Consider the following 576,716-nt stretch of genomic DNA (forward strand, 5'->3'; position numbering starts at 1 on the left):
ATAATTCCTTAGGATTTCAAATATGACTTTCCAAAAACTGAGATTGGATACATTACCCTGTTACAGATACAATTATATGTATTTAAGTATAAAAATAAAGAAATAACACACAAAACATTAAGTAAAAAATGTTTATTTTTTTTAAATTACAAATATTGGTAAAATAAACAGTCTTAGACAAACGTTGATATGAATATTTTTATTTTCAAAACTAGAATAAATTAAACCAGACTGAAAACCTTTTATTTCAAAACATGTATATTTTATAACATAACAAATAATGTTTTATAAATGTTATAACATTTATAGTGATCAGTAAACTATTTACAGTAAATTGTCTTTACAGAAAGATGAAACAGAGAAAACATGAAATAAGAAAACAGTGCGGCAATACACAATAAGAAAACGGTAAGGCATTAGGAGCATGCAGTGGATTAGAAACAAAGGAAACAGAAGGTATAGAAGGTACGGAGGGAAGCATGCGTTGATGATGTTTCTTCATGAAAGGATACACAGGTGCAGGAGCTGTAAAAGAGAAGCTAACCACCTAAAAATAAGTAATTAGTAAGAAGTGTGTTCAGAGGTCAGGTACACTCAAAACATAGGCAGGAACAAGAACAGCTGTAAAAGGAAATTGGGGGGGAAACAACACCTGAAGAACAGGATACCAATGTGTATTGTCGTGTAGTATACTTACCCTGCAGTTGAAGTGCTGGGTTGGGACTCCTGCAGATCATTCTCCTCCTCAACCTCCTGCAGCAGCTCTTCCTCAAGGAGGTCCTCCTCCATGGCGCTGATGCCCTTGTGGTCCTCCACAAGGAGGATCTCGATCCCCTCCTCAGTCAGGGCTCTTCTCCTCTTCAGTGACTGAACCAGACGCTGGAAATGATTGTCTCCATCCATCTTCTGGCTTACAAACACCTACACAAAATGTCACAATAAATACTAATTAATTATAATAATGATTCTCCATCCTTTTTAGCACACACCGAAAAACTAATAATAAAATACATTGCTAAAATAATAATAAAATAATAATAATAATAATAATAATAATAATAATGACCAGCTAAATGGTGTCTCTCTGTTCTTTACACATATACACATACAAAGTAAAAATATACTAATAATAATATACATGGACAAATAATAATAATGACTACAGCTAAATAATGCCTCTCTCTTCTTTACACACATATACAAATAAAGGTAAATCATAAATTTTATGTTAATTTATTAATGAAAATGTGTGACTTTCTATGTTATACACACTGAAAGATACAATAAAGTATAAATTTATAAATGCATATTAAATAAAATTATGATAATTAGATATTATTATTATTATTATAATATCGATGATGTATTATATTAAAGAGACAGGGATTTTTCTGTGTTAAAAAATATATAGATTTTTATATTAAATGATAAATATAGACATCAAACCGTAGTGTACGGTAGGCCTATTTAGTTTTGCAATTAATTCAAAAAAGTGGGGGGTGGGGGGGTGGGTGGATAAAATGAAAATGTATAGAGGTAAAATTAACAGTAGTTGGTACAGTAGTTACTCTTGTCTCTGGGTCTTCTAAAGTTAGCCCTGCTTAGCAAGCTCACACACACAGTCATGACACTGCGGGAAAAATAAGTAAATAAATAAACACTGCAGATTTATTTTTTAAAATCAAAGTTTAAAAAAAAAAACAACATGGCTAATTATTCCAAGTACTTACCTTTTAGATGTCCATAAAAATAAACATTATAGCTGGTTGGACAGCTGATATATGACATGTTTTGTCATCATTTGATTTGTCATGATATTAGGGCGTGTCGACAGGAAAGGGTTAAGTTCCACAGTCCGTTGCGCAGCTAGGAATTGTATCCAGACTATTTTAATAGTGTTTGTACGCATTAAACCCGACTAAACATGAAACGGTACTTTAGTATGGACGCTCTGTGCTGGATTAATTAAAACAATTAGCTGAATTAATTAAAACGAGTACAGTTCTCGAGATGGGTTATATAGTGTGGACAGGGCCTTAGTTTATCCAGTGGTGATGGACTAGTTTGGAGAGAAATATGCACAGCAATTGGCTGTTCTCCACTCCCAAACTACCTAATTTGCATATTTTGTTCTTCATTAAACCTCTTTGCAGCACCGGTTATCCTTAACATTGACCGACTTTGGTAAAGTAAATATTGGAAATTGAAAAGCGGGAGGCTACAGTACTACCCCGCAGGGAAATTAGTTAGATCGACTTACACCCATTGCTTCTTAATGCACTAACCATCCAAACAGACAGGTAATATTTTAAAACACCATACTGTTACAATTATTCCATCTGCCACAAGGAGGTAATATGTTCATGTTAGTATGTTCATCCACATTCTGTTAAAATATGTATATTCTTGTGCAGTCATTTTTGCCCTGTCAATTCCTTGACGATAATTGTTTCCAGAGTCATTTTATCTTTTACGATTCATTTCTAAATCTGGAAGAGGGCATTGTAATAGAATTTCAAGTGCAGATATATCTCTTTAGTTTGTGATTTCTTTTCCCTGCAATGGCCTATTGCTGGCAATATTTGCTGATAGATTCAGGTCCAAGGTAACCCTTTTCAATAAACACTCCCTGAACTATAATAGTCCTTTCACTTTAAAAGAGATAAAGAATTTTGTCATTGATCTTGTCAGTCTTTACCACATTATCCCCTTGCCTCCTGTGGTGTAGAGATGACATCCAAAACTGTTATTCATAAATGAAAAAAAAAAAAAAAAAAAAATTGTATTTTCATGCAAGTAACCTGACAATACCAGCATGAAAATAAATTCAAACATTTATCATTTACAATCTTTCACAAACATCATGACGACAACATGCTGTTATGTATATTTCATACTATATATATATATATATAATTATATTATCTATATATATATATATATATATATATATATATATATATATATATATATATATATATATTTTGTGTGAATGTTATTTCAAAATATCACTATTCCAATGGGAAAACAGGCAAATGTGTGTCGTTATGTAAAAATGTGGTCCAGAGCCAGAACCACATTAATACATTTATCGTGACATCTCTCTGTGTGGAGTGGCATTAATTCAAAACATCACATAACAGGGATACATAAACACAAATAGATCTACTTTATAATCAAAGATTACACAGTGTAACAAATTATTATTAATTTTTTTGTTCCTAGGTAGTAAGTGTTATTTCCTAATTGCTTATGCCTCAAAAGTATAGAAAATGGCTATTATTCCCCATAAACTTTGCTTTTGTGACCAGGGCAGTGATATTTCAAAATATCACTATTTCCAATGGGAAAACGGGCAAATGTGTGTCTTTTCATTCACATAAAGTCAGAAAAAAACAACATATGAATCCAAATTAACATGTATTTATACTAAAGTAATACAAAAATGACTACAAAAGTTTTAGAAGTGAGTAGTTTTTCGAGATTTACGATTAGACTGTAAATACAGTATAATAGTAAATCTCGAAAAACTACTCACTTCTAAATCTTTTGTAGTCATTTTTGTATTACTTTAGTATAAATACAGTATAATCGTAAATCTCGAAAAAATACTCACTTCTAAATCTTTTGCAGTCTTTTTGTATTACTTTAGTATAAATACATGTTAATTTGGATTCATATGTTGTTTTTTCTGACTAAGTGAACGAAAAGACACACATTTGCCCGTTTTCCCATTGGAAATAGTGATATTTTGAAATATCACTGTCCTGGATACAAAAGCAAAGTTTGTGGGGAATAATAGCCATTTTCTATACTTTTGAGGCATAAGCAATTAAGAAATAACACTTACTACCCAGGAACAAAAATTGTGTTACATAGTGTTATTAAAAAAAAAAAAAAAAAAAAAAAAAAAAAGGAAAAATGACACTTGAAAAAGAAACCAAGAACAGCTGCTGACTGCTAACCTAGGAAAGTATTATTAAACAGAGTACATATTCTGCACACAAATTACCTACAGGATTGTCATAAAAACACACAGCTACAAACTTTCCCCAGTTTCAGTGTTACCGTAAAATACTGATAATATTTAATCATTTGTCATAAAATTCCAAATAATGTTGAGCTTTTCTAACTATAGCATTAGTCCCTTGGAGGATCCTGTTTCTGATTGTTGACTGGCCACTAGCCTCACCAGATCATTATTCCTAACGGATCAGATATGCCATACGGTTGTTTGTCATTTGTAATAAATTGATAATAATACCGCTGTATTTGGTGACAGATTGCTATATACCATATTTAACTGAGGCTATTGCCAAGATATCTTTATTCTTCATAAAATACGTGAATGTAAAAGCAAAAAAGTGGAAAACTCTTTCCCAAAAGGTGGATATAGTGTTTGACAGGGGATTATATTGCCAACGCCAAAGACACAATATCAACACGAGGGGTAAGCAGGTTTCTACAAAACACACAATATTTAGACCTTTCAGTGTTTCATTAAACCTTTAAAGATAGCGATATCTACATTCAGTTTCTGGGCTCTCGCATGAGGGTGATTCATTTCTCCATGCTCGTATTTCTCCATGACTTCTTTGTCTTTTTGGAGATGTTGCTTTCAAGTTTTTTTTTGCGTCTTTTTTTGTTTTGAATTTTTTGAACACCATTTTCAGGAAGGTTAGGAAAACATGCGTGTCACTGTCAGGGCAGTTGCTGTGAGTGCTGTTGCTATGGAACCCACTTGCTCTCTCCTCTGACTCAATTTTCTAGCAAGATGACTGAAAAGTTAATGTGACCAGTATGGTTTGATTTGCTACAGGTTTAACAAAGACACAGATGTATTTTTGTTCAAGTGTATTGTATTGAATCTGTTTTAAGTGCTATTGTTCAGAACAAGTTCATTAACAAGCAGCATACATCATTCCCTTTCTGAAAAAGGAACCATTCGTTACAACTTACTGAAAAATGTAATGACATTGCATTTCCTATTTTGCATTATATATATTTATACATTATATATATATATATATTATAATGTTAGATATCTTATATATATTATATAATATCAATGTCATTAATTTTCTCACAATAAATGCTCTAAGTTACATTCTTTGAAATGTGCATTATATTTTAATCCCCCCATTTAAAACATGCTTCAGTATAACAGCTCTCTTGACAGACGTGGCACATTGTGTTTATCGCAAACTACAATTTATTGACAACCCTAATACATATATTCAAATAAGATATCTATTTGGTCGGTACGAGTAGGTTGTAAGAAAGGTACTTTAAGGTTATGATGAGTCATATTTTGTTTGCAGTTTCAACATGCTATATGTTTTATGAGGAGAAGAAATAGTTTGACACCTATTTTTATGCATTGCTTTGCAAAATAAAAATATTAATTATGCAATGTACCTTTTGTCACCAATCTTTCAGAAAATGAGCACAATTTTTTTTTAGCATGACTGATTCAATGTGTGTCCTATAAAGGGTTAAAAAATCCTTGCATCTTTTTGTAAGAACAGATGTAACTTATTTTTGTTCTCTCGCCAGCAAACATTACTTGAATGACCCAAGCTAACATTGAGTTTGACACCCAGGCAGTCAACAGAGTATTCACACAGATCACAAATTCCTACAAATCTCCTTTAAACCAGCATATGCTTGGTATTTCTTATATTGCTTTACCTATTTCTCAAACACAGCAATCATGCAAGTCAATATCATGGACAAATTAGATGGGAATATTGCATAAAGTAATAATAGGTAACTAACATAATCATACAAACCAGTGCCTTACATGACACAGTAAGTACATTAATTAAAACTATTGTGTTGATTGGTTATTTTTAACAGATGTTTAAAAAGTGTTCCAGAAACTCAATCCAATACTGTACACACATACACACACACACACACACACACACAGTTTGATATCAATTAAGGCCATTAGTGCAAGCACTTATTTTCCACTGCCGGGTGAAATCTCCAGTGAAAAGATATAGTGGAGGCACTTGTACATATGCCAGTGTACATGTACGCCCGGACATACACATATATGGTGGCTCATTAAGGACAGGGGAATACGTTATAGAAATGCATTATGTTGAGATCAGTTAACTCAGGATCTCAACATTTCAAATTGTTAAATGTCAAGATCACAAGATAATTAACATGACCTCAACATTTCAAACCGTCATGTCGAGGTCTTGTGATAAATTATCTTAGGATCTCAACATTTCAAACTGTTATGTCGTGATCATAACATAACAGAAGTAATTGGTATGTATGTCCAGAGGGGAGGTCAGCTGTGGCTGCAAACAATTACCCTGGTGGCTGCATTTAAGACACACTGAACTATGTAGTTGGGATCTGACTTCCCAAATTAAATTGTATGCATAAGGCAGTCTTCCCAATATGTTATTAGTTGATTAATGAGCCAACCTTATAGTCTTATTCGCTACAATATGCTAAATAGTTTAACAGTTAAACACATTAATTTATAAGGAATATACATAATATAAAAAGCAGTATCTTAAAGAGAACTTGCATATACAGTACATTATCTTGTTTTGTTTTTTTCTCATAGTGTTATGTGCACTTTATAGACTACCTTGTCTCTAACAGTGTCACATAATTTCAGCTCTGCTTTAAGATTTGAACATGATTTCTTTGACTTTTTCCACATTTGAATTAATAGCTTGCTATGGCGCTTGGAACATAGTAGCAATTTACCTACCTAAAAATATTCTGTTTATTACAGAATAAAAAGACCTGCCATGGAGCTGATGCTTGCAATGAATACTCATAGAGAAACCAATTATATCATATGACTTTTCTCACAAACACTTATTATATGTATTGTACATGTATTTGTATCCATATTTAGCATGCATCATCAATCATTTATAATCATCTATCTGGCCATTAGTTGTTTACAATACATATGTCATTAAGCATGGCAACCCATTCTTAATCATTCTATTTTGCATTCATGGTAAGAGGAACCAAATAAATAAGTGATAGTACAGAGCCTCCCAAAATAATGGGTTGTGCCCATGGGCATCAATAGTGGGTGGGTGAAATGGAATAACCTTCCAGTTATGCAGTTACATTTGGTCTGCAAGCAATGATCAGTAAGCTTTCTCAACATGTTATCCCTGGGGCATGATTAAGAAGATGATTTCTATCTGAAACCCCTTTAACAAATATGATCTGCCAGTTTGAAATGTGCATATTGAAAATTAAATTAGATTTATTTTTACTTAAATGTTTGTATGAGTCACACTGATGTAATACAAATGTGTCTTTCTTTCAAAGAGTCAAAGCAAAGCTACCCACAAGTGCCCTACATCTCTGGGAATTGCTGCAGAATAGCTGGGAAGACATGTTGGGTGATTTCCTGCTGAAACTTGTTAACCGAATGCCTCGTGTTTGTGAGGCTGTTATTAAGGCAAAGGGTGGCTATTTTGAGGAATCCAAGATTTAGAGACAATTTTCAATTTTCTTGAACATTGCTTTGATACTCCTTATTTTTGTTTTGTATATTGTAACATGTGTTTTCATTTTCAAGTATTTACAGAAACGTATACAACGTAAAACATTGTCAATTATGAAAAAAACGTAGTTTCCAGCAAATGTAAACTTTTGACTGGTACTGTATATATATATATATATATATATATATATATATATATATATATATATATATATATATATATATATATATATATATATATATATACACACAGATACAAGTTTTCCTGCAGAACCAGCAAATGTGATATTCTATGAACAGAGATAAAATACCAGCACTTTAGGTTAATGAAAACCAAATTATCACACATCATAAGAACCATACTATGAACTGCATTGCATTAAAAAGGGTGTTTACAATGAAATTGTAAGATTTAAAAATGACATTAGAGAATGTTCCAATTTTATTTACCTAACCGTAGCCATCTGAGTTTACAACACATATAACTGGAGCATTCTACTTGTCATCTCGAAAAACGGTTAAATGTAAATATTGTAATTATTTGTTAAATTTAGATTTCCTCATAGCACAAAATAGATTTTTTAATGTGCTGTGTAATGAATTGTGCGACTATTTCCACTTAAGTTTAATTGTTGAACTGCAAACTGGTAATATGTATTGTATGCAGGTATCCTTCTTCACTAAGCAATGTGATCATCTGTATCAGTAGCTTCACTGTTATATGAATTTCTAGTTAAAACAAGATATGTCTGGTAAAAGAGATACAATTCTTAAATCAAATCAATTTTCAAAAAAAGGCTTTAACAGTTATAATGATTGTAATTTAAGTACCTTTATGCTAAAGTACATTCCAACAGTGAGATTTGATGCTATGAAATTAAGCACAGCAAGCAGTCTTTATGGTTGAGCTACACAGAGAATCTGGCTTGCTGTTGAGATTCCAGTGTTTGTAGCAATAAGTCTGGAAGTGCTTATGTAGGAGGCAGTGTGGTCCAGTGGTTAAAGTCCAGGGCTTGAGCAAGTCACTCAACCTCCTTGTCTACCCTGAGGATGCGATGTTAAACCAATGTCCTATTGTAAGTGACTCTGCATATAATGCACAGTTCACAGCCTACTGCTGTAAAGCACTTTATGATGGTGGTCCACTATGAAAGGCGCTATATAAAGATATTATTATTATTATATCTTGAAGTACTTGTAATTGATATTTATAATAACAATTTACAATATAAACATATTAACTTGCTTAGAGATTATTCAGAGAAGTATGTTCCTGAGAGAATGTATTTTTGACAATCATGGGGATGGACTGATTTAGCTCTGTTCTCAATAAAATGTACCAGCCTTTCATTGGATTCATTAGGGACCAAAATCTTACTGTCTCCATGTTTCTTTTTTAATTAAATTAAATCCTTCATCCGGCAGCTTTGATAATGGACAACCACCACACTGATATCAAAACAGCTGACTATGACCGCAGAGTCTGACAAAATCAATCACCATTGTACTGATGTGCCTCAACTATGTGACTGTGTTTGTAGAGGGTATTAATGACAACTTTCCATGGTATAATAAGTTATTTCTTTGTCATAGTAGTCCTTTTCAAAATGATGCTACTGGTACCAACACAACAAATTCAGCAAGTTTATTAGGCAAATACAGACAACCCCCCCCCCCCCCCCCCCACCAAAAAAAAAAAACTGCTTTGTTTCATATTGTACAGTATAACATTTACACAATATATAGATCTGTATATATTTATTGTTTGGCTTCAGATTCCTGGAGCTTGTTCTGTGGTACGTTGGGAACCTATAGTGTTAACTTGTAGTCCTGAATCAACAGGAAGGCTATCTGACAGGGCTGCTCTCCAACAGCAGGGTCAGAAACACTGAGGTGGCTGTGGGGGAGGATAATTTCAAAAGCAAACCAGAGGTTATTTAAAAAAGCAAAGCTTTTATTTTTCTACATCTCATTGCAAAAAGAGAAGTCCCTATTGCTGGTAGGCTGACATGTTTTAGGGGTTGGCTGTTAAAGAAGTAACCCTGTGGGAATGTTTGCTGTCATTGATTGACAGATTCAGTTAGCTGACAGGGTTATAGAGAGTAGGCTATCTGAAACAACACTTTTCTATACAGTCTCTTTTTTTTCATGGCAAAATGATATGGGAAAATTAATATAAACAGTATTGGAATGACATCTGTAAAAAAAAGGAATATAGTTGAAGTAAATTGCTTTACTTGTTGTTACAAATTGCTTGCTGTATCAATCTGGTCTCTTTAAGATTACTCAAATATGAGATTTTGTCCTTTGGTTTAATATGCAGCTGACTCTTAAACTCATCTAAATTACAGGCCTGGACAACATATAATTATGTGTTTTAATGATACATAGTACAATGAATTGAGGTTCTGCCAGTAGACATAAAAAGATAGCTTAAAAAAGCTCAGATTGTATATAAGTATACATATAAGAAGTATATAAGTTAAGCATATTTTGTCATAGAGGTGGCTTCCACAGTACAGTAAGTTGATCCTAAAAAAAGTTTTCTAAGTGAAGAAAATTAGGCAGCCAAAAAAAAGATTATTGGCAGGATACTTAAGCAAATGCCCGGCTTCCTTGATAATTGCCAATATGCTAACAACATATGAAACTATTTTAAATTGTTAACTAATCCTTTGCAATTATTCTATCACTTGAATTGACATACTGCAGACCACCTCAATTTTTATATAATAAACACATTATTTATTATTACTTCTGTGTCAGCAAACCATCGAATGGAACATTATTAAATCATTGGTAGGATCCAGTAGGACTTACCCACTAGCATGTGCAGTCATTAGATCAGTACCACAAGTCAGTGCACCCCCCAAGCACACACACACAAACACTATCCCTTCTATTTTAGGATACTAACTCATCAGTAAACAGTGGCTACATTGATCTTTAGTGGCCCATTCAACTTGAAACATATTATTTGCTGACCCATTCCCTTTTAATTTTCAAACAAAACTGTGTTTGGTGGATATTTACATGATTTGTATTTTTTCTGTAGCAATTTACAGGGCAGATGCTTAGTTTAAGCAGATGCATCTATTTATACTGCTCATTAAAAATAATTGCTATGTGCATCTGAATACAATACATGTGCAGCTGTGCATTGGTAGCATATACAACTTTGATTTGTATTAAATAAATCAAACTATTGACTCATAAATCAATTGCAACTCTAATTATAAAATGACTGAAATATTTCAAGGTCCAGCAATCCAACTGTTCATGCCAGAAGACAATCAATCTGTATATACAAGCTCAAAAAAACAAACAAAAAAAAAACAAACTTAGAACACATGCAAACTTGGTGCTAGATTTTCATTTCTATAGCAGTAATTCTGAAGCCAAATAAGTAAAAACAACAAACATCACTTGTGCTTGGAACAAGTCATCCTTAGACTAATCTGTCAACCCCCGAAATACACCATTAAACGCTTCTTCAATGAGTTACTATACTGGTACCAGAAATAAAACAAATAATAATATACTAACCCCTGTGTGGCAAAGTGGTTAACAGTGTGCAGGTGCAGGAGTACTGCAGTGATCAATAAACAGACAGACAACGGTAATCCAGGTGCAATGGTGTTTTATTTATACAATCCAAAGTCTGATGACAAAACCAGAAAACAGTAATGAGAACAGGCAATAGAGTGCTGTGTATTGCTTCATTTAATCCATGGGTTGGTCCCGAAATAATAGTCTCGATATTTAACACCCACATGTAACACAAACACAATCACAAGTCCATAGTGAGTTCTATAGTGCTCGTGGTGTAAATACAGTTAATCTGGAACAATGGTGCAGTGTTGTCCGGGTAAGTGCAGGCCTTTGGCGACAGCTCCAGACTGTGTTAGCTGTCTAATAACAATAAACAAGTAATTCTTTAGCTGTGACAAAACCAAACAAAACACTCACAATAACAATATGGGTTTTCCTTCTGGTTCAGCATTAACCATACAAAGGAACAGATCACTTGGCTAAATCCCCTTTTGTACTGTCAATCATGATTGGTTAACAAGTTCATCCGCTCCTCCAGTCCACGGCTGCCACATTGTTTACCTTCCGGGTAGATGATTTAGTGTACCATAGCTCTGCCCCTGTCTAACCCTGGGAATTAATTGTCTGGCCATCCAGTCCAGGGCACTCTGTTCCCTTTACACAGTGCCTTCACAGGTCGGGAGGGAGATTTATCACCAAGAATCATTCTGTCTCTGTCACACCCTGTCACTCAAAGGTTTACCCTTTGGAATCGTTCTATAAACTTTTTTCTTGATAAAGTATGTCTTCTGTATTTCAAGTATATATTTATAGAACCAATTATTGTTTACAAACAGTTTAACTATAGTCCCAATTTTGCTTGTTTCAGTGAATGCTCCAGTGCTGCTCATCAATGCAATGTATCAAACTTAGACCAGTCATTTTAATTATTTGGTTAAAATAATTACAAAAGACAGTTGCCATTTAGATTTTAGTGTCAAAAGGAGACTGACTTCACTAGCTATAAGTAATATGTTTTTTGTAAATTAATTGCATAGGGAATAGAAACCTGAATCAGGTCAATAATTTAAATTATGAAAGCTAATTTGAATCTATCATCTTGATATGTGCATACAGTGTCAAAGGTAGGGTAGGGAAGGAATTTGTCATGTGATTCATAATCATTTTATGACACATCATAATTTAATAGATTTTAAAGAAGTCAATTCCAGACTTGCAAGGCAAAAGCAAGAACATGAAATTATAGAAGATCTTAACAGAACAGTCTTACAAAAACGTAACCGCTGTATTGTTGAGTGGAGATCCCCAGTTTGTTGTGATTTTATATAAGGACACATTCTGTACTGGGTAATGCTTGTATTAATGCAAAAGAGCATTGACAAATTCAGATGAATAATTCAATCTTTGAGTGTTTGTTTGTCTGGAGGAATATTGGATTGGCAGGGAGAGGGTTAAATTTCTCCCTGTCAAAACACATGGGAATGTGGCTGGAGCCAACAATTGAATAAATGATTGAATGTTTAATTAGGCTGCAACCTGAAAATAGGTGTTCACAGGTGTTAGTTAAATTAGAGAATTAATGTTGGTAACAGAGGTGGAGGTCCGTCTTGCATGTTTCTTGTTCTGTGCTGTGCTGTTCTGTCATGTTTACATTCATGAGATTTTGAAAAAAACTTTTGTTTTGACCCTTGTGCCATTTGTTTTATAAAGTGTGTTTTGTTTAGTGTTTTGTCTAATAAAGACCACATTAGCACATTTAACTTGCAGCTTTCTGTGTCCGAGACTCACTCCCTGCAAATATCATCTGGGGTGTGACACTACCACCCCACATACTGCGACAATGTTGTTTTGCTATTTTATTTTTATTTTTTGTGTTTACAAAGTTGTATTATTCTAAATTCAGTTCTGCAAAATCTGTATTATTTTAAATTGTTTTCATTTTTTCTTAAACACATATCATCTCATAAATCAAACTAATTTATTATTTATATAATTGCTACCAAATGAGGTCTTTAAAAAACTATACAAAATAAGATGTTTCAATATAAAGCTTTTCAGCTAGTTTGGCAGACTATCCTACTTTACTGTAATCTGTTTTAGGTGCCAGGTGGAACACCTGTAACAATACAGCATATTTAACTTGCCTTCCCTGGCCATTCTGAGCTCCCGACCTCCGAAAAACACACAACTATCCCTGCATCTTATTGACAGTCCTGCCATGCATGCAGTGGGGCCAATTACCTCTAAAACTGTCCAGATTGTGCCTCAGGATTGCTGTAATATGTTTAGATTTGCTGTTGATCCACAAAAAATTATCTTCCAACCCTGCTGAAAAACATTTGCCTGCTAATCTAAATTGTTTGTTTATTAGTTATTGATCCAGGCAGCCTGAATTGGGGCTGGTCTGTTTGTTTTTAGCTCACCGGGGTGCCTAGCCAATAGGGTCCCCCGTAGCAGTTGTGTCTTTACTAGTTGAGCTACTCGGAGACCCCGGACAGTTTAGACTTTTAGTGATAACAAAAAGCTTTTTATCATGTTACCAAACTCAATAATGCAATCCAAGTCATTACTTTATTACTATAACAGCTCTCAAAGCTCTGCAAATGTCCGTGATATTCTTTGAGCACTGGATGTAGAAGCAGCTCTCCTTATTTTATGTCTGTGTTATCTCTATGGTGCATGGGGCTATCAGATATGCCATGGCTACGGTGAATATCCCCATGTAATTGGTTTAGGGATGCAGTAGGTGTGACTTTTTCTGTTTGTGTTTCATTTTCTGGCTTCAATGGAAAATTCTATTGACACTCAACTGTTTGAAACATCTATATCTCCCGTTCTACAAGCCGAAAAGTGATATATAACTCATCGGAAAGCTAAGAACTGGGATTAACTAGTCGCTTTTTTCATGTTATTTTTAAAAATTACCTATATATAAGCTTTTAAAAAAATTACTTCCGGAATGTTTTTCGCCGCGCTGTGTTTCTGTATCTGTGTGCGTATGCGTGCAGCTGCAGGGTACATCAGATGCCGACTGAGACAAACAACTCATTACTGAAAAGACATCGAAGATAGCCCTTTTATAAATGTTTTATTGTTATTTTTAACTATATACATTTTTATTTTATTTTGTGTCCTGTTTTGAAAATGTTTCTCTGGATGGAGGCGAAAGTAAATATGACATCTGTCTGATCTCTAGCTAGCTAACTTAGTATATTTGCCTTGTCAGTGTTGTTGTATCATTATTGTGTTTATTATTATTAGTGTACTTCGTTTCTGTGTGTGAACGATGGATAAGTATTTTGCTGTAGTCATTACTTTTATTATTATTTAGCTGTTTATTATTGGTAGGTTTTTTTTTTAACCTATACAGTATTCAAAAGTTTCTTCTTTAAAAAAAAAAAAAGAAATGAAAATAATAATAAACATACTCAACATCTTGTGTAGCATACATATTGAGACCTCTAAACATAAATAATTAACTTTAATCACAAACGGGATTATATTATATTTCTAGGTTTCTTCAGTTTCACTTTCAGTTCTACATCCGCCATTTCGGCCCTTCTATGCACATTTTGTTTACATTACAAATTATTATGTAGCTAAGCAGCTGTACAAGCAATTTCAATTCTGATTAAATATATGAAATCCTCATAAAATTTCACATCTCCCTCATACTCTAACTTTTTTCCTAAATCGTTTGGAAAAATATGAAAATTTGCACATTTGTGAAATATTATTATCAATATATTGTATTTCAGTATTTTTTTGGAGGTGCTGCTTATAAGATCAGATCTAGAACACACCCTAAAACAAAACAGATGACATCATTGGAAAGGTCTACTCAATACCTTTCTGTTGGTTACATGCACAATTTGTAGTCATTCCTTGTATGCGGCATAAGGTTAAAGCTGTATTACAGTTAAGATACTGAGGATTTAAAACAGAACTGTGGTGAAATGTACAAAAATCCCTACATGCAAAAACCCCAGAAGAATGTGCCCGTGACCATAGGCAAAGGAAAGAAGGTATAACTCATACAGTATATCAAAAACGAAAGCCCAGAAAAAAAACAATTTACACAAAACTTGAAAATAGCTAAAAATAAGCACACGAAAAATACAATTAATAAAAAACAAAAAACAGAAGCCCTATTTTTAACTAAGCTCATGCATGGTGTTAGACTCCATTAATCATAAATATTGTCATTGTAGAGCTGACAGTAGATGTCACTACTGTTTGTAACCAGAGTGATGACTGTATATAGTTGTGAGAAAAATGGAACACTAAAAGCATCTAAGTTTGAGCTGGAAAGATATTTGGAGGAAACATACAGATTCAAAAAGGCAGAAGCCTATGTCAATTCCTTCAGACATCCCACCTATCAATCAATCCACCAGAATACCAAATGGAGGACTGTGCACCTAAGTGGAAAGAAGTAGAGGAAGCTGTGAAAAAAGGGCGTCATCATCTCCAGAGTCTAATGGAGTTCTATACAGTGTACAAGAGTGCTTCTGGAGTTCTACGAATCCTGTGGAAATTGATGAAAGTGGCATGGGAAAAACAGGTTGTACCAAGAGCATGGTGCAGAGCAGGTGGCGTGTTTATACCAAAAGAAAAAGATTTTACAAGCATCAGTTAGTTTCACCCTATTTCCCTATTAAACATAGAAGGCAAGATTTTCTACAGCATTATTGCTCAGAGATTGTCAAAATACCTATTAAAGAACTGCTTCATTGACACAAGTACAAAAAGCGAGCATTTCAGATTTCCCAGGATGCTTAGAACACATCAGCGTAATCTGGCAACAAATTAAATCAGCTAAAAAGAACAGGAAGGAGCTCTATGTGACATTCCTGGATTTGGCTAATGCATATGGTTCAGTGCCACATGAACTTCTTTGGGCAGCATTTGATTTTTTCAGCGTACCGATGACAATAACAAATTTAGTGAAAGCCTACTTTGGAGATTTGCAATTCAACACTACATGGCAATGCCTAGAAATTGGAATAATGGCTGGATGTACCATTTCTCCAATGGCTTTTAACATGGCAATGTAAGTAATTATTAGGGCATCAAAATGGGTAGTGGGAGGAGAGCGCTTGGCTTCTGGAATGCAGCTACCACCAATTCGAGCATACATGGATGACATGACAACAATGACTACAACAGTAGCCTGCACTTAAACTCAACAACATTGAATGGGCACGAATGCAATTCAAGCCCACTAAATCAAGGAGCATCTCTATAATTAAAGGTTAAGTAGTAGATAAAAGGTTCTACATTAATGGTGAGGCAATACCAACAGTGTCCAAGAAGCCAGTGAAAAGTCTAGGGAGAGGGTACAAAGGGGATCTAAAGGACACAGTTCGTGTGGGAGAAGTTAGACAACAAGCAGTGGAAGGGTTGAAGAGAATAGACAGCAGTGCTTTACCAGGCAAACTGAAGCACTGATGCTTTCAGTTTGGTCTATTGCCAAGACTGTTGTGACCATTGACAGTGTACTAGGTTTCCTTGACAACAGTTGAGAAGCTGGAAGCTTTAATCAGTTCATATGTCAGGAAATGGTTGGGAGTTCCACACTGCCTCAGCAGTTGGACTTTATGTTAAAGGAATACTGCAGCTACCAGTCTCTGCTCTAACCGAGGAGTTTAAGTGCGCCAAAGTCCGACTGGAAATGGCATTACTAGATTCACGTGACAAATGCATAAGGGAGGCAGCACCTGTGTTAAAAACTTTTGGGGTTTAATTAAAGTTGAGTAGACCTGTATTGCTAAATGTACCAACAAAGTATTTCACAGGAACAGGACCATATAGTTCATGGAAAAAATGCATTAAGAAAGAGTTGAAACTATGTGCTTATTTTTTATATAACATAGAATTGGTGAGCACTGTAGATAAGTTACATGGTCGTTCTAATGGTTGCTGAAATGTCGTCATGTCCCATTGGCTGTCTGCCCTTTGAATCGGAGACATTATGGGTAAGTTCAGCATGGAAGAGGACTTCTTAGTCTCAGTTCAGCTCCTCCTACATGGCACAAGGCAACCCCAGCTCAATGGAGGAAGCTGGTAGCCAACGATGTGCAAAAGCAGGAGGAGAAGATCAGAATAGGTGAGGTGGGAGAGTGTGGATCAATGCAAGGTCGGCTGGCAAGACCTGTGGACAATGGAACAGAGCAGGATCAGTTTCCTCATAAGATCAACATATGATGTTCTCCAATCACCACAGAACCTAAATCTCTGGGTGGGTGAGGATCCCTCTTGTCCTTTGTGTTCATCACCTGCAACATTAAGGCACATTTTGACAGGATGTAAGGTGGGTCTTAGCCAAGGACGGTTTACTTGGCACCATGACCAGGTGCTGCAATGTTTGGCCTTAGCATTGGAAGACAAGCGTAACCTGACCAATAAGATGCCACCAGTTCCATCAAAGCATTACACACAAAAGACAATATTCCTCCATCCAAGAGAGCAACCACCAAGAAAAGGTGTTAAAACCAAACCTTGCCCAGGACAACTAAAAGCTGCTAGAAACTGGAAGATGCTGGAAGATGTTGGTCAACGGCTTATTTTTCCACCTGAGATTGCCACCACTGACCTTTGACCAGACATTGTTTTGTGGTCTGGATCAGCACACCTTGTTCATCTGGTAGAGTTAACAGTGCCATGGGAGGATGCTGTGGATGAGTCATATGAGAGGAAGAAACTTTGGTATGCTCAACTAGCTGCTGAAGTGGAACAGCGAGGATGGAGAGTCAGAGTTTACCCAGTGGAGGTGGGTTGTTGAAGATTAAGGCACACTCTACAACCCGTTTTCTCAGAGATGTCGGGTTCAGTGGCCAAGAGTTGCGTCGCACAGTGAAGAACTTATCTGAAGCAGCAGAAAGGAGCAGCAACTGGCTGTGGTTGAGATGGAAAGATTCTGGCTGGGGATCTCAAGCACAATATAAAGAAATTAACATCTACTTTCACCTAATGGAAATCTGTAAAACAAAAACATTATTATGTTATGCAGCAAAAATTAACCTTGAATACCATTAGTGAAATTGAGCTGCTGCTGCTGCAAAAAAAAAAATATTTATTACCATATATATAAATTTAAAAAAAGAATGAAAAGGGAGGGAGGCAAAATTTTGTTTGCTTAAGGCAGCAAAAATCCTTGCGTCGGCCGTGGTCACATGTGAAATCAAAAGCAGGGCTATACTTCTTCCTGAGTCTCTTTTATGACTCCTGCATTTTAAAGAATGATCTTGTTAGAATTTCTTATCAGGAAGGTTCTAAGGGGATTTTTTTTTTAAACAAGATCTACCCAGCATAGTGATATTTGTTTTTGTTGTAATCCTTTTTGTGGTAATGAAAGCTTTGTAGGTGACCCTTTGAAAACACAACTCATGCTCAGTCTTGTCAAGCAGCTTCTGAAAACAATTACAATAATGTGCAATGTTTTACTTGTGCTGTCATCAAGGGGACATTTTCCTTTCTGGAAAGCAGATTAAGATGTCTTGACCATTTTGCTGAGACACTGCAGTATAGCTCTGGAAAAGTCGGACGCATATTTTTGCATAATGCGTTTTGCACAAATTTCAGTCTCTTGTCAGGTTGATTTAAATCTGCTTATAGAAATGCATCCAGATCCAATTTATCTTATGTACCATTTACAATTCGATTGAACTTTAGTATCACTTATCTTTAACCAAGTATAGCCAATCTATGCAGAATCATTCATTGATATAAATAAATATAAACAAGGTTTATATGCCATAGAGCACACACTTGTTAGAACAACAAAGTGCACAATTTGCAGGTACAGTAGTGCAAGGAACATGAAACCTAGATATAGGATGAATTTGCAAAATACAGTAGAATCCATGTCTACTGTGTTGTACAGCACCCCATAGAAGGTACAACCCTAAGTAATTGGTTTCCGTTGCAAAGGAGGCTGCAGATTTTTGCTAACATAAATGTATTGCTTGGTAGAGCAGGATAATAGCGGATGAAAGTTCAGCTATTGGGTTCTCATAAGCATGTAATAACCACACAGTACATAAAAGGTTAAAATATTTCTATAAAAACTTGGTGAAGACAGATGCAAAAGGACAGTTATCGTGTTCACCATGTCGTGTGTGACTGATAGACAGATGGTCAGACAGACAGATGCAATCAGTGCAACCAACATAACTGGTTTTCATCACCATTACCAAGTAAATCAAACTGAAAATGTTAGTATGCTGTACATGGCTTTGAATTAATCAGTTATTCAATGTTTCAGGGAATACCTGTTGCAATTAATTAGTCAGAGTGATTCTACAGATCTCTAATGGACTTGCCCTTGCAGTCATACAAAGTGTACCATTAGCACAAATGGTTTAAAGAAAACCCTTGTTTTTGGATAAGTTGTAGTTTTGAAATCATGCTTCAAAGAAATAAATCCTAGTAGGTTATCCTGGGTTTATTCAGCAGTTGAAAATTAATCTGTAATGATTAGCAGCTCAAAATGTTTTTTGTTTCAGTCCTTTACGTTCTGTCAACGTTTTACATTTTAGCCGCACATTGGTTTTATGGAAGGTCTTTTGGGGTTTAATTAAAGTTGAGTAGACCTGTATTGCTAAATGTACCAACAAAGTATTTCACAGGAACAGGAACATATAGTTCATGGAAAAAATGCATTAAGAAAGAGTTGAAACTATGTGCTTATTTTTTATATAACATAGAATTGGTGTGCACCGTAGATAAGTTACATGGTCGTTCTAATGGTTGCTGAAATGTCGTCATGTCCCATTGTCTTTGTGCCTTTTCAACTGCACAATAGCTGGAGGGCTAACCCAGAATACTCTTCTAACTCTGTTTAAATTATGAAAGCTAGGACTTTCCAACTACAACCCATGTGGATGACCTTTACAACTGTCTGACACAGTTACTGTAGGGTAACAGTGATGAAGACAAACAGATATTTATTTTTTTACCTTAATATTACCAACTCACATACACAAACACACAACATCCACCAAGGCACGGATTTTAAAACAAAGAAATTGTGCCACAGTTTATATTAATCAAACATAAATTACCTGTAAAATTAATGTTTTTTTTTTCTATGAGCGTGCCTTAAAGTTCCACAGACAGCACCATGTGAGTTTGTTTAACAATATAATAATTCCACTCTATACAGAAAAAATAAATTAACTAAATAAAAAACAATAATAGAAAAATTGTTTGCCAGTTTAGGATCAGGTCAGATACGAAGGATTGTTGCCTGAAAGAATTAGATTTTGAAACCTTACAGAAAGTTTGACAAATATCTTTGGCATGTCAACATAATATTACCTCATAGAAACAGAGCATCCCAACAACGGCAAACAAAGGTTTTGGAACAATATTGCAGTGATCCTGATTTGGCTGATACCAATGTAATATCGAAAAATGGTAACCATGGCACCCTTCTTCCAATGGCTCGTTTTGTGGTTGCTGCCTTTGTACCATAATTATCCCTTAATACAGAATCTAAGCACTAAACTACTACATTGCTGTTACAATTGATTTGTCAAGGGAGCAGAAAATAGATTTTCTGCTTATAAATTAGTGGGGCCAAAGGTTGCAATTTACAGCAGTGTGATAACAAAGTAAGTATAGTCAAAACATCAGAAACATATGTAACATCTGGCTCTCTGATTTGCTGCTAAATGAGAAAATGAAAACACTATATGCCTGTATTTATGCAATTTGCTTCCAAGTTTCAAAAAATACAAGCAAAAATGCATTTACATTGGTGATTGAATTGTACTTAACATTGGTATCACTTGGTTATTATTGAACTTCCCCTTATATTACCTATATGGTAACAGGGTACTGGGAGACAGTCAACATGGTTTTAGGAAAGGGAGATCGTGCCTAACTAACTTGCTTGATTTTTTTGAGGATGCAACATCGATAATGGATAATTGCAAAGCATATAACATGGTTTATTTAGATTTCCAGAAAGCTTTTGACAAAGTCCCGCACAAAAGATTAATTCTCAAACTGAACGCAGTTGGGATTCAAGGAAACACATGTACATGGATTAGGGAGTGGTTAACATGTAGAAAACAGAAAGTACTGATTAGAGGAAAAACCTCAGAATGGAGTGTGGTAACCAGCGGTGTACCACAGGGATCAGTATTAGGTCCTCTGCTATTCCTAATCTACATTAATGATTTAGATTCTGGTATAGTAAGCAAACTTGTTAAATTTGCAGACGACACAAAAGTAGGAGGAGTGGCAAACACTGTTGCAGCAGCAAAGGTCATTCAAAATGATCTAGACAAGATTCAGAACTGGGCAGACACATGGCAAATGACATTTAATAGAGAAAAGTGTAAGGTACTGCACGCAGGAAATAAAAATGTACATTATAAATATCATATGGGAGATATTGAAATTGGAGAAGGAATCTATGAAAAAGACCTAGGAGTTTTTGTTGACTCAGAAATGTCTTCATCTAGACAATGTGGGGAAGCTATAAAAAAGGCTAACAAGATGCTCGGATACATTGTGAAAAGTGTTGAATTTAAATCAAGGGAAGTAATGTTAAAACTGTACAATGCACTAGTAAGACCTCATCTTGAATATTGTGTTCAGTTCTGGTCACCTCGCTATAAAAAAGATATTGCTGCTCTAGAAAGAGTGCAAAGAAGAGCGACCAGAATTATTCCGGGCTTAAAAGGCATGTCATATGCAGACAGGCTAAAAGAATTGAATCTGTTCAGTCTTGAACAAAGAAGACTACGCGGCGACCTAATTCAAGCATTCAAAATTCTAAAAGGTATTGACAGTGTCGACCCAAGGGACTTTTTCAGCCTGAAAAAAGAAACAAGGACCAGGGGTCACATATGGAGTTTAGAAAAAGGGGCATTCAGAACAGAAAATAGGAGGCACTTTTTTACACAGAGAATTGTGAGGGTCTGGAATCAACTCCCCAGTAATGTTGTTGAAGCTGACACCCTGGGATCCTTCAAGAAGCTGCTTGATGAGATTTTGGGATCAATAAGCTACTAACAACCAAACGAGCAAGATGGGCCGAATGGCCTCCTCTCGTTTGTAAACTTTCTTATGTTCTTATGTTCTTAAAGTCTGTGTGACAGGGTAGCCGTGTGGTGACATCAGGCCAGATGCAGGAAGAAAAACAAAGGAAAAGTACTGCAGGTATGGTGCAATGGTGCTTGCGCCATTTTATTTTTAAATAAATAAAATACTTTAACAAAAAAGACACTGCTCACAGAGCAAAATAAAACAGGTAAACAAAACAAAATCACAAACACAAATAACTAAACATAGGTCAGGCTGGGCAGATCGCTTTCACTGATCCTATGTATTTTTTAGTTTTGTTTTCAAACTACTCTCACTCTCGCTCCGTTCTCTCCTCTGAACACCCACCCAGAGTGCAGAGAGCTGCAGGCTTTTATTTACTATGGCTGAGGGGTTAACTATCAATTATTTCATCACCCCTCGACCTCAATTAGCTGCCAACCTCGCCTCATGCCAGAACACAAACAAAACAAAAATGCACTGCCTTTGTCCTTCATATATAAATACAATAAATAAATCATAAAACATAAAATACTAAACTGCACAGGGGCAGAGGGGTACCCCATTCTAAATAAACAAGTACATGTACAGGGCTTCTCGCCCTGCTACAGTCTGCAACAGTTTTTTTTTTTTTTTTTAATTGTTCAACTGCACCTCTTTTCGTTCATCTGATTCCTGCCTTGCTCCAACCTAACGCAGCATTACACTATTAAAATGTTCCTGGTGTCTCGCACAGGCAATCCCAGGGAGTATACATGGATTTGTTCCCAATGGAAAATTGATTACGTTGATACAGCTACTGTTATTTTGTTGTAATATGTCAACATTTTTCCCGTAAATAATTTAAAGATAAACTGCACACTATGTTATTATCTTTTGTCAGTTAATATTGAAATTCATTTCAGTGGGGCTAAACAAAATGGCTTATACACCTTGTAAAATAATTTTCATTCCCTGTACTGGATGTTGTTTGAAAACTTTATTTTCACTTCAAAATCATTAATGTTCTTCATTGTTTTTAATTTCTTGACAGTTATTTCAAATACTGCCTTTGGTTCAACCTAGCCATCTGTCTTCCAAGAACTGCCCCAATTAGAACCATATGCTGTAGTCAAAGTCTACGGTAAATGTGTACAATACATAAACAGTTTCATAAATAATGCATTAACTTGCTAATCTCAGCAGCTAATAGTTCTAAAGCAATCATGTTGAAAAAGTTACAGAGAGAATCATTTACTCTATAATATTGAATTTTCAACTGCAGTTGGATTAAAAAACCTGCTGATTCCTAAGTAAAAAAAAAAAAAAAAAAAAAAAAAAAAAAAAAACATTTGCAGATTCGCAGACTAATATGCAAGAAATCAATATACAGAATGCAAATGAAATATTTTCTACCCTACTCAGGGATATGAGTATATTATAATTATATTAAAAAAAAAGCGTAATACAATTGAATCAATATTTCCACTGCACTCAAGCAAGGGACAGATTGAACTTGATTCATTTGTAGTTGATTAAGAAAAGAAGACAAAAACATTATGGCAACTTCTCCAGTCAAATCTACTGAAATTCTGCTTCAATATGTAATTTTACAAAATTGTGTATGGTCAACATATATTTAAAAAAACACATATACATATAAACACGTGGTATGTATTTTTTTTTTTTATAAAGGCCCTTATTGTTCTTAAGTCTTGATGTGTAGGAATATGTACAATAATAAATATAATAATAATAATAATAATAATAATAATAATAATAATAATAAACAGAGTCTAATGCTAAGGTACAGTTTTCCATATAAAACTAACAACAAACTAATTAGAAAAAAACGTAACAGTTCTTTCTTGCAACAAAGTTTTAATGTTTTATTTTTAATTATTACAATTATTTTATTCTTCTCAGATAATCTCCCATTGTATTTGCAATTGCTTTAAGACAGGGCCGTCTAAAGCCTGAAACATTTCAATCATGTATAGCCTAAACACTGAATCAATGGCAGTTAACTCCCGCATTTAATGTTTTAAAAGCCAATTAGAAGCAAATGTTGAAATTCTGAACATTTTACTGCCCTACCTAAGCCTTCAACTGACAATGAAAATATTTAATTGTATTGATTAAATACTTCTTGCACACCAGAAGGAATGGCTGCACAAATTACTGGGATGTCAAGAGGTTTCTCTGAAAAAACTGTAAAAACTAAACTAGTTATTTTTTTATTTTATTTTATTTTTTTTTAAGTAACATAAATAAAAGAAAATAACAACATTTCCATTATGTAAGTCCGAGGAACTCAAGACAACAATAGTTGGTGCAATTTTGTAACACACAAAGGTTTTAACTGTTTGAAATTAGCTTAACAAGGGAGAGAAAACCAAATCCAAATACCAAATTAACAATCAATTGAATCTCGTTATCGAACAAGTATCAAATTAGGAAGAAATGTTTTTAGTGGCAGTGAACAGGAGAGAATGAATCTGAGCTGAAAATTGACCTCCTGACCAGGAAGGGCGCTAAGTAATCCTTTCACTATGGAATATAATAAAATATTAAAATGCATCAATTTAGCTTGGATATAAATACTAAGTAATGATAACAGTTTAATGATAATGGGTTCACAGAGATTTTATTATTGTTTGTACTTCTACTTGTAGTCATATTTGAAACACATTGATTGGGAAACTAATAATGATGTGGATTAATAATAATTTGCATATAACTTAATATTATTATTAGTTATAGTAGCAAAAGTTTAGGCTACTTGACAACAAGACTAAAGAATTCCCAAGCTCCTCTGTAGCCTCACAAATTCAACCAGACGTTATTGCTAAATGCAGGAATATGCTGTTGCTCCAATTTATTGCAAAATAAAAGGTTTAAACAGAAAACAAAACCAAGTTTTTAAAGTTCTACTTCCTCCTCTCTCCCATTCTCCATTCTGAACAACAACACTGAGTGAGTGATTCATGCAACAACAGAGGGAGCATATATATATATATATATATATATATATATATATATATATATATATATATATATATATATATATATATATATATATACAGCTGTGCCGGGATTTATTTGCTAATTAATCATTCACTTAGTTCACCTGCTTTGTATTTCTAAAAAATACAGAAACACTGTGCTTCACTGATACGACAAGTTGAAAACAGCAAAGATCATGAGCAGCACAGAGCACTCTCCAAAGGCACAATTGCCACAACTGCCTGCTCACCCATCAGTAAACATCAGTAAATATCTATCAGTGTGAAAATCCATGCAATCAAAATCATGCATGCGTACAGGTGGGAAGTGCGGACGGGATAGATTCTGGGTTGTTTTTTTTTGGTTTCCATCTGCGGTTCACTTTGAGCTTCTAAACAAAAATGAAATATTTATGCACAGTGGTTTAGAGATAAAATATAATATCTTTAAAAAATCAATTGAAGATCATTATTTTCTTTTACTTTCATTTTTATTTGTGCATTTACGTGTCCCTGAGGTTGCAAGATTAGGACACATCAAAAAACACTGAATTACAAGCTAATTCATATTTGTCTATAATCCACTCTTTCATTTTCAGATTGTGTGCCACCAGATGCCAAGTAATAGCTGCAGCGCATTTTGGGTAAACTCTGTTTTTGCTTGTCAGTCACTAAAAGTGATAATTAGTGGTTATTGGTTGTCAGTGGTTATGGGAAATTGCTTTTCATTTCACTGACTTCAAAAATGTTCCTAATCTGCTATTGGTGTGGAATGCACAGCTCATAAAGAAGATCTAAACATTCTCTATGTAAACACAAAAGCTTCCCAGCACCAATAGAGCTGATTCATCATGTTCATTGTAGAAATAACTTTTGCCAATTACAAAGTCTAGTCTTTTATCACAGCATAAAAAGTCAAGGTCTTACCTTTCAAGGGCACCGCTTTTGAAACATCATGTTGTGACTTCATCCTTATAAGGGGACAAATAAGCCTGTTTTGCATGTTACTTCTCAGTTTGAAGAACAAAGTATCATCATTGGTTTGAGGTGATCAAAGGGTGTAAAGGCGTCAGCATTTATAGCAGTTCTGATTTTTAGTGATTTTTATATATATATATATATATATATAATATATATATATATATATATATATATAGATATATATAGTGCCTGCTTGCAAAAGTATTCAGACCCCTGACCAATTCTCTCATATTACTGAATTACAAATGGTACATTGAAATTTCGCTCTGTTCGATATTTTTTTTTTTTAAAACACTTAAACTCAAAATCAATTATTGTAAGGTGACATTGGTTTTATGTTGGGAAATATTTTTAAGAAAAATAAAAAACTGAAATATCTTGCTTGCATAAGTATTCAACCCCCACACATTAATATTTGGTAGAGCCACCTTTCGCTGCAATAACAGCTTTAAGTCTTTTGGGATAAGTATGTACCAGCTTTGCACACAGTGTCAGAGTGATTTTGGCCCATTCTTCTTGGCAGATTTGCTCCAGGTTGTTCAGGTTGGTTGGACGACACTTGTGGACTGCAATTTTCAAATAGTGCCACAGATTCTCAATGGGATTGAGATCAGGACTTTGACTGGGCCACTGTAGGACATTCACCTTTTTGTTCTTGAGCCACTCCAATGTTGCTTTGGCCTTGTGCTTGGGATCATTGTCCTGCTGAAAGGTGAATTTCCTCCCAAGCTTCAGTTTTTTAGCGGACTGAAGCAGATTCTCTTGCAGTATTTTCCTGTATTTTGCTCCATCCATTATTCCTTCAATTGTAACAAGATGCCCAGTCCCTGCTGATGAGAAGTATCCCACAGCATGATGCTACCACCACCATACTTCACTGTAGGGATGGTGTGTCTTGAGGCATGGGCAGTGTTAGGTTTGCGCCACACATAGTGCTTTGAGTTTTGGCCAAAAAGCTCTATCCTCGTAACGGCTTCTTTCTTGCCACCCTCCCATATAGGCCAGTGTTATGCAGAGCTCTTGATATGGTTGACTGGTGCACTTTTACTTCACTCCCAGCCACTGAACTCTGTAGTTCCTTCAAAGTGATTGCTGGCCTCTCTGTGGCTTCTCTCACAAGTCTCCTTCTTGTTTGAGCGCTGAGTTTTGAGGGACGGCCTTTTCTTGGCAGTGCCTGGGTGGTGTGATGCAGCTTCCACTTCCTGATTATTGATCCAACTGTGCTCACTGGGATATCCAAACACTTGGATATTATTTTGTACCCTTTCCCTAATCTATGCATTTGTATTACTTTATCTCTAACTTCTGTAGAATGCTCTTTGGTCTTCATTTTCCTTCAGATTCACAGCCTTACCAATGATCCTTCAACAGTGGAGTTTTTATCCAGAAAATGTGACAGCAATTTTAATGGTTCACAGGTGGAGTCCAATAGTAAGGTAATTGTGTCCTCGTTAGGGCAATTTCTTTCATCGGTGCAAACTGGGAGCTTCCACAGCACAGGGGTTGAATACTTATGCAAGCAAGATATTCCAGTTTTTTATTTTTCTTAAAAATATTTCCCAACATAAAACCAATGTCACCTTACAATAATTGATTCTGAGTTTCAGTGTTTAAAAATAAAATATCAAACAGAACGAAATTTCAATGTACCATTTGTAATTCGGTAATATGAGAGAATTGGTCAGGGGTCTGAATACTTTTGCCAAGTTTCAGTCAGGGCCTCTCTCTCTCTCTCTCTCTCTCTCTCTCTCTCTCTCTCTCTCTATATATATATATATATATATATATATATATATATATATATATATATATATATATATATTTTAACTTCCATGAATTTACAACATCCTTGAAACATAGTATTATAAAAAAGTCTTCCCTTTCATGTTCCTGCTGCTGCTTTATGGGTGCAGACATTATCTCCCCTGATTTCTGTTGAGAGCAAAGTACTTTCCTTGACCATCTATTTCAAGCAACATTTGTATCATGCTGTAAGTGCCTTTCGTAACTTAAATATTCTGCATGGCTATTTCAATCTGAATAGGTAGTGAGCTTCAATGCTAAGTGAGAGCTTCAGTGTTTTGCTTTTATCCATTTTGCAACCATTGTTTTAATAAAGCTGCTTGTGACAGACACTGCATACTAAAAGTAGCACTATACATACAGTACATACATAAAAGTACAACAGGCACTCCATATGATAATGTACTTCTATTTAAATACTGTAACTGCTATTGGTTCTCAATTTTATTCTACACCTCTTCTCAATTATATACTGTTTATCTCAAATACTATTTACAAAAATATTGTTTAGAAATGCAGATGTTTAATGCTATTTTCAGTAATCCAATTCATCTGTAGTGAAGGGAACAAGCTCAGGGTTACATGTGAAAATGGATAGTGACAGAAGTAAAACTGAACAAATACAACAGACAAGAAAACAAACACCTGACATTTAGCAGCTGAAATCTGGCATCTACAGTACGGTATCATTGCCAAATGCAGGTTATTAGGGATGTTTGTTTATTGATTTACAAGCATGAATACAACAAAACAAAAAAAACTACATGACAGTGATGTGTAAACAGCAAGTACGTTACTGCCTGTGTATTGCTGAAAATAGAAAATAACACAGAAATAACATCTTATGTTAATGAGGATATGCTCATTTCAATCTAATAATAATTGCCCCATATTTGCTCCATTATCTACAAATTCCTTTCCAGAATTCAACGGGTACCAATAATAATGGGATATCATGTTTCACATTACATTGCATGGGACTGATGTCGAAACAAGGAATAATCCACACTTTTATTGTGGCATAGTCATTGGTCATTGTTTATTTGAGCAAAAACTTTAAGGATAGGATACTACAGTAAAGTTATTCAGAGTTTTGTGTGTCAGCAGACTGGCTTACTCAGCTCTCTCAGCTTTAAGGGATTAGTGAGATATTTATTTTTGTTACTTTCCAATTTTATTTCAAAACTTGTTTTCAAATTCCATTATAAATAGGGGTCTACTAAATTGCAGAGAATTTACATATTTTTCCCGAGTAGGTTATGGAATAAAATTTGGATTTTGCGGACATTTCGCAAACCTGTTTAAATATTAAATAAACCTAAGTAGATAATATGTCAGAGCACTGTAAAAGCCTGAAAATACTGCCACTTGCTTCCTTACTAAAACAGAGTGCTGTCATTTGTTAAAGGCAAGCATCTATTCTCTGTCTCTGTCTCTTGTGAAGACTTGCCCATACATTGAAACTGCGTGTTCTGCATCCACTGAATTGATTGGAAGTGTAAGGCTGCGCTTTGCCATGGTATACAGATGTGGAAAAACATTCTACAAGGGCATCTGGCATTCTTTAATAAAGCCATATATGCAGCACATTCATTGTCATAATATATTGGACAAATTAAGTACTTATTTGAAGCTTAATTGGTCCAATTAATTAATTTAGTGGACAGTTGGAATAAAAACCAGGAGGGACAGCGGTCCTCCAGGACCAGGTTTGGAGACTCCTCACATAGATGGTTTAGTTCTAGACATTTTTTTTTTAATCCAGAAGTAAATAATACAAGAATATTGATCACAAACATAAAGAGTATCCAGCACAGATTGCATATTTTGTAATGCCATTTTATTGCTGAAAAAAATCACACTGTAGTAATTTTGTTTTCTAATGTTACCTTACCAGTTTAATTTGACCCCTTTTTTATATTTTGATTGTGCTGGATTGTCCAAGTTAACTTTGTCTATACACTATAGCAACACTCTTCAAAAGCATTTGTAAATATAATATAAAAAGAATTTCTAAAAAGATAAGTACCTTTGTGTATATACAATTAGGTGTATACAAGCTAACCATACAATCAAAAACTATGAATATGTTTACCATATAACCCTTTAGAGTATAATAGATTATAAACACAGGTTTATATATATATATATATATATATATATATATATATATATATATATATATATATATATATATATATATATATATAATGTAACCACTAACTATAACATTAAAACAATTAAAGGTTAAAATAAGACAATTATCAATGTAAAGTGTATATAAATGAATACATAAATTAGTATATTATTTAAAGATTAAATAAATTAACACATAAATATATATATTACATTCAAAATGACCATCGGTAACAAACAGTAAAACTACCACCAGCAAATTACATTTTATATTAATTAGGATTAATTAAATTAATATTTCATCATATTTGAGACACTACAAACTAAAGCATTTAAAAGTATTTGATGAAAAGAAAAACCCTATACATAAAGGTGCTCCTTTTCACTCACCCAGAATTTACCTACATGAATTATCTTTGCATTTTTTTTAAATGCCAAAAGAAAGTTGATCATTTTAACAACTGTGGGTGGAATCCTACTATCTTCCCCAATACCTACAATGAACCTCTGTCAATTGTGATGTCAGTGGTTAATTGCATACTGATCTGAATACAGGCTTACTGAATCTGCTTTATTGGGAGCAAACTAGAAAGCAAAGTATTAGAAGTTTACTCTACTTACATAGACTTTGGTTTTTGAAAACAGGATGCCTAACACAGATAAACATGCATTGTATGTTTTATAACAATTTTGTTTTCAACCTTGGCAACACAAATATACACTCTCCTGTTTTTTGTTTTTTTATAACTACAATAGCATTCATAGGTTTTTTGCAAGATTGTCAAAATGTAGATCTGTGCTATCTCTCTCTGGCTCTCTAGTACTGTATTTTAAATTAAAAGGAAAATGAGCAAGACACAGAAATAAGGTAGGTTCTTAAATGAACCATGAAATATTTACCACAAACATTAAGGTTAAAAAATGAACTCTCCATGAAAATATGCTTCAATTCGAACTCCTGAAGAACCTTTACTTTTTAGTGTTTTCCATAATAAACAAAATTATAATAAAATCCTTGAATTATGTCCCTCATGTCATTAATTACATGTTCTTAAATGAGTTCAAACACATAAGTATTACTAATAGAATCATTAATTGCATTTGGAATTGTTTAAGTAGTAACACTTAATAAATGCATTTGATAGATTATTCAAATGCATTTGAAATCGATCAAATTCATTCTGTCAAGTGCAAATACATTGTAAACGGATGCAAATGCACATGCAGTATACTTACTTCAAACACTTGTAAATTCTCAATTCCCCCTGTGATTACTTTAAAGGGGATGGGAAACACTTTTCAGTTTGTTTGTAAATGACAAAATGGATGGGAAAGCAGTGTAATCTTAGGTTTGTTTTGATTGTTTTTGATCGGTACATGTCAAACAAGCTGTTTAAATTCCATAGTCTATCAAACTGTAATCCGCCATTGTTGGAAATCACTCTGTGACATCACTGGTTAGAGAAGGCAGCAGGAGAAGTACATGAAGTGTTGAAGTAAGTGATTTCTCTAATTCAAATTCTTTGTAAAATGTCACATTTTAACATGAGCTTGAGCTTTGTAATTGTGATTTTTTGATGATGATTTTGTACAATATCATTATAACAAAGTAATTTATATACAATTTACATTAAGCTTGAATGTGAGTTTTCCAGTTTCCAAATGTCCATAATACTATACTAGTCAAGTAAATGCACTTGGCATGAGTGACCTGTGGCCGGTTGTACTGTAATGGGATCAAAAACAGGACTGGATCCCAGTTTATTTTTAGCCAGATTATGAAAAGGTACAAAGCGGATTTTTGAACAGCACTTGCGGTAACTAGGGAGAACGAGTATGCATGCATCTGTATGGTGTTTTAGGCTTCCACATACAGTGAATATAAAGATTCAAAGGTGGACAAGAGGTGGCTTTAGCAGTGCTGTTTTGTGAGAAAGAAACAAAGAAAAAAAAAAACTTTATTAATAATAATAATAATAATAATAATAATAATAATACTACTTACCAACTTATCGTTTAATTTAAAACATTAAAGCTGTTATATGTATTTTTTAATACCTATGAAGTGGGAGAATTATTATAATATTAATAATAATGTGATGCGTACAAGAAGTATTAATCACATAAATACAAACACGGGCCCTGCTGGTGATGGGTCATACAGAGTCAGCTCGGACGTGTGTAAAAGCAGCAGTGCAGTATCCAGAGCCTCTCTATCCAGGCACACAATGTTAAAACTGGCATTTTGTGTATTGGTTTGTAACCCTTTCTAGACTGATGAGCATCAATAACTGTTTTTCTGAGGAACTCAGAGATTTCTTTTGATTGTGGTATAACGTGTTTCCACACACCTGTATGGTGAAGACCAAACTCACAAAGTTTCTGATCTTTATATAGGGTGGGGCCTCCCAAACTCACCCCTGAAGATCTACCTAATTATTTAAACACCTGATTTTAATTATCCCCTTAATTGAGCTGATAAAACCAGGGGTTCATTTACTTTTTCACATGCCCTGAATCTTAATTACTCATTGTTTGTCTAATTCATACATCATTTTGTTTCGAAAGACATGGAACTGGTTAATATAAATCCTATTGGATATTTATATTAACCCTTTAACAATGTATTACTCACAGCTGTGTCATCAATTGCACTTGGAGTTGGTTAAATACTAACACTTGTTAATTCCATTTGATAGATTAGTCATATCGATCAAATATATTCTGTGAAGTGCAAATGCATTCTACATTTCTTTTACAAGTACATGCAAATGCCCTTGTACTTTAATCCATCCATGGTTGCATAAATAGGTTGCCTAGTCACCCAGAAACTGAAAGGAATGGACGCCGCAATCATCTATGAGGAAAACAGAACGCCGCTTAATATTGATCAGGCATTGAATATACTTCAAAATCCAGACAAATACAGGATTTTCAGGCTTCCAACAGCTAACATAAAGCATGGTCAGATTGACCTTCTTACTACGAAGGACGACCAGGTGCATGGAACGACTGGCGTGCTGACCAGTGCCGATGGATCCACAAGGGAAGGCAACCAATTCCTCTGAGAACTCCAGTGTTGATTAAGACATACCATCAGCGATTATCTGAAGGACAGTGAATTTTCACAGATATATTTGTTTGTTTTGGCACTCGTGCCTTTTGTTTTTTAAAGTGTTTTGTTTAAATCATTTATTTGTTTTTGTTAAATAAAGCACTGAGCACCGTAGCGTCTCAGTTTGCCTCACCATTACTTGTTTTGGTTTCATTTCCCTGGTCTGATGTCACCCCTGCAGCCATCCAACTCACATATGGTGTCAGAACCGGGACGACAGAGCCTCCTAGCGGGTTTTTTTTTCAAGAGTGTTTTTTCTGTGATGGAAAAAAGAAAAGAAAATTCTGGGCTGGAGTACCAGTCCATTCCCATAATGTTCCAGGCCCTGTGGCGGTGGAAGCATGCAGGAGGAGGCTGTAGAGATGGTCCTCTGCTACCTGCAGGAGGAGATGGAGAGACATCAGCCCAGAAGCAGGATCTCTAGCGCGACAGGGAGAAGCCCCGCTGTCTCCAGCGCTAGAGGGATAAGGTCCACTCTCCCCAGCGAGCGATGGAGAGACACATCCGTCCACAGTGAGCGAAGGAGAGTCGCACCGGTCCCCAGTGAGCGAATGAGAGCTGCACCAGTTCCCGATGATGGAGGGAGACTACCTGCTACTCTCGCCTCCACCTCCAGGGGGTGACTTCCCACCGTACCCACCTTCGCCACCAGGAGACTACTCACTGTACCCACCTTTGCCACCAGGGAGAGACTGCTTGCCAATGCCACCTCCACTGTTAGAGGACTACCTGCCACTCCCACCTCCACCGTCATGAGCTGGAGCTGCCTCCACCACCAGAGGGAGAGGAGCTGCAGTTGTTTTGCCCCGTACTGCCCAGGGTTGCCTGTCCCACACCACCCGGGGTTGCCATGCCTGCACCACCTAGGGCTGCCAAGCCTGCAATGCCTAGGGAGGCCGGCTTGCCATCACCTGGAGATGCCTATTCACCATCGCCTGGGGATGCCTGTGCGCAATTAACGGGAAACGCCTGTTCTGGAGGTTGATTGCTGCTGACCGGGGATTTGCTGGTGTTGGAGGAGCCAGCCTTGGTGCTGTGAGCACGTCTCCTGACAGCCTCATCGTTGGCAACATATCCGCTGCCAGTGGCGCAACTGGAGGAGGAACTCGCCCTGCTGTCAGCATTTCCGCTGACAGCAGTTCCAAAGGAGGAGGACCTCGCTCCGCTGGCAGTATTTCTGCTACCAGGATTGCCAAGGCTGGAGGAGTCAACCTGGGCACGATCAGCTTTTCCACTGACAGCATTACCATCGTCAGCCTTGCCACTGCCAGCAGGGACGCTAACGACATTGCCAGCCATGGGCCCAGTGAAGTCTCCCTTCCTAGCCCAAGACTTTGACCTAGACTGCTGGATTTTTAAGAGGGGAGGTGGCCTTTGAGGCCATGTGTGCTGCGCACAAGGGCGGTCATAGGTCACGGGGAGCCCCGCCCCTATGTATATTTGTGTGCTATTTTGTTATGATTGATTTTTTTATGATTTATGCATTGTATAGGATGGCGAAAAGCCAATTTTATTTAGATATATTGTTTGGCAAGGCTGAGCGAGGTTTTGGTTTCATTCCCCTGGTCTGACATCAACCCTGCAGCCATCCAACTCACAGTGTCAGCACCTATCCATGAAAAAAGGAGTCAAGGAGTGCCCAGGTTATTGTTCTCTACAGTTTTGGATGCTATCCCTGAGCTGCACCACTGTGTTGTGGAACCAACAGAGAGATTGGAATTGTGAAGGCTATAACAAATGCACTTCCAGATGCAAAACACTTAATTTGTTAGAAGCATTTATTGAAGGACATGGAATACTGGGATACAACACACAAAGGAACCAAGGCAGAAAAAGCTGTATATTTAAATTATGTTCTTTGTCTGCTGGAAAGCAAAAATGGAATTTAGCCTTTCTACAGTACTTTGAAAAGAACAAAGAATGACATCACTGGAAAATGTGGAAGGTGGTTGTTGGATGATTTGGTTGGTACACTTCAGCTAGTGTTGTAACAACAAACATGTCAGAAAGCATGAATGCTGTGCTCAAACGACTCATGCAATGGAAGGAAATCAACATTGATATCATTGTTCACACGTTCTATTTACTGCAAACCTTTTATCACAGGGAGGTTTTAAGAGGACGCTGCAGAAGTAGAAACTACCATTAAAGAAACTAACATTCCCATATGGAGATGGGCTCTGTTTCTCCATGACTATGTTGCACCAGAGGACATTATAAAATTCTTGCAAGACGGCAAGTGGAAACCATGCTGCGAGGATGAGAAACCAGAAACAAAAGAGCGCAAATCAAAAATGTTACAGGGATTAGCGATTTAAAAAAAAAAAAAACTGTGTATTTCCTCATGCACAAGGGCTCAGAGATAAGGATTGTGTAGTCATGTAACAGCATCCAGACATGCTACCATATTTTATCTGCAAGACTGTCAATTGGCATGAAGAAGGCACAAAAGAAAGCGTATAGTTTGAAAAAACTTAAAATGAATGCCCGGAGGTTTAAGACAGGAAGAAAGAGACCACGTCAAAAGGATGTACTGGCAACAACAGCAGCTCCAGACTCATTGGAGAAGCAGGATTAAACATTGGGGGTACCTTAATGCCAGGAATAGGAAAAAAGGAGATTTATTCTTTTGAAGAACTGCTTCTTACTAGTACACCAAAGAAATTTAGAGGAGAGACAGGTCCTTGGAAAAATGTAGATGAATATTCACAGTTCACAGCTGTGACAGTGAAGAACATTTCCATCAATGTTTCAGACATGGAACAATGGGTGGCTAACTGGTGCCATCATTGATGGATTTCTCCTGACCAGAATAGCAATGGTGCATGTCAGAGAAAATGACATATATATCTGTGTATTTAAATAATATGAATACATAACATTTATTTATTTATTTATTTATTTGATATTTATTTTTTACTATCACATTAATACTGTATGAAACGAAAATAAACACTCAACAGTTCTTGTTCAATTCTATATTAGTGAAGATTTTTGTACTTAAAGGTTATAATGCTTTCATATATTTTTACTTTCAAATTAAAAATGACCTGGACAATTGCTTTGTTGCAGGACTTGCTGTCTGTTCAGTTTGTCTCTTCTGTCTTTTATATTTTACGTGTATTGTAAGGGGAACGAGTCACACCATTATTCAGCATGGGAATTGGGAGTGAGTGAATGAGTGGGGAGGATGTGTGTTGTTGTTTTCAGGGGTTTCAGAGCATTTTTAGGAATTCAACACCGTCTCCCTGAGTACTAATTCTTAAACATGAAAACATTACAATATACTAAATGGATGGATCAAGGTTATTATGATAGTATGCAAAATCAGATCAATGCTTTCAATACAATTCAGACAATACATAGTCATTATTTTCAAAATCTTGTTTGTCTCGTTATTTATTAAAAACTGTAATTATACTGCAACACTACTTGCAAATATTGTGAAATGGAAGTACAAACTTTGTGTCATGAAAACTAGGGCGTCTGCATTACAAGCTACATTAGAAGCATGTCTTGGGTTCGATTCCCACACAGGGTTTGTATTGCAAACTTTTAAAAATATATATTTTATTTATGTGTAACAAACACATTTTTAATGTGAAAAAAATGTAGTTTATATGAATGAAACTTTCATTGAACATACATACTTTTTCACACAGAACTTTAATGTGCATATATATGTATGCAATAAGGCCCAGCTGGTTGTCCGTATACGTTGAATACATGGACACCGCGGGGCATTGTGAGGCACAAGACAGTCGAGTGCCTTCAACCCCCGAGAGGTCTGTATATTCAACATATATGGACGCCCTAAAAGGCCATATTTCATTTATAATCCAGGTAAAACAGTGGATTTGAAGAACAAAAAAAAGCATAAATCATGTTTAAGGGAAAAAAAGCAATTAAATCATATATAAAAAATTCCTCGTATTCCCTAATATATATAAATATATATATATATATATATATATATATATATATATATATATACTATATATTTTTTTTTTACGCCAAATAAAGTATTCCCATGTATAACTTTAGAACTACACACCATGTATAACTTTAGAACTAGATGAGTAAATTAATTCAATTAAAACATGTAAAAGAACATAAATCTTTTTTTTTTTTTTTTGATGGTGTGCACATTGCCATTGAAAAGATACACCAGGGGGTGGAGTTGAGATGGCACCAAGTTATTTTGTTTCCTGTCACTCAGTGCAGACACACTGAGCAGAACACACGTGAGGAATAAAAATAAATTCAATAACGTCTCGGATTTCAGTAATCTGTTCAAGATCTGTGTCAGAGAGGGGTGGATAATGTGCACAAGTGCCTTTTTGTGTTTTTCTTTAGCATTTACAAACTGCTAAAAATACATTAATTAAACTGACAAAGTAGACCACCACTCGGGGATGCGTGAGACACTAATTTTTTTTTTTTTTGGGGGGGGGGGGGGGGGCTAATTTTTTTTGTTTTGCTATCTTCTAGTTCATTTAATTGTTCTTCATCCAAATCGGCATGTCTACTTACTACTTTGGGATTTTTTGCAGGTAACTGATCACTCAGTTTTATAGTAGAAGTTGCCACCACCGAAGGGAAAAGATGGCAATTCCCACTAAATAAAAGTCTATATCTCAAACGTGTCTCTCATTTATACATGCTTTACTCATTAAAGCAAGGTAAAAACAGGTATGCTGACGCATTTCAACATGTTGTCTTCATCAGACCATACTGAAATCAGGACTTTAATAGATCAGATCTATTAAATGCACCCAGTACTCATTGTCATTTAACATCATTATCCGAGTACTAGAAATAGCAATCTAGCAATCAATGCATTCAATTCACATTGCATACTCTTAACAATCTGCTATACATTTTATTGTTGATTCAACATCATGCAATTGTGATATCACCCTAATCCTCCAGGAAGACGTATTGTCACAGGTACAGGTTCAGTTATTGAACCACAATGTCAATATACAGACTTTTATATACAACCCTTTCTCCATAAATTCCCTTCATTTGTTTCTGATACATGTGATGTTCTTAACCGTATTAATGAAATCAGGATGGTAATATTCTTGTTTCACTTGATGCCACTAGTTTGTACACCAACATCCCACATACAGGGGGAATTGATGCTGTCACCTTCCGTTTAAATTCCAGACCCACTGAGGTTATTCCTCCCTCTCAATTAATTAGAGATTTACTTGATTAATGCTTAAATTCCAAATATTTTATGTATGAAGGTCAATATTTTTCCCAGATAAAGTGTACAGCAATGGGTGCAGCATTTGCTCTCAATTAAGCCAATTTGTATATGGGATTTTGGGAGAAGAAAGTCATCTACAATAAATGATAGCATATTTTTAGCACTTATCTCTCTATGGCTTATGGAACATTGATGATGTCTTATTAATATGGTCAGGATCAAAGACTCAACTTGATTATTTTGTGGATTATATTAATTCTGCAAATAGTCATTTAAAATTTAAATATGAGTCTAGAAAGAAGACATTTTTTATAGACCTTACAGACTACGGTATTCAATAAACCAACGGATCGGAATTCGTTACTGGTAAAAAGTCAACATCCTCGCTCACTGATGAGAAATACACCGAAAGGTCAATTCTCATGGGTAAGAAGGAACTATGGCACAGAGTCACAATTTGAAATTAAATCTGAAGAAATGCTCTCCAAATATATTACCTGAGGATAGAACGACTGTATTCTTAAAGAAACAATGTACAAGGCAATCACAGATAAACAGCCCTGTGTTGCTTTTAAACATGCACAAAACATTAACGACTAATTGGTTCATTCATTTATTCCAAAAGTGGCAAAGCAATTAAATGGTTATCTAATCCACAGGATGGTAATTTTAAATGTGGCCATTGTGTCCACTCATCGAACACTATAAATACTAAAACTATGAATCACCTGTGATCGGATAAAAACATACAAATTCAAGGTTTCATTAACTGTAATGCCACAGGAGTAATTTACATGTTAACCTGGCAATGCGAGCTGGTTTACACAGGTCAAACGAAAACAGCATTTAAAATAAGGGTCTGAACATAAAGCAGCACTTAGGAACAAAATAAAGAATATGCAATAGCCAAACACTAGAAAGTAGAAAACACGAGAAAGTAACCCTGCCAGCTCGAGGTGGAAATTTGATACTTGTGTTACTATGGAGAGAAGCATACTGGATATTTGCCCTCCAAACATTAGAACCAATTGGGCTGAATGACGGAGTCAATTTGTGTTCTTTAATATGAAATCTCTGATTTAAGGCATATACGTCAGTTACATTATGTCAAAGTATTTTCAATGTTGATGGTTTCTATTGTATGTATTTGTGGTATACTGTTGATGAAATAATATGAAATCAGAATCAAATTTGGTTATGTCAATTGCATTATGCTGAATCAACTATTATATTTATTTAAAAAAAAAAAAACACTTTAATTTATGCGGCAGATTGCTGCTGAACATATTGTAGCGAACCTCAATTCCAGCAGGTAGGCGCATTACACAGGGCGAAGCAATCCACACACAGGCGGAGGGCGGGCGTGAACCCGGGACCTCTTGCACTAAAGCATAGCTCCGATACCGCTATACAAAAGAGCCAGCTCCTTTGCAAGGAGTGTATATCAGGCTTATGTCTTCGTATGTGATTACGTCACCTACCAGCTCTGCTGCTGCTGCCTTCCCCCGTGCACGTTACAATATGTAATACCAAGGAGGGGCACTCGTTCTTTCTGATCGGGGTGGGATCAGTCAGGCAGAATACCAGAAGGAAAAGAAACTAGCCCACACTACTATGTCAGGCAATGAACATTGTTTTGTTAAATGCAGGTGGTAAACTATGCTTAACAAACAGGGCAGATCTAGAATACACAGTCATGCCAGTTAATTAAAACAATAACTAACACAGAATTACAATTTAAAACTAAAGGACAGTGCGGCTCAAACCTACACGGAGATGGAGCTCACAAAAAATAAACCAGCAATAAGACCAATACAGCCCATCTCCAGCACTTCTCCAAAACCCCAATGCCTTTTAAAATACTAGTTTAAAAACACATACATGACAGCATGGAGACCAAAAGTGTAAGCAGGGAGATAGGCCTTTAAATTCGACGACTCGCTCTTTCCTGTTTGTCTTCCTACCACCCACCAAATCAGGGTCCAATTAATTTACTCCTGCTGGCTGCACGTTCACCTCCACTAGGATATATATAATATTATAATTATATATATATATATATATATATATATATATATATATATATATATATATATATATATATATGTCAGGATAGAAGGGAAAATGAATCGAGCAAAGTACAGAGAAATCCTTGAGGAAAACCTGCTGCCCTCTGCAAGAAAGCTGAAACTGGAACGGAAATTCACCTTTCAGCATGACAATAACCCAAAGCACACAGCCAAAGCTACACTGGAGTGGCTAAGGAACAAAAAGGTAAATATCCTTGAGTGACCCAGTCAGAGCCCTGACCTAAATCCAATCAAAAATTTGTGACATGACTTGAAGTTAGCTATCCATCAATGCTCCCCAAGGAACTTGACAGAGCTTGAACAGTTTTGTAAAGAAGAATGGTCAAATATTGCCAAATCTAGGTGTGCAAAGTTGGTAGAGACCTATCCCAACAAACTCATAGCTGTAATTCCTGTCAAAGGTGCTTCCACCAAGTATTAACTCAGGGGGGTGGAGACTTATCCAATTATGATCTTTCAGTTTTATATTTTTTATATATTTTCTTTTTCTCAATGAAAAATGTTCTCCCCTTAACAGTGTGGAGTATGGTGTGTAGGTAAGTGGGAAAAATCCTCATTTAAATGCATGAAACTCTGAGGCACTGACACAACAAAATGTGAAAAAAAGTTCAAGGGGGTGTAGACTTTCTAGAGGCTGTATATATATTGACAGTTCTGAACATTTGAGTTTGGGTTTAAATCTGATAGCAGCTTCTAGTTCTATGAACAGAAATGAAACATGAAATGTAATTCGTATTTGGTTTATAAAGTGGCGAATCGCAGAAAAGGGTCAAGCTTGTGTCAGGAATGAAAAGGCTTTTTTTTAGTGGACACAAGAAATAAACACTGCAGCACCAACTCTTCTTAGCACTGCTACTTGCTACAGCACACAGGCTCATTTAAATAGCCCCTAGTCCCTTACATTGTTGGAACTCACCCCATGTCCTCCTCCAATCAATAGGAATTTCAGGCCACTCCGTTTTACAGCAGGTCATCACTTTCAGTTCCCCTTGGGTTGCCCCCTCACACACCATGGTAGAATACAAAGAAAGCTAAAATAATAAAAAGCAGTTTACACAAAAATTACTGATTAAGATGGAATGTTGCATGCCTTTTTTTTAAATCATAGTTATCGATAAAAGAAAGAAAAAAAATCTTATTACCAAATCATGAAGGAAGTATTGTACTACTATATTATTAATAGGATATATTTAACATTTAAATTGTAACCAGAGCATAGCTATATGTAGTCAATGTACCTGCATTTTGAAGTGTATCCAATAAAGCTAACCAGAGTCATTAATTCAATATTAACAGAACAAGAGGGCACATACGGAAGCTGTGAGGGCAACATGAATGAGCAGGATGTAGAGTAGCTTATTTGAAACACAGTATGTGTGAGTAATGCACACTTTGTTTCAGAATGCATTTAAAGTTAGTGTCTTCTATAAAACATCAAAACAGTTCCTTCCTACCATAAAAGATCCTTGTTAAATCTTATTACATGCTTTTCGTAACAGTTCTGCACACGGGAATATTTATTTTACAACCAAAGAGACCTTCCTAAAATACCTAATAGCAGGAGGTTTTCAGATCTTGTTCTAATTGAAAAGGACTGACAGCCAGTCCCTTTCTCAGTAGTTACCATAAAATAAGGTGGTCAAACGTTCTTTAGATTTCAACAAACAAAACCCCAAATAGGTTATTATCAATAGCTTTTACTTAACTTAAACATATCTGAAATTAAAATTTAAATAAATAAATAATTAAAACGTGTAAAAATCCTTTTTTACGCATTAAATTTGACTACAGTTCCTGTCTGGTGGTCATCTTGGGTTAAAGTTTTGCACTCTACTAACTTTAGTTTTTAGAATTAAAAAAAAAAAAGAAAGATTTGGCACCAAAATAGACTTTAGATTTTTTTTAAAATTATTATTACTTTGGAGCCTACCCCTGAAAACACATCTGTCACTCTGCCAAGACTGTCATGAGGGCATGGCACCAAGACAGGCACTCTGTGCTGCAAAATAATGCACAGGTGTTATTTTTTAAATGCACAGGTTTTGTTTATAATATACAGAAACACAACCTATTTTAAAAGGGTATTTATTTATCTGCTACAAAATTATAATTATACCCATTATGCAATATTTTTTGTAATATTTCTTAGGGGGTGAAAAAGTCATAACAACAATGTTTTACACATTAATAATTTGTAAAGAATGCTATTGTACAACATTGGATTAATGCATGTGCCACTGAAAAAGCAGGCACTGTGAATATACAGTATATATAAATAATTAATATGAAGTTTTTTTTGTTTTTTTTATGTTATAAATGTAATGCAATTTTAGACCAGTCTTACCATCTACGTCACTGCTGTCAATCACTCATCTGCTTGCAAGGAAGTAAAAGAGTGCCTTTTAAATGTATCCCGCATATTCTTAGTGGAGTTTCAACACACACTAATCATTTTATTTATATATGTGCATATAGCACATTTGAAATACTGTTTATGCTGCACATTTCTAACATTGAGACTTCATCTTATGATGCAATGGACTGCAAGAGTTACATATCTTTCTGTCTCATTACTTCTTCTGCCAAATGTATAGATCTCATGCATCCCATTTGTTAATAATGATGTCTAATTCTGCATAAAAAGGAATGCTGCTTCCTGGTGCCTTCTAACACTCCTAGCAGCAGCTTTTGCTGTTGCCATTGTCTCAGTGGGAGAGAATTTTGACTGGGCATCTGCAAAAAACATGATGCTTGTCACTTAATCAAGCTAATATGTCATATAAAACCACACCTGATAGGATAATAATTCAAAGAGGTGTGACTTCCGGACACATTGCATTAACCAATGATGTATTTTTTTTGTTGATTGGCAGGTGGTAACGGCTTTAAAATAAATATTTAAATTGATTAAAATATTTTTTACGTGTCAGAATTACTGGCAATCAGGTCTGCAGACATGCGCATAACAGTATTATGTTGATGTAAAAGTATTGTGTATGTGTAATATGAAGTGGGCCATGTGGCCAGGTCAGAACAGGGAGACCAAAGTTTGCATTTACTTTTTCCAAAATACTTATTTCTTATTAGCAATATGGACCTCTGTAAATACAGTGCATGGTGGGATACTATCATATTCATTTCCACTGCTAGGAACTATAACCAAACTTTTTTTTTTTTTTTTTTTTTTTTATGTGTGTACACATTAAGCCTGACTAAATATGAAACGGTACTTCTGGTTGATGCTTTGAGCTGGATTAATTAGAATGGTTTCAAGTAGGGTTCTTGAGATCAGTTATGCAGGTGGACTGGACCTAAGTCACTGTGACAGGTCTGAAAAACAAACTGTTATATCATAAAGATCACTTGGAAAATTGATTTTTTTTTTTAGCTGAATGTAATTTAGGTGAACAGTACAATCAAAATAACGTTATTTTGTGGGATTGATATTACATGTTCAGAAATTATGATACTATAAATTTAACAGGTTTCGTTGTATTTTATGGCTTGTAGCGACTTTAGAGCTCTGTTAAACATAAAACTACTTAAATATACAGGTCATACGTGTATCAGAGAAAAAGTTATGTTAATATATGTATATGTTTTTTGATATATGATTACTGAGATAATTTTACATCGATTTCAAAACTGCAGCGACACACACAGCCCTTCCCATAGGGGATGAACACGATCACACTCTGTTCGCCCATCCTATGTAAAAATCGCTTTAGGTCACACTGGCGTACAAGTCGCTCCCACTTTTTTGATACTTCAATTTTTGGAAAACACCTTTTTTTTTGTTTAAAATACTTTTCTACAATTACATGCATTTCTACATTCCCTTACATGCTCAACAGCGATAAATAAAGATAGATAAACAGGTTTAGTTTCAAAATAATGTTTGCAACATTTTATTCCATTAATAATTTTGTAGTGCTTTTTGTTTTTAGTTAAACTGCTAGAAACTATTCAGTTTTTCAAAATTTCTAACATTTAAAAAGTAATAATTAACAGATCGTAAAATCAAGTTATACATTCTACATCACATCTGTATTAACCTACTGGTACTTTATTTTTGCTTATCAAGTACTCAAACAAGTTCAAGAACATAGCTTCTTTGCTTTACTGAACATTTCTTTCCAAAACCATACTTAGCCAATATTTCCAGCTGCATTGGCTTTTACAAATGCGTTGTGTTAATTCAAATTTAAAAGAAAATGATTAAACAATGCTGCTTGCATCAATAAAAAAACAAAAACAAAACAAAGAAACAAAAAAGCAAACAATAAACCAAACAGTGCACCATCAGTAACCAGTAAACAAAACAATTTAGTGTTGCATATGGTGCTGTACAATTGTACTAAATTTCCAGCTGTGCAAATACATTAATTTTGTTTTGTTAATTGGAACCACAGTACATTCTTTACAAATGTACCACTGCATTGCACTGACATGTAGAACAAGTTACAGTAAGTATTAAAGTCATTCAAACGACACGATTCAAGCAAAATGTTTTTACACCGGGCCATAAACAGTGATTTTTTTTTGCCATTTTAAATTTCGTCTCCAGTCACGTACTGTTTTTCAGCATTGCGATTCCCATGTTTTTTCGGCAAAATCAAAAACACACAATTTCAAACCCGTTGACTAACATTTTCGTTTTTTGTCTGACTGTCCTACCTTATCCAGTCTCAAAGTAACCTGCGTTAATATAGCATTGCAGTTACAACAAATGGAAGACTTGATAAGTTTACTACTCTGCTTTCTAACCAAAAGCTGTTTGCCATGGATCCCAAGGGCGGGATCAGTCTCAATGTTGACAAATTAATGGCTCATGAGGGTCTGAATAAGGAAATTCATTGAGACTGACATCTGTTGTGTTAACAGTGAAGCAGTATAGCTGTGACGTTTTCGCGATTAGGTTAATCAAGCATTTGAAAGCTGGATTTGAGATTGTAAATGACTAAGGGTATCGAGAGTAGCAAATTAAAAGTTTAACAGTAGTTTTGTCTTTCTTCTTAGCAATATGACCAGAATGCTGTATATCCTGAAAAAATAAATCGGTTTGTTGACAGTTAAATTTGTGTGAGCCGTAATAACCGTGGCTGTAGTAATCCCATTGTGGCACTGGTGCAGTAGATTAATATTAGACACCCCGGCGCATACATCGCACCGTTGTATTAGTGCCCTGCAAAAATGCCTAAAAGTCGACTTGTACAACGGTTTGTCTGCTAGTAATTTGTATGGAACTAATCACGAGGAGTGGCTTCTTTATAATATGATATAGATCTATGTGATTTAACCATTTCCACCACAAGTGGACTATGTGAAGGGTTCTGATTTTTGGGGTTTATTTTAACAACAGTATTTTCTTATTAAAATGTATGGTTAAGCACATGTCAACTTAAGGACTGTGCCACTGTTTTTCTCTAAATAATGTAAAGAAAAAAACCCTCAGACTCAATAGATCTGGTTCACAGCTGTAAAAGTAATAGTGGACTGATTGCTGTAAATCATGAATGATACATGTGTTTTGTAGACCATAAAATTGATTTTAATAAGGCTACATGCATCAGCGTTTTGCAACCTTTTAAGACAATATGTGAGTAGTGTTGAAGAAACACAGCAGTGTGCGTAATCACATTTCAAAGTCTGTTACCAAGCCAACATTTATAAGGGTGAAGTTGCCTGACAGTCACTACAGTGTACATATTTTATAAAGGAGATCAGCTACAGGGGTGAATTATAGCACATGTATTACATTTATTGATTTATATTTGTGTATGTAGTTGTTTGTTTGCAGTGGGACAGATTTGTTTTCCAGTAGTGATGAGGCTCACACAGTAATTAACTACCGGTAGTTAGATCTTGTGATAAACCATTTAGCGGGCAGCTTCTCCAACTACCACTTTCTAATCTATAACAGTAAAAAGCTTACAGCTGTTGTATACATATACAAATTAAAGAGATGGAATAATAAAGCAACTTGACTAAATATTATAGAAAAGGTATTTAGATGTGTATAACAGCCAAGAATGTACTCCTTTCAGTACAGGCAGAGAAGTCATTATCAGTTCATTTTCACATTACCAACACAAAAATAAAAATAAAATAAAACATTTAAAAAACCAGCACACTTAGTTCTCCTTAAAATGTAACTAAAATACCACAATTGTGTCAGAACTTTTCATGGTGCATATAGCTTGTTTGTTATGTGGATGCCTGCATGTGATCATTTACCTGCTGTATCACAGGTGCTGCACAAATACATTTCAATCACTACAGTAATCCAATGACACTGCATCCTATTGAAACGTCCTCCAATGTAAGCATATCACGTACAATTATCATTTTAGCATTTTAGATTTATCACTGTTGCCAGTTAGACATACAAACATATACAGTCCTTATTATTCAATGCTTACTTGATACAAAATGTAATCATATTAAATCATTAAACCAAGGATCGCAATACACATGACTGTTACAATTATTCCATTACTAAGTGATTTTTCATGAGTAATTCTCTCTTGAAAGTGTGTCAGGGTTACTGAAGCTATCTTAGAAGAGGTATCTTCACTGTGTTTAAATTGGTGCCTTCAAGCCCCTACCTTTCAATATACCTGGTAATTAGATGCATAAAGCACTGTCACAGCATATTACCTAGTGAATATACGAACATAAGAAACATAAACCAAGGGAGTTTTAGGGAGACCTGACTTTGCCTTAAGAAGTAAAAAAAAAAAAAAAAAAAAAAAAAAAAACCATTAAAAGACTGCTTCCTTCTTAAACTAAAAAGGAAATCCTTTAGGCTGAAAGAGTTGTGGCTACTATCTGGATTTATCTATTTATTTATTTTTACATAAGAAAACAAAAACATAAGAAAGTTTACAAATGAGAGGTGGAAATTTGACCCATCTTGCTCATTTGGTTGTTAGTAGCTTATTGATCCCAGAATATCACCAAGCAGCTTCAACAGCATTATTTTTCAGGTCAAAAAAGTCCCTTGGATTGCAGCGTAGTTTTTTTTGTATAAGACTGAATACATTCAATTATTTTAGCCTGTTGGCATATGACATCCCTTTTAAACCTGGAATAATTCTGGCCACTCTTCTTTGCAGTCTTTCTAGAGCAACAATATCCTTTTTGTAGCGAGGTGACCAGAACTGAACAGAATATTCTTGGTGAGGTCTTACTAATGCATTGTAAAGTTTTAACATTACTTCCCTTGATATAAATTCAACACTTTTCACTATATATCCGAGAAACTTGTTGGCCTTTATTATAGCTTCCCCACATTGTCTAGATGAAAACATTTCTGAGTCAACATAAACTCCTAGGTCTTTTTCACAGATTCCTTCTTCAGTTTCAGTATCTCCCTGTCGTCAGGTGCAAGGTGTCTAGTGCAATAAATGTGACTGTCCACACAGTACATTTCCCCCAAAAAAGATTCTGTTTTATTTACACAAAAATAAAGAATCCACCCCTTTACCAGCAATTGTATTGGGAGGTACACGGCGAGCTTGCAAACCCAAAAATTATAATAACTAGAACTGCCAGGCAATTTTACAGCTTCCAAGCCCCAGTACCAGACACTTAAGCAATTACTGGAAGAAGCAGGATTAGTTAAAAAAAAAAATGCATCAAACAGCCATTTTGGTTTCAGGTCAACACCATTTTTTTCTTTTAAAGTCAGCTGAACTGCTACGGTGTCAAGGATGATGCTTGTGAAGTTTGGAGTTTGGTGGAGTCAAGTAAATTGTTTGTCAACTGACACAGGTTTAAATTTCAAATATAAAACATATATCTTATAAAACATCACCATTTTTACATATTTGTATCCCATTGTTACTGGGATGAAAACTACCGTTTTGAGTTTGTTGGTCAAACAGTGTTTAAATACCGGCAGTTTACTGTTAAGGGCGCGTTCGTTAAAGTTTGTGGCAGCCATTTTGACATTAAAATTTATCGCAGCAACTTATGCTTCGCAAACTTGATGCGGGTTTGGATGCTGATGATATATGCCAAGTTTCAGATCAATCGCTTCGCCGGTTCCCATAAAAAGATTTCAAAAGTTTTTATTGTCATGGCGCCAATTGCAAGGACGCAGCAGCAAAATTTTTTCAACATCAGACAATGTATCCAGGTTTTTAAGCTGCCAAGTCAGAACCTGATCAGTCACACAGCCTCGAAGCAGCAGCAGTTTAAAGGTTTGGGGAAAAAAAATAATAATAATAAAAATTAAAAAATCTTAACAATAACAATAGGCTTCCCAGCCTTTGGCTTGAAAGCCTAGTAATAACAATAATAACATCAGTTCCAATCCAATCGGTCCTGCGACCTCCATGCACGAAAGCGTGCATGCTTGACTCCGGGAAACTGGTGAAAAGACGTGGTGTCTGTGCAGGGCAGTGCTCGGGTGAATTCTGGTTTTCGGCGACAGCTCCGCGGTGCTCAATCCTCCTCTAAGAACACAGAACAGACACAAACGTAATACAAAAAACACAACACAGGCTCCAGCCACTTGTTTACCTTTCTCAACGTAAAGTGGAGTACTGACGTAGCTGCTTCCCCTTTGCACCCACAACCTCCTCCCTGCAATCGACCCATCGCCATGGTTTCTCCAATAGAGGGCCATTCCACAGCTGATTGTGCAACTACGCGCTCCCCCTAATATGGTCACCTTCCAGTTTCCATCCACCGTCATGGTGGTCCATCTTGGAGACAGCATAACATCGTCTTTATACAGCACCCTTTCTAATCGGGAGGGAGATTTATAACTTCTATCCTTTCTCTCCTTATCACACTCCCATATGGTATTTATAATGCACATTTGTATTGCCTGTGTGCAGTACCTTACACTTTTCTCTAACTTGCCACGTGTCTTCCTAGTTCTCAATGCTGTCTAGATCATTTTGAATGACCTTTACTGCTGCAACTGTATTTGCCACTCCTCCTATTTTTGTGTTGTCTGCAAATTTATCAAGTTTGCATACTATACCAGAATCTAAGTCATTAATGTAGATTAGGAATAGCAGAGGACCTAATACTGATTCCTGTGGTACACAACTGGTTACCTCGCTCCATTTTGAGGTTTCTTCTCTAATCAGTACTTTCTGTTTACTGCATGTTAACCACTCCCTAATCCATGTGCATGCATTTCCTTGAAACCCTACTGCGTTCAGTTTGAGAATTCATCTTTTATGCAGGGCTTTGTAAAAAGCTTTCTGGAAATCTAAATAAACCATGTCATGTGCTTTGCAATTATCCATTGTCGATGTTGCATCCTCAAAAAAAAATCAAACATGTTAGTTAGACACGATCTCCCTTTTCTAAAACCATGCTGACTGTCTCCCAGGATACTGCTACTATATAGGTAATTTACCATTTTGGATCTTACTATAGTTTCCATAAGTTTACATATAATAGAAGTCAGGCTTATTGCTAAAGTTATTTAAAACTGAATAGGAACAGGTCAACATGTAGGGCTTGTTGTCCATATCCTCCTGTGTAAAAACTTGTGAAAAGTAATCATTTAATATATTTGCTATTTCTTTCTCTTCATCTATGATTTTGCCATTTGTATTTCTTAGACATTTTACTTCATCTTTGAATGTTCTTTTGTTGTTATAATATTGGAAAAAACATTTTGGAGTTGGTTTTAGCCCCCTTGGCAATGTTCATTTCTATCTCACTTGGCTTTTCTAACTTCCTTTTTGACTTGTGTTTGTAGTTCCAAGTACTCTTTCTGTGTACTTTGTTCTTGGTCCCTTTTAAATGCTCTGTAAAGTGCCTTTTTTCTCCTGAATATTTTTTTAAATCGATATATTAAACCATTTTGTTTTAGATTTTGATTTGTCTACTTTTAGGATGTAATTGTTTTACGCTTCTAGTACTACATTTTTGGAAAACAACAATTCTTTTTCTGTGGATGTTTTCTCTATTTTACTCAAATTTATTTCTGTTAGTCTCTGTGTCATTCCTTCATAGTGTACCTTTAAAATTGTAAACCTTAGCTTTAGTCATTACTTTTTGGGTTGTAAAAAGCACTTCAAATGAGACCATGTTGTGATCTGAGTTTGCCTATGGTTCTCTAACCTATGTTTTAGTTATTCTGTCTTCGTTATTTGAAAAGACTAAATCAAGGCATGCCTCCCCTCTAGTCGGTGCATTGACAAATTGCGTTAGGAAGAAGTCGTTTGTCATTTCTACCATTTCAGTTTCAACTATCGTGCTCCCCACCAGGTTTTCCCATTTTATATAGGGGAAGTTGAAATCCACAATTAGTATGGCTCCTCATTTGCTACATGCATTTTTAATGTCATTGTATAATAGATGATTTTGCTTATTGTCTGAATTTGGCAGTCTACAGCATGCCCCGATTATTATGCCCTTTGAATTTGTATCCATTATTCTGACCCATATTGATTGTGCATTGTTTTATTCTCTTCTATCCTGCCTGTCTTTCCTATACAGTGTATATCCACTAATATTAGATTTGTTGCCATCACTCTTGGATAACAAAGTTTCTGTAACACCTATCACATTGTAGTTACTTGTTAGTGCAGTAGCTTCAAGTTCTAACATTTAGTTTTTGAGACTACTTGCATTTAGATAAATACATTTAATGGCTATCTTACCTGAGTTGTTGCCCTTGTTTTGATGTAGTCTCCTTTCTGTCTTTTTGTTGATTTCTCCCCCCTTCCTTTCTAGTTTAAATGCTTCTGAACCTCCTCGAGGATCCTTTTTCTGAGTAGATTGGTTCCCTTTTTTTTTATTTAAGTGGAGTCTGTCCTGCCTATATAGATAGTCTTTGTTGTAGAATGTGGCCCAATGTTCAAGAAAGGTGAAGCTCTCCTGTGTGCACCACGATTTCAGCCATATATTTAGATTGTTTTTTCTCCAGCTTTCTGTATGGTCCTTTCCAAGGTGGGTCAAATTTGTTTGATGTTTCTTTCTTTTTTCTCTGTCTCTGCCTATCTGAACCCAGCTGTTTCTATTTCACTGGTGGCTTTTTATCTGTTAGGGGTGTAAACTTCCAAGAATTTCAGGTGTGCCAGCTCCTCAAACTCCTGTTGCTCTGTTATTTAATGCAGCTCTATTTCTAGCATACTTACTCATTGAAGCGTCCTGGATCTCGCAGCACTTCACACAAAATTTGGTTTAGCTCTGCTGGGTTTTTTCAGATTTCCCACGTCATGTAGGTGTCACAGATTACTGGCTTGAAGGCCAAGTTAATTTTTTTTTTTTTTTTTTTTTTAAGTTTGAGTTTAGTTTCTGCAGCTGTCAACCTGCTTTGAAACTACTTCTAAACTGTTCTGCACTTCTTCCCATGTTGTCGCTCTCCAAGCTATTGCTGTATGAACTGCCTTGCTTTTGTGTGTGTTCGTGTTGTTTGCTCTGTCCCACCCCCTTGTCTTAGAACAGTGCTGAGTTTGAAATAGCTGGTCTGAGTTTCAGCTTGTTATCAGAAAAAGCCGTGTAGCTGAACCAGCATGAGCTTCTCCAAGTGCAACACAATTAACTACTCTTCTCAGGTCTAATTACAGAGACCTAAATCTTTCATCCAGGATAATCTTTATTAAATAATTACATATGCTGTTTATTGAAAAATAAAGAAATAACTGATGTGCATCATGATAACTGCACCTAATTCTTTAATTTTACCTTTTAAAAAATGTGTTTTTTTGGAATAACAGAGTTTGTCAGAGGTTCATGAATATCAAACAGTATTTTATTCGTAAAACAGCATTTGGAAGCAGGAAATTCATAATCTTGGTAATAACTGAGCAACTGCCAACATTTCTTGCTCTTACATGGTAACTACTAAGTGTGTAATTGTAAATAAATTACCTGTGTCACATAATTACTTCAAATAAAAATATATTGTTCCCAAGGCCATTTATATATAGTACGCAGTAGTTAGCATGAAGAATTGGTTATAACTCGGTTATAAAATGGCATTACTCAGCAATTGGCTGTCTAGACATTATAATCATGTACTGTATGCACTTTCCCGAGCTTTTTGTTTTCCTTATCACTTACTTAAAATTTAAATGGCTGAATATATACGTTACGATCAAAGTGTGTCTGGATCAACAGCTTTTAAACCACTGTTGCAGGTGGTTCGAACTACAGCCTGCTCAGATAACTTTTTTTCCAAATTATTAGTTATCCACCCAGTGATAGAAAGTAAACAGAGTCACTGCCTTTTCTTCAAAATCTTAAAAAAACAAACAAAACAAAACAAAACAAAAAAAAGTGGAATCTCAATCTTTAGCACTGAATGCAGCCAATCAGTGGTTTCTAAAAGCAGGGTTCAGCGTAGTTGCTTTGAACCTTAGCAACGAATGGTGCCCTGTAATATAAAGCCAGCGTCTGTTATTCCCGGAAGCGAACCATGACTCATTCAGGCTATACTTATTTTTACACAATGTGAAAATGAGGGAGGGATTCAGCATAGAAAATGTGCACAGTTAACCAGAGTAGACTCTGAAGGTGCATGTTTATAGGCAATTTTGATGAGGATTTCCCCAATGCCTGTTTCAGCTTCACGTGTACAAATTGCTCCATATAACATTGATTGCATGCCCCTGGTACAACATAATCAAAGCAGAATGCTACTATTGCATTGTACATTATATTGAATAGGTTATTGTGAATTTGACTTTCACCCTCATTAAAAAAAATGCCTTAGTGCTTTATTGATTGTTCGGTGTAGTCGAGGGTGTATTAAACTCCAGAAATGCCATGGGATCATTTCAACTGTGATATCCTTGCATATTGATTGTCCTAGACAAGTTCGCACTTGTACTTTCAGTTCATACAAGTCCATGACCTTGTTCTAACCAGGTGCTTATTAATTATTTAAACCTGCTTGGTTGAACTACATAGCGAAGTACCTGTTTGGAAAATGGTCCTGGATGTGCAACACAGATTGCTGGTCTGAGCAGATTCATTATTTTATTCTTATTCAGAATGGATTAAATGCAGTTGCAAATAGGGCTGCAACAAAGGGTACATTTTGACCTTTGAAGGTTCGCAACACATTACAGAAGGAAGGTTCGAACCTTCGATGGTACAAATGTGCATATTATTTTACAGGTAAGCCACAAACATGGAATAAAACATTCACATGTAGTTTAAAAATGTGTTATATAAACAGTAATCGTTTTTATAATTGAATGAAAAATAAAAATATACGTTGTTTATGTACACGGAATTGATGCTGCTTGTGATATACAGTAACAGTAAGCTTGCATAGCAGCAGCACCAACTGCAGCAGGCTTAGGCAAACAAAGCTTTATTTAACAGTCACCGTTCCAAACAGTTATCAGTCACATTTTACTACTACTACCAATATCAATACTGCTACTAATAAAATGAACTTCCGCTTGTCAAACAACCCCAACAACAATAATAATAATAATATTATTATTATTACACAGTTTGCATTCAACTTTTCTTTTGGTGGGCATTTAACAAAAAATTCCCAAACAGGAATTTAACAATTTCTTTCAATACAGCTTACGCTATAGAATACTTTGCTGTTGAGGTGGCAAATGAAGAAATTAAAGGTTTGCCTCTGGATAACATGAGCTGGAAGGGGAGGGGTGGACGGTGCTTAGCTTTCTAAATTAAATATTAGTATTAGCGTGTATTTCGTATGTTTCAAGCATGTTCAACCATAGCATTTCTCTTACACTGTATTGTACACTAGGTAGTCAGTACATATTTTACTGAAGCACTGCTATAGGTAAATCACCAGTGCTTTGGCATACTATACCCTGCTCCATTCATGGCAGCAGAACCATATAGAGTTGCTATGTATAATGATTTGGTTAGATTTTAATACAACAAATTTTGTTTAAGTAATATGCCTTATACAAATCAAAAGATTACATTTTTCATGTGAGTGACATTTAATGTATTTAATTATAGTAGTCACACATTGTCATACGGTTTCTGTTAACAGAGAGAAAAAAACACAAACACACACACACAGTGTGTGAATGTCGCCTGACAAACCTTCAAAACTACCTTTGAATTTCTGGCTAGCAAACAAGCCTTCGAATAATCAAACACAGCCCTAATTGCAAGAAACCTCATTTATTTGAATACCACCTTCATGGGATACTTGGATACCAAGGCATTTCATGTCAAATTGAAAAACATTCATTTCAACTGTGTTTTTTTTTTTTTTTTTTGGAAACAATTGTCAATGCTATAAAACTTAGTGGGTAAAACAATTCACCAGAACCTTTATGACGAGGGTACTAAGAAAAGCACCCCAGAGGTTAAACAGCATAGTGATTAAGTACTCTATACATTCATTAGCTAACTGTTGTACTAGAACAAAACTGATAGTGCAGCAATGCTATTAGTAAACTGTCATTTCCTTGTGACTCTTTGGTGCATTGTAGAACTGATAATGAGCTTGTACGAAACAGTTGGGAGCAAATTAGATTCCCAACTTGTACACAAACATAAGTTCAAGGGTACCTGCACCCAAAAATAACAAAGCTCTCTTTGTGCTCTGCATACACCGATTTGGTCAACAAGTCCCACGCTTAGCGATGTTTTCAATTTCTTTGTCCACTTTTTGGGTCAAGTAACACTTGAGGGAGCTGACATATTGGAGCTTTTCAGGCAGCTGCTTGACAGAAAGTGGTTGATTTCCCTGGTAGGCCAAAAGTTGCGTGCATAGGTTTATGGAATACATCAGTGAAAACCTATAGCTTACGACATGGGGTGTGCAAAGCCTTTGGGTGTTTGAATAAGCACAAAAATAAGTCATAAAAGTTATGTTGTGTGCCAAAGCCTATTAATTCAGAATGGGTGATCATAGCAACAAAAAAAAAAAAAAATTACTCTGACAACCTTTCCATTTGGTCGAAATTCTTTCGTGAGGACCATTTTGAACCTGGATGCTATGAAAGGAACATGTAATCAGAGCTTCTGGAGTATGAAAAACCTGATGCAATGCCAACAGTATTTGCCCACAACAAGAAGTGAATGTCACATACAGCAAAGGGTTGGAAAGAAAACCAGCAGACACAGGGGGTCCCCAGGATCGAGTTTCATTGTATGTAACTCAATTGTATTTATTAACAATAAGGAATAAACTACATCAACGTGGGCAAGATAAATGATGAGACTGAAGGTCAACGTCACCAGAAGCCTGAGATTCTAGTATTACAGGCTTTTTATTGTACACTTTGATGTACTTTATTTTTTATCAGTTGTAGCCATTTTCAAAAGCTTGAAAAAGTAGAACACTAAAATATGATCGTTTCCAGTTTGGAAATTGTTACTGTTCAGTTTTTACACTCGTATGTGTTTAGGCTCCATGCTGTTTTCTCTGTTTTCACTCTAGAAATTATAATTTTCTCTTTGTTGTGGTTTTACTCTGGCTGGAGTGATATTATTGCTTGTTAGTATGTGTTGTACTGAAACGAGTGGTTTTTGTAATTTTTTTGTAAATCGACCCAACTTCATATCCTGTATGCCATATGAGAGACCCAATACATAGGAGTTGAACGTTGTTTAATGCTTTTATATTGTAAATTGGCAGCTTTAAATTGTGTCAAAAGTTTTCAGCCACATCCTTTCTATATAAATGATTCTATATTCACTACCACTACAGGCACCCTTTAAATAGATTAGACATACACTGCTGTGCAAAAGTCTTAGACATGTTGCATTTTTCTACTCTGATGCATTATGAGCATCAACAATTTACCCAAAGCCACCACTAGTGCTTTCTTCTAAAGTTGAATTGACAAGAGAACTGGCAGAAGGCACAGGTGTCGTTATTCATCCATCAACAGTCCAATACACCATTGACTACTGTTCCACAGTTCAATTTCTGTTGTTGCAAAAGCCATTATCGGCCAAGAACAGAATATAAAACTGTAGGCTAATGTCATTAGATTAAAACAATACCAAGCTTTCCACCATCCCATCCTCTAGCCAGTCAAACTATACCTCAGCCAACTTCTTGGCAGTGAAGAGAATTGATCATGTCTCCCATGGAAAGAGAATCAAGGCCAAGAAAGTATTCTGTTTTCCTAATTTCTGTAGATTCAATTTGTCAAATAATAACAAATAACAAATAATAACATTTGTTGTCTCTGTATCTCTTTGAAATTATAATACTATGAGCTACAAACCTGTAGGAAGGATATTGTTTTGGTTAATTCTTACCATTGTATATTTTAGGCTGCAAAATTATTGGTTGCATATGACATTGCATTAACCAGACAACCCTCCACCCCATGAAAAGACAGATACATCTAAAAATAAATATAAAGTTACAGGTGGTATTGTTGAGCATGAACCTAAAGCTGTTTGCACAGTGAGCAACACATTTTGAAAGACGTACTGTTTTGGCTTCAGCAGTGAGCCCTTAAGGGTGTAAACATATGGCATGATTTTGCAACATGTTCTGCAAAAGCACCTACAACCTTGATTTAAACTTTCCAAACCATTTAAATCGCTAAGCAATCAAAATCTATAACCACTACCATATGTGTAAACATGCATTGCTTGTATGCAGGTATTCTAGGAAAAGAGTGAAAAACTATAATATAATCACCAACAATGCTTTAATATTATATTCTCACACCATACCATGCTGTTGTAAAGTAATACCGATTTATAAACATCTTATTTCCCACGTCTTGCAATTTCATTCATCTGCAACCATGCAGAGTTCGATCTGTTCTTCAGATGTAAGAGTGTATACAATAACATGTTCTTCTACTACTTTTGAGGTCTTGAAAGTTATTTATTTGAATTTTAGTGCATTGTAGATGGCTATAAATCTTTCAGCCTTAAAGCAATTGTTGCTAACAAAATAGTTCCATACAATTTCTCTGTCATGAAAATCCATTCAATACATAGGTCTCAAATGTGCCATTTTGAAAGCAACACATGTTATAGTATACATATATTTTCATTTCAAAACAAGGCACTACATCAGTTAATGAAAACTCTGTTTTGTACTTCCTGGGTAAATTCCTCTGGGTAAATTATCCCTATCCTTTCACAAGTTTATTTTCTGTCAATAACAAATCAGCTGCCTCCTCTATTGACTGACATGCTTTCAGCCAGTAACATGCTTTGACCCAGAAATGACTAAGGAAATGAACGTGCAAAAATATAACCCAAGAATAAGGCATAGTAACTGACAGCTTCCTAAACCTAACCTGAAAGTAGTATCAGATAGCAGATTTTAAAACTTAAATGCACGTGTGCTATGACATTTGTTTTGTTTATACTGCAGATTTGAGACCAATGTAGCTAACAGAAATGCAAAATGATTTGTTGAATTAATTTGTTAGCTGCAGTTACTTGAAATAGAGACATAACTGGTACTCAGTTTGAAATACCTACCTGGTCTATATAAGCCCTGAATTTTCAACTTGCTTATTTTAGAATATGACGTGTGGTTTTCTTTTTAAAACATGTTATATTGTAGCAATTGAACAAATGCTAGCCCTTTAAGAAATTGGAATCTTAAGTCACAGAATTAGTGCAGAGAGTTCAGTCTGAAATGAAAGCTTATAGTAACTGTCCTATATGTTGTTTTGCATTATGTTAAATATATGTCTTGAGACTTTGTAACATACTATACAATATTTCGGCGATGAAGAATGTCTGAACTCACTGCACCAGCTCCAGCACCACAGCTGATATGAATGCCAGACCTGCCCTTCCACCCCTGGTACCATTGTTGCACTTATCAGAAGACCCTCCACTTCATTCTAATCACTGTCTGGACTTGTTTGTCAACTGCATATTCACAGTGGGATTTCATGAGGTAAGTGATGCACACACAAGGCGCTTTGAATTAATTGCTTAGAAGCTGCAGGACAGCAGATTCTTTTAACTCTCGGTCAGGCACCCACATATAAGGAAACAATAGATGTTTTAATGGCACATTTCGTTTCTGCCCACAATGCACTTGTTAAGCAGTGAGTCTGTTCCTCATTTTATTGCTGCATTAAGAGAATTGGCTGCAGGAACAGTGACCACTCAAGTTCTCATGGATAAGCTAAAGCAGTTGTCTTCCCACTGGGAAAACATTTGCACAGATAATCAATCAATCAATCAATCTTTATTTTATATAGTGCCTTTCATAGTGGACCACCATCACAAAACACTTTACAAGATAATGAGGAACGATGCATAATGCATTAAATACAGTGAGACACAGGGCATAGTACATTCAATACAAACAGTAAAAAACAATGCAAATACATTAAATACAGGCATAATACATTCAATAAAAGCTAGGATGTAAATTATCAACATTGTGGTCTTCAGTTTACTTCCCTGCATTTCGGCCTTTTTGAGTGCTAGAAATATTCAACACATCCCTATCAACAAAAAGCATATGAAGGCATGGACATGTTCAACCAACTATAGAAACATGGCCTGCATGTGTTTACACATGGCCATGGGTCTCCTGTTTTACAGGCCTTGCAGCATTATCAAGTCTTGCTACTTATTTACTTGCTAATGGCTCAAGATAGAACATCAGTCGAATGGTTAGAGTGACATCTACCACAGCGAGGAGCAGAGCAGCAAGTAGCCCAGCAGGCTTCACTGGGGACTCTTAGGCAGTTTGAGCTTGAATTAGGCCTCAGTGCCTGCAGAACAGGGGTTTCATTTGTGGGTGGGTGGGGGTCAGTTGTCCTAGAGTACAACAGACAAGAGGAAGGGAGGTGCGGTCCAAAACCACTGCTCTAAACAAAAGCTAACATAGATTAGAAAATTAGATTTAGGCTGTGTGTAGGGCTGTGCTATGAGTTTTAAGATGTATTTGGACCCTATTTTGATTTTAGATTTACATAAATTTCTTTACATTCCGATTTTCTTAAAAAAAAGTATATTTTAAGAATAAGAACGACAATGACAAAGTGCAGGACACTATTTTCTTGTAAATAGGCCCAATTACTGCTTGTTTTTTGTCACACGGCTTGCAAACCCAAAAATAATAAAACACACTGTTAATAATCTGTCCCCTTTGTACTACCCAACTCCTCCCTGCAATCAATTCAGCGCCATAGTTTCTCCAATCGTTACGCACTTCCTTCAAGGTGGCCAACTTCCTATTTCTGCCTTCTGTCGAGTCAGCCCATCTATGGGGGAAGCATACCACCAACCTTACACAGCACCTTTTCTGGTTGGGAGGGAGATTTGCAGCTTGCATTCTTTCTCTCTCTGTCACAAGCAGTTATCAGAGAAATAACCCCCCCAAAAAAAAACTCATATTTATGATATCAACTCCCCAGTAATGCTGTTGAAGCTGACACCCTGGGATCCTTCAAGAAGCTGCTTGATGAGATTTTGGGATCAATAAGCTACTAACAACCAAACGAGCAAGATGGGCTGAATGGCCTCCTCTCGTTTGTAAACTTTCTTAAGTTCTTATGTTCTTATTACTGGGGAGTTGGTTCCAGACCCTCACGATTCTCTGTGTAAAAAAGTGCCTCCTATTTTCTGTTCTGAATGCCCCTTTGTCTAATCTCTATTTGTGACCCCTGGTCCTTGTTTCTTTTTCAGGTCGAAAAAGTCCCTTGGGTCAACATTGTTGATACCTTTTAGAATTTTGAATGCTTGAATTAGGTTGCCTCATAGTCTTCTTTGTTCAAGACTTAATAGATTCAATTATTTTAGCCTGTCTGCATATGACATGCCTTTTAAACCCAGAATAATTCTGGTGGCTCTTCTTTGCACTCTTTCTAGGGCAGCAATATCCTTTTTGTAGCGAGGTGACCAGTGATCAGTGCTCCCATAGTAAAGGGAGAACAAAACAATCAACTTTCAGGGCAGTGCTGATATGAACATACTGAGCTATTTGAAATTCAAAAGGTATTCTTACTTCAGTGTATAGACTTTATTACCATGAATACATGGATGCAAAAAAAAAATGCAAGGGAAACCATTTACACAAATAATCTGCAACATATTGCTGATCTACTGCATATGGTATTGCAAGCTGATCTATACTTCTAGTCAAACAACCACCACCTAAAATCCAGTGTTATACTGCTGAACAGTTGTTGATCATATTGTAATCTTGATCCAGGGAAATCCTGTAACAATACCCATTGATCTGTGCATTTTGAGAGTATTGGTTTTTAACCAGTGTTGTCTGTGTTGATGGAAAAATGTTGTCTCTAAGAGGCCAGGTTAGATCTGCTCCACTTTTAGACAGCCTGAAGATGACATTGTTTTGATAAACCAGAAACAATACCCTCTCAGAAAACCAGAATCTGAACTTTAGAGGACAATAGACTTTTTTCGGAGAGTGGTTAAGAAGACGAATGACAGCATGTGAAAAGGTGAGAGTGTGAGGGGAATCTGCATTTTTTTCATCTTGCATGAAGATGTGAACGTGTCAGCGAGTGCTTCTGGCTACTGCTGACTTTCATCTTGGACTCATTTACACCTCATATTCTGTGTTTTCGCCTTTTTATTTGCTTTTAAGGTGGAATACTACAATCCCAATGAGCTCATTCATTTTACACTTCATCGGTGTTAGCATATGACTGATATATTAATATTTGTACGACAGCCAGTTATTTAACAGGTAGTAACAAATGTGAGCTTGTCAGTGAATGCTTCTGGCTACTGCTGACTTTCATCTTGGACTCATTTGCACCTCAAATTCTGTGTTTTCACATTTTTTATTTGCTTTTAAGGTGGAATATTACAATCCCAATGAGCTCATTCATTTTTCATCAGTGTTAGCATATGACTGATATATTAATATTTGTACGACAGCCAGTTATTTAACAGGTAGTAACAAATGTGTCAGACTGTTATTTTTCTTGTGACATCCTGTCCCCAAAATATGTTTTCATTAAATCCTTAGAGCTGAATTTGAAACATATTGGGTGTAACATGAGAAAAAAAACATTTTAAGCTGTTTCCAGCAATCTAACTTGACACTGTAGCTGTCAATAACAAAGAACGATTGCACTCTACGGACAGACCCCAGCTCTGTATTTTATAATTGGATAAGTTTACACATACTAAATGTACAGGTTGAAAAGTATTGAAACAACCACAACTTCTGAAACCCAATAATAATTGTTTTTAAACAGCACTTAACACAATTAAATAAAATGGCTGTCAGATTTTTAAAAGGAATTTTTTTTTTTTTTTTTTTAAATCCAGCAAGTGGTAGGCCATTAGATTTGTTTATTCTTATTTAGTACACATTTTAAATATTTAGAGGTGTTTTAATTTGAACTAGTACAGCTACTAATTTGGAGAAATCAGAGCAAATACATTAGTATGTGTTCAAATATTTGGAAATGAATAATGTAAGGTACTGGTAATGTTTATATAATCAATCTTACATTTGACATAACTTGGCTTTTTCACATTTGTTTACTCTAATGGCTTATTAAAAGTTTTAAATATGAATATAGTACATTAGAAAGTCAACAACCATAAGTTGTTAATTTTTCCTTCTATAAAATATGCTCATGAGTAAAGCAAATTGGAATATTTATTGCCTCATCACTTACATCAAAACAATGGCTTGTAGCACTATGTTTGCATCAGCAATGCCAGTTTCCAGCTCTTAGCAGCTCACTTCAAAGAGGTGCATCCAGAAAATGTGATGTGAAAATGAAGGAAACTGCTACTGCTTTAAAAATTGTGTGAGGTAATAAAAACTCTGATTTGATTGACTTATGATTATACTTTATGGTGAGGGAAAATAACACTTTGTGATAGTTCTGAATAACCAATGCCTTCCATATATACCGTATTAAAATGATAATGAGTCATTAGCAGTGAGATCTAACAAAAGATAGCGCTGTTGATAAAAAAAAAAAAAAAAACATTAGATATAGTTATAAGCCAATGGATTGCTATGGCATTGATTCAATACTTCATAATCCTGCAGTCATTAAATATTAAACATGATAAAATATTATAATTGCCTCACCTGTCACCTGTCAGCTTCTTATTGAATACAGAGAAGCTAATATTAAAAAATACCATGTTTGGTGAAATATATAGAGTTTATACAAGTGAACTAATTTACACATTTCCACTTACCCTGATGTTCAACTTGTGCTGCAACGTATGCAAAGCAGTTGATCTTTAAGGCCAAATCTTAGGGCTCCCATTCCTATTAATATCACAAAGCTTTGCAAACATGGCGGCCATTCTAAGCCAGGTAAACGTTGTTAGCTGGGATGTTCAATTGGTTTAACAAAGAATTGTCAGGTCAAAGCAAATGACTGTGCCATTTGCAGTTCAGTAGTCTATCTCTTTCAAATGTGCCCACAACCAGAATCCAATCAATAAATCAGTTCCTCTTAAAACTCTAGCCCCAGCACCCATAGAAAATCAACCCCCAGGGTCCACGGTGGTTTAGCTAGTAAAAGCGCTACCGTGTGGAGTGCCTGGGTGGGTCATGTGATTGACAACTTGGGCAATCTAAAAACTATGCTGAACCATACTTCCCAGTGCCATCTTTTCGATCTTATCTACATTTTAATGAACGAATTAAGCCTTGACCAGGTCTTAAAGCACTTAATCATACCAATTAAACCTGGAACAAAATGGTACCCCAGGACAAGCTACCCATCCATGCTTTTGGAAGTCGATGGTCCTACCATCTTGCCTTGGTTGACCTCTGGTCTGTATTAGAATTCTTATTTGATAATAAGGTCAGATCCTTTCAGACTGAGATTCTATCAATCTGTTATGAATATACTTGCCTAATAATAATAATACTGTTTCTTTGTTCAATTACTAGAATGTAACACCTAACTCGTAGATGCTTCCATTCAGGAAGCACGAGAAAGTATTAATCTAATTAATACACCATTTTACACATGTAATAAGCCCCACTGCAATGTTCTGCTAATTGTGTCAAAAATTGTAATACAGAAGCATCAACACATTATTTGAAATGGATGAAATGGTGTTAATGCATCTTGCAGAGCAATTAATGTAGACCTGGAAGAATTGTATTTTTGCTCTACTAATAAATAAATCAGATATACACATTTTAATTGCATCATGCTCTCATGTTGTCGCTTTCTCTAAATTACATTGAAGGTATTTCATTCTGGTACACAGGGCTATTAGCTGTATATATATATTTTCAAATAGGTTTTGCTTTCCTGCTGTTCCTGATTTGCTTTTACTATAGTTGTAAGTTTTTGCATTTACATATGTTTTTATAACTAGATTATATTTTTAACTATTAAACACCTACATTTGGAAATGCAAAAATACATCTTATACATTAATTAAGAGAAACCTTTCAATATTTCTCAAGTATCTCTTTTTTGAGAACTCGATCTTTTTGTATTTTTTATCCATGACAATACCATACTGACAAAGTTCCCATGGAAGAGTTGGACAAATGTCACGTCCAGTGAGATCTGATGAGAATAATTACGTTACATTTCAAAACATGCAATACAACAACATAAGAAGTAGTTAAGTTTGCTGTTGTGTGAGATCGGTATCAGTCAATTTTCTATAAGGTGCAGATCTTGAGATGGCACTGGTAATTCATCCCCTGCGATGGAACTGATGAGCGCATGATGAAGGCATTAGCCAAAATGGTTTGCTTTTTTTTCTTGATTTAGACTTCGCCCTTTTTGCACAGTAGATCTTTATATGGATGATCCTTGTTTTTCTATGATCCTTGTCACTGTTTTTTTTTGGTTAAATACAGTTTATTCCACCAACCTATTTAATAAGGCAACATTTAACCTCTTTTTTTAGTGTGATGAGATTATGTAACATTCATGGAAAGATAGACAATACATGTTTAATGTCTGGAATTACATTTACAAATAAGGCTGAATTAGGCCGGGGTGTTGTATACGGCTTGTGATGGATTGTATTGGCCATACAGAGAATAAGGGTTTTAAGACCCTAGGAGACATGACAGCACTTTGGACAATAGTGGCTTCAGGGCTATTTTGGTTGAAGGCAGGTGGAAAGTTTGACAGAACTAATTAGATGTATAGGGCCAGATTCTCAAAGGTATTTACTCCAAATCATCATTAGCTTTACAGCTGTGGTCACCCTATAGAATTAACATATTTTGACTTCTCATAATCTCCTAAATTAAACATTTGGGCTGTTATTTAGGAATGGGTACGTTTTTACTATCTGAATTTTTTTGTTGTTGCAGAAACTAGATATGATAATATGATTGTTAGCTCTGCTGATCGTCTCTGCCTACACTAAACAAATTGATTAGGTGAGCTCTATAAGACAGAGCTGATGATAACATCTGAGATACACAAGGGAATGCAAGCTGCAGGAAATGTTATAAGTACTTGCTAAATACTTGGTGAGGGTAAATGGAGCTAGCCTTCACTCTGTACCACTACTTTAAAATTCACAATATCAAATGGATAAATGCTGACCGGACATATTTCAGATATTTCCAAGCCCCAATAAGGTAAATATTAAACTACTGTTCCAATGAGCATATTACCAAGTAGATGGTACTGTTACAGAAATACATATTATAAAGGTGATCATTGATTATATATATATATATATATATATATATATATATATATATATATATATATATATATATATATATATATATATATATGTGTGTGTGTGTGTGTGTGTGTGTGTGTGTGTATATATATATGTGTATATATATATATATATATATATATATATATATATATATATATATATATATATATATATATATAATGAAGCAGTGGTGTGAACCTTTTATCAATTTAAGAACATCTTTAACTTCTGAGAACCTGTGACTTAAAGTTGACCTACACCCTTTTCTCTTAAAATGTAATCTCTTAACTGTCAGGCCCTATAAAATTAATAAAGTTCTGGTTTACAGTTCTAGGGCAAATTCTACAGGAACTCATGAAGCTATCTCTATTGTAGGGAAACCAGTATTTTAACTAAAAAAATCAGCTATTAAATTGTCTTGTGCAATGTAGAAAACCTGAATTTATCTTATTTATTTTCATTGTATAGAACTGCTATTTACTGGTTTAATACTTATTGACTGTGTCAATGATTACAGTACAAGCAACTTTAAAAGTCATTCTGTCAATTTAAACTACTCAAGCAAAAATTGTATGAGAGAGGCATGTGACAAAATTTAGCTGTTCCTCATTTACTGTTATGTGTCTACTTTTGCTGGTGCACTTATTTTATTTATTTATTTTTTTCAGGTGGACTGCTGTCTTCACTCAGAAAGTTGGTGTTGTACCAGTTATGTGGAGTTTCATCCCCAAATTTATTAAAGTAAAAAGGTAAAATGCCACTAATTGTTGGCTTTAGTTTTGTAACTAATAACAAATAAAGTGGCAGTTTGTCATGGAATTTAGAATGTAGTGGTGTGTAGAGATTTATTCAGTGTGAAGTGGCTCATTAGTATGCAAGCCATGCTATACGCTATATATACAGTGGCTTGCAAAAGTATTCAGACCTCTGACCAATTCTCTCATATTACCGAATTACAAATGGTACATTGAAATTTTGTTCTGTTTGACGTTTTATTTTTAAACACTGAAACTCAGAATCAATTATTGTAAAAGGTGACATTGGTTTTATGTTGGGAAATATTTTTAAGAAAAATAAAAAACTGAAATATCTTGCTTGCATAAGTATTCAATCACTGTGCTGTGGAAGCTCCTAGTTTGCAACGATGAAAGAAATTGCCCAAACGAGGACACAATTACCTTACCATTGGCCTCCACCTGTGAACCATTAAAGTTGCTTTCACATTTTCTGGATAAAGACCCCACTGTTGAAGGATCATTGGTAAGGCTGTGAATCTGAAGGAAAATGAAGACCAAAGAGCATTCTACAGAAGCTAGAGATAAAGTAATACAAATGCATAGATTAGGGAAAGGGTACAAAATATTATCCAAGTGTTTGGATATCCCAGTGAACACAGTTGGATCAATAATCAGGAAGTGGAAGCTGCATCACACCACCCAGGCACTGCCAAGAAAAGGCATTCGCCCAAAACTCAATGCTCAAACAAGAAGGAGACTTGTGAGAGAAGCCACAGAGAGGCCAACAATCACTTTGAAGGAACTACAGAGTTCAGTGGCTGAGAGTGGAGTAATGGTGCATGAGTCAACCATATCAAGAGCTCTGCATAACACTGGCTTGTATGGGAGGGTGGCAAGAAAGAAGCCGTTACTCAAAAAGTACCATCTGAAAGCACGTCTGGAGTTTGCCAGAAAGCATGAGAGTGACCCAGCTGCGATGTAGGAAAAGGTTTTGTGGCCAGATGAGACCAAGATAGAGCTTTTTGGCCAAAACTCAAAGCGCTATGTGTGGCACAAACCTAACATTTCCCATGCCTCCAGTGAAGTATGGTGCAGCATCATGCTGTGGGGATGCTTCTCATCAGCAGGGACTGGACATCTTCTTACAATTGAAGGAATAATGGATGGAGCAAAATACAGGAAAATACTGCAAGAGAATCTGCTTCAGCCCGCTAAAAAACTGAAGCTTGGGAGGAAATTCACCTTTCAGCAGGACAATGATCCCAAGCACAAGGCCAAAGCAACATTGGAGTGGCTCAAGAACAAAAAGGTGAATGTCCTACAATGGCCCAGTCAAAGTCTTGATCTCAATCCCATTGAGAATCTGTGGCACTATTTGAAAATTGCAGTCCACAAGTGTCGTCCAACCAACCTGAACAACCTGGAGCAAATCTGCCAAGAAGAATGGGCCAAAATCACTCCAACACTGTGTGCAAAGCTGGTGCATACTTACCCCAAAAGTCTTAAAGCTGTTATTGCAGTGAAAGGTGGCTCTACCAAATATTAATGTGTGGGGGTTGAATACTTATGCAAGCAAGATATTTCAGTTTTTTTATTTTTCTTAAAAATATTTCCCAGCATAAAACCAACGTCACCTTACAATAATTGATTCTGGGTTTCAGTGTTTAAAAATAAAATATCAAACAGAACCAAATTTCAATGTACCATTTGTAATTCGGTAATATGAGAGAATTGCTCAGTGGTCTGAGTACTTTTGCAAGCCACTGTATACGCACGGTCATCTGATATATAGAAAAAACATAATTCTGATTTTTTAATTAACATCAATTAATAAAAAAAAAAACTACAAAAAGACCTTGCAAAAGTCCATTATAGTAATACAGTATTTCATATTAGATTTCGAAATGTCACATTTTTCCATTTTTGTCAGTTTTTCGTTAAGAATCAGGAAGACTACAGATCGCTATGTAGTTCAATATAACATTATTCAGTAGGTTTCATTATCATTATAGTTTATATTCATGTTGAGCATTTTCACTGGGTTTTATAGCAAAGTGATAATTTACATGCTTTCCATGGCACTTTCTTTTATTGCATTTGAATATAAGAATAGCATTAACTTTAGGGCACCTGACACCTTTAAATAAACATTAATGAATCATGAATGAAGTGACAAATGTGCACACGTTTCTGTGTTTAGCCTGCTGCAAAAAGTTTGTGAATTTAGCCCGTAGGAAGAATGAATAAACTAATGATTTTTTTTTTATCAGAAATACTTTATATACATAAAAGAAATACTATTAATACAATTGTATAAACATTGGATACAAGCAAGCAAAGACGGACAGGTCACAGCATGAACCAATGTATACGCTTGCATCACAACACAGACGTCATGTGGAGTCAATTCAAGGAAGTGACTGACAATTCAATCAATAACTTTACATGAAATACTATGAATATTAACATTTCCACCCCCATTTCTTCCAATCAGTATGGATCCACCCTGCTATCACACACCCTCAACACATCTGATAAGGGTGGGAAACTTGCCCAAATCTATAACATTCTATAGTGCGTCACATTTAAACATTTTGCAGACTGTCTTAATCTAATCTGTTCTTTGTTTGTGGTGTTCTGTTTTCACAGTGTCCACACATCTTGATTAGACACCTGCTAACTTTGGCTAACTGCCCAGACGCCAAGATACAAGAGTCTGCAAAAGTCTTGCTTAGCTAGACAGTTAGTGACACATGCTTTAAGCTATATCAAAATATGAAAATAACATAGAAGTAAAGAAACTTATAATCAAATGCAAAATTAATACTTTATGCAGAATGTCCTCTCCTACAAGCCCTTGGCCCCACAACAGTCTTATCGGGCCTGATTTTTTTTTTTTTTTTCATATACTGCTACATTGTATCATTTTCTTAAAGGCTAGGGATTTATTTACCAAACTATTTAGATGCAACATCAGAATAATAAAAACATAGTTTTGGCTTATGTCATTAAATATTTAAAACCATAAGGCTGAATATCTGCATACTCTCTTGAAATACAAAAGTTAAAGTAAAGTAAGTTTGTTAATAACTTTGCTTTAGGATTATTCAGTTAGTTTATTTTCTTCTTGTAAACTATGTTTAGTGTTACGCAGCATGGTGTTGATTATGAAATTCTTTTAGGGTTAGGTGTTTGGTTTTTCTTGTTTCCCACCCTGTTTGTTTTTTATGTGACCGTTGCAGGGTGCACTTTTAGTAGTGAATTGTTTATTTTTGGGTACGCTTGTATTATTTATTTAATTGTATATTATTGCACTTTAAAATATGTTTATTTCACAATTGATTTGGTTATATGTTTCATTTTGAATTGTTTATGGTGTTTTTTATATATAATTTGTGTGTTTCTACTTTTATTAATCACACCCCTGCAACTGAAATTGGTTAAGGACTGACACCTGAGGCTAATGAGTGTCTGCCAGCCCACATAGCTTAAAAAGCTAGCAGGTTTACGAGATGAGAGAGAGAAAAAGAAAGGGAAGTGACTATGTGTGTGTCACAGAGGTCCCAGGGAAAAAAGGACGAATTTCAGGAAACGAAATGCAACCACGGAGAGCAGCAAGGAAAACGTCACAGGGCTCACCTAGACTTTCTGCAGTGAGCGCGAGTGGATTAAGCCAAAGAAATCAAGCATACACTAGAGCAGGAGAGAGATTGTCCCAGTTAATTAACGGAGATGGGCTACTTCCTGCTAGTAGGGGATGATATACCGAGAAATCAACTCCCTGACAAAGGTAAGAACATTGTTTACGCAAAGGCTCAGTTTAACTGTATGTCTAACACTGTGTGGTTGTGCGTTTCCCCGGCCTCAATTGTGTTCATACAGCTTGTGTGATTTAGCCCTCATTTTTTGTTTTAACTTTAGAGTTTGAACTACCAGAGTGGGAGGGACGGATCCGAGTGTAAACTGATATTGAATCCGGCTGCAATGTTTGATTTGGGAGGAGACTGATACTAGGAGCGAGGACCTCTCTCTGGACATCCATATTTTTTATGTTTGTATAATAGCCTCTCGATTTTCTCTTACTTTTAAAAGAAGATACTTATTTAGTGGTTTTATGCTAGTATCCCCGTTTTAAATTGTATTTATTTTCTATGACACGACGAGTATCAGTGCTGCTCATTGAGGGAAGCTCTGGTGTTGCTCGACAAAGCTGTATCCCCAAGGAAATGTCAATCAAACAACAGACTTGGAAACGAGGATCCAAAAGACTAGAAATAAATACATGACTCCACCCCATGCATTCCTATGGACAATACTAGAGAGGGCTGTCCATTACAAAACAGGGCTTGGTTTGATAAAAGGTTACCAACCTGACCTCCCGCAAACTCGTTGTAAATAAAGGTTGGCTTTGTAAATCTATAGATCAGAGTTATCGAACATTCCTATATATCCAATAGTTTGATCGTTACCGTATTAATAGCAATAATTGTACAGCATGTCTTGGTATTTTTTTTTTTTTTTTTTTTGTGGTACCAGTCGTAGATCTAAAGGGTCATTGACAGTCTTTAGTCAACCTGTCAGACAATCAGTTGGGACACTATAGTATAGTTGAAAAAATTTTCATTTTTTTGTAAATATATATGTTGAATGACGTTAGAGTCAATCTCAGAAATGCTTATTTACAAACTAAATTCTTGATCAATACGTTGTTGCAATGCATTAAAATTTCACGTATTTTAGAATGTAACAACAATTTCTTACATGTTGTTAGCACTAGAAGTAACAACCATCTTCATTGTTGGTATTATTATTATTATTATTATTATTATTATTATTATTATTATTATTAAAAATCTGAGTTATTATGTGCAGGTCACCACTGACTTCTATTATTTACTTTATTTAGTTTTCCTTTTAAAACCGTCTGGTAAACTGACAGAAAATGCTTTAAAAAATATGGAGACCAAATCTTCAAAACGAATTTATTTTTGGATAAAAATAACCTTTTTTATGACGTATTGACTTTTCTTTAAGAGCCATGAATCCGGTGCTGCTAAATCAGGGCTTCTCAAACTCGATCCTGGGGACCCCCTGTGGCTGCTGGTTTTCATTCCTACCGAGCTCTCAATTACTTAACTAGATCCTTAATTGAACTAATAATTTGCTTAATTAGACATTTTTACTTAAAACAGCTCTTAAACATTTACAGTTCTAGCTACTTATCAAATGTTATAGCTAACTTGAAATATGCAAGTGCTCAAAAGTTGAAAACAAGTAAAAAGGTCTAATTAAGCAAATTATCTGTTCAATTAAGGATCTACTTAAATAACTGAGAGCTTGGTTGGAATGAAAACCATTAGCCACAGGGGATCCCCAGGACCGAGTTTGAGTAGCCCTGTGCTAAATGCACATCTGTGAGCCAACCAGGCATTGTCTTTATTCTGGATGTCTTTGTAGTCATTAAATTTGCAATCATATAATAATGGATACTACTTTACCTCATAAATAAATTTGTCGTCCATGATTAACTTGTTTTGAGGTATGTGTTTGATGTGTGTTAGGAGTGTTAACCTTGTTTCTGGTTGGTCAGTTTCATTCCAGTCGTGCAACGAGAACAAAAAATAGAAACAGGTTCTGTTTTAGCAATGCAAAATTTTCTCAAAGCGCCGCTTGCTGCTGGTGTGGATGCTTTCATTTGACTGCAGTGACTTCTAAATTATTTGCTCTCATCCATTGTGGATGCAGTTTTAAGGGAGGGAAAATCTGATCTAGTAGTTAAATTGGGGTAAGAGTAGACGAGAGCCTAGGTCACCTGTTATACAGAGAACAAAAATATAAACTCAACATGTAAAGTGTTGGTCCCACGTTTCATGAGTTGAAATAAGATCCCAGAAAATTTCCATATGCACAACAAGCTTCTTTCTCTCGAATTTTGTGCACAAATTTGTTTACATCCCCGTTAGTGATCATTTCTCCTTTGCCAAGATAATCCATCCAACTGACAGGTGTGGCATGTGAAGAAGCTGATTAAACAGCATAATCATTACACAGGTGCACCTTGTGCTGGGGACAATAAAAGGCCACTCTAAAATGTGTAGTTTTGTCACACAACACAATGCCACAGATGTCTCAAGTTTTGAGGGAGCGTGCAATTGGCATGCTGACTGCGGGAATGTCAACCAGAGCTGTTGCCAGAGAATTGAATGTTCATTTTTCTACCATAAGCCACCTCCAATGTTGTTTTAGAGAATTTGGCAGTACGTCCAACCGGCCTTACAACTGCAGACCACGTGTAACCACGCCAGCCCAGGACCTCCACATCCGACTTCTTCACCTGCAGGATCGTCTGAGACAAGCCACTAGGACAGCTGATGAAACTGTGGGTTTGCACAACCGAAGAATTTCTGCACAAACTGTCAGAAACCGTCTCAGGGAAGCTCATCTGCGTGCTCGTTGTCCTCACCAGGTTCTTGACCTGACTGCAGTTTGGCGTCGTAACAGACTTCAGTGGGCAAATGCTCAACTTCGATGGCCACTGGCATGCTGGATAAGTGTGCTCTTCATGGATGAATCCCAGTTTCAACTGTATCAGGCAGATGGCAGACAGCGTATATGGCGTTGTGTGGGCCAGTGGTTTGCTGATGTCACCGTTGTGAACAGAGTGCCCCATGGTGGCGGTGGGGTTATGGTATGGGCAGGCATAAGCTACGGACAATGAACACAATTGCATTTTATCGATGGCCATTCGAATGCACAGAGATACCATGACGAGATCCTGAGGCCCATTGTCGTGTCATTCATCCGCCGCCATCACCTCATGTTTCAGCATGATAATGCACGGCCCCATGTCGCAAGGATCTGTACACAATTCCTGGAAACTGAAAATGTCCCAGTTCTTACATGGCCTGCATACTCACCAGACATGTCACCCATTGAGCATGTTTGGGATGCTCCGGATCGACGTGTACGACAGCATATTCCAGTTCACGCCAATATCCAGCAACTTTCACAGTCATTGAATAGGAGTGGGACAACATTCCACAGGCCACAATCAACAGCCTGATCAACTCTATGCGAAGGAGAAGTGTCGCGCTGCATGAGGCAATTGGTGGTCACACCAGATACTGACTGGTTTTCTGATCCACGCCCCTACCTGTTTTTTTTTTTTTTTTTTTTTTAAGGTATCTCTGACTAACAAAGGGCATATCTGTATTTCCAGTCATGTGAAATCCATAGATTAGGGCCTAATGAATTTATTTCTATTTACTGATTTCCTTATATGAACTGTAAATCTTTGAAATTGTTGCATGTTGAGTTTGTATTTTTGTTCAGTGTATATGTACACTTATGGTGATTTTTATTGTATAATATACGCCTTTTAAATAAAATCAGAATCTCCTGTTTTAGTGGTTTTTCTTGGTAACTTTTGTTGCTGTTTTAATGTGTTTTGGAAAAAAAAAAAACACGTTTTGATAGCAATTATGCAATCTGAGTGTCGCTCCATTGCTGCTGGTATTTAAGCTGCTCCCTACCAAAGATTAGATACCTGACAATTTATAGAGTAGCTTAATCTCTTTAAACTTTAAGCTGTCATAGGTCACGACTACATATTGATAATTCGGTTTGTATAAATAGACTAAGTATAAAGTAACATTGTTTGATCTGTTGGAGATGCATAGCCTCATTTGGCAGCTAGCTCACATGACCTGAAGGTATTTTGCCTTTAAATTGACACAAATTGAAACTTAACTTCACAGCTGGCTTTAGTAAAAAAAAAAAGAAAACACGAGCATAAAAAGTGAGGGATTGCCTCGGAGGAATGTCAGCCCTGAGTTTGTTTTTGTTTTTGTGTTTTTTTTTTTTTTTAATTTATAGATCCCCATTCATACTGAACACCAAAGGAAAAAAACAAAATTTTGTGATAATACCCAACTTCAGACTCCTGTTTTGAAAAATAGAGCTCCCTCTTCTTATCTTGGACTGGCAACACATTTTGGAATAAACCAGTTAGTGTTTAAATGGCAGTTTAGCAATATAACACAATGTATTTGAATGTATATATTTTTCTTCAGTCTTCCTTGAATTGGCCAATTGATGCTTTCTGGACTTTATAGAATCTGTTTTTTTTTTTTTTTCTTTAACTCATCTTCAGTACATTGTAGAATAGATACATTGGCAACAAGCCTGACAGCTGTGGTGGTGGTCACGTCATTCATGTCACAACAAACCAGTTCTGCTGGTTTCTCAATGATTGCGGATGTTTGCCAGGCTGCTTCTTAGGTCACCTTGCTTGAAAGCTGGAGGTGGAAATGAATACTTATGCAGCTGCCAGGTGCTGAATCCTGTCATCATTTCAACAGTGTGTCACAAGGTCTCCTTCTCTTTTGTGCCGTTGCCGGCTGGTGGAGTCTCGGCTGTAAAAGAGATTGTGACACCTGACCAGGCTGCTATTGGCTAAGCGTAGCCTTTCTATCATAAGGTTTAGGAGCCATTTTCTTCAACATGGGTTGTGCTGACCCTTATACCTTCAAGGCCATTTTATCTGTCTAAGCTGATGCCCAGCTGAGGGTTTGCCAAGTTAGTTAACCTCTGCTTGGCAGCCAGTGTTGCATGCCACTGCAGTACTGACTATAGGTATAAGAAATAAAAAAAAAACATGTTCAATGCACTTGGGCATTTTAGGCTTATGAAACTGGCAAGAGGTAGCTCATTCAAAAGTTTATCATGCTCATGCTGTAACACATTGTCAAATTGTATAAAAATAAGCTGAGGCTTAGTTTGTGTGAGAAGAAACCAAGCTTGTCATTTAGCAATCTTTAATTCACGTTTTCAGAATCTTCAAAAAAGTGATCACAAAAACTCAAAGTAAACTATACATGATCAGCTAATATGACATGTTGTATTAGCTAATCCATCATATTTACCCAGTGGTTCTCAACGGTTCTATACGTGATGGAGCGGGTGAACTCTATGGTAGTATAACCCTGCCCCAAATGTGTTTTTTATATAAATACACACATTGCTGTGCAATAGTCTTAGATCCAGATAAAATATAGATTCTGAATTGTTGGTACGCATTTGCTTTGTTTATTACTTAAAGAATTGCTTTGGGTGACTTTGACACAATCCCAGTTTGTGTTTATCATTTAATTGTGTTGTCAGATCATGTCATCAATGTAACAGAAATCTCTTTACAGGATATAGACTACAACCATGATAAACCAAGTAATCTATTATAACAGTACAGTGGAATGGATTTTTTTTTTGTATAAAAAAAGACATAAGGGTATCTACAACAGAAGACTATAACTACAGGGGTAATATTTCCATTTATATCACTATGGTAAAAAAAAAAGAAAATCCACATTGGTAATCCTTAAAGGCCTGGTCACACAATTAACTTCTGTTCATGGCAACAGTAGGAAGATGTGTCTCCTTGTGGGACCATGGTGGGCAACGTGCTGTCAATAAGCCAGTTTTGGACAATGTTATATTTTGCTGGCAACATGTCAGCCGCATGCTCAGTCATTACCAGATAATCATATATAATATGAATGTCACATGGAACTAAAAATGGCAAAGAAGACACATGATTTAGAATTAAGTTGTTTTTTTTGGCATTTCTGTTTACTAAATGCATGCAAAACAGCAACAGTGCTTGTGAAGACTACAGATTAATCTGTTTATGAGATTGAATACAGTGAAATGAATAACATTCATGAGCACAGGCTTGAATAAAGACATTTTATTTCACACTTGCTTTGTACTTTTTGTTTCTCTGAAGACAAACGCTACATATTTCAACTCAACAAAATGAGTAATCTCGATCAGTAAAACGTTTGTATAGCCACACTTTCATATTGCTATCAAACACACACACACTGACTCACTTTTGTTACAGTATTATATCAAAAGTGATTTTATATCCAGAATACAATACAGCATCTCAATAACAGTATAAAGGATATGAAAACATTATTCAAAGGTGGCAATTTAGATATTGAAGCTCCCACATTAAATGTGTATAGCAACTTAGATCTTTATGTTTCATAATTCACAGCTGAAAAACAAAATATATCACACCCTCCGAAAATTGCCAGTAGTACAGCAGCTGCAGCATCCTTCCTTCACTTTGACACGGAAAGTTTTATTCCTGCTACAAAATATAAATTATGACTGGTCAGCATTTCTTTGTTGCCAGAGTGCTGCCAACTTGACAGTGTTCTTGTCTCATGTGAACATCACATTTACAAGACAATATACAGAAATCAAACATCTTCGTCTTGTGGCTGTCAACAAAAGATGCTTGTAAGCGTTACTGTACTACAGTACCACAGTGCGAATGTTTTTCAACTACTACATCTATTTGGTATAAACATGAGGGGATGTGTTTTAATAAAGTGCTCTCCATGTCATCACATCATTTGGAAGGGCTTCTTGATATCATTCCATATCATTATTTTAATGCAACCAGGATTCTAAATAACGTTTTGTGAAAAATGCCAGTGAAGGTTGCCATGCATTAATATATGCAGGTCACGGCTAAATACAGTAGTTGCAGGAACAGGTATGAACTGCAAGATGCTTATGGGAAGTTGCTGCCCTTGTGTAATGTGACATTTAGAGTAACCCATCTGGCACCTGCACAGGATACCTATGACTGGGGCAACGCCATATTGAGAAGTGATATTGGATTAGTGACAGTTTGGTGTCACGGGGTATATAAAAGAAAGTGTAACTGTTGGATACATTTAATTTTCTTCACAATTCTTGGCTTCCTCAAGGTCTCCTTAACATCATTTCCTCTATTCCTAAATAAATGTATAACCTTATTCCAGTATTTCCAACCAGACCTATTAAATTAGGCTATAGAATGGTACACTATGCAGGTGTCCAGTTTAATGAGCTCCTTAAATGATTCTGCTCTGAGGTTAATTTGTTCTTCAGTGCAGCCCAGACTTCTCCAGAGTATTCATTAGTTGATGAAAAAGATTTAAATGGAAATGTAAGGATATAGTCATGAGTTCTTCAAGGTGGCTGTGATACAATTATTAAAAATGGGGCCATACAGGCCATCATTGGAATACAATGGTGATTATTCTGGATTAAGATCTGCAGCTTATTTCCAGAAGGATTAAGTAACTATGGTCACATGTAACCAAGGAAAGAGTCACAACATGCCAATATCTTACATGTTTGTGACATATGTGTGAAATTTCAAAATGCACAGGTGATATTTAAATTGATGTTAATATGTTAATCTAGACTATAATAGTGATCTAAAAAAAATATACTTAAACATTTTTTCCTATAAATGTTTTATTGATTTGTTCAAGAGATTAAAGAACACTATTAATCCCACGTGCTTTTATAAGAACAATGTGAAATATATATTATGTGAATTATATATATATATATATATATATATATATATATATATATATATATATATATATATATATATATAAAATCAAACATATTTTTTTTACGTACGATTGAAGTGTGACGTATAGTCTCACTATACTTTATACTAATACATTAATGAATGAAAAATACTGATGATCTTTTTACTAGATTTTGGCTGCTCAAAATCTTTAAAACATGTTTAATATATAATTTATAATAATATAATATAAAATAATTTTAAAGCATTTACCAAACAAAAAACGTGGCTACATTAACATAACACATGTAGATATGTGAAATGTAATCGTATTACATTTAATTATGACAATATTACGTAAACTAATCGTTTCTTTTTTATTTATAATATATATGATATATATATATATATATATATATATATATATATATATATATATATATATATATAATTAGTATAAAGTAGTCACAACTTTAATGTTGAAATTAGTTTTTGTCATACAGTATACCAAACTACACCAGATGTGGTCTTACTCCTCCAAAGATTTTAATGACCAGGTTAATTCTCCTGGTCTCGTTTACCACGAATAATGGTACTTAATTTACATGTTTGAATTTTGAAGAATCTGATAGTTATTAGATATCAAAGTGCTATAGTGCTATATATTATATTAGTATTTTTATATATTCTACTTTTCTTTGTTACATCGTTATTTGAAACTTCTGTAGCAATAAATAATGAAAAGATGCCCAACATTTGGTCAAACTATCTAAGTGTCTGGATTCAGCAAGCTACTATTAATTGACTGAAGCAATGGGTATTAAAATGGTTTAATATATGAATATTTTGTTCCATTAATAAATAAAGATTGTTGGTGCAACACAATAAGTACATACATTAATTCAATTCAAAATCTCCACATAAAAGTATAGTATTTTAATGCAAAATTGTCCAAGAGGAACAATGTGCTATTTGAAGTGCAGATAATACCTGCCAGAAGAATTTATTTTATAACATGCTTTAAACATTAAAGACAAATATAATTCTGGTAAGTGAGTCATGAATAAAGAGAAGAAGGTAGAAAAGGTATCAGCAGAGTTTTTTTTTTTTTTTAAAAAGATTAAAAAAATAAGGTTGAGATACACAAGATGAATTTACTTGTACATTTATTTCATAGTCAGAAGTTAAGAGCGTATTCAGCTAATGATTAAAACCTTAAAAATAACACCATTGGAAAGAAATTCAATTCTGTAACAAAACCTCTTTGAAAGCTCAAAATAAAATGTACATTGGTGAAGATAATACTGTACAGTAGTTATGTTTCTGTTCCACTGTCAAACAAGTCAGTAATAAAATACTGCTCCCATAATCTATTGGCATAGATATCAGCTGCTGGGGGAATTGATAGATAGAATGAAACACTGTAAACACCCACACACTTCCAAGACACGAAATACATGTAACTGTCGTGTACTCATACCTGAATACATGCACTTACAAATGATCGGCTTTTAGGCCACAGAAATACTGGATAAACAACATGTTGTACTGTTGGTACTCAAGCACAATGGAGTGCAGAAAGATGTCTGTAATCAATGGTCCATGAACGTGATTACAATGCAATTAGTGTACTTTTTTTACTGTATCTTTCAAGTTCAATATATGAACTGGGTGAACTGGCAAGTGTACAAAAATGTGTAAACATGCCAAGATATTCATATGCACACCCCACAACATAAAACAGCACATATCCCTTCACCAAAATGCAAATACCAGCAACAGAGATTTTAAATCTTAAGCTAAGGCAATGTAGTATAAAATGCAAGTACAGTACATCCCTACGCTCTAGAGCTGGCAGCATTATCATAATAATGAGCTTTTTAATGTGAATTTTTTTAAACTGTGAGAATCTGTATAGCTAGAAAGTAGTTGATCTCTACATAGAATGCTAGCACATTCAGTGCACTAAGTGATGAGGTCTGTTATTGTTAAAATTAAGTTTAAGGTTCTTAAAGTGGCAGGTAATTTCTGCTGGGCTAGAGCTTTGAAAAGGTACTTTGCCAGCTTTCAGCTGTATTTATACACATTAATGGATGGAAACACATTCAACCATAATGCATAATTTAATATATAAAAGCATAAAACACCTACCCATAGTAGTTCAAGCTGACTCATATTTTCTACCTGTTAATATTTTACATGTTACGTTAAGGTTTTATACTGTGTTTTTGGCAGTGATTAAAATTGAAACAGTACTGCTGTTTTCTAGCCTCCAAACACAGAACACTTGGTAAGTCAAATATCACATGTAAAATGCTTTAATGCACATTTTATTTTTATGGGGATTCAATAGTATTTTTTTTTTTTTTTTTTTTTTTTTTTTAGTTGCATGTTTTATTTGAAGTAGGCAGGCAGGAGGCAGTGTGATGCAGTGGTTAAAGTCCAGTGCTTGTAAGCAGAAAGTCACCAGTTAAAATCCCAGCGCTGCCACTGACTCACTCACTGTGTGACCCTGAGCAAGCTACTTAACCTCTTTGTTCTCCATCCTGCAAATGTCATATTGTAAGTGAATCTACACCGTTCACAGCCTACCTCTGTAAAGCTCTTTGTAGTGGTGGTGGTGGTCAACTATGAAAGGCACTATATAAAGATATTATATTAAGTATGCACAAAATATATGACGCAACAAAGTTTATAACTTGTTAGAATTTCTTTTATAGCATGTTTATATTCATAAATAATTGACTGCTTCTAGGTCATCATTAGAGCATTGCAAATGTTCATTGTGTACTGACACTTCATTGTCTGAATTGGCAAATTGTCAGTTTGACACAGGGTTAAAGTATAAGTCGTGCCAGGGTATGATTCCTCTGCATTGGAACCACTCAATTTGTCGCTTGGTGTATTAAGGCAGAGGACGGACTTTAGGCTGTAAAGGTAGTGTGGCACAGGGAAGGAGTGGGTACAAGACTTACCCCTATGGTTTCAATGAGGTAATACACACAAAGGGAAATAGAGAGAGAGCTCAGCTCTTTTATGCAGTGGCTAAAGAGGAAAGTGGTACTGGAATAAAATATTACCAACTATCGCAAGAGAGCCTGGCTGGTTGAGTGACTGTATGTAACATATTTTACAGTTTTCATGCTTTGTATGAAAAATATTAAATATGAACATATTTAACTGAAATATTAATTGATGGTGTTTATTGATAGATGTATTTATTTATTTTATGCTATTTGAATATTTGAACATCGCAACATTTTCATCAACGGACACTGAGTGCCGAATACTTTTTTTTTTGTTTTTAATTTTTGTAAAACAAACAAAAAAAAAACATAATAGTATAGGAAAACAAACATTCAACATAAACTGCACTTTTTTTAAAAAAACTTTTTTTTCTATTGACCCTAAAGTAGTGATAGGAAAAGTGAAGCCTTGTGAAATATCACATGAGTTGCGAAAGAACAGTGTGGACCCCCCTTTTTGACCGAAGGCATGAGTAGCTGCGGCTGACTCGAGGCCGGGGAAGTGAGACTCACTAACTCCTGAAAAGGATGGACCACTGACTCCCCGCAAGAACCACACTTGTGAAGACAAACAAAATACCTTGTGCCAATGAGCAACAAACAAAGAGGGACAAACAAGGACAAAGAGAGAGATAATTAGTAAAACAGGTTATGTGCAACCCTTGCTCGGTGGAGGGGAACAAAACCCTTCTGTGAGGAGGAAACCTCTGGTCCTGGCGGGAATGGTGGCCCCACTCCAGGCATACTAGAAATTGATTGGTAAGCTGCTGAGATGTCTGCAGGAAGAGAACGAATTTAGGAGTGGACTGCTGCTGATGACCAGTGACCCATAGTTTTTATAAGGTGATGACTAAGGTTGCCTTTTGCTGCTGATGAAGCTGTGCCGATCCTGAAGGAGTGTGGGGTATAGAACTGGGGAGAGAGACCTGCTTTGGAGATAAGAGAAGAAAGGTGAGTTGCAAACACCAATGTCTTGTAATGGCATTACGGGAACAATCAAAAAACAGGGGATCTAGGGGACTGAAGGGTTTTTTGATTGACAGGAACCTGGACAAGGAATCATAAGGGCAGAGATGGGAGTTTATCTTGGATAATTGAATAAATTGTTCTTGATGAAGCTGGTCAGTCTTGGATAAGCAAAGGAACAGAATTAAATGATTATCAGAAATTATTGAAAGGCCAAGAACGAATATCTATGGCTAGGAAACTGGATAGTGAAGGTACTGTGAATTCTGCACTTTGAAAAATCTGAAAAAAACTGACAGGCACATAGCTTCCATCACCAGGTTGTCAAATGGGTTGAAACATCCTGAGCACAAAACTGAAATTAATTGGGAAAGGATGTCTGTAGATATGGGTAGTCTGGATGGAGATGACGGGGAAGGCTCTTGGAAATTTCTCTCAGTAGGAGGTGCATTGCGGGATGAAGAGAATTGTCGGCAAGGGGATGGACGAACTATAATAATGAGAGTAGACCACATTTTGATGTCTTTTCTGGCTTCTGGGGAGATTTTTACATGGGAATCCAGGTTTTTTACTGTTGAGGGATGGGCGAGAAATGAAAGTCCTGCCTTGGGGAATAATACGGATTGCACAGTTGAAATGGCCCAGTAGAGACAGAAGGTTGCACTTAGAGATATATTTTGATGCTTGAAATTTATTGATGAGATGGCAGATGCAGGTTATTTTATCAGAAGGAAGGCTGGCTTTGAATGTAACTGTATCTAAAGTGACTCCAAGAAACTTGTCAGGAAATGACCAATGGTTTTATCTTCTGAAAGAGGGACTCCTAGAGAAGAAAATAGGATTCGAAAACTGGAAATTGCTTGAGCTGGAGGGTCGGGGGGGGGGGGGGGGGATCATCGAGGAGGTGGAGCAGGAAGGGGACCGGATATGAGTTAAGAAGAATCCAGCACAGCGCTTCAGAGAGACAATCGAACATCTCTGGGCTGCTGCGGCAGCTGAAGGTGAGTTGAGTGGCGAAGTAGAATTTGTCCTGCCAGCAGATTCCGAAGATGAAGAGAGTGGTGAATGGGCATAACTTTGAATGCATCAGATATGTTGTCTTTTGCAAGCCAGCAATGGTCTGTTCTTCTTGCTACATGTCCGTCCCACTGCCATTTCAGTTTTTTTACTTCTATAATAACATTGCATACTTTTGTTTGCACTTTTATCCATTCCTTCCTTTTCCTGTCTCTTGTTATTCCCAGCATGTATCTTTCCATACTCTGTTGCGTCGTTTGTAATTTTTGAGTTATTTTTGCATTGAAGGTCCAGGTTTTCCATTCGTAAGTTAGCACTGGCAGCATGCCTTGGTCGAAGACTTACCTCTTGAGGCATGAGGTTAGTTTCCCTTTCAGAAACAATCTTCCAAAGGCACTCCAGCCCATTTTTTCTCTTCTGTTTATTTTGCACATTTAGTTCTCCACTGCTGAAACTATTTGTCCTAACTATATTTAGTTATTGACTTCTTCAAGCTTGATCATATTGACTTCAATTGCTTGAGGAGTGGTATATGTATTGAACATGACTTGATTTTTGATTTTTCGCTATTTTTTGCTTCGGTTGTTTTCAATAGTTTTCTCTATCAACCTACAGTTGAACGACCATATATCCTCAGTAATGCACTTTCTTACTGTCTTGCAGAGCTCAATGTATTCAATCTTTGACTTCAGATCTGATTTTTGTTTTATTTCCCTTTTTTTCTTCATGATGTTTTTTGTCTCTTGCATGATCTTCTGGTCGCATTTTGCAATATTCTTTGCTGTTTCTTCAATTACTTGCGTCACTTCCTTGTAGATGTTGCTTACCTCAATTGTTTAATCTTTTTGCAGATCTTGAAGATTGCTGAATCTATTCTTCAGTTCCAGTTGAAACACCAGACTTTGCTTCTGGAGCATTTCTACACTTATTGTGCTGGATTTCATCATCATGAGTTTAGCTCTCTCCAGTACTGTGTTTAGGTGTATTTTACATCTTACAAGTCTGTTGTCACTTCCAGTGTTAAAATTGTTTATTACTGAGACATCTTGTACAGTGTGCTTCTTGTTGGTGAGTATGTAGTCAGTTTGATTCTTCACTCCATTGGGTCTTCTCCATGTCCATTTCCTAATGGGTTTCTTCTGGAAGAAGGTGTTTATGATCAATAAGTTCTTGTTCTCTGCAAATTCAACTAGTCTGTCACATCTTTCTTTCCTGTCGTCATGTCCAAATTTTCTAACCGAATTCTCATCTTCTTGCTGGGCTCCAATTTTGGCATTGAAGTCACCGATGAAGAACTTATTGTATCTCTTCCCATTTTCATGTAGTTCTTGTACTTCTTCATAAAAAATTTTGACTTCTTCATCCGACTATCTAGTACCAACTTCTGGATGACCTGAAGTTCATACTTCCTTGAAACTTTCACTACCAGTCTTGCAGACCTCTCTGATGTGCTATTAATCTCTACTGTGTTATTGTGTATTTTCTTGTGGACAATGAATCCAACGCCTCTTTTTCGTCCATCTGCAGTGCCTCGCTAGAAGAAAAGATGTAGACTCTTGAGATCTAGGAGTCCTTCATCTTTTTTCATTGTACTTTGCTTAGTCCTACGATGCCCCACTTGATTCTTCCAAGGTCTTCTTCCAACTCTTGAAGTCTTGCTTCACCTGAAAGAGATCTGTAGTTGTACAGGGTCAGTGTTCTGTGGCTGCCTCAAATTGTAACCCAGTGATTCTTAGCACGCTCTGCCTTCATGCCTAGCTGGCTGCTGCCTCGGTCGGTGGCAATCCAGAAAATTATGATCTCCATTACATGAGAGTAGATGTTGAACTTCATGCTGATTTGAACTCGGCTCTCGCCAAGATAAGCACCAACTAAGGCGTAGCTTTGCAGTAAACTAATGTGATCCATCTACATCTCCATCCATTTGCGTTGTTTTCCATCTGATGATGTAGATATCCTTCTGTCTGGTGTTGATTGCTGAAGTGTAATGCTGGCTCCAGGGATCAGCTCATTTCGCCTCCCCAGTGCATCAGCATGACAACTGTTTGGATTGAGCTAAGTAGGGTACATCTCTGGGGTCTTCAACTGGGCACCTTCCATCCTCTGTGTTTCGTTCACTAGCCCACGACACCTCAAGAGGTCTTAACAGTAATTCTGGCATCCCAGCATCACCCCCCTTATCCCCCACTCAGCTCAGCCCAGCTTACTTACCTGTACATCAGCGTTTATTTCTTTCTATTGTGCTTGAGATCCCCATCCAGAATCTTTCCGTCTCAACCACAGCCAGTTGCTGCTCCTTTCTGCTGCTTCAGATAAGTTCTTCACTGTGCGACGCAACTCTTGGAGAAACTGGGTTGTAGAGTGTGCCACAAATCCTCGACAACCCAGCTCCATTGGGTAAATTCGGATTCTCCATCCTTGCTGTTCTGCTTCAGCAGCTAGTTGAGCATACCAAAGTTTCTTCCTCTCATACACCTCATCCACAGCATCTTCCCTTGGCACTGTTAACTCTACCAGATGAACAAGGTGTGCTGATCCAGAACACAAGATAATGTCTGGTTGAAGGTTAGTGGTAGCAATCTCAGGTGGAAAAAGAAGCCGTTGACAGACATCTGCCAGCATCTTCCAGTCTCTAGCAGCTTCCAGTTGTCCTGAGCGAGGCTTGATTTTAACACCTTTTCTTGGTGGTTGCGCTCCTGGATGGAGAAATATTGTCTTTTGTGTGTAATGCTTTGATGGATCTGGTGGCAACTTATTGGTCAGGTTACGCTTGTCTTCCAATGCTAAGGCCAAACATCGCAGCACTGGGTCATGGCGCCAAGTAAACCATCCTTGGCTAAGACCCACCTTACATCCTGCCAAAATGTGCCTGAATGTTGCAGGCGATGAACACAAAGGACATGAGGGATCCTCACCCACCCAGAGGTTTAGGTTCTGTGGTGATGGGAGAACATCACATGTTGATCTGATGAGGAAACTGATCCTGCTCTGTTCCATTGTCCATAGGTCTGGAGAACTCCTGATTACAAACCTGTTCTTTAACCACTTGACCACACAGCCATTATGGCAACTTTTTGTAGAATTGTGTTGTAAATAAAAATTAAAGAAAGACCCTTCCCCCAACCACCTGCATTTTGAAACATAATTGCTTCGCAGAAGATCCATGTGAGATACTTAAAAGCTGTATCACACTTGCACTAAACATAGCTGCCCTGTAACAAAATCCCATAGATTCCAATGGTATCATATGCTTCACTTTTTTGTCTTTTGGTGGGGACTTGTAGGTTGAGAGATAATAAATTAAAAAAAAATAAATACATGAGTGTATCACTCTCCAAATTAACCTAGTAGACTAGACTAATCTTTTAAAGCCTGCCAAATTTAAGTGTGTAGCATAAACCTGAAATATGCATTGCTAAGGATATAGCAAATGTGCATAGCTGAAAATTGTTCCTCAACTTCTCAAATTTCTTGTGTGACTTTAAAATATTGTAACTTTGTCATTTTAAAAGATATTTAAATACATTTGTTCAGGGGGTCATATGTGGGGAATATGTCATATATATATATATATATATATATAGGTATATATATTACGCGATTTCATATATATATATATATATATATATATATATATATATATATATATATATATATATACACTCACACTCCATTGCTGGTTTTGAACTAGCATGTGGACCAAGCTTTGCGCTAACTTGCAATGCGCTACGACAGCCATTACAGCAGTCATGCTACAAGGTTCCCGATGACTTACATTTGTTTTTTGTTTCTATTTCAACTTTGTGCATTTGCACATCAAACAATTCATATACGATTTTACAACCTTCAAAAGCAAACAATGTCACATTTGGTTATTGTATTTATTTGGAGTTAAATATTACAATGAAGATGTTTTTATACTATTTGCAAACTTACTAAATATTTTTCCACACCAGCAAAAAAATTAAACTTATTTGCTCATTTAACAGAAGTGCTATTTCTAAAGCAGGCCACAACTGACCCCTCCACTAACTGTGCAGACAATCACTGCTTACTAGTAGGAGTGCATGTCAGGTTAATATTGATTGCAAGGGGGGGCATCTTTTCAGGCAGACTTTCTAATTTTGCATAAACTTTTTTTCGACTTGACTGAAACAGCAAACTGTGAGCACTTTGCTAGAAATTGGACAGGGCAGGTGAAATCATTACGGTTCGTCAGTATCTGAAATGTCAAATGATCCCTAAAGTGGAAAACTCACAGGTCAAATGTAGTGGTTCATCTGAAACAAATTAACCTTTGCTTCGTGACACTGTTTGCCTCATTTGGTTCATGTAAGGTCAAACAAGATGAAGAACCATTCTCATCTCTGCCCTAAAGCATTTAATACACAGAATATAAACATAATATAATAGAATGAATTAAAACAAAAATCATTACAACCTGCATTAGGCATATAAGGTAATTTCTTTGCAAAATATTTATTATTTGTTATCACATCACCCCCTCCCTCCCAACAAAAAAAAATTTGTTAACAATAAAAAATGTCTTGTATTCAACGATATGCTTAGAAATACTTATATATCTTCAAGTAAAAAAAAAAAAAAAAAAACATTGTAGAATTGTAGAAATACCTATTTTCTTCTATTGTTTTCATGGTCCTAAACAGGGTGTTTGTGCAGTTCTAGCTCCCTCAGTACCAACTTTTATTTCAGAAAATGGTAACCTCGGTTCTCTTCGAAAAGGTAACATTCACTTACCTATTTTGAGTGTAACACCTCAAGATGCAGTTTGAAAGTGGCCTATGCTTTCAGAAAATATAATTACATTGATTGCCAAGGCTGGAATTGTGACATGTGGAGCTTGTAAAGTTATAAATTATGTCTGAATGTTGGCATTATGAATACAAATTAAAATAATCTTATGTGTGGCCAGATATGTGGGCACATTGTTGGACATTTAGTCATGGCTAGGTTTATGAGAATCGGTTATTCAGGCTTAATACATGGATAAGGCTGTCATTCACATACAATAATACCTATGCTGCTGTCAAAGAATTGAATTTTTTTTTTAATAACCAAAATCCATGTTCTATATCCACTTGTAAAAGTAGTATTTTTAATTTCTTTGCAGTGCCCTGCATTATTATTTCCGTGAATGTGCAGCTGCAGGTTTTTCAAATACTTTTATGGTCCCTCAAGGAATTCATGGTTGTAATTTTTTTAAAAGACATACCTACATACAGATTGCAGTACCAGAATATATTAGTAATCCTTTGATGTACACTGTATCCTTAGATGTCCTTGCAGTACCCTTCATCCTGCTATTTGTGGTACATTATGTACAAAGTTTCATTGGGAATTTGAAAAGGAAAACCAAGGGAGTTTCAGGCAGGCCTGACTTTTCACTGCCTTAAGAAAAAAAAAAAAACATATTAAAAACTGCTTCCTTCTGAAACTAAAAAGGAAATCCTTTAGGTTGAAAGCGTTGTGGCTACTATCTGGATTTATCTTTACATAAGAACACAAGAAAGTTTACAAACAAGAGGAGGCCATTCGGCTCATTTTGCTCGTTTGGTTGTTAGTAGCTTATTGATCCCAGAATTTCATCAAGCAGCTTCCTGAAGGATACCAGGGTGTCAGCTTCAACATTATTGGTGAGTTGGTTCCAGGCACTCACAATTCTCTGTGTAAAAAAGTGCCACCTAAAGTACCTTGGTTCAACATTGTCAATATCTTTTAGAATTTGTAATGCTTGAATCAGATCGTCGCGTAGTCTTTTTTGTTCAAGACTGAATAGATTAAATTATTTTAGCCTGTCTGCATATGGCATGCCTTTTAAACCTGTAATAATTCTGGTCGCTCTTCTTTGCACTCTTTCTAGAGCAGCAATATCCTTTTTGTAGCGAGGTGACCAGAACTGAACACAATATTCTACATAAGGTCTTACTAATGCATTGTAAAATTTTAACATTACTTCCCTTGATTTAAATTCAACACTTTTCACTATATATCCAAGCATATTGTTGACCTTTTTTATAGCTTCCCCACATTGTCTTGATGACAACATAAACATAAACTCCTAGGTCTTTTTCAAAGATTCCTTTAAAATCGACTTTAAGATTATATTGAAACATTGATGCAGGCAATCTATTGCATGAGCAGGAAAGGAGTAGTCAAGAGCATAGTTCTGAACTTTTTGTTATTTCTGTTAATTATGATTATCATGTATAGCCCTATATTATTTTATGAGATCCCTACCCAGAAAGCCCGGTATGCAGTTGCTTCAGCCTTCCTACTGACTGGTCTCCTAAAATGCCTGCAGTCAACATTATATTTGGCAGCAATGAGTTTGCAGTTATCCCTTGAAGACAAACACTAACCTATTCAAAAGAAAGGTGACTCCATCAGAATGCAGGGCACAAAGGAAACTTTAAAGCACAGTGCATTGTGTTGCAGAGATAACAACTCTGACAGGAAGCACTGGGATTTAAACTCGTAGACTTTTCATTCAGAAGGTCAGCCCACTAGTGACTTAGTATATAAAAGCCACCAGCTTTTTTTCAGGCTGTACAGCTATGGCCAAACGTTAAGCATCACCTACAACTTTAGGAATGAGACATAATTTAAGAAAAAAACTATATGAACATAATTTAGATATTTTATTTAACATTGTGAAATCAAAGAAACTACAAAATGACATTGCAAAAGTCTAGCAAAAGCCATAATAGTAGAACTCTATTTCATGTTAGATTTCAAAATGTCAAATTTTTCAATTGTTGTGAGTTTTTCAGTAAGTATACGGAAAACTACAAAGCTGTATGTAATTCAATATGTTAACGTAACATTTTTCAGCAGTTTTCATTCAACTTTATGAAGCATTATTAGTTAATTCTATACGGTGATGTAAAACTTTTGGCCATAGCTGTAGTTGCAGTTTCAAAAAGTGCATTGGATACTAAAGTTTAATTGTGATATCTCAATAGCGACTTACTATTATTGTACAGGAACTAAAAAATAATGATGTAATACCTTGGGACCACGTATGTCAAAGGGAATTCTTATTGGAAAAAGGGATTTTTTACAACATACTTTCGTTGTCCAGTGACATCATTGCATAGTCACTGTTCATTCAATATGACTAATTGTTATAAGAGATTTGCTATACAGAAAAATAGTCAAAATCACCTTTTTCTCCAAACCAGCTGACTGTTGCCTGTTATTAAAACTATTGTAATGCATGAAATTGCGACAAGCTGTAAAACATTTTTTTATGTGATTTTTTTTTTTTTTGCAGATGGTTAACCTTCCTAATCAAATTTTGAATGTTGATTTCTGGAACATACCCGACTTTCATACCTCTGACTGCACTCTTAAGAACATAAGAAGAACATAAGAAAGTTTACAAACGAGAGGAAGCCATTCGGCCCATCTTGCTCGTTTGGTTGTTAGTAGCTTATTGATCCCAGAATCTCATCAAGCAGCTTCTTGAAGGATCCCAGGGTGTCAGCTTCAAAAACATTACTGGGGAGTTGATTCCAGACCCTCACAATTCTCTGTGTAAAAAAGTGCCTCCTATTTTCTGTTCTGAATGCCCCTTTGTCTAATCTCCATTTGTGACCCCTGGTCCTTGTTTCTTTTTTCAGGTCAAAAAAGTCCCTTGGGTCAACATTGTCAATACCTTTTAGAATTTTGAATGCTTGAATTAGGTCGCCGCGTAGTCTTCTTTGTTCAAGACTGAACAGATTCAATTCTTTTAGCCTGTCTGCTTATGACATGCCTTTTAAGCCTGGAATAATTCTGGTCACTCTTCTTTGCACTCTTTCTAGAGCAGCAATACCTTTTTTATAGTGAGGTGACCAGAACTGCACACAGTATTCAAGATGAGGTCTTACTAGTGCATTGTACAGTTTTAACATTACTCCCCTTGATTGTACTCAGCCTTTAGTCATCACATTGAAATTGAAGGTCAAATTGGACGAATACAGTTTAACACTTATGTTGTAAGTTGTGAAGTGTCGGACAGTCCTGCCCCTTGGTTACTCATTGCTATCGGCGTATTTTATTATTATTATTATTATTATTATTATTATTATTATTATTATTATTATTATTATTATGTATTGTTTGGCCAGACAAGCAAGACGCCGTCTGCCAGGTTATTGTTTTTATTTTTAAAAACCTTGTGAGGATGCGTGACTGATCAGCTACTGATTACACTATGTAACACAATTTTTGTTCCTGGGTAGTAAGTGTTATTTCCTAATTGCTTATGCCTCAAAAGTATAGAAAATGGCTATTATTCCCCATAAACTTTGCTTTTGTGACCAGGACAGTGATATTTCAAAATATCACTATTTCCAAAGGGAAAATGGGAAAATGTGTGTCTTTTCATTCACATAAAGTCAGAAAAAAACAACAAATGAATCCAAAATAACATGTATTTATACTAAAGTAATACAAAGATGACTACAAAAGATTTAGAAGTGAGTAGTTTCTTGAGATTTACAATTATACTGTATTTACAGTATAATTGTAAATCTTGAAAAACTACTCACTTCTATGAATAATAGCCATGTTCTATACTTTTGAGGCATAAGCAATTAGGAAATAACACTTACTACCCAGGAACAAAAAAAAAAAAAAAAATCTGTTACACAGTGTTATTTAACTAGCTGACAGTCACACATCCTTATTTAATCTCGTGCAGACTATGGCCGAGGGGTAATGAGGTAATTAATTAATAGCTAGTTAACCCCTTGGCCAGAATATAAAAGCCTGCAGCTGTCTGTGCTCAGAGGAGTGTCAGAGGAGAGACGTAAGTCTACAAAAAGAGTAAACAATTGCTAGACGTGCTGGTGAAAAACCAGCTTGATACTTGTTTTGTTTCTGTTCATTATTTGTTTATTTGTTTGGCCAACGCACCTTTTGTTTTGTGTATAGTTTTGTTTCAATTGTTTATTTGGTTTAATAAAACACTGAGCGCCATTTCGCGTCAGTTTCACCTGCCAGTCACTGCTTGGAGTCTGTTCTTCAGGGTCTGATGTCACAACAGTGAGGAAACAGCAAACACTTTTTAAAATGGAACATCAAATTTAGAGAAACTTTCCTATATTTAGTTCATTAAAATAAGAAAAAAATAAGAAAAAGTAACAAAGCGGATAAAACCTATTGGAAGAAAATCCTCTGTTTAACCCATAACTACTATTCTCAGGTCCTATGGACCCACAGCACTTTTAAAGTCCTGACTGCTTTTCTGCTAAGTCCAGCTGTGCATTGTATCCTCTAGTAGTTTCATGTCAAGTCAATGCCAGTTGTATGGTGGCGTTCTTGCTGGGTTGGCTACTCTGAGTTTCTGCACAGGTGGGTATTTAGGTCCAAGGTAATCGTAAATAGTATCTGCATGGCATTTCTTGATCAGAATTAATAATTTTTGGAGCTACTAGGAGTTAGTTCTAGAGTCATATTAAGTTGATATGTTACAAAAGGAAAGATTATTTTTTACTTATTTTGGCCATTGGCACTATTTCATGCCATTCGAAACATTGCTGGGATAAACAGTCACATTACCTACATGTGTGCAACCCCAAATGAGAGTCTAACGCTTTGAATTCCTCAAGGTGCTTGGAAAGCCCTAGGTCATCCCTTTATGGAGTCAGAATGACCATCACTGAAGTACCTTACAAACTCTGCTCCCTTACAGAGGATATTCTCGGAACTCCACTGTCGGCTGACCCAATCCATACAGATGATATTCCGAAATCCAAAATGAAAAGGTTCTCCATTTGTCCAACATCGAAAAACCGAAAGACAAACTTCTCCTGTACCTCGTGAGAGGGCGGGAGTAACACCTGCCCTTGATGGCCCAGTAACTTCACCCTCTTGGTCACACTGCATTCCTACCTCCTTTGACTGGCATTTGTTACAATTGTAGCAGGCTCCCACCAGCCCTCAGCTTTGTCTCATTAATGCTCCCTCCCATTTCTGCATCCTTTTCTCTTTATTTCTTTTTCTCGGGTGGAACAGAGGTAAAAACATTTCAGTTTGAAAGGGAAAAACATTACCAATCATTTCCCTTTTGGCTTTTTCTGCCACATTTACATGTACAGTCGGGACTGCCATTAATTTCACCAAATCTTTGTAGTTTGGCCAGTCTCGACCCAGAATAACTGGATGTGGTAACCTTTTAGCCACCCCCACTACTAGGTGACGTTTAATCGAACCAACCGATAAGTACACTTTGACTGTGGGATATATTGTTGTGTCTCCATGGATACAGGAGACAGCCACCTGACCTTGTGGCTGCCACAACACACCACCCAAGAGAGATGTTCTAATTAAGGTCTGACCACACCCTGTGTCCACTAATGCATGGGTTTTCATATTTCCTAAAATTACAATAACAATGCAAGGCTCCTCCTGACCATTTTCCCCTCGCTTACCCGCTTCGGATGCCAGATTGCATGCAGCCACGTCACACTCAATCGCAGAGGGGCATGATTTGGCCTGATGACCCGGCTGGTGGCACCAAAAACAGGTAGGGAGAAAGGAGAGCACAGGGGTTAGATATTTGTCCCGGTGCTGGTAAGGCACGGAACTGCAGTAGACTCTAAGCTCTTTTTCACAATATGTTCAGATGCTAATTTACTATTTCATTAATGGATATACATATTTAAACTTAGTAAATTTTATAAATAAATCTTATAAAGCTTTAATTAAGTTTAATTATAGATCAGTGATTATTGGAATCACTTGAAGATTTTGTGCAGTTTGAAAAAACTTGCTGTGAATTAACTGTATTGACTGCTTTACTGCCATAAGGGGCGCTGCAGGTGAAAGCAGAGGTGTCAGTGTGAGGATACTCGCTTTTTGCCTTTTTTTAATGACTGCTATGAATATGTTGTTAGCATTGTTAAATGCTGAGTCTTTTGCTAAATTCACTTTTCTGCTGCATGCTGGTTATTCAGAAAGTGACTGATCCGAGCTTGCAGACCTAAAGCTTCATATGCTGTACTGCTCTCTATCTTTATTCCTTATGGAACAGGTGTAACATGTGAAAGTACATCCCCTGCCAGTCACTTGATCAAGTATGAGCAGTTATTTGGTAGATAAAACTTAAAAGTCGTATCTATGTATTGCACATAAATACAATACAATCTAAATACTACCGGTACTTAAATATAACATACTTTTCAGTTATTTATGTTTTAAACCGTTGTTTTGTTTTTTGTTTTTCACATTACAAGTTACAGTCAGTTATTTAAATAAATACATAAATCCCTACATGTACCTTGGTAACATTGTATCATTGCAAGTGTGTTAAAGTCGATGGCACTGAAGTGGTGGATCTCACGGGGTGCATAAAATACCTTGTTTACTGTTCAGCTCGTCCTTAGAAAGTACATCAAATGTAATGTGATTGTCCAATATGAGCATGTATGTTTTAAGGAAACGAATGAATGACTTATTAAAATACAAATGGCTCAAATTGCCCAAAAATAGTGGTCCTGTGTTAATAGATGTAGGTTTTGTTAAGAACTAATCTAAAGTGGAGGGCCACATAACTAATGCCTTTAACCGTTTGGGCTGTGGGAGACTAGCAAACTGGTAAAGATTTAGCAAGTTGTCTTAATTCTATCCGCAACTTATTGTCCCTAAACATGCCCTTTACAGAGCGATGTTATTTGTAGGAATAGAAAGCAATTTCCCTCTACAAATAATATGCAGGCAGTTTATAAAGCCAATTGCACAAATGTCCCAGGATAATGCAATCGTCATTCATGATACTGTTTGAAAACCTTGCTCCTCACAGATCCCTTTGCTTCACACTGACCGAGAAGGTTAAATGCAAACAACAACACTCAATGTACTGTAAAAAAAAAAAAAAAAAAAGAAAACTACCCTGGTGGTGTTTTACAGACAGTATGATAGTGTTCACATGGACAAGTCATGATAGTTTTCCTCACAATGTGTTGGTCGTATTTCTCAGGAATTGCGTTTCCATGTAGTTATGATTTAGGATGACAAATCTGGCTGTGACAATGCAAATTACTGCAGTCATAGTGATTTAGGGGAAGGGATATTTAAACGTCCTAATTAGGGAAAGAACAACTTTTAATATCGTGAGGAGAGCCTGCATGCGTTTCCATGAACATTCTGAATTAGCTACTTGGTTGCTTGGTGTGTGTGTGTGTGAGGAACATCTATCTATCTATCTATCTATCTATCTATCTATCTATCTATCTATCTATCTATATATATATATATATATATATAATATATATATATATATATATATATATATACAGTACTGTGCAAAAGTTTTAGGCAGGTGTGAAAAAATGCTGTAAAGTAAGAATGCTTTCAAAAATAGACATGTTAATAGATTATATTTATCAATTAACTAAATGCAAAGTGAGTGAACAGAAGAAAAATCTACATCAAATCCATATTTGGTGTGACCACCCTTTGCCTTCAAAACAGCATCAATTCTTCTAGATACACTTGCACACAGTTTTTGAAGGAACTCGGCAGGGAGGTTGGCCAAAATATCTTGGAGAACTAACCACAGTTCTTCTGTGGATTTAGGCAGCCTCAGTTGCTTCTCTCTCTTCATATAATCCCAGACAGACTCGATAATGTTGAGATTAGGGCTCTGTGGGGGCCATACCATCACTTCCAGGACTCCTTGTTCTTTTTTATGCTGAAGATAGTTCTTAATGACTTTCGCTGTATGTTTGGGGTCGTTGTCATGCTGCAGAATAAATTTGGGGCCAATCAGACGCCTCCCTGATGGTACTGCATGATGGATAAGTATCTGCCTGTACTTCTCAGCATTGAGGAGACCATTAATTCTGACCAAATCCCCAACTCCATTTGCAGAAATGCAGCCCCAAACTTGCAATGAACCTCCACCATGCTTCACTGTTGCCTGCAGACACTCATTTGTGATGGTATGGCCCCCACAGAGCCCTGATCTCAACATCATCGAGTCTGTCTCGAATTACATGAGAGAGAGAAGCAACTGAGGCTACCTAAATCCACAGAAGAACTGTGGTTAGTTCTCCAAGATGTTTGTGCCAACCTACCTGCCGAGTTCCTTCAAAAACTGTGTGCAAGTGTACCTAGAAGAATTGATTCTGTTTTGAAGGCAAAGGGTGTTCACACCAAATATTGATTTGATGTAGATTTTTCTTCTGTTCACTCACTTTGCATTTTGTTAATTGATAAATATAAACGATTAACATGTCTATTTTTTAAAGCATTCTTACTTTACAACATTTTTTCACACCTGCCTAAAACTTTTGCGCAGTACCGTGTGTGTGTGTGTGTGTGTGTGTGTGTGTGTGTGTGTGTGTGTGTGTATATATATATATATATATATATATATATATATATATATATATATATATATATATACACACATACACAAGCCTGTTGTTATCTCTACTGGACCTGGCAGCCGTCAATTCCTTCTTTTTGTACAAGATAGGAGTGATTTAATCTTGAAGCTAGCCACAACGCTTCAGCAGAAACTGCAAAGCTGCAGCCAGACTGCAGCAGCTTAACCTGGACTCTGTGCTGCGATAGACACATGCAAGATAAATTATATATTACTTTCTTTTTACATTAAAAACTACTTTAGTTTTTACAGTTTGTATGTGCATATACCTGTTTACACACTAGTTTCATTTGAAATGTTTATTTTATTATAGTTTTAAAGTAGTGCTTTATATGTGGCAAGTTAGAAAATAAACCCCTTTGTATTTAATTGTTCATGTAAATACAACGTTTCAGCTGTGCATATGTTCGATATTGATGTGCTTGAATAAAACTTTTGAGTTGTATCTGATAGTTTGTCTTTCATTTTAATATTGATGATGTTTAAATGCACAGCGGTTGTAGGTATGAGTATAACTGCAGCGGTTCTAGTGTTGAAGTAGTCCATAAATGTACAGTGTGTGTGTGTGTGTGTGTGTGTGTGTGTGTGTGTGTGTGTGTGTGTGTGTGTTGGGGGTTGTCTATGCTTTGTACGGTCTTTCTGCTGGAGATTACCTGATATTAAGTCAGAAAAATGGGATCTTGACTACTGAAACCTTGTGAGCCACAAGCACAATTCCTGCTCCAGTTGACATGGGTTTTTACAGCTATTTGTATTGTGAGAAAAAAAATTGAACCTGTCCTTGTAATCGCGCTGACCAAAAGGATGTTGTTTTGCTATTTTGCGTGACAACGTCACAGAGTCAAGACTGTAGAGTTGATTTTCATGTGCATGTAAACCCAGCCTATGTTACATCTCTCCTGAATACTGTGCTTTGAAATATGCAGCAGAGGGCTTCCAATTTCGTGTCAATTAGTAGCTATTCTCTATTTAAGCCCTGATCTCTTGCACCTTCGCTGTTTAGTGTTTTGTTTTTGTAGCAAACGCTCAGACGCGTCTTTTCGTGGTTCACCGCTAATCTACACTTCGTTACCTTTCACTGGAGGTCACTGAGCAGCACTCCCAAGATATTATCAATTATTTTCCTACCTGCTCCGATGATTCTTCTCATCATTCAGCTTCTCTATTTGGCTGCAGGAACTCCAGCGTTAGTCTATCCTGCTTCATCCAGCTTCCAGCCCAGCAACAGCACCGTCCAAACTGCAGCTTCATTACTCAACGTCTTTATTAGACAGACTGGCCCTCCACTAAAACCTCCAAAGCTCCTTCAACAAGACATCAGCATTCCCATTGTCAGCGTTTGCCTTGCCATAGCTCCTCTATTTAAATCTACCACAAAGCTCTGTCTGCTGAATCTTCCTTTACTGTTAGCTTGCAATCAAGCAGCCCTCCCCCGCTCCCAGAGCCAGCATAATTTATTGTTCTTTCAGAAGATCCTGCCCTGGATTTCTATTAGCTACGATCAACGTTTTATAGACCTATCCACTCAATTTCATACACCATTTCAACCTGTGGCGGCTTGTGCTTTCGACTGGTCACAACATGCTCCAACAGCACTGCTGTTCTGCAACTTTTCCACTGGCGCCTCTCAGTCCCGGCTACCACGGCAACGCCCTCATTGAGTGACTGCAGGGAGTGGTAAATCGCCATGGCGACCAGGCAGCTTCACTCGGCACTGCGAGCTCTATACCTCAGTACTTCAATCTTCTGGCTTGCTGCTGCTGCGCTTTCACAATTCGGCTCGTTCAACTCACCGAATTGTGACATCTAAATACTGTGTTAACATATTTCTATACATGACTAACTGTCCTAAAACATGTAACGAATATATTCAAATCTAAAAGAATACGCAATCGGTGTTCTACATGGACAAGGATTTTAATCAAAATAACCAAATATATTCTATCCGGCTTAACTCAAGCCAATGGTTAATTCAAATCATAACCTTTACTTTGCAGTATAAACCACAAATTCTATACAGTCTTTAAGCTGGTTTGACTATCACTGTGAAGCTCGCAAGATCCAGTTTTTCAATACATTCTCCAATTTCATCTCTTCCCCTCTTCAAGGACCTGGTCATGAAGCAACCATACTCAGCTTTTTTTGAGATGCTCAGTATCTACCATCAAAGTAACGTCCAGCTTCCCTGCATCAGGCATCCATTCCTGCGACTTATTCCTGTTCCAAGATTCGTGTTTCCTCATCTGGCGATGCTCCTCCAATCCGATCAGCTTCATCAAGGCACCTTATTCAACTTTCAAAGTCATCATTTCATCAACATTCCAGTCAATGTCCTCCTACCCCAATAGACAATACTCTCATAAACTGCTCCCGACCAATCAATAGGTTTTGAAGATGGCTCGGAGCAACAACTTCTTCATCCTCTCGGGTTCTGCAGCAGTCTCAGATCTCTGCATTCTTCATATCTCCCAAAAGCAGCCCCATATCTGGCTCCATATAAATCTGCCTTAACACTGAAAGACCAATAACTACCAAATTCAGCAGATCCCTACTCTCTGCAGCAGACCACCGCACTCTACCGATGGTAGTCCTCCGTTACCTAATGCAGATCTCTGCTCTCTACAGCTGGGCGTGTGCACACTACTGACAGCACTCCGTTGTTTTCTTCCTCAGACCTCTGTTCTGTTCAGCAGATCCTGCCATCTATTGTTAATAGCTCCTTACTACAGTAGATCTCCACTCCCTTTTCAGATCTGCACACTACTGCAGCATGCAAAAATTGCTCTAGTTTACTGTTTAAATCTGCAACTGCCCTTCTCCAGAGCCTCCAATGCTCCAGCTTTCCTCCAATACGCAGATTGTGGCAGCATTCCCACAATCAAGGCTAACGCTAATCCCCATCTAATCAAAATACGGGGTACTTCCTCAGCAATCGTATTCATGTCTCCACTCATCCTCTCAAATGTTACAGCATTAATACTTGGTTTGAGACATGGTACGAGTCTGGAAGTCTGTCTTGATTATGAGTTAAGGAGTTCCACTATTAAGAGAATAACTGGTGTTGTGAAACCCAAATCTCTGAATGTGGGTTTACCTTTTCCATTTCAAGCAGACATGATAATAGCAAACCGCTGATCGATCCTGTGTTAACTAACACATAGAAAGGCGGCATCTCATTTCTAGAATATGGGGCGTAAAGGCGCCAAGCTTCCCCTGTAGCCGATTCATATGTTCGTTCAGTCCAGCTGCCACCTCAGCCCTCAGTTCCAGCTCTCCAAATGCCTCTACTTTCAGTATCCAAGTTCAGTCAGCTGGTCTCATCTGCTTCCACAACCCCCATCCAGAATCCCAGCTTCTCCAGATGCTATTTGATTGACTCCTACTCTCAGTAACCTCCTTCAATCTGCTCAGCATTACATGTCTGCAGCCCTCACCCCTTGTTCAAGAACCGAATAATCATAGCCCTTCAATCAAAACCAGTCCTGGCTCTCATCGTCCATGCTAGGGATTCTCTCCATCTCCCTCCATTCTCTCCATACCAGCATTCCGCCTGACCAATTCTTAAGAGCTTACCCCCTGCCTCACCTTCTTTTCTGTCTATATCAACATACATTCTCCATTTGCTAATTTCCACTCTTCGGAAAAGCCGCTTCTCCCCTTACAAGGATGTACCCATGGAGTTCAGCTGCCTCTCGGCTGCGTTCCATGCTTACTCCATCACTTGGCTGCATACCTCCAAAACAGATCAATTCAGTGCGGTCGATCCACTCACCTATCAAGTATCAAGTCCTCTATCCCCCTTTTCAAGGTATCTCCCCAGCAAGAACCCCCCCAGACCCTCTGTTCATTGATTCCTCTCACTCCTATCATCACTCGCCTCCACCCTCACCTCCGAGCAGACCTCCCTCCTTTGCTCTACCCTTGACTCCGAGCAGGCCTCCCTCCTCTCCACCCTTGTCTCCAGAGTAGGCCTCACTCCTCAACTCCACCCTCTTGCAGATCAGGCCTCCCTCCTCGACTCCACCCTCTCCTTCAGAGCAGGCCTCACTCATACCCTCGACTCAGAGCAGACTTTCCTTCTATCCTCCACCCTGGACTCCCTCCTCTCCACCATCACCTCCAGAGCAGGCCTCCTCTCCTCCACCCTCTCCTCCAAGCAGACCTCCTTCATTTCCTCCCTCTCGCCTCCGAGCAGGCCTCCCTCCTCTCCACCCTTGCCTTCAGAGCAGGCCTCCCTCTTGTCCACCCTTGCCTCCAGAGCAGGCCTCTCTCCTCGACTCCACCCTCTCCACCCTCGCAGGCCTCCATCCTCTCCACCCTCGCCTCCAGAGCAGGCCTCCCCCAGCCTGATCACAAATGTGGGGGGAGCTGGTCCTCCTCTGCAGTGGATTCCTACATTCATTCATCCTTCTCTGATATAGTTGCTGCTCTAATCAGCCTCAAGGGTTTTTTTTTCCTCTCCACTGAGCAGCAGGTATACACATAGTCACATCCTACTAAATTACTAACCATTCTCCTGTTTGTCCCATGTGTCCTTCTGGTCTTTTGTTTATGTTATGCGCTGGCATGTGCTGTCTTTTGTTTGTCTCATGGTGTGGGAGATTTCGTGAGGAGCTGGGGGTCCATCCTTTGGGGGGCAAGTGAGTCTCACTTCCCCAACCTCAGGGCTAGCCATCAGCCTCCCTTTGGCGCAGTCAGTTCATTCAGCTTTCAAGGACCAAGTCTGCTATTTGCCCCTTTTCAGCAGTGTCAAGATATCTCTTATGCAGGAAACCCTGCCCCACCCCCCGGACCCTCCATTCATCGATTCTTCCCGATCTATCGTCACTCGTCTCTGGTTCTCAACCCACCTCTCCACCCTCCTCTCCAGAGCAGGCCTCCATCCTCACCTTTATTCACCCCATTCATTCCGTATCGGTGCAGCCACCTCCGCTGCAAGGACCAGCATCAATCAGAGCCTGATCAAGACCATGGGGCGCTGGTTCTCTTCTGCAGTGGATTCTTATGTTCATTCATCTCCCTCCGACATAGTTGCAGCCCAATCCAAAATTGCTAGTATACCCGAAGTGGGGGCTACCTGTCTGCCGGAGCCACTAGAGGTTTTCCCCTAATTAGCTTCAAGGAGTTTTTTCCTCTCCACTGAGCAGCAGGTATACACATAGTCATATCCCACTAAATTTACTAACCATCCTCCCGTCCCGTTTGTCCCGTTTGTCCTTCTAGTCTTTTGTTTGTTGTGCGCTGGCATGTGCTGTCTTTTGTGTGTCTCATGGTGTGGGAGATTTGGTGAGGAGCTGGTTATCCATCCTTTTGGGGGGCAAGTGATCTCACTTCCCCGACCTCAGGGCAGACTTCAGCCTCCTTTGACCTTCAGGGGGGTTCTCACCATATGAGTCAGAGCGGACCCCCGGCCATACTCTGTCCTTTCGCAGCTCCTGAGCTTAACTTGCCTCACTCAAGGCTCTGTTCCATAATCTGCCTCAATCTGGGACGTGGCTACTCCGTGCTCGAGTCCCATACTAACCTCTATGCCATGTTCTTATTTCAGGTCCCAGGCAGCGTGAAGTCCCGGCCAATTGGGGGTCTAACAAGCGCCCCTTTACAGAAGTCTGAGATGCTGATACCTCTCCCTCTCTATCTCCTTTCATGTCCCAGTCCCGAGGGGCGGATCCCCAAGTCATAACCCTCGTATGTGTTTTCGGTTGCTGGGTCCTTTGCCCCTGGGTTGTGTCTGCATCATCGCCCTCAGTCAGTGACCATTTTTCTATCCGGTTTCGGTTGCTGGGTCCTCTGCCCCTGGGATGTGTTGGCATCGCCGCCCTCAGTCAGTGACCATCTTTCTATCCTAGCTTCCATTTACAGCTTCGCTGGTCTGCTACTAGAGTGGGCCTGCTCTTCTATCCTAGGTCCGGTCCTTTCTAGCCGGCACTCTGTCCTACTTACCGCTCCCTTCTGCTTCTTCTGCCCTATCTTTACACCCCCAGCTCACGCCCTGTGAATTTTACAGTTAATGCACAACATATTTCCTTTAATAGGAAACAGATTCATATGGTTTTGTAAATAGAACTATGTATTACAATTTGTTTTCTGGAATTATTCCCCATACTGTAATGCCATCGCACTGGTGTACAGTATATCTTAGGAACCATTTTACCCATAATGAGGGTTTTTTTTTTTTTTATTTTTTTTTTTTTTTGTCCATCACCTTTAATACAAAGCCCTCTCTTTCTTCTCCATTTGACCTGCAGGCTAAATTGCTAAAGGTCTGGTGTTTTAAAAAAAAAAAGACATCTGTTTAAAAATTATTATTTCTCATGTCAAAATATAAACTATTTGCATACAAGATGTTAGTTATGTTATTTTTAGGGAAATTGGTGCAGCCCAGAAATATTTGAATACAATGAGAGGTTTTAAAATGGTTGAATCTGTATTAGTTTTAATCTCTTTGTCTGATTCCAGTGCTTGAAATTGCAATGCTATGGTTTCTGCAGGCTCCCTCCTGACTAGAATCTTGAAATGCTTACAGAAAATCTTTCAGCAAAGAATCTGCAATTATTTCCCAGCTATGCCTCCTCAGGAAGACAACTGCAAGTGTGCAAAGAGAAAGGTGACCCCCACCCTCATGCTGTGCACAATCACATTCTTAAAACTCGCAGCATCGATGTGCTAGGTTAAGATACAGCAGGGCTCTTCAATCCTGGTCCTGGAGGACAGGTGCATCTCCTGGTTTTTGTTCCAAACTGTGCCCTAAATTGATGAATTCGACCAATTGATCTTCTAATAACACTTAATTGGTTCAATTAAGTAATTTTGAGTACAGTTGGAACAAAAACTAGGAGGGGCACCAGCCCTCCAGGACCAGGATTGGAGAGCCCTGAGATACAGTAACAGAACTCACACAGAGGACTGCTATTCTGACTTGCAATTGTTAAATGCAGAGCATCAGCACATAAGTGAACTGGTATATTCAGCCATCAACATTTGACTTTGTTTAGCTTGGAACTGAAGCACACTACACCTAAACCAGCTGGGGAAAATTATTATTATTATTATTATTATTATTATTATTATTATTATTATTATTATTATTATTATTAATAACGGAAAAGATGACAATATTATTATTAATATCATTTTTATATTAATATAATACGTGGTGAACAATAATTTTCCTGTTAACGTTGGTGTTTTACAGTCTTTTTATGCACAGTGTGCACAGCAAGATCTGTGTATAATAAGATTGCTGTGTATAATAAGGTAGATGATAAAACTGCTAATCTCAGTTTTTAAGAACAAACACATTAACACAATAACAATAACACCATCACAACCAAAAAACAAAAAACAAAAACAACGGATTGTTATTTAAAATAAGCTTGTGTCTCATAACAAATCGAATACACCCAAACTGTGCAAATGTACATATAAGGCAGTAATTCGATTTTGGGCTTCTGGTGACATTGATAATTCACTCAGGCTAGTGTGCTTGTGATTTAAATGTCAACAGAAACCCTCAATAGAATTACAGCCTTACTATGCACATTTTTGTGTAAATTATTTCTTAGATTATTATTATTATTATTATTATTATTATTATTATTGACATAGCACCATAGTATAATTTAATCTTTACCGCATTGACAATTAAACATAGCCTGAAAATATTTTGTCTAATAAAAAGGGACCATAGCTGTTATATTGGTTTTTAGTACTGGCATGAATGTACTGCATCATATGACTGCCTAACAACATAAATCATTTACATGGCTGATGCATTTTAAGTACGCTATAGATAATAATATACTTGACCGACCAATTTTACTGTGAAAACCAACTGCATGTTATTTTGAGCTGATGCAAAACCCTCTTGCTTAAATAAAGAGCTCTAACAATTCTGAATGTTAATTGGTCATTTTGTAGCTAACCATACAATTTACTTTACTCTTATATACAACATGTATTTAAAAAACAAACAAAAAAAAAAAAAAAACTTTCACCCTGTTTTAAAATATACTGAGAGGCCAGTTGTGCATTATTATGGTTGTTGTGGTTACAATATTCAGGCCCTTGGCCATGATGATATCATCTATTGACATATTGTATGCTTTTTATTTATTGTTGTAATTTGATCTGTGTTTGACTGTTGCTGTGTGTAATATTTTATTGTTTTGTCTGTACCTCTTGTAAATGAGGGCTAAGTTGCAATTGTTTCTATCTTGGTTAAATAAATCTGAAATGTGCTGTTAATTAACACCTGAATGCTGAGACAAAATACTGCATGAACATATTTTGCTAAAATGTTAGGTTGTTTCCCTTATCACCAGATGAATCCTTACCAGATTGCATCTAAAGTAACATAAAATCATCAACTACCATTGAATATCACTGAAACAAGAAAGATACTTCAGTGAACTGTGACCTAAGAGCAGGGGTTCTGTGGCTAGGGAGCACTTTTGCTGTTATTGTGTTTTCTGGCTATGCATTTTTACCCAATCTGACTCGTCTGACTTGCTGTAAGAAACAGTATTAAACTAGGGTGGGTGCATGCACATGATGCAGTGTTTAACACAGCTGTGTATTGCATAACCAATTGGATATCTGTCATCTGCCCTGGGCATCATGAATGTGGTATGAAGTATCCCTAACATCTTGTGTAGTACTAGAACAGGTTAATACACTACAGAGGAGACAATTTAAATTTTAGATAATTTCAACGGCAACATTCAGCAGAGACCCGTCTTGCAGTATTGTCATTCTGCTTTATGTATATTCTGGGCATTTTGCTCAGTCTACATATATAGCCAATTTGAAACTACCACGAACAGCTGTACTGGCAAGGCGACAATTGGTACATTGTAGAAAAAATGCAGTTAATAATAAAGCACTTGTGGGTTATTGGGCAAGCTAATCGATGTATTACAAAGATTACTAGATTAATTTAAAGTGTATTTTTAGGTTACCAGTATATTAGAATTTATTTGAACATACATCTTTTTACAATGGATTCAAACAGCAATTTAAAAGACACTCCTTGCAGTCCATTCTGTGAAGCAGAATGCTGTGCAACTTACTGGTGTTACCTACTTTTGTGAACAGGTGTGCCCTATTAAGGTTTACACTTATTATTGTTCTTAGTTGCAATTGTAATAATGTGTACTCTGTGGTCCAGATAAGCTGCGTACCTGCTTTTTTTTTACTTATAGCAATTTTGCTGCACAACTGTCTACCTCCCATCCCCTAAAACTTCCACTAACAAATACATCTCCCCAGAATACAATGTCTTCCGTTATTAGGGAATTGTACACAAGAAAAAACAACCTAACAAACATCTCTGTCTGGCCCTGCTGTCTTTGCAATCAATCACAGTAAGAATAAGAAAAATTTGAAGCTACACAGGTTGAAGCGTAAACACCCCAGTTCAGCTACAAATCCAACTGGAACCATCGTCAGAGGCAACCTCTAAAAAAAAAGGTGCCTATAATATTGTAACGACCCAGGTGATGGCATCCTGCTGGACTGTGTGTGTGTATGTGTGTGTGCATATGGTGGGCGGAACCCTCCCCCGAAGCTAATATCACCAATTCGAAGGGCAGCCTTAGCATCTTCCACAGCTTTCTTTGCTGTCTATTTTCTTTCAGTTTTCAACACAGGTGCTGCCTCCCTTACGCATTTGTCACGTGAATCTACTAATGTCATTGCCAGTTGGACTTTGGCGCACTTAAACTCCTCGGTTAGAGCAAAGACTGGTAGCTGCAGTATTCCTTTACCATAAAGTCTCACTCTGTTGAGGCAGTGTGGAACTCCCAACCATTTCCTGATGTATGAACTGATTAAAGCTTCCAGCTTCTCAACTGTTGTCAAGGAAACCTCGTACAGTCAGCGGCCAGAGTTTCAGTTTGCCCGGTAAAACGCTGCTGTCTGTGCTCTTCAACCCTTCCACTGCTTGTTGTCTAACTTCTCCCACACGAAATGTGTCCTTTAGATCCCCGTCATACCATCTCCCTAGACTTTTCACTGGCTTCTTGGACACTGTTGGTATTGCCTCACCATTAATGTAGATCCTTTTGTCTACTACTTTACCTTTAATTATAGAGTTGCTCCTTGATTTAGTGGGCTTAAATTGCATTTGTGCCAATTCAATATTATTGGCTAATTTGCCCAATAACCGATTAGTGCAGGCTACTGTTGTAGTCATTGTTGTCAATGTATGCTTGATATGGTGATGGTTGCTTTCCAGAAGCCAAGTGCTCTCCTCCCACTACCCATTTTGATGCCCTAATAATTACTTCCATTGCTATTTTAAAAGCCAGTGGAGAAATGGACACCCTGTCATCGGTACGCTGAAAAAATCAAATGCTGCCCAAAGAAGTTCATGTGGCACTGGACCATATGCATTAGCCAAATCCAGGAATGTCACATGGAGCTCCTTCCTCTCCTTCTTAGCTGATTGAATTTGTTGCCAGATTATGCTAATGTGTTCTAAGCATCCTGGGAAAACTGGAATGCCTGCTTTTTGTACTGAAGTGTCAATGAAGCAGTTCTTTAATAGGCATGTTGACAATCTCTAAGCAATAATGCTGAAGACAATCTTGCCTTCTATGTAATAGGGAAATAGGGTGAAGCTGACTGATGCTTGTAGAATCTTTTGCTTTCGGTATAAAGACTCCACCTTCTCGGTGCCATGCTCTTAGTACAACCTGTTTTTCCCATGCCACTTTCATCAATTTCCACAGGATTTGTAGAACTCCTGAAGCACTCTTGTACACTCTGTATGGAACTCCATTAGGCCCTGGAGATGATGACACCCTTACTTTTTTCACAGCTTGCTCTACTTTTTTCCACTTAGGTGCACAGTCCTCCATTTGGTATTCTGGTGGATTGATAGGTGGGATGTCTGAAGGAACTGACATAGGCTCCTGCCTTTTTGAATCTGTATGTGTTTCCTCCAAATATCTCTTAAACTTAGATGCTTTTAGTGTGCCATTTTTCTCACTGGTAAATATCCTGTTTACAAATTTGAATGGATCTTTCTAAAAGTTAGTTCTCGCATGCACCTTTTTTTTCCGTAGGCGCTCAGGTCCGCGCTATGTTGCAAGCTTATCTTTTATGAGTCCCTCCTTTTGACCTTGTTCTGCTTTTCTCCATTGCTTCCTCAGCTGCCTCCTTTCTCTAACTAAGCACTCAATCCCCTGCTGCCATCTAGACTTTCCAGGAATAGTCCAAACCTCTCACTTCCGTATGTGTAGATGATGTCGCCAAATTTATCCAGCTTCTTTTCAACTGTTCCACTTAACCTTTCCAAAGTAATACAGAGATCCGTGTTTACTGTGTCCCGTGCAGTTTTCTCATAAGCTCTTGGCCATTTAACTCCAGGGTTGTGCCCGTTGAAGTTCTTTTCTCTCTTACGCTGGTTCGTCTGACCGGGTTCGCAAGGATCGTTAGGTTTATCACTAGTTGTATACATGCAAGTCCTCCTCAAGTCTATGACAGGGGTGCTGATATCCTGCGAACAGTCATTTGCTTGCTGTCGCTGGATTTTATTCGACTGATTTGACTGACTTCGTAAGAAGTACTGATCAATGCAAGGCCCTTGTCCCTAGCATTTCATTCTCCCTTGATGAATCTTCAATTTCTCAGAAATTTCTCAGAAATTTAGAAGAAAATCTTAATTTCTTAGAAGCCTTGGACGGGTGCCTCCAGCATCCTGTTTACCTTGGAAAACATAGTGCTGGATACTGCTGACAAGGGTAGCTAACCCTTGCCAGCCCCAATGGGTTCTCTTTCCTCCTGTCAGCTGTCTCTCCATGCTGTCACAAGGTCTTTCCCTTGTTGCCAGAATATAGTGTAAAATTACATTGTCCCAAACTGCTAGCAGAGAGTCTCTATAAAGACATGTAAAAACAATTAAAATTGCACATATACAGTTCTTAAATGGCTGACGAATGATAAAAAATAACTGAGCGTTTGTGTAATCAATACTTTTATTGGATGCAGAGCTCCAGAAAAAAGACATGATATACCATACAGAGATCATGGTGATTGAAGTTCTGCACTGGAGATTAACTCATAATCAAAAGGAATAGAAAAAAAAAAACATAAACATGACATTTCCATATGCTATTGCAAATTATCTTGCAATGCTGGATTTTCATGCCTAAGGGTCCTTGTTGAAGAATAAAATGTGTTATAATTTTTGCAGCATCATAATGTTCGACCATAGCTTAAAGTGTCTGTTAATGTTAAACAAAACACAATCAATGTTTACAGGTATAATAGCAAACAAAGTGATGATTAATCAAAATAAAAATAGAAACAGATGTGCTCTGTTTATTGTTTATTTCATGAATTTCCTTTTTCTTAGCTAAAAGTTAATGAATTTGGGCCCATAGTAATGTTCATAATTATGTATATATATATATATGCAACATTATGAAGGTTTAATTACGATACTGACGCCTTTTAAAAATATCTTTGTGTTGAGTTGTTTGACTCCACAGACATGGCAAAGAAAAAGAGATCTTTAGCACAGGGAATGGGGCCAGATGTACTGTTACTAGTGTTAACAAGAGCAAAGGAATTTGTTTATCACTCCTTTAAGCAAAAATCTCTCTGCCTAACAGATCCATCCTAGCATCTGTTGTTTAAAGAATTGGCTTTTGGGCATTTTTGTGTTGTTGTTCCTAGCCCCAAGTGACCTGGAATCAATGTTTTTACTAACTTGACTCTCATTTACACCCAACACCAACATGTCCTTCTGACTGCCCTTCTGCTAATTGCTCTGGACCTGTATTTCCTGGATTTGCAATACAATAAAATGAAATAAAATGTGTTTAAGGAGGTGGAGAATAAAGGTAAAAGCAAAAAAACTATATTTAAGGCAAAAATCTTTACTTTGATTACCAGTGCTGCAATTGCTCAAGAGGCAAATCACTTTACATCCCTATCCTTCAGTTATCCCATATGTACTTGCAGCAGAGCAAGAGCTCTGCCTGTAAATAGTGTGGGTGTTTTTGTGTGTTTTGGTGGTGGTTTTGTTTGACAAGAATTAACCCCATCCCTACCAAAAAACATGTGTGAATATGGCTGCTCCCAAATAGAATAATTGGTGATAATTGGGAGCAGCCACATCCTATAATAAAGGATAAAGATACAAATGGCAAAATCGTAGATGAAGAAAAAAAAATAGCAAATATTTAAATGATTACTTTTCACAAGTTTTTACAAAGGAAGATACTGACAACATGCCCCACATGTCATCCAGTTCCTATCCAGTTTTAAATAACTTTAGCATAACTGAGGCAGAAGTGTTAAAGGGACTAGGAGCTCTTAAAATAAACAAATCCCCTGGGTCGGATGAGATCCTCCCAGTAGTACTCAAAGAAATGAAAGAAGTAATTTACAAACCGCTAACCAAGATCATGCAGCAGTCTCTTGACACAGGGGTGGTACCGACAGACTGGAAAATTGCAAACGTAATAGCGATCCACAAAAAGGGAAACAAAACTGAACCAGGTAACTACAGACCAGTAAGCCTGACTTCTATTATATGCAAACTTATGGAAACTATAATAAGATCCAAAATGGAAAATTACCTATATGGTAACAGGGTCCTGGGAGACAGTCAACATGGTTTTAGGAAAGGGAGATTGTGTCTAACTAACTTGCTTGATTTTTTTGAGGATGCAACATCGATAATGGATAATTGCAAAGCATATGACATGGTTTATTTAGATTTCCAGAAAGCTTTTGACAAAGTCCCGCACAAAAGATTAATTCTCAAACTGAACGCAGTTGGGATTCAAGGAAACGCATGTACATGGATTAGGGAGTGGTTAACATGTAGAAAACAAAAAGTACTGATTAGAGGAAAAACCTCAGAATGGAGTGTGGTAACCAGCGGTGTACCACAGGGATCAGTATTAGGTCCTCTGCTATTCCTAATCTACATTAATGATTTAGATTCTGGTATAGTAAGCAAACTTGTTAAATTTGCAGACGACACAAAAGTAGGAGGAGTGGCAAACACTGTTGCAGCAGCAAAGGTCATTCAAAATGATCTAGACAAGATTCAGAACTGGGCAGACACATGGCAAATGACATTTAATAGAGAAAAGTGTAAGGTACTGCACGCAGGAAATAAAAATGTACATTATAAATATCATATGGGAGATACTGAAATTGGAGAAGGAATCTATGAGAAAGACCTAGGAGTTTTTGTTGACTCAGAAATGTCTTCATCTAGACAATGTGGGGAAGCTATAAAAAAGGCTAACAAGATGCTCGGATACATTGTGAAAAGTGTTGAATTTAAATCAAGGGAAGTAATGTTAAAACTGTACAATGCACTAGTAAGACCTCATCTTGAATATTGTGTGCAGTTCTGGTCACCTTGCTATAAAAAAGATATTGCTGCTCTAGAAAGAGTGCAAAGAAGAGCGACCAGAATTATTCCGGGCTTAAAAGGCATGTCATTTGCATATGGCTAAAAGAATTGAATCTGTTCAGTCTTGAACAAAGAAGACTACGTGGCGACCTAATTCAAGCATTCAAAATTCTAAAAGGTATTGACAGTGTCGACCCAAGGGACTTTTTCAGCCTGAAAAAAGAAACAAGGACCAGGGGTCACAAATGGAGTTTAGACAAAGGGGCATTCAGAACAGAAAATAGGAGGCACTTTTTTACACAGATAATTGTGAGGGTCTGGAGTCAACTCCCCAGTAATGTTTTTGAAGCTGACACCCTGGGATCCTTCAAGAAGCTGCTTGATGAGATTTTGGGATCAATAAGCTATTAACAACCAAACGAGCAAGATGGGCCGAATGGCCTCCTCTCGTTTGTAAACTTTCTTATTTTCTTATGTTCTTATAAAAAAAAAAAGAGCCCAAAGCTCCATTTGGGAGAGAACCAGGGAGCTGGGAATAGAGGTTTGCTGGTACAGGAAGAGAAACAAACATTCCTGTATTTTTATTTAAAAACCTGCCGTGGTAGTCACAGACTTGGGTGAGGGATTTTGTTTCATTTTGTGTTCTCGCACTTCACTGATTACTCTCAATTTGTTTAATAATTATTATTTTTTTTAATTATGTATGTGATCCTACATAAACATTTTTGGGACTATTTTCCTAAATCTTCTCTCAGCGCAAGGGTATCTGACATATGATTACAAATTTAAGGTAAATATAGTTTTTAAGTTGTATTTTTTTTTTTAATTGTTTTTCTAATAGCATTAGTGTCCTCTCGATGAAGGCTTTACCATCTGGTAGTTGACCTTGGCTTTTGGTAGCGCCCTCGTCTTCGGCTCGGGAGGCATAACCCCAGCCATGGTCAACTACTTCATGGTAGAGTCTACATAGATGGTCACTATCGTTAAATTATTAATCACATATCATAAATCAACCAGTCTCAGAAAAGTATCTGCCAAAATTCCAGTACCTCTTATCCTATGTACAGATGTCATTCTGTGTATAGAACGCCACACCTAATTCCAATGTTTAAAAGTCAAAAGAAAGTAAAAAAAAGCTCAGATAAGAAGATATTATCAAAATTGCAGAAACAGAAAAGCAAGAAATTAAATCGCTACAATCTGAACAAGGTGTTTAATGCTACTGGCATAACTTTCTCACCCGGTCCTGTCGAAACTAGGGTAAGACAGCTGTACCAAGGCCTGAGCTTGGAGGGGCCCCCAAATATGACAGTAGATAAAAAAAATAAATAAAATGACATGATAATTTGGTGAATAACATAATAATTGCAAGCTTCCTAAAGGAATTCATGAAAAAAAGACACTCGCTGAAAACACTAATAAGATCGCAAGGGAAGCTGTACTTGGGAATTGTAAAGTGGAAAGGGGTAGAACAGCATTTGTCCAAACAGCTCTCTCTATAAGAGGTACTTTATTCTGGAACTTACTTCCTTCAGAAATTAAGGTCTTAAGGGATTAATAAATTTAAGGCTTGGTTGAAACATAATCAGTTATGCAATCATAAATTTATTCAGGATGTATTTGAATTTGAATTGTGTATATTGGATATTTATATTATATTTATTTATATTTATTTATTTTATATATTTAATTTCATTTATATAGCATCTTATGTCATAGACCCCAAGATGCTTTACAGAAAATATAATACAGACAGCATAATAAAACATTAAAATAGCATAAAAAAGACTATAATAAAAATACTATTTTAAATAAACACAAATGCATTTCCAATCATGTATATTGAAAAAAAATTATATTAATGGATATAAATATTAAAAAGACTATAATAAAAAGGCTTGTGTAAGTCTTCAATCAAAACTTAAAAACAGCAAGACTCCAAGCTTCTCTGACAAAAAAAGGCAAAGAGTTCCATAATGTCTTATAAGAAAAGGCCCTTCCTCCCATGCTATTAGTATTTACCCATGGAATAACAAAGAGCCCTGCATCCTGAGATCTAAGACTCCACTTAGGAATGTATGGGATAAACACTTCTTATAAATAACTGGGTGCTAATCCATTAAGGGCTTTATAAGTTAAAAATAAAATCTTAAAATCAATTCAAAACTGCACATGAAGCCAGTGTAAGGGGGCCAGGGCTGGAGTAATTGGTTCACCTTTTCTGGATTTAGTTAAAACTCTTGCAGCAGCATTCTAAATAAGCTGCAAGCGAGATACCAAATACTTTGGAATCCCAGAAAAAAAAGTGAATTACAATAGTCGATTCTCAGTGGAACAAAGGTATGCATTAGCCTCTTAGCATCAGACACAGAAATAATGGAGCTAAGTTTAGCTATATTTCTCAAATGACAAATAAATTGTACTGTAACTTGATTATGTGAGCTGCTGATTGTTATGCATAGGTAATTTATGACTTTAACATTGTATGTATTTTAATCAAATATTCAATAGCAGGTTATTGCTATAGTTTAGAGCAGAAGAAATATGGGGATTTATTACAGTTGCCATCAATGTCTGCCCGGGACTGTCAATGGAAATTGAAAATGCAATGCATCTTGTGTCACATAAGTGACACTGATGTTATAATTGTTTCCTGGTAAATAAATACAATAAACAAACAATACAGACCCGACTGACAGCACATCTCTCAATCAGAACATGAACAAAAAATCATTAAATATTTTGAGGCCATATTTGAAGCCGTCACCACCCATCAATCACTCAAAAAGTAAATGATTGGTTAATACTATCTGTCAGGAAAACATACCCTCTGGAATTATTATCCTATCATAGCTTTGGAGATATAGGGGTAGGAATAAGTGATGCAAATTAGACTGGCCTGTCTCAGGGCAGCATGTCAGCTTGGTGGTTTTCCAGTCAAATTTGGCTTGTTTTGATATCATCTAGCAGGTAAATATTGTCTTTGGTGGTTTGGCTATGAGGTCATCACCATTGCAGGACCAATCAGCACAAACTCCTGTATAGTATATATCCAGCAAAGTTATAGAACAAGAATAGTGCTTAAGAATCAGGTTTATTCTGTGTGGATATGCAAGCTTGTATATGAGGTAATCCATAATTTCATTTTACTAACTTAGTCTTAGTTAGGCTAAACGTGATAAGGCCACGCTGTAAAACGAGAGACAACACTGTAATACTTCAAAAATTTAGTACTAGAAGTAAGAGTATTAGATTCATAGATCTGGCTCCCTTTTTTAAATTACATCTTAACAGCAGCCAAGTAAGCCGTTACATTCACACTAATTAACATACATCCTTTCTGTCCAAATTTTAATTAAATCAGATCAAATGAAACTGTCATTTTTAGCACATGAGAAAGTTAGCGGGAATGAACAAGGTTTTAGTTTTAATTAAATGAGAGACAATCAGGGAAGCTGGAAGTTGATCAGTTTAATCTGATAGAAGTGAGAACTTAATAAAAAAAAAAGTTAAGTAGATCAAAGCAAACTGCTAACCGACTCAGTGGTGCATTGCATTAGTTAATTGTGTCTTATCAGACATTTAACAGATATTATTTAAGTAATTCACGGGGTATGAGCTGGGGATGAAAGGATAGGGCAGAAGAAACAGAAGGGAGCGGTTAGCGGGACAGAGTGCCAGCTAGAAAGGACCAGACCTAGGATAGACGAGCGGGTGAGGCCCACTCTAGTAGCAGACCAGCAGAGCTAGAGCTGAAAGCTAGGATAGAAGGTGGTCACAGACTGAGGGCGGCGATGCCAACACATCCCAGGGGCAGTGGACCCAGCAACCGAAACAGGATAGAAAGATAGTTCTGTTCTGTTTTGTTTATTGTTTTCATACATAAGACGTCTTGTCAGAGGACATTGTTGGCAATAAAAGTACAGACACTGCCCTGTTTGAAATTGAAATACTGTCATCTGCACTGACTATATTACACTAGAAGACAGTGGTTAAGATCCTGGAAGTGGCAATATCACGACAAATGGAGGATGGTTGTCACAATATATATATATATATATATATATATATATATATATATATATATATATATATATATATATATATACACACACACACACACACATTTCATTTCACTGGTTTGTATATAACATCTTTGCCGATATCTTTTGAAAACAAGCCCTGACAGCCCCATAAGCATTACTTAAAAACTGCTGCTATAACCATGATTCATTTATTATTAATAGTGTTTTAATTAAATAATACAAAATCGTGTTTTTATTTACAATGAAGGAAAAACATAGTACATGTTTTCATTATAAGCATTTGGCTGACAATATATGTTCCCTTCATTGTAAATAAAAATTTTATTTGGTATTATTTAATTAAAACACTATCAATAATAAATGAATCATGGTTATAGCAGCAGGTTTTGCTTATACAGTGCTTATGGGGCTGTCAGGGCTTATTTAAAAGTTTTCAACACAGACACTATATACAACCTCTCTCTCTCTCTCTCTCTCTCTCTCTCTCTCTCTCTCTCTCTCTCTCTCTCTCTCTATATATATATATATATATATATATATATATATATATATATATATATATATAGAGAGAGATATATGTATGTCTCTAGTCATATGTGGTTTTCACGATCACGCAGCCTTCTAGCAAAAAGTGTAGACAGTAATGTGATAGCCTTATGTTTTCACCTATTTTCATTGATTTGCCCCATTGCCGCTGTACTTTATGCATCTAGGGCAGGTCAAACATCATTAAAAAAAATCACAAATTTTGCATCCCTTCCTGTGATGTAATGATGTGCATCTGAAGACACGTTTGGAATCAGGTCTGAATAGGGTATCTGTCTTTGGAACCGGGTATTTTGATTGCGATTCCAAAACTATTTAGATAAACATATCTGTATGTCGATGTGTGAGCGAAGTGGAGGGGTGGCATCTTATATTCATATAAACAAGCACTAGTCCTACAGTTCTATGTCAGCAGAAAAACCATTAGAAAGACCACAACAAGCAAAAAATAACTGAAACTAAACTCACCATAGCTGCCACAATCAGTCAGTAGTTCAAAACAATGACAACAAAACGCAAATATATAGTCTAGTTAAGTGTGTTTTTTAAGTGTGAACGTGTCAATTATAGTTATCAAATGTATTTTTGACAGATTAAAAGTACTGTATTTGATCATTTTAATGGTTTTATGCTTTTTAATAATCAGTTATATTAAAAACATAATAGTACTCACTGCAACTGGATCCCTGATATTTGTATCCAGTCTGTCGGTTCCAAAGCAGGAACGAGGTACCCGGTTTCAAGTCAAGTTCAATCACTAGTTAGAGGTTATAATAACAGAAAGGGACTGGGGTGTGGTAAAATACCTATAGCAGTTGCATAGCTATTTTAATGATTATATTAATGTTACTATTAATGGTTTTTTTTGTTGGTTTGTTCTTACCATAGTTCTTGCCACTGTTCCTGTGTGCTTGTTAATAAAAACCAGCCACCTTGGTTTTTGAAATAAAATTCCCCTGTGTCATTGCTTCCTCCTTGCACTGCAGCATCTTGTGCCCCAGTTGCTGACAGTAGGCATTTAAGAAGAACTTTTTTTTTTTTAGTGTAAACATCCATGTCTAAACCACAATGAGAAAGTAATACTTCTGCTCACATGTACAGTTTCTACATTCATACTGCGTACCGGCTGAAACAGCAATTTGGTTGGTAGTTTGGTTTGATGTGTATGCTTCTACTGGAGGCAGTGTGGTCAGGTGGTTTTCCTCAGCAAATGGTCAAGCAGTTTCATGATAAAAGAAAAAATAAATTGTGTAGCTATTGGGTTTCCTTGCAGTCAATAAGTACCACTGAAGTAAATGTCATTGTTTCAGTAGAGAGCCCACTAACTACTATTTACTGTATGTAATGACCTATAAAAATCCTTGAGGTTTATATGGATTACACTGTCAAATATTAGTAGAAATTCTTAGATTTATGGCTTAGGATTTTGGCAGGTTACTTCATTCCATGGGACTGTATCGCCTGTGTAGGGTTCAAAGAGCATTCCCTTCATTGTATTAGTTTACACTGGTAGAAATCCAGCAACATACTGACAAACAGAAAAAAAAAGAAAACCAAATGCAAAAATTACATTAATTGTTTTTCCGTATTCTTGCTTGTGCAAAGAACCTGTTAATTATACTAGAAATCATAGTCAGATCTAATGCATTTTTGGCCTTGATTTTGATCTTTTTTTTTTTTTTCACTATTAGGCTAGCTCTGTACCTGCTGTTGAAGATGTTACATCTTTTTGCAAAACTAAAATACAGATTACTCTTTTGACACTTTGTAGAATTTGTCCTTTAAAAAAAAATACAGAGAAAGGGCTGTATTGTAATAATTTTAGCAGTCACAGATTTAAATCTGGCAAATTGTATTAATCCTGCTAGTGCTTATTGTCAGTGGCTGTTTATTGAGGTCTGCAAAAGCTCAGGTTAAGGTTGATATTTTGATAAGTCTTTTCAATAATTTTATTCAGTATATTCTGTCTGGATCTTTTTTTCTCTGCTCTGTGAAGTTTCCAGATGGAACATTCCATGAAAGTCTAATGTTTTTTACATTGGGTAAGTCATTAATATTAGACTGCCAGATGTGAAGCTTAACTTAATTTTTTTTAATTTTTTTATCTCAATTCTGTAAGAAACTATAAACCTTCCTGTGTGAATTCTGATTGCATCTTATGTTATTAGTAGAGATCCCCTGACGGAGATTCACAATCTGATATCATGCACCATTACCAAAGAGGGCAGCAAAGTCCAAATTGTTGTTGTTTTCTTTAAAGAAAATGAAAAGAAAATACATGACTACATTGAAAAATCCCAGTTTGAGGCATTAGACCAGGAAAGTGGGAACATGGTTAAATATTCTTCTACAAGGAATTGTCCATTTAATTTGAGAATTAGTTTAAAACTTATTCAGTCATAGGCAATCATCTAAATCAATGTACAAAATATACCTAGATATAATTTTCAAGAAATATAAATCAACTAACTTTAGTGGATTAAACTGTAGGCTATGTTACACTTATATAATATAGACGTGTAATTGAAACATTAGCAAGCAATAGTTAATAATAAATACAATCACTAATGTGACTTTAACATATATTATAAACCAGAGGTAATGTTAGACACTAACTTAGCCAATTAGAATATATTAAAGAGGCATGGTATTTATGGTTTCAACTTTGTTTCAATGTTAAACTTTTCAACCAATAATATCTTGGCAATGATAAGGTGTATAGTGTTGTCCTTTGGAACATAAACACTTTATGGCATTGTCTCTTTAAATATGTAAATGACTTAGTATTTTAAAAGATAAAGGGGTGGTTGATATGCAAAAATGCCCACCGTGTACAATGCAAATGTAATTTAAAAGTAAAAGAAACACCTGCAATAGCTACAGCTGTAGTACTCTGCGCCATGGTTACGGCCTCTGCGGACCTCATTTCCTACAGTGGATTTGTAGTTACTGTAAGTTATTTAGATTTTGTATGTTTTTTTTTTTTTTTTTGTGGCATGTACATTCAAATGTTTGATAGGCAGTCGTTTTCCAACAAGGTGACGTGTGAGAATGCTGTCCATTAAAATGCAATCTGTGGGTGACCTACTGGAAATCATTTTGGACCATGGGCCTCCTGTTACGGACTTCCGTCCCCTTTAATTTCCTGTGGCGGTGGATTTTTTAACCCTGATTTTTAACAAAAACAATGACTTTTTAAATGGTAGTAATGCTAGTATTTGTTATGTAAACAATAATCCCTGACAGGGTGTGGGGCAAGACATATCTTTTTGCATGCCTGGGTGGATTTTGAGGTACAAGGCCTTAGACAAAGTGTTTTTGTACAGTGCATTGTATAAAGTATGATCAGATCAATCCGCAAGACATATGCTTTATTACTTGTGTGCTTTTAAGGTATATATGATATGAAGGTGCTTGTGTAGAAAAAAAAGAAAATATTATTAAATATTATTTTGAAATATTTTGCTAATGGCTGCTTATTGAATCTGCAACCTCAAAAACATACTTTGATGAACAAAATACAACCCATTGCCCTTAAAATTGTCTTCTTAAAAGTTAACGCTTTTCAACAAAACAGACAATATTTTGTCTATACAAAGCAAATTAAAAGCATAGTTCTTAGTTATTTTAGTGCTGCCTGTGTGTATTACAGAACTGCTAATACAACATTAAACCATACACCTAATCTCAAATAAAATAACAGTAGGTTGTTGGTGTGCAAACATATAGCAGGCTAAAGTGTTTACAAGACACACAAAGTGATGTGGTATTGATGTAAGAACCAGGAGGACATTTCAATATCATTTAAATGGATTAATGATGTCAAAGTGCTAATTTGATAGCGGGTGCAGAACGCCAGGTGAAAACCATTCTTTGCATATGGCGCATTTTTAGTGACCGCTAAATTCCCACTTTACGTTTTTTTGGCAGCAATATGGGTGTTTTGTGGCCGCAAACCACTTCACACATATTCTTACATCGCCCCCTGTATACATTTGAGACACCACATTTCACAACAACGAAAGCAAACTAAAGACACCACAAGAACAAATACCTCTTTCTAATGTTCTCATTAAAAAATTGTGACCCTCATACGCTGATCGTATCTGTCTGTCTGTCCATCCATCTGTCAGACTTTTCCAGTTGGAAAACACAGAGTTTTTATGCCATTGAGAAATGTTTAATTTAGCAAAGCCACTTTATTTCAACATGCAACAAAACCGTGGTTTACCAACATTCTAATTGAAATAACGTTTGGTCACAGCAGTAAAGATAAAGATCCTACACAAATTAAGAAATGGTCTCAAATAAACCCTAAAAAACGCAACATATAAAACTGTATTTGTGGCAAAGTGGTTCACTGTATGCAGGTGAAGGTCATGCAGCAGTGATTAATAAACAGACAGACAACGATAATCCAGATGTTGTTTAATATTTTTTAAATCTAATGGCTTGACAGCAAAACAACAGTAAATAATAACAATGGGAAGAAAGCAATAAAGCGGCGTGTATTACTTATTTGTAATCATCAGGTTGGCCCCAAAGTAATAACAGTCCCGTTTCAGCTCACCCACACGTAACACATACACAAACACAAATACCAGTCCACAGTGCTTGCTCTAGTGCTCATAGTGAATACAGTTCTTTAATGCAAACAAAGTGCAGTGATGTTGCGTTTAGTGCTGGCATTTGGCGACAGCTCTGGACCGTTAGCCGTCTAAATAACAGCAAACAGTATTTAATAACAACAAAAAAAACACTCTTGATTATTACAGCAAAGTTTTCCTTTTAATTACTAGTTTTAACCATTCACAAAGGAACAGATCACATCACTACGTACCCTTAAATACCATCAACCATGACCCCTTGGTTAACAAGTACGCCCGCTCCTGGGAATGAACTGTCGGGCCATCAAGTCCAGGGTACTCTTGCAGGTCGGCAGGGAGATCTAACACCAAGAATCATTCGATCTCTGTCACAGTATTGCACAGACTTTTATAGCATACATTTATGAGTAAAAATAATATGCACAGAACAAAACATTAGATAGCGGAACAGAACTAAGTTGCACTTATTATTCAGCGTCTGAGCTCCTACCCTCTCCTTATGCAGCACAGGTGGACTGACTGGCCTGCTTCGTTGTGCCTCAGAGACATTAGTTAGGGGATTTGTGCACAATACTCATTAAGAGTTTTCTTCTTGCTCCCCATTTTCAAATCAAAATAGTAGCTATCACAGTAGGCCTAGCAAAAGCCTACCTACACTTTAACCCACTAATTTCAAAAGTAGGCACTTTGAATGGCGATTGAGCTGGCAAATGAAAGTACAGAGTCGGTGCAGGTCTTGATGATTGACAGTAATTTAAATGAATGAGAGCATTCTGGTACTGCTTCAGTCAATGAGATCTGTCAGAACTGGGTGAAATGACAGTGACAGTGAAATCATACTAACAGATCACTGAGATGAGTGAAAGCGACCTCTAGTGAGTGTTTTACCAACGTTTATCCTATATAAATTTTTTTCAGTCGAACTCATATTTTTTGGGAATTCTACGTTTAACAAGCTTTACCAATTAATATCGAAAAGTAGCAAGCTTAAACATAGCCTTCATAGGTATATCATTTATAAAGATATATTCTCTCTAATCGCTCAGAATGTGCAATTATTTATATTTTGCAACTGTCCAGAAAATGAGTTCAGCATTACTCGCAATCCAAAGAGGCATTTTAAACCTAAATGACTGACAGGATGCAATTCTTTGAAAAAAATCATCTCATTAAAAACGAAATAATAAGTTACATGTATATTTATGTTTTATAGGTTGTACAAAATTACAATAAATCTCAATAAGATCTTGAGTAAGAAATGCCTCGTTTCCACTGCCCTTTCCCAGGTGTAGGTGAGGTGTAGTATTGTATTGTTATTTCCTAGTCATGATTCCAGTGCTGACAGTGTGGAAAATTATATTTCCAATAGTTCAATAATTATGTTCATGTATTCTATTCCTCATTCATAAATGTTGACTTGCATAACCATTTTTGACACTTGTTGAAATGTTCATGTTGAGAAAAAAACAATGTTAGTGAACATAAGCCTATCTATTCCATTTAAAGTACCTTATTTTCAAGCAATTTATAATCGTTATAGCCTTGCAACTTTCAAAAGCTTTAGGACTATGTTAAAATAAACGTCTTTTAATGATTCATAATCTTTATTATGACAGAAAACCTTATCCATGTACCTTGGCAGGAATGACGCTACACTGTGCACAGTTAAATTATGCTAATTTACTATTATTGCTGTAATTAATTCTCACAAATAGATCTCTTCAGCATAAAAAGCTAGCTTAATAGTTGGATTATTAAATCATTGTTATGAAAAGACTAAATATTTAACCTATACAATAATTCATTAAAACACTACATCTGAAAGACAAAACAATTGTAGGGCACTGGTGTTTTGTTGTTGGTTTGTGTTTTATTTATTTATTTATTTATTTATTTATTTATTTTTCCAGCTAAATATGTAAATGACAAAAATATAGACTGTTATTCATAAAATTCTGGAAAAAAAAAAAAAACATTCCCAGAAAGCTGATTCTTGTGTAATTCTCAGAGATGCGAATACCATGTACGTCTCTTGAAAGTTTGCACTCAGAAAGGATAGTGATACACAGAAAATAAACATAATTATATTCATCTTGTATTATCTTGCAAATAAAGGCTATTTATTTGCCTTTCAAATAATTATTTACAAGTATAATTTATAATTTATAAGTAAACCTCATTTTTAAAACCAAATTAAGTTTTTTTTAAGGGATTTTTCCCCTTTCTTAAGTATTATTTTTTATTTTAATTTACATGGCAGACAACTTTATCCAAGTAATGACAAGCAATGGAACAACTTAATCAGAGTAAAACAGTGTATTTCGTAAAAAAGAAAACAGCAAATAGCAGTGCATTTCCAGGTAAGATAATTATCAATTACTTTTGTGTCCTATAAGGAAGCAAATGTGCAGTAACATGTATTTGGATTAAATGAATAAGTAATCAACGTAATATTTGAAACGAATAATTAAGTATTGCTTCACATTTGCTATGTTATGAATTTACAGCTACATTTCCAAATTAAAGAGTAAGTAGCAGGGTTCCGAAAAATGTAGCGTTATACGTCCCCATGTGTTTCTACAACTGTTTAAATAATATACCTGTAATTTTTCGTTTCATTGTTACCATCCTGTCAACTTTTTACACTTATAACTTAAAAGTCTGTTTCAAAGCTATTTTCAAAATAGCTGGTATAATGCATTGTAGCATGAGATCTGTCCTCTAAATCACTGGTTCCCTTTCAATTCGAATGACAACCATTACCGAAAGGGAAGAGCGTCTCTGACCGTCAATCTCTGAGCAAATATACAAAAGCTGCCCTATCAGGGCCCTGCTGTGAGGGGGAAGTCCTCACAGTAGCACATCTCTCTCATCTCTCTGAGACAGGTCGTACATTGCTTTTGCTTTTATGTACCGAATTTGGCTAATTTGTTGGATTTATCCGCAAATTAAAGATTAATTCTCAGTAAAAATCACGCTCAAGCGTGCCTAAAAGAGTGCCCTTGCTTTATTCTCGCATCAGTTTTCTGGCTAGAGCTGGTTTCGACCCCTCTGAAGAGATTAGAGAGCGGCCATTGCTCTTTTCACTACACAAGGCCTTGTGTAGTTGTTACACCATATGAGAGTTGTTGTGGTGCTGTAAGGAGACCCCACGGACTCGCCGATTTAATCGGCCACAGCGACCGAAAAAAAAAAAAAAAAAAAACAGCTTGAATTTCGAGCTTTCCTAGCATGGCTGCGCTTGCCCTCGGCGCAGAAGGATGCGACGGCTTTCCTAGCATGGCTGCGCTTGCCCTCGGCGACAAAGCCGATTGAATAGGCTGCATACCCTGGCATCGGCATTCTCATCAGGTTGAGAAAACAGCACCTAGCGCCTTCCAGCACCGTTGTAAACATCTTTGGCGCAGCCTACAGCTCTGCCCCGACCGTGCCTACCATCAGCACCGACCTTGGAACAGGTCCACTCGGCGCTGACTGTCTCAGTATCGACAGCGATTTTGTCTGCGCTGTTTCTGGCTCCGATTGATTCGGCACCTGGGAATAGCTTCGAAGCCGTCTACAACCTGGCTCCGACTGCGGTACACGTCGGCATCGAACTCGGCGCCGATCGACTTGGTTCCGCCCACTCGACACCGACAGCATTTTTCTCGCCGCTGTTTCCGGCTCCGATTGATTGGCCACCTGGGAATAGCTTCGAGGCCATCAACAGCCCAGCACCGACCGCACTACACGTCGGCATCAACATCGGCGCCGAATAACTCGGCTCCGCCCACCCGGCACCGACACTCAGATGCCTCCAGCCTGGGCTGGGGATCGATCTGGAACAGAAGAGGAATAAGACATCAATGGAAGGGACATTGGCAGCAAGCGCACATAAATGCACAAGAGCTGCAAGCAGTGAGCCTGGCGTTATCCCATTTTCACCAGCAATTAGCACACAAACTTGTGCTGGTCCGGACGGACAACACCACAGTGGTAGCCTACATAAATCACCATGGCGGCCTGCACTCACCGGGCCTTCACCACGTAGCGCACAGACTCTTGTCCTGGACGCACAGAAACTTGCATTCCATCAGGGCAGTTCACATCCCCGGTGTGGACAACAAGGCAGCAGACCTCCTGTCCAGAAGAGCTCCAGACAGCTCGGAGTGGAGGCTGCATCCTCAAGTGGTGAAGCAGATTTGGGAGAGGTTTCGACCGGAACGAGTCAACCTCTTTGCCACAGCTGAGTCCACTCACTGCCCACTGGGAGTAGACAGGGGCTATTGTATGCATTCCCTCCGCTACCATTACTACCCCTGACATTAGAAAGGATCAGGGTGGAGAGAGCACAGGTTTTGCTGGTTGCACCCAGATGGCCGAGATGTTCCTGGTTTGCTCTCCTCTCCGACATGTTGTTGGATCAGCCATGGCAGCTCTCAATGCGCAAGGACCTCCTGAGCCAAGCGGAGGGGCTATTATGGCACCCAAACCCAGTCCAGCTCCTACTCTGGGTCTGGCTGTAGAACGGAGCCATCTATTCAGATGAGGTTTGCCAGATGCAGTAGAAGAAACATTACAGCCTACTAGGGCGCCGAGCACTAGAGCCCAGTACTCATATTTCAGCATGACAACGACCCAAAGCACACAGCTAGAGCTTCACTGGAGTGGCTAAGGAACAAAAATGTAAATGCCCTTGAGTGGACCAGTCAGAGCCCCGACCTAAATCCAATCGAAAATTTGTAGCATGACTTGAAGATTGCTGTCCATTAACGCTCCCCAAGGACCTTGACAGAGCTTGAACAGTTTTGTAAAGAAGAATAGTCAAATATTGTCAAATTTATGTGTGCAAAGTTGGTAGAGACCTATCCCAACAGACTCACCGCTATAATTGCTGCCAAAGGTGCTTCCTTCCACCAAATATTAACTCAGGGGGTTGGAGACTTATCCAATTATGATCTTTTAGTTTTTTAATTTTAATATACATTTTTTTTCTCAATAAAAACTTTTTTCCCCTTAACAGTGTGGAGTATGATGTGTAGATAAGTGGAAAGAAATCCTCATTTAAATGTATGAAACTCTGACACTAACACAACCAAATGTGGGCAACAGTAGTAACATGGTAAATGTGCATTTATGTCATAGTTGTATAAACAGACCTAATACTATGAAAAAAAAAAAAAAAAAAAAAACGAAAAAAAAAATATTTTCAATAACAATTTATTAAGATTTAGAAAATAAATATTCTAAAACAAAATTAGAAAACAGGTATTTCACTATTGCATTTAAAAGTAAACATTTAAAAAACTAAATGAAATAAATAACAAACATTACTTTCAAATGTATCAAATACATACATATCTGAATGAGCATTTCAAAAACTGCATGAAATAACAGAAACATTACTTTGAAAGTAATATATCAAATATGTACACATCTTAAACACCATTTCAAAAGCTAAATAACTGCAATGTGAACATTACACTGAATTGAAACTATAAAACTTAGTGGTGCTTAAACAAAATTAACTAGTCAAGTGTTTTTCTAACTAGCTTGCCAGTGGCAGTGTCTGTGAACGACTTGGCCAGCCTGATCTTGGAGAAGCACCAAGATATACATTTAATCAAGGCAAAGACATGATTGTTATCAGGCTCTGAATCAAACATATATGCTGGAATAAGCTATCAAAGGTGGTGTGTGCAACCTCCGACAAGAATGCATGCAGTATAAAAGATGGAATTCCAGGTCCCTGGGGAAGTCCTGAATCTGATGAAATCAACAAACATTGAAAACACCTTTCTGTGGCTTCACAAACCTTGACAACACTTTGCCCTTGATGACAATGAGAGAGTGGCCTGGCTCATCAGCTTTACACTCAGGTGCTGTCAGCGCTGCTTGGCACTCAGGACAGTGGATCCTCTCGTTCAGCATGCAGACAATAAACCCAGCAATGCAGCCAACAGCAGCTTTCTTGTAGAGAGATAGGGCAGGAATGTTGGGTACAGCATCTAATTCAGATTTAAAAAATACATATAATAATTATTAATGATGTCTTTCTTATCTGCTTGCTAAAAGAAAACACATTGTGATGTTTCTTGCTTTAAATTCAATAGATTACTCATTTAAAAATATATATTTTTGTCAATTATACTCTTGATATTGTAAGTGGGTTGGCGGGAGTGACCGCGGTGTGACTTGGCTAATTTTAAAGTAAATACAATTATTTTAACTGATACCTTATGAACCTAAAATGAATACTTACAAGCCCCTTGTTCAATAACCTGCTACAGGCAAAGGCTGAACAGCGAGGCATATTGGTTAAATGAATAGAGAATTTAATACACAAACTATAATGGGAGAGGTCTTGCTGGGTGTGGTAAGATGGTTGTGGCAAACTTCTGGTGACCTCAACCCTTGCCATAGCCTGACAGTGTCATGCGCTATCCACTGTTTATAGATCAGTGGGTTTAACTAGCTCTTATTAACACCTCAACCACTCTTTGCATGTGTTTAAATCTAAATGTGTGACTGTCAGCTAATTCAATAATCAGTAGCTGATCAGTCATGCATTTGCACGAGAGCAGGCAACACAAACACAAAACGATAACAGATAATGGCGGACAGCTTTTCGTCCGCTCTGTAAATAATACATAACACATTATAACAATAACAACAATAACGTGGGCTTTTTGTGGTCATATATACAATAATAGTAATAATAAATAATAACAGCAAACATATATATATATATATAGGGCAGAGCACCCTGCCACAGTGCTCAATAATCTGAAAAGACACCACTTTAGTTACTCTGTTTTGTCCCGAGTTTATACCACTGCACTACCGTAAAATTATAACAGGTCTCCCTGTGTTATTTTGTATTTGTTTATTGTATTGTGTTTTATTTTGTTTATAGATGACTGAGAACTGCCGTTTGTTTTGTTTGTTTATTATTTATTGTAAAACCTGTGCAGAAGGTGGCCGTCTCCCGAATCAATTAACTGATTAATTTGTTGCTAACTGGGAGATGGTCACCTGCATAAATACCTGCCTCTCTCTGCACTCCGGGTGGGTGTTCGGAGGAGGCACTGGAGAGCGAGAGGAGACATTAGTTAAATAAATAAGGATCAGTGAAGGCAGTTGCCCAGCCTGACGTTAGGTCTGTTTGTATTTTGTGTTCATGATTTATTTTATTTCAAACCTTTTATTTTGCTCTGTGAGCAGTGTTTATCTTTGTTTAAACATTTTTAATTTTTTTTTTGTTAAAAAAATAAAACGTCACCGCAAAATAATGACGTCACCGCAACGCCATTTCCTGCCACAGCAATATAGAAATTATATTTGCAGTAGAACACAGACACAGTACAGCATCAGTTTTGTACTTTTCAGAAATACATATTTCTGTTTCCTGATATTTCCATTGTGAATGGCCGGGATACCACACAGTTTAGAAGCTCCAAATTATCTCTCTTCTGTCATGACTTGTATGACATATAACATAACATACCACGCACATTCCTCACACTATAGGAGGTGTGCATCTAAATCATTGTACAGCTTTAAAGGGTGGGTAAATTGTCTTCTCACGCTAAAAAGATGTATAACTGACCAAAAACATGAACACATTATGAGACTTCAGCCATGAAGATCCTGTTTGTGAAGTAACCTCGTCCATCTTTTTACTACAACTAAAGGCCTGATCAAGCGATCCTTTATTATCTGAAATCTGCTGGAAGTATCCCTGGAGAGCTTCTTTGACCAAATAGGAACAAGTAAGCCTACCGTAAAGGTGTTGTTTTGGTTTTTTATATGACATCACTTATTCAACATTTCCAGTTATTGCCATTTGCCCAAATGATAGTGATTTATGGTGTATTTGTTTAATAGGCAAGGTTATAAAAAAATAATACCGAAGCTACTACAAATTAAAAACATGCAGCCCTTTGCAATAAATAAATAACAAAGCCCTTTGGAAAGCACAGAAATAAATGTATTTAATCCTTTACACTTGTGTTATCTTTGTTTGATCCTCAGATAGCTGATTGCTTTAAGTCTAGACTTTTCTGTCCCTTAGCAATAAGATACAATTCAATACCTGTACCAAGGACAAAAAAAGTCAAGTTTGTAGCCCAAAAGGTATTAAATTAGCATAGCAGGGAATTGGTGCCAATGGTGTCCTGCATTATTGCTATGGGCTACCGGCAGCACCAGGGCTGAGCGACCACCTAGAACTGAAGTACAATCTCTCAACCTAATTCATTGAGCAAAATGTGTTTTAGAAGAACGAAAACATGAAAAAACAAACACCAAAAAAAAAAAAAAAAATATGGGGCTTAACATAATCTTGCTCCAAGACTTAAATAACAAAGTTTCAGAAAATGGATTAGTATCTACGGAGAAATGTGTTGAACACATATGGACTACCGGTATACTGGATGCCCAACAACAACAAAACACATAACTACTGATGAGAGTCTTCCACTGTCCCTATGGAATTCTGATTCAAGTATTATTATTATTTATTATTATTATTATTATTATTATTATTATTATTATTATTATTCTAAGAACATTATGTATTGGGAACTGTGGGCTGGTAGAGGATAGCCTATTGTAGATTTAAAAAAATATACTATACTAAACATTTTGACTGGATAATTTTTATAACATTAACCTAAAGTGCTGATATTTTAGGTCTGTTTAAGAAAGAAAAAGCTTATTAAGAAATATGTTGTTTATTTTAACTTGTGTCTGTATTGTGGTTGTGGTGTGGCAGTGTGTAAACAAACAACATGAAACACAAAATATAATATTAAATATGCATGTTTAGCACACATTTACAATGCTTATACCATACATTTACCACCCCTTTCCCTGGTTAACCATGTTTAAATGTGTTGCTTCCTCTATGCTTTTACTATTCTTTCCTACAGTTTAAGGTCATGTGCATATTTATCTTCCAAGCAAGACCTAGAGGTTATGTACTGAATCTCTGTACTATAAATGTCCAGGTGGGCTAATAACCACCCAAAGTACATTCAAGGACCTGTTTAAGACCCCATGATCATTAATGACTCTTGGTACACAGTAAGGATTCAGTACAGAACCTTTTCTACCAATATTGCTACATTAAAATATTAAATTTTACTTTATATTTGTTATATATGAGATTAGTTGTACAGTCTGGCAGATATACAGAGCATTCCCTTAGCAGTGGATTGCTACACACTGAATTATGAGACACACACAACAGAGGAATGAAAGAGGCAAACCTGTGCAATATAAAAAAACAGACAAAAAATAAAAAAAAAACATGCTGACAGCAATGAGACACTTTAGGGAATAGATTAAATCTTACCTGCAGTTTTACTTGTGGAGGCAGAAGCACAGTAATAATGTAACCACAGCTGCAGTAATGGTAGGTTTTACATAGTATGTAGGCAAGTTGTATAATTTGTATAATGATAAAAATAGAATACTGTAAGTAAATGGCACTGTTTTTTACATTTGTATTGATTAGAGAGTCCTGTGTGCATATGCTGCCTAACTATTGTTAATGACAGTTGTAATCCAATAAACACCCTCACTACGTTTACCATCACTTGTTATTATGTTATATTACTCTGAATAATAAATAGGTTGTGACAGGGAGAACCCTCTCGCTGGTTCTTGAGTGCATGTGTTCAGCTGGGAAGTGCAAAAAGAAGTGCGTTGCTAAGTAACTAATTGAGCAGGTAGGATCCCTGGTGCTGAGTTGATTGGGTGGTTCTGATAGCCTGGGGGCGTGTCTTTCTGCCATTCACTTTCATTAGGATTCCAAATCCTTTTTACTCATTTATTCCTTTGCAAACCAGTTTTGATTTTTAAATTGTCATTGTTCATGCTCAGCAACAATGTATTTTCTGTTTTCTTATTCTTGTAAGAAAATACATTCTTTCTTAGTTTTACATTAGTTATACGTGATAGGAAATTCTTGAATATTATCCAAGAACAGCTACTCCCAATAGATCCGCATTTTCCTTTAAGACCCCTGCCATCTTTGGATGGAGTCAACTTTTCACTGTGTATATTCAACACTATTCAGAACACAGTATGTTAAGAAAATATAGATAACATTTAATAGTATTGTACAGAGCCCTGCCAAATCGATCTACTGCGGATATTCAAACTGCATTTGAGTACCAGTAGTGCATTTAATGTCTGAATGTGTTGAGTGGAGCACATTATTGTATCATATTTCTGGTTCAGGATTTTAGAAAGGTGTCTTGATCCATGTCCATAGAGGATATCTGCATCCAATTACACTATATGCACAGGCACAAAAAAATAAACAATGTTCAGCAGTTTAGTAATATGAACATATAGAAAATACACACACACACACACACAACACACACACAAACATTGAACAACCTACCAAAACACCTTAAAGCCCTCCATGTTCAAATTAATCCCAGACAAGTTATAATAAGAGGAATTTAGTGACTGCATAAGTGAACATATCTCTAGTAAAGCAAGTTCTCTATTTATTAAACAATAGTGCATTTTTAAGACTGCAACTTTGTCCAGAAAGATCATAGCATCATGTTTTTTTTTTTTTTAATATAGTATGTTAAACTGATGTCCTCATATTTTCTAAGAATTCAAGGCACAGATGGTAGCAGTTACCTTTACAGGGACACAAGGTGTCAATCCAAACAGACTGAGTTGCTAACCCAGGAGAGCAGACAGTATCTTCAGCCCACAGTTTCATCTTTTCACTTTGGTAGAATCTTTCAGTTAATGTGAGTTTCCATGTAGTTCTTTTAGGGAGAGAAATTCTCCTTTCAAATACAAATGACCTAATTAATATTAAAATATGAGAGGGTATAATTTAATGTTTCTATCTGCCTTCCAATTTGGCCTTGCGTGATGACTCATATCGTGCAGCTTTCTTGTGAGTTTTCACAACATTTTTATGTTGTGTTGAAGAACCACAAGTTTAGCCTGCTTTATCAGGCCAATAAAAAATACAATAAAAAGCGAGGGAAACAAAAACTCAGACATAGCGCAATACAAGTACAAAAAATAATACAAAATACCAACCTTACATAAAGAAAAAACGCTGTGTACTATCTATGCACTATTTGCGAAATATTTTTAACAGCATATGTTTGTACTGTAAACCTATTATATACATACATATATAATATGCTTTTCCTACAGAAGGGTAGCATCAGCGATTCTGATCCTTATGGTAGTCTGCAAACAGAGTTAAAAATCCAGCACTTTAGGTCAACAACATAAATCGAAATAGCACGACAAGGCAATTTACCCACCATTTTAGGTAGTATACAGTTTTTTGGGGGGGGGGGTTTGCCGCACAGCACCTATAGTGTAAGGAATGTGCATGATATTCATCACAATCTCACGACAATGGAGAGAGAATTAGGAGTTTATAAACTGCTTGGAAACCGGCCTATGTTAGCAAGTTTTTCATTCTCACTTTACATGTGGTAGAAGCTGAACACAAGCATTTTCTACATTTTTTCGCTGATGAATAAATCACAGTATTGTGTGAATGCTTGACATATTTTGCTAGGTCAAAGTAGAAAAATTGAGTAACATTATGAAGAAAACAGGATAGCTAAGTTATTGACTACTGTTTCTTATTACTGCCCATTTTCTGTCACTTTGGAAGGAAGTATTTTATGATCCATTAGCTGTTGAAGTGTTGTTAAATAGTTAATTTCAGAGGATAAAGAAGCCCCAGCTGTTAAGCAGATGGATTTCCTGTTAATTTAGTGTCCAATATCAAATACATTTAAATTGTATTTAATAAATAAGTCTTTTAATTGCTATGGTGCAACTATGAAAAATAGAGACATGAGCTCAATTATATACCCAACGTGTAAACTCTACATGTAAAAAAATCACCCTTATTTTGTTAAATAATGAATATAGTCAAGTGCTAATTTTAATTAACTTTAATATTTTGGAAAGAGAAACAAACCTATTCTAAACTGATTTTTGTGAACCTGTGTCAGCTCAAATATAAATATAATGTATCTAATATCTATTGGCGGTGTGCCAAGTGATGAGTATGAAAAGGTATCCGTAACAAGTATCACACTTTTCCAAGTACATGTACTAGGCATGTTTGGGTGTCTGGCTGAGTACCAGTGAAAGTATGAGTAATGTATTTTTTTCCCTAGTAAAAATATAACAATATAATTAATTAAATAAACCTAAAGGGCCAAAGGATACAAATACCACTTGCCTCAAAAGACATGTATAACATTTAATTAATTTGAATGTATATTTAAGAATTTCTGAAAAACTAAACTTCCACCATTAGTCTAGCTGTTATTCAAACCTATAAACAAATAAGCAATTTTTCATGAACTTTAGAATGTAGATAAACCGACACATAAAGTGAGTACATTGTGCAATGCCTTACCAGTTACCTTCAAGGTGCCATGTTTCCATCAGTTTGTTTAATAACAGATGGCTGGTATGATATCCGATTGATAATTGAGGCCACTTTTTTTACAGTCTTGATTTTTGAACTGTTGACACCAATATGAAGCTTTCTTTGATATTAAGACCACTCCTCTAGTTAATATGAACCCTTTACAGACCCTGTAAATTTGGTAACAATTTGGAAGGTGTTGCTTATTGATGTTTTTTAAATGTCATATAAATATATACTATATGCTTAATAACTATGTTACATAGTGTTAATATACATTATAGATTGTTTATAACCATGCAATAGCCATAGATGGAATAAGTAGGATGTTTAAACATAATAAACCAAATACAATGCTTTATTAACACTACATATCAATTAGTATGCATCTGTTATATATTTATCTCCTTCAGAAACTTTTATGCAAAACCAAATGCAATTTACATTATTCAACACTGCACATATAAATCGTGTATACACAGTACAGCAGTGCTTCAGCAGGGGCCGGGGAGTGTGAGTGGCTCCTCCAATTAAAACCTGTGCTCTGATCACGTTATCTGCTACTGCTAGTACTGTGGTTAACAGCGGATTGAAGTTTATAACAGAGGCTTGTCTCTCTGGCCACCTCTCAGTAGCCAGAATTGCTGTTAATGTAGGAATGTTGATGCTAGGGTTTAAGTTAAAAAATGTTACATTTTTCCTAAATTGTAGACAATAATTGTATTTAGTTTTTTTAAACATTAGAATATGATAATGATACTAACTATATATATATAATATAATAATATATATATATATATATTATATATATATATATATATATAATATATTATATATATATATAGTAATAGTATAATATTATATACATCTCTCTCTTATATCTTCTCTCTCTCCGATCTCTCTGAGAGAGAGAGAGAGAGAGAGAGAACTGTGCAAAAGTTTTAGGCAGGTGTGAAAAAATGCTGTAAAGTACAAAGAAACGGGCAACGTTGAGGACTGTAGACGCAGTGGTCGGCCAAGGAAACTTACTGCAGCAGATGAAAAACACATCATGCTTACTTCCCTTCACAATCAGAAGATGTCCAGCAGTGCCATCAGCTCAGAATTGGCAGAAAACAGTGGGACCCTGGTATACCCATCTACTGTTCGGAGAAGTCTGGTCAGAAGTGGCCTTCATGGAAGACTTGCAGCCAAAAAGCTATACCTCCAACGTGGAAACAAGGCCAAGCGACTCAACTATGCATGAAAACACAGGAACTGGGATGCAGAAAAATGGCAGCAGGTGCTCTGGACTGATGAGTCAAAATTTGAAATATTTGGCTGTAGCAGAAGGCAGTTTGTTCTTAAGTAATAAACAAAGCACAGACAGCTTGTCCTGAGCTGTTTATTCTGTTTAGTTCTGCAGTGGAGTTACACATCCCCCACGTTTAATTTACAACTTAGGCTGCCATAATCCATCACAGATCCTCTTAAGCCCCCTTCACACTGGCACTCCCACCCACGTAGTGTGAAACCACGTACTTGGGTTAACCCGGGTGACTCACCTCAGGATATGGGCTTTGACCCTGGTTGAGCAAGACAAAATGCTTGACGGCCGTTCGTGAGCCGAGAAAATAACAAACAGCCTCGCCATTTCTATTATTCCGTTTACCCATATTTTAGTTGATTGATACACAGCATGAGCCAGACTGCAACTGGGATGTAGAAACATTTGCTTTAATCAACATTTGGGCCGACAGTTCAATATAGAGAAGCTTGGATGGAAGCGTCAGTAACAAGCTGCTTCCGCGTATTGTTTACTTGCATCTGTCACCTAGGTCAACCCTGCTTTATGAAACGCAGTGTGAAATCGCATACTCGACCCGCATGACACCGGGTCCTGACCCGGGTAGGTTCTGACCCAAGTATAGCATGCCAGTGTGAAAGGGGCTTTAGACCACTTAGACTAAATTAAAATAGATCAAAACAGTTTATGACAATATCATACAATAGAGTAGCATCTTACGCATTTTGCTCTGTTGTGAACACATTAGTTTCTCTGTGACAAGAGTGAAAAGTGGCCAAGTGACTTTATAATCACCCTACAGTGTAAAATTACCTACAATTAATATTGGAATAAAAGTATGATTTATTTATGCCATTGTTGCCTCTGCACAATAAAATCAATTTAAAAAAATGTAGCAGTGTATTTAATTAGTAGCAGTTTATTTTGGATCTTAAATGTTAAAGACTGGAAAACCCACAGGCTCAGCTAACTCCCCACTTACTCAATTTGAAACATATTTGCCCAATTATCTTAAGCTCACAGAAGATACCTCATATGTAATTTTTGAGACTGCTGTATGTGTCAACCTATCTGTATCAGCTGCTTTTAGCATCTAATGAGGCTAACCCTTTCTAAAGAATATTTGTGTCAACAGGTCAGTCTTATTTTCTTTCTACTGGCAGACAACAGGCATTGTAGTTTACAGCATCGTTGAGCACCATGTTAATTTTCCAATTAAAAAGCAAATAAACTAGTACAGTACAAATTAATTTTATGGGGAAATAGTTCCTATATATATAATTACAAATCAAGAAAAAAATGACCTAATAATAATAATAATAATAATAATAATAATAAAAACCTTCTGGCAATTTTTTTCTTCTTGAACAAATGTCTATGCAATGCATTGTGATTAGTATTTTGGAACAGTTACAAGCAACGTGATATCAGAAAACCAGTTAGTATTCAGCAACAACCTTAAAATGTTTTTTTTTTTTTTTTTTTTTTTTTTTTACTAAGTACCTCATTGACTTTTTTTTTTATAAGACATAACCCTTCAATATATGCACCAAGGACTTCAGAAACCTTTACTTTACCAGCTTTAGAAGAAGGTGGGGATCATACTAAAACAGTAATTCAACATCAGCATGTGTTTTCACTGACAGTTATACTAAGGTGAAGATCTTTGACCACTTTAAATAAAAATAACTGGCAAAAGAAGATTGCCAGTCTCAGCATTTAAGAAATAAACACATCCAGTGAAGATCAGCTTTAGTATGCTGCAGGTGAAAATTATTCAGTAACTTACTGTCTCTTTTATTGTGTCAGTAACAGTGTTTAACATGACAGTATTTCATTGGGTGATGCATAAACTCCATTTACTAGCAAAAAACATCACTTATCACAATGTTAGAACAAAGTGGCCTTAGAGACCAATTTTCCCAGTAGAATATTTTTTGTCTGATTCGTAAATCTGTATTGTGCCGTTAATTGACCCTTACCGGCATCATAATTAACACACGCCTCAGACTAGGCGGAGAATGAGATTTGTCTTAAATGTGTAATTTCCTAGCATAATTTCTGCATTTAGGAACTGCATTTTAGCCAATAGTAATAATAAAAAAGTCTGTTTAATTATCTAAGAATTTGGTCATTAAAGTGTTTTGTTAATTGTAACACACACATTACATTTGATGTTAACTTGTCTTAACAGGATAGGCTAGTTACTGGCTGGAAAACATATAAATCACATTGGTAGCCTATTTGTCTTGTAAAATCCTCCCAGAGGCGTGAGAAGACCCCGCAGATTGGAGCTGTGACTTGCTCTGGATTACTCTAATGATGTGATTCGCAGCAGGTACTGATTTTAACAGGAGCACAACTATTTACCTTTGTGGAGAACTAGAACATGAACTGATAGTAACAAAGCTATCTCCGTATTAATGAAAGTTACACACTGTGCATGATTTGGAATCTGATGTTAATGAAGGTACAACCCCCCCCCCCCCCCCCCCCCCCCCCCCCCAAACAAAAAAAACACACTCTTTCACGTTCCTATATTGATCACTGTCCATGCGCAGAAAGCTACGACTTCTTTTTACATGGTTTTCATTATATTCTATCTTCTGATACAACAGAGGCAGCTCACATCATTTTAAAGTAAATTATATTTTATAACAGGCCGTCCAAAAAAATCTATAAGTCTATAGCTATGGCCAAAAGTTTTACTTCACCCTATAGCATGAACTAATTTTGTTTCATAAAGTCGAATGAACCTTGTTGAATCCTGTTACATTAACATATTGAATTCCATACTGCTTTGTAGTTTTCCAATATACTTAACAAAAAACTGACAAATTGAAAAATGTGGCATTTCAGAATTTAACATGAAATATTGTACTACTATTATGGCTTCCGGTAGACTTTTGCCATATAATTTTGTAGTTTCTGATTACATGATGTTAATTTAGTTCAACAAGTTGTATTTTAATAACTACAAATACATTGCAAGAAACATGTAGCATTTTCTAATCCAATTTCAAAACCAAGTAGTATTGTGTGACATGCAGGATTCTGGCTGTATTTATTTATTGTAGCTTAAAATAAGCTTTTGTATGGTAAAGTGTACTGTATTAGAAAAAGCTTTGGAGCTTAAAATAAGCTTTTGTATGGTAAAGTGTACTGTATTAGAAAAAGCTTTGTGATGTATTACTATTGTATTTATTGTATTTGAATTAATTAAGCAGGTATTTGTAAACTGAGTGAATACAGTAACAAATAAAATGTTTCCTTTTTTTTTTAATGGCATTTAACAACGAATTGTATTTGAATGTAACTTTGTGTTGCTGTCTTTCTGTCTTTCTGTGCCATTTGTCATTCATACAAAAGTTTTCAATATATGCGAAAAATAACCAGAGCTTGCTCATGATCCAGTGCCTTCAATACTTTCTGGAATGCAAATGTGTGCTAACATTAGAGGATCCTTTTTTCTGAACCAAAAGTAAAACATCATGAACTATAACAAAAATTACATTTCTGGTGGTTAGAGTCCTTTTTCTGAAAGGCTTTCCTGAATTTCATGTCATATATATATATATATATATATATATATATATATATATATATATATATATATATATATATATATATATATATATATATAACCTAACCCCTCACTTGCTCCCAGCACCTGTGTCTGCATTTTTTTTTTAAACCGGACATCTCGATATTTTGATCAACCTATCTGTCTCCAGCTCATTTCTATACCTCTGACAATTGGTTAGATAAAATCTCCTGGTAACAGTCCGTGATGGTAAATCACATCTAAACCCATTATTGGCCAGTAAAATAACCAAGCAGTAGTTTTATATAAAAAAAAAAAAAGAATAAATAATAATAATAATAATAATAATAATAAAAATTAGCAGCCCGGAAATAACCACCATCATTTATGCAAATGGAACTGTGACTCAAATAAAACCTTTGAAATCATAAATCAAATTAGGTGGTCTTTTTACTGGGGTGAAAATGAGACACATTTGTTTTTCAACCATTCAATATAAAATAAAGTGACTTTAGAAATCCTGAAAGAAAAAAAAAAAAATTCAGATGAGACTATAAAATAGGTTGTTTACCCAGTAAATATCTAGTGCATAAACTGCAGAAGAGTCTACAGTAGTTTTAGTTTCCAGCCTTACACTACAAGCCTCCCAGGGTTATAAAACATCAAAACTGAAGACATTTCTCCTGTCACTGATTTAAACTTGTGTCAAGTGAAATATTAAAACAAATACACAGTGTAGTTCTAATCCAAACTAAATAATAGTTATATGCCTGAGGTGTGCAGATTTTTAAGTCCTTAAACTGGGACTCCATAACTTCCAACTTCCAAGCTACGGGTAAGATCTCTGGTTTTTATTTTCACTTTGGCGATGTTTGATCTAATATCATATTGAAAGTGAATGCAGAGACACATGGTGATATTCAGAGTGGAATATTTTACCTTCAAAAACATTTTTTTTTTTTATGAATAAATGATCTTATTGTCTTTGTAATGTAATTTCTACAGAAGTATATTTATTACATTACACAGTAGCAATTCAGTAATATCAAATCCCGAGATTATATTGTATTGCTGATTAATGCTGCAGATCTAGTCCATTTTCTGTCTAAGAATCTGCATCTTCCCTCTTTGATTTCCACTTTCCACCTCACTCTCTCTATCTCTATTTCTGTGCTATCCTCCACTGTCCAATCTGCAAACCAGGCCCTTCCTTGACTTTTAAAACACTGTGAATATAGAAGTCTTATGGCGACTTTCACATTATTTGTTTGTCTCTTGTAATTTTAATATTTGCATAAATCCCAACTACCCACAATTCTATAGTTATTGCTTTCTCTTACTTTCACTCGAAAGCTACTTGTATTTATTTACTCTCCTGAGACAAGGAAAATTTAATTAATAGCTAGTTGAAGCACCTTTAGCAATATTAATCTCTTTTAAACGATTAGGATATTTGTCAATGAGCTTTTGGCATGATTCTTTAATGATTTTTGATCAGTCTTCAACGCAAAATTGTTCCAGTTCATTCAATTTCCGAGGACTTCTCTTGTGCACAGCCTTCTTCAATCATACCAAAGATTCTCAATTGGATTTAGATTGGGACTTTGACTAGGCCATTACAGAACCTTGATTTTATTTGTCTTTAACAATTCTGAAGTAGATTTTGATGTGTGCTTTGGATCATTGTCGCGTTGGAACATCTAGTTGCGCTTTAAACCAAGTTTTGTAGCGGAGGGTTTCAGATGATTCACCAATAGCTTTTGGTATTCTATGGAATCCATTTTACCATGTATTGGAACTAAATTTCCTGTGCCATTAGAGGAAAAACGGACCCATAGAAGGATATTACCACCTCCATGCTTGACAGTAGGTATAGTGTTCTTGTTCTTTTCGTGTCATAAGAAGAGTGTTTTGTTCTGTTGTACTTCTTAGACTGCGCTCACACTGGGTCAGTTTAGAGAGTTTGTGAAGTGTGAACAACAAAGAACCACACCGAGTCCACTTAAAGAGGTGGTCTCAGTCCGTCTGGCAAACGCACCAAATCTGGTTTGCTTGCTAAATGTCAATGGACTGTCTTTTGCACACAGGAAACTAATTATACAAGGTAACCTGACTAAAATAAACAATTTGTGGTTTAGTTCATATTCTGAGGAAACAAGTTGAGCAAAAAATGTCTTGGGGAACTATTTTAGGGTTACCACACATCCCGGGAAAATTGGGATTGTCTCAGTTTTCAGCCTTAATTTTTTGTCCCAGTTGGAAACAGTAAAATTGTTAATCGTCCCAGTTTTGCTATTGCATTTTTCTTTTTTTTTAAAGTACAAAACTGTATTAGCATGGTCAGCAAGTTAATAGCAGAATAATGTATGAGGCTGTGTGTTAGTGCCATTAAAAAAAAAAACGTAATAGATTATTTGTTTAATCATTCTGATGAAAGCTATAAGCTATAAAAAAGGCTAACAAGATGCTCGGATACATTGTGAAAAGTGTTGAATTTAAATCAAGGGAAGTAATGTTAAAACTGTACAATGCACTAGTAAGACCTCATCTTGAATATTGTGTGCAGTTCTGGTCACCTCGCTATAAAAAAGATATTGCTGCTCTAGAAAGAGTGCAAAGAAGAGCGACCAGAATTATTCCGGGCTTAAAAGGCATGCCATATGCAGACAGGCTAAAAGAATTGAATCTGTTCAGTCTTGAACAAAGAAGACTACGTGGCGACCTAATTCAAGCATTCAAAATTCTAAAAGGTATTGACAGTGTCGACCCAAGGGACTTTTTCAGCCTGAAAAAAGAAAGAAGGACCAGGGGTCACAAATGGAGTTTAGAAAAAGGGGCATTCAAAACAGAAAATAGGAGACACTTTTTTACACAGAGAATTGTGAGGGTCTGGAATCAACTCCCCAGTAATGTTGTTGAAGCTGACACCCTGGGATCCTTCAAGAAGCTGCTTGATGAGATTTTGGGATCAATAAGCTACTAACAACCAAACGAGCAAGATGGGCCGAATGGCCTCCTCTCGTTTGTAAACTTTCTTATGTTCTTATGTTTTTATGTGTATACCATATATATATAAATGGTAATAGCTGATCTGTTTTTTAAATTAGACTTTTTGTACATGTAACATGATTTGACAAAATGACAATATAAAGAAAATATTGCGTTGTTATGGTCTGCTATAAATGCACCCGATGTTAATATTTAAACTATGATTGTGTTATTATATACTGATATTTTTATAAACAGCTTCAGAGTTACTACGGTGTTAGTGAATTGAAGAAGAAAAAAGTCCCAGGTGTTCACTGTGGAAATCTGGAAACAATAAACTACATGGACAGTGTGAGAAACTGAAGCTGTGATCGAAAACTTGAGCAGACAACAAAATCCAAGCTCAACTGGACAAAACTCATAAAAATAGTAAAATATATTTAGTCTTGTCTCAAGTTACTTTGTTTAATGATGGCGACATTAGAAGAACTGTGCAGAATTGCGTACACTGCAGTCTCCTGCTGTAGGCATTCAAGAAATGTGTTCATTAACAGCTCCCGCATTGCTTTCTTCCACAGCAATCTGTAAGAATCTAAAGCATGGTATATTAAAAACCAGAGCAACACATCAATAGCTGCCATCTTTCAATATACCTTGCAGGATATTGTAAACATCCGGCTCACACATCAGATAAACAAACTGAGGGCACTTGAAAACTGCATTGTGAACACAAACGAACCCAGTCCTGTAAAAAAAAAAAAAATAGAAAAGGACAAAAAAAAAACCTTAGCTGGTGTCCAAATGAACTTGGTATATTTGTATGCATAAGTATGAACAGCAAGCACATTGGGAAGAAAAGTCAGTCGCATAGTGCATACCGTTCGTGTGTGCCTGGGTGTGGACTAGCTGTATCGCAATGTGAAAATGCTGTGCCACACCTGTCTGTCCCAGGCTTTAGTGTCTCTGTTGCTTTCTGTTGATGTTGTTATCCATCACATTTAAAAACTATGGGTTAAAAAAAGGTTCAATGTTGATTGAAAGGCTTTAATATCTGGCTTTATAATGTAACTTTGCACACAAAGTAGGCAAAAGCATACCCCCTGTAATTTGCCATCTAATTTGATTAACGTGTACTAGATTCCAGTTTCCCAATGTAATGATTTTCAAATTCTGACATTTACTGAGCTGATGGAATTCTTCTATACCTGTCAGCACAGAATGTGCTTTCTACTGCTGTGGGAAGCACAACAGGCTTCTCAACCATACAGTTTGTGTCGTTATGATTGACATTTTGAGCACTGACAAGCTGCGCAGTTGGTCTATAGCAGGAAAACCTTTCTGCCAAGACCTAACAAGCAAGAGAGGGTTTGATTTTTTGGAATTTAAACTACAGTACTATGAATATGTTATTTGTTTTATTTTTATTTTTTCCCCATATGGCATTAGACTCAAGGGTTTGGAACACAAATTTGTTGATGTAGTTTTCCACAGGGGCTTCTGAGGTGAAACTGCAAGTGCTGAATAGCTACAGTGGCTCTCAAAAGTATTCACCCCCATAGGACTTTTCCTCATTTTATTGTGTTACAACATGGAATCAAAATGGATTTAATTAGGAGTTTTTTCCACTGATCAACACAAAAAATTCCATAATGCAAAGTGAAAAATAAAATCTACCAATTGTTCTAAATTACTTACAAATACAAAACAGAAAATAATTATTTGCATAAGTATTCACCCCCTTGAGTCAATATTTGGTAGAGGCACTTTTGGCAGCAAATACAGCCATAAGTCTATCTGGATAAGTCTCTACCAGCTTTGCACATTTGGACACTGCAATTCTTGCCCATTCTTCTTTCATCAAGTTGGATGGGACCTTTGGTGAACAGCAATTTTCAACTCTTTCTACATATTCTCAATTGGACTGAGGTCCGGGCTTTGACTGGGCCACTCCAGGACATTGACCTTTTTGTTTTTAAGCCACTCCAGTGTGGCATTGGCTGTATGTTTGGGGTCATTGTCCTGCTGGAAGATGAATCTTCTCCCAAGTCCCAGGTCTCTTGCAGACTTCAGCAAATTTTCCTCCAGGATTTCTCTGTACTTTGCTGCATTCATTTTGCCCTCTATCTTCACAAGCTTTCCCGGCCCTGACGCAGAGAAGCATCCCCATAGCATGATGCTACCACCACCATGCTTCACGGTAGGGATGGTGTTCTCAGCATGATGTGCGGTGTTAGGGTTGCGCCAAACATAGCGCTTAGCGTTGAGGCCAAAAAGATCTATTTTGGTCTCATCAGACCATAGAATCTTCTTCCACTTGGTCTCAGAGTCTCCCACATGCCTTTTGGCAAACTAGCTGAGATTTGATGTGAGTTTATTTCAACAATGCCTTTCTTTTTGCCACTCTCCCATAAATGCCAGTTTTGTGAAGCACCTGGGCTATTGTTGCCGTATGCACAGTGTCTCCCATCTCAGCCGTGAAACACTGTAACTCCTTTACAGTTGCCATAGGCCTCTTGATGGCCTCCCTGACTAGGCCCTTCTCGCCCGGATACTCAGTTTTTGAGGATGGCCTATTCTAGACAGATTCACAGTTGTGCCATATTCTCTCCATTTCTTAATAACAGACTTTATTGTGCTCTGGGGGATATTCAATGCCTTGGAAATGTTCTTATATTCTACCCATGATTGGTGTTTTTGAAGAACCTTATTCCTGATTTGATTTGAATGTTCCTTTGTCTTCATGTAGTTTTTGTTGGGAAATGTACTAACCAACTGTGGGACCTCCCAGAGACAGGTGTATTTAACTTGAAATCATGTGAAACACCTCAATTGCACACAGGTGGACTCCATTCAACTAATTATGTGACTCCTAAAGATAATTGGTTGTACCAGAGCTTATTTAGGTGTGTCATAGCACAGGGGGTGAATACATATGAAATCAATTATTTTCTGTTTTCTGTTTGTAATTAATTTAGAACAATTTCTAGATTTTATTTTTCACTTTGACATGATGGACTTTTTTGTGTTGATCAGTGGCAAAAACTCCTAATTAAATCCATTCTGATTCCATGTTGTAACACAGTCAAATGTGGAAAAATCCAAGGGGGTGAATACTTTTGAGAGCCACTGTAAACACTGCTTTCTCTATTACTGTATGTTTGTGAAATGCAAAGTATTCCAAAATTACCTGGCACCACAACGGAGCTTGCACTGGCCACCACTTACTAAAATGACAGAGCAGTGGCAGCTTGCTTTTTAAAATCATTGATGTTTTTTGTTCAATTAATTCCTTCATGGGTTTCTTTAAACATTTAAAGATGTTGCATCCTTGAGCCAGTCAAAAGGGAATATAAAACAATATTCATGTTATGATTTAAGCAACAGATGGAAACCTTGCACCCTACTGTTACTGATATATAAGAAACATTCACTGAAGGAACCTGTGGAGTGCAATTAGATTCATTGTATTTAAGATCGAAGCACTCTTGAGCTGACAATCTTAACCTTTCCACGGAGACTAGGGTCAGCTAAATCATTTGTTGTATGTCTCTCAGGGACTTATTAGTTATTGTTTACTTTATCTACAAGCCAATAAACATCATTTACCCTTAGATACCAACACCCTTATAAATACGTACAGGTAAATCTATGAACAACTTCATCTGCTCAGTGTCTAGCTGATGAAAACCCTGCTCTGCGTAGAATTTAAACACTGTTTTAAAAAAAAATGACTCCTTTACAACAGTATGTTCCTTGAAAAATGTAACTTTATCTTGATTAGCCCATTAATCTGTAAGCCTGTAATTAATAAAATGGTTTAATTAAACTAAAGCAAAAAGTAAGGTGATTAAAAACCAAGTGCAGTATGGAAACCACTCTTGTGGTGAGGTCCAATATAAAGCATTCACCAGAAAAGTGGTATATTACACAACAACTGCACACCCTGTTATCTGATATTGTGTTATTACGTTTATGAACCGGCTTTAAAATAATAATAATAATAATAATAATAATAATAATAATAATAATAATAATAATAATAATAAACAACACACACATTAGAACTAGCTTTATTGAATGTAACCTTTCAACAATGCAAAACATTCTCTTTACGTGCTTGCTGGGTGTGACTCATAGTCAACACAAGCAAAACTTCTTACTACATTTTAATACACACCGGTGTCTACAATTACTGTGCTGTTGTTCACTTGGATACTTACTTTACAGACTTTAAAACTCAAATCGTAAGTGTTTTTTTTTTGTTTTTTTTAATACAATCTCCTATTTTTTAATTACAGTAATCCGTCGTGTATCCATCCGTCACATATCTACCCTAACCATTTATTTGCCATGATCAAGTTCTTCAGCACAGTGTGTGTGTGTGTGTGTGTGTGTTTGTGTGTGTGTGAGTGAGTGAGTAAGAGAGATAGAGAGAGAGAGAAATAGAACTGGAATTGAATGAAATTGTAAACAAAATATCCTTCTCAAACATGGCTATTCAATGTTTCTTACTCTGTTGTAATATTTTGCTGACCTCAAGCAAAGTGATCACGTGGGCCAGCACAAAATTACATTTATAATTTCATGTATGAGCCTAAATAAATTATTCAAAGTAATGGGAATATTAAACAAAACGAAAGGTAAAATTTTAGTTAAACTTCCACACCAAATAAATATTCACTTTAAGGTCCAATGCAACCACCCTCAACCCTGGTTTTAGAAATTGTTTATTGGCTGTATTTTGTAATTACTGTGGTCGAACATGTCAAGATTTTTCAAATTTTAAAGAAAAGAGATTCAAGGAAATTGGTAAAAACTATTTAAATGTATTCAATTCTGTTTACTTTCTGACAGGTTTTTACTAATCATTAATCCTCGCTTTCATCTATATCGTCAATGTTTTGCCCCGTGCATTGTTGGAAAGGTCGACATGGTTTCCCAATGCTATTTTTTAAGCACAAATATAAATAATTTAAGGATGTAACTTTTTGCCTTTTGTCTTTTATTTATTTATGTTTTATTGCAAAAAACATCCTCTCATGGATTGTTGAAAAAGGACAGAGCACAAGAAAGAATTTTACTTTGCCCAAAAATTAGATCAAATACTGTATAATGTTGATTGTATATCTTTTATTGGACCTATGTGTGTGTTCAAACACAACCTTTCAACATTGTACTGTATATGTCTCTTCATCAGGTAAAAAATTTTGGAGAACATTTTCCCCCACTCAACTCAGCCCAGTTTACTTACCCATACATCAGCGATGCTTTCTTTCTGTTGTGCTTGAGCTCTCCAGCCAGAATTTTTCCATCTCAACCACAGCCAATTCTGCTTCAGATAAGTTCTTCACTTTGCGACGTAACTCTTGGAAACTGAACCCGACATCTCTGAGAAACCAGGTTGTAGAGTGTGTCACAAATCCTCAACAACCCACCTCCACTGGGTAAACCCGGACTCTCCACCCTTGCTGTTCACGCATTCAACAGCTAGTTGAGCATACTGAAGTTTCTTTCTCTGATACGCCTCATCCACAGCATCCTCCCATTGCACTGTTAACTCTACCAGATCAACAAGGTGAACTGATCCAGACCATGACAATGTCTGGTCGAAGCTTAGTGGTGGCAATCTCAGGTGGAAAAATAAGCCATTGACCAACATCTACCAGCATTTTCCAGCCTCTAGCAGCTTCCAGTTGTCCTGAGCAAGGCTTGATTTTAACACCTTTTCTTGGCGGTTGCTCTCCTGGACGGAGGACTATTGTCTTTTGTGTGTAATGCTTTGATGGAACTGGTGGCAACTTATTGGTCAGGTTACACTTGTCTTCCAATGCTAAGGCCAAACATCGCAGCACTGGGTCATGGCGCCAAGTAAACCATCCTTGGCTAAAACCCACCTTACATCCTGTCAAAATGTGCCTTAATGTTGCAGGTGATGAATTCTCACCCACCCAGAGGTTTAGGTTCTGTGGTGATGGGAGAACATCATATGTTGACCTGATGAGGAAACTGATCTTGCTCTGTTCCATTGTCCATAGGTCTTGCCAACTTATCTTGCATTGTTCCACACTCTCCCATCTCATCCATTCTCCCTGCTTGGCCTGGGAAATGGCCTTTACACACTTGATCCTCTCCTCCTGCTTTTGCTTCTCGTTCACTACCACCTTCCTCCGTGGAGCTGGGGTTGCCTTGTGCCATGTAGGAGGACCTGAGACCAAAACCTCCTCTTCCAAGCTGAACTTGCCCCATAATATCAGAGATTCAAAGGGCAGCCTTTGTGTCTTCCACAGCTTTCTTTGCCACCCACTTTCTTCCAGTTTTCAACACAGGTGCTGCCTCCCTTATGCATTTGTCACGTGAATCTACTAATGTCATTGCCAGTCAGACCTTGGTGCACTTAAACTCCTCGGTTAGAGCAGAGACTGGTAGCTGCAGTATTCCTTTACCATAAAGTCTCACTCTGCGTGGAATTCAGCATGGAACTCCCAACAATTTCCTGACATATGACCTGATTAAAGCTTCCAGCTTCTCAACTGTTGTCAAAGAAACCTTGTACACAGTCAGTGGCTACAGCAATCCAGAAGCCAAGCACTCTTTTCCCACTACCCATTTTGATGCCCTAATAATTACTTCAACTGCCATGGAAAAATGGTGCATCCTGCCATTAATCCAACTACTAGGCATTGCCATGTAGTGTTGAATTCTGAAGTTGAAAAACAAAGTTGCAAATCTCCAAAGTAGGCTTTTACTAAATTTGTTATTGTCATCCCTACACTGAAAAAATCAAAGAAGTTCATGTGGCACTGAAACATATGCATTAGCCAAATCCAGGAATGCCACATGGAGCTCCTTCCTCTCCCTTTTAGCTGATTGAATTTATTGACAGATCACACTGATGTGTTCTAAGCATCCTGGGAAACCTGGAATGCCTGCTTTTTGTTCTGACATGTCAATCATGGGGTTTCCATGCAAGTTTTTTTTTTTTTTATTATAAGTGGACTTGGCAACTGCGAAGGTTACCTCAGCCGTCAGTTTCAATTGGACAGCAGTGATCTGAGGAGGCTCGTGCTATCAGAGATTCTCTCCTTTCATTTAAGTGTTGAATTTACTGTTGTGTTACATATTAATGATGCAAACAAATAAAACACAATCAATGTGTTAATTTACAATTTCATTTGGTCATTTCTGAGAGGGCATCAACAACTTGTTGGATGTTTGTTGTGCTGTTTTGGGCAATTGAGCTGGCTCATGACATCCAGTTCACCAACTACATATATTAACATGGAGGGCATACACGCATTGTCTTTGGACATAGCTGGGATAAAAAAATGGACAGGAATGAATTCAGTTACATTTAAGCAGCTCACCTGCTCTTTGTGTTTAACTTTAGCATAGTTTTTACAGCAAGGGTATTGTCAAACAACTGCTTTAATACCATAACAAGGCCATAACACAGTTCATGATAAGTGGTTTTATACAGAACTGTAAACGCACAAGAGATATACAACGACAGTCCAGAGACAGCAAAAAAACAATAATAAAAAAAGCTGACGGCATTATCATTAAGGTGAACTACACCACTGCTAACCATAAAATCGCCCATCAGCCAATTCTTTCTGCCATCTTGGAATCCACAGTAACAATTGACCTGCTCCCTTGCAATATTTATAGTTAAGGATAAACACGATCATTAACATTTACACGTGAAATGCGGGTTTCCATGCAAAACTGGGTGTGCATTTTCCTTTGTTTCATAATTTACACGAGTAAATGAGATTTACCCTATCCCTCTCTTTGGTCGTTTTTTCGGCCACATACCTGATTTACACCAGCAATTCTCCCAAACATGCACGTGCATTGCCATTTCACGTGTAAATTGACCCGCATGGAAACCTCATGAATGAAGCAGTTCTTTAATAGGTAAGTTGACAATCTCTGAGCAATAGTGCTGAAGAAAATCTTGCCTTCTATGTTTAATAAGGAAATAGGGCAAAACTGACAGATGCTTGTAGAATCTTTTTCTTTTGGTATAAATACTATAATAATATCAGTGAAAACCATGCATATGGAAGTCCATAAGAAGTTTCCTTTTCATGGCCTAAAAAAGTTACATTTTGTTAAAAAAAATATATATGCGTAGTCAGTTGTATACTAAAGTTCAATAAATTATCAACAAAATATGAGGAAAGAAAGAAGGGAAGAAAGAAATGCCAGTTGGTCAAGTATGAACAAAGTAGTGAGAAATCAAGGGAGTATAGGAAATAAAGAATATTCCATCAAGGGAATCAGGAGAGAATCAAGGGAGAGTATAACCTAAGCTTTTAAAATTAGGATAAGAACGTCTGTCATTTTGTATAATATGGATCAACAAAGTTACCTAAACATATGTCCATATGGTAAATAAAATGTGATCCTACTTAATTGTGAATGGAATGTGAATGTTTTAGTTAAATGTTGTATTATGTAACCTTCAAAGGTTATAAACTTCCTAAAAAAATGACGCTGAAATCTATTCAAAAAACAAAATCAGTATTCTGCATATTATACATAGTGCAGTACCTGAATGATCACAATACCTGACATAATTTTTTTTTAATTTTACATAACTATGCTATTTTTGTATATGTCTGATATAGATGGGGCAGAGAACAGGGAAGTAACAGACTAGCTGTCCATGTTTCTTTTGAGATTTCTGAACTCTGGCATCAGTAGGTACCACATTAATTACACAGACCCTTAGTTTTTCACCCCAGGTTCATTTGTACAGACTGTGTAGAAAACCTTTACCTGCTAGTGACAGCTGTTCTATTATAAACTGTTTTCCATATAAATATTCAAGTTGATCGCAATGACATTACTACAAGATTAGTGTTGTTTTATTCGTCACCACCCTTGACTCTATCACATCTAAGATGACTGTTATCTGGAAGTCTTGATGCTTTTTGTTGACTTTAGTTTATCAAAGTAGCTCCATCTTACTCACCTATCTAACCTTATGCAAATTGTTTTTGTGTGCAGCTGTTAGGTTTTCAGTCTCAAGGAAAATCCCTTGGATCTCATGAAGGTTGTGAAAGTTGTCCTTGAACTATGTGAACACAAGTAAGTGTTAAAATTACACTCTCATCATTTCTTCCGGTCTCCATCCAGAATCAGTCAAAGCCATCATCACCAAAGATAAGAGTAATAATTTCTTCAGCACAACAGTCAGTACTGATTGCATTATGACTCATTTCTCATTGCTTAATCACTTTCCTGCTTCTTTTTAGAGATGAGTGTATGATAAAATACCCTACCCCAATTACTACCTGCAGTTATCACAATACACTATAAACGACCATAAATTATGTAGTACTACCCTACATAACACGATACAGGATTTAATACTTTTCAATAACAATTATAAAAAAAACATGAAACTGTTGGTTGAAAATTAAATGAACAAAAATGTTTTAAAAATATTTTGTAAAACATGTTTTTGATACATTGTTGTTACATTAATATGTTACACATTGAAGCTACCGAGGGCCATGATTATAACAACATCTGGTACCCCGATGAAATGCGCATTCCAAGTGAGGAACTCCGTAGATCAGTGTCAGCTTGGTATGATTAACATAGTATCTTGGGTCACAATACATCAAATGCAAGGGAAAAAAATAAGACTCATCTTACTGAGACAGAAATACAACTCCTTATCTCCTGTAATCAGGCTGCAAATATTATGTTAACAAAAAATCAAAAACAAAAAACCAAGGGAAACTCTGTATGAAAGGCTGGAGTTTGTGCAACCCCCACACACGTATTCACTATATTATTATTATCTCACAAACCTGTAGGCCAAACATACAGGCCAAGAACTGTTTCCCTTTTGAAATGTCACGCATAACGTAGAATAAAAAGATTGTGTTTTTAATAGGAGTGGTCCGTGATCCACTTTAATCACATTTTAGTGGACTTTAAAATAATGCTAATATTCTTAACAAACACTGCTGCATCCATTTCAGTGATAATAAATAAATAAATAAATAAATAAATAAATTAGAAAAACCCTACAAGATACACTTTAAGCTTTCTGCAGATCTGTTTGATAGTTTATTAATCAATCGGAACATTATTGACAGATTAACTAGTTTTAAGCTTGTAGTTTTCAGTATTTATGGTTTATTTTGCAATTTTCGAACGAATAGAACATTTATGGAAGGGTTCTTCTTGAGAGAGTGGTTTAATAATATGTGAGCACGGGGAATTGCACTTTATTAATTCAAGTGCAGTTGTACCGTGACTCCAATTGAACGATTGATTAGCAATCGAGTCTTGGTACAGCTGCATAAAAGCAACGTGTTTTCACCCACTCGGGGTTGGGTGTTTGGTGAGTGGAGAACGGGATAGGAGACGGAGGTAAAAATAATAAGAATAATAGTAATCATTAAAAAAAATAGAAGCTCACTGTGTTTGTTTGTTGGTCCATTGTTTGTTTTGTTTAGTCCGTTTTGTTTGTCTATTTATTTTGGCGAATGTGCCGTGTCCTGTTTTTGTATTGTTACAACCTTTTATTTCTGTCTGTTTGTCTATTTATTAAATGCTGAGCGAGTCCATTCGCTCAGCTCCACCAAACTCCACCTCTCTTTTTGTTTATTATTTCCTGGATCTGGTCTGGCTCTGGTCGTTGTGACAGTCACATTTTTTGTTTGGAAATTGGGCAATCTGGGCTTAAGAGAGAGTGCTGAAGCGGCGGTTTCCAGCCTCAACGAGTGCTAGCATCGAACAGACCTGCAACAGTGATATATTCTGCGTTAGTTAGCATAAGAATAGCAATGCCCAGATAACTTGATGGTATCTGCCATTGCTGCCCTTCATGTATCATATGATTCACCGTGCAGGGAAAGAACACTAAAATGCAGATTATTTTTTCCTGGAGGGGAGAGTAATGGGAAAGGTAGATTCAGCCAAGTGTTCCTTCGGCTCCACGGTGGGATATGTGACAGACACAATGATTTTTGGTGATAAATCTCCCTCCTGACCTGTGAGGGCACTATGTAAAGGGAATAGAGTGAACTGGACTGGAAGGCCAGACAATTAATTCCCAGGTTTAAACAGAAATCGGCCATCTAGAAAGGGGGCGGAGCTACGGTATACTAAATCATCGACCCAGAAGGAAAACGATGTCACAGTTGCAGATTGGAGGAGCAGTTGCACTCGTTAACCAAGGGGTTATGACTAACGGTACAAAAGAACATAGCAAAGTGATCTGTTCCTTTCAATGGTTAAATACTGAACAAGAAGGAAAACCCATATTGTTATCATGAGTGTTTTTGTTTGTTTTTATCATGTGTAATTATACTTGTTAGTTGTTATTAGGCAGCTAACACTATCTGGAGCTGTCGCTAAAGGCCAGCACTTACCCGGACAACACTGCCCTATTGTTTATGATTTGCATCATGAGCACTGTATCACTCACTGTGGACTTTTTGTCATCAGACCATTGGAATATACAAATAAAATACCACCGCACCTGGATTATCTTTGTCTGTCTGTTTATTGATCACTGCTGCACACCTGCATCTGCACACTGTTAACCACTTTGCCACAGCCAGTAATATCTCCTTAGGGAGGACAGTGCAACTGCCTTTCGGTTGTGCAGTGACCACTACAACAGAAAGAAGACAAGCATTGAATTGACAACAGAACTGGCAGAAGGCACAGGTGTTGTTGTCCATCAAATCAACAGTATGAAGGTCATTCTTGAAATCAGGATTTAAAGGATGTGTTGCAGTATTAATACCACTGTTAAGAAAGGAAACAAGACTAAAAGGCTAAAATGTGCACAAGAACACAGAAATTGGACTATGGAACATTGGTCAAAGGTGCTTTGGACTGTTGATCCTGACAGTATTGATGCATATACCTGATCAGCCTCTGAACTAACTGTTGTGGGATGTTACGTTACTCTTCCTGTGCAGCTGCAGCCAGCTGGCGAAGGTTGGCTTGTCATGGTTGTCTCTTGTGGATGGTACTGGCGATTGGCCTGCAGGAATCAACTCCCCAGTAATGTTGTTGAAGCTGACACCCTGGGATCCTTCAAGAAGCTGCTTGATGAGATTTTGGGATCAATAAGCTACTAACAACCAAACGAGCAAGATGGGCCGAATGGCCTCCTCTCGTTTGTAAACTTTCTTATGTTCTTATGTTCTATGTTCTAATGGAAAAATTGTTGCCCAGGACTCCGTCAATGTATTCAAATTAATATCAGAAATACCAAAGCCAAAGTTTTGCAAAGAAGAGCTATTTAAGTTCCTTGCACATACTCACCACAAACATGTGAGACAGATGGCAGTCCCTTGAACAGGAATGAATGTGTATGAAGTCAGGTACATGTTTGCTGTGGGTTTACATTGGGCACTGGCTTAGCTGCCCATTGTAAACCCAGGCCCCAATGGGCAAAAACCAACATGCATCCAGATTCTCGTTGGAACAGATCACTGCTGCCCACAGTGAGGCACATAAACCAAACAGACTTCATCTACACTGTAATAGCACCAGGCAATTAAATAAAGGCAATCCAGGATACCTGCTTTTAACTCATTTTGACAGGTTCAAGTAATCAAACTGAGTTTGTATGCTCCTGAGCCAAAACTGGTATGAGGCCAGAGTGAAAGGCACACAGATTGCCTAACGTGTTTACAATTAAATGAAACATAAAATGATAAAAGCAAGCTTAAAGTGGAAACACAGTTTAATTAGGAACAATGGAGGTAGACAAATCACCAGATCAAAGCAATTTGAACCAATAAACTAATAAGGATATCCTGTAGCGTTCTTTCTTGCCCTGGAATCCCTGGTGGCAGTTATGCAAATGAAATCAATTCATGAGCTATAAGGTGGTGTTGCCAGTGTTAAAACTAGTTAGGACAGCAGCAGCTACTGGTGGGACTTGCAAGCTACAATATCACAGAACTACAGTTTAAAACAAAGATTAATTAAGTTAATAACAGTGTAGGCGCAGCCCTGATGTGGGTGCTGTGGCTATTTCACTCATGAGGATGGCAGTTATTTGGCTATCCTCATTCTACTACATGCAAGAGGGCAGACACTGGGAATGATCCGGTGAACCCTGCGCACCGCAAGCAAGTGTCTGAACCATGGTGCAAAAGAGTAGGGCTCGTCTGCATTCATGGCTTTAGAGATTTGACCTAATCTCATCTCACCAACAGGTGACTGGAACCCATTACACTCTTCCCCCTACAGCCGATCTAATAAAATACCACTGACCGCCGTACATACGCAGCAGACAAAAAACTACCGATGTGTAAAACAAATAACTAACTAAATAAAAGCAGAGGTAGCCAATTTGATTTAATTTCATTAAGTAAGTAATAAGACCCGACACAGAGGCCAGCACAAGGGATTATACATTGTTTGGGTAATTATCCCTTTCATGCATGAATTATGTTAACCTTAAACAAGATTTTTTTCAAATGGTTTTTATTAGTCTTCAGGGCTATAAAAACCTAAAACTTTTTTTTTTTTTTAGTACAAAATTTAAGAAGTTATACATATGTCCACTTGAGTAGACAACATGTGTCTGTAACATAACAAATTGCCCTATTATCTTGGAACAGCATATTATGAATGAAAGTCTTTTTCTTTTATTTGGGGAAAAAAAAGTAATACAAAATGCAAAACTAAATGGCTGGTACCATTTCAACTGGTATGTATTAGAATGCTTTCTCATATTTTATTTATTTATTTATTTTTTTGCCAGAAACAAAAATGTCCTCAAAGTTGAAAATACTTTTTTTTTTTATGCCCAAATACGTACGTATTCACCCAGAAACAAAAATGCCCTCAATGTTTGTACAAAAATGTCTTCCTTGTTGAAACAATAATATTTTTTTTACTTCAGAGTGTTATACACATCAAGTTACCATTCTTCCCTCTTTAGTGAAATTAATTTGTCTGATTTTAACGCTGGGTGTGGAAGTTGGCAAAGCACCCGGGACACAATGACTCGAGGCATATGGCATTATATCTCTAATTGCATTTTAAGATATCTTGAAATATTTAGAGATATCTGTAAAACATTTCGAGATAGCTCAAATTGAATTCCAGATATCTTCAATTGTGCAGTTTTTAAGATATCTAAAATTAATTTAAAGATATCTGTAAATCAATTGATTTACAGATATCTTTAAATACTGTGGAAACCATATGGATTGTGCTAGCATGGCATGCCAAACTGTCATTTAGAGATATCTTAAAATGAGGGTTTTAAAGATAAAGATATCTCAAAATAACTTCCCGTTCATTTAAAGATATCTTTAAATCGTTTGAAGAAATCTTCAAATAACTTCCTTTTCATTTAAAGATATCTCTAAATCGTTTGAAGATATTTTCAAATAACTTCCTGTTCATTTAGAGATATCTCTAAATCATTTAGAGATATCTCTAAATATCTTCCTGTTCATTTGAAGATATCTTTAAATGGACAGGAAGTCCATTGAAAACATAGAGCATTTTCACAGGAAGTCATTTCAAGATATCTTGAAATAGCTTCCTGTTCATTTGAAGATATCTTCAAATGATTTAAAGATATCTCTAAATCAACAGGAAATTATTTCGAGATATCTCGAAATGATTTAGAGATATATCTAAATAAATGGGAAGTTATTTGAAGATATCTTCAAATGATTTACAGATATCTTTAAAGCACTAATTTTAAGATATCTCTAAATAAGAACATAAGAAAGTTTACAAACGAGAGGAGGCCATTCGGCCCATCTTGCTCGTTTGGTTGTTAGTAGCTTATTGATCCCAGAATCTCATCAAGCAGCTTCTTGAAGGATCCCAGGGTGTCAGCTTCAACAACATTACTGGGGAGTTGATTCCAGACCCTCACAATTCTCTGTGTAAAAAAGTGCCTCCTATTTTCAGTTCTAAATGCCCCTTTGTCTAATCTTCATTTGTGACCCCTGGTCCTTGTTTCTTTTTTCAGGCTGAAAAAGTCCCTTGGGTCGACACTGTCAATACTTTAACAATTTTGAATGCTTGAATTAGGTCGCCACGTAGTCTTCTTTGTTCAAGATTGAACAGATTCAATTCTTTTAGCCTGTCTGCATATGACATGCCTTTTAAGCCCGGAATAATTCTGGTTGCTCTTCTTTGCACTCTTTCTAGAGCAGCAATATCTTTTTTATAGCGAGGTGACCAGAACTGCACACAATATTCAAGATGAGGTCTTACTAGTGCATTGTACAGTTTTAACATTACTTCCCTTGATTTAAATTCAACACTTTTCATAATGTATCCGAGCATCTTGTTAGCCTTTTTTATAGCTTCCCCACATTGTCTAGATGAAGACATTTCTGAGTCAACAAAAACTCCTAGGTCTTTTTCATAGATTCCTTCTCCAATTTCAGTATCTCCCATATGATATTTATAATGTACTTTTCTATTCCCTGCGTGCAGTACCTTACACTTTTCTCTATTAAATGTCATTTGCCATGTGTCTGCCCAGTTCTGAATCTTGTCTAGATCATTTTGAATGACCTTTGCTGCTGCAACAGTGTTTGCCACTCCTCCTACTTTTGTGTCGTCTACAAATTTAACAAGAAATGACAGTTTGGTGCACCATGCTAGCCAAATCCACATATTATTTAAAGATATCTCTAAATCATTTGACGATATCTTTAAATAACATCCTTTTCATTTAAAGATATCTCTAAGTCATTTGAAGATATCTTCATATAGCTTCCTGTTCGTTTTGAGATATCTCTAAAACATTTAGAGATATCTCTAAATAACTTCCTGTTCATTTGAAGATTGAAAACATAGAGCATTTTCACAAGAAGTCATTTTGAGATATCTTGAAATGGCTTCCTGTTCATTTGAAGATATCTTCAAATGATTTAGAGATATCTCCAAATGAACAGGAAGTTATTTGAAGATATCTTCAAATGATTTACAGATATCTTTAAATGAATAGGACATTATTTAGAGATATCTCTAAATGATTTAAAGATATCTGAAAAGTATTTAAAGATATCTCAGAAACATTTAGAGATATCTTAAAATGATTTACAGATATCTAAAAATGCATTTTAGATATCCTAAAATGATTTAGAGATATCTATAAATGAATTACAGATATCTCTAAATGATAATTTGGCTTGCCATATTACCATGTCTGAACTTTCACTTTAACGGTTTCTTTCAAAAACCTGGTGGAGCAATCTTACTTGTGGTTAATAGTATGCAGGTGCAGGTGATCAATGAACAGACAGACAATTAAAATCCAGATGCAAAGGTTTGTTTTATTTGGTTTCTGTCCAGTGCCTAATGGCAAAACAAACAATAAACAATAAAGCTGGTAAGTTATATAGCGGCGTGTATTACTTAGTTTATAATCCCCAGGGTGGTCCTGAAATAATATTCCTGTTTATTGTACCCCCACATTAAACACAAAACATATACACAAGTCCATTAGTGTGTGAATTAGTGAGTGTGCCCATTACTTGGCACCCTCACCGGTCGGGAGGGAGATTTACCACCAAGAATCATTGTCTTTCTGTCACAAGCCTATATGTATTTTTTATGTTTTTATTGATGGTATGTCATACTGCTATTTGTTTTTACTGCTAAGCAAACTGGCCCTCTTTAACCACTGTTTGCATTTAATAATACAGTGCATTTTCACTGGTAGTAAAGCGATTTATATATTTTAAAATTCAACGTATTGTTAACTGTAATTTTGATTTCCTGACATATTCTCTCTTATTTTCTGTATATACTGCATATCAAGATATGTATTGTATCTTGTAAAGCGTTTTGTGATAGTGGTCCACTATGAAAGGTGCTATATAAAAATAAAGATTAAAGTTTATTATTCTGTTGCTTATAAAGAACAATATGGAAGAAGAGAAAAATGCTCATATGTTAATACAGAAATCACTGCTAATCATGGCTGAGTGTATCATGCAGTACATGAACAACATGCCAAGATCACACAGAGATAGACAGAATGTATGGAGCCTCAAACTTAAATAATAAACCCTTTGACATGTTAACGATCTTTACAATACAGAAGAATGTTCACATATATCTGCTAAAATAAGGTAAAATAAAACATTTCATAATAAATGGTAACTTTAGTACTAACTAAATAATTCCACTTGTGTATCCTGGCCAGTGGCACAGATAATATTTTGTTAGAGGGACCGGCAGACATTTAATTTCACACACACAGACACACACACACACACACACACACACACAACTGAAGGCTGATGACATAGCTCTGGGGCATCTATGGGATTTCTTTCAGGAGCTCACATCTTTATGGTTTGAATTGTCTTGAGTTTCCTTTGGCACTTGAGTCACAAACAGTTCAGTTGGTCTCATTTGGGGTCTAATTTAGCCTAAGGGACCATTTATTGTATAGAGCCAAAGGACGACACTTTGTGCAGATATTCAACTGAAACACTGTTTCAACCTTAGGCTCCCCACAAGATAACATATAAGACAAAGCTCAGGTCCTGCTGTTCTTGTCACCTTACAATACAATGCCCTCTGTCAGTTTTAACAATAAATAATAAAAGCTGACATATTCTGTATTGGTGTGTGCCGACATCTATGCAGTGGTGGTAGCTAAAGATCATAGAGACACTGGGAACTAGCGAACGCCCCTTCTGCAATCTACATTGCAACATACCTTTGTGTTTTACCAATCAAATTACAGTTTCAGTCAGCCACACGCAGTACTATTATGGGATGTAGAGCGCAACCCGCAGGCGACTGCACCTCTACACAGGAGTTTTATTTAATAGTTGTGGGTTGCATTGTAATAGTACAACATGTTTTAAATTTATTTGGCTTGCCTGAAATTCAAGTCAAATAACATGAATAAATAGTATTTACTGTACAAGTTTTGTTGCTTTCTTTTTCAAGTGGATGATGTGCAGAGCAAACCGACATTTAAAACCAGAGATGCGCACGATACCATATCTGTAACCAGTGTTTCTTCTTCTTCTTCTTCTTCTTCTTCTTCTTCTTCTTCTTCTTCTTCTCCCCCTCCCCCTCTGCCCCTGAAAGCACTGTCTCCAATCTGTAATGTTATATTTCAGTTCAATGTGGGGGTTAGACTTGTCATCTCCAATCCACACTACAAATTGCCATTCCATGCCTGTAGGTCTTCCCATCAATCAAGTAAACTCTGCATTTGTCAGAGCACACTGTTGTGGGTGTGGTTGCCCACAGTAAATAGTTAAATCTTATTTATAACTTTTTGTGGTTGTTGGAAACTTTTAATCATGTTAATACTGTATAATAATAGATATTCTGTTTATGCACAACCACCAGGCTAATAAATAAGCAATATAGTAATAGCCTACAAGCTTTTACATTTTTAACTGTAGTTTCAACACAAATCTACATAAGGATCTTGGGAAATATTTATTCAGAATAGTTAACATACTGTGTTTGTGTTTTCTGTTAGATTTTGTGTCTGACATGAATATGTTTCATGCAAATACTGTTTCTTTGTAGTCTTTTTATAGTATATTATTTATGTACTAAAATATTTCAAAATAAAAATGTTTTCCAATGGTTGTCTTTAGTTTTATTATTTGTAATAGTACACTAGTGTTTATGGTAAATGCTGTATTTTATGTTTGAAATGTTCAACAAAATGCAACATGAGTAATGCAATACAATTTGTAAAACTTTCAAGTTTGAAAATTCTGATTTATGAAATGTAGGTTTTAGTGTAGCGCAACCTCTGATACCACTAATTAGTAATCTAATCCATCAGTGAATGTATATTATACAGTTTTAAGTTCAATGAACATGTCACATGCTATTGATTTACTTGTGTTTTGCTAAATTCACTTATTTCAAAATCCATGCAGTAAATAACATCTGTAATGTCTTAAAGAAATTGTCAAGTGTCAAATTACAATTTCAAGTGATGGTTTACAACTGTATTATTAATAATGGGGAAAAGAATCTGGCATTAATATGCACTATCAGTAGTCGGAATCTGCCCCAAAAAACACAATTGGGTCACACCCAGTTAAAAGTGCCTGTCACGAGCTATGAGCTATGAGGTTTGCAGTGCTGTTGTTTAGTAACAAACTTTTAGTGCTACTTAAACCATCATATACCACTGGACCACACTGCATTACAGTAGGCAGTATGATCCAGGGCTTGTATCCAGAAGGTCACCGGTTCAAATTCAAAACCTTGAGCAAGTCACTTAACCTCATCGTGCTCCATCCTGCAGATGAGATGTTAAATCAATGTCCTATTTTAAGTGACTCTACATGTAATTCACAGTTCACAGCCTACCTCTGTAAAGCTCTCTGTGGTGGTGGTGGTCAACTATGAAAGACGCTATATAAAAATAAAGATATTATATTACATTAATTTTGTTTATCTGTACTGTCTGTAATGTGTGTGTATACATTTATTATATATGTCCATATTTAAAGTCCTTTAAAATCTAACCCTGTGATATTATATCAAATCGCACTATTCTCAAACAATCATGTTTTGAATCTTGCATGTGTTTAATTAGTTTGGTGTTCTAAAACTTCACTCTCTTGGTCATATTTGGATTAGCTGGTGCTAACAAAGCTAACAGATTAATAACAAACAAAATAACAGGTCTATTTAGCTGTTTTTCTGATAACTGAATAATTCTTTTTTTTTATATTTAGAAATACTAAAAGAAACATAATAAATTCAAAGACATATATTTCTTGAAGACATGAACAAATACTTCTAGGTTAAACCTTTGCATACATGTGGTGAGTACAAGCCTTAGTAATCATCTTTAAATACATCTTGGATGTGGCACCCATCAGATCTCAAATGAAAAGAGCAAACAAGTGTCTGATGAACCAGGAAGGAATAAATAAATGAATAAATAAATATTAGTATAGCAATTGACATCTGCCAAGTCAGGGCTGAAGTGAACACAGAAAACTGAGAAGAGCCCATTACACCTGCTACAGTGGGGCAGAAACTAACATTTGATCTGCTGTTACACTTGAATCCATAATCTCTTTGCAACCATTTTTTTTTCTTTTATGTTCTGGTATTATTTGTATTGGTCCTGTATAAGACTCATGATGTGCAATAAAGATTGAAAGTAAATGGTAAAACTTGCATTGCTTGTAGCAGCCTATGTTTCTCCACTAGCAATAAAAGTTAAATACTATTATGTTGTCATGTGTTATTAAAAATAACTACCTTTTCATTGGCACTGAAGCACATTTCCAGATGTAAATGCTAGGCCTGGGGCATGGTTTTCTCTCTTTTTAACCGTAAGCACAACTCTGTCTTCCAACTCCGACAGCAACCTTATTTCGTTTCTTACCTGCCTTGATCAAGCTGCAGGCCCTTCTGCGGCTTCAGTGGCTAGCCCTCCGGCTCCTCTATCCACAGAACACGAGCCGCGCTGCTCTGTGCCACTGTCTGCATTTTCAGGACAGAACCGGTCGCTCCATCAGATTCTTTGTTTCCAGGCAGGTTTGCAACAACTTTAATTCCAGCATCTGCTCATCCAAACTTTGCAAGAACCTACATATCTGTAGTTTCTGCGGTGACCCCCCACTCTAAAATCATCTGCCCAGTGGCCCCCAAATGACATTCAGTGCTCTCAGTATCTACTCCAGTAAATGTTACAGCTCTGGCTCACCCCGACAAATGCTTCACATCCTGACTCATCAATGGCCTTCTGTATGGTTTCTCCACTGGTCTTTCAAAAATACATTCATCCTCCTTCTGCCATTGCCGAACCCCAGATTGCCAGCTCTTTAATTCAAGCCGAAGTGTCAAAAGACTTCATGGTGGGCCCATTTTCAGCACCTCCTTTCACTTATCATATCAATCCAATAGGCATCGCAACACAAAAAATTTCAGGCAAGAAGCGATTCATTGTCGATCTCTCAGCACCTTACGGATTCTCTACTTGCAGCATTAGTTCTCTCATTTCTCATGATTAAGGCTATGAGAAAATTGATTTTGTGAACTGCATGGAAATTGTGAAATTAGCTCAACACCACGATTTTTTCTATTTTTATGCTTTTAAAAAATGTACTGGGATTTTATATAAGTTATTTTATACAAATATGCCTTAACTATAAGCTCTGCAGTTACAGTACATGCATGTTGCGCTATTCTGTACGTATAGCGCTATTTTGAAAAAGTCATTCTTGTCACGTGACTTCATGGAGTGCAGCAAGAGCAGTCATTCTTGTCATGTGACTATAAATTCTAGACAGAAGCACTGTACACTAATACAAACAAAATAGATGTCTCAAAAGAAAGCAAAAAACGTATTTGTAGCTCATCGAACAAGGCAATATCCAGGAGTGTTGCATAGCGACAGAGGTAAGCTCTTTTGTACCTCCTGTAACATTACTGTAGATCACTTCAGAAAATCTTCAGTTGACCGGCATCTGGATACTTTTTTGCCACTCAGATCACCTTCGGCTGCTGCAGCAGCCCGAAGATATTCAACTCTTTGCCCGAAGCCTTATGCTGGAACCTCCTCAACTCCTACCACGTTCAGTTCCTGCTCCACCTCATTGATGACTTTCTTCTAATATTTCCTCCTTCGGATACTCCGGATCAAGCAATTAACCACTTCAGTGCCTTTAGGACCTGCCTGGAACGTCCTAAAAATATGTTGCTAAAGTGCCCTTAGGATGTTCCTGGTACATCGAAAACTTCAAGGTGCCCTGAAAAGCTACTGTCTTTTTTTTTTCACCATTTAAAAAAGCTTGCCATGATTAGGACCATTTCCTGCAAGAAATGAACCATGGGATGGGGGCTGAAACGTTTTCTGATCATTTTACTGCTTCAAAATGCATGACGGAAAAGTGCAAAAACAAGTTTGTGATGCATGACTAGAGCGCTCTGTTCTTCTAATTTCTGTGGTGAGACAAGGAGGAGTGATTAAGACTGCTGTTCGTTGCTTAACTTTTAAAACAAGTCTTCTGTATATTTATCAATACATTATATATTTTTTCCCGCAATTTACATTTATATGTGTGATATATTCACTGTATTTTATACTTTCTGAGTTTGTTTCTTTTTTTTTCTTTTTTTTTTAATTAGTAACCATTTATAATCTAATAGAAATATTCCTTACCTATATCATTTATTTGTAATTATTTGGAGGTAGTTAGGAGAGGTATTGTATTTTAGTGTATCTTTTTTGTGACCTAGACTTGTGTGTGTGTGTGTGTGTGTGTGTTTTATTCTTGTTTTAACTTTCAGTTTGTCCGTTGTATATTGTGGTTACAGACTTGCTTTTTGGAAATTAGAAACCTAATAATGCATGTTGAAAGACAAATTCAACAATATATAGCCTTCAACATTGCCTTACCAAAAAAAGGCACAATCTGTATGATAACGTATGCATTTCACTTTTTTTACACATATGGCTCAATATTTTAGTCAAATTACCAGATACTACAAAAGGTTTGCACCAGTTAAATGTTCAACGTGTGCTGAACAAAACAATATACAGATTTGCTTGGATACACTAAAAGGCGGATAACGTAATTGTGATTAAATTAATGTATTGCAAAAAATGTAGAATTCCTGTGGCCAGGGAGGTGGCAACTACACTTGGCAGCAAAGAGGTTAATAAGTTGAAATCCCTTTTTTCTTTAGTTGATATTCCTTTATCTTACTCCTTGGAATTCCTAGGAATCACCTAGGATACACTAAAGTTCTAAGTGAGGTATTTCCCTCCAAACAGGACCGAATTTGTTCTCTCATTAACAGCTTCCAGATTTCTACCTTCATTAAGAAATGCGATCTGCTATCTGTGGCCAACTCCTAGCTCTATCCACTACAGCTGGAAACCTCAATGACTGCATCAATATAGCTCCAGAAGCCAGGAAAGATATCAAGATCTGGGCCGCATTAAATTAACCATTAGAATGGTCTCTCTCTATTTTATGAAGATTTCATCTTGGCCCCCCACTACCTTGCCTTCTTTACAGATGCCTTGCTCATAGGATTCGGCAGATTTCTCAGATGTGAAAGAAAGTCCATTCTCTTCTACAGCAACAATAAACCTACAGTGTATATCATCAATAAAGTACGCTCATCCTCCCCTCTCATCATGCGTCTACTCTGCCACCTTATCTGGATATACGTATCTCATAATTTCATAATTCAAGCCTGTTACCTTCCAGGTATCTATAATAATGCTGCTGATGCTCTCTCTCACTTGCATTCCTCCAAGTGGTTCCGTCAGCCTCGCCAACGCCACTTCAGTTCCAGCATCAGCTCTTCGATACAGTTCAACCCTCTCCAATCTCCTTCAATCAGCTTGGAGCTATATAGCTGCAGCATTAGCCCCATCAACAAAGACAGCTTATTCTTCAGGATGGTTTCATTTTCATCTTTCTGTGATATTCAACCTATTTCATTCAATCAATATTGGATTCTCGCATTTATAATTCACAGTTGAGACTCTCTTCACCTCGCCTTGGCCACCATCAAGTCCTACATCTCTGGAATTCAATACCATTACCGCCTCTGGTCAGTGCCTTCCCGAACTAACTAGCTATACCAGCAGTTCGTCTAGCTCCCTTCCTCCTTCCCCATCTCGGCTGTCCATATCAATGGATCTATTATTTTCATTAATCACAATTGTTTGTAAGAGCTGTTTTTCTCCCTTTAATGACCTTGTCATGTAAGTCTTGTGCCTTACTGCATTTTTCAGCTTCCTTAGATGCTCCGAGTTTACAGTCTCATCAACTGCCAGCTTTCCCTCCTCAAGCATATGTTCCTGCGATCTCTCCCTGGCCCCAGACCTTAATTTCTTCATCCTCCTATGTACCTCTAAAACTGATCAGCTTCATCAAGGACGATTCATCCAACTCTCGAAAATCAAATCTCCTCTATACCCCTACTCTTCCATGTTCATCTCCCATAAGAGTCCTTTCCTTCTGTCAGATCTTCTAGTCACCGACTCTTCTCACACTCATAACAAGACATTGGTTCACTACTTACCTAGACTCCATCATATCCAAAGCAAGCCTTTCTCCCCAGTTCTACACCCTGTACTCTCAGAATCGGAGCAGCCACGTCTGCCGCCCAAGCAAAAGTCAATCACCATCTTATCAAAATCATGGATTGCTTGTCTTCTTCATCTGTCGACCCATATAAATTCGCTCTTCTGCCTCCAATATCTCAGCAGCTGACCAATCCATCGCTAGCATGCCCGGAGTGGGGGAACATGCATGTTATGTCATCTCAATCAAGAGGTTCTGTCTTCTTTCAGCCTATATTCAGGATGGGGCCCGTGAAACATTTCCAGAGCATGAGTCCTAATAACTCATCTCTTTCCTACTTCTTCGAGGTTCTCTGCGGGTAACTCTCCGTGCCCAGCTTCAGAGGCCAGTACCTCACCGCATCTGAGGGCAGCTCCAGACCAGTCAAGGAACTCTTTCCTGTCATTTCCGTTAATGTTCCTAATCATACTAAGAACCAGTTTCCTAGCTCGATGGCCCCTATCATGTGTTTTCAGGTCCCCGAGGTTGCCGAGCAACCAGCCCGAACCCTCATTATCATCAATCAACGACCCCTGATGGTTGGGAACCCTCCTTTCCTATCCCTATCTCTCAAGCCCAAACTTCAAAGCAGCTTGATCACAAACTGTTATTTTCAATCTTATGTTTCATAAGCCAGAGCACAGGCTTCTCAATACCTTTCATTGCTTGGCTTACGTCCTGTGAAATAATATAACAAAATAAATAAAATAACTCAAATTAAAGGAATACATATTTAAAAAAAAAAATGTAAACAAGAATATTATGACAACTAGAAGGTGTGATAAGATAATCATGTTTCACATCTTCCTAAATAATTCCTTGGGGTTTGATTATGTCCTATTGCTTAATTGAACTGCAAGTGAGGCCAGAAGGTGTTATCATTGATATCAGGTAACTTTTTTCAGTGTGAATTTGTATGCCTTTTTTAACTTAAAAAGAACAATAAAAAAAAAAAAAAGTCTATACTCATTGAGGTCACAGGATGGTTTCCATAAAGAGTATTGCGTTGCAAGAGATTAGAATCCACTACCCATGCAACTGAGATCTATATTGCATTTTAAAATGTGATCTTTTACTTTTTTAGATGAACCATGTGCCTAGTTTGTGTAGGTGATTTGCTCTTTGTATTCATGAGTAATTTGTTTTGATCCACCAAGAATCTTGGAAACGGGATGATCTTCCCATTTAATTTGGTCATGGTAAAATAAATAGCAACAAAAAAAAAAAAAAAGTTTTCAAAAGGTATGTACATAAGAACATAAGAAAGTTTACATATGGGAGGAGGCTATTCGGCCCATCTTGCTCATTTGGTTGTTAGTAGCTTATTGATCCCAGAATCTCATCAATAGCTTCTTGAAAGATCCCAGGTTGTCAGCTCTAACAACATTGCTGGGGAGTTGGTTCCAGACTCCCACAATTCTCTGTGTAAAAAAGTGCCTTTTATTTTCTGTTCTGAATGCCCCTTTATCTAATCTCCTTTTGTGACACCTGGTCCTTGTTTCTTTTTTCAAGTTAAAAAAGTCCCTTGGGTCAACATTGTCAATACCTTTTAGGATTTTGAGTGCTTGAATCAGATTGGTGCATAGTCTTTTTTGTTCAAGACTGAATAGATACAATTCTTTAAGCCTGTCTGCATATGACATGCCTTTTAAACCGAGAATAATTCTGGTCGCTCTTCTTTGCACTCTTTCTAGAGCATCAGTATCCTTTTTGTAGCGAGGTAACCAGAACTGAAAACAATATTCTAGATGAAGTCTTACTAATGCATTGTAAAGTTTTAACATTACTTCCCTTGATTTAAATTCAACACTTTTCACTATATATCTGTGCACCTCATTTGCCTTTTTTTAATCACTTCCCCACATTCTCTAGATGAAGACATTTCTGAGTCAACATAAACTCCTAGGTCTTTTTCATAGATCTTCTTTAATTTCAGTATCTCTGTGACGGAAACATGAGTCTTCCTTCCGACCTGTGAGGGCGCTAAAGAACGAGAGGAGAAGTATCTGGAAGCACTGACCTGACAGTTCGTTTCCGGGTCAAGGAAGTGGGTCAGCCTGGAAAGAAGCGAGACTCTGTTGTAAGACCGTATTGATTTGAAAGGTAAACGAGAGGCAGCTGCAAGTAATAAGGCAGCTGCAACCGTTTACCTAGATATCATGCGGGATTACATATAGGGGCCAGGGTAACGCTGATCTTTTCCTTCATTTGGGTAACGTGAGGAGAGAAGGACTGAGAGAGGAGCTCTCAGAGTGTATTATGTGTTGTGTATTGTCTTTGTTTGTTTATAATTGTCTGTCTTTTTCGCACTACTAGACAGTTAAAGCACATCTCCGGAGCTGTCACCACGTAAGCACTATCCGGAGCACCACTGCACAGAGCACCTGCACGTTTGAATATCACCCAGGACTGGTGACCATGCCTTTGTTTGTGTTTGAGACTGTACTGTGTTCTTCACCATCCCCGCGCTTTACACATTGTTGTGTACTGCCGGGGATTTATTATTTGACGGTCGCCAGACCCGGAAACAGCACAAATAAACACTTGTTCACTGAATCACTGTTGTCTGTTCATCACTCCTGCACCGCATCACCGCTACACCTGTTCCCCTTATCAACCACTTTGCCACAATCTCCCATATGATATTTATAATGCACATTTTATTGCCTGAGTGCAGTACCTTACACTTTTCTCTATTAAATGTCATTTGCCATGTGTCTGCCCAGTTCTGAATGTTGTCTAGATCATTTTGAATGACCTTTGCTGCTGCAAATGGTGTTTACCACTTCTCCTATTTTTGTGTTGTCTGAAAATGTCAAGTTTCCTTACTATACCAGAATCTAAGTCATTAATGTAGATTAGGAATAGCAGAGGACCTCATATTGATCCCTGTGTTATTCCACTGGTTACCTCGCTCCATTTTGAGGTTTCTCCTCTCATCAGTACTTTCTGTTTTCTACATGTTAACCACTCCCTAATACTTTGTTAGTGGTTTGTAAATAATGTAGTTATAGGTCAACACACAATGCCATGATAGAAAACATTAGCGTTAGATTTCAAGATTATACATTTCATTTAATCTTAAAAACAGCAACATGAAACCTTTTTGCTACTCGCAAATAATAACCATGTTTTTGGATTGTTGTTTTTTTTTTTTTTTTTTTTTTTTGCATAATTTCAGATGTGTAAACTCTGTTGCCATTTTCCTTCCAACAGTGACTCATTACACCAAATTGATCCTGCCAGAACCAAGGTTGTAAAACACTTGGAGGTTGAATTTAACAAATTAATGGGTTGTCTGTCACTGACAGAAGACTTTGTTCACACACCATTAACACACACTTGACTTCACTCAACCTCCGGAGGTAGTTTTGCAAGTCAGAAGCTGGATGTTGTACAAATTCTATTAACACATACTAAAGAGAGGAACAAAAGATTGAGAGAAGTTATAAATGAATACAAGCAACTATTTGTATTCTTCCTCTTATTTTATTTTGGGGTTAAAAGTGGTTATATAACTATAAGTCTTAGGAAAATGTATGGAATTTCAGGCACAATAGCCACTGGTTGTACTACTGATCAAAAATGAGCTTATCTTTATCCACAGTATTCCTGACTTTAATCATCAGGTCATAGAAGTGTTTGCTTCTCATAAAAATCAAAGAACTGAGTTCCTCTACAAATAAGGCAGGCTTTCATGTAATATGCTTATGATGTTATTATGTACAACACCCCTTTTAACTGAGTACAACATTAGTACATTCTGAAAATACATTTTTGTTTTAATTGCCCATCCCCTTAGTTTGTTAGGCTACCAGCCACCACTGATTACAGCTAATGAAAAATTGTCATAAGTCTTAACTGTACTTCTAGATATCCTATCGTAGTTTTAAAAGACATATATTTTCTAGCAAAGAAGCAGTTTATTTAATAAAAATATATCTTGGACCATACATGGTTTAAGAACATTCGTAAAATAGGTGACAGAATCAAACTAAACATTAAAGTCAAGTTCTTCTGGTTAACTACAGAGAAAAAAGTGGAATGTGGGAAACTGCTTTCATTTCAAAGATCAGACTGCAGAGCGAGAAACAATCCTTCAGTAGAAGCAATAATATAATCCTAGGACTATGGTGAGTATGAATGACTAGGGTGATGCAATACTTTTGGCCATAGCTGTATGTATGTATAATTTTATGTTAACACATTGAATTACATACCACTTTGTAGTTTTCCATATACTTAACGAAAAGTGACATTTTTAAGTCTAACATGAAATACTGTACTAGTATTATAGCTTCCGGTACTCTTTTGCAATATCATATTGTAGTTTCTTGGAATACATGATGATAAATAAAAGATGTAAATTGTGCCAGAAGGTACAGACAAATTCCCAGAGGAAGTGGCAGAGATTTTAATAAACATTAAATCTTAATAACCTTTATGATTCTTTTTTATTTACTGTTTATTAATACACAAGTTGACACCTGACAATATTTATTGTTCCTTAATTAGACCCAAGATATTTTTACAGCTGCAACATGTATTGTGGTCACTAACTGCTCACAGGGTTTCCAATAGAATACAAAATAATGTCTGTTTGCTTGACATTAACTCAGCTGGCAGTTGTCATGTTTAGTAGCTCTACCGGTAAACTGTAAAAAGTAAATACAATAATAGGACTTTTTCTAAACTATTCACATTCTATTCTGCCTTTATAAAATAATAACTTGGTGTAGTAATGTGGGAGGTTGGTGGGCTGAGTGAGGTGGTGGTGGTGATGGGACCAGCAAAAATACTCAGGAGGCTTGTATGGTTTCCCCGCAGCAGGGTTTTTATTTATCTGGCCGAAGGTGGCCACTGACCAATATTCCAACCAAAAAGAACAAAAAGAAAAACAAATAAAAATAGTCAAAATAAATTCCCCCACCAGTACCAACAATGATAAAGGAGGAGGTGAAAATAAAAAGGTAAAACTAACAAAAGTCCCGCACACACACTAAAGCATAAGTTATAAATAAAGACAAATATTTCGCTGGCGCTCCTGCGCTGGCCTCTAGGGGGCTCCCGGTCCTGGGCAGGGTTTAGTATTGTGGTCCCGGTCGTTCTTCCAGGAAGTAAGTTGAACAGCCGTCTCCGGTCTCTGTGAACACAACACACTTTATACACATGCCAGTAAATTCAACAGCACATCTCCTTTTGCTGTTACCCCAGGACTGAGAGGGCGAGCGCAGATCGTACCGTCCTTTCAATAAAGCCCGACCCTGCCCTTGGCCTCGGTCCCGGTCGCTGTACCCAATCGGCGTACATAGTAACCCTGACTGTGGTACGTGGTGCGGTGGCCGCGGACTTCCGCGTTTGGACGGAGCGGGTGATCTTTCTGGAGTTCCCGGACGGCTCGACCTTTGCCTTTCCGACAGTCTCGTCCCGTTTTGTGCAACGCCACCAGCAATCGGGAGGATCGACAACAGCTCCGATCCATTGCACCCCTGTCACAAGTAACAAAAACATTTTTGGCTTGAGTGGTTTGGAAACACACACACACACACACACACACACACACACACACAAACACGTTACCCATACCATTATAATGTTATGAGATTGAAGGTGCAGTTGTGAAAGTGTAGTGTGGTAATAAAAATGAGTTTTTCAGTAGTTGTAAATCACTATATTAGATGAGAACTCGGGATCAGCTGGAGTTTATGTTGATGTTCTAATCTCACTGAAAGGAATGTAAAGTTTTTTTTTGTTTTGCTTTGTTTTTACAAAAAGACAATTGGTTTGCCTAGTATCCAAACATACACAAAGAAAAAAGCGGTGTCAGTTTTGTTTTAAACAACCTATTAAGATGATCAGGCTAATAATAAACATCTGACATGTTTAACTCAAAATCAAATATATGGTTTTTACTCTACTTTGTTGTGTTTTTTTGTAGCGTTTTGTTTGTAGATTGAAATGAAAAGTTGCATTGTTTCGCTGTACATTTTATCACATATTAAATATCTTAAATAAGTTTCGCTTTAAGTGAAACAAATGAAATGTTAACTTTGCATTAAACTACTACTGAGATAAACACTGTGCCTATGTTCAATGTGTTATTTATATAAGACATACTAGTGAATTAGTAATTTAGCTGACGCTTTTATCCAAAGCGACTTAGAGACTATGCAGCACAACTGCGCTGCAGTGTCACTTACCATAGGACCTCAGTTTTACATCTCATCTAGGAACCTCCTGGTAGCCTTTGATAATGACCAATGTTAGGACAAGGTTGCTATTGTATATATCTGAAGAAGTGGATAATGCTTTAATTCTAGTATCCACTGTCAGCTTTAGTGTAAAAAAAAAAAAAAAGACTATAGTATAGCGCAGATTGCAAATGGACTTGGTAAAGGTATGAAATAGAGTAAAACAATTTACAGTAGTAAACCAGGAAGATTGCAGTATTTTTCTAAGACAGGATTAAATATGTTTGAAATGTTGCTCCAACCTTGAAACACTTGTATGAAGCAAGACTGCATTTACCTAGAGACAAATGTTCATTCTGAAGTAGACTGTATAGATATTTTGGAACACAAATATTAAGAAAAATATACATTAATGTCATTTTTGACTGAGAGTTTACATACTATATCTCACAAAAATATGCAGAGATACCCAACAAGATATTCTGACCACTTTGGCTTTAATCTGTTTTATGCAAGTGAGTTGCTATATAAGTAGGTGTGCCCTTTTGAATGTATATTTTTCAGGGACTCACAAAATACTGTAATATATCACTCACCTTTTATAGTAGCCGACTGGAGTTCTTTATTGAAACATCACAAAACTTGTTAATTGTGCAATGGATTGCAGGGGCTTTGCTACTTAATGCAATCATTTTTCAATGTATTCCTTGTATTCACATGTGGCTGAGGTGGAAATTTCCAAGCTAAGGAAAATCACAGCAAATTAAACAGGTGTCAATCACACCTTATGCTTTCCTATTGACTTTAGATACCAATATCTCTGCCCCACTCAATCACAGTGTGTCTTGAGCTTAGCTGTTCAAAAATTACCTAATACACCGAAGGTGCGGAAAACTGTTGTATAATTAACATGTTTCCTGGTGTTCTAATGAATAACCACCTACTCTAAATGGTGACTGATTTATTACAGCATTTTTTGAGCCCCTGAAAGATAAAAAAAGGAGCAAACCTATATATAATCAGCACAAGAATGGGTCCTTATAAGATAATTTGGCCTACTTCAGATTTGCTCTATGTTGTAGAAAGTTTTAGTCAGATCAGAAGTGGTGCATGATCAAATAAAAACATATAGACATATACCCATTTACATAGTTAAGATGTTAGCATTTCCGTCCTAGTACTGCATACATTAAATGAAAAAAACAGAGGATTATTTGATCTCATTGATGGAATCTGACCTGGTAGGTTTCACTATAAGAGGAAAATAGCAATATCCTGCGAAAGACAATCTACTATGTGATAACATTCTTAATACAGATAATATTTAAAAGCATGTACACCAACAGAGGTGCATGGATGGTAGTGGCTTTACCAGTCATAGTCTGAATGTTGTCTGTTAGTCTGGTGTGGTATTGTAACACGCAAGACATAGGTGAATGGTTTGTCTGGATCCTGACTCTACAGGTAGCCTATTCTAGTCTGAAAAACAGTCGCAAGAGCTTTCCTTCAACTATGACTACACACAACACTTTCAAATGACCATACTGAAGAATACATTTCCACATCCTTTTATAAATACAGCTTGGTTTGCAGTCACATAGATCATTATTATAATCCAGTTATAAATGGGAACTGTTTTAAATTAAGAGTTAGACAATGATGTAAATACAATACAACGAAATACAATTATACTATAAAAGAAGCTGTTATATACTTTTCAATGTAATATGTAATATTAAAGACATTTTCTTCGGTCTTTGAGTAAAGCTATATGCTCAAATTGTGAAATGTGCTCAGAGCAAATGCACAGTTCCCCATCAGATTATCATAGAAAGGGGTGAACTACCATTTTCTAGAAACCAGGTTTTGCAGACCCTGATCAGTAGCAGAGAGTGCCACACCTGTGGAATAAAAGCAGAGACTGCTTTTTGACAGAGAGAAACCCTTCTTAAAGGTTTTTGTTTGAGATGACAACCATATTGAGAGTGCCAGTGAGCTACTGAGTCTCATTATAATACACTGTTTTGATTGTTTAGATAATAACAGTCAGGTAAAATTAAAGTAGTTCAATCAAAGGAAATACATATAAAGAAGCCATAATGAGAGCTCATTTAATAAAAATATCACAATTTAGATTCAGAACCATACAAATCTCTATTTGTTTTTGCAAGGCTTGCTGCTGTGGCATTTAGAATTGCACTGAATGCTTACGCACCCAGAAGCACTTCTTTGTTTGACAAAAATGAAGCCTTACACAGCCCCAGAATCAGCTGCTGCTGCTGTACGAAGAGTAAGTTTGTTTTCTTTGGGTACTTTGTCCCAATAAACTATAATAAACTATCGGACAATTGACAGTTGAAATTCAATATGACAATAACGGCGCTCCAGAGATCCTAAAGCAGACCGAAGACCAAAGAAGCTGTCTCTTCTTTTGTGTTATGCTCTGCTTGTTTGGTATTTTATACTGTGCAATTTGATTATATAGCTTTACTCAAAGACCGAAGAAGCGGTGTGTTCTTTTGTGTTGTGCTCTTTGCTTGCTTGATATTTTCTATTTCGCAATTTGATCAAAATAATTTGTTCAGAGACCAAAATAACCTATCATTTCGTTCTTTGATAATTTGCAGGTGCTCACATCGCAAAATGGTTATTCTTTTCAGTCATTTTGGACTATGAGGGTAACATATACATTATTAAAATTAACGAATATTTAGAAGAAATCCAAACAACAGGTTACAGATTTTTTTTCTTAGTTGTCCAATTACAATAAATAAATAAATAAATAAGCCACCTGATTAATGGTTAGAATATTTGTGGTTACTTTGCATTAATGTTATAACATATAACAATGAAAAATCATCTATGTGACCCTGTGACAGAGACAGAATGTTTCTTGGTGATAAATCTCCCTCCTGATTTGTGAGGGTGCTGTGTAAAGAGCACAGAGTGCCCACAACTGGATGGCTAGACAATTATTTCCCAGGGTTAGGTGAAAATCAGCCATCTAGAAATGGGGCAGAGCTACGGTACACTAAATCATTGACCCGGAAGGGAAATGATGTGGCAGCCGTGGATTGGAGGAGCAGTTGAAATTGTTAACCAAAAGGGCGTGATTGACGGTATATAAGGGGATGTAGTGAGGTGATCTGTTCCTTTTTTATTGTTGTACTCTACACCTATCCCTGCCTGTATCCATTTCAAGACCTTACCCACTGCTCTCTTTACCATTCTGCTCCTTTCTATCTCCAAACTCTTGTCTCTCCCTACATCCCCTCTCCCCCTCCTCCTCTGCAGGCTGACTGGTCATGCCCTCCCTTAGGTATTCTACTGCCAGTGCTCTCTCCTTTTCCTCTCTTGCCCCCAATGGTGGAACCAGCTGCCTGTGAGCATCAGGACTACATTGTCTCACCACATTCCGACGCCTCCCCAAAACTTATCTGTTTAGACCAGTGGTTTTCAAACTTTTTTTCTCGCGACCCAGTGGAGGAAAAACACTTAACCCCGGGACCCAAAACAATAATATCTTCTGACTAGTTTTCATAAAAATCACAATAAAGCCTGGGCAATTGATACATGCTAGCTTTAACCGCTTCACTTTAAGTAATAATTAAAATGAGACATTGATGTTACTTGTATAACATTTTTAAATTAAATAAAAAAAAACAAAATAAAAAAATAAAAAGACGATCAGATAAGGGTGGGCCTGCCTGCTGTTCATGATGTCACTCCAATCTGGATCACAGGATGAAAGCGTTACTCGCATGTCAGGTGTGCTGTTGAGTCGGCTTCTTTCTTTTGTTTTTAACCTTGTCAAAGTCGAAAATCCCAGTTCGCACATGTAGGTTGTTGTGAATGGCAGCAACAATAGAACACTAATCTTACTTAACAGTGGATATTCTTTTAAAACACTGATCCAAAATGATGACACATGTAATGTCTTGTGGCGTGTTTTCAGTGTGCTATCACGGGTGAGTGGCAGCAACTCGTTTTCTTGCTCAGGCATCAAGTTTAGCTTCATTATTGATTCAGGATTTTCGAAAGCAAAAGGATCTTTCACCCAAAGCTTTTCCTTCAGATTTTCAAACCCCTCTGCAGGAAAGTAACGACTAAAACTGTCAGACAGAGCAACGAGATGTAACTCTATGAAGCTTTTAATGTCATTCACTTTTTCTTCACTGATGCTGTTCTCCTCAGTGTGTTGTATCAGTGTTGGGAACATGTAGTAGCTGGGACGATTACTTTTTAGTCGTGCTTGCCACAGTACTAACGACTTTTGGAATGCTTGTATATGCTCGCAGTGTCGGAATAAATCATTGCCTCTTCCTTGTAACTTCAAATTGAGTTTGTTTAAAATTGAGAAAATGTCAGCGAGATATGACAACTTTATTAACCAAATGGCGTCGTTAAACAAATTTGCCAAGTTAGACTGTTTCTCTATCAGAAAAATGTGAATCTCATTCCTGAGTTCGTACACCCTTGTTAGTACTCTGCCCCTCGACAGCCACCGTACTTCAGTGTGAAACAGTAAATGAGTGTGCTCCGCTCCCATTTCTGAGCATAATGCTTCAAAAAGCCTGCTGTTCAGCGAGCTTCCTTTAATGAAATTAACAATTTTCACTACTTCTTTCAGTACTGCCATAAGATCAGGGGAAACACCCTTGGATGCCAAAGCTTCACGGTGAATGAAACAGTGATTCCAAACAACATCATTACCAGCTGCCTCAGATATTCTTTTTCACAACTCCGCTATTTCTACCTGTCATATTTGCTGCACCATCACTTGTTATTCCTTTGCAATTAGATGGATTTGATTCCAAACTTCTTTTTCTGATAACAAAACAATCCATTCTCAGTCAGTTACCCAGCAACAACAAACTGACAGTGTTTGGATTCAGAATGCAGTCACGTTACGTCGTTAGGTGTGATTAGCTACATTCGAAACTGCTACGTTGTGATCACGTGTAGTGTGTAGTGCGTCGTGCGTAAGATGAAACTCTCTGCAAACAAATAAGTCTTACCGGAAATAAATAATTCGTCCGACTTTTATATTCTTGTGTAATATTATTTTAAAACCAACGAAAAACATTTTTATATTTTAAATTTGCAAGCGACCCAGTGCCTTTTCTTCCACGACCCAGTATTGGGTCGCGACCCGTACTTTGAAAACCACTGGTGTAGACTACACATATAGATCCTGCAAAACATCCCGCTTTTTTCTGTCATATTCCTGAACTGTCCTATTTATTTGCTTGCATATTTGAATTTGTTCTTTTATATTTATTTACTTATTTATGCTGTACTTTTTAGTGTTCATTGTTGTGTGTGGTTGAATTTGTTATAGTAATGTTGAGGTTGTTATGCTGTAGTGTTGTTTTTTGTAGTACATTTTATTTTATTGTTTGACAAACCCTGTAAGTCGCCTTGGATAAAGGCGTCTGCTAAATGCTAAAACAGTTAACCTGAAGTTACCAAATTCGGTAGCACATTTAGGAGACTAACAAAACTGATTAAAAAGTACCCAATGAATATATTTTTTAAAATCTACCACAGTTCATTTTCTTTTTTAACAAATCATATAATTTAATAGCAGTTAACATGATTCAAACAAGACTAAATATTGTGAGTGCAGCAGAACGTATATTCATCTTAAAAGGAAACAAAGTATCATAAGATGTTTTTGGTATACACAAGATGTTCTCGGCACACAGCCAAAGTGTGATGTCCTATCTTGACTCAACTATTCATATTTTAGCACAGCCTACACAGACATAGTCAAGCATTTTCATACTATTTTTGTAAAACACAAAATATTCATTTCAACCATTCACCCCCCACTTTTGGCCCATCGCCAATATAACCCATGAGGCCAAAATGAGACTGTCTCTGCGACCCTGTCAGAGGTTACCAACACATGACAGTGAGAGTCTTTCCACTTACTCGATTTAGAGCAGTGCATTCTTCACAACCCTGACCGTCCATTGAGTGCGTTGATATCGACGGAGGGTGCAGCACATTCGACAGCAGAGAAAGAACATCAGAACAAGGGTGACAAGGGACCCCAGGGAGGCAACTAGACCAGAAATGTTCCATCAGCCAAATAGACAGGTGAGCACAGCGTCCCATACTTCAGCAACCCATTGTATCCCTAAGCCACCTTCAGTGTTTGCTCGTAATTGAGCTCTATGATTCACTGGTAGTCGTCCGGACAGTAAATCAGTAATATCCCATTCTAATTGGTTTGCCATAGCAGTTCCCATTTGTAACATCTTTCTTCATGCCGAGTAACATTATCATTCATAAGCACCATTAATAACACCTTTAGCTGCATACAAATGTGTGCTGTCATCATATTGACATTGAAACTCATCATTCAATGTATTGATTTCAGAATAAGCTACCGTTAACCATCCAGCAGCTTCAGATAAGTTTTCACGCCGCTGTCTACCGCCGATTTTTGTGTCCGGGGTGACCTTACTTTGTTGGACATATTGTTTAATAGCATCATAAACCTGACCCATAAACAGTTGATACAGAGTAGAAAAGGTAGGGTAAATAAACTGATATAAACCTGAACCCGGTGTCAGATAACATTTTCTAATAAACCCAGAGGTTCCCTAATTTCAATGAGACCGTGTGATGGAGGTGCATACAGTAGGTATGTGGACACAAAGGACATTTGTTTTCCCTGTGAATCTGTTGCCCAAAGGAAACAAGACCCCACGAACATGACAGTGAATTCAGCTTACTGCAGTGGCCTACCCAGTCACCAGATCTCAATCCAATTGAGCATCTGTGGGATAAGATGGAACAAGCTATTAGGAGTAGAGATTCACTACCAGCCAACTTGACACAACTGTGGGAAGCACTGGAGTCAACATGGGCCAGCATCCCTGTGGAATGCTTTTGACACTTTGTCACCTTGACACCAGTCCATGCCCCGACGAATTGAGGCTGTTCTGAGGGCAAAAGGGAGTGCAACTCAATATTAGTACGGTGTTCCTAATGTTTTGTACACTTAGTGTATTGCTCCAATATTATTCTAAGAAAGCAAAAAGCACTTCCTCTCTGGGCATGACATATCAAATTTTTAAAGGAAATAAAAGAAGTGCCTAACCAAATATGTTTTACATCTATTTTCAAGATTTCATGGACTTTTGTTCAAATCCACGATTTTCATGATTTCCATGATCTCCGTGACAAAATCATAGCCTTAATCATAGTACTTTAAGGTTTGATATAATAATAAAGTTAATCATAATAGTAATACTTAGGCAGTCGTTGTACAGAAGAAAAACTTAACGCCAAAAAAGTAACTGGAGACGCCATGTTGCTGTTTTTTTGATGGCTTTGCACACTTCTCGCCTTCTGAAAGCTGTTTTCTTTATGTAGAAAGATAGTAGTGCATGATTGACATTATATAAAATATGTTGCTAGTGTTTTTTCATAATTGTATGCAGCACTAGTTATTGTTGCTAATGAATACACAAGTTTTCCTCATTATTCTATGAGTAATGCAGTTTTCGGAGAATTCCATCTGAGGTCTGGCAGTGGTAGCCTTCATCCCAGCAGTGGACGCTTCATGGGTATTTCCAATTGTGGTGATAATTTAATGAGCCCCTAATTATGAGGAATGAGAAAATAATTTTATGATAAAGTTATTCTAACATTAACTTTAAGTTATCTCAAGACATGCTATGTATAAACATTATTTTACTATATGAAAAGATCTAGGGTGTTACCACAAGTCGTGCAATGCCAATAATCTGAGAGATAAACCTATTCTCAAATGTTATAGAAATACTTGCAGCATGCAAAATCGATCTCTCTCAAACAAATCAAAGCTCCCAAAGAACTCTCACTCTCTCAAAAGACAATACCACAGTTGGAAAAGCAACACGGAAACTTCTAAGTGTTTTCAATTAGACTGAATCACCGAACTCAACAAATCTCAACATTCCAACTTCAAAGAAAGAAAACTAAAACACAGCTGCTGGATAACAAGAAAACAGCTTCTTGAGGAATATATCTTAATTCAAACAATGAATAAAAAGACGATTGTTGCTGCTAAATCTAAAAGTATGCTAAAATACACAAATAAGTAAACAGAAGAATGCAGAAGTTACTTAAAACCAAAGTGCGTTTTAAAACTGTTTGCGTTGGCGCTGCATCACTGCCAACTTCTTTTCTTTCTTTAACAACCTTGAAACCTTTAAAATCGATTGTATGATTAATTCTGTTTAAATTGAGTATGAAGTAATATTAACCTATGTTGAATATATTTAAAATCTGAATATATGGTTAATTTTTCTTGAACATAATTAGTACAATACTTGATTATACATTGAAAACAAATTATTACAATCTAATACAATCTACTCTTATTTGTGTAACTTTTCAAATAAAAGGTATTTACTTTCAACAAGATTTGTCATTTTTTTTTTATGTTGAAACAAGCACTGATATGATAACATTGAATTTAGTTAAAGCTGAATATTGTCTAAACCTTAAATCATACGCCGAATGAGTCAATCATATTTATAGCCAGAATTTGATGATTGCTTTAAAATGTACTGAGAATCTAAAAAAATTATCACATATATTTGAGCATCAAAAAAACCCAAAAACTTATCACTTATATTTGGATAAAATTCACTACATGTGATCAATAAATGGCAAACTCTGTTTTAGAGCAGATGCAGTGGCTTTTTATTGTGTTGATTAACAATTGACATCACGAAGATGCTGCAAAATTATCTATTGAACTTGGGCAGGTGTCATGACTCTTGGTCTCCCAGTTCTTAGCCTGTCATTGACAGAGTGTGTCTGGTTATACTGTCTCACCTGGTTTGAAATTGGCTGTGAGAACCCAAGACAGCGAGTCACAATACCCTGCCCTAGTCCAGCCTCCAACGTGCCGATTGCACGAAAGCGCTGCCTCTTGACATGGAATATTGTTTTTTTTCTGTGATTTTCTTTATTGCTTATATTCAAGCTTGCAAATCAACAGCTGAAATCACTCCATATTCAGTGTCCAATCAACTGTCTCACTAATTAGGGGATTAAGTGCATATGCTTCAGCGAAATGGGTTGTAAAACATGTGAAGAATAAAACTACTGTTAATTTTTGGTTATTTTGTCATTTGGATTCGAATGCATGTTTGTTTATTTGTGTTAATGTTTATTAGGTAAATAAAAAAAAAAAGTGTTAAATAAAAGTATCTAGTTGTCTACAGTATGTGTTAATCCTGATTGTGCTGTTTGTTCACTAACTTGTTCACAGTGTGTGTTCATAAAGTAAAAGCCTCCTTCCTGCAAGAAGAGAGCGCCGTGCCTGTGTTGTTACTGTGATATGCTGAAATAAAGTTGCAGAAAAGTAATCAAACTCGATCCAGTTGTTTGATTTCTTCAATTTGTCATTCAAACCGGAGACTAGTTGCTATTGTGGTTATTGTATTGCCTTCGGCTGTGGACATTTAATGACACAAGACGATAAGACCCTCTTGTTTCGGTTCTATTGCTTAAGTAAATGCCTACTGGAATGTCACTGCATCACCTCTAAATCACCTGTAATGTATTCATGCAACTGTTATCCTTTCTCCTCTCCCTTACATTCCCCAACCTTGTGATTTGCAGACTGGAATAAAATGAAACTTTCTGTTTACTTGAGCTTTTCAAAATACAGTGTTCTTCATAACTAATACAGACATGAGACTTGTAAATTATGTGTGCATGCTATAACCATTTAGCGATTTATCAATGGAAATTAATGATTGATAAAATCATTTATCTGATGATGACAGTATTTCTGATGCTCTTGTACAGCATGTTAACAGATACACCTTAATTTAGAAATGTCAAGAACCAATTATTCAGACATCAGTTGGAACTGTGAGACCTGTATGATATGAATGACTTCATAAAGATGAAGTATATAATTAAAAAATCACCCAGTATAATCGTGGAGAGGTCACTGGCTGTTTTGGGGCTGTTCTGAGATGTTTCTTGTTATGTTATGTTATTTTATTAGTAAGTTAGTTGTGTATTTTAAATATTTATAATTCTTAGTTTGCTTTTATATTACTGCTTTGGCTTTCCATCTGCCATTTCTCTCCATATCTTTCTTTTTCTTTTTCTATTGTATTTTTCATTTATATATTGTTATATATTTTTTTAATTTCTGTAAGCCATTTGGATAAAAGCGTCTGCTAACTAATAATAATATATATGTATAAATAAATGATAATGGATCTGTATTACAATTAAAATATATTAATGCACTAGTTGCTCTGTGTACAATTCAGAAGACTAGAAGAAAAAATGAAATCCCCACTAAACTGCATTTCATGCATTACCGTGTTACACTATTTCAAATATATTACTTTAAGAGCCTGTGGGAGGGTGGTGGGTAATTCACTGACATGGGAGACAGAACAGATGTACTTGGAACACCACACAGGTGCCCAGTTTTATTGTCACTTTTTACCCGCAGAGGGCACTGTTGTCTGTGGGCTGCCTATCAACAATGATAGACAGCACCACGGGAATACCAAAGCTGGTAATTAAATTAACTGCGGGAGCACTCGCAGGTACTCAAATAATAATGAAAACAGAAGGCGAAAAGAACAAGGAAAAATAAAACAATAATAAAACTACAAATAAAAGGTGCTGCACTCGGCAGCGTTATCCCGGTCGCCACTACCCGTACAACCTAGATCATTGACCTACTCTATCGGCTCCCTGCCTGCTCTAAACAATACTTCAGGGGGTCTGCCCAAGGGTTCCCCACTGTCACTCTCTGGCTTGTTGGTTGCTGTCTTTCTCCCAGCTGGTTTCTCGGTCCTTGACCAGCGCTTCCGCACATACAGCGCGTCTAAAAGGGCAGACCTGAGGAAACAGTAGCGCATTATCTTATAGGGCTAACAATCTCCCCAAGACCCGCCTCCCAGCCATTCAGAGAGAGGGAAAGTCCACACACCCACTTTCCCACCTCCCCGTGTCACTGCCATGACTCACAGGCGGTTGTTGGATGACTCCTGCCCTCTTCCTGCAGCACTGTGAACACGCCAGCAGAGTCAGCACAGATCTCCCCCTGCTACAGAGCCTTACAGATATTTTAACACAGAAGAGGAGCCACGTATTCACACTTCTTTGTAATCTTTTATCGGAGGCAGATCTCCCACTCACTATTGTCTACTTTGCTGTGTGCTGATGCGCCAGGGAGGCAAAATAGGCTGATCCATGGAGCCAGCATTACACTTCAGCCATCAACACCAGGCAGAAGGATATCTGCATCATCAGATGGAAGGAAATGCAGGTGGATCACATTAGTTTACAGTAAAAGAAGCTATGTCTTAGTTGATGCTTATCTTGGCGAGAGCTGAGTCCAATATCAGCATGAAGTTATTCCTACACTCATGTAATGGAAATAGATTGTTTTTTTGCTTTTAGCAGGTAGCATTCTGTCCATTCTGTAAAGCCAATTTTTACGCATCACTTACAACTGTCCAGTTTTTTGCTACTAATCAATGAACATGAGAAATCATCTTCTGACAATCTAAATTTGATAATAACACATTTTACAAAGACTAATTTCTTTGCTGATCTTGGCTGGAGTTTATAGGCTCCAGTATAATAAGATTAAATCATATTCATTTTTTTATCAAATGAAATGTTGTCTTCTTTACTTAAGAAAGGAATACTATTTAATAAGTACTAGCCTATGTAAAATGCGAAGGGAAGTTTTCAGATTGTTAGGTGATGCCTTCTCATTATCATTGATTGGTACTGAGAAACTGCCATTATACAATTAACATGTTCCTTTCTATTCTAAGTTATACCTGTCAGCTTAATGCATGTTAAAAAATAAATTTACAAATAAATCTTTAAAGGGATCGACCCCACCCCCAGTGCTCCACCAATCCACTGTCAGTCTACAAATGGAGAAAGTTCAAGACCATAGTCACTCTACCCAGGAGCAGTCGTCCTACCAAAATCTATCCAAGAATAAACCGGAAAATCATCAAGGAAGTCACAAAGAACTCCAGAGAGTAACATCCAAGTATCTGCAGGCCACTCTTGCCTTGGCTAATGTCAGTGTTCATGACTCAACTATCAGAAAAAGCAATTGCAAGCAATTATTTCTTTAAGTTCCCTGTAGCTTCCCCTGTTAAGTGAATCTGGTGTTTCATCTTGACCACAGAATGTTAGTTCCTGTTGAGCTATATATGCTGTGACTTGTATTGTTCAATCCAGATTTTTACTTTATCCATGTGAGCAAACTACCACAGTTACTCAAAAGTACAGGGCAAGCAATAAAGACAGTTATGAGTTGCACCCCTGGTCAGCTAATCCACTCTGTCATACCAATCTCGCATACTCAGTTCAGCAGTGCTTCAGCAGGGGGCAGGAGTGTGTGAGTGGCTCCTCCAATTAAAATAAGGGATCAGACTATGTGATTTCCAGTACTGTGGTTAATAGCAGAGAGGAATTTATGACAGACTTGCCTCCTCTGAGGAAAAAAACCTAATTTGGCCAATTAAAACCTGTGGTCAGAACATGTCATCTGCCATTGAGAGTACTGCAGTTAAAAGTGTCATCTCAGCAGCCTGTTAAATCTTAAATGTGTCCATGCAGTCATAAAGCAGCTATTTCCTGATAGTCTCAAACCAAGTTAGACAGTTGCAAGCACTGAATATGTATTTATTACCTTTTAAAACTTGATTACAACATTGGGCCATAATTTCAATAAGGAACTTCAATCTCCTTCGAGGATATAAAAATGTTCACATTACAATACTGTGAATTACACTCTACTTGAGATCTGCACAACCAGCATACACCCATTGTTTATTCCAAACTTGCTCAATTTGATTGAGTTCTGGGGATTGTGGTGACCACGGAAGATGCATAAAGTCTGTCATGGTCCTCAAATAGGTGCATTATTAGGGAGCACTATTATCTTGAAATCACCATCAGGATACAACAGCACCATTGTTGGGTAGATCTGATGTGCAAATATGCTTGAATAACCTACATAATCTGTTTGCCCTTATGGAGTAATGAAGGAAAGCAAAGTGTACCAACATACCCCACACCAGGGCAATGCCAAATCTAAATCGGGTAGATGCATCCCAATAAAGTGGCCAGACACTATATATTATTCTACCTAAGTGTATGTCCTCAGCAAACTTTTCACTGTAGACATTTACAAAGTCAAAGGAGTTTAATCTGGACAGGCTGTGTTGTCAGTAGTAGTCACACCTGTTCATAATTACAATAGCCCCAAGGAAGGCAGAGGAGGCTTTAAAGAGTGTCATTTTATTTATTGAGCTGTGCTGCTCTGTCTCTCCTTTATTAATCCCCTGCTGTATTACAGTCTGTTTGGTTTATTTTTTCTTCATACTTTGATTGTACTTTATTTCTGTGTCAATAAATAATGGTACATGTCACTGCTTTCATTTGTGAACAGGAAACCATTTCAAAGCATCTACATTAAATTCTAATTTTATTCCCTTAATCATGGTGTTTATGATTAGTTATTAATGTGATTGTAGGAAAATTACGTTGATATATACCAGCATGTAACATATATATGACGCCCCCGGTCCTGCCTACCGAGGGATTAAAACCATCATACTGAGGAAGCCATTTCTCACTTTGCCTCAAAGGATGGTAAGGTAAGACCCTCTGTGTTGGTATCTCAGTGTATTGTGAAAAAGAGCTTTGAGTTTCCTTGCCTTTCAGGCTAAAAGCTGACCTGCCGCTTTCACAGAATCAATGAATCCTGATTTTGCCTTAGTTCTTTCTTTCTTCCTCAGCAACCTGCACGCGGTTGCGTTGCAGGCTGCTGCTTTTCCATCTGTGGTATGTGAGTCGACTGCCTGTGCTGTATTGATTTAAAGGAGTGAGTGTTGTCGTCTTTTACAACCCTTCACTCGTGTGGGAGCACATCCTCCACCGGGGCTAGGCTCTGCCTTACCCCCGCTGCCGAGTGACTCAGCTGGCTGTCAAGTGGAGGTTTATATATTATATATATATATATATATATATATATATATATATATATATATATATATATATATAGTATGTTGCGAGTATTCTGCTTGCCTGCGCCGGGCCTTCGAAAAATCAACAACAGCAGTGTGCTCCCCTGTAATATTGTTTGTATTGTATTATTGTGTTGTGCTCCATCCACAGATTTGCCCTCCGTGGTTTTGGCCTGTGTGTCCCCTGGTATACGCTACCCATTGACCAGGTATGTGACTACATGTGGTTAGGGGAGGCACCGCTGCTTGAGCTGCACCCAGGTGCCTCGGTACCCCAGTGTATGTTCAATCTGTGGTACTTCAGTGCTTAGTGCACCTGTTGCGCACAGTGCCCTCAGTGTGTATAGCGCCCTGGTGGATATGTTATCCCAGTGCACACGATGCCCTTGTCGCTCGGTGTGCTCGGTGCTTAGTGCACACGTTGTGTGCTGCAAAAAGCGACTCTGTGCTTGCATTACCTCTGCACCTGCTTTGGCCCCTGGGTCTCCCATGGGAGCCCAAGCCGAGCCGGTGCCGCAGCCTTTGATGGCGGAGGAGGAGGGCACACTATCTTTAGCAGCCTCCTGGGATGAGGACTCCTTTCCTAGAGATGGAGGAAGAAGAGGAGCTGGCACCATCATCTGTGGCAGAGCCTAGCTCTGAGGTTGCCTCGGAGACTAGTTTGCCACCATTGCCCAGCTCCATGCCGGCATTAATGGGGCATGCTGCAAACTTCTTGCAGAGCCCCACTGGTCTGTGTTTCGGATGCAGACAGTGGCTTCCACAGTGCAGCCCTTCCCACCATTTCCTGATTTCATGAAGGAGGTACGCTTCTCTTGGGATCGAACGGCGTCAGTGTTGAGTGTGTTGAAGTAAGCCGCTTAGCTTGCTTCATTTGAAGGCATGGAGAAACTGGGCCTGGCAGGATTCTCCCCAGTTGACTCCACCATTGCGGCCTTGAGTAAGGTCCCGCTGGCAGGTGGATTGTCTAGGGACCATTTGTGCCCGAACCCTCAGTTTAGGGTTACGGAGACACCTAAAGAGAGCTTATGCAGCGGAGGCGCAGGTGACCTGCCTGGCTAACACGGCGGGTATTCTCACTGCATATTTAGATGGAGTGTTTACGGAGACCCCGTTCCCAGAGCCTGTGTCCGTGGAACTCCACCTCCTCTCCAGTATGCTGCTCCAGATCTCCAGTCTTCAAGGGCAAGCCCTAGGCCAGAGCCTGATAAGCCTGGTGGTGGTTTGCAGATAACTATGGCTGTCGCAAGTAAAGATGCCTGATGTGGATAAGGCAGTGTTGCTGGACGTGCCAATATCCCCAGGACATACATTCGGGCAGGTTGTGAAGGAGATTTTACAGCGCTCCCTTCGGCAGCGTGAAGCATTTCGGCAGATGGCCATGCTGCTTTCCTCCATGTTCTCCGGTGAGAGGTAGGTTGAGCCATTGGCAGGCCGCCCTGGAGCATACCGTCACAAGGAGGGTCCCAGTGTCCACAGCTCCACTGGGTGACCTGAGGCATCGCCTTCAGGCCACAGCAGCAATGGGAAACCAAGCCCCTCCACAGAGCACAAGGAACGCAGGATGTAGTGTGTCTGAGCAACAGTGTTTCAGGAGGCAATTCCAGGACAGCGCCTCTGAGTGCTCCATTCCAGCAGGGGCCCTGAAAACTTGTAGCCTCAGGCCCATTCTTTCACCGCACAACAGCTGCAATACCGGCGTGCTTGCACCTCGGGTTCTCTCTACCGCGCACAATGGTTACGCACTGAAGTTCTGTTTGGGATCTCCCCCCTTCCGAGGAGTCATTCACACATACAAACATGAACTCTCTCTCTCTCTCGGATTCAAAAACATCTCACCATGAAGTGATCACAGAGCCTTCGCTTGAATGGGGACACATTCAAGTGTCCTATGTGTCTTCATCCTGAAGCAGACTCCTCGCTTCTACATCCTGAAATTCTATATGTTTCCAAGAAGACCAACTACATTTCAAACTTTGTTTTTCAACAACAAACTCATCTCCAGAATAACACCGTTACTATATGTACTGTGCTATGAACCCTGCATGCATGTGTACTGTATATATGAACTATGATATCAGGACGTAAATAGATTATATAAGATCTAAATGACAATATGACAGTTGCTGCCCGAAAATAAGATCTCAGGCAGTATTCATAAAGGTAAATATATGCTTCATAAAAATTCTAGATTTTATATAGATAAATCTGAGGATTAGTCAGAATCCGAGGCAGAGCCACAATAAATGTCTTGTTTAAATTTAAAGCAAATCGTATAATTGTTGTGATAATAAATGTCTTGTTTAAATTTAAAGCAAATCGTATAATTGTTGTGATACTTCAAGTGGCGACATTAACAATGGCCCGGGGCTGGTAAATTGTGGCCGGTAGTTATGAAGCACCACATGCCCAACTGGACCGGTAACATTTTTGTGTCTGTATAATGTATACAGTATAATGCACATGGCTTCCGTTTCATAAACGCAAGAAAATGGGTTAGTGTGCCAAAACGCTGAAAACCGAATTTACAAACCTATTTTTAAAAACATACCTTCCCCCCTATAACGGTGTAATTGAACTGGTCTGAACTTTCCCGCCGCACGTCGTATTTGTTGTACAGTGAGCATCTGAGACTAGGTACTGAAGTGCTGTTGGTAATACTTGTTACCTCAACATGGCAATTTTGTACAATTTTTTTAATTTTTTTTTAAATAAGCAACTAACTGCAGCAATAAGCCAAAAGTGTTTAAATCAATAATGATAAAGAAATAAATTATGAAAAAAAAAATAAGACAAAAATATAGAGTGGAGTGGAAGAAAGACTTAATCTGGCTTCATGATGAAAGTGAAACACATGTCAGTTTCCCAGTCTTGCAGATAGCACAGCAGCTTTAGTTAGTTTGCCCTCATAGTTGCCTTCATATCCAGTCTCACAGTAATAGTTTGCAAGATAGCAGGTGTTTGTCTGCTGCGTGACTGCAGCGAAAAAAGATGAACTGATAAATACTCAGATACACCATGTGGAAACAGGACAACTGGATTGAATCGTCTAACGTTTTGATTTGGGATACAATGTGTTCAAGTCAGAAATGACATTCACGATCTTTAAAGGGTTCGTTCGTATCAGCATCAAGATTGGTGCTTAGAGATTACAAGCGACAACAATCTGAGAACAATTATTTTCATTATGATTACTGTTTTGAATAGTGTTTATTATTAGGATTAGTATAAATCCTTTAACCATTTTGCGTTGCTGTTGCCATGGTAACAGATCAGCTGTGGGTTTGCTTGTAAAAAAACGAGTATTTGTATACATACATTTTCAAATCTTAAATACAGTATTTTCATTTTCTGACAAGCACGCCAATGTCAGCATTAAACAAAGTAATTTGAGAAAAGATTTAATTTATTTTACTATTTTGTGAGGGTTTTTTTTCTTTTTTTGTCGAGTTCAGCAAGATTTTGGTTTCTACCAGAACTTTAGTTTCTCTCATTGTCCATATAGTTTAGGATTACCAGATTTCCACAGTGAAAAATTGGGAGTTTTTTTTTTCTCTTTAATTTACTGACACCATAGCAACTCTGAAGCCAAAAATAACACATAAATAGTTTAAAAATTAAACATCGGGTGAATTTATTCCACATAACTCATTTTATTTATATATTGTCATCTAGTCAAAACATGTTAAATGTATTAAAAGCCAGATTTAAAAAAAAAATAACTAAAAAAATCAGCAATTACCATTTAATTACGCCTTGTAACATTTTTTTTTTTTTTTGTTCCTGGGTAGTAAGTGTTATTTCCTAATTGCTTATGCCTCAAAAGTATAAAAAATGGCTATTATTCCCCACAGACTTTGCTTTTGTGACCAGGACAGTGACATTTTGAAATATCACTATTTCCAATGAGAAAACGGGTGCTTTTTTGTCTTTTCGTTCACATAAAGTCAGAAGAAAACAACAATGTATTTACAGTATAATTGTAAATCTCGAAAAACTTCCAAATCTTTTGTAGTCATTTTTGTATTACTTTAGTATAAATACATGTTAATTTGGATTCATATGTTGTTTTTTTCTGACTATGTGAACGAAAAGACACACATTAGCCCTTTTTCCCCATTGGAAATAGTGATATTTTGAAATATCACTGTCCTGGTCACAAAAGCAAAGTCTGTGGGGAATAATAGCCATTTTCTACACTTTTGAGGCATAAGCAATTAGGAAATAACACTTACTACCCAGGAACAAAAATTGTGTTACATAGTGTTATATGGTATACACATAATCAGAATGTAAACAAATAATCCATAATATTGTTTATTTTAATTTTGAATGGCGCTAACACACAACCAAATACATTACTCTGCTATTAATTTGCCAAGCAGGGTGATATAGTTTTGTACTTATTATTGGGTCAGTTAAAATTATATCCTGGCCAGTAAAAACACTACCTCTAAATGTAGAGCCCTGTACTTGCGTTGGAATATTGTTTCAAAGTTGTATAATACAACAAAAAGAATATATTAAAAGGGTTAATGCGTGGCTGAAGGTCACTTCTATAAGTGGTTTTAGTCACTTTCCTCTGCCTACTAAATATACATTATCATTTACTTTTAACATTAGCAAATAACTAAATTACCTAATCTTAAAAGAATAAGTATAATAACTTGTTTAGGATATAGCAGACCTGCAAGATAGTGCTATTTTATTTATAAATACAGCAGGGTGCCCCAGTAGATGACTTTTGTAAGCAAGTTGACATGTACTGGGCAGATTAAGTAGAATTAAAGTTTCCAAATGTTTATTTGCAATTTCCAAGGGAGACATTATCTCTTTCTAGCAGCTATGCACAATTCAGTAAAGGCAACTGTCTAATTTCAGAGCTGAAGTTGCAATGATAAACGTTCTGCATGCCTCAGTTTTTAAGCTCCAGTACCATACTCCCACACAACTTGTAGAAAAGTTGTCTAGGGCACCGATAATTATGTTTTAGTAATAACAGTGGAATATGAACTGTTGGTAACATTGAGTAATCTTTACAGCTCCCACTCTCCATCCATAAGCAACACTTAAAATCTGAAACTTGAGGAAAACAAGCCTCTTTCACAACAACCTAAATTATCAAGATCTGTGCAACCTCCAATGCAGATTTCTCTCCACACCTTAGGTGAATCCACTCCAAATCGGTCATATTCTGCTGAATTCAGCAGATAGTATCCTTGAACTCTCCATACTCGGACACGTTGTATATTAGTGGACAGGTGAAATCTTGATTAAGCAGTGAAGAAAACAGGTGTCCAGTGACAGAGCTGCCAGTTCTGGTGATCAAGGCAGTAAATAGCGGTCTCTCCATTGTTGTGGATTCAGTTGAGGAGCTATAACTGGTCTTCATGTTTAACAAAGTTTGGTTGCTTATGAGGACCATAGTATTTAATTTGTGCAATTATTTTTTATATTGTATTTTTCCTATGTGTGTGGGTGTACCAAAGTGAAATCATTTTCTATAACTGTATGTGACAGAGAAAGAATGAATCTTGGTTAGAAATCACCCTCCCAACCTGTGAGATTGCTGTGTAAAGGGAACAGTGTGACCCGGACTGGATGGTCAGGCAATTAATTCCACAGGTTAGGTGGAAGTCGGCCATCTAGAAAGGGGGCGGCGCTATGGTACACCAAGTCATGGCTCCAGAGATTGGAGACCGCGGATTGGAGGAGAAATGGTTACACTCGCTAACCAAGGGGACATGACTGACGGTACAAAAGGGGAGGTGGCTAGGTGATCTCTTCCTTTTTGTTATGGTTAAGCTGAACCGATAAAGGAGTACTATGAGTTACCGTGAGTGTTTTGTTTGTTATTGTTGTGTCTGAAATCTACTTGTTTGTTCTTATTAGATGTCTAGCATGACCCAGAGCTGTCGCTAAAAGTCAGCACTAAACCCAGACAAAACTTCACAACTGTGCACGAAAAAAGTTGTATTTCACCACAAGCACTACAGCACTTACTCTGGACTTGTGTGTGTGTCTTTGTGTGTGTTCTACTGGGTTTATTCTTTGGAACTGTGTATTATTTTGGGACGACTGCAACCTGTTGTTTAGAGATACACAGGTTGTATCTCTAAACAACAGAGAAACACATACACATTGCTGTCTATTGTCTGGGATTATTCTTTGTGGTCACCAGACCAGGATTATGAATAAACATATTGTTTGGACCGTAAACTTTGTTGTCTGTCAACTGTTTCATAATCGCATCACCACTACACCTGTGCACTGCAAACCACTTTGCCACACTGTATCATATCACAAATACTAACCAGTCGAGTGGAGTGTCCTCTGTTTCAATTAATCATTCTAATCAAAACATACAGTGCATCAGCTAAGGAAAAGGTTCAGCTGTAGAGCACACAGCCTTATTTAGCAGTAATTTATTTCAGATCTCTAAATTCTTTTAACTAATAAAAAATGGTATTGGTATGGTATTCTGTCCCAGGGTCACTGTTGTCCACCTTGTAGAGCCCTACTATAAAGCAATAATTTTGGCACGGTATTAGTTGAGTGTATATTTATTTGTTTTTCATCACTTTTTGATTTATATTATCAATTGGAGCATGTTTTATAAATGTAAACTATTATCATTGTTGTCTTCACTTTATAATTTACACATGCTTTATCACAGAGAGTATTGTTTGTTTTTGTAGGCGACACATGGCTGTATGAGGCGGTGAGGACGTGACAGCAGCTATAGTAAGTGAGATTGCTGGGTAGTGTAAGAAGTAAGTCTATGATAGAATCGGTTATGTGATGACCAACCATATAAGGGAACTAGCGATAGCAATAGGTCGTGAGATTAGAAGGGGGGGGGGGGCTTCCCCACTATATAAACAGGAAGAACCAGAGACAAAAGAGTGCTGGAAAGAGAAAGAAAAGGAAAGTACCCAAGGACAGGGAGACAGAAAAAGAGGCAGCTGAGGGAGAAGCAGACAAGGAAGGAACCGGAATACAAGTTGGAGCAGGAGTAGAGCAAGGAGTTGGAAAGGGTTAACCTGAATGAGGACAATATCTACAAATGTAATTTCTATAATTTCGGACAGAAATTATGTACATTGAATGTTAATGATTAATTAGTGGAACAATACACTGGAAAAAAATACAGGTGTATATATTTGTTTTTACTAACTAAGTAAGTGTTTCAGAATTAAGACTACAATTATTTACATTCCCAATTATTTGTGAAAAGCAAACATTTATTAACCTAGTTCACCATTAATACATTGTGAATTAAGCCTTGATCACTTCAGCAATCTCAAGAAATGGGTGGAAGATTGCAAAAGGTATGAAGAGTTCAAGAACTTGCTAGCACTCCAAAAATGGGCCAAATATTTCAACAGGGTCAAAAACATTGAATGTCACCCAGCACTGTTATATTTTGTAGTTCTTTGCTGTTAACCTCTCATAATGCAGATGTAGAACAAGTTTTCTCACTGATGCAAAGCCAGTGGACAAAGGAAAGGAACAGCTTGACTGCTGAGTCTCTGAAGGGGATCCTACTTGTACAGCACAACTTCAGGCACACATCCTGCAAAGACTATCACAGCTACTTCAACCACTGTTGAGAAAGATACCCTCTGCTGAGAAATATGCATGAGCACAAAAAGAAGCACAGTAGTAAAAGGTTGTTTGATGCACAGATTTAACAGTTATCTTGCAAATACTTTTTTGATTGCTAAGCAATAGACTACTGACTGTAAAAAGTTACATGTATGTTTGATGCAGGCCATTATACTTCTTTTTTTTATCATTTTCAAATGTTCAAAGTAGAAATAAACTTTACAGTTTAGTTTAAATTTAGTTTTTCCTTGTTCATTTTGCACAACGAAAGATTGGTCTTAAATAAAAATCAGTCCTGCCAGTCAGCAACCCCTCTGGGTAGTGTTCTCTTTCTGAGGATCTGAAATATGGTAACCCTACATTTGATCTGTGAGAGGTCACCTCATTGCGATAGAAGGTAAGACATTTTCACCAGGGGTTTACAATTAAAACAGCTTCCCCTGGTGACAGCTGAAAAACTATCCTCCAGGCTATATGTGTTTTATTTCAAACATTTGTATCCATCACACACAAAAGAGATCTGTCATGTAAATATATGAAAAACAGTTTTGCAGCATTAACAAATATGTTTTACTAAAACATAATAATAATAATAATAATAATAATAATAATAATAATAATAATAATAATAATAATAATAATACATTTAACATTATTCTAAATATTTCTGTTATAGAACTTAAGAGGATAACTATTGTATATTTAAAAATATAGTAGTTATATCAATTTAGAAAAAAAATGTGAACACCTCTAGTTGCTCAGCTGAACAGGGAAAACAAATGTTTTTCTAACTCAATTATTTTGGAGGGGATTTGAAGTTTAAAGATCAATAATGTCTTGCTGTTACCAGCAAAAAAATAAACAGCTACATGCATTGACCTACGCTACAAATAGCTTCCAGACCACAGCTTGTTACACTGTGAGCATCTAGTACTTTGTCTTTGTATTTTATTTACCAGATTTAGTGCTCATCTTAAAGCAGAGTAATGAGAGTTCAGGCTTTTGTGTTGCGGGCCACAAAACTGATACAATGGTTACATTATGTACATATACTTGAATATGTTTTTGTTGCTATAACCTCCCAATATTCTTATGATACGTTATAGAGATAAAAAAAAAAGAAAAATGTTACTAAATATCTGTGATTTTTGTGAAAACACCAGTAGGTTGTGTATACGACAGTACTATTTTTATATTATCCTGCCATATTCCTTATTGGCTATGTCCTTCGACAATACCCGACTCATATCCTCAGCAAGCATTCATCTCCCCCCTAGTTATAAGAACAAAATTGAAGCACTTTGTATTTGCAGTTATACCCCACAGCTAGGAAAGTTATAGTTCTGCCAATACTTCTATTTGTTTTTCACTCCTCACCAGGTCTGAAACAGACAAATCCATTCCTTTAAGTCCAGCTTTCACAACAATAGATAAATATACACTACACCAGGGATTTCATAAGCCTCATCTTACACAGTAAAATGACATCATTGACCTTCAATACACATCTTAGTACTGTCACTTGCTATACCAGTCCAGCATAATAGCAGCACAAGTAGTCTTGTGGCAAGATATCAATGTAGCAGGTGTGCTGATTAACAATAATATTGTAAATTGGGATCAATGAGAAAGAGAATTAAACAACATTCTCACAGTTTCATATATTTGTAGTTCCCAAAACCAAAAGTAGAGCTAATATAATTCTGAGTACGCTATACAGCTTCCAGTAAAAGGAACACAAAGTTCAGCAGTTTTGTTTCCATTTTGTTAACAGCATCTCTGCAAACCCTTCAGACTTTGGAATGATACCATAATCAATATGTGTCGGTACTCTTGCAGGTTCATGAAAAGAATATTCATAGTGTGTAAAACAGAGAGATCTAAAAGATTACTGAAACTTAAAATGTTACCTCACCTGTTCTTGAGTCAAACATTGACATAGCACAGGTACAGTATGGGGACTGAGGGGATTGCCCAATGAGTGGCCAGCACCACTTTCTGCAGCACTTGACATATTTAAATTATGTGATCAAAACTCAAGCAGACCCAATTCTGCATTCACATTAATATAGTTATTTCTTTAACATTCCATCAGTGGGAGAATTTCTGTGATTCTAGGGGTGAGGCTATAGCGCTTCCCTATTATTTCATTGGTCAGATAGTCTGATGTTGCTAGTCTACAGTCAAGCTTCATCCTCATCAAGACATTCCAAATCTTGCAAAAGATAGGACTCAGCATCACTACAGATCCCACAGATCACCTTCTTATAGCCCAGTATACCATTCTCATTATTCTCTACTTGTCTTTCTGTGGATGTGCCTCACTACACTGGCATATGCTCGTCAAGCATCTCTTTCTGGAATTTCATCAACTAGAATCCACTCCATCTCAACAAACCTAAGGAAAAACATAGTTGAAGGCTAATTTGCAATATTGATTCAGTTGAGCAACACTGTCTCTAACTCTAAATCTCGAGACCCCAGGATGTTTGAAAAATGTACTATTAGTGAGTTTGTATTGGCTGTCACCATCTACCTTGACATTCTTTGCGACGTCTACCCAAACCACTGTCACAAATTAGACTGCTATCTGTACAGCATAGTCGATCTACATGATTGCTATGGTTTAACTTATTTTTTCGAAATGCTGCAAAACATTTACTGCAAAAGCTGCAGCTGTTCTTAAGCAGGACAATGTTATATGCAACTGGGCTTAAATAGACCATAAACAGTTTAATAGGGTTTGTTCTGGTCTTAAATCAATTTCTGCAGCATTTGTGGCTCAGTCAGTCACAGTGCCACCTTTTGTGCCCATTAGCAGTAGCATCAGCCCACTCATTATTATCAGGAGCATTTAATCAGCCAGCTCTCCTACCTTTAGCACCTGTTTCAGCTTCAGCTACAGTTCAGAGCCTGATCCTTATGCTACCTCCTCTATAACCTCTACCTCAGCTATCTTACAAGACTCCAGAGGTAGACACATTCCATCTGCAGGAGGAAGACAGCTATGCAACAAACTTAATTATGTTTCTTCCAATGTTAGAAGATATTCCTTCCTATACATATGCAGCTATTGTAAGACTGCTCATGCCAGGAGCATTTGCCCAAAGAGAGTCACTGTACAAACTAAATGACTCACAAATCCATCCACCCCTATCAGTATCACTCAGATCTAAGTTTTGTTTCATACCTGCTCCCTGGTCTCTTAGAAGATTGTTTCACTGGTCTTGAAAATAGTCTACTGTCTAGCTGCATTTGCCCAAACCTACGATCTACGTTGGATGTTGCAGACACCCTAATTAATAAAGTAATAAACCAAGGATTCATTTTTTAACCATTTAATTTTCCCCCATCCCCATCTGCCATACAAGTCAAATTGTCTTCACCTAACAAAAAACCTGTTCCAAGTATCAATGATCTAATATCCCCTGAATACTTTTCTATAGCTTACTGTACCTTGGACCATGTCATTCAGTTTATAAAGAAAAATCTGACCTCAATGTCTGGCTTTGAAAAGCTGATACAACAGATGCTTTTAAACTCATGCCTATACATCCTACTCAGTGGCACTTCTTTGAAGTTTAATAGAGAAATAAATTATATTTTTCATTTCATCTAACCTTTGGCTGCTGCAGCAGTCCAAAGATATTGAGCACACTTTCAGAAGCCTTGTGCTGGATTCTTTTAAATAATCATAAGATTCCTTTTGTCCTTCACCTTCAGGATAATTTTTTGCCCAGCTGCTCCTACTGCTCAGTCTATATCCTCCTTAAAATCACTGTTCCTCTGTCTGAAGAAAAAATATTGGGGCCTACCACATATTTAGAATTTAAAGAAATAATTCTGCATTCTGTTCCCATGGAAGCCTGGTTACCTCAAGAAAAACAAGACTGCCCTCTCTCTCTTATCTGAATTCAAAATAAGAAATGCATTTACCAAAAGGGAATCCCTGTCCCTACTTTGGCATTTGAACTTTATCATTAGAATAATGCCACACAACAATTTTTTATTTCTCACTTGCTGGACCTCTCTAACTCATCTGAAGAACTTCTGCACCACATTAATATACCCATTTCAGCCTAAGCAGACTTGAGGATGTGGATTTCCTTTTTAAGAAACTGGAACGACATCTCCTTAGTTTATGAGGAAGACACATCCTCAGTATATTGATTTATTTGTTAGGTACTTCAGATTTCTGCCCTTGCCAAATCATAGACCTCTTTCCTCAATTGCACTCTACAGCAGTGCTTAAACTTTAGTGGCTCAAAAAATCAATTAGGTTGACAATAAACCTATAATCAATAAAGGTAGGCCTAAGCCTTCAATTATAAATATCATGCATTGGCTAACCTGGCTGTCCATGGCAGGAAACCTCAGCATCAAAGCTGTACATGTACAAAATATAAACAATCCAATAGCTGACTCTCTTTCTCGTCTCTAGTTTCAGAAAATCAAACAACTAATCCCAGAAAGCAAACCACAGCCTCTCAGTGCATTCATGTCAAGACCTCACCCTGAACTAACATCGTAATTACTTCATTCAGCCAGAGCTTGGAGCTTTATTGCCCACTGCCATGGCCCCTTCCACAAGCACATCCTATAAATCTGAATGGTGTTATGATAACCAGCTCCCCAAATAAATACAGCCTTGATCAAATCCTTGCCTTTATAATGTACTGCCATGATTATCACTGTACCTCTTTAACAACACTATTTGGGATTCGATTTCACATTCATCTAAACTGTTTTCAGTGCTGATCCCTTCAGTCCCAACCAGCAGTCAAATTGCTTCTTTGTGGCATTGACAGAAGTAAACCTCCAAGCACAGCAAAATGACTTCCGATTACTATTGACATCCTCTCTAAATTAGTGTCTACTTTAACACAGGGATGGTTCACCCCTTATAAGGATATCCTGATGAAATACATGATGATCTGTGCTTTTTTTGGCTTTATGCATTGTGACTATCAGGACTGCTTCCCGTCATCCTAGATCCCATCTATGTTTTTTTAGGATTGCATCAGATCTTTAAACTGCTTCTTGTTTCATCAGCACTCATCAAAAGCATATAGAAAGATTGATGGCTATTTCATTCAGTTCCACAAGATGGGATCTTTCACATGCCCAGTTACTTTTACAAAAAAAATTACATGTCCGTTATCCTTCTCTTCCCCCTGCTCATTTTTTCATTCTGTTTAACCAAGTGCTGGTGACAAGACATTAGTTTTAGTTATTTTATCAGCTCTTTTAACAAGATTACACTTACAAACTTCTCAGTATTCCCCTCATTTCTTCAGGATTGGCTTTGTCACAAATGCAGCTAAAGCAAACATTGATCAGCATCTAATTAACAAAATGGGAGCATGGGCATTTTCTGCTGTGAAGTCATATATCAGAAAAAAAGCACAAATTAAAATGCCTCAGCTACAGGAACTGCATGTTGCCCAGGATCCCTCTGGGGGAAAAGCTTAATCCTGGGAGCACACAACACTTGGAGCAGGAACGCAAACTGTTGTTTTAAAACTATTCTATTAAAAGGACACACAAATCCTACTGGATCAAATTGTTAAATTTCCACAAGATGGACTAATATTCTAATATTATGAATGTGATTGATGAACCTTGTAAATACCCCCCAAAAAGATGAATCTATAAACCTAGAGTGGGGCTTATTCTAGGGTCCAAACCACCAGAGGCTGTTTTCCACAGGTTAGTTGTTCCTCTCAACCATTACTTTAGATCTCAGATTTTATTTTTATTTTTTCTGCACCGGTGGTGGTAGAGTTAGCCCATGATCCACTATTTGGGAAGTCGATGGGTGCCATCACCCGGCCTTGGATGCCTTCTAACCACTGTTAGAGGCTCACCTCAAATGAGCGCAGCTCCCACTGGCCAGACAATGAGGTCCTGGGCCACAATGTTGTAATATATCACTTCATCTAAATGTTATTATTTATATCCCCTGTCTGAGCTGTTGCCCTGTTCATTGAATTGACATACATTTTTCTTTTAGTGGTGAAAGAATTATTTAAATTCATATCCTCATAAAAAAGCAAGAGAAAACAAAACAAAATGGTGATAGTTTGTGTTTTGGATTTTTTAAAATCCTAAATCATATTTAGAAGGAAAATAGCACATTTTATTGTTATTGGTGGAAACTTTTTTATATAAAAAATGTGCTCAGTTTTATGTGATCTTCTCAATTTCAATACCTTGCACATCCAGCCAAAAGATGTCCCTGTAAAATCAGTGGCTGCATAAGAGTAACTAAGCTTTATTGAAATGTTGCTGATATCTGTGGTTCAATTCAAAGTACATTCACTAGCAAAGTCATAGCTTCCCTTCAGAGGTCAGTACTTTTAACCCTTTGGCGCAGAGCCATTTTAATTTCGGTGCTTAAGCACAGATAACACGTTCTCTCTTCCAAGATGTCTCTCGGCAAAAATAAGCCATGGGGGAAACAAATCAGTGTTTCTGAGTCTTGTCATTAAATAAGGCTAGAAACCAGAAAAAAAAAAACTGTATCCCTACATGGAAATTTGCATGTACGTGGTTGCATTCTATAACTCTTGTATATAAATATTATTTTCTCCATGATACCAAAAAAAGTCCCGTAATATACAGTACATAAGTGTCCTCATTTCATTTTTTTTTTTTTTTTTTTTTTTTTTAAGTAAATAGTTTTTGTAATTTTGTAATCCTGTTTTTAGTTTTTGTTATGGCATTGCAATTTGTATATTTTGTAAATTTGTAATCCTATTTTTAGTTTTTGTTCACATTGTAATTTGTATTTTTTGTATTTTTCCTGTAAAGTGCTGTGGCATGTCTAGCCAACTTCGGTTGCAGTACAATGACTACATCTCATAAGAACGGATGCACCACACCTCACGGCTGGATCTCTGGTTTTATTAGTTGTTGAAAATATACAGTTCTGTTTACAGCAACTCTTGCACTCTTCTATAGGCCATAGTCTTATCTCTCAGTGTTTCAGCGCCAATCGAGAGGGAAATGGACTACTCAACAAAAGGGTGGGGTGCGATTAATGATCTTTTTTTAAACACCGTTAATCCGAATTCAAAAGGTGTTTACAGACACATTAACAGACAATCCATACTTTTGTAAAGCTTAAATGGATTTATCATTTTTCAACGATCAATTATGGTAGAGAGAAAGCTTTGAAACTCCCCCATCTTTTACCATTGATACCTCCCAAGGCAATTAACCCTATAAATGATGAGGAATACTGTGCTTGACTTTAAAAGCACATTAAAACAGGTAACATGTTTTCTATTGAGTTTTATGGAACACATATTTTATAGAAAAGTATCCCCCAGAAAATATTTTCATCTTCATTTTAGAGAAAATCTTTGCTGGCAGCTAGCGGGAATAGATATAGATGACGATGCACACCTATACGAGCCAACATCCAAATTAGGTCAGTTTTTAAAAATATTTATTATTATTATTATTATTATTATTATTATTATTATTATTATTTTGTTAAAAAAAACCCGCCACGTCAAATATATATTTTTTTTTTTTTGTAATTATATCACAATGTTACTTTATGTAATATAGTAACCAGGCTACTAAAGGTTGTTTTTATATATATATATATATATATATATATATATATATATATATATATATATATATATATATATATATGGCTTTAAATTCTGATGTAGGCTGCCAAACTACAAACGCTAAACAAACAGTGGTCCTTCAGCAATAGCCCTGAGTGCAGGGCTTCTCCTGCCTTTATGTCGTGCTTAATTGGCCTCAGGTGTAAGACCTCATCTTGAGTATTGTGTTCAGTTCTGATCACCTCGCTACAAAAAGGATATTTCTGCTGTAGAAAGAGTGCAAAGGAGAACGACCAGAATTATTTCGGGTTTAAAAGGCATGTCATATGCAGACAGGCTAAAAGAATTGAATCTATTCAGTCTTGAACAAAGAAGACTACGTGGCGATCTAATTCAAGCATTCAGAATTCTAAAAGATATTGACAATGTTGACCTACGGGACTTTTTCGTCCTGAAAAAAGAAACAAGAACCAGGGGTCACAAATGGAGATTAGACAAAGGGGCATTCAGAACAGAAAATAGCAGGCACTTACTTTACACAGAGAATCGTGAGGGTCTGGAACTCATGTTGTTGAAGCCGACACCCGGGATCCTTCAAGAAGCTGCTTCATGAGATTCTGGGATCAATAAGCTACTAACAACCAAACGAACAAGATAGACCCCTAGTTTGTAAACTTTCTTATGTTCTTATGTGCTATTTCCTGTAGTCCAAGGGCATTCTGGGAATTGTTGTCCTGCAGCTCCCCTTGGAACTCTGCCACTATATATATATATATATATATATATATATATATATATATATATATATATATCATTAGTCTTCATAAGTGGGGGGGGGACCCCCCCCCTGCACTCCACGAGGTGCTGAGAACTCTTTAAAAATGGAACTCTTAGACGTGTTTGATGAGAATCTGCACAAACTACTCCACTATGCTAAATGTTTTAATAATTATGCATAGAATTAATCAATCTAAAATGTCAACTTTTTGCCTAAATGAGAGCTTAATATAGAGTCCATAAGTATTCAACCCCTTTGCTACTGCAGCCCTGCTCAGATCAGCTCAGGTGCAAGTGGTTTGTTTGAAAGGTCACAAAATTAGTGAAATGGTTTCAGCCTGTGTGTACTCAAAGTGGTTTAACTTGTAGATCACTTTCCTCAGGTATATAAAGACTTTCAATCTGCAACTCACATAGTGATCCAACAAAGCAACCACGAAGACCAAGGAGCTTTTAAAACAAGTCGGTTATAAAGTGCTATAGAGGCACTGAGCAGGAGAAGAGTACAAGAAAATTTCAAAGGCGCTGATTATCCCTCTCAGCACAGTGAAGTCCATCATTAAGATGTGGAAGATGCTTCATACCACCTAAACACTACCCAGATCAGCCAGGTAAGCAGGAAACTGGTTTAGGATGTCGCTCTGAAGCCAACAATAACCTTGACAGATCTGCAAAGTTCTGTGTCTGAGATGGGAGTCAGTGTTTACACATCAACAATAAGCCGGTCCCTACACAAAGCTGGCCTGTATGGATGGGTGGTAAGAAAGAAGCCATTGCTCAAATAGCCTAATCTTAAAGCACGTACGGAGTTTGCGAAAAAGCATGTAGATGATTGTCACAAAGACAGCCGGAGTGGATGATGTCAGACCAGAAACAGGAAATAAACAAAAAGAGAGGTGGAATTTGGTGGAGCTGAGCGAATGGTTTCACACAGCATTTAATAGTGCACAGACAGACAGAAAATAAATGGTTGTAAGACAAACAAAAAAACACACACGACACGGCACATTTGCCAAAACAAAGAGATGAACAAAACAGACTAACACTAAACACGGTGAGTTGATATTTTACTAACGATTATTATTATTATTATTATTATTATTATTATTATTATTATTATTATTATTATTATTAATACCTCCGACTTCACACCCGTTCTCCACTCAACGAACACAACCCTGAGTGGGTGAAAACATGCAGCTTTTACGCAGCTGTACCGAGACTCGATTGCTAATCAATCATTCAATTGGAGTCGCGGTACAACTGCACGTGAATTAATAAAGTGCAATTCCCTGTGCTCACATATTATTACGTTTTACTTGCACGTGAAGTGCTGTGCAATCCTCATGCCTAAATACAAATATGAGTTTTAAACACTCGTGTTACACAGACTTGTTTATATCCGTGTACCAATGAGTATACACCAACATTAACACACAGCATATAACACAAAATACACACAGGGGCGGGCACTTTGCCACAATGATACAAAATAATTGAGGCTGTCGGTCCTGTGAGTTATAAAGATCACCAGCCAGGTAAACTGTTTTTGCCCGGTTAACAGATCTAGCATATCAATCTGTTAAAGCCCTGGGTAGACCGTGAGCCTCCAGTGGTAGCAAACGCGACAGTTCCTCCCTCTAAACAGGTCGAGGAATCCAAACTGAACTTAGTCAATGATGGAGGTGTCAAGTCTGAGAACATAGGAATGGAGCTGGACACCCATCAGAGAACTGAAGTAAATCAGTTAGCACTCCCTACTCAGGATGTTTTCACTGATATTCTAGGCCACACGACTGTAATCCAGCATGACATTGTCACTACACCAGATGTAAGAGTGAGAGTCCGTCCCTATTGTCTACCAGAGGCAAAGCTAGATGTCATAAAATAAATTGAAATTATGTTGAAACTGGGTGTCATTGAATAATCTACTAGTTCCTGGAATAGTCCCATTGTAATGGTAGCAAAACCCAATGGGAGCTAAAGATTATGCAATGATTTTCGGCAATTAAATTTGGTGTCCAAGTTCAACTCGTGCCCAATGCCTCAGACGGACGAACGGTTGGAAAAACCAAATTCCTGACCACCCTTGACCTTACTAAAGGGAGATACCCCTGACTACAAGTGCCAAAGAGAAAACAGCCTTTGCGACCTCTCAAAGCCTGTTTCAATATAAAGTGATGATGCCCTTTGGTTTGCACGGAGCTCCCGCATCATTCCAAAGGGTTATGGATAAGGTATTGAGACCCCATGCTGACTAGGCTTCAGCTTCTATCAGTGACACTGTAATCTTTTCTGAAAATTGGGAGGAGCATTTACCTCGGGTCAGCAGGGTTCTTCAGACTCTTAGAGAGGCGAGGCTTACTTACTGTCACAAAGACAGCTGCAGTGGGTGACGTCAGACCAGAACCAGGAACCAACACAAATTAATCACGTGAATTAATAAAGTGCAATTCCCCATGCTCTCATATTATTACATTTGACCTGCAAGTGAAGTGCTGTGCAAGCCTCGTGCCTAAATACAAATATACATTTTAAACCACTTGTGTTACACAGAACCATTTATATCCTGTGTACCAATAACTCTACACCAACATAAACACACTGCATGTAACATACAACACAAATAAATATCCCAGGGACAGGACACTTTGCCACACTTACCCTGAAAAGTGTTATGTCGGGTTAACAGAAACCAAGTATCTGGGCTATGTGGGGGTAATTGAGACTTTAAAAACGTGGCCAAGCAGGTCAGGGCATTCCTTATCGTCAATTTGTGCCTGAGTTCTCGACAATAACAGTACCACTCTCTGACCTGACTAAGAAATCAGCCCTCAACAAAGTGAAATGGTTGGAGATAGCCGATAAGCTGTTTAACCACCCGGATGCCACATTTCCATGTTAACAATGCTCTTTGTTTTTTTTTTTTTTGGGGGGGGGGGTCAGCACATTTTTCATTCTTAGCATTCAAATAAGAAATTTGGACAGTTTACAAAACACTTTTCTCTATATTTTTTTTTTGAATACACACTTTTTTATTGTGATTATGATAAACGGAAATAAGGTATTTCAATAGAACTTAACTAACAAAATAACAACAGTGTGTTTACAATTGTAGCATTATAACATAGATCACAACATAACATCATTTTTTTGCCAATTGCTGAATTATATCAGTATAAATAACATGTTTTTTTTTTTTTTTTACAATGGCAGCATTATAATAACATTATAATACCTGTGCAGGCACTTTTTAGAATTTATTTTTTGTGTGGTAGATTTCAAAGCAGACGCACTTGAATCACTTCATATACAGTATCTTCCCTAGCTGCAGGCATGGATGTGTAGCGCTGTTATATGAATTATTATCTGTGAAGTGTAGGTACAACAAATAAATAGGTCGTTTTGACCAGTACCAAACCTAACAAGGCTTCCTTACAACCTGTAACACCAACAAATAAATAAAGAAATCTCCTCGTTTTATTCTCTGTAGATACACAGGCATCCATTTTTCAGTCTCAGCTGTGTGTATACAGATGACCCGGTCTGTCAAGTACATTTCTCAGGGACTGCTGCGTTCTGCCAGTAAAAAATAAACATATACACTTTTACAGTGTTCTTATTTTTTTCATTGAAGCATGTTAAAAAGACATATGAGACACATATGAGCACCTGCATGCTATTCTCATGGGAGTAACACATTTGGACACACATGCGCTCCATGTGGAAATCATGGGATAAGCATCTGGGTGGCTAATAAGTTATAGAGATCTTATGTAATGATCCTATACTTAGAGTACCAACTTTTACTAAATGTTTTATCATTCAGACAGCTGCTCGATGGCTAAAATCACCCAGTGATGTACCTCGGCTGCAAGTTGTTACCTCAAGGGTCCAGATACGCAGTAGTGAAAGACCACTCACCATGAAAATGGACGAAAAAGAACAAAAAATAGAATGCGAAAGTGACCAGGTGGTTCTTGACCCTTCAACAGTACAAGTTCAATATAGAGTAGGGAAGTGGCTTGAAAAATGTTAACGCAGATGGGCTGTCGAGAGTACATTGTTGGGTTTAAAAGGCTGCTCGACCTGGTAGGTCAGTGCTGGGGGGGAGGATGTGTGACAAAAGGTCGGTTTTTAATAAGAAGGTATTAGAAACGTTGGTATACTGATATCTTGCCCATATATTCAAAACAAAAGAAAGACGTTTGTCATTTGTAAATAGTATTATTTATAATGGACTCCTGGTGACAGAGTCCGGATGGTCTCAGAAAGTCAGGTGACCTTTTAGTGGGAATCATGGAACATAAAAGAAAGAGAGTAGAGGTAAGGTAATGGTGGGTGTAGAGCGTGGTTTTGCGGAAGCAACAGTGTGTGGCAGTGAGCATAACAGTGATTGCAGTACAGAGAGAACACAGCAGATTCGTACTGGATTATGAGAACAGAGCAAAACATACAAATCCAACGGTGCCTGTTTCAATTCATTATAAATTCAACAATGAACTGCTTGATATTGCTAAGACCTACCATTAGTAAGATACTGCATAATATATATACAGTTTGCAATACTTTGTTTATCATTTTTGTTTTAGTATTGTTTTTATAAGACCGGTAAGTTTGTCATGGCCTAGAAGGGAAATTAGCATAAATCCCAAATTAGACAGACATACAAATCTGTCAGACTGAACTGCACACTATGAAACAATATTTCTCGTCCATTATATTATAACAGACCCCTTATCGATGTCAGTACTGTGCCTTATAAAAGCTGAAGCCACATATACTGTAATGTAATACTGAAGTTTATTTCATCTATACGTAATCTCTAAAATAATTATATTAAATAAAAGTACATTTTTGTAGTTTTACATTGTATTAAATTAAGATCATTGTGGCCTAATCTTAATCTTAAAAGATCATTTTCACAAAGCAGTCATATTGATAAAATTGGATAAATAATAAGATTAAGTATTGTCAGTATAACTGTGTTACTTTGTTATGTTAATAAGAGTCCCACAGCCCCCCTTTGTTCTACACATTGATCCATCTAAGCCTATCGAGTACTTTTATAAAAATAAAAATAAATTCTAATAGCAGCAGAAGAGGTTTGTTCATGACAGGTGCTCCTGCTGGGTTTTAATCCGACTGCAGCTGTAAGAACCAGCAGGATTGACTTTCGTTCTTCACATGTCAGCACAAAAAAAAGCAAATAGAATATGCAAATGATGGAGAATATTTGAATTGGTAATTAGACGCTAATGTTTATGACAAATAGCACCAATGGACAGTCCAAGCTTTATGTGGCTATTGCACACCAGTTTTTTTATTTATTTTTTATTGAATGTGTTCAGAGAAACACCATATTTCTGTGCTTGCATCCACTTCTACACAGTATACAGAATAAATACATTGCTTTGGAACTTAATTTGAGAAATAGAGCTTAAACCTCTACTTTTTAAATCTGTTTTCATTTGAACCCTCTTGTAACCTATTGTTCCAGCACTTTTAATATCCTGTCACCATAGATTCCAGACTGACAACATTTGCCCATATCCTTTCTAAGAAAGGTATTGCAAGATGTGGCACTACTAATGTTGGCCCACATAATATAGCTTTGAATTTTCTGATTCTATGGTGTGGTTATGGAAAATATGTTTGGCCTACTGTACATCCTTAAAATCCCTTTTTTACTGTCCTAGGAGTAGGGGTTTAACCCCTTTGCAGCCTTCATCAGCTACATTCAATTTTGTGGGGTATGGCAAAAACTCAGGGCTGTAAAGGGGTTAACAGAGATACTGACAAGAGTAGGCATTGCCCTGCCCACTGAACCTCACGAGTATAGTGAGGTCGGATATATTCTTCCTTCTAACCTTTGTAATTCCTTCTGTATATATATATATATTTTGTGTAGTGTGAATATTTTTCATTTAGATTAACATTGCAGCAGAACTTTTGCACTGTAAGCACCAATCAGTATTACCAATCCAAGTGTACACTTTTTTCTGGGACACTTGTACAGGGAGGAACCCAATAATCAAAACAAACAGTGCTCAATGTAAATCTAATCATCAAGAAAATACTGTGAAAACAGAAATATATAGTACAAATCAACACTATCATGAAAAATCAAAAACATACAAAAATATGTTTAAAAAAAAAAAAGTGCATAATATATATTTAAAGTGTTTAAAAGTGACCCCTGTTACATATTGCTTTCATTGTTATTATAACAGCAATTCAGAACACATAGTATAAGACACAGGCATACTTTTCTTATCAAATATTTACAGTTTATGAATTATTCTGGTAAAAAAATAAATAAATACCATGTTATTTTTGGTGTTTATTTAACAAACTCATCCCACCACTTATTCTGTTTTCTTTTAGCCTGTCTGTATGCATGGAAAGTAAAGTAAGAGGTTGTTATACAGATTTTTATCTTGCTCTGATGTTCCTTCACCTGCTGACAACATGTGATATATTTTATATTTTCATAATGGTCAGTGATTGTATTATTATCCTCTATTTATGCCTGGTTAACGAACCACACCCTTACATGCACTAAGCACTTTCTAAAGTGTAATATTACAGTTTGCACTTTGGTGATTTAAAATGACTATTTTCATAATTATGCTCTTAAATATGATGACCTGTTAATGGAACATCTGTAATTGATCACTTGACATTAAATGATCATCAGCCCCATTTAGACCCCTTGTTTACTTGGGCCCTCATCAAAAAAACAAACAGTTTTAATAAGCAAATTCAGTGACAGTCCAAAATGTGATCTATTTACTACCAATGCAGAATGTCAGTAGGAACATTGTTCTTATTTTTACCACAAAAATCACATTTATCTTTGGAAGTAAAGAATCTAGAAATTGATTTATAGGGAAATCAAGATATATATTCCCAAACACCACAACTAGCAAGGGTGTACAAATATGTATTGTACCAGTGTATTGTATAGCTTTTATTTAAATTCCTTAACAGTTTGTTCAACAAGGAATGTTTTTCTGTGCTGTTTTTGTTACCAGAATGTTTGAATGACTCAAAGTTTTTGGGGAACTTTCTGTATCTTTTATCCAGAGTTCATATAAACAAGAATGGCAGCTATTAGTCTGTTACAAAATCTGCAATGTCTACCAGGAAGGAGGCAAAGTTTTAGTGATTTTGCTTGCACGGGGTTATTTCCCAGAAATAATGATGCAGAATTTAATTTCACGGACACTGCAGCTTACATTGCAGACTTTTATTAAATGGATAAACAACACACTTTTAGACTGAATGTACAGTTTTATAAACATAGTGGGGATTTGGGTCCAAAATGTTGGGGGGCAAAACACATTCACAGAGATTACATGTGGAAATACTTTCCAATCATTAAAAACATGTTATTGTCTAGTGGCTATCTACAAAGTCTACTAGTAATCCCTTTTGTGTTATGTGACAGGATGCAAGTGATGCAGTGTAAAAATGGAAAGTCCAAACAGTATTCCAAAAAATGTCTGTATTTTAATAAACAATCACACAAATAATAATCCAGTCACCCTTATACCAACAATGGTATATGAGAAATGACACAGCGGGTTGCAGTCCTAAACAGAAGAACACTTTAAAACTCTTCTTAAGAACACTCCTTAAACCACATCCTCCGTGCATGAAAATGTGCTCCTTGTTCCCAGGGAAAGTGGTGGTTGTGTCTGTGCTGTGCGGTGGGGTGGTGATCAGGGGTACATGCTGTGATGTGTAGTGATCAGGAGTATGTGATGTGCTGTGCTGTGCTGTGCTGTGCTGTGCTGTGTGGTGATCAGGGGTACGTGCTGTGCTGTGCTGTGCTGTGTAGTGATCAGTGGTATGTGCTGTGCTCTGCTGTGTAGTGATCAGGAGTACGTGCTGTGCTGTGGTGTGTGGTGATCAGGGGTAATTGCTGTCCTGTGCTGTGTGTGTGTGTGTAGTGATCGGCGGTATGTGCTGTGCTGTGCTGTGTGGTGATCAGGGGTACGTGCTTTGTTGTGTGGTGATCAGTGTTATGTGCTGTGCTGTGCTGTTCTGTGTGGTGATCAAGGGTAAGTGCTGCTGTGTGTAGTAATCAGGGGTACATGCAGTGCTGTGCTGTGCGGTGATCAGGGGTACATGCTGTGTTGTGCTGTGTAGTAATCAGGGGTACGTGCCGTGATGTTCTGAGTAGTGATGAGGGGTATGTGCTGTGTACCCAGTGTTAATTGTTTAAATTTTTGTAGTTTATACAATACAATTATTGAAGAAAATATTGCTCCTTTTCGGGGGAATCCATTTGGTATTTGTTTTAAATTTGTGATTATACTTCAGATTTTAATATAAGGTTCTGACTCCTTGCTTCATTGTGTGTTGTGAAGCTACTCGACCATTGCCCAATATAAAGTTATCTATGTTCCAAAAATGTATAATATTTTTCTTTAGGCGTAATTCCTGAAGTGGCATGATCACGACTACATCCCAACTTCATCTCCTGTAACCAGAGTTACTGTGAACCCTTACCAATTCCAAGTGCTAGCGTTTTCCTATACCTTGTATGGGCTACACAATTTTGTTTAGAGATTATTATTCCAGTTTATTACCAACTTTGTTCAACAGTTCAATAGCAACTTTGTTGGTGTCCCAGCTTGTGTACATTCCCTGAAGGTTGAGCTATATGCTTAAAATCATATGATACAGTGAGATATGTGGAAAAGGATTACATTTGTTAATAGTTACTGATTCATTTAAATAGAAGTCAACGTAAACCTACCCCTCCATACTGGCTCTTAATTTAATATTCATGGTTTGTAAAAATTACTTCAATACAATCATGTTGGCTACTTATGTTTGACATTTTTATCAGTATTTACAACAAGAAGCATATAGAAAACATTGTTCTTTGCTTCACAAAGACCTTCACAACAAAGTTTTTTGAAGATTAAGAGGGATTAAAGAACCAGTATCACAGCTGTTTGCAGTTCTCTTAGACAGCATAAAATCAAACAATTCTAATCAAATGGGAGAACAGACATAACATGGGGATGTTTTACCTTTTGGGAGGGAACTGAAGGGACAACAGTATAAATTATACTGACTCTTTAACTTCTTATCAGCAAAATAGTTTTAGTTTAAATTGTGAAAAATGACTGGAAAAGGATTTCAATATGTGTCTACATACTTACTAATTTAAGGTCCTGGACATCCAAGCCAGGTTACTGAAGTTTACTGCCCTCAAGAATTCAGCAGGTGATGCCTAGTGAAGAAGAAAACTCCACCTTGGGAGGAAGCTTCTGAGAGTCTTGATTATAGAGAAAATAAGAATTGCCAGAAAGCTAACTACGGTAACTATACTATATTGTAGCAGAGCTTACACTTGTAAAGTGAAGTACGTGTGTTCATTCACAAACTTGCAATACACAAACACAAATAAGATTAGACAAAAAAAAAGAAAACATCTTGCACTGAAAATTGTTCTGCAGGCATATCATTCCTCAATGATTACTGCCTTTGATACATTCATGGAAGTTGGGGTTGAACACATTGTGATCACATTTGCTACTGTTTTTCTTGAAACATCAGTCACTTGTTTAGTCAACCTGGGGACTGCAATCAGTTAGATAAGCTGTTTTGCCCCTTCTCACTAAACTAAAACAAACAACACAACTGAGGACAGGGCTGAATATTATTATTATTATTATTATTATTATTATTATTATTATTATTATTATTATTATTATTATTATCATGTATTTATTTATTATCAGATGTCCTTATCCAGGGCGACTTACAGTTGTTACAAAATATCCTAGTACAAAATATAACATTATAGAATATCACACTATAGACAAGAGCAGTTATAAAGTACAGTAAAATCAGTAGAAAATAAGATAAATTTCAAATATAGGAGGCTGGCTTGTAACAAGGAGGTACCCGGTTCAAATCCCAGCTCAGCCACTGATTCACTGTGTGACCTCAAGCAAGTCACTTAACCTCCTTGTGCTCTGTCTTTTGGGTGAGACGTTGTTGTAAGTGACTCTGCAGCTGATGCATAGTTCACACACCCTCGTCTTTTGTCATGTAAAGTGCATTGTGCTGGTGGTCCACTATGAAAGGCGTTATATAAAAATAAAGATTTTATTTGTATGAGTAAAGTATATTAAGTGCATGTAATAAAAACAATTTCAAATAATAGCAATTATAAAAACATGAATACGGATACATATAAGAGTAAAATCAAGTACAAGATACAGGAAATAGTTATAATTAAGAGCAGTAGCAGAATACGGCAAGGTATGGAGCACTTCAGTGCAAGTACAAACTGATGCAAATACTGGTATATTTAGGTGCCATATAGCCCAGTATGGTCAAGAGTTGTGAGGTTTACATATGCTGTCTGAACAGGTGTTGGTATGTGGTCATGGACTGAGCAGTCCTGATATAGGTGGGTAAGGTAGTTAGGTCCACCAGTGAGGGTTGGAGAAGGAGTGGGCTCTGGAAACGGGGGAGTGGAGGGGGGGTACAGCCAATCTGCCGGTGGTGAAGGAGAGGAGGGAGCGAGAGGGGTGTAGGGAGAAATGATAGTCTGGAGATAGGAGGAAGCAGGAAGCTCGAGAGAGCGATAAGTGAGTTTTGAATTGGATGAGAGCAGCGATAGCGAGCCAGTGGAGGAAGCAGAACAGTGGTGTAGCATGTAAGAAATAAGGAAAGGAAAAGATAAGGCGGGTAACATAGTTTTGGAAGTACCAGGGCCTGAACTAGGAGCTGCATAGAATAATTCAAGGAATGCAGAAGTTTTAAGATACTTTTTTGGATATCTTCTACAACAGCACCTAGAGACGGGTAAATATGATTCAAGTAATGAACCTTGATACTGTGTTTTAAGCACCAAGGTTGTTGCCTGTCTTTCGGGACCCTCCCCTTTTTACTTATTGCAGGGCATGTAATTTTAAGGACGATTTAGTCCATGCAGACTCTTTTAAATCATCCTGTCCCTTCTTCCCAATTACACCAGGCTGTTATTGACATCAATGTGCCTCCTGTGATGAAAACGGATTCATTTGTCCATCCAAGTACAGGGAAAAGGTTTAAGATCCACCCAAGGTTGACATGTAATAGTACTAATGTTATTTATCTTTTATTATACCCATGTGGAATTGGTTATATAAGTAAGACCACAAGACAGTTAAAGATCTGATTGGGGGAACATAAAAGTGCTAAGAAAGAATTTCACATCACTGTTAGCTAGGCACTTTAAAGAATTTAACCACGATGTACAAGCATTGAAATGCATTGGTGTCGAGAAGGTCTATATAGGAAGAAGAGGTGGTGATATTAATCAAAATAATTTGAGACAATATTGGGTATGTTTGTTCTTATTTGTGCATATGTTCTACATGTATGTAGATGTATTTTATCACCCATTGTGATTTGGTAGTATGTCTTTTTGGATCAATTTTGATATATTAAAAAAAATTTTAAAAAAAGTCAAACAAATTATGTGATTGATTTGGGTATATTGGTAAATTAAGTAATTGTGTATTTTGAGTAGTAAATGGATTGATGTATATATATCTATGGTATATTGATTGATATGTTTTTTTGTAAATTATGGTGATCTAAATAGTGTTTAGATACTATGACAGGTATACTGCATTTTATTAAGAAATATTTTTTTTTTATTAAATAAAATGCAGCTGTCAGTGTGATGAGAGAAACGCGTGTTTTTTTGTTTTTAGCTTTGAAAATAAAATAATATGAAATAATAATTATTTGAACTTGCTTCTTTGATGAGTGCGCACATTCAATGTGAGGGAGATAAAGTTTATTATTGTGAAAACGCACCCACTTTGGATTTTATGAAGAAATTTCCTGTGAATTGAGTGCAAGGGGTAAAGAATCTCCAATCACCTACAATCTCAAACATGGTTAGAGTGCACATGTATAATAAGATTGTCTAAACATATTGTAAAGAGGATGTAGAAATTGGCCATCTGTCTTTTTTGTTGGCTGTAATGTATTCAGCAAACTGGTTAGAAATAATAAAATGTGGGAAAGCGGAGACTGATATGCTTATTCTGTTTTACTGTACTAAGTTCATCTTTGAGTTTTAGCTCAGCCAAGCTGGAAGGTATATGGATTCATTCCAAGTAGATCCTGAAAACTGGTCATCTCTATGTTGCTGATTGACTTACTATAAATATATTGTACTATTTAATCTGAGAAGCTGACATTTAGCATATCTTTTCGAGCTGCAGTTGCTACCAACTGAATTTACAAATTGCTGAAAGTTAATTTACAGTCCTAATACATACAAACCCAGCACCCTCAGTAAAAATGTTCAAATACAGTTTAAGATTACAAATGGGGTTTGTTTCCTTTTACTTTTGCAATAATATTGGAATGTGTAGGAATTGGTTTTCTGTCTATAGAGTTTTGTTTGTGGGCAAAGTTTGTTAAAATTCACGATAAACCACAAGATCTTTCAAACTGGGGCAGTGCTGACGGCAATAAAAAAAATAAATAATCTGCCACAAGGAACATTCAGTTCAGTGATGTAAAAGAGCTTGAAGGGTTTACTTTGGGCTTCTAGAGCCCGATGGTCCTTGAGGTGATTTGATAATTGGCTTACAGCTGGGTTGCTTATACACTCTGATAATGGAATCACATCTCCAGGCTTCTTATCCCTTCCAGGCTGCTTATTCATTTTGTTCCATAAAGATAACTCACTATCACTATCATTTTTGATAGATAGGTAATCGTATTAACATTTACATTTGTAAGAGGCCTTAGAAACCATTAGTGTTTACTACATTTGCCTTGCTCATTAACTGAACATATAATAAGTTCTAATAAACAAAGTCTGTTGTTCCCTTCGGGGAATTCGTTTTAATACAAAGAGAATATAATACTGAGAGTCATGGTGTTCAGAATTATCCCCTGCAAGAATTGCAAATTAAGTTTCCTAATGTGAACTAAATAACCTCCTTAACTTTTCCTTGCATGAGTTGACAGAGGTTCTATCATTTAAACATGATATAAAATAGCAGTCATGCATAAAACTTTAACTTATGCATTTTTTCTCAGAAGGATTATACAATTTTTATCACCTTTAAAAATACAATTTTGCATGCCACATTCTGACAAGTCTCTTGAGTAGGACAAACCTCAGCTAAAGCTCCCCCTTTTAAATTTAATATATATTTTAACAAGCTGTGATCTTTGAGAGCTCCCAAGATATCTATTTTAATTTTCATGACTGTCTGATGTACTCAACAGCAGATGTTAGATATTTAAGAACTGCTATTTAGAACTTAAGAAAATTAATAGAATAATGACACCATTAATATTTTCAATTATACAACCATAAGGCATCAACAACAAAAAAAAAAAAAAAAAAAAAAAACAACACAGATATGACAAAAGTGTGTGGATATTCTCTATAAAAGTGTGTTAATGGAGATATGTCAAGATCAATATAAGAATGATGTTTAATACTATGGCAGTAATAATATATTATTATATTAATATATTGTCAGCATGACCTGACAATGTGTATGACATACTAATTATTAAGAGTGAATCCCAGTACCAAGGGATGAGGTTTCTACTCCTTTTTCAAGGCAAAATTGACTTTTTTTTTTTTTTTTTTTTAGTTTCCCATAGTTAATTCAAATTTTTGGTCATAAGTTAAAACCAGCTCGAAAACCAATTCACATACCTTTGATAGTTAGCAAAGCGGTATGTAATTCAATATGTTATTGTAACATTATTGAGCAGGTTTCATTCAACTTTATGAATCAAAATGTGTTAATTATAATTAGGTGTGGTCACTTGTGGCCACAGCTGTAGTTCAAGAATAGAATAGCTTCCTTACTTCCATGGCTGGCATCTCCAAAAAGTAAAAACTATAATAATAATAAAAAACCCCAAAGAAACCAGTTAGAGGCACCAAAGACACCTACCCACACACTTTGCATGCATTATTTCTGTGCTGCGACTACGATAGCAGTTGTTGCGGGACATGCATACAAAAATGCAAATTGTAAAAAGCTGCAAAAGACAGCTCTCAAATATAACAGATATCCATTTGTCTTTGCAAGAGCAGGGGAAATAATATGAAGTGCTTGAAGAAAATCGTTACATTAAGGCTCCAGCAACATTTTCACATGTACTCTGGCAAGGAGGATTTTAACCCCTCCCTGCCAACCTTATAGACACACACACTATTTAGATTTCAGGCTTTGTCTGATTTTCTGCCTCCGGATTATTGTGGGTGCACTGGCAAGCAGGTTGGTCTCAACTCCGATACTTCCCCCTGGAGATGCAGAACCGGTGATGTGGAACCCAGGCAACGTGGACAGGACGTTGGGAGTGCAGAACGACGACTGGGCAGGTGCAGCAGCTGGCAGAGGTGCGAGCGCTGGCGACCGTGGATCAACGTCTGGGCCACCAGGGAGACGAGGCGACTGATTGTGCCTGGTGATGCAGCGACCCATAAGCTACACCCCTGGGCTTTTGTAAGGAGGTGCCCTTTTAACCCCCTTGGTGACCTATGGGTTTCTGTGAGAGGGTGCCTGTGTTTTTTTTTTTTTTTTTTTTAAAGGATAACCATAAACTGAAATCTTACAGAAGGTGTGTCTACTTGACCTGACGAAATGAGAGAAAACAAAAACACAACAGGGAAACATTTTCAGGTAAGATAAAGTATCTGTAATAAAAATAGAATGATTCTGCAACACAATATATTGTGAATAATGATACTGGCTCTTTGGGGATTTTGTTTGTTTTTCACAGTGCTTAGAATAATGAAAGCAACATATAAAGAAGAAAATATAGTATAATTCATATCATATATAGAATATCATATATATCTTTCTTTTAGATCATATATTTATCGTATATCTATTATTATATATATATAATATATATATATATACACACACACACCAGTATTAAGTTTTTTTAGATTGGGTCAGGGATTACATTTTGCAGGGCGTATTCTGACAGCAGCTTCTCTAAACAGGCATGTCAGTTTTTATTATCTTACACATAACAGACTTGCACATAGAACAGTTCTATTACCTTGTAACCTGGGAAGTGGAAAACATTGAATTACCACTGTAGTAAAGTGCACTGTTTACTTAAACACTTTACAGAATAATACAATTCAGACTTTCTGTCAACAACACAGTTTCTATCTAATGAAGAAGTTTCATTACTAAAACCTGGTGGGATTCAGATTGGATTGCAGTACTCTAATTTACTTAGAGAAACTATTTAGACTTGCATAGAGATCTTTTGCTATGCAGAAATGCTTTTCAATACAAGCATCATATTACAGACTCGTGTCTCATGTGGGGAAGTTGAAGCTACCTTTGAGGGAAACACAAGTACATTTTCTCCAACCAAGCGATTTGCCAGGGAGCCAATAGTGATGAAAATGTATTATGATCCTTTTATCAATTACCAGTGGGGATATATATGGAAAAGTCAAAAGGTGGGTTTCATAGCATTCCCAGTCGCTATATGCTGGGTCTGCTGTTTATAACACTCAAGATGGCATACTTTGTAAAAATGTGTCAGCCAGCCATCTGCTGACAGGCTTGCAAAAGCTAACATGCATGAAAATCAAATGTTAGACATCTGAAGAAATAAACCCACCAATGTTGCTCAAAATATTCATTTATTTTATTGATTGATGCATTTGTTTATTTTCCTTCAGTATAAGCTGATTGAACAAAATACAATGGGGGGCATGAATCAAGATCGACCGACACAGCGCTAAATTGACGGTGTGTGAAGTAGCGCTCTAGCACAAAAATTGACTCAGAAATGTCTTCATCTAGACAATGTGGGGAAAATATAAAAAAGGCCAACAAGATGCTCAGATATATAATGAAAAGTGTTCAATTTAAATCAAGGGAAGTAATGTTAAACTTAACAATGCACTAGTAAGACCTCATCTGGAATATTGTGTTCAATTCTGGTCACCTTGCTACAAAAAGGATATTGCTGCTCTAGAAATAGTGCAAAGAAGAGGGACCAGAATTATTCCGGGTTTAAAAGGCATGTCTTATGCAGACAGGCTAAAAGAATTGAATCTATTCAATCTTGAACAAAGAAGACTACGCACCAATCTGATTCAAGCATTCAAAATTCTAAAAGGTATTGACAAAGTCAACCCAAGGGACTTTTTCAACCTGAAAAAAGAAACAAGGGCCAGGGGTCACAAAAATGTAGATCCGATAAAGGGGCATTCAGAACAGAAAATAGGAGGCACTTTTTTATACAGAGAATTGTGAGTGTCTGGAGCCAACTCCTGTGCAATGTTGTTGAAGCTGACACCCTGGGATCCTTCAAGAAGCAGCTTGATGAGATTCTGGGATCAATAAGCTACTAATAACCAAACGAGCAAGATGGTCCGAATGGCCTCCTCTCGTTTGTAAACTTTCTTATGTTCTTATGTCTCAAGGTCAGCCATGTGTAATGAGAGAATTCTAAACTTGAACAATACTACATTAAAACAACTATAAAAAGACATTCACACACAATTTAAGCATTATGATTAAAAACAACTTAACTATTAAAGACACAGACATACACATAATGTACAACTTATAATTAATAACAAAATTAATACCTAATACATTATTAGTACTAAAGCCATTACTACAAATTCTAAGTATAGTATGTGGATAATTATGTACATATGATAGTGATTAATGCACATTTTAAGATTTTGTTGATTTGGGATTGAAGATGTATGAATAATAAACAATACCAGTTGATATACTGCTTATAATTTCCAGATTGATTTTAAAACGTTTAACAACCATTTCCGACAGTACGTCTAATCTAAAGTTTCCACTTTGAAAGAAAGAAGTCTAATTTTTCTTTCCTACTGTAATTGCATCCAGTTTGGTTGGTTTTGGTGTCATTTTAAATGTATATTAAAAACTCTTTCAGCATACCAATGACAACAGATAAAATAACATTTGTGTGTGCAATACAATAGTTTGTGAGCAGTGCAACAGATGTCACAGCGTGAGACCGGGCTAGCCAGAACCTTAGGTCAATGGTTTACACCTTGCCAGAAGTAGGGAAACACAAGTAAAAATAATTATAATGCCAGTAATTTGCATAACTCAGAATACATTCATATGTGTTGCACTGTTTATTTTTTTTGCAGTGTCACATGTAAGGTGAAAAAGTCAGTTGAAAATCTAAATTCAAATGACTCCGGGGTCAGTCCCATTGGCAATAATTCATTTTAGCTTCTATCTCTAGCAGCTATGCTGTATGTCTTTCTTATATATAACTTAGAATCTAACAATAAATTAGTCTTTTTTTAATCGCTTATTCTGAATAATAACTGACATTAATCCACAAGAAATAGATTAAACCCTATTATTGAAATACCTGCCCATACTTTAGACACAATTGTTTATATTTATTTATTTTTGACAAATTGGGGGTTAGAGTACATAGGGAAAGCCATTTTAAATCATAGAGATACATAAATAAAAAGGCATTACATGAGTTAATGTGAAGTTGCTTGTGGTGTACTGTTCCTTTCTTTTTTTGCACAAACATATATATGAGTGAGGCCATCACTAATCCAACAGGCAAAGCTTTGTTGGGACCCTATTAACCCTGTTAAATCCGTTTAATATAAATTTGACTGTTGATAAGAAAAAAATATGTAGTCTACAGACTAAATAATCAGTATTGGTAGGCATGTGTTAAATTGGGAGATATGTTGGATTATTTATTCAATCAACATTGCTTAAACAATTTGCATATAATAACCAAGCACATAATGAAATAGCAAAACACGTCTGTATATATCCAAACATGTGATGTGGCCACCATACAATGGCAGTGCTGATTGTTAAGCAGGGGGCCTTCGTTCCATTTGGGCCAGAAAACTCAGGAAATATATTTCTTCTATGTGTAATGGTTTTCTTAAGATCATTTTACACAAAAGAGTACCAACAAAGGAAGTTTTTAACAATGTGCTTTTAACAGTTACGCAGTCTTTAGGGCAAATGAGAACTCCAGTACTGTTTCTCAGTTTTGATTGCAATAAAAGCAAGATTTCTGTAACCGTTCACTGGAATAAAAGTCTCCACAAACGTCTAATTAGTAAGCAAAATAGAGTAATTTCAGTATATAGATTATATGTATTAATATAGATGGATTGTCTCATCCTGTAAATCTCTTACATACATAATTAGTTCTGGGCCATGACAAGTAATAAGACTTGAGACACAGGCAGTCATCACCTGTATAATCATTTATACTTGTTTTTGAGGTCTGTTTTGATGTTTGCTGGCTTCCTGTTTCTCTTTGTAACTTTTTGTGTGTCTCTTTCAACCCAGAAGTCAAGTGTTTGGCTTTCAGGAAAAAGCTAAACCTAACAGACAACTGAACATTATGATCAAATAATTTCTGTGAGAAGAAAGCTCCTAGGATCTGATGTCTTGTTTGTTTTAAAACTTCATTTCAGATATTTTAAGGTTTTATTTTAGATTTTATATATTGTGTGTGTATTTGTTCCCCATTTTTTTATTCTGATTTATTTATGTTGTTTGCCTTTTTAGAAGTTAAACTTGTATCATTGCATAACAATGGGGTTTAGAAAAAGTAAAACAAAACAAAGAATGTAGTTATTAAAGTAAAATAGCTTTATTGTCTGTTGAAACCCACCATTTAAAAATTGTTTAATTGCATAAACACGGTTTGAATTATATAATTAATTATATAATATAAAAGCTGTATATATTTTTGTCACATCACATGTTTTCTTAAATTTGTTTCTTAAAAAGGGAGACCTTTGAGGTGCTTCTAAGAACCTATTTTACATGGATTTTATATTCTCTACTTGCAGACTTTCTTTATTGTCATGTAAGCTATGAAACATGTATGAAAATTGGAGTTTGCAAAACAATACGGTACCAGTATTATGCACCGTAATTTACAAACTGACTCTTTGCAAAATGTTATTAAATGTTTCTTTGTCTTTGAAAACAATGTCTCTTTCTTGCTGCAGACAACTCTCCCACATCATCATGGCTTGTATAGGTATAGCCTACTGAATGACTGCGGCAAATTAATGTCTGCTTTTCTTAAAATAATTTCTTAAGTTCTTAAAATAATCAAGGAAATACGAGGCCTGCAATTACCGGCAGCCTTCATAAATTAGACAGAATATTTAATAGACCTCTTTTTCAAAATCCCCTCCCAATTTTAGCGGTATAAATCCCATCCAAGAATTGAGAACTCTCGGCGCCCGTTTTACAGTCATAAAACATGCGCAACCCTTTTATAAATCTAGACCTTAGATTTTCTAAACCTCGAGTTACTGGAAAGTGGATTAGGGAAATTGATTTAAAAACATGTGAATAATTTATTTTGGGTATGTATTTATTAAATAATAATAATAATTAAAAAAAAAAACATCATACCAGCTTTGCCACTTAAACAGGGATTGGAAAAATTGGAAAGAGTTGCTAAAAAAACTATCATTAGTGTTTAATGACACCACATGTAGTCAGTGGATCATTAATGTAAGATGCATTGAGTCTGCAGGGTGCTATTATTATTATTTTTTCTAAAGGACACATACTCATTACACAGCGCTTACCACCTTTAGGGAAGTTGGACTGGATATTAAGCCCATTCAGAATGGCATTGATTCAATCACGTTTAGATCCTCACACTGAGTGATGTTCCAGATCCTTGTGCAGTATGTATACTGGCAGTAGCAGAGTCACCCTGAAATCATACATTGTTGGCGATGAATATTTAGATTAGTCTTGCATTCTTGGGTACAGAAACCTACAACTTTTATTTGTTGCTGGATATTGGAAGTTTAACATAGTTCAATAACTTCTTTTTAAGAACTTACTGTGGTTATTTTTAGTTATTGATTTACCAAATGCTAAAATGACTTGTTGACACAGGCATTAGTTTTTTTCTTTCCTTGCTTATAATGCAGGTTAGTCTGCCAGGCTTAGACTGACAGACTATCCTCCTGGAACAGCGTTATGGTGTTTAAACATAATTATTTTGTAACCTCTGACCTAGCTATATTTGTCATCCTGAACTGGATGCACTAATATAAATCTCTGTTTAAGGTAAATCAGAGGCACAAGCATCCTGATTATAATGGTATTTCCCTCAAAAGTAAATGCACATTCCTTACTTTAGATGTTTAATTCCAGTATAAAAGGATAAATGGTAAAAACATACTAGGAGTCTATGTTTAAAGAAGGTGCACAGAGCTAACTCCTTGCAACTAATTGCTCTTAATTTGTTGTTTATGTATGTGCAAGCGACACGGATCATCATTAACATGAGTATAGAAGGGAGCTCAATCACTATACATATTTCTGTTGAGATTGCCATCAGAAGTTATAACATAGTTGATATATAGAAGCCATTTACTTAAATTATTTACTTCAGTACATTCTATAAGAAAAATACATTTTATTCTGGAACAACACTCTAGGACCCAGACATAGACAAAACCATTGCCCTTTGCCATTAGTCCATTAGAAACATTGTAAGTTCCCAAGGAACTGAAGAAAGTGTAAAACAGGTCTGTGAATATTCTGCTCTCCAATGTGTGATTGTGAGGACAACATACATTATTTAGAATATTCTTTTTAGACATCAAAAATATTCCTACAAGAGAAGTTGCTATTGAGAGGAACAGTAGTTCCTAGCGCCAAGTTATCAGCAAAGCACGAGAACTGCCAGACTCTATACAGCAAGGATAGTTAGCGTGTTTTCAGGGTATTGGCTCCCAACACTCTTAAGTGAAATGTAGAAAAAAAGTCAATACCTGTCATACAGTAAGGTAAAATGTCCTTCTCCTTATTTTTCTCCCAAGGTTTTTCTGCAGATTTTTGCAGACCCAAGGCACATTTATCTATCCATATATATATATTACAGGTCACCCGACTTTAATGACAATTAACTTGTTTTGTCAACATGGAAATGTACTAGGGAACACATTTATTGTGACATCTATATTATTTATATTTAATGATTTATTTCTGTTTTAAAATGGAACATTTGCCTGCAAAAAAATCTTCTTATGTCATTCATCTTTATCATCATAATCGTCATTCTGAGATTCTGATCTTGATATCTGAAAAATGTTGGTTTCCTGTCAGTGTAAGGCCCATTGTGGACCCTACTAGTGCAAGGAAGTACGGTTCCTGTCAATATACTGGTCGATGAGCTAATGCTATTTGTGGTCCCCACTGGACAAAAAGGAACATTCATTTCTGTGAATTAGCTATATGCTGAAGGATAGCCTATATATTTGCTAAGTAATACATAAATAATAACTAAATATGTCACGGGTGGGATGACCAGGGGTAACCGTAAGTGAATATACAACCTTTGTGACCGAATGATAATAATCTTCCCTAGACACGTTCTTTTGATTCCCAGGGATCCGACACACACACACTCAGGAAAACCGAACAGGTTAAAACAAGTTTTATTGTTTCTCTACAGGGTAAAGTATTTTAAAAAAACAAACAAGCACACAACATTGCAAAAATTAAAACCAGGGCATTCCCCTCCCATGGGTAAAACCTCTAAAAAAATTTAATACAAAAAAAAAAAAAGTTTGTTCTTAGCTGAAACAGCAAGTCCAGAAATAAAGAGTGCGTAATCCGAGGCAAGTAATGTCCCGGGGTAAGCGACCGAACCCGTCCTGCCATTAACCACCCCACGAGCCAAAAACACTGCTAATCCTCCTTGCCGAGAAAAGCCTGCGATTAGCCACTAACTGACTATGAGGATCCCGGAGATGTCTAGGAGAAAAAGAAAAAGACAAAAAGGAGGCTGTCAGGACCACATACAACGGTAAGTAATATGACACCTATACTTTAGTGTTGCCGTTGGTTACTTCCCCTTAGCCTATCTTTGTCTCTTGTGTATCTCTTTCTCCATATCTAGGACCCAGTGACTTTCTGGACCACTGAAAGCAATCGTGGATGAAGGCCCTGGAACCTGGACTCGGACCCTCTACGATGGGACTGGTGAGTATAAACTCTCTTTCTCTCCACAGGTTGTAGGACTCCTGGGGCCACCTCTCGACCCTGAAACAATCCCTCCAACACTTTCTGGTTTGCTTAACACCAACCATGTAGGATAATGTAATTTTATGCAGCAATTAACTCATGACACGATTCAAAAAATAAAACAAAATCATAACTGTTAAAAATCCTCCAATGTGTTTCGTGTAGTTTGTAAACGTAGTTTCTAAAAATAGCACAAAACAATAAGTATCCACAAAAATAAAAGTATGTAAGAAGAGCATAGCAAGTAAAAAGAGAAAAGTAATCCAAAACAAAAGGGAGAACCAAAAAAAACAGGAAAATAAACACAATGGCAGAATGTAAACATGATCCCGATCAATAGGTTAACCATCTACCGCCAGTAGTTACCCAACAACAAGAGTCCAGTATCTGTTTCCTTTTTCAAGTCCTACCAATTCTTCCTTTCATCTGTAGTCTCTTTCTATTTGAATTCTTTGTTCCTTGTGCTAGATCTTCCAAAATCCGCTCTCCTTTCCCTGCTGCTCTGCTGTTTCCTGTTTCTGCCGCTGCTGCACTCTGTCTCTTCCTGCCTGTCCTTTTTATCCTACCCCTGTGTGTTCCCATTCGCCACCACTAATTGATGGGGGTGGGAGCTTCTCCAAGTGAGGAAAGTGCTCATACCAAACACAAACATTGCCCAGAAAGAAAAACAGTGTTTCAAATCAGTCAATTCCACAGTGATATACAAACATAGTGACAACAACACAGGTAAGTGTAAAAACAAAAGAAAAAACTAATTATTCTAGTGTCAAATTATAACAAAAAATGTCACTGGTGACATTCCCCCCCACTTAAATCCCTGTCATCCCGACAGGCTCAGGCTTCTAATTAAACTGGCAACGAGAAGGTCTCATACCTAAATTGGACCACTCGGACCTCCATAAAGGTTCCACCAGTGGAGCGATAATTTCGGGTGTTCCTTCCAAAGCAAGCATGTCGTCAAAGTTCTGATCCAGTTCTCTCTCAGGACTAGATCGATCCGGATGCTCAGGAGGGGATGCAACTACCGACAGTCGCATGGGCATCAGGTAAGTTCTCATACCATTTATCTCTGTGGGGAGAATACCTGTGACCTTTTGAGGGGTTCAAGAGGGGATGTCGCCTGTCCAGAAGAGCTCCAGACAGCGCGAAGTGGAGACTGCACCCTCAGGTTGTGAAACAGATTTGGGAGGTTTCCTACTGCACCAGTTGACCTCTTCGCTACAGCCAAGTCCACTCATTGCCCCCTACAGTTCTCTATGGAAAGAGACGGGGGCCCCCTGGGAGTAGACACACTAGCTCACCCCTGGCTACAGGGGCTCTTGTATGCGCTCCCTGTGCTACCACTATTACACGTGACACTAGAGAGGATTATGGTGGAGAGAGCACAGGTTTTGCTGGTCACACCCAGATGGCCGAGGCGCACCTGGTTTGCTCTCCTCTCCAACATGTTGTTGGGACAACCATGGCAGCTCCCACTCCGCAAGGACCTCCTGAGCCAAGCGGAGGGATTATTATAGCACCCGAACCAATCCCAGCTCCAACTCTGGGTCTGGCCGTTAAACGGAGCATCTATCTAGATGAGGTTTGCCAGATGCAGTGGAAGAGACACTACAGTCTGCTAGAACTCCTAGCACTAGAGCCCAGTATTCATATAAATGGAAAGTTTTCCAAAACTGGTGCATCGCTGAGGGTCATGATCCTGTGACCTGCTCTGTTGAGACAATTCTAAACTTACAACACCTGTTTGATGTGAGAAAATCCACATCCACTCTGAAGGTCTACCTGGCAATATCAGTGTGCCACGATAAAATTGACACCATATACCTAGGGGCAAACTTCCTGACAGTCGATATTCAGATGAAAAGAATGGTCCCTAAGTGGGATCTGTAGCTGGTGCTGGGGGTCCTTACGAGTCCCCCATTTGAGCCCATGGCCTCAGCAGAGCTGCACCCTGTTTCCCTCAAAGTGGCGTTTTTATTAGCCATTACGTCTGACAGAAGAGTAAGTGAGCTTCGTGCGCTGTTCCATCGATGACACATGTATGGCTTTCACTGGTAATGACTTGCAGGTAACATTAAGAACAAACCCAGCCTTTTTGCCAAAGGTGGTCTCATCATTCCATATTAACCAACCAGTGGTTTTGGAAGCTTTTAGACCTCCCCCGCATGAGTCAGAGGAGGACTGTAGACAGCACACCCTTTGCCCGGTCCGGACTCTTCACCATTACCTGCATAGGACAGCGTCCTGGAGACAGTCCAACCAGCTGTTTGTCTGCTATGGGTCCCACTCTAGAGGTCAACCCTGTCGAAGCAACATCTAGCGCACTGGCTGTCAGATGCCATAGGCTTGGCATATGAACAGATGGACTCCCCCATGCCGGGGAACATTACGGCCCATTCTACCAGGGGCCAAGTGACTTTCATGGCGCCTCCTTGGATGAGCTTTGCAATACTGCTACATGGACAGGTAGTCAGAAATTTGCACGTTTTAAAACCTTGGTGTTGCAAACCGAATGAGGCCCTCTCTGGGCTCAAGGGTGTTGCAGGAGGCATGCCCTTAGGCATCATGAGGCTATCACTGTGAGGCTGTACTGTCAGTAATCTGGAGCCATGACAGCTCTGGTACAGCTTCCTATTTGGTAATGGTTGTCATTCCACTTGAAAGGGAACTTTAGGTTATTACCATAACCCTGTTTCCCTAAAAAGAATGGCAACCATTACCAAATATAGTGATATTTTAGTGAGCAGCCGATCAGTATTACTTGTTTGCTGCCCATAGTAATTCAGCAACAGTATTAATCTTAGCATAAGTGTAATTTTATTTTACTAGATGGTTATAGTACTTTGTTTTCATGTCGTTTTCTTACACACACACACCACTGACATCCTACTTTAACTGTCACTTCAGGCTATACAAAATGCTGTAAAACAATTTTGATATATATTTTTATTAATCTGTTTAGGCAATGTTAAGTTTGTTATTACTTTATTTTATAATGTTGTCAATAAAACATTTTTTATATATATAGCAAATTGGTTAAACAATACTTGTCTGATTGCGGCTTAATATTCTTATTATGGAGCCATGAATACTCTAAAACACATGTTTGGTAATGTAGTACAAACTTTTTACTACAAGACCAAAGGTAAATTACCAAAACTAGGTAGGATGTATTGGTTTACGAACGTACATAGTACCCTTCTCGAACCCCACAAGTAAATAATGACGACGTTAGGTCGGTATCTCAATGACAAAAGGGCAAACCGTGGCAACGTACAAAAGTTTCCGACGTTTGGGAACCGTTGCATGTTTTCAATGGCTACCGACCTTAAGGGAACCCGCGGTTCCATGGCTGCATACCGATAAGGGAACCCGCGGGACAAAAGGGGCATTCCCTTGGGAACCCCTGTTTTCAAAAAGGCTGTATCCCGTGGGGGCTCTGTTTTGTCCACAGTCACAATTCACAGGGGGGACAGTTTCCATGGCTGAAAAAGGAGATATGGTATCAGTGTTTGTTACATGTAAAATAGTCACACGACAATGTAAAGTTTTTATACTATTATTTAGGAAGTTGATAATACATGTCAATAAAAAAATACAATATATTTATGTAAAACGACTTAATAATTTACACATATTAAAAGCATGGCTTCGAATTAAATTACTTGAAGAAGCATAGGTCGTATCCTAAGTTTTGATTCCCTTGGGGCGAAACCGCTTTGTTAATGCAACGGTTGGATAGCCGTCATTACAATTTTCCCTTTCCAGTCCTGTCGGATCCTATAGTCGTTTATGTGGAAGTGACTGTAAGGGTAAATCATGGTCAGGACATACTAGAAACAAAACTCATATCCCTCTTCCCACAATATATAATGAGTAAAAGTTAAATACATTAATATGTTATGTTTTTTTTTTTTTTTTTACATTTGCTTTGTAATTTCTAAATATTGTTTATATAAATCTGTGGTCAATAAAAGCAGATCGAACTTGCATCAAAAACACGAGCCAAGTTAGTAGAAACAATTGGGGCAACCTTGACCCCCACCGGTTTGACAGTTGTGCCTATTTGCTTGGTGCTAGCCAAGATTGCCCCCAATTGTTTCTATTATAAAAGCCAGAAGAAACAATTGGGGCAACCGTGGCCCCCATATGTTTTTGTTTCAGATTTTGCACACTGCCTATAGTATAATGCTAGTTTTTATCATTCACTGTGTCCTCAGGTTTATGGTCTGTCTGTCAATGCCTGCATTGTCTTTCTAACATCCCTGAATGGTTGTACAGCAGTATGTATTTAGCATATGGCATTTTGTTAAAAAGCAAATGTGCAAATGTTAACCCTTCCAAAGATGTTGACATCCTAAAACTATCCAAACACAACGATTGCAAGTCAACTACTGTTTCCATGGCCTCTGAAGACCTGAATACAGATATGAATTGTTTCAGTTCCACATAAATATAAAGATACAAATGTTAGATCTCTTGACACAATCCTAATCACAACTAAAAGTTTTGAAATCCTTCTATGGTTTCTCATTTCCTCTAAACTACAATTAACCTCTATCAACCTGACCTTTAACAGTGTATCAATGACCTTTATCTGCTTATTTAAACAACGAATAAATAAATTATGTTTTCAATGTATGAGTTTCTTTTCAACAGCTGATTTTCTATTGCCTGCTCTCGACATTTCAATTTAGACACAATTTACGTTTAACATTATGTTCTTCAATCTGCTTGCAGTGCAGCTGTGGATTTCTTGCAAGATCAGTTTAAACATTAATTTAAGAGAGTCAATATTGTAATAAAAACAAATTACTTTAAAGTATCACTTGACCACGTTTATTTCTATGGCTACTATTTCAGTTCAATACGTAAAGAAATGCTAGCTACATTCAGAATAATTATTGCTGCATACATTTAGTCTTAAAAGTTTTTGCTGCAGGATATTTATTACCAGCCACAGGAAAACAGGTTTTCCTACTACATATCATATTCCATACTGAAATGATTGTAAATAAAATAATGACAAACTGTAAAGCTTAAAAGAAATTTCAAACACATAGACACCACTCTCAGATCAGGACTGACTCAGTTGTCTAATTCTGTTCAAACTCATGGGTGATCTGCTATAAAGTTTATACTGTAAATCTAAAGCCCCTTTCACACTGGCATGCTCTACCCGGGTCAGAACCTATCCGGGTCAGGACCTGGTGTCATGCGGGTCGGGTACACGATTTCACACTGCTTTCGATGAAACAGAGTTGATCTGGGTGAAAGTTTCAAGTCTCATGGAGTGACCCTAAAACCCGTCTTCCCTTCTACAAGGTGTGAGCACCTTTTTTGAGTGAAAGGTGTATGTGGCAGAGATTGATGGCTCTTTAATAGAAACAGTTTAATGATGGGAATGAAAATGTAGAGATGGGAGCCCAGCTAACAAGATTTAAGTTTTTGCAGGTAGCAGGCTTTTTAAGACTGTTATCCACACCTGTTGTGGTTTTGACAGACTCACCGAGAGCGGAAACTGATCTGTCACAGCTACTGGAAGCAGGCGGATCTTTGTGATACAAATTGAACATTTGTGAAACTGCAACAAATATTGTGATGACTATAATGTATTTTAAAAGAATATAAAGTCAGCTGAAATATTAAACAAATTGTTAAAACACACTATTCAGAAAAAAAAAAATGTTATAATGTACTAGCATAGTAGTCTGAGAATATTGTAGGTTTCCATATTCCTGTTTATTCTAGTATAACAGAAGAAAAATACTATTAGTGAATGTGTAAGGTCAGACCGACCTGCTGAAAGTTCCAAAGCTCCCTTATCAGGCAAAAGCATATGTTTTAATTAGACTCAGAATAGGTTTGTGGTTCTATCAAAATATAGCAGTCCTATGTTTTAATATTCAATTTGCATTTGCTGCTAAGCAGGTGCCTAATAAAAACTTAACCTTGTGGCTTCTGTATATATCAATGGAGTAAAATAAAATTACAATTTATAAAAGAGACTGCAATATTGAAGTACCTGAATTAGGAACACATGTTATAAAATCATTTAAAGTTAAACTGTTATACAAATAAAATTATTGTTGTTGAAAAAACATATTACAGTTAAAAATGAGAGAAGTTCTTTACTAACTGACACTGTCAGAATATTGTAATAACTGTACTGTGTTTTAAAGAATATACAACCAGTAGAAATACTATTGTAGCAAATTATGAGCAGACTAATAATTTGAATTAAGAAAACTGAACAAATTTTAATGTTAGAAAAACATGTCTATATGCCTTTGTTAAAGCTGGTCAGACTTAAAAATAGGGTCTTAAGTTTAAGAAAGCAAGACAATAAAGTGTAAACTGTATTTAATAACGTTAGTACACAGTGGACCTACTAAATGAAAATAAGTAATTTTGTAACCTCTTCTTTACCTGCTTGTAGCAGAGCGGTGCTGGGCATGGAAAGTGCTTTTTGGCAGTCGAAGTGAGACTTGCTGGTCATCAGCAGTTTTGAAACCAAGGCCTTTCTATAATGAGCAAAATTAACTACCAAAATACCCTTTGGTACCAGAATGAGGGAGGATATGGGGTTGTAGCAGGGAGAGATCTGTGCTGACTCTGCTGGCGTGTTCACAGTACTGCAGGAAGAGGGCGGCAGTCTTCCAACAACCGCCTGTGAGTCATGGCAGTGACACGGGGAGGTGGGAAGGTAGGTGTGTGGACTTTCCCCCTCTCTGAATGGCTGAGAAGCGAGTCTTGGCAGATTGCTAGCCCTATATAAAAAATGATCTGCTGTTTCCTCAGGTCTGCCTTTGTAGATGCGTTGTGTGTGTACGGAAGCGCTGGTCGAGGACGGAGAGACCAGCTGAGAACAACGAACAAGTCAGAGAGTGACAGCGGGGAACCCTTGGGCAGACCCCGAACTATTGTTTAGAGCAGGCGGGGAGCCGACAGAGTAGGACGGTGATCCGGGTTGTGCGGGTAGCGGCGACTGGGATAACATTGCAGAGTGCAGCACCTTTTATTTGTAGTTTTGTTACTGTTTTATTTTCCCTTGTTTTCATTATTATTTCTTTGAGCACCTGCGAGTGCACTTGCTGTTCGCTTACCAACTGTGGTATTTCCGTGGTGCTGTCTATCATTGTTGATAGGCAGCCCACGGCCAACAGTGTCCTGTGCCAGGGAAAAATAAGAACTGGCCTAAAAGTAAAACTGGGCACCTGTGTGGTGTTTTCAATTACACCTGTCTGTCTCATGGACAGTGAATTACCCACACCCCTTCCACAGGGGTAAAGTCTGTTCTCTTCATTATATTAAAGAAATTAATGAAAACTTGGCAGCTGTCTACAGTATCAGTTCTTATCAGAAAGGTAGCGACTTTAATTGGGATGATGTTTGTGAGCCAAAAATGACTTTGTGCGGTGAATTTTTAAGTGCTTACAGTAGAGTTTCACATTAATTTAAAAAAGAATAGCCTGAAAAGGTAAACAAGGTGTCTGAGGTGTATTGTTTTTAAACAGAGATAGATCAGGCTTAGTCCAAGCATGGTACAGTTAATATGAGACTATTATATTTAACATGTTCATTATAGCCTGAATTTAAATGAAAATAACTAGACTGGCCACTGTATGCCTATGGCAAAAAACCCTACAATTCCTATTAAATATCCTGTTAACACACATCAGTATATGAAAGTAAACTAATCTGAAAAGGTGATATGATATGCTGCTCAGAGGGAAGATTTTGTAGACCCAGGTTAATATAATCAAACCAAAAGCTGATGTTATATCTATATAAAACAGCATCTTTTAATACACATATAAACTTGTATTTTACTTGATAGCAAGGATCCTATAAACTTCAGTTCACCTAACTTTCGGATTCTTCTATAATATATAATTTACTCAAAGACAAGAACTGTCAAGGCAGATTGATGATCAGATTTAATTGGGACTCCTGATCCTATATAAGCCCAGAGCAAGACCCCATTCAGTACCATTGAACTTGATCTTGCAAGCTGACGTGGTCCATGCTCTGAGGATCTCTGATCAAGCTGATTGCTGTTTCGGTCGTATTCAGAAGTCTTTGCCTTTGAAGACAGTTCCTGTCCTTATACTGTACTTTACACTTTCAAGTATATTTTGGAAGGTAAGAACTATTTTGAATCTATATCTCTTTTATATTGATGCATTGCTATAAGGTATATGATTTCTGTTTTAGCATTGGAAAGTGATATATTGGATGCTGCAGGATTAGCGGTGAGTGTTTTTAGCTTTATGCAAAACATGTTATAACCATACATGTATTGAAGTATTAATGCTATTACACATGTTAAGGCACTGGACATCCCAGATTGCCTGTCAGCTGGAATTCAAAGTAGTCTGTGAACTACTGGATCCATTACTTAAGCATTTAATAAACCAAAACGGTACTATTACTGCTCAAGAGTGTAAACAGAGCAATGAAAGAAGTACGTGTGAAATGTGACCCAAGTAAACAATATCAATGTCAAAGAAGCAGTTTGTTACTGACGCTTCCATCCAAGCTTCTCTGGATTGAAACATCAGCCCACATGTTGATTACAACAAACGTTTCTACATCCTCTGACTCATACTGTGTCTCAATCAACAAAAATATGGCTAAGCAGAATAAACATAAATATTCCTTGTGGAAGTGAAACCTTCATGCAGACGTGGTTGTTTGTTATTGCGTAAGCTCAAGAACATCCATCAAGCATTTTGTCTCACTCAACCAGGGTCAAAACGCGTCAACCCACAACGTGAGACGGATATCTGGGACCCGGTTTGACCCAGGTACATGGTTTCACACTACTTGGATAGGAGTGCAAGTATAAAAGAGGCTTAAGCTAGAGTATACATGGGTGCTCTGACAGAATAGTTAGTGTTAGCGAGGGGAGTTGGAATCAATTAGAAATACAATTTAGAAACTATTTGCAGCCATTACCTTAATCAAAGACAGCTTCATAACAGCATCTGCACTGTGCCTAGCAAAAGATGGAAATAATGATCTACTTCCATTTAAGGCATTTGAAATTAAGAGAAGCCAAGTTTTACCTAACTGTGTTTTCTTACAAAATTGTATTCAAATCATGACATATGGAGTGTGAGGATCATTTTAGTCATAAAAATACTAATAGTTATATTAGCAAATACTGAGCCATGAGCCTGTATTAACTCTTTGCGGCCCTATGTCGGACCAGGTCCGACATTAAAATGTTTCCTTTCCGGATCTGAGCAATATGTATAGTCCCTTCACAACAGACATAACACGCACATAAACAAACAAGAAAATCTCTGACATTTGCCAAGTTTTTTGAGATGTTATAGTAATAAAATAATGACTTAGATTGCATTATTAAGGAGTTTGGAGATTAGTCGAGTGATCATGAGATAATTTATCACTATGCACTGCTATGAAGAGATATGTGGTAAATACAGTGAACTAGGGGTGGGGCAGTGCTGGAGATGCAGTAGTGAGTGTCAAGTTGATATGCAGTGCCTTTTAACCCTGTTTTACTGTGAATAACATTACTTTTAAACAGTGCGTGTAAAATAAACAGCTCATGTGAAAATAAATTAGATGTGATGTGCCCGACAGGCGCTGAATAAATGGGCCGCAAAATGTTAACAATGCAAGAGCATCCTTAGTACCAAGCACAGAGATACAAGAGCCTATCACATTAATGGAAGAAAGAAATGAACAAAAAAACAAAGGGAAAACCAGTCCTGTTTGTGGATCTAAACTTAACATCATCTTCCACAAATTGAAAATCTAACTCAATTCTAGACGATTTTTGTAGCAGGAATAATAATGTGATTCCCTGCCCTTAATTGTATTGATAGCTCACAACTTAATTACTAAATAATGTAAGTGTGGTATATTTTATACTCAGAATCTTCAGTAAGCATCACATATGGACATTTATTTGTGCATCAGCTGAGATATGCAGGTGTCCATTACTTTGCAATGTTTGAGAATTCAATAATTAAAGTTTCAGTCCTTTATCATAGCATCCCGAATGCCTGATAATACAAATCCTTATTTTTATCTCTGAAGTGCACAGAAAAAAAAACCTCAAGAGAAACCTTGTAAAGAAAAGAAGGAGAATAACTACACATATCGTTTTGAATGGTAAAGCAAGGACGGGCACTTGAAGGTGAACTCTTCAGATTTCCAGTACAAACATCTTTTAAAATGTCTCTACTGAAATGATTATGATTAGAGCCCTGTGTTTGTCCACAAATACGAAATTACACTAAACAAAACGACATGCAACATATAAAATGAAAAAGCATTGTAAAGTAAAGATAGAATGACATTTTTAAATTGGGAGAATTACACAAAAAATACTTGAAATACTTGCAATCGTAGTTGTCAAGGCTCAGTCATTGCTATGGACACGGTCTAAAGGGAAACGGAAGATCTGTCTAGCACTTGCGCAGGTGTATAATGGGAATTCAAATTGTGGTGGAAGAGAAGAGACATTTGTTTCTAAAATGCCTAAACCATACATAACAATTAAACAATGTTGCAAAGAATTTGAGCATGAGGGGATGTATGCAGGATGTAATAATGATGTGCAGATTTTGCAACTGCTGGAATGGGAGTCGAAAGATACCTTCGATAAGCATTAGCCATTTATTGCTTTGGGGGAAATTATGGCTTGTTTGCTTGTATTTTGTATTAGTATGCTAATTCTTTGTTTTATTTCAATGATTGAAATACAATTTATATAGTTTTTTAATGGGTAGATTGCTGTATGTGCAATTATAATGACAGTTAGTTAATTAAAAAGAGTGGTGGACTTCACGTACATTACCGTTACTGCTGTTAATGAGAAATTATGGTAACTAAATCATTTTTCTGTGCTAGGTCTGTTTATGTCAACATGTAAAACAGTGGATGTTTAATACAAAATTTGTACAGTGGTTGCATATCCGACTGTCAATAAACCGCCCTGATTAATTAACCACCTCACTAAATAAATAAATACATATTAAAAGTAGGCTACGAGAGTAATGGCATTGGCAGCAAATGCAGCTTCTGCGATGGAAACAGAAAGAAAGAATTATAGCAATCAGCCTTTTGGTGCGTTCCCCGTTAAGAGAGGAGGGCTGTGTGCCTGTGTCAGTCAGCTGCGTGTAACAATTCTTAACGTCCGTTTGTTTAAAATAGCCATAACAGTATTCAAACCGAGCTGCTTATTGGCTGTTGGCAATATCAAGAAAGAGCACAAAGTACAATGACAGAGATATTAAGAAAGCAGAACCAGGGAGGCAGGGACTTCTAGAGTTAAGAAATAAGCAAACAGTTGCAGGTTACTGTACTTTTTTTTGTAAAGCTTTGCATGGAGATGGCTTATAGTAAACCGTATAGCAACACAGTGTATCTGTAGCCTAATTAAGCTTGTTTCCGTTTGCTTACTTTTAAAGCAAAAAAAAACAAAAAACGTTTGCAGTCCTATGTCGGACCAGGTCAACATTACAATTTTCCCTTTAAGTTCTGATGTCGGACTGTATCCGACATCAACGAAAAGACGTCAAGCACAGGTCTCTAGTAGTTTTTTCACCGGAAAAAGACGAGAAAACCTTTCAATGGCTGAGTGAGACCAATAGGAGCCGAGAGAAGCAGAAAAAAGGGGGCGGATCTGAGCAATACACAAAATGTTGCAACGCATTTATGAACTGCAAAATTAAGTTTGACTTTTTCTATTGGATAACAATTTTAACAATACAGAGACACTGTGTGATGCCTGCTGGCTTGTACTTTTGGCTTATTTTGCTGATGTTTTTTGAGAAACTGAATTATCTTAATGTCTCACTGCAAGATCCTAAAAGTACAGTTTTTGACCTTCACAACAAAATATCGGCATTCAAGAGAAAAAGGGATCTCTGGCAAACAAAGACTGAGACTGGTTCAAGTGAACTATTCCAGTTGTTAATTGAAGCTATTGAGGAAACAAAGTCTGAACTCTACAGTGTTGTGGAACCAATCAAGAATTACCTGATTTCTCTGAGCCAGTTTTGAGCAGTATTTTCCCAAAGGAAACACACCCGTGAATGATTGGATTATCCAGCCCTTTGTGGCTGATACAGTGTCTTTGTCCCAGCTCTCAAATGACATTCAGGAGGAGCTGATTTATCTTCAATCAATCAATCAATCTTTATTTTATATAGCGCCTTTCATAGTGGACCACCATCACAAAGTGCTTTAAAAGATGCAGTAACAACAAGAAAAAATATAATACTCCAAATACAGACAAATGCATAATACATGATATACAGTTTTTGTTTTAAAAAAAGCATAATACATGAAATACAATGGGAAGTGCATAATACATGATAGTAGCATAATACATGAAATAGTACATTAAATACAGTGGAATGTGCATAATACATGATAGTAACATAATACATGAAATAGTAACAACACAGCAGCTAATAGCAGATATCAGGCTTCAAGAGCATGGAAAGCAACAGAGAACAGGTGGGTCTTGAGAGTTGATTTAAAGCAAGCGACGATGGGAGCATCATGCACCAAAGCTGGGAGAGAGTTCCAGAGAGTCTGAGCCATGAATCTAAATGAGCGTTGTTCAAGTTTGGTGCACTTTTGCTTGGGGATAACAAGCAGGCCAGAGTTGGAGGACCTCAGCTTGCAGGTAGGGACATAGCGGGTCAGCAAGTTGAGGAGGTACTCGGGACCTATGTGATGAAGGGCATTGTAAGTGAGTAGGAAGTTTTAAAAGTAATCCTGAACTTTACAGGTAGCCAGTGCAGCTGGGCAAAATGGGGGGTGATGTGATCACGTTTTTTACATCTGGTAAGGATCCTGGCAGCGGCATTCTGAAGTAGCTGCAGTCTGTTAATGGTGCGTTCAGAGTGACAGGTTGCTAGAAATTCAATTTAAACACCAGACTTTGTATGAGTTTTGGTTGAAAGTTGGAAAGAATATGCAGCTTTGTCAAATTGTGCGATCAAAGCTCTTTTACCATTGGTTCGTCGTATTTCTGTGAGATCGGATTCTCTGTGCTAAAAACAAAGTACCTCACCAGACTGGTGGAGGAGAACCTCAGAGTGTAAGACCCCGCAAATTGATAAACAGTCCACAGAGAAGCAGGCACACCCTTCACATTAAGTTGGTGAGTATATGTTTATTTGAAAGTTACAGGTGTGGGTAATTTATTTAAGGTTTTATCAAGGCCTCTTCAGTTTGTAAGCATTTTTTTTAAATAGGCTATCAAGTGTACTTGTGCAGATGTGCATTTTTGTCTGGGGTACATTGTCGTAAAAGTCGAGATTGAAGGAAGACTTAGGAACACATATACACTGCAGGAGACCGAAGTGAGATGCTGGAGTACACTGAAGGAGGAGACCAGGCAGATTTACAAGAGCAGTGAGCTGACTGAGCCAGCTGAGAGAAGGAAGGAGCCGGCAGTGTTAGAGATCGATTCCCTGGACTATTACTATCTGCAGAGAGGGAGGAGGGGCGATCATAGATTAACTCACAAAGTTAAGTGTGGCTTTATTTTTTTTGTGGTTTGTTTGTGTTGTTTGGGCTGAATAATTGGTTAAAAGAAATCACTGTACTTCTCAGCTTTGTTTCTTTTGTTTTTGTTTTTAGAGCATTATCTACTGCTTCTGCCATGTCTCTACCACATAACACTTCCGCCTATTTGTGACCCAGTATCATCAGCTATGTTGGAGTTCCTGTATGTTATGGACTTTGTGGGGACTGATAGCCTGGCTGGGGATGGAACTGTTTTTATTTTATTTTACACAGTCACTGGGAGATTGTGTTTTAATATTGTGTTTGTGTATTATTATTGTATAGTATTGGTCAGTATATTTTTATATTGAATGGAATTAATAAAATGTTAATAAAAATGTATTAATTCATGCGTCTTTTGGACCTCTTTCATTGCTAGCTGCTCAAATGAAATGTTGCTCCCCTGAAATATAAAGTATCTGAGTAAGCATTTATGGTACAGACATAAGGGTGTGACAATCGTAGGGTTTCCATCCAAGTTTTTTTTTTTAACTTGAGCCATTTACATGAGAAAAATGGCTTGTGCAAAATGCTTTTTTGGGTTTCCATTCGTCAATTTATTTTACTTGAGTTAACTATGCGTAAAGTACTTTCATTCAGGCAATCCAGCATATAGGGGATCAAGTAATGCTGTGTATACAACCCTGGCTTAGAAGCCCTACCTGTCCAGACGGCTAACTACTACTGAGGAAACATTCAACACCACGCTTAGGCAAATACGGGTAATAGGCACTTGAAAGGGAGGTGGTGGATACTAATGAAATGGACTGAAGTACAGCATTAGTTGTTCCCAGAATTTGCACTGCCTGCTGTGAGAGGGATGGAGAAGGTTAACAGAGTTGCCATGTCTCACAAGAAAAAAAAAAAAAAAACGACACTGCCTTTCAAAACAAGCGAACCCATGTTACAGTATAGCTGTTTGTGCAAGTTCCAACCAGCGACTCTCAAAAACAAGCCCAATTCTGTTTATTATAAGTGAACTTGGCAACTGTGAAGGTTACCTCAGCCACCAGTTTCAATTGGCCAGGAGCAATCTCAGGAGTCTTCTGTACTTTCTTGTGTTGGATTTACTGTTTTGTCAAATATCAATGATGCAAAGAAATAAAACACAGTCAATATGTTCATTTGTAATTTTATTTGGTCAGTTCTGAGCATGCATCAACAACTTATTGGATGTTGTTGAGCTGTTTTGGGCGATCACGCTGGCTCATCACATCCAGTTCACCAACTATATTTACTAACGTGGAGGGCAGACACACTAATTGGAAGGGATGTTCCTAAATTATACTAAAACGGTTGTAAGGACATCCAACACTTTTGGATTTCAGATCCTCCTTAAAAAATCGTTTTAATAGATGGGTCTTGGATGAAAGATAAACCATAATTGATTAAACCCTTAAGTCAGCGGATGCAATTGTTGCTCCATGTCTGTACTAAATTATTTCAACTGTGGCGGATTTGAATACAGTTTTCCATCCTGTTCTTCCTCTTCCACTTTGCTTGAAGCACCTCTTTTTGTTGTTCAGGCAATTTTCAAAGTCTAGTTTTCTGCTTTGATCTCAAGTTTACCATCAGAAGTAACATTTCCTCAAGCTTCAATAAAGATTGCAATATACACCCCCCCCCCCCCCCCTCCGCACACAACATGTACTGAACCTTAGAGTCAGTATCTAAGTTATAATAATGCCTATGAGATGTACTGGATCTTGTTATGTTGTTTCCTATCATCCTGGATAACTTTCTCGGGTTTGTGAACAGCTTCATGCAACTCAGATTTATCCCAAAGCATGGTTGCAGTGTTTAAATTATTGCTTCTTCATCTTCACTTTTCCTGGTCAAGTAGCAGCATGGTGTACCCTGATGAAAGTAGGTGATACACCTTGTATAACTTAACAGTTCTTTGGAGCTAAGTTACAGACAGCAGCAGCACAAACTGCAAGGCTGACATCATGTGCAGCAGTGAGGGGAATTACTTTATAGTGTATGGATGTTTTACAGCTAATAATGTGTTTCCCAATGACAACCGGCAATACAACAGTAAGGTCAGAAGCACAGTGTTCGGTTGTAATCTCCTGTCTGTTTCTAACCAGTTCCTCTGTCTGAATTCTGGTCATGAAGTTATCTCCATTCCAAAGTGTATTACTGGTTTACACATTATTATATTACTGTGTCTTATTGCATGAGGAAAGAGTTATTATCTGTAACTTTTAAAATATAAGTTATGAGCTGTGGCAGGGCTGAGGCCTGCCCTTGTAAAATATGTTTTTTGTTTGATTATGAATAACATTGGTGTGGTTTGTAACAAAACATGTTTCATTTGTATAATTTGAAAGATATTGCAAGGCTGGGAGGTGACATTTCCTGCCTAATTGAAAGGAATGTGTAGCAGGTTGCCAGGTGGTTTTTCTATTTCTTTTTGTTTTTTAATTTAGTTGTTACCAATTATTTTTTGTTATTTTTTCCCAATTTGAAATGCCCAATTTTTTTTAGGCCCAGCTCACCGCTACCACCCCTGCACTAACTCGGGAGCGGTGAATATGAACACACGCTGTCCTCCGAAGCGTGTGCTGTCCGCCGTCCTCCGCCCGCTTCTTTACATACTGCGGATTCACCATGCAGCCACCCAGGAGCTACAGCGTTGGAGGACAACGCAGCTCCTGGGCAGCTAACAGTCAAGCCCGCAGGCGCCCGGCCAAACTACAGGGGTCGCTGATGCGCGGTGAGCTGAGGACATCCTGGCCGACCTAGACCAATATACTTCTGTGTAGTAATAATAAATAATAGTCATATTAGTTTATCTCCTAGTTAGTGTTTGTCATCTGGATGGTATTGCCAAACTCCTTGACCCGATCTCAGGTGTGATTTTGTTGTCTTCGACAACTTTAAACTGCTTGTTCAGTAGTAACAATGCACTGGATACTGAAGTAAACTGCAGCTACATTTCAACATGAATGTGACAGTGTGCCTCGTTCAACCTTGACTTCTCTATACTAGAAGCAGTTTTATCGAATAAGTATATGTAAATGTAACGCAACATTGCCTGTTTAATGATTATATATGATAAGTGTATTGATTTGCTTGTCAAACAAACAAAAAAAGCCTTGCATTTTTTGCCCCACCCCAAGTGTAAAACAAAGATTCCAATATGTATAATTAATTAACATTTTTAGTTGTGTCAACTTTTTTTATTATTCTTTTTTTTTAACGTCATTAACAATAAATCTATAAAAATACGATCATGTGATACTCAAAGTAAAATTAAACGTTTAAACGTAACTTGTTTACTTTCACCTGTGCATTTTGTCGAACTTTTTTTAAAATGTATTAGCACAGTAATATATGTGTGTGTGTGTGTGTATATAATATATATATATATATATATATATATATATATATATATATATATATATATATATATATATATAAGGTGGATGGCACAACATTAGTATTGTGCCATCCACCCCCTCAAATCACTTTTGTCTCTTAAATTGGTTGAAGACATGTTGAGGCTATTGTCTGTCTAAACCATGACTGCCCACACCACTGATTTGGAGCTCCTGATATAGAGCACGTGGACATAACATCTCTCTCTCTCTTCCATTTCATAAATCACTTGCTGTATTTTCAGTTTTGTCAACAACTTGCTTCTTGGTGTTAACTTTCTCAGACTTGAGGCTACCAACTTTGCTTTGCCTTGACCATGGGAAGCACCTGTCATCATCTTCATAGCTGTAGTCTTTTGTTTCTTCATCCTCATCCACAGATACTGCTCTGTGATGCGATATATATGTATTAATTATATCAATTTCTAGACTAGCGTGCGCATTTCAATTATATTTAAATATGGTGCTCAGAAAGAAGACATAGAGAATGGTTTAAGGTCCCCCCCCCTCTGTATATTTCAATTCTGTTACTTTCATAGACAGAATGATATTATGACCCACTCTGACACTACACCAGTGTGCAGGTGCAGGTGTGCAGCAGTGATCAATAAACAGACAGACAACAATAATCCAGGTGCAATGGTGTTTTATTTTTAAATCCAAATGTCTGATGACACAAAATATACAGTAAATAATAACAAGGATAAGCAATACAACAGCGTGTATTGCTTTTCTGTAATCCATGGGTTGGTCCCAAAATAATAAACTGTTCTTTAAACACCCACATGAAACACAAAACACAAACACAAGTCCATAGTGAGTTATTTAGTGCTCGTGGTGTAATTACAGTTTATTGTGAACAAAGGTGCAGTGTTGTCCAGGTTTCATGCTGGCCTTAAACAACAGCTCCCGGATCATGTTTAGCCATCTAATAAATCACATACAAGCACAGTATTTGACACGACAAAAATAAACAAACACGGTATCACAAGACATTTTTCCTTTCGTTTAGCATGAACCATAGCAAAGGAATAGATCACCTCTCTCCGTCCCCTTTTGTACCGTCTATCATGACCCCTTGGTTAACGAGTGCAACAGCTCCTCCAATCCGTGGCTGCCACATTGTTTCCCTTCTGGGTAGGTAGTGTACCGGAGCTCTGCCCCCTTTCTGGATGACCAACTTCCGCCTATCCCTGGGAATTAATTGTTTGACCATCCAGTCCAGGGCAATCTGTTCCCTTTGCACAAGCACCCTCACAGGTCAGGAGGGAGATGTATCACCAAGAATCATTTTGTCTCTGTCACAGTGACAGACAAGTTGAAAAAGGCATGCAAATAGAATAATCTAGCTAGAAAAAATAAATCAAAATCTTTTTTTTTGTATTTTGTATTTTTTATTATTGTTATTTTATTTTTCCCCGAGCGGTATCAGACAACATCCATTAGGTAAACTTTTCACCCACTACTACCACTAGTTTAATGAAAATTGATTTGAGTTTGCTTCAAGGACTCAAGACTAAAAGTCAAGGATTCTCGAATAATAGTGACTCAGACTCGACACGGATTCAGACATGGACTCGCGGTTTGAGGACTTGACTACAAGTTTGCTATACAGTATATAATTACCTTTCAATATGTTCGCCAGTTGCTACATGTGTCTCTGTTCCTCTATGCTTTATGTGTCCCCCAATAAAACACATGAGCTCAAAATACTTCCACTTTCTCCACCAGTCTTTACATTCTCTCTAGTTTTTTTCTAGTTTTTGCCCAATACACACCCATGCTGTTTCTGTTCTTTGGGCATCTCTATATTCCTTAAGGGAGATGTTATAAAAATGTGTTCGAACCTCCTCTTTTAAAAGTTTGTCAAAGTTTTGCTCCATGGTCTCTATACTGGCATGCGACTATGCAGCAAATGTTAACATTTTTTAACATCATCTGACCCCATGTGGTTTCAGGTCAGGTTTCAGGTCGCAGAAGCAAGAAAAAAGACGCACACTGCAAGATTGTGGATGACATAGTTCCCACCTGTTACTCTCGACTAGGACTAGAATTTATGTGTCTAAATTTTTTCACCAATCATTATTTAAAATGTCTAAAGTAAATTAACAACAATTGATTAAGATTGGGTCATTTTAGATGCATTCTGGGACCACCAAAAAAAGGTAAAAAATACCAATACATATTCAAATACGTGTTCTTAACCAGTATTTTTGGTCTGAAAAATATGACTGTACTTTGAGCAAAAAAGGCTGTATAAAATAAACAACACAGGTAATGAGCTATATTGTAATTTTCCAACATGTGGAATATGTTGTACTTTATTTACACATTGGAAGGGATCTTAGACCATTCCTCCATACAGAATCTTTCCAGGTCCCTGATATCCTTCAGTCTGCATTTATGGACTGCCCTCTTCAATTCAAACCACAGGTTTTCAATGGGATTCAAGTCCGTAGACTGAGATCATGAGTTAAAAATAAACGTTTTCTCTGAGCAATTGTATTAGTATAAAAGAATATAGTTTTCCCATATTTTTGACCATAAAATATAGCTCATTACCTGTATTGTTTATTTGATACAGCCTTTTTTGCTCATCTTTATCAAGGGTGCAAATAATTTTGGAGATGCCTATATATATATATATATATATATATATATATATATATATATATATGTGTGTGTGTGTGTGTGTGTGTGTGTGTGTGTGTGTGTGTGTATATATATATATATATATATATAATTCTATGCATCACTGTATTCCATACCAGTATGAAAATACTGTACATAACAGTAGATGCATAAAAAATGGTATATGTATGTGTATGTATTAAAAAAGTTAATGATGGGCATTTGGATCAATTGCTCTTCATAACATTAAAATTGATTCCACTATGTTTGAAAGTATGTGTAAATACAGAAGGTAATAAGATGTATATTTCTTTTATACTTCATGATGCTGCCTCTTGATTATGTTCATCCTCGATGGTGTAAATAGTGGTATAAGTGAATGTAATTTTGGTTAAGTGAGGTTAAATCCATCCCTGCCAACAATACGGGTGAAATGTGCCATTTCTCTAATTAAGTAATTGAGAGGTAATTAGGAAGCGGCCACATGCATATAAAGGGAGAATTTTTTTTTTTTTGTGGTGGTGGTGTTTTGAGAAGAGAAGCCAGTAAAGCTGTTGCTCAGCCTGGCATTTGTAAGTGTTTGTATTGTCTATGGAGTCATTGTTATGTATTATTGTTTATCTCTTTATTTTGGCCCTAGAGCCCTATTGGTTTGTTTTTTGTTTCTGTTTCAATAATACATGTGTGCTCTTGGTCTTTCACTGCAGCTTCCCTGTCTCTGTCTCCCTTCCAGTCGGTAACATTGTGAGTTTCTAAACTGCATGTAAAAGAAGCCAATCAGACAATGTACGTATATAAAGTATTTTACAATTGATTTGTGAATTGCTTTGTGTCTGTCTGTATGTGTGTGTGCAGTGTGGGGAATAAACATTCAACATTTAATATTTTTTTTTGGTATGCTGCTTTACATATGCTTGCTGTACTGTGTTAGTACATTCTGAAGTTTATAGAAACAAAATAACTTTGTGCTGTCTGTACTTTTGTTCAGTCACTTCTCACTTATAGCTCAAAGCCTTCTTCATATGCCAAGGTTCTTGTTTCACAGCTTGTAGTCTCTCCTTATACCATCAAGCTGGAACATTTTATATTGGACTATGTATGACTGTTAACAAAATCAAGGATTTCTATTAATATTGGAAGTCTGTTGGCTCTGCTGTTCTTGAACTGAGAAATTGCATTCCATTGGAACTGGATACATGAAATGTTTCTTATGTCACTCACCTTCCAAATATTAACATGCCAGAATAACATTTTCTGCAACACCTTATAGTTGCTCCTGGCTGATTATATATTAATGCTCTGGGCTCAAGTGAAATATGACTTTAAGCAAGTCAATAGTCCTTTTAAGAAGAACACAAAACCAGTCGTGACAATAACTATAAGAAGATAACAGCCTCCTTTGGAGAGACTATGTTTGTTAAGAATACACACTCAATTTAAAAACAATCTTACTTTAAAACACAATCATATCCTTTAAGAGTGCAGTCCTATCCTAAAAGCTTAGTGCTATGTTGTTCAGGCACACAAAACAATCTTATTTACCTATTTAAAACTAATAGGGTTAACTTAGCCTAGTCTACCTATATAACACAGCTGCCAGACTGTGTGACTTAACCTCTCTATTTATTTTCCATTAGGCATATGGATCGGTTTTCCTGAGCTAATTCTAGCATACCAGTAGGCATGTTCCCATCTAGGAAAAAAGGCTTTACAATCTCCCTTAGAGTTTCTCTTTCTTTTCTGACATCTGTCACAGTTACAATCTTTTTGTATCGGAGGGGCACTCGTCTTCCTGGAGTGTATAATCCTTAGCCCAAACCTGAATCTCCCGCAGGACAGTTATGAAAAGTCCCATACTGTACCTATTTCTTCACACAGGTACTCATTCTAGGCACTCCATGAGACATTTTAATGTGCTGGACAGAATATTGGATCACTTCCATTTCTCCAGACTGCCATACTTTAGAATAATAATTACAGCCAGTTGGTATATCCACCACTTAATTAGATGAAGACAAACACCTGTGCTTATTTTGTATATGTTCCACATCCGACCAGACCTAAGGACCTTAACAAGCTCTGTGACATCACCAAGCCAAAGTCTGGAGCACATCAAATAATAATAATAATAAGGGAGCTCCCGAGTAGTGTATCCAACAAAGGTGTTCCACGTGGATGTGCGCTATAGCCTGAGGATTGCTGGTTCGAGTCCAGGCCATGTCACAGCCGACCGTGACCGGGAGCTCCTAGGGGGCAGCGTGCAATTGGCCGAGCGTTGCCCGGGTAGGAAGGGCTTAGGTGAGTTTCCGTTCCCCAAGTCAGCAGGAGGGTTGAGAGCAGTGAGGAGAGAATACAGATAATAATTGGGCACACTAAGTTGGGGGTGACTAAATTTATTTAAATAAATAATAATAATAACACTATGTAACACAATTTTTGTTCCTGGGTAGTAAGTGTTATTTCCTAATTGCTTATGCCTCAAAAGTATAGAAAATGGCTATTATTCCCCACAAAGTTTGCTTTTGTGACCAGAACAGTGATATTTCAAAATATCACTATTTCCAATGGGAAAACGGGCAAATGTGTGTCTTTTCGTTCAAATAAAGTCAGAAAAAAACAATATATGAATCCAAAGTAACATGCATTTATACTAAAGTAATACAAAAATGACTACAAAAGATTTAGAAGTGAGTCGTTTTTCGAGATTTACGATTGTACTGTATTTACAGATTATACTGTATTTACAAATGATTTATATTAGGGGTGGGCACCAATATCAATATTTTGATATGATATTGACATCGTTCCATATTGTTAATAATTTCGATATAGTGTGATTAAAAAAAAAAAAAAAAAAAAATGCATGCAACATACTTTTTATTGCTATCACTGCTAAAAATACAAACACAGTATAATCAAGTTTATTTTATATTAAAATACAACAAACCCCATACATACCAATCACTGTCAGTCTTGTAGGCAGACACCACACACTAAAGCATTATTTAACCATTTAATTCCATTGATTGGGGTTTTTCTTTTTCTAAGAACCTGATTAACAAATGTTTTTCAAACATTTAATAGATTTAATCAAGAATAACAACACATTCACAACCTGTGTACTCTCTTGTATGCTCTACTTGTTTCTTCACCTGTTTTCTCTCACCAGCCAGGAAACTATATCCTGTTTTTAAAAAATGCACACATCAACTAGTTTAGAAACAGGATCGTCTTTTATAAATGTTGAATCTCCTTTCAAATAAAGCCTCAACCTTAATGTTGTACGTTTCCTTAATGCTGGGCAAGGTTAACACTAGAAACACCAAGCCGGCTGCTGTCAGTGAGTTGAGTACACACCTGCTAACTTATATATTTAAATACAGCAGTCTGTAGGCTAAAAAAATAAAAATAAAAAAAATAAAAGTTCAATGATCGTCATTGTATGACGTTGCTGCTTTTACAAATGTGTAGCATTTACTAGGTAAGTTTTCTTTCTGGAGTTTAAATGTTCAGTGTTAGTAGTTTAATCAGTTCAGTGTTTTATCTACATTTACATTTTTAAATAACAGTATTATTGAGTTGAGCAGGCAGCTGGGCCGCCCTACTTTAGACAGTGAAATCACTCACTTGTTCTGTGCTGGAGCTGGAGCTGGAGCTACATGACTGTTATCTTTACTTGCAGTGCTTGCATGTGTTTTTTTCATTATTAATTAATTCATTGAAGAACTCCTTTGTGCTGTGAGTGCATTACTGTACGCCTTCACACCAGTAATTATTAATAAAAGAAAAAGCACGACATTATTACAAAAATAGAGTTTCAGGATTTAAAAAAAAAAACTAAAAAAACCCTAGTTTGAAAACCACTGGTCCAAGGTCTCCATCAATTAAATAGATTTTCACATGCCAAGTTCTTATACTTCTGCTGTAATGGCTGAGTGTTTAAAGTTATGGATAAACAGATGACATGCTGAGCTTATATAATTCAGCAAAGGAAAACAAACTAAAAGCTGATGGGAAAAGTGTTTAATCAGGCTATTAATGTAAAACCTTACACATTTCTTAACATTTATATAATTCCCAACATCAACATTTGCCTATTATTAGAAGTGCTGATAAATCCTATTTATCCCTAAACTGTAAAGCAACAGAAGTAATGACCATGCATTTTTTTTGTTATTTTTTTAAGGATTTCACATTCTAGTTAGTATTTTAGCAGCTTTTTATTTTTTTTTATTTTTTTGGCTTAAAATGCCATTAAAAACTTTAGAGAGGCTATTTCACAAGAGAGGTGTAATGGGGCAATATGGGGTTAATGTACTGTAATAAGCTCATACAGTGATATTTGTTAACATATAATATTTCCTGACAACTTAACATCAATGAAACACAGAAACACAATACAGGTTTAAATAAAACAACTACAAACCAACACTTCAAATAAACAAACTAAAAAACACCCAAGCTTTGCTATCCTGGTGCTTCGTTCGTTCGTTCGTTCGTTCGTTTGTTCTCTCGTTCTTTCTTTCTTTCTCTCTCTCAACAAACCTCTTTGTTCTCCTTGTATACTGTGTGGCCAGGGGATGATTGACAATTGACCATTCAATCAACCACAACCTAGCCACATTCTACCATTCACTCTCAATCAAATAATCATTCAATCCAACAATCAACAACTGTGTGGCTGTGCAAATGGTGACTATCTTGGTTAGACACTGGCCCTTCAACAAGATGGCCACCAGCCACCAAACTCTGAGGGAGGGTTGGCCAACAGTCACGTTGGTGACTGGGGACTGGGGACTGGGGACTGGGGACTGGGGACTGGGGACTGGGGGTGGGGGGAGGGGGTTGCAACAATAACAGAATAGTAATAAAACATTATTATTATTATTATTATTATTATTATTATTGACACCTACTGTATATCCTACTACAGATCGTTTGCACTTAATGGAATGAAACTTTTTGCTATTTCAGTACATTACTTTAACATGAGTTTTGTGAAAAGGCTATGAGTGTAGTTAACGGTACCAAGGGTTTTTCACTCGCCAGCTACTTGAGGGGTGTTGTGTGTGTGTGTGTGTGTGTGGGGGTGATCATTATTAAATATTTGTGTCAAACCTTACTTAAAACCAGTATTGCATGACTTCTGGCAGTGCAAGAATCGAGATCGGGCTTAAGGATTTCCCAAAGGTAAAAAAAAAATGTTTTTGATAAACTACCAGGGTTGTATAACTCTTTCTACGTAAATGTAGTTCTAACCCAATACATTTGATTAGTGGGGTAAGGATGATGCCACCTCCATTATTCTCTTCTTTGGTGCAGCCACAGTAACAAAGCCATGCCTGCCCATCAATTTGCTGATTTTTTTCATTTCATTATTACTTTATTCAAAAACATCAACAAGAAAGGGATAAAATAAATGTATATTCTGGCAAACAGCTCTAAAAATAATAGTCTAAGACAGTCTCAGTTAAAAATACAGCTTTTACACCTGACTAGAATGGTTGCAGAAATCACAGCATAACAAATGAACTCGGACAAAATTGACATGCTTTTCAATGGCTGGCATTGCCTGTGGAGAGAGGCGGCTTATTGTGTTCTATCTCATGTCCTGTCCTCTACTGTATATAGCAGTGACCATAGGAAACAGTATAACAATTGTGGGTAAAGAAAGTTGATGTGACGATTAAGAGCAGTGTTATTTATAACCAGGGTCAGGGTTGAGCCCTTGTTGATGAAAAATCAATTGTTTCTGTTAAGGTGTATGCAAAATGGAAGTAGGCAAGTGAAACTTGTTCTGTGGGAAGAAGGTCCGGTACTGAATTGCCCATGGAAATAGTTCCATAGTGCACAATGCTGCAGTTTTTTTTTTTAATCACAGAAAACAGCTATCATGTATTAGCTATACTAAGCTATACTTAGCTATACTCCATCCACACAACATCTGTATGACAAACATGCATCATATGTATGTATGTAAAACAAAACTGAATCTTATTAAACTTTACTTGTAACTAATAGCTTTCTTATCAGGATACATTCTTAATACTGTACTTCCCATCTTTCCTTCTTTGGATGGTTATGTTTATATGAATGCCTCTGCAGTGCAGGGGAGATCAATAATCATTTCTGTGTTATATTCATGCCATCATTCTTTGATTTCAAAAGTGAATTAATATCCTCTGTAGACAGATTTACTATCCAGACTTCACAGTATCTGATTCACCTGTTTTGGCTTTTATCCACCATTAAGATGTGAACCTATTGCACTGATTTTCTTTTCTTTTAAATCACTAGCTAAGACAGCTTTCATGGTTGAGTAATTAAACTGCCTTGAAATTGTTTCTTAAGGATATATTAATGTTGATAAATGCATGCCTATATGTTAGCATTATTGATTACAATTTAGTGCTCTGTATTCTGAATGTCATTTCCAAGAGTGAAGATGACTTGATAACAGTATGGAAACAGTATATATTTTCTCTACAAAATACAGTAAGCATTTCTTTATCTCTTAAAATGTAGAATGGTATGGCAAAAAGAGTAATAAAATGAAGGAAAAAAGCCTCTTGTCAAAACAACTTACTGAATAAAATTACTACTGTCTAAAATGGACGAATTTCCTAATCCAAAATTACTCATCCAGCAGTGTTGGAAACATACATGTTAGAAACTGTTTCCCTTTCTAAATGAGTTTAGAAAGGGAAACAGTCTTCCAAATAGTTCAAATAAAAGGTTGTATTAACCTCACTATAGTTTCCACCTCAAAATAATATTTTTTTTATCTCAGCAGTCTAAACTCATATTCATGAAACGAGTGGTTCTCAAATCTTTGGACCACACCTCCCCTTCCTGTCTGTGTTATTTTTTTCAAATCTGATAACAATCCCCTTTCCCACAACCCGAACTCTTTAAGGCTCAAATGTCCACTCATTTACTATAATGTTTAATAGTTTAATTTAACATGATGCTTAGAGTAAAATGATGGGCTTTTTCAAAAGTGTGTTTTATTGTAACATGTTCATCTCGTAATATTGACCCTATGTCCAACAGGCAAACAATTCAAAGTTACGTTTTGCGGGCCACAACTGTATTTTAAATATATTTGCAACAGTACTGTGTTAACCAAAGTAACCTCAAGGTGAAACTTAATTTCAATGTCAATACCTTGTGTCAACTCAAATGAGCATCGAAACCTCTGATCTGCACTTCTTTACAACAGGTGCCGTGGATCATTTATTCACACAATGAACTGCATATCTGGGCAATTGATTTAATTGATGGTCCTTGAAAAGAAAACAAATCAAATATGGTATACTGATGACATTAGCCATTGGTTAGTTAAAGATGTAATGAGACATTTGGACATACTTTTCCCACTTGTCACACGAGGTAAAGATTTCAAAATAGTACTATTTTCAGAAAACAAAATCTGAATATTTATCTTATTCTTTCTATAATAATAATATGCATACATATGATTTAAGGTAGCAAGAGCCACATATAGCAAAGTGGGGGTTGTTTTGCCTCGTTCGAGACCTCGTGTGCTGGCTTCTAGTATAAGGAAATATTCCACTCAGAATATACGGGTCACAACGTGTATGTTTATATTCCCTAGTACCAGCATCCTTACACAGAAGTATGAAAGAACCCTAATGCCATGCAAAATGTTGTCTTTATAAGGGGGAAATTTCACCTTTAAAAGACAAAATTTCGCCTTTCAAAAGTCAAAATTTCAATATTCTACATCAGGACTACAAGCTGTTTATGCACAACTCCAAAGATTCACCAACTGTCACTCAGGGAAGTACTGTATGATGACTTGAGTCACTGAAATGGCTGATGATAGTGACATTATCAGAAGAGTTACTACACGTTCTGAAGGAACAAAAGGTGAGTTTTGTTTGAATGTTTCCTCCATGATTAGCTATTTAAAAACTAATAGGGTGTCTCATATAGGTCTAAAATGTATAGCGAGACGAAGGCGTTTAAGAAAACATGTTATTTGCACAATTCTCTATTTATGTATTTATTCACCAACTCCCAACAATAAATAGTAAGATGCAGCACATGTTAAAAAAGCGCTGGTCGAGGGAAAGAATACGTCAGATGTCAAGTGAATATGAGAATTGCAGTGAAGAACCCAATTTGCTTGAAAACATTAAAAGTAGACCAGACATTTCCATCAATGGACTTGTGTGTTGTTTTTTTTTGTTTTTTTTACAGTAACAACCAAAATTGTTTGTGCCAGACTTGTTAGAAAGTCTGTAACAAAATGGTTGATTGTTATTGTCGATACATAATACAAAAATTAGATGGACTCAGTTTTGGCAAGTATGTTTGGACTGAATTATGTTTTGTTTATTTGATTTCATGAAGCAAACATTATTATTGAACACTAATTGATTGTATTCATTGTTTAATAAAAGCAAAATTCTAAAAGTGATATTCTATTTGTGTGTGTTTTTGTGAGACTGTGAGGGGGCAAGTAGATTTTTAAGGATAGGTAGATTCGTCTAGCATTTTCCAAAACTGCACATCTCTGACTGTACTTCATGTACGGTTATGCCTGTTTAATAATTTGAGTCAGATTCCCTGTACACCACTGTTTTTGGCTGGTTGCAATGATACAAGCAGTATTGTTTTGTTTAAAACTGTATTCACTCAATACAAGCTAATTTATGAAAGCTTCCTTCTAACTGCAGATCATGAAACATGTATTTAAGTTAATAAATAAATAAATAAATAGAATATGATGATAAGTGATCTAGAAATGGGAGAGAAATGAAAAAGTACCAATCTATTTTTTAGATTGGTACTGACTATTATTATTATTATTATTTATTTTTTTTTTGTTCTGAAATAAGTTGGGGAATTGATATGCTGGTTATAGAATTCCTAGAAATAATAGTTGAGTAGAATGAGAGAACAGCTTGAAAGAAGAGATTTTAACAATTTGGAAATAAATATGGAACAAGGCAAAGATTTAAAGATGACATTACAAAGGTATCAGTATTACATTTCTTGATATAGTGCATAAAGCATCCCACATAAAGAAAACCACATTTATATAAACAATGACTTCCTATTGAATGTTGCTGTGACAGCATGCATGGTTTTATTGAGAAAGCTAAGTTGTTAGTTATTAATTCCTCCAGTATGAGACACTTTATTCAACCTGTCAGCTATTTAGTGTGTAGAAAATGTGCATTGTTACCATTATTTTGCAATATAACTGAATTTTAAATATCCATTTGTGTACAGTCTTTTCAGTTTGTTATTTCTCTGAAATATTGGAATATAAAACTCAAATAAGAATACTTGGATGCTGCTAATGAAGAAATAATAATATAATAGTAAAATAATAATATAATAACTGTATCTTCTCATTGTATCATGTAATTTATTACCTGTTTAATATCATACTATTTGTGTTTTATTATAAGTATTTATAACTTTCTGCCTAGATCATTATTTACAAGTATTAGTAATCAAGGGTGTGTAGGGAACCCATTACCTGTACTCATAACTGTACTCTGAAACCAATACAGTACTCGGAAGTGTCTAAAACCGGCACACAACTCATGGAACATATGTTTGTCATAACAAAAATCTTAAAATGTAATACTTTCAACAAGTCAGACAATAACTTCTGTGTACAAAGTAAATTAAAAGCAGTTATTAATGCCTTCTAGGCATTGTCTGTGTGTACTACTGTACAACATTAAACAACACACAGGATATAAAATAAACAAGGACGATGAAAAGAAATATCAACACAAAAACACCTTTAAAAAAGTATGGGCCATTTATTTTATTTTCTTTGACAAATTAAAACAAAATTGATCACACAGTCATAATACATAACCTTTTAAAAAGTCTAAAATCCCCAAATAAACCTAATTATAATATGAACTAAAACAAAACGTTTTAAATAATGTGTGTTTTTGGAAAGTGTATCCTTAGTAATTCAGTCAATAGGAATTCACTGACACTCTGACAGCAGCTCTCCTCTGAAACTACTGTCATCAAATATAGGTGGTTGCCAAAATCTCATATCATGTCCAAAAAATAAATTGAAAGGTGCATACATAATAAATGAATAAATCATTATATCCTATGTTAATCTCTTGAAATAAAAGTTTACATCAATTAGCTTGCACGTAAAATTTAAAACATACTTTAAACAGACAGACTAGTTCCTATGCGCAACAGTACTGTCAGGTAATCTGTTTGGGTGATTAAGTCAAATGTAGAAATCACAGGCTAATTATTTAATGTGACATGAAAATAGTAAACAACATGGCAGCACCCATTGATGCTTCACTACTGCAATCTTTTATTTGTGCAATTCATGTGGTTTCTGTGACCGATGAGAAGGTAAAACCTCGAAAAATTAATGCAGGATTTAATCTGCAGATTCACTAATAAAACAAAGATGGTGTGAACATTTCTCAAGGCAGCCTCTTCCAGAATGAATGCATTTTCTGTGGGAAATCGAAATGAAAAACAAACAGAAGTGGTAAAAGTAATATAGCAAAACTACACTGCTGCCAAACCAGTGGACAGCTGCCAAACTTTGAGATTGCACAGACTAAATCTCTGATGAAAATATATTGAGGAAGATTCATGGATTGTGTAATAATACATTTCTTCTGCTCAATGCTGATGCTGATGCTCCCTCTGTGCTTGTCCTCCTTGACCTAACAGCTGCTTTTGACAACATAGATCAGGACATTCTTCTTGACCACCTTCAGAAGTGTGCTGGGATCTCTGGAACCTGTCTCTCCTGGCTGTACTCTTACCTATCCGGATGCATGCAGTCTGTGTTCTATGCGGGACGTAGTGTTGTTGCAAATCCAGTCACTTGTGGTGTCCCCCAAGGATCTGTTCTTGGGCCACTTCTCTTCAATATCTACATGCTTCCTTTGAGTCACCTCATCCGCCAACACAGCATCATGTTTCACTCCTATGTTGACGACACCCAGCTCTACTTAATACTCGACCCTAGTAGCCCCTCTGTCTTGACTCTCGGTTTGCATTCAAGACATAGAGGCCTGGATGCCTACCGATTTTCTTCAGCTGAACACTAGCAAATCTGAACTCCTTCTAGTCTGATCTAAAACTCAACTTAAGAATCTCAATATAGCTGCCCTGAAACTCGGAAACTGTCTGCTGCTGCGTTGCCCCACACTACAAAGCCTTGGTGTACTTCTTGACAGCAACCTTTCCTTTGATGCCCACATCTCCTCTCCTTCTATCGTCTTTAACATCTCCAAAATCCATCCCTACCTTTCCCTCCCAGATGCGAGATACTTTGTCATGCATTTGTCTCCTCTCATCTCGACTTCTGCAACTCTTTATATGGTGGTCGCCCGGCATGCACCATAAACCGACTGCAGCTAATCCAGAATGCAGCTGCCAGGATCCTTACCAGATGTAAAAAATTTGATCACACCACCCCCCATCTTGCCCAGCTGCACTGGCTACCTGTAAAGTTCAGGATTATTTTCAAGACTCTCCTGCTCACCTATAATGCCCTTCATTACACAGGTCCCGAGTACCTCCTCAACTTGCTGACCCGCTGTGTCCCTACTCACAATCTGAGGTCCTTCGACTCTGGCCTGCTTGTTTTCCACAAGCAAAAGTGCACCACACTCGGAGAACGCTCTTTTAGCTTCATGGCTCAGACTCTTTGGAACTCTCTCCCAGCTTTAGTGCGTGATGCTGCCACTCTCAAGACCCACCAGTTCTCTCTTGTTTTCCATACACATTAAGCCTGGTATCTGCTATTAACTGCTGTGTTGCTGCTACTATTTCATGTGTTATTTTACTATCATGTATTATGCACTTTCCACTATATTTAATTATGCTTTTTTTTTTTTTTTTTTTTTGTATCATGTATTATGCATTTCTCCGTATTTAAGTATTATAGATTTTATTGTTGTTACTGAAAGCATTTGTGATGGTGGTCCACTTTTAAAGGCACTATATAAAATAAAGATTGATTGACTTACTGATTAATTGATAATGTAAATATTGTTGTGGGTTACTTTGTATTGAGCCACAGTTGTGGGCGGGACAAATAATAATGTAACACCGTAAGCAAGGTTAGTCTTTGGAAAAGCATGTACTAGATACCTAAGTTGCCTAAATTGTTCTGCGACCATGAAACATGGTGGCAGCGGAGACGAATGAACCCTGAACTAAGAAGAAGAGAGACAAACTGTAAACAAGTGAGAGGCTGTGAGCACACGTGTGTTATAATTGTTGAAATAGATGAAAAATGGAAGGCAGATGGACTAAAACCAACAGCAATGCTGAACTTACAAGCAAAAATGTATTCAAGGCTTGGAGAAGCTGGAAATAATTCAATTTATATGCCGACATAGCAATGAAAGACATTGGCGAAAAGCTGAAAGTGAAATTGTTTTACTACCTGATAGGAGAAACTGTGAGTACATTAATAAATGCTTTTGATGCACATTTCAATCCGAAACATAACGAGACTGGAGAAAGATACCGATTTTTCACAAGAAAACCAGGAAATGGGGGAAAGCATAGATAAATACATCACTGACCTCAGGGTGTTTGCAGCCACGTGCAATTTCAGAGAAATGAAAGACTCACTTATCAGAGATAGGATAGTATGTGGAATTCACAACTCACCTCAGAGAACATCTCCTAAGGGAAGCAGACCTGACTTTAGAGAAAAGTTCGCAGAACTGCTGAGCTGTCAAAAGAGAACATAAAAACAATAGAAGGTAACACAGTTGAATAAGTGCATGCACTGAAGCAAGAGACTTTTTGTCATGCAAGTACTATGGGAGGAAACATGCACGAAATAAAGAGAAATCCCCTGCCTATGGGAAACAGTGCAACAAATGTGGGAAATACAATCATTTTGTATGACAAAAGTTCAGATATAGAAGTGGATATCAGTGTGGAACATGTAAAATTACAGAAACAAAGAGCGCCTGTTGCTTTGATGACAACACTGAAGGAAGAGCTGCAAAGTTTACACAACAGAGTAATTATAACTCCTTTAGATAAGAGCACAGACTGGATCAGCAGCCTTGTGATTCCCAAAAAGCCCTCTAGAATACTGAGAATCTGTATCCATCCCAGACCACTGAGCACAGCTTTAAAAGAATAGTCACTTCCCACTGCCTACTCTAGATGACATCTTACCTGATTTGTCTAGAGCAAGAGTCTACCGTTTGCAATGTGAAAAATGGGATCTAGCACGTAAATCTAGAAGAGAAGTTCAGTTACTTGATCGCATTTGCTACACCATGTGGCAGATATAGGTGGCTAAGAATGACTATGGGGATCAGCTTCGCACCACAAATATTTCAGAGAAAGCTAAGTCAAGCTCTTGAGGGCCTCCGGGGAATCCGAACAATCGCAGACTATGTACTAATAGTTGGAGAAGGATATAGCCCAAAATTAGCAGAGAGGGATCATGACAAAAAACTGAAACTGTTCCTTGAAAGATGCAGAAAGAAGATCATAAAGCTCAACCCGGACAAACTCAAATTGAGAATGAATGAAGTTCCATCCATAGGACATAGTCTAAGAATAGACCCCAAAAAAATCAGAGCAATCAAGGAGATGCCAAGACCCACAGATGTGAAAGGAGTATAAAGAATGCTAGGTATGGCAAATTATCAGAGTTTTGTGAGCACTTGTCAGACCACTGTGAACTGTTGAGTCACTGTATGGGAATGGACTGAATTGCAGTGTCTGGGATAAAAAGAAATGGATGGACAGTTTGCACGATGTCAGTAAAAATTCCAAAATCACCTGTTTATGTGGTGATTTTTAGTCCTGTGTGAATCAGCCTGAAGAATAATACCTGTGCTTGCTGACTCTCCATTGCCCTATAAATTGTTTACTCCCTGTGTGCAGATTAGATGAAACATGTTCTAACAGTATCCCTTTTCACAACCAAAATTAAAATATCATGAACTGACAAAACATCTCTGTTGTCTGTAGTACTGTTTCGGAACGCTTGTGAACATGTCAAGCTCTAGAAAATTATCATCTTTTTCTTTATTAAAAAAAGGTACACTAACATTGAATCAAGAGTGTACTAAACATAAAACATTACATGGACACAATACATTTCAAACAAACCTGTCAAATTTGGGATCATGTTTTGGCTGGCAGCGGACCCTACCCCTACCTGTGCAAAGATGAAACTCACCCAGCTCGTCAGAGACTGTCCGACAATGTGATACTTAGGCTGATGTAACCGTGCTTAGGAAAAGGCATGAATGTTACCAATAACAATTGTTTTATTTCACTATAATTATCAAAATAGTTGAAGAAAAAAACAGCCTGGTTGGAACAGTAAACTGCGCAAAACTTAATACTCAGTGAAAGCAATCATCGGTGTCCAGCTGCTGTATTTTACAATGTACTGGAAATGGCAGCCGTCAGTTCCTTCATTTTGTACAATGAATGCACCGGGGAAAATATCAGTAGGCGAGATCTCTTATGATTCTAGCCACGGAGCTTTGACAGAAACATTTGATCAGAAAACTGCAAAGTGGCAGGAAAACGCAGCTCAACTTGTGTACAGTGTGCACCAAGTGACACATGCAGCAGAAAACAATGCGAGGTAACGAAATGCAATAAAAATAAAACTTCTGATATATAAGTGTTACATCTGTGTGGATTGTGCTCATATGGGGGCCACTTTGAAGTATGTTTCCCTGAATGCGCATTCACATTACCCAATGGGAGTTATTTTCTTTTTTATGTTATTTTTTTTTTTTTTTTATAAATAATTATTTCAATTTTACAAGTGTGTATGTAGGCCTACATATAACCAGTTTACAGCTGGTTACATAATATTTTCTTTTGAAATGTTTATTTTATTATAGTTTTCGTTTTTTGAAGTCATGCTATGCAGTAGGCTAATGTGAAAAAAAGCCTTTTATGTTATTTTTTTGTAAATAATTACTTAGTTTTTACAATTTTATATGTACATATAGCAGTTTACACCTGCTTACACAATATTTACTTTTATTACAGTTTTTCATTTTTTTACGTCATGCATTATATGTGCTAATTTTGAAAAAAAAAGCCTTTTTTAAATTTAAAAACAGTGTTTCTGCTATGCAAATGTTAGATATGATGTTCATAAACACTTCTAGGTAGTAGCATAAACCTGGCGGTTCTAGTGTTAATGCAACAGTACATCAATTTCTACAATTATATGGAATTTGTCTGCTACTGGCAATATAAATCTGATTTATTTAATGATGAATACATATTTTAACAGTCAAATTGAAATATTTTGTATTTGTGTTGCTTTGATCTTTCTGCTGTTCCTTGAAAATATTATTCACTTCAAATGATTAGTTTGTAACATTAAAAATCTAAGTTAAATTGCATTAAGAAAACTGTAGAACTACGATATAAGATTATGGACCTGTATAAAGATCAAAGGGCATCTTAATCAGAAGCTTATAAAAAAGTGCATTTTTCCACCATTATAGGCATGTTTTTGTTCATAATTATACATGATATCATCTCAGTATGCATGCTAAAAGATGCAGCTGAGTTATAGGTGGTATGACATTTCTTGACTTTTGTGGCTTCAAGCTGAGCCATTAAGTTAATGAGTCATTTTTTTTTTTTTTTTTTTTTGGTAAGGAAGTTCCTGACTTTTAACAGTTTTTTTTTTTTTTTTATAAATATACATTTTATATTGTTTCATAATTATGGGCACAAAATAGTGGAAACGTGAAAGCAGAAAGTGGTTTGTACATTTTTCAGTATATCTGGAGATACACTAATTGCCATTCAACTTGGCAGTAATATTATTAGCATAAGTTAATGAGAGTATCAGATCCTGTGGGTATAGTGGGTGTCTGTCTGTCAGTACATCTGTCTATCTTCATGTCACGCTTATATTTTTGCATACATCTGGAGAACTGCTTTTCTGATAGTCATGAAACTTGGTATTAACATTTTTTTAGCATATTTTATTGAGAATATCAGATTAAGAGAACATAGGGCTGTGCAAGTCTGACAGTAAAACCTTCCGTCTGTATAGACTTGCATTTTCACACACACACACACACACACACACACACACATATATATATATATATATATATATATATATATATATATATATATATATATATATATATATATATATATAGTGAAACTTGGTATTAACATTATTAGCATAAGCTAATGGAAGTATCACATTATGGGGATAGACATTCTTCTATCTTAGTCCTATTATATCCTGTTTGAAATGTGAACATTTACAATCAGATGATCCTGATATCCCAGTAAGAGGTAGGTCTCTCTGGCTGTACAGTTAAGAATATTATTTGGATATAATACCCAAATTATACTCTAGACTATTCACTAATCTATTTAAACTATTATTGAAAGACATTGGAGATTGAATGTACCATCCTGGGTCGTTCTCCCTTTATAATAAAATGTATGCATTTTTTTTAAAGGAAAACGAGATCAAATATTCACATGGAACTTGATTTATTATTTCTGAATGACACAGCAGCACACTTCAGAAACCAGCATGAAACCCAGGGCTGGCAGCAACTTACTTGTGACGTTTGATATATCAACTGGGAGTTGACATAACCCCCCCCTATACATTGATGAATGAGTATAAACAGAGACTGAACTATTTCCAAGCTATAAATAATCCAATTCTTAAACTAAATGTCACCCATGGGGCTAAATGGAAGGCTGAAACTATGTATACACATTTAGGGATTTTTAAACCAAGTCATAAGACAAAATACAAAAATGTACACAGCTATTTGGTTTTCTGTACTTCAGCAGTTGAATATATGTCTGAGTTCTTATTAAACCATTTCAGGAGCCACTGCACTTACATGAGTCTGAACATTCACTATCACAAGAGTGTCTTCTCTGCTGTGGCAGAAAAATAACTAAAATAATAGAGAATGAACATGCATTTCAAATGATAACAGAATGCAGAATACCTGTAGCCTTTTGTATTAATTTATAATTTAAATGAACCTGCATTGAATATAATATATACATGTTTTCTTACAGAACTATAGTTTCAGCAATTCTGATCCAAATGGTAGTCTACAAACTGATCTAAAATCCAGCACTTTATAAAAATGATCCAGTCAAAATGTTTAGTACAGTGCATTTAGTATTGGTAGTAAATCTACAATAGGCTATCCTACTCGCCCACATTTCCCACTACATAATTGTTCTCATGTATGAATCTCAGATGTATAAATAATAATAATAATAATAATAAATAATAATAATAATAATAATAATAATAATAGTTTGTGTGGACATAGTTTATGTGTGATTAACTCAAAAGAAAAACAGATGCACATTGATGGTGAAATAAGAAAGCATATAGGTACACCCAAGTATATTTATTAGTGTACGGTCATTTCAGAATGCTTAGGAGCTTGTTTGAGATGCCTATTAACTATGCCTGTGTCCCTGTCAAATCAAATCTAATGAGATTTAAGTGAGTACAATCGGGGTATTGTAGACAAGAAATAAAAGCTTCCTCAATGACAACATTAGAAAGTAATTGCGGATGATGAATGCAACTCAAGGTCTCTCACTGTACATCTGATTTAAGTTTAACTTACAGTACCTGCTCTTTACCAAGCTCAGTAACCACAGTGTCTGTTATGCATCACTGCTTTAGTTGATTTAACAGGATACAGACCATTTACAACCAGCGAAGATCTATGGCACAGAAGTCGCAAAAGTGAAGCATTAAATTGATCAAAAGCAATTTTAGTGAGACATTTATGGGAATTGGAATTTCCACTCCATTTAGACCAAGCACAAAGTATTTGTAAGCAATACCATATGGCTGTACTCTATATTGATGCCAGCATCCCAGCATAAGAGACGATCAAGGACAGAAAGAGACAGGTAGGAAGTAAGTTCTGCATCACCTATTTTGAAATCAGAGAGAATAGGCTCTGATACTCTACATGCCTTAGCATTAAAGAATACTGCTGGAAGAGGACATGGTGGCTTCTACCTTCTAGTGCATTTACACTAGCCTTTTCTAATCATCAGAAGAAATTCAAGCTTAAAAAAGAAAAGAAAGTAGTGTACAATATTGTAGTTCTTATTTTTATTTTTTTTTACTCCATCACTTGTTTTACTCTGAGAAATTTCCTGTATATATATATATATAAATATATATATATATTATATATTATATATATATATATATATATATATATATATATATATATATATATACACAGCTCTGGAAAAAATTAAGAGACCACTGCAAAATTATCAGTTTCTCTGGTTTTACTATTTATAGGTATGTGTTTGGGTAAAATGAACATTTTTGTTTTATTCTATAAACTACTGACAACATTTCTCCCAAATTCCAAATAAAAATATTGTCATTTAGAGCATTTATTTGCAGAAAATGACAACTGGTCAAAATAACAAAAAAGATGCAGTGTTGTCAGACCTCGAATAATGCAAAGAAAATAAGTTCATATTCATTTTTAAACAACACAATACTAATGTTTTAACTTAGGAAGAGTTCAGAAATCAATATTTGGTGGAATAACCCTGATTTTCAAGCACAGCTTTCATGCGTCTTGGCATGCTCTCCACCAGTCTTTCACATTGATGTTGGGTGACTTTATGCCACTCCTGGTGCAAAAATTCAAGCAGCTCGGCTTTGTTTGATGGCTTGTGACCATCCATCTTCCTCTTGATCACATTCCAGAGGTTTTCAATGGGGTTTAGGTCTGAAGATTGGGCTGGCCATGACAGGGTCTTGATCTGGTGGTCCTCCATCCACACCTTGATTGACCTGGCTGTGTGGCATGGAGCATTGTCCTGCTGGAAAAACCAATCCTCAGAGTTGGGGAACATTGTCAGAGCAGAAGGAAGCAAGTTTTCTTCCAGGACAACCTTGTACTTGGCTTGATTCATGCGCCCTTCACAAAGACAAATCTGCCCGATTCCAGCCTTGCTGAAGCACCCCCAGATGAGTCCAATTTTCAGCTTTGCCCAACACCTGGTCGTCTAATGGTTAGACGGAGACCTGGAGAGGCCTACAAGCCACAGTGTCTCGCACCCACTGTGAAATGTGGTGGAGGATTGGTGATGATCTGGGGGTGCTTCAGCAAGGCTGGAATCGGGCAGCTTTGGCATGAATCAAGCCAAGTACAAGGTTGTCCTCGAAGAAAACTTACTTCCTTCTGCTCTGACAATGTTCATCAACTCTGATGATTGGTTTTTCCAGCAGGACAATGCTCCATGCCACACAGCCAGGTCAATCAAGGTGTGGATGGAGGACCACCAGATCAAGACCCTGTCATGGCCAGCCCAATCTCCAGACCTGAACCCCATTGAAAACCTCTGGAATGTGATCAAGAGGAAGATGGATGGTCACAAGCCATCAAACAAAGCCGAGCTGCTTGAATTTTTGTGCCAGGAGTGGCATAAAGTCACCCAACATCAATGTGAAAGACTGGTGGAGAGCATGCCAAGACGCATGAAAGCTGTGCTCGAAAATCAGGGTTATTCCACCAAATATTGATTTCTGAACTCTTCCTAAGTTAAAACATTAGTATTGTGTTGTTTAAAAATGAATCTGAACTTATTTTCTTTGCATTATTCGAGGTCTGACAACACTGCATCTTTTTTGTTATTTTGACCAGTTGTCATTTTCTGCAAATAAATGCTCTAAATGACAATATTTTTATTTGGAATTTGGGAGAAATGTTGTCAGTAGTTTATAGAATAAAACAAAAATGTTCATTTTACCCAAACACATACCTATAAATAGTAAAACCAGAGAAACTGATAATTTTGCAGTGGTCTCTTAATTTTTTCCAGAGCTGTGTGTGTATATATATATATATATATATATATATATATATATATATATATATATATATATATATATAGTGCCTTGCAAAAGTATTCAGACCCCTGACCAATTCTCTCATATTACTGAATTACAAATGGTACATTGAAATTTCGTTCTGTTTGATATTTTATTTTTAAACACTGAAACTCAGAATCAATTATTGTAAGGTGACATTGGTTTTATGCTGGGAAATATTTTTAAGAAAAATAAAAAACTGAAATATCTTGCTTGCATAAGTATTCAACCCCTGTGCTGTGGAAGCTCCCAGTTTGCACCGATGAAAGAAATTGCCCTAACGAGGACACAATTACCTTACCATTGGCCTCCACCTGTGAACCATTAAAGTTGCTGTCACATTTTCTGGATAAAAACCCCACTGTTGAAGGATCATTGGTAAGGCTGTGAATCTGAAGGAAAATGAAGACCAAAGAGTATTCTACAGAAGTTAGAGATAAAGTAATACAAATGCATAGATTAGGGAAAGGGTACAAAATAATATCCAAGTGTTTGGATATCCCAGTGAGCACAGTTGGATCAATAATCAGGAAGTGGAAGCTGCATCACACCACCCAGGCACTGCCAAGAAAAGGCCATCCCTCAAAACTCAGCGCTCAAACAAGAAGGAGACTTGTGAGAGAAGCCACAGAGAGGCCAACAATCACTTTGAAGGAGCTACAGAGTTCAATGGCTGGGAGTGGAGTAATGGTGCACCAGTCAACCATATCAAGAGCTCTGCATAACACTGACCTGTATGGGAGGGTGGCAAGAAAGAAGCCGTTACTCAAAAAGTACCATCTGAAAGAGCATCTGAAGTTTGCCAGAAAGCATGAGAGTGACCCAGCTGCGATGTGGGAAAAGGTTTTGTGGTCAGATGAGACCAAGATAGAGCTTTTGGCCAAAACTCAAAGCGCTATGTGTGGCGCAAACCTAACACTGCCCATGCCTCAAGACACACCATCCCTACAGTGAAGTATGGTGGTGGCAGCATCATGCTGTGGGGATGCTTCTCATCAGCAGGGACTGGGCATCTTGTTACAATTGAAGGAAGAATGGATGGAGCAAAATACAGGAAAATACTGCAAGAGAATCTGCTTCAGTCCGCTAAAAAACTGAAGTTTGGGAGGAAATTCACCTTTCAGCAGGAGAATGATCCCAAGCACAAGGCCAAAGCAACATTGGAGTGGCTCAAGAACAAAAAGGTGAATGTCCTACAGTGGCCCAGTCAAAGTCCTGATCTCAATCCCATTGAGAATCTGTGGCACTATTTGAAAATTGCGGTCCACAAGCGTCGTCCAACCAACCTGAACAACCTGGAGCAAATCTGCCAAGAAGAATGGGCCAAAATCACTCCGACACTGTGTGCAAAGCTGATACATACTTACCCCAAAAGACTTAAAGCTATTATTGCAGCGAAAGGTGGCTCTACCAAATATTAATGTGTGGGGGTTGAATACTTATGCAAGCAAGATATTTCAGTTTTTTTTATTTTTCTTAAAAATATTTCCCAACATAAAACCAATGTCACCTTACAATAATTGATTTTGAGTTTCAGTGTTTAAAAATAAAATATCAAACAGAACAAAATTTCAATGTACCATTTGTAATTCAGTAATATGAGAGAATTGGTCAGGGGTCTGAATACTTTTGCAAGGCACTGTGTGTGTGTGTGTGTGTGTGTGTGTGTGTGTGTGTATATATATATATATATATATATATATATATATATATATATATATATATATATATATATATATATAGTGTTTTTATAATGAATCTTCATCAGTACTAAGAATGAAACCATGATTTAGAAGTGTTATTTTACATTTATGATATTAACTTTACAGTCTGTCTTTCTTTGCAGAAGTGGCAGATGAATACAAAGCATCTAGAATTCCTTAGCAACAGTCAAATTGTTGCACACTGCATTATGGGGTAAACTCAGCAAAGCAGCTGAAAGCCAGTACAGTACACTGACAGTTGTAGTTTAGGCATTAGATGTGTTTATTTAAGACACACACATCACAGGATGTGAATATTTTGATACCAGCTACAGTAGCATAATGGTATGTTGACATTTTTGAACAGTTAGTATGTATTTTTTTTTTTTGTATACAACATTTTAATATGATACCAAGAATAATGACACGTTTTAAAGGTGGAATTTCTCACTTTCTTAAATGTATGATCACATGATATGTGTTTTCAATCATCATTTACTACTCTTTTCTCTCAGCAGAACTGGCAGTCTGTCAGCAAGCCTGGGCTTGTTCTACAACCCCCATTCTTTAATTACTAAATTATTATTATTAGATGTTATTGAATAATGTTGAAATGAGTGCATGTACAGTACTGTGCAAACGTTTTAGGCAGGTGTGAAAAAATGCTGTAAAGTAAGAATGCTTTCAAAAATAGACATGTTAATAGATTATTTGTATCAATTAACTAAATGCAAAGTGAGTGAACAGAAGAAAAATCTAAGTCAAAGCCACCCTTTGCCTTCAAAACAGCATCCATTCTTCTAGGTACACTTGCACAAAGTCAAGGATTTTGTACGCATATAGGCAAATAGTTGGAGTATCCTACTACAAAGACTACAAGTTTACATGCATTTCATGTAATTTGAGTAATACACGTACACAGGATATTACACACTTGTTTTATGGCATGTCCTGTTTTACCTGTCCACTTCAGTTATAGACTAGACTTTTGGACTTTTAAACAGGTAAAGGCCATGTTTGTTTACAACCCCAGTATCCATGCCTGTACAAGTATGATGGCTGGAGCGCGAATAATGTCCCCTAGGCACATCCCAATGTTTTACTGTACATTCACAGTACACTGCCTGATGTTAAAGCTATATTTTCTGAAATTGTATTTAGTAGGATGGAAATATGTGGTGGTGATGCATGTGTTTAATATTGCCACATGTATCCCTGAAATTGTATTATAATGTCTTAATAATGACCATGTTACTACCAACTACGCATTGTTCAGACACATTCAATTAATACTTAGCTTGCATTGGCTCCTGGCTACTAAATGCACAATATGTTGTTCATTACATTACACCCTAGTTCATCAACTGTGGCCTCCTCACTAGCTGTTTTATCATTCATGGTTGCTGATCTTTCAGTTGTTATGCTCCCATTCTCTTATTAATTTGTTTTTGGTGTGGACTTTTTTTTTTTTTGTTTACTTTAGCATACAGTGCAAATGCCATTCACTATAATGCAATGAAGTGAGCTGGGTCACAATTTTGGAATGTCAAGTATCCTGCTCAGTATACATGTGCACATGAATCATTTTCATTGGTTACATAAATCACACAGCAAAAGTGGCTCACCTCTGAAAAGACTTACCATTGCACTATGCTTCTCAGTCTTCTACTTACAGGATTATATATATATATATATATATATATATATATATATATATATATATATATATATATATATATATATACATACATACATACACTCAGTGTACAAAACATTAGGAACACCTGCTCTTTCCATGAAATAGACTGATGAGGTGAATCCAAGTGAAAGCTAGGATTCCTTATTGATGTAACCAGTTAAATCCACTTCAATCAGTGTAGATGAAGGGGAGACAAGTTAAAGAAGGATTTTTAAGCCTTGATACAATTGAGACATGGATTATGTATGTGTGCCATTCAGAGGGTAAATGGGCAAGACAAAAGATTTAAGTGCCTTTGTACGGGGTATGGTAGTAGATGCCAGACGTGCCGGTTTGAGTGTGTCAAGAACTGCAACGTTGCTGGGTTTTTCACGCTCAGCAGTTTCCCGTGTGTATCAAGGATGGTCCACCACCCAAAGGACATCCAGCCAACGGCAGGCCATTGTTTGAAAGGCCATTGTTGAAAGAGGCCAAAGGAAGCTGACACGGATTTTGCAGAGCAACAGACGGGTTACAGTTAGTCAACTGACAGTCCAGTACAACATTGGTGCTGAAAGACCCATAAAAGAAGGCACAACTCATCGTACCTTGACACGAATGGGGTATGGCAGCTGATGACCAACGGACTTCCACTTCTTTCAGCAAAACACAAGAAACTGTGGTTGCAGTGGGCTAAGGAACGAAAACACTGGACACTGAACAACTGGAGGATTAGAAAAACATTGTGTGGTTTGTTGAATCCCGGTTTCTGCTGTTTCACGCTGATGGGAGGACTAGGATATGGAGAAAACCACATGCATCCATCATGCCGCATGTCAACATTGCAGGCTGGTGGTGGTGGTGTGATGGTGTGGGGTGTGTTTTCATGGCACACATTGGGACCCTTGATAAAAGTATCGCAACATTTGAATGCCTCAGGATATCTGAACATCATTGCCAGTCAGGTGCATCCCTTCATGGCAGCAGTGTATCCATCTGCTAATAGATTTTTTCAGCAGGATAATGCCCCATGCCAAAAGGCTAGGATTGTCCAGGAATGGTTCCACGAACATGGCAGTGAATTCAGCTTACTGCAGTGGCCTGCCCAGTCACCAGCTCTCAATCCAATTGAGCATCTGTGGGATGAGATTGAACGAGCTATTCGGAATAGTGATCCACTAAAAGTCAACTTGACACAACTGTGGGAAGCATTTGAGTCAACATGGGCCAGCATCCCAGTGGAACGCTTTCGACACCTTGTAGAGTCCATGCCTTGACGAATTGAGGTTGTTCTGAGGGCAAAAGGGGGTGCAACTCAATATTAGAGTGGTCACACCAAATATTGATTTGATGTAGATTTTTCTTCTGTTCACTCACTTTGCATTTTGTTAATTGATAAATATGAACTATTAACATGTCTATTTTTGAAAGCATTCTTACTTTACAGCATTTTTTCACACCTGCCTAAAACTTTTGCACAGTACTGTATGTGTGTGTGTGTGTGTATATATATATATATATATATATATATATATATATATATATATATATATATATATTGATATTTGTATAATGAATTAATGTATCTTGTACCAGTATAAGTCTTTATAAAATAAATAAGAAAGCCATATCTTTCTTAAAATGTGTTAAAAGGCTATATATCCTACGCAAACAAATTATACCATGTAAAGATAGTAATGGATATGAAGAGATCATTGAAGTAGCCAAGGAAGCCTTGTAGGATAATATTGAAAGAAAGGAAGGAACATTTACTCTTTGCCATCCTGATGGCACTCGTTGGCGTAAAGACTTAGACTTAATGGTAACTGTCCACCCATGTTATTATAATTAAAGCCACATATAAAGGCATAAGTAATAGGGCACAAGTATCCTTTTGTAAAAGCATCAATTAAAAATCCTTGGTATATGCATAATTTACAAGATACATATAAAGTTTTAATTCCTTTAAAGGTTTATTTTTATTATGTAAATATTAAGAAGAATGTTATGATTTCTTTGGCAGCAGAAAGTGACCAAAGCACAGAGATCATCTGTCATCCTCTTGTTGCCATCAACAAAAGTTGTTTGTGTGACCAAGGCTTTAGAAGAGAGAACCCACTGTGAGAAGCTACAGATCTGCCAGCCTGGAAAAGCTTTCGCTTTTGCTAAAACAGAAAGAGAATGCTGCCTCAATGTCTGTTTCAAATCACTGTGTGTATTAACTGCGACAAAAGAACCTAACAAGACTAAGGCTAGTTCAGGAGATACAAGCGATCCCATACTCATTTTAAAGACGGTGTGTAGTGCAGCATCATCATTGCAGGACCCTCCTGTGCAGTGGAGGTAGCACATTGTCCAAGCACAACCACCTTTTATTTACTAGTTGGTTTTCCTCTGTGTTTTGTTTGACTTTTTGTTGCTGTTTTGTGCACTGTATTTACACACCAGTTTGGTACAGTTATATGTGTCAACCCACACTAGATGCATGCCATGTTGCCTCTTGTGGTGATTTATATGAACTGCAATAAAGTATTTTGTATTGAATAAATCCTGTGCAACTAAGTGGTGTGTCAAAGAAACCTTCTGTGTTCTTCTGCTGCTACAAGTTATAAGTGTTTATTCAGTATTACAATACAGGGATGTACAGGGAACATGAAACAAGCAATGTGATTGGTTGAGCAAGGTTCCCGCTATATTGGATGGATATGGACCGTTCGAGCCCTATCACATATTAGAAATCACTGTTCTGCCTCACAGAATTTGCAGTGCTGGCAGCCATCTTGTTTACAGTTACAAAGTGACCAACTACCTGAAAATATGGATGTCTCTGAATATATGTAACCAGCCAAAAAAAAATCCCAAAACTAGTATGTAGACACGCCAATTTGGATGAAGAACAATTAAATGAACTTGAAGATAGCAAAATGGAGAAAAATACAATAAAATGACAAAATGGGCAATTGCAGTCTTAAACAGAGACACACTGAAATACATAGCTCAACTATGCAAAATGCACATCTTAACAAAATACTAATGGATTTCTACGGAAGTGCCTAAGGAGAAAAATGTCAAATTTCAAGCTGCATTAGTCTCCAAGCTGCACTAAAGTGGTATCTAAATGAAAACAAAACTGGGGAATCTGTCAAAATACTCACACACCTCGACTTTGTCACTTGAAATAATGTATTTTTAGCGGTTACTAAACACTACAGAAAAACACAAAAAGACACTTTTGCACATGATCCACCCCTTTCTGACACAGACCTTGAAAAATGTTTGAAATTCAAGACAAAATTAAATTATTTTTTTTTATTCCATCCCTCCATTCTTCTAAAGAAACAGTGTCTTGCACTCACAGAAAAAAATTAATTCAGTGTTGTCTCAACTCCGCCTCCTGGTGGATCTTTTTCAATGACAATGTACAATTTAACACATCAAAAATAAATATATACTTACTTTTGCATGTTTCAATTAAATCAATTTACTCAGCTTAATTTAGTGTGTAGTTCAGAGTTCTAAATGGGACTACTTTTGTGGATATTTAATAGAAACAAATTACCCTACGCATGATTTATGCTTTTTTTTTCGAATCCAGTTTGACCTGGATTATAAATGCAATAAGGCCCTTCAGGGTGTCCATATGTGTCCAATATATTGGTTTAGCCTTGTCACTGAACACCCAGAGGCGTCTACATATTTGGATGTACACGGACATCCTGTCGGGGCTTATTGCATATGTATTGTACATCAGCCTGTTGTATGTATCAAAATCTCATGTATTATTATATATTTAATAAGCTTTAAATGAACTGGTAGGTAAAAGCTCTGAAAATAACATTTTGACAATCATTTTTGATTATTAAAAGTATGCATAATGCATCTATGGAATACATGGGAAATACAATTACTAGTATTCTCTACTTTATATTTCTTAAACCAGACTACAAGGCGTTGATGCTAGATAAGTATTTGATTCTATCACATCTTATTTGTCCTTCTTTAACCAACAGCAGCTATTACTTGACGTTCCAGTGGAAGCTGAGTCTTTTTCTGCTGTTCCGAACCAAAGACCACAACCTCAACCTGCAGGGAGTAACTTTCCCTCTCGTATGTACATTAACACTTCCCAAGACATATTTATCTTTTCTTTTTTACTCTAAACATTCATTTTCAAAAAGAGAAAGCTTATGTTATTCATTTTTGAAATATCTTGTTACCCACATTAATTGCTTAAAGTTTAGGTGCAATCATTAAATTGGCTCATGGTTTAGACTTGAACTGCCTGTAGACATGGGTCTCCTTTTAATTGAGCATAAATGTTTGTTGAATATATCTGGCCTTTGATTTCACTATGTAACACAATTTTTGTTCCTGGGTAGTAAGTGTTATTTCCTAATTGCTTATGCCTCAAAAGTATAGAAAATGGCTATTATTCCCCACAAACTTTGCTTTTGTGACCAGGACAGTGATATTTCAAAATATCACTATTTCCAATGGGAAAACAGGCAAATGTGTCTTTTTGTTCACATAAAGCCAGAAAAAAAACAACATATGAATCCAAATTAACATGTATTTATACTAGAGTAACAAAAGATTTAGAAGTGAGTAGTTTTTCGAGATTTGCGATTGTACTGTTAATACACAACAAAGTTTGTGGGGAATAATAGCCATTTTCTATACTTTTGAGGTATAAGCAATTAGGAAATAACACTTACTACCCAGGAACAAAAAAAATAAATAAATAATTGTTACACAGTGTTTTCATAACTTTTTTTTTTTAACAGTTACATATTTTGATACATTAGAAACATTGGAAAACAAGTTAAAACAATTAATTTAAAAAGCCTATGTGATGACATTTGCAGAAACTGTTGAAAGATCACTAAAAGATAATAATAATAATAATAATAATAATAATAATAATAATAATAATAATAATAATAATAATTAAAACAAGTACTTGTGTTAAGTATGGTCTTTTGAAAAGAAACAGTTTATGCTTGCATGAAAATACCTTACATAGACTTTTTTTAAAGAAACAATTGCTAACATTGTTTTGTATCTTTCAATTTAGTTGCCTATGCTTCCTTTTGTGGCTGAGGAACAATTACATTTCAGGAATATTGTGTGATTGGGAGCTGGACCTTTGGAACAGTTTACAGAGGATCTGTAAACGGTTCTCAACCTATTTATCACTGTGGGCTGCATATGCACCCACACAATATACTGCCTGTACATCTACAACAAATGCTACATGTTTTGTATCCGTTATCTAACAGCAATGTCATACAAATCAATATAGTACGTTTCATTTCAACACTTTGGCAAATGTCTATCAAAGGCTTTTTAAATTAGCAAAATAAGACAAAATATGTAACTGTTAAAATGCATTTGCTTTTACACTTACATTAGTGGGAGATCTGGCACCTTCCTCTGTTTGAAGCAGTAATTGCTTTACATTCTGGTTGAAGACGGGTGACACCACACCTGGGCATGAAGGCCTTTCTGCCTTCTACTGCCAAGCTGCGATGCTTTTTTCCTTCATCTGTCCCTTTCCTTTCTTTCCGTCTAAAGCCTCACAAGGTTGTTTCTCTCCACGAACAACAAAGTGATCAATGTTCTCTAGGCTGGCCTATTCAACTGCTCTGCTCTAATGAACCTATACACTATTTACGTTATTTATTTATTTATTTTTATTTAAGAAGGATATCACATGGGCTGCAGTTGTTTGCTGAATGGCCCGCAAGCGGGCCGCAGGTTGAGAACCCCTGATATAACCCATGGAATTCTAGTCTGCACACGTTTGATCTTTTCTAGTACTTGAAAATCATTTTCTTGACGTGAACGTATGGAAATGCATTATGGCTTGGCGTTATTGTTTTTGCTTTCAGTCGTTCAATAATATGTCAGTTCAGCTAGTGTTGTCTGATTCAATGTATTTTTCCCTTACAGGAGGCTTTTCCGTCTACACATTGCCAGGCTACTGGCAGTTTCAAAAACTGAAAATGCAGTTATGATTGAAAATGAATACATTCATGGTACAAGTTTCGACAAAGGGCTTCATGATGATAGCAACACATTCATTTGTCTACTCTTGGTACCGACTGTATGGTATGGCAGCTGTAGACACAAAAACATTAATGAGCCATTTCAGGTTATTAAAACCATAAATATGTAGTGCAAGGAATTTTACACACTGGACCAAGTTGGCGATTAATACGTATTTATTGATATTAATTGACACAGGTACAAGATTGTCATAGTTCAGCATTGCACTCTAGAACATAAGAACACAAGAAAGGTTTCAAATGAGAGGAGGCCATTTGGCCAATCTTGCTTGTTTGGTTGTTAGTAGCTTATTGGTCCCAGAATCTCATCAAGCAGCTTCTTGAAAGATCCCAGGGTGTCAGCTTCAACAATATTACTGGGGGGTTGTTTCCAGACTCCCACAATTCTCTGTGTAAAAAAGTGCCTCCTATTTTCTTTTCTGAATGCACCTTTATCTAATCTCCATTTGTGACTCCTGGTCCTTGTTTCTTTTTTCAGGTTGAAGAAGTCCCCTGGGTCAACATTGTCAATACCTTTTAGAATTTTGAATGCTTGAATCAGATCTCAGCGTAGTTGTTCAGGACTGAATAGATTCAATTATTTTAGTCTGTCTGAGTATGACATGCCTTTTAAACCAGGAATAATTCTGGTCGCTCTTCTTTGCACTCTTTTTTGTAGCAACGTATATCCTTTCTCTAGGTTAAGCGAGATCGGACTGAGACACTGGAGCTTTGTCTCATACACAGATATAAAGAGCATACAAACCAAGTCAGAATTGCAAGACACTAACATCACCATTTATAGCTTATTTCATTGTTTTCAGTTGACTGACATCATTCAGCTTATCCGCCAAGTGAGTGCATCCATTTATCAGTACAGACTGTATAGAAACACAGACTACTGACCTACTGTCTAGTTACACAAAGTAAGGCCAAAGTCAGCTAAACATTCAGCTAAATAAAAGTATTCAGCTTAACCTCTTTCAGCAGGCTTTTTTTTTTTCTCTGCAGTTGAATGAAGAAGAATGGTACTACATCGGATTGGAAGTAGCTCTTGCTGTTGAAAACATTAATTAAAAAAACATCATACACCAGGATATCAAGTCAGCAAATATTCTGGAACATTTTCATGGATTCATTGCAAAATTGTTTTTTGGAAGTCTGTAAGCATTGGCAATGCCACATCTGTGGAGAATAAAACAAGCTAACTATTTTTAATGTTTTACTTTTCTCAACAGAGGAATACAAAAATGATTAATGATTAATATTAATTTATCATCCAAATACTTTGTCAAATAAATTAGATAGGTAGTGTAATTCACCTTAACTGACATGAGTTATACTTGTAGCGTGTACTACATATCATTGCACATAAGTCCCCCAAATATTAATGTATCTGACATGTTTGTTTATATGAACTTTATGTTTTTGGAGGGTTATTTCACTGAAAAAGAACAATGTGTTTATGTGAGCTCTTCATTTAGATAGATATTGTAATCTGTTGTTCAGTTACATATTACCGTTTTCAAAATGACATCTAACAAGTAAGCAGATTTACAAATAGCTTCAATATATACCTGAATAGGTATATAATGATAATTCAAATGTTAATAATTTGACATCCCCGAACAGATAATCACCTCCGTATTAAAAATATACTAAAAGGCATTGATAAGAAGGTTGTCTCTTAAGTGTAATGGCAGACCAACGTGTCCTCCTTTTTCTGTTAAAGCTGAACAACTTGTCTCATAAATCAACATCACATATTTGCAGATTTAATTCGTTTGTTTCTCTGAACAGATAAACGTTTTCTCTTTCAGATTGTCAAAACTTTTTAAAGAGCAATTACAAAAAATAACTTCAGCAGCAAATGTGATCATTTACTAACATGTGGAATATTTGCTCTCAATTCTACCCTAAAAAAACCAAACAAACAAACAAAAAAAACCCACAGCCATATGCCTTGCAATGCTGACTGCCTTGTTGTCCGTGGCAGCATTTGACAGATAATTATTTGGACTGTCAAGAAAAAGTTACACTGTAATGGTGTATTGATAGTAAATGTAACATACTTGAATTATTACTACATTAATGACATACACTTGCAATTAAAAGCTTTTATATAATTTTAGAAAGGAAAGATGACTCTGTTTAGACACTGTGACAGGGCTAGGAGCCCTGCACATGGAAAAGAGGTGGGGCAAAGCTCTGCTGTTTAAATGTGTTGCGTTTTACTGTTTGATTTAAAATATATTGTTTATTTTTTAAGAAAATGTTTATTTTTAGAACGCAGTACCCCTGCCCCTGTGTAAAATAATGTTTATTTTAGAACAGGGTACACCCATCCCTGTGTTTTGTATTTAGTATGTATATTTGTAGGACGGCAAAGCAATATGTTTGTTATTGTTTAGTAGCATGGATGAGGAAGTCCCACACACCATCTCCCGAGTTAATTCATTGATTAATTGTTGGTAATCGAGAGATGGTCACCTGTATAAAAGCCTGGAATTTTCTGTGTTCCGGGTGGGTTGTTCAGAGAAGGAACGTGTGTGTGTAAGAGAGAGAGAGAGAGAGTGCTTAAGAACTCCTGGTTTAAAGGTACACAATACCAAAAATAACTTTTTTCAAACACAATGGGCATTTTTTTGCAACATTTCATTTTATTTGTGTAAAGCTTTTGTACATTCAAAGTCGTTCCTTACTATAAATCATTTTATTTTAGTGTAATAAATGTCTTATGCAATATTGTCTCAATGTCTTCATTCCAATACCGATTAAAGGCAACACTTAAATATATTAACAAGCCTGTCATAACATGCACAGGCTTCAGAAATGTTACCAGAGCTGGTAAGTCTACATGTTCTACTGCCAGCAACATGTTACTGCTCAATAACAGAGGCAGCTATGGCTTTATTGACTGTTGAACGAGCTCTGTAGTTGACATGCTGTAGCATTGACTCACAAATCTGCCTGAATGCTGCATTTGCAACAGACAATGGCTCCTCAGGAACGTATGAAAAACACTCAGTATATTGAACGAGATCTTCATCAACAGGACACAGCAGGTTAGTTTTGCCTTAAGAAAAAATACATAAAAATTGTTTTTTTACAGAGATATTTACAAAATGTGCCTACTTAAACATTGAACAATATACACACACGCTATTTTTTTCAAATTGGGATCATCTGCAATGGTTAGATGCTAGTGAGCATAGCTAATTTGGAACTAATATTCTGAACTAAAAAAAGTCTCCTTTTGATTTTGGCTCCTTAACTTAAATATCAGTGTAAATGTAAATAATAATCAGTGCAATAGTACTGATGCAATGAGTGAAAGGGGAACAGAAAAAGTCATTGTTTCTATCAAAAAACAACATGCAGGGGTCAGTACCTTAAAAACGTTAAGCATATCCTGGAAATGAGGCTTTGAAAAGCATTATAAGGTTGCAAAATAAGTACAGATCATGTTTTGTTAGTATTCAGTTTAATATTATGTAAAGTTTCATAATGACCCCCTTCAATTATAATATCATTAATGTCGATGCGTTTGTTTTGTAAATAGTACATAGATCCAAAAAATAATATAAAATAATATGCACTAATAATTATTTGAACTTGCTTCGAGGTTGGACAGCCGATGATAGGGATATATAGTTATATTTTTATCCCCTGACTATTTTGAATGGCCAATTATTATTTGATCCACCACTAAAACCCCTGCAGTGGCTTTAGAAGAGATGAAGACAGCATGCACGCCTCCTTGAGATGTGCTGTGAAGCCATCTGCAAGCCCAGGGCACATACAGCTAGGTTCTCATGTCAGACTGACAGACACATAGCAATTTCTGACAGCGCCTGCACCCGCTGTTGTGCAGTTTTTAACTGGTAACCTCCAGGCTATAGGGCCTTCCTGCACTCTGAGCTGAGGCTTTTACCCAATGCGCCACTTGGGAGCCTCCCTCTCTGCCATATTTTAAAAGCTTGGTGACTAGTACAGAGTAAGTTGTCATTATTTAAAATACAAAATAAAAAGGCTCATGTCAACATGAATAGCTTTAACAAACACTAGAACTACCAGAGTTATGCGCATACCTAGAACTACCATGATCGGTCAAAGTTTTATTCAGACACGTCATATAAAACATCTGCACAACCGAAATTGTAAATAATTGAACATTTGAACAGAAATAGGTTTACGTACAGACATAAAGCACAATTAAGCACCCGAAACTATGTAAATAAAAAACAAACATTTGAACATAAATGGGTTTTATATACAATCCCAACAGCACAACGTGTAATCAAAGAACCCTAAGTGTTTACACAATCTACACAGACATTGCGCTTCTCCCCATATGCAGTGCACTTTCTACAGACTGCCTTTGCGCATTGGGCACAGCTATCAAGAGCCTTGTTACAATTGCATTTGGCACCCTGGCATTGTTGTCACTTGTGACTGGCACTGGGGTCGCTACCTTCAGTTCAAAATGTTTCTGGTGAAGTTGTTCTGCTAGCTGCAATATATAATTTCTCCTTGTTATATTCTTGTCTGTGCATTCCTTGTAAAGAATTAAAGAACTGATGGCTGTGAGATCCAATACATTGTAAAACACATAAACAGGCCACCTGCGAGACCCAGCTTTCACTGAGTATTTCTGTGCCATCTGGTCTAAAGTGTCAACGCCATACTTTGTTGTATTGTAAAACTCCACGGTTTAGGTTTTTTTTTTGTACATTATTTTTCGGCTTGCACTTGTAAACTGTAGGAGTGCAGTCAGCGTGCTTCAAAATTGTAGTGGAGTACAGCTCTGCAGATGATGGCAGTTCTCTCCTTTGTTTATTTACAGTTCTAACCAGGCTTGTTTTTTTCTTCCAACTCTTTTGTCAAATGCTGTGAGGTTAAAAAAAAAAAAAAAAGGTCAGTGATAACATTTCTCCCTTTTCATAAATAGGGTCCCATTAGCCGAAGTACCACACTGTCACCCAGCCTTTGGTTAGCTGGGCAAGTCTCATACTTGCCCAAGTAGAGGTAGCCATTGACCAAATATTTTATTGAATGTTTGCTGAAAGCCAAAACTTGACCCAAATTTGTCAGGTTTGTTAGACATATATTGAGTCCACAGACACCTTGCTTTTGTTGGAAAAAGCTGCTCATCCACTGTAATGTTCTTTCCCGGTTTGTAGCAGAGAATGCTGTTATCAATGAAGTGTTTTCAAACTTCAAATGCCAGGGCAAATGTATCATTTTGTTGATGCACACTTCTGGTCGTCTTCAAATCGACATGTAAAACACTTATAATGTCATAAAAGCGATTCTGTACCATTGTCTCTGGGGAAAAAAATAAGGTCCCCACTTACTGGACCACAAGCTGTCCAGCAGCAGGCTGTTGGCACCATATGCTCCACAAACAAACAATAGTGCAATACATGCTTCCAATTCCTCCGTGAGCATTGACCAGGAATCATCATTTAGTTGTCGATGGGCTTCAGCTTCAGTGCAGCGTTGTGTGTGGCAAAGCATCCGCTCATCTATCAATAAATGAAAAGCACTCAATATGCTCTCATCAGAGATGTTGCATTTTGTGTATGGAGTGGGTCCTGAAACCTCCTTCAAAACATTTTGTTGACCCCTTCTTCCTGCTGTGTAGAGACCAGGATTTACAGTCCCAAACAGTGCATCACGCCCAATCTCTTGAAAACCTGGTGGTGCTGGTGCTACCACTGGAGGAGCTGCCTCAGGTGCCGATGCTACTGCTGGAGAAGCAGCTGGTACAGGTGCAGAGGCTGACACAGGAGCACGACTTCTTCCACTTCCTCTTCTGTGCCTCTTTGTGAGTCCGGTTCTGTGTCTAGGCCAATGGAGTGCTGGGGCGATCTCTTTGCTCACTTGGTACTGGCACTGTCCTCACTTTTACTGCTGGTGGAATGTGTGTCCTATGCAAACCCCCATGTGTTGCAACAACTATTTACATAAGGTGTGTGTGGTTTGTTTTGTTTTTTTTTACATTTTGACCACTTTTTTAAACTTTAAAATTGCATCTCCTGCCTCAAAATGGCTTCCCATGTACTGCATGGACCGCTCAGAACTACATTTCCCATCATCCTCCTGCTCACTAGTAAATCCATCTCAGTTACATATGTGAGCAGGAGGATTATTGAGCACAACTTGCAATGTACAAGAAAAAGCAGACTGGGAAATGTCAGCAACAGCTGCATTTGGCGAACACCCAAATATGTATTTTTCCCTGTTGAAAACAAATTTCTATGACAGAGCAATAGGCTGTACACATGTTCCACTAACCCCTCCAGCTTATTCTGAGCATCTGTATAAGAATAGGAAACACACCTATTCTAGTAATGTGTTAGTAATTGTGCACAATTTAGCACTACACCACTGACTAACTTAAATAAAAACTGACAGTATACATTTGGCTTAAAGGCTACTCATGATAATATGAATTACTGGTATTATGCAACATTTGTTGCTGGTCCCTTGAAATTTGTATTAAAGAGAATTGACTGTCCTCCTGTAAGTATTATAACTTGTCAGTACAACATCATGATCTATTTTGTGTAAATTGTCTACTCTAGGCTAATAATAATAATAATAATAATAATTTATTTAGTTTAAATTTAAAATAATCTTTTCTTTGTATTGTACACCAATGTGTACAGTGCAGCAACATGGTTTGTGTTATCTTTAGCCTACAGCAGGCTAAAGTAAAAAGAAAGTGCGCTAGGTATTCATTTGGTTTTACTACTGTACAGACTTATATTTTTTACATTATGTAATATATAGCCTACTCAAAACACATTAGTGTTATTTCAGCACAGTAGTGTATATTTAAAATACATTTAAAACTATAGATGTATGTCCGTGCGATTTTATTGTATTTTTTTTTTTAAACACCTTATGTCAGACAAACATGTCTGGTTTAGCGAGGGGCTACTGTGTGATTATGAACAGCTTTTTGATTGAAACACATTTTTTATTTGGATGTGAAGGTGGGAGCCCCACTATATAATCTGATGGGAATTAATTGACTTCATATTTATTATAAAAAAATGTCTCATGACTCTCGCAATGCTAGAGTTTTCACTAAGATGACGCAACAAATATTTTAATTATATTGCGGCTCTTTTCATTAACCTATTTTCTCTTAGTACATACCATAAAATGTATACTTTGCAAACTGTCGCAATGAAAATGCATATTGTGGTATGTTTGTGCTGCGACTGGCCCATGTTAGTACCCCTGATTGTTTTAAAAAGTACCACAAAGTAAATGAAATACTGGAAGGATTAAATAAACCCCAGAACAAACCACCATGACACATGTTGTGCCAGCGGTAACGTAACCAAAAGGAGTACAAATCATTTGTTTTAATGTCATGCGACAACATTACCTGAGGCTCCAGAAGGACTATGGGTAACAAACCATTGAAGGGCCATGTTACCCATTTATAAAATCCTTATTTTGTACAATTTCAAAAAATGGATACGTATGCCAGGATATCTCATTCTTTGGTGGCTGCATCAGGATGGCTGATGTGGTGCTATGTGTGGCGTCAGGTTCCAGGAAAGCAGTACACCAAAGGCAGGAATGTGGGGCAAAACATTGCATGGCTGCGCAGTTTTTTTATTAAACAAAATAAAGATTTTTCAAAACAAAAAATAAAAGGGCACAAGGGCCAAACAAAACAGTGCTACAATACAGAAAGTAAACAGAACGAATACCTCAAGAAAACAAAGGTAGCAGTAATTTTCTAACAATGCTGTACAGCTCCTTCAAACTCTGTCTCTGTTCTTTCTCCTAACGCCTGCCAACCTTAATGAGCCTGGATGTGGGCTTATATAGCAGGTGGTTAGGAGTTAATTGCAAAATTGACAATCAATAAACTCCTAACTACCTGCACCTGACCAATCATCCCTGGATGGGAATTAACCCCATCCTAGCCTTGGTGACCTTGGTGTATCTTTTTTATCATGTCTGCTCTCATGCTGCAGGGAATAATAATTTGACTGCCTCGTTTTAGAAATCCATTCAGTTCACTCAGTTGTCCTCTTTCTGCAAAGTATGCTTTTGCTGGTTTGGCTATGTCTCTGAAGTACTCAGGCCATCCATTTAACGTGTAGTTCAGCACACACTGTAGCTGACTGACACCCAGTGTTTCCTGTTTGATATGTTCTTGCACAGATTTTCTCACTTGTCGATGTTCTTCTATGGCGTTGACATACGCTTGTATTTCTGCTTCTAGTTCTGCCGGTTCTATGTTTTTCCTCGGGTGTCTCGATAGCGCATCTGCTATGAGCAAGTTCTTCCCTGGCACATATTCAGCAGCTGGATTGAACATCATTCTGATCAGTAAGTGCTGACATCGGATTGGTGGTCTGTCCAGATCCTTGCTGTTTATTAGTGTCACCAATGGCTTGTGATCTGTTATAAGTCTATATGTCTCCAGTCCACATAGATACTGGTAGAATCGTTCTGAAGCCCACACACTAGCCAGGCACTCCTCTATTTGTGCGTATAGCTTCTCTGCATCCATAAAGTTATGGGAACAGAAAGCTACTAGTTTCAGTTCCTTACCATGTTGCTGGAGAAGGATGCCGCCTATGCCATAGCTACTGGCATCAACACTTACTACTATTGGTTTGTTTGGATTAAAGAACTCCAGAACAGGTGCAGAAGATATCATGGTTTTAACTCTGTTGAAAGCTTTGTCTTGAGGTGGACCCCATAACAATGCAGTATCGAACCTGAGCAGCTCATTTAAAAGGTGCAAGACGTTGGAGAGGTTTGATAAGTATCAGCCTATGTAGTTCATCATTCCTAGAAGTCTCCGTAGTTCTGTCACATTTCGTGGTGGCTCTAAACTTGTAATGGCTGCAACCCTCTCTGAACTCGGTGTGATGCCTTGCTGATAATTTGTCCCAGAAACTCTAGCTTAGGTTGGTGCAGTTTACACTTTTCTTTGTTGAGTTTCAGCCCTGAAGCTCGAATGGTCTCCATGGTTTTATGCAGTCTCATGTCATGCTCTTGTGTTTTGCTTCCAAACACAAAAGGATGTCATCCTTGCAGACAACTGTGCCTTCCTGGTCATGTAGCAGCTCAGACATTTTGCGTTGAAATATCTCAGGCATTGAGGTGATGCCAAATGGAAGCCATCTAAATAGTATCTGCCTAATAGTGTGATGAAAGTGGTTAGTTTTGCACTCTCTCCTTCCAGTGGAATTTGCCAAAATCCACTTGCAGAATCTAAACATGAAAATACAGTACTTCCTGCTAGCTTTGGCAATATATTATCCAGCGTTGTCAAAATCTATTTTTCTCAACATTTGCGTTCAGTTTTTTCAGGTCCACACAAATTCTTATCTTTCCATTTTTCTTTACTACAGGTACCATAGGCGTGCACCATTCAGTTGGTTCAGTCACTTTTTCTATGATCTCCTTCAATTCCATTCTTTTCAGCTCCACTTCAACCTTTGGCAGTAAGGGATCCTGCAAGGTGTAGTGATGCTGTAGGGTTGTGCATTTTCTTTCAACACAGTTTTGACTGGTTCACCTTAAAGTGTTCCCATGTCACCATAAACACTAACTTCTTCAATACGAAATATCAGCCCCAATTTTACCCCAACAGCTCTGCTGAGTAGGTTATCTCCTTCAGATTTCACAACTACGTTTAAAAGTAATCTCGCCATTTGCTTTGACATTTTATCTTCGTTTTTGCAATAAACTGCCCTCTAGTGGTCATGGCTCCTCCTGGGCAATGCAAAGCATTCTTCACATTCTTTAACTGTATCTTTTCAGCTAGCTTATTGTAAGTGACTTCAGTTATGATTGATGTATTTATCTTGAAGATCACAGGTGTTCCAACAATGTTCAGAGTAGTGTGCCACGGAGGCTCATCGTCATTGATAACTGTGTCTACGTTCTGATTGTTGTCTGTAACTGAGCCCAGAAACAGTGAGTCTGCATCTTCTGTGTGCGTAGTAACCTCATACACTAATTTAGTATGGCAGACTGCTGCAAAGTGTCTGTGTTTGTGACATTTATTGCATTTCTTATCTTTCGCTGGGCAAATGTCTGTGCCTGCAAGGTTGCGGCCACATCTCCCACACTTTTTATTTTCTCCTGTTGGTTTCGCATGGTGAGTATTGTACCGACGCATGTTTCTCGGCTTTTGCAAGGGTAAGGTTGCTTCTCATCTAACTTTTGTGACAGCTCCCTGTCTGTAATGCCAATCACTAGCCTGTCTCTTATTTGCTCCTCTTTCTGTGCTCCGAAGTCACAGTCTTCAGCGAGCTCGTACAGCTGTCTAATAAAGGCCTCTACAGATTCTCCAGGGTTTTGTGTTCTTTGATGGAACCTTGCTCTCTGGTATATAATATTACGCTTCGGTATGAAGTGCTCATCATATTTCTGCAGTACAACATTATATTTATTCTCATCCCCGTTGTTTCAAATACAAACGACTTGTAAATATGCTCGGCGTCCGCCCCCAAAGCATATATTAGCGAACTGACCTGCACGTCTTCTGACTTAGCAACGAGCTTTGTGGCTGTCCGGTACCTAGAAAAGCGTTGCTTCCAGTCGGGCCTGTCAGATTTATATTATTATTTTATTATTTTTATTTTAGTTCCTCTGACACCATGCAGTGTCGTGGTCATAACAAAAGGCAGAGCGAGACAGTGGTATCATGTACACATGTTCTTTATTTTACTTTCGTTATTCTTTGTTCAGGGTCATGTGTAATCAAACAGCATAACTTTATTAACTGCTATGATATGAACAATGCAACCCATCACAGTATTGACTTCAAATTGACATCCCAACATTTGTTTAAAAACATTAAGCATATATGATTTTTTTTTTAAATACCTTGAATGATTTTGTCAAGTAATACTGTAGCTAAGCAAGGAGTCCTGCAAATATGAAAACCCTGATAAATCTGATATGCTAATCTTTACATTGTTGATGGAAACCTAAATAAACTAAACTTCAGCAACATTCACAAACAATAAAAACTATTCAAATATTACATAACCAGTGGTCTCGTTTTATAAAACTACCCAAACAGCATATATAAAGGTATTTCAACACACAGCAGTATATTCTGTGCAAATATAAAACAATAGTTTTCTTTTGTTCTTAAGTTATACAGTTCTGTGCTGCACATTTTTCTTCAGCATAATATATTCTGTCTCTAAGTCATTCCATAATATGTTACAGCTCTTGAAGTCTTAAAGAAAAAAAAAAAGTTTAAGCATTGTACCACTACACAGGTGTCCAACATAATGAGCATTTTATGTAACACACAAGGTGTATCTACTGGACCTAGAAACATAACCATGAGCATCCCCTAGAGTATTCATTATTTTGGAGAAAAAAAAAAAAATATGACATAACCACCAGAAGTTGTGGGAAATGTTTCTGTTAAAGTTTTTTTTTTCTCCAAAATAAGATTATGTAAAATAATGAAAAGACAAGTTTTTTTTTTTTTTTTTTTTTTGTGTGCATTGTTTTTATTCTGTGTATTAATTGCTCATCTTGCTATAGATGGCAGTAAAACAAAGCTATGAAGGAAGTACTCCTGAGATCAATTATAAATCTGGAAGTGAAACATTGTGCTTTTTTGCTGGCCTGGCAAAATATTGAAACATTTTAAGTATTGCATAAAACTACTGGATAAGTTTTCTGCTCTGAGCTGAGAGCATCCAATTCAGTGCTTTTTAAGTGCAGGTGAAAATGATAAGAACTTTGTTCAGTGATCTCAAACAGATTAACAAACCTTGTAGAGGTCAGACAGCTCCACTGTAAATATTTATTTTCAGCACAAAATAAGGTTCACTTCTGATTTCTAAAATCTGCAGGGCACTGATTAAACTTAAAATATTATGTACGTTTAACTATTTCAAATCAATCATAAATGTGTATTTGTTATAAGACAAAAATAAACCTTACAATCCAAATTATTGTTACATTTATTCATATTCTTAAAGGAAGAAGAATAAAGGTTGGGCTTCATAGTTAAAAACATATGTATAAAGAAGAAACTAATTAAAACATTCAAGGAAGAGTAATGCATTGTTAAATGTTTGTAATAAATCCTTTATGTGTTCTCCGGTCATAGAGTTTTGCATTAGTGAAGCAGTCCTAATAGTACATCACGCATTATGTATACATATGCCACCTTCCACGTGGCTAAGGACGCATGTGACAATATCAATATCATGGCTTCAGTTCAGTTATTTGTAAACACACAATATAAGCTTGATACTTATTTTGTTGGTGCGCTGTTTAAAACAAAGTCTTCTTAACACAGCCGTCCTCTCTGAAGAAGTTAGCTGTGAAGAAGCAGTGCAGTATCTCTGTGAAGTTTGTACTGTAGGCAAAAGCTTTTGTCGCTATGGGACAGCTTTAAAGATTACATAACTGTGTCTTCGTTGAAGAACTTCAGAGTTTGTTGAGTTGAGAGGTGTTTTGAAGAAACAGTGAATCTAGTGAGAATCCAGAGAGAGCCCAGAGAGTCCAGAGAGATCAGACCAAGTGAAAAAACTTGTTTGGAGTTTAAATAACACGATGTATAGGTGTTCCCTTGTACTGCAAACATATCCTTGTCGGTCTTTCCATTGGTTCACAGTATTTGATAGACAGTTGCGTGTCACACAAAAAGGGTGTGTTAGAAATGGAATGTATGCACCTATTTTGTTATCAAAGGATTTTACATTTATCATTTAAACCTCCTATTCAATATAACTAGTTACATTCATTGGAGAAGCATATACATTTTAGTTGCATTCTCTATACAAAATTATGATTACAAGCATTGTGGGCAAGTCGCTCATTTTCAGGATTGCAACTGGAGTTATTAGGCAGAAGACAGCAGTTGAAGTTCAACAGGTGCAGCTTTATTTATAGTGAAACACAAACTCAATATGTAGGGATAGAAAGAAAATAAAATCCTAGCCCACTGCTCGGGCCCTAGTCTCACTGTTTCGATCCCTACTCTTAGAAGTGGGTTTGGGCTAGCCCCAACACCACTGAAATGAACATACGCAGTCCTTTTTAGAGCAGTACCTAGCTCTGGTCTTTCCAAGAGTCCTTCTCCTTCAATCCCCTCCACGGCCACCAGGAGGTGTTCAGGTAAGTCACTCGTTCTATTAGCAGCTCCACTGATCAGTCCCCACTGTGTCACTATGTTCCTTCTGCATCTTAATTCCATAGGTGAGGAATACTGCCCTCTTCCGGTAAGTCCCGGGCCCCCAGGGTAACATAATCCCAGTGTCAATAACCACAATGCCAAATCCGTTTAGCCACAGGTGCTAATTGACAACAACAGAATATAAAATAAAAAGTCTCAAACTAAAACGTGTTGTCTCTGTATTTGTAGCACAGTCCATAAACCATAATTCCATCCACAGTCCATTTATCATGGTTTTATAACAGAGTCCATTATTAGTGGCTTTATAAAACATGGTTACAAGTTTGTTTGCTATTACTGTTCACTTTAACTCCTGTGGATTGTTTACACAGTACCACGTCCTTGATTGTAGCTGTATCTCTTTAATGCTAATTCTCTTTGTTAACACTGAAATCTCTCGTGGCCAACGATATTTTAAAACAGGTATTTTATTCTGTTGCATCACACATTCATTTATTCAACCAGTTTTTGTCTGCTGGTGAAACGTTTTAAACTCCTGTTGACCTGATTATGTGGGACTTGTGATCTACAACTCTGTCTTTTAATTATTATTACAACATTCTGTAGTGGCTATCTTGACTCACAGTGCCTTCGGTTCAAATCAACAAGAACTTTTCTTTTCCACCACATACCGAACACACTCCCGTTCAGTATATATATATATATATATATATATATATATATATATATATATATATATATATATATATATATATATATATATATATATTGTTGGAAAACATGGATTGAGAATTGATTAGGAGTTTCCTACGCATGTGGACTGGCAGAGCTATACTGGTGTTCTTTTCTGAAAAGCGACTAATATTGCAGATAACAGACTGTTTGGTTCAAATTGCATGTACTGCTAACCATTGATACAGACATTGCGTCTACAAGCTCTTGCCCAACATTGACTGCAAGCTAACGAGATAACAATGCTGTGGACTAGAAGGGGAAAGGCTCTAAAGAGAAAGATTGAAAGAGATAATGCCACTAGGATCAAAGGGGGTCGCAAGAAGATAACAAAAGGCAGATGTATGGACCTTTTGACTCCAGGAGTGTGAAGAATGCACTGAGTTCAGAGGTTGTCACACTAGCCTACACACACAGACACACACACTCACACAATAAATTAAATTACCTTGACCATTGGTTAAGTGTCAGAGAAAGGGGAGGTGGACCATCTATACAGAAGGGTATTTAATGTCATGCAAACTTTGGAATAATGAGTATTCTGTTTGTCCTGTACCTGGGACCAGACTCCCCGCATATTTCAATAAACCTGGCAACTGATTGAAGAAAAGGACTCTGTGCATTTTCTTGAATCTACTTAATCACCATCATTTTTCAAGTGTCCACTACCTTTTGTCCTGTAGTCAGAGATTCTTGTCTCTGGTCCGAAGGATTTACCATTGGATTCGGTCGTCCTTCACGCGTTTTTTTCCTCTGCACACGATCCCACACTCACAGATTCCTTGCTTTATTAAACACTCGTATTTTTAAATCCCAAAGTAGGAACGTATGTATATTGGGCTTATGATTACGTCACCTACCAGTCCTGCTGCTGCCTTCCCCCATGCACGCTACAATCTCCCCTGCCAGCCTCAAATTCTGCCCTGGACTTGCTCACCAGGCTACAGTCTGACAAGCGCGTGCTAGGGTACCTGCGTCCAGTTCTGACACCAATGTAGCGATCCTGGTTCCCGCAGACAGGCGCATCATACAGGGCGAGGCAATCCACACACAGGCGGAGGGCAGGGGCAAACCTGGGACCTCACACACTTTCAGAGTTCAGCTCACTGGCCCTCAAGAGTGGGTACTGGCAGGTAGAGCTCGTGCCAGCAGCCTGGCCCAAAACTTTCTACTCCACCAGGGGCTATGGCAGTTTAGAGTAATGTTGTTCAGACTATGCAACGCTCCTGCAACATTTGAACGGCTAATGGAGAAAGCATTGAGTGAGGTCCCACCACAGCGTTGCCTGGTCTGCCTTGATTACCTGCTAGTACATAGACCAACCTTTGAGGAAGCTCTGCTGTCCCTGCAGGAAGTGCTACAGCCCCTGGAGGCTGCCAGTCTCAAGCTCCACACGGATGAATGTTGGCTGATGCAGAGTAAGGTGGTGGTGTGCTGTACCTTTGCCAGATATTCTGCAATTCTTAGCAACAGAGATTGATTTAAATTCAGTTTCAGATATGTTTCTACACCCAGAAACACTATTCACATAGCGATTTATGGCAGTTCTCAGACCCAAAAAACTTGAGATGCTGTATGAATTTTCTTCATAAAAATATCCGAGGAAAACGTTATTTTTGTTTCAAGCAGTCATTATAAACATTTATTATTATTAAAGCATACTGATATTAATAGATCAGTTAAGTGAGTTGATCTATGATGTCACAGCCATACAGTAAGAAAATGATTACTGCACAGTCATATGATCTTGTTCAGCCAATCACAGTGCTTAATTTATCCAATCCATTTTGTAAAATTGTGTAATCTATATTCACTGCAGTGCAGTATACATGTTTGTCTTCTTAAGCTAACAGCTGACAGTTTTAGGCATGTTGTGCCTTAGGATCATGAAAGTTGGAATCAAACACCATTCATATCTACGTTTCTCAATTATTACATTTCTAGCTGTTAGCTAATACCATAACACCATAACGTTAGGCTACTTACCAAAACCCAGGTTACCTGAAAAAGAAGATGACCACCAAAACATTACATATGATATATGCCTGCCTATTGGTAGGTATTTACTGAGCTCTTTATAACAAAGCTGTGGATAGGCCTTTCCTGTGATGATATCCTCAGTCCCACCTACCGAGGGATTAAACCCGTCATTACAGATATTGCACAGCGAGGCCCCTCTGAAGAGAGCCAACCCTCTGGTAGAATGTGCGACCACCCTTCCTGATGGGGGAAAGCTGGCACTATCATACACAGTCAAGACTATGTCCACAATCCAGTGCGACAGTCGCTGCTTTGAGAGGGGCTGTCCTAGGGTCTCTATCCCTTACAGACAAAGAGCTGGTCAGAATGACGCAGGGCTCTTGTCCTATCCACGTATCAACTCAACGCCCGCAACAGACAGAGGAAGTTCAATCTCATATCCTCATCCGAAGAAAACAGAGGTGGATGGAAAGACTCAAGTTCCACAGACTGGTTCATGTGGAAGGCTGTGATTACCTTAGGGAGGAAAGTACTTAGTGACAAGTTGCTGCCATCGTCCCAAATATGCATACAGGAGCTTTGCACCGACAGCGCCTGTAGTTCACTGACCCCCGTTGCGGAGGTGATAGCCAAGAGTAAGTCTGTCTTCATAGATAGAAACAGGGCCTTCGTGAGAGCCTCCAGTACAATATCATGGCTCTATTAGGGGAGAACGACCCACCTGGGAGGGTGTAACCGCCGAGCACCTTTAAGAAACCGGAGTGCCAAAAAATGCGCACCCGGGATACTGAGTCTATGGAGACATGGCATGCAGAAACTGCAAGATAACTGGAATAGGGCAAGAGACTGGGTCATGACCCTTAGTCAGATACCAGTTCTGAAAATATCTCCACTTGTAGGTGTATAACGACCTAGCATTCTGCAGCGTGTCCACAACCACGTCCAATAGCCCTAGGGCTGACCAGTGGTCCCGTTCAGGGGCCAGACCCATAATTGGAACCTGCTAATAGGAGAACTATGCCAATCTGGTATGATGCTTCCCGTTCACCCTGATTTCCCCTGGGGGAGGGAGAGTACGGTACTGTTGGGGATAGCGAAGTTGGGGCTGTGACCAGAGCCACAGGTGCCTGCTGCCTTGTGAGAAGCTCCAGGATCTGGGCCATCTGCGCCTTGAGGTCCATTATGTCCCTCGCCTGTTTTGAGCGCTTAACCTGTCCTTCTTGAGTAGGCGGGAATTGGTTATGAGAGGTCGACACCCGGGCCTGTGCGCAGGGGATGCACTGCGAGGAGCTCTGGGACAGCTGGAGGAGCAAGGGCTCTGGGGCTCCAAGGGTGACCTACAGCCTGGTCACAGGAGACACAGAAACCGTTTGCCTGGCCCTCTCCAGCCTATTCTGATGCACCCAGGGCTGAAAAGCCACACAGATGTCGCAAGCCACCTCATCCCCAAGGGCCAAGGTGGCAGGCTGGATGCCCAATCATCGTTCACACAGGGTATGCCTGTCATCCTAGGGTATGTAAGCCCTGCAGGACATGCAAGCATGGAACCTGTACCTGCTTGACATTATTGCACCACGTATCAAGTGCACCAGTACTATATGTACCAGGCATACCAAATGCTGCGACTGCTAAGTGTGCCACACAAGCTAAAGCAGCGGCAGGCAAGCTGAAAAACAACTGAAAAACAATAACTTGTTGTTTTTGTTTTTTTTTTTTTTTTTTTTTTTTTTTTAAGGCCTGACACACCACAGCTGACAAGGTCTACTTTACAGAGGGGCAGGTGAAAACACATCCCTGGTTGAGGAAAACACGGCTGCCTGGTTGTTGTTGTTTTTTAAAACTGCACTGTAGCTAATCCACAGCACAACACAGACAAGTAACAACAACAAAACAAATATTTGTTATTTTGTCCCGCTGCACACACGGTAGCTGGCGGAATTGCTCGACAGCGGGAGTACAGCAAAGCCTAGCCCCGGTGGAGGAACTGCGTTTTCCCCAAGAGTGTAGGATAGAAAAGACAACACACACATTCCTTTAAATCAGTACTGCATAGACAGTTGCTCACATACGACAGACAGTAAGAAAAGGCAGCTTGCAATGCAAGCGAGCAGGCTGCTGAAGAAAGGAAAAAAGTGGCTTTGATTTGGAGCCGCTGATTCCACAAAAGTGGCAAGCCAGCTTTCAGCACGAATGCAGGGGAACTGCAAGCTATTTTTCAAAACATGCTCAGTTCAACACAGAGGTCTTAACTTACCGTCTTGAGGAACAAAAGAGAAATGGCTTCCGTGGGATGATGGGTTTAATCCCTTGGTAGGCGGGACTGAGGACATCACCCCAGGAAGGAGCCTATCGGCAGCTCTGATATAAGGAACTCAGTAAATATCTACCAATAGGCAGGCATATCCCATAAGTAATATTTTAGTGGTCATCTTCGAATTGAAAGGGAACCAAAGTCTTGGTATCAAGTAGAAACATATCATAAATAAATTGTAATGACTACACAGTATAGACTTTGCTTTTTAATGAAATAACACATATTTTACCAAACAAGCCTTTTCTATTTCTGAGAATACTCATGTGGTAATATGCTTTGGAAAGTATGATTTATCTGGACTTCTGCTTTATTCAGGCGGTACTTGAAATGCTTATCTCTTTCCTAACAGATTCCTTTAATTCCTTTGAGTATGTGAAAAATTATAGTCATCTATGTCATGTTCATAGTCCATTCTCCTGGGCAACAAGGTAACAAATGACTAGAGCTTTGGTCATTGAGAGTTCAATAAGATGGTGTTGTCTTAATACTTCAGACTATTCAGTGCGAAATCTATACATTTATCATCCATACCCAATAAGTGCCTTCTACTGCCTGCTGTGACACTGACATCTGAAGTCCCCTGTGAGTCATGTATCACACTTACTTAAATGGCCTGTTGTGGATTACAAGAATTCACTTTGTTTCTGTATATTGCCCAAAGGCTATTGTACAAACATTAAAATGTAAATCTCCATTGACCCATTAAGGGTGGCGAAGACCCAGACTTGGCTTTCAGAATTAATCCTGTGGTGGGTTGACAATCCAGGGAACAGGGGCACCAGAGAAGGATTAAACTGCAGTCGAACTCAGTGACACCATTCAGGTCAGATTCAACAACTAGCAGCCTATAACATTTTATTAATCAGCTCGCAAACCTACATTGATCATATGAAAAAGTTTAGACTGGCTATTTTTAAATGATCTCTTTTTCTTCACACTAGGAACTTTTTAAACATCATGTTACTTGAGAGAGCTTGGCCTCTTGACCACATTTTTTCATACCATTAAGCAGTGTATGTTGGTATTCAATTATTATTTTTTTTTTATTCCATTAAAAAAATGTTATACTGACCACCAAAACCCCAATTATACTGTTGTAAAAAAAAAAAAAAAAAGAACAGAACAATATATTTTGTAACTACTGTATAATGAAATAATACAGCATACACACGTATACTGTAAATGATACTGTATAATATCGTATTGTAATTGTTTTGATGTGTTTATATGTTTCCAAAAACATCCTAAACCTATCCTCTTCACCTAATAAAATTGCACCTCTCCAGTTGAATACTTAACATTTGTCAGGGTTACTAGCTGCAGCAAGTACAAAACATACCCACAAACTAATATTGTCTTTACTGGTGTAGCAAGTTGAAGCTTCCATTTTACACATAAAAAACAAACATCATTATTATTATTATTATTATTATTATTATTATTATTATTATAATAATAATAATAATAATAATAATAATAATAATAATAATAATAATAATAATAATAATAATAATAATTAATGTATCAATTTATGTAAATGCTTCGATTATATTGAACTTTATGTTAAGAAATGTGTCAGAAAAGGCACCTACCTGGAAAACAGAACATGGGCCTTTGTCAAGGCTTCTTCCCTCTGCACCTCTCTTTTGATAATCCCATTATGTTGTGGTTTCATGGCAAAGATATGTAGTATTTTGTTTTATACCTTTTTTCTATTCATGACCATGTTTAGATATAGATAGTCTGTTCTAACAAGTAAGCTCTGTTTGGTATACTTGTTTGGCTAATATATGTATATGTTGCAAAAGGTGCTTCTACCAAGTACTGACTTAAGGGGCTGAATACTTATGCAACCAGTAAATTTCATTTTATAGATATATATATATATATATATAGTGCCTTGCAAAAGTATTCAGACCCCTGACCAATTTTCTCATATAACTGAATTACAAATGGTACATTGAAACTTCGTTCTGTTCAATATTTTGTTTTAAAACACTTCAACTCAAAATCAATTATTGTAAGGTGACATTGGTTTTATGTTGGGAAATATTTTTAAGAAAAAAAAAAAAAAAACTGAAATATCTTGCTTGCATAAGTATTCAACCCCCACACATTAATATTTGGTAGAGCCACCTTTCACCTCAATAACATCTTTAAGTCTTTTGGGGTAAGCATGTATCAGCTTTGCACACAGTGTCAGAGTGATTTTGACCCATTCTTCTTGGCAGATTTGCTCCAGGTTGTTCAGGTTGGTTGGACGATGCTTATGGACCGCAATTTTGAAATAGTGCTACAGATTCTCAATGGGATTGAGATCAGGACTTTGACTGGGCCACTGTAGGACATTCACCTTTTTGTTCTTGAGCCACTCCAATGTTGCTTTGGCCTTGTGCTTGGGATCATTGTCCTGCTGAAAGGTAAATTTCCTCCCAAGCTTCAGTTTTTTAGTGGGTTGAAGCAGATTCTCTTGCAGTATTTTCCTGTATTTTGCGCCATCCATTCTTCCTTCAATTGTTACAAGATGCCCAGTCCCTGCTGATGAGAAGCATCCCCACAGCATGATGCTGCCACCACCATACTTCACTGTAGGGATGGTGTGTCTTGAGGCATGGGCAGTGTTAGGTTTGCGCCACACATAGCGCTTTGAGTTTTGGCCAAAAAGCTCTATCTTGGTCTCATCTGACCACAAAACCTTTTCCCACATCGCAGCTGGGTCACTCTCATGCTTTCTGGTAAACTCCAGACGTGCTTTCAGAAGGTACTTTTTGAGTAACGGCTTCTTTCTTGCCACCCTCCCATACAGGCCAGTGTTATGCAGAGCTCTTGATATGGTTGACTGGTGCACCATTACTCCACTCCCAACCACTGAACTCTGTAGCTCCTTCTTAGTGATCGTTGGCCCCTCTGTGGCTTCTCTCACAAGTCTCCTTCTTGTTTGAGCTCTGAGTTTTGAGGGATAGCCTTTTCTTGGCAGTGCCTGGTTGGTGTGATGCAGCTTCCACTTCTTGATTATTGATCCAACTGTGCTCACTGGGATATCCAAACACTTGGATATTATTTTGTACCCTTTCCCTAATCTACGCATTTGTATTAATTTATCTCTAACTTCTGTAGAATGCTCTTTGATCTTCATTTTCTTTCAGATTCACAGCCTTACCAATGATCCTTGAACAGTGGGGTTTTTATCCAGAAAATGTGACAGCAACTTTAATGGTTCACAGGTGGAGGCCAATGGTAAGGTAATTGTGTCCTCGTTAGGGCAATTTCTTTCATCGGTGCAAACTGGGAGCTTCCACAGCACAGGGGTTGAATACTTATGCAAGCAAGATATTTCAGTTTTTTATTTTTCTTAAAAATATTTCCCAACATAAAACCAATGTCACCTTACAATAATTGAGTCTGAGTTTCAGTGTTTAAAAAGAAAATATCAAACAGAATGAAATTGCAATGTACCATTTGTAATTCAGTAATATGAGAGAATTGGTCAGGGGTCTGAATACTTTTTTAATACTATATATAGTATTTAAAACTAATTTTCCCAAAATCTCACAGTAGTATAGTTTATAATAGTGTTAATGACCATTTTGTCAATCTCTAGCAGGCACATAACACATAAACTGCAGGTAGTTAAGAGACCTCAACCCTTCCAACACCCCTTAATGTGATTATCGTCTAGTTAAATACCAACAAGTTGACCATTACATTTTTGTCAATCACATGGAAGCTGTATGTTTAGTTACAGTTGCAATACAAAACATTATTAATAACTCCATCTTGTATATTCTTGCTTATCAGAGTATCGTCTTTAACCTCTACCTACAGAACAGAATATACTGTATCTTGTGCTTTGTCTCCTTTAGTTATCAGTGTAAGTAGAAAACTACAGATTATTACAGGACTAAGAGGGAAACCATACACCTAATCATGGCCTTGTTAGGAAAATTATGAAATATGTATGATCCCTATATGTAACATATTTAAAAGTTCCCTCTATATGTTACATATCCACAGTGGTGCTCGTATGCATGGGTACCCTGTATACATTTAAATATTACTTTATTGCTCTGAGTAGAATTCTATAAATATTTACTTTTATTACTGGTAAATATTTTAACATGAGGTTTGAAATGTCAATGTTCTGATCTATAGTACAGATTCTGTCCAGTTCTTAATCTACACGTGTTGCTTGATTGAGCTGCAGAAGACAATATTTAATTATTGCGTATAGATGAAACTGATCTGTTGAGAAGAATGGAGTAAATATAACCCCCAGACAAAAATCGAGTGCATTCTGTGACAAGTTATCCATAAACTGTGCTAAATACTACTTTTTAATGATACACTGGGTATTACTTTTATATTTATTAGCATTTTTATTTTGAAGGGAGATATATTTCACAAGCAACTAATAAACCAGACTGTACTAAATTAAATGGAATACTACTGACACAATTTCTTAATTTAGTTTATTAAAATAATGTTGTAATTCTAACCTTCATTCAGTTCTAATGGTAATAGCATTCTAGGTCAGATTTAATCATGTCAATATGTTTAATTATATGCATAGCATATAGCATACATCAGCTATTCATAGATGAAGTATTCCATTTTCAGACCATGAAGTAGTAAGACTCCAATTCTTTTGTCTTGCATGTGTAAGATTTATGTTACTACGTTTTTCATCACTCCGAGTGTTAATTATATTTTATGTCTCATTGAGGAATCCTTTGCATTCAGATATTAGACCATTCTTCTGCACAAAAAAAGGAAAAGCTGCTTTAATACATTTAATAAAATATCCAGTATCATAGATTAAATGTCATACTGTTGTACGTTACTTTTCAGTTATAAACAATTTGCCTCAAAAAATAAAAAAAAATAAAAAAAAAATAAAGTGCTCTCGTTTTCTATTTTGGAGAGACAGACTTCCTTGTTGGATTACCTAAGCGAATACTTCATGCATTTTTTATTTACATGCCAGAAAAAAAATTCCAACCACCAAAGTGCAACTTGAAATAGCATGGCTTGTTTTCAAAAGACTGCAGGAATCAAGACTTACCTGCACATCATAATAAAAGTCATTCATATACTACCACTATCAGTGGAATAGAATGACACTTGGGTTAGCTTTTTATCTAAAATGATAGTTACAATATAACTGTGATAAACACTTTAAATTATTTAAGTCAAGTATAAGATTAAATAAAATTAAAATACACTGGTCACATTGACATTTAATATAATTTTGTAACCCTAATAATAATAATAATAATAATAAGAAGAAGAAGAATAATAATAAGAATAATAATAATCTTCATCTTCATAATAATAAGGCCCGTGCAAAACAACAAGTACAAACGAACATTCGTATTGTCAATGGAGATTCTTTCAAAGTATGAGTAATTAACATAACACATTATGACAGATAATCCATAGAAAGTATTATTTAATCAACATTAAAGCACCGCATGCCCACTTTTTGAGTGATATGATACCTTCTGATCTAAACTATGGCTGGCTTTACATGCACGTGAAAATCGACTCTACAGTCAGATTCTCTACGTTGTCACACGAATACAACTCTTTCATACACAATTGATGCATCCGGTATAAAAGGAATGATTTTCTTTTACAAAATGTTTATTATCTCATTTCTCCATCTTCCTCCTCTTCTTCAACACCAAACAGCAAAAGGACGTCTTTTTGGCAGGGTCAATCGCTTTCTGATGATAATAATAGCTGTAAAAACCCATGTAAACCTGAGCAGGAATCTTGTGGCTTACAATTCAGTTCTTCTGACTTAATCTCACGTTCTCCAGCAGAAAGGCCATACAAAACAAACACACACACACACACACACACACAAAATGTACATCTATGGATACTTTAACACTAGAACTGCCACAGTTATACTCCTACCTACAACCGCTGATGGCAGTACATTTTAAACTGAAAGACAAACTATTGGGTATAACTCAAAAGTTTTATTCAAGAACATCAAACATCTGCACAAGCGAAATGTTGTATTTAAAGAACAATTAAACATAAAAGAGTTTATTTTCTAATTTACCACATATAAAGCCCAACTTCAAAAAATGAAAAACTATAATAAAATAAACATTTAAAAAGAAACTAGTGTGTAAACAGGTTAATTTACATACAAAACTGTAAAAACAAAAGTAGTTTTTAATCTAAAACAAAAGTAACATGATTTCTCTTCTGTCCAGTTTGCCAGATGTATTATGTTCATAACTGTTATTGTGAATATTCTTATAGGTGGCTGATCAAACAACACCTGCTGTGAATGATTCAGAGTCAGCACAACCTGGGTTTTAGCAGTTCATCTCAGTTGCACTGTCCCTCTGATGCTATACAACAGTCTACCTCAGCTGCAACACAGGTACAGTAAACCAAGCGGAATGGTCTGTATTAGCTACCCTGTCATTTCTACATAACCTGTGGGTACTGTTAGATTCAATAATCTACTGACAATCTCCCAATGCAAAAACATTTGTGTAATGTTTCCCCATATTATCAGTAACAGAATATCTTGTCATGTGTTCCCACATTGTCAGTTACAGAATGCGTGTGTGTCATGTGTCCTCACACTGTAGCACAAGTGTATAACAGGTCACTGCTTAGGTGAAGTCCACAGATAATGTCCTCATATTGTCAGTAACTAAACAAGGGTCAAGGTTTTTCACAAAGTACAAGAGTAGTTGCATTTATAGAGGACATAGGATTGTAAGTATAGTCTCATATTGTGCTATATTGCAAGGGATAATGTCAAGAAATGTATAAACCTGTGTTGCAGTACAATTGTAGGTATTTTAGCGCTAAGAACACTGTTATATCATGATCCTGTTGATGTAAACAGAGCTAAAAGTGAGGATTTATCTGACCATTATTCTGTACTCTTATAGATGGCTGATCAAACTGCACCTGCTGTGAATGATTCGGAGCCAGCGCAACCTGGGTTTAGCAGCAGTTCATCCTCGTCATTCGGATGCTATAGTCTACCTCCGCTATAACACAGGTACAGTAAACCGAGTGTAACAGTCTGTATTAGCTACCCTGTCATTTCTACAGAACCTGTGAGTAATGTTAGATTCAATAATCTACTAACACAATCTCTCAATGTAAAAGCGTGTGTGTAATGCAGTGATATTCACTCCTGGTCCTAGAGAGCTGCAGTGTCTTTTGGTTTTCACTCCATCTGAGATCTTAATTACTTAATTGAACCAATTATGGAATTGATTGCTCTAAATTACCACTCTTTCCAGGTCTGTAGTCATTGCAGAGTTTAAGTTCCCTATAAAACCTGCAGGACTGTGGCCCTCCAGGACCTGTGATGAATATTACTGCTGTAATGTGCCCTTACATAGCAACTGAATTCAACTCCTGACTTTTGCATTAAAGGTTGAGGTGAATTATTTGGAATGATTTTAGGTAGTGCAATTTCACATCAAGGCTTATTTTTTTAATTCACAGAAAACAACATTGCATGAGCCATAAATCAGTTATTGACATTCTGTAGTGTATCTTAGTGTTTTTATATTATGTTTTCATTTTAGCTTTTAAAATACTTTTTGTCTTTGTAGCAGTTTATAACTTTATGAAGTATTCTTTATATACTGTATAATGTGTTTCTATAGACAGCATTCATAATGTGTTATTTAATGGTTACATTTTTGGTACACTTGTACAACAGTATAAACAGTTCTTTCAATGTTGTATTTAAAAAAAAAAAAAAAAAAAAAAAAAAAAAAAAAAAACATTAACATACAGTGGCACTGGAACAAATTTTAAAGTGGGAGTGCTGAAAGCCATTGAACAGAACTGTAACCACTGTATATGTGGAAACCATACAAAGCCACGGGGTGCTTCTGCACCCCCAGCCCCCCTAGTTCTAGCACCCCTGTTAACATGGATGTGTTATCAGAGTTTTCTGATTACAATACAGACAGTAGTGATAAAGACTATGTTCCTGACTGTTATGGTAGCACATCAGAAAGCAGTGTCAAAAGAAAAAAGATGATATGTACATCAAAAAAGTGCAGAAATTGTGCAATGCAAAATGCACCAACCTCAGTAACTATCAGAGAGCAAAGCACTGAACAGACTGGTGCTCCTACTGTAAACAACTGTGCATCGAATCAAAATGAAAGCAAATCTTCTTCTGTTAGTGTAAAGCCTTTCTCAGAAAGCAAAAGAAAATCAAGATTGTATAAGAATAAGCAATACTGCCTTTATTGTGAGAAGCCTTTTTCCAAAATGGCCAGGCACCTTGCATATGTTCATTGTAATGAAGCTGAAGTAATAAAGGCACTGAGCTTTCCAAAGAACCTAAATGAAAGGACGGTGCAACTAGATCACTTTGGAAACAGAGGAATATTTGTTCACAATGCAGAGGTGATAAGGAATGGAACTGGAGAGATGGTTGCATGTAAACGACTAAGTAAAAAAAGGTGTGCCTCAGACTACAAACTGTATATATTGCCTGTATGCAAGGAACTGCTTGTGGAGACACATGAGATGCTGTAAATTGAAACCAAAATGAGATGATCCAAAAGATGGAAAAAAACAAGTTCAGTCTCTCTATGCCTTTTCCTGTCCTGTGCCGTTTGATGTCAGCCAGGGTTTGTGGACTGGTTTGTGGTATGACACATGATGAGGTTTCTTCTACAGTGAAAAGCGACAGATGCCTCATCCTAATGGGAGAGAATCTGTACAACAAAGTGGGATCTGATGTTGGGAGACATGATTATATCCGACAAAAACTCAGAGAAGTGGGTAGACTGCTGTTAAAAGACAGAAAAAAACTCCTTTAAAGACAATGGAAGATTTTATCATTCCTTCTATGATTTTCCTCATGTAGCAACAGCTGTAAAAGCTGTAGCTGAAGAAAGCCATACTTTCAGAATTCCCTCATTGGCACTGAAGCTGGGTCACAGTTTACAAAAAAAAAAAAAAAAAATAGCATTGTTGATTGCAAATCCATGATTAAGGGGAATGATTCAATGGTGGAATGTACTTGCAATTTTAAAAGAATATATGAAACTAGATGGAATGAATCAATTTCTGCTGCTGCTTTGACCACTCTTAGAGAACATGCCTCATCTGCTGCCGTTCACGGAAGATGTAAAAACCTTACACATATATCTTGATAATAAACAGAATGCACCACTGGCAGAGCCTACTGCTAAAAACTTAGTTAACCTTACAAAGGTCACTCTTACACAGGTAATCCTGTTCAACAGAAGAAAAGGAGGGGTACCAAAAATGCCTCTAGCTGCCTTTACTTGCAGAGACAGGTCTGGTCTTCATGAGGATGTTGCCATTTCCCTTTCTGAGCTTGAAAAGAAATTGTGCAAGCACTTCACATGTCTAGAGTTACGAGGGAAACGAGGCAGGAAGGTACAAGTCCTGTTGACACCTACCATGGTAGCAGCAATGGACCATCTTGTCCAGAAACATGAAGTCTGCCAAGTTTCAAATGAAAGCAGTTACATGTTGAGGATGTGGTGTTCCAGTGGTTAAAGAAAAAGGCTTATAACCAGGAGGTCCCTGGTTCAAATCCCAGCTTTATCAAGACAAGAGCGAAAAAGTACTCCGTGGAAGCATCTGCTAAGATGTGTGAGGCCTACAAGGCATATTTCGGCATGCCTGTCGTGGATCAAGACAAACCCTGGGCACCTCATTTCACCTGCAAACACTGCAAAAAAAACTCTGGAAGGTCAGATGGACAATTGTTGCTCGAAATTTTATGTTATAAAATTTGTTAAAATTTTTAAAATTGTAAAAGTTTTTAATTTTAAAATGTTTTACAATTTTCAGTGTTATTGAAAAAATATATCATATATGAAAAATGTTGCGAGAATCTCTTACACATTAGTCATGGGTGAAATAAATATATTTTTGTAGAATGGTACAGAGGGGAAAAGAGAGCCATGAAGTTCGCTGTCCCAAGAATTTGGCGGGAACTCACTGACCACTCAAGCAACTGCTACTTTTGCATGGTGGACCCTTCCAAACGTCGGACTGGCAAGAATGCACCTGCTGTCACGTATGCGGACCTTCCTTCATCCATTGCCACACTGCCATGAGCTCCCCGTACCCACTCCTCCGGAGAGAGAGCAGCCGTCTTTAGAAGACAGCAGCAAGTCAGAGAGCGAGGAAGAAGTTGTAGATCCAGATGACAATTTCAGAGGTGGAGCTGAGGAGAGAAATCCATACTACCCCAACCAAAAAGACCTCAACGACTTGATTAGAGATCTTGGTCTCACCAAGTCCAATGCCGAGCTTTTGACGTCTAGGCTCAAGCAGTGGAATTTGTTGGATGAAAGTGTGCAAGTCGCAGATCAGAGGAAGCGTCACCAACCTTTTTCCAGCTTCTTCACCCGTCAAGATTGGCTCTGCTTCTGCCACAATGTGACCAGTCTGTTTGAGGCAATCAGAATCGCCTGTACCAGAATGAGTGGCGCCTCTTCATTGACAGCTCATCCAGGAGCCTCAAAGCCGTGCTGCTCCATAATGGTAACAAGTACCCGTCTCTTCCCCTGGCTCACTCGGTGCACCTCAAAGAGGATTACTACCTTCAAGACTTCTTCCCTAAGCTGTCTGAGGCAAAGGTCAAAGCCGGTGTCTTCGTCGGACCACAGATAAAGAAGATCCTGGAGTGCAATGAATTCCCCAAGAAGCTCACTAGTAAGGAGAAAGCGGCTTGGAACAGCTTTGTCGCAGTGGTTCGAGGCTTCCTGGGCAATCACAAGGCCGAAAACTATGTGGAGCTGGTTGAGACTCTGGTGAAGAACTACGACACAATGGGCTGTAGGATGTCCCTCAAAGTCCATATCCTTGATGCTCATCTTGATAAATTCAAGGAGAACATGGGAGCGTACTCGGAGGAGCAAGGCGAGCACTTCCACAAGGATATACTGGACTTTGAACGCCGCTACCAAGGACAGTATAACGAGAACATGATGGGAGACTACATTTGGGGGCTGATTCGTGAAAGTGATTTACAGTATAATCGTAAATCTCGAAAAACTACTCACTTCTAAATCTTTTGTTGTCATTTTTGTATTACTTTAGTATAAATACATGTTAATTTGGATTCATATGTTGTTTTTTTCTGACTTTATGTGAACGAAAAGACAAAAATTCACCCGTTTTCTCATTGGAAATAGGTATTTTGGTCACAAAAGCAAAGTTTGTGGGGAATAATAGCCATTTTCTATACTTTTGAGGCATAAGCAATTAGGAAATAACACTTACTACCCAAGAACAAAAATTGTGTTACATAGTGTAATTTTATGGGGATGTAGTACTGGCTCTTTAAATAAAATAAAAACAGTAAATCAGTTATGTAAACCACTTGTGTTCCTTCAACACCATGTATCCTTAAATTGTGCTTTAGTCATCTTTTTGTTTTGCAGGAGAACATAGCTTTTTCCTAGTGACTGTTTTAGTGCTACTGTACAATTGTTTTATTACAATTCATTTTAGATATACTGAAAGCTCTGCTCCATAGGTGTAGTAAGTGGCAAAATGTGTCGATCTCACTTTCGTAGAGAAATGCGTTGTCTATTGCCCAGCCCATTACACCTCTACTGATATGATTTAGTCCTCTTGTATTTCTCTAGCACACTTGAATGAAAGTGGTCTTTCTAACAGTTACGGAGAATCTGTTTGGCTTAAGGGTCATTCTTAATGTCAGGAAAAGGTTACATTGTATTGTTTGTGTCAGTTTTTGTATGTTTGTTTCTTCCACGGATTTAAACTGGGTGCATTGGTCATGCACATTTTCATTTATGAAAAAAGGTTAAGATTGGTATTGTGCGTTGGTAGGGGCCGTTGCCTAGGATAAATAAATATATGGAAGCTCACAAGCTGGACAAATGCATATTTTTAAATGGCAGCATCACACATACTGTTGCAGAAAAAAAAAATAGCACCACGACAAAAGCCAATTAAATAAAATAAATAAATAAATAAACAACTACATTTTATAAAATATTCTACAGAGAAACTACATTGGGACTTCTGCTTTTTCAGGTGAAAGTTTTTTTTTGTTTGTTTTTTTTTAAATAAAAAATCTCATCCCTCACCTACAGGTAATTATTATTAAGAGTTATTACTGGGAAATAAAGAAAATGGCAGTCAGTTATACGTTATTAATTACTCTTTAATTCCTGTTAATTATTGCATAATTTATCTACAGCGTGACCAAAACCTAAAGCAATATGTGGATTATTATAAAATTGTAATTTGAATTATGCATAAAACTAGCATAATGTACTTAGAAATGAGATAACAGATATGTTGTAATTGATAAGACATGCCAAAAATGAAAAACTTACATATCTGATTACATTTGATTGAAAAAAAAATTACACTGTTTTAAAAAAGCAACCCTTACACAGCACAGGCCACAAATCAACCTTGGGTCTTTGCATTTGCAGAAAAAAGGACAACTAAGATTCACACCACTGGTGTGTTCATGATTTAAGAACTTTACTTAGAGAATAAAATAAAGATTTACAGGGTAATCACAATAGTGGAGACCTCTGATCCAATGATGATGAGCTGTGAAGAGATTATGATTAGTCATAGATAATCAGTGAATCATACTGAATGACATACTGTAGCATGCTTTCTTTAATTTCAAAGGGGGCAGCACAGAATCATATGTCCTTGAAGAAGATTGCAGGTGGTCAGCACTGCAACTGTTGGATAGCATCAGCTGCACCTCACCAGGGTAGCTGCTTGTGTGCAACCAAGCAGGATGTGGAGAAAGTCAGCTCCTGATGTAACACTGATACCACCAGCAACTTAACCTAAAGTTTGTTTATGATGGAACGATGCTGTTTACCTACAAGTCCAACCACCAGTTTTTTTTGTATTGGCATCTGATTACACAATGATCACATGAATCTTATATCATTGTGTTAAGAAAATAAAAATGCTGTTGGCAAAATAAGTAACAGTTGTTGTGGATTAATATTGACACCTGAAACCTTGCAGTAAATCTTAGGCCATACCTATTAGTTTTGCCAATAATATGCCCCTAGTCTTGACGCCCCCGATAAAACGAGGGAGTGGTTGTACAGTATTTGTTATTTACCTATTTGTTTTTCTATGGGTCTATCGCTATATCTTGGCCCTCGATATATAGCAGATTTATATTGGACCCCGACACCCTATCGAGTGGGTGGTGTATTGCATTATTTTATGAATATTATATATATAATTTTTTGCATATTACATTTGTAATTGAGCATATGAATAGCATTTTTGACAAAGCTGAGAAGGTAAAAGTACAGCCATATGTTACTAGAAAGTTGAAAGTCATTTTAAGGACTGCTGGAACACTTCTACTATTCTATGGCATTGGAGGTCCGTCTGTCAATGTGTGATGAGGAAGGACAGATTTGGCTACAGAAGTGGCTGCTCAGAATGCCCTGAAAAACTCATTATTTGTCTGGTCCTCATTACTTTAGTCTTTTAAGAAACAGAAAGTGGGATGATAAGCTGCAGAATCATCACTTTTGTGATATATTGTATCACAGCTTCTTCCAGTTATAAATGATAGCATTATTAAATAATTAACATGCATTGGAATTATTTAGTAAACAGCATGTTTTCTTTTTGGCTCGCATTTAAATTAGATACATGCAAACCATCCAAAACCCACTAGATAAAAATACTTTTTTTTCATAACTGATGAAAGCTTCAGGTCCTGTTCACAGAGCTATAACTTTTTCAAAGTCTGTTTATATTGATAAAATGCTGTTCTAGACATTTGTAAAGAAGGCTGTTTTATGTATATAGAAAGCTGTTGTTATTCACAAATAAACAAACTTTTTAAGTAACATGAGTTAAAACTTTGTGAAAAGACCCTGCATCATTACTAGTATGTAATTATTTTGGAATCAAGAAGATCAAAGTTTGGGCAAAATAAATATCAGTGAGAACACAGCAATTCTAACAACCAAGCTTGTAGCACCCTTACACCATGTGTTATTTCAATGGTACTACATTTATTTTGAGACCAATAGTATGTTGGGATTTAGTCATTGAAATTCACTCAACTTGCAGTTGCAAGGTCATGAAAACACTGACTGTGATCTATCTGAAATTGAATGTGCATTTCAGAGTAGCCTAGAAATATTCCTAGCTGATGTGAGCCGTTGCATTATCACATATTGCTTGCTGCTGATGTGGAAGAAAGCTCTGCAAACGACGCTCATAAAGAATCTTGTGAACAGTTTTCATATGTGATTCCAGGATTTCAAGATTCCAAACAATGTTCTTTTGTTTGTTTGTGATCTATCTGTGTCATCGGTTGATGGGTCTTGCTCTTCTGAAGAAAAACGATTTCTTGATTTCATTAATTAAGGTTCATTTCAGTTGGAAATGGTCAGGCTTTAGAGTTTTGATCTCCCGAAGACAGCACTCAGGGAAATAGGACTGCATGATTTCTGAGCTTGTTATGCTGACCAGTTTCATAATCTTTTAACTATGTCTGGATTGACCTATTTGTATGAATCACGGTTTTCCACCATTATCAACAAAAATGCCACCTAACCCTTACTGATGAGCACCTCCAACAGTGTAGGTACCTTGCATCTCTTCACAAATTGGCCAGAGATCAACAATGGGTCAAATTCCATTGAAAAAGACAAATAAGTATCACCTTTTTCTCAGCTTTTTGTAGTTTTCTTTTAGCCAGAGAAATGCAAATAACCTAATTTCTATTAAGATACTGGAAGGTACATGTAAATGTTTCTATCTGACTTCCAATTAGGCCAAGTGCGATGACTGATTATTATTATTATTATTATTATTATTATTATTATTATTATACATTTAGCAGGACACTTGTATCCAATCGTCAACAAACATAGAGGTTTCGTTATGTTCTGATGCACTTTATACGTTGACGTCACATCTCTCAGTGTAGAGGATATTACGCACATACATATATGATATACGGTATGTTTCCTACAGAACTGAAGCCATGGCCAAAAGGATGTCTTGACTTCGGTTTGACAGACTAAGTCCAGCGATACCTAACACACGTTTACGGTGTGGAGTTCTCTGATCCCCTAAGGACTTGTGTGGACGGTTCTCGGACACTTTCGTTGTTGAGCCCCCCCCCCCCCCCCCCCCCCCCCCCACAAAAAAAAAAAAAAAAAAACATGCACGAGTCGATGTCACAGTGTCGGGTTTCTTTGGAAAACTTTATATATAGACAGCAAAAAAAAAAAAAAAAAAAAAAACATTTTTCCAACAAAACATATGCTAACGTTATTTTAAGATGAATTTGTAACAAGATGAATTAATTTGATTAATAACTCGGTTTAGTTAATATTGAAACATATTAATAGCTTCATATTAATCACAAAAACGTATTAATCATAGGCATCCATTGGATTTTTAAATTAATGTTATCAAGTACAAGTTAGTTTGAAAAAGTTTTATTAAAAAAAACACGTCTGCAACAGACAATCAGTTGAATCTGATTTGCAGATTTGTGTTTTGATTAACAGTTCACCAAGACTAATTTGCTACAGTTTATTTTTTTTAATCCCAGTTTATTCAATATATGTTTTAAGTTTAGTTATTAAAGTGGGCTCAGAAAAAAAAAAAGAAATTGACTCAGGGCTTGGCTTGGCCCGGTTGTAGTTGCAGGTGGCAATTATCTGGCCATTATAAATTAAAGTTAAACAGACGTGGCCGCAGAGTGATTAGTAAGCTATTCATTTTGTTTAGGAATAAAAAAATTTAAAAAATTGACTTGTATTTCGAATGATGCATTTAATATGTATTAAAATGTGATGTGGCATGCAAGATGCACCCTATAGCCTGGAGGTCACCTGTTCAAGTCCGGGCTATTCTATTGCCGACCGTAGGTGTGAGATCCCAGGGGGCGGCGCACAATTGGCCGACCATCACCCGGGCGGCGAGGGCCTAGGTCGGCCAGGGTGTCCTCGGCTCAAGACGCACCAGCGACTCATGTAGTCTGGCCAGGCACCTGCGGGCTTGCGTGTAAGCTGCCCAGAGCTCCATTGTCTTCTCACGCTGTAGCTCTCAGGTGGCTGCACAGTGAGTCTGTAGTGTGAAAAAAAGCAGTCAGCTGACGGCAGACGCATCGGAGGACAGCGTATGCTCGTCTTCGCCACTCCTAAGTCAGCGTGGCGGTGGTAGCGGTGAGCTGAGCCTAAAAATAACTAGATATGCCAAATCGGGAGAAAATAATACAAAATAAATAAGTGCCGATTATTACATTTATAATAAAAAATACTAAACAAAAAACAGTAAAAAAAAAACACTTATCTGTCGTAAATTCTGAATATGTGTGACTGTCCTCTCAGATGCCTCTCATTTAATTGGGACAGCTACTTATTCAGGATATTTTTATATCTCCTGAGGCGTATGGATAAAGTGGTGCCAATTGTATTTATAGTTGTCCTTGATTTTGGAGACCATGTACATTTAAACCTAGATAGTCTACATAATTATTAATACATAGAATAATTAACACATATCTCATTCATATCTAACACTAATAACAATATTTATAAAATATCTGGTTCTGTATAATTGAAAATACATACAAACACTAATCTATAGTAAACTCTTACTACTTTTTCAAAATTAACAGACTTCAAATAACAGGGCCAGTACAAATACTGTTTGTTAAATTACACATACAATACAATGTACCTCCAAGGAAATGGCTACTTCAGAATTATCTTCATTTCCTATGTACCCAAAGGCAGAAAGTAAGGTCTATTCTGCACTGATACTGTGGGAAGAAAATAGGCTGACATGTAGAAAGGGGCATTTGTCATAGATTGAGATAAGAGGGGGAACATTAAAAAAGGAGTAAATATATGTCTAGTATTTTTTTACACTCATTTCAGTATATCACAAAACGTTATGGATGTAACTCCAGCTCCCTGAAAGAAAAAAAACACCAACAACAATACTTTTGGCATATGCCTGCCACAAGTCAGGTATTTACTGAGCATTTTATGTCACAGCTGCCAATAGGCCCCTCTGCGGAGTGACGTCCTTGATCCTGCCTACTGAGGGAATAATTAGTCACTCCATGGAGATCACTTCCTCTTTTTCATCAAACCCACAAATGCAAGACATGCAACTTTGCAAGGTTTGTTGGTTGTCTTCACTTTCAGGGAACCGGGGTTACACTATTACCTAATGCCTTAGTGCCTTCGGGAGCATCGTGGCCACCTGTCGAGACACATCCCGTTCTCAGTGGTAGCGTTGCAGAATCTGATTTATCTGTATCCAGGACCCTGGCCTGTAACAACCAAAGCTGTCTGTGTGCCACAACAGGGCCTGACAGGCTTCGACCCAGGGCTTGCCCTTGGAAGCCTGATATTTGCAATGGCATGCCTGAGACCAAACGCAGCTCTGAAGATAATGGTTCAAGGAGGGGTGCCGATTGCAAAATGCCATCCAGTTCGTGAGACCTGCCGTGTTGGATAGGCGCATTACTTGCGCTTCTGCTGCATACACCTTTTTAAGAGGGACCTCTGTTATCAGGGTCCTTAGACAAAACTCCTACCGGAGGGGCTTGCACCATGGCCGCGATGGTAGAATTCACCAACTGGAATTCCACTGGACCCAGTGCCCCTGCACCTTCCAAAGAAGCCAGTGGGGCTGCTTGTTTTGAGACACTCAGCGCCAAGGCTGGTCAATGCCAAGAAGACTGTACCTGCTCCAGAAAATCCAGAAACACCAGGAAGGGCTGTGTGCAGTCACAACCAGAGCAGTGCGTAGCTTACAGTGGAGTGGAGCACAGCCTACAGACAGTATAGTAAAAAAAAAAGACAGTATTTTTTATTTCTTTTTTATTTTAAGACCCAACGCACCGAGGTAGGTCGGTCAATGTTTCCGTGGAATCTACTCGACAGTGAGGCTGGAATCAGGCCCAGTGGAGGTAGCTCACGTTGTTGTTGTTTTTTTTTTTTTTTTTTTAACTGCAAAGCACTGAATGACAACACGCACTCACACACAGAGCAGAAGCTGAACGGTAGGGGGGTTTATATTTTTTGGGCCGCGCACACCGAGTGGGCAGGACAAGTCAGTCCAGTGGCATAGACTCAACAGTGGGCATGGCAGAGTTGAGACCAGGTGGAGGAATACGTGTTTCTCTTTTCTCTCTTTTAGTTATTTATTTAGCTGCAAAAAGCAGAGGAAAAATACACAATACAGCAGAGCTGTAGGATATCGAAAAGCAGACTACAGTTGCGATATAGGCTGTTAAATATTAATACTGAGCTCAGTTGTGCAGCTTTTATAGCTCAGTCTTCAGAAGCTGAGTTTCTGATTCCAGGGAAGTGGCAAGCCAACTTCCAGCAATACATTGCAGGGGAACTACCTGAAAACCCGTAGTGTGAGCTCTTTCACACAGACTCAATCACGGGACTCAAGAGGTTAGTATACCTACCTTATCTACCTGATTGTGAGAAAGAAAAGAGAACATGATCTCTGTGGAGTGACTCCTTATTCCCTCGGTAGGCGGGACCGAGGACGTCACTCCCCAGAGGGGCCTATCGGCAGCTCTGACATAAAATGCTCAGTAAATACCTGACCTGTGGCTTGCATATCCCAAAAGTATTGTTGTTGGTCATCTTTGAATTGAAATTGAAACACATAGCATGTTGTTATTCAGAATTTACAGTTAATACAAAAACACAAAATAATAAAAAACCCACTTTTATTAAAAATGTAAAACCTGTCATAGCTAAAGAGCTTAAATATTATAACATGCAGGGATAAAAGAAAAAAAAAAGTTAATTTTAAGTGTCACTATCTGTGTAGATATTTGGGTCAAAAAGTTGAAGGACAGCACAATGACATTTTGTTTTAAAAAAGTAGAGCCAGTTCTATATTAGTAAATGTAGACCCACTTCAATAGTGTATTAATGTAGATGCTTTTTTGTAGACAAACCCTAATGCATCTAGCCTAATACTGCACTGATCAATGTGCATCCCTTGATGGATAACGCGTTGATTGATGAACTGGTGCTGATGTCAGTAAAAACCATAAAAAAAAGCCTTTAGAGGATGCTTTTCAAATTTGGCATTGGGAAAAAGTGCACATGCTTGGGATTTCGAAATATTTACTGATCTGAAGTTGCCAGAGGCTGGTTTTGTCATTTCAAACATCTCGTCAATCCTACCTATAATTTATTCCTACAGACTATAGTAGCCACCTTGAAAAACAACATATAAAATGTGCTCCTCTAGATTCATTCATACAGATTGTATAATTATAAGACATCTTGTAATTTGGTTCAAATGGTGTGAAAAGTGAATAGTTCTCTGAAACACACAGCAAAAACAAAATGTGTAAACCACATACTGTATGGCGTGATCCTATAAGATTATAAAAGGCTTTGTCAATAACTTTTAACTACTGTCACTTATAATTATGTTCAGTGTATGTGCAGTTTGATTCAAAATCCATATTGTGTCCACAAGTAAACCTCTTTTAACCTTGAACACATTTGCTTGTTAGAAGTGAATATTTTCAGATGTATTACAAAGCAAGTCATGTAGCCTCACAAAACAGCGCTCAATAATTTCAGTTCTTTACCAGCCAATAAATGAGACATTGAGATATAACATACAATATCCTGTTTCTAGATTAACTGAGTTTTTTTTAAAGAGTGTTGACAGCCTTATAGCAAAGGACTATAATGAGGTTGATCACATCAGTAGACCGTGATTCATTTACAAACAAAATATATGAAATCTAAGTGTTTCTTTTTATTTTTTTATTTTTATTTTTCATGTTAATTGCAGGAAAACAAATACTGTAGGAGGCATGGATATGGGTGTTTTGCGTTAAGATTAGGCGTTTCTCAAGTGCACTGAGTATAAACAAGTGTGTAATTTCTTTTTCTGTAGCAGAAGCAGTGTGTAAAGTAACAATTTACTCAACTGTACTTAAAAAAACAGAAAACAAAAAAAGGATAGTCACTTGTAACTGATAATGTGCCCGTATTTTAACACCACAAAGTAATATGCAAATATATACATACTAAACAACATGGGCCATATTCTTAATGCATGTAAACATTGTCACCGTGCTAAAACCCTGTCGTTATTTTTAGTCTCTTATTCATAAAGCATGTTTATCTCTACATATGCTTACATCTATTCCAAATTGTAGATGTGGCTAACCAAAATACAATATAGTTTGGCGTAGGGCTTGTTTAAGTCTTGTTTTCAGATCTTCATCAACGGCAATGATGTTCAAATGCACCTATTTGATAAATGAATTCTTTACAGTTTTCATACCTATGATTTTAGATTTTTTTTATCTTTCACGAGCAGAAAAAGTCTTTTGAATACTGTAGGCTATCACTATAGCACATCTTCTGTACACCAGCAGAATAGATAGCTGAAAGAGGCGTATGAGACTAGGGTGGTGCAGAAAATGTGTACATAATTATTTTTAGCCCTATGCAGTCAATTCCCAATTTTAGAATGATACAAACACGAAACTGTGCAGTTATATGCGTATATGATACATTTGTTTCCAGCACTATATTTGTTACATACCTTCTTTATAGTATCCTGCTTATTATTGTACCTGCTTTAGTAAAGAATTAGAAAAAAATATGATCTCATTTTTTTTTTTTTTTTTTTTAATCTTCTGTGAGTTGCAAAAAAGAAGCAGAGGTCCTGTTGACTAGCAGAATCGTTGGCTGAGAAAGACAACACTTTGAGTAGAAGTGCCCTCCTCTATTAGACTTCAATAACATGCATGCATAGGAAGAAAATCCTGATATTTACACATAGAAAAAAAAAAAAATATTCTGCACAGTAGAGTTAGTGAAATCCACATGCTGTGCTTTTCATGCGGAAGACACATCTGCTGATCACTAACGTATAGAAAGGTATAGAAATTGTGATAATGACTGTTTTTTGCATAAGACTCCTCCCATGTGTATGATGCTGTGACAGAAATCCGATGAGTTCTGGTGTTAAATCTTCCTCCCGACCTGTGAGGGCGCTAAAGAACGGGAGGAGAAGTATCTGGAAGGACTGGCCTGACAGTTCGGTTCCGGGACCGGGAAGTGGGTCAGCCTGGAAAGAAGCGAGACTCTGTTGTAAGACCGTATTGACCTGAAAGGTAAACGAGGGGCAGCTGCAACCATTTACCTAGATGTCATGCGGGATTACATATAGGGGCCAGGGTAACGCTGATCTTTTCCTTCGTTTGGGTTAACATTAGAAGAGAAGGACTGAGAGATGAGCTCTCAGAGAGTATTTGTGTTATACGTGTTATTTTCTGTCTGCTGTAATTGTCTGTCTTTGTTGCACTAATAGACAGTTAACGCACACCTCCGGAGCTGTCGAAAGGAAAGCACTATCCGGAGCACCACTGCACTGACCGCCTGCACGTTTTCGATGACCCAGGACTGGTGACCGTGCCCTTGATTTCATTATCCCCGTGCTTTACACATTGTTGTGTATTGCCGGGGATTTATTATTTGACGGTCGCCAGACCTGGAAAAAGAGCAATAAAGCATTTGTTCACTAAATCACTGTTGTTTGTTCATCACGCCTGCACCGCATCACCGCTACACCTGTTCCCCTTACCAGCCACTTTGCCACAGATGCATATGGCCAACTAAAGACGTGGCTCAGCGACAGCTTAAGTCCGTCCGAAAGACAGTGTAAACCCACGTGACTTTAGGACAGCTGACGCATGACGTGGGTGATGCTCGACTCCTCACCCACAGAATCTAAACAGGAAGAAGCTGCAGCGTCACAAAAAGAGAAGAACGACTTAGACACAAGCATCCTGAATATTCAAATTTTTTAACTTTTTGTATTAGGCAGTATTTGTAAATATCTACGTTTTATTATTAAAAAGAGTCAAAAGTGTACATACCCCAAATATCCATACATCGGGCAATGTAAACTTTTGACGATAACTTTTTTGCTTTGTTAAACAGGTGCAGATGCCAGTGGACATCAAAGAAACAAAAGTTTCTGTTTTTCCCAGTTATTTTATTGTAAACCACTTAGTTATTGGTTTAGTTTCAAACATGTTTCAACACACTGTTGTTGTTTGTTTTATTGTTATTTAAATAAATATTTTGATTGTACCCAAGATTAGGTTAAAAACACAGCGTGTTACCCTTTACCCAAGGGACATTTTTGACCTGAAAAAAGAAACAAGGACCAGGGTTCACAAATGGAGATTAGATAAAGGGGCATTCATAACAGAAAATAGGAGGCACTTTTTTACACAGAGAATTGTGAGGGTCTGGAACCAACTCCCCGTCATGTTGTTGAAATTGACACACTGGGACCCTGCAAGAAGCTGCTTGATGAGATTCTGGGATCAATAAGCTACTAACAACCAAACGAGCAAGATAGGCCGTGTGGCCTCCTCTCGTTTGTAAACTTTCTTATGTTCTTCTTGTGATACCCTCCTCCACTGTGTTTATTTATATTACTATGATTTAAATGTACTGTTTTGTGTTTATTTTAAACACTGTTTTGTTGCTCTCATTGTTTTACAACCTGGATGGGGTTAAAACTTCCCGTGAAGATAAAATCATGAGAATGTGTGGTCAGCAGCGAGTGCTTATTGCTAAGCTGGCTGTTGACCATGCATATGAGAAAGCCTGTGCCAAATGAGGTCAAGGGATAAACTAGGCAATTGATACGTAGTGTATCCCTCTGCCACAATATAAAAAACAAGCTGCTTTCGCTGAAGTCGGTTGGTGTTCAGAGTAGAGAACGAGAGACATGAGATAAAGTAAGAATAAAAACAACTGCTACTCGTGCTGGCAATAAACCAGCAAGTTACTTGTTATGTATTGGTTTGTTTGTTTTGGCTACTGTGCCATTTTGTTTTGTATAAATGCTTTGTTTTGTTTGTTTAAAACTTTTATTTATATTTAAAAGTTGTGCACCAGTGCATTCAACCCCGGTACTGTGTCCGGTTTCTTCTTCCTGGTCTGACATCAACCACAAGCTATCCTGCTACAGTTCCATAATTGTTATTATTTTATTTTTTGTATTGGTAGTTTTATAATGTACATTTTCTAGTACTAAGTAGAGCCCCAATAGTTTTTTGTTGTTGGTATGACCTTATCATTTCTAATACTAGACTATTCATTTTTATCATAATGTACATTTTTTTTCAAAGGAATGTGTTTTTTTTTTCTTGTTTTTTTACAAGAGCTAAACATGTTCCCCAGCTCTCTTTGTTTAACCCAAATTGATGCATATAATCTGTTGGCTAACAACTATTAAATAAAAAAAGAAAATAATGCTTAAATCAAAACCATTCAGTAACATATTTATTTCAAAACTTTTGTATACCATGAATGTTCAAAATGAAATGCACTGATGTGAAAGAGCCTGAAGGTTTTAAATTGAATACAACTGAAATTCAGTAGCTGAGATATGCTCTCATAATTTATGTGTCACTGCTTAATACAAAACAAAAAGCACTATTTATACCAAAGCTAATGTTAACTTTTGTTTTTTCATTATAGATTTTTTTCATAGCTTTAGTCATAGCACATTTGTCATGTGTTTATTTTATTTAAAATGTGTTTATACAATGACTTGTTCTGTTAGGTTTGAAAATAACAAATTAGTACATCAGCATTTCAATTGATCATAATCTCTTGGGGGATATTATAGCTAATCATAATGTGCACTAGTAAAATTGACTAAATTGACAATTATTTTTGATAAATATTCCTTTCTTTTCAGCAATACAGATCAAAACATCAGATCAAATCAGAAATACAACAAAATATCAAGACAAAAAAAAGAATATTATAACAAGATACAGTAAACTCTCTGGTTCTGCACCCTATCTACACTTAAATCCCCAAATCCCAGCCTTCTCTTCCCTACTTCCAACCCCCCCCCACCCAATCCAATAATTGTCAACATGAACCAGATTACCCTGAGGGGACTTGCTTTGAGCCAAACCACTTCACAAACAGCAAAAAGGAACCGCAAATTGAACAACTGTACACAGCATGCATATAATCTAGTAGCCCATGTATTCAATGTTTAGGTAATTAATAAGAGCACAGGTTGTCACCAACTATAACATCAACGTCACATAAATTAATAAAGACATAATGACTAGATTAAGCCTTTAAGGAGTAGGCTTCTGGGACCGCAATTGTGTAAATATGATAAAAAAAAAACATAGTTTTGATGACTTACAGGGCCACCCTACTTTGCAGTACAGGCTTGAAACACATGTCTCATTTCACCAAAGGCCCTCCTCTTCGAGGCGATGACAGTAGAGTAATCCACATAAAAAAGAGAGCTTTTGCCCCTGTATGATGACCAGGGCAGATTTTCGAGCAGCCTTGAGGAGTCGATGTCGATCAGTGTAACAAAGGCATTGAAATATCATGGTGTGTGGTTTATTGGAATCCTGAGGGACACCTGCATATACGAGATGCGCTCTATTTAACTGTAGAAAAGGGTGGTTATCAGAGGACTTCAGGGTCGGATACCAATTTCTGTCCCAAAGGACCACCATCTTATCCTGCATAGCATTGGTACGAGCGCTGCACTGATTGATATAAACAGTTTGTATATAAAAAAATATATAAAACAATAAATAATAATCAAAAAGTAATATAAAGAGCATAATTTGTTCAATTATAAATGAAATAGTGAGATGGCGACAGGAGGTCTAACAGCAAGCAGCCATCCCACCGTGATCTCCCAATAAACACATTTTTATGATTTCTTGTTTTCAAATGAAATAAGCATTTTAAGAAAAGCCAGGGGTTCCCAAAGCCAAATTATATATATTTATTTATATCCAATTGTTTTTAAGCTCAGCTCACCGCTACCACCCCACGCTGACTAGGGAGGGCCAAGACAAACACATGCTGTCCTCCGAAGAGTGCGCCATCAACCGACAGTACAAATCCATCCGTTACAACTCATAAGCAAAAACATAATTCTATGAACAAACTTAACAAATTAATATCCCAAAAGCATGTTTTTTTTTGTTTTGTTTTTTTTTTTTTAAATACTGAATTTTGACCATCTGTTAGTTAAGGTGGAATTTTGTGAGGCAGATGACTCCGACGCGTTCAGCTTGTTTGATATGGAACATGAACAGATTTTAGCCTTTTGGCTGACAGCGATTTGGGGATGCAGTTTTGTGCACTGTGGAGATTTTATTCAGACAAAAAAGTTCCAAGCAGTAGTTACATCATATGTAATAAATTAGAACATTAATATTATGGATTAAATATATTAACACATCTCGCTACTATACAGTAGAGACCATTGTAAATATGTTTATTGTAAATATGTTTATTGTATTTTGCTAGTAGTGCAGTTGTAATTTATCTATTAGAATACAGTCAATTAGCAGTACAGCTATGGCCAAAAGTTTTGCTTCTCCCTATATAATTAATTCATTTTGCTTCACAGAGTGGAATGAAGCCTGTGGAATAATGGTACGTTAATATATTGATTTACATACCGATTTGTAGTTTTCCATACTTAACGAAAAACTGATATTTAAAAATGTGACATTTCGAAATCAAACATGCCTTAAATACAACAGTACAACTATTATGGCTTCTGGTGGACTTTTGCGATATCGTTTTGTAGTTTCTTTGATTACATGAAGTTAAATAAAACATTATGTTAATCTAGGTTTTTTTTTTTTTTTATTGTCTCAATCCAAAAAAATAAAATAATGCAAAGGTTGTGGCCATCTCAAAAAAATTATTAAAAAAAATTAAAAACTTAATAGTTGATAGTTTTCAAGCAAGGTTTTTTTAATTTTACTATAACCATCAAAATATTTAATACAGAAAATGTAATTGAGGCAGAGCAGAGCTCTGCCCTGTATAGATTGGCAGGGATGGGGTAAATTCCACTACCTGCCTGGGTTTATTGTGCTTAGGTGGCTGGGGATTGATTGGAGTAGTTAATGATCAATCAGCACCCAGCCACCTGACATAAAAGGAGGCCTCAACTTCTTATTAGAGAGGAGGGAGCTGACGAAGCAAGCTGACGGAGCAAGCTGACAACTGTGCTTGCTGTCTTAGTGTTTTGGGGTATTTTCTGGTCCAGTGAAGGCATCGCCCAGCCTGGAAACCTTTACTTTGTAAGTTTTGCTTTCTGTTTCATTTTTGTGTTTAAATACCTTTTTGTTTTGGCCCTTGTGCCCTTTTATTTTGTGTTTATTTGTAATAAAATTATAATTTTTTTGAACTGCAGTCTGTCTCTGGGCCTCTATCCACTCTCCAGCCTGTCACAATAATACACTTAGCATTTTGGATGGTTACACTCTTTAAGAAAAACTAATAAATTATGTTAGTATAAAAGTTTAATTAATATAAAAATATGTATTTTCACCAGCTTTTGATCCACTGATCTTTGGCGTGCTCTGTAAATGTGTTAACCTCTACACCACAGACTGTGCCATCATGCCCGCTCCTTATTATTAGCCAAGGACTCAGGGACAGTTAAGGTTTGTTTTTTCAATGGAAAAACCCAACAAATGAGTAGAGAGCAAACAGATTAACACAATGAGGGGTTTCCAGTATTTCTAACTCAAGCAGGGGCTGACATATCAGCAATTCAAATGTAAGGGAGGTACCTCATGCTGCTGCCCCAGGAACTGTTGTCTGTCTCGGGCAAACCTCTCCCGAGGAGTAAATGGTGGTTATCCACAATCCTCTCACCTAGTATATGTATATATCTGGGAGCAATTCTTCAATTAATACATTAGAAAATACATGTTTTCCTTCCTTCTATTGTAGCCACGTTACATCTCTCCTTAGATTTTATGGCACTGGACTTTAACCACTGGACCACACTGCCTGCTATGCTTACCCTTTTCTTTGTCAATTAAGCACATTTGGTAGGGGGAAATTCATTTGAGATCACTTGTAGGCCTGATTTTGATTAACACAGGCTCATGCGCAACCTGCAAAATCATTGCGGTAGTGCTGCAGGGAGTGGTCTGTCCCAAGAGAGTGATCACATATAGCGCTCGGCGCAAGCGTGATCCAGTACAATGTCTTTGCGCTAAGCCAATCACAGCCGAGTGGGAGGTGAAATAATAATTTTTTTATGAATTAAAAAAACAGCTCCAGAAAAAATTCTAGATGGAAGTGGGCTACAATGCTTACTTTGACCTCCTTTGACTTCTCAAGAGAGAAAATAATTCATATTGGAAAAAAATGAAGCAGTAATGTGTATGAGACACCCAAGATAAAAATGGAAACCAGATTTTGAAAAAATAAAAACAATAACCACATAATGGTTCCCTTCATGGCCATCAGTAGAGATTTAGATTTTTTACATGGCTGGGCTGTCTGTTTTCTTGGCCTTTTTATACATTTTTACTGTTTCAGGTCAAATGAGTATTTACATTTTTAGACTTTGCTTTGTGCGGTCAAAGTCACTTCAAGGAGTTCATTCAAGTCGCAGTCAGTTGCATGCCTACTTACACTGTATGAAAATTGTTTCCTGAGGCAATTCATTGCACAGAGCTTTCATGTTGAGACTGAATTATTCAGGACAATACAAGGGACATAATGATAGTGAATAGGGGTAGTGTGTTTTCCAGGATAAGAAAGCCATTAAACCAATAAATCCTGATATTTCATATAGTACATCGCTTACCAAATGGGTAATAAAAGGGCAGAGTGGTTGTTAAATCAAAGCATGTAAGATTTTGACGTTGATAAAAAATTGTTTTGTGAAACTGTCAAAATAGTTTAAATCAGTGATGACTAATGGTTTTTGGCATTAACCAAAGCAGGATCTAGATCTTAACAGAATCAATTTTACTATTTTAATAAGCTTTTTTCCAAACAATGAAAGTGAGCCTAGTCAGATCAGAGGGTTAGTGGCCCTTTTTTGTTTTGTGCATTTACATATAAAAAGGAACAGCACATTCCCATGCTAGCAAGATTTGAACTTCAAAGATAAAGATTGTGTACACAGGCTTAAGTATCATCAGTCCTTATTAAATAAAATACAAGATAAATAAAAAAGAAATACAGTGACTCTCAAAAGTATTCACCCCCTTGGACTTTTCCACATTTTATTGTGTTACAACATGGAATCAAAATGGATTTAATTAGGAGTTTTTGCCACTGATCAACACAAAAAAAGTCCATAATGTCAAAGTGAAAAATAAAATCTACAAATTTTTCCAAATTAATTACAGATATAGGAAAGAAAATAAAAGATTGCATAAGTATTCACCCCTTTTGCTATGACACACCTAAATAAGCTCTGGTGCAACAAATTGTCTTTAGAAGTCACATAAGTAGTTGAATGGAGTCCACATATGTGCAATTAAGGTGTTTCACATGATTTCAGGTTAAATACACCTGTGTCTGGGAGGTCCAACAGTTGGTTAGTACATTTCCTAACAAAAACTTCATCATGAAGACAAAGCAAATCCGGAATAAGGATCTTCAAAAGCACCAATCAGGGGTAGGGTATAAGAACATTTCCAAAGCATTGAATATCCCCTGGAGCACATTAAAGTCCATTATTAAGAAATGGTTTGAATATGGCACAATTGTGAATCTGTCTAGAACAGGCCGTCCTCAAAAACTGAGTATCCGGGCGAGAAGGGCACTAGTCAGGGAGGCCAACAAGAGGCCTATGGCAACTCTAAAGGAGTTACAGTCTTCCACGGCCGAGCTGGGATACACTGTGCATACGGCAACAATTGCCCAGGTGATTCACAAAACTGGCCTTTATCGGAGATTGGCAAAAAGAAAGCCATTGTTGAGAAAAACTCACACCAAATCTCGTTTAGTTTGCCAGAAGGCATGTGGGAGACTCTGAGACCAAGTGAATTCTATGGTCTGATGAGACCAAAATAGAGCTTTTTGGCCTCAACGCTAAGTGCTATGTTTGGCGAAAGTCTAACACCGCACATCATCCTGAGAACACCATCCCTACCATGAAGCATGGTGGTGGCAGCATCATGCTATGGGGATGCTTCTCTGCGTCAGGGCCTGGAAAGCTTGTGAAGATAGAGTAAAAAATGGATGTAGCAAACTACAGAGAAATCCTGGAGGAAAACCTGCTGAAGTCTGCAAGAGACCTGGGACTTGGGAGAAGATTCATCTTCCAGCAGGACAATGACCACAAACATACAGCCAAAGCCACATTGGAGTGGCTTAAAAACAAAAAGGTCAATGTCCTAGAGTGGCCCAGTCAAAGCCCGGACCTCAATCCAATTGAGAATATGTGGAAAGAGTTGAAAATTGCTGTTCACCAGGTCCCCATCCAACTTGACAGAGCTTGAGCAATTTTGCAAAGAAGAATGGGCAAAAATTGTAGTGTCCAGATGTGCAAAGCTGGTAGAGACTTATCTAAATAGGCTCATGGCTGTAATTGCTGCCAAAGGTGTCTCTACCAAATATTGACTCAAGGGGGTGAATACTTATGCAATCAATTGTTTTCTGTTTTATATTTGTAATTAATTTAGAACAATTTGTAGATTTTATTTTTCACATTGACATTATGGACTTTTTTTGTGTTGATCAGTGACAAAAACTCCTAATTAAATCCTTTGTGATTCCATGTTGTAACACAATAAAATGTGGAAAAGTCCAAGGAGTGAATACCTTTGAGAGCCACTGTACATATTATTATGTATTTTCATTTTGTTTTATAAGAACTATATTTGTCAATTTTCTGTGTGTTTGTAGATGTTTGCTTGTGTTGGGAGGAGGTGTGTGTAGGAAGGTTATATTTATCTGAAATTATTTTTTAAATGCATATTATCTGTGCCCAAAGAGGACACTCAGAAACACAATAACTCATATACTAATACACATTCAGAGACTTTCCCCTGCATAAATTCATACTGACTATATATTTGTTATTGTACCAGTGAAACTATCAACTTGACTGAATTGTTTCAGAAGTAAACCTGCCGCTTTGTTAATGAATGCGTTAACTAAGGTTAAATATGGGAAAATATGTCAAATGAGAACTCAATGACTTTAATGTCAAAGCACAGGTGTGCAATAGGCTTCATAAATCAAGCTCTTAAGAGTGACCCGTTATGGTTATGCTGAAATATCACAATTAACTAATGTAATCTTCTTGTTTAGAATGACTTTGCACAGTATATCATTTTTTGTTTTATCATGACATCCTGGTGACTTCTTAAAATTCAGTCATGCAAACACCCTTGTGGCCTCACTCAGACTCATGTATAACCTCCATGCATAGTGCATCAGGTACACCAGAGTGTAACAACAAACCTAACCCCCTGCAACACTGAACCTTGTGGATCCAATGGGGGCAGAGTTCTGGGGAACAGGTTTATGTTTACACACTGGTGTACTACAATAAAGACGCCAGGATATAATAGCTAAAACAGAAAAAAGGTATGCAATTATAATTCTAATTATTAAAATATTAATATATATATATGACTGTACTATATCAGATCTGTACTCTTAAGTATTTTCAATTTGTTTGACATTGACATAGCAATAGACAACTGTCAATATACAACTTTGGTTTATAATGCTGTACTTTTATAAGTAGAGTTATGAGTTGTTCAGTTTGTTGAAACTGCCAGCATTTTTTGATTTACAGATTTTAATCTTTCATCAGAGAAATAGAATGTTATAAATATTACCCTTTTTCTATTTTCTAAGCACTCTCAAGGTCAGTAATCATACATGACTTGAACAGCCATTATTTCATTTGTATTGTAATGTTCCTCACCCAATGGGTTCTCTTTTCATAAGTGGAGTTCTTCTAGTGATTATTCAATGACAATGAAGTTATTTCACCAACATGATACGAGGTTTTTACTATACTGATATAGATTGATATATATTATATATATATATATTATATATATATATATATATATATATATATATATATATATTAGATCAAACTTACAAATTTACTGAATGGAAATTTACTATACTGTTATATGCCCTGCATCTTTAATAGGTCACATTCCTTAATAAAAGGTGTACAGCCATTTCTTGAGAAACGCTTCCCAGTTTTGTTCCCTACTTTACGCTTCAATCTAAACTTTAAAAAAAAAAAAAAAAAAGAATAGTCCCATCCCATCCCATAATGATTGCTGCAAAACAAAAAATCTACTGTTTACATATTTGAAAAAAAAAAAAAAAAAAAAAAAACATTCTTGGTCAGTGCAAATAAATGATAATCATACTCGGTGTTTATTTAACTGGGGGTCAGTCAACTCTTATAAGTCTTATTAAGACTTCACATATACAATATTGTAACTATTTGTTATATAGAAATAATTAAATAACTCAGAGGATATTATTATTGTTATGATTATTATTAGCATTAAAATGATTGGCATTATTGATATTTTATAATAAACTGATACCTGAATGAAAGCTGCAACAACTAAACATATTCTTCTTATTATTATTATTGTTATTAGTTTGTTTGTTTATTTAGCTGATGGCATTATCCAAGGCAACTTACAGAGACTAGGGTGTGTGAGCTATACATCAGCTGCAGTCACTTACAAACATATTGAACAATGTTGATTCTTTTTATTTTTCACAAATAATGCGATTCTCAGATCATTTTTATCTATTTATAAATTCAGCTTCTGTGTGTATAATAAAAATAAAATAATCAGTTATTCACATTTTTTTAACTATTACCCATAAGATTTAATGTAATGCATGCAACTAAGAATGTAACATACAATAATACAATATCTGTTCACGTAATGCAGACATATAATACATATGGAATCTTTTCCAGCTGAAACATTCTTTAAGAACAAATAGTTGTTAAAATAAACAATAATGGTGGTGTTTTTTTTTTTTTTTTTTTTTTAAATCAACAATCTCCCTAATTTTAAATGGCAAAGGGACGGAAGTGGGGGGAAGGTTGTTGTAATATAAATACCAGTTGTTTATCTCAGATTGACGGGACTAATGAACCCAATGCACCAGCAAAGGCAGGCTTACTTAGATGAGCATTATTGCCTTCTTGAGCATGCTACACTCTTGAATCATAATATACAGCGGGTGGATGAAGGTTGAAGTACAAGAAATCTGAAGAAAGGGAGTCTCACTGTAAAGAACACCGCATGTCTATTAGGCATGGGGATTATAAATACTATCGAGGAACTGCAGCTGAATTTGTTTTCTGTGCTTTGACAAGTGAGTTAATGAACAACAATGTCTTGACTGACTGTCATCGGAAACACCCTCCAATCAATACAAATAAAAAAAAAATGCAAGCATATAGCAACATAAAAGGTTAGTAATTAATCGCAGACTGGGACATTTCAAGATTGCCTTAGCCTCTTCAGTTCTACAATTCGGTTTTCTCCACTTTACCAAATTAGATTTTTAATTTACATGAACAAAGAAGTTAAATGCACGGTCCATCTCAGAGGTTACCTTGTGTCCATTGCAGATGAAATTGGGTTAAATACTATAAATTCCATTTAGGTACTAAATCAGGAAAAGCTCTGAACCAAGGCAGTGCTGAGCAACATGTAAAAAAGATTTACATTTATGTCCCAACCTTTTGATCTCCTATTATCAATCACATCTACTTCCTATTTAAACCATTAGTCACACATTATACTTCCGTCTTCTGTTTGTTTCACTTCCGGTTGTGAACCTAAGCAATAGTAAAACCCCCAGCAATCACTTTCAGGGTAAAGATTTAAAGATTTAAATAATAATATGGAGTACATGTCTGTAATAGAGGATTCTCTCCGACAGCTTCAACCCCGGGGCTGATCAGCCCATCACTCTTTCCTCTATCAGGTGTTGCAGCAACATCCGAACAAGTGCCTCCTGAGCTGGATACCATACCAATACCCGCTGTTTTCCTATCCAAGAGGCTCTGAACCCAGGATAACTCTTCTGAGCATCTTTAATTTAAGGACTGGACTTTCAATAAAGACCTTCCTCAAAAATGGCAGAGAAATCCCAGCAGGGAGCAATCGAGAATCCATCTCAGCAAACCCATTTTTCCACCAAAGCTCCCCAGCCGCGCTCAGCTATTCGGTAGCCCAGGTCAGACAGCAGGCCGGTCTCCAACTTTACATCTGCAACAGCATATGGTTCCGTTGCCTCAAACACTGCTGGTTGTCACTCAATGTCCCTGCTGATCCAGCACAAAAAAGATCCCCCTAAAAAAGAAAGGGTTTTTGTTTTCCTTTCCACTGAGCAGACGGTCTTCACATAGTCAGTAGGGAGCAAGTTTCTAACCTTCTTTGTTATGTTAAATGTCAAACTGCCCCCAAACCATTTTCTTAAATGAGTAAATGCATCTTTGTAAATGCGTCTTTATTTGATTTAAAAAAAAAAAATTCTCAACTTAATTGGGGAATTTGGGCTGCGTCTTAAATTCAAATGAATACGGTATACAACTCTTCTTAAAAGCTAATGCTTTTCAATAAAACAGATAATAGCTTGTGTGTGCATAGTACATTAAATGCTATCAGTCATTTTACAGGTACACTACCGGTCAAAAGTTTTAGAACACCTCCATTTTTCCAATTTTTATTGAAATTTACAGTTTAATGTCTCAATGTACTCTAAAATTAAAGCATAGAACAAATAAGCAATTGGAGATAAAAAAAAAGAAATCATGGAATCGTTTTGTTTAACAAAATTTAATCTAAATTTTTGACTCAAAGTGGCCACCTTTTGCAGATTTAACAGCCAAACACACTCGTGGCATTCTTTCTACAATGGAAATCAAATATTGTTTGGAAAGTTCTTCCCAACACTGTTGCAGAAGTTCCCACAAATGTGTTGCACTTGTAGGTTGCTTTGCTTTCACCCTTCTGTCCAGTTCATCCCAAACCAGCTCGATGGGGTTTAAGTCTGGAGACTATGCGGGCCATTCCATGATTTGAAGCCTACCGTCTTGTTCTTTTCTTCTAAGTTAGTTCTGACATAGCCTGGAGGTATGTTTTGGGTCAATATCTTGATGTAGGATGAACCCCTTTCCAACTAGATGTATACCAGAGGGTATTGCATGAAACTGCAAAATGCTGTGGTAGCCGTTTTGATTCAGGGTTCCACTCACTCTGTGCAAGTCGCCGACACTGGATCAAGCAAAAGAGCCCCAGACCGTCACGCTTCCTCCTCCATATTTGACAGTTGGTGTCACACACCGAGGAACCATCCTTTCACCTACTCGACTGCGTACAAAAACCCTGCGTGATGAACCGAAGATTTCAAATTTTGATTCATCGGTTTATAAGATCTTCTTCCAGTCTTCAGTAGTCCACTGGCGGTGCTTCAGGCAGGCCTCTTTTTCTTATTTTGCCATCTTAGCAAAGGCTTTCTTACTGCCACTCGACCTGTCAAACCTGCAGCTCGAAGTCTTCTCTTCACAGTTGAAACTGAGACTTGCTTACTTCGACCAGTGTTAAGCTGCGCTTGAAGCTGTTGCCCTGTGAGCACCCTATCATGCAAGCTGTTGACTCTCAGAAACTTGTTTTCTGATTCTGTTGTGGCTTTGGGTCTGCCAGACCTCTTCCTGTCAGAGTTTCCTCCAGTTTCCAAGTGCCTTTTGATGGTTTAGGAAACTGTACTCACTGACACCTTGGCTTTCTTTACAATTTCTCTAAAGGAAAGACCTACACTTTTAAGGGTTATAAAGGTCTGTCTGTCTTCCTTTGTAATTGCCTTTCTCTCGCCATTATGATAGCAATATTCTACTTTCTGCAGTACAATACTGTCCAAATAATGCTTAAGAGGGTGTAGTAACACAGTCTGTTCCAACACTGCTTTTATATAGACAGAGGGTTTGTAAGTAATCAACAAAAGTTTGGACACCTGTAGTAATTGTTAGCATCAACTTTCAAGGCTTAATTTACTTCCATTGCTGCAGAACAGCTGTAAGTTGTTAACCCATTACTTGTTTCCTGAAAAAAGGCCTTTTCGTATAACTCTGAAATGTACATTATTTTTCAGTTTTTGGTAACCTAAACTTTTTTTTTTAACCTCTGGCAGTTTACCGCTTACCTTTGTACCATTTCAGGTTATTCACTGGACTTAAACTGCTTAAATTTCAATAAAAACTGGAAAAATGGGGGAGTTCTAAAACTTTTGACGGGTAGAGTATGCCCAGATATTTATGATATACAGGTGAAGTGTACTAGGTGCTTTGTTGTGGACTAAGGGTAGTTTACTTTTACGTAAAAATATTAGGTTGTCGCAAGAACTTAAATTAAAGAGAATGTTGTATTTTTAAAAAAGGAAGGACAAATAATGAAATGCTTTTCAAAAAATGTGATACATCTGTTAAAATATCCTTTTAGTTTGGGTTATGTACAAATAGGCAGTTAAAATGAAGGATACATTAACATAAAAGTGCTATAACAAAGTAAAAATGAAACATCTCCGATAACCAGTCATTTTCAGTCATCTTGTTTCGAGTTGCATAGGGATAGAAAAAGTATTTATATGACATACAGAGGGTAATTTGGAGAACAACCTAGTGAAAAACAAGGCTTTCCTGACATTAAATAGTCTGGTAGATAATTATTTTTTCTGGATTCAAGAAGCAAAACCATGGCCTGACAGCAAGCATTCTCCAAGCAAGTGCAAAGCCATAGCGATTAATTCAATCTCAATCAGTCAGCAATAACACAATTCATGCATTAAGTTTAACTTTGAAAATGTACAGTGTATTTTAAAATAAACATCACATTCTCAACATTAATGCAGTAATGCTCAAGCCTGTCAGTAAAAAATAAAATGTATTATACAAGAATCCCAAAAGAAACATTTGTTATACATTTTAATAACTTTAACACCAAGAAATACGGGAATGAAAAGAGCCCCTCTGTCCTTGAAGACTTATTCATTTTTAATACACTGTTTTCTTCAGGACAGCATCTAATTTTGGTTTGCATTCACGTCACTGTCTTTATCCCACACAACATATATTATTCTCTTTGTGAACAAGTTCTTTCAAACTTCAGAACTGGGTTTTTAAAAACTTCCTGAGTTCCCTAGCCCTATCCTCAGTGGTACCTAATTTAGTCAGTAAATACCAGGGGTTATTAACCACAATATTTTGACATTTAAATTTTTTTTCTATAAATATCACTTCTCTAGACTAGGAATCGGGTATTTTAATACTAAGATTCATATATATATATGAATATTATGTATAAAGTGAAGCTTTTTTCATTTAATTACCCATTCATTTTCCCCTATAATCCAGAGGATTAAAAGGCATACAATTTAGGCATTATTGGAGCCATGTTTTATTAACAGAGGTCTTATCTGTAGAGTCTTTGAAAGCTTGTGGGAATATATTTGATGTATTATATTAATATGCACATAAGTGCAATGGCTGCAACAGAGCAAGTGGTGGGCAGGGAGTGAACTACCCTTTTGGGAAGGTGAACAATATTTGTATTCCTATGAAGTAGAGTTCATAGATGTTATAGTTTTGTGTGCTTGTACAATAATTTTTACAGCTGGTCAAATTGATATTTCAATTGGATACACATCAATCAAAACACATGGACATTTCTATTTTAAACACAATTGCGGGCTTATTTAATTGGTTGCATGCCCATATACTTTGTAATTGCTGTTACAAAGATGGCTGTAGTGGGGGACGTCAGACCAGAAACAGGAACCAGGAAATAAACAACAGAGAGGTGGAGTTTTGGGAAGCTGAGCGCATGTATGCGCACAGCATTTAATGAATTAACAGAACAGGAAATAAAAAGGTTGTAACAAACAAAAACACAGGACACGGTACATTCGCCAAAACAAAAGAGACAAACAAAGCAGACTACACAGACAAACACAGTGAGCTTCTATTTTAATTATTATTACTATTATTATTATTATTACAATTACCTCCGTCTGCACTCACCGAACACACAACCCTGAGTGAGTGAAAACATGCTGCTTTTATGCAGCTGTTCCAATGACTATACACCAATATTAACACACAACATACAACACAAAATACACACAGGGGCAGGCACTTTGCCACATTGCCCATGAAATTTTTTTGTTGGTAGCAAGGAGACCATTTAAAGAGGAACTCTTTCAATAAACCCCTCTTTACCATTATTATTTTATAGTCTACAATGTTTACTGGCAAATTGTCAACATATAAATACAGTTTCACTCAATGTGGTGTTGGTATTTATTACAGTAGTCTCCGGCTAAGAGAAGCAGTGAAGTGCTGTCTTAGCAGAAGTGTTCTCTAAGATGGAGTAGACCACCAGACACAATATGAATCAATAAATAATAATTACTTGTCATGATACATGAGCATTAACACATGAAATGAACAGAATAAGAGAAAAGCAATAGGCACATGTATGTTAATAAACTATAATAATAAGGTAACAGACAAACTAATGTTAATATACTAACTGTCAAACTAAATTAAAACAGCACCCCTACACAGGTTAAAAAATGTAGCAGCAGCTCTAGATTAATTATGAAAACATGTACAGGAGCAATATTCAAGACACATTATTTAACAGAATGGTGAAGCAACTCACTAGAATGAGAAACACCAAAGTGCTCGGCATCTTGTGTCTGATTCAGGTTGTTTTCAAGAGCTTGAACATTTTGCAACTTTTTGTAGCAAGAGAAACAGCGGCACGTTTCGTTGTTTGTTTATACGCCATTTTGTAACAATGAAGTGAATTTGCAGGAATCAGAATACAAAATGAGGCAATGTTAAATAACGGCAGTTCTGATTGAATAAACCAATCTGTGTTTCTCAAGACACTATTGCAATGACAAGTCTGTTTTTAAAAGACTGAATAAACCATTTGAATTGAAGTGATGAGTTATCAGGTTACAAAACAGTACTGTATCAGTTGAGGGTTGTCCTGTAAAAACTTGAAAAACCCTCATTTTACTTTTTTTAGTATAACCGTATCCTTGCTTTATTGAAAAACATGATAATGAGCTTGAAATAGTTTTCATTCCAATATTTTCCAGTAGATGGCAGCACTGCAGACTTGATAAGCCACTTACAATAGAATAACCTGGACTCAAACCGGCGACCTCCAGGATATAGCGCATCCTGCACTCCACTCGTAGTGTCTTTACCAGATGCTTCACTCGGGATCCCGTACATTACATATTTCTAAACATGCTTTTTGATTGATGGTCCCATTTAGGAAACTCTAACAGTTTTTAAGGGCATTTTACATTTTCATATTTTATTTGTGTGGCCTGTCAAGATTTGTGCATTATCAGGTTTTTTTTTTTCAAATTAATTTTGTGAGACTGCTAAATACTGAACATGTTTTATAGTTGACACTTAAGCAATATGCCACTCCAGGGTGTGTGTGTTGCAGGATATCGCCACACCTCAGGTGCGCAGTCAACCAGCCAAGAAGTGGTGATATGCCACAAGAACACATGCCCTGAAGTGCCATATTCTGGTTATACAATGACCATGATTTCATTTTGAATAAAAAAGGACAAAGTAAGTGTGTTTGTTACCTGGAATAAGGCTGTAGTTCTGAACCGTGGTGATATCAGGTTTGTGATGCGAGCTGTGTGATATAGATATTGCCATGGGTCTGACGTAAGAACATAAGAACATATGAAAGTTTACAAACGAGAGGAGGCCATTCGGCCCATCTTGCTCGTTTGGTTGTTAGTAGCTTATTGATCCCAGAATCTCATCAAGCAGCTTCTTGAAGGATCCCAGGGTGTCTGCTTTAACAACATTACTGGGGAGATGATTCCAGACCCTCACAATTCTCTGTGTAAAAAAGTGCCTCCTATTTTCTGTTCTGAATGCCCCTTTGTCTAATCTCCAATTTTGACCCCTTGTCCTTGTTTCTTTTTTCAGGCTGAAAAAGTCCCTTGGGTCAACACCGTCAATACCTTTTAGAATTTTGAATGCTTGAATTAGGTTGCCACGTAGTCTTCTTTGTTCAAGACTGAACAGATTCAATTCTTTTAGCCTGTCTGCATATGACATGCCTTTTAAGCCCGGAATAATTCTGGTCGCTCTTCTTTGCACTCTTTCTAGAGCAGCAATATCTTTTTTATAGTGAGGTGACCAGAACTGCACACAATATTCAAGATGAGGTCTTACTAGTGCATTGTACAGTTTTAACATTACTTCCCTTGATTTAAATTCAACACTTTTCACAATGTATCCGAGCATCTTGTTAGCCTTTTTTATAGCTTCCCCACATTGTCTAGATGAAGACATTTCTGAGTCAACAAAAACTCCTAGGTCTTTTTCATAGATTCCTTCTCCAATTTCAGTATCTCCCATATGATATTTATAATGTACATTTTTATTTCCTGCATGCAGTACCTTACACTTTTCTCTATTAAATGTCATTTGCCATGTGTTTGCCCAGTTCTGAATCTTGTCTAGATCATTTTGAATGACCTTTGCTGCTGCAACAGTGTTTGCCACTCCTCCTACTTTTGTGTCATCTGCAAATTTAACAAATTTGCTTACTATACCAGAATCTAAATCATTAATGTAGATTAGGAATAGCAGAGGACCTAATACTGATCCCTGTGGTACACCACTGGTTACCACACTCCATTCTGAGGTTTCTCCTCTAATCAGTACTTTCTGTTTTCTACATGTTAACCACTCCCTAATCCATGTACATGTGTTTCCTTGAATCCCAACTGCGTTCAGTTTGAGAATTAATCTTTTGTGCGGGACTTTGTCAAAAGCTTTCTGGAAATCTAAATAAACCATGTCATATGCTTTGCAATTATCCATTATCGATGTTGCATCCTCAAAAAAATCAAGCAAGTTAGTTAGACACGACCTCCCTTTCCTAAAACCATGTTGACTGTCTCGCAGGAGCCTGTTACCATATAGGTAATTTTCCATTTTGGATCTTATTATAGTTTCCATAAGTTTACATATAATAGAAGTCAGGCTTACTGGTCTGTAGTTACCTGGTTCAGTTTTGTTTCCCTTTTTGTGGATCGGTATTACGTTTGCAATTTTCCAGTCTGTCGGTACCACCCCTGTGTCAAGAGACTGCTGCATGATCTTGGTTAGCGGTTTGTAAATTACTTCTTTCATTTCTTTGAGTACTACTGGGAGGATCTCATCCGGCCCAGGGGATTTGTTTATTTTAAGAGCTCCTAGTCCCTTTAACACTTCTGCCTCAGTTATGCTAAAGTTATTTAAAACTGGATAGGAACTGGATGACATGTGGGGCATGTTGTCAGTATCTTCCTTTGTAAAAACTTGTGAAAAGTAATCATTTAATATATTTGCTATTTTTTTTCTTCATCTACGATTTTGCCATTTGTATCTCTTAAACATTTAATCTCCTCTTTGAATGTTCGCTTGCTGTTGTAATATTGGAAAAACATTTTGGAATTGGTTTTAGCTCCCTTAGCAATGTTCATTTCTATTTTTCTCTTGGCCTTTCTAACTTCCTTTTTGACTTGCGTTTGCAGTTCCGTGTACTCTTTCTGCGTACTTTCTTTTTGGTCCTTTTTTAATGCTCTATAAAGTGCCTTTTTTTGCTGAATTTTTTTTTTTAATGGATCTATTAAACCATTTTGGCAATTTAGTTTTACATTTAGATTTGCCTACTTTAGGGATGTAATTGTTTTGCGCCTCTAGTACTACATTTTTGAAGAATAACCATACTTATTCTGTGGGTGTTTTCTCTATTTTACTCCAATCTACTTCTGTTAGTCTCTGTTTCATACCTTCATAGTTTGCTTTTCTAAAATTGTAAACCTTAGCTTTAGTCTTTACTTTTGGGGTTTTAAAAAACACTTCAAATGAGACCATGTTGTGGTCTGAGTTTGCCAGTGGTTCTTTGACCTCTGTTTTAGTTATTCTGTCTTCGTTATTTGAAAAGACTAAATCAAGGCATGCCTCCCCTAGTCGGTGCCTTGACAAATTGTGTTAGGAAGCAGTCATTTGGCATTTCCACCATTTCAATTTCATCCTTCGTGCTACCCACCGGTTTTCCCATTTTATATGGGGGAAGTTGAAATCCCCCATTAGTATGGCTTCTCCTTTGCTACACGCATTTCTAATGTCATTGTATAACAGATTATTTTGCTCACTGTCTGAATCTGGTGGTCTATAGCATGCTCCTATTATTATGCCCTTTGAATTTTTGTCCGTTATTCTGACCCATATTGATTCGGCTTTATTTTCTTTGTCCAGGTTTAACACCTGGGCTTCAAGACTGTTTCTTATGTATAGCGCTACCCCTCCTCCTCTTCTGTCCTGCCTGTCTTTCCTATACAGTGTATACCCACAAATATTATATTCGTCCCCATCACTCTCAGACAACCAAGTTTCTGTAACACCTATCACATCATAGTTACTTGTTAGTGCAGTAGCTTCAAGTTCTAGAATTTTGTTTCTGATACTTCTAGCATTTAGATAAATACATTTAATGGTTGTCTTACCTGAGTTGTTGTTCTTGTTTTGATGCGGTCTCCCTTCTGTTTTTTTGTTGATTTCTTTCCCCCCTTCCTTTCTAGTTTAAATGCTTCTGAACCTGCTCGAGGATCTTTTCTCCAAGTAGACTGGTTCCCTTGTTATTTAAGTGCAGTCTGTCCCGTCTATACAGATAGTCCTCGTTGTAGAATGTGGTCCAATGATCAAGATAGGTGAAGCCTTCCCGTGTGCACCACATCTTCAGCCATGCGTTTTGATTAATTATTTCCAGCTGTCCATATGGTCCTTTGCAAGGTGCCGGTAGTATTCCAGAAAATACCATAGTTTTGGTTTTCTCTTTTAATTTCCTTCCTAGCTCTCTGAATTTGTTTGCAGAGATTTTGGTCTGTCTCTTCCAATGTTGTTTGTACCAATGTGGACGACTACTACCGGGTCATCTCCTGCTCGCTCTAGGAGCCTGTCCATGTTCTTAGTGATGTGCTTAACCGAGGCTCCCGGAAGGCAGCACACTGTTGTAGTAAGGGGGTCCAAACTGCGAATTGAACTTGCTGTGTTTCTCAATATGGAGTCCCCAACAATCATGACCTCCCTTCTTTTTGCTGTCTGGTCACCACTGTCAATGGGGTCCTGGATGTTGTTCCTTTCATTCTCTTGTTGTTGGTTCTGCTCATCAAAATTCTGAAGTGACTCAAATCTGTTGGTTGTTTTGATTTCTGGTGGTTGCGTTTGAGGAAGTTTCTTTTTTTCCCTGCTTCTGCCTACCTGAACCCAGCTGTTCTGACCTTCTATCTCCCTGGTGGCTTTCATTCTGTTAGGGGTGATGCAGACTTCCATGAATTGTGGGTGTGCCAGTTCCTTAAGATCATGTTGCTGTCTCACTTCTTCCAGCTCCATTTATAGCATACTTACTAGTTTATGCAAATCCTGGATCGCGAGGCACTTTACACACACTTAGTTTAGCTCTGCTGGGTTTTCTAGGATTTCCCACATCAAGCAGGTGTCACAGATTACTGGCTTGAAGACCATGTTGAGGGTTTTTTTTTTTTTTTTTTTGAAGTTTAGTTTCTTCTGCAGCTGTCAGCCTGCTTTCAAACTGCTTCTAAACTGCTCTGTACTTTTCCACGCCTGTACTTCTTCCATTTGTTGTCGCTGGATAGACTGCCTCGTTCAACTGTGTTGTTCTGCTGTGCTGTTGGCTCCTCCCCTTGTCCGTATCTCAGAACGGCGCTGAATTTGAATCAGCTGCTCCAAGTTTCAGCTTGTTTTCTTTCTACTTTGTAACTGTGTGTCTTCCCAGCTGAGATGTACATTGTAAGCTGCTGATAAGTCTTGGATATTTCTTGATTTTTAAGAAAATAATTCTATATACCATTAAAAAAAAAAAAAAAAAAAAAAACATAAGAAGATATTTGGAAGTAGGGAGGTATGAGAAACTGGGCAAAACATGTGTTTAATGAATAGTTTGTTATGCCTTGGCTTGACCAGACTTCAGTCATCAATTTAAGCTGTCAGTAACATAGTATTGCAGATAGTCACTGACAGGGCTCTGTTTGGGATGTGTTCTAAAGAGCAACACAAATTAGACAGGTATTGTGGATGCAGTAACATCCTTCGATTTGTAAGCTACAGTTACAATAGAAAAAGATAGTACATGTATAAAAGAGGCCTCCTGAAAGGACAATAACAACAAACCTTGATTGACGTTAAAGAAATGGAGGGTGAATATGTATCCCCAGAGTAAGAGTCAGGTCAACAATGCAAAGAAAATAATAATATGAAAAACTGGTGGAAGAAAATCTTTCTTCTTGAATTATACTTATTAAATAAGTAATGAAATAATGATAATTTATTAAATGCTGTTAATAATAATACTGTGATTGTCATACTTATTCAGTTAGGGAAATTCTTGGAAAAAATATTTTATTAGACAAGCTAATACTATTGTATATTAATTTAGAAGTAATGCAATTTGCCATTCAGTCTCTCCTTGTATCACCACTTTAAAAAAACAAGCTCTCTCTGTTGATGCTAAGCGATAGAAAGGGTAAGTTAGAGGTGTGGAGAATGACTCAAAAGGCACTTCAGAGCCTCCATTGTAAAATGTATATTTTTCTGCATTATAATAACTGGTTGATTGATAAACTGTGGTTGGTTGACAGGTCACGCATAACCATCAATTGTATCACATTGGCTGGTACAATACCACCTGTCTTCTTTAGTACCGGATCCTCACAACTTAGTGTGTACCAAAATCCACTCTGTTCCAAGTAGGCTGACAATGACTATGTTGACCATACTAGAGCTAAGCCTCAACTGAAAACTTTTATTTAGACTGCATTTGTTCTTCTGGATGGCCACCGCTGGGCCACTAGAGGCATGCAGGTGTGAGGATCAAATCTCAATGGTAACCACTGAGCATGTGCAACCAGACAATCCATTTCAGAACAGAACCACTCAGCAACCAGGTGCTTGGCTTCTAATACTACTCGAAAGAATACTGTCAGATTTCTCTAAGGTAAAAATGATATAACATTGTATTACAGCTGGGGAGGGGTTCTGGGGATTAATAACAGAGGGTTTTAGGAGAAAATATATTTTGTATTTTGTTTTGTGGACTTGGGTAAGATAAAAGTTCTTAAAATTTTTTTAAAAAGATGCTTTTGGAGTGAGTTAGTTTACAACACCTGCTTTGAAAGTAAGTGTGGGCCAGTACAGGGCAACAGAGCACAGGGTTAAGGAAACAGGGAAGGTTGTTCAGCATAGTAGTATTTGGTAGTGAGATTTTGTGTAATATATTGAAAAATATACAGATGGATTGTGATATCTAAATACAACAAATCCCCCTGGAAATGGCTCTCTTGCTTCACTCGCTCACTACCTGCTTTATGAGTCAATCACTCTCGTAACACCCTGCCATGAGTCGATTGCTAGCTTAACACCTTGCCACAAGTCGCTCGCTTACTTAACACCCTGCCATGAGTCGCTTGCTTGCTTAACACCCTGCCATGAGTCTCTTGCTTGCTTAACACCCTGCTATGAGTTGCTCGCTCGCTTAACACCCTGACACGAGTCATTTGCTTGCTTAACACCCTGCCACGAGTCGCTCGCTCGCTTAACACCCTGCCACGAGTCGCTCGCTCGCTTAACACCCTGCCACGAGTTGCTCGCTTAACACCCTGACATGAGTCGCTCGCTCGCTTAACACCCTGCTATGAGTCGCACGCTTGCTTACCACCCTGCCACGAGTCGCTCACTTGCTTAACACCCTGCTATGAGTCGCTCGCTCACTTGATTAACACCCTGACATGAGTCACTTTCTCTCTTAATACCCTGCCACGAGTCACTCACTCACTTAACACCCTGACATGAGTCGCCTGCTCGCTTTCACCCTGCCATGAGTCATTCACTTGTTTAACACCAAATGTTGGAGGGTAAGGTTATGGGGAATTTTTTGGCTTAAACAAAGCTTTATTATACATTGGTTTACAGTTTCAGGGGGCTATCTGTCTAAAATTTATATTCAGTGACACAGTTAAAGGTTTACCTGTCTCAACCAAATACTTGCTATACGTTGCTTGACAGTTCCAGGGGAGTTAATTGTTTGAACCAATGTTTGTTTTACATTTTTGACAGGTTTCCTTCCTGAAATGACAAATTTTGCTTTGATATTTCTGCAAACACCGAACAAAATAAAATAAGCTTAATACAGTTTTTATTTAAGCAATTAAGATGTCTGTTTCCCTGCTAAGGGTAACCTACACTGTTAGATATTTGAATTATATAAGTTTGGTGCACAAATGAACTCATTTTATTATGTCATCAGTCATATTCATATCTGCTGCTATTTAGAACAATTAAGTAGACCTCACAGTGCTCTAAACGTTAGACTTAATTAAAATGTTAACGTTTCAGTATCTCAGAAATGTTGTCTATATGTAAACGAGTCAGAGGGGTTATTTAACTGTTCTGCTATATTTTCAAAGGCAGGGTTAAGTAACCTCAGAACTTCCAGTCCTGGTTTCTGTTCCAACCATGTATTATTATTATTATTATTATTATTATTATTATATTATTATTATTATTATTATTATTATTATTATTATTATTATTATTATTATTATTATTATTATTATTATTATTATTATTATTATTATTATTATTATTATTATTATATAATAATATGCTGTGTGGTCCAGTGGTTAAAGAAACAGGCTTGTAACCAGGAGGTCCCTGGTTCAAATCCCAGCTCAGCCATTGACTTATTGTGTGATCCTGAGCAAGTCACTTGACCTCCTTCTGCTCTCTCTTTCAGGTGAGACTTTGTTGTAAGTGACTCTGCAGCTAATGCACAGTTCACACACCATAGTCTTGTATCTTGTAAAGCATTTTGGTATCTTGTAACATGTCTGACAGGATAGATTTATTCCTCTATGCATTTGTTTAAATCATTTATCTATTTCTACCAAATAATTTATTCCTTTATTTATTTTTAATTAACACTAGAACTGCCACGGTAGTCATTTGGACGGTTTTCACTTATAAAATTTTAATTACTTTGCATGTGGTAAAGATCAGCGGTTGTCTGTTCTTGACTTTTCCTAAAAAGATACATTAAATATACTGACAGCGTTTGAAAGTCAGAATCGCAAAAATAAAAAAGTTATAAGCACTTCTACCTAGAAACGCCAAAAGTAGTCATGTTGACGACGTGTTACAATACGTGCTTTTGTCAATATAACCTACAATATGCTATTTGGTATATGTATACAAGCCCGTTATCTCTACCTCTGCTGAGTTTACAGCAGTATGTATTTGAATAAAATATTGCTCTTGAAGTCTAGATATGTGTTATCCAAATCTCTATTGTAATCTTATCAATTCCTTGGAGAACTTCCGTCTGGCTGTTTACGTGATCATATAGTCTGCTGTCTTATAATATTACTATTACAAGAATTTTTCAAGAAATCTTCATATTTTTGCGCTTTGATTTGAGAGCAACTACAGATATATTTGCATTGGCAGCAGGAATTTGTAATGACTTGACTGAAAACAACATTGTCTGTTTCAAGCTAAACATAAAACAATACATGGACAAGCCTGCAGCTGTTTTCCGACAAAAGCACAATGTCACTGGACACAATACATGTCAAACAAACCTGTCAAATTTGGGATCATTTTGGCTGGCAGCGGACCCTACCCCTACCTGTGCAAAGATTTCCCAGCTGGTCAGAGACTGGGTGGCAATGTGGTACTTAGACTGATGTAACCGTGTTTAGGAAAAGGGTGAATGTTACTAATGACAATTTTTATTTCACTGTAATTAGCAAAACAGTTGCAAAAAAAAAAAAAAAAAAAAAGCCTGGTTGGAACAGTAAACAAAGAGAGAAGAGAGTTTCCACCATCTGCACAAAACTTAATACTCCGTGAAAGCAATCACCGGTGTCCAGTTGCTATATTTTACAATGTACTGGACATGGCAGCCTTCAATTTCTTCATTTTGTACAATGAATGCCCAGGGCAAAATATCATTTTATGATAATAGCCACGGAGCTTTGGCAGAAACATTTCGATCACAAAGCTGCAAAGCAGCAGGGAAATGAAGCTCAACCTGGATACAGTGCGCATCAAGTGACACACAACAGAAAACAATGACAGGTAACTAAATGCAGTAAAAATAAAATGTCTGATATCTGTGCCCAGTGTGAAAGAGCAGTATGTGGTAAATGCACACGACAAGTTGATAAGCATCACACCTGTGTGGATTGTGCTAATACTTTGAAGTATGTTTCCTTGAATGCGCATTCACGTTACACAGTGTGAACAGAGTTATTTTCTTTTTTAAAAGTAATGATTTCGATTTTACAGTTCTGTATATAGGCCTACATATAACCAGTTTACAGCTGGTTACACAATATCTTCTTTTGAAATGTTTATTTTATTATAATTTTTAATTTTTTTACGTCATGCATGCACGCATTTGGAAAAAAAGCCTTTTATGTTATTTTTGTAAAAAATTACTTCGTTTTTACAATTGTGTATGTACATATAGCAGTTTACACCTATTTACAGAATATCTTTTTTTGAAATTTTTATTTTATTATAGTTTTTCATTTTTTTACGTCATGCATTATGAAGATGTGCTCAGCCTTTTTTACGTCATGCCTCGAAGATGTGCTCAGCCTTTAGGTTTGTTGTGTTGTAAAAATAACAACGCCTATTGGACCTGTTTACTGTATTGGCTGCTGCAAAATTAGCCTACAACTACAGTACAATAAGAACCACAGGGGCCAAGACAGCATTTGATTGTGAAGGATGTCAGGGTTGTTTTTCTGTTTGATATTGTTCCTTTTTAAAAGCAATTACAAGGAAGTAATGAAGTGGAATAGTTGTATGCATTTGTCTTATGTAGGTATTAACTTCAATTCAGGCCACTAAGATTTCAGTTTACAAAAGCCCCCTTATTTTGAAAACTCAATGTTGACAGGTACGTTGTAGTTTACAGTAAGTGAAAATACTGCTAGAATACAATATGATGTGAGAAGTCACGAGTCAGGATTAAAACAATTTGCATCTACAATGACATAATAGTCGTGCAATAGTGCATCAACTGAGTATCCAGTATCATGGTGCTTTGGTCAGGCAAGTCCAGTGCATAGTAGGAGGGTGTGGTGGGATACACCGTGTGTACTTTCTCTTTTGTGTTAATTTGTATTTGTAGTATTATTTAAAGGTACTGTCTGGGGTTAAAATTCTCTATCCAGTTAAAAGATGTTCATAATGTGACCATCTCCAAATTAATTAAACAATTATCAATTTAGAGATGGTCATATATATATATATATATATATGTGTGTGTGTGTGGAGATGGTAATGTACAGATCAGCTGCTCATCAGGGTTAGTGTGTTCAGAGGTGGAACAAGAGAGACAAAAATGAGCCATGAGATAAAAATAATACATCTAGAAAGCAACAGCTACCCTTGCTTGTTTTACACTAGCACGATACTTGGTTCCGTATCTGTTGTGTTTGTTTGTTTAAGATTGAAAACTCAACCCAAGTTTAACACAACAAATAAGATACCAGTATCTGTACAGTTTAGTTGACTAATAGTTTTTATTTCTTTAACAAAAAAAAGTAACACTTAAAAAAGGCAGCAAATTCATGAATGAATTCTAACTGAATACCATAGGAATGAGATCGGAATATGTCATGCACTTCCTCTGTTACCAAACATAAATAAATGAATAACACCAGTAATACAGTCAAAATATGAGACATCTACAGAAAGGGTATTGTTACAAAAATGGACATATAGTATAATCACATTTTTTTATGGCTGAATCATTTAAAATGAAAAATAAATACATGGATAAACAGCCTCTGGACATACAAAAAAGTTCTGTCAGACTTAAAATGCCATTGAAAATAACTTTCTTATTTTCAATTACCAGGTTTATATAACAGCTGAATGCATTTAAAATTAGCTGATGCAATTTTTTCAGCTGACTTCAAATTGACATGTTAACAATGTGTATAAATTTATTATATTTTTTAATCATGCAAAGATCTGTTCCAGGATTGTAAACCTTTTGCCTCTCCTATTTCCCAGAAGTGCAAAGACTTGTTACCAGTTCGCAATATAACATACCATTTAAGAGGTTGTAGCTAGCAAAACTTCCATCAGCTCCATCCATTGGCTACAATAGTCTAAAATATGCAGTTTTTAAAGAAACACATCTTATGTATAGCAAATATGTATTTTCATATACATGCTATGTGGGACTAAATTAGGTTAAAAAAAAGTTGTTTGTTTTCGTGCCATACTTTCAAGAAACCTATTACAATCGGGCAGATTAAATGACCCCATAGGGGAAAAGACCAATGAAGTACAACATTATCTGAAAGTATGATTTGCAATTTACTGCAGTATCATGTGTCATGCTTTAATAAAAAATACACAGTAAAATCTTTCAAAACTACAGATTAAAACAACCTGTATAGCACATATAATAGCACAACATGTAAGATGTATGGACTTATTTTGTTAGCAACAATCACTTTTAAAGATTTTATGTTAATCATTTGATTGTTATTCATCCAATGTAATTATTTTAAATAGACACAACAATGCTTAATACATTCCCTTTAATAAGCATTTCCATATTTCTGTGAGTTTACAGAAAATTAATTTTTTTAAAAATTGCAAAAGAATGATTATCCAAACACTAAAATGGTGATTAAAATGTCCCTGTCACTGTTTTCTGACTTTCTGAAAGTCAAACAAATTCAACTCGATGATGTAAACACATGACGGACAGTATATAAACTGGATTATGCAGCAGTTGGCAAACCAGCCAGATGGAGAAAACTTTGTTAACTACGTTATGAACTTCAAAAACATGTTAATCTAAGTCTAGACAAAACCGAATAGATATTAACAGGAAAACTTAACAAAATATTGTGGCTAATAACCCATGGTATTTACTGACTTCAAACTTAGTACCACTGAGGATATGGCTAGGGAACAGGAAGTTCATAAAAACCCAGTTCTTAAGTTTGAAAGAACTTGTTCACAAAGAGAATAATAAATGTTGTATTGGATAAAGACAGGGATGTTTCATATCGGGGGTAATGCAAACCAAAATGAGATGCTGTCCTGGAAAAAAAAATGAATACATCCATCTCTAAGGACAAAGGGGCCTCTTTTTATTCCTAGTATTTCAAAATATTAAAATATACAACAAACATATTTCTTTTAGGATTCCTGTGTGATAAATGTTATTTTTTTGTGCTTAGAGGCTTGAGAATGTTATGTTTATTTTAAAATACATTTTCAAAGTTAAACTTACTGTATACATACTGTCATTGCTTAACAATTAATATTGAATTATTCTCTAAGGCTTGGCACTTGCTTGGAGAATGCTGTGAGGCGATTTGTCTTGCTTCCTGAATCCAGAAAAACAATGATGTAGCCCAGACTTTTTAATGATGTAAACTATTACAATGCGTAGCTAACCAAAGTGGAAAAGTACAGCTTTTATGATATCATTTTTTAAAAAATATGTATTTAGGTATCTTGTTTTTAAATGTATAAATAAATAATGTAACCTCTGTCAAACAACTGACCCTGTATATTCCTAACAAAAGTCTTGGATCACAAAAGGCAGGCCTTTTTCTTCCTAAATTATGTAATGCTCTGCCTTCATAAGTCAAGATTGAAAAAGTTTTTTTTTTTTTTTACAAAATAGTTTTTTATCTTAGTTGACCTATTTTACAATAAAAACATTATTTACCGTAACCCTGGTTCCCAAAAAGAGAAGACAACCACCACCAACAACATTAGGTATGGGGTTTGCCTGCCTGTTGGTAGGTATTTTGCTCGATAGACCCCGTCCTGGGATGACGCCCTCGGTCCCACCTACCAAGGGGTTAAAACCGTCATACTGAGGAAGCCATTTCTTTTTTTGCATCGAACCTGTGAGGGCAACCGATGTGACCTTGCGGTTGGTGGTCGTCTTCTCTTTCAGGGAACCAGGGTTATGGTAAGTAATCTAACATTCCCTTTCAATTTGAAGAAGACCACATTAGGTATGGGATAATGTATACAAGAGCCGTTGCGAGGGTGAAGGAACGGCAGCATACAAGAGACGCATCACAACCATATAAGAAAAGGCTAGTGGTGTGAGCGTGCAACCTCAAGGACCCTTGTGCCTATTGAAGACAAGGAAGGATCTACCACATTAAAGTGGTAAAACCTGAAGAATGTATGCGGTGTAGCCCAGCTACCCACAGTACATATATCGGACAGCGAGGCCCCTCTGAAGAGTGCCCAAGATGTAACCAACCCTCTAGTAGAGTGTGTAGCTATTCTCCCAGGTGGGTGTAAGCCATCACTGTTATACGCCGCAGAGAATATGTCCGCAATCCAATGAGACAGTCACTGCTTCGAGATGGGCTGTCCTAGGGTCCATATACCGTGTCAGGCAAAGAGCTGATCAGTATGACGCAGAGGAAATTCAATCGCCTATCCTTCTCCGAAGCAAATGGAGGTGGATGGAAAGACTTCAATTCCACAGATTGAATCATGTGGAAGGCTGTAATCACTTTGCGCTTCACAACACAGTGGGTTTGTTTCTTCTGCACCTCTTCAGACTGGCCCTTCTTGTGCTTGCCCCTGTACAGAACAGTCCAGTTGCTCTGCCGAGGATCCTGGGGGTATTTAAAATGCAGGAAAACACTGGTAGCGTTCACAAGTATAAAGGTTTATTTTGTTATTTTGCACTGGATACTGCACACAAATTGCAAATTACTTTCGCAGACTAGCAGATTGTATCATCAATAATTGACATTCAACAGACAACATCATGACTGATCTAATAACCCTCTCTTTCTCTCCTAAGGAAAGACACGGCGTTATATAATCCCCAGCTCCGCCTACTCCTAACAGGATGAATTATTTAATAAACATTTTCACCTGGAATGATTTTATATAAAATAAACTATTATTTAACATTCATAATTTTACAATGAAACATTCATATATTTTGTTTCTTCTCATTTATACATATTTGTTTAACATGCATGAATACCGTCTTTGTTTACAAACAATTGTTAAACTATTATATTACTTATTATTATCATTGTCATTATTATTCTTTAGCCATTAACTATTACCAGTAAAGGCTGAAAAATAGCATTATCCCTTCATGTGTTAGATTATAGAACACATGGCAATAATAAAACACTTCTTACACATGTATGGCTACGGTAACTTCATTAATGGAAGTGCCCTAATCTAATTACAATAATACACCGTCATATCAAAGACACTTGCTCAACAGCATACATAGTACATAGCAAACCCGTGGCTCTGTCGCCAATAGAATAACAATAACTATAACAAGCAATTCAATATTACAGTGACAGTCTGGCCCTCACAACAATAAAAGGTAAGAAGTAATTGACTCGATGAATTATCACCCACTGACACAATACAGGTGTAATTAATGTCATTACAATAATTGTACAGAAGCTAGCAGATTTGTATTATTTTTGTTACATAGTAACCAGTAAAGATGTATTTCTATTAATTGTACAATAGTTAAAATGTGTCTATAATTATTACACGCTAGCTAGTAAAGATGTAATTATATTTGTAAGTCAAGCCCTTAACAGGATATTATTTAAATAAATAAATAAAACAACTCTCCCATGGACTAACAAAATACTAAACAATGAACAACTAAACACAATATATAAACTCTGCTAAAGTACCCATACAAAATTTTCCATAAAAAAAAGAACGCAAACTAAAATAGATCCAAATCATCCCTCTAATCCAAACAATGTAAAAATGAAACATCTTCAATTTCCAGTCATGTTTAGTCATCCTGTTTCAATTTCTTGAAACAGTGGTGGAGGAAGAGGAAGATGCAGGACCAAACGTTAATTTAATCCTTATTTATAAACATCAAACACACCAAATCAAGTGATCAATATTGAACTCTATTTAATTGTCAGAATGTTAGCATGTATGAAACATAATAAGAATGTTTTCTACTCACCTACTTGCACATCTTTACATCCAGCACTACACTATTTTTTTAATCATAAATGAACAGGTTTAATCACTAATCCTATCAGGATTCCCCAATTCTGTGATCACAGACATTTGCAGAAATTGTCTCACATAGGAAACTGTTTTTTTAATTATTATTATTATTTTTAAATCAGAAATGCAGGCATGTTGATTTGCTGTAGTTTGTTTTAGTGCCCACAGCAGCACTCAACAGCTTCCGTCTAAACTACAGGATGAATCGTGCACAGAGAATATAACTGCAAATGTCTGTGCTGAATAGTACTCCAAAACCTTCCATGAAGACGTGCCTCATACCAATTCCTGGGGAAAAAAGTTAGGATAATTAAGACAATCGCTATGCTTGTTGAAATGAGGGAGGATACAATCTGAATTACTGGCACTGCACACAAGCAGATACAGTGATACAAATGTGTAACATCTGCAAATATAAACGCGAAGGATATTATCATTGTTAAAAAAAAAAAAAAAAAAAAAACTTTCGAACCCCTCCGGGGCCCTCTGAGTGCGTGGGCCTGAGTGCAGTTACACCTACTGCACCTGCTATTGCTCCGCCACAGGCATGGGGATAGAGATGGTATTTTGGGGACATAGAGAGGGTTTACACCTTATACCAAACCTGCATGTCCAACATGCTTAGGTTTGAACTATGTTTCACTAGTCACTTCCCTTAGGGATTTATTCAGCCATCTGTGGCAGGAGCTAGATAACCAGTTAACAAAATAAATATGGCAGAATTGGATTACTCATGACCTCTCATGCTTCCAAAATAGTTTGTCCGCTACTTGCAGAGCTCACAAAGGCAGGTTTACAATCCTAAACTATCCCACAAAAATAAAACACCAATAGGCTTCTTTTGTGAAGTGAGTTACACAAAACAAATCCCGCAACATGGCACACAACACATACGACTCCCCGACAGCCTCTTGCTCTTTCTAATTTCTGACTTCTCGCTCCAATTCCATTGGAACTTAGCCTTTTTAAAAGATCCAGGTGAGGAGAATCAGGGTACTGGATTGGGTGAAGGGAAACGAAATTGGGGTGCTGTCCTAAAACAAAAATATGAATTACTTAAAACAAGCAAAAAAAAAAAAAAAATTACTACATCGACATCAACATTCTAAAGGGAATGTTGCATTCTGGGTGCCAAATGTTATTGTAAACATAGCCATTGAGGTTCATCCATATTATATCCCTTCACTGTCAAATTATATCTACAGACACTGGAAATCTGCTCCTCCAAATCATGAGAACATCTGTGAGTCATTCATTAATGTACAGTACTGTGTGCCTTGTACAGTCTTTTGCCATTGCTATTGACATCCAGTTTGTAACAGTTTAAGTAAACATTTTTTTTTTTTTTTATTAAATGACTTACTCAGAGTATTATATCTCAGTGGAATACTGCAAGTTGATCTTTTTTTTTTTTAAATGCTTCATGGTGTTGTTGTTTCCAATGTTCATTGTTTTGTACTCTACCCATACCAAGCTTAAAAAGTATTCTGCATATGAAGTATTCAGTAAGAAGTAAAAGTCACCAGATTCTAAACTGCAACTTAAATAGACTATTTATAAAATTATTAAGACATTTTCAAGTTGTCTATCAGAGAAAAAGACACATACTGTCTGTAGCTGTAGGTTGTAATTTAATGTCATTAAACATTTCCATTTTAGAAATAAAAGGATAGATTTTCAAAAGTGGGCCAGTTAGCTTGAGGTTTTTTATGAAAATCTAATATATCCAACATTATATTTTATAGTTAATAATGACAAATGCAGTGGTCTCCACATATAGGAACACCTCTGAAGAGAACACTTTGTCTAATAGAACAAACTTGTGGTGAAACTGATTTTTCCCATTGTAAATGCTCCGCCTAAAGGAAAAGGAACTTCGCTTAAAAGAAAATGTTTTGCGACCCATAGCGATTCGTTGACAACTGTGAGGGGTGTCCTGGAAAAAGTGGATAACCCACAGTAATATAATTTTAAATCCTGCTGAAATGTGAAATCAGGTGTTTATGGAGTTTGAAATATATAGTCCAAGGTGCTAAATCAGGAACCTCACCGCCTTAAGTAATTAAGAAATGAGTGGGTTAACATGTTTTTCAGATTCAAATTAACTGTACATTTCCAATTGACAAACCACTTTAAATTAAGACAGTTTTATTAATTATTAATCCAACCAACATGGTCTACAACAATAACAGGTTTTTCTTATTTAAAATCCAAACACATTAGAAACAAACAATGGAATGTATATTTTTGCCCATAAAAAGGTTCTAACATTCATTAACTTTTTTTTTTTTTTAAACAGCAAACATGATTAGAATACTGACAAAATTCCTTAAAATGAGAAAAACTGAACTAAAATTCTCTCCAACTTACTGACAATGAAAATATCCTTGGAAATAAAACATAACACAAATATTTAACTTTCTAGGAAAAGAAAGCCCAATTTGACATATTATTTTTATAAATGGGAGGCAATTTCAAAATAGCACTCTTCTTTTATCGTTGTATCTATCTTTAGTTATCATCAGTGTCCCTCCAAGGCTTTCACACCCAACACAACAGAGCACTTGCTGGTAAAAGTATGTTCCTGGTTCTTATGTATTTTTGGGTCAAGAGTTTAGGATCAGCCATGGATTTCTGCGTTCCCTTCTTTAAAAGATTGACTGTAATCCAGTTGTACATTGTTGTGTAATACTTTATTTCAATTATACAATGGCAAGGATTGTCCTCTGATTAATTTTAATAGGTTTGTGAAGTGAGTCTTCCCAGCGACAGCGAGTGGAAGCGACAGCGAGTGCGAGCGACAGCGAGTGCGAGAAGTACAGGCATGGAAAAGTACAGAGCAGTTTAGAAGCAGTAAGGAGAAATTGCATCTTGAATTGCTTTAATCAGAAAACAGAGGACACTGGGGAAATACAGCAGCAGCTCAAAGTCAGACAGCCGCGTGTGTTTTTCTGAAAACAAACAAACTGAAACTCGGAGCAGCTGATTCAAATTCAGCACCATTCTGAGACACGGGTGAGGGGAGGAGCCAACAGCACAACAGAACAACGCAGTTAAACGAGGCAGTCTTCCCAGCGACAGCGAGTGGGAGAAGTACAGGCGTGGAAAAGTACAGAGCAGTTTAGAAGCAGTTTGAAAGCAGGTTGACAGCTGCAGAAGAAACTAAACTTAAAAAAAAAAAAAAAAACCTCAACATGGTCTTCAAGCCAGTAATCTGTGACACCTGCTTGATGTGGGAAATCCAATAAAACCCAGCGGAGCTAAACCGAGTGTGCGTAAAGTGCCGCGCGATCCAGGATTTGCATAAACTAGTAAGTATGCTAGAAATGGAGCTGGAAGAAGTGAGACAGCAACAGGATCTTGAGGAACTGGCACACCCACAATTCATGGAAGTCTGCATCACCCCTAACAGACTGAAAGCCACCAGGGAGATAGAAGGTCAGAACAGCTGGGTTCAGGTAGGCAGAAGCAGGGAAAAAAAGAAACTTCGTCAAACACAACCACCAGAAATCAAAACAACCAACAAATTTGAGTCACTTCAGAACTTTGATGAGTAGAACCAACAACAAGAGAATGAAAGGAACAACATCCAGGACCCCATTGACAGTGGTGACCAGACAGCAAAAAGAAGGGAGGTCATGATTGTTGGGGACTCCATATTGAGAAACACAGCAAGTTCAATTCGCAGTTTGGACCCCCTTACTACAACAGTGTGCTGCCTTCCGGGAGCCTCGGTCAAGCACATCACTGAGAACGTGGACAGGCTCCTAGAACGAACAGGAGACGACCCGGTAGTAGTCGTCCACATCGGTACAAACAACATTGGAAGAGACAGACCAAAATCCCTGCAAAACAAATTCAGAGAGCTAGGAAGGAAATTAAAAGAGAAAACCAAAACTGGGGTATTTTCTGGTATACTACCAGCATCTTGCAAAGGACCATATGGACAGCTGGAAATAATCAAAACGCATGGCTGAAGACGTGGTGCACACGGGAAGGCTTCACCTATCTTGATCATTGGACCACATTCTGCAACGAGGACTATCTGTATAGATGGGATGGACTGCACTTAAATAACAAGGGAACCAGTCTACTTGGAGAAAAGATCCTCAAGCAGGTTCAGAAGCATTTAAACTAGAAAGGAAGGGGGGAGAAATCAACAAAAAAACAGAAGGGAGACCGCATCAAAACAAGAACAACAACTCAGGTAAGACGACCATTAAATGTATTTATCTAAATGCTAGAAGTATCAGAAACAAAATTCTAGAACTTGAAGCTACTGCACTAACAGGTAACTATGATGTGATAGGTGTTACAGAAACTTGGTTGTCTGAGAGTGATGGGGACGAATATAATATTTGTGGGTATACACTGTCTAGGAAAGACAGGCAGGACAGAAGAGGAGGAGGGGTAGCGCTATACATAAGAAACAGTCTTGAAGCCCAGGTGTTAAACCTGCAAAAAGAAAATAAAACCAAATCAATATGGGTCAGAATAACAGACAAAAATTCAAAGGGCATAATAATAGGAGCATGCTATAGACCACCAGATTCAGATAGTGAGCAAAATAATCTGTTATACAATGACATTAGAAATGCGTGTAGCAAAGGAGAAGCCATACTAATGGGGGATTTCAACTTCCCCCAAATAAAATGGGAAAACCCGGTGGGTAGCACGAAGGATGAAATAGAAATGGTGGAAATGACAAATGACTGCTTCCTAACACAATTTGTCAAGGCACCGACTAGAGGGGAGGCATGCTTTGATTTAGTCTTTTCAAATAACAAAGATAGAATAACTAAAACAGAGGTCAGAGAACCACTGGCAAACTCAGACCACAACATGGTCTCATTTGAAGTGTTTTTTAAAACCCCAAAAGAAATGACTAAAGCTAAGGTTTACAATTTTAGAAAAGCAAACTATGAAGGTATGAAACAGAGACTAACAGAAGTAGATTGGAGTAAAATAGAGAAAACACCCACAGAAGAAGGATGGTTGTTCTTCAAAAATGTAGTACTAGAGGTGCAAAACAATTACATCCCTAAAGTAGACAAATCTAAATGTAAAACTAAATTGCCAAAATGGTTTAATAGATCAATTAAAAAAAATATTCAGCAAGAAAGGCACTTTACAGAGCATTGAAAAAGGACCAAAAAGAAAGTATGAAGAAAGAGTACACAGAACTGCAAACGCAAGTCAAAAAGGAAGTTAGAAAGGCCAAGAGAGAAATAGAAATGAACATTGCTAAGGGAGCTAAAACCAATTCCAAAATGTTTTTCCAATATTACAACAGCAAGAGAACATTCAAAGAGGAGATTAAATGTTTAAGAGATACAAATGGCAAAATCATAGATGAAGAAAAAAAAATAGCAAATATATTAAATTATTTCTTTTCACAAGTTTTTACAAAGGAAGATACTGACAACATGCTCCACATGTCATGCAGTTTCTATCCAGTTTTAAATAACTTTAGCATAACTGAGGCAGAAGTTTTAAAGGGACTAGGAGCTCTTAAAATAAACAAATCCCCTGGGCCGAATGAGATCCTCCCAGTAGTACTCAAAGAAATGAAAGAAGTAATTTACAAACCGCTAACCAAGATCATGCAGCAGTCTCTTGACACAGGGGTGGTACCGACAGACTGGAAAATTGCAAACGTAATACCGATCCACAAAAAGGGAAACAAAACTGAACCAGGTAACTACAGACCAGTAAGCCTGACTTCTATTATATGCAAACTTATGGAAACTATAATAAGATCCAAAATGGAAAATTACCTATATGGTAACAGGGTCCTGGGAGACAGTCAACATGGTTTTAGGAAAGGGAGGTCGTGTCTAACTAACTTGCTTGATTTTTTTGAGGATGCAACATCGATAATGGATAATTGCAAAGCATATGACATGGTTTATTTAGATTTCCAGAAAGCTTTTGACAAAGTTCCGCACAAAAGATTAATTCTCAAACTGAACGCAGTTGGGATTCAAGGAAACACATGTACATGGATTAGGGAGTGGTTAACATGTAGAAAACAGAAAGTACTGATTAGAGGAGAAACCTCAGAATGGAGTGTGGTAACCAGCGGTGTACCACAGGGATCAGTATTAGGTCCTCTGCTATTCCTAATCTACATTAATGATTTAGATTCTGGTATAGTAAACAAACTTGTTAAATTTGCAGACGACACAAAAGTAGAGGAATGGAAAACACTGTTGGACCAGCAGAGGTCATTCAAAATTATCTAGACAAGATTCAGAACTGGGCAGACACATGGCAAATGACTTTTAATAGAGAAAAGTGTAAGGTACTGCACGCAGGAGATACAAATGTACATTATAAATATCATATGGGAGATACTGAAATTGGAGAAGGAATCTATGAAAAAGACCTAGGAGTTTTTGTTGACTCAGAAATGTCTTCATCTAGACAATGTGGGGAAGCTATAAAAAAGGCTAACAAGATGCTCGGATACATTGTGAAAAGTGTTGAATTTAAATCAAGGGAAGTAATGTTAAAACTGTACAATGCACTAGTAAGACCTCATCTTGAATATTGTGTGCAGTTCTGGTCACCTCGCTATAAAAAAGATATTGCTGCTCTAGAAAAAGTGCAAAGAAGAGCGACCAGAATTATTCCGGGCTTAAAAGGCATGTCGTATGCAGACAGGCTAAAAGAATTGAATCTGTTCAGTCTTGAACAAAGAAGACTACGTGGCGACCTAATTCAAGCATTCAAAATTCTAAAAGGTATTGACAGTGTCGACCCAAGGGACTTTTTCAGCCTGAAAAAAGAAACAAGGACCAGGGGTCACAAATGGAGGTTAGACAAAGGGGCATTCAGAACAGAAAATAGGAGGCACTTTTTTACACAGAGAATTGTGAGGGTCTGGAATCAACTCCCCAGTAATGTTGTTGAAGCTGACACCCTGGGATCATTCAAGAAGCTTCTTGATGAGATTTTGGGATCAATAAACTACTAACAACCAATCGAGCAAGATGGGCCGAATGGCCTCCTCTCGTTTGTAAACTTTCTTATGTTCTTAATATTTTGGTGGTGTTTTACACCATGCATGTTTGCTATTCATACCTAAGTTCTGGTTGGCAAATGGTTTTAATAGTCTCATAGATATGTATCATTTTTGTTTGTTTGTATCACAGTTTTTTTTTTTTTATCACATAGAATGGTCCTTTTACCTGTGATTCTGTAGCATGATGTATATGGGAAATTAAAACATTTTGGATTTGACCCAGAAATCATGATCTACATGAATGTGATACTTTATAATTAAAATATAGCACTTGGGTTATACCTTTTCTCAACGTTGTTAAAAAAACTGTTGAGAGGAGATAATGCACGTCATTGTTTTTTAACTCATTCATACATACAATAAATAAATAAGAAAAACAAAAACAAATCAAGGTTACAAAACATATATTTCATTGTATTGTATTTGTCCATAATTTATTGCAGGTGTGAAAAGCCAAGCCTAACAGTTAAAATATCAGCTCACCGTGTTTGTCTGTGTAGTCTGTTTTGTTTGTCTATTTATTTTGGCAAAAGTGTTGTGTCCTGTTTGTCTTTACAACCTTTTATTTTCTGTCTGTTCATTATTAAATGCTGAGCGAAACCAATCTCTGTTGTTTATTTCTTCCTGTTTCTGGTCTGACATCACCCACTACAGAAATGTGTACAACGGTAAGTAAAGCTTTCTCATACACGCCTGTTTTCCAGCTGGTTACTTCCCCTTAGCTTATCTGTGACTGTATGTATCTCCCTCTCTCTCCGGTTCTGAAACCCCGACTGTTGCACCCTGGACTGGACCATTGGACTTCGACCCCAAATGGTGGACTGGTAAGTATCACCCTGGAATGGACCCCTGGACCTCGATCTCTGACATGGAACCAATAAGTATCACCCTGGTGGGCTTCAGGCGTACCCTGACAGTACACAGAGCTGACTCATGGTGGGTAAATATAAGTTATAGATATACAGTTTGTAATATATCAAAGACTCAAAAAAATAAGCGAATAATAATCAACGTGACTTCCCTTCTCTCTCTTCACCGGTGACAGGACTCCTGGCACCGTCTGCTCAAACCTGGACAGCCCCTGCAATGTAGCCCGCCCAAAAAGCAAGCATGACCGTAAGAAAATAAAAAGATGTATACAGCTCCAAAAAACCTCTTTCTAAAACCCTAATGAGTTTCACAGTGTCTGGTAACTTTAAAAAAAAACAGCCCAATATGACAGGATATGAAAAGCAGTCACAAAATGTGTGTGCAGTACATAAACAAAAAAAAAAAAAAAAGAAACAGACAAATTGTAGCACAGTCCCGAAACAACAAAAATCCCAAAACAGCAAAACAATGGAATCCAAATCCGTTAATTACCCTACAGCCAGAATCCTTCTTTCAGGGTAGCCAAGACTTGTGACATTAACATATTGTTTATTACTACTGATGTTGTTGCTGTTTTAGTTTCACAAACAGTTCCAAGTACCAAATATTTATTTATTTCAGTGCAAGACAGTACTATTCCAGATATTTACATACTGAGGACCAAAATACTCAGTAGTGCTAAATTTATAAATACTACAATACTTTAGTAAGATTAGGCAGTAATTTTTCCGTTTATTATATATATATATATATATATATATATATATATAATATATATATATATATATATATATATATATATATATATATATCCTTAGAATAGTGGACAATAACCTGTTATTGGGTAAGTCATTAACCGTCCTTATTCCGGTCTTAATGCACATGGCTCTCCATGGGGTATAAGCTCTGGAAATGGAAACATAGAGGACAAAACAACCTCTGGGGATCAGTGAGCACAGAACACAGCAGCCTTTGGGAATTAATACAAAGGGCAAAGCAGACATTAGCAAGCACAATGCTGAGCAAGGGTTGGAAACAGAAATAAAATAAAATACAAGGCAAATTGGGGATCATGAAAGCATAGAACAGTAAGGGCAGGGGTATTATTAGTTTAATGTAAATGCATCACATTAAGTGGAATTTAGTGTATAGTTTTCACCGTTAACAGGGATTACTTTATTTTTCAAGGCATTACATACACACACAGGTATTTCCCATGTAAAAAATTAAAAGATTGATTGATGTTGAAATTGGATCACATTGTTATTACATGGTAGATACCCAATCTTGTCTCACAAGGGAAACGTTAACACAGTAACATCTTGCCGGGACTTTGGAAACGTTACCCAGTTAATGTTTTGCTGGATCTACCAACATGATTTGCAGCTACGTTACCACAGAACCCCAAATCTGTGTCTGTTACGTCACTTTCAGTACTAAATTTGTTTTAAACCAAGATTTTTTTTAACCTTTTCAGTAATGTATTGTTTCAAACAATCAATTTTTTAACATTTTGTAGCGATCCGTGCATCTATGTAATGGTGTCTTGTGTACTGTATTGTAATTCCTGTTGTATTGTGTTCCTTTCCCCCAATATTCCCTGCAGTTGCTGGTCAACTGTCTGTGTCAGTGTGTAAATGTAGCCTGCGCGTGTGGTGCTTTCTGTGTCCCCGTTATTGTGTGTTGTTTGTCTGTGCCCATTGTTCTCAATCTCGATTTTCAGAATGAACCGTTTATGGGAATGCACATTACATCTCAAAACACCGACCAAAGAAGTGCGTAAAATTAGAACTTTCAGTAGGAAGGTCATTCAAACACTTATGAACTCGGCACAACCTGCTTGACAAAGTCTGAACTTTTGCTTTGACCCTTCGCCAAAAAACAGAAAGCCACATTGTTCCCCTTGTGCCCCCAGTGTCCAAATACCACATTTTGGGATTCTATGACTTACCCATCAAAATTTATGGGGCAAAACCCCTGATTTTGCGTCATTTTGCATGCTCCATAGCACCTCTTGTGGAAGGGTGATTATTTGAGACCGGCGTTTATATAGATCACTAGCTTCACATGCTTCCTGCGGTCATTGTGAAGCCCTAACACACAATCTTGTAGCAACATCGTAACTCAATTTAAACATTCCAGCAACTTTGTTAAAAGTTTGTGTGTCAGTGGGAACTAAGTAACAGTTTTGCTTTATAAGAAAATTACATTGTATTGTACACCCTCAAGTATAAAACGAAAGTATTCCTACAGTCTTTCTATATGCACTGGTAAACAAGGATACGGTACGTAAAACATTGGAAAATGAAAAAGCATAAGTATAGAATTTGTATTTAAAAATGGAATTAGATCTACATTGTTATTAATAATAATAACAGTTAAATTCACTAGACAGCCCTGCACATTTCAGAACACAGGTTTGTAGGCTATTCTTACAGCACAATAAAAATAATAATAATAATAATAATAATAATAATTACAAATGTGGCAGGCTGGCGAGTGGATAGAGGCCCAGAGACAGTCTGTAGTTCAAAAAAATAACTATTTTATTATAAATAAACACAAAAATGAAAGGGCACAAGGGCCAGAACAAAGCAATTTAAACACAAAAAGAAAGACAAAAAGCAAAACTTGCAAAAATAACAATTTCCAGGCTGGGCAATGCCTTCACTGGATTCAAACTTTCCAAACAATCAAAAAAACCAACCTGCTTCCTCAGCTCCCTCCTTCCAAATGAGCAGCAGAGGCCTCCTTTTATGTCAGGTGGCTGGGCGCTGATTGATCGTTAATTAAACTAATCATCTAATCAACCCCAGCCACCTGAACACAATGAACCAAGGCAGGTAGGGGAATTTAACCCCATCCCTGCCAATTTCTAAATGCTGTGCTCTGCCACAACAAAGTTCTAAAATGTTTTTAAAAATGAAAAAATAAACACAATATGTATCATCATCAAAAAAAATTATTTTTTTAATCTCAAGCTTGTACATTGTTAATACAACGAAACACGCTACAATACACCAAGAGGTTTGTATCTGGTATCTTGTATCTACTTTTAGCACGGTTAAAATTATCAAAACTTTTAATAACATAATAACTACATTAAACAAATAGGCATTATATGTAGGCCTACCTTACATTACTTTATTATTATTATTATTATTTATTATTATTATTATTATTATTATTATTATTATTTAATCCAGAGAGTCACTTTCATTGCTGTCACTTAATGTTAACCTTTTAGTGTAATTCAGAGTGTGTCGTAGAGGACGCTCTCTCTATCGCTTTTCCCTATGCCTTTCCTAGCCACTCGGGACATTATGTAAAGGGCGGAGATCGGCCACCAAATCACTCCAGCAGGGCCTCCAACATGGCCTTCAGCAGGGCTTCTTTACTGGTTTGTCTTCCACCCACTCATACAGCAACTTCCGCTTTGCCACATCAAACCCATATGCAGTCTCCTCCCTGATCAAAGCCAAACTGGAGAAATGCTTCATGGCCGCACCCCCCCCCCCCCCCCCCAACTCGAAGAATCTCAGGGAAAAAGAGACTCATTAAAGACCTTTCAGCCCCCCAAGTTCAATCCACCAGCAGTATCAACACTCTCATACTCCTGGATCAATTTTCCCTCCACTACGTCACTCTTTCAGATGCCATCAAATTCATCAGAACAGCAGGCTATGGGGCATGCCTCTCCAAAGCAGATATCACAATGCCTTCAAGGTCATGACCATTCGTTCCTCATTCCATCACCTGTTCGGGATATCCTGGCAGAACTAATTTTATTTCTCCACTCAGCTCACCTTCAGATGCCAAAGCAGTCCGAAGATCTTCGACTCTCTTTCTGAGTCTCTCTGCTGGATCCTCCTCGCTTCTTGTCACGTCCCGTTTCTTCTTCATCTTATTGATGATTTCCTCCTCATCTCCCCAGCCTCGCATCCTCCAGCACAAAGCATAAACCAACTAAAGTCACTGTTACAGATCACCGCTTCAGCAGATCTCTGCTCTCTATAGCAGGCCACTGCATACTACTGACAGACGTCCTCCCTCTTCTCTCTCAAGACAACTGATCTCTAAAGATGTTCTTCTTTGCCTCAACTCCTCCCTCTGCAGCGGCTGCTTCAACCCTTTCGATGACTTGGTCACGGAAACCCTCTGCTTAGTCACTTTCTTTGGATTCCTGTGCTGCGTTCAGTCATCTTCCTGCCATTGGTCTGCGAGGCTCCAACCTCACCCAAGTCCCTGGGAACCATTTCATCCTCTTCATCAGGACTTCCAAGACAGATCAGTTACGGCAAGGTCAGTTTGTGCAATTTTCAAAAAAAAATTAACTCTGATCCCTGCCCCAGCTCTACCCTATCCAGATGCCTTGGCACCAAGATTTCTTACGTTCCATCAGACCCTCTGTTCATCAGCTGCTCTAGAACTGTCATCACAAGGCATTGGTTTTCTTCCCACATCTCTACTATCCTGTCCCGAAACAGTCTTCCTACCAGCTCTTATCCCCTCATTCATTCCAGATAGAAGCAGCCACTTTCACAGCCCGGGCAGGGATTAATCAGCGCTTAATCAAGTCATTGGGACGGTGGTCCTCTTCAGCTGTGGAACTATACATCAGATCATCTTCTTCAGACATTGCTGCAGCCCATCTAGCCATTGTTAGCATTCCCAGAGTGGGAGCACTCTCTCTGCCAGGTCCACCAGAGGTTTCCCCCCAGTAAAGGGAGGGGGGGGAGGTTTCCTCTCCACAGATGGCCTCCAATCCATAACCTGTCTTTACTAACCTCTATGTCGGGGAGCAGGGGGATACTGAGGAGGCTGTCGGGGTCGGCCTCCTCAGTATCCACTACCATCCGGTAGTTCCTTGCTTGGTCATAGGGGACCCCCGGCCACATCCTATCCTTTCACAGCTCCTGCGCTTGCCTCCATGGGCTTCGACCGGCTATATAATCTTCTCTCATTCCCTTTCAAGTTAAGTACCTATTCGGCCCTCTCTGCAGTATGCTAGTATATCCACCTGCCGGGACAGGCACCTCTCTGGGGGGGGGGGGGGGGGGGGGGTTCTCTGTCTTCGTCTCTCCTAAACGGACCGAAGACTTCTTCTCCTAAACTCTCCACGCCGTCCAGCTGCCAGCCCAGCTGCCTGCGGATGCTGCCCTGAGTTGTGAAGGAACTGTCCTTTGTTTTGTGTTATCTCCTATCCTGTCTCTCGCTCTCCAAACCGCCCAGCGGCCAGAGGATGCCGTCTGACCTGACGAGAAGTGAGAGTTCAGGCTCGTCCTCTATCTACTTGTCCTAACACCAAAGTTACATAATCACTTCCCCAAGATCAATTTCACCCTATCCTAACTTCACTCTCTAAGCCCACGCTTGGGCCCAGTGAATTTGCAGTTCATTACGCTCAAGCTCCTCCCCATCTTCCTCAGCTTCAATGGCAATGACAGAGACCCGGCGTTTAATAGAGACCCAGCATTTATTTACAATATTTGCCAGCAGACCTGGCATGTATTGAAGACAGGCGATTATTTGAGACCAGTTAATTATTTCAAGTTTTACGGTAATGTATATATGTTTGACAAAGTGTGAATGCATTTTTGGGTGCCTGTCACTTTAAAACCGCACTTGCAGATCACAGAAGCTGAACTAGACTGTCAACTTACAAAAATTGTTATATTTTAAAAAGTACAAAATCTAAAATTCTGAAATTTTCAGATGTTATTCCCAACAACCCCATGGATACACTGTATTAATTTCAGAATTATGACAAAAACCTGATGTTTTTTTGTTTTGTTTTGTTTTAAACTGACATCAGTTAGGTCATACCAAATATCTATCAGCATATCATATCTTTCTACACATGTAATACGTTTTAAGAACACACTCAGTATCTACATTCATAATATGTTAAAAAAAAAAAAAAAAAAAAAAGATCGTTTGAAAACAATACAACACTGAAAAGGTTAAAAAAAAAAATCTAGGTTTGAAACAAATCCAGTACTGAAAAGGTAACGTAACAGACACAGATTTGGGGTTCTGTAGTAATGTAACCGCAAAGCATGCTGGTAGATCCAGCAAAACATTAACTGGGTAACGTTTCCAGAGCCTCGGCAAGACGTTACTGTGTGAACGTTTCCCTTGTGAGACCAGGTTGAGATACTCTGTAACAGGGATTCATTCTCACAATTACCATCCATGTATTTCCCTGTACCAACTTCAATGCCATGTCATTTACCAATAAAGTTCAATATTACATGTAATTATCCTCCATAATTACCACATTGTTTCTCAGTAAATGCATGGTCATTAATTCCCTGTTATTAAAATGTAACCAACATGTTTTTATTGCAAAGTTGTGAAACTTCTTGAATGTACATAGGTAAAAAAAATAAATAAAATAAAAAATATGATTTTTTTTTTTTTTTTTATTAAGGTAATAACAGAATGTGATTTTTTTTTTGCTACTCCTTGTGATAAAGGGTAAAGTTTAATATTCATCTAGGTTTATTTATCTTGTTACTGACTTACCCAATTTACATGAAAGGGCTTAAAAGAGAATATAATTAAAGAGAGTACTGCAAGGAAACTGGATTTACTTCCCAATTGGGGAATTAGAACTTGTTACCTGTGACAACCTGTCAGCTAATAAGGAATCAAACCATAAGGCATATTTGAGTAGCCACTTCAAAACGTAAGCGCCTTTCACACTGGCACTCCTATCTGGGTCTGGAACAGGGTCCTGGCTAACCAGGTCAAAATCCAGTGTAGTGTGAAACCATGTACCTGGGTTAACCTGAGACCCGGTTGACCCACCTCAGGATGTGGGTTAAAATGCTTGACAGCTGTTCGTGAGCCATGCCTGTATGAAAGTTTCACTTCCGCAAGGAACGTTTCTGTTTAGACATATTTTTGTTGATTGAGACACAGCACGAGACAGATTGCAGCAGGGATGTAGAAACATTTGCTCTAATTATACATATGGCCGATGGTTCAATCCAGATAAGCTTTGATGGAAACGTCAGTAACAAGCTGCTTCTGGGGCACTGATACACGTATTGTGTACTTGCGTCTGTCATCCAGGTCCATCCTGTTTTATGAAAATCATATGAAATCGTGTACCAGACCCGCATGACACCAAGTCATGACTGGGTAGGTTTTGACCCGGGTAGATCATGCCAGTGTAAAAAGGGCTTTAAGAATTAGGTTGGCATGAATAAGTCAAGCAGAACATGGAAATCGGTTTGGCAAAATCAAAAACAGAATGCTATTTAATTTTATAACAAAGCCTGTGCAAGTTTAAGTGAAATACATATTTGAGAATGCTTTTTAGCAGTCTAGCAGTCTAAATCTTTGTCTCTGTATGTAAAAACTATTTAATTAATACCATACAATATTAAAACATACTGTAATTTTGTGCGTATGCGTGCGTGCGTGTGTGTGTGTGTGTTGAAAATCACAATACTGTTATTGACATCTGTACAATAATCAAATCAGAAAAGTCAAAACATTTTCAAAATTTATGATGGAGATGCTTTGTTATGTACCATTTTTCCTTGTAGACACATGGAAAAATACAACAACAAATGATAATGTACAGTATATTGTGTTAATAATATTAAGCTGATAACAAGGTAAAACACAGACCTAAAGCTGGCTAAGCAGGTTTTAGTACTCATTGACTAGGAGTGCCTTTTTTCTGGAACCGAAAAAATGGCTAGGGTCACTTTTATTAGTCTTTATATTGTTTTGGCCAGTGTGCCCATTTCTTTTGTGTGTTTTGTTTTGATTGTTTGCTATATTATTTAATAAAGATACAGTTGTGCCCATTTTAGCCCCATATCATCTGTGCGTTGTACAGCTTCCTGGACACTGGTGTCACCTACCACGCCACTCAAGCCATCCTTTGTGACAGCAAGTCAAGGTTGTTATAATAGAAGAAAACACTAGTGGAGGCTTTCAGTAAATTGTTGATACTCCTAATGCATCAGAGTAGAAAAATGCAACATGTCTAAGACATTTGCACAGCAGTGTGTGTGTGTGTGTATATATATAATATATATATATATATATATATATATATATATATATATATATATATATATATACACACACACACACACATGCACACACAGTACTGTGAAAAAGTATTTGCCATCTGTCTGATTTTCTGCATTTTTTGCGCATTTTCCACATTGAATTTGGTCAGATTTTTTTGTGGGTTGTAGTAGTATATGGAGGGAGTCTGAGAGAAAAAAATGACACCAAAGTTTGGTGCTTCTTTCATTTGTTTGGTGTACAAGGTAATTAAACATGAGAACACAAGAAAGTTTATAAACGAGAGGAGGCCATTCGGCCTATCTGGCTTGTTTGGTTGTTAGTAGCTTATTGATCCCAGAATCCCATCGAGCAACTTCTTGAAGGATCCCAGGGTGTCAGCTTCAACAACATTACTGGGGAGTTGATTCCAGATTCTCACGATTCTCTGTGTAAAAATGTGCCTCCTATTTGCTGTTCTGAATGCCCCTTTGTCTAATCTCCATTTGTGACCCTGGTCCTTGTTTCTTTTTTCAGTTCGAAACAGTCCCTTGGGTTGACATGGTCAATACCTTTTACAATTTTGAATGCTTGAATTAGGTCGCTGCGTAGTCTTCTTTGTTCAAGACTGAATAGATTCAATTCTTTTAGCCTGTCTGCAATCTTCTGCATGTTATTAAGTCTAAAAGTGTGATTACTTTTTCACATGGGGGCATAACTTTCTCTAATAAATAAATGAAATAAGTATAACATTTTTGTGTTATTTGTTCACTCAGGGTCCCTCTTATCTAATATTAGATTTTGCGTTTAATCCAAATGTCAAGACAAAGTATCTGATACTAAGAAGGCAGGCTAGAAAATTATGTGTAGATTGCCATATAGAATGGTTATGTGTAGGGGCTTCTGAGTGGCGCATCCGGTAAAGGCGCACTGCATGGAGTACAGGAAGCGCCCTATAGCCTGAAGGTCACTAGTTTGAGTCCAGGCTATTCCACTGCCAACCGTGGATAGAGTTCTCAGGGGGCGGCGACAATCAGCTGAGGGCCATCAGGGTGGAGGTATTAGGTCGGCCAGGGTATCCTCAGCTCACCGCTCACCAGTGACCCCTGTAGACTGGCCATGTGTTGTCCTCTGATGCTGTAGCTCTGGGTTAGTGGGCCTGCAGAGTGAAAAGAAGTGGTCGGCTGATGGCACACGCTTCGGAGGACAGCGTGTGTTTGTCTTCGCCACTCCCGCTCGGGGCAGGGGTGGTAGCGGTGAGCTGAGCCTAAATACAATTGGCTATTTCAAATTGGGAGAAAAAACGTGTTAAAAAAAAAAAAGAATGGTTATGTGCCTCTTACATTGTATGACATATTATATTCTTACCGTAGTGTACTTATTCATACAGTACATTGCAACGCATGTTTACTACAGCTGCCTGTGTGAAAAAGATTGCTTTCAGAATTATATATTTGCACATGTTTATCCATGTAGTTTTTTTTGACACAGTATTTCCCAATACATGTCCTGATCAACAGGCTCTGCACATGCAGAGTACCTGGTCTGTTGAGCATAAACACCTAACATCTTGATACATAAGCCTTCCTGAAGCTAGTGTGATCAGATGATTAATTCACATAGTTAAGGTTAAACAGAAGGATCTGAAGACATTTGGTGTGAGGATTTTTTCACAGCATCATTGTTCACATAGAACAACTTTATAGTGGTACCTGCCTCACATAACATCTGAACAGATGAGCAGCACTTGGTATACCCTTACTGTAACTGACTAACTTGTCATTTGGTGCACCTTTACCAAATAAATTGATCTTTTGAGAAGTTCAATGCTGAACAGGTTGAAATTCCCCTTTTCCACCCATAATGAAAACGTGCACACCAAAAACAGGGATATGCTTTCATATGCTCTAGAACAGGGTTAAAGTGGTTCAATATTGATGAAGAGCCCTTTGTTTGGATGGATATTGTGCTAAAGCAGATATGGTCTTCTGTTCCACCAAGGAATATTACTTCTGTTCTAATACAAGATACAATAAAATGCAGCATTGCTTGCTATAGTTTTATGAGACGTCTATATGAATCAAGCAATCCTGTACTGACATACATGCATTTCTTCAGGTCACAGTCAAATAACTGCTCTTTTACTTTGGAAAGGTGCCTTTCAAATGTGTTGAATAGGTTTTCAAACATCTCAGCTAGCACCATCAAAGAAAATTCCATTTCTTGTGTGATTTTCACTGGAACATTTTCCTTTACCTTATCTTTATTTGTTTTTTTTTTTTTTTTTTGCTTTTTCACTGACTTGGTTATTCATTGCCAGTATGAAACAATTCCAGTGCATCATAGGAAGAGCTTGGTATCTTTGCATTGTGCTCATTCACCATGCATGCATGTTTTGATAGAAGGGTCACAACACCTTTTCAGCCAAGCATTCCAAATCAGTACCATCTAGAAGTTTACAGAGACATGTTTCTTGATCAGAAATTGTTGGGTGCACAACCCAACATGGTGGGATGTGGCAGAACAATGAATAGGAGCCGGTTGCATACGGATTCTCCACAAGGAATTTCCTGTGCAGATTCTTCAGTTAGTTAGAAAATTGTTTTACATTTTGCAGTTGTTCAATGTTATAGTTTGCTATTTGCTGATAGTTATAAAGCTGGTCTAATCTCTGACATAAAATGCAACAACAAGTTCATCTGCAGCTGTTCTAAATTCTCTCAGAACAAATGTAAATGTTTCCTTTTCAGTTTCTTGGCCCCAATAAAAACATTTGCTTGAAAACCCAAAGGCATCTGGAGCACATTTCTGCAATCTGTACTTCTTTTGAATTTTCCCTGTAACAAGCTGCCTGACTTTTTCTTTCCTGGAATTGCAATACTTCAGTTTAATATCTTCAATTATCGAATGATGAAAGACAAGGGTTTTTACGGATAGTATCTGGCACTGGACAGCTCCACAGCAAGCTGTTTGCTGTGTTATTATCTTGGAGATTCGGTTTTCTTTAACAAGCATTGGCACCTGTTCTTATACCTGTCTAAGTCTCTGCTGTTCTTTTAAATCATTTTTCAATCTTTTAATTTCTCATTATCTTTTACTGTTTTCCCTTTTTACTCTTCTTCTTCCAGACTGTAGTATCCTATAAAGAAGCAAAAGAAAAATCAATATAAAATTAGTAAATACATAGATTAATGGTATATTTTTTTAAACATAAAATATTAAATTTTTCTACTTATACTGTATGCATTTGTACTGTATGTATAGTAGCTACCTAATCTTGAAGGTCCAGGTTGTCCATTCTCTTCAGAGCTCTATGGGTGTGTTATTATGGGTGCTACTGTCTTTTTCCTTTCCCTGCATTACTGTTGAGCTTTTCTACAGTACAAGTATTTTTATGTTTTATTTTGTTTCTCTTTTACTCAAGTAAATATTTTGATAAAGTGCCTGTACATTTCACGGTGTTGGTTCCCACCTGTTTTTTTTTTTTTTTTTCCAGGGCCCTTATATATTTATATTTTTGCATTTAGAATTATATAAATAGCTTTACACACTTACAAAAACATATACCAAGTTATTACTACATACAACCAATATACCTGTACAGTGGAATAAGAGCTGCAAAAAAACCCAAACAGGTACACTGTATTTAGGTAGAATTTCGATCAGCCACTGTTTAGACATTTAATAGACGTCATAGTGAAGGTTGTAACTCTGCCCCCTAGTTTGTAAAAATTAAAATAAATAAATTAATAAGTAACTTGCCTTTCATTAAAACAAAAATAACAATTATAGTTAGATAGACATTTTTATAATATTGTACAGTTAATAGCAAATTAAGAAACTCCTCTCTCTTTATCTCTACGCATACCAGTAGACAACACCAATGACAGCTAGATAGGTAGAACATTGTCTACAGGTTACCTAGACTAGACTGGATTTTGCTAATTTAAATTAGAAGTAAGAAGAAGCTGCGAAAAAAAATACAAATAACTGTGATGACTGTTTGAAAAAAATGTCCATACAGAGTTCATATGAAAAATATCTGGTTTATTAAAACAATATAGCTTCAATATATATCTATATCTATATATAGGCTGGCTTCTCAAATTGCATATACAGTATAATATTTTTTAGGTCACACTTTATTTTAAGGGCCAGTTTTTTGGTTTATTAATTACTAACAAACATTGTTAATTTTTACCTAAGGGTTAGGGGTAGGGTTAATAAAAACCTGATTTAATTTGCTAAACATTACTACAGCAACAATTTGAACCAATTTCATGCATATGATCGATTGGATATTGATCCATAGGGCTCTGGTGTTTGATTGATCATCCATAAGGCTCTGGTTTTAGCTGGCCTATATATATTATTAACTAACAGTTGACAGAAAATAAATAATGCACATTAACATGTTTATTAGCTGTTTGTTAACAGTTAATTAACAAAAAAACAAGTCCCTTAAAATAATGCGTGACCATTTTTTATTATAAAGGAGATAAATGGGTTGTGTGTGGGTGAATGTGAATAATTTTACTGCGAACGGGTACAGACTCAAAGTGTTTAATGTAGTGTCACATCAGATTATGGTGCATGAATACTAATTTATGAAACACAGGAAATATTACAAGAACAGCTGCTAAGCAATAACAGTAAACTTTTAACCTAAATTATCTGTGAGGCTTGTAATTGCATCTGAGTTAATTCACCCGGATCACAAGATTTTTATTTTGATCTCTTTGTGCTGTGACTTCTCTGCTAATGCTCACCAGTTAAAAAGCACATGAAAAGGATGCATAAGAGGTTTAAATGCCCCTACATCTCATACAATCTGGATTGGACTATGTTAATACATGTAAATGGAAAAGTTATACCTGGAAGCTCAAAGCAGAATGTTAAAGAATAGCTAAACTTTTAAACTTTGCAAAGCCAGATTTCATGGAAGATCAGCATCAGTTGACTTGGGGTCTCATTTTAAAGTAATAAAGCACCTTATTTAAAGCCCTCCGAGAATGAATATCTTACTTTCTTATTTGGTAACCATAAGGCAATGTTAATTATTTAAAAAACTATAAATATAATGAAAAAAACAAAAAAAGGTTCTGTGCCAGCATTTTGACCAATACATCTTTTTCAATGAAACTCAGAGACTTATTATTCCCAGTGATTGAAAAAATCACGCAAGCATTTGTGTTTGAAGTGAAAATAAGTTTCTTTTAATTACTATTATTTATTTTTTGTTTACTATTTTTTAAATACTACCGTAAGAAGATGTTGGTTTTAAAATATATATTTCTTATACATAACATATTAATTGCAGTAACAGATTGCTTTGGATTATTGTTGATAGGAAATGTGGAATTGATAATATTGCTGGAAAGTAGTAATACATTAGCTGGCAGAAGAGACACTGAACTCAAAGGACAGCTGGACCACGAGGAAGATGAAGGAACATTCAAAGCAAAGCCGGAAAAAGGTTCTTCAAAAGCACCAATCAGGGGTAGGATATAAGAACATTTCCAAGGCATTGAACATCCCCCAGAGCACAGTTAAGTCCATTATTAAGAAGTGGAGAGAATATGGCACAACTGTGAATCTGTCTAGAACAGGCCGTCCTCAAAAACTGTGTATCAGGATTAGAAGGGCACTAGTCAGGGAAGCCACCAAGAGGCCTATGGCGACTCTAAAGGAGTTATAGTCTTCCACGGCTGAGCTGAGAGACACTGTGCATATGGCAACAATAGCCCGGGTGCTTCACAAAACTGGCCTTTATGGGACAGTGGCAAAAAGAAAGCCATTGTTGAAAAACACTCACATCAAATCTCATCTAGAGATTGCAGCTATTGGACAGCATAGACACGATTGGTCCACACTTTTGTCATCGACTGGATCCAAAAAACACCCTCCCTCAAAACCAGCCAAACTGCTAACCCTGTTTCAGTTCTTTCCGCAACAGCCAATCCACTCTCTGCATACTTGAATGACGCTCCGCCTCCAACAACAAGTTTCAAGTCCGACTCAATACTAAACAGAATACTCAACAATTGTACATGTCCAGATACATTATAATAAGAAAGAGTAAGACCCCAATAAATAAATATGTTTGCAAAAATAATAATTTTAATAATAATACTTTTTTTCTCTACGTGTATGTCATTTCCTATTCTAATTATGTCAGCGCCTAAATATCAGAAGTTCAAGGTAGATATAGGTTTTAAAGTTCTTTAAAGAGAAAATAAAGAAATAAATTGTTTCCTAATAGAAATAGAGCTCTCTCAATGTGGGCTCTACTGTGTGGTAGATGACCTTGACTTTCGTTAGCGCCCTCGTCTATGGCTCGGGACGTATAACTCCAGTCGCGGTCATCTACCACATCGCTTAAATATAAGAGTTCCTCTTTGTGTTCCTATCATTACAATCAGAAAAGAGCCAATAACATTTACAGCATATCAAAGGTAGGTGGTGCTGGGAAAGTACTGCAATATTTTCACACTTATATATATTGAAAGCTGTATTTCCGATTCACTGATCTCATCTTCTCCCTCACTGTCTGACGAATGACAACCTAATGACACAATATAAAACTATTCATTTATTTATTTGACTTACTGGATTCCAGACTGAACAACTCATAAAAATCCTATTGGCCAGTTTAGGCATCAATCATTCACTGTTTGATTGACGTGATCAATCCACCATTCACACGACTAAACCCTGCCACACATATCCTAAAATGTAGAAAGTGATTGGTCAAACACAGCATGCCCAAGCACTGAGTTACTACCGCATATGCCAGTGTACAACAGAGATAGCATACAGTAATAAATATTGATCGATCAGTTCTAATAACTATTGAAAGTAAGATTAAGTTTGCTAAAAATAGGTCCTTAGATCCCCTAAATGTTGTTTCCATCAAAAGTTGTGCCAATCAAAGCACTATAAAAAATATAATACAGACCTTTTTGTTTGCTTGTTTGACTTCAGCATCGGACATTGAATAACAAGGAGAAATCACATACAAGGCTGTTTACATGTCAATCATGCACTTTTTAAATGATGTGAGCGATACACTGTTCATATATTTTGAGAGCTTAAACCCTTCTACAGACTCTGTAAAAAAAAATTGAAATGATCGGATGCTCACAGTGCTACAGTGAGATTTATTTTAGGACGTATGTCGTACGCCCCCTAGCACTGAACAGGTTAAAATTAAGGTTCTGCAGTACCTGCACCTCTTCAAAATCTTTCTTTATTACATAATGGCCTCATTCACTAAAGGTCACAACATTTTGAGTTACAGCGCATGTAAGGTAGTGAGCCTAACTTGTACGATAAATCTAAATTTACAGCACCATTTACTAACAGAGAACGCATTAATTTATGTACACACTATTTAGTCATTTACACGCCATAGGAAGCACTACATTTAGTGCGAGTGATAATTTAATGCGCACGATAATGTCTAAGACTACATATGACCGCCCTCATATAACCAGCAGTCCAGGCATATCTTTTGGTCAGTGGCTTATTGTGAAAGGTGGAGGTGGCTTACATTGACTGAAAACGAGCGATCAACAGACACAGCACTCAGCAGAGGACAGGCAGAGGCAACGTAAAGTGCACTGCTTACCTTTTAACTTTAACATGTATTCCTTTCTCCTTTAATGCATATACAATAAATGTTATTGTTAGAGCCTCAATTCTCGTCCTTGTCACCATTGCCACTCTGTAGAGCAGGCTCCATGGATCAGGGTGACAGTGCTATGTGAGTGCAATCAATAGCACCCATCTCACGTGTTAACACGATCCCGGTCATTAAAGGGTTAAAAAAAAAAAATTGTTTTTACAGTTTTGTATGTACATATACCTGTTTACACACTAGTTACTTTTGAAATGTTTACTTTATTATAGTTTTTCATTTTTTTTTAAGTAGTGCTTTATATGTGGTAAGTTAGAAAATAAACCCTTTAATTGCTTGGCTGTGCAGATGTTTGATATGTTCTTGAATAAAACTTTTGTGTAACAGCACAGCACATATCATTTTAACTAGGATAGCGAAGTGAAGGCTTGTTTAGACTATTTATTTTACTTTGTGTAAAATTTAAAATCAGTAGTTGGAGATGTCACGGAAATAAAAGGTGGAGAAGGAACACAGACGATTCCAAAAACATTAGCCAGATGATTATTTTTTCACTGAATAATTTTGATGGCAAAATGATGTTGTCAAGAATCAGTACTGCTTACTTTAAGAGTGGGTCAATCAGTTTGCTCTTCCTGTGTTCTTAGGCACCCTTTCTTGTATTTCATTTACTTATCTTGGCCTCAAAGAGAAACATTCACAGCTGTCTCTTTGGCAATAACAGCTGTCTTACCACAATTGTCTTGGGAATGCCACGTGTGAGCATAAATATCTAATCTTCTGCCCTGGTCTAAACATGATTGATGTTTTGCAACTATTATCTGCAAAAAAAAAAATGTTCAATGACTTATTCATGAGATGGTAGATCCAGTTTTCAATAGCTGTGACTGTAGCATATGGTTTCTAAATTGAAACAGGTGTAGGCGAACAGGTGGTCAGTATGTGGTAAGGACAAGGTAGAAAAGTAAAACAATAAAGAAATGATACTGAAAACAACTTGTGCAACTTGAATCAAACTACAGCATTTCCTTCTGTTTTATTAGTTTAAAGATACATAATATTACAGTCACATTATTTTTGAGAGTTGAACGTCTAAAATCACAGCATAACATTGATGGTGCAGAAATTGTCAGTCAAAAATATATTGTAGTGGTACAGTAGCCCCTATAAAACTACATGACTAATTTCAGGGGTTGTGAGTAAGGCCCTGTGTAAATCGAGATTTCACAGGCGGCGTGGAATTGTGAAATTAGTGATTTTTACAATAGTCTTAAGAAATAAAAATAACTAATTTCATAATTATTATTTGTATTTCATGCAAAAAAAAAAAAATCACATTAACAAAACTGTACAGCTCTGCCGTGTACCTGTGTGTACATAGTGCTGTGCAGTGATTATGTCACATCACTATATGCAATCTAAGCAGGAAAATAAACTACTACTGTAAACAAGAAAATGCAGGTCTCTAAAAAGGTTGAAAAAATATCTGCAGCAGATCAGTGTGGTCCAGTGGTTAATGTCCAGAGCTTATAACCAGAAGATCCTGGGTTCAAATCCACTTCTGCCACTAACAGACTCACTGTGTGACCTTGAGCAACTTAACCTCCTTGTGCAGATGAGATGTTAAATCAATGTCCTATTGTAAGTGACTCTGCAAATAATGCAAAGTTCAGAGCCTACCTCTGTAAAGCACTTTGTGATGGTGGTCCACTATGAAAGGCGCTATATAAAATATTGATGTTACTATTATCACGTAAAAGCAGTATCCAGCAGGAGTTTCACACAGCAATGCAAGTAAACTCTTCTGTACGTCCTGCTACGTTGCTGTTGATCACTACCAAGAAGATCTTAACACAGGCAGAATATACAGCTTTCTTTTTTTTTTAAATTCCGTCTCCCTTTGCTTGTTTTAGGTAAACCAAAAATAATCTTTAAGAAATGTAATAATTTTCAAAGAGGCAATTTTTGTGGGGGTATTTTTTGTTTTATTTTGTTTTCTGCACACCCCCGGTATTAAGTTGTAATTCAAACCTATTTGAACTTTGTGGTGTATATTAATAATTGATTACCTTTACACATGCATGCTCATATTTGTTGTAGGGTAGAGAACATACACATACAGTAGGTGTGTTTATATGCCTGCAGGATGTTATTGGCTAAGAAGCTAGACCAAAATAGCATTTAATATACCAATGAAAGCTGCAATTTTGTTAGTATTGGACATATGGCATGTTAAATGTAGCAGAAAATGAGGGTGCTTCGACTGTGTCACCCTTACAGTAAACAGATTGCAAAAGAGAAAATAATCCACTGGTGTTCATATAATATGCCTAAAATATTTTCAAAGGGTAAGAATATGATGTAAAATATGTTTTTTTTTTTTTTTTTTTTTTTTTTTTTTTTGTGATAACTCTTCAAATTAATATTTATGCAAAGTGTCAATTTTTGATATTTTTTGTATTGACCACTAAACACTGTCTCATTCATATATATAAAGTGAAAAGTGAAAATCCAAAATGGACATAGGCTCCTGCCTTTTTAATCTGTGTGCGTTTCATCGAGATATCTCTCCAGCTCAGATTTACGGCCTAATTTACTAAAGGTTCTTATGTGATAACACGTGTGTTATCCAAGAATAAGGCGCGTGCTAGGTAATCCCGTATTTATCAACCAATGCGATGAAAAACATTCCCACAGCATGATGCTGCCACCACCATGCTTCACTGTGGGGATGGTGTTCTCGGGGTGATGAGAGGTGTTGGGTTTGCGCCAGACATAGCATTTTCCTTGATGGCCAAAAAGCTCAATTTTAATCTCATCTGACCAGAGTACCTTCTTCCATATGTTTGGGGAGTCTCCCACATGCCTTTTGGTGAACACCAAACGTGTTTGCTTATTTTTTGCTTTAAGCAATGGCTTTTTTTTCTGGCCACTCTTCCGTAAAGCCCAGCTCTGTGGAGTGTACGGCTTAAAGTGGTCCTATGGACAGATACTCCAATGTCTGCTGTGGAGCTTTGCAGCTAGTTCAGGGTTATCTTTGGTCTCTTTGTTGCCTCTCTGATTAACGCCCTCCTTGCCTGGTCCGTGAGTTTTGGTGGGCGGTCTTTTCTTGCCAGGTTTGTTGTGGTGCCATATTCTTTCCATTTTTTAATAATGGCTTTAATGGTGCTCCATGGGATGGTCAAAGTTTCGGATATTTTTTTATAACCCAACCCTGATCTGTACTTCTCCACAACTTTGTCCCTGATCTGTTTGGAGAGCTCCTTGGTCTTCATGGTGCCGCTTGCTTGGTGGTGCCCCTTGTTTAGTTGGGTTGCAGACTCTGGGGCCTTTCAGAACAGGTGTATATATACTGAGATCATGTGTCAGATCATGTGACACTTAGATTGCACACAGGTGGACTTTATTTAACTAATTATGTGACTTCTGAAGGTAACTGGTTGCACCAGATCTTATTTAGAGGCTTAATAGCAAAGGGGGTGAATACATATGCACGCACCACTTTTCCGTTAATTATTTTTTAGAATTTTAAGTTATGTTTTTCATTTCACTTCACCAATTTGGACTATTTTGTGTATGTCCATTACATGAAATCCAAATAAAAATCCATTTTTATTCCAGGTTGTAAGGCAACAAAATAGGAAAAATGCCAAGGGGGGGGGGGGGGGGGGGGGGGGGGGGGTCATACTTTCGCAAGCCACTGTAACCCCCCCCAGGATATAGTCTGTGCTCCCCAGTTTGAGAACCACTTATCTAGATGTGAACGTGGTGTAATTTGGACATAACTGATGCCTAGATAACAGAGATGCTTATCTCACTTTATAGAACCATTGGGAAATAAATAGGGTATGCAAAAGTAATTGAATTAAACATTTCCATTAAGCGAAGTGCTGTTCAACCAGGTTACAGTTTGAAATATTCACAATCTCAGTTCTGTTAAAGGTAACTAATGACATAATTGTGCCTCACATTAAAAAGCTCTGAAGTGTTATCTTTCTTGACCATCTTAGACTTCTGATCTTGTAGATTGTGACTCATTATATACGAATTGTAGATTTGGCCTGTGTAAAGAATCCATATGTTGTTTCTGCCTCAGACTGTCAAACAGATATAAGAGGCTGTGTTTAGGTATTATTTGGTGCAGTCGGACAACAAAAAGCCAGGTTTAAAAGATCTGACTCTTGTTTTGTTTTCCTTAATGAGTGAATCTTCTCTTTGTGATCAAAGTAATATTCTGGTAATTTCACTGTTTTGACAGTATATCTCTATGGAATATCTAGTCATGCCAAGGGTAATGGGGGATGGGGGATGGGGGGAATGGGGGGGGTACCGGCATTACTAATGAATAAGGGAAAAATAAGGGAGTAAAAAAATGATGGCATTTAGTAAAAAAAAAAAACATTGAAGTTATTCAATATAAAAATTATTTGTAAAGATTTCACATCAGTTTTGAACAAATGCATGTATGGGAGGGCAGAGGATTCAAAGTAATAGATAACTGGTTTCGGAAGAGTACTCCATTGATTTCATGTTAGTATAGTAGTCTCCAGCTAAGAGAACACTCCTTCGGAAGCAAGCAAAGTGTTCTTATAGCCAAAATGTTCTCCAAGACAGAGTTAATCACCAGACTTAATGAGTCAATAAATAAATACATACATATTACTTGTCATGACGCACGTGCATCAACATAAGTAAAAGCAAAACAGTAGGCAAGTGTATGTTAATAAACTATAATAATAAAGTAAGAGACAAACATTAATAAAACTAAAGCAAACTACACATGTTACAAAATGCAGCAGCAATATGCAAGACAATGACTTAATGGTGAAGCAACTTGCCAGAACGGGAAACACCAAATTTCTTGGTCGACTTGTGTCTGATCCATGTTTTTTTCAAGAGGTTGAGCAATTTCCAACTATGTGTAGCAAGAGAAACAGCGGCGCATTTTGCTGATTGTTTACATGCTATTTTGTAGCGATGAGGCGCGCTTGTGGAAATCAGACTACAAAGCAATTCAATGATATGACGGCAGTTCTGAGATTGCTATCCTGCAGGCATGATACAAGATTATTTTACAAATTTGAGGAAAGAAAAAAAAGTACATTCCAAAACCATTATTCCATTGCGTTTGCATGAGCGTCATTAGATGAAAAACAAAATCATGTCAAATATCGTTAAAACGTCAGTATTGCACTTCAAAAGTAGAACAGAAAGTATAGACCACAATGTCTTGGTTCACCCCTGAAAGCTGTCAGAAGTCTCATCTGTCAAGCCAAAAGGATAGATACTTAGCCATACCTTCCCTTTTTTTTTTCATTTAATCAAATAAACGTCTATACAGTGTGATGAAGAATCTATAACCTATCACAGGGCTCGACACCCAGCAACCAAAATTTTGCCTCAGGAAACTTGAAAATGGAGCCAGAGAGAATTAGTTGCCTGAGCCGGGCAAACCACAATTTTGTTCATTATCAGATCAGAACCTGTCTAAATATAAAAAAAGAACTTAAATTGACATCTACTGCTCCTCTCTTGCTCCCCACGTGGACGATCTTATAATCTGATTCGATTAGACGTGCATGACATTGACGGAAACACATCATTCTCACCGTTATCTGTATAAACTATAAAAAAAAAATTGTGGCAACCTAAATTTCACTCCGGGCAACCTGATTTTTTTTTTTCTGATTCCCCTGCAGGGCAACTGGGGGAAAAAAAGTTAGTGTAGAGCCCTGCTTATAACCTGTCCTCTAAATCACTGCACGGAAAAAAAAAAAAAAAAAAAAAAAAAAAAAAAAAAAAAAGTGCTCTGGCTTTTCTGTTCCATACCACATCATGGATCTTTATTGCTGTGTTACCTGTTTCACAATGTGGGCGCTAATCCTCACAGTGCACTAGAGCAGACATTTTGGAAAGAACTTTGGAACAGACTTTAAAGTTAGAAGTGTAAAACGTTGACACGATGTTAACAATTAAAAGAAAAATTACAGGTATGTTATTTAAACAGTTGTAGCAGCACGTGGGGATGTACAACGCTATATTTTTTTCTGAACACCGCTACTTTTTCTTTAACACATTTTATGTACTCTGTTTACACAACAGGCTTTTGAAAATAGTTTTATGGATGAGAATTTAAATGGCAGAGAAAAGATTGAATTTAGTTTAAAATGTTATATTCTAGGTTATGTAAGCAGAAAGTACATTGTGATGTCATAGTATTGAGATGATATTACCTGGAATCACAAGACATTCTACAGAGCCTGCTACTTCAACATTAATAAGGTTGCATCACCATTTTGTTAGCCTTTTTTATAACTAAACTAAATGATAATCATGTATTTGTTCAAATAATAAAGAAAAAAAGTTTACATTTGAAAAAGTTAAACTAGAATAGTTAATGTATTTATAAATCACAGTTGATTAATTACTACAAAGGATCAACAACAAAATAACATTTGTTAACAACAAATTATTTACCTTGAAAGACACTATTTTACTTAATGTTCCTTTGTAAGATGAGTTACTGGTGCCTGTTCTTCATCAAGCTGATTGATTTGTTTTTGTCTTTAATTTTTTTTTTTTTGCCACACATCAAGTGGTAGCTGAGAGCAACCTGTTTTTTTTTTTTTTTTTTTTTTTTTTTTTTTATCTAATGGAAAATAAAGTGGTGTTTTATCTAGCAGTGCCTCCATTCCCTGTCTCACCTAAATGAGTATGTGGCATGAGTCATAGGTACTGGAGCCATTTGTATGTTTTATGAGACTCTCCCTAGCCAGGACAGAAAGGAAATAAGCATGAATGATGCAAACAGAAATTATGCATAAGTGCGGGTGTGTACGCCATAATTAAATACTCGTATTTAATGGTCGCTAATATAAAAAGCGTATTAAAATTATCTTAGAGTGCGCCCTGTAGTATTCAAAGAGTGAACTGCTTACTTTTCAATTTAAGACTGGAACCAGGCCAGACATTGAACTATTAAAAAATTTAAAAAGAAATACAAAAAAAGCCTTGGATGGTTTCATAGACACAATAAATATATGTTGTAATGTTTTATAGTGTGAATATCATATCCTGCTCTGTCAGAGGTACATAAACCTTAGATGATTATTAAACGCGCTATAAGGATATATATATATATATATATCTATAATAATATATATATATTATATATATATATATACTCTGGTTGTCTTCTCTCTCTAGAAGAGAGAGATCAATCAAACAATTTACTTAGCTTTCCCAGTTGAACATTAACTTTGCCTTCTTTTCAAGCCCTTCTTCTTGAAATTATTTTCACATTAGTGTTTCAATAATAAATAATTTAAAAAAGCTGAATAATGCTGTTGCCTAAATAAACAATAGCTGCTCCAAAACTAAGCACATTGTGGCACAGTGGTGTGAACTGGCCTATTACTATGTAAAACCTACAATATTGCTAAATTTCCAACATGGTCAAGCGACACAGTTATACAATCCGGCTGCATGCTCTTTCTGAACTATTTCATAATTAAATAAAAAATATACAGCTGCATTAGTAAACTGTCACAATCAAATACAGTATACCTCTGCTAAGCCTGTTTGACGGCGTAGAACTGCAGAGTAATGCAGTTCTGTAATACTGATTGACACTCCACTCCCTCACGTGTGATTATGTGATGCTTCTCTATGGAAAGCAAGCTCTCACTGGGATTTCATCCACATTGAACAATAAAATAATTGTAAGTATAGTTCATTATAGCTGTAAACTGGACCCAATTCTGACCCCAGAGAGAAAAAAAAAAAAAAAAAAAAAAAAAACACAAGGACGGCAGTACCTATAATGCCAGTTCAAAAATAATGTTTAGTTCTGCATGTTATTTTGCAAGTGATTTTTCAAAAGTTACAGGGCAGTTAACGTTAGAACAGTAACATTCCAAGGCCCATTGACTTCTGTTGATTTTTTTTTTTTTTATTTTTTTTTTTAAATGTACATTCATTTCTAGTAGTGCCTGAAGACAGGATTGTCAGTGTGCAACACCTAAAACATATTGATTTGTTACAAGAATATCACCAAAGATGCCCCACATTATATTTGTTTCTATAATATTTACATTAGCACAGTGTTGATCCAGAACACATACTGTATAATTTTTACAAGCCAATCCATCAATAATGGCAATAACATAGCAGTTCTGGATAGTTTAAAAGAAAAACAAAGTGAAAAAATAGTTGCTATCAATATATTTTAATTTAACAATATTAGAGTTAAGTGGGTCTGTCAAATATATAATTATTATATTTGTCTACTCTCATTAGGAGCGCTTCAATGCAATTGATTTCACCAGAATCATTTGATATAAGCATTTTAAACTAATAAGCCTGTCAAGAAGAATGCTTGCAGTCTTCATATTCATAGTGCCAATCTCAACAGCTATCATAATGTATAACTGATATGTCAGTCAAAGATGGGGGGTGTGTGATTGCACTCTGAGGCACTTCCTGGTCTATAAAAATGTATTAAATGCACTATTGTTTTGGTAACTGATAGGGCTTAGACTCAATGAAAATTAAAAGATAAAGGGCCTCATTTACTAAAGGGTGCTAAAAGTTTGCGTGCGCGTTAATTTAAATTAACGTTATTCAGTGCCGAGTTTACTGTTGCAAATAGTGCACCCGATAATTGTCACGTGTTAAATTTAGTGCTTTACACTGTGGTAATCAGAATGAATATGTGAATTCTTTGATAATGTATTTAAATTAGGCATCCATCTCAGACTAATGAGAGCTGTATTCACATGGTATTTACGAATAGGTGTTCATTTTAGTGTGCACCTTAAACTAATCACTAATTAGTGCTGATGGAAACCAGGCATTAAGCACTGATAGATACACTATTTAAAGCTCTTTTACTGGGCTAAAAACTATTTGCCATCATGGAGGCACCACTTGGATACAGAGGTTGTATGGTTAGGCTCCAAAGAGCTGCAGAAAATGAAAGGAGGCCTAGGAGAAGGAAATGCATTTTCAGACCATGGCTAACTCTCCTCGGCCTCACTGAGGAGGTGGTGGGAAGGTATTGATTGAGCAGAGATTATATTGGCTTTGTATGGTCAGCTACAAACGGATCGCGAGACAAAAATTGCCAGGAGTAAAGCTGTGCCTGGTTCAGTGAAGCTGCTGTGTTCATTATATTATTTGGCCTCTTTTTAATCTACTGTGCTTGCAGTTGCTCGGTTTTCCCAATCCACCTTTTCAAAGTGTTTCCAGCAGGTACTGCATACCCTGCTGAAGCTCACAGAGAATCATATTACATTTCTCACAGAGGACAGGTTTACAGGACTTTAAAGTGGGCTACTACCAGGTGGTTTGCTTGCTCAATGTGATGGGTACTATTGATTGTAGTCACATTGTACTGTCACCACCAAGAGAAAGGGAGCATTTTTTCCAAGAATTGGAAGCATTTTCATTCCCTGAATGTATAAATGGTGTGTGACTCAAGTGATTGTCTTGAATGTGGTTGCTGATAATCCTGGTAGTTGCCACAGCAGTGGTCTGTTAGATTTTGGAACCAGCAAATATGGGGAAGAGTGTTATTGCATTCCAGATGTTAATGTTGTTAATAATAATAATAATAATAATAATAATAATAATAATAATAATAATAATAATAATAATAATATTATTATTATATGTATTTTTATATAGCACCTTTCATAGTGGACCACCATCACAAAGCGCTTTACAAGATACGAGACTACGGTGTGTGAACTATGCATCAGCTGCAAAGTCACTTACAAAAACGTCTCACTTGAAAGACTGAGCACAAGGAGATTAGGTGACTTGCTCAGGGTCACACAGCTTTTAACTGGGAACCTCCTGGTTATAAGCCGGTTTCTTTAACCACTGGACCACACAGCCTCATATGCGTTGATAATTGTAACATTGCAATAAAAATGGTGTTTATTAGGTGATGCAGACTGTGAGCTAAGGCCATTGCTTTTAACCTCTCTGGCTGATCCTAGCAGTCCAGCAGAACTCCAGTATAATATAGCACATATGTTTACACACTCAATCATAGAGCAGACATTTGGATTGTTAAAAAGTCGATTCAGATGTCTAGACAAATCAGGAGGAGCGCTTCAGTATAGTCCTGCAAAATGTTGTCAGATCATTGTCGCATGTTGTATTTTTCACAACATAGGTATCAACAATAATTTACCATGAGACACATTAGACCACCTTCACCCTGATCCACCTGTAGATCCTGCTCTTCTGGGTGATAATACAGGACAGTGAAGAGAAGTGAGCCTGTGTATCATCAATCAGTATTTCTTCTGTAAATACACTAAAAAGAATGCAAAAATGTATATGCATTAAAGATGAAAGGAATCATTTTAATTAGGAATAATTAGGCTCACATGGGCAACATATGTAATGAGTGTAGTGGTTCTCAAAAAAAAAAAAAAAAAAAAAAATCAAGGCATAATTCACCCCTTAATTGCCTAAACTGTTTTTTTTTTGTTTGTTTGTTTTTTTTAACATGTACATACTATCATATTTGTGACAAATCATCATTATATAAACACAATAACATCTATACATAGTGGAGAATCTGCTTCTTATTTATTTCATCTGGACTTTCTCCTAGGAGCATCCTCAAGTGATTGAGGTGACATCCCTCCTGTCTGTCTTCGCAAACCAATTCTGCGTGGACTAGGACTGACATTTTGGAGTTGAAGATGTTGAGCATACACATTACCAAGAAAAAATAAACATGTCAGCTTTATATGATCTTCCATTGCATTCATGCAGCATGCAGCAGTAAGCACTCAAGTGCTGCTGTCTTTCTGGGGGTGGTAATAATACACAGGTTATATGCTGTTAGTCAAGGTTTTAAAACTTAACAAGTCTTAAAGTACCTGTTTCATGTTGAATCTTCCTAGGCCTTGTAAACAGCATGCTCCTTTTTAAATGGGAGTCTCACATAAGACCAAATAACTATCTTAGTCTGTCACAAAGCAAAAGAATACAATATTACAATACTAGTTGTATATTATGGACACATATGTTTTGGAAGAACCTTTTGGGCAATTTAGGTTTACATGTAGTTTTCTTTTGGGGGAGAAATTCTCCTTCAAAATTCAAATGACCTCATTAATATTAAAACATGGGAGAGTATATGTAAATATGTGTCAGTGTTCCAATTTGGCCTTGCACAGCTACAGATATCATTCAGCTTTCTTAAAACTGCGCTTGTACTATCCATACATTAGTTGCTATTGACTGTGTGTGTATATATATATATATATATATATATATATATATATATATATATATATATATATATATATATATATATATATAGAGATACAAAGGTTTGCTACAGGGTGGCTTCAGCAATTCTGATCCATATGGTATTCTACGAACAGAGATAAAATCCATCCCTTTAGGTTAGTGATATAAAAAATATCCAGTCAAAATATTTAGTACATTTTCAAAATACTGATAGTAGGGGGCTTGCGAGTTGCGCATCTAGTAAAGGCGCTCCATGTGGAGTGCCGGATGCACCTTATAGCCTGGGTATCGTTGGTTTGAGTCCAGGCTGTGCCATCGGCGATCGTGGCAGGGAGTTCCCAGGGGGCGGCACACATTTGGCCGAGCACCGCCCAGGAGGGTTCGGGTCGGTAGAGTAATCCTCAGTTCACCGCTCACCAGCGACTCCTGTGGCCGATAGGGCACCTGCGGGTCTGCTGTAGAAGCCACTCAGATCTGTGTTGTCCTCTGGCACTATGGGTCTGGTTGCTTCACAGTAGACCTGTAGCACGAAAAAAGATGGCTTGGCAGGTCACATTTCAGAGGACATGTGTGTCTGCCACCGTTTCGTGAGTCAGTGCGGGAGTCGCAGCGGTGAACAGGGATAAAAATAATAATTGGGCATTCCAAATTGGGGAGGAAACCAGGGTAAAAAAAACATTGGCGACAACTAAATTTAAAAATATAACAAAAAAATTCTGGTAGTAAATCTACAATAGTTTACCCTACTCATCCACATATCCCACTACATGATAATAATAATAATAATAATAATAATAATAATAATAATAATACCTGAATCCGAAGATAGATTTACTTTTAATATCAGTGGTAATTTCTGACTGTATATTCATGTTTTTTTTTACTTAATGTAGAAAATTGTATTATAGAGTGCAACCCAAACACCAGGTCCAACATTTTCGTAGCAGATTGCTTCTATATATAAATAAATAAATAAATAAATCACAGCATCCCTGAGGCTACATGTCATATTCATCCAATATACAATGTGTTTTTTATATTTTACAATTACAAAAATGCTTAATTTTTTTTTTTCCTATTTTGTATAAAATAAATTAACCATGTACAAAGACAGCCTTAAGGTTATGCACTTCAGTTGCAAATATTCAGTGAATCTTTTGTATGTATCTCCACGGTTAACTTGATTTGTGATGCTGGTGTTCCAACAAAGAGTATTTTATGTTCAACAGCATCATAGAGTCTTTCCTAAAAGACTTTATCCTGACGTTGACCCAAATACTGTACTATATGTTATCTCTGAATAAAATGACTCAATTCATAACGTAAAACAGGATGTGCAGTCTTTAATTCTTAGGTTCTTTGAAAGGAAACTCACTAACAAACATTTGTATTGAACATACCCTTCTGATTCCAGAAAAAAAAGCATTCGAAATACTTCTAGTTGTGTTGGTCAAGGTGAATTAAATATCTATCTGAAAACATCTTGAATAAAATCTCTTTAAATATAAATATACAATACTTACATAAAGTAACACAAAAGGATATAAGACTGTGGCAATGTTGCCCCGCCCCTGTGTGTATTTTGGTATTGTATGTTGCGTGTTGTGTGTTAATGTTGGTGTTTATGTATAAAATACACAGGATACAAATATGGGTTACGAGCAGTGTTTAAAATATATATTTGTAGTTAGGCATGAGGATTGCACAGCACTCCATGTGCAGGTAAAATGTAAGAATATGCGAGCACAGGGAATTGCACTTTATCAATTCATGTGCAGTTGTACCGAGACTCCAACTGAATGATTGATTAGCAATCGAGTATCGATACAGCTACATAAAAGTAGCACGTTTTCAGTCACTCGGGATTGTGTGTTCGGGAGTGGAGAGAGAGAGAGAGAGAGAGAGAGAGAGAGAGTGGAGAAACGTTAAGTATATAAACGATAATATCAATTGCTATGAGTTCTGGAAGGACCAGCACCGTACTTGTTTTGTGTAGCATTCGTCCATCCTGTTTTGTTAGTGTCTACTCGTTTTGTTTGTCTATTTATTTTGGCCCCAAGTGCCATGTCCTGGGTTTTGTTTGTCTTTCAAACCTTTTATTTTCTGTCTGTTCATTTATTAAATGTTGAGCACAGCTCAGCTTCACCAAAAATCCACGTCTCTGTCTGTCCTGTGGAAATGGATGTAAAAAAGACAAAGATTGTCTTCGGTTAACTCAAGGGACTGCCTAAAAGTGACTTTTACAGCAAACATGATTTTATTTTATAAGGCTACAACTACTTAATAAGAAACATATAGTTGTCACTATAGTCAGGCGGTCAGTCCAGTTATACAGTTGGGTATTTAAGGCAGGTTTTTCTGTATGAATATTCAGTTTCATCTGGAGGTCGACCTATATTGATTTTTTCAATATGGTTACCGACAGGGCCGGCTTAGGCTGTGCGGGGCCCAAGGCGGTGACGATTAAGTGTGGAGTCCAGAACATCAAATGAATACTACAGTAGCAAGCTTATCTTAAAGTTAGTATATAGGTGCATCATATAATCATATGCACCTACATATTGTTAAGATACAGTAAATAATATTAACAATATTAATATGTTAATGAATATACTTGTTCTGTTCGTTTTCTAGACGTTATCATTTTATATAATTCACAACTTTAAAGCACTCAAAATTCCAGTCTACTTCAAACATATCAAGTATTAACTTTTTCTAAAATGAGCATGCCCCAATAGGCCTACTGACAAATACTGTAATGCCTGATTAAGTGGATTCTGAAAGGTTGGAGGCGAGAATAACCAGGCATAAATAAATAAACAAAAAAATCCCCCTTTGACCTTAGCACTCTGTGCAATGCCACTTTGTACTTTTTTTTTTTTTTTTTTAACAAATGAAAACCTGGGCATTACCAAATCCTTTTTTTTTTTTTTTTTATTTATCATTTTATTTTCTAAATTGCGTAAGAATATACATTGCAAAGATATTTTCCTAGCTTTGGCAGCAGCAAAGCCCTTTATCAAATCTGAGCACCCCAAATTCTTGGCAACTTTGCTCTTATTTGACAGTATGCCAAATTTGTTACAGTAAATATTTTTTACAAAATGGATCCAGTATCTAATTACACCCATATTTGTAATATTTTGTAAAAAAAAAAAAAAAAAAAAAAAAAAAAAAAAGAAATCTCTCTCATCCATGGCAAGACTCATAGCAGCCTTTAATATTATTTCATTTTTTTTCTTAAAAGAAAAATTTTCGTAAACAGAGTATTGTCTCATGGGTAGAACACCCATTATACATCATTATTTATTATTATTATTATTATTATTATTATTATTATTATTATTATTATTATTATTATTGTAAAGTAAGTATTTTACTGGGTTAAAAAAACCGAATTTTTTTTATAGCTTAAGTGTTTTACTACTTACCATAATCGTTGTTTAGCACGATATATATATATTATATATATATATATATATATTATATATATATACATATAATCTCTTAACACTAACATTGCTATATTAAGAAAACTAAGACGGCAGATCTGGGTAGTTCAAATGTTCAACATATTAACGAAACAATAGCTCATTAATTCAGTGAATTGTATTAATGGATTCTATTTACATTAGCTGCGACAACTGATTTGGCTTTAACATAAATTCATGATTATATGCATCTAACCAAACAATGACTATTTTTTTAAATCAATGTGTGTTTTAAAATAGAAAAGCTTCACTTTTGAGGTAAATGAAGAGGCTTGCCACACAAAACATTATTTTACAATGTATTGTTATCTGTTAAGTCTACTTTTGCCTGCATACCTTTTTGACTTGCTGAACAACGATTTCATTGATAACTGTATGAAAGTGCGCAGCAACATGTTTCCTCGCACTTTCACACATGACACGAACCTTCTCTCCTGTGTCTATATGAGGTAAACCATATGTGCACCCCTGAGCGTTTTAAATTAAGCGCACATAACGACTCACTAAATCTTGCAGCAACTTAAATCTCATGACAGTCCAGTTGAGGGCCGGGCTGGGCCCCATAAACGGTGGGGGCCCTAGGCGGCCGCTTAGCTCGCCTTGCCTTAAGGCAGGCCCTGATTACCAATAAAAGAAAATGAAAATAACTGATTGTCGATACAATCATGGGGTTTCCATGCGGGTCAATTTACACGTGAAATGGCGATCCGCGTGCACGTTTGGGAGAATTACTCTGGTAAATCAGGTTTGTGGATGAAAAAACAGCCAAAGAGAGGGATAGGGTAAATCTCATTTACTTGTGTAAATGACGAAACACATGGGAAATCCACACCCAGTTTCGCATGGCAACCCGCATTTCACGTGTAAATGTTAATGAGCGTGTTTATTCTTGAATACAAATCAGTTGTTACTGTGGATTCCAAGACACCAGAAAGTAGTGGCTGATGGGCAATTTTATGGTTAGCAGTGGTGTAGTTCACCTTAATGATAATGTGCGCAGCTTTTTTATTATTATTGTGTTTTGCTGTGTCTGGTCTGTCATGTTGTATATCCCTTGTGGGTTTACAGTTCTATATAAACCACTTATCATGAACTGTGTTATGCACCTGTTATAGTATTAATGTAGCTGTTTGATATTACCCTTGCTGCTTAAATATCTAACTAAATTAATTCCTGTCGATCCCAGCTATGTCCAAAGACAACGCGTGTCTGCTCTACATGTTAATAAATATAGTTGGTGAACTGGATGTCATGAGCCAGCTCCATCTCCCAAAACAGCACAACAGCCAACAAGTTGTTGATGCCTTCTCAGAACTGATCAAATAAAATTGCAAATGAACATATTGAGTGTGTTTTATTTTTTTTATATCATTAATATTTGATACAACAGTAAATCCAACACAACTTAAAAGAAAGGAGAGAACTTCTGACAGCACGAGACTCCTCAGATCGCTCCTGTCCAATTGGAACTGGCGGCTGAGGTAACCTTCACAGTTGCCAAGTCCGATTATAATAAGCAGAATTGGGCTTGTTTTTGAGAGTCGCTGGTTGGAACTTGCAAACACCTATAATGTAACATGGGTTCGATTGTTTTGAAAGGCAGTGTAGCTTTTTTTTTTTTTCTCGTGCGACTTGGCAACACTGGTAACCTTCCCCGTCTGTCTCACAGCAGGCAGTGCCAATTTTGGGAACAAACTAATGGTGCACTTCAGTCAATTTCACAAGTATCCGCCATCTCCCTTTCAAGTGCCCACTACCTGTATTTGCCCAAGCGTGGTGTTGAATGCTTCCTCAGCAGCTGTCAGCCGTCTGGACTGGTAGGGTTTCTAAGCCAGGGTAGTATATGCAGCATCACCTGATCTCCTACTTGCTATACTGCCTGAATGAAAGGGATAAATATATATATATATATATATATATATATATATAATATATATATATATATATATATATATATAGTCTCTGCCGGTTTTCAGCCATGGCGAAAATACCTGTTGGTCAGTTTAATTTTATACCTCCGAGTTTATTTTTAATTAATGAGTCGTAAGATACATTAGTTGAAACAGTATTCACTATTAATTACATCTGAAAAACAATTTGGGCAAGAGTAGTAAAACACATTATTAACCAGCCAGGCACGAGGAATTTTGTCTCATTACAGCAGCTTAGATTCGCTCGTGTACCATTTCTGTGTGCATTGAAACCATATTTTCACAAAAGTTCACTAGTAATCTTCAAAAACAGCATGAGTACTTTACGCATAGCTAATTTACATATCAACCCCCACCTTTCCCATTCATTTGCATGATGTCAGGTGAAAAGCCTGGTTTACTTGAGTTAAATAAACTGAGCGAATGGAAACAGAAAAAAAAGCACTTTTCTTGTGTAAAAACCCCATGAATGTTGCCAATATTAATAACATTAGAAATGTTACTGAACCTAGCTGACAATACCTTAACATAAACTGTGAAATGAAAAGGACCAGCAAGTTAAAAGATTTCAATAAAATATCCCAAAGTAAATAAAATATATTTTGATTGAAAAATGATTGACTGAAAAAAAGTGCAGCTGCTCACTGTACCCGCTAGTCGGGTTTTCTTTTTCCCTACAAACATGTTCAAACTAAAATTCCTCATCACTTTACATTCTAATGCATTTGTTTGTAACAACTATAGTTTACATGCATTTGAAACTTAAATCAGAAGAATATTTTATGCAACAAAATAAGTTTAAAACATTTTAATTATGGGCTTACTTCTTTCTCACATTTGCTTATTTATTATATAAAACCAGCATTTCACATTAGAAAAGATGCCAGTCATGTTTACTGGGCAAGTGTGTTTTTACACATGTATCTAAGCAGAATATATAATAAAAAAATACTTAACGAAGAAAAAAAAAACCCTGAAATATTGTGTTGAAAAAAAAAGTGAAAAGTTTGTATGGTTTCTTCAGTACTTTATAATGTTCTCCAGTGTTCTCAAAAAAAGGACACCATTTCCAAGATGTAAAAAATAGATTATTTTTTATAGGAAGAGCATCAACTACAGCCAGAAAACACCTGGTCCTGGGGGAGCATCCCACTGAAAAATGTGTGGTCTTGAAAGGATTCATTACAACCCCTTAAATACTAATTTCACTTAAACGGCTCCAGCTACATTTTCCACAAGTGTTTTAGTTTGAATGGCAGACAGTCAATAATAGCTAATTTATATAGGCTAATTTAATAGCTAATTTTTAAATTATGTTTTCCTTTCCCCTACCGCTGTCAGGCCATACTTCATGTCTCTTACTCAGTGTTGCGCGTCTGTTTGGACTGTAAAGTGTAAAAGCTGTGTGCACTGTTCATTCAGAAGAGTTCAAGGTTGAACCTCTCACGAATGACAGTAAATAGCCCAATCACAAACAGAAATTTGAAACACGCGCTTTGGCAGACAGCAAGCATGTCATTGGTCAGTTGAGAGTGGTGGTTCATATGTATACAAATTGAAAGTGGTACTGATTGAAGTTAATATTGAGGCCACCAAAAAAAAAAAACGATAGGTTGCGGATGCAACCCCGGTTCCCTGAAAGAGAAAATAACCATCAACGTATGGGACATTGCCGTCAGGCAGTAAGATTGGCTGAGCTTTATAGCAAAGCTGCCGATAGGCCTCTGTGCGAGCTGACGTGTAAACCCACCCCCACTGGGAGCTTACAATACACAGCGTGCGGAGACTCTCTTCCTCTTTTGCTCTTCAGGCCGTGAAGACTTCTGGAGCGACCTCGCAGCTTGATGGTTATTTTCTCTTTCAGGGATCTGGGGTTGCATCCGCAACCTATCGTTCCCTTTCAATTCGAAAATAACCATCAACGTATGGGACCAGTGTACCCAAGCCGTTGCGAGGGAGGATTCTCGGCAGTAGGACAGACTTACGTCATAACGTAACTGCGTAGGCAATACATCTAGGCATATGCGGAGCTGCGCCTCAGCGTCTATGCTCGCAATGACACCTGTCCTAAGGTGGGGTATTAACCACTACATTGGCAACCTGAGGTGCCATAGAGCGCAGTACAGATGCTCCAAACAATGGAGCAGAGGAATCCAGCACATTTAGTCTGTAAAACCTCATAAAAGTATGCGGTGTAGCCCAACTGGCTGCTGCACAAATATCAAACACTGGTACCCCTCTAAAGAGGGCCCAGGACGTTGCCATACCCCTAGTGGAATGCTCCTTCAACTGCTCTGGCAGCAGAAGGCCTGCAGACTATAGGCTAATTTAATAGCATCCACTATCCAGTGGGAAAGGCATTGTTTTGACAACAGCTGACCCAAGGTCCTAGAACCATGGCATATGAACAGTTGTTCTGTTTGCCTCACGGTCTTTGTACGGTCAATATAACACCACAATGCCCGTACAGGGCAGAGCATGTGTAACCGTCGTTCTTCTGGAGAGGAAAAGGGAGGAGGATGGAACGCCATCAACTCGGCCGGCTGGTTTATGTGGAACGGAGATATAACCTTTGGCAAAAAGGCTGGATTTGGATGCATGGAGACCTTAGAACCGTCTCCTGCGAAGCATATACATGAAGGATGCACTGACAGCGCATGTAACTCGATGACGCGTTTTGCCGACACTACCGACAGCAAAAACGCGGTTTTCACAGACATGAGCTTCATATCCACTGTGTGGAGAGGCTCGAACGGTGCCTTGGTAAGGGCTTCTAGCACCACGTCAAGGCTCCATGACGGTAAGTTGGTCATCCTTGGAGGCCGCAAGCGTCTTGCGCCTTTAAGGAACTGAGATGCCAGAAAATGGCAGCCTGGTGATAACCCGTCAATGCATACATGGCAGGCTGATATGGCGGCTAAATACACTTTAAGTGTAGAGGGAGATTTCCCTTCATCTAACAGTTTCTGCAGAAACTGTAATATTACTGCCATAGGACAAGATATTGGGTCATAGCCCCCCGCCAGACACCAATCTTGGAACAACTGCCATTTGTACGTGTATTGTGACCTGGTAGAGGGCGCTCTGGCACTCTGAATGGTCGAAATCACCGATGTCGAAAGCCCTAAGGCTGACAGGCGCTCCCGTTCAGGGGCCAGGCCCATAGTTGCATGATCTTGGGGTTCGGGTGCCAAAGCCGTCCTTCGGCCTGTGACAATAGGTCTGCTCGCAGGGGAAGCTCCCGCGGTTGACCGTGCAGCAACTGCACCACGCTCGGAAACCATATTGGAAGATGGGATCCAGGTGAACGCCCTGGCGGATGTTTGCTGGAACTTTCCACCAATGTAGCGCTTCCCAGCAGGTTCAGGATACCCTCAACCTGCGGTGTTTGTCTCTCCGCGGATGTAAGGCAAAGGCATTGAACCAGGCCTGTAGAGGTCTCTGGTGTAATAACGGAAGGGCTTGTGAGGAAGCAGCCATCAGCCCCAGCATGCGCTGACACAGCTCCATGCTGATTGTTTCTCTCAACCTGAACAGGGAGAGACACCGTTCCAGTGAGGCAACTCTTTGTGTTGACAAGGTCGCTTCCATGGACACTGAGTGCAGATGCAGACCCACAAATTCGGTCTGTTGGCTTGGCACAAGGCGGCTCTTCTCTGAGTTGACCTTCAGACCCACCACTGCAGATGGTTTGTAACCATCAGTGTGTGCTGTGCCAGCTACTCCTTCGACTGCGCGCAGACAAGCCAGTCGTCTAGGTAGTTCAGCAGTCGGACGCCTTGAGCCCGCAAAGGGGCCAGAATAGCGTCCATACACTTCGAAAAGTTTCGAGGAGCTAGAGACAGACTGAATGGGAGAACACAAAACTTGTACACCCTGCTCTGTAATGCGAAACGCAGATACTTCCTGTGACCCGGGCAGATGGGAACGTGAAAGTACGCATCTGTCAGGTCCACGGTGGTAAACCAGTCGCCCCCCCGAACTGACTGGATAATGTGCCTGTGCGTAAACATCCTGAATGATAACCGCATTAGGTATCTGTTCCGTGCTCGCTGATCTAGAATAGGGCGGAACCCACCATCCTTTTTGGGCACTAGGAAGTATTTGGAATAGAACACCTGGTCGATCAGAGCAGGGTCTACTTGTTGAATGGCACGCTTTCTGAGCAGTTCCTGTATCTCCACATTCAGAGCTGAGGACTGAACCAAGTCCTTCACTGCAGTTACGACCACCCCCCTGAAGGGGGGAGGCGTTAACCGGAATTGAAGGGTGTACCCGGTGGAAATGGTCTTGTACACCCAGATGTCGTTGGCACACTGTTGCCAGAACTGGAGCTGCGGAACAGTGTAGGGGTGGACCGATAGCTGCCTGGGTGTCTCAGGGCTGCTTCGGTTGCGCTCGCTCGCGAGGGGCCTGGCCAGCGCCACGAGGGCTTGACCTGCCACCTCCTCTAGCTCGCCATTCTACGCGCCGCGGTCTAGAAAATGGGGGCTGACCGTGCACTGCTGCAGCTGACGGAGGTGTTTTAGCACCCCGTGGCCACGGTAGGTGCTGTGGTGGTGTCTTTCGCCACTGATGTCCCTGCTGGCACTTAGGCTGAAAGGGCTTATGTGGCCACATCTTCGCCATTTGCTGGGAAGCCTCCCGGGCTTTAGCAGAGCGCTGCAGCATCTCCTCTATCGCTGGGCCAAACGTGTGCCCCGGTGTGGTGGGGGCATTTAACAACGGGGCCTTGTCAAGCTCTTGGACTCTCGCCTGCGAGAGCCAGAGATGCCTTCTAGCGACCACTAGGGACGCAATTCTCCTGCCCTGGCCCCGAGCATTTAGCTGAGCTATTTTGACCAGGAATTGGATGATCAATGGCAATTCCGCCCTCAAGGAGGCCAAAAGGTGTTCAGGGAGGTCTTTCACCAGCGACGCCTGGTAGACTGACAGGAGGCTGGCCACGTTGAACAGTCTGACTGCCTCTGTAGCCGCTGCATAGCCCTTTTTTAAATTAACCTCCGTAATCCTGCACTGTCAATTAGGACATGCAGGGTCCTTGGTTAGGCCCGAGAGGGTCGGTGTTTTGACCAGGGCCGCGAAGGCGACATCGACTGGTGGAAAAGACGCCAGTCCCACCTCACTTGCTCCCAGCATGGCAAACGTGGAAGCTTTCCACGAGGTTGCCGATGAAGAAGCTGGGGCCCCCTAGGTGGATTGCACCTCCTTAATAATGTCCGGGAAGGCTGGAAGCGTCCTGGGCTGCGGAGATCGCACAGAGGGCGACTCAAACAGTGACCGCCGGGGTGGTTCTACGGCTGGCCACTCAACCGCTAGGTGGCGAGTTGCTCACTCCACAAGTGACCACATGGGGTCGTTGGTGTCCAACACCTCCGACTCAGTGTCCAGCTCAGAATTGTGAGAGGTTAGTTTGGCTTCCAAAATATCCTCCTCAGCGGGAGGCTCACTTTCCGACGCATCCCTAGAGATCGCATCTGCATCCCAAGCCCCTTGGGGTTATACGCCGAGCGTCGAGGTACATGTAACGAGCAGCAAGGCATTGTGTGTTAGGCGCCGAGTGACGAGGTGCTTGCACCGAGCGTCTAGACGTTAAAGCACTGAGCGTCGAGCGGCGAGGTGCGTGTTATTAGTGCACCGAGCGTCAAGCGTCGAGGTGCGTGCACCGATTATTGAAGCACCAAGTGTCGAGGTGTTAGTGCACCTAGTGTCGAACGCAGGAGCGTCGAGCGTCAAGGTACGTGCGCCAGTCATTGAAACGCCAAGCTTCGAGGTGCGTGCACCGAGTGATGTCTTAATGCACCGAGCGTCGATCGCGGGAGTGTCGAGGTGCGTGCGTTGAGCGTCGAAGCGGCGAGCGTTGAGGTGCGTGCACCGAGCGTCGATCGCGGGAGCGTCGAGCGTCGATGTGCGTGTGTCAAGCGTCGACGCACCGAGCATCAAGGTTCATGCACTGAGCGTCGATCGCGGAAGCGTTGAGCGTCGAGGTGCGTGCGTCAAGCGTCGATCGCGGGAGCGTCGGCGTCGATGTGAGTGCGCCAAGCGTCGAGGCGGCAAGCGTCAAGGTTCATGCACAGAGCGTCGAAGCACCGAGCGTCGATGCACCGAGCGTCGAGCGCCGAAAGCGCCGAGCGTCGAGGTGTGTGCGGCAAGCGTCGAAGCACCGAGGTGTGTGCACCGAGCGTCGCGGCGTCGATGCGCCGAGCGTCGAGGAGCGTGCGCTGAGCGTCGAAGCGCTGAGCGTAGAGCGCCGAAGCACCAATCGTCGATGCACCGAGCGTCGAGCATTGAGGTGCGTGCACCAAGCCTCAAGTGCCTAAGCACTAAACACAAAGTGCCGAAGCGCTGCTCCAAAGCACCGAGGCGCTGACACTAGAAGCGCCGAAGCGCGTGTACTGAGCGTAAAAACGCTATGCACTGGACTCCAAAGCGTCAGCTGACCCGCAGAGCGGAGACGCTAAGTGCTGGTACAGTGTCTTTGGTCTAAAAGACAAAGGAGCTGTGGTATACTTACCTGTGCTAAGGGGCAATGAGTTGTATTTGGTGGTAGTCTTCCTTATGTAAGTTAATGAGAAAAAGAACAAACTTTTTTTTTTTTGAGAAACTGCAGCTGCACTGTGCAGCATATGGTAGTATAGCTACCGAAGACAACGACCACGCGGTGGGGTGAACACAAGCTGCGGGTGGTAGTTTTGAGTGACTGCGACTATAGCAGTCTAACTCCGGGTCTGGCGTGGGGCGAGACCGAGGCTGTTAGGGAGAATGCTGTTAGGGAGAATAGACGGCACAAAAAAAAACAACAAAAATATATATATATATAAAAGCTTTCTTTTATATATATTATTTTAATATATATTATATATATAATATAGTATATATATATATATATATATATATATATATATATATATATAATGCTCAACGAGCAAACACTGAAATCAACTCAGAGAAGGGGCAGTAGCCAGCTCAAGCTCAAGGCTGTCGAGTACAATCTGTGAAATCAATCTCACAGAGAGAACTTACGTGCTCAGACTCCTACGAAGGCTGAAGGCAAAAGAGGATGAGAGTCTCCACATGCTGTGTATTGTAAGCTCCCAGGGGGGCGGGCTTACACATCAGCTCACGCGGAGGCCTATCGGCAGCTTTGTTATAAAGCTCAGCCAATCCTACTGCCTGACGACAATGTCCCATACGTTGATGGTTATTTTCGAATTGAAAGGGAACATCTTTCCAGCACTTTTTTTTGTTTCCTGTAACACAGTGGCCACCGCCTGGCAGAAATCTGGGCGGCATGTGACCAGGCGTGCCCTCCCACCTCCCCCATGCAACGCCACTGTGCAGAGCTCTCTTCTGCCCTGCTACAGTATCCATATTCACATTTTTTGTAATGGCTCTTATTTGAAATCATTCTCATCCATTTATCGTACTTACTACGTGATCATACTAGACTTAACTCGTATAAGCAAATAATTTTAATATAAGTTAACTGCTCTTTGTCAAACTCGCTCTTACATGTAATTATTTACAGTAGTCTCTATTTTACTCTTATTTCAATTTATCTTTTTTTTAATTTCTTTTTTGTGCTTTACAACTGCTCTTATCTGTAATAAGATACTCTCAAATGTGATATTCTGAAATGTGATACTTTACAATGTAATATTTTGTAACAATTGTAAGTCACCCTGGATAAGGGTGTCTGCTAATAATAATAATAATAATAATAATAATAATAATAATAATAATAATAATAATAATAATAATAATAAATTATTATCTGTAAATATACTAGGATTTCCATGGTACCAGAAGGATGTGTTTTAACAAGCAAGGCTAAATTTACTGACAAGAACAGGTGTTATTGAAGCAGGATGCTATAGGATATGATTATTATTAGCTTTAGAGATGTTGTTATGCTGTATGCTTTAGGATAATTTGGGTGCTTTAAGTATTAATGCTGTTAGTTTGCAAAGACACCAGACTGTCTGAATTGTCTATGAGCTAGGATCCGACTTAAATCTGTGATCATGAGATCCATTAAGTGTTATTAAACTGAAGGAGTAAATGTAAACTCTGATTCGTTAAACTTTGTATGAACTGAGTCTGTGTGATTATTCTTGATTGAAGGCTGTCTGGATATGTGAAAATCTGTTCATAAGCCAGTAGACGAACGCATTGTAGGAGTTTATATAATCTTTTTGGCCTCTGTTGGCCTCTCCTTATTCTATTATGGAATTAAAGAAGCTGGGTTTAGATTTATTCATGCAAGAATGTTAAAGTTATATATTTGAGAATATGTTTGTGACTACAATGACTACAAAAGATTTAGAATTGAGTAAATCTCGAAAAACTACTCACTTCTAAATCTTTTGTAGTCATTTTTGTATTACTTTAGTATAAATACATGTTCATTTGGATTCATATGTTGTTTTTTTCTGACTTTATGTGAACAAAAAGACACACATTTGCCCGTTTTCCCATTGGAAATATTGATATTTTGAAATATCACTGCCCTGGTCACAAAAGCAAAGTTTATGGGGAATAATAGCCATTTTTTATACTTTTGAGGCATAAGCAATTAGGAAATAACACTTACTACCCAGGAACAAAAATTGTGTTACATAGTGTTATTAGTAGTATTATTGTTGACTAGTCTGCTGCAGAGTCACTTACAATAGGATCTCGGTTTTGCATCTCATTATTATTATTATTATTATTATTATTATTATTATTATTATTATTAATAATAATAATAATAATAATAATAATAGTAGTATTTTTTAGGTATTAATTTTTATTTGTCAAGTCTGTTCTTAGGTTGCCTGCTGAAAAATAAAGTTTGAGTAATTTGTGATTAGATTTGTATATGTTTATAGTATGGCATGGAAATCACTCAATAATGAAAACTGTTGTAATGACAGGCCAAGCACATCTGATGTTTTCAACAAAAGAGCTTTATAACTTGCTTGCCCAGTGGGATACAAAAGTAGATTTGCCCTCCAGGTATCAAACATCACAAAATCGCCTTTTCCTCGAAATTCATCTTGATATAAAAGTAGTTTCAGTGCCCATAGTTTTAGGAAGACATCTCATCAGAAACAATTCTTATCTGTTTGAAGTTTATCTTGACAGCCAAGGTCAGGCAATCTGTTATGATTCGACACCATGATAAGGAAAGGTCATGGCAATCTTGAGGGCAGGCAAAGTTTGCAAGGGCTTATAATTTTTAGAACTGTCCCCAGTGATTTTTTCAGACCTTAGCTCCTGATCCACTCAGCAGCAGAGCCTAAAATATATAGAAGGTATATCCTAGAGCAGGGGTTACCAACCTATAGTTCTCAAGCCATACCTGGCTCTTCGAATGATCAAATATGACTCTCAGTCATTCACACAAAAATATTTAAAGTCTGTACTAGTAGCACCTAAACAAATGTATTATTGCTCAACTCTCAGTCATCACATACTACCTCACTGTTCTTTTAGGTCCACCTACCCTTTGCTCTTATCGACGTTTCTATTCTTGGAGTCTGGCTTAAGAACATAAGAACATAAGAAAGTTTACAAACGAGAGGAGGCCATTCGGCCCATCTTGCTCGTTTGGTTGTTAGTAGCTTATTGATCCCAAAATCTCATCAAGCAGCTTCTTGAAGGATCCCAGGGTGTCAGCTTCAACAACATTACTGGGGAGTTGATTCCAGACCCTCACAATTCTCTGTGTAAAAAAGTGTCTCCTATTTTCTGTTCTGAATGCCCCTTTTTCTAAACTCCATTTGTGACCCCTGGTCCTTGTTTCTTTTTTCAGGCTGAAAAAGTCCCTTGCGTCGACACTGTCAATACCTTTTAGAATTTTGAATGCTTGAATTAGGTCGCCACGTAGTCTTCTTTGTTCAAGACTGAACAGATTCAATTCTTTTAGCCTGTCTGCATATGACATGCCTTTTAAGCCCAGAATAATTCTGGTCGCTCTTCTTTGCACTCTTTCTAGAGCAGCAATATCTTTTTTATAGCGAGGTGACCAGAACTGCACACAATATTCAAGATGAGGTCTTACAAGTGCATTGTACAGTTTTAACATTACTTCCCTTGATTTAAATTCAACACTTTTCACAATGTATCCGAGTATCTTGTTAGCCTTTTTTATAGCTTCCCCACATTGCCTAGATGAAGACATTTCTGAGTCAACAAAAACTCCTAGGTCTTTTTCATAGATTCCTTCTCCAATTTCAATATCTCCCATATGATATTTATAATGTACATTTTTATTTCCTGCGTGCAGTACCTTACACTTTTCTCTATTAAATGTCATTTGCCATGTATCTGCCCAGTTCTGAATCTTGTCTAGATCATTTTGAATGACCTTTGCTGCTGCAACAGTGTTTGCCACTCCTCCTACTTTTGTGTCGTCTGCAAATTTAACAAGTTTGCTTACTATACCAGAATCTAAATCATTAATGTAGATTAGGAATAGCAGAGGACCTAATACTGATCCCTGTGGTACACCGCTGGTTACCACACTCCATTCTGAGGTTTTTCCTCTAATCAGTACTTTCTGTTTTCTACATGTTAACCACTCCCTAATCCATGTACATGTGTTTCCTTGAATCCCAACTGCGTTCAGTTTGAGAATTAATCTTTTGTGCGGGACTTTGTCAAAAGCTTTCTGGAAATCTAAATAAACCATGTCATATGCTTTGCAATTATCCATTATCGATGTTGCATCCTCAAAAAAATCAAGCAAGTTAGTTAGGCACGATCTCCCTTTCCTAAAACCATGTTGACTGTCTCCCAGTACCCTGTTACCATATAGGTAATTTTCCATTTTGGCTCTTATTATAGTTTCCATAAGTTTGCATATAATAGAAGTCAGGCTTACTGGTCTGTAGTTACCTGGTTCAGTTTTGTTTCCCTTTTTGTGGATCGGTATTACGTTTGCAATTTTCCAGTCTGTCGGTACCACCCCTGTGTCAAGAGACTGCTGCATGATCTTGGTTAGCGGTTTGTAAATTACTTCTTTCATTTCTTTGAGTACTACTGGGAGGATCTCATTCGGCCCAGGGGATTTGTTTATTTTAAGAGCTCCTAGTCCCTTTAACACTTCTGCCTCAGTTATGCTAAAGTTATTTAAAACTGGATAGGAACTGGATGACATGTGGGGCATGTTGTCAGTATCTTCCTTTGTAAAAACTTGTGAAAAGTAATCATTTAACATATTTGCTATTATTTTTTCTTCCTCTACGATTTTGCCATTTGTATCTCTTAAACATTTAATCTCCTCTTTGAATGTTCTCTTGCTGTTGTAATATTGGAAAAACTTAACCATGTATTGGTTTGCTTTGCTGTAACCATGGGCTCTTTGTAAACCACTTGCTCTAAATTTCTATTCAGTTTGGCTCTCTTGCATAAAAAGGTGACCCCGTCCTAGAGCATAATTTGGAGTGACAATGGGGATGGTGGTCCTGAAGAAGTATTTACCCATAGGAGGTCATTGAAATATGACTGCCAGCAGCTTTATTAGATAGAGGAGTGTGATGGGATGCACCCTGACCGTGTTTATTTGTATTTGTTGTATTATTATGATTTAAATATACTGTTTGGTGTTTAAAAACACAATGTTTTGTTATTATTGTTTTACAGCGTAGAATTCCCAATCAAGCTAAACACATGCACATGCATAATGTGGCCATTTCCAAATGAATTAAGTGATTACCAGGGATCCCAGCTTTTTGCAATAAAAAAAAGAAACTTGTCGATAAAAAAAGGAAAATCTGCATTATTAAAAATGAGTTTTCCCTGCACTGTAAACCCCAAAGTCATTCTAAAAAAATTAAATCAAGTTACATTAACTTAAAAATTCCAATTTTATTTATAACACACATCCATTTTAAGTTAGTTGAACATTCACATTTACTTTAATTGTTCAAACGTAAATGGTTTAAGTAGAATCAGGGAACTAGATTCCCATCAGCCCTTGCGGGACTTGTACAATTTATTTTTGGAATTGTTTGTTGTTTATTGTGTTGGTGTTTTGTGTATGTGCGGTTGCACACGTTGTGTTTGCTTGTCTCTTGTGCCCCCACCTGCTCCCTTACACGTATTCACCTTATGTTGTGTGTGGCCACCCCTGTTTGGTGGTCAGTCAGACCAACCCTCCCTTCTCCCTCTGTCTATATCTCTGAATCTGCCTGGTTCCAGCTCTTGTAAATGCTGCCATAAGCACATAAGCAGACATGCTGCTCCGGCAGCTAATAAAATAGCTTGTTGATTGCACATTCTGTTGCCTTCGCTAGCTTTTTATTGTTTAAATGAAAACAAAATCAAAATAACTTGACTATTAAAAAGTAAATTTAACTCAAATGGATTAAGTTACATGAATATACAGGTTATGAGTTTAGTCAGCCCCAGAGAAAGTTGTCATAACAAAAACTAAATGAGTAGCTAAACTTAATTATATTAAGGCAATGAGTTTACTCCATTTTTTTTTTGAGTAAACTTGACTTATCAGGGTTTACAGTGTTCCACATTATAAGACACACTATTGGGTAACAGTTAACACATGAAGTATTTACTGCTGTTCTTGTTACACTATGTTGCTAGTTTATAACTTTAATTATTCTTGAACTGTAACCTTGTATTACAGTGTAAGATGTGTAAGTTGCTTTGGATAAATGCGTCTGCTAAATAAATAAATAAAACAAAAATGGTTACGCTTTCAAATTCTAAGCATGTTACAAGCTTACCAGCACCATTAATCAATAAAACAAATAACTTTTTTTTAATTCAAATATTTCAAATAGTTCCCTGTGTGAGATATATATATAGTCATGTTAGTTCAACTCAGACTTCGTCATCCGGACGGCTACTGTCAAAATAGAGCCGGAACATTCCAGCTACAATTGGTCTGACTTTGGAATGGCACCACCTCCCTAATGTGCTTGCTGAAAAAATCTCGAACTGCCGGTTGATCCACTGTACAGAGGAACGTCGGCTTTTACACACATTTAGCCAAAATCTGAAACGACAGTTTCCTGCTGTTTTTTGGCAGTTGTAAGATCCAAACACAGTGGTCTGTTTCAGTGTTTGATGGCCCTGCTGTTTCAGCCTTACATTGTTTACGTTTCCTTTCATACAATTTGTGTTTAGCGCTTCCCATGTGTTCTACAATGGTCTGCCTGCGAGTGTAATCTACAGCCTTGCTGCATGAAGTACAAAACAGCACATTACCATCGACGTGAAATTCGTCCTTGCCAAACTCGTTGACCCAATCTTTAGGGGTGATTTTTTATTGTTTTTGGCATCTCTGAACAGCTCATCAAAAAGATTTAAAGCACAGGTCTCTAGTCGTTTTTTTCTCCGGAAAAAGCTGAGAAAACCTTTCAATGGCCAAGTGAGACCGATAAGAGCTGAACGAAGCCAAACAAAAAAAAAAAAGGGGGAGGGGGGGGTATATGAGCAATAGTCCCTGCACCACAGAGGTAACACGGACACAATAAAGAAGATAGCTGCTTCTGCAACCAGCGCTCAAAGAATATCACAGACATTTGCATTGCTTTTTAATTTTCCTCTTTTTGAATGCCACTAAGAACTCTCTACGGTTCCATTTTAATGTTATTGGATCCAGAAGCTGTGAATTAAAAAACTGGCTTGTTGTTAACTTGGAACCTATTTCTTTATTTTGTTCAATCTTTCATCCAGCATTTGATTATTCTCAGTGGAAATATTCCTGAATAATCCTGATGCAAGTCAGTTGTGCTACCTAATTATAGACTGCTATCACACATTTTCAAATGGTTCCAAAGCTCTTGGAGAGAATTATTTGCATAACAAATTCATGGCTGCATTACAAATGTTAAATTTAAAAAAATTGCAAAACAGCAGTTTTTTTTTTTTTTTTTATTTGTTTGTTTTTTATTGGATTGGATTTAAGCATTTAAAGCACATGTGCATTGATTTCATGATGTGTTATTTGATTATGCTCTTTTTATCATAGCTATCAAGGTTGCTTACGGGAAAAACATGAATAAGAAGAGGCAAGACTAAATAGAGAAGAGCCAGAACCAGAATGTCTATAAAAATATGTTAGCAGTACTGCAAAGGCCTAACAAAAAATTGACAATTCCCCCAGAATGAGTTTGTAGAGGTGATGCCAGATCCAAGGGGCAATGTCAAGGTACAGTACCATTTAAGAAAGGACACAAAAATAGTTTTGGTTAAGTAGGAAAAACCTCACAAGAAAGGGTTTTAGGTTTGCATATACCTGTAGTTTGTTGTTTTGTCAGTTTTGAAGTAAAAATTGTAAAAAAAAAAGTTGCTGACAAGTCGACTGCAGTAAACACTAAATAGAAAATATTTGCTAAATAAACAAACTAATGCTGTTGCAAATTGGCCTATACACAAAGTAGGACAGAATGCTGTGGCATTCGACTGCAAACACCTGCTGGGATTTCCTCAGCTACTGCTCTCCATCTTCATTATGTTTGATTTTCTGGACATCTTCATTGATTTCCGTTGTGGATCGAATGAGATATAAATATTTACCTGTGAAGTATTCAAACTCATTGGGACATGAGGTGTCCAGTGAATTCTATATTTAGCTGGGAACCCTTTAGTCCTATTGGTTGTCTTGCTAATTGTGGCTATAAAAAATGCTTCATGTAGATATAGACTTTCTTACAGAATTGGTGGCCCGCACATGGATCAAGGTTTTTCAGCCACGAGACCATCTTCCCACATTCTCTAGCATTGCCTTTGTTAATACTCCAGTGCTTTCAGCAGTCACTTTGTGAAGATCAGAATATAAGTATGACTAAACTCCCCATTAGGATATATTTCCCACAATTCAGAGGAAGAGAAAGAAATTCAGATGCTATGAGTTATTTTGATTTGTGTGAGGAGTTTCTTGCTCTCTGTCCTTTGAAGAACAACATTTTTCTCTTTGGCTCAATTTAAAATGGCCTTTTTAAAAGCTTTTTTACCAGCAGGTTTCGTCACAGATGTGGAAGATCAAGTGTGCAGCAGAGTCAAGGCCCCAGGTGAAGGAACAAACAAAACAAAACAAAACCTAATTTGGAGTGCTAACTGAACTTTTTTTTTTTTGTTCCTACCTAACAAGCTGCATGGCTAGGCCATTTACCAGCTACAAAACACAATGGTACACACAATCCCCCTCTACTAGGAACAAATGTTTGCCTGCATTCTCCACCATTTGTGACAAAGCTCCTCAGTGTTATTAGAACTTGTACACAAATGAAGCAGGAGACAAACACACACAAATTAACACCCACAACAGAAAGTTCCTTCTAACAGGACAGTGCCTGTATGTTTATTTCCTGGCTTGGACTGCACAGGCCAGGCGTGTAGTTGATGATAGCAGGGTTCAGTTCACCAGTCGGGTTCTCAATAAATCAGGGTCAAACAGCCAACAGGGAAATCCAAACAGTTCAGGTCATACACAGTAAATCAAACAGGGAAATCCAAACAGTTCAGGTCATACACGATAAGTCAGGTAAATGAAAATTTATATTATCTAACACCACACAACTACGACTCCACCAACCTTTACCCCTCTCCCTCTCCCTGTCCCTGTCCCTGTCCCTGTCCCTGTCCCTGTCCCTCTCCCTCTCCCTCTCTCTCTGCACTTCCTGGTGTGGCTTGACCCCTTTTATGTGGGTCAGCCCCTCCTTACAACCCTGCCCTTGTTGTTGAGGATTGTAGTTTTTTTCCAGGGTGGGAATTTTATGACTTGTAGTCCCCTCCCCCCTCAGTGAGAGGGCAGAGCCTATTTACCAGATCTGCCCTCACATACCTGCTGTTAATAACCCGGCCCCTTTGTTTGCCACAATATGTTACAAAAAGTAATATGTTGAAAACAGATGATACATTGTTTTACATCTCGGCTATCTCCCTTGTTGTATCACTTGTTATCTTTTTCTTTCCCAAACTTGTTTTTCACTTCCAGTGAACTGTTTCGTGTAGTAGGGCCATACCTGACCTCACATCGTTGCAGCATAGAATGTATGGTTTTATTACCTTTAAGGCAGGAGGTAATCTGTAAAACCTGATTCAAATAATGAAAATGATCAGGAAAAAGATCAGGAACAAGACCAGTTAGATGTATGACAATTTGTAAGTGAATGAGAGTTTTTTTTTTTTTTAAATGCTTTGTAGCACTCCTTTATCACTTCCCATTACTTAATTTTACCAGTATGGGTCAGGTGTAATCAGTCCCATGTGAGTCCTCACCAATTTAAGTTGTAATATTTTAAATTTTTAATTTTTTTTATTTATACAGGCATTTAACCCATTGAGACCTAGATCTCATTTACAAGGGGGTCCTGTCAACAAACATATATAATAAAACAACACAACATCACGTGTGGTACTGACTTATTCATTGTAGGAGTCATAAGCAAAGGACATTCACCCGACCATGTGAGGCTCCGTAATCAGGATCAAAACATTTACAGAGACCATTTTTAGAACATTTAAAAGAGAGACTATCACATTTACTGTGTTAAAAGAGTTAAAAGGTTTTGGAAGCTAATAGGCAAAGGACATTTTACACAAACCTGTGCCAACCCTTGGAACGACCATGTTGGCACAATCACAGTAACACAGATTATAATTGGTATCACACCTATTAACCAGAGCAGTTAAATAACAAGGCACTAATCATTTAAGAAACTTAAACTCAAAACAATATTAAATCAGACTACTAAAAAAATGTAATTTAAAAAATGGTTTAACAACATTGATTTAATTGGCAGTATTAAATCACACATACGTTTTGCAGGTGCGCCATGAGGACTGAAGCACCCCCGAGTTCACAGACTTTTTGACACAGCAAAGTGGTCATAGCTGCTAGTCATACTTTCAACCAGTCTGTGTTACTGCAGGTGTCGACTTGTGACTAGGGTTGCCAACAGGCTCCACAATCCCAGGACACTGAGATAGGATTTTAAAATTGCCCATCTCATGAATGAAGTGAATGTGTAAATTGGCTCATATATATTTTTATGAGCAGCAAACAAGTAAAATTGAACATTACTGATTTGATGGGGAAAGTAATTGCATACAGAAAATAAATAGCGAAGTTAAAGTATTAGTGACTCAAATATATAAAAAATAATAACAATAGTACAAATAAAAATACATTGTATTCATTACTGTTATTATTAATCAAGTGTTTGCTGTGCATGGTAGCCTATGTAGCGCCAATATTCATTTTAGCAAAGGTTCATTTACGTTGTTTAATTTCATTCAGTTTAGAGGCAAGTTTAAAACTCTGTTCTGTTTTTCATGTTTATTGGGTTCCTCAAAAACTTGCTATATCTTGCTTCACTGGCTTGTGACCATGCGACAAATGCTGGATTTTTTCAACATCTTCCGACCCTGTGCGTTTTGTGGTCACAGACACACAAGAAAAGGCCATACAACTTTTCAAAAAGACAGCTCGAGGCAGTGCAGATGATGTCATTCTGACTGTCGGAGACCACTCACTGACCACTTGCAGTCGGATATATAAACCAGCCTTAAGTAGGTTCCCTGACGTGTACCAGTACATAATTTCTTTCTTCTTAGTGCAGCTTGGACAGAGCAATCCCAAATGAGCGCACATTTTGTGCCACACAGTGTGTGATACGTACTTTTATATTTAGCACACCATACTGTTTTTATGTGTCCTCCACTTTTTGTGACTGCCAGCATTCAACGGTTCTTTAATTCTGTTACTAACTTACCTACTGTATTACTGTTACTCTCAATCCCTAAACACTCTGTGGATGAATTTAAAAAATAAACATCTACACAGAAATAACCCAGCATGATTAGTTTTTGCTGTTGGTCTAAAGCTTTACCACTAGCAATTGCAGATGTCAGCATGACATTTATGTTCATTTTTAATCCTTATACTGAACTTCAAGCAGGCACAGAGAAAACATAAGCACGGTAATTATGAAAATGTTACAAGATACCTGCTGATTTGTTTTATTTGTACAGCTTATAAACATCTGATACTGAGTAAATATTAAACTAATGACACAGTGTAATTTATTGTCTGAAGTCTTGCCTAAACATTATCTAATGTTAATGCTGAAGCCAGAAGGAGTCTTCTTTGATGTGCCCTTAATAGCTCCTAACAGGGGGTCACTGTCACATTTCATGGAAATTAAATCAATGGATCAATGGTTAATTTAATATTTTCAACAAACATGTGTAGGTTTTGGGGGATTTTGCATTTTCTGTAAAATAATAATATATACAGTACATTTGTAAAAGTACTTTTGCGAATAGTATCAGAAAGCTTAAATCTATGTATGTGAAAAACACTGAAATATCAAAAATGACAAAAATCTTATAATGTAGCTTGTTTTCTACAGCGGATGCAAGTCAGGTTGCTTGATTTACAAAAAAAACCAATGTAAAAAATCCACTGTAACCAATGTACTTTATCAGCATCTAAAACACATTTTCTTCTAGTTAGTCTTCTTTTACAGGCAAGTGTAGCAACTCCAGTGCATCAAATGGTTGAATGACTGCTGCCGTGATAAATTACAGAACAATACATCTGCAATTAGACACTGCCTTATAGAAAAACTCACATCACATGTGCTGCCCAGTTGTAATGTCAACTATTGCAATAGAATCTTTAATAACACTAACTAGACATATTCTTAAATGCTTAAAAAAGACTGTATAGAGTAGCCTTTCATTTCCATGGTAAAATAGAATAGTTAAATAATATATATATATATATATATATATATATATATATATATATATATATATATATAGGCCTTGTCCCTTGATAAACATTTTCTGTACCCCTTACAAAAATACATTCTTATGTTTAGCTCTACTAAATGCTCAGTTGTATTTCACTGTAGTAGCTATGCTCATGTATATGTATTTATGAATCAGTCTCTTTATGGAGTATTAAAGTTGACACATTTTATATTGTACCTGGGTGTTTTGATTGTCGAAGCACTAACTGGGATAATGGATTTTGTGGGCTTTTCAATAAGGTAGTGAATACAAGTGAATTAACTGTCATTCTGTAAGTTAAGAGGCAGCACAAATACACTAATTCACAATTATACTAGCTTGGCTACCACATATGGAACCTTTTTTTTTTTTTAATACAAATGTAAGTTTCAAAGGGAAACAATATGTTGTATGTTTAACTCTGTATAGCTATATGGGGAATCTGTTGGATTTTATACAAGTATTAGTGTTAAGATGGTTCTTGTTCTTAAAGCTTTGTTCCATCAAATAGAATTAAAATATGGCACTTCAAAAATTGCAGGCGAAGCGAGAGATCAAAGCAACATGAAGCAATTAAGTGTCATCTTTTTTACATTAAAATGGACCCCACATGTCAGTTTCAACTCTATTACTTCACCTATTGAAGTATGTACAACTATTAATTATATTGCACTCTCAGTTTTATGTTTCCAGCTTGGAAATCAAATAACTAAATTTTTCTCAAAAAGAAACTTAGAAACAATAATTTTCAATCTTTACTAAACATTTAAAATTAATTCATTTAAACAAAAGAATATACATTGACTTACATTTGCAGCTTTGGAATTCCTGATTTCTAATATTTGTTTTATACATTTATATGGATATTAAAGCTTGGCTGTAGTTTTAAGAGGCTCAGAGACAAGCCTTGCCTTCAATAAACTCATTCAGTCTTCTGACTCCTGCATTCCAATATGGACAATAAATTCTGTACTGTACTAACCTTTTTATTGCATTCAACCATCTCCCTATTACATCCGATGTTGCCAATTGCTTGACTGGTAACTTTCTTTTAAACCCTAAATCTCTATTAAAAGACAAAGTCAGGTGCTCCCACCCCTGAGAAGTCTAAATTCAACGGATTCGGACACAGTTATTGCATTTATAATCCAGGTCAAACAGTGGATTTGAAAAAAAAAAAAAGCATAAATCATGTTTAGAGCAAACAATTCTTAGTTTATTTATTTATTTATGTATTATTAAATATCCTTATACCAATAAAGTAGTCCCATTTATAGCTTTTAGTTACACACAAAGTTAAGCTGAGTAAATTAATTTTATTGGAACATGCAAAAATACATACATCTGTATTTCTGATATTGTGGACGTTGCCACTGAAAAAATACACCACGGGGTGGAGTTATTTTTTTCCCCTATCACTGACAGTGCAGACACAATGTCTGAGCAGAACAAATGGGCGAAATAAAAATAAATACAACAAATTTTCAGATTTCAGTAATTTTCCAAGGTATGTATCTTAGAGGGCATGGATAATGTGCAGAAGTGTCTTTTTTGTTTTTCTGTATCATTTATAAACTGCTAAAAATACATTATATGACAAAGTCAGGATGACTGAGTATAAAGATGATTTTTTTTATTCTTTTTTTGCTATCTTCCAATTCATTTGTTTTTCATCTAAATCAGCATGCCTATACTAATTGGTCAGTCAGTTTCATAGTTACAGCTCTACATCTGTAACTGTAAAAGTAAGATGGCTACCGTCCGATACTTAAAATTCTGTGAAGCACTGCAGTGATTTAGAATATGTGACAAGGCACTAACTGCCATATCCAGGACAGCTGGAACCTTGCTCGACCAATTACATTGCTTGCTTCACGTTCCATTGCCAGAGATTATATATATATATATATGAAACTGATTTGGGATGTCACTCTGAAGCCAGCAATGACCTTGAGAGATCTGCAAAGTTCTGGTTCTGAGATGGAGTCGGTGTTCACACATCAACAATAAGCCAGTCCCTACACAAAGCTGGCCTGTATGGATGGGTGGCAAGAAAGAAGCCATTACACAAAAAGTCTAATCTTAAAGCACATACTGTAAGGAGTTTGCAAAAAAGCATGTAGATGATACTGCAGACATGTGGAAAAAGGTTTTGTGGTCAGACAAGACAAAAAAACTGAACTTTGAGGTCTAAATTCCAAGCGTTACGTCTGGCGCAAGCCCAACACTGCACATCACCCACTCAACACCATCCCAACTGTTAAGCATGGTGGCAGCAGCATCATGTTATTGGGTTGCTTCTCTTCAGCAGGGACTATGAAACTTGTCAGGATAAAGGGGATAATGGATTGTGCAAAGTACAGGCAAATCCTTGAGGAAAACTTGATTGAATCAGCCAAGACTGAAACTGGGGCCACACTGGAGTGGTTGAACAAGCAGAAAATGAATGTTCTTGAGTGGCCCAGTCAAAGTCCTGACTTGAATCCAATCGAAAATTTATGGTGAGACTTGAAGATTGCAGTCCATCGATGATTCATGACAAACTTATCAGAACTGGAGCAATTTTCCGAAGACTGGGCAAAAATTTCACCATCCTACTGTGCAAAGCTAGTAGAGACCTATCTAAAAAGACTGATAGCAGTAATTGCTGCAAAAGGTGCTTCAAGTTTTGATGACATTTAACCTCCTCCTCATATAACATTGTTCAATTTAACCACTACGTGCACGTTATTTTTTTTAGATAACAGAGTGACTGGTAGAACCTTGTGAAAAAGAGGCCGGACAACAGGAATGAAAGCAACGGTACATTTTATTATTTATTTCTTCCTGTGGGGAAAAGAAGAGGCAAATAAAACTGCTACCGAAGCTAGGGGTAAATCTCAAAGAAAGTTCAAATAATAATTGACCAAAAGTATAACAGAAAAGTTCCTCTTTGGTCTGGTGTCCAGAGTGTCCCCCAATCGTCCACTTAAACCTCCTGGAGTGGAAGGGTATGGTAAGTATTTATAATACAGTCCTGGAAGTTTACTGTTTTAGGTATCCGTGGAGACCAGCAGATAGCGCTCTTGAGTCAGTACTCCCAGGTAAGAATTTGTAATCCTTTGTTTGGAAGCAGCAGCACCTCTCCAGTGCGGCCCCTCCTGGAATTCGTTAGTAGTACACCCTCCCAGGCTCTCTACTGTCCTTCCTGGGACTACATGGAACCAGCAGCTCTGTGCACTTATAGGAGTCCAAACATTGTACGGATCTGAATAACTCTGGATGTTAAATAAGTCTTTTGTTAGTTTGTGGTTTCAGTTTCATTTTCTTCTTATCTGAAACCACTTATTTCTCACCTCACAGCCTATACTCTGTTGCTGGAGAGAACATATTTTAATACCACATTGCTTATTCTTCCATGTTCCCAGGCCGTTTGAAACAGTGCAGTTTCTTTAGTATTATTGTACACATTTAGAAAACTATGTTAGTCTTGCAACATGTTTGCAGCCTGTAACACACACACAGTCCCATTTCACTACACAGTACTGAGAGCATTTAACCAAGATGATCTTAAAAGCACAACACCACAACAGTCCGTACACACGTGTTATTTCCTTCTCACAATTCACGGTAATTTGTTTTGCTGCTGCCATGTCATGGCAGTTCTTAGTGTACACAATACTAATGAACTTGAATAACACTTTAATTGAATAAAACCCCTAATTTCTTTGTTTGATGTGTTTTTTGGTGATAGAATGATAAGTAAGAACAAGGGGAATACGATTGTTGGTATTCTGTGTTTTGGTTTTGTACAACGCATCCTTTCTGTTTATTGTCGATACACTTAACTGAGCTTCTCTAAGTATAGTGTCTGGAAACCCACAGTTTTTGAAAAATGCACACATCATTTGTTTTATTCAAAAAATCACTATCATCACTGCAAATGCGTTTCAGTCTTAGTAATTGGGAGTATGGAATGGAGTTGTAGCTTTAATAAGAATGAGAGTCGGTTTCTTAAATCTTCAGTAGTGTTTATATAGATATATATATATATATACACACACACACACACACACACACACACACACACAGTACTATGCAAAAGTTTTAGGCAGGTGTGAAAAAATGCTGTAAAGTAAGAATGCTTTCAAAAATAGATGTTAATAGATTATATTTATCAATTAACTACAGTGGGTTGCGAAAGTATTGACCCCCCTTGGAATTTTTCCTATTTTGTTGCCTTACAACCTGGAATTAATGGATTTTTATTTGGATTTCATGTAATGGACATACACAAAATAGTCCAAACTGGTGAAGTGAAATGAAAAAAATAACTTGTTTAAAAAAATTCTAAAAAATAAATAATGGAAAAGTGGTGCGTGCATATGTATTCACCCCCTTTGCTATTAAGCCTCTAAATAAGATCTGGTGCAACCAATTACCTTCAGAAGTCACATAATTAGTTAAATAAAGTCCACCTGTGTGCAATCTAAGTGTCACATGATCTGTCACATGATCTCAGTATATATATACACCTGTTCTGAAAGGCCCCAGAGTCTGCAACACCACTAAGCAAGGGGCACCACCAAGTAAGCGGCACCATGAAGACCAAGGAGCTCTCCAAACAGGTCAGGGACAAAGTTGTGGAGAAGTACAGATCAGGGTTGGGTTATAAAAAAATATCCAATACTTTGAACATCACATGGAGCACCATTAAAGCCATTATTAAAAAATGGAAAGAATATGGCACCACAACAAACCTGGCAAGAGAGGGACGCCCACCAAAACTCACGGACCAGGCAAGGAAGGCATTAATCAGAGAGGCAACAAAGAGACCAAAGATAACCCTGAAGGAGCTGCAAAGCTCCACAGCGGAGACTGGAGTATCTGTCCATAGGACCACTTTAAGCCGTACACTCCACAGAGCTGGGCTTTACAGAAGAGTGGCCAGAGAAAAGCCATTGCTTAAAGAAAAAAATAAGCAAACACGTTTGGTGTTCTCCAAAAGGCATGTGGGAGACTCCCCAAACATATGGAAGAAGGTACTCTGGTCAGATGAGATTAAAATTGAGCTTTTTGGCCATCAAGTAAAATGCTATGTCTGGCGCAAACCCAACACCTCTCATCACCCCGAGAACACCATCCCCACAGTGAAGCATGGTGGTGGCAGCATCATGCTGTGGGGATGTTTTTCATCGGCAGGGACTGGGAAACTGGTCAGAATTGAATGAATGATGGATGGCGCTAAATACAGGGAAATTCTTGAGGGAAACCTATTTCAGTCTTCCAGAGATTTGTGACTGGGATGGAGGTTCACCTTCCAGCAGGACAATGACCCTAAGAATACTGCTAAAGCAACACTGGAGTGGTTTAAGGGGAAATATTTAAATGTATTGTAATGGCCTAGTCAAAGCCCAGACCTCAATCCAATTGCGAATCTGTGGTATGACTTAAAGGTTGCTGTACACCAGCTGAACCCATCCAACTTGAAGGAGCTGGAGCAGTTTTGCCCTGAAAAATGGGCAAAAATCCCAGTGGCTAGATGTGCCAAGCTTATAGATACATACCCCAAGAGACTTGCAGCTGTAATTGCTGCAAAAGGTGGCTCTACAAAGTATTGACTTTGGGGGGGTGAATACTTATGCACGCTCAAGTTTTCTGTTTTTTTGTCTTATTTCTTGTTTGTTTCACAATAAAAAATATTTTGCATCTTCAAAGAGGTAGGCATGTTGTGTAAATCAAATGATACAACCCCCCAAAAAATCCATTTTAATTCCAGGTTGTAAGGCAACAAAATATAAAAAATGCCAAGGGAGGTCAATACTTTTGCAAGCCACTGTAAATGCAAAGTGAGTGAACAGAAGAAAAATCTAAATCAAATCCATATTTGGTGTGACCACCCTTTGCCTTCAAAACAGCATCAATTCTTCTAGGTACACTTGCACAATCAGTAACTGAAACAGAAACAGCTGTGTAGGAGGAATAAAACTGGGTGAGGAACAGCCAAACTCAGCTAACAAGGTGAGGTTGCTGAAGACAGTTACTGTCAAAAGTCATACACCTTGGCAAGACTGAGCATAGCAACAAGACACAAGGTAGTCATACTGCATCAGCAAGGTTTCTCCCAGGCAAAAATTTCAAGGCAGACAGGGGTTTCCACGTGTGCTGTCCAAGCTCTTTTGAAGAAGCACAAAGAAATGGGCAACGTTGAGGACCGTAAACACAGTGTTCGGCCAAGGAAACTTACTGCAGCAGATGAAAGACACATCATGCTTACTTCCCTTCACAATTGGAAGATGTCCAGCAATGCCATCAGCTCAGAATTGGCAGAAAACAGTTGATCCCTGGTACACCCATCTACTGTCCAGAGAAGTCTGGCCAGAAGTGGCCTTCATGGAAGACTTTCGGCCAAAAAGCCATACCTCCGACGTGGAAACAAGGCCAAGCGAATCAACTATGCACGAAAACACAGGAACTAGGGTGCAGAAAAATGGCAGCGGGTGCTCTGGACTGATGAGTCAAAATCTGAAATATTTGGCTGTAGCAGAAGGCAGTTTGTTTGCCGAAGGGCTGGAGAGTGGTACACGAATGAGTGTCTGCAGGCAACAGTGAAGCATGGTGGAGGTTCCTTGCAAATTTGGGACTACATTTCTGCAAATGGAGTTGGGGATTTGATCAGAATGAATGGTCTCCTCAATGCTGAGAAGTACAGGCAGATACTTATGCATCATGCAATACCATCAGGGAGGCATCTGATTGTCCCCAAATTTATTCTGCAGCATGACAACGACCCCAAACATACAGCAAAAGTCATTAAGAACTATCTTCAGCGTAAAGAAGAACAAGGAGTCCTGGAAGTGATGGTATGGCCTCCACAGAGCCCTGATCTCAACATCATTGAGTCTGTCTGGGATTACATGAAGAAAGAGAAGCAATTGAGGCTGCCTAAATCCACAGAAGAACTATGGTTAGTTCTCCAAGATGTTTGGGCCAACCTACCTTACGAGTTCCTTCAAAAACTGTGTGCAAGTGTACCTAGAAGAATTGATGCTGTTTTGAAGGCAAAGGGTGGTCACAGCAAATATGGATTTGATGCAGATTTTTCTTCTGTTCACTCACTTTGCATTTTGTTAATTGATAAGTATAAACTATTAACATGTCCATTTTTGAAAGCATTCTTACTTTACAGCATTTTTTCACACCTGCCTAAAATTTTTGCACAGTACTGTGTGTGTGTGTGTATATATATATATATATATATATATATATATATATATATATATATATATATATATATATATACAGTACTGTGCAAAAATGCTGTAAAGTAAGAATTGAGAGATCTATTTTTTATATATAAAAGCAGTTGTAGTGCTTGGTAACTGCTTCTCATCAGGGGCACCAGGCTTTATCTTGACTGATTCCAGTCCAGTGGTGGCCTGCTGTACTGACACAAGTCTGCGTATACAGATATCCATGGCATCTGAAAAGACAAGTACTGTATCCCCATTGGCTTATCACTGTACTATATTTCTTGAGAAGCAAGATATACTTGTGACACTGCGTGGTGCAGAATGAAGGTACTTCAGCAAGTTGTTTTACTGAGAATGTTCTGGTTTCTCTAATATCGAACCACAGATTACTGATGAATGGAGCAGATATCAGATGTGCAGCACATTTTCATCTTGTTTTAGCACAACACATCTTTTTCCATTCTCGCTGCCCCTCCCCACAATACTTCCTTACAAGGCTGTCAGCTTGGGGAATATTGCAAAGTTCTGTCCTAAAAAAAAAATGTTATCAGCATCTTTCATTTTTTTTGATAATGCTGGGCCTTTACTTTACCATTTTTTTAGACTGCTTCAATATGCTGCAGTGTCTCACAATCATGCTAATCTTTAATTCCTAGCTGTCTGTTTACAACTTTCATACTGCAGTATCTCAAAGCGTTTTACAGTCCAGTGAGCCAAACAGGCATTGTGTAACTGTATGTACTACAGTGGTATTCATTTTATGAAATGAACAGTGACTATTTTATTAGCAGCTATATGGTTAACATTTTACTTTGTTCATGATCACAGGAATCAGCATTCTAGTGATCAGTTGGTCAGCTCTTAATTCACAGTGATTGAACATTTAAAAAGGCTATGCTTTCCCAGGTGTCCTTGAATAGTTTATTTTCTGGTCCTTGAAGATAAATGGGTATATTGGACTAATCAAAAGTAATAAATCATTGGCCTTTCTGCAGATCTGGAATGATGTACTCTACATTTCAGGGCAGCTGTCAGCTAATAGTCTAGCAAAACACTTGATGTCTCTCACAGGCTGGTTGTACAGAATGTGATGAGGAGGAGAAAAGTGCACTGTGTATAAAAGGATTTTGTAAAATGCAGCTTGACATATACTGCTTGCAGATATTTTTTTTTTCTTCTCTGGCATTTTTTAAAATGTTCAACTTATTGTTACAGGTAATATATCATATTTCAAATGTAACACATTGTATTTGAATACATTCAGGATTAGGTGTACTAGGGGTGTCAGGTTAAACCGAAAAATGAAATCAATAATTGAACACACGATATTAAATCAATCAATAAAAAAATCGATATTTAGAGTTATTTTTGTTTTACCTACAATACAAAATAAGACACCTCTATATTATACTCTTACAATGTTTTAGTATCTTGCAACCCTCTATGTTTAGAAAAAAACATCTGCATCTCCCTGCGACGGGTGATGACAACATCGGATAACGGTCAAAAGTCAAACTAAAATAAAAATGTGTTGTAAAAGAAGTGTGTATATATGATTACCCAAGAAACACAAGCCTGTCGACTTGCTCTGGATCCAGGGCTGCTCGCTTTTTATTTACAATGTTTCCTGCTGTCGGGCACACACTGGTATTTTTTGGCCAGTTGAGCAAGGTGTGGATATTTCAGGCCTGATTTTTTTAACCATTCGAATAGATTGCTATCTGCCGAGAGTGGTGCCTCCTTGACATTGCACGCCATCTCCTCCTGCATCAGTTGTATTTCTCAATTCTCTGTTTCTTCTTGCACGCAGGTGTAAATGTCCCCAAACAGGACCCCCATTACAGTCAGCGCAGTTTTTCTGTTAGCTTCTTTATTTTCAGAACTGCCATGTTCCTTTATCAAATCAGTTTCATTTACAAAACGCTGTATCATTTCTGTTTGAATTTCTTCCTCTACCTGACATTTTTCTTGTTCAGATAAATGTATCAATTGGTGAAAGCATGAGTCAGAGAATGACCTTTTGTTCCAAAGCATGAATGTTGATTGTTGTTCTTCTTTGTCATACCTCAAACTCAGATCACTGTAGATTTAGTTTTTCATCTCCTTTATTACAGGAATTTCAGATGAGTTTTTAACTTGATTGATCAGGATATGCCGTAGAGGTAAAACAGCCGAAGCTGTGGGGTATTTGTCTGTTGATCATGCAGCAGTTGCCGTTTTAAATGATTTCAGAGTGTCACGGATATTTTTAACAACCATATATTCGTTAGTTGTTAACTCCAGATGCAACAGCTTTTTTTCAAAGATTACAGTGACCACTGCAGCCTGTTGTTCTGATGCTCGGCAAATCATGTCATAGGTGATGTTCCAGCGTGTAACACAGTCATTGATTAAATTGTCATTTTTTAAGTCGAGCAACTTTTGCTTATCCTCCAGAAGACATTTGTCAGTTGGTGATCTATTGAAATGTGCAGCCGAATGTTTACGTCGGGTAAGTGTTCTTTTGATCGGTCCAGTATTCAGTCCCTTCCATACAGCAAGGTTAATTGTGTGAGCCACACACGGGATATTGATAAAGTTGAGATATCTTTGTATTGCATTGACGTAGTTCAGTGCATTATCAGTAGTGACAGCAAGTATGGACTCGTGTATATTAAAATCATCCAGAATTTCTGAAATACACTTTGCAACATTTTCTGCTGTGTGATTTCCTCGAAGCTCTTTAGTTTGCAGAACAAAATCTTGCAGTTCCCAAGAATCAGTAATGCAATGTGCTGTTACGGTAACATAAGTATCGGTGGCTAGGGAGGTCCAACCTTCTCTAGTTAAAGCAATGTCCTTACAATCGTGCAGTATTTGTTTTACATTTGCATGAGTGAGATCATACAGTTTAACTATGTTCCTTGAAATTGTTGTGCGACTCAGAATTTGGTATCTCGACTACATTTCACTCCGAAATTCCTGAAACCATCACCCTCGACAATGCTAATGGGTCTCATGTCTTTGCAGATTAATTTTACAAGAGATTTCGTAATTGCTTCACTTCGTTGACCGGGTAATGCAGCAGCAGAAGTTTGTTGAAAAAACGCTGTCATTCGTGGCTGTTTAGGACATGAAGGCCCAGCTGTTTCTGATCCCTCCTCCTTACTGTGTATTTCGCTGCACAAGTGGGTGGTGATTTTCCAAATGGCTTCTCATGTTCGTTGTATTTGAATTATAGGGGAGTTTGCGTTTGCATAGTTTACATACAACTTTTTTTTAAATGTTTAATCTGTCCTCCAATTGTCCAAAATCCAAAATGACACCAGTATTTGCTTTTCATACTGGGTGGTGTAACAATGATCTGCTCAGGAGCACTTCTACCTGCCATGTTATCACTTTTGTCAGACATCTTTCAATTATGAAAATGAACCGAAAGAGAATTCATCAGTTTCGTGCTGCACTTGGGGGTATTAGTGTCGTGTGTTTAACGTAGCCATCTTGGTGGTGTCCTGTAATTTAAATGCCAAGAGAGGACGTTCGGTGCAACATTTAGTTTATAAATTCCAGAAATGTAAAAAACGTTGCCATTATTGATGATCCAGTTTTATTATCGATTATCATAAGGAGGAAAATCGCTAAAAATATCGATTTTCGATTTTATCGTTGCAGCCCTAAGGTGTATTAAGATGGGTCAATCAAAGCCCAAACATACTGCAATTTGCATTTTCATTGCAACACTTAAAGTGAAATGAAGACAGTTAATGAAGACAGGCGCAATATAGTAATTTAAATATTTGTTGAGTCTTCTTAAAGCATTATACCTGTCGTGCGACATTGTTCAAATAATTAGCGGGAGTTGAGTTATGATTTGCGTCAGCAGAGGATGTCCGAAGGATAACGTGCAAGAATCAAATGTTTTTGTTAAATGTAAATGTCATCTGTACAATGCATTCTGTTCCGTCTTCATTTTGCCTATTTTAATACTGTTTATATATATATATATATATATATATATATATATATATATATATTATATATATATATATATATATCTATGCAAACAGCATCAGAAGTATATATATAACACTGAAGTTCAGATACATTGTAGAGGTCCCCGTGTAGTGGTCTGGCCAAAAGAACATTCGTTCCAGGTGGCAGCTCTCACCAGACCTGTTTTCTTGTAATACAATAAAGCACTCAAACAATTGCTTCCAGTGGAAACAAGACAGTGCCTGTGAGTTTATTTCTGTTTACAAAAACAAAACAAGCAAAACAAAACTTCTGTCACTTGTTTTGAAAAAGTCCCTTCTTTTAAAAAACACAATTATGAATATTAGAAAATTCCTTTCAGGGGCTCCCAAGTGGCGCATCCAGTAAAGGAGCTCTGTGTGAGTGCAGGATGCGCCCTATAGCCTGGTTGTCACCGGTTCGAGGCTGCGCTATTCCACAGCTGACCGTAGATGGGAGTTCCCAGGAGGCGGCGCTCAATTGGGCTGAGCGTCGCCGGGGATGGATGGAGGGGTCTAGGTCTGCCAGGGTGTCCTCAGCTCACCGCGCACCAGCGACCCCGGTAGTTTGGCCGGGCGCCTGCATGTTTGCCTATTTGCTGCTTGGGAGCTGCGTTGTCCTCCTCCGCTGTAGCTCCTGGGCGGCTGCATGGTGAATCCACAGTGTGTAAAAAAGCGTTCGGCTGACAGCACGCGCTTCGGAGGACAACGTGTGTTCGTCTTTGCCGCTCCCGAGTCAGTGCAGGGGTGATAGCGGTGAGCCGAGCCTAAATAATAATAATTGGCCATTTCAAATTGGGAGAAAATAAAAATAATTGGCAAGATAAAAAAAGAAGAAAATTCCTTTCTAAAAACACAGGCCTGCTTATGGAATGGTAATAGAATTAGTTTAACACATTAGTATCAGACGATCATTTTGTGTTTATCAAGCTCCCACTGGGGCTAACTAGATAACAGATTTGTTTTATGGTTTAATTCTTATTTCTTTACTTTGGGAATAAGGTAATCATATTGTTTAGTTTAGCTTTTTGAAGCAGTCCTTATGAGGTCACAATACATCAATGAGTACTATATTCGATTGCCCCAGTTGTCATACTGTAAACAGGGAGTTACAGCTGTGTTTCCTTGTTGCCCACCTCCACCTGCACCATCATTCTGAGAATTGTTTGTTGTTCTACCAGACGTCAAGCTACTGTCGAAATGTCTGTTTCCTAGACCAAAAAGTAAAGTTTCTTTAGTCTGATTATTCCGTGTTTAAAGTTATTAAGTTTGTTTTCATCATCGTACTTAATTGTCCACTACAGGTCAGGTGACCAACAAGTCCAAGTGGAAAATGCTATGGCTGAGCTCTTGCTTCCAGTGATCAGTAGTCAATTTATTCTTAAAAAAGCAGTCAATTTATCATAATAGGTCCAGCCATGTAAAGATGGGTTATTTACAAAAAATGTATTTTCATTGTAGAAGCAACTACTGTTCTAGCAATGGATAATAAAGTGAGAGACAAGTTTGCTCCAATTATATCTTATTTAACTTGCTTCTGCAAAAAAACATAAATGCATATACTGTATCTGTACTGCCCTGTCCTCTCTCTACATCCTGGTACGGACGGGGAGGTGGGAATGGTCTTCTCCTCTCTCCCTTCTTACTTTTTTCTGTCCCCTCTGACCTGTCCTCATTCTCTGTTAACACTTTTGAATTTCCCGCTGTCCAACTAACCTCTCCCGGTCAACTCCTGCTAATTGTACTGTACCATCCCACTGGACCTCTCACTCACTTTCTTGATGAACTCGACTATTTCCTCTCCTCCCTCCCCTCTCTGTCTACCCCAACTGTCCTGTTAGGTGATTTCAATATCCATCTCTCCAACCCCACCCACTCTGCCGGATTCCTTCCTCTCCTTCGACTTCTCTCTCTCTCTGCAACCCCTAAATACCCACAAAGCTGGCTGTCAACTGGACCTCACCTTCTCCAGGGCCTGCTGCCACTCCACCCTCTCTGATACCTCTCTGACCTCTCTGATCACTCTTTCATCTCTTTTTCTCTGTCTCCTCTCTCGCCCTACTCCACCTACTCACACTGTCACCTCCGCTTTTTCTCCCCCTTTGTCCTTGCCTCCAATGCTCTCTCTCACCTCCCTCCTATCGACTCCTTCTCCCTACTCTCTGTAGACTCTTCTACCTCCACCCTCTTCTCCTCCCTCAACTCCCACTGTCCCCTCACCTCCCGACCTGCCTGTTCCTCTCCTCCCCAAACCTGGCTCTCCTCTGTGCTCCGCTCAACAAAAACCAAACTGCGCCCTGCTGAAAAGAAATGGAAGAGAACCAAACTCCCTGCTGCTCTAGACCTCTACCACTCCCTCAACTCCTCCTTCTCCTCTATTCTCTCCTCTGCTAAATGTTCCTATTTCTAATCTATTATCCAATCCTCCACTAACAACCCCGGAAACTATTCTCTACCTTCTCCTCCCTCCTCAACCCCCACTTTTCTTACCTCCTATATCTCCCCTGACAACTTTGAGTCTTTCTTCTCCTCTAAAATCTCTGATATCTGCAAACTCTTTAACACCTCTCCCTCCCCCACCCTCTCTCGCTCCAACCCCAACACCCTCTGTCTCCCCTACTAACTCACCCTCCTTCTCTCCCTCCTCAGACTCTGACCTCTCCTCCCTCCTCCTCTCTGACCGCACTTACCAGGTAACCTGGTGCAGCTCAACTATCTATCTATCTCCCTATCTCCATTCCTCTGGAATCTATCACGTTCTCACCCTCCTCCTCAGCCAAGAACCTCGGACTAACCCTGGACCCCTGCCTCTCCTACTCCCTGCACATCTCCACTCTAGCAGGCACCTGACGATTCTTCCTGAGCAACATACGTAGAATCTGACCCTTCCTCACCAACTACTTATTTACATGGCAGATTTGCAGACCTAATCTTAAAAGAAAACTTTCTTTTCAATCGGTTTAAAATGACTACTTACCCATTTGGTTTTCATCTGACTCAGATGAAGAATGTTTCTCTCCTTCTAGCTGTCTTTCTTCAATAAATAATCCACCAGACAAACTTTCAAAAAAATCTGCCCCGTCCTGCTTCTCCTCCATCTGACAATGCTGATGCTTCAACCTCCACTTATCCAGCTGTGCCCACTGCCATTCCTCTTCGCCGTACTAAACGCATCAAACCTGAGGGTGATTCTCCAGCCAATCGACAAACTCATGAAAGCTATTTTCAAAAAATAATTGCCCATTGAAGCAGGGAGTGATCGAGCTGCTGCACTGGTTTCATATTGCAATTCCATATGAGCCAAGCCTGTCTTTCCCTCCCAAAAGTCTCAGCAGAGACAAAAAAAAAAAAAAAACTTGTCAGTCCATGCTCCACCCCTGCTGCAGTGCAAGCTTCACTTACCTCTGTTTTCAATTTCATCTGATCCTTCCTTAAATTTACATTATCAGTTTTTTTTTACAATATCAATAAACTCATTCATCCTCTTTCCACCACAATTTCTACTGTATCTGATCGCCTGGATGCGCTAGATAGCAGGATCACTTGCTTGAAACCAGCAGCCATTAATTACTTCCTGATCACTGGCAACAGAAACAGCACTCATCTCTCCCACTGCTTCAGCCACGTCCACACCTTCTCTCGAGTTGCTAATCTTCACTCTAGTGACCGCCTCTGGTTCAGGAATCTCCTCTGCTTCAGTTGTTCATTGCCACACTCTCTCTGCTCAAGTGCGATGCAATATTATTGAAGGTAAAGATGTTAATTTGGTCTCTATTCTTATTGCAACCTCAGAATTTCTGGAGCACACGGTAGTTGACTGTGAAGATCTGTCTTTTATTCTAAAATCTCATGAACCTCAGCTGTGAAATAAACCTATTCTTGAATTTGTGCTTGCATTTTCTGTTTTTTGCAATGTGCTTTGTAAAGTTAATGCTCAAGACGACAAGAACTGGACTTGAATATTTATTTAACATTGTTGATCTCTTGGTTAGAAATGGCGGTACCATTTTTTATGAGTATCTGTGGTGGGGTGCCCCACCCTTGTGCGTATTTTGTGTTTTATGTTATATGTGGGATGTTTATATGTACGTGTGTAGTGGTGCACGAAGAGTGGGTTATGTAGCACAGGTGATTTAAAATGTATTTTTGTATTTAGGCACAGGGATTGCACAATCACTTCATCTGCAGATATAATGTGTTGTAGTATGTGGGCACAGGGATTGCACAAATTAGTTCACATGCCGGGGTTGAAGTTAATGATTAATTAGCAATTGAATCCCGGCACAGCTGTATATATAGAGGCATGAATCACTCGAGTTTGGTGTTCAGAGTGGAGAACTGGAGACAGGAGGAGAAACAAATATAAAATTAACAATTGCTATGCATGCTGGTTCTACGCCAGCTCGTTACTTGTTATAGGTCAGTGTTTATTTGTTTGTCTGTTTATTTTGGCCAGTGTGCCTTTTGTTTTGTAAAGTGTTTTGTTTGTTTAAACCTTTTATTTATAATAAACCGGAGCAACGGCGTACTCACTCACTAGTCCTGTCTGTCTACTTCCTGGCCTGACATCACCACCAGGCAGCCAGTTCACAGTATCATAAAGCTTTTTTTTAGCCAAAGCAGCTGCTCAGTTAGCATTGGACAACACTCTAGTTCAGGAGTCGATAACCTCAACATAACCAGGGGCCGCTATTGCGGCCCACAGAATGACTTGTGGGCCGCCACCAACAAAACTGAACAGTTTTTAACTCAATTGTCAGGTTGTAATACCTACACAACACCAACATACTTACAGAAACACACTGGGCAAAAAATAGAGTAAAATTATACTGTATTTAAAAATAAATTGTAAATCTTTGAAGAAAGACCACTGCTATCATCTTTTCAGTCAACAATCTTAAACCACACAAAATTCACAATGTAAAACCACACAGAATTCAAACAGTGCTAATCTATTTAAATGGGTTTCATTTACATTTACTAGCTGCTCGATACGTCTGTATTTCTCAAAGAAAAAAAAAACTCCAACAAAAAATAGGTGCGCAAATAGTATTTTGAAGGTACGTGGATTCCCACCCAAAGCAGCCATAACACACAAATGCAGGTTTAATCTAATCCCATTTAACATTACATGTGGTTATTAAATTCTACATTTTGCTCCCAACAAGCAAAAAAAACAATTTTTCTTAACAAATTAAAAGAAACTATTTATTTAAGTTTGGCCAACTTCACCTCTGCTGGCTCAGCACTTCGCATACAGTTACTGCATAAGCATTGATTCCGAACTTCCATGTGACATTGGCTGTGTGCCTTGGAACTGTTGCCTACCAACCATTGAAAGACTGCGTGCGGTGTGAGAAAATCACCCCAGCAACAACAACACAGAAGCTGGCTGCGCAAGTGCCAAGGCAGAGGATCTAATTAATTTTATTTTTTTTAAATGTAATACATTGATAAAGAAACTCAGAGGGGCTGCCACCAAACCTCAAATGGGCCACCACTTCCTGACCCCTGCTCTAATTGACTGGTCACAACCTGATCATAATCTCTTTAATATATTCTTCAGTAGTCTCTGTGCTAACCACCCATTCTACCTCACTGTGTCCAAAAGCAGCCTCCTCATCAGCCTGAAATGATTCTTCTCCTGCTCTCGACAACACTCTTTTATTTATTCATGTGCAGTTTCTCTTATTCATTCTTCAGCTTTGCCTGCTTTTTCAACAAGCAAAGATTCTCATGGAAGACCCATCAAATAGTCTCATGGCAGAGACAGCTGTGCAATAATTTCAATTCCTTATTCTGCATTTCCAAAGGATGTTGTTTTTTACATATATGCAGTTTCTGTGGCGATGCTCATTTGCGTTCCATCTGCCCTCTTTTATCTAAATTACATTCATCATTGCTAATCGCCTCTACCCCCATAAACATTCCTGCTCTATCAGATGCTCTTCAATATCTGCTCTGATCGTTTTTGTGTTAATGATCTAATTTCTGGACTTACTAATGGTTTTTCTACTGGTTTAAAATCCATCCGTGCATCCTCTATTACCTCTAATAACCTCCCATCTGCTAAACGGAACCAGAAGTCTTTGATTCTCTCATCAATTCAGAGATCTCAAAGGACCCTTCCCTTCCCTCAGTTCCGCATCAATCCTGTTGGAGTAGCTACAAGGAAAATGTCAGACAAGAAGCACCTCATTATCAACCTCTCTGCTCCTCGCGGTTCTTCTATCAGCAGCATTAATTCTATCATTCCCTCAGATCAGTTTTCTCTGCATTACATCACCATATCTGATGCTATCAATTACATCAAAATATCTGGACAGGGTTCTTGGTTAGCTAAAGCAGACATTTTCGACACCTTCAAAGTGTCTATACTCCCTTCTCTCCGTCATTTTCTTGGTATTTGTTGGAGGGGGAAATTTTACTTTGCTAACTTTTGGATGCCGCAGCAGCTCTAGATCTTTGATTCACTCTTTGAAGCCCTCTGCTGGATTCTGCAGAATCCTCTTTTTGCTGCACTTGTTGGATGACTTTCTCCTTGTATCTCCTCCATCAGCCCCTACAGCTGAAGCACTCTTAAAACTCACGTCTCTTCTCAGCAGTCGGCGTCCTCCTCTCAGAGGAGAAAACAATTGGTCCAGCTTAATCTCTTGAGTTCCTAGGAATAACTTTGGATATTGTGCAATTTGAAGCATTCAGTCCTTTGAGATCAACCGTTCCATTTTTAAATTGAACCTTCTTTCACTCTTGGGACATTTCAATTTTGCAATTCAAATCATTCCTCAAGGTAGGACATGTATTTCTTGTCTTCTTGCTCTCTCTATAGCAGCTAAAAATCTCAACTCTACATTAATATTACAGCTGATACCCAGAAAGATATTAGGATGTGGTCCTCTCTCCTACAGCACTGGAACTCATTTTTGCCCCCCAAAACCTCTCACTTCATACGGATGTTTCTTCCATTAGTTTTGGCAGAATATTTCTTAATCAATAGATTTCAGATGTCTGGCCTTCAGAAATAAAAAATTATTCCTCCTCAGCTTAAACCTACAGTCTTACTTGAGTTAACTTCTTTGCCAGCTAGTCTGGATTGAAGTTATCAATAATTTTATTTTGAAACAACTTCCAGATATCACTAATAACACAGCTGATGCTCTTTCTCATTTGCAGAATGCTCAATTCAGATGTCTAGATGTATCCCTCAGCTCAACCGTTCCCTCTACCCTTTCCATTATTCAACGAACTGGTTTTCAACTAAATTCATACATTTGCAATCTTCTGTCTTCAGCTCATTTCTAAAGCTGGTCTTCCCAAATGTATTCTCCCATTCATTCCGTATAGGTGCAGCAAACTTCAGCAGCCATCTCTCCGCCAGGACCACCAGAGGTTTCCTCCCACAAAAAAGTGGGGGGGGGAGGGGGGGTTCCTCTCCGCCAAGGGGTTAGATTAGTTTAATATATTGTAACGTTTTTGGTTTCCAACCTTATGCACTCAGGCGGGGACAGTGATTGTGGTGAATGGGTGAGGTCAGCCTATATTTATTTGGAATAAAGGATAGAGGGATGAAAGAGCACAGGGTATGCAGAAGTATGGGGGGAAAGGGTCACACACACACACACACACGCTACTCTGCAGACATAGCTCCTCCTGCTCATCACTCGTACTCTAGTCTGGCTCCTTCCCTCTGTCAGTCTCTCCCTTGTACCGACAGTTTTTCCGTTCCCTCTCTATTTTCCTCTCACTTCCCTCAGCAAGGTTCGGGGGGGGCCCGTCTCATGGCTGACAGTAATAGTAGTGGGTGGTTTTCTTGCTCTCTTACTATCCACTCACTCCTATCAGTTTGGCTGTCGTCTCAATCTCCCCCGCGCATTCTTGCAGCTCTAATATGCTGGCCTGCCCCCTCTCGCTTCTCAGTTCTGATTGGAGGAGATATGTCCACCGCCCAATCAGCTTTCTCTCCACCTGTCCATCATGGAGGTCCTCCATGATTCCCGTCACCTCTCAAGGTTGTTACAATATAGATATTGTGATATGACTGGCCGTACTTTTGGGTTTGTTTTCCTTTTAAAAACGTGACCCAGGGATCAAAACTTAGGTCTTTATTCAAAACAAAAACAAATAAACAAACAAAAACCTAGCTCTCATTGAACACTCACTATATACATGCAGGTCCCTATCTGACATGCAGGACAGCTAAGCTGTTTACCTGACATATAACACCAAAACAAAACACTTTGACACAGAATTTTACAAAACCAAACGTACGTGTTAAACAGACCTTTATGACTTTCCGTCAGGCTCTTCATTCAGTAGCAGCAACCTAGACCAGACTGACTGCTTCCCTTTTATAGCCTGCACCTGGCTCTAATTTCCAATAATTGCCAACTGCAGGTGATTAATTAATAACTAAACAATTAAACAAAAACAATTACCTTGGCAGTGAGGCTTATCTCTGTCCCTGCCATAAAATAAAACATTTACATGAAGTGGACGTGGACGTGGACCCTTGGCCCTCTTTACGTGTTTATTCTCTTTTCCAGTGCTTTTGTTCTCCCTGCATAGATCGCAAGGCTCTCCGTGCAGCCTCGGAGCGTCAGCCAAGTGTGACCTCTCGCAATTAGATGTCTCAATAAGCCAGGGAGAACTTAGTTTGTCCTTCCTAGTTTCCCCTTGGGGAAGTTCTTCACTTCCCGCCCTTGGAGATCAATCAGTTCAGCCTCACCTCAGCAAGGGCGGTTCTCTGAGTAGTCAAGGGGAAACTACTATTCTGTTACTAAACTCACAAGCACTTAGGGATCTATATACGAATATTACTTGCATGTTCGTAAATCTCGCAAATTCATTTGACAAGTTTGAAATCAGTAATTTCACCAGTTCTCCAGAAGATGATTTTGAAAGTTTTTTCTGAAGCAGTTTTAAATTTAAGAAGAAAATGTAGGACTGGTGGCCATTTTATTTAACAAAACAACACCATTTTTGGAAATTTATTGCTGCTGGGATGATGGCTACTAAGGTGGGAGTAAGTTGGTTAAATTGTTTTCGAGCAGGAGCAGTTTGTTCTTTGGTGTGCGTTTCGTCAAATTTGGTGGAAGTATTTTGATGTAAAATTTATTCACAACAACTTCTGCTTTCCAAAACTTGAAGCAGGTTTGGATGTTGATGCTATATGCCAAGTATCAGATCAATCACTTCAATGGTTCCCAAGAAGATTTCGAAAGGTTTCTAAAAAAAATGGGTCCTACGGCCATTGTGATTCAGGTCAATACCTTTTTTTTAAGTGTCAGTTGTATTGATACAGCGGCAAGGATGATGCTTGTGAAATTTGGAGTTAGTCAAGTAAACCGTTTGCCATCTGAGGCAGTAAAGGAATGTCTGGTGGCCATATAGTTTTACAAAACATCATCATTTTGACATATTTGCATTCCATTGTCACCTGGAGTTTGTTGGTCAATGGCTTTCAAATAAATGTAGTTTGCTCTTAGGGGCTTGTTTTGGTAAAATATGTGGCAGCCATTTTGATTGTAATATTTATCACAGCAAATTCTGCTTCACAAACATTGTTTCAGATCAGATCAGTTCACATGTTCCCAAGAAGATTTTGAAAGATTTCTTCAGGAGTGCAATTTATTTTTGCAACTGAACTGTAATCTACGTGGGTTGATACCTACCAAGTTTCATGGTGATTGGTTACACCGGTGCGAACATGAGCAGATTAAAGTTGATAGAATAATAACAAGAAGAAGAAAAATCCTAACACTAACAATAGACTTCCCAGCCATTCTGGCTTGAAAGCCTAATAAAATTAAGCTTGTTTTTATATGGGAGTTTACTATGGTAAATTTGCATGATAATTCTGCAGTTTACCATGTTTTTACTCGTCTGTACCCTAACTATGCTTCTCTATGTTTTCAGTCCTTTAATTTAATAATATCACAGAAAACGTTTGTTTGAGTCATTGTATATTTTAGTTAAAGTACAGTAGGCTACGCAAGAATACACTTTTTGGCATATTTCACTAGTCTATTAATTACTGCGAAGAAAATATTTCAGTTTGTGTTTAACTAAATAACTGCAATGATTTTCAGTGTTTCCATCCCATGGGTGGTTTTGGTATACATTACATGGTATATCCCTAATATTGATCTTTTACAGACAAAATTCTGTTAAATGTGTTTTCTCGTCTAACTACTAAGTAACTAATCTGTCCTTTTGGTTTAGATAAAATATAATTTTCAAAAGCAAACACTTAGCAGTTTACCATGCTTTTGCCATACTTGTCTGTGGCTTACCATGTTTTTACTATGCTTTATTTATACTTTATCACACCTTGCCATGGTGTTGCCATGCTATAGTCATTTTAAAAGGCATTTTATAGGCTGACTGACTTTTTAAAAACTATAAATCATTCCCAAAGTGGCTTAACCTTGCTGAACACCTAAAATACAACCAAACAGTGGACTCAAAAAGCTATTAACACCTTAAAAAACTGATTAGAGATAAGTGTAAATGGAGGTGCGATATAAAAAATGCACAACAAATGGTGCCACTTTAACCTGCAAGATCATTCTCATTGTCAAGATAAATTGGTACTGTGTCACTGCATTATTTACCACAACGTTTGAGCTCATACCTACATCTGTACAGTACCATATAGCAAATATCTGCTTGGATGAGCTCAGCTTACCTTAGTACAACAACAGGTAAATTGAAACAGAGAAGAGCCAGATTTATCAAGGTTTTGATACTGATTTTGCCTGTTTAAATTTCACAATTGTGTATGACATATTTAGAGGACAAACCTTTTACAAATTACATTTTATGAATTATTAACTCTGGGCCAAAAGCTGTGAATTTGTGGGTAAAATTATGTTAAAAACTAACTTAACAAATTAACAAAAGACTGGAAAACACTTGAAAAGTATTTGTTTATCACTCCCCAAATGTATTGAGCAAAAAACAGTGTTTCCTTGTTTCTCCCCTTGTGCTAACAAGATGAGCATGACTTGAAATCAATCATAAAAAGAACAGGACATATAGTTTGTGGCTCCCTTGTTGCACATTTTATTTTCTCCTTTTTCTAAGAACATATGAGCAATACTTGGGATGATTGGAGAGCTTGTATTTTACTCTGGGGATGCCTAACTTATGTGACAAGGCTTAATCTTTCTAGAAGTGATTATCTGTGTGCATTTGGCAATGTCAATTTTATATTCTCCTGTGGACACAGAGACCTCAGACTCTCCTCTGCAATGGTAGGGATTAGTATTGAATAGATAACCTTGGGAGTTGAATAAAGCAGACAAATTGGACTTGTTGATCTCAATCGTATGATTCTGTTACTTTTAGTTTGTCTGTGGATTAAATGTACATACAGCATAAGCTACCACTGAAACATGAAACATAAACAACGACTGTCCTCATAAGGAAATTCAATGGCGGATCAGGGTTGTGACTCTGTTTACCAAGTTTTTACATAAATCAATTTTACCTCAACAGCAACAGAGTCACATTCAAAGGCTTTCTTTGGTCTCAGATACTGACTCATTTTTTTGGATACCATCTATGGAGGAGCACTTTGGTACCATGCTGTTCAGAAGCCAGCTTGTTTTTTCTTTCATTTATTACGTTACAGCCAGACTGTCATAAAAGTTAAGAATGGCTGCAAAGGCCTTTACTTTCATTTTCTTTTATTATATTTTATGATAGCTGCAAATGTGTCTGCTTTTTTGAAAATGCATGTTCTGTATGTGATTCAAATTGATGTACATGCATGTTATGATAGATGTTATGCATCTACTGAATGTCATGGTTGAATGAAACCAAGCAAACATTTAAACAAATAAACACACGATATGCAGTAAGACAAGTGATTTGCAAGCTGCAGGGGGTTCATTTTAGGTTGGTAAGGATTGTTTTGGTCTTGAGTAACTGGTAACAGTTTTACAAATACATACCCTTAGATATGTATTTCAGCCAGGAAAATATAGTCATGAACTGGGCTCAGTTAGTGACAATCTTTTCATTTGAGTTTTTCTGGGCTAAAAGCAAATTCTTGCTGTGTCTGTAGCTCATTCTTCCATACTATTACCATCAGCAGTGTCATCATCATCGATATCATCCTCCCTGACTTCCTCCCCAACCAATCAAGACTCACCTTTAACTTCAACAACAGCTGCCTCTGGTTCATTTGCACAAACAATTTACAGGACGCCAAAAGATGCCAAATCACATAGCCAACAGCTATTCCATAACTTCAATTTTGGAGTTTGAGTAGTTTGCCTCTGCAATTTTCTGCACATGTGCAGCCATTATGGTGATGCACAGGTACGTAGCATCTGTCACCAGAGAGTAAAACTCACTCCCTTCACATCCCAGTCATGAGTATCATCCAGTTCAACCCGCATTAACATTACAAATGTAGCCACTGCCATTCAAAACCACCCTGATCATTGTTTTGTTTCCTACCTCCTCTCTGGCTTGACATTACTTTAAAATCCCTATAAACTATTAGGGGTGATTTTTATTAAGGGGCTAAAACTCACTAGGTGATTAAATCTAATTTATGTGCACCGCCTTAGCTAAGGTGGGATGAGTGTTGGTATTCACAATGCCACCCAATTGCTTTGTATTAAAGCAAAAATATAGGGTGTGTCATTTTAACACATTGAAACATATACAGTACATTAACCCTTAGCGGTCCATGTATTCAGGGTGTCGGGTTCAATTTATTTTCACACTCGCTGTTTATTTTACACGTACTGTTTAATTTTTTTTTTCAGAGTAAAACAGGTTTAAAAGGCAGTGCATGGCAAAACAACATCAGTATTGTATCTCCAGCCAAGCCCCACCCCTTGTTCGCTGTATTTTTCACATACCTATTTATAGACGTGCATACTGATAAATCCTCTCCACATACCTATTTATAGACGTGCATACTGATAAATCCTCTCCCGATCACTTATTTTATCACCAAACTCCTCAATAATGTGATTCAAGTCATTATTTTATTACTAGAACATTTCAAAAAGCTCTGCAAATGTCAGTGATATTCTTTGAGCGCTAGATGTGGGAGCAGCTATCTCCTTTGTTTGTGTCCATGTTATCTCTGTGGTGCAGGGGCTATCAGATACAGCCTTTTTTTTCGGCTTCATTCGGCTCCTATTGTTAGGAAGAAAAAACAACTAGAGACCTGTGCTTTACGTCTTTATTGTAAAAATTGGAATGTCGGACCTGGTCCGACATAGGACCATAAGGGTTAAATATAAAATAGCCGTTTTAAAACGGATTGTTATAATTCTGCATGCTGATTGGCCAATCAGTGCTTCTAAGCCATGATATAATTCCCGGTATAGTAACTGTTGGGTAAATCACTAGACCCGTGGCACTATTGTATCACTATTCAAATAATGGTAATAATAATAAAAAAATAAATAAAAAAAAACCTGTCGAAATACCTGGCAGTCATGGAATATACCAATGAAGCCATCAATTTTGAGCTGTTTGCAATGATGACAATCAATAAATGGGCAGAAATAGAAGCTGCATTGGCTCATATTTGCAAGTCTCCTAAAAGTGAAGGAAAGAAAAAGTTAAACCATCACGCTGAGGTACAGAAATTTAACAAGAAAAATTTAGGATTATACTGTAAATACAGTATAATCGTAAATCTCGAAAAACTACTCACTTCTAAATCTTTTGTAATCATTTTTGTATTACTTTAGTATAAATACATGTTAATTTGGATTCATATGTTGTTTTTTACTGACTTTATGTGAACGAAAAGACACACATTTGCCCGTTTTCCCATTGGAAATAGTGATATTTTGAAATATCACTGTCCTGGTCACAAAAGCAAAGTTTGTAGAGAATAGCAGCCATTTTCTATACTTTTGAGGCATAAGCAATTAGGAAATAACACTTACTACCCAGGAACAAAAAAATAAATAAATAAATTTGTTACACGGTGTAATCTGTTTAAATTGTATTTCATGCTCTAGGTATGGCATTGGTCTGTGGCAGACTGAAAAAGGCCTATGGCTGCAAAATGTTTGCTTTGACCTGGAATTGTAGGGTTTTTTTTTATATTGAGCTCTTGTTTTAAATCTTTTAACTAAATTAATTTTGGTAAATAAAAACATGATTGATAGTTTTTGGCGAGTGCTTGGTATTGTTCCACTGGCATCAAGTCCCCTAATTTTTCTTTCCTAAGTTTATATGTCCCAAGGCATGGTATATCTGCAGTAAAATACTTGTTTACACATAATGGAAAGTAAAACTGAATTTATTGTAATCCTTGAATTACACAATATAAGAGTACTGGTGTTCAAATAGCATGTCATTTATATTTTTTTCTAGTCCCATACCATGCCAGGTTAGACAGGTTTTACTATACACAATTGGATGGCACAATATCTCTAATATAGGTTACAAATGCTCTGTTGTTGGGTTAGCTATTTTAAAGTTTGAATGCTTTGCATGAAAATATGAAAACTATTTAATACAAATATATTTAGCTGACATAATTGACAGTGTTCATAGACATCTTTGGTTGTTTATTTCAATATTGCAATGTTCAAATTGTATGTTTATAAATTGTATATTATTATATATATATATATATATATATATATATATATATATATATATATATATAAATTTTTTCACAGAGAACAAATTAGACATTTCTTTTTTTCTTTTCCTGCTGCCTCTAAATACCTAGGTCAGCAACACAAACATAATGTAGCCTATAATAGAATGAATTAAGAAAAAAAAAGAAAAAAACCTGCAGCAGACCTATAAGGTCATCTCTTTATCTCTGCAAGAATACATACATACTAAAAAATCTAAAGATCTACTGGCGTTTGTAGCTAAAACGTAACAGCAATTTATAGCCTATCGACAACAGCAAAAAGGTCATATATACTTCTACATGCCTCTAAATACGTAAATGTCTTGGCAAGATGGCACTTGGCACTGTCAGCCGTGACCCACGCCTTCAAAACAATAAACCTTGCTGGTTAATGATGTTGCTCTTTAAGTGTGCTACTGGATTTAACACTGTTTTTGGCTCCTGTCTCTCTCTCTCAAGACTAAATCCTTCTAACATTTTTACCGTTGCCAGCCCGCTCTCTCCTCTTTTAATCTTTAAGACTCTGGAGTGTTTGCCTGCCCTGAGCTGCTCAACACTCAACACACAAGTTGTTTTAGTTAGCACAGACTGTCTGGTCATTACAATATGACGCTGCTTAAGAGAAACCGCAAGCTGGAAAGCAACGTAATTTCTGTAGTTTCTCGGAATGCACATCAGTGTTATTTTAGATTTAATCTACCTCTAGTAGTATATTAGCTTTTAATATTTTTTATGCCCGTCAGCTCCTCGTTTAATATTGATAGTTTATAAACGTAATGTAAATACTGATTTAATTTACTGACATTCAGTGTATAGGGCCTTATTCACTAAACAGCAATAATATGTTTTGCATGCAGCAAGCCCTATTTACTGCATGCTTTGTACAACTACTGTATTCACTAACCAGTGGCAGGCAACGTAGCATATGGAAAAAGCACCACGTTCAAGTCATTTAAATATAATGAATAATGTTAATGGATGAAATTATATGCAAATTCCATCACAAAATACCGCAAGGGAAGTATTTGATATGCAAATCATATTTACTTAAGGGTGGTAACTTTACTAGATGCCTCAGCGTGTGTTAAAAGTACCGCTTATTGAAACCAGACGGTGTCACAGAACCAGCAGAAAACCAGCACAGGAGAGCAAGAAAAAAAGTCATGGACAGAGTATTTCGGGCCAGGCAGACATTACTAGGGCTGTGTGAGGAGAAGGTAATAACCAGATACAGACTGAGCACAGATCATACTAGCTTTATATGTAGGGCTCCGGAAAATTCACAAAATTACGAATTTCACAGAAATCGTGTATATGAATGCCTACTGTGAAATATATGCATTTTATATTCCTTACAATATTATACATTACTCTTCACCTCCACTGTTCATTTCATACTTTTATCATGTAGAAGCAGTGCTACAGAGGCTGAGCACTTCAATGCAGTGCATTTGGTTACTACAGCAACAGGGTCAAACAAATACCGGCTTCATGATTGGTGAATTCCTCATACTGTACAATGACGTAACATGCGAGTCAGATGCGGGAAGTTTAAAATGGCTGTTTAAATATTGTTGAGGTATTAGCTTGCAGTGCATGATTAACATAAAACATGCAGACAGCTGATAAATGAAAAAAAAAAGCTAAATTAATGTCAACAGTAGATCATGTTCAGATGTATGAAAAGGGGGTGTTGCATGCCGATGGGATTCTGTTTTGCTCAATTGGTAATGTGTCTTTGGATCATCTAAGAAAAGGTACTACTGACAAACACCTTGACAGCGCAGTACACAAAAACAAGAAAATCAAACTTGCAGTTTAGGCTAAACAATTACAGAATAAACCGGTCACAATCACAGGATTGTTTAAAAAGAGCACAGAAAGTGGAGAAGCATGTTGAATTAGTGGAAGCCTTTGCACAGCGAACATACTGATTGTATGAAATATTACAAAGTTTTTTTTAATGAAAAATATCCTGAATTGTGGAGCCGTGTCTAACTGTGACACACTCAGAGAAGAGCATCTCCCTAAAGCGTATGCAGCATACAAAGAATATTTAAATGGCAAAATGAACTATTCTGAGTTTGTTTGCGTGGTATGAGCCAGGCAACTGTGTTTTGTAGATTATTTTCACTCCACAGAGCTTTACAACTTCTAATTCAGGGGAACTTAATGCTAATTTAGTTGATACCGTAGCGATCCTGGGTGAGGGCAGAGAATCAGAATAGTATAGAGGGTGGGTGTGTGTGTGCAAGGGGTTGCATGGTGGGTGTTTGTAATTAATTACACATTGTGATTAATGTGTCAATATAAGTTTTAAAGGTTTACAAAACTCTAAATTGTTGTGTATATTCAACAATTTCATCTATGTTAATATATTTATATAGTCATCATGTGCGTTGAACAAACACATATTAATTTGATTTGCAGAGTTAGAAGTCAAGCAAGGTTTTCAAAATGTTACATAAAATAGCCAAAGAACAACTTTCCCTTTTCTCTCTATCTCTGCAATTATTCATCTTTCTCTGGTGGAAAAGGAACATCTGTAATTGTTTGGAATGGTATGTAGTTGTTTTTAATGGTTACTAATGGTCCTACAAGAAGAAATTGTTGATATCACTGATCCGTTGCCAAGGGTTATGAATCTTTTTATCTTTAATGGTAAAAAAGGTCCAGATTCACACAGGTCATTGTGATTACAGTCTGAGGCAAAGCATTGCAGGGTGATTATATGTATTTTCTTAGAAATAAATATCCACCCATTCAACAATGTGTACTTTTTGTAAAACATTATACACTGTACCTGTGAACAATATTTTAAAGTGTATTCTACGAGGTGTTTATCATAATTATAATATTCATTTTGGAATTTTGAATGGTTACTTCTGAGTTCACTGCACTTAAAAACAATTATGTGCTATTATACACCATTACTTTATAGAAAACTACATTACAATGTGTTTTGTTCTCTTTTCATTCTTAAATACATTCAACTTGAATCCATTTTATTGATTGTAAATCTCTGCCAGTGCAAATAAATTCCCTTTCTCTTTAACAGCTATCATTAGACTTAAAGAACATTGAGCTATATTATAATCAAAATAACAAAAAACAAGTAACAACCAGTATCTAATTGTATTGTATACCTTCTGATTATTCTATTGTTAGAGAGGAACATTCCTCATCAAATTAGCAGAGCAACATATTCATACATTGAAGTAAGTTAATAAAATTAAAAACTAGAACGGCCAGGCAGTTTTACGGCTCCCAAGCCCCAGTAACAGTACCAGTCTAAGCGTGTTTAGTTCTCAATGTGCCAAGTTTAAAATCAGCAACTTCAACTGTTCCACAGAAGATTTTGAAAGTTTTATTTTCAAAAATGTGCCAGGCAGCCATCTTGTTTAACACAAGTTTCTTAAAAAGTCAGTTGTATTGCTACAGTGCAAAGGATAATGCTTGTGAAGTTACAAGTTAGTCAAGTAAACCGTTTGTCAACTGAGGCAGTTTTAAATTTCAGACGAAAAACATACACCTGGCGGCCATCTTGTTTTATAACACATAACCATTTTGATATATTTGTATTCCATTGTTACTGGGATGATAACTACCAAGTTTGGAGTTTGTTGGACAAACGGTTTTCAAACAGCAGCAGTTTGTTGTTAGGGGTGATTTTCGATAAGATTTGTGGCAGCCATTTTGACATTAACATTTATTGCAGAAACTTCTGCTTCGCAAACTTGATGCATATAGGTGTAGTGCAAACAATTGCGGCTACAAAATCCATATTGCCTAGCGGCAAAACTATTATTTTCCATTGCGGTCTTTGTAAGCTTAAGAGCAATGCAAATTACTCAACACACATAAATAATGATCTGCAATCATGATAATGAGGGTCGCAATGAGCACCACTGTGAATCAGTCTACTTAGTGTCCACACTCTCAGTCTACAGGTTAGGGGAGTTAGAAGTACAGAGAGCAATAGGCCCTAAATGAGTTTTGTAGAGCACGAAAATCAAACCAAACAAAGAAATATGTTCGAGGAAGGGTAGCAAAGTCCTGTTACACATGGAAAAGAAAAATAAACATTTTCTTAGGAGAAGATGAGAGTCCTTACGGCTGAGGTCACTCAGCATGAAATTGAGTTATATGGAAAAGCCTCAGCCAGCATCAGTTATGCTACCAAAGAGGCCATATTATCCTCTATAGTGGAGAAAGTCAATGCTGTCGGTGTACCAGGAGGACAGTCAACCAGGTGATGAAAAGGTGAAATTCAACTATTAGGTCTAGGATGACGTGTGTGAGACGATAACGCCATACCATCGCATCCCACAGCATTCCAAACAAAGTGACCCTGGGTTTGAATATGCAGGGTCTTCTCTGTCTTGCCCTTCTCCTCCGAAGGTTTTCCTGACTGCCATCAACAACAGCCAAGCGGAAGTGTACCACAGCAGCATTCATAGGGCCAATGACAGGTCTCTGAAGGTTTAAGATTTTATAAAGCTCTTAATTATTCACTTCTACAATGGTTTGCACCTTGTGAGAGGAGGTACACAGTTTTAGGAAGGTCATCAATTACCAAAGAGCAAGGAAAAATCCTTACATCTCATTATAATGTTTGCATACGCTTAGTATTCCAGATCCCTGTCCAACTCCATGCTCTGTTCTTCACTTGAATACATGTCAATATCATTTAAATGGTTTAATAATGGCAAAGTGCTAATTTGATAGTAGGTGCAGAGCGCCAGGTGAAAACTATTCTTTACGTACGCAACATTTTTAATTGCCAATAAAGTCCCACTTGGTAGAATAGCAATCCACTGCCAATTCTTAACTACTGTGGAATTGCCATCTAACATTAATCCTGAGAAAACGTTAGGTATTTTTTTTATTATTTGACTTGGGTGTATAAGAATATCAGCTTCAACTTCCTAACAAACTACTCTGCCACGACTTGAAACCCACAATCATCTTACTCGTTTCTAAGCATTCCCACAGATTTGGCATGAAAACAACTGCATTAAGGCTAGGATAGAATGCAATATATTACTGGAGGTTTTATCAATTCCCAGCATAATTAACACCGTTACTAAATACTTTTCAGAATTTTTGAATAAGACTGTTGCAAGAATTGTGCCACTTTCCAATTTGCAGTATAATTAATTTAGTGGCAAGGTTTATTTTGAATGTCATTTTTTCCCACATTATGTTAAGCTTTTGCTGCACTACATTCAAACATTGGCTGAAGATGAAAATATAGCCTACAGTTGGAGTGTTCCAATATCTAAAAAATATGTACCTGTAAATACTGACAATTTAATTTAAATCAGTAAAATTTAAGCTTTTTACAGTTAGATAGTCTATAGCTATCCTTGTTGCACTCTGGTATGGTATAATGGCCATTCCCTTTGAAATCGAAGATGACCACCAACAATATTTTTGGTAAATGCCTGCCACTGGTAGGTATTTCTCTGAGCATTTTATATCAGAGCTGCCAATAGGCCTCCTTGGTCCCGCCTTCTAATGGAACAAATAGTGCCTCCACGGAGCTCGCGTCCTCTTTTGCTTCCCACTGCATTAAAGTAAGGTACTAACCAAACCAGCTGCTGATTGAGTCTGCAGTATTTTTAAAATATTGCTGGAAGTCAGCTTGCCACTTCCCTGGAATCAGAAACTCAGCTTCTGAACTGAGCTATTATCGTTGCACTCTGTGCGTCGTTAAATATTTCCTTCTTTTCACCAGCCTGCATTGTTTGCAGTTGTAGTCTGCTTTCTAACCACAGCGCCTGTTGTTCTGTGATTTTTTCTCCTGCTATTTGCAGCTTAAAAAAACAAAAAAATCAGAGAGATGAGGTTTGCGCCACAGGGACTAAGTGTGGTCAGTTTACCCACCTGGCATGGTGACTGCCCCTTTTTCCACAGCTGGGCAGTTGTGTGAGTGTGTCTTTTCTTACTGTGTTTGTAGTGTTTAAAAAAAAAAAAAAACACAACAAACAAACGTGTGCCTCCTCCACTGGGGCCTGGTTCTACCTTGCCCCACTGTCGAGTAGAGTTCACCAGCTGTCTCGGCCTGCCCACCTCAGTGCTCTGGGCCTTTAAAAAAAACCTAAAAAACCACAACAACTACAACAAGTTCTGTCTTATTACTGTTTAAAAAAACCAAATAACAAAAAAAACCTGACTGCCTACCGTAACTCTTGAGTCCTGTGCTCCACTCTGATGTACGCTACCCGTTGCCCCAGTCGTGTGAATGCACATTGTTAAGGTCACACTATCGCACGCGCTGTACCCTGGTGCAGCACTGTGCGCTTAAAGGCTACTCTCTCATTGCCTACTGCAGCCATCAAGCCTGTGAATCCATCTCGGCATATGCTAAACGCTACCCTGGGCTGTGTGACTGCACGCAGTTAAAGGCTAGACGCCTTTGGTGCTTCGATACCCTATTTTTTAGACATTCCTCAGTGCTTCGTCAACTTCTGAGCCTCAGAGTCTTGATGCACTAGGTGCCCGTACACCCCTCAGTGCCACAGAGCCTTCTGCACTCAGTGACCTTAGTGCTCCTGCACCCTCAGCACTTGAGTGTTCCATTGTTGGAAGCCCTTGATGCTTCGACATTCCGGAGCCTCAGAGGTTTGGTACACTCGCTGCTTCAGCGCCTCGGTGCGTGAAAGCTTCCCTGATTGTCGGCCCTCAGTGCTTTGCAACCCCAGGGACTTCAAGGCTTCAAGCACCTGTTACTTAGCCACCCTCAGGACCTCAGAGCCTCCATGCCCTCGACGCTTTAGTGTCAAACGCACCCGGATATCAATACCCTCTGTGTTTTTACATCCACTGGGCCTTAGAGCTCCAGCTCCTCCATTTGGGCACACTCAGTGTTTGGGCAATCACACTCATACCTCAGTTCTGACACCATGCGCACGTAGAGTACACATGATGACGAGCATGCCTCAGTCCCATACCTGCACGTCATGCGGCAGGAAGCTTCAAACCAAGATGCAAGATCCACACCCACAGACCCAACATATAATGCACTTCAGGAGGGTAAAAATACATAGCAAGTAATTACAAAAAGAATGCAATTACGTAAAAAATAAACAATTAAAAATAATAATACTAATTTAATGTAGCATCGTATATTATATGTTATATACTGTAATGTCGGGACTCGCAGTACTGCCGAGTGGGGTTCTTTGTGCTACATTGAACTTGCGGGGGTACCAGGACTATTACTTTGCATGTAAGTAGTTGTTTTCTGTGTATTGCTGTACAGTGTGTGTGTGTGAGAGAGAGAGAGAGAGAGAGAGAGAGAGAGAGAGAGAGAGAGAGAGAGAGAGAGAGAGAGAGAGAGAGAGAGAGCTAAATCAATCCATTTTGTACTAAAAGAGGTAATCAACTGCATATATGTTTCGCCATTTTTGGGGCTCATCAGTACAGCGATTTTTTCACTCGATTTGATTGGCTCTTGTAATGCTTTATTTGTGCATATATATAGTACCTCAAATAAATTTGGATGTAAATGGAAATTATGTTGAAGCAATATGCATTAAAATAAATCTTTGTACCGTAAATGATTATTCATAATAAAACAATCAACAAAATATGTATACAACTGGTCACATGGAACACTGACTATATAGGTTGCCTTGGGTTCTTATTTAAAAAGGCTGGCGGTTATTGTGATAAATCAAGGTAGTGATTTACAGATTGAGAGCCAGGTGCAGAGCTAGGTTCCTTTTGGGAAACAGAAACATTACTATATTGCTCAATTCATACTGTATCCACCCAACCTAAATAACACTATGTAACACAATTTTTGTTCCTGGGTAGTAATTGTTATTTCGTAATTGCTTATGCCTCAGAAGTATAGAACATGGTTATTATTCCCCACAAACTTTGCTTTTGTGACCAGGACAGTGATATTTCAAAATATCACTATTTCCAATGGGAAAATGGGAAAATGTGTGTCTTTTCGTTCACATAAAGTCAGAAAAAAACAACATATGAATCCAAATTAACATGTATTTACACTAAAGTAATACAAAGATGACTACAAAAGATTATAGAAGTGAGTAGTTTTTCGAGATTTACAATTATAGTGTAATGAACAATTAGCACAAGCTGAAACCTTATGGTTTGCATTTACAATTATGATTTCAAAACTCATATACTAACCTAGCAACAATCAATGAGGTTAAATAATTACCCATAATCTGTCTCGAGGTTAGATAATTACCCACTATCTGTCTCAAGGTTAGATAACTACCCACTACCTGTCAGATTTCAGCAACTGGCAACTATTGTTGTGTATAAGCAAATATATTACTATCTGTCTTGTAATAATGTTGATAGATGACTCTGTAAAGTATACTTACACTTGACTTTTTTCAAGACACAGTTGATGGCCATTACGTAATTTTTTGGATAATTCAAATTAACAGTATGATAAAATACCATGTGTTACACATGTTAAGCTTACAGGAGTATCTTTAGTAGGTTTTGGTAATGAACATGGTTGTTGGATAAGCTTCACTACTGCACTTTCACTTACATTTAAATAAATTTGTCTGCAAAGTACATCTTCAAATCTCTTTATCAACATAATCATTGTTTGGCATATTTTGTTCATGTGTCATACCACGTTTGATATTGCCCATTACTGACAATGGAAATATTTGTTTTGTACAGCTCCTAAGTGGCATCTGATGTAGTGCATCATTAATGTACTCTGTAGTACCATTACTACATTCTCCCTTCCCAGTGGGAATATTTCCTCTTCTAATGCTTAACTATTAAAAGTAAAGTCCAGATAAACAAGATTTCTAAGGCACTGCATTGAAGGCATGGCAACAAGCTGTGCCAAAGGAAATCTTCCCACTAGGGAGAGAACATGTTACAGATATTCAGTGCTGTATATTATAAAGTCCATAAGTCATTGAAGTTCCTTTCAAAATACAAGAATATGGAAGAAGTCTACCTACATAAACCCACAAAATGGCAAAGAAGCAATCAGATTTGCTCACAAATGATGTCCAACATATTGTGACTAGATATAATAACAACAAGTTCACAATTTAAAATATTTATTTTATCAACAAAAAAAGAAGAAAGGATTTTAAATGCTTAAAACCAGTAAAAGATGCAACCCTTTTGTTTGCATAACACACAATGCAATTGTTTCTGGTTATATTCTAAAGACCTTCAATTCTCTGAGGGAGTGTGTGTTGCCAAGCAATAAAAGAGGTTGCCGATTGGCTGCTGGAGGATTGCCAACAAGTGAGCGAGGTAAGTAAAAACAGGAAAGCCAATTTAACTGTAGGATTTTGTTAGGACTGCAAGCAATTTCTAAATAAAACTACATTTTAAACTGAATGTTCTATATAATGTTTACCATGGGACTAAATGTTCCTTTAATTTAAAATTGTCAGAGTGAGGGAACCTAAAAATCCCTGAATGACATAATCCAAGCGAAAATATATTCATAGTCACATACAGTACTTGTATCTCAGATGATGAAATGCAGGTGTCAAACTATGTTAAAAAAACCAATAGCCTATCCACAAATATACTCATATCAGAGGCATCATTTATTTAGAGACGTTTGCTTTTTTTGATAATTTTTTTTACAATCTGCTTTTCCCCCACTGTATGAAGACAACCACAGCTACCTTTTTCTACCCCCCCCCCCCCCCCCAAAAAAAAAAAAACAATACCACAAGTATACTATCTACTACTAGTTATTTTTACAAAATGTAAAAGCAGTAGATATGTTTAAGGAAGTAAATATATCACAGGTGAGAAAAATTAGGGTACACCTGCAATGGTTGTGTGCAACTGCAAACAAAAAAACTAACGATATGGTCAGGGTTACCAATGCAGCAGCCAAATGAGCACAATTCTTATATGTATTGCATTGTGATTGTTTCTTTTAATGTAGTTTAGCATTAAAATTCTCAAACGTGATAAAATGTGATTCGTGCATTTCACTGTAGTGTAGCAATACTGCAATGTTTTGTTGGTATGTGCTCAATAAAAACTTAAGTACAAAAAAAAAGGAAATGTAAATATTTTTTTTAAAAAGTTACCATATAACATTTTACATCCCCTTAATCATTGGCACCTTTGGCACTTAAAAATATAAATCTGACTTTGGGCACTCCAGCTAAAAAAGCGTCACCATCCCTGACATAGTATGTTGATGCCCAATCAGAGACCGTTTTGACTTTTAAAATAACCAATCAACAAACACAACGAACCCCCCAATGAAGAAGAAGATACTGCTTTTGAGTAATTTGACTCATCTACGTTTATTGTGCTCCCTCTTGTTTATCTGTGGAGGATGCATTTAGTAGTTTAGAAAAGTAATGGGAATCTACAATCTGTTTCAAAACAGGATTTCACATTTTTAACATTTGATCCTAGAATTGTTTCATGAATTGTGTTTTATTTATGGATAAAGGTTGTGACTAAAATTTTATTTCCTGATTTGAGATTTCAATGTATATTAGTATAGGTGTGTGTAAAATAGTAGTGCCCCGTGATGAATATACTTGGTGTGTAACTCAGGGTAACAGCAGATTTCCATAAGTAGATTTTAAGGTGGCTACTTTTTACTTCTAACACTTGAGTACTGTATATACTGTATACTGTATATGTAGCATCCCTGAGTGGTTTCGAGGCCTGTTTTGTGCTATAAATTATTTACCGTACATTTTCTCTAAAAGAAACCAGAGAATGAATCTGGTTTACAGCTTTTATTTGTGTCCGTCAGTCTGACTATTTTTCAAACTCAACACAATGAATAAAACTTATTATTCAGACTCACTAGTAATAATTCAATAAAAACATAATGCAAGTCTTAATTTTATATATATGTCAGAGACTGAGAGAGATTGAAGCTGGGGAAACAGAGTATAGTGTGAGAGAGTGAGAACTTTAGAAAGTGAGAGTGGGGTCAGTGAGTGGAAGGAGTTAGTGGGTTTTATTGTTTTTGTGCCGTGGTCTTGGCCCAAACAGGGACCGTGTTAATTCTACCAATAAATTGGTTATTCATTGCACCTGGCAGTGCATTCCGTCTTCTGCTTTATCTTCCAAGGGCATAGGTCATTACAATACTTATTTAAGTTTTACATCCATGTTGGCAAATTAACAAAGTGTGCTTGGTTAAGGGAAAAACACATTTAGGTATTGCTTTTATCAGGAACAGCAGCTTTTTTTCCCCATGTATTTACATGATGTCCAACACAAATGTTTTATTTTATTTTTTAAGCGTGTGTGTGTGTGTGTGTGTGTGTGTGTGCTGTGTATAAATAAAGATGTGGGGAAAATGACATATCTTTAATGTGAAGCTTCTATGGAGGATCCTTCAAGAAGTATTTCTGCCCTAACTGCCCATTCTGTTGTGGTTCTGCAAAAGGGGTGCATCATGGTGTTCTGCCTGAGGCTCCGGCAGGGCGTCGCTCAAATACTCACCTTCAGTGGCTGGTACATTGTGATTGATAGCGATATGGTGCAAAACAATACAGGCTAGAACATGGGTCTCCAACCCTGGTCCTGGAGAGCTACTGGGGCTTCTGGTTTTTGTTTCAACCAATCTCTCAGTTACTTAATTATTGGCTTAATTAATCAAGATTAACAGGTGTTCCAGATCTTTAGCCATTGATGATGCATAGACACCTATAAAACCTGCTGGATAGGGGCTCTCCAGGACCAGGGTTGGAGACTCCTGGGCTAGAATTAGGTTGTATGCTCGTAGTGATACCATACGCAGGTAATTTAGACAAGCAAATCGTGCCCCCATTTTAGTATGGTTACTGTTGAAATACTCCTGTGCTGCTGTAGTGGGATTGGCATAACTGTGTCATTAGCCAAAAGTGAATTATCTTTTCTTTTTTTTTCTTTTTTTTTTTTTTTACATAAAACTTAATAAATAAACCTGTGCATGTATACTCATAATTATCTATGGTCTTATTTATTTTTTACGTTAGGCTATAACATAAATAATGTTTGTGATTATTTGTAATCTGGATAAATGTAATCTAGCAGTGACATTTTCTGAAAAAACAAATCAAAACGATCCAGTAAAAAGTAATCTCAATCACAAAATATAGGATTATAAAATCCAGGTCATTTTCACAGAGATTACAAGTTTATAAAATCCAGATCATTTTCACACAGATTACAAGTTTATAAAATCCAGGTCATTTTTACACAGATTACAAGTTTTAAAAAACTGGCCCCTGTGTATCAAATAGCTTACCTCTTAAAATACTTAAAAATGCAGCATAGCCATTCATCTGAACTAATTAGGTGTGTAATTATACACCTATTATTGCAAAAAATAAAATTACTTGTTGCTACAAAAACTGGAAAACAAGTACAGTAATAACCATTTCATGGTCTCCACTATTATGACAAGCCCAGTTTGTTTATCTCGTCAAATAAACCACATACAAGAGTATTTACATTTTTGCATAAAGATCTTTTTTTGAAACTTTACAGATACCAACAAAAAAAAAAAATGTACACAAGAAATGCTTTCAATCACTGTTTTTCATATAATACAACTATCTCATCACATAATTAAGTTGTATAAATCACAGATCTTGCTTCTAACATGCTGGTGCAGGCCATTTCTGTGCCAGGCTTGACTGGTTACATAAGAACACAAGCAGTGTCGGCAATGAGAAAAGGCTGTCCAGGTCATCAAGGCTCATCTCTTGTAAGCTCTCTATTTGCCTCATCTAAGGAATCTAATGTCAAAGGGCAGAGATGAAGTATCGGTAAAGTGCTTAGTAGTTTTTGTTTATTTTTAATCCTTGCAAAATGTAATTTAAACAACACAACTAAACAGTCACTTTTAACAGCATAACTGAAACTGTAACTACAGTATTAAAACAATGCTAATAGTTTCTGTTTAGTCACATGCTTTTATATCCTGCTGCAAATGGGAATATTTGATTGTTTTGATAAAATATCTTTTAAGGTATTGTGGCAAAACGCCCGGCCCTGTGTGTATTTTGTGTTGTGTGTTAATGTTGGTGTATAATCATTGGTGCATGGAATATAAATCGGTTTGTGTAACACGAGTGTTTAAAATGTGTATTTGTATTTAGGCACAAGGACTGCACAGCACTTCACGTGCAAGTAAAAACTAATAATATGTGATCACAGGGAATTGCACTTTATTAATTCACGTGCAGTTGTACCGTGACTCGTTGAATGATTGATTAGCAATCGAGTCTCGGTACAGCTGCATAAAAGCTGCATGTTTTCACCTACTCGCAGTTGTGTGTTCGGTGAGAGGAGAATGGGTGTGGAGAGGAGAGAATTAAGAATGAGAAAATGAAACAAAGTAATATATATATAACCGTTGTTTTCACTCACCTTGTTTGTCTGTTAGTCCACTGTTTACGTGGTAGTCCATTTGTTTGTCTGTTTATTTTGGCCTCACGTGCCGTGTGCTGTTTTGGTTACAACCTTTTTTATTTACTGTTCTGTTCACTCATTAGCTCCACCAATCTCCACCCCTCTGTCGTTTATTTCCTGGTTCCTGTTTCTGGTCGGATGTCCCCCATTCCAGCCGTCTTTGTGACAGGTATACATTGGGATTTTTTTTTTTTTTCCTGTTAACTTTCAACTGACACTCAAATTACCTTTTAAACAAATATTATTTTGAACACACAGAAACAACAAACTGACTCTGAAAAGTTTGTTATGTTACTTACCCTTGGCTCTTACTGTGGCATATTTGTGTGTTGGGATTGATGGGATGTGTGAACTTCAGCCAAACTTTTTTCTCTGTAGAGACAGAAAACCACGTACATATTTTGCTAAATTATTTATAGATTTTTGACATTTTGAAAATAGCTTTAAAACAGACTTTAAAGTTGTCAGGGTGTTATCAATAAAAAGAAAAATTACAGTTTAAACAGTTGTAGCAACACGTGGGGACGTTTTACTATATTTTTCAGAACCTTGTTTCTTGCTCTTTAAATTAGCTTATTTAAGTCATGTATTTTTTACAAGAGACAGTAATGAGAACAAATGGGCACAGTTTGTGTTCTTGTTCTATTCATTCTTTCCAACTGAGATAATTATGTCTCTAATTATAATCATCTTTTTTTTCTGCATTTGATAATGCAACCTGGAGAATTATATAAAATGTTCAGCACTTTCCAGGTAATTGTAATTCAATTTTTTTTTTTTTTTTTTTCCAGTTCCCAACCATAAATCTGTTTGGCACAAAATACTAACCTGAGCACCAGAAGAGAAACCTCTACTATATGGCAACCCCTTTCCATTGAGCATAAACTTTCCTAACCCCATAACTTTACCTGATGAAAAGCCCTTGGGACCAAATCCATTCCACTTGCATTCCAAAAATAAACAACTCCCCACTTCTCTGGGTACCCCAGACCTAAACAACTGTCACAACTGCTTCAATACTGCATTTCAGCAAAGACCCTCGAAGTGGCCTACCCCATGTAGTCAAGTCTTCCCAGGCTAAATCACTACAGTATTTGACCACTATTTACAGGTACATTGTAGCAACAAAATTACATTTTAAGTTTGTTATTTTACCCTTACCTTTTGATGATATTTTCAATCACTTAGAGTAGATTCCAAATGACATTGATTTAATTTTTGTTGTATAACCTGAGAATCTTGCACTTTCCTAGTACACATAAGTCATTTCCATGGTTACCAGTCGTGTCCCTTGACCAATCAATGATGAGAACAGATTGAATATTGAGGATTGTCAATGCTAAACTACAACTGTGAACTAGAGTGGGGTTGGAGGTCACCTCCATATAAGGGAAGCCTACCTCCAGCACTCTGTAGTTGGGCTTGGTAATTATGAAGGTCTCAGGCTATGGAGCCCTACTGACTGCCTCAGTGTAAACCATTCCCTGTTGGCACAATACTATTTACAAATACACCTGCTGCATATTAGGGATGCTTCACTACTAACTTAAACTTGCTGAAACATAATCTCTTAAAACATGTGTAACAAATATCAATCATAATGATCAATTAGATGTGACCAATTATTCTGAATTCAATTTAATCAGAAGCTTGTCCCTTGCCCACGCACCATTTGCCCCCTCTAAGAAATTGAATGCCAAAGTGTTTTTTTATGATGAGTAGAATCTGTGACTTTATTTAAGAGCAATACAAACACATGGTTAAACTTTGTGTATTTTTGTTTTTTTTTAGGAAGGCTTTGTTGAAGAAATGATTATAACACTGTGGCCCAAAATTTATAATGGGGAAAAACTGACTGCAAAAAGCCATGTAATGTGCGTGTTCAGTACAGCCGTACTCATCATCAAAATAACGACCTGTTTTAGAAGACTAATTAGGTAAAGCAGGTGATTCTGCAATTAACCAATTTAAATACTCCTCAACCACAATTGGCGGTGGAGAATTACACACCTCTCACAATAAATAACGGGTTTGGGTCAACCCTGCGTGTGTAGATTGCATATTCCAAAAGAAAATTAATGGCATTGGAAAAACTTCAGCCCGGTATTAGCCATGATGATGAGGATGCTCGAAAGCAAAAACTGAAATCTACCAAAATGGAAGTCGAGATTTTGGTACAAGCAGTACTTGTAACACATGAAGATGTGTTACAAGCTCGAAATACATCACCAGGACAAATTAATAAAATGTAGATGTGTGGTGGCTTCTTAATGAACAAATGTACCACTTCAGAGTTTGTAGTCTAGGTTGCTTATAAATTACGATGCATCAACCAGTTACCTTACTTTACATATTAGTTCAACTTCTTATTTCGTATAGAATAATTTCAGGCTGTCACAGAGACAGCGTTGCGATGACCCAGACCAGAAAAAAGCACAACTAGAACAGAGGTACGGTGCCGTTTTATTAATTAACAAAAAAAACATATTTGAACAAAAATAAACACTTGCTCACAGAGCAGAAATAAAACAATTAAACAGAAATCACGAACACAAAATAAATGCTAAGGTCAGGCTGAGCAACTGCCTTCACTGGGTTTTTTTTTTTTTTTTTTTTTTTTTTTTTAAACTCGCTCTCTCGCTCTCCTCGAACATGGCGCGCTGCAGGCTTTTTATACAGGTGACCATCTCCCGATTAGCAATAAATTAATCACTTAATTAATTCGGGAGATGGCCACCTTCTGCATGGGTTTTAATTATTAACGTGGATGGGGCTTCCCATCCACACTGCAAAACAAAACGCACGGCGGTTCACCGTCAGTTATAAACAAATATATTTTTAAAACAATAACACAAAAATGCACGGCTGCGCCGTCATACAAAATAATAAACAAAACACACGGCGGGTCGCCGTCATCTATAAACAAACATTAAACAATAAACAAATACAAAATAACACAGGGGAGGAGGGGAAGACACCGTTCTAAAATAAACACTGTGCAGGGCTGCTCGCCCTGTTAGACAGGCGTATAGACTTTTCAAACTTCAGAAACAATATGTTTTATTTACTTACATCCATTTCAGTCAAAGGGGTGGAAAATCCTTCCATTGTACAGTAATATGTTCAAAAACAATAACTCCATACAGCTTCATACAAACAGTCTTCAGTTTAACTACAACTCATATCTTCTTAAATTCTTATGCAATTACAACTTTTCTATTCCTTATGTATGTTTGTATTTCTGACTTTATGTATGATTTTAAAGCATATCTGTATGATCTATACTATAGCTACATTATTCAGATGTGCCTATAACCAGATGCACTGCTCTGTCCTTTTTTTTACAGTTTTCTTTCAAAGTCGAATTTAGCACTACTGCCTGAACCAGTATTGTTAAATACCAGAATCCATGTATGTAACTTATTGAAAATTGGAGTTTGCAAAACAATACGATATTATAAAATGAAATTTACTGACTTGATCAGAAGGGTTAAAAAATTAGCTCTTTGCAAAATGTTTCTTTGTCCTTGAAAACAATGCCTCCTTGTTGCAGAAAGTCTCTCACATCACCTTGCCTTTTATATAGCCTACTGTCTGACTGCTGCAAATTAATGGCTGCTTTTCAGAGTTCTTAAAATAATCACGTAAATACAAGGCCCGCAATTACCGGCAGCTTTCATAAATTAGACAGAATATTTAATAGACCTCATTTGCAAAATCCCCTCCTGATTTTAGAGGTTTCGTTCAGAAACGCCACAGAATTACATATGCATCAAGGGCTAAAGAGCACAGAGACATTGCTCCCGCAAATCACGTTATAATTGCATATTTATGACATTGCGTGTGTTTTGTAAATCACACTCAAGAATTCGGAACCCTCCGCGCCTGTTTTACAGTCATAAAACATGACTCTCTCTTTGTGTTGGGAAATCAGTTGACTGAGGTACAGACAATTGTTATTACAACAAACTCAGATGACTCACATTTCCAGATACTATTTTCTGCGTGGTCCGCAATCGCTTATTGTAAATTACTTCTTATAATATAAATTCACTTAACACAAACCCCCCCAGGGAAGAAATGTGAATAAAACTAATTAACCTAGTTCGAACAACTAAGTATAAAGGATATTGGAAAATATATTAACGCATCCAGTTTAACGCCTGTGTGCTGTATTGTAGTGCTGTTTTAGAACTACTGATCCTATGATGCATTTCGAGTTGCCATATTGCTCATGCATCAATGCCGTTTCCATTAAGAGGCGCAAAAAACATGCATTGCCCTTGCAGACAAAAGTGAAGGTGTTGAAAGTGGTGGACGATGCACCACCACACAAGGAAAAGAAAGATGTTGCTGCAGATTTCAACATTCCTACAAACACTTTTTCAACCATTCTGAAAAACTGGGATACGATAATACAATCCTATGAACAGCAAACTGTGAATGTTCCTGTATCTGGGACAACTGTAATATTAAATTAGCATAGCATCAGGGACATGCAGATTTCAAATGCAGTTCAGGGTGGCGAGCGGTTTAAAAAGTACAGTACTGTACACGTAAAATACTTAATGTACCGTGTTTCCGGTTTATTTGGAATTTTATTGAAAAATTACTGGATTTTTCTTTATTTTTTAAACTGGATGTTGTTTTTTTACTGATTTATACCTGATTTTGTTTATTAGTCAATATTATCCCAGTACTATTTTCTCAAATACACAATAATTTGATTAAAATGCTGTTTTATTTTGACTCTGATATAGTAATAAGCAGTCCTACACTGTATCCTAGGATACAGCAGATGTTTAGACATCAGAGGATCTAATAACTGTGGTTCTCTGTCACTTCATAAACACACGATCACCTGATTGTGTTGGCCAATCAAAGTCTGCTTATTGTGGCAATTGCTAGGCGTAGTAACTACTAGCTTGATCAAAAACTAAATTGAAATGCTTCCATGAAAAGATAATAGTGTAGTGGATGAGGAATGGAGAGAAAATGTAAATCAGTTCATGAATATTCAAAAGAAAACAAATGTTTAGAAGTATACAAAAAGCAAAAATAGCAGAAGTGGGTCAGATGAGGCAGATGCATAGCACTGCAAATACTGCTACTGAGTTACATGTTCGTGCTGACAATAAAAGACCATACTGAAAAATAAGCAACACATTAAAACTAAAACAAGAAAGTGAACTGAAAGACAAGCAATCCATTTATTCTGCTTTTACGCACTCTTTAGTAAAAAGAGAGTGCAGAATGACTGTTAATGAGTTTGTAAGAGCGCTGTGCTTTGCTGGACAGCCACTGTTTATTACAGAGGTATGTATTGGTGACTGCGACAGTACTGTCTGTCCATCAGCTAAAACACTGCCTAACATTGACAATCTTAAATTGTAAATATTTGACAGAAAAGGGTGATGCTTTATTTAGTAAAATTATGGAACTCATTGATGGAAATATCCAGTGTGATTTTTGACACGTCTTCCGATGGGTTGCGCCACCCAGTTCTGTCAATTTTTTTTATTTTTTATGATTTTAAGGCAAATAAACCTGGCTTGTTTTGTGCTGATGTCATGTTCATACCTGTTGTAGATACTGTTTCCATCAGCACAGCGATTGCCCAAACGTTCACATAGAAAGTGCCAGTTAACTTGGGAAAATGTGACTTCGACTTGCACAGATTATGCTTTATCAGACATGCCAGGGACAGTAAACCTAAGCAGAAACCTACACATCATATTCCACATGTAAAGTGTGTATACTGAGATTTTTTCAATTAAAAACAATTTCTTACCGATTTTATCCCTATTTTAACATATGTAAAATAAACTCAGAAAAATTCCCTGCATTTTTTTTTTTTTTTTTTTTTTAAGATAAAAACTGAAAACGCGGAACAGTAAATATACTGTAACTTTCTGTTGCCTTTTTCGAAGAAACTGCTTTTGCAAAATTTCACTTTCAACCATATTTTTGCTCAGTACAATTTATAACTTCAATAAAACAAAACAAAATATACCAGTATCAATTTGGCTTAAACTCCTGATAACAGCAATTACTGACAAGACTTTTTTTTTTTTTTTTTTTTTTTGTGATAGTCCCTTGTAATTCAAATTAATGAGAGTTGACTATATTTTAATCCTCAGTAGGTTCTATTTCTTCTGCTGGCTTCTATTCAGTTCTTACACATTGAGTATTATTGGTCAGTTACCTCTGCCAGGGATTTTACAGTAAAAGGAAAAATAGCAATAGATGTAAACTTTGATTTGTAAGGCTGAGATGTTCGCACTTGATCTTTCTTACTTTTAGGCATCTGTCATAGAAACCTTCTTCCCCAACTCCCACCGATCATAGATAATCCTTGGTGGTTGCTAGGATACAGTTAATCATAACAACCTTCTACTAAATAATTCAAATTAAATACACTTTCATAGTGTATATAAAATACTGGTATAAATAGGATAGCAGATTGAAGGGTAGTAGGTATAACATTTATCTAGTGGTGGTATACCACCTACTCAATGTACCCAGCATTGTACCTAATAGCCTGGAATCAGCTATCCTACATTCATGTCATCTATTTTTGGAACAGGGCACACATGACAGAGATTGATCAGCTTCTTTTTCAGGGTTGTATACAGAATAATCTAACAGAAGGACAGACCAGTGTACAAATGTACATCCTGATGCAGGGGTTAACAACAGTTATAAACAGCATGAGTATGATGCACAATAAAAGATGGGGGAGGCAAAGGATAACAAAAGAAAAGGCAGGCAACTGGGTTACGTTTATAATGTTCAAGTTAATTGACAAAGTTTCCAAACTTCATTTATAGAATACAGTGCAGACCTGTTTGTTTGTAATCTGATTCACATATCAAAAAATACAATACTGCTGAAACAGTGAAAGAATGAAGGACCTTAAAAGAGAATACTACAGTATGTGCACAATTTTTTGTCAACAAGGCCTACCTGTGAGTTAACCAAATGCATGATGGATTTTGAATTATTAACAGAGAAGCAAAGGCATCCAAAGTATACGCATTAACTTGATGCATTTGTAGTCATATGTATAGTGTGTACTCTTCAGACTAGAATACATTTGATCACATTACTCTTCTCCGTGAGCACGCCATCACTTTTAATCCAGTTGTTTGAGTTTCTGGCGCCTATTGAAACTAACAGGGCTTGAAAGGTTAAAAACAATTGCATTTGCAATTATTATGCTCAACCAGTCTCTGCAGGTATACTTTGTACTAGCTGAAGAACAAAATGAGTTTATAACTGACTCAAAAGCAGACTTTTGACAAATGATGAAAGTGTGGATAGGTGAACAGAATTAAATGTATTGATGGGATTAAAGAAAGAACACTTGCATAAAAGCATCTCAGTTCTTGCATGTGTGACTGCTCACTGTTAAAACCTGTTTGTTTTTTTACCAACAGGACATTGATTTTTTTGGTTCTTTATTTCCTGAAGCTGGGAAGCAAATACTTTTCTTGACTAATGCTAAAAAAGTGTAAGCTGTGAAATCACTTTAACAAAGTAAACCTGAAAGTGAACCCATATGTCACGCTATCCATTATAATATGGCTGAAGCACAGACACTATGCGCCTCTCATCCAGCACAACTGATTATTACTTGCCAGTCACAAGAAGACTTCAAAATATATAAAAGTACATTGAAGACCAAGCATGATAAAAGAACCACAGGTCCACGACTCTTCTGAGGCTATGAACACTAATAATTTGTCAATTGTGCCAGTAACCACAGCACAAAAACAAAAACATTTTATAAAGCTGACATTTTATCTTACCATGCACAAAACTATAATACTTTTTCATCCAGTACACAAGTACTTATGTTATATGCCATTATATTAAAATACTGTAGTCTGACCTTACAAAAAAAAAAAAAAAAAAGATTGTCACCAGAGCCATTTGCTTGTATCCTTGATAGCCCTTAATATACATGGTTTTCTATCATTAAAAATGGTTTCCCTTCAGCCATTTTGAAGCAATTTCGCTAACAGGTAAGACAGTAAAAGATCATCTGCAGATTCTCATTGGTTGTTATTACACCTTCCAAGATCACACACACACACACTGGAGAGGCCGGCTGTAGTGGAAAATTATTGACCCAAGGGAAGTCAATTGTTACTAGCAGGGTGCATTGTACCCTGGAGGGCATTTCATTTTCCACTATGGCTGCAGTACACATTTAATATGTGAATCGGTCAAGAAAATAAGCGAGGCAAGGTTGGATAGCAAATATGACTATATATATATATATATATATATATATATATATATATATATATATATATATATATATATATTATTTAAATATAGCTGATACCTCATAAGTAAATAAATAATAGAAAATGTTTTTGAAGTTCATACCACATTGTGGCAATGTTGCCCAGCCCCTGTGTGTATTTCGGTGTTGTACGTTACGTGTAGTGTGTTAATGTTGGTGTATAGTCATTGGTACAAGGAATGTAATATATGGGGTATGCGCACATAGGGTGACCGCCTGTCCCAAATTGGGTGGGACAGTCCCGAAATGCAAACACCAAGTCCCGGTCCCGAGCTGCATGACTGCGCTGTGACAACCAACCTCGGTCTTCTTTAGCAACCACAACGGAGTGCAAAGTCCCTCCCCTACAGTGTCATTCACAATGCTTTACACAGCCATAGAATGATTGACACATTGTGTAGCCAATGTAAGAACGTATTGTCTCAGTATCCTATGACCATCTCCTCTATGTTCCCCAATGGCTGATACTGCTTTGGCGGTGCAGACAGAAAACAAAATATAATTCATACTCAGCCGTATATTATTATTTTAATTTCAAAGCAGATACTGTTTTTTTTTTTAAATGCGAAGTGGGAGAGACACTGATACCGATAGTGAAACATCAGTCTCGGAGAAAGAAGGAACCTCCACTCTTCCACAACGCCACCAAAGAAAAAAAAAATAAGCGCCTGTGTAAATTCAGAGAGGAATGGGTTTGGTCATACATGTGGATTCGGAAAAATCCAAAAAATTCAACAAAAGTTTTTTGTACATTATGTAGAACAGAGTTTGTAATTGGATATGGAGGTGAAAACGATATCATGAAGTATTCGAAGTCAGACGGACACAAAGTGAATGTTGTTTGCGATACCAGAGAGACACTGATGACTGCATTTGCTGTGAAATCAAATGATGTAGCCCGGCTAAAGAAATGTACAGCAGTGAAGATAACCATTGGTTTACCACGCAAACCAACATCACCATTCTTACCGATCTTTAGACTGCACAAGCAAGCTAGTTAGCAGTGTGAAAAATCAAAACGAAAATATCGTGCGGACGCACAAAAGCTGTGGCCATAACTGATAATGTACTTGCCTTATACAACGTAGAGCTTTCAGAGATGCTAAAGCGTGTGCTATATTCTACCAGGCTTGACTTATCCCTCATGTCTGCCTACTGCGCTGACAATGCCAGTGTGAATTATGGAAAACACAATTCAGTATATCATTTGCTTAAAAAAGAAAACAGTCGGCTCGTAGCTGCCAACTGCCCAGCACACATAACCCACAACTGTGCAAAGTTTGCTGCTGATAAACTAGAATATGATGTGGAGACAGTGATCATTAAAATTTTCAACCACTTTTAGTTTCAACTACCAACTTGATGGCTTTCCCTTGCACCAGCTGTAGACAAGATGTTGAAGTCCTGGCCAGCAATCAAATCATATTTCTAGTCACTGGGAAAGGAAGAGTGCCCCAGCACTATCTGGAAGTTCATAGCAGATGAAACTGCTGAGCAAATTACTTCTACATCCATTCCCGAGCTCTACATTCTGTTTCTGCAGAACGTGTTGCATATTTTCCAAACTGAAATTATTAAACTGAAATAGTTTAAGAGCGCTGAACTATCTTGAAAAGTGGTTTGACTTCTCAGATGCCAATCTTTTAAAAACGTTTGAAGTACTGTCACTGGAAAATGACTGCCTGTCGAGCTGGGAAGGCTTGTGCAAAGTTGCAGAGACCCTGAATTTGGCAGATTCATTAAAGATTAATTTTGATATACTATACAAAGCATTGTCATGCATTGCTCTGATACTTAGCTGTGTTACAGAGACCAGTATAGCCACTGACCAAACATGGAAGAATTTGTTTGACCAGGCAGGCCCTGCTGCTGAGCAGAATTTGAAACATCTTTTGAAAATTGTTTCATTTGTTCTCAATATACCTTGCTCTAATGCCTACGCTGAGAGGGCATTCAGCTTGATGATCATGATATGGACGAATCAAAGAAACCGGTGTTCTATGGATCTGGTAAAAGCTGAACTGCAAGGAAAATTAAACTACCGGTTCTCTTGCCTTGAGTTCTACCAATTTGTCAGATCAAATGCCAAACTCTTGGAATCTGTGAGATCTGACAGGATGTACACATTTAAATCGAAATGAACACTGCCGGTTTTATTTTTGTTTTATTATTATTTTCACATTTTCTGGAGAACTGTACCTTTATATGGCAAAAAAATAAAGAAAAACACAAACTTTTGAAAAACAATCTGAAGGATTAAAGTCCAGGGAAGAAAGACACATTTGGTAAGTGGACATATTTTTTTTTGTAATTACCTTTATTAAATATGAAATGTGTACATATACAATACCCCCCCCCCCCCCTCAATTTTTTTTTTTTTTTTTTTTTTTTTTTTTTTTTTTTAAATGCCAGGTGTCTCGTTTTTGTATTTTGAAAAAGTGGTCACCCTGTGCGCACAAGTTTTAAAATGTAGATTTGTATTTAGGCACAAGGATTGCACAGCACTTTACGTGCAGGTAAAATGTAGTAATATGTGAGCACGGGGAATTGCACTTATTAATTCACGTGCAGTTGTACCAATTCTCCAATTGAATGATTGATTAGCAATTGAGTCTCAATACAGCTGCATAAAAACAGCATGTTTTCACTCACTCGGGGTTGTGTGTTCGGTGAGTGGAGAACGGGATTGGAGACAGAGGTAATAAAAGTCATAGTAAATAATAATATCAGCTCACCGTGTTTGTCTGTGTAGTCTGTTTTGTTTGTCTCTTTATTTTGGCTAAAGTGCCGTGTTCTGTGTTTTGTTTGTCTTGCAAGCTTTTATTTTCTGCTCTGTTTAATTACTAAATGCTGAGCGAAAACAATCGCTCAGCTTCACCAATCTCCACCTCTCTGTTGTTTATTTGTTGGTCCCTGGCTCTGGTCTGACGTCACCCTCTGCAGCTGTCTTTCTGACACACATACAGTAGTATGACAGCGATCGAATGATTCTTGGTGTTCCTAGATATCCCATGTGACCTGCGAGGCAGCTTCATAAAAGGAACAGAATACCCTGCAGTAAATGGCACGACAGTTTATTCCCAGGGTTAGGTGGAAGTTGGCCATCTAGATAGGGGGATAGGTTGTCCTGGAAGAAAACTTCCTTCCTTCTGCTCTGACAATGTTCCCCAACTCTGAGGATTGGTTTTTCCAGCAGGACAATGCTCCATGCCACACAGCCAGGTCAATCAAGGTGTAGATGGAGGAACACCAGATCAAGACCCTGTCATGGCCAGCCCAATCTCCAGACCTGAACCCAATTGAAAACCTCTGAAATGTGATCAAGAGGAAGATGGATGGTCACAAGCCATCAAACAAAGCCGAGCTGCTTGAATTTTTGTGCCAGGGGTGGCATAAAGTCACCCAACATCAATGTGAAAGACTGGTGGAGAGCATGCCAAGACGCATGAAAGCTGTAATTGAAAATCAGGGTTATTCCACCAAATATTGATTTCTGAACTCTTCCTAAGTTAAAACATTAGTATTGTGTTGTTTAAAAATGAATATGAACTTATTTTCTTTGCATTATTCGAGGTCTGACAACACTGCATATTTTTTGTTATTTTGACCAGTTGTCATTTTCTGCAAATAAATGCTCTAAATGACAATATTTTTATTTGCAATTTGGGAGAAATGTTGTCAGTAGTTTATAGAATAAAACAAAAATGTTCATTTTACCCAAACACATACCTAAAAATAGTAAAACCAGAGAAACTGATAATTTTGCAGTGGTCTCTTAATTTTTTCCAGAGCTGTATATATATATATATATATATATATATATATATATATATATATATATATATATATATATATATATATTGTAAAAGATCCTTTTCACTTTTCACGTTCGTTGCCCCTTTTAAAGTAGACCCAGGACACAGAAATGGAATTGATTTAAGTGCTGACGCACACTTTTAATAAACACCAATCAAATAAATTAAACAAAACAAACAAACACCTAGCTCCTTCTTGGAGCACTAACTATACAGTCTGGAACCTAACTCACCCAGGACAGCTAAGCTGTTTACCTGTAACCCAAACACAACTCACAAGGTTTAACACAGCACTTTACCTTGACTGCTTGGAAGCGGACCACACCTTCTGCCTCCCTACAAACAGACTGGCTGCCTCTCTTAAATACCCTGCACCTGGCTCTAATTTACAACTACCATCAGGTGCAGGGGATTACTAAACAATTAAACAATTACACAATTAAACCCCATAATACCCAAATGTGCATTCTCACAAGGTTTTTAGCAGGGAAGGATTTTAACCCCCTCCCTGGTACCTTACACATCCTCCCCCTCAAGTGTGAAACACTGATCGGCCATACCAAGGCCACCCCCTCCCCTAAAACACAACCACCCACACTCAAGTCCCGAAATGTCCATTTCCGCCCTCTTCCACGGGCGGACTTGAGGGTGGGTCGAACCTTCCGGCACTTCCGGGAAGGGACCCTGAACCGGCGACAAGGGACCCCACCGGGATGACAGGGCCGACCGAAGTGACGACCGGGGAACAGGAGGATGCAGCAGTGGACAGAGATCTTCCACTGGGGACCGGCGCAGCGATGTCCGATCACCCAGGGGGAGCGAAGCAGCGAACAGGGGGAGCAACAGCGACGTCTGGCAGCAGCCCAGCGACGTCTGGGTGCTCGGGAAGAGCGGAGCAGGGAACCAGGGGAAAAGCTGTGGCCAATGTTGCAGACTCCTGGGCTCCAGGTCCAGCGCAGGAAGGTCTAGGAAGACCGGCAGGGTGTCCAGGAGCAAGGGGCAAGGGACCGCAACTGGCAGTGCCGGACTGGTTCGCTGGGGTGATGGAGGTGGGCACCTCACCTCCTCCTCTTTGTTCATCGCTTCTCCCTCTCTGGGCTCTGGGAGCGGCGGCTCCTCCTCTCTGGGCTCTGGGAGCGGCGGCTCCCCCTTCTCTGGGCTCTGGGAGCGGCGGCTCCCCCTCTCTGGGCTCTGGGAGCGGCGGCTCCTCTTCTCTGGGCTCTGGGAGCGGCGGCTCCCCTTCTCTGGGCTCTGGGAGCGGCGGCTCCTCTCTCTCTGGGCTCTGGGAGCGGCGGCTCCTCTTCTCTGGGCTCTGGGAGCGGCGGCTCCTCTTCTCTGGGCTCTGGGAGCGGCGGCTCCCCTTCTCTGGGCTCTGGGAGCGGCGGCTCCTCTTCTCTGGGCTCTGGGAGCGGCGGCTCCTCTTCTCTGGGCTCTGGGAGCGGCGGCTGGGCTTGTCTTGCCTGCTCCCATTTTTGGAGCAGCAGATCCAGCTCTGTCGGCTCTGGCTCTGGCAGTCCAAGTTTCAATCTCCATCTCTTATTCTGCTCAATCTGGGCAGCAGTGTTTCTCTTTATCAAAGCGACCAAATCCTCTAGGGTTTCCATTTTACTGGGTCATAGGGGCGCCCACACACACTTCTGGTACCATATGTAACCCAAACACAACTCACAAGGTTTAACACAGCACTTTACCTTAACTGCTTGGAAGCAGACCACACCTTCTGCCTCCCTACACACAGCAGCCCTGAACAGACTGGCTGCCTCTCTTAAATACCCTGCACCTGGCTCTAATTTACAACTACCACCAGGTGCAGGGGATTACTAAACAATTAAACCATTACACAATTAAACCCCATACCCAAATGTGCATTCTCACAAGGTTTTTAGCAGGGAAGGATTTTAACCCCCTCCCTGGTACCTTACACATATATATATATATATATATATATATATATATATATATATATATATATATATATATATATATATATATATATGATTGTTTAAACAAATACCACACCGTAACTACAATATAATATATATATATAATGAAGTAATGGAACATATTTAATACAAACTTGTCTTTAAGATTTTGCATTCTTTTTAGATTCTGAAGTTGCAGGCCGTCATTTTAAATTTTTCCGTTTAGTTTAGGAATGCAACGATGCGTTCCCAAATACACGGAAGTGTTATGACAATAGTGACGTTTTTGTTGAGTCAACACTCAACAGTACTCAACAGTGTATTAAATTTAGGTACGCACACTTTGTGAATGGTTACATTAAATGACCAGAAGGAAAACCCGTGCTGTGAAACGTGAGTGTTTTGTTTGTTTGTAATTATTTGGAAGGCTAACACGATCCAGAGCTGTCCCAAAAGCCAGCACTAAACCCCGATCAACAACACTACACTTTTGTTGTCACTAAAGAACTGTATTCACCACAAGCACTTGACTCAAGCATGCACTATGGACTGGTGTTCGGGTTTGTGCATGTGTTACGTGTCAGTGAGCTGAAATGGGACTGTTACTATTTTGGGGCAAACCCATGGATTATAAATAAGCAATACACTCCACTGTATTGCTTAATTAACATTGTTATTGTTTACGTTGTTATTGTTTAATGCTCGTATTTGAAATCGTTCTTATCCATTTATTGTACTTACTAATTGCTCTTAATGGAATGTACTCTTACAACCAAATATGAGTTTATAGGTTACTTACAATATCATTCTAACATCCTTCACAAACACATCTGTATTGTTCCTGTGGCAGGAAATAGCGTTGCGGTCACTCATACCAGAAGGAGGAACAACAAAAACAAAGGTGCGGTGCAGTGGCGCGTGCGCCATTTTATGTAAAGAAAACAAATAAATGAAATATTTAAACAAAAATAAACACTGCTCACAGAGCAAAATAAAACAGTTAAACAAAATAAATGTCAAACACAATATTAACAAATATGGTCCAGGTCAGGCTGGGTAATCGCCTTCACTGATCCTAGATCGTTTTAAATTTATTTTCTCCTCGCTCGCTCACTCTCCTCCATACAGCCACCCAGAGTACAGAGAGCTGCAGGTATTTATGCAGGTGACCATCTCCCTATTAGCAACAGAGATGGACACCTTCTGCACAAGTTTTTAAGGTGGATGGGGCTTCCCATCCGTGCTGCAAAATAATAACAAAACAAAACGCGGTTCACCGTCATCTATATACAAATATAAAACAATAAACAAAACACACGGCGGTTCACCGTCACCTATAAATATACACAAATATACACAATAAACAAATACAAAATAACACGGGCGGAGGGGGAGACCCTGTTATAAAAATAAACAAACAATACGATTAAACAGCAGGGCTTTTCTACCGCCCTGCTACATATCCCCCTCCTTGTGCGAAGCACACATGGCCCCAACAGCCACCTCCCCCCTCAGTCTCAATGTCCCGGTGGAGGTCTAGAGTAATCCATGGGGGTGGCCATGGTGGGAGGTCCTCCTCCCCACATGTCTTCCTGGCTGGTAGCTCCCTCTTCCGGGGCTCCAACCAAACTGTAGCAGGGGGAACTGATCTCCTGACCTCCCCCACCTCCTTTCAGCCGGCTGCCCCCTTTCATGAGGCGCCGGCCCCGGTGCTTCCTGCGGTCCTGCAGGACTAGTACTGGCTCCAGGCGGCGCAAGCCAGGCAGTGGCCCCAGGCGAAGCTGTGCTGGCAGTGGCCCCAGGCGAAGCAGAGCCGGCAGCGGCCCCAGGCGAAGCGGAGAGACAGGCAACCCCAGACGAAGCGAGACCCTCATCGACCCCAGGCGAAGCAAGACCCTCAGCGACCCTAGGGGATAAAAGAGAGAGAGAAGCAGCCCCAGGCGAAGCAGAGGGACAGGCAGCCCCAGGCGATGTGGAGCGACAGGCAGGCCCAGGCAATGCGGATCAACAGGCAGCCCCAGGCAATGTGGACATGGCATCCTTGGGCAGTGTGAGGCAGGCATCCTTGGGCTGTGCGAGGAAGGGCAGCAGCGGACCCTCGGGAGGCGACGGCGGGAGGAGAGCCATGCCTAGCTGTGGTGCAGGGTTTGGCCCTCTTTGCAGCCACTGTGGCTGGGCGTTTTTCCCCCGTGCTCCCCTCAGCAACCTATGCAGGGGCTGTGTATGGTCTGGCAGCATCTTGCCCTGGTCCCTCCAATGCTGAAGGGAGAAACAGTTCCTGCTTCTCTCCCTCCTACTGCTCTGCTCCTGGTGAAGGTGGCTGGGGCTCCTCCCCTTCTGGCAGCGACGGCGGCTGGGGCTCCTCCCCTTCTGGCAGCAATGGGGAAACAAGCAGGCATATTCCCTGTGCTGGTGGAGGTGGGAGCGGCGTGTAGTCTCCCACGGTGGTGGAGGTGGGAGCGACAAGCAGTCCTCCCATGGAGGTGGCATCAGCAGGTATTCTCTCTCTGCTTGTGGAGGAGGGAGCGACAAGCAGTCCTCCCACAGCGGAAACTGCAGGTATTCTCCCTCTGCTGGTGGGGGTGGGAATGACAAGAAGTCCTCCCACAGCGGTGGAGACAGAACCAGCAGGTATTCTCCCTCTGCTGGTGGAGGTGGAAGTGACAAGCAGTCCTCCCATTGAGGTGGAGGTGGAACCAGCAGGCATTCTCCCTCTGCTGGTGGAGGTGGGAGTGACAAGCAGTCCTCCCATTGAGGTGGAGGTGGAACCAGCAGGCATTCTCCCTCTGCTGGTGGGTACCTAGGCTGTGGACGAACCGACTCCCCCCTCTTGGGCTGTGGACGTTCGGGCTCCTCCCACTCGGGCACAGGATGTTCGGGCTCCTTCCACTCGGGCACAGGACGTTCGGGCTCCTCCTACTCCAGGTCCTTGTCCTGGAAGACCTCCAGGCAGTGGTGCTCCTCATGCCCGTAGCGCATGCAGTTTGTGCACCACTCTTGCTCCCGTGCCTTCCTTCCTCTCTGCCTCCTCCTCACCTCTCCTTCAGTTTCCTCCTCCTGCCATATGGGGAAGGTGCCAGGGGATACAAGCCAAGGCACCCCACAGTTGAACCACCACTTCTCCCCCCACAGGCAGGTGAGGCAGACTTGCTGCGGCTGTTGCAGAGGCTGCTGTCTCCTTCTCTTCCTCTTTCCTCTTCCTCCCATCTTTTTCTCCAAAAAAAAAAATATAACACAAAAAAAACAAAGAAAAAAACTGCAGTACCCTTGTGAAATACATCCTCTGGAGGCACTGGTGATCCCACGCTGGACACCACGTGTGGCAGGAAATGGTGTTGTGGTCACTCAGACCAGAAGGAGGAACAACAAAAACAAATGTATGGTGCAGTGGCGCGCACGCCATTTTATTTAAAGAAAATAAAAATAAATAAAATATTTAAACAAAATTAAACACTGCTCACAGAGCAAAATAAAATAATTAAACAAAATAAATCTCGAACACAATAATAACAAATACGATCCAGGTCAGGCTGGGCAATCGCCTTCACTGATCCTAGATTGTTTTAAATTTATTGTCTCCTCACTCGCTCGCTCGCTCTCCTCTGTACAGCCACCACCTGGAGTGCAGAGAGCTGCAGGTATTTATGCAGATGACCATCTCCTGATTAGCAACAAATTAATCACTTAATTCGGGAGATGGCCACCTTCTGCATGAGTTTTTAATGTGGATGGGCCTTCCCTTCCATGCTGCAAAACAATAACAAAACAAAACGCACGGCAGTTCACCGTCATCTATATACAAAGTACACAAATATAAAACAATAAACAAAACACACAGCAGTTTGCTGTTATCTATAAATATAATAAACAAATATAAAATAGCACAGGGGTGGAGGAGGAGACCCCGTTCTGAAAATAAACAAACAATACCATTAAATAGCGAGGCTTTCCTACCTCCCTGCTACAATTACATTCAATAATTTTCAGAATTGTGAATTGGTTAATTTCTACTTTTATTCCTTGTAGGAATTTAATCATGTTTATTTCATAATTTTATGTCATGTTTATTATTTTATCCCTTTCTTTTAAAATATGTCAATTAGTCAGGATCATATTGCATGCTCGCTTTTTAATCTTGGAATTTGAATTAGTTGTATTCCTACAAACTATATTCGTTCAGCCTTGCCATCATTTACAGGATACACACGATTGCAAATTAGTCTAAAAACAGAACTTGCGGTTCCATGTAAGTCACTTCATTCTGCAGATAAGTTCATAAAGGAAAGGTGCTTTTAAACTGCAGAGTAAAAAGAAGTAGTAATAATCCAACAGCAAGGTTATGTTTACAAGATTATGTTTACAGCAAAATCATTTCCAATTGAGATTAACTCCACTTTAGTTAGATATATAGATAAGGGTTACACTACTTAGACTAAAACTGAATTTCCATTCAGCAACTACCACTTATAGCGATTGTACAACAGACATGCTTGGGTTTAATTAGTAGTAAAACTACTTCATTAAATTAGGAGTTACCTACTTTATCTAGTCTCAAACTACTTACATTCAATTTATAAGACTTAATTTCATTTGCTTTCTCATTGCCTTTTTTCAAAGCCTTTCCCAGCCACGCTTGAGCCAGATTGAGATGTTGCAGACTTTTGGGGGCTCTGTTCATACTTATCCCATGTCTCAATTTTATCTGGGGGCCTTTGTCTCGATTTAGTGTGGGGATCACTCCTTTTGTGGAGATGTGACCGCACTAAACTCAAGGGAGGTTTCCTTGTTGGCTGCTTGCGAAGCACAGCTTTGCCGGTGTTTCCACACTATCTGTGCCATTTTTCAAAATTTCTTGGCTGCTCATGTATTCCTAATGTTTCCCCTGTCTGAGGGAGACAACTTAGCAACAATCAATATTTTAACGTGCCATTCCTGGATAATTTTGTCCAGAAAAATAAGTGTTTCTCAATTATTCAAGCTCCGTAGCTTTTGGCATAAACTGCAGGGCAAAATGAAAATCCTTAACGTACGCTGCTACATTACAATAGGGGTTTGCGGGAACAACGTTTCAATGTTTCTAGCCAGTTCTCTCACTTGTTGCCAATCTAAACTCGGATCCCCTTCTTTATGAGAGGTAGTCTGAACAGCAAGAGGAAAAATGGACAGGCTGTCGTGCAGCTGCCAGGAGAGTTTTCGCTGTTATGAGAGATTGTCTCCCGGGATGAGAGCGAGAGATCCCCATTTACTGGGAATGGAGGGATTTGATTGAGAGATGCTGAAAGGCAGTGAGATTGAAAATCAATACCCTTTCTTGTAAGTCTTTTGACTGCAGTGGGTCAGTCTGTATGGCACAGCTGCTTCTCAGTGCTTGCACCCTGTCTAGCGAAGCAAGCTGATCCCAAAGGGACTGCTCGTCTTCTATCACAGTACACAATGCCTTTTGCAGACTATCTCTCGGACCTACCAAAGTGTCACACTTATTTTCCAAAACATTTTTTTCACAAACCACTGATAAATATTTCAATTTTAACTCCTCTCTCTCTTGATCCACCACCTCGCTGATTCGGCTACAATTAACAATTGTTATTTCAACCAAATCAGTTTGTTCACATCCAGTATTTTTAACTTTCTTTAACTCCTAACTCTTTCAACCATTTCCGTTTCTTATCCGAACCCAGTTTCCTAACATCAATTTCAGATGGCTTTTGTTTAATGCCACTCTTAAAATCAGTATCCAATATACTTTCAATGCAAACAGGGACTTCATCCTCTGTTACTCTCTGTGCTAAATGTTCAAATTCACAAAATAACAGTGCCATTATTATGCAAAGCAGTACCAGCAAAAACAATTATATCTAATTGCTTTCAACCAAAATCTACTTGCAGCTGATTTAATGTGCACCACACGCAACCGTTTCACAGTCACAGGATAACACACACACTGCTGCTCAGTGGAGACAAGCAGAGCACGCCCAGTTACTCTGCTGACTCAGTGTGTGAGAGTGGCAGTTTAAAGAAATTGTTTCTAAATTATTGTCAAAGGATTTCAGTTCATTTTAGTCTATGATGCCCACCCAGGGATGCCAAAATGTAATGAATTGCAGGACCATGGGCTGAAGACCTAGGAACTGAGCCGTCTGAGGCCCTAGGAGCCTTGGTCCCCCCCACCCCCCCCTCTTCCAACTGTCCCAGAGCCCCTCGCAGGGTATCCCACGCCGCCACCCTTTCGCAGCCACTCCCCATCTTCACAGATGGCGAAGCGGGTCAAGCGCTTAAGGCAGGCGAGGGACATCATGGACTTGAAGGCACAGATGGCCCAGGTCCTGGAGCTGTTGGCACAGCAGGAGACTGCCGCCTCTCAGACCGCAGCTCAGCCACTGCCTGTCCTAGTACCAGCCCCTGTCTCCCCCAGGAGATTTCAGAGTGAGCTGAAATCGCCTGCACAAAGGTCAGAGGAGGAGGACGCACTCTCGACAACAGCCTCCTAGAATGAGGACTCCTTCCCCACTGAGATGGAGGAAGAATAGCCTGCGCTCTCTACCGAGGCAGAACCCAGCTCCGAAGTTGCTTTGGAAGCTAGTGCGCCCCCATTTTAGAGCTCCATGTCGGCACTGATGGGGCGCTCCGCAAACTTTTTGCAGTTCCCTTGGGCGACAGCCTATATGGATGGCATACTATGGAAAGCCCCGCTCCCTGAGCCAGTGGCTTCTGTATTAAAAGCTCCTTTCAGGCACGCTGCTCCAGATCTCCGGCCTTCAAGGGCAAGCCCTGGACTGGAGCCTGGCAAGCCTGGTGATGGCTCGCAGACAGGTATGGCTGTCACAGATGAGGGTCCCTGATGTGGGTAAGACAGCACTGTTGGTTGCACTGATATCCCCGGGACATAATTTGGGCCAGCATTAGAAGAGATCCTGCAGCACCTACCGAGAATGGGAGTCATCTCGGCAAGTGGCCATGCTACTCCCTCCCAGTGCTCCGGCACAGGGCAGGTTGAGCCACTGGCAATCTCCCTTGGATAACCCAGACGGTCCCAATTTGCACGGTTCCACTGGGTGTCCTGAGGCACAGTCTGAAGGCCACTGCAGCAGCAGGCAACCGGACCCTACCCAAGGAAGAGGGAATGCAGGGCATGGTGCACCCACGCAGCAGCACTCCAGAAGGCAGTTCCAGGGCAGTTGCCTTAGGCAGCCACCTCGGCATGCTCCACCCAGACCTTAGCAGCCTCAGCAGGGGCCCTGAAGGCTTGCAGTCTCAGGCCCACCCGTTCACACAACAGCAGCTTCAATACTGGCGCAATTGCACCTCAGACTCCTGGGTACACGGGACCTCCACCCTTTCAAGGGATCACAGTTGCATCCGTGAACGACCCTCTTCAGGTTCTGGCCCTCAGGCAAGAAGTAGAGAAACTGCTTCTCAAACTAGACATCAATCTTGTAGTATGTGCATGGATCTCCTCAGTCAGGTGCAAGGCACCCTGTGGCATCCAGAAATGGGCAGACTCCAGATGTGGGTCTGACCCCTGAACGGGACCATCAATCTGCCTTAGGGCTCTCAGATGCGGTCGTTAGTACTGCAGAATGCTAGAGCTTCCTCCATAAGAGCATTATACACTTACAAATGGAGGTATTTTCAGAAGTGGTGCATGGCCAGAGGTCATAACCCCATCTACTGCTAGAGATGGACAGGACCCCTTCTACTCTGAAAATGTACCTGGCAGCTATATCTGCATGCCACGTCCCTATAGACTCATTATCCCCGGGAACCATTTTCTTGTGACCCGTTTTCTAAAAGGTGCCTCCCTGTGTGGTCTGGACGTGGTACTGGAGATTCTCACTAAGCCTTAATTCCATAGAGCTGAAATACCTCTCTATGAAGACAGCCTATTTATTGGCCATCACCTCTGCTAAGAGGGTCAGTGAGCTACGGGCTCTGTCTGTGCACAGTTCCTGTATGCACGTCTGGGATAATGGAAACAGGCTATTGTTATGCACAAACCCTGCGTTCCTACCTAAGGTGATTACAGCTTTCCAATTGAACCAATCAGTGGAACTAGAGGCCTTCCATCCCCCTCCCTTTGATTCTGAGGAGGATAGGAAACTGAACTCTCTCTGCCCAGTGAGGGCATTGAGAGGTTATATGATTAGGATGAAATTTCTGTTTCAGTCTGACCAGCTGTTCATTTGCTATGGTGAAAGGACCCTGGGGCAAGACTTCTCGAAGCAGTGACTGGCCCACTGGACTGTGGACACAGTATCGACTGAGTATAATGATGCTACATTCTACCAGAGGTGTGGCTATGCCATTGCTCTATTTTGAGGTGCATCATTGACTGATATTTCTACTACTCCATATACATTCACCAGGTTCTACTGACACAGTGTGTCAGATCCCTCTATGCTTTCATTAGGCACAAGGGTCCCTGAGGTTGCACTTGTGCACCACCAACACTATTTGGCAGTAGCGAGGCATCCCTCGTATGCTGTCCTCTCACGCTTCCTCGCGACGGCTCTGGTATACTTTCCCAAAAGTATTGGTTGGCGGTCGTCTTCTAATTGAAAGGGAAACTTAGGTTACTAACCATAACCCTGAAAGAGAAGACGACCACCAAACCTTGCGAAGTCGCATCACTCATATTCAAGGATTTGATGCAAAAGAGGAGGGGCCTATCAGCAGCTCTGACATAAAATGCTCAGCAAATACCAACTCAAGGCAGGTATATCTAAAAATATTGGTTGGTGGTCATCTTCTCGTTCAGGGAACCAGGGCTAAGGTAAGTAACCTAACGTTTTAATAGCAAAGAAGAAACTTAGCCCCATGAAAAAAAAAAAAATTATCATGGCAAATCGTCTGTTTTTTTTTCTGTGCATTCACCATAGATCACTCTTGTAGTTTATTATTTTTTAAATGTTTGAAATGTTTTACCATACTTCTTTGCTTTCCCTCGTTTTATCTGGTGTTACTAACTCGTACACGTTTTATAACACACTGAGTTCAATATAACTAAAAGCATGCAATTGATCATGTCTGCCATATAAAACAAATCCATTGTAACTGTATTTTATTAACTAAACAAGTCAAATAAAAGATAATTGCAAACTCGAATAAACATTTAAGTAATTTTAAAATATATGAAGTGAGATTAGTATTGCAGTTTGGTATATTGGGGAAAATAAGAAATTATTGATAATGAGGTATTCTTAAACCTTAAATTTTAAATACAATGTACACTATTCATCATGAATTCTCACCATTTGCAGAGTGTCATTTCAAACTAAAGAAACAGAAAGATGTGGTGCATAATATAATAACATATAATACATAAGTCGTTTCAGTAACGCACTAAAAAAAAACATCCAGTTCTACTAAAACATTGTAACAATCTTTTGAGTAGGGTGATTAAAGATGGACAAATATTTAATGTAAAGCCTATTCCAAGGCTAAAAACAGCAACAGCAGCAATGGTCTCGTCTGTCACAAACACTACCAACGCTGAGTGGCTTACTGGGCCCACAAAGCAATGCCTACAATACAATGGTACTGTAATTATTTGTCCTTATATACAAATGAGGGTGTGGAACCCCACACACATTCTATTGTCCCTACCATTGACTTGACCCAATCAGAATCTACATTTTGACAGCCAATCACATCACAACAAACCACAGTGCAACACAGTGAAAGTTACAATACTCCAGGTACTTTAAATTTTGGCTCAAGCGTCCAGCAGAAGTCTTGAAATCCAACAACATTGACATCTTGATATAATTTTTTGTAAAAGTCTTCGACTATCTTCAAAATCAGTTCATGGTTCTTGATGACAGTCTAGTCCTCTGGGTTGATTGCTAAAACCAGTTTTTCCCCTACGATTAGTCTTTGTTTTGCTTTCTTCATTAGTTGGTTGTTTTCAATAGTTTTCGTAACCAACCTACAGTTGATTGACCGTATATTCTCAGTAATGTGCTTTCTTACTGTCTTGCAAAGCTCAATGTATTCAATCTTTGAATTCAGAGCTGCTGTTTGTTTAATTTCCCTTCTTTTCTTCATGAGGTCTTTTGTCTCTTGTGTGATCTTCTAGTCACATTTTGTACTTTGTGTTCCAGCGATGTTATTTGCTGTTTCTGCAATTACTTGCATCAGTTCCTCATAGATTTTGTTTACCTCGATTGTTTCACCTTTTTGCAGATCTTGAAGAGCGCTGAATCTATTCTTCAGTTCCAGTTGAAACACCAGGTTTTGCTTCTGGAGCATGTCAATATTAGCAGCATTGGAAATGTTTTATAATGTATACAGCAAGGTAGATTTTGAACAGATGTTTCTCCACATGCAAGATACTTCCTTTTAAATTTTATTTCTGGAATGAATGCTTACGATCGTTGTGGTTAGATGCAGTAACTGAATTCACATTATATCTGTCCTTATCCATTAGCTACATATGGCTCACTTTCATTTGACAGAAAGGTACAATAAAAGCAAACGAAAAGTAAATGTTGATATAATGGATGTAAAATTATATTTTAATGCTCTTACCCTACATAGTAAATGCTAAAGATATAAAACATAATTTAACAGACTGAAGAGGATGAGGAAGTGTTGCCTAGTATTAGAGCTGTGCAGTAATCCCACTGGATGTAAATGCAAGATCCCATTGGAAAAGTGGTATCTTAAAAATAATTGTACATTTTCCAGCTGACAATTATTTGGTCTTACAAAATAGTGCCTAAGATGAACAAAAACAACAAGCTGATCAGCCATATATACTGGGGCTACATGTATCAACATGAATAAATTGAGTATTTGATTACTGGTACATTTCATACACTGTAGATAGATAGAAATCACAGGGAAAGTGTTGCTGTCCTCAATTAAGGTTAATTAAGATTCAAAATTAATTATGCATTTAAACCTTTGTAATTTACACTGTGATAAAAAAATAACTATCTAATTATAAGCCTAATTATATTGCTATGATGATGCTTTTCATTTCTGCTGTAACAAGTGAAGTATAACATTCTAAACTTGTTTTATTATAAACTACACATAACAAAAGAAAAGTACCACTGTTTTAAAGATAACTGGGTGACGTTTCATTTTATATAAATAAAGAAAAAAACTCCTTCAAATAACGAGTCACTCCAATGTGGTCATGGGCAATTAAGTCAGGGTGTTTTTCTTTGGCAGTTCTGTCCATTAAGAACTGCGCAGGTACAGTGGTGAGTAACACGACTTTGCATTTCTGAAAGCAAAGACGGTTTCTTTCATACACAATCTGATGCAACTAAGCAACATCCATAGGGTAGCAATTACATACTGTATAGGAGCGGTCATGGCAGGTAAACCTGGACTTCTACATGAAACAAGAATTTATATTTTAAGAGAAAAAATGGAAAGGATAGGTGTAAATTAGGACCAGTTTTAGCCAATATTCCAGTATTATACCAACCCAGGTGGAGTCCTCGTTCTACAACCTTGTAACAGCTACAGCATATGATTCCAGCGCCTCAACCACTGCCCGTCGTCACCCAATATCCCTGCAGATTCCGCAAAGCATAATCGAAGGTAAGGAAGTTAGCCTGGTTTTACTGTTGATGGCTACTTCAAAGTTTCTGAACCATTGTAGATTGCGGAGATCTATCAATCATGCTGAAATCCAAAGATTACTGAAGCATCTTGCCCTGGGTGAATTCGTGCTAGTCTTCACTATATACAGAGATGTGTTGTGTTCTGTATACCAGAACCACAGACAAGAACTGGATTCTTGTGAATTCTACATCATGGAGCTGTCTGTCAGGTATGGAGGGACCATGTTTTTCAACTGCCACAAATCCTTTTCGGCAAAAGCAGCAGCTATTTTGGCATCAGATAAATGCATCATCAACTGGGCACAACCTGATTTAGATCTGTTCAAGAGGATTTTCAGTGGTCTCAGAGCTAACACATGTGGGGTCTGCGGCTCCACCGGCCACTCAACCTCTCTCTACCTGACAGCTACCATTGTATCAACCAGCAAGCCATCCCAGCCGGCGTTCAGCATAAGTACAAAAGCAAAACTTTTCATTTAAAAATGATTTTCTTATTTTAGATAGGCTTTTTAATGTCTTTATTATTGTCAGTAACAAATAAAGACCAGTTTAAGGAAATAAATGTACAAATTTGTTTTGATGCAGCGTTTCCCCTAACCCCTACCATTTCCTTTATTTCTTATGGGGAAATTAAGTTTGATTTACACATTTCTGAATTGCGCACCCATTTTCAAGAATGCGTTTACCATGTAAATCGAGAAGTGGCTATACTCTGTTTTAAAGATCGTCATCTCCAGTACAATTATTCAGAGAAAGTGGATCCGTAACTAAATCTACTACGGTGTTTCCTTTGTCTGGTGAAATAAAAAAAAAAAAATATATATATATATATATATATATATATATATATATATATATATATATATAGAGAGAGAGAGAGAGAGAGAGAGAGAGAGAGAGAGAGAGAGAGAGAGAGAGAGAGAGAGAAAATGTAAATTCTAAATATTGAAAGGTATTATTTTTCTCAATAACAGTCGACAAAATTTAGTGCTTACCCAGCATTAACATCCCACCTCTGCTCACGAATGGTTGGACAGCTTTTACTTTCCCATTGGTTACTCACTCGCCTTCAGTTTTCAAGCAGAATTTTGTGAATGGCCTCTGCTTGCTTATGATTGGACAGCTCCATAAAACTTGGCAGATAATTGACTCTCCTATTGGTTACACTTACTGTCAGTACCTGCAACTGAAACAGACACAATTTATGTCCCTCCCAGCCAACTTATGATTGGGCTACCACAGAGAAATTGCCGATATTCAATTGGTTGATCATACTGCAGAGACCCTTCAGGAAAAAAAAAAAAAAAAAAAAAAAAAAAAAAAACATAAGTCGAGTATGTACAAGCACAACATAAGCGAGCAGCACTGTCAACAGACTGCTGTGATGCTTTTGTTGGACAACTTGTTTAAAGCTTTATTTATATTCCCACGCTACAGACCCACTAGAAAAGTGTTCAAGACCCATAATTTAAGAACAGTTGCCGCGGACACAATGGCCTGGCTTTGCGGGCACCGTTTTGAGGACCACTGATGTAGACTTATTTAAGCTACTATTTTTTGCTCCTCCCCAACAGTATTTAATGCATCAGTGATCATCTGCAACTTTTTTCTTTGTAATTTAAACTTCCAGAAAACTTGCCGAATCGAATGGATTGTCTTGATCAGCCATTTCAATAATTGTATCATTTTTGTTTTTTAAAAAAAATTGCTTTCCTTTGCAACCCTGCCATTGTGTATTTACTTTGGTCACTGTGCCTAAAATGGATTACAGAGTTAGTAATTTCACTCATCGCAGATCACAAAAGAGTGAGCGCAAGCGATGGCACTTGCAGAGTGCTTTCTGAAACACACACAGCGCCGATCTCTGTGTCCTCGCAACCTCATCGCAAGCACATCGCAATCGCAGGACTTTTGTGAAACAGGCCCCAGGCTTGCTCTAAAATATAACTTCTTGTTTTCATGTGTTACCATGTGCAATTGTTTATGTGCATTTTGTCCTGACAACCTGACAACACTGATCATCTCCATTAAGCATAAACATGGTCATTATTGGGTTGACCTTCCATATTGTGAAATTACAATAATATGCTCCCTCACATTCCTTTACACAAAAAATTGTTTGTTCCACTTGAGTCCTCTCTGTGGGGTTTGTAGAAAGTTAATTGCTGCTATCACTTTTCACTATTTAACAGTAATCTCCTTTGGACTTATCTGTTTAATTTTGCCCTGATGCTAAACCATTGCTGTTTTATGCATCACTGCACCACTCTCATGCTGTGATTTGTATAATCGAGGAGCCTTGGCCAGACAACCATCATCTTGCATCCACTTGCTGATTTTGACTAATTGTAAATTTGTATTTCGTCCTGTAATATACCTATAAGCACATTTGTAATTTATGTGTAGTACCACTTAGACTTACCTCTTATTCATGTGCAGTATGCAAAATATAATCAATCAAACACAATCTGACTTGCAACTGATTATTATGTTTTATATGGAAAAAATTGAATACTGAATGTAATGTTTTTATGGTTGAAAAAATAAATGTTGAAATCCCCTCTCTGACCCTCGAGGCATAGCTCATATTAGCTAATAAATAAATGTATACATAATATACATTATATTTTCCATTATTTAATAAATGCCATAAAACTGAAAAAGTGGAAACCATCCCTTTTAAAAAGTGACTGAAAAGTCTGAATCAGTGTGGTAAATTATCTACATTTTTTTTTATTAAAACTGTACCTCACACCGATTAAATTTGATGACAAAAGTGTTATGCCAAGAAAAAAGCTTAGCTGATATTTGTTTCTTAAGCACATATTGAATTTCAATATTTGCATTACAGACCACATAGTATGAATTAACCAGTTTCTTTTATATGCTAATATGATTGTTTTTTTTTTTTTGTTGTTGTTTTTAAATCCCACTTTAGAGAGCTTTTCCACATACTTAGCCGGGTATAAAAAATAAAAGTGCTCACATAGGATTAGCATCAGTAAACTGTCTTCAATTTAATTCATGTTGATATTGACTGTTGTACCTCCAATTGCTCTGGATAATGAGGTCTGCAACTGTGCTGAAACAGGGGTCATTTTTATGTAAATGGATTGTACAAACGTTTAAACCACACAGTGTAGTTTATATTCATTTAAAAAAAAAAGCCTTATGGTCTGTTTAATTTTATTTTTAAAATAGCTAACTAGAAACAAGAAACAAGTTACTGTATTACTCAATCCAAAGTTTTAAAGTCTCATTTTGAAAACTTTTGGAGATGTCAGAATGGTATAGTTTGGTACTGGCATGAGAGATTAAACCTTCGGGTGAAATAATGTCCTGGTGCTGTAACTGGTGAAGCCAAGGTGCTGTGTGTGCCCGGCTGCTTTGTCATAGCTCCACTTGCCCCCTGTTTTAGCTGTTCATTTTGACAAATAATTTTAGTGCTCCAGGGGATTTGTATTATTTTTACAAAATGTCTGGCCTTGTGCAGGAAACAGTTTGTGCAATTAGTACACAGCAGAGAAAAACGTCAGGGGAATGGGGAGGAAAAGCAGCACAATAAGTGCCTCTCACAGCCATATACTGTGCAATTCAAACAAAACTGTGCTGCATAAAGGAGTCATTATTACACAGCATGAAAACGAATGTGCTGAAATGAAAGAAAAGCACATACAGTAACTAAATTAGTACTTGCTATATATATAGCGTACCTACTTTGATTAAAATTGCTTATTTTACTTTTAAAAAAGAATGCAATTGTTAGAATTTGTTCAAATAACTAAAAAGTAATACAAATAAAATCTGTCAATTGTTTTTTAAATTAAATGTATGAATATAAAAGGGTAAGACCATTTAGGTATTCAGTCGCATGGTATCCATTTAAAAAAAAAAAAAAAAGGGAACATCCACTCTAGGAACATCCACACTTTGAATAACTGTTGAAAAGAGAATTCAATCATCCCGCTGGGGGTTTAAATAGCAATTTTGCAACTTGATAGTGACTTTAATGTTAGTTTTAAGTTAAAGATAAAATTATGATTTATGATTAGGGTTAGGTATGTTTACAGTATATTTATTCCATTAACTTAAACGATGGCTTTCTAAATGCTTGCAGCACTTTGGGTTTTTCAATGCACGTCTGCTATTGTGTGGTGTTCTATGACATTGAGGTCAGAGGTTTGCCACAATTCGTACTTTACCTGTATCACAATGCTTAGCTGGTATAAGAACATATGAGGGCAGAGCAGCTTGGAAAGCCATATATAATTATGCTGGGCATAAAAAAATAAATAAATAACAATGGTTATATTTCCAAAGACCTAAGTAATAATAATGGATCTCTGTATTCCAATTCGATCCTTAGGTTTCTTGATAGTTATCAGCAAGATCTTAGATTCAAAATCCCAGCGTTACAGATTTATCAGTTTGTAAATACATCAGTTGGATCAGATTTAGGTGTTACATAAGAAGTCACAGGCTGTCAAATACAAAATGAGCCAGTTGTTCTTTGTTTTATTGTTGTGGATGCAAGCCAGAATTTGACCTTTTAAGGTTCCAAGCTTTAGCAGCAGCACTGAGAATATCTGCTATGTTCTGTGTGGTGTGTTTCTCTTGGAAACTTTGAGTTTACAAACCAACACTTTGCGTATTCCACTCCTCGATGTAATGACAGGTAACGGTTACATATGACTCTGTATATAGTGCTGTGCACGAGTCTGTTGTAATGGCAGCTTTTTCTCCATTTGTATGAACCTCTGCAGCACAATTTTAAGCTTTTTTAGCCTTGCTGTTATTGTTTTATGCGTAGGTATTGTGTTTCTGGAATCAAACAAATTTCATGACTTCTCGAAATCCCTCACCTTCTACAAAGCTAAGTGGAAGCATGTATTTTGCAATCATCTTTGCTATTAAATCCATAGTTTTCTCACAACAATAAGCATCATGTTGGCAACTGCTGCTAGTAGCAGATGTTGCAATGGATGTTTGCTTTTTGCCGACATCCGAAGTTCCATCCACAGTTCCGTCCAATTGCTTTAATTTCAAATGGTGAAACATTGAACTGGTTGTTTTGTGTTATGCCAGTTTTGTGTTGCATAATTTACACAGCACTGTTGGTTTGTCTGGTATTTCCACACGTTACTTCGTCTAGCTCCTATCTGAGACGCCACTACAAAAGGTATAATTTTGATCTAATAATATAACATACGTAGGCCTACCTTCCCCATACCATACTCACGAGGTACCAGACCACGCATACAGCAGGGAGACTGAGTGCATCACCATTGAACTGGAGTGCTAGACGCCTGCACATGAAACCTGCCCAGCTGCAGACTTAAGAAAACTGCTTGGAAAGCAGAAGGCTGAGAAGCGCGTCATTTATAATTAAAGTGCTGTACTCATAAAGGCTGTAAACCCATTAAGGTGGAATAAGTGAATAAAATATATTGAACTTACATTCATGAAGAGATATTATTTACATTTTTTTGAGTACTCTAGTAATAAATTATAATTCTAATTAGATATAATAATTATAATTAAAGTACTTGAGTACTCTAACCCACCCCTAATCCAGACAAGATGCCCTTTGTATAACAGAAACCTGGCTGGGCAAAAATTATACCCTACCCCTAAATGAGGTCTGTCCACCTGGGTTTTCTTTACTACATAAACCCTGTGAGGGTAAACGTGGCAGGGGTGTTGCAACCTGTTTTCACACCAGATTTTGTTTTACATAAAGTAGATAATATATCTTATAGCTCATTTGAGCATCTGCTATTTTCTTTTGGCTGTTGTCTCCCAATTACTGTGTTATTGGTTTATCGGCCCCCTAAACATATTTCTTTATTTTTTGAAGAAGTCTGAGCTGCTGTCCTCACTTGTCTCCTGTCACTCTAGACTTTTGAGTGTGGGTGATTTTAACATTTATATAGACAACTGTTTGGATAACCTTTCTAAAAATGTCAAAAATTTGCAGCCGCATATCTCAGCACCTACCCACATTAAGAGACGTACTCTACATGTGGTCATTACATTAGGTCTATCTCCTAGTAACCTTTTCCTTACTCCACTTTCTTTTTCTGATCATTTTCTGATTTCTTTTGAAATTGCTTCACCTCTTCCTGTTGCAGTGCCACAAAGTGTTGTATTTAGACCCGTCGACTTTCAGATTCAGTTAAGTTAACTATCTTGGCTACTGATTCGATGTTAAATACTGTGCTGTTATTACCAACTGATGAGGCAGTTTCCCTGTATAATTCTATTTTATCCACTATTATTGGTAAGGCAGCAGCACTTTTTGAATGGATAAATTCATAATTCGGAAAACAAACTCAACATAAAAAAAGAAACCCTGGTATCTGTAGTTAATTTCACTACTGACGATCTGCTAATGAGCTGAACGATGACGAGAAAGCCAGCACAAGCACCAGAGCAAAACTGAAGAATAGCCGAACATTTCAACAAAAGTGGATATCAAATTTAATTTGTCTCAGGTTTGATGGTGGAAAGGTATTTTGCAAAATTTGTCAAGATGCAAAAGGTAGGGGTTTAATATAGTTCTCTGCAAGAGCTGAATCTGCACTTATTGAGGATAGGTGTATTAGATGGCATCACACATTAAAAAGATTTTGCCTGGTGTTAAAAAAAAGCATTCACATCACTATTATATTTTACTCAGCAAGGCCAAGCCATACATGGTCATACATACCGATGACAGATCAATTTTTTTTAATTTGCTTAAGGCGTGACGATGTTCCTGAAATAAATCAAAAGGTGCAGTGAACTAGCTTCAAATGGCTGTCACGTGAAGCGATAAATGAAATGCTTGTAATAATGTATCAGGATGTGCTGAAAAAGGTGCTTAAGAACATTCAGAGCTGTGATTTTTATTTATATTATGAGTGATGAAACTGCAGACTTAAGCACCTATGAACAAGTTTCTGTTTGTATTCGTTGGGTCAGTGAGAGCTTGGCTATTCATAAAGGCTTTCTTGGGTTCAACTAAAACAACAGCAGAACTATTCAACATTGTCAAAGACGTACTAACAAGGTGTAGGGGACCGTTTTTGCTTTGATGGGGCTAGTAATGTCTCATGCATAAGAAATGAGTGCAGGCTAAAGTCTGAAATTGAACCTTGCATGATCTTTGTTCATTGTTCATCTTTAGCTCACTCCCTAAGTTTGGTTGTTCAGGACTGTGTTGCAAATGTACCAAAATGTAAGGATGTGCTCAATGAAGTGAGGGAACTGATTCATTTTGTAAGTGCGTCTCCAAAACAATTAGCAATATTTCAAAATCTTATACATTCTGATACACCCAACCTGCGACCATTTGCACGCACTAGATGGACCTTGCATGCAGCAAGCTTAAAATCAGTTACCGATTAATTACAGGGAGTTACTGGAATTGTTTCAGATGACTGCTGAGGAAGATCGCACTGAAGTTGATGCCAAAACTAATGGATTTTGTTCAAGACTGGAGATGTTTGCTGTGTACTTCATACTGCATCTGCTTTTGAAGTTATTCTCTCATGCTGATTCTGCAAATACAGCTTTGCAAGCCAGTACTCTGAGCCTCCAGCAAGCATCTTCAGTTATTTAAAATTTGAAAACCACCATTCAATATCTGAGGAGCAGTTGCGATACATTCTGGTCAAACATAAAAGAACTGGCAAATAATCTGAGCATTGAAGGAGCAGTGCAGAGATTGCACAGGTGCCAATATTTTGAAGTTTTTGCCAATGCATTGGCTGGCTTTCATGAGAGATTTGACCAAGAAAGCCTACATTTATTACTGCAAGTCAAGACATTTGTAACTGGGGAAGATTCGGGGAAAATAGTTTGTCAGTTCAATGGAAGTGATGTTGACAGTGCTGTATTAATTTCCCAACATGATATGATGCTGGACATTGTTCAAGCCCTCCAGACCTTCAGCAATATGAGAAATTTACAATACATTGTGCCATTTTTTAAGGCAGATCCTACACTTTGCATTATGTTTCCAAGCCGTTTAAACTAATTTGACTAGTTCTAACAATACTAGTCACAACCTGCACCAACAAGAGGTATTTCTCTGCATTAAATCACCTAAAAACTTTCCTTAGGTCAACAATAACTCAAGCAAGACTGAACAGCATTGCGGTGCTCCATATTCATGGAGAGTCAATTCCAGTGGACTTTGAAGATGTTGTAAACGACTTCATCAGCAGAAGCGCTGTGCGAAAGAACATGTTTTCCTTGACATAAATATAAAGGTAATAAATGTTTTTCTGTTAAGGTAGGTGTGGAGGAGTTATAAGTTAGGTTATATTTGTATGTTTTGAGATTAGCACCCCTAATCATTAAAAAAAATTGTCGCAGTTGCCTTTGCATAATCACAAACGGAGATCTCTGCAAACTTGCAATTCTGGACATTTGACATTAAGCAGTTTTCTCTTTTTCCCTTCCACTGTGGTGGGGGGGGGGGGGGGGGAGCGTCCCTAGTCCTCCTCCTTTACACCTGATGACTTTTGCCTCCTTCTTCTGTTCCAAAATAGAGGTCATTCAGAAGCTATTCTCCAGACCATCTCCCCCCCCCTCCCCACCTGAACACATCCCACCTTCCTGCCTCCCCCCTTCATTCTCAACTTTCACACCTAACTTGGACCTTTGCTCCTTAGTCCTGGATTCCTGGCCAACTACTGGATATCCTTCTTACTTGCTTCTTCCAACCCATTGCCCTTGCTCTTCTTCCTTTAATCTCCTCCCTCATTAACACCACTCTGCTCTCTGGCTCCTTTCCCTCACCCCCACTCTTAAGAAATCCTCTTTTGACCCTTCCTCTGCCCAGAGCTATGGGCATCTCTCTCCTCCCTTTCCTCTCTAAAACCCTTGAGTTATCACTTCTACGTTTCTCACTGCCTTCTACTGCATCCTCAAGATCTACCTATTTAGACTGTACTTGTAGATCTTCCCCTCCTGCTATGCACTGGACTTGCCTGACCTAAGCACCACATTACTGGATCTTCAGCTAATGCACTGTTGCACTACTAATATGTGCATCCGAGTTCATATTGTATTTTAGTAGTATTATTTGAACTTACTGTAAACTATACTGTATTTAAATATTAATCTTGCATTGTAACCCTGTACTGCCCTGTAACACCTGTAAGCCAACTTGAATAAAGGCGTATGCAAAACTTAATAAATAAATAAATAAATAAATAAATAAATAAATAATACTGTAATAAAATGATGAGTAACCGTCCCATTTATTTATGAGAAAAAAGCATCATAATGATAGAGGGGTCTTTCAGACAGAAGCTATACATAAATCCTGTTGTTAGGGAGAAAATCATAACAGATTGAGCAAATGTATAGGTTGCTATTATATCACTGGGATGTTATTAGAAAAAGAGAATGCGGCAAGACTGGATTGCAATGATGGTTGCACACCTACCTGTCAGTTCCATTAATATTTAATACCTAAAAAGAAGACTCATACTTTATTCATAGTTAACTGAAAGCCTTCATGTCTTATGTGCACAAATTGTTAAACAGAGAAACTGATTACCTGAAATGTAGACATATATAAATAAGGGCAGCTGTGACAAACAAAATATGTCCCCAGCCTCTGACCAGAGCAAAGATTAATTTATATGGCATCATGGAAGCATTACTCCAGCACTGTATCTCACTTTAATATTGACAGTTGAGTCCTGAGGTGTCAGATACAAGGGTGCTGGGGGTGGGGTAGCACTCCCTTGGTTTGCATATACAGGGGTTACAGTTTTGTTCAATGGCTTTCAGCACCTCCACTTTAAAAATTGTTCAAGTACCACTGGTCAGATAACTGGTTTTTGCAACAAACATATTTTAGTATGACAGCAATCAGTAACCAACTACCACACATTACCAGGTACAAAGGTAATTTACATTTGACATTATTAAATTGCTACAATTTCTTGCATACTTAATGACGTGTTTCTGCTAGGAACTTTAAAACACTAAAACGCATAATTTAGTCATAATCAACTTAAGTAAAATTCATGCTCTATTCATTGTTAATCAAATGAGTTAAATGTACACAATGCAATAAGTTACTTCGTTACGGCGTGCTAATCAGTTTTTTGCATTAATGGTTCAGTTACTTGAAGAACACCTTATTCATGCTAATGAAAACATGTTAACATATCACAGGTGTTACTGTGTTCTGAAGATGAGATTAGAATTAATAAATAATCACAATAATTTAAGATGCTGTTAAAATATTTCTGTGACATCACCCTTTGAACATTTGATTGATTAATTCTATGAATCTTCTAACTAAAAGTGGATGTGATGCTTTGAACTGAAGGGAAGTGTGGATATATTACTGATTAATAAATCCACAGTTTATGCAGCTGTGGTGTGCAAGGTATATTTGTATTTGGACTAGTTTAAGTTCTACTCATATAATACCTTATTTGAATTCAAAATCATGTAGGACCCACCTCTATTGAACATACTGGACAACGCTTCTAGTTAATATAAAGGAAAAGTTTTATTAGAAATAAAAATAAAGGAAAAACTAAAGGTGCAACTACTAAACTAAAGTAATACAGAAGGAATAATTAACTAAACTAAACCGTACAGAAAAGAAAATATAAACATTGACACCCCACTCCCGATAGTTGATAAGCAATCTATTGGAGATTCCCATAAAGGTTACAACCTCACTCCAGACAGCTATTTAAGACGAAGGTTAGTCTTAACAAGGGTATCATTAGAAACATAAATATTTACTTTTGTTAATATTTGATAATCAAAGCATTATTAAATCAGTCTTATATATGTTTTGGTTTAGAAGTCAATTTTCACTCTTGCAAGATATAGACTCTCTTTACCTATCAAGTATTATCTATTACCAGGACAGCTTTATTTGGATTATAGCCTTAAAGACAGAATGATAATTGCCTTGTAAAACCCACATCAATTTGTATAAATCATATACAACAAACAATTACTATAGTGTTCATAAACTCAAAGCATGAATTAAAAGCAATAATACTTTTCTTGCATTCTACCTCAAACAAAACATTAATTTTACTTTAAGGTTGGCTTATTGTTGAGATCATAACAGGATAAAATGCTATGTTTTGAATACTTAAAGGATTTTCGCTCATCCTTCAGCTGATCCATGTCTTCAACAAAACAGGTACTCAAAGGCACTCCTGTAGGTGAAGGGAAAGTTCAGATTCCAGTTTCTGTTTTCCTCACATTTCATCTCCTTACCAAAATGTCTTTGCAAAAACAAGAGTCATTAACTATGTAGGTATTCCACTGTAACGGCAATCCTTCCACCAATATGTGCACTCTTCATCCGGTTATATCTGGGATATTCCACTGCAAACTCCGGTACTGCTAGCTAACACAAGACTGAATACATTTCAATCTCTGTCGACTTCAAATGTTCATCCAACTCTTTCTTTGGTGATTAATTGGAGCTAAGTTACAGATCTGATTACAAGTACTTTTAGGATTTTAGACGTCTTATGGTGCGGACTCCCACACCAAAGCAAACACTAGAGTAGTCATTTGTAGCAGAGTTTCTGAAAACAATATGCCTGTTCAAGCAGATAGCAGGCTGGGTCTTCAGATTGTCAAAGATCAGAGATTTGTTTGTGTGTCAAGAGCCTTGGGTTTCATGTCGGGAGCCCTGTTTGAATGTCACACTTGTCCTTTTCTAATCCTTTCTTTACTCCTGTGATTGGATGGTTTGTTTATTTTGGGCTGTGCCCAAGTCCACGTGGGGTGTTTCCCATTGGTTGTTCTCATTCCAAGACATCCTAGTATTCTTTTTCGCCCTCTGTCAGCTGTATTTATGAGGTGTCCTGTCCTCTTTCAATAGTGTCAAGGGCAGCATTTACATGCACAAGTCATGACAGTTTTCCTCAAAACCTGTTTGCTGTACTTTTCAGGAAATGCATTGTTATGCAGTTCTTATTTAGGAAAAAATCATCTGTACCAATGCAGATGATTCATAGTTATTTAGGGGAGGGGATATTTAAATGTCCGTGTCTGTTATCGTGAGGAGTGCTTCATGCGTTGCCGTGAAGATAAAAACATTTAACATGAGAAATTAATTCACGTGTTGTTGCGCACATTCTGAATTACCCCACACATTAGCTACTTGTTTGTCTGGTTACCTTTCCAACACAAACACACACACACATACTCTTAGAATTTATATGTCTGTGAGTGTGTGTTTGTGGAACCTCTAAAAGTTACATTTCATTAACACTAGAACTGCCTTTTAAAAATGTTTTTTTTTTTTTAATGTTGAATATAACCTACAATATTACATATATACACACACACATGCCTGTTATCTCTACTGGACGTGGCAGCCATCAATTCCTTCATTTTGTACAAGGTAGAAGAGATTTCATCTTGAAGCTAGCAACAGCACTTCAGCAGAAACATTTTGATCAGAAAACTGCAGGTTGCAGCAGCTCAGGATTCTGTGCTGCGAGTGACACACAAGCAAGATAAATCATATGTTACTTTTCTTTTAGATTAAAAACTACTTTTGTTTTTACAGTTGTGCTTGTGCATATACCTATTTACACACTAGTTTATTATGAAATGTTTATTGAAAATAAACCCTTTTATGTTTAATTGTTCATTTACATATAGCGTTTCGGCTGTGCAGATGTTTGATATGATGTGCTTGAATAAAACTTTTAAGTTGTATCCGATAGTTTGTCTTTCATTTTAATATAGATGGTGTTTAAAATATACTGGCGGTTATGAGTATAACTGTGGTGGTTCTAGTTTGAAGTATTTCATAAATGTACAATGTGTATGTGTGTGTGTTTTGTATGGCCTTTCTGCTGGAGATTACGTGATATTAAGTCAGAAGAACTAGATCTTGACTGCTGAAATCTTGTGAGCCACAAGCACGATTCCTGCTTAGGTTTACATGGGTTTTTACAACTATGTTTATTGTGAGAAAGCGAATGACCCTGCCCTTAAAGTCACGCTGCCCCACTCTGTATATTACAATTCTGTTAAATTCATAAATAGAATGATATTATGACACACTCTGAGTTAATAGTTATAGTATTACACGTTTCAAACATAACACTTAGAAAAGGGCTTGTGATTTCAGTTTTCTAAAAGTAAATACAATCATGCATTGACATAATGTAAAATAAGTTTTCATAATTACAAATTGTGACTTTTTTATGTACAGTATAACTTTGAAACATGTGGCAGATGTTGTTTCTAAGACCTAGCCAATTAGTAACAGTACGATTGAGTTCTTATACATTCACAATACCCCTATTAAAATAATTATAGTCTATTGTCTTAAAGTACTGTCTCATTAATTAGTCATCCATTACTGATGAGTCAGCTGAAAATAACACTTATCTGCTTTGTGTAAATGATGTGCACTGCAAGTGTTCAAATATGCTCTGACTAATGATAAAGTTATATTTGTAGGTTATATTTATTTATTTATTTGTTTATTTATTCATTTAGTGTTATTATTATTATTATTATTATTATTATTATTATTATTATTATTATTATTATTATTATTATTATTATTATTATTATTATTATTATTATTATTATTATTATTATTAGGTGAACTATGCACCAACAACTGCTGCTGCAGGGTCACTTGCAATAGGACCTTATTTTTATATCTCATCAGCAATTTTTATTCAAGACATAGTTCATTAAAACGTTTTTATCTCTGCAAACTCCAACAGAAAAGTAATATAACGCACATGAAGCCACTCATGGAATGATCAAGTGGATTTTTGTATTTTGAAAATGCATTCTGGGTGTCTTGACAAGTCAAGTGGATATTTATGTTATAGCCTGTGGCATGGTAGAACAGAGACCTAGACATGGACCTAGAGGATGAGGAGCCCGAGCGTCCATTGCCCAGAAGGGGGAAGTCCGAGTGTCCAGTGCCCAGAAGGGGGAAGCCCAAGCGTTCACAGCCCAGGTGTGGGGAGCCAAAGTGCCCACAGCCCAAGAGGGGGGAGCTGGAGCATCCAGCCCAAGAGGTGGGAGGCCAAGCGTCCACAGCCCAAGAAAGGGAAGCCCAAGTCTCTAGTGATATGGGAGAGCTGCACCAGTCTCTAGTGACCGAGGGAGAACCGTACTATTCTCCAGAGAGAGGGAGACTGCCTGCTGCTCCCGCTTCCATCGCTAGAGGGAGACTACCTGCTGCTCCCACCTCCACCACTAGAGGGAGACAAACTGTTGCTCCTGCCTCCACCGCCAGTGGAAGATTACCCGCTGCTTCTACCTCCAGCACCAAAGGAGCTAGGGCTACCTCCCGAGTCTGCTGCTGCCATTGCCTCCCAAGGGTTCGTACCTGCCGTCACTTCCAAAGGGTCCTGCCCTGTCCTGCAGCACCTACTACTGCAGAACCTGCACTGCCTGGGGCTGCAAAGCCTACACCCCCCAGGGAGGCCAGCACGTTACAAGTTTGCCATCAAACCATCAATTACCATCGCACGGAGAGGCCAGTTTGCCATCGCCAGAGAGGTCAGCACTTCACTGTCCAGGGCTGCCTGCACGTCACTGCCCAGGGATGCCTGCACAGCACGTCCCAGAGATGCCTGCTCATCATCACACCGGGATTTGTGGTGTCCACCAGCAGCAGTGTCGCTGCTGGAAATTTTGTGGCCAGAGCCCAAGAAGAGGGAGCCACCAGCCACAGAGAAGGGGGCGGGGTGGTGAGAAGACCACCTCCACTTGTAGCAGTTTCCTTGTCAGAGTATGCAGCACCGCTGCTGCTACTGGAGTGTCCCACACTGAGGGCAGCATGGCCGCTGCCAGCGTCAATGCCATTTCCAGATTGTCCAGTGCCTCTGCTACCTTTGGAGTGTGGCAGGGTGGAACAGAGCCTTGCACATAATTAGAGGGGGTGGGGGAAAGCCCTGCTTTTAATTAAATGTATTGTGATTAATATGATTTGTTGATTTAAATGTATTTTGTGTTTATTATTGTTGTACAAGTAGGATTTAAAATCCATGGTTTTGTGTTTATTAAAAAGTAATGTTTTTGTTTGTTATTGTTTGGCAGCATGGATGGGATTAAAGCCCCATCCCACTAAACCCATGTAGAATGTGGAAATCCCCGAACTAATTCACTGGCTGTTAATTTGGAGATGGCGATGTGTATATAAACATGTCTGTGTGTATGTGTTTGGGGTGGGGTTTTCAGGAAGGAGGAACAGGAGCAAGAGAGACAGGAAAAATGTAACAGAAAAAAACAAACACGAAAGTAAAAGTAAGATGAAAACAAAGAAGGCAATTGCTACTCGTGCTAGGTAGACCACCATGGTATTTGTTTGGGTGTCAGGATATTTTGTGTTCGTGACCTGTTTTTGTTTCAATCTTTTATTTATACTCTATGAGCAGTGTTTTTTGTCTACACTTTTTGTTTTGTTTTGAATTATATATATATATTATATATATATATATATATATATATATATATATATATATATATATATAGGCTCAAACCAGTTTTCTAAGCAGAAACAAAGGTTTTGTCATCCCTCAAGGTCAAAGTTGCACTTGCTGAGTTATGAAATGCCAGTTACTCCCTACAAGGCCAGGGCAATATAGGCAAGAGTTTCAAAATCCTTACAATAGCACAGCGCAGCATAACTGATGAGTCTTTGTTAGATCTGGTGAGCCGAATATCTCTAAGGATGGCTATGTTTTGTTTTGTAGCGATAGGTTCACATGCAGCCCTCCTTGGGGTACTGACAAGAACCCATTGATCATTCTTGGTGTGGGGGCATTGAATAGTGCATTAGATAGTAACTTTTCCTTCAATTTAAATATGAACAGAAAAGCTGTGGGATTAGTACAAACTTCAGTGGATGAAAACTGTTGTCATTTTTACTATTGTGTTGCTGGAGTGGGCTGGAGTGGTTAAACTTAAAATAGATCAGTGTATACATGTTACCTTATTTTCATAGAAAATTGTTGTGTGTGTGTGTGTGTGTGTGTGTGTGTATATATATATATATATACATATATATATATATATATATATATATATATATATATATATATATATATATATATATATATATATACACAATTAAATTTTTATATATTAGGGCTACTATTTGGTTTTAAAACGTGAAAAAGTTTGGCAAAACTTAATGTTTTTAGAAATCAAATCTTTTTTTTTTGTTGAAAAAAAAACAACAACAAGACTCTGAGAAAATACTACAATTTTATAATTTATTTATTTAAAAAAAATAAAAAGCACCACTCGCATAATCATGCTATGAGGGTTTTTGCATTAAACGTTGTTTCCAGAGGGCTGGCAGTATGGAAAGGCACTGTAACGGTCCAATCATCATTTTTGCTCTGATACATGCCCCTCAGAGTCTTTATATATACATAGAACTTTATTAATAGAAAATAAAAACAATATATACACCCTATAATAGCAATCAATACCTTTGCCGAAAATGTATCTTTGGCTATGTACAATGACTTTTACTATCTTCTTCTTTGTTACCTTCCCATAATGCAGTATTATTTCACGCACTAAATTTACTGCTTGATGAAAAGTGGTACAATCCAAAGGACGGTTTATGGCTAGTTTTGCTTGATAAACAATGTGCTGCACCATTCACTTTGTTATATGGTAGGGAGAAGAAGAATAAATCTTCATACAACTGCGACACAAACATGTCACATTCTAAAATCCCATTTACCTTAAAGGTGCAAGCACACATTTTTCAAAACCTTTTGTGGCACTTGACAGGGTTTTTATTAATATCAATATCAAAGCAGGCCTTATGATGTCAGCTTTTGCAATAGGTTGTATTTCATGTGTTCTTAAAAGACCAACAGGTGGTGCAGTGGTGAACAAAAAGCAAGTTTATATAGAGATATGATTCAAGCATATTGAATAGGCAATAGGCTACCAACACTGTCACTTTACCTAATAGGCAGAATGCTGTCAAAAGCAAAACATTACAGTGTTTAAACATTAAGTGGTTATATTTATTTTACTATACCATATATCCCACATGAATGTTAATTTTAACTTTCATTAAACTCAGATAAATGCAGAGTGTCTAAAATTCCTAATTTGAAAGTGCAGTTTATCTTTGCTATCAACACTGCAGCATTTACATTGGTTGGTAGTCTGGGTGGGATTATCACGAGCTAAGCATGACCCATAAAACCAGTCAATGGGGGAGGGAACTTAAGGTAGGATTTATGCAGGAGGGTAAGAGGAGTTAAGGAAATCCATTAAGTGAGAAACCTGGCATGGTGACAGGACTGTAGCTCTGGATGGGCTCCTCCACCATGCAGCCAGCAGAAAAAGTGTAAGGAATTAGGTCTCAATTCCTGTCATTGAATTGTCATCCCCTATCAAAACAAAAGCTAGATGAGATGCTTTGAAGCTCAACTAGAAACATTGTTTTCGGCCTAAATATGTTATAGTTACAGAATAGTTACAGTATCTACAGTACTGAACGAGAATGGCCACTCACTTCAGTACTGGAAATTGTCTTTAATCATTGTCTCAGCAAAATAATGTTCCATGGTTCCCTAATAAAATCCCAACAGACTGTAATGACAGTTTATGTTCAAGCAGTCTAAGTCGATTTAAAGAAAAAAATATGCAATGCAAAAGATATTACCTGCTAGTACTGTGAATAATTGTTCTACATAGACACATTTACACATGGTTTATAAATAAAAAAGGGTCTTAAAAATGTGCAAAAAAGCAACAGATGATTTGCTGTAGATACACTAGTCTTAATATACCTTGTGATCTGCTTTAATTTGCTGCAGTCAAGATAAAAAAAGACCCACTGCTTAAAATCATAGTGCTTTGCAACCTACTTCTTACCTTGCTTGCCATTTTCAAAGAGCTAACATGTTCAGTGAATCCTTCCCACTGTATCAGTTTTTTAAAACACTCATGAATTACAGTTCATTTTACTATTGTCTTGAATATACATTTAATTAGCATGTTACTATTTCACTTACAACTACACCTACAAATACAGTACTGTCTAACACTAAATCAACTGCATTTCTAACTTGCAAAATGTAATAATCAAAACACTATAACAAATGTGCTCTAAATAGTCATTTACATTTAAAAAAGGTTTCCAGTTATTGTATTTTTGTAATTATTAAAGTTGTATGTTTTATTAGCCAGACATCTAGGCTAAATGTGAAAAGATGAGAAATAATATCGGGATAAGTGCCAGCCAAAAACTAATCAACGGTTTCCATGATCTCCAGCATACTTGGAAATAGCATTAATGAAAGCAATGAGACATTTCTTTTAAATCTCCTTGTTGACTTATTGGAGTGCCATGGACCATTACAAACCTACAGCACTGGAAAGCTCATAAAATGTATGCTTATGTAACATAGCTTTTAAAATACTTGGACTCAATTTGCATTTAACCATAATGAAACTATTTTATCATAATGAATTAAATGAGTATACAGTATATGCTATGTGTGAGTCTGTAAGTGTGAGCAATATCGGTTTCTGCTTAGTGTAGTAAACTGTTTTGCTTGGAATAACTGATAGATATAACAGCACCCAATTGTTATGTACATTTTAGCACATATTTAAAAAAATAAATAAAATAAATAGAACAGCTGTTCAAGAACCTTTGGGACCTAATTATAGCTTCATCAACAGGGGTGGTAGGAATGTGTTTCCTATGGGGAAAATGCAGATTTTCAATCATAAGAGAAAAATACATTTTAGAAAAAATACCCCAGTGCAGTGGAGTCAATGGGCTTCAGCTTTCCAGTGAACAACAGTAGTTACTCATTTAAACAGTATGTTATAAAATGGCTTGGTTAAAGATGCAACCATACTTTTTTAAACCAGTGTTGGAAAAGGATATATTTGCATGTATTTTCTTAATCATTAAAAACACATTCTTGAAATATAGCATCCCTGGTCAGTAATGGAAAAAATAAATCTCAAATTTCTATATTTTTGTTTGTTGTTAGTTCTTCTAACGTATATAACACTATGTAACACAATTTTTGTTCCTGGGTAGTAAGTGTTATTTCCTGATTGCTTATGCCTCAAAAGTATAGAAAATGGCTATTATTTCCCACAAACTTTGCTTTTGTGACCAGGACAGTGATATTTTGAAATGTATCTATTTCCAAAGAGAAAACGGGCGAATTTGTGTCTTTTTGTTCACATAAAGTCAGAAAAAAACAACATATGAATCTAAATTAACATGTATTTATACTAAAGTAATACAAATGACTACAAAAGATTTAGAAGTAAGTAGTTTTTTGAGATTTACGATTATACTGTAAATCACTTTCACGAATCAGCCCCCAAATGTAGTCTCCCATCATATTCTCGTTATACTGTCCTTGGTAGCAGCGTTCAAAGTCCAGTATATCCTGGTGGAAGCACTTGCCTTGCTCCCATGTTCTCCTTGAATTTATCAAGATGAGCATCAAGGATATGTGACTTTGAGGGACATCCTACAGCCCATTGTGCCGTAGTTCTTCACCAGAGTCTCAACCAGCTTCACATAGTTTTCGGCCTTGTGATTGCCCAGGAAGCCCCGAACCACTGCAACAAAGCTGTTCCAAGTCGCTTTCTCCTTACTAGTGAGCTTCTTGGGGAATTCATTGCACTCCAAGATCTTCTTTATCTGTGGTCCAACGAAGACACCGGGTTTGTCCTTTGCCTCAGACAGCTTAGGGAAGAAGTCTTGAAGGTACTTGAAGGCTGCCAACTCCTTATCTAGAGCTCTGACAAATTGTTTCATAAGGCCCAATTTGATGTGCAGTGGTGGCATCAGCACCTTCCGGGGGTCCACCAGTGGCTCCCACTTGACGTTGTTCCTCCCCACAGAGAACTCGGTCCGCTGTGACCAGTCCCGCCTGTGGTAGTGTGCCTTGGTGTACCTGCTGTCCCAAAGGCAAAGATAGCAAGGAAACTTAGTAAAACCGCCTTGGAGACCCATCAGGAATGCCACCATTGCAGCCTCTTGATGTCATCTCAGAAAAATGCAGATATGTATCCACTTAGGCAGCTGGAACTAAACAGAACTGGTGGGCTTAAGGCCCCTGTATTTATACTACTATTTATATTACTGGAAAGTTCTAGAAAGTTCTAGAAGTTACTCCAAGTTTACACAGCACTGAATCTATCTGGAATGCTCTGGAAAATAGGTAAATTTCAAAATATCACTGTCCTGGTCACAAAAACAAAGTTTGTGGGGAATAATAGCCATTTTCTATACTTTTGAGGCATAAGCAATTAGGAAATAACACTTACTACCCAGGAACCAAAAAAATAAAAAAAATTGTTACACAGTGTAATCAATCAAGCTTTCATGATGCACCAATATATTTTACAAAACACTGTTTTTACTGTTTCCTTAACCTTTTCTTATGTTTACAGTTATATTTTTAGCAAGGTTTTATTCAATGACGAACCAAAAAAGTGACTGTAAATTTAAAACTGCTGTACAGTTATGCTTCTGCTAATGTATATTAAAGTGCTTCTGGTGTACAATGACTGCCCAAGTATTGTTATTATTATTATTATTATTATTATTATTATTATTATTATTATTTATTATTATTTTATTATTATTATAGCTACATAAATATCAAGCCTTAATTAGAGTACCATGCTGAATGTTTAATCTTAGTAAAAAATGTAAATAACTTATTGCATGCTGGCTGAGATTACTACAGTACAGTATAGTCATGTGCTGGGGTGGGCTGAAAAAAAGTAAAAAAAAAAAAACATGAACTAGTCTGTAGTGTGACAGATAAGAGGGGGGAATGGGGCATAAAATGGAATATGTTACAATTTTCGGATTTAAACTGCATCCAGTTCTACATTGTCTGAATCCTAAATGTGGACATCCTCCCTTCAACACAGTAAGTTAAACTTTGTATATGTATGAATGAACCCTACATGCAATGTATTATATTAACTGAAAATGTATGTGTTTGAGTGGTGTTTATTTTTAATAACCGAAAATAACTGATTTTGTTAAATAATAATAAAAACTTAAAAAACACCTCTGAACTAAAACAAAATAAAAACAGAAAAATTCACACTCTAATTATATAACTTTGATAAATGAAAGTCAAACCTGTGATCCTAACTACTTGGGGAAGAATAAGAAGTGTAAAATACACGTGTGAAGGGAAGTTTCCACAAAGTGTTTGACAGCACAGTAATAGCAGATGTCAAGCTGCCTGTCTTACAGATGCTGATATTAAAGGTGAGTTGAAAGTTGAAAAATACTGTAAGATTACATCGTGTAACAATTTTTTTATTTATGTTTTGTTCCTGGGTAGTAAGTGTTATTTCCTAATTGCTTATGCCTCAAAAGTATAGAAAATGGCTATTATTCCCCACAAACTTTGCTTTTGTGACCAGGACAGTGATATTTCAAAATATCACTATTTCCAATGGGAAAACTGGCAAATGTGTGTCTTTTCGTTCACATAAAGTCAGAAAAAAACAACATATGAATACAAATTAACATGTATTTATACTAAAGTAGTACAGAAATGACTACAAAAGATTTAGAAGTGAGTAGTTTTCGAGATTTACGATTATACTCTATTGAGTAAAAACCATTTAACACAATATAACACAGTGCAAAATAAGTATCGCTTGGACACTACTATGAGAGTGCACCATTCCAGTTTCCTAGGTGCTTAACATCGTATAGTGTACCTAGAGATTTCTCTCACAAGAGATTTTCAGGTCACAGCTGACTCGTGACTGTGTTACTATTACTACTATAGTAATGTTTGAGTGAATGAACTCAATAGTTGACTGGATAAAACATTGCAAATGTAGAGAGGGTCACTATGACAAGGAATAAATGGTCTGGAGCTATCTATCACGAGTACTGAGCATTTTGAAAATGGAGAGAATGGAAAAAAATATGGGCAAATAAAACTTGAAATAGCTTCTTATTCAAAGTTTTATAGATTTTTTAACACATAATTTAATTTGGGATTTGGGAATCCTTGGCAGGATATTTGCTCACTGTAAAATAATGAGAAACACAATTAAATTAAAGACAATTGCTGCAAAGAAACAACAATTAATCACAGATCTGAGGTTACACATGGTACATACAAAATTAGTTTTTTCCAGTTAATGAGAGAACATTCCCCAGGCACCTGTGTAGTTTGTGTTGACATGCTGCAGAACCAGCCCCTGCCAAAAATGAGTGTAGGTTTTTATGCACATCAGATTTGGCTTTACAATCTGACATTTATGAATGGGGCAAAAAAACAAAAAAAATAAACAGTATAAAGATAATCTTGAAATATATGCTTGGTTAGAGATCGAGGTCATGGAGCAAATCAAGTTTCATCTGACCTTGGGTGATGGCAGACCAGAAATGCAGACTCCAAACAATGATGCATGGCCGTGAATCTGAGACACTACGCCGTCCAGTGTTTTATTGTAAAATAATAACAACAAACAAAAGATTTAAACAAAACACATGACTGAAAATAAAGGGCGCGTTGGCCAAAGTAAATAGACAGACAAACATACAAAGTGGACGGACAGAAAACAACTACCGTGCTGGAGCTTCCAGCACCAAATAACAATTGTTAATGGAATAGACTCTCTCCTTCTCTCTCCCATTCTCCACTCATGAACACACCACCCCGAGTGTGTGAAAACATGCAGCTTTTATGGAGCTGTACAGGGACTCGATTGCTAATCAATCATTCGATTGGCGTCTCGGTACAACTGCACGTGAATTAATAAAAGTGCAATTCCCCTTGCTCACATATTATTACATTTTACCTGCACGTGAAGTGCTGTGCAATCCTTGTGTCTAAATACAAATTATACTTTATAACACTCATGCTCATAACCCATATTTATATCCCGTGTATTTTATACGTAAACACCAACATTAACACACTACATACAACATAAAACACTGATAAACACAAAGGGACGGGACACTCCGACACACCCACCAACTAAGCTTTGGCTATTGTCAGTTGTCATATGTGACCTGCAAAAGTTCCAGACAAAAAGCAAGATTTTCCAAAGTGCGCAACACATTTTTATGTAATAGGACACAGCTACATGCCACCAGACCTCCTCTGTGGTTGAACAAAAAATGACATAAAAAAGCATAAATATATTCTTTCACTATATCAGTACTATGACATTTTTTTAGACCACAGAGCTGTTAGAGTGTATTGAAGGAACTGTACGATTACCAGACTGTTGCAAAGATCATTCTGTTAAGGCCAGACTTCCATTCCGTATGCAACAATGGCAGATCTTTATATATAGTCAGAATTCCTTTGAAGTTCAGAATGTATATTTATGTGAGCCAACTGGTGTCTTCATCAATGTACAAAAGTCACCAGTATTATTAACTCTCACAAATTCATCACGAGACATTTGATTTCTAAGTTAAATTAAGACCTACTCACAAACTCTCGACAGTACTGTTGGTTCTCTGGATTTTCTGCTTTTTGAAAGATACACGTTAGTCATGGCGGAAAACTCAAAGAAGCGCAAGCACTGTAGATGCAAATTCAACCCAGACAGAAGCAGTTGCTTTCCAGCTCCTTCATATTGCTAAACATGCAACAATCCAGTAGGTGTCATCGCAGCTTATGATAATAGATCATGTTGTTTGTAATGTTAAATGGTGATCTGGATTGTATGATTTTGTTATGCATTTTGAGAAGCACTAATAGAAGTTTGTAAGAGATTTGAGATGTTATAGAATCAATATAAGCTGTTGTTAACAAGGTTAAAAAGCAACTGAAAATATTGGTGGTGTCTTAGCAATGAAATATTGGTTTATGTTTTGAAAAATAAAATCTGGCAAATCGAACGCCAAATCTCTTGATTTCTAAGAGTTTGTCTCATGATTTCTGCAGAGGTGTGGTTGGCAATACTGAGTCACTGAGTGCATGCTGGAAATCATCAAAACTGCAGAAACAAAACCATGTGAATGGTTGGCCCCCAGGTTGGGTAGATTTGCTATCTGACGCGTGCACGATCCTGCAGGGGAGGTCAGCAGCCACATAGGATCTGCTTGTCAATCATGGCAGTGACACGGAGAGGTTGAGTGAGGATGTGTTGTCTCTCCTTCTGTCTGAGTGGTCGGGAGGTGGGCCTTGGGGGGGGGGTCGCTAAACCTATAAAAAGAACACTTTGCTATTTTCTCACTCTTGCCCTTCTAGGAAAGCAGCGGGAGCTGTGTTGAAAAACAAAAACAAACCATGGATTATAAACCATAATAGAACGCCAATGTCTAGAGAAAGAAAAGGGGCAAGCAAGTATGGCTGAGGAAGACAGTTGCTGTCAAATAATTGGTTCAATTTTTAAGTACCCGAGTGGGACGTTTAGGATTAGTTGGGGAAGTCTGGGCAACCCCAAGAGTTATAGAGAGGGAATAGCGTCAGGAACACTGTCAGGAGAAGCACCTTTTGTTTGGAGGGTTATTACTGTGTTTTATTTTCTCTTTTTCTTTCACCTTGGTTAAGGAATATTATTTTCAGCACTTTAATGTGCACTTGAACTGTGACTGTGTCTACCTGTGCTGTAAAGAAGTAATTTACAAACCGCTAACCAAGATCATGCAGCAGTCTCTTGACACAGGGGTGGTACCGACAGACTGGAAAATTGCAAACGTAATACCGACCCACAAAAAGGGAAACAAAACTGAACCAGGTAATTACAGACCAGTAAGCCTGACTGCTATTATATGCAAACTTATGGAAACTATAATAAGATCCAAAATGGAAAATTACCTATATGGTAACAGGGTCCTGGGAGACAGTCAACATGGTTTTAGGAAAGGGAGATCTTGTCTAACTAACTTGCTTGATTTTTTTGAGGATGCAACATCGATAATGGATAATTGCAAAGCATATGACATGGTTTATTTAGATTTCCAGAAAGCTTTTGACAAAGTCCCGCACAAAAGATGAATTCTCAAACTGAACGCAGTTGGGATTCAAGGAAACACATGTACATGGATTAGGGAGTGGTTAACATGTAGAAAACAGAAAGTACTGATTAGAGGAAAAACCTCAGAATGGATTGTGGTAACCAGTGGTGTACCACAGGGATCAGTATTAGGTCATCTGCTATTCCTAATCTACATTAATGATTTAGATTCTGGTATAGTAAGCAAACTTGTTAAATTTGCAGACGACACAAAAATAGGAGGAGTGGCAAACACTGTTGCAGCAGCAAAGGTCATTCAAAATGATCTAGACAAGATTCAGAACTGGGCAGACACATGGCAAATGACATTTAATAGAGAAAAGTGTAAGGTACTGCACGCAGGAAATAAAAATGTACATTATAAATATCATATGGGAGATACTGAAATTGGAGAAGGAATCTATGAAAAAGACCTAGGAGTTTTTGTTGACTCAGAAATGTCTTCATCTAGACAATGTGGGGAAGCTATAAAAAAGGCTAACAAGATGCTTGGATACATTGTGAAAAGTGTTGAATTTAAATCAAGGGAAGTAATGTTAAAACTGTACAATGCACTAGTAAGACCTCATCTTGAATATTGTGTGCTGACAGGTATTGACAGTGTCGACTCAAGGGACTTTTTCAGCCTGAAAAAAGAAACAAGGACCAGGGGTCACAAATGGAGATTAGACAAAGGGGCATTCAGAACAGAAAATAGGAGGCACTTTTTTACACAGAGAATTGTGAGGGTCTGGAATCAACTCCCCAGTAATGTTTTTGAAGCTGACACCCTGGGATCCTTCAAGAAGCTGCTTGATGAGATTCTGGGATCAATAAGCTACTAACAACCAAACGAGCAAGATGGGCCGAATGGCCTCCTCTCGTTTGTAAACTTTATTATGTTCTTATGTTCTTATTCAGGCCATGGTGTTCTCGCTGGAGACGACCGTTTTGGGCAAAAGTCACGTGGGGTCACCACAAAGTTTCTTTGAAGATAGAGGACTACAGTCACTTATGCGGTGTTGGGCGCCAGTGTGGGTGCAACCCACGTTGCCGATGGTGATTGAGTGTCGGAACTCACAAATTTTATTTATTAATAAAAAAATTCTTCACACTAAAGAGTGTGATTTGGGTCCGACGACCGAGACGACAACTGTGCTTGCTGTTGAGTTGAATTAGCAGGTGGATTCAGCCACACTAACCATAATTGTATTTGGTATTAACAATGTCGAGTGGATAAACCACACCACTGACACAAAGAGAGGGTGTCGACTTAAACGACACAAAACGTTAACCTTAGCGTGAATTTTGTGTTTTTGCAATTGCTTTGCAGTTAAAAAACAAAAAACAGAAGAAGTGGGACTTTTTCTTCCTGTCTAACACAAAGGAGAGCATATCAGATGTGTTCGACGTGGTATATGCTACACGGTGCGCCAGTTCTCGGTGTGATAGTGGCGGTCCAGGGCCACGTTGATCACCGCGCTGAAGGGAGTGCAGCACGTGGGGACTATCGGATGACGTGGTGAGCTACGGACACAGAGGTGGTGCCACGTAAGACACGTGATGGGGCCCACTACACAACTGATGCTGTACCAATTTCCGACTATTACGGCCGGGCCGGCCCGGAGCGACTGTACATGGAGCAGTCGGTCAGCCAGGCGGGGGGCCCCCGTGGATCTAGACTGGACAGGTTCCACTGTGAAGCAGTTGTGTCAGACGTCTTGCACTCCAGAAGGAAGGGCCTCCTTCACTGGAGCATGGCTCTCAAAAGTATTCACCCCCCTTGGACTTTTCCACATGGAATCAAAATGGATTTAATTAGGAGTTTTTGCCACTGATCAACACAAAAAAAGTCCATAATGTCAAAGTGAAAAATAAAATCTACAAATTGTTCTAAATTAATTACAAAACAGAAAATAATTGATTGCATAAGTATTCACCCCCTTTTCTATGACACACCTAAATAAGCTCTGGTGCAACCAATTGTCTTTAGAAGTCACATAATTAGTTGAATGGAGTCCACCTGTGTGCAATTAAGGTGTTTCACATGATTTCAGGTTAAATACACCTGTCTCTGGGAGGTCCCACAGTTGGTTAGTACATTTCCTAACAAAAACTACACCATGAAGACAAAGGAACATTCAAAGCAAATCCGGAATAAGGTTCTTCAAAAGCACCAATCAGGGGTAGGATATAAGAACATTTCCAAGGCATTGAATATCCCCCGGAGCACAGTAAAGTCCATTATTAAGAAATGGAGAGAATATGGCACAACTGTGAATCTGTCTAGAACAGGGCATCCTCAAAAACTGAGTATCCGGGTGAGAAGGGCACTAGTCAGGGAGGCCACCAAGAGGCCTATGGCAACTCTAAAGGAGTTACAGTCTTCCACGGCTGAGCTGGGAGACACTGTGCATACGGCAACAATAGCCCGGGTGCGTCACAAAACTGGCCTTTATGGGAGAGTGGCAAAAAGAAAGCCATTGTTGAAAAAAACTCACATCAAATCTCAACTAGAGTTTGCCAGAAGGCATGTGGGAGACTCTGAGACCAAGTGGAAGAAGATTCTATGGTCTGATGAGACCAAAATAGAGCTTTTTGGCCTCAACACTAAGCGCTATGTTTGGCGCAAGCCTAACACCGCACATCATCCTGAGAACACCATCCCTACCGTGAAGCATGGTGGTGGCAGCATCATGCTATGGGGATGCTTCTCTGTGTCAGGGCCTGGAAAGCTTGTGAAGATAGAGGGCAAAATGGATGCAGCAAAGTACAGAGAAATCCTGGAGGAAAACCTGCTGAAGTCTGCAAGAGACCTGGGACTTGGGAGAAGATTCATCTTCCAGCAGGACAATGACCCCAAACATACAGCCAAAGCCACACTGGAGTGGCTTAAAAACAAAAAGGTCAATGTCCTGGAGTGGCCCAGTCAAAGCCCGGACCTCAATCCAATTGAGAATATGTGGAAAGAGTTGAAAATTGCTGTTCACCAAAGGTCCCCATCCAACTTGACGGAGCTTGAGCAATTTTGCAAAGAAGAATGGGCAAAAATTGCAGAGTCCAGATGTGCAAAGCTGGTAGAGACTTATCCAAATAGACTCATGGCTCTAATTGCTGCCAAAGGTGCCTCTACCAAATATTGACTCAAGGGGGTGAATACTTATGCAATCAATTATTTTCTGTTTTGTATTTGTAATTAATTTAGAACAATTTGTAGATTTTATTTTTCACTTTGACATTATGGACTTTTTTTGTGTTGATCAGTGGCAAAAATTCCTAATTAAATCCATTTTTGATTCCATGTTGTAACACAATAAAATGTGGAAAAGTCCAAGGGGGGTGAATACTTTTGAGAACCACTGTATGTAAGTGGAAGTATTTTCAAAATTGGTGCATGACCAGAGGTAATGACCCCAATTATTGCTCTACAGCAACTATTTTGCAGTTTCTGCAAGATCTGTTAGAGTCAGGTCGATCCACCAAAACGTTGAAAGTGTACCTAGTAGCCATATCTGCATGCCATGTCCCCATTGACTCAGTGTCCCTGGATGCTCATATACTAGTGACCCATTTTTTCAAGGGTGCTCAGCGGTTATGCCCTCCAAGGAGGGCTGTTCTCCCCAAATGGAGCCTTGATATTGTACTGGAGTCTCTCACGAAGGCCCTGTTTGAGCCCATACACTCCATAGAGTTGAAGTATCTGTCTATGAAGACAGCCTTCCTCTTGGCTATCACCTCCGCAAAGCGGGTCAGTGAGCTACAGGCGCTGTCGGTGCACAGCTCCTGTATGAGTATTTGGGATGATGGCAGCAGGGTGTCACTGCATACAAACCCTGCTTTCCTCCCCAAGGTGATTACAGCCTTCCAAACTGGGTCTTTTACATCCACCTTTGTTTTCTTTGGAGGATAGGAAATTGAAATTCCTCTGTAACTTGCAGGAGTTTGAGGTGATACGTGGATAGGACAAGAGCCCACGTCATTCTGTTCCCGGGGTGCAGTAAGACTGGATGGGAAACAGACAATAGGACAAGTCCCTCTCGAGGGAGAGACTTCGCACTGACAGCGTGACACAACACCTGTGTCACATAATAGTGACGCCTTGCCACACACTGGGAAGGGGGGTGGACCGCGCATTCGGCGCGTAAGAGGGTCTCCAATGTGCTCCCTGTGCCTTTTTTCTTTATCACCTTAAATTTTTGTAACCATGATCCCATCCGTTTATTTTGCTGCATTTTTGTCATTACTATGTGCTGTCCTATATGATATTGCTACATGATGAGTGCTGAGTAAGGGATCTTTCCCCATGTCATATTTTCTTGCTCTCTGAGTGTTACATCTTTTTCATTCATTCACTCTCTTGATCTTTATCTCTTTTTTTTTTATTTGGAATTTTTTTTTACATATTCTCCCCAAACCTGGACAGCCTATGTATTTTATTTCAAGCTGGATTACGAGAGAATAAAGTTCGATGGAGTGTCATCTCAGTTTCTCCTGTGTATGTGCAGGAGGCATATGTCAACGCTTCTTTTCACTCTGCAGGCCCACCATGTAGCCACCCAGAGCTACAGCGTCGGAGGACCACGCAACCTCTGGGCAACTTACAGGACGGCCTGCAGGCGCGACCCGGGGCGTCTACAGGAGTCGTCGCTGACCTAAACCCTCCCCACACGGGGGCAGTGCTCAGCCAATTGTGGGAAACCCCATGTGGGAACTCCATCCACAGTTGGGGTAGGGTGAAATAGCCGGACTCGAACCGGCAATCTCCTTGGCCGTTAGGGGGCATCCTATACCACCATAGGCGCGTGCCTTTATTTTCACTTAAAAAAAGAACAAAGCAGTGCAAGTCCAAAGGTTCAGGTTATACAAAACAGCAGTACATGTTTTTTAAAACTTGTTTTTAGTACAAAAAACAAAATTTGGTTATATATTATATATATATATATAATATATATATATATATATATATATATATATATATATATATATGCCAGTCAAAAGTTTGAGTACACACCTGCTTGAAACCAGGTTTTTTCATGATTATCTATGCTTTTAACTGTATAAACTTGTCTATAAACACTTAATATTTCATTATATGATATGTGTACTTATATAAGCTGATAATCATAAGTGAATTGCATTCAAAAATTTTATTTTTAAATGAAAATGTAAATCTTGTCAATTTCAATGAAATGGTCACCCAAAGCAAGGGGATTTCAGTCTGAAGCCCATGTCAGTTAAGTCTGAAATGTGTATAAAACGTTCACACAATGTAAGGATTTAAGTCTTTTACCGTTTAGAAAAGTCTGTTCGTTCTTTTTTTGCAAGTTTGTCATTCCTAAATGTAAGGGAGCAGAAAAATGCTGTGGCCAAGACCATCAAACGATTTGAAGAAACTGGTACTCATGAGGACTGAACAAGGTCAGGCAGGCCAAGGGTGACCTCAGAATCAGAGAACAAGTTAATTCGAGTCACAAGTCTGCAAAACCGGCGATTAACTGCCCCTGAAATACAAGCTCAGCTAAATGCTACTAGAAGTACAGATGTTTCAACATCAACTGTTCAGAGGAGATTGCGTGAAGCTGGCCTAACTGGAAGAATTGCTGCAAAGAAACCATTGTTAAGAGTGCAGAATAAGAGGAAGAGACTTGTTTGGAATGGAAGTCGGCCAGACGGATCTTGAGTATGGACCGATGAGTCAAAATTTGAAATATTTGGGTCCAACCTCCGAGTATTTGTAAGACGCAGAGAGGGTGAGCGCATGAGTTCTGCATGTGTGGTTCCCACTGTCAAGCATGGAGGAGGCAGTGTCATGGTCTGGGGTTGCTTTGCTGGTGACAGAGTTGGTGATCTTTACCAAGTCCATGGCAAGCTCAACCAGCATGGCTATCATAGCATACTTCAGAGGCATGCCATTCCATCAGGATTACAGCTAGTTGGGCAGTCCTTCATTCTTCAGCAAGATAATGACCTGAAACACACCTCAAAGTTGTGCAAGAACTATCTGGCGAAGAAGGAAAGTGAAGGACAACTCAATCTAATGACCTGGCCTGCCCAGTCTCCAGACCTGATTTCCTGCTGAAACTTGTTAACCGAATGCCTCGTGTTTGTGAGGCTGTTATTAAGGCAAAGGGTGGCTATTTTGAGGAATCCAAGATTTAGAGACAATTTTCAATTTTCTTGAACATTGCTTTGATACTCCTTATGTTTTGTTTTGTATATTGTAACATGTGTTTTCATTTTCAAGTATTTACAGAAACGTATACGACGTAAAACATTGTCAGTTATGAAAAAAAAAAATAGTTTCCAGCAAGTGTACTCAAACTTTTGACTGGTACTGTGTGTATATATATATATATATATATATATATACATATATATATATATATATATATATATATATATATATATATATATATATATATATATATATATATATACCCACACAGTGTCTTGCAAAAGTATTCAGACCCCTGACCAATTCTCTCATATTACCGAATTACAAATGGTACATTGAAATTTCGTTCTGTTTGATATTTTATTTTTAAATATTAAAACTCAGAATCAATTATTGTAAGGTGACATTGGTTTTATTTTGGGAAATATTTTTAAGAAAAATAAAAAAAAATGAAATATCTTGCTTGCATAAGTATTCAACCCCTGTGCTGTAGAAGCTCCCAGTTTGCACCGATGAAAGAAATTGCCCTAACGAGGACACAATTACCTTACCATTGGCCTCCACCTGTGAACCATTAAAGTTGCTGTCACATTTTCTGTGGCTTTCCATTCAGCCTTTCTTCTCTGTCTGTTGATGATGGACGACCACGTTTTCTTGAGCTAGGGTTGCGCACATCTCCCACCAGTTGTATCAGTAAGGCTTTCCTGAAGGTTTTATGGTGAACAGGTAGCTGTCCTGATTCCACCTTCATCAAATTGAACAGGATAGCACTGTTCACAATTGCTACTTCCAGCAGCCAAAAGAACATCTTCCTCTTCAGAGACTTTCTTGTGAAAGCATAGCTGGCACAGTAGTGATCTGCCCAGTCCACTGCACCCATCTTGCTGGTGTAATCACAGATAACTGAAGGCTTGTCCAGCTCTTCAATTGCTCCTCTCTTGATAGTGCGCTGTACCTTCTCACAGTCACTGCCATGGAAGGTGCTCATCATGAGCACTAGTCTTTTGTCCTTCCATCCTAGCACCATGACCTTGTTGTCCTTGCTGAATGAGACTGTTCGTTTCTTTTTAGTTTGAAGCCTTGCTTCACTGGTACTGGCAATCCTCTTCTGTTGGCCATTACTGTTCCAGTAAGGTGGATTTTTATTTTTAGCAGTTCCATGGCCAGGTCATAACCTGTGTAAAATCTGTCTGTAAACAAATGAAATCCATGTCCATTTGTTGTCTGCAGCAATGTTTCACACAGGTGAAGAACAATTCTTGATGAAAATGGCATGTCAGGTCTCAACATGGAGTCTGTTGTTGGGCTACCAAAGTAAGGAACAATAGCAGAGACATAACCAGTTTCACAGTCAGCTAAAACAAACACACGCATCCCCCACTTGGTAGGCTTCTGAGGATTGTAGCACTTGAAGATAATCCTTCCTTTGAAGCCAACGGTGCTCTCATCAATGCAAATGTCTCTACCTGGGATAAATAGCTCACAGCATTTTGTGTCTATGTAGCTGACCACATTCCTTACCTTTTGTCCTCTGCTAACAAAAGCAGCCTGAGGCACCTGGGTGGGGGGAGGGCAAAGGTGTAGCATCCAAAAGATCTGCAAGAAACGTGATCTCTTGAATACATCTTTGAAAAACTGCATTCTGTCGGCCCATTCCTCTGAGAAATATTCTTTTATGTCCGTTTTTACATTCAGTCCCATATTCAGCAGAACACCAAAAAAATGCCTTCATCTCTGGTAACGTAACAGGTTTCCAGGAGTTCCAAATAGAATTATGACGCAGCGGTCCTGTTAGTTTTACACTTGCATGTCTATTGGTTTCATTTACAATTTCAGTAAACAAAGCGTTCGTGAAAAAAAGTTGAAAAAACTCCAGTGCAGTCCTCAAAGTAGTACTCCCTTGATATCCCTTATTTACCACAGTAAATGGGAGTTTTGTGAAAGAATCTGCACTTACTGAAGTGCATCTCCATTCACCCTCCGGCTGCGGGTCTGGTTCATGGTCACTTTCCTCAGAGTCCTCAGTAAGAGAAATATTTACTTCCTCGTCACTAGATTTATCAAAATCATCATCCAGACTGCTTTCATCTGCACTTTCTGACTCATCCCTCATCTGTGCAAGTTCTTCAGGCTGCCTTGACTTTCTCTGCGCCATTATGTGCGTCTCAGTCTCCATCTGTTCAGTTCAGCTTTGCTCAGTGTGTTTATGTCTATTCGGTTGTCTCCGCCTTTCTTCCAATCAGAGACGATTAGGGAACACCTTACCTCAGCTTTTTTCAGCTTAACCGCAACAGAACATGGTTTTCGGCAATGTCGGACAGGGTCCGACAACGGACTGGAAAAGGGATTTTCGCGATGTCGGACCAGGTCCGACATAGGACTGCAAAGGGTTAATTCCTAAATTTGCGATGGGCCAATCATCCTTTAAAAAGAGCACAGTGCTTAGATTATCTTTTAAGCAAAAAGGTTGATATTGTATGTTTGCAGGAACCTCATTTGGTTTTAAGTGATGTTGCTCGTTTTTAAAATAAATATTACAAGGCAATATTTTGCGGTTTGTGAAGTTCACAGAGATCTACAACTCGACTACACTTAGCCACCACTAATATGGTGGCAGCATGGGATACTGCTGCCGATAAAAAGGCACAGTTGTTTGAGTAAGATGATGTACATATTATGGCATTTCTCCCTAGGATTACTTTCATTCAATTAATTAAGATATATTACTGATTTGATATTTTAATTTGATTAGTTTATTGTATCTTGTAGTAATATTCTTGTTTTTGTCTTGATATTATGTTGCATTTGTGTATTGTTGTGATTTTTTTTGTTTTTATCTGTATTGTCTACCCCATTTACCTCTTCCCAAGCGGTGAGGGAAAGGAAAACAAAATTAATAAAAGTAATTGTTCACAAAGAAAAAAATCTGTGGTATGATTAATCTGTTAATCAGAGCAACCTTATATATATATATATATATATATATATATATATATATATATATATATATATATATATATATATAGATATAGAATAGGGGGTTAAAATTTGGGTGTTATTGGGCTAATTGTTTAATTGTTTTATTGTTTAGTAATCCCCTGCACCTGGTGGTAATTGTAAATTAGAGCCAGGTGCAGGGTATTTAAGGAGAGGCAGCCAGTCTGCTCAAGGCTGCTGCTGTGTGGAGGGCCCAGTTGATGGTGTTTTCAATTGTTATGTTAACTTGCCTTTCACCACACAGGCTCGCATGGGTTCTTTTCCCTTTAACGTAGACCCAGGACACAGAAATGGAACTTTTGTTAGTGCTGACGTGCACTTTTTAATAAACACACCGATGAAAATTAAACAAAACAAACACCTAGCTCCTTCTTGGAGCACTAACTATACAGTCAGGATTCCCTTAACTAATACCCCTGAGAGCTAAGCTGTTTACCGGTACCTGAAACACAATAACAACACAGTTGAACATGGTACCTTACTCTGGCTGCTCGGAACCAGAGCACACTTTCTGTTCCTTCCTCTCAGCAGCCCCAAACAAACTGACTGTCTCTCTTAAATACCCTGCACCTGGCTCTAATTTACAATTACCACCAGGTGCAGGGGATTACTAAACAATAAAACAATTAGCCCAATAACACCCAAATGTGCATTCTCACATGTTTTAGCAGGGAAGGATTTTAACCCCCTCCCTGCTATCTTACAGTATATATATATATATATATATATATATATATATATATATATATATATATATATATATATATATATATATATATATATATACACACACAGTGCCTTGCAAAAGTATTCAGACCTCTGACCAATTCTCTCATATTACTGAATTACAAATGGTACATTGAAATTTCGTTCTGTTCGATATTTTATTTTAAAACACTTAAACTCAAAATCAATTATTATAAGGTGACATTGGTTTTAAGTTGGGAAATATTTTTAAGAAAAATAGAAAACTGAAATATCTTGCTTGCATAAGTATTCAACCCCCACACATTAATATTTGGTAGAGCCACCTTTCGCTGCAATAACAGCTTTAAGTCTTTTGGGGTAAGTATGTACCAGCTTTGCACACAGTGTCGGAGTGATTTTGGCCCATTCTTCTTGGCAGATTTGCTCCAGGTTGTTCAGGTTGGTTGGACGACGCTTGTGGACCGCAATTTTCAAATAGTGCCACAGATTCTCAATGGGATTGAGATCAGGACTTTGACTGGGCCACTGTAGGACATTCACCTTTTTGTTCTTGAGCCACTCCAATGTTGCTTTGGCCTTGTGCTTGGGATCATTGTCCTGCTGAAAGGTGAATTTCCTCCCAAGCTTCAGTTTTTTAGCAGACTGAAGCAGATTCTCTTGCAATATTTTCCTGTATTTTGCTCCATCCATTCTTCCTTCAATTGTAACAAGATGCCCAGTCCCTGCTGATGAGAAGCATCCCCACAGCATGATGCTGCCACCACCATACTTCACTGTAGGGATGGTGTGTCTTGAGGCATGGGCAGTGTTAGGTTTGAGCCACACATAGCGCTTTGAGTTTTGGCCAAAAAGCTCTATCTTGGTCTCATCTGACCACAAAACCTTTTCCCACATCGCAGCTGGGTCACTCTCATGCTTTCTGGCAAACTCCAGACGTGCTTTCAGATGGTACTTTTTGAGTAACGGCTTCTTTCTTGCCACCCTCCCATACAGGCCAGTGTTATGCAGAGCTCTTGATATGGTTGACTGGTGCACCATTACTCCACTCCCAGCCACTGAACTCTGTAGCTCCTTCAAAGTGATTGTTGGCCTCTCTGTGGCTTCTCTCACAAGTCTCCTTCTTGTTTGAGCGCTGAGTTTTGAGGGACGGCCTTTTCTTGGCAGTGCCTGGGTGGTGTGATGCAGCTTCCACTTCCTGATTATTGATCCAACTGTGCTCACTGGGATATCCAAACACTTGGATATTATTTTGTACCCTTTCCCTAATCTATGCATTTGTATTACTTTATCTCTAACTTCTGTAGAATGCTCTTTGGTCTTCATTTTCCTTCAGATTCACAGCCTTACCAATGATCCTTCAACAGTGGGGTTTTTATCCAGAAAATGTGACAGCAACTTTAATGGTTCACAGGTGGAGGCCAATGGTAAGGTAATTGTGTCCTCGTTAGGGCAATTTCTTTCATCGGTGCAAACTGGGAGCTTCCACAGCACAGGGGTTGAATACTTATGCAAGCAAGATATTTCAGTTTTTTATTTTTCTTAAAAATATTTCCCAACATAAAACCAATGTCACCTTACAATAATTGATTCTGAGTTTCAGTGTTTAAAAATAAAATATCAAACAGAACGAAATTTCAATGTACCATTTGTAATACAGTAATATGAGAGAATTGGTCAGGGGTCTGAATACTTTTGCAAGGCACTGTATATATATATATATGAAGACGCGCAGAAGCAAATTTTTGTAAGAATGAAAACTTTGCCTTATGGCTTGAACGGTATTTTATATTTACATTTCGTTAACATTACAAAATGTGTTATTCAATGTATATAATTTATCTGACTGATGTGAATGTGTTTCACTGGATTAAAGTAAAAACAAATACTGTTTTTATTTTTTTTCTCAGTTATCCAGTGGACTGAGTGCATTTTGAAAAACTGCTCCGCATCAATGAAATCTGATTTAAGTTTTCGGTGTAGCGCGATACTTGAATTCAATTATTAATAAACAAAAGGTAAATTATGAATTATAAATTATTGACTATGCCACCCTCAAGAAAGGTGAGGGACCTCCAATTTTCTCCCGCTCAGGCAATTAATTGGGCAGAGCATTAGTGACTGACAGGATGTATACAACACAGAAGGTTACGTTGTGAAAAAAAAAGAAAACACTACACGCAATACATAAATAATATAAAGATTACACACTAATTTAATAAAATAAAGATTCGTACACATTTTAGCAATATATATATTAGTCATATATATTATCTTATTATATATATATATATATATATATATATATATTATATATGTATAGTTGTGTGTGTGGTGTGTGTTACTGTGGAAACTTGATTGTGGAACAATGTAGTCCAAACACGGACTGAAATATTTTATTTGTCTAGTCCATTGATGATTAGTTATATATTTTACACAACTAATGTCATAGATAATAGAGTTCTTTTTCAGAAAGGAAGCAAAGTAATCTTCATGCCTTCCTATAAATTATGTACTATATTTTGCATAATAAACACAACCTTAGTGATAAGCCCTCATGTAATTTATACATATTTAGATTTGTAGGACTAAAAGAAAGATTATGTAAAACCTTGTAGTGTAATATGTAAATCGTTGTGGTTTGATGGATGTCAGAGACATCTGCTATTTTTACAACTTTTGGCACCCTGAATGTAGTGTTCTTTTTCTAGAATTATATCATCTACACTTTTCTAGATTTTGGAAATGCGCAATTGTGGCATACCTGGAGAGGATAGGCCAGTGCCAGTTTAGCAAGATTTACATCATTAATCTCTTCATACTGTTCTACCATCATAGTGTGTTACCCCTATGTTTGTTGTAACATAAATATAGGGTCTGTTGCCAGTGGGTTTTTTGGTTAAATACAAATTTAAATGAAATAAGCGTGTGTTTATTTTGTTTATTTTTTCAACTCATAACTTTTTGATCCACATTACAGTGCACAAGAAATCCTCCATTCCAAGGTAAAAGTGATTGGAAGAGCTGTGGTTTTTAATCAGGTACTTATGATTAGTTGGAAAATCTAAATAAAAATCCTCGTGGTTAAATAAGGTTCACAGGAGTTTACAGGCCCACTTGTGTGAGAATACCAGTGTGAGATTCCTTAATTACAGCATCAGACTTCTTGCAAACATGGCCCCCTTGGTTTAAGTGTAACAAAGTGTGACAAATGATTGTTTTGTTTATAAAGTGTAGTTATAGCAAAGGCATAAACTATGATTTAATTAAAGCCTATATCAGCTTTACACACAATTTTTAAATGAAGTGAGCATACAGTTTAAAGATAATATAACCCTGTGGCAGGGCAGAAGCCCTGCACATGAAGAGTGAATATTGTACATAGTGTATGATTGTAAATAATTAATGAAGTACCTGATGCACCTGGGAAAGCCTGCCTACTGTGTGTGATGATTACCAGCTGTGGAATCTTAAATCAGCAGGTAGGTGCGTTCCAGCGGGGTGTCAGGTATAAAAAGGTCCCATTTATGCACCTCAGGGCTGCTGCAACATCAAAGCCAATGAGCTGAAAAATCGACCCACTATCCGAACAAAGAGATCTAAAAACCTTGCTGAGTCCGATCGGCGTGAGGGTGAACTGAGATTGAAGCCTAAACAAGAAGCCAAAACCGCCGACATCCGGGTGTGTAGCTGGAGTCGGGGTTTATTTTCAGAAATTAAGATTACTTCAGGGATGGTAGATCCCCTCCTAAAGTATAGAGAGGTGTATAAGCGTTAGCTCCATTTATTAGGAGTAAAGCCACCATTTTCACTGCACCTTTTATTTTATAGTTTTTGTAGTGTTTGTTTTCGTACACTGTGTTGTATGTTCTCCGTTCTTTACCATGGTTGGTAGTGTCACGTGAGCTGTTCCTGTGTTGTTGTATGTAAATAAATCCTGCGCATCTGCAGGGTATATCAACTACAACCGCCATCTCTCGATCTCCTGCTTGTCACTCAGCAGCGAATATGCACCCGCACAGCACTCACCTACCACAAACCCCAATGCCAACTACTAGCTGAACAGAGCTTGGTAAAATACAGCGCAAAATACAAAGAAAACAGAGAACCAATTACTTGTAATCATAATCGTACTCAGAAACCAATACTAATACAGTTACCACCATTTAGAACAGGCCCGTTTGTATTAACGTGATTCGACCGCAGTAAGCAATGGACAGTATAAAACTCCCACACAACCTGACATTAAAAATGCCCCCCAATCATAAGTATAGTAAACAAAGCAAACATTTAAAAATCTTTATTAAGACACTCATTACACTAATAAAAAAAGGGTTAAAACATGAATGTAGTAAAAAGTAAGTGCAAAAAAGTCATGCAAGTGTTGAAATGTACAGTACAGGTAGGCTACATTACTGCAAACTGTTTCCAGTGAAGAACTCTGATACGCATCTGGACGATCTTTCTTTACAAGTATGGACAGCAAACTTTGTCAGTGTGTTATAAAAAATCACAATTCCGGATGCTTCTCCATAGCACGCCGCAGTGTTACAAGTGGATCAAAGGATCAGAGTTTCAGAGTTTCATTTCCGGATGTATTTTCATCAGCACTCTCCTCAACTACAGAAAACCCAACTTTTTTGAAGAAGCATTGCATTGTTTGCTGACTGACCAAGCATTCTTTAGCAAGCCCACAGCATCTAACAGAGACATTTTATTTACACACTGAATTTTCATGCTGATGCAGTCAGTGCTGTTTTATCAAACTTTAAACCAGACACTGCGTAAAGGGATTAAATAGCCAAGGTACAGTACAGGGGTAATCGCTCAGTAACGAGGTGCAAATGACTGAGTGATTGATCTTCACATGACAGTAAAGTGCTGCCTTTTTTATTGAAGTCTATGTGAATGGTAAGGTAACAAGGTGAAAACAGTTGATTTGTGGATTAAGAGCAATTACTACAGTAATAAGCAGTGTGTTTGTTATTTAAATCTATGTGAATGGCACATAACGAGATACAAACAGCTAAGTTTGCCTGAAATATAGGGTGTGCTTAGCATGGTTTAAATACCTTTGTTATTGAAGTCAATAGGAATTGCAAATGGCAAACGATATTTGCCCGATATAAACAGCTGCCAGCAATAACATAAGAACATAAGAATATAAGAAAGTTTACAAACGAGAGAACATAAGAACATAAGAAAGTTTACAAACGAGAGGAGGCCATTCGGCCCATCTTGCTTGTTTGGTTGTTAGTAGCTTATTGATCCCAAAATCTCATCAAGCAACTTCTTGAAGGATCCCAGGGTGTCAGCTTCAATAACATTACTGGGAAGTTGATTCCAGACCCTCACAATTCTCTGTGTAAAAAAGTGCCTCCTATTTTCTGTTCTGAATGCCCCTTTGTCTCCATTTGTGACCCCTGGTCCTTGTTTCTTTTTTCAGGCTGAAAAAGTCCCTTGGGTCGACACTGTCAATACCTTTTAGAATTTTGAATGCTTGAATTAGGTCGCCACGTAGTCTTCTTTGTTCAAAACTGAACAGATTCAATTCTTTTAGCCTGTCTGCATATGACATGCCTTTTAAGCCCAGAATAATTCTGTTTGCTCTTCTTTGCACTCTTTCTAGAGCAGCAATATCTTTTTTATAGCAAGCTGACCAGAACTGCACACAATATTCAAGATGAGGTCTTACTAGTGCATTGTACAGTTTTAACATTACTTCCCTTGATTTAAATTCCACACTTTTCACAATGTATCCGAGCATCTTGTTAGCCTTTTTTATAGCTTCCCCACATTGTCTAGATGAAGACATTTCTGAGTCAACAAAAACTCCTAGGTCTTTTTCATAGATTCCTTCTCCAATTTCAGTATCTCCCATATGATATTTATAATGTACATTTTTATTTCCTGCGTGCAGTACCTTACACTTTTCTCTATTAAATGTCATTTGCCATGTGTCTGCCCAGTTCTGAATCTTGTCTAGATCATTTTGAATGACCTTTGCTGCTGCAACAGTGTTTGCCACTCCTCCTATTTTTGTGTCGTCTGCAAATTTAACAAGTTTGCTTACTATACCAGAATCTAAATCATTAATGTAGATTAGGAATAGCAGAGGACCTAATACTGATCCCTCTGACTGTTTAAATGGTGGATACTGTACTCTAATCCAGTGGTTTCCAACCTTTTCAGTATCACGGCACACTTCAATGAGACAAAAACAATTCCACGGCACACGACTTTTTTCAGCTGAATCGATTGCTCATAAACATCACATTTACTATGGTTATGGTCTTACTAAAGAGATTTGCAACGTAGTGCATACAACAAGCTAAAACAAGGATCAAATGCATTTAATGTTTCAAATCCACCACAGCGAGCACAGACACATTTTCAAAATCTGCTCAAATTTTGCGTTTCTCATTAATCCTTTTAAACATGGTAAGAATAATAATATTTTTAAAAGTATAATTTGTATTAAATAATTGAACCGGATAAATAATTGAAATTCGATGGATCAGAGCAAAACGCAAAGTAGAGTAAATAGCAACTTGCCTGGTTAGTGGGAAACCTGGGCCTGCCGGTGTGTGCAGAGCCTTTTGATCCAGGGAGGAGTTGATGAGAGGGCCACCCGCAAATCTTGCTCCACTGACAAGCGCTCCCTCCTGGTGTTTGTTACGTATGCCAGTGTTGAAAATGCTTGCTCGCAGAGGTATGTTGTCGGAAATGGCAAAAGTACAGCAATAGCATGGTCAGAAATTGTCGGATATTCATGTACTGCAGTCAGCCAAAACACGTTCAAAGACACCTCTCCAAACTTCAGCTTCATTGTGCGATCATCCGTAGCTCTGCATATTCCTCTTTTTCTTTTAATGTCAGCTTTTGTGATGAATCGGAAGAAAGTGAACTAAATGGATCACGTATCCAGTCATAGTCTTCCACATGTGCAGAGGTGAAGTAACATTCAAACTTCTCTTGCAGAGTTTTGAGACGTTTGAATATGAGGCTGTGCACCTTGACAGCTGCGTCTGCAGCTGACAATGCTAGTGGAAGCATCTCAAGTGAACCCCCTGCCACTGTCTCTTGCCAAAGGCCCAGTTTTGACCTCAAGCCTTGAAGTTTATCTGTGATGGTCAGGATCGTCTCATTCTTCCCCTGCATTTTAGTATTCAGCTCATTCAGATGGCTGAAAATGTCTGCGAGATATGCAAGCTTAGTCCACCAGTAATTATCAGATAGTAACTCTTTATAAGGCAGTTCATGCATTGTTGAAAACTCTGTCAGTTCTCTCCAGAGCTCATGAACACAGGAGAGAACCTTCCCCCTCGATAACCATCGCACCTCGGTGTGTAACAGTAAACTCTGATGCTCGGCCCCCATCTCTGCACACAAAATAGTGAACAAACGTGATTTCAATGGCCGTGATTTTATGTAATTCACGATTTTCACGGCTTGCTCTAACTGCAGCTAACTCTGGTGGCAGTGTTTTGGCTACAAGAGCTTCAAGGTGGAGGATACAGTGGTTGATATGAATGTCAGGATTTTGCGCTTTCACCTTACTGACAAATCCTTTGACTTTCCCCATCATGGAGGCTGCTCCGTCAGTGCAAATGCTACAACACATGGCCCAGGTAAGTTTGTTTTCCTTCAAGTAAGTATCTGTTACCTGAAATATTTCCTCACTAGTCGCATGACTCGGTGGCTCCTTACAAAATCAACATACCGAACGTTGGCCAGCAGCTGGCAGTGTCAGGTTATATCGGTGGACGGTGTCAATCCGCAAAGCAAACTTTCCACTTGTTGCTAACTTCTCTTGCAGCACTTCTTTGATATCAGGTAACATGTAGTCAATTCGCCATTGAACTTTTTCAGAGAATGGAATCTCTTTTACAGCATCAGCTCCTAACATCACACCTATGATTTCTTTACATGCAGGCATGATTAAGTTTTCACCAATGGTATGGGGCTTTTTTGATTTTGCTATAAGCTCAGCCCCCAGGTAACTAGCTTTATCTGATACCCGCACACGCTCAATCAGACGTTGGGTCTGCTTCATGTTTTGTTCTTTACAGCTCTTGAAGTACTGTATGTCTTTGTTCGCAAGGGATGGATGTTTTGTCTGCAAATGGCATTTTAACTTAATTGTTACCATCACAGTATTTGCCAACTTCTCTCTGCGGATGAGACATTCAGGTAAGGGGCAAACAGCATCTCCTGTCCATGAAAATCCAAAGGCCCGATAGCTCTCATTATACTGTCTCTGAACAGTTCTTGTTTTTTTTTTTTTTTTCTTGGGGTTCAGCTGTCTCTTCAAATCGCCTCTTGTGACAACAAACTTATTCATTTCTTCTTAGATCAGGGGATATAAAATTGATCCCGCAAACAAATGTGAATACGGTCAATTTATTTCATTTCATTTTATTTAATTTCACTGCATCTGCTAGCTTGTTTTGTCTTGTTTTACGATCAACAAAAAAAGTGCCGTTGCTTGGTTTCTATGGTGACTAGTAAAAACTATCACATCATCTCAATTTCGCCCTTTGGCCACCTGTGTTTAGAATGTTCTCATTTTAGAATTCAAAGACCGATGCCTCACTTTTAAAATATTTGATGATTCATTATAAGTGGTAATTTTGGTTGGATTGAATATTGTTTAAGATGAAAAAATATGTTCTTACAGGATGGGTGATATGCTATTGTTTTGCTTTGCAACAAAATTGCTGTAAACTTTTTACATAGTTCCAAGTACGTGTAATAGCAAAATGACATGGATATCACTTGTATTCGGGAAAAATTCCATACTCGTTACAAAGATCCATTAGTACTTACAGCAACATAAACAAAATAGGTTGACATAAATGTAAAAAAGAAAAAAATGACATTATTATAATAAATTATTTGAAAACTTATATCATTTTAAATTAACCAATGTTTTATGTTTATTTTATTGATTGAAAATATCATTTTATCGTTTAGGTCAGATTGTCCAAAACTGTCTCTGGGAAGGGCTACCCAGACACCCTCAACCCCTCCACCACTTATCAGTGGCAAATATCCTGGACCAGTATTTCAGTTGATGAACCATGCAAAGAACCAAGGACTTATTTGAAAAGTTGCACAATTCTTGCAGCTTCTCAGAATGCACAACACCACTGATAAAGTGTTGTATGTTAATATTATGTATTCCTTAATCTGATGTCTTCAAATATGCACCATACTTTTGAAACAATGCACTGTTTAAATACAATTTTAACTAATACACACTTTATTACAGAACAATACATTAAAGTATTTCATTAAATTAAGCAGGGAATATGATGAAATCTGTTTCACTGGGCACATTTAAAATTAATGAATGTATTTTTTCTAAAAGCCTGAAAAGGTAAAATCCAAGCTGATTTTGTAACACATACAATGATGCTCACTAGAATAATGCCTGGTGTTCAGTGAAAAATGTAATTATAACTGAATCAATTAAAAGTGTGAGTCAGTAAGTGTTGATTATATTCATCTAAACATTACACAGCATGCACATGACAGCTTTTCTAAAAGTAACAGTAGGTACAGTATAAAACAATTGTAAAAATCAGTGACTAATTTTTTTGCAACATAAAAATAAATTTGGAAACTGCTGTGATAGCTTTGTAATAAGTTAACATTTTAAATGTACCTGCTGATTTAAGCGGATTTTCAACAAACATGTCTGTGTCGTGAGGTACATGTCATTATATTTTAATTGAGGTGGGGCTATGCTAATAATTATAGCAAAAGGTAAATAACACAGTTAATTATTTTAAACAATTTTAGCCTGAGTCATTTAGAAGTCACCCCCATGCTCGGACAATAATCCCCAGCATTAGTTGAATACAGTCAATAAAGATCCCAAAATCAAATATGTATTGTAATAATCTGTTTAATGTTTTTAAAATAATACTGTTAAGTATGTTCAAAAAATAATTAGGGGGAAAAAACACACAGTATAAGCTAATATCAAAACAATAATAACAGAAAACAGGAGAGAATGAGGCAGAACCGTCAGAAGCAATTCAGCTGGATTGAGTACTAATACATAAATAAAAAGGACACGGCTGCAGAAAGAACTGCAACAGTAAATCCTCAAACAATGGTAAACCTTTGTGTCTCATCTGCAACAAATCGCTTACACACTCTAGCCTGTACAAGGCGAGCAGCCTCAAAAGTCATTATGACACCTTTTAAAAGCACGTCTCGTCAGTCAGCAGATGCTCCATTTGGCATTTAGTAAAGGTGATGTAATGACAAGCAAATTTTGCATGCTATGGACATCATAGCGCCTGACACATGGGGCAGAAGGGGCACGTGCCCCCCCCCCCCCCCCCTTTGAACTCCCCTGTTTGACGTATCAAACTGCATATTTTGCCCCAAGAAAGTAATTCATATTTATATTGGCCACATGTTGTCGGATTTGGCATTGGTTTGCTTTAAAATTTTCTACTTTCTCATACCTTTCTTTAGTGTGTCTATGGAAAAGTATTTAGAGAATGGGCCACATTTATAAACAATCACAATAAAGTCTACCTACAAGACCATATTGGTTTGACCCAAGGTCAGCACCTTGGTTGACGTTAGCTAACAGTAAGAAAAAATGTTGTTGAATGTGAACTTGGCAGGCGGTCAGGAGAGACGACTGCACAAAATATTAATGCTTAAATATAGGCATGTATTTTGTATGTATTATTCACAAAAATATATTAAGGAAGAGGGAGTATAAGATCATTATTAAAAGAAAAAGGGGTGAGGAAGAGAGAATCAGATCGTTATTAAATTAAATAAGGTTGGGTTATAGAATACAAAATTAGTGAAAGTTGCTCCTGGGCCATGAACACGTTTAATTCCCACTACAATCGTTTATTTTTAACTTAGATTAAGCAGAAGTAAATATATCAAAAAGTGACATTTTAAAATCACACAAGCCTGATTTTTCTTTTGTGAAAATATTTGCTATGTAACTTAGTTGTTCTTTGCTGATATTAATGTTCAGCTTTCATATTGAAACGTGTGTACCTACAAATAATATAAACTCAAGTTTGTTTAATAAGAAACATTTAGATATGTTTCGCCCCGAATGAGTAAAACACTTAGAAATAAATGCTGATTGATAAAAAAGGGATATTAATGTTCAGCTTTCATATTGAAACGTGTGTACCTACAAATAATATAAACTCAAGTTTGTTTAATAAGAAACATTTAGATATGTTTCGCCCCGAATGAGTAAAACACTTAGAAATAAATGCTGATTGATAAAAAAGGGCGACTCAATATTTATCAATGTAGCTCATGATATACTGAAAACTCTTAGATTTCAGTATATCAGCAATTCCATTGGTCTGGAACAGGTACATTTCACATACTTGGTACATCCATTTTTATGTATTTATTTATTTTGGAGCCTAAGGATGCAGGAAGTGGGAGGGCTGTTGTTGTGGCCGAACACAATTGTACTCTTGTTAACTTATGAGCAATGTGTTGCTTGAACTGCACTGCCTGTAATATTGTTATGAATGGGCTGTGCAAGGGCTGGCATTTAGCATTTCAATCAATTAGCACTAAGCATTGCAATGTGAGGGTGGGTGCTTATAATTTTAACCTATCCTATCAGCACCAAGCATTGTCCAGCAATAGTGTGTTTACTTTCCAAAAGTCTCGTAGCAGCTGGGTTCGCTGTGATATCTGAGCTCAGTATTCTCTAATGACAAAACATGAAAAACATTCTGTAGCATCCAGCACTATATTTAAAACAAAGCCGAGCAAGGAATATTATTACACATATGTTAATACAGTATATCTATCAATAAACAAGCCGTATTATAACATGTTGTGCATGTTATTGTTTTTGTTTGTTTAGCACTTACCTTTAATAAGCTGCATGTTGGGATTATAGGTGCTGTACAGCACTGTGTAGATATGCCACTGAAACTGGTTCTGCAATCTGGTGCTATTTGTGTTTCTACGTAATAAATGCTCCGTTAGTAAATATTCTATATTTTATGCTGAAACACCTGTCCAGTTGTGTGGGTTTACTATTACAAAAACAGTAACTTGAAAAAGATTGAACAGTAAAAATGAGGTTTACCAGAGCTTCTTAGAGAAAAAAAAAAGTGTTCTTCTTTACAGCTCATAGGGTCAGGAAGTTTGGCCACACCTGGCTTATACAGTCAGTTAATTACTAAAAACAATTAGCAACAGCTTCAGGAAAGGCAGAATTGTTTTGTCCTGGACAGTTAAATACAAATGTATAATCAGAATTAAAAATACTATTTATACTAAAATTGTATAAGGAAATAACAAAATAATAATAATAAAAAAAAAAAAAAGTAATTACACTGTTACAAGTAAATATGTATTTATTCATTATGCAATAGTAGAAATTAATTTATAGTTATTACAAGCTAGCTAATAAATATGTATTTATATACATTTTAAAACAAGTAAAGTCCTAAACAGGATATTATTCAAACCCTCTCCTATGGGAGGAAAAAAGGAAACACAACAACAACTAAACACATAACATAGGCTAAAATATAAGTACAAAACTTTCATGGGACAAGTAACTGAAAATAAATTAAATTCAAACCCTCCCTCTAATTTATATATTACAACAGGCTGTTTGGGATGCCACACTATACAAAACCTGTGCATCACCTTACAATAGCCGACCACATAGGTGCAGACACACTTAGTTTTGAATTGTATGTTTCACTGGTCACTTCTTTTCTAACTATTTACTCAGACAGACACCTGCTGCTGTAGCTAAATAAACAGTTAAAAAAATATATAAAATTAGGTTATTCATAACCTTACGTGCTTCCTAAAATTCAGCTGCAAGCCAGAAGCAGGTTTACAGTGCTGAATTCACTTATTTTTGTGAAGTTACACAAAACTAATACTGGCGATATGACACCTAACAGTGTGAGTCCTGGTGGGCATTTATTCTCTGCATTTCTATCCCGCTCCATAGATACCCAGCTTTTTTAAAGAAAGCCAGACAAGGGTTTCAGAGCAGTTGTCCTAAAACAAAAACATGAATTAAAAAAGAAAAAAAAGTATGGTAACAACCCACTATATCTTGTTTCACAAGTCCCGATTTCTGTTGGAATCTGATCAAGATCAAACCCTTTTCGAAATGGACTCTGGGACTTGCAGTAATTGGTTTCTTCAGATCATGATTAAACAGGCACAGACACAAAAAATCTGATGGTAAAAAAGCTTATAGTAATTATTTTTCTCGAAGTGAAAACCTAGCATATAACTATAGATGTGAATGGCACAGGCTATGTTCATTGTAGTGTATGCATGGACCTTTCTTCTGAACCATCTTCCCCTTTTCATTTCTAACGGTAGCCAAAATATTGGCAAAATCAATAATCATAACTGGTTTTACTATGATACAATCATAAGTGTCTTCTAGCATTTTTCTTCTGTCTGTCAATATTCTGTCCAATATTCCTGCTGTGAAAAATAATGGCAATTTGAATAAAGTTGATGTTTCCCTCTATACCAGTATGTATCCTTCTATAAACACTTAAACATTTTTTAATATGATCAGTTACAATATTTCATTATCATCTAACCTATACCCAAGAAACATAGTATATAGAGTAACAGTGTAACTCTGAATGAGCAATCCACAAATTCAGCATGATATGAAAAAAAAATATTTGCCCAAATAGGCCTAAAAGGTCAATCACTTCACTTGACAAAAATAGACAGGAAATGCATGTACATGCTCTCATAAGATCATGTTGTGTGCATAAATGTCAACTCTTTTTAAACTTAAAAATACATAAATTGCTGGAATATAAAATTATAGTGACATTTACAATCTGTACAAAAGATGCTTAGACTATTTTTGTCTGGCGATAACTCATGTGACATACCCATCCTTGTAAAAGATGTTCTTGAAGTTCTTAGCTTCTCCATTCCCACACTGTGAAGGATAAATCTAAATGTGTTTTTTTTTTTTTTTTACCTTGGTCGATTACTTAATTAAAAAGTTTGTATTAATTATTTAACCTCAACATTATTAAATGTGATTCAGTATTTTTTAAACTGAGATGCTAGAGATATTATTATTTTATTTAATTACTTTAGATTGAAAACAGATTATTGTGGTGGATGGTATCAGAATAATTTGCTTTTATGAATGTGTCTGTTTGAAAGAAGAGATTCTAATGGTTCAAAAAAGTATTACAATTTTGAACTGTAACTGTTTAGAGCCAGATGAAACACTTCAGGTTTAATTTAAGGTTTCTTATTTTGTAGTTTTTTTTTTTTTTTTTGTCGTAGTCGTAGTATAGGAGAAACTTCAAAAAAAAGACAAATGTTTCATCAATAAGTCTTTCTCAATGACTGAGAAGTTTCTCTTAGTGTTACTATATGTACTTCCATTGAGTGTTTTAACGTTACTGATACATTACTCCATAATAAATTAATTAGTACCATTCCTCAACTCAAATCCTGCAAATATTTGAAGTTTATTAAGTTACCGTTATGTCGATCAATTATCTAAATGCAGTGTGCTTATTTAAAGATTACTTTAGCAATTGTAAAAAGAGGTTTTTGAGGTATTATGATGGTACAGTGCCTATAGAAAGTTTTTTTTCACATTTTATTGAGTCAATGCCTCTGAGCTTCATGCATTTAAATGAGGATTTTTCCCACTTATCTACACACCATACTCCACACTGTTAAGGGAAAAAATGTTTTCTTGAGAAAAAAATGATATATTAAAAATACAAAACTGAAAAATCATAATTGGATAAGTCTCCATCCCCAAGTTAATACTTGGTAGAAGAACGTTTGGCAGCAATTACAGCTGTGAGTCTGTTGGGGTAGCAACTTTGTACACCTAGATTTGGCAATATTTGACCATTCTTCCTTACAAAACTGTTCAAGCTCTGTCAAGTTCCTTTGGGAGGATTGATACAATCTTCAAGTCATGCCACACATTTTCGACTGGATTTAGGTTGTGCTCTGACTGGGCCACTCCAGGACATTTACCTTTTTGTTCCTTAGCCACTCCAGTGTAGCTTTGGCTGTGTGCTTTGGGTCATTGTCATGCTGAAAGGTGAACTTCTGTCCCAGTTTCAGCTTTCTCGCAGAGGACAGCAGGTTTTCCTCAAGGACTTCTTTGAACTTTGCTCCATTTATTTTCCCTTCTATCCTGACAAATGCCCCAGTCCCTGACGAAGAGAAACATCCCCATAACATGATACTGCCACCACCATGCTTCCCAATAGGGATTGTGTACTTTGGGTGATACGCTGTGTTGGGTTTGCGCCAAACATAATGCTTTGCATTTAGGCCAAAAATTTTAGTTTCATCAGACCACAAAACTTTTTGCCACATGGCCACAGAATCTCCTGAGTGTTTTTTTTTCATACTTTAAACGGGATTCAAGGTGGGTTTTCTTGATTAATGGTTTCCTTCTTGCCACCCTACCATAGAGACCAGATTTGTGGTGTGCTTGGGATATTGTTATCACATACACACTTTGACTAGTCTTGGCCATAAAAGCCTGTAGCTCTTGTAAAGTTGCCATCAAGACCCTGCCTAGATCAAGAACGGCCTGATCTAGGCAGGGTCTTGGTGATGCCATACACCTTCCCCTTCTTAACAATCGTCTTGGCCGTGCTCCAAGGGATATTCAGGGGCTTTGATATTTTTTTATACCCATCCCCTGATCTGTACCTTTCAACAACTTTGTCCCGGAGTTCTTTTGAAAACTCCTTGGTGCTCATGGTTGAGTCTTTGCTTTGAAATTCCCTACCCAGCAGAGACCTACAGGAACTGCTAAATTTATCCTGAAGTCACGAGAATCACTACAATTTAACACAGGTGGAGGCCACTTAACTTGGTGTGTGATTTTGAAGGCGATTGGTTACACCTGAGCTAATTTAGGATTGCTATTAAGGGGGGTGAACACTTATCCAACCAAGCTATTTCAGTTTTTATTTTTAATTAATTTTCTACAATCTTCTAGAATATTTTTTTCACTTGAAAGTTGTGGGGTATGATGTGTAGATAAAAAACAAAACAAAAAAACAAACAAAAACTTTTAATGTATTTGAATTCCAGGTTATAAGGCAAGAAAAGGTGAACATTTTGAAAGGGGGTGTAGACTTTCTATAGGTACCTCTATATGTCAAACATCTCTGTTATTTAATATATAATGATACACAGTTTCATTAGTTTAATTTGCAACCATCAACCGTAAAGCAGGATCAGAGCTGAGTTTTAAATGGAGGAATTACATTATTGTATTTATTCCTTTGTTCAAAACATTTATTATCTCCATTTATAAAATGTTCAATGAAGCTCTGATACCACTCTAATCTTGGTCTAAAGTAAGATAGAAATAGGATCAGAGTTTGAGCTGAAACTGAGTTCAAGATCAGCTCTGATCCTTTTAGTGCAACCCAATACCTCATAGGAGCAAGATCCGAGTCTGGATCCAAGATCGGATCCGTTTAGTACAACCAGCCCCAGCGAATATGGGGAGGCTTCATTTTGACCAGACTTAACCCCCCCACCCAAGTAAAATGTTAACAATATCTATGTCTACACATAGGATTCATCAACCATTACTCTGACACAGGTTATCGCTTTGTCCACTTAAAAAGGCTTCAGGAACATCCTTGGCTCCATCTACACACAAACAGTGCTTTTGTTTCACAGATCACTCTTTTCTTAGCCGTTTCACTTTCTCATTTTGAACTCCAAGCTCAAGTGACAAAAACTGGAATCTTAAACTTTTTTATACTTACCACTTTAACATAAATAAATAGCATATTCCTATACAGAAGAAGCCCAGGATGCAGGTTTACAGTAATAATAGAGGAATGATTCTGACCCCTTTGTGATACCTAGTTTATGTGCAAATACTCCTGGGATTGATAGCCTGCTTTTCTGACACTAAATGCACATTTCTTCCAGCAAAAAAATTAGCATTATTAGAAACATAACTTTATCTGTTACCTTGGATTTCTTTCCACAAGTCATCGGTTCAACATCTTGAACCCTTTGAGTCACAGTAACCACATTTTTTGAGATACTGTAATTTATTATTATTTTTTTTTAAATGACATTCCAACCTAGTATGGTACAAAAGTCTTTAAAAATAATAAAAATAATAATAAACTTGTCCAAGAGTTTTCAGGTGGTCACTTGTAGAAACTACTGTGACGTTAGAGACTCTCATAATCAACCCACTAATAAACACTGAATCTTCTATTTCTGGTGAAATAAAGCAAAAAATATATATATATATATATATATATATTTTTTTTTTTCTGAGCTCAAACACAAGCCTGCTTTGCATTCTCAGCACATCCAACGGCATCTATGAGGGTTTTCCCTTGTATTGCATGCAGCGCAACGCCTCGAGCTGTTGTGCCTGGCTTGTGCGTTGCTCAAATGCAATGTAGGGGTTGTATCACAGATTTATCTTTTGACGTCTCCTTTTCAAAGAACTCTCCTTAGAGCTACCCTTCACTGAGCTTGTTCCTATGAGTCCACTGACAACCCTGCAATGGAAAGCTTTCAACATCATCTGTCTGTCTTGAAATATTCCTTATACAAGACATATGCGTTTATTACAGTTACATCAACAAAGTGCCACAGGAGTCTGTGCCACCACATCTTGTTCTTTCTATCAATGGCATAAAAGGTCTTCAGCCATATCCACAGAGCCCATGTAACTGTTGTAATCTACAACCATTTTACTACAGGGCACCTAAACAACAGACCCATCTTTTTCCCTTTCTTTTCACTTGTGCAATGTCAGTAGGACAGTGCACGGTTGACAGTCACTGGACAGCAAGTTTATCCTTCCATCTGACACATCCATCAGTTGAAACTGAGTATCATGTTCTCCTCTTTTTAACTCCTCTAATTTCAGGCTTGACAAACCTTTCCTATTAGCCTGTGCAGTCCCTTTGCCTTAATTTTCTGCAGTAAGGGCACAGATTTGAAATAAAAAATAGTAATAATCTTTATTTTTATTTAGCGTCTTTAGTGGACCACCATCAGAAAGCCCTTTACAAGATACGAGTCTAGGGTGTGTGAACTATGCATCAGTTGCAGAGTCACTTACAACAATGTCTCACCCAAAAGACGGAGCACAAGAAGGTTAAGTGACTTGCTCAGGGTCACACAATGAATCAGTGGCTGAGCCAGGATTTGAACCGGGGACCTCTTGATTTGTCAATGATGGTTTGTGACATTTCTAGCGAGTTTTACTGAATTATCGTTCAGATAAATGTTTGCGAGAAGCCAACTAAATCTATCTACTGCAATAAGTGATTAAATATAATGACATCTCAGCTCAGGGTGTATTGACCAACAGCCATGGTAGGCAGGAGTAGTTTTCACCCCCATGAGTATGTTGATGGCAGTGAACATCTTCATTTCATCTTTTATTGTTGTCTGAAATGGATTGCCTTTTTGTGTGGCATAGAGGTTGATTTGAAATACAATATGCTCTACAAGTTCCTCATCAAACAAGCACATGAAAAAAAATCTACTGGACTTTCCAAGTTATCTACATCCTTGGGGCCAACATCTTAAATCTTGTACATTTAGGGTAATTGCATCCTTCACCCACTTCATTCCCAGTGGCTTCTCTACATGCACATCTGCTTCAGTTTCTATGTTCTCACGATCTACTGCCTCACTTTAAGAAAGGTCATTGTCCCTGTTTTCTAACACAGCAGGGTTCTAAACCCCCATCCTTAAATTGTGCTTTCTGGAAGCCACTTCATATACTCCTCACACTTCCTTCTACCTCTGAGTCAGGACCTGTCAGCAGTATTGTTACCTAGTCTACATTAAGTTTTCTACCCGCCATTGTTTTCTAGGAACCAATGAAAAAGAACACATTTGGATTTACTTTTATGAAAAGTGAAAATAGTTTCATCAGAAGGAGTATTTGACAAGTTTAGTATTTGCAGTGTACTTTTAATAATCATTTAATTGACAAACTATTTGCTAATGCTAACTGAATTAGTTTAAAACATGTAATGGTTGCTAGGAATGTTTGAAAGTGTTATGCAATATGAGTCATATTTCCATACTTGTGTGTGTGGGCATCAGTTTGTGTGTGTGTGTGTCTGTCTGGGTTTCTCTCTCTGGCATCCTTCTCTGTCTAGCTCCTCCCCCCACCTCTCTCTGCAGAGTTTGGGGGTTGTATAATGTATCTGGGATGGGGTTTGTGGGTTTACAGTGCCTACAGAAAGTCTACACCCCCTTTCAAAATTGTCACCTTTTGTTGCCTTATAGTCTAGAATTAAAATGCATTAAAAGTTTTTTTTTTTTCATTTATCTACACATCCTACCCCACAACTTCCAAGTGAAAAAAAATTCCAGAAATTTGTAGAAAATTAATTAAAAATAAAAACTGAAATAGCTTGGTTGGATAAGTGTCTACTCCCCTTAATAGTAATCCTAAATTAGCTCAGGTTTAACCAATCGCATTCAAAATCACACATCAAGTTAAGTGGCCTCCACCTGTGTTAAATTGTAGTGATTCACATGATTTCAGGAAATATTCAGCAGTTCCTGTAGGTTCCCTCTGCTGGGTAGTGCATTTCAAAGCAAAGACCCAACCATGAGCACCAAGGTGCTTTCAAAAGAAATCTGGGACCAAGTTGTTGAAAGGCACAGACAAGGGGATGGGTATAAAAAAATATCAAAGCCCTTGAATATCCCTTGGAGCACGGCCAAGATGATTATTAAGAAGGGGAAGGTGTATGGCACCACCAAGACCCTGCCTAGATCAGGCCGTTCCTCCAAACTGGATGACCGAGCAAGAAGGAGACTGATTAGAGAGGCTACCAAGAGGTCAATGGCAACTTTGCAAGAGCTACAGGCTTTTATGACCAAGACTGATCAAAGTCTGTATGTGACAACAATAACCAAACCACCTGGACCTGAGGGAAAGCAGATGTCTGGGGAGAATCAGCATCTTGGCAACATAGAATGGTTAATAAAAACCCTTAATTTTAACATAGATTGATACTGAAAATATTTAATATTACCCATAATTCCATAATTGTGTGTGTGTGTGTGTGTGTGTGTATATATATATATATATATATATATATATATATATATATATATATATATATATATATAGTAACACAGCAGGGAGGCACATTTTTGTTTAATTAGTTTATTGTTAATTAGCCCTTGCACCTGGGGGTCATTGTAAATTAGGACCAGGTGCAGGGTATTTAAGAGGTGCAGGGCGACTGTGTAGAAGCAAGCAGGAAGGAGGTTGCCCTGCTGCCGAGCAGTTATATATTGTAATTTCTGTATTAACCTTTGAGGTTTATGTTTTTTTTGCCAGGTAAATGGCTTAGCCGTCCTGTGAGCTAGTCAGGGACCTGCAGAATTGTTTAGTTAGAGCTCCGGAGGAGTTATGTGTTTATTTTGTGTTTTTGATTTTGTTTATTTTTGTAGTTAAAAGTGTGTGTCAGTGCTATTCTTTCAAAGCCTGTCTGTCTGGTCGTGGTTTGGAAGGGAAAAGAACCCGAGCAAGCCTGCGTGGCGTGCCGGCTTTCACTATATATATATAAACAGTTAGACTAGTCTTAATTTGACAGTTAGACTAGTGTAATACAAGTTAGTCAGTTGCATAAAAATTAAGACTGACTGAGACTTAGCCTAAACAGTTAGCTTCATCACCCCCAGGCTAACTTAGAACTTAAGTCTATTTAAGTCTGTTTCCATGGAAACCATTAACAGTCAGAAAGAAATCATGGCATCCCAGCACAATCTCTGGCTGTATGCACACTGTCTGAGGAGAGAGAGAGTATTCAAAGACAGTAACAATCCACTGGAATTGTACTCTGATACTGAGGTAATTGAAAGGCTTTGTTTACCAAGACAGATCATTATAAAATTAGCAGAAGATCTAAAGGATAAATTGAGGCCTGCCACAGGCAGAAACCATAGTGTCCCTGTGCTGTTACAGGTTTGCTTGGTGCTCCGATTTATAGAAGTGGTTGTTTTTAAAATTCTGTGGGAGATTTCAGAGGGCTGCATTAATCCACTTGTCTCACTGATGGTCTACAGAGTGTCAAAGGAATTTGCAACAAGACTGCCAGTGTTTCCTGTTGAGTCAACTGTTCTGAACAGAATGAAAAGTTACTTTTTTTTTTCTATTGCTGGTTTTCTTAATGTTGTGGGAGCAGTTGAAGGGACTCATGTCAAGATACAAGCTTCTTCAGCTGATAAACATCTGTATGTCAACAGGAAGGGATACCTAGAGTGACCAGATAGCAAGAGTGAAAAATCAGGACACTTTCAGTTGGTGCAAGGAGGATAGAAACCTTGTTTAAGTGAACTACTGCACAATACAAATGGCGCAAACTATGTATCTTTCTCCTGCAGACAGGCTTTTTATATTCCTTGGCCTTTCTGTGTGCATTGCACTTAGGCAAAAACAAAAAAGTTGAGAAATATAATTAAAAAATAAGAAAAAAAAAAAAAAACTAAAGCTGTTAACTTTCTTATTTACTGTTCAGATGACAACAATGTTTTAATCAGCCTATCAGTGTTTCTATACTAGCTTTTCTGTGACCTTTACTGTGCAGTAGCAGGTGGGACAAAATCAGTGCTGCATTGTTTTAATTTAGGTTGCTAAAATCTAGTTTTCAGCATTAGACATAAAATACCAAAAATGGGAGAGACAAAGCAAAACAAGCAAAGTATATTTCGGCTGAGGATCGTGTCAAGACATTTCCCAAGTAAACTGTACATGCAGATGGAGGTAATTGTATTGCACATCTTATAACATGACTTAAAGAAAATACGATCGATCGCTGTTTAGCTTATATATTAGCACATATTAAACAAAAGGCTACTACAGAGGCTGCTAAACAGAATGTAAAACAAACAACAGCTTTCAGAAAACAAACTGGAAAGTCAACGCAGACAAAAAAGTATTCCTGTGTCGGTTGTACCCAAGTTAAATCAGCACTACAGGTACATTCAAGCACAGATACCTCAGTTCAAACAACCTGCTGTTTACTTTTTAAACACAGTTCAAATTTAGGCCCGAATATAGGCAGGTTTTCTTTGTTTGACTAGTTACTGATAAAATAAATAATGAACATGCTGCATATATGGAATTTTTTAAAGAATGCCAGATACCTTGGGTTGGCAAAGCATTGCCTTACACTTCCAGCCAATTCAGTGGATGCAGACGTGCAGTCTCAATGTATGGGAAAGTCCACACCAGACAGAGCATGTCGGCAGCATCTGTTGGTGGATGTTGCATGCTTGCCTTTAACAAATGCACAAAATTAACAAAAGCTTTCTGTTTTAGTAACAAAGCAAGTACCACTATTTTTAGGCTTTTATAGTGCTATGAAATATTATCGAAGTATACTTAGTGTTTAAACAGGTCCATAAAATCCTAATTATAATCTTAATCCTAACTGGATGTCTTGGCCATGCACATAACACTAATTTGAAATTAATTTTTACTTTTGAGCTTCGATTACTTAAGCGTCAATTCACAGTCATAATAATAATAATAATAATAATAATAATAATAATAATAATAACATCGTATCACACCGGTGTGATGCTTCACATCCAACTCTTTTTTACACAATTTACAAAATCCAGGTTTTTTGCTTTTTAGTGACAGGCTCGTCAACAACACCAGCCCCCATGACACTTTGCCAGTAAAACCAGACACACCAAATAAAACACATGACACATACTGCATCTTATGATTGCAGGTTAACGTTATTGGATAGACGCATAGATGCAATGCAAACAACTCACCCTAAACCAGTAGAGTATGCTGTTGCACCACGAGACAGTACAGGAAAATTAAAAATTCACATTTTACAACTGCGTTTACAACGTTTACTCTAAAAATTGGGACAAATGGTGTCCCGACAGAACCTCAATCGGGATGCGGGACAAAGCCCCTAATATCGTTACAATCACGATTTTATTCGGAACACCTGGTCACCCTAAGGATACCACATCATAAATGTTCAAATGATCTGTGATGCTAACCTGAACATCATCAACTGTGTGGCACGGTGGCCTGGCTCAACCCATGATTCTCGCATCCTGAGGCAGTCTGTTGTACCTAAAGCTTTTGAAGGTGGCGCAATACCTGGATATCAGCTGAAACCTTGGTTACTTACACCATTCATCAACCCAACCAACGAAGCCCATACCCGCTGTAACAACGCTCACACAAAATCAAGGAATGTGATAGAGAGGTGTTTTGGTGTGCCGAAGAGAAGGTTCCACTGTCTACATAGAGAACTGAGGATGGTACCTGAGCGAGCTTGTAGCATTGCTGTAGTCCTGCATAATATTGCAAAGTAAGAGCAATATTATAACTTTTTGTTAATTATCCCTTCATAACAAGTGTAATCCCATTTAAATGTATATTTATACTCTATCTTTAGTTAACTTTTTATAGACACTGAAATAAATATAAATATGTAATTAAAATACATTGTGGAAATAAAATGTGATGCAATACATAATTGTTTATATAATGACAGAGAACTGCCAGACCCAGAGGCACCAAATGGTGCGGCTTTGTATGAAGAGGAGGAGGTGCCTGAGCAAGCAGGAATGGATGAAGATGGCTCAGGAAGACACAATCACCAAATGATTGTGGAGAATTGTTTCTCCAATTAATATTTTAGTATTTACAAAGCAATATGAAATCTTCCACAGGATTTAAAACCACAACCTGTTGTATAAAATCCAAGTGCAAAACAAACCTGTAGCACCTCAGGGACATTGGTTTTGGCCTGTAGCAGACCTCAAAACATACTTTTTTATCTTTTTGATAATTTTATAATGCTTTGCTTTGGTATAAAAGCCTTTCAATTATGTTGATAATTGTAATAATAATAAACTTAGTGTGTAGCGATTTCTGTATTATACCTCCAATTATTTCTTATTAGGCCTTTTTATTTAAGACAAATGTAGATATTTAAAAATAAACTAGTATTTAACACTTTAGTAATTTTTTTCTGAAAAAAAAGTCTAAATAAAGATCAATTGCACTAACAAAATAAATTACATATTATTTTTATTTTACTGAATAATAAAATAAATACACATTTCTATGAATTACTAATAACAACAAAATAATAATAATAATAATAATAATAATAATAATAATAATAATAATAATAATATAATAATAATAATAATAATAATGTACTATAAGTTACTGTGGAATTGGATTTGAAACTTGGATTTACCAGTTTTATTTAAAAGTTGTATTAAAAAAATTATTAAAACAAGAAACTATTTAACATTTTTGTGTGTTGGTAATTTGTTGCAGTTTACTGTTCTGACATTTTTACTATTTCCAATTATTTATTTTTTTTCCTAACTCTAATGTTTCTATTTCTAAGTATAGCTTCCTCTCCTCAAGAATCTAATTGTGGTGTTGTTGTTCTATGATTGTAGCCATGGTGATTCTCATCACTCTCCCTCTCCCAGTGCTGCACCCAGGCTGCTCCAGCACATCTCGCTGGAGTGGGACCTCACTTTCTTGCTCAACTGAGATATATGGAGTAAAAAAAAAAAAAAAGAAGCTTACTTTACTATTTATTTCAAAACATGTTTCAGTTTTTGTGTGTGCTATTTGTAGTAGTGTTAATATCCTTTCTTCTAACTTAAAAAAAAAAAAAAACTCAGTAACACATTTAAATTAGCGATGGGTCAAAGTTTTGATTGGAGTCTACCAGGCCTTAGTATGACTTGGGAAATCTAACTCTAGGTTGTTAGAAATTGCCTGATTTCATGTGGTTGTTTTGTTGTTACTGTGTCAACATACCTTTGTTATTTAACAGAGTTTCACTTTCACTAACAGTTTCAGCAGCACTGCTGCTTGCCTGCGACACAGGTTGCATTCACAGAGATAATTCTGTGCAGAATCTGACCAATTTAGCCAATGATCTTCTAAGAATGATCTGCATGAACGCACCCATTAATGCTACTGCAATACGGTCACTGACACTGGGCTCTCCTCCCCACCGGCAATCCCCCAAAACATCGGAGACTCCTCCCCAAAGATTTCAATAACCAATTATGTGGTCCATTTAAGTTTTGAGGGAGGTCCTCCTCTAGTACGTAGCTGTTTCCTCATTGAATATTTATTTTTTAGCATTTTGAGGCATGTTTACACTCAAGCAATTTGCCTTGTCTGTGGCGGAACTGATGCGGTATCACTTTAAGTGTAAATGGGAAATGATGGTAAAATGGAGCCTCAAGTTAATGAGCAATAATAAAAAGCAAGTGACGGCTAGATTCTCTCTGTATGTCTTCCAATCTTTTCATTAGTCTATAGTGATATTCCGAAAGTATAGTGAAAAATATCACGCATACCACGACATGTACCAAAGGCATCATTGTTTTGATCAAGGTACTGAACACCAGCAGATTATATTAAGGTGAGAATATCTGCCTATGTAAATTGGGGTAAGCCGCCAAATTGCTGCTTGCCTGTTGAGTGTAAAAGGTGAATTTAGAAAACAAAGTGCGGCATCAGTGCAGGCAGTAATCCTGTATTTCCTTTGGGAATACGGCTCATATACCATATTCTTCCATCGCTTCTGCACGTCTTTTACATAACGCACACACATCGGCTTGATTTTTTTTTTGTTATTTCATCCCACGCCTTGTGTATGAGTGCGTTAGTGCAAGTTTCAGAACATTTTCCCAAACGTATTGCATTTTTCTGCATTATATTCCTCTAACAAGCACACATTTTCAGTTACTGTAAACTGTGAACATTGCTGTTTGAGCGAAGTGTCGGACATGTTTTTTTCAAGTGTCTTAAATTTCCGAGAATGCGTTGTGAAATTGACTAAGTAAGACCAGTCTAACGAAAGACTGTTTTATGCAACCATTTTAACTGAGTGTCTATCGTTAGTCTGAGTTATAAATAGACTAAAACAAAGACTTTAGTCTAAGTACAACTGGCCCCAGAAGCTAACATGCAAGCCCACTCCCATTGTCGCGTTTGATTTGGCATTGCTGCAGAGCTGCCTTACACTCCGACCTTTAAGAATGTGTTTGTTAACTTTTATATATTTAGTTAAAGCTGGACTTTTTTTGTCTAAACCTTGGAAAAGGTACACGATTTACATTAAATCCAGGAAGAAAACACCTGTTAAAACATTAGTAATTTTCTTTACACTTATCACCCCATACATGGGAGCTGCCATTTCGGCTTCGTCCACTGCAGTTTCACTGACACTCTGCACTTCAAACATCATTTCTCTGGTTCTACAAGTCCTAGAGTGATCGTCAACTGCTCATTTGAAAGGTAAGGTATGTATTTATTTTAAATGTTCTATCCTTTAAAAAAACATTTTTTACAGAACTTCCCCTTTATAATATGTTATCACTTCACTACTTAAGAAATTATGTTCAGAACACCTTACTGCTGGCCTAAAGGGTGGTTGCTAAGCAACTTTGTAGTCACCTGCATGATTATGATCTTTATGAGAAATTACTTTCAGGTTTATATTCTGCACACAGTACTAAAACCCATAATTGTAGTGGTTTTCTTTACATATATGTATTTATCAGCATTTAAAAATGTCAGTTCTTTATTGGTATTTGCAGCCCATGAACAAATACAATTACCTGCAGCCACAACACGCAAATGAGAATTACACACCAGGATTAGAATAGACACCAAGCTCATTCCTAACTCCTAGCTTCAACTCCTATATACAGTATCCTATACACAGTATTTATTTATTTGTTTTGTTACCGCTATGCTCTTTTTTATGCTCTGTGTTTTAATTTTCGAAGGCTGATACATTCTAAATTAATATTCAATTTATAAACTTTTTTTTTTTTTTTTTCTCTAAGTAAGTACACATTATACTTGGTTAACCATTTGAGGCAACAAGGGACATATTTGTCCCAGAAAATAAAATTATGCTAACTTTCTTAGTTTTGCAATGAGGTACATGAAACAGGGTTTAAAATTTACTGACAGGTTGGATCTGATCATCCAAACTGTCAGCTTCCTCTTGACAGTCACTCTCAAATATATTTTAAGAAACCGTTTGAACAATCATTCAGTTTCTTGTGTATCTTAAGGGGTTAAGTGGTAAAATGATTAAACATTACATCATCATATAGACAGAAAGCACACATTTAAATGCATTTAACCTGTATAGGTCAGATGTTTTTATTTTTCCAAACAAGAAAAGTATAATTCTGATGAAGTATTACTGTTACTTTGTGTTTATGTGTAAAGTCTTTTCAACTAGTTTTTTTCTTTAGTAAATTATTAAAATGTGGTATCTTTGGATATCTTAATTTTCCAGAGGGAACTGCATTATCCCATAAAGCAAGTAACATCTGGGTAAAACCTTAAACCTTTTTTTTTTTTTTTTTCATCAGTAAGGAAACAAAAATAGGGGTAACAAGATTTCATTGATTTTTCTGATAAAATACATGATAAATTGTCCCATTGGACTCGTCTGTCGGAGCCTTCAGTGCACCCGGCTATAACCTAGACAACCAGAGCGCTCCGGATGAGCAAATCCCCTTGACGAGAAACCTGCTGCAGGGTGGAAAATGGAGAGGTGGTGGGTGAAACAAAACAAGACAACATAGTGGGGAGTGATGGGTATGAAATAATATATTGATTTCTGACTGGTTGTAAGAAAATCCAGAAATAGCAGTATACTATTTTTATATTATCATGAAAGCAAAGTAACTAAAGAACGTTATTGTGGTTTGTTAAATGTATGGAATACTGTTTAGACAGATGTTTACTCATTTCTAAGTACATATTGCTGTGGAGAGATTGTATATAGCCAATAAAGTATAAAAAAGATTTACATTGTAAATACATTTTTAAACAGTATAACTAAGTTCTGCACATTTTGTAACATGTGGTAATTTTGACATTTCATCTGCTTTGAAATTTGGAACACTTGTAGTTTAAATACACTAGAATAAATTCAGTCCAGACTAGCTGGTCCAATTAAATTAAATAACTACAAGCTTGAAGTATGTATAAATGTATAATTTAATGATACATTAACGTGTTACTGAACAGGTTGCAATGTTTACTACAAAACTGATTACTAAGTATTCAGATAAATACAGACTTAATATACAGTATATGTGTTGAGTACTCGACAGTATAGTACTGTAGTTGAGCCAGGAGTATTATTTGGTGCTACTCGGCTCTGTATTCCGCCACTAGTTTCCAGCTATGTCAGATGGCTGAAGGTGCAAATTGACTTGTATAATCTGGATTGACCCCTGTTAAGTTGAATCCCCAATGTTTTTATTTGTTATTGGGTATCTTTGAGTCAGCCATTGGTTCGGAATCACACATGGGTTAGGGTTAGGATTGGTCTTGTGACACTGATAAAGGGGGTATGAGTTAGGCTGTAGAGGCAGGACTGCAGGTAGATTCATGGATGGATGGATGGGTGGGTATGATAAGAAGAGTAGGGTGTGTGTCATGGGATTCTGGGCTGGATATACATCTAAAGCCAGTAGACTTTAATCAAATCTGGAATTCTTAATGTATATAGAGGAACTAGGTCTTCGTGTATATGCTCGTTACCAAAAACATGTTCATGTTAATAATATATTTTTCTGCTGGACTGTTTAACTGTATTTGATCCCACTTTGCATTGACATTGGTTACCAAGGTAATTTAATATACTCATGTAGATCACATCGCCACAGTCCAGGTCAGTCATTTTTATCATGTCTTTTTTATATTCTATGCTCAATAACTGTGTGTTACTTACGTATATTTTCTGGTTTTATATTGATTTTAAACCTTCAGAATTGATGGATTGCATCCTGCATTCATAATCAACATAAGCATCAAAGATAAAGCTGGTGTCACTGACTTAGCCTTTAGTGCATCAACAAAAGGCATTGTTATTATAACATTTGCTTCTTGAAGCATTAGAGAACCTGATGAATTTTTTTTTCTCTTAATTACGTGATAAGTAAATTCATGTTACTTATTCAACACTTGGGGAAATTGAAAATACTGATTCTGAACACTTGTAGTTGTCTTTATATAGGCCCATTGTGTGAATGCACCGATGATGGCTTGACTGCCGCAATGCATATGCTGTTTTTGTTTCTTCCCTATGAAACCTATTCACTTAAAAAGGTATTTTTTTGAGTGAGTGTTGGCTTCTTTTCAAATTTGAAATAATGTAGCCTAAGCTCCCATTCCTTAGTGTTTAAGTAAATATTTGTTATGGCTTCCTAAAATTAAACATCAAATGCGGTCCAGCGCCCTGTGTCGCAGTATCTTCCTTTTGATTTCAGTACACGTTTTTACAAGATCATTTTTTCATCATGCAATACATAAGTGCTTCGGCAAAAAGGTGCCTTGGATGAGGCTAATTGAAAATTCTGGTTAATCAATACCGAACATTAAAAAAATAATTTAAAAAAGACAACAAGTAACAGTGCCAGCCCTCAGTCCAGCCCTGCACATCCACCCCGTTCACAACCACATTAAAAATAAAATGTTTTTTTTTGTTTTTTTTTCAGGGTAAGATTGCGTTACACTACAATACAGACTTTACAGTACTGTACACCAAACCAATGTGCTTCTGTGGTCGTGTCAGTGCTGTCATAATACTATACATTTATTTGAAATTCAATATTTGTAATCTACAGTGAGAAACTTTGTGTGTGTGTGACTTGCACTGTCACTATACACCTCCATCTTGTTCTACAAAAGCATTTTACAGTAGCTTTTTTTTTTTTTTTTTAGAACTGTGGATTTGTTAAATAAGTTGCTCTGTCAGTTTTAATGTTATTTCTCTGTTCTGTACAGTCATGAAGCTTGCACCCTGGAAAGGAGGGTGAGTGGTGTGTATTATTTGGACTTATTTGGGTTGATTTGAATGAACTCATTTAGTCACCGAAGGGCATATCTTTAACGAATATCTTAGGTATCCCAGCTATAGCAGTACCACTTAAAACCGTTTGGCAAAGCTGCATAATTACCAAGTTTGTGTAAAGCCAGCCAATGTAATGACCTATCCATCAATGTGATTTCATAGGTTAAGGGTTATACTGTGCTTGAAAATATTCTTAAATCTTTTTCTTTTTTTTTTTTTTATCATGCTTTTATCTCTGTAGTGTAGGTGTGAGTGCCTATGGTATGAGTACAGACTGAAGTCAGGAATGAAGTACATTAAAGTAGGTGTTAACTAACTTTGACAGACCAATTTTTTTTTTACCAGAATGCTTAGTTTTACATATTGTGAAAAGCTGCCTGTGCATTGATTTTAAGTATGTGTTGTTCGGTACGGCCGCACTCAGCGTCAAAATAACGACCTATTTAATAAGAGTAATTAGGTAAAGCAGGTGATTCCGCAATCAAACAATGAGCCAACCCTGCATGTGTAGGCTACACATTCCAAAAGAAAATGAATGGCAAGCAAAGACCTCAGCCTGGTTCTAGCCATGGTGATGAGGATGCTCAGAAGTGAAAACTGAAATTTACCAATATGGAAGTAGAGATTTTGGTACAAACAGTACTTGTAACACATGAAGATATGTTACAAGCTCGAAATACATCACCAAGACAAAGGAATAAAATACAGAATGTGCGGTGGCTTCTTAATAAACAAATGTAAAGTTTGTAGTCTAGGTTGCTTATGCATTACCAAGCATCATCCAATTACTGTGCTTCACATATTAGTTCAGCTTTTTACTTCGTATAGAATAATTCCAGGCGTATAGACTTTTCAAACTTCAGAAACAATAAGTTTTATTTACTTATATCCATAGCAGTCAAACAGGGGAATAACCCTTCCATTGCTGTACAGCAATATGTTCAGCAACAATACAGTTGCATACGAACAGTCTTCATTTTAACTACAGCTTATATCTTCTTAAAGTCTTACGCAGTTACAACTCTCCTATTTCTTATGTCTGTGTTTCTTACTCTATGTATGATTTTAAAGCATATCTGTATGGCGTATATGGTCGAAAAACTGTACTTACTCTAGCTACAAACTAAATGCGTCATTTGTCCCTCTGTCCTTTTTTATCGTTTTCTTTCCAACTCGAATTTACAGTTATAAATCTGGGCCTGCATGTCTTGGACTAGCGATAGTGGTTTGTGCATAAAACATTTATGAATAGGGTTCAATGCCTCTGTTGCATATAGGTCTTTCACCATTGTAGCTTTTTTGCTTTGGAAAACATTGTTACATAAAATATAGTGATCATTCAAAGACAGATCAGCAAAGAAGATACGAACAAAACCAATGCTGTAGAACCTTCAGATATGTATACAAAATCTAATTTCATTCAAAACAATGAGCTAGTCGTCGGACAGCCTTTTTAAACACACTGTAGCAAATAAAATAATAAAAAAAAAACTGTTGTGATTTAACTGTTTGATTCAATCTATTGTCTTTTTGAAGTTGCCATTTTGTTTGAATCAATATTTATATTTACATAGAACACTCTCTTCAGCCACTCTCTACTATATCTGCACAGGACAGATCAGACAGCCATGAAATCTCACAAATAAAAAAAACAAAAAACAAACAAACAAAAAAACACATCATGGTGTCTCAAATCATATGCACTGATAATTTTTTTTTTTTTTTTCTTACCACAATAAAACAAAAGTATATTTTCTATTGCTTTAATAAAATGTTGAATAGTTTTCAGCACACTACCTTCTTGTTTTGTCAATCACAGTGTTACACATGTATTTATATGTTTTACATACATGTGCAAAGTGCTGATTGGGAACAGGAGGTAGTAGAAGTGGTTTTTCAATAAGTATATCTTTGATTTGTACGTAGTGTATCCAACCATCTTACAAATCGCGGGACAGTCCTGCATTTGGACCCTTTGTCCCATGTCCCGCAATATCTACAAAATGTCCTGCAAAATATCCATTTGAAAATTTGAATGTGCAAGTGCAAATATGTTATTATCTAACACTATGGTTAATATTATCAACATTATTAAGGTTAACACAGTTTTTGTAAATAGACTACAAGTTCCAGTATGCCTTACTCTTTTTTAATGGTTTTAATGTTTAACTGTTTACAGCTTGCTGAAAAGTAATGTTATTTCTCGAGTGGTTGAAAATGTAGTGCGTTGTTGGTTTCATTAAAGTAAGGGATTTTTTTTTTTCGTAGTGTCCTGTAAATGAGATCATGCTGTCCTGAAATTGGACTTGTGTCAGTTGGTCACCCTATTTGTACAGTAGCGGTAAAGGTCACATGGTAAAATAAGTGAAATGCTAATTCTTATACAGATAGTAAAACATTTCCTGTGACTTTCTTCTGTTTAAAGGTAGAAAAATGTAAGATGAGGGAAACAGATTGCTTGTGTAAGTTTCACCTGTCACCCCTAAGTGAAAAAAAAAAAAAAAAAAAAAAACATGAATGACATTAATCAGTAACAAGAGTGGTGGTGTTTTTTTTGTTTGTTTTTATCATTATACAACCCTGAGCAAAACAATAATTCTCAATGGTTAGCCTCATGTATTACTCAAAGGGGTGTTAGAACATGATCTATACCGTTCATTAGGGTGACTAGGTTTTCAACGCTCAAAACCGGGACACATTGTTAAATAATTGATAGGACTAATTAAAACTGTTAAATATAGGCTATTTAATGGTTATTTAAATAGCCATCCTCTCACTCTTAGTATTATCTTTTTTTTTTTTTTTTTTTTTTTTTTTTTTTTTTAGCAGCTAGCTAATATCAGTACAGTCCTGGATGTATAACTTGTGACTAAATAGTTTAACTTGCCATATTGTGTTATATATGTAGTTTTACTTTTTTAAATTATTATTATTATTATTATTATTATTATTATTATTATTATTATTATTATTATTATTATTATTATTAATAAAAATAATTAATTAATTATTTTTTCTGTGTTTCATTTTTTACTTGCTGCGTCAGACTTTATTTGTTAACGTTGTTTATGTGGTTTAAGATGGTGTATTCGGAAGTTTGCAACCTCTCACTGATCAGCTAAAGAAATTACCCCATTGCACATAATTCTAGATTCATACTGAATATAAACCACCGTAAAAATCCTTGTATAGGTCGCAGTGGCACTCTCCCCTTTTTGAGACTTCAATTTTAGAAAAACAACTTTTTGGTGTTTAAATACTTTTTTTACAATTAATTTTTTCCTACATGCTCAACACCGATAAATAAAGATACACAGGTTTAGTTTCAAAATAACCCTTGTTTTCAACATTTTGTTCCATTAATAATTTTAGTGTCTCTTTTTTGTTTTTAGTTAAAATGCTAGAAACTAGTCAGTGTTTCAAAATTTCTAAATAAGTGGTTCAAGTAAATTTAAATGCAATGTCACAATACATCAAAATATAATAATAATAATCTTTATATAGTGCTTTTCATAGCGGACCACCATCACAAAGCACATTACAAGATATGAGACTAGGGTGTGTGAACTATGCATCAGTTGCACATTCACTTACAACAACGTCTCACCCGAAAGACGAAGCACAAGGAGCTTAAGTGACTGGAAGTGACATATTTGAAGTTATATCGTGTATAGTCTTCTATATAGTTGTTAAATAGTTTTTGCATCGTATTCATTAGAGTTACACAAAGCTATTTAGTAATATGCAAAATTAAAACCAGGTGGTGTGCTGAACTTATGAGTAGCATCACTTTACTCAAAAATTTATTGTAGGATGTAATTCTTAGATTACTTACACTATCCCTGTTGCATGAAACCTCTGCATGTGTTGCAGAGTTAGCAACTGGATGCAACTGATCTGCTGCTTGTTCTGGTGAAGTTTCTGTAGGCCTGACTTTACTTGGCAGACATTTCTGAATATACTTCTTTACTGAAGCATCTATCAGTGCAGGTATGCCTACAAATACAAAAACATTAACCTTCCTGTTTATTATATATTTGTATTATTGTTTATTTAGCAGATGCCCTTAACCAGGGCGACTTACAATTTTCACAAAATACACATATTACAGGAGTCATAATGCCTCGCAATAACTACAGCCCAATATACATTAGCTTCAATCCTAAAAGGATCAAGTTTAACTAAGAACAACATACAATAACTTAAGTTCTAATAAGAGAAAGTACAATATACAGTAACATCAGTCCTAATAAGAGCAAGCTTAACTAAAACAATTACATAATGTAGTGCATGGTGCAATCAAGGGACAGTGCAAGTAGTAGATATGGTGATAGTTACATTGGGGTTACACATCAATTCCAAGTGCAGTGGAGTCAATATATGATCAGTAAGGTAACAAAAAAAGTTATTGATTTATTTTAGTTGCATACCTTCATGTTCAGTTTAGTGAGTTATTTTATTTTAATACTTTTTCTTTGCAGCGCATCCTCCAGAGTTTCAATTTTTTAAGTAATCTATCTCTGCTCATCTGGCCAGGATATCCGTCATTAGTATTGCTAGCTGTTTTGTATTTTTTAAGCAATTCAGAATTAGCTTTTTGTACAGCAGCAACTTTGTACTGAAAAAGAAAATAACAAACTAATATATATATATATATATATATATATATATATATATATATATATATATATATATATATATATATATATATATATAGGTAAATAGTAACTAAATCACAAATTAATATATAATTAATCACAAGTGGGGAGAAAAGCAATCATTTATTGTTTTTAAATCTGGTTTATTATTTAGGACAGCAAAGCTATATTAACAAGGTAAAAAAAAAAAAGTTTACACTTAATCTTTCATGTAGGTGTGTGTAGGTGTTCCTTCAATCCAGTCCTTGAGGACTACAATCGAGTAGGTTTTCTATACTTCTTTAACACTGTGTCTGTTTTAAACCTAAGGGTAGTATGACCAGTTATAACCCAATTATTTATAATTAATGGTTGAGGCGGAATGACAGCCAGTAGACTACCTTATTAGGTTTAGGAACACTGCAGATCCTGGGTCTTTTTTGTGCCACTATCTCCTCATCAGAGCAGGATTCTTCAGCAGTCTGCTAAGGTGAATACCTTACATGCTGCTTTACAGCTGTCTGCCCCTTGCCACTCAGACTGTCATCTTCGAAGTCATCTATTTGTGCAACATTTTTAAAGTATCTTAGGTCATCTGTAGGGATAAAAATGACAAATGAATAAGAAGGGTCTTATTGATTATTTAGTAACATTTTTTTTATGGAATTCATGTGGTTAAGTAGGTAATAAGAGAAAGTAGTTGTGAGCAGGTAATAAGAAAAAAATAATTAAACATTAATTAAACTATTGCATTTTATTGAAGATAATACTGGACCTATATAGAAGCAATAGGAAGAAAATAATATATAGTAGACGTGTTTATATTATACATACAACCACTAATATGTAAACGATTGTAGCACTTTAAGTTTATGTGCTTTTTTATTTAAAAAAAAAAAATAGTTTTTAAAAATACAAAATATGGAGGGAGAAATAAAGAGAAATATGAAAGCACTGCATATGCTTGTAGCTGTAAAGTTGCTTCAGAACAATGTACACGATGGTATCTCAATTTACACATCAAAATGACGTAATGTCCTATGTATTGCTTGTATATCTATGGCTACTTGTGCTGCCAGCAAGTGGGTTGGTCGAGGGGTGGAGCTAGGAGGCGTAATTGTCCAGAAAATGGAGTTGGTTAAACCTGGTGTTAGGCAGAATTAGATAAAGTCAAAGAAGAGAGCGAGTTAGTGCGAAGTAACAGGAGTTTGTTGTTTGCAAAACAAATTGTCATTCATAATATTTGTTTATAAAAACCCCATATTCACAAACTTAATGCATCTGTCTAATTTATTAATTTATAGTTAAAACGTACTTATCACTAATGACTAAGACTCGAGCTGGGTACGATTTCCATTCATCTTTTGGTTCATTTTTTTTTGATCCATGAATCACAAGTCCAGTTCTCTCAGGATCAGAGAGATTTTTCTCCCGCACAAATCTCTCTTCACTGATACTAATTTCCTTTGATTTGACCCAGAATATGAAAGCATACCAGTGGTGTTTATTTTCTATTGCAGACATTTTAACTGTTTTAACAGCTAGAACTACAAAGAACTAGAGCGAAAATACGCGGTGTTGTGTAAACGCATTGTAATAATACTAGGCTTATTTTAATTTATACTTGTATTCTTAGTTTTATTCTTTATTGACGGCTTTACCAAGTGTACTCTCCTATTCTTCGTTGGTTTGGAAATATCAACCGGTTTTACATAATAAGACAGATTGTAATTGATAGAGGAATGTTTGATGTAATTAGTAATAATGGCTGTGAATGTGAGATCAACATACAAACAGTATTTACGCAATGAAAATAAATGAATTCCAAAATCAACTTTATATGAACGGCGTCAAAGACAGCGATCTTATTTGCAGTCTGTCAACACTGAAACATCTTCCGTTACTGCTGGCCCGTGCGAAGATAATCAAGAATCTCCACTGCTTGTGAGCACTGACAGAGTGGACTACCAATGTGTGTCTGGTAGGTATACTAAAATAAGTCTTTTTGTACTAAAAAAGTATTTTCAGATCTTTTTGCGGGTTGCAGTAGTATATAGAGGGAGTCTGAGAGAAAAAATTACACCAAAGTTTGATGCTTCTTTGGAGAAGTTATTGCCCCCCCTAGTTAACTCAAACCAATAAAATGGATAATTAGGGTTAGCTGTTTGAATACTTTGGTTAACAACCAGGCCTGATTTGGGCCAGCCCTGACCAATATAAATCTGACTAACTTTGGCCCTTACCATCAGAGGGAATTTGTCAGCACATAGATTCTAGAGGCACATCATGCCACGATCAAAAGAAATTCCTGAAGACCTCTGGAAAAAAGTTGTTGATGCCTACCAGTCTGGAAAGGGTTACAAAGTTATTTCTAAGGCTCTGGTACTCCACCAAACCACAGTCAGAGCCATATTGTCCAAATGGAGAAAGTTTTGGACAGCAGTGAAACTTCCAAGGAGTGGCCGTCCTGCCAAAATCTCTCCAAGAACAAGGCGTAACATCGTCCAGGAAGTCACAAAGAACACTAGAACAACATCCATGGATCTGCAGGCCTCTCTCGTCTTGGCTAAGGTCAGTGTTCATGATTCCACCATCAGAAACACACTGGGCAAAAATGGGATTAATGGCAGAGCAGCAAGGCGGAAACCACTGCTCACTAAGAAGAACATGAATGCTCATGTCTAGTTTGCCAAAAAGCACCTGGATGATCCTCAAGAGTTCTGGAACAATGTTCTTTGGACAGATGAGTCAAAAATGGAACTTTTTGGCCAACATAGGCCCTGTTATGTCTGGCGAAAACCAAACCCTGCATTCCATAGTAAGAACCTCATACCAACGGTCAAGCATGGTGGTGGTAGTGTCATGATTTGGGGATGCTTTGCTGCATCAGGACCTGGACAACTTGCCATCATTGAAGGAACCATGAATTCTGCTCTGTATCAGGGAATTCTACAGGAGAATGTCAGGCAATCCGTCCATGAGCTAAAGCTGAAGCGCAGCTGGGTCATGCAGCGAAACATTGATCTGAAACACACAAGCAAGTCTACATGAGAATGGTTCAAGAACAAGAAATTCAAAGTTTTGGAATGGCCTAGTCAAAGTCCAGACCTAAACCTCATTGAGACCTGAAACGAGCAGTTTATGCTCGAAAACCCACAAATGAAGCAGTTCTGCATGAATGAGTTGGCCAAAATTCCTCCACGGCACTGTAAGAGACTGATCAATAACTACAGGAAGCGTTCAGTTGAATATATATATATATATATATATATATATATATATATATATATATATATATATATATATATATATATATATATTACATTACAGAAAACAAACATAATATGTCAATAAAAAAAACAAACACATATATATATTTATATTCAAAGGCAGTAAAGCCTAATGAGCTTCTTCCTGCTGAGAAAGGATTTAGAAGTTCTTTTAAACTACTGGAGTATAAACAAGTATATTTGAAATTGGTTATATAATTAAAAGCTTAAATGATTAGCATCTTGTGAATTTTGTGATAAGTACCGAAAAAAGGTACTGTAAACATAAAATTGTGCTTATTGCTTACATGCTTAGTAGTGAAGTAAATAAAATGTTATATTTGTACATGTACCAAATTCTACCTGTACTTTATGTATAAACAAGTTACACAAAATGTCAGGCCAGAAAGAAACACAGAGTGGTGAGTGAAAATGCGCTAGTGCGCTTTTATTGTAAAATTTTAAACACAAATCAAAAGACTCGCACAAAACAAAAGGGCGCATTGGCCAAAGTAAATAGACTAATAAAAACACTCATCCAAACAAGTACCATGCTCTGGTGGTTAGCAACAGTAACAATTGTTATTTCTCTCAACCTTGAGTGAGTGAAACTGACTCTCTTATTGCAGCTGTACCAAAACTCGATTGCTAATTAATCATTCAATTGGAATCTGGGTACATCGGCACGTGAACTAATTGTGCTCCTCGTGCTTCCATCCTAATGCCCACTTTCATCTGCACGCGGAGTGATTGTGCATTTCCCCATGCCTAATTACAAATGTACACTTTACATTACCTGTGCTACATAACCCACACTTTGTGCACCACTTCAATAATACACATAACAGACATTAACACGCCACATACAACATATAACACAAACTACACACAGGGGTGGGACACCCTGCCACAGTGATCAAATTAAACAGAATATGAAGCCACATGTAAACCATATATTTATTACCTTTTATATCTTTGTCATCTTTTTGTATTGGACTAAACAGCAGCTTCACTTTAAGACATATTAACTAACCTCCATTGACAGAGGGCAGTTCTGCCTAATGTCCATAATCAAGTGTTGCTCCTTAGTGATATTAACACTGTCCACCAAGTCAGGGAAATGAGCCCTGTTGAAACTAACCGCACAAGGTGCAATTCTGTTTTAAGCAGGAATTTAAACCTGTCAAAAAACATTATTTAATAAAATGCCCTTAGACATGTTTTCAATTAATGCTGTTTTTAGAGTGAACAGTGTATAGGTGTGCGAAATAGCTGAATAGACACACACAAGACATGAAAATAACACCTCCACCACTTTAGGGAATGCTAACTGTTTCCCCAAGTACAATAAAGACTGGAATGCTGCTAGACCTGCTCTTTTTTCTGCCAGAGCAATCACGGATGCCTTAATTCACTGGATATTTAAACACAGGTCTGTTCTTTATTACAGCTAATCAACAACTCTTTATCACTGTGGCATTTTCCTGATTTTACCTTTGTCAATTCCACCTAATGAACAATGGCAGGCCTCCAGCTTGACTCAACCTAGTACTAACGACTCTGCACCTCATACAAAAACGAACAACTGAAAACGAAAACAATGGAGGACATGCTACCAACCAGCCCTCGGGCATTTTTGAGTAAAAGTGCAGTCAGCAGAAAAATGTGCTTCTATAAGAAAGTTCAGGCATTTTTGAGAAAAAAGTTGTCAGGTACTTTTTTTTTCCAAAGGATTTTGGGGTGCTGAATCCATTCTTACTGTCTGCCAAGCTGTATCTGTCAAGCTTAATGGTTAAAAAGCAGAAAAAAACTAAATGGCCATCTGAAAACAGGACGAGAGCCAATTTTACATATTACTGTTTTGGAAAAACTTTTCAAACACTGTTTTCCTCATGATTCTGGGGTGCTGAATAAATGTCTATTAAATCCTGGGCCATTATACAGCAAGTTAAACTTTAATAATTATGGGTTGTGCAACATGTAAAAAAAATATATATATATATATATATATATATATATATATATATATATATATATATATATATATATATATATAATATATATGCTGCTGCTTTGGAAAAACAATAGTCCCTCAAACAAGGTTCTGTTGTAAACATTAAACTGGAGGTTTTCAACGTTTCCATTTATTTATCCCAGAGATAAGTGAGGCATTACTGAAGCAAGGTGATTTACTAGCATTGGTTTTAGAGTAGGCCCTGTACCAGATAGCTTCATCATTTAAATGACATAAGGGAATCTGGCGAGGGTGAAAGAAAAAACTGCAAGCATCAGGGGTATATTAGTGATGCATTTTTTAAAACTCAAAACAGGACAAAGAGGTTTACCATCATCTTTATTTATTTAATTAAAAGTTTGTGATTTTTTTGTTTCTTCATTGTAGTTTAGAGACACATTCTAGTCCATTTTCATCTGTACTAGTGACAACAAAGCTGTCAGGTTTAAACAGATGCTTCCCATCTCAGACTTTATGCACCAGACCAGAGGGTGTGTGACGGAAAGAAGGGTTTTGTAGCCTCCTTTACTGTATCTTTTAATTATTGATAAAAATACATGTCAACGCTGTTTACATAGCGATTGAGACCAGCACGGAGGCCAACAAAGCTAGAAAGTGAATCCTCTTGACCAGCCAAATTACGCACTGAAGCATAGAATTCTTGTAACAGACCGTTTTACATTTTCAAGACAAACTGTTTTTAACATTTATTTTTGCTTCATCCAGTCAATAAAAACAAGCAGGTTTGCTTAATTTTTGTTTTTTTCGATTTCATAAAATTGCTGATTTGACTTTGTGTCTTGTTTTTTAGTTTTATTTTATTAAATTTTTAAACTTGTAATACTAGCCACTGCTGTCATGCTTCCGAAAAGATGAAATAAAACAAACGTACGGGGAAAGAGTAGCACAGACAACCACATAATGTAACTAGGTTGCATGTAATATATTTAGGGCTTCTGATTTTCGGTTTTAACCTATAAAAAATGATAAAACACCTATAGAACGAGAACAATCGCTCAGGTGCACCAAACCCCACCTCTCTGTTGTTTATTTCCTGGTTCCTGTTTCTGGTCTGAAGTCACCCACTGCAGCCGTCTTTGTCACAGCAACACACAGTGCCCAGCGCCTCAGTGGTAGTACACAACAGCGCTGCACGGTACGCGGTGCACTTGGTGCCCTCAGTACTCTGTGTGCGCAGTAATCGGTATGCACAGTTCACGTGTGCACACGTGTGGATACCTCTACCATTCCAGTGTGATTATGCACATTACGCAGTTCATGTAGTGTACGGTACCTAGTGCACACAGTGTTTGGGACGCACAGTGCACTTGTACTCGTTTGGCTAATACACTGAGTGTGCTGACTGCGTATTTGGAAGGTGTTCTTCATGAGGCCCCTCTCCTTCAGCCTGTGGCCACGGAGCTGCGCTGCCTATCCAGCACATTGCTGCAAATCTCCGGTCTCCAAGGGCAAGCCCTTGGCCGGAGCCTGGCTAGCTTGGTGGTGGCTCATAGACAGCCATGACTGTCACAAGCCAGGGTCTCTGATGCGGATAAAGCCGCGTTGCTTGACATACCCATATCCCCAGGTCATATGTTTGGGCCAGCTGTGGAAGAGATATTGCAAAGATCCCATTGGGAACACGTGGCATCCCGTCAGGTGGCCACATTTCTCCCTCCCCCTGCCTCTGCATGGGGTAGGTCAGGCCACTGACGAGCTCCCCAGACTCAGACTTTTACCAGAACAGTCCCAGTCCAACTGGACTCCACTATGATGTGTGCATACCTGTATGACGACAGGATTGCAGCTATACAGAAGTGCCTCTCCCTCATTCAACAAGGATCGCAGGTCACCCTCAGATTGTAACAAAAACTACTGGGTCGATGGCCGCAGCTATCTCAGCCATTCAGCTGGGTCTGCTTCACAAGCGCCTGCTGTAAGCATGGCTCAGTGCGTTTCACCTAAATGCCAAACGCGACAGACACCGTCAGCTGACTGTGTCTCACGCATAAAGCAGGTTTTGCTGTTTAGCCTCCCCACTTATTAAACTCAGGAGCTGCTACTGCCTAATTTAGAAATATTAAAAAGTAAACTAAAATGCAATGACAAACGTTTCGACAAAGTCTTTTTCAGTATCATCAAAATATAATTAAACAATCATGACAGCTGGTGAACACAGTAAAGTAACTAAAATTGTTATCTGATTCCCGAGTATCTTGCAAACTCATTTATCGTACACAAACTATTTTAATTAAAATAAAAATATAATTACAGTATTACTGAATGCAACATTTTTTAAACTTGTATTAAAAGTTTTTATCTTTTCTTTTTTTTTTTCCAGTTCAACATTTCAAAGATAAAAATGTAGTAATTTTTTCAGGCTAGTGAAAGGGCATGGAAATACATTACCTTCATGTAAACTAAGTAGTATGATTATATATATATATATATATCTTATATATATATATATATATATATATATATATATATAATATATATAATTTGCCTGCTATTTCAAAGATTCACAGTCAAAGTACTTTCGTAGGACGAGCATTCTTTAAAAAAACAAACTCAATTTCCTAAGAAGCTTTTCTTAGATTGCCATACCAGAGACCAAAAAATAGTCCTTTGTCTTGCATCCTGTGAAACACTGTAACATTATGTTTTATTATGGAGGACATGTCTTCCTGATTCATTTATAACAGGTTTCTCCAGTGATCTTTATGTATTCCATAGAGTATTTCAACCTTGTATGTCTAACAAGATGGGTTGAATCAAGCCCTGAGGGCAGTATTACCCTCACCACATCATTTACTGTTTTTCTCTGATCCCCACTTCTATTTTCCATATCTTATCCCCTTTAGTCCTATTTTTTACTATATGTTGGGAAACCCCAGGAGTGAAAATCAATGAGTGACATGACCATAGTTGTGGTCCAAGGGCCTGAAGGGGTTAGACATGCAATCCCATATCTTACATGCAGGAAGGCACAGGTGGTCTCTGAGCCAAAAATATTTCAGTGAGGGAGTTTACTACAGTTGAATGTTATCTTTATTGTATGTTGTCAAATTACTGTATATCCAAGCCATTCAGCTTGGAAACATATATTGGGGATTCATCAAAGTAGTCACTTTATCCAAGGGGTGCTTTAAAATAGGAACCTTCTTTAACATAGGTAAAAAACAAAAGCAAGTCTGCTGGACCACAAATCAAGTATCAATTAACAATATGACCACCCCTTTGGACTCTGGCTTGGTTCGTGCTGCCCTCAAGCTTGCCAGAGTCACGCAGATACTGAAAAAAACCCTCCCTTGACCTGGCTGACTTATTTAATTTCCATCCCATCTCCAATTTCTCTTTTCTCTCAAAAACTTTCGAAAGGGCTATAGCCAGTCAGCTGATGAAAAATATCAAGGACAACAATCTCCTTGAATCTCTACAGTCTGGTTTCCGGCCGCATCACAGTACTGAAACTGATCTGCTCCGGACTGTGAATGATCTCCTGCTCAATGCTGATGCTAGTGCTCCTTCTGTGCTTGTCCTTCTTGACTTAACAGCTGCTTTTGACACCATAGATCATGGCATTGTTCTTGATCGCCTTTAGAAGTATGTTAGGTTCTCTGGAACCTGCCTCTCCTGGATGTCCTCTTACCTATCCGGACGCATGCAGTCTGTTTTCTATCGTGGACGCAGTGGTGTTGCAAACCCAGTCACTTGCAGTGTACCCAAAGGATCTGTTCTTGGGCCCCTTCTCTTCAATATCTACATGCTTCCCTTGGGCCACTTCAACCACCAACACAACCTCATGTTTCACTCCTATGCTGACGACACCCAGCTCTACTTAAAACTCGACCCTGGTAGCCTCTCTGCCATGGTCCGGTTCTCTGCCTGCATTGATGACATTGAGGCCTGGATGTCTGCCAATTTTCTTCAACTGAACACTAACAAATCTGAACTCCTTCTAGTACGTTCTAAAACTCAACTTAAGAATCTCAACGTTGCTGCCCTGAACCTCAGAAGCTGTCTGCTGCTGCCTTCCCCCACAGTACGAAATTGGTTTACTTCTTGACAGCAACCTCTCCATTGATGCGCTCATCTCCTCTGTGGTCAAATCTTCCTTCTACCATCTTAGAAACCTCTCCAAAGTCCGTCCCCACCTTTCCCTCCCAGATGCGAAGATACTCTTATCTCGACTACTGCAACTCTCTAGCACGCCCGGCACGCACCATAAACCGACTGCAGCTAGTCCTGAATGCGGCTGCCGGGTTCCTTACCAGATATAAAAAACATGATCACATCACCCCCTGTCTTGCCAAGCTGCACTGGCTACCTGTAAAGTTCAGGATTATGTTCAAAACTCTCCTGCTCACCTACTATGCCCTTCATCACACAGGTCTCCTCGACCTGCTGACTCGCTATGTCCCTGCCCGCAAGCTGAGGTCCTCTGACTCCGGCTTCCTTGTTATCCTCGAGCAAAAGCGCACCACACTTGAACAACGCTCATTTATCTTCATGGCTCCGACTCTCTGGAACTCTCTCCCAGCTTTGGTTCGTGATGCTCCGACCGTAGCTCGCTTTAAATCAACTCTCAAATCCCACCTATTCTCTCTTGCTTTCCATGCTCCTTAAGCCTGATATCTGTTATTAGCTGCTGCTACTATTTCAAGTATTGTTACTATCATGTATCCTGCACTTTCCACTGTATTTATTGGACAATTTCATGTATTCTGCACTTTCCACTGTATTGTACTATTTCATGTATTATGCACTTTCCACTGTATTTCATGTACTATTTTATGTATTATGCTGCTATCATGTATTGTGCACTTTCCACTGTATTCAGTGTATTATGTATTATGTACTTTCCACTATATATCATGTACTATGCATTTCTCTATTTGAAGTATTATGGATTTTCTTGTATTTATTGCATCTGGTAAAGCACTTTGTGATGGTGTTTCACTGTGAACGGCGCTATATAAAATAAAGACTGATTGATTGATCAATTCCTTATTGGGATTTTTAGGTGTCCCTTAATGGTCTGTTTACAGTTTTGTAAGGGAGCTTAATCAAGATGGAACTTTCTTTAGAAACTGGTGGTGGGGACAGGTACAATAAAGCCCCTTTCACACTGGCATGCTCTACTCTGGTTACGACCCGGTGACATGCAAGTCGGCTACACAATTTCACACTGCTTTTTGAAGAAGCAGGGTAGACATGAGTGTCAGAAGCAAGTATATAATGTGCATACTCAGTGGCCCGGAAGCAGGTTGTTAAGGACGTTTCCATCCAAGCTTCTCTGGATTGAATTTCTGGTCCAATATTGATTAGAGCAAATGTTTCTTCATCCCTGCTGCCATCTGGCTCATTATGTGTCTCAGATCTACAGAAATGTGGCTAAACATAACAAACAGAAATGTTCCTTGCGTTAGTGAAACTTTCACACAGACGTGGCTGTCAGTTACTTTGTCCGCTTACAAATGCCCAGCATGCATTTGATCTCACACTACCCAAGTAGCCAGAACCCAGTTTGGGGCCGGGATAGGAGTGCCAGTGTGAAAGGGGTTTAACATCTTGTGTGCTACAGACGTACCTGGTACGTCCAAAAGATCGCTTTACTAGTGCTAATTGAAATACATGGTATATATATATACATACACATACACCGTACCAGTCAAAAGTTTGAATACACCTGTATGAAACCAGACTTTTCATGATTATCCATGCTTTAAACTTTATAAACTTGTCTGTAAACACTTAATATTTCATTATATGATACGTGTACTTATATAAGCTGATAATCATAAGTGAATTGCATTCAAAAATTTAATTTTTAAATGAAAATGTAAATCTTGTCAATTTCAATGAAATGGTCACCCAAAGCAAGGGGATTTCAGTCTGAAGCCCAAGTCAGTGAAAAGTCTGAAATGTGTACAACACAGTGTTAGAACACTGGCCTAAGTATAAAAGTGTCTTTGTTAGATGTTCTCTGAGTTAACTAGCATATTACCTAATTAACCTTTTGTCACCAATTATTGTTAACAGGTGAGGGTCCATGATTACTATAAATATAGGTAGCATTGGCACAAGTTTGTCATTCATGATTGTAAGGGATCAGAAAATGGCAAAATACGCTCAGTTAAGCAAAGAAATATAATTATATTATAATTACTTTAAGAAATAATCTAATTATATAATCTATAATTACTTTAAGAAATGAAGGTCAATCTTTAAGACAAATCACAAGAACTTTGCAAGTGTCTGTTACTGCTGTGGCCAAGACCATCAAACGATTTGAAGAAACTGGCACTCATGAAGACCGAACAAGGTCAGACATGCCAAGGGTGACCTCAGAATCAGAGAACAAGTTCATTTGAGTCTGCGAAACCAGTGATTTAACTGCCCCTGAAATACAAGTTCAGCTAAATGCTGCTAGAAGTACAGCTGTTTCAACATCAACTGTTCAGAGGAGATTGCGTGAAGCTGGTCTAATTGGAAGAATTGCTACAAAGAAACCATTGTTAAGAGTGCAGAATAAGAGGGAGATACTTGCCTGGGCCAAAAAACACAGAAACTGGATGTTTGAGGAGTGGAAGTCGTTCTTACGGACCGATGAGTCAAAATTTGAAATATTTGGGTCCAACTGCAAATGTCATGGTCTGGGGTTGCTTTGCTGGTGACAGAGTTGGTGATTTTTACCAAGTCCATGGCAAGCTCAACCAGCATGGCTATCATAGCATACTTTAGGTGCATGCCATTCCATCAGGATTATGGCTAGTTGGGCAGTCCTTCATTCTTCAGCACCCGAAACACACTTCAAAGTTATAAGAACTATCTGGCGAAGAAGGAACGTGAAGAACAACTCAATCAAATGACCTGGCCTGCCCAGTCTCCAGACCTCAATCCCATAGAACTTGTATGGGATGAACTTGACAGAAGAGTCAAAGCAAAGCTACCCACAAGTGCCCTACATCTGTGGGAATTGCTGCTGAAGAGCCAGGTGATTTCCTGCTGAAACCTGTTAACCGAATGCCTCGTGTTTGTGAGGCTATTGTTAAGGCAAAGGGTGGTTATTTTGAGGAATCCAAGATTTAGAGAGAATTTTCAATTTTCTTGAACATTGCTTCGATACTCCTTATATTTTGTATATTGTAACATGTTTTCATTTTCTAGTATTTACAGAAATGTATACGACGTAAAACATTGTCAAGTATGAAAAAAACCTAGTTTCCAGCAAGTGTACTGAAACTTTTAACTGGTACTGAATATATATATATATATATATATTTATATATTTATTTGGGGTGGCTCATATATAGGATTATTACATAACTTATTAATTTCAGTATATGTCACCAACAAAATATATTTGATGTGACGCAGTTGTTAAATGTAATTTACAGCCTATTTGAATGCAAGCGTTGGCTATCTTTGGCTTGTACTGTGAAACATCCCAGATTAATTTAAAACAGTCTGTATAACTTTCGTTTTCTTTTCAATGTCAAGTGATAATAAAAAAGTTTACCTTTGATTAGTAGCTCTTTTATTGACTTGTGTTTCATGAAATTAGCAGTATCATCTGCCTACTGTATTCGACTACATCTTATCTTGTTTATATGATGGTAGAGGGAGATACCATTGTAATGTATCAAGTGAGTGGGAGGTACTGCAGTTCGAATCTTTTTTTTTTTTTTGTCCCGTGGTGTAAACTCAGTGATCACAGGCTAAAAAAAAACCATTAGGAACCATATGTTTTTGCAATATAGTTACTGTGCATTAAATCTTGTATCTCAGACTTGTTCTCCTTTCCAAACAATTTTAATTGATTTTAAGTTTTCATATATATATATATATATATATATATATATATATATATATATATATATATATATATATATATATATATATATATATATATATATATAAAACAAAAACCTGGGATAAATTGGCCATGAGATTTATTTGTGTTTTTATTATCTTATTGTTAATTTTGAAGTTTTACTCAGTAAAATGGCAAGAAAGTGGCTCAGTGCAGAGGCTGTTGCTGACCTCCTAATGGAGTCAGACTCAGGGTGATTTTGTGCCTGATGATTCTGGTAGGGAACATGTACCGAGTGACTCTTTCTCCAGTGAGAAATCCAGCAATAGTGAGGAAGAGGAGCCAATGGACATTGAGCCTGAGCCCATACCAGAACAGGGTAAAGTAGGTACTAGACCAAGAGGCGGTGGATTTCAGCCACTCTACGATTGGACCTCCCCTAACAACATCCACCGTCAACACCTTTGTCTGGCACATCAGGTACCAGCTTCTTCCAGTTATTCATCACTGATATTTTTTTTAGTATTTGGTTATTCAGACCAATTTGTATGCCCAGCAATACATGGCACAGTATGGGGACGACCTGAGGCAATATTCTAGGGTGTGCAAATGGATCCCCACTAATCTAATTGAAATAAAAATGTTCTGGTGTTTATCCCTTCTGATGGGACTGGTGAATAAACCTAGAATTGATTTATATTGGTCCACTGATCCTGTTCACGCTTGCACTATTTTCCCTGCTACCATCTGATGGGACAGGTTCTAATTAATTTTACATTTTTTGCAATATAATGACAATTCTAATGCTCTCCCAAGGGACCATCCTGAATTTGACTTTTCAAATTGCGTCCCCTTCTCGATCACCTACAGAATAAATTTGGAGAGACATATTCACCTGGCAAAAATCTATCTGTGGATGAGTCCCTCCTTCTATTCAAGCAGAGACTAATTTTTAAATAGTATATTTCCATGAAACGTGCCCGTTATTTGACTAAACTGTACAAACTATGCAAGAGCTCCACTGATACACTCATCAGTTCAGAGTGTACACAGGGAAGGTTGCAGACCACTGAAAAAATTGTATGGGATATGATTTTTCCCCTCCAAAATTTGGGCTACCATTTGTATATAGACAACTTCTACACATGAATCCCTCTGTTTAGGGTTTTGTACCCATCCCAAACAATGGCTTGTGGCACAATAAGACCAAACAGGAAGGGATTTCCCCATCAATTGGTAGCCAAGAAACAGAGGCGTGGTGAAACCGACGCTCTGCACTGTGAAGAACTGCTGGCAATGAAATACACAGATAAAAAAAGATGTGTACCTCTTCACCACCATTCACAATGAGGCCACGTGGCAGTTCCTGTGCAAGGTCGGGACACTCGCACAAATAAGCCTGAGTGTATGCTGGACTACAATAGACACATGAGAGGTGTAGATAAGTTGGACCAAATGCTGGAGCCGTACAATGCTGCAAGGAAGACCATGGCATGGTATAAAAAACTTGCCATGGTCCAGATTTTGTTATACAACAGCCATGTTGTGTACTGTACGGCTCCAGAAAACAAGTTTACTTTTCTAGCCTTTCGGACTTGTGTCATCTCCAGCCTCATATTTGCCAGCCAAGACATGCCAGCAATAGTAAGATTAGAGACAGTGGCTAGACTTACTGAACGTCATTTTATATGGATGCTGCCACCATCTGGGAGTAAAGCAAGGCCACAAAAAAAGTGCAAGGGCATGCGGAGGGATCCACTGTACTACTGTCCCCGCTGTCCCTCTCAAATAAACTGTCCAAATAAACCACAACAACATGGCACTAATAGAAACATCAGAGTCTGACAAAAATATATATATGTATGCATGTGTATGTGTGTATATATATGTAGTTTGCCTGGAGTACATGAAAAGGAACATAGAGTAATTCTGATGTAAGCCAGGAGAGTTTCATATTAAAAAAAAAAAAATGCCTGTAGCACAGGGCGTTATAAGGGTCTCAGCAGAGAAGGGGTTAAGAGACCTTTTGGTATTAGCTGTGAAAGGTACACTTCAAATTTATTCTACATTGTTGCTCCCTTGGGCCATAACAATGTGGTTTGCTGCTGGCTTAAGGGATTTACAAGTGTTTGTGCTTACATCAATCACAGGGACCCCCCTCTGTGGCTGCTTACATATTGCTATTACACCCTTGAGCATCATTAAAATACACAGCAGTACATAACATGGTTGTGGATATGCTCAATATCTGCTACAAAACAGAGGACCATGCAGGTAATGGGCTGTTTTAAGTTCATATATTACTGCAGCTCTCAAATGAGGCTATCTACATAGGCGAAAAAACAGGAAGGCAGTATAAATAGCGAAATGTAATTCTATTAACATTGTTTTTATATAATTACTTCCACATCTACAGTAAATATGGATATCAAAAAAAAAAAGAAAAAGAAAAGCACCAGCTCAAAAAATCTCTATCATTTAATTTTGAGAACAGAATATAGTATAGTAGATTTTGAAAACATCTTGCCCTATTCACAAACATTTAATTATTGAATTAATTAAATAATTGAATGATGGTTTGAGACCAGGATGGCTGGTAGTGACGTCACATCCAGAAGAGAATGGAACCAGAATGTACTGCAGGGTATGAAAAGCACTGTTTGCGCATTTAATAATAAATAAACAAAAGGTTTAAACAAAACAGAACACTCAAAATAAACGGCACATTGGCCAAAACAGACAAACAAAACAAACACACACGGAACAAACAAGTGTTGTACCAGTGTAAACTAACACGCATACCAATTGTTATTTTAAGACTGACTCTTTTGTCTCATGTCTCTCGTTCCGCGTTGAACACAACAACCCAAAAGCTGCAGTTTCTTATAGTGGTGGCCGAGGGATTTAACTAGCTATCAATTAGCTTATTAATCCCTCATGCACATTTAGTAATTATTCTCACGAGAGGTACTAAAGTAATAACAAATAATGGCGGACAAGTTTTCGGCAGTCCTGTAAAATATAATACATAATAAATCAGAATAATAGTACATGCACAGAACCTAATTAGCAGTGATTTTACAGAAGCCGATTAGCAGTAATATTGGACTACATAATGTTCATTTAGTAAAGAAATTTAACAATGTTGCTAATCTGGTTCTGTATATTTTACATCAATTTTTTTTTTTTTTTACCAGCCTACAACCAATGTCACTCTATTTATTCGTGTGAAAAAAATAATAATTGTATTGAAATGTGAAAACTAGGTATGTAGCGTCAAGTTTAGTTATATCCATATATTTTCCAATATATTGACTTACCTGGCGTTTTAGCCTGTACATTTTATTTTTTTATTAAATCTCATGTGCATCCTCGCTAGACTTCAAGGTAACAGAAACTAACATTGGGTCTAGCACCTCTGCTTGGCTCTACCACAATGTCCTTGTCATTCTTTAAACAGGTGTTCTTTTTAGTATTCTTCCACAATGACTAGCGTATTGCTTTGAATGAATGCTGCAGCGTTTATTTTAAATTGCTAAAAACAGCTGCAGTGCTTATTCAGGGTTGGCTGTAATTGTTTGTGTTCCATATACTTTACAGCAAAATAATGGTATGCTCCAGTGTGATGTTGTATTATTTTAAATACATTTCATTCAAGTCTATTCAATTAGTTTTGTTTCTGTTTCTAATGTTTTGCTATGTTTTTAATGTGTTTCTTTAAGTGCTGCATTTATTTGAGCTGCGGTAGGGAAAAAATGAATGTTTCATAATTGAGAGCGCCGTTTATTACAAATCTGTCATCTAAGTGCATAATGTAATTTAGATTTTAACAATAATAATATATTGATATAGCACCTTTCATAGTGGCCCACCATCACAAAGTGCTTTACAGCAGTAGGCTGTGAACTGTGCATTATATGCAGAGTCACTTACAATAGGACATTGATTTAACATCGCATCCTCAGGATGGATCACAAGGAGATTAATTGAATTGCTTAGTCACACAGTGAGTCAGTCAATGGCAGAGTCGGGATTTTAACTGGTGACCCTCTGGTTACAAGCCCTAGACTTTAACCACTGGACCACATTGCCTCCTTGTAATAACCACTGGACCACTCTTCCTCCTTGTATTAGATATTATATTTCTGTATGGTACCTTTCTGATCCATGATGTGTGCCAAGAAAAAAAAAAAACATTAGCATGACAAGAATTCCAGCCAGCAAGTTCCTAATCGCTGGGCTCACTCTGCATTTCCATGTATCTCTAGTTGAGCCACTAGTTGCAAAGCTGAAACTTAAAGCAGTTGACAGGATTCCACCACCAGGAGTGGAGCCTGCGGCTTAATTTAATTCAGGGAACCTCACCCAGCCCAGACACAGAAATAATTGGCAGATTTAAAACAAAAATGCTCATGAGTTACAACTAATCTGTCAGTCCCTTCTGTGTTTCTTTGAGTTTCAGCTTTGCAACTTGGTAATACATTTTTTTTTTTTCACAAGGTTAAGAATTGATTAAGCCAAGAACATAAAAATGTGCCCATTCACAGTCCTGGAGGGCCATTCTACTCCAGGTTTATCAAGTAAACTGGCATAATTAACTACTTCAGGATCTTGATGGAGGTTTAATTAATTGATTCAATTAAAATATTTAAAACAGAGTTGGAACAAAGACCAGGGGTGGAAGTGACAATGTTGGCCACACCTGGCTAAGAATAGAGGAGGCCACATGGCCCATCATTCAGTCCCAGATCTGGTGGGTTCTTAAAAAATTTCAATGGTTCAGCATTAACAACGGAGCTTGCCATCCAATTTAATAGCGAGTCACCACTACATTCTTACACAAGTCTGTCTGTACTCAGTTTACTTTAGTCCTGGCCTCTGCTGCACATAAATATTGGTTAACTTTGTCAATGCCTACTATTTTAAAATCAAAACACAAAACCTAAGTTAGTTACATTTACATTTATAATTTACCCCTTTTTGCAAAAGGAAAGCACGATTACATAAATTTGATGTGGATTTTGTAGAAGAATTATGACTTCTGTGTAGTGTGCAAGACTTTGCCCCCATGTATGTCACGCACTGTACTTTATATCAGTTTTTTGCCATCTTGTAAATATAAATTGTAACAGTTAAGCACACAGGAGAGTGGGATGTTCAACTGGGAGATTAATGCTGACAAACCATAAGCAAAATTGTTAGTTTTGTAATTAGCTAGCTACTTCCCTTGGGTGCAGAGCCTTCATCAGTGGTGTTCAATATTCAAATCTAAGTACATTCATGGCCATTAGCGTATGACAACATTGCTTATAATTGTTTGTCCCTGTGCTAGTGCCATTTTGAGATAATCTGTTTTCTTACTTAAATAGTCATCAGGGTTTACATTCTTAAAGAGTAAGTAACAGGTGCTGTTTAACCACCCAGCTGCTTATCCCGAGATTTCCACTGGGAGCACAAGCAAGTCCAAATTTGTCACTTCCTTGAGAATAGCGTGCAGGGTGTTACATGTGCATCTGCAAAATGTATCATATCTTTTTTTGGTTGGTGGCAGCAGTCCTTAAGAAATGTACTTGACAGACTGGCCTATCCATATATAAGCACAGTGGTCGGCCGCATTCAGTGAGTAAAAAATGGATGCCTGCGCAGAGAATGAGACAAGGGTATTTATTTCCTTGTCAGGATTGATACCGGTCAAAATTACCTAGTTATTCTGAGGATGAAGTACACGTCACAGATAATAATGCATAGAACAACAAGATAGTAAGTAAGTTTACCACATCAATGATATGGTGCGTTGATGTGGTAAATGTACTTTCTAATCCCCTTGTATATGACGTGATTGAAAATTTGAGAGTTTAGCATTGATGAGAGTTTGAAGGGCATCTGTTTTGAAATCTATCACACAACAAATATTTCTAAAAAGTGATATGACTGCACATAATTATTTATATATATATATATATATATATATATATATATATATATATATATATATATATATATATATATATATGTCAATAATTTTTTTTTTGAAAATAATGGATAGATTCATGAACCATTTTATCTGCACTTTGTTTGATTCTGTTTATTGACCACTGTGTGCTCTGACTACCTGAAGTTTCAATTAATTCTTGTGGTTCAATTTCAAAGCAGATGTAGATCCAAATGAGTGAGATTTCAGAAAACTGTATTGTCATTTCCTTTCTTTTAGAAGTGAGACTTCTAAAATTGAAGCAACATGGTAATTTAATTTAATAGTGATACTTGACTGGTGTGGTATCTTTATTTTACAGCACATTAGTATAACTATTTATTTATTTATTTATTTTTGCCTGGGGTTGCACAGGATGTCAGGTCTTTCAGAATGAGGACAGATTACAGTGTGTCACTGTGGCTTTTAAGTGATTTATGCATAGCATATTTTATAAAAGTCTAAACTAACATGTTTGTTTGGCTAAAAGGAAGTTGGTGAATTCTTCATATTCTCCAATTATTGCCACCGGCTGCATTCTGCTCAATATCTGTGAGTCCAATAAGGTGTTCCGTCAGCACTGGATGTTCCCTCAGCCACCATCAACAACAGCCCACCAGGGATGCTTATGACAACCGAGGTGCAATTCTTCATCGCCCACTCCAAACAAATTCACTAACTTGAAGGACACCAAAGGGCACATATGAAATGTGAAGGACAGGATTTTCATAATAGAAAAGTCTGAAGAACAGGGTTTGACAGGGATTGACAAGGTTTTTTCAATACTGAGGAAACTCTTTTTCATTGAAAAAAACATGCCCTGCACAATTTTGGTGGATTTGGACAATTTCCTCATCACTCAAAAGCCGCTGCTTTCTGAGGCTGTCAGTCTAACCTACCAAACATCCCATGGAGGGCACGTGGCTGAGGTAATTTCTTACTAAATGTATTTTGCCTATTGCTTTACTCTGCTTTTCCCACAAATTTCTCCTTATTTTCTGCAGGTAAAACTTTACATCTGCAGATCAGTGGTTGCTTTGGTATTGAGTGTTTTGATGTGTTCATATACTGGTGGTGAAGTTTGTTTTTAGAAATTGAGGTCAGCATTTTTACCATCAATACGCCGCCGCCTAATCTTATTATACACAGATCTTGTGTAGTTTTTAAGAAAATGGTCACCATGTATAATAATAATCAGGTCCGTAGCCAGCCATGAATAATCACAGAGGCAGTTGCCTGTGAACTGTGCTGCACCCTCGCCCACTCACTCTAAAGTTTTTATACCAAAAGAGAAAAGATATGAGGAGATTATTTGTAGTTTATTTAAATACAAAAGTTTAGTTTACAGGTTTTTTTTTTTTTTTTTTAAATAAGATACTGTTACAGAATTTTGTCTATCTAAGGTTCTAAATTTGCAGGAACTGTGCGGTTGTGTACAGTGCTGTGACACAGCAACTTTATACAGAAAAAATAAGTCCCCTCATTCAGGAAATGCAGTGCTCTGAGTGGCTTTTTTTAAACAACATCATGTTGTTCGAGAGATCAGTCTCATCTGTGACAGTGCTCCAGGGAAAGACCACAAAGTTGACCTTTAGATGTAAAAGGTCTTGTCCAGCCCTTCAAATAATTAATAATAATAGCTATGATAAATGTATTTTTGTATTATAAGAGCACTGGTAAAGTAGAGAGCAATTACTTTTATTCTGCCACCTTCATTCGGCACAGTAAAAAGAAGTCTTAGTTAATCGACTCGTTTCACTTTTTAATTAAAAGAGTGTGCAAAAACGTATTTAAATAAAATCCCAAATCCAGAAACTCTAGATATCATTTAAATACTGATATTAAATACATCAATCAACTGTCTGTATACCAGCCACCCATGAAAGGAGAGAAGTTGGGGCTTTACAGAGACTCGACATAAGTAAATACAATATAAGATTTTGGGATCAATAAGCTACTAACAACCAAACGAGCAAGATGGGCCGAATGGCCTCCTCTTGTTTGTAAACTTTCTTATGTTCTTATGTTCTTATATGTGACAGAGAGTACCCAGTCACTGGTTCTTGAGTGCATGTGTGTCTTTATGGCAGCTGCAGGGATGCACAACAGAAAACGCCACGTTGCTGGGCAACTAATTGAGCAGGTAGGCTTGCCTGGTGCAGAGTTGATCGGGAGGTCATGATTGGCTGGGGGGCGGGCCAGTGGAGCCTGCTTGCAGCTGAAAAAGTGTCTGCACCACAGTTCGTGGCTACTACATGGCCATAGTCATCCAGACAGGCATTGAGAATAGTTTGCACTTGTTGACATTGAGGAGAGCATCCGCTCCATGGAGAGAACTACTGCACAAAACCATTCCACTCCAAGATGGTGCTCCTGAAGGCATTGCCTAGCCAAGACTGATTGAAAAAGCCATTTGAAGAGGCCAGAGTCGCCGTGAGAAGGCCGGGACTCCAGGAGCACAGAAGTAGGTCAGTTATGGGGATGTTGATCCCAAATAGTATAAGGAGAGATTGCATAGAGTAGTAGGTTCCTAGAGTGGGGCTAGTGCTCTCTATTTCTGAGGCAAAGTTTTATTTTTAGCTTTGTTTTATTTTCTTTATTAAAACAGGTGCTAAGATTACCATTGTTGGTACAGTAGCGTCTGTAATTAAATGTGTGCGGTGTGTCAACACCCCATGCTCTGTGTCTGCCTCAGTATTATTCAGTGATGACCCATGTATGTAACGTTGCCCTGTTACAACGATAAACAGACTTCTACTTTGATTCTTTTTCAGGTTATGACACAAACGGGGGAAAAAAAGGGCGGGGAAGCTGGGTAAAAACAAAACTGCATCTCTGCCACTGCCATGTGTTTTATAGTGTTTTTCAGTGTTTTTAATATTTAAAGTCTCTGTATCAAAGCTCACAATGCTGGGATCTGAGAAAAGGAAAATAATAATGTAACACTTGTCTCACTTGCACCTAACAGTAAGGGCCCTGGATTCTTATCTATTATCCCAGAACCAATGGTCCTTTTGTTTTTGCACACTGTTACCAGACAAACTATCACACTTACTTTTCTTATTTAGGGATGCCTCCACCTGATGGTCACATGGTTCCCCTATTATTGGCACACGTCCCCAGGAATTTATATTCAACACATAACAAATGCAAATTAAGCAAGAGCAATATACAACTAATAAAATCACACTCACACAGTACTGGTTTTATATAAAACTAATGTTTATAAAGGTGATTCAAGTTGAACTAATATAATGAACTGCAGGTAAGTAAATTGTACATACAATATAAACAATGCCAACAACAAAATACTTTCCCCAAAATGTAACTTATTTTAAGTCACTAAACAGTAGCCAAAAGCTCTATGCTTCAGTTGTATTTAACTCAAAGGTACTCTTCTGATATACTGAATTCAAAATAGACTCTAGTGGAGTGCACTCTAGCCCCACGTGTAACACACATGTAGACACTTGCAGGCTTGAATCCTGGCTCCGGCACCTTGTGGCCTAAAAATAAAACAAAATGGCGCCTTCACAAGCTTTGTTGAGAAGTCTCTCTCTCTCTCTCTCTCTCTCTCTCTCTCTCTCTCTCTCTCTCTCTCTCGTCCTTCTCAAACACTGTCCAGCTGCTTCTCAATTGCTTCGTTTATTTTACGATCTAGTCACTGTCTCTTTACTTTCATTTCAAGCACGTATTAACGGTGCTTGAACTTAAATTTTGCAATACAATATCTTGTTTTAACAATACTGTATATACCAATGCCTAAAGAAAGTAACTCGTAATGACAAACCTAAGCTGCTTAAAATAAAACACGAGCTTGGTACGTGAACTCAAAAGAAATAAAAGCTTAAGTAATAGAATACTCTAGAATAGAAACTGATTTAAACTTTTTATTTTTTCAGACTCCCTTCCATTTTTTTTTTTTTTTTTTAAACTTTTCCCTGAGACTCCCTCCCACTCTTGCAGGGAAGATTTCTATTGGCTCTCGGGAGATCAGTTTAACACACGACGCCTCATTGGCCATGAGAACACCTCTTTTCCCTTTGAGTCTACTCTGCTGCAAAACAGGTCCTAAAGCCATCTAATATAGTCTATACGGAATTTCTGTATATACGTTAGTAGCATTTTACCACTGGGCTGCATTAATAATAATAATAATAATAATAATAATAATAATAATAATAATAATAATAATAATAATAATAATAATAATACTGTAAAGAAAAAAAATACAAATAGCTATGTGCAGCTTGCTGGGATATTATTGTTTTCTGGACTAATCTTGTATTCTTTACCTTATTGAAAGAAAGACAACAGACCCAGTTAGATTTTGAATGCTGTCATCATCCTGTGGAACAGAAGGCTTCTCTTGTGTGTTACAAGCACAATAAAAACAAAACACATTGAGCTTCATTTCCAGCCTTTTGTTACTTTCAGGCCTTTTTTGTTACCTTTTATTATCTAAAACATAACATCTATTAAATATAGCAAATCATTATTTGTCCAGCTATACGGCACAGAATGTAATCTAAAGTTTCTCAGCTGCTCTTCTTTGCCTTTCTCACTTTTTTTCTGACCTCATTATCTCAAGCTGCATCTACAGTATATAAGAAGGTCCCTTGCCCCTATTTCAACTAATGCAAAAAAAAAGAAGCATGAACTTATACAAGACAGGGTCTGTATAAAGACGATCTTCCACTGTAGTGGCAATTATAGGTGATCTTAAAGGTAGATAGCCATTAGTTTAGCTTTTTGCTATCTTTGGATCACAAGAAGGAATGACCTAATCCATTCTGTTCATAAAAAATCCTTCAACCCTCTTGTTATTTATAATTTATGAAATTAAATGATGCTCTTTAATTTTTAAAGAAATTTTTCATTTAAATTAATAAATCTATCTGGTATTATTGAGAAGGTGGTAATGAAACAGGTCAGTATAATTTAACAATGGAATTGTTAGGTTTACATCTGTGTGTTTGTAGTAGTCTACTTATGACAGATGGCAAATGCAAGTCCATTACCATTTGTTACATATGGTATTTGTTAGATATAAATACTTAAAATTGACTTCAGGGAACTGGCTTTATTGACACTCGGCTATTTTTAAGGTATAGGCACTAAAGCATCTATTTGCCCCCAAGTGCAGTAGATAATAACAACATAAATCGGCACTTATTACCTCATACTTGCGCTTCAAAGAGAAAGCCTGAACAAGATGAACAATATATAAAAAAATATGGATAACATGAATTCCATCCACTGCCTAACTTCTCAAAGAGCTGTTGTATTTTAAGTGGCTTGTCAGCACATATATTTGAAAATATTTTTAAAATCTGGTGAATATATGTTTGCTGCAGATGTTAGATTTTATTAAACTTTATTTAATTGCATTCATGCAACCCATCACTGAAAAACATAATATTTTATATTGAAAAGGTAGTTACTGGCCCAATTGCACTGTCTTTCACTGCATTAAAAAGTTCAGATATTCAGAATACTGTATTATATTCCAACTGATTGCAGTGATAGCAGTTTTATTATGGGAACTGACATTTTCAAAACTGAAACCATGTTAAAAATCACGCTGAATTGGCAAGATTGGTGTTCACATTAGGCAATTGGATAATAAGACAAATACTCTATCTCATATCATTACATTGAGATTTAGAACAAAGCGGACCTATTGTATGAAATTTACAATTACATTAAATTACCAAACGGAAACTATGATAACTGCAAATATTTATTGCTAACTCTATGTAAAACTCCCCCCAAAACAGTTATATTTATCACACGTGTTTGCTTTATTTGGTATTTTTTAAAGGATGCATTTAGGATAGTGGTGGCAATATTAAAATTGAATAGGTCTTGCTATGACATTTTAACATTTGAGAATTACACAATAAACTGACATTACACAATAAAGACAGTATTATATATATATATATATATATATATATATATATATATATATATATATATATATATATATATATATATCATATATATAGGGACACTCCCTGTGTGTGTGTTGTGTCACACCAAACACACAAACACACACACAGTGCCTATAGATAGAGTCTATACCCCCTTTCAAAATTGTCACCTTTTGTTGCCTTATAGTACACATTCTATCCAACAACTTCCAAGTGAAAAAAATATTCTAGAAATTTGAGGAAAATTAATTAAAAATAAAAACTGAAAAAGCTTGGTTGGATAAGTGTTCACCCCCCTTATAATAGCAATCCTAAATTAGCTCAGGTGTAACCAATCACCTTCAAAATCACACACCAAGTTAAGTGGCCTCCATCTGTGTTGAATTGTAGTGATTCACATAATTTCAGGATACATTCAGCAGTTCCTGTAGGTTCCCTCTGCTGGGTAGTGCATTTTAAATCAAAGACAACCATGAGCACCAAGGAGCTTTCAAAAGAACTCCGGGACAAAGTTGTTGAAAAGCACAGCTCAGGGGATGGGTATAAAAAAATATCAAAAGCCTTGAATATCCCTTGGAGCACGGTCAAAACGATTATTAAGAAGTGTAAGGTGTATGGCACCACCAAGACCCTGCCTATATCAGGCCATCCCTCCAAACTGGAAGAGTGAGCAAGAAGGAGACTGATCAGAGAGGCTACCAAGAGGCCAATGGCAACTCTGCAAGAGCTAGAGGCTTTTATAGCCATGACCGGTCAAAGTGTGCATGTGACAACAATATCCCAAGCACTCCACAAATCTGGCCTGTATGGCATGGTGGCAAGAAGGAAGCCATTACTCAAGAAAGCCAACCTTGAATCCCGTTTGAAGTATGCAAAAAAACATTCAATAAGGGAAGGGATATACTCACCACTTCCAACATTCAAATTATGAAAGGTATCCGTGGCTTACCGGGACCTGTCAATTCAAAAAAATAATACTGCTAGAACTGGCTTTTGTTCAGTACAGAAAAGGTGATATGGGACTGCACTGGCTACAGCAATCTAGGATATCTATCGAAGTCAGCACAAAAACATGAGCGTTTCCCAAAGTAACCTGTGATCCACTGTAACAATGAAAGGGATGAAGCGTAGGGATACAATGCATCACAATGAGCAAACAATGAAGGCACCAGTTCCTCAAACAGAGATAATTGGCCTCAATGTCTTTAAGAAGATTGAACTGTACATATGGCTGGCAACAGTGGTATATTGGAGGCAGGCATCCAAATTTGGAGTTTTGCATACACTTGTGAACCTGCTTCAGCACAAGTTTACCACAAGTTTTTACAAACATCTATACAAATGCGTATTCAGTTGTGATGAATCGTGGTTTGGATATTCTTTAGCACAAGTATGTTACAGTTTCTCATGTTTGTCCTATGCTTCTATGTGATTTACTATGGTTATGTGTTTTTGAATGCTTTTTTATCACTATGAATGTATAAAGAAAAAAAATTGTGAGGACAAAATATTAAATTGCTCTTTTATCTCAAATACAGTAGAACATTGCATATCTGACCATCACATAACCACCCTGATCAGGTAACCACCTCTCTAAATAAAGAAATAAATACATATTAATAGTAGGCTACAAGAGTACTTGCATTGCAGGCAGGGACTTCTATAGTTAAGAAAGAACCCATCAGTTGCAGGTTACTGTACATTTACCGTTTGTTTTGTATTTTTTTCTTTTTTAAAAGCTTTGCGTGGAGATGGCTTATAGTAAACTGCGTAGCAACACTGTGTATTTGTAGCCTAATTAATCTTGTTTACGTTTGCTTAATTTTAAAGCAAAAATGTCCAAATATTTTTGTTCACTAACCTGTTTATGGATGTGTAAATGCTTTTTCTGTAGATGTTCAAAAATCCGACTTTTTCACATATCTGCCTATACTCCAGACCACGGGGTCGGATATGCGACACTACTGTATAAACTACTGACTATAATACTTTTCTTCATTCTAAACACTGAAGAGAGCCTCAGTATGTGCCTTTCATTGTCATTGTATGACAAGGGCTTAACCAGGCTGAAAAGTTTTGACACCTGAAAATCTTTTAGATAAGAACATAACATCTCATCTTTCAAAATTAGGCCAGTGGAATCACACTTTTCATTTTATAGTGGATCAGATAACAATGTCTGAGGAAATACATGGTGCAGAAAAAAAAAAGGAAAAAAAAAACATATGAAAGATGTAGACTGTCAGACATAATAATTAGCTGTTACTTCTGATTTAATGAAGCTTACTGTATGTATGATAGTTAAGCATCCCTATGAGGGGAGCTTGCATGAATGAACAGATTCACTGGCACCACCACCACCACTGCTACTATGACAACTGTTAATTTCTTATAAACCATTTCAGCAACTTCATGTTTTGAGTGTAATGCAAACTCCTCATACAAAATTGTACAACTTCCTTCACTTTGACCTGTAACTTACAGTAAGAAGACTGCTGTATTCAGGTAGTTTGACTTTTAGGTTTCCAAATGAAATATTGGCGTCATACTCAGTACACAACTGTATTGTCAGGTAGTGAATTTCCAAGGTTACATCAACAATGCATACTAAATGTGTTACTAATAATGCCATTCACCTCTGACCTAATATAGCTGCCATATTGAGGTACCAGTCTGTATAGAGACTGGTATTCTTGCCAAAGCTGGGCTTGAAACACTGCAAATAATGGCCATAATGATTCACAAAAAAAGACATCTATCAAAAGCTAGTAGCAAGCAATAGTTATTGTTACTGTTTGTAAAATAATAAATGCAGTAGCTCACACACACACACACACAGCACCGCTAACCTGATACATATTTAAAAAAAAAAAAATCTTTACCAAGAGTGCAAGTGCCTAATTAGTATGTTACTGTAGTAACTAACAATGATAAATGCTGTTTTATAATCGATTTATTGTTCAGTGCTACTCACTATATCGCAACACCCTGGAGTACCATCGTTCTTAATTGTATGTCCCTTTTGGTGTTTCAAGATTTCCAACCGGCCGCTTGTGCAAGTGAGCTTGGCTCTTTTGTGTCGTGATTAGGATGTGGGGATAAAGAGCACAAGGTACTGGGTCTGTACCCAGCCTCCATTTGTACTGTTTTTTCAGGAACCACTGGATTACAGAAACTTGGGTTGCACTTAAAACAATGACTACAGATCCATATGCATTCTAAAGGAATTCTAGCTGTTGTAGCCCACTTTAATCTGTGGACATCTTCAGAACAAAACAGTGAAAGTACAAAAAAAAAAAAAAAAAAAAACATTTTCACATGTTATACCTATAAAAAATAATACTGAAATGCATAATAATTATAATTTAAATGTTATCTTAACTTCTAATATAAGGATTATGGTCTTACATTTAAGTTAACAGTCTCTGTTGCATGTGTAGCAATTTAATGCGTGTATTAGTCTATTCAGTTGTTCTAAACAATCAGCAATTGGGCTTTCTATTGGTAATGTGCGTGCATGTGAGTTACAAGCAAGTTCTTTTTTGTGTATTATTATTATGCAACATGCCAGGATTTTATTTTAAGGAAGTAAATGGTGGTGGTGTTTAGATCTACATTTTAGATCAATTGAATAGACCCCACAATTTCTATGGGAACAGAACTTGAATAATGTAATAATCAATTACATTACCAGCGCATGTAATTGGGCTGTCTTGCTTTAAAAGGACAGCACACATTGAACTATGGGGATACCCCAGTTAAAGTTGAAAAAAGCTTTCAGTAAACTGTAAGGGATAAAACATTTTTTACCCACTGTGTCACTGTAAGACAAAATCCCTGGTTTGACTATTACATGATAAAAGCTGCAGGTATAAGATGTAAAGGCATTCATAAAGACTGTTTTTTTTTTTTATTATTATTTTATAAAGACTGCTTTTTTTTAAATGTACCAAATAACAAAATATATGTGGCATAAATATCTGGTTTTTTATTTTTATGAAGTGTAAAAATGACATTTAGTATATTTTAAAAACCACTATAAAATAGTTCTGCCATAATTATATATTTTAAATATATTATCCTTTTTGGGTTTGAATTTGAGAGAAATGCAAGTGTTATCAAAATATCTATTAGAAAATGGATCAGAGATTCCCTTTAACCTGATTGGTCAATATGAGGGCATAAATCACTGATAAAGGACCTTGAATTTTATCTTTCAAACTATGTTTAATCACTGTTCCAAATCAATCCACCAAAAAATACGTAAATACAGTATTTGTGTATTTTACCTTTTTTCTACTTACTGAAATACAATCTCAGCTCTCTGAGTGCTGTCTGTCAATAACTATTGTATGCAACTGGAAGCTCTTTGCATTGTGACTGGGTTCACTTGTGATATGAATGCAATCCTAAGGCTGAACAGAACTATCAAATTACACATTTATTCATATGTATTTATTCTTATTTTGTATTAATAACATTTGACTATTAAAAAACCACTGTTATGGTGGTTATAGCTTTCCTAGCCTGAACTTGGAAGGAAAGAAGTGTCAACCCTTATTCTGATTACTGCCATTTCATAAAATAGGTTTATTGTTCCCACATTACAGTAAATAGACTGTGTCATAAAGAACAAGATAAGGCAGCAGCTTTGTTCCAGTTATATAATAGGAAAGAAAAAGCTACCTTAATTGAACTTAATTCTTGTTCTGGATTCAGGGAAATTTTCTGGTTTTGGTTTCAATTTGACTATTTAAAATAAATAAATAAATAAATAAATAAATAAAAACACCTAACAATTGGGATTAAACAGAACTGTACTTCACATTTTGTAGAAGCAGTGCATATCAATCTCTTCCAGCAATGAATGCACTAGGAGGGGAAAAATCTATTTTTTAAGGAAAAGAACAGAACATTGAAAAAGCACCTGGTTAGGCTGAAAACAACACAGTGTTAAACAGACACCAACTGCTGCTTTAACTTTCATCAGTTTTTCAACTGTGCAGAATGAGACTGATAATCTGAGATTCTGCGAATATACATTGCATGGAGTTTACATAAACGAACAGTAAAAATGACTTCAAACCCTTTTTGTTCACATTAAAACGGGTTTAATTTACAAATATGGGGTAAGCTAGATACAGTCATTTTAACTCTTAAACTTTGTTCCTTTTGAATCTCCTGTTCTAATTAGACAGGGAAAAATGACAACTAAGTCAAATGTACAGCCTTGTTTGTTTATCAAGAAGTATCTGCAGGTAGAGCTTGGTGGAGCTTGTAGTTCTAGTAGAAAACATTGTTATAGGTAGATATTGATGAAGCCTTGACTGGATTTTTGAACAAACATTTCTGATACTGGTACATTTCTGCTGTTAACTTGTTTAAGATTCTTATATAATGTCTAATCATGGCTTTATTAACCACATTTATTAGTATAATTTAAATTCAGAAGTACATTGTAGAAATCAGTATTCCATTTTTCAATGAAATTACTGAAAATTGTTCTTTCCCCGTTGGCCTCCTCAGTGGCTGAACTAGTACATTTCTCAGATATTGCATGACAGTTACACCAGCCTAAAACATGAATGTGTGATACAGAGGTGAGTTTACTTTAACCATCAAGTTTCAGTTGCAGTGGGCAACCATATCAAAACCTACTGTATTTGTTTTAAATCCGTTGTGTTGCAATTGCTGGTAACGTGCAGTTTTGAAAGAAACACATTTTATAACAAAGATGTATTTTCATTTCAAAACATGATATCTGGCACTACACTAGGTTAAAGAAAACTCTGGGACATTTCACCTGGAGAGTGAAATTGTCTCCAACCTTTCACTAGAATCTTCCCCTTTTGGTTGACATACTTTCAGGCGGTAACATGCTTTGACCCAAAACACACTGCGGAGGTAAAATTAAATAGAGTGGACAAATGCAAACAGATCATCCAAGAACAAAGCTAAAAAACTGAAACTTTCCTTTAACCTAAAGTAGTACCACATGGCTAAGATGCATGGAATTAGTTTGTTAACTACAATTACTTTAACTTTAATGTAAATGTTGATAAAAACGTGATTCAGAAAACCAGTTAAGTGTCCATCAATCAGCTAGATTTCTTTCATTATCTCAGTCTTCTATACAAATGTCTAGTCCCAGTCGAGCCTTTACCCCAGAGTCAGAGAGTAATTTGTTGTCCACCCTACTGCAGTTGATAGTATTGATCAAGAGAACCATGTTTAATTAGCTGAATGGGGTTACAGTTCTGGGAATTTTTGCAGTTACTCAGCCAGATAACCCATTCATTTAAAAGCTGTATACCATATCAACACATATTGAACATTGTGATGAATTTAGTTTCTAGTTTCCCTTTCAAGAATGACCACTCACTAATCAAATAAGGTTAAGAGCCATATTTTCAAAGAACTTAAGGGACACAAAAAGATTTGGATAAACGTCCATATACCCTATTTTGACCATTTTGTTTTATTTTATTTTTTTAAGGCGAAAATCTGTTTTATATGTCTTTTCCAAATGATTCCATAAAAAGGCAACGTGACCATGTTTTTTTTTTTAAACTAAAGTAGCTTTCAAACCAAGTGGTTACCATAGATACTGGATATATTTTTTTTGGGGGGTGAGGGGCGTCAGACTAGGTGGATTGACCTCTAAAGCAGGGGTTCCCAACTTTTACCTGAGGCCTACCTATTCAGCTACATTAAGCACTGTGGCCCACTACTGGCCTGCCTTGATTTGAATAAATATTGTGAATGATAGAAATCACATAGAATATGCACTGAGTGGAAATTATCATTTTTAAACACTTTCATTTTAGTACAGTGCCTATAGTAAGTATTCACCCTCCTTGGACATTTTTACAGTTTAGGTGTGATACAACCTGAAATCGTGATGCATTTAAATGGGATTTTTTCCCTTTGATTTACACAAACTACTCAACACTTTCAATGTGTGAAAAAATGAGGGGGGTGAAAAAACAAATCAATTAAGTAAAAACCTGAAAAGTCTTTCCCTTTGCTATGACACTCTAAATAAGCTCAGGTGCAACCAATTGCCTTCAGAATTCACATAGTAAGTTAAATGGAGTCCATTATGTGTGTAATAAAAGTGGTTCACATGATTTCACATTAAATACATTTGTCTCTGTAAGGTCACACAGTTGTGTAGTGCATTCAAAGCAAATATACTACCATGAAGACCAAGGAGCTTTCAAAACAACTCTGGGATAAAGTTGTGGAAAGGCATAGATCAGGGGAGGGGTATAAAAAGATCTCAAAGGTATTGAATATCCATTGAAGCAGGCTTCCTCAATAGTCCAGCAATGGTGGTCAGCCCAGGGGATTTATTTGGGAAACCACAAATAAATATGGAAACACAAGGGGACAAAATCAGGTGTCTGGAGTAGGACTAAAGCTGTGCAGGATTCAAACATCTGCACTCCTGCATTGCTGATGCTTGGCCAGGAGCTGAAGACCCCAGCTGAGCTGCTGTTTGGCCGGCTGCCGGGCGGCTAAGGAGCGGTGACCAGGCTGGAGTACCCCAGGATGATGCAGGATCACATGTATACCAGTTATTGCTTTGCTCACAACCAGCTGCAGGCCCGTCACAAGCAGAATTATGACACTCGGGTGAGAGGTTGGCACTTTTGTGCACTGGAACTGGTCTGGGTTTACAGCCCCCAGCGGAAGTGGGGGCGCTGCCTTAAGCTAAACAACACATGTTTTGGCCCCAGCGGGTTTTGGGGCGTGTTCGGGAGGTGGTTTAACGGGTACAACTTCCACCCACGGATTGGAGGGTGGCACTCCAGCGTGACCCGGGGGGCGGGGCACAGTTCATGCCAGGGGTGGGGCTGAGGACCCAGACCCACTTTCACTCGGGATGTCTACACCACCACCACCACCAACTGCAGACCACAGTTAGGGGAGAAGAGTCACTGGGACTACAAGACTGCCACAGAAAAAACAAAACAAAATTAAATATATATTATATATATATATATATATATATAATTATATACAAATAAAAACAGAATTCATATATATATATATTATTTTTTTTTTTTTTTAATCTTAGAACCCAACCCCTAGCATCCTTTCTGAATTAAACACATTTTAAATCTCTTGCTAATTTGATTAACTGACTGCTATACAGAAGAGGAAACATTAACTTGATTTATTATTTTCTGCCTTATAGCCTTTCTAACGCATTTAGAAAGGCTACATAACCCACTGCCAAACAGAATGTAGAAGCGCTGCTCAATGTCAGAAACTAGAACTTCGAGGTAGCTGTCATTACATTTAGGTATTCTTTGCGGCAGCATTTGTAAAGAAGGAACAAGGAGCTCTGTTGGTGTTTCAGGATCTCTCCAGTAAGATCCTTTGCAGTCAAATTCATTGTTTAAATATCCTGTGCTGGGTCATTTAAATATAATTTAAATACACTTTAACGGATGTTGAAAATACACCCCTTAACTTTTGAAAATTGTGACGCTCTGAGATCAGCATCCTCTTCCACTAATAAAAAGCAATCAATATTTATTTATTTATTTTAAAACGGGCTATAAATCTATTTGAAGCATTTTCCTTCTAGCTTAATGTTTTTACTGTGATGCATCATTTTAGTACCAGCAAAATGTCTCCATCTCTTTAAGTGGTAAGGACCAAGCATTCTTTCCACAAGCCTCTGCCAGTCCTCTACCAGAAGCAGTAGAGTTCCACCAGTAGTAGCAAATTAATAAAAATGTTCAGTCTTGAATACAGAGACAATGTCCAGAATTGTCATGTTTCCAGCTGTAAGGGGTGTACTGTCATTGTCATTATTTTATTATGTTATTGTGTTTGTTATTGTGTTATGATTTTTTGGTTTTAATTATTTATTGTTTGATTTCACTTGATGTGTGTGGTGTGAAGTTCGCTTTTGTGTATTGAGATTTATTTATTTTTACTGGTCCTTTAAATCCGCAGGCAGTGCTGTTGGGTCTCCATGGAGACGGTTCACTGTGTCTTCCAATTAGTACAGGTATATAAAAGGTGCCCATTTTAATTAAACGAGAGCTACCAGGTGTGAGCTGAGAGCACAGGTTTTTGGGGGAACTGCCATTTGGGTAAGGCAGTCTTTGTTTGTTTTTCTTGAAAAATATTTGTTGCGCTGGGAAATTGGATGGAAGTGCATGTTTGGAACTGCTAAAGTGTTGTTGAAGTGTTGCTATTTCTACAACATAGACTTTCTTGCTCTGAGTTAGATTGGTTTGGCAATAATATCCCCTGTGCTCTCAGACTGTGGTAGCCACGTAAGGTTGTGTATGATAACAGTAGGGTTTTTTTGAGTTGTGTTTTTTTTTTTTTTTTTTTTTAGAATACTTTTTACTAAGGGCCGGTCCTAGTGCAAGTTTTATTGCATAATCTATTTAACAGTAATCTGTGTATTTTATTGTTATTGGTTGTGTATGGACCTGTGACTCACATTTGTTGATTGAGAGTATACCAATCCTTTGATACCAGGTATTTTGACTTGCTGCTATATAGTTTATTAATTGCTGATACATACTACCATACTGATGTACCTTTACACTGTTACTACTGTATATATGTAGAATTGGTAAAAATGAGTACCTGCCTCTTTTTTTAAGTATAGCTAGTGAGATAGGGTAGGATTGACCCCTGTATTTAACAACAAGACCAGAGGCCATTTACAGAAACAACAGGATATGTAAACGTGGAAACTGCCCGAGTTAGCTGTAGAGAAGAGCGTTACCTGTGTGTCCCCTTGGGGATATTATTCTCGCACTGGACAACACAGGGGACCCCTAATTAAGAACATAAGAACATAAGAAAGTTTACAAACGAGAGGAGGCCATTCGGCCCATCTTGCTCGTTTGGTTGTTAGTAGCTTATTGATCCCAAAATCTCATCAAGCAGCTTCTTGAAGGATCCCAGGGTGTCAGCTTCAACAACATTACTGGGGAGTTGATTCCAGACCCTCACAATTCTCTGTGTAAAAAAGTGTCTCCTATTTTCTGTTCTGAATGCCCCTTTATCTAATCTCCATTTGTGACCCCTGGTCCTTGTTTCTTTTTTCAGGCTGAAAAAGTCCCTTGCGTCCACACTGTCAATACCTTTTAGAATTTTGAATGCTTGAATTAGGTCGCCACGTAGTCTTCTTTGTTCAAGACTGAACAGATTCAATTCTTTTAGCCTGTCTGCATATGACATGCCTTTTAAGCCCGGAATAATTCTGGTCGCTCTTCTTTGCACTCTTTCTAGAGCAGCAATATCTTTTTTATAGCGAGGTGACCAGAACTGCACACAATATTCAAGATGAGGTCTTACAAGTGCATTGTACAGTTTTAACATTACTTCCCTTGATTTAAATTCAACACTTTTCACAATGTATCCGAGCATCTTGTTAGCCTTTTTTATAGCTTCCCCACATTGTCTAGATGAAGACATTTCTGAGTCAACAAAAACTCCTAGGTCTTTTTCATAGATTCCTTCTCCAATTTCAATATCTCCCATATGATATTTATAATGTACATTTTTATTTCCTGCGTGCAGTACCTTACACTTTTCTCTATTAAATGTCATTTGCCATGTGTCTGCCCAGTTCTGAATCTTGTCTAGATCATTTTGAATGACCTTTGCTGCTGCAACAGTGTTTGCCACTCCTCCTACTTTTTGTGTCGTCTGCAAATTTAACAAGTTTGCTTACTATACCAGAATCTAAATCATTAATGTAGATTAGGAATAGCAGAGGACCTAATACTGATCCCTGTGGTACACCGCTGGTTACCACACTCCATTCTGAGGTTTTTCCTCTAATCAGTACTTTCTGTTTTCTACATGTTAACCACTCCCTAATCCATGTACATGTGTTTCCTTGAATCCCAACTGCGTTCAGTTTGAGAATTAATCTTTTGTGCGGGACTTTGTCAAAAGCTTTCTGGAAATCTAAATAAACCATGTCATATGCTTTGCAATTATCCATTATCGATGTTGCATCCTCAAAAAAATCAAGCAAGTTAGTTAGGCACGATCTCCCTTTCCTAAAACCATGTTGACTGTCTCCCAGTACCCTGTTACCATATAGGTAATTTTCCATTTTGGATCTTATTATAGTTTCCATAAGTTTGCATATAATAGAAGTCAGGCTTACTGGTCTGTAGTTACCTGGTTCAGTTTTGTTTCCCTTTTTGTGGATCGGTATTACGTTTGCAATTTTCCAGTCTGTCGGTACCACCCCTGTGTCAAGAGACTGCTGCATGATCTTGGTTAGCGGTTTGTAAATTACTTCTTTCATTTCTTTGAGTACTATTGGGAGGATCTCATCCGGCCCAGGGGATTTGTTTATTTTAAGAGCTCCTAGTCCCTTTAACACTTCTGCCTCAGTTATGCTAAAGTTATTTAAAACTGGATAGGAACTGGATGACATGTGGGGCATGTTGTCAGTATCTTCCTTTGTAAAAACTTGTGAAAAGTAATCATTTAATATATTTGCTATTTTTTTTTCTTCATCTACGATTTTGCCATTTGTATCTCTTAAACATTTAATCTCCTCTTTGAATGTTCGCTTGCTGTTGTAATATTGGAAAAACATTTTGGAATTGGTTTTAGCTCCCTTAGCAATGTTCATTTCTATTTCTCTCTTGGCCTTTCTAACTTCCTTTTTGACTTGCATTTGCAGTTCTGTGTACTCTTTCTGTGTACTTTCTTTTTGGTCCTTTTTTAATGCTCTGTAAAGTGCCTTTTTTTGCTGAATATTTTTTTTAATTGATCTATTAAACCATTTTGGCAATTTAGTTTTACATTTAGATTTGTCTACTTTAGGGATATAATTGTTTTGCGCCTCTAGTACTACATTTTTGAAGAACATCCATCCTTCCTGTGGGTGTTTTCTCTATTTTACTCCAATCTACTTCTGTTAGTCTCTGTTTCATACCTTCATAGTTTGCTTTTCTAAAATTGTAAACCTTAGCTTTAGTCTTTACTTTTGAGGATTTAAAAAACACTTCAAATGAGACCATGTTGTGGTCTGAGTTTGCCAGTGGTTCTCTGACCTCTGTTTTAGTTATTCTATCTTCGTTATTTGAAAAGACTAAATCAAGGCATGCCTCCCCTCTAGTGGGTGCCTTGACAAATTGTGTTAGGAAGCAGTCATTTGTCATTTCCACCATTTCTATTTCATCCTTCGCGCTACCCACCGGGTTTTCCCATTTTATTTGGGGGAAGTTGAAATCCCCCATTAGTATGGCTTCTCCTTTGCTACACACATTTCTAATGTCATTGTATAACAGATTATTGTGCTCACCGTCTGAATCTGGCGGTCTATAGCATGCTCCTATTATTATGCCTTTTGAATTTTTGTCTGTTATTCTGACCCATATTGATTCGGTTTTATTTTCTTTGTCCAGGTTTAACACCTGGGCTTCAAGACTGTTTCTTATGTATAGCGCTACCCCTCCTCCTCGTCTGTCCTGCCTGTCTTTCCTATACAGTGTATACCCACAAATATTATATTCGTCCCCATCACTCTCAGATAACCACGTTTCTGTAACACCTATCACATCATAGTTACCTGTTAGTGCAGTAGCTTCAAGTTCTAGAATTTTTGTTTCTGATACTTCTAGCATTTAGATAAATACATTTAATGGTTGTCTTACCTGAGTTGTTGTTCTTGTTTTGATGCGGTCTCCCTTCTGTTTTTTTTGTTGATTTCTCCCCCCTTCCTTTCTAGTTTAAATGCTTCCGAACCTGCTCGAGGATCTTTTCTCCAAGTAGACTAGTTCCCTTGTTATTTAAATGCAGTCCATCCCGTCTATACAGATAGTCCTCGTTGTAGAATGTGGTCCAATGATCAAGATAGGTGAAGCCTTCCCGTGTGCACCACGTCTTCAACCATTGGTTTTGATTTATTATTTCCAGCTGTCCATATGGTCCTTTGCAAGGTGCGGGTAGTATACCAGAAAATACCACAGTTTTGGTTTTCTCTTTTAATTTCCTTCCTAGCTCTCTGAATTTGTTTTGCAGGGATTTTGGTCTGTCTCTTCCAATGTTGTTTGTACCGATGTGGACGACTACTACCGGGTCGTCTCCTGTTCGTTCTAGGAGCCTGTCCACGTTCTCAGTGATGTGCTTGACCGAGGCTCCCGGAAGGCAGCACACTGTTGTAGTAAGGGGGTCCAAACTGCGAACTGAACTTGCTGTGTTTCTCAATATGGAGTCCCCAACAATCATGACCTCCCTTCTTTTTGCTGTCTGGTCACCACTGTCAATGGGGTCCTGGATGTTGTTCCTTTCATTCTCTTGTTGTTGGTTCTGCTCATCACAATTCTGAAGTGACTCAAATCTGTTGGTTGTTTTGATTTCTGGTGGTTGTGTTTGACGAAGTTTCTTTTTTTCCCTGCTTCTGCCTACCTGAACCCAGCTGTTCTGACCTTCTATCTCCCTGGTGGCTTTCAGTCTGTTAGGGGTGATGCAGACTTCCATGAATTGTGGGTGTGCCAGTTCCTCAAGATCCTGTTGCTGTCTCACTTCTTCCAGCTCCATTTCTAGCATACTTACTAGTTTATGCAAATCCTGGATCGCGCTGCACTTTACGCACACTTGGTTTAGCTCCGCTGGGTTTTCTCGGATTTCCCACATCAAGCAGGTGTCACAGATTACTGGCTTGAAGACCATGTTGAGGGTTTTTTTTTTTTTTTTCTTTGAAGAATTTTTTTGTTTAAAGTTTAGTTTCTTCTGCAGCCGTCAACCTGCTTTCAAACTGCTTCGAAACTGCTCTGTACTTTTCCACGCTGTACTTCTCCCACTCGCTGTCGCTTCCACTCGCTGTCGCTGGGAAGACTGCCTCGTTTAACTGCGTTGTTCTGCTGTGCTGTCGGCTCCTCCCCTCGCCCGTGTCTCAAAACGGCGCTGAATTTGAATCAGCTGCTCCGAGTTTCAGCTTGTTTGTTATCAGAAAAACACACGCGGCTGTGTTTCCCCAATGTCCTCTGTTTTCTGATTAAAGCAATTCAAGATGCAATTTCTCCTTTCTGCTTCGAAACTGCTCTGTACTTTTCCACGCTGTACTTCTCCCACTTGCTGTCGCTTCCACTCGCTGTCGCTGGGAAGACTGCCTCGTTTATTAGAGTTGGCCTGGTATCTGGCTGTAAACACAGAGTATCCAGGCTGCGGATTCGGGGTTATCGCAGTCTTATTTGATTGTAGTTTGGTTGGAATTGTTTTTATTGGATTCATTATTTATTTCTTGCACTTTGTTTGGATTTGTGTGTTTTGATTAACATGTTTAATAGTTTTGTTCACTTCACTCTTTACACTTTAGTATGCCCCGATGTAGATAAGGCAGTGAATAACTACGTTGTGTGACATAACTCTAAGTGCCTTAAATTAAGTCAATTCTTCTGTAAAAATAAAAATATCATTTGTATGTCAACTCATGTCTCTGATGCATTCTTTGCTCTGATAAATTAAAGGGCCCAGGTGAACCGTTGTAACATATGCATGAAGACTTTGCTATTAACGTACCGTACTAAAAGTGCTAAATATATATTGTCCTTTTAACTATAGGTTTCCTTTTATTGGATGATTAAGAAGACCTCCAGGAAGATGGCAAGATAAAATTAGGAAATATGCCAGACTTGTTACCAGACTCTGGCTTACTTGTAATCTCCAAGCAAAAGCGCACCACACTTGGACCTATGTTACTATCATGTATTATGCACTTTCCACTGTATTTAGTGTACTATTTCATGTATTATATACTTTCCACTGTATTTAATGTATTGTGCTTTTTTTCTTTTTTTTTGTATATCATGTATTATGCATTTCTCTGTATTTGAAGTATTATGGACTTGCATTTACTGCATCTTGTAAAGCTCTTTGTGACTGTGGTCCACTATGAAAGGTGCTATATAAAATAAAGATTGATTGATAAGCTTCAGTATTTAAGTTACCATTAGGTTGTAATGTTTTTGTGCCAAATAAATACAAAAACAGTTTTAGTTATTTAAAAGAATCTAGTTGTCTGCAGTATGTGTTAATTGATCATGCTGTTTGTTCAGTAACTTGTTCACAGTAAGTGTTCATAAAGTCAAAGCCTCCTTCCTGACTTTAGGGAAGACAGTGCAGTGCCTGTGTTGTTACTGGCGATATGCTGAATTAAAGTTGCTCAACATAATCAAACTGCATCAGTTGTTTGATTTCTTCATCTCATCATTCAGATTGGATACTGGTTGCTATTATGGTTACTATATTGCCGCAAACACTATTCTCGATTATTTTTTATTTTTTAAAATTTTATTTGCTATACTAAATATAAATAGATTGTTAGGACATCGAGGAAGCAGAATAGTCTCAACATCTGTGATGTGCAATCACCTACATATTCGTGCTTATGTCACTGGAAAATTGAAGCAGACATGATACAAAGATGGCAGTTTGGTACTTATGAGACCTAGGATTCATGTTGACGTAGGCTGTACTGTTCCACCATTGCATCTGCCCCTATTGGGTTACATAAGTTAAAATGAAAATAGACTTCACACAAATAGTGGTTAGGGTACTAAATTGGTTACCTAGTCATGCTGATGGTAAATCACTTTACTCCTTTAAGGCCCAACTTGACAAAGTTTTGAGATCAATCAGCTACTAGGAACAGGGCGAACACACATGGTGTGAATGGCCTCGTTTGTAAAATTTTATTTTTTTTATGTTTTATTGTTCTAGTGGTCTGTAGGCTCTTCAAGGAAAAAATAAAAGAGAGTCTCTTCCCCAGTGATAACTGTGAGCCAAACATGTGCACTCCTGCTACTATCTGTGGCAGTAGGTCATGAAATATCAGTCAAGTGATGTCATAGCTCAGAATGCAAAAGACATTGAAAAGGGGTCAGCTGGTATACTCTTAACATTTCACAATCCACCGTGGGTTTCGAATATATATTTATTCAAGTGATTAAAACTTTTATGATGCATTGCACTACACCTCAGACAGCAGCAATGTGCTTCATAGAATTCAAAGGTTTGGACTAAAAATATAAAGGGTAGGAAACCAAGAAATCCTGTGTAAAATGAATAGGCATACCATTTCACCCACAGCAGACACATTGTTTCAAATAACAGGAAGGCTTCTTCAGTATAACTGTTTGTACAAGGAATGGTCACTAATCCCTGTAGAGCTTGTTGTAACCAGTTTAATCCACACAAAATGGCTACAGGACAACCAATTCCCAGAAAAGACTTCATTTAATAAATATCCCTAAATTTAAACGATATATAGATTCAATTAATAAGGAGAAAAATAAATACAATGTAATGCCCAACATCGGCTTGACTCCTAAATCTTAATAAGCCAACTTTGTTTTAAACCCCTTGAGCTTAACT

The 576,716-nt window shown here is 37.3% G+C and overlaps 1 pseudogene; it reads right to left on the minus strand.

Annotated features, from left to right (window-relative positions):
* Positions 1 to 384,362: 384,362 nt before the first annotated feature.
* Positions 384,363 to 385,363, minus strand: LOC121303200 (annotated as a pseudogene).
* Positions 385,364 to 576,716: the final 191,353 nt, after the last annotated feature.

Source organism: Polyodon spathula, chromosome 1, assembly GCF_017654505.1.
Source record: "Polyodon spathula isolate WHYD16114869_AA chromosome 1, ASM1765450v1, whole genome shotgun sequence".
NCBI lineage: Eukaryota > Metazoa > Chordata > Actinopteri > Acipenseriformes > Polyodontidae > Polyodon > Polyodon spathula.